The sequence below is a fragment of the Pseudophryne corroboree genome, chromosome 4 (genome assembly GCF_028390025.1).
Source record: "Pseudophryne corroboree isolate aPseCor3 chromosome 4, aPseCor3.hap2, whole genome shotgun sequence".
In the NCBI taxonomy this organism is placed as follows: domain Eukaryota; kingdom Metazoa; phylum Chordata; class Amphibia; order Anura; family Myobatrachidae; genus Pseudophryne; species Pseudophryne corroboree.
In genome coordinates, this window is record NC_086447.1 from 193,710,521 (window position 1) to 194,287,236 (window position 576,716).

Sequence of the window (576,716 nt, forward strand, 5' to 3'; positions counted from 1 at the left end):
GCAGGTGTGTCCTCGTACATCTAGCCTAACCTGGAGTGAGTGAACCGCACAGAGTGGTGTAGTGTCCTTTTCGCATCTTTTTCATGAGAATGTGCATCTTAATCGCAGCGCCGTGCAACATAACAGCTTCACGAGACTCCACTGATTAATTTAATGTGCGACACGTGTAGATTGTGTGCGACTAAGTCTGAATATGAAGCACAGTGGAACTTGGCGTGAGTAAAAGCATCAGCCGCTGCATCATATACAGACTGAGACTCTGTCGCTCGCATATTATACAAGTGCCGCTAATCAGTCGGTGCAGTCTCATGAAGTAGTTTTGTCACATCGTATTGCAATTAAGACACACATTCATGAAAAAAAAAAAAGAGGCAGGGTCGCACCAAGCCTGACAAGCCAAAAAGGGCTGTTTGGAGCGATGGCAGCAATAGGTATGAGGACACATCTGTAGGTACACATACATATATGAATTTCCTGGTAGAAATTTGCAGTCATTTGCAATAAAGGACAACTAACATAGACAACATTCTATTCATACTAAAAAAAAAACATAAAAACACATATCAGTTTTCCTCCTGGAGATCATTTTGTAATATTGGACATGTCCATGATAGACACTAAGGTATATTCAATTAGCTCTGTATTCAATACTGGGCCAAAACCAACAGGATTGGCCCGTTCCCGACAGTGTCAAGACGACTTTTTTAAAAGTCGGATTGACATTGTCGGAAGCTGGGCTAAAACCTGTCGGGTTTGGCCCCACTTCCGACAATACACGCGGCTCGGTGGCTGAAGCAATGGCAGTTTCCAACTCTAATTGAATATACCTCTAAGGGGGAATTCAGTTGCGGGCGATGTCCACAAAGTGTTGTCGCTACACCATAGGAATGGCGGCACAACCACAAACATCACCAATTTTCCTTCGCCTCCACTATATTAGCATAGGAAAATTGGTGATGTTGGGGAACCGTATTCTACTGCTACATTCCCAGCTAAACTGAATACAGACCTAGGTATTATTGTATATGACTGTCATGCAGAAGCACAGTAAAACAGCAGTTAATCACCGCCAGGGCCGTAACTAGGTGTGTGCGGAGTGTGGTCCGCAAATCGCGCTGCAGGGTAGGGTGGCGCTGTTGGCATCATATGTCAGTTATCAATTATCTAATAACATTCACTTGCAGCTTCTCCCCTTTTTGAAGCCTAGCATTACCTGACCGCCGCTGCTCCTACCCCCACTCCTTTTGTCGCTGATACCTATACAGCATTCATGGACTTGACTTGATAGCTCTTTGTTGTTTAGTTGCACTGTCCTTAATCACATTTCAAGATGCTGATGTTCCCGGGATTCCAACCCGTTGCCTATGACATTGCAGTTGGACAATCCATTTTTTACGGTGTACAGGTAGCTTCATATAGTTAGAAATCTCATAGTTTTTATGCGGGATCAAGTAGCTCGTGGTGTTTGGCTGGAATGCAGCAGGTTGTTGGTTTGAGTCCTGGGTGTGGCAGTATATTAAAATGTGTTCGGTAATGAGGGCTATTGTGGCTGAATAGTGGCGAGCTCTTGGGTTGAGTGCATGAATGTGGTATAAAGAGGATTTGTGTTCTAATCCATTTTTTTAAGTGTGTGTGTGTGTGTGTGCGCAAAGGTGCATCATAGCATGGGCTTTCGGCTTTCTCTGGGATCAATTTTGTCATTACCCTTCCCTGCGAGGTATGCGCCTTATGGGGGCATTCTCTTTCTGGCACAGGGCACCTAAAAGTCTAGTTACGGCTCATACATCTCCATCACTATATATATACTCATCATTTACACCATGTGTATTATAGTATTATGTATTACTGTCAGAGAAAATCTTGAAACACTTGTCACATTTACTGAATCTAATCAGGGTTTAGTATAAAGTCTGTGAAATGTCGGTGTGAGTTGCAGGAAGGTACTTTAGTACAGCTGCTGCATAACACTGCCTATGAATAACACCTATGTCCTGCCTCAGGGTACTTCCAGGACTTGTTGAATAAATCTGAGCAGATCCTTCTGGACACATTTCCCAGCCTGTATGGGGAACTTTACAGCCAAAATGACGGGAAGATATTCAGAGACTTGTACTTGGAGCTGCGTCTGTATTACCGCGGCTCTGCAGTTAATTTGGAGGAGGCGTTAACTGAGTTCTGGACCCAATTGCTGGAGCGGGTGTTCAAGACCCAGAACTCGCAGTTCACGTTTTCATACGAGTATTTGGAGTGCTTGGCCAAGCAATACGGCCAGCTGAAGCCGTTTGGGGACATTCCACGTGAAATGAAGCTGAAATCCACCAGGGCATTTATTGCTGCTCGATCCTTTGTACAGGGACTTGGCGCCGCTGCGGACATTGTCAAGAAAGTCACCCAGGTATGTGAGCGCAATGTCTGCAACTCTCACCAGTTAAGCTCTTACAGCACTCCCAGTCCTAATACCCATCCACCAGATAAATCAGCCATACTGTATGTAGGGAAGACACTTCAGTACTTGAAATAAGCAGTATGAAAATCAGTAGCTTGTCATTCATTTTTATGGACTGTATAACCCAATTTTGTTACACACCAGTGGCTTCTGAATTTCAAGTAAAATGTACCACTCTCAGGGCCTCATATAACAGGCTGCGTAAGGCAGTGACATGCAGTGGGGTGAGGCAGAGCCTTTCCTGCCATACTAACGTTTGTACCAGAGGTTTGACTGTATAATGTATATAAAAAATACAAAGAATATGTTTGAAATATCTTCTTTGCATTATTCTAATCATTTTTATAGCCAAAACTCTGTAGTAAAATGTCTATGGCAGGTGAGGCAGTGCCTCACCTGCCTATCTTTTCCGCACATCTCAGATCAAAACTCACTAAATTTCCAGGAGTTTATACTGCTGTACCTGTGTATAATGCCTAGATTTACCCTTTGGCACATATATTGCGGGTAAATCTGGCTCTGGTGCTAGCCAGTGCCTCCTGAGCCATTTAGCTCACCGCACGTCCCTGGCGTAAGGCAGGTGCAGACGCCATTCTGGTGAAGCTGACTGTGTTTTTAAAGCGGCAATAATTTAAATTTTAAATTATTGCCGCTTTAAAAATGTTGGAAGACTCGCTGGAATCTCACCCATCCTTGCATGTTGCAGGCTGTTACATAAGGCCCTCACTGTCTGCGCCTTTACATTATGTAGGCCATTAGGTTTTGCCACAGGCAAGAGACAGCATTGTCCTCATCTGATCTGTCTGTCTGTCCAATGAACAGGCCGCTTACACTTGCAGCACGACATCCTTTCATGTGACACTGTGTCACAGGATATTATGAAACAGCTTATGTAAGCAATGTACTATGATATCTCCTAATTACCAGTCCCGGAAAATGGGCCGATCCCAAAAATCAAGATTGGATCTAAACATTCAAATTCGTATTGATTATAACATTTTAAAATACCAATTGCAGTTATACTCTATATATACTATACTATTCACGGAGAATCCTTGTCCAAGAAAAGAGATTGGCTCAGCTATAACAGCACTACTGCAAATGACCAATGATAATGTAGCACACATTACTGTGGCCCCCAGCCCATATGTACTCTATTAGTATTTGCTGTTGGCTAAAACATTCATTCTACGGGAAAGTAGTCATTCAGCTTATATGAAGGATTATCTAGAGAAACATATGGACAACACTAAATTTGAACAGATTTTGTGGATTTGTGTTACAACACCAATTCACTGAACAGCTGTACATCATCACTAACGCGGGAGTCAGGGTATGCTGTTACAGTAAGCTCCTGTTATACCGCTTTCACATCGCAATGCTGGGTCCCACCCGGGATTTGGAAACTGGTCCTTTCCGGGTGGGACCCGGCATTGGACCCTACACACCGTCATTCCGACCCGGCAATATGCCGGGCCGATTTGCCATCCGGGAACGGAGCCGGCATCGGGGGCGGGTGAGGAGGTGGCTCTGGGAGATGACATCATCACCTCTTCCTATGCAGTGAACGGGTACCGGGTCGCTTCGACCCGGGTAACCCGTTCACACTGCGCCTGACCCAGTAATAACCCTTCTTATAACCCGAGTTGAATTACCAGGTCAGGCGACCTGGGATTTCTGGAGTGACCTTTTCACACCACACAGCGACCCGTGTCAACCTAGCAATATACCGGGTCGATACCGGGTTATTTGTGCGGTGTGAAAGGGGTATTTGCGGGAACTCATGTAGCATTATTTGTTCTGTTCATTAAATAAACACCCTTTTGATAAAATTTTATATATCATTAGTATATTATTGAATTATTATTTCCGCACCAGTACAAATACAGGTTGATATGAAATGTTGGATGACACCAGTGTATTCAGCACTGATTTACAGCCCTGGTCATGTGATGAACCACTGACAATAGAACAGTGATGCTGAAAACTCCTATACTATCTGCAGTAATACTGAGAGAATACTGATATATACTGGTCGCTCAGTTCTTTGCTGGAACCTGCTGTCATGAAAGGACTGCTGCAGCAAGTATGGAGTGTTACACCATACTAAAATTGCTGCTAACGCTTGTGTCTTATGCACAAAGTGATTCTGTAATCAAGGATAAAAGATAACATGAGCCCCACTGAGATGTTAACGAAGAGTCGTGACACTTTGCAGCCTCCTCAGCAATACAAGTTACTCTAATTTAATGATAATTCTGCCGTTTATTAAATTAGGACTACATTGATAGTCACGAGCTTTCTGTCCCAGGGCTGTGGGGCCACCTGCTGGTGGGAATATGCAGTACTCTTACAGCTATCATTCAATTGTAGAACTGACAATAACCTTACAAAACAAAATTATATTTTTGTGTTTTGTTATTATTTAATATCATAAATGAAACAAATATCTAATGCATACATTAAAAAAAAGTTCTTATAGTAACAGCATGTATGTTTTTAGTAAGAGTCACATCATGGGCAGCACAGATGGTGTTATGGTTAACATTACTGTCTCAGAGCACTGAGGTCATGGGTTTGATATCCACCATGGCCCTAATCGTGTGGAGTTTGTATGTCTCCCCTGTGCCTGTGTGGGTTTTCTCTGGCTACTCCGGTTTCCTCCCACAATGGAAGACCAAATATTCTCTGTAAAGCGCCTTGGAGTATATGTGTGCTATATAAATATCTGGCAATAAATAAATGTTTGCAGATGTCAGATAAAGAAGACACCAGCACCTGCATAGTCAATATATGAAGACAGATATGGTGTGGGTAGAGTTTCCCTCTTTATATAACCATTTGTGAAAATAAATCATACTTGCCTACCTGACCCTCTCCATGAGGGAGAAAATGCTCTGTTCCTGGACTTTCCTGGTAATGTATGATTGCCATCACCTGTGGTGAAACACCTTTCTTATCAATTACCTAGCTCACCACAGGTGATGGCAATCATACATTACCAGGAGAGTCCAGGAACAGAGCATTTTCTCCCTCATGGAGAGGGTCAGGTAGGCAAGTATGGAATAAATAATGATAGTTATTTGTATATATTTGATGATCTGCAACATATCTGGTGCTGGAAACTTAAAATAGTTACAATGTATTTAATTCCTGCAGGTCCCCATGAGTAAAGAATGCACCCGGGAAGTCATGAAGCTCATGTATTGTCCTCTCTGCCGTGGCCACACCAGCTTGAAGCTATGTGACAATTACTGCTGGAACGTCCTACGAGGGTGTCTGGCTAATCAGGCCGACTTAGACTCTGAGTGGAGAAATTTGATTGGTAAGAACTGTGCGTCAGATGCTTTACAGCGCCTGGAGCATAGGAGGAGCTCAGCAAGAATCGGCATTTGTGTCAGTCAGGCAGTGGTTTCCGAAAGTGAACGGTACCGCCTCCCCTGGTGGCACTATAGGATCCAGCATGCTCTCCAAATGCAGGTCCCATCTATGCCTGTCTAAACTGGAGTTAAAATGGAAGCTGCTCAGTGAAATTAGTAATGGCTCTCAGGTGCTGATAGGGAGGGGTTGTTCCAAACTAGAAAGCTACACAAATCAGATTTTCCCCAGCACACCAAGAGGCATTAGCAATAAGATTTAAAAAACAACATGGTAGTAGATAATTCCAGTGTTGTCAGTAACACGGGTGAGGTAATAGGGAGGATCACCACACACCATCTGGATAGTTACATGGTGGCACATGACAAAAGCGTAATATATTAGGTTATCTTGATTAAATAGGGAATTGGCAACACTTTCCAGGCTGTACAGATTCTGCATGCACACAGTAGTTGCCAGTTGGTTCAGATCAGTCCATAGAGAACATACTGTGGAAACATAGAATTTGACGGCAGATAAGAACCACTTGGCCCATCTAGTCTACCCTTTTTTTTAACCATATTTTTATCTTAAACCTTATTTCTGCTGCGGGGTACACTAGGCTCCACAAGGATTAACATCGGGGTGTAGAGTAGGATCTTGATCTGAGGCACCAACAGGCTCAAAGCTTTGACCTTCTTCCCAAGATGCATAGCGCCGCCTCCTATATCACCCCGCCTCCGTGCACAGGAGCTCAGTTTGTAAGTTGGTGCCTTGCAGTATGCAGGCACTTGACAGGAGGCTGCCATAAGCAGCCTTTTCAGAGCTTCGTTTTACAGACTGAACAGAGAAAACGTAAAGAAGACTTCCAGGGCTGCTGCAGGCAAAGTGTCATAGACTTTCCTGCGTGCAGCTCCATCACCCCCAGCGGCGCTGTATACTCCCGCGCCGCGGTTGCCGGGTCACTGCAGCGGAGGCGCCGGCTTCTTCCATCCCAAAGTGAGTCACACACACGCCGCCGTCTCCCGGATCGTGGGGCCACAGACAAGGGGGAGGTAAGGGGCTTCGGTGCCGCACTTTACCGCGATCCAGCGCGGCCGTAGGAGGCGGACCGCGCGCTGGTGTGGACACTGATTACTGGGCTGATGTTCCACTAGCCACCAGGGTTATATTATGGGCACAGGTCAAGGGGGATGTTGTACCAAGTTCCCCCCGCTTTATGTTTACTGCCCGCACACCCGGTGGGGATGCCAGCAGGGGGAGCAGACTGGACCTGAGGCCCTTCCCCCCAGCGCCAGGGAGCCATTTCTACAATGTTCCCGCCCTGGAGCTGCTTCCTTCTCCGTCACTCACGGTCAGCAGCCTTTACAGATAGAGCCTTGCTGTTCCTGGGATAGCTGGGGCAAATCCTCCTCTGTGGAACCGCCTGTCTGCCAGTGCTGTGCTTCCTACAGGACACTTAAGTATTCTACCTGTCACTGGACTATGTTAGTTAAGAAAGAGTGCATACTGTCAGGTTTGTGTGGTACAAACACCCTGTGATATACATCCAGTGCTTACTGTGTTTGTTATATCTATAGTTATCTCATATAGCCATACTGAGTATTACTTTGTGCAGTTTATGGTTCATAATTTCTGCATGGTACACTTGTGACTATATATGTGTGTGTGTGTGTGTGCATGTAGCTGCTGCGTGGTTGCCTTATTGCAGGGTATTTCACTCAGCGTGCTATTCCTATATTGCTATACCTGAGGGGGCCAAGTGTTTCAGGTTTTTCTATAATTAATATAGGATTGTATCACAAGATATACTGACGAGGTATATTTACTTGTGAGTTATAGTCCCCATATATTCTATATCTATTAAACTCCCAGTCTGTGCCATCTTAGGCTTCTGTTCTGAGAGTTCTTGCTGGGTATAGTGCTGCTACACCTTGTAAAGGGGGGTCTGGGACTCCAGGTCGACAACAAAAAGGTCGACACACCTTAGGTCGACGCCAATTGGTCGACACACCTTAGGTCGGCATGGACAAAAGGTCGACAGGAAAAGGTCGACATGAGTTTTTTATGGGTTTTTTTGGTGTCGTTTTCTTCGTAGAGTGACCAGGAACCCCAATTAGTGCACCGTGTCCCCTCGCATGGCTCTCTTCGCTCACCATGCTTCGGGCATGGTGCCTTCGCTCCGCTTCGCTCGGCACAGATTACCGTTCCAATCATAGTCCACGTGGATCGTTAAGTATGAAAAGGTTCCAAAAAAGAAAAAAATTGTGAAAAACTCATGTCGACCTTTTTCCATGTCGACCTTGTTCCTGTCGACCTTTTGTGTCCATGTCGACCTAAGGTGTGTAGACCAATTGGCGTCGACCTAAGGTGTGTCGACCTTTTTGTTGTCGACCTGGAGTCCGGATACCGTAACGGGTTGCCCATTATTTTGCACATAGTTATGTATGCTGCACGTGGCAACGGCGTTGGGGCCTCTCCCACACTGCGTGGTAGTGAGGCCGCAGACGTAATGGAGGATAATTTAGCAGCTGAGAGACACGCTTGTGACTGATTTGACGCCCCCTGTGGGACCACCTGTGCCACTGCAACAGTTTATGGTCCCTGCTGTGCACACGCCATGGGCGGATCAGCTTTCCACTCAGTTACAGCATTTGAACGATCGCTGACTAAAATTAAGTCTCACTCTCGCCCACTTAAGACTAAGACGTCTTCTAAACGGGCCATTACCTCCTCCCAATCCACTGCTATCCCAGACACGTCATCTGACGAGGATGGCGCATATACTGATCCCACAGACACTGACACAGATGTACTGATGGCGCATATACTGATCCCACAGACACTGACACAGATGTTTTTGATGGGGAGGGGAAGCCATTGGTGGATGTCCCGGATTTGATTGATGCTATTAGGCTCATTCTTCAGGTGTCTGATGATCCTGAGCCTAAACAAGTTTTACCTCATTCTCAACACCTGGCTGACATACGTCAGGACTCTTGGGATAATCCGGGAATGAATTCACGCTGCATAAGAGACTGTTGGCTTGCTATCCTCTCTGCAGACCTATGTAAAAAATTGGGAAACTCCTCCCCCTGTAGATTCTTATGTGGCGCGCATGGTAGTTTCCTCTGCTCTGCCAGTAACTACCGTCACCTCTCTGAAGGAACTGATGGATATAAGTGTGGAGGGTTGTTTGAAAGCGATTTTACACCCTAACAGGGGCTATCCTTAGGCAAACCATTGCAGCAACTTGGGCTGCTGAAGCTGTTGAGGCGTGGGCTCAGGAGCTAGAGGCGGAGCTGCCTTCCAACGCATCTGAGCATGCTCGACAATGTCTCTTGTATATTACCACGGCTTCTCTGTACCTTAAGGAGGCGGCCTCTGATTCCGCGGTGCTGGTGGCCAAGCTACTATTACGTCCGTCTTGGCTAGACATATCCTTTGGTTGAGATCCTGGTCGGTGGATATGGATTCCAAGAAAACCCTGGAGGTGCTTTCTTTCAAGGGAGACATTCTCTTTGGAGAAGACCTCAATAAGATTGTGGCTGATGTGGCTACTGCTATAACAACTTGCCTACCTAGTACGGCTCCTTCCACGCAGAAGGCTAAAAGTACTTTCCTTCGGCCCTTTTGTCCTCCAGGTAAAGCAAAAGGTCAGGCGTACCCAAAGCAGGCTCGTGCTTCCAGACCTGCCAAGCCCAGACCGAAGCGGGCCTGGGCTGCCCGTCAGCCTGCTTCCAAAACTGACAAGGCTGCCGCATGACGGGGCAGATCTCCCTCTGGGGGATCCCAGGGTGGGGGGCCGACTTCTAGGTTTTGCCCAGGAATGGTTGAAGACCACTTCCGATGCCTGGGTAAGGGAAGTCATCGCTTGAGGTTACGCTGTACCCTTCAAGAATCGTCCCCCTCATCGATTTTGCCTGACAGATGTGCCTCTGGATCTGGCAAAAGCAAACACGTTGCACTCGGTGGTACATTCCCTCCTGATCACAGGAGTGGTGGTACAGGTGCCTCTGGCTCAGAGAGGCAAGGGGTACTATTCACCGCTGTTTCTAGTCCCGAAACCGAACGGGTCCTCGCGGCCCATTCTCAATCTGAAGTCCTTGAACAAACATGTGCGGGTCTCCAAGTTTCGTATGGAAACTCTGCGCTCTATTGTTCTGGCCATGGAGCCTGGGGACTATATGGTCTCCCTGGACATACTGGATGCCTACCTGCATATTCCTATTGCGGTATCTCATCAACAGTACCTGCGGTTTGCGGTGGACAACCTTCGTTACAAATTTCGGGTGTTACCCTTTGGTTTGACGACGGCTCCCCGAGTTTCCACCAAAGTAATTGCGGTCATGACGGCTACACTCCGCCGTCAAGGGGTCAGGATCCTACCGTACTTGAACGATTTGTTGATCCTGGCAAATTCCCCAGAACTTCTCCTGCGTCATCTCGATCTGACGGTCCAGTGCATGAAAGCCCACGGGTGGCTGATAAACTGGAAGAAATCCTCCCTGGTTCCTGCTTGGAGCATGTTACACCTGGGAGCGTTATTGGACACTCACAACCAACGGTTGTTCCTGTCTCAGGAGAAAGTCCTGAAGCTTCAGGACAGGATTTGATGCTTCCTATCTCGTCCGCAAGTGTCGATACATTTGGCAATGCAAGTGCTGGGTCTCATGGTGTCAGCTTTCAACATGGTGGAGTATGCTCAATTCCACTGTCGCCCTCTGCAGAAGTTAATTCTGACCAAGTGGAACGGCCTGCCTCACCGGATCTGATCTCACATAATCTCATTGTCTCTGTAGGTCCGCCTGTCACTGAGCTGGTGGCTTCAGGACCAACAATTGAGCAGGGGCCGTCCCTTCTGGATATCCAACTGGGTCCTTCTGACGACGGATGCCAGCCGGAGAGGTTGGGGCGCGGTGTTGGAACAACACTCTCTTCAGGGTCGGTGGCCAAGGAGGAGTCTCTGCTCCCAATCACTATTCTGGAACTGCGGGCAGTGTTTAATGCGTTGACAATGGCCCAGCATCTAATACAGAACAGACCTGTTCAAGTACAGTAGGACAAAGCCACCACGGTGGTGTACATAAATCATCAAGGCGGCACTCAAAGCCGCATGGCAGTGAGGGAAGTATCATGGATTCTTCAGTGGGCGGAGCGCCATCTGCCGGCCATATCCACAGTGTTCATTCCAGGCGTCCTGAACTGGGAAGCGGACTATCTCAGTCGTCAGGACGTACACGCTGGAGAGTGGAGCCTCCATCCGGAGGTGTTTCAACTTCTCGTGGACATGTTGGGTCTTCCAGATGTGGATCTGATGGCGTCTCGACACAATCACAAGGTTCCGGTCTTCGGAGCAAGGACAAGGGATCCTCAAGCTGCATTCGTGGATGCTCTGGCAAGTCCATGGAACTTTCAGCTACCGTATGTGTTCCCTCCGGTGTCACTCCTGCCCAGAGTAATACGGAAGTTCAAGCAAAAAGGAGAAAACCTGCTTCTGGTCGCTCCAGCATGGCCCAGACGGCACTGGTTCTCTGATCTCCTGGGTCTCTCGTGGGATCGTCCCCTTCTACTTCCACAACGACCAGACCTCCTCGTTCAGGGCCCTTGTGTTTACCAGGGTTTGGACCGTCTGGTTTTGACGGCATGGCTCTTGAAGCTTCCGTCCTGAGGGCCAAGGGTTTTTCTGAGGCGGTCGTTCAAACTATGTTGAAGGCCCGTAAGCCGGCTTCTGCTCAGATCTACCATAGGGTCTGGAATGCTTACTTTACTTGGTGTGCGTCTCACAATCATGACTTTTTCATGTTTAGTACGGCCAAACTATTGGCCTTTCTTCACCAGGGCCTGGACTTGGGCCTGCGTCTGGCCTCCCTCAAGGTTCACATCTCTGCCTTGGTTTGGTTTCAGAGAAAATTGCTACCCTACCTGATGTCCATACATTCACTCAGGGTGTGTTGCGGATTCAGCCTCCTTATGTGCCACCTGTGGCCCCTTGGGACTTGTCGGTGGGTTTGGAGGCCTTGCAAGTGTCTCCGTTTGAGCCTCTTGCCTCTGCTGACCTTAAGTGGCTTTCCCTTAAGGTCCTATTCTTGCTGGCGGTTGCTTCAGCTAGAAGGGTCTCGGACTTGGGTGCCTTATCCTGTAAGTCTCCCTATTTGAATTTTCACTGTGACCGGGCGGTTCTTAGAACGCGGCTAGGTTATTTACCTAAGGTGGTGTCTTCCTTCCACCTTAACCAGGAGATTGTGGTTCTGGCCTTTCATTCTCCTGAGTTATCTTTCAAAGAGCGGTCTTTGGATGTGGTACGGGCTCTCCGTATCTATGTGAAGAGAACTTCCTCCATTAGGAAATCTGATTCTCTTTTTGTATTGTTTGGTTTTCACAAATGTGGCTGGCCTGCTTCCAAGCAGACTTTGGCCAGATGGATTAGAATGGTGATTGCACATGCTTATGTACAGGCTGGTCGTCTGGTTCCTGCTACCATTAAAGCCCATTCTACTCTGTTGGTTGGACCTTCTTGGGCGGCCCACCGTGGTGCGACCCTTGATCAATTGTGCAAGGCGGCTACGTGGTCCTCAGTGAACACGTTCATAAGGTTATATGCCTTCGATATTTCCACCTCCCATGATGCTTCCTTTGTACGCCGGGTTCTTGTGACCGCTGCAGTACGTCCCCTCCGATATGGAACGGCTTTAGGACATCCCCAATGTTAATCCTGTGGAGCCCAGTGTACCTCGCAGCAGAAAATGAGATTTATGGTAAGAACTTACCATTGTTAAATCTCTTTCTGCAAGGTAAACTGGGCTCCATAAGGCACCCACCCTGACGCACTTTGCTTCTTTGGGTTGGTGTCGCATTAGCTGCTGACACTCTCCCCTGTGGTGAGTGTTGTCTGTGGCTACTCATCTTTGTCGTCTTTGGTACCTGCTACTGCATTGGGCTGGTTAACGAAACTGAGCTCCTGTGCACGGAGGCGGGGTGATATAGGAGGTGGCGCTATGCATCTTGGGAAGAAGGTCAAAGCTTTGAGCCTGTTGGTGCCTCGGATCAAGATCCTACTCTATAACCCGATGTTAATCCTTGTGGAGCACAGTGTACCTCACACAAAAAGAGATTTAACAACGGTAAGTTCTTACCATAAATCTCGTTTTGATCTTTATTTCTTTGTAAGAATATCCTTATGTCTATCCCATGCATGCTTAAATTGCTCTACTATCTTAGCCTCTACCACCTCTGATGGGAGGCTATTCCACTTGTCCACTACCCTTTCTGTGAAGTAATTTTTCCTCAAATTTCCCCTGAACCTACCTCCCTCCAGTTTCAGTGCATGCCCTCGTGTTTTAATACTTTTCTTCATTTGAAGAATGTTTCCCTACTGGACTTTGTCAAAAACCTTCATATATTTGAAAGTTTCTATCATGTCCCCCCTTTCTCTGACGTCCTAGTGGATGCTGGGAACTCCGTAAGGACCATGGGGGATAGCGGCTCCGCAGGAGACAGGGCACATCTAAAGAAAGCTTTAGGATCACCTGGTGTGCACTGGCTCCTCCCCCTATGACCCTCCTCCAAGCCTCAGTTAGATTTTCTGTGCCCGACGAGAAGGGTGCACACTAGGGGCTCTCCTGAGCTCTTTGTGAAAGTTTTAGTTTAGGTTTATTATTTTCAGTGAGACCTGCTGGCAACAGGCTCACTGCATCGAGGGACTAAGGGGAGAAGAAGCGAACTCACCTGCGTGCAGAGTGGATTGGGCTTCTTAGGCTACTGGACATTAGCTCCAGAGGGACGATCACAGGTTCAGCCTGGATGGGTCACCGGAGCCGCGCCGCCGGCCCCCTTACAGAGCCAGAAGAGCGAAGAGGTCTGGAAAAATCGGCGGCAGAAGACTTTCCTGTCTTCAGATAAAGGTAGGCGCACAGCACCGCAGCTGTGCGCCATTGCTCTCAGCACACTTCAGACTCCGGTCACTGAGGGTGCAGGGCGCTGGGGGGGCAGCGCCCTGAGACGCAATAAATCGATAGAAAACCTTTTATGGCTAAAATAAATGCATCACATATAACTCCTGGGCTATATGGATGCATTTAACCCCTGCCAAAACATACAAGAAAACGGATGATAGGCTCCGCCCCTTTCTCGGCGTCCTTATCTCCTCAGCACACTGGCGCCATTTTCCCTCACAGCTCAGTTGGAGGGAAGCTCCCTGGCTCTCCCCTGCAGTCACTACACTACAGAAAGGGGTTAAAAAAGAGAGGGGGGCACAAATTAGGCGCAGTATAAACAATACAGCAGCTATAAAGGGAAAAACACTTATATAAGGTTATCCCTGTATATATATATATAGCGCTCTGGTGTGTGCTGGCAAACTCTCCCTCTGTCTCCCCAAAGGGCTAGTGGGGTCCTGTCCTCTATCAGAGCATTCCCTGTGTGTGTGCTGTGTGTCGGTACGTTTGTGTCGACATGTATGAGGAGAAAAATGATGAGGAGACGGAGTAGAGTGTCTGTAATAGTGTTGTCACCCCCTGGGGGGTCGACACCTGAGTGGATGTACTGTTGAAATTGCGTGACAGTGTCAGCTTTGTATAAAAGACAGTGGTTGACATGAGACAGCCGGCTACTCAGCTTGTGCATGTCCAGACGTCTCATACAGGGGCTCTAAAGCGCCCGTTACCTCAGATACAGACGCCGACACGGATACTGACTCCTGTGTCGACGGTGAAGAGACAACCGTGATTTCCAATAGGGCCACACATTGCATGATTGAGGCAATGGAAAAAGTTTACACTCTTCTGATAATATAAATACCACCAAAAAAAAAAAAAGGGGGTATTATGTTTGGTGAGGAAAAACTTCCTGTAGTTTTCCTGAATCTGAGAAATAAAATGAGGTGTGTGATGATGCGTGGGTTTCCCCCCGATAACAATTGATAATTTCAAAAAATTTATTGGCAGTATACCTTTTCCCGCCCGAGGTTAGGGTGCGTTGGGAAACACCCCCTAGGGGGGATAAGGCGCTCACACGCTTGTAAGAACAAGGGCTCTACCCTCTCTGGAGATGGCCGCCCTTAGGGATCCTGCTGATAGAAAGCAGGAGGGTATCCTAAAATGTATTTACACACATACTGGTGTTATACTGCGACCAGCAATCGCCTCAGCCTGGATGTGCAGTGCTGGGTTGGCGTGGTCGGATTCCCTGACTGGAAATTTTATATCCTAGATAAGGACAGTATATTATTGCCTATAGAGCAATTAAAAGATGCATTTCTATATATGCATGATGCACAGCGGAATATTTGCCGACTGGCATCAAGTATAAGTGCGTTGTCCAATTATACCAGTAAAGTGGTCAGGTGATGCGGATTCCAAACGGCATTTGGAAGTATTGCCTTAAAAAAAAAAAAAAAAAAAAAAAAATGGGATGTACCCCAGGTCGCCTCTCAAAATAAGACGCCGTATTATCAGGCGCAGTCCTGGTTAGCAAGCGGACAAAAGGGTTCCTCTTTTCTGCTCGTGACAGAGGGAGAGGAAAATGGCTGCAGAGATCAGCCAGTTCCCAGGAACAGAAACCCTTTTCCGCCTCTGCCAAGCTCTCAGTATGACGCTAGGGCTTTACAAGTTCAGGCACGGTGGGGGCCCGTTCTCAATGAATTTCAGTGCGCAGTGGGCTCACTCGCAAGTAGACCCCTGGATCCTTCAGGTAATATTTCAGGGGTACAAATTGGAATTCGAGACGTATTCCCCTCGCCGTTTCCAAAAGTCTGTTTTACCGACGTCTCCCGCTGACAGGGAGGCAGTTTTGGAAACCATTCACAAGCTGTATTCCCAGCAGGTGATAATTAAGGTACCCCTCCTGCAACAGGGAACGGGGTATTGTGGTACTATTGTGGTACCGAAGCCAGACGGCTCGGTGAGACCGATTTTAAAATCTAAAATCTTTGAACACTTACATACAGAGGTTCAAATTCAAAATTGAGTCGCTCAGAGCAGTGATTGCAAACCTGGAAGAAGGGGACTACATGATGTCTCGGGACATCAAGGATGCTTACCTTCATGTCAAAATTTACCCTTCTCACCAAGGGTATCTCAGGTTATGGTACAGAACTGTCACTATCAGTTCAGACGCTGCCGTAGGGATGGTCCACGGCACCCCGGGTCTTTACTGAAGTAATGACCGTAATGATGATATTCCTTCGAAGGAAGGGAATTTTAGTTATCCTTTACTTGGACGATTCCCTGATAAGGGTGAGATCCAGGGAACAGTTGGAGATCGGTGTAGCACTACCTCAGGTAGTGTTGCGGCAGCACGATTGGATTCTCAATATTCCAAAATCGCAGCTGGTTCCGACGACTTGTCTTCTGTTCCTAGGGATGATCCTGGACACAGTCCAGAAAGAAGGTGTTTCTCCCGGAGGAGAAAGCCAGGGAGTTATCCGAGCTAGTCAGGAACCTCCTAAAACCGAACCAAGTCTCAGTGCATCAATGCACAAGGGTTCTGGGTAAAAATGGTGGCTTCCTACGAAGCAATCCCATTCGGCAGATTCCACGCAAGACTTTCCAGTGGAACCTACTGGACAAATGGTCCGGGTCGCATCTTCAGATGCTTCAGCGGATAACCCTGTCACCAGGGACAAGGGTATCCCTCCTGTGGTGGTTGCAGAGTGCTCATCTTCTAGAGGGCCGCAGATTCGGCATGCGGGACTGGGTCCTGGTGGCCACGGATGCCAGCCTGCGAGGCTGGGGAGCAGTCACACAGGGAAGGAATATCCAGGGCTTATGGTCAAGCCTGGAGACATCACTTCACATAAATGTCCTGAAGCTAAGGGCCATTTACAATGCTCTAAGCTTAGCAAGACCTCTGCTTCAAGGTCAGCCGGTGTTGATCCAGTCGGACAACATTACGGCAGTCACCCACGTAAACAGACAGGGTGCCACAAGAAGCAGGAGGGCAATGGCAGAAGCTGCAAGGATTCTTCGCGGGGCACTGTCAGCAGTTTTCATTCCGGGAGTGGACAACTGGGAAGCAGTTTTCCTCAGCACGACCTCCACCCGGGAGAGTAAGGACTTCACCCAGAAGTCTTCCACATGATTATAAACCGTTGGGAAAAACTCGACAGGTATTGCGCCACGTCAAGGGACCCTCAGGCAATAGCTGTAGATGCTCTGGTAACACCGTGGGTGTACCAATCAGTGTATGGGTTCCCTCCTCTGCCTCTCATACCCAAGGTACTGAGATTGATAAGATGGAGAGGAGTAAGCACTATATTAGTGGCTCCGGATTGGCCAAGAAGGAATTGGTAACCGGAACTTCAAGAGATGCTCACGGAGGATCCGTAGCCTCTACCTCTAAGAAGGGACCTGCTCCAGCAAGGACCTTGTCTGTTCCAAGACTTACCGCGGCTGCGTTGACGGCATGGCGGTTGAACGCCGGATCCTGAAGGAAAAAGGCATTCCGGATGAAGTCATCCCTATCCTGATCAAAGCCAGGAAGGATGTAACCGCAAAACATTATCACCGCATTTGGCGAAAATATGTTGCGTGGTGCGAGGCCAGTAAGGCTTGACGGAGGAAATTCAACTGGGTCGATTCCTACATTTCCTGCAAACAGGAGTATCTATGGGCCTGAAATTGGGGTCCATTAAGGTTCAAATTTCGGCTCTGTCAATTTTCTTCCAAAAAAGAACTAGCTTCAGTCCCTGAAGTTCAGACATTTGTTAAAGGGGTACTGCATATACAGCCTCCTTTTGTGCCTTTAGTGGCACTTTTGGGATCTCCAGGTGGTTTTTGGGTTCCAAAAGTCACATTGGTTTGACACACTTAAATCTGTGGAGTTAAAATATCTCACAGAAAAAGTGGTCATGCTGTTGGCTCTGGCCTGGGCCAGGCGCGTGTCAGAATTGGTGGCTTTATCCTGTAAAAGCCCTTATCTGATTTTCCATTCGGACAGGGCGGAATTGAGGACTCGTCCTCAGTTTCTCCCTAAGGTGGTTTCAGCGTTCACCTGAACCAAACCTATTGTGGTGCCTGCGGCTACTAGGGACTTGGAGGACTCCAAGTTGCTAGACGTTGTCAGGACCCGGAAAATATATGTTTCCAGGACGGCTGGAGTCAGGAAATCTGACTCGCTGTTTATCCTCTATGCACCCAACTAGCTGGGTGCTCCTGCTTCTAAGCAGACTATTGCTCGTTGGATTTGTAGTACAATTCAGCTTGCACATTCTGTGGCAGGCCTGCCACAGCCAAAAATCTGTAAATGCCCACTCCACAAGGAAGGTGGGCTCATCTTGGGCAGCTGCCCGAGGGGTCTCGGCTTTACAACTTGCCGAGCAGTTACTTGGTCAGGAGCAAATACGTTTGTAAAATTCTACAAATTTGATACCCTGGCTGAGGAGGACCGGGAGTTCTCTCATTGGGGGCTGCAGAGTCATCCGCACTCTCCCGCCCGTTTGGGAGCTTTGGTATAATCCCCATGGTCCTTACGGAGTTCCCAGCATCCACTAGGACGTCAGAGAAAATAAGAATTTACTTACCGATAATTCTATTTCTCGTAGTCCGTAGTGGATGCTGGGCGCCCATCCCAAGTGCGGATTGTCTGCAATACTGGTACATAATTATTGTTACCCAAAAATTCGGGTTATTGTTGTAGTGAGCCATCTTTTCGAGAGGCTTCTCTATTATCATGCTGTTAACTGGGTTCAGATCACAAGTTGTACAGTGTGATTGGTGTGGCTGGTATGAGTCTTACCCGGGATTCAAAATCCTTCCTTATTGTGTACGCTCGTCCGGGCACAGTATCCTAACTGAGGCTTGGAGGAGGGTCATAGGGGGAGGAGCCAGTGCACACCAGGTGATCCTAAAGCTTTCTTTAGATGTGCCCTGTCTCCTGCGGAGCCGCTATCCCCCATGGTCCTTACGGAGTTCCCAGCATCCACTACGGACTACGAGAAATAGAATTATCGGTAAGTAAATTCTTATTTTAACTTCTCTGCTCCAACTATACATGTTAAGATCCTTTAGTCTTTTAGTGTATGTTTTGTGATGTAGGCCATGCACCATTTTAGTTGCCCTTCTTTGTACAGTCTCTAATGTATTAATATCCTTTTGGAGATATGGCCTCAAGAATTGAACTTAGTATTCTAGTTGAGGCTGTACAAATGACCTATACAGTGGCATTGTTACTTCTTTCTGCTGGTGATTGCTCTCCCAATGCAGCCAAGTATCTGACTAGCCTTCCTCATTGCTTTGTTACATTGCTTACCTGCCTTTAAGTCACCTGAAATAGTGACTCCTAGATCCCTTTCCTCCTCAGTAGTTTCCAGTATAGTGCCATTAATACTATATTTAGCCGTTGGATTTTTAAGACCCAAGTTCATGATTTAGCATTTTTTGGCATTAAACTGTAATTGTAATGCTCTTGACCATTCCTCTAGTTTACATGGATACTCAATTGTTTGTTTTACTCCTCCTGGTGTGTCTACTCTGTTGCATATCTTTGTGTCATCTGCAAAAATGCATATTTTCCCTTAAATGCCATTTGCAATGTCACCAATAAAAATATTAAAAAGCACTGGTCCAAGTACAGATCCCTGGGGTACTCCACTGGTAACATTTCCCTCCTGTTACCAGTGGAGTACAATTGAGACAAATCAATGTCTCAATTGTTTCACACAAATCCAAAATGTTCCACATTTCCTATTGTAGTGTGAATGGTACATAAGGTACAAGTGAATAATGACATCATTATAAACTTACCGCCAAAAGTACATTCTGTAATGGCAGTCTCATACGCAGTGTCTGTGCATGTACCTGAGACCAGTGTGAGACATACAGTGTAATCAGGTGACATCTATGCAGAGATAGTTATGCACATCTATATAGCATTTATATTACAAGGGAGTGCACAGAAGGGCAGTGACCAACACGGTCTGTTACGTCCAATCGTACATCAGGCACATCATATAATGTAACCGATGTTTTATGATGAACCAGTATAAACACATAAGTGAGCATTCTGCAGTGTGGAACGTGTACAAGTTTGTAAAGGTGTTGAATGCTCTGGTAGAGTGCGGAGAGTTTGTATGATCACCTGCCAGGTTCTCGGCTGACCCAGCCAGTTTATGCACCAGCTTTACTTTGCAACACAGCAGATATCGTATTACATATCATAAAACATGAATTCAGCACTATATGCACCCTGGTTACTGTAGTCATACCTGGCTTCACTTTGCTGCATGAGCAGTGCACATTAAAGGCCATGATTCACAGTTTCACTCTCATTATTATTCTTGTCCTTAGGCTAGGGCTACGTGAGCGGTTACAACATACAATAGCTCGCATGTGACTGTAGGTCAGAATCGTGCACAGTACATTTACAAATGGCACACTGTCCTGTGTGGGACACCGACACGTGTCTTCTGCAGCTGTTGGAAGTAAACGCAACAAGCTGATTGTGTGACATTTTGACCTCCAGTCACATCACAGATCAAATGTGTAGCTGAGCATTGCTGCATCAGCTGCGGATCAATTCATTGCATACAGTACACGATGATATGTCAGGTTGTTGGCGCTCAGGAATGGAAAACCATGTTATGTCACTGAATCAGAATACTACAAAAACATACTATCTGTATTTTCCAGAATCTGAGCCGAAAGGCTCAGAAATTGTTGCTTGCGGTAAACATGACTTCTCAGCATGTTTGTATATACGTGCATCTCCGAACAGGATGTGGAGAATGGAAAGTCTGCACATAGAGTCTGGGAAATGAGGAACAGGGCACAATAATGCACTCAGCAGAAAATTGTGCGTCTTCTACGTGTACATACTTTCCGTAGAACTAATGTTTATCTTTCTCTGTCCCTCCGTCAGAGTCCTTACTGCTGGTGGCTGGCAAGTTTAATGGAGCTTCTGGTGTGGAGAACATTGTGGGAACGGTCCACACAAAGATCTCTGAGGCCATCACCCATATGCAGGAGAACAAGGAGGTTATCACAAACAAGGTACCTGCTATATCCTGGGCTAGCATGGGACACACACACGGACACACACACACACACACACACACACACACACACGTATTTCAGTACTGCATATAACAATTGTCTGGTGAATGAAGTCTTGCGGGTGTATGTAACAGTCTGCGAGTTGCAAGCAGCCATGAGATGTCGCGATTTAGACGCGGCTGCCTGTCACTCAGAGTGTTACATACAGATGTGTCCTCATACACTATTACTGCAGTGATACCAAATAGCCCTTCTCTGCGAGCCTGGTCCTGTGCGACTCAGCTTGCGCCAAGTTTTTTTGTGTGAGATTTTCCTCTGGAGCGTGGGCCTTAATCGCAATGTGATGCGACAAAACTGCTTCACAAGACTGCACTGATTGATTTGATATGCGACACTTGTATATCTTTGTGTGACTGAATCTGCAGTGGCATCGGCTTTTTGACACGCCAGGTTCCGTTGTGCTTCGGATAGAAATTCAGACTCATTCGCACACAGATATTCAGGTGTTGCATATCAGATTAATCAGTAGAGTCTCATGTAGGGTGTAGTCGCATCACATTGTGATTAAAACGCACATTCAAGTGAAAAAGACGCTACACTGCTCAGCGCGGGTCAAGCGCACAAGTGGTCATGCGCCGTATGGTGTATTGAGAACACTTTGTATACCATGGGAATGCAAAAGATGACCCGCTTCCCCACAAAATAAAGTGGTTGGAGGCTTGCTGTAAAATGAATGGACGATCACTGCAGCGGCAGCGATTGTAGCCTGATGCCCTTTGGTGAGTGCGCATACACAACTGTGCATTTCACTGGTGCGATCACCTCTGCCTGATTGACAGGCAGAGGCGGTCGCGGGGCAGGAGGAGGCGTGCCAATGGCATTGGAACGCAGCTTGTGGGGAGCGATCCTGACAATGCAGGTGTGTCCGGACCGCTACGCGAGTGGGCCTGCGGCGGCTGCGTGATGTCACATGCAGCCACTGCGGCCCAGAAGGTGGCTGCGTTACGTCACACGCAGCCGCTCTAGCCCAGAAGGTGGTGGGCAACCGCCTGCCAGCGCAGCTAGGCTGTGCAGGCAGGGAGCTACTTGGTGGGTGCACATGTCAGAGAAATTAATCGTAGATGTGCTAAATTTAGCACATCTACGAGCAGCTCTGAATCACCCCCTATGTTCGGATTCCGGCATTGGTCACATGACCGCCGGCATTCTCGACCGCCGGGATCCCGATCGCATCCCGAATTGTACAGTCACACAAACTAATTAGAATGGCACACCTTGGCTTGCATATTTTGGCTTTTATTAAATGCCAAATCTGTTTACAAAATATTTCCAGAATTGGTACATCTGTAAATGCACCCTAAGCAGTTGTCTTGTATGTATGTCATTCATTATACTGCTTATAGTTATATTATTTCTCTGACGTCCTAGTGGATGCTGGGAACTCCGAAAGGACCATGGGGAATAGCGGCTCCGCAGGAGACTGGGCACAACTAAAGAAAGCTTTTAGGTCACCTGGTGTGCACTGGCTCCTCCCACTATGACCCCCCTCCAAGCCTCAGTTAGATTTTGTGCCCGGCCGAGGTTGGATGCACACTAGGGGCTCTCCTGAGCTTCTAAAAAGAAAGTATATAATTAGGTTTTTTATTTTCAGTGAGACCTGCTGGCAACAGGCTCACTGCAGCGAGGGACTAAGGGGAGAAGAAGCGAACCTACCTGCTTGCAGCTAGCTTGGGCTTCTTAGGCTACTGGACACCATTAGCTCCAGAGGGATCGACCGCATGGAACTGGCCTTGGTGTTCGGTCCCGGAGCCGCGCCGCCGTCCCCCTTACAGAGCCAGAAGCAAGAAGAGGTCCGGAAAATCGGCGGCAGAAGACATCAGTCTTCACCAAGGTAGCGCACAGCACTGCAGCTGTGCGCCATTGCTCCTCATACACACTTCACACTCCGGTCACTGAGGGTGCAGGGCGCTAGGGGGGGGGGGGGGGCGCCCTGAGCAGCAATAAAAACACCTTGGCTGGCAAAAATACCACAATATATAGCCCCAGAGGCTATATATGTGATAATTACCCCTGCCAGAATCCATAAAAAAGCGGGAGAAAAGTCCGCGAAAAAGGGGCGGAGCTATCTCCCTCAGCACACTGGCGCCATTTCTCCCTCACCGCTCCGCTGGAAGGAAGCTCCCTTGCTCTCCCCTGCAGTCTACACTACAGAAAAGGGTAAAAAAGAGAGGGGGGGCACTAAATTTAGGCGCAGTATATATAACAGCAGCTATAGGGGACATAATTCAGTTAGTCCCTGCATTATATAGCGCTCTGGTGTGTGCTGGCATACTCTCACTCTGTCTCCCCAAAGGGCTTTTGTGGGTCCTGTCCTCTGTTAGAGCATTCCCTGTGTGTGTGCGGTGTGTCGGTACGGCTGTGTCGACATGTTTGATGAGGATAATGATGTGGAGGCGGAGCAGATGCCTATAGAAGGGATGTCACCCCCTGCGGGGCAGACACCTGAGTGGATGGACTTATGGAAGGAATTGCGTGCACGTGTCGACTCCTTACACAAAAAATTTGACGACATGCCAAATGCGGGACAGCCGGCTTCTCAGCTCGTGCCTGTCCAGGCGTCTCAAAGGCCATCGGGGGCTCTAAAACGCCCGCTACCTCAGATGGCAGACCCGGATGTCGACACGGATACTGACACCAGTGTCGACGACGATGAGTCTAGTCTAATGTCCATTAAGGCCATTCGTTGCATGATTGAAGCAATGAAAGAGGTGTTACAAATTTCTGATATAAACCCAGGTACCACTAAAAAGGGTATTATGTTTGGGGAGAAAAAACTACCCGTAGTTTTTCCCCCATCAGAAGAATTAAATGAAGTGTGTGAAGAAGCGTGGGCTTTCCCTGATAAAAGATTGGTAATCTCTAAGAAGTTACTAATGGCGTTCCCTTTCCCGCCAGAGGATAGGTCACGTTGGGAGACACCCCCTAGGGTGGATAAAGCGCTCACACGTTTGTCTAAAAAGGTGGCACTACCGTCTCTGGATACGGCCGCCCTCAAGGAACCTGCTGATAGAAAGCAGGAGGCGATCCTGAAGTCTGTATATACACACTCAGGCATTATACTTAGACCAGCTATTGCGTCAGCATGGATGTGCAGTGCTGCCGCTGCGTGGTCAGATTCCCTGTCAGAAAATATTGACACCCTAGACAGGGACACTATTCTGCTAACCATAGAGCATATAAAAGACTCAGTCTTATACATGAGAGATGCACAGAGGGAGATCTGCCGGCTGGCATCTAAAATAAGTGCATTGTCCATTTCTGCTAGGAGAGGCTTATGGACTCGCCAGTGGACAGGGGATGCAGATTCAAAAAGGCACATGGAAGTTTTGCCTTATAAGGGTGAGGAATTATTTGGGGATGGTCTCTCGGACCTAGTTTCCACAGCAACTGCTGGGAAGTCAGCATTTTTACCCCATGTTCCCTCACAGCCTAAAAAGGCGCCGTTTTATCAGGTACAGTCCTTTCGGACTCAGAAAAACAGGCGTGGAAAAGGCGGGTCCTTTCTGTCCAGAGGCAGAGGTAGGGGAAAAAGGCTGCAACAAACAGCAGGTTCCCAGGAGCAAAAGTCCTCCCCCGCTTCTTCCAAGTCCGCCGCATGACGGTGGGGCTCCACAGGCGGAGCCAGGTACGGTGGGGGGCCGCCTCAAAAATTTCAGCGATCAGTGGGCTCGCTCACAGGTGGATCCCTGGATCCTGCAAATAGTATCTCAAGGGTACAAACTGGAATTCGAGGTGTCTCCACCCCACCGGTTCCTAAAATCTGCCTTGCCGATTACTCCTTCAGACAGGGAGGCTGTGCTAGCGGCAATTCACAAGCTGTATTCCCAGCAGGTGATAATCAAGGTGCCCCTACTTCAACAAGGACGGGGTTACTATTCCACACTGTTTGTGGTACCGAAACCAGACTGTTCGGTGAGACCCATTTTAAATTTGAAATCCTTGAACACATACATAAAAAAATTCAAGTTCAAGATGGAATCGCTCAGGGCGGTTATTGCAAGCCTGGACGAGGGGGATTACATGGTATCCCTGGACATCAAAGATGCTTACCTGCATGTCCCCATTTACTATCCTCACCAGGAGTACCTCAGATTTGTGGTACAGGATTGCCATTACCAATTCCAGACGCTGCCGTTTGGACTCTCCACGGCACCGAGGGTGTTTACCAAGGTAATGGCGGAAATGATGATACTCCTTCGAAAAAAGGGAGTTTTAATTATCCCGTACTTGGACGATCTCCTAATAAAGGCGAGGTCCAAGGAGCAGTTGTTGGTGGGAGTAGCACTATCTCAGGAGGTGCTACACCAGCACGGTTGGATTCTGAATATTCCAAAATCACAGCTGGTTCCGACGACACGTCTACTGTTCCTGGGTATGATTCTGGATACAGTCCAGAAAAAAGTGTTTCTCCCGGAGGAGAAAGCCAAGGAGCTGTCATCTCTAGTCAGAGACCTCCTGAAACCAAAACAGGTATCGGTGCATCACTGCACGCGGGTCCTGGGAAAGATGGTGGCTTCTTACGAAGCAATTCCTTTCGGCAGGTTCCATGCCAGAATCTTTCAGTGGGACCTGTTGGACCAATGTTCCGGATCGCATCTTCAGATGCATCGCCTAATAACCCTGTCTCCAAGAACCAGGGTGTCTCTGCTGTGGTGGCTGCAGAGTGCTCATCTTCTAGAGGGCCGCAGATTCGGCATACAGGACTGGGTCCTGGTGACCACGGATGCCAGCCTTCGAGGCTGGGGGGCAGTCACACAGGGAAGAAACTTCCAAGGACTATGGTCGAGTCAGGAGACTTCCCTACACATAAATATTCTGGAACTAAGGGCCATTTACAATGCCCTAAGTCAGGCAAAATCCCTGCTTCTACACCAGCCGGTACTGATCCAGTCAGACAACATCCTGGCAGTCGCCCATGTAAATCGACAGGGCGGCACAAGAAGCAGGATGGCAATGGCAGAAGCCACAAGGATTCTCCGATGGGCGGAAAATCACGTACTAGCACTGTCAGCAGTGTTCATTCCGGGAGTGGACAACTGGGAAGCAGACTTTCTCAGCAGGCACGACCTCCACCCGGGAGAGTGGGGACTTCATCCAGAAGTCTTCACGCTGATTGTAAATCGATGGGAACGGCCACAGGTGGACATGATGGCGTCCCGCCTAAACAAAAAACTAGAGAGATATTGCGCCAGGTCAAGGGACCCTCAGGCGATAGCTGTGGACGCTCTAGTGACACCGTGGGTGTACCAGTCGGTTTATGTGTTCCCTCCTCTGCCTCTCATACCAAGGGTACTGAGAATAATAAGAAAACGAGGAGTAAGAACAATACTCGTGGTTCCGGATTGGCCAAGACGAGCGTGGTACCCGGAACTTCAAGAGATGATCTCAGAGGACCCATGGCCTCTGCCGCTCAGACAGGACCTGCTGCAGCAGGGGCCCTGTCTGTTCCAAGACTTACCGCGGCTGCGTTTGACGGCATGGCGGTTGAACGCCGGATCCTGAAGGAAAAGGGCATTCCGGAGGAAGTCATTCCTACGCTGATTAAAGCCAGGAAAGATGTAACTGCAAAGCATTATCACCGCATATGGCGGAAATATGTTGCTTGGTGTGAGGCCAAAAAGGCCCCAACAGAGGAATTTCAACTAGGTCGATTTCTGCATTTCCTACAAGCAGGAGTGACTATGGGCCTGAAATTAGGCTCCATTAAGGTACAGATCTCGGCTCTGTCGATTTTCTTCCAGAAAGAACTAGCTTCACTACCTGAAGTTCAGACGTTTGTGAAAGGAGTGCTGCATATTCAGCCCCCGTTTGTGCCTCCAGTGGCACCTTGGGATCTCAACGTGGTGTTGAGTTTCTTAAAATCACATTGGTTTGAGCCACTTAAAACCGTGGATCTAAAATATCTCACGTGGAAAGTGGTCATGTTATTGGCCTTGGCTTCAGCCAGGCGTGTGTCAGAATTGGCAGCTTTGTCATGTAAAAGCCCTTATCTGATTTTCCATATGGATAGGGCAGAATTGAGGACTCGTCCCCAGTTTCTCCCTAAGGTGGTATCAGCTTTTCACTTGAACCAACCTATTGTGGTGCCTGCGGCTACTAGGGACTTGGAGGATTCCAAGTTACTGGACGTAGTCAGGGCCTTGAAAATTTATGTTTCCAGGACGGCTAGAGTCAGGAAAACTGACTCGCTATTTATCCTGTATGCACCCAACAAACTGGGTGCTCCTGCTTCTAAGCAGACTATTGCTCGCTGGATTTGTAGCACAATTCAGCTGGCGCATTCTGCGGCTGGACTGCCGCATCCTAAATCAGTAAAAGCCCATTCCACAAGGAAGGTGGGCTCATCTTGGGCGGCTGCCCGAGGGGTCTCGGCTTTACAACTTTGCCGAGCTGCTACTTGGTCAGGGGCAAACACGTTTGCAAAATTCTACAAATTTGATACCCTGGCTGAGGAGGACCTTGAGTTCTCTCATTCGGTGCTGCAGAGTCATCCGCACTCTCCCGCCCGTTTGGGAGCTTTGGTATAATCCCCATGGTCCTTTCGGAGTTCCCAGCATCCACTAGGACGTCAGAGAAAATAAGATTTTACTCACCGGTAAATCTATTTCTCGTAGTCCGTAGTGGATCCTGGGCGCCCATCCCAAGTGCGGATTGTCTGCAATACTTGTACATAGTTATTGTTAACTAAAGGGTTATTGTTGAGCCATCTGTTGAGAGGCTCAGTTGCTTTCATACTGTTAAACTGGGTATAGTATCACGAGTTATACGGTGTGATTGGTGTGGCTGGTATGAGTCTTACCCGGGATTCAAAATCCTTCCTTATTATGTCAGCTCGTCCGGGCACAGTGTCCTAACTGAGGCTTGGAGGAGGGTCATAGTGGGAGGAGCCAGTGCACACCAGGTGACCTAAAAGCTTTCTTTAGTTGTGCCCAGTCTCCTGCGGAGCCGTTATTCCCCATGGTCCTTTCGGAGTTCCCAGCATCCACTACGGACTACGAGAAATAGATTTACCGGTGAGTAAAATCTTATTTTCTCAGAAGGGAAGCATACTATGAGTTCCTGGAATTAGCATCATACCGGCTACAAATGATCAATATAAAGTGACGTTAATCAGACCTGGAGTAGTATGCACTCGTCAGGATTTTCCCCTTTCTACCTCAGCATACTGTCCAGAGACCAGCAGACGCAGGACGTAATGCTGCAATAAATCCCCATGTATATTATAAAGCCATAGCTACATACGTAAGGACATATACAGCTGTATAATAACCACTACAAATCATTGGAACACGCATGCTGATTCTCCCAGAGGAACACTTACTGATACCGGGGCACAGCAGATATAGCACTGACAGCTTGTTTATTTATAATGTGTTTCTCTTCCCTGCACTACATTTATATAAATAGTGAGCGGCTTCCATAGATTTTTTGCCGTTTTTCTGTTTAAAGGGCTCCGGTACCAGCTTTGTCCGGTATATACCAGATATGGGCACATTTATCTAATAAAAGCTAAGGGTCAGCAAATTTGTAATTGAACATTTTTGGGGGTTCATATTGTGCAAATTAACAGGTATTAGGATTATATTTATTCATAACGAGCAAATAATTGCTGGAAATATTATACAACCCAAATGACCGGCATTGTATCCGTTGGGCTAAAGTGGGGGTTTGTGTGTCTGCTGCCAATTGATTTTATAATAATAATCACACTGATACATGCCCCTGACACTTCTACAAGACAGGGCAGGGCCGTGCACTCACATTGCTGCCACCCAAACCCCAGTTCTGTTCTGTACGACTCATGTTTAATATTCCCGCTAGCATTAAGGCAATACAGGGCGCTGTGGTGCGGTGGGGCATCTGTGTGATCGAAAAAAGTGGCCGTGGCCAAGAAGGGGAGCACAGTCCTGTCATCATCAATCATTGGGGGCGTGCCCAGCACTTACAGACATGCTGGGATGCCCCCAAGCCTTTCCCTCCCCCTCACTGTGAATAGGCCTTGTGCATTTGCACAGCATCTGTTCACCTGGCGGTGATCGCAACCGCAACTTTTCCCACCTGCGACCCGCAGGTGGGGAAGACACCGGGCAGGCTGTTTTAGCATGACACGGCTAAAAGGGCAGGGCACATTTTGCCGTTTTTAAATCAGGCAGGGTGCAGCTTCCTGCTTATACAGCCTAGCAAGAGTAATAATGATAGAGATGAGCACAAATGCATAATATTCACATCTGCACATGCGTTGTATGCAAAACTGGCAGCCTGCGCCTGTGCACAGAGATCCGTCCCACACTCAAACATAACATCAGCCTGAGACTCAATGTACCGGTGATCTGATTATAATGGCCTCAGACTCCACAACATTGCACACTAGCCTGTACCCCATAAAACATAATTATATGCAGTCCTATACAGGTACTATGGGGGTGATTCAGATCTGATCTTAGATGTGCTAAATTTAGCACATCTATGATCAGTTACTGTGACATGCGGGGGGGGGACGCCCATCACAGGGCTAGTCTGCCCCGCATGTCAGGCCCTGCCCCTTCCCCCGCACAGGTGCCAAAGCATCGCATGGCGGCGATGCTTTTGCACCCGCCAAGTACCTCCCTGCTTGCGCAGCCTGGCTGTGTTGGCAGGTGGCTACCCAGAACATCCCTGGTTGCAGCGGCTGCGTGTGACGTCATGCAGTCGCTGCGGTCCGCAACGGTCCGGACACACCTAAGTTGTCCGGACCGTGCCCCACCAACGGCATTCTAATGCTGTTGGCACGCCCCCTCCTGCCCCGCGTCAATCAGGCAGAGGCGATCGCAGCCCTGAGATGCTTTTAGCATCTCACTGGGCCTCCCGGGCTGTGCGTGCGCACTCCCCAAAGGGCTTCAGACTGCGATCGCTGCAGCAATCCAGTCTGAATTAGCCCCTTTAAACCAAGCTTTGTCACAATAAAATTATGAAATACCAGGTTGTGCCCCTCTGAAGATTGTGCCACCCAAAAAAGTATTACATATTATTGTAAGCTTTCCACAACTTGTAGCAACATTTCTGAAGCCTGTGACTCCTCACCCTTGCAAATTATTACATACAGTATTAGACTGTCCCCACTCTAATTATTATACCACACCAGCCTGGCCCACTTCTCCTACACTCATGGGGGTAAATTTACTAAGGTGGTAGATTTTTAGAACTGGTGATGTTGCCCATAGCAACCAATCAGATTATATCTATTATCTGCTAGAAGCAGCTAGATAAATGGTAAGTAGAATCTGATTGGTTGCCATGGGCAACATCACCAGTTCTAAAAATCTCCTAGCTTAGTAAATTTACCCCATGGTGTCTAGTTATTCTATACACAGTTACTTCTACCAGAGCTGCTGTCTTCAGCTGTCACCCAAGTTTCTACAGGCGAGGCTTAGCTACAGTAAATGTTCTTATGGTTTTCGTGCTTAGATTTGTATGTGTGTAAATAATGAAAATAGGTATTGCTAGATCCCAGCAATAGAAATGATCTTCTTCCCAGAGTTACCATTGTAGCAACAGATGAGAGTTTATAGACCAAGGGTATTTTCTTGGGTCACAAAGGCATATTTCTTAGCAAGTAACTGATATTTGTCCAATGCTGGTCTATAGAAACCCAGTTCTGCTTGGGCTGGAAAATGTCCAAATGTAGGAATTGTACGTTTGTTCAGGACTTAGAAGTCCTGCCTCAGCCATGCTGCCTGTTATCTCGAGGACTTTAAAATAAAGTTGCACAGCCACAAGGGAGGAAGAAGAAGGTGCCACAGGGATACTATGGTGCATTTTGTGTGCAGCCGTTTCTGTACTTTAATAAATATCTTTCCATAAATAACTAGCATTTGGCGATGGTGCCTGAGAGGTTGGTTCGTAAGGTAGTTTACTACACAACCTACACCACCACTTTATACACTTGCTCACTGGTGGACTCTACCAGGTACAGTATTATACTATGACGTTTTACTTTCTACAGGTGTTTAAAGTTTGTGGAAACCCCAAAAAGGGCAACAAGGGCTCCAAGCCGGAGGAGAAAAAGAGAAAAGGGAAGGCAGTTCCGGAAGATAAATCCAGCGTTCCCAGTATGGACAACCTGGTGAGTGTTCCATCTATGACCTGACCATGCAGACGGGACAGAAGCAGGTCATGATTTGGGGAGAGGCCTATACTGACACAGGACCTAATTCAGACCTAATCGCACCATGTGCACTGCAGGGGGGGGGGCAGATATAACGTGTATAGAGTTAGATTTGGATGGGTTATATTGTTTCTGTGCAGGGTAAATACTGGCTGCTTTATTTTTACCCTGCAATTTAGATTTCAGTTTGAACACATCCCACCCAAATCTAACTCTGCACATGTTACATCTGCCCACCTGCAGTGCAACATGGTTTTGCCCATTAGAGAAAAAATTTGCTGCTGCGATGAGGTCTGAATTAGGCCCACAGTTACAGGGGTGGTGAGCTCCCCGATGTCTTGTCACCTTGCCCTATTATCTCGCTGCGAGTTGCCACATACCTCCCACACATCACTATTCTGTGCTGTTACTTAAGATAATCAGATTGACTACATGTTGGCCAGTCCCCTCCTAGTTAGTGATCCACACAGCTGAAATATTCTGCTCTACTATTTTTAACATTAAAATTATCTTATTTTCTGGTCAAACCGACTTTGGGGGTAATTGAGACTTGATCGACAGACATGCGGGGAGACGCCCAGCACAGGGCTGGTCCGCCCCGCATGTCTGGGTCTGCCCACCCCCCCGCGCAGGTACAAAAGCATTGCACGGCGGCAATGCTTTTGTACCTGAAGAGTAGCTCCCTACCAGCTCAGCTCCTGCGCGCTGGCAGGTAGCTACCCGACGCTTTCCGGGTTTCAGCGGCTGCGTGTGCAGTCACTCAGCCCTGCGGCCCATCCCCCGCACGGTCCACGCATGCCTGTGTTGCGCGGACCGCGCCCCCAAAACGACGGCCTAACGACGCCGGACCACGCCCCTCCCGCCCAATGAACAATGTCAATCAGGCTGAGGCGATCGCTGGGCTGAGATGACGATCGCATCTCTGGCATGTGCACTGTGGCGCCTGCACATGCGCAGTTCACACCTGATTCATGCTGTGCGAAAACGCACAGCAGCGGTCAGCTCTGAATTAGCCCCTTTATCTGCTTTCCATATGTAACCAGTTTTGAAGAATTAAGGACAATGATTTGACCTTAGTAAAACACACCTCAGAAAAGCAATGATTTTAAGTATTATTTTATCTTTTTAAAGCTGTGTCTCTTTAAATTAATGTTGCAGCTGGCTTATCTGTTCCATAAATATGAGATGTGATGGTGGGTAGGGAACATGGGGTTACTCAGATGTGGTTGGAATTGCTTCATGATGAGCAAAGTACCTACCTGTTCTGCAAATGCGTTAATGGGTAAGGCAACACAGGACGGCAGCAGGCTGTCAGTGTTTGACAGTCTGCTGCCGTCTAGGGGGGGGGGAGACGGCCTTCATTTGTGAAGAGGGAAGAGGCCAGGGATCTCCATCGTAAGACGAGGATTTCCCGACCTCTGCGACGCCCGATGGGGAGTCCAGTGATCCGATGCTGCGTCCTAGGACACAGGTTGGATCACTACTGCAGCAGGAGGCATCTGCTTGTAATAGATGCTTCCAAGGAAGCAGCAGAGATGGCACCTCCAACTACTGTACATCTGAATTACAGTAGGCCTGTGAAGCAATGTTGGGGAGAAATAAGGAGAGAGACATAGCAACCTATTACAGAGACCCACTGCATTCATTCTTACTAAAATCAGATTTGCTTCTGGTTTTACAACTGTGTACTGACGCAGTTTGCGATATGAACAATTACATGCTTATCTGTGCGGAAAAACATAGAATACAATGCTGCATTGTTTTGTGCCCTAACATCAGTATTTAGTAAATACATTCCTTGCCAAAGAGATATGCATTCAGTAAATATAGAAGATTTAATTAGCCAAGCAGTTCTGTCAGACCTTTGTGCATACAAAGTGGTTTATTCGGGCAGGAAAACCTTTCATGTTTGCTACTGTTCCATAGAGGTATCAACAAAAAAGAATCCAGGGTTCCCTACCTTAATAACAACCGGAAATGCATGTTATTTGTAATTAGGTCTGAGTTTTCAGAAGCAGAGCGATTTCCAGCAATCTCAGTTGCAGATTTAAACCAGCATTAATTGAAATTGTGGAACAAGCCTGGTTTTGCCATTTAAAATATTAGCCTTTTCAATTTGCAGCGATGATTACCGGAATCACGCTACTGCTGAAAACTCAGACTCTATTACATTATGCCCATAATCTATAGAATCAGAGGTGCATTTTTTTGTGCTGTTTTCAGTGCATTTTTGCACCACTTCTGTGGGGTATATTCAATTGCGGTCGAATTCCGGCGTGAATTCGACAGTTTTTGGATTCGACACAATTCGACAGGCGAAACCCTCCACCCGGGACCAGAATTCGACATATTCAATTAATAACGGATTCGACAGCCCCCTTGTCGAAAAACGGACCAATTGACGAATAGTGGGCGGCCTGGATTCGACTTCGTGGACATGCGGCCCTGGCATTAAATCACCAACTAGTCACCCCTGGCCGGGGCACCCTGGAGGAGTGGGGACCCCCCCTCCAGCCACCCAAGGGCCAGGGGTGAAGCCCGAGGCTGTGCCCCCCCCCCCCCCCCCATCCAAGGGCGGCGGATGGGGGCTGATAGCCTTTTGTGACAAAAGGCATAGGCGCTCCATTATATCCAATGGTGGGAACTTTACGGTCAGCGGTAGTCCACAAGAGTGACCCCACATAACCTTGTGGTCTACCGCTGACCGCAAAGTTCCCACCATTGGATATAATGGAGCGTCTATGCGCTACATTGTATCTCCAGTGCGCCGCCTGAGTGACAGTGCAGGCGCACACAGCCAATCAGGAGAATGCCATGACGTGGCGCTCCCTGATTGGCTGAAGGGACCCTCTTTGACAGCAGTCACGGGGGGTCCCGCCAGTCGGGGAAAGGGGTCCCATGTGTAAACAGTGCGTGGTTCGGGTTTTTCGTTTTTTTTATTTTACCAAGTACGTGGATTACAAACTTAAGAAGAGGACCGATCTACACTGGATTGTTTAAGTATAATTTTATTTACAGGTACCCCTGGATTCTACTGGAGAAGAGGACCGACTGCTTCGTGTCAACATAGGTAAGTATGTGTGTATGTAGGTGTGCATGTATGTAATAAAGTTATACTGTCACGGTGTGTGCGTTGTGTTTTTTTTTTTGGGTAGAACTACAGGCACCAGCGGCCCCGTCTCCCCCCCCCCCCCCTCCCTCCCCCCGCCGCATGCTGGTACTTGTGGTTCTGCTGCAAAAAACAGTATTCTTTTTTTGACACAAAAGGCTATCAGCCCCCCATCCGGCGCCCTTGGATGGGGGGGGACAGTCTCGGGCTTCACCCCTGGCCCTTGGGTGGCTGGAGGGGTGGGACCCCTTGATTTAAGGGGTCCCCACTCCTCCAGGGTACCCCGGCCAGGGGTGACTAGTTGGTGATTTAATGCCAGGGCCGCAGGGACCTATATAAAAGTGTTCCCCCGGCTGTGGCATTATCTCTCTGACTAGTGGAGCCCGGTGCTGGTGTTAAAAATACGGGGGACCCCTACGTCTTTTGTCCCCCGTATCTTTTGCACCAGGACCAGGCGCAGAGCCCGGTGCTGGTTGTTAAAATATGGGGGAGCCCCTGTCAATTTCCCCCCCCCCCGTATTTTTACAACCAGGACCGGCTCAAAGAGCCCGAGGCTGGTTATGCTTAGGAGGGGGGACCCCGCGCAATTTTTTTCAGGATTTTTTACACTTTCAACACCCCTTCCAACTTAAAAACATGCACTGATCTCTCCATATTATTGTAGTCCGTAAAAAAAAATATATATATTCTTTAAAAAAATTGATTAAATAATACTTGTGCCTCATAAATAGACAAACCAAGTAGATAATCCCTTCAAATATAAATAGATATACTATTAGCAATCAAAAAAGCACCAAAAAATACATGTTATTAAAAATTTTTATTAGATCACGACAGAAAAATGAGGCGGAATGAAATTGACGAAATGACTGTCGAAAAGCACTGTTGTCGAATCGACATTCTTCAATTGAATATACTTTTGTCGAAAAGCCTCATTTTTAACATTGCAGACATGTCTAATTGCAAAAAGTCTAATTGCAAAAAGTCGAAAATTAAACGGCAGTTTTTTTTGTCAAAGTACTGTATTGAATTGTCGAATCAAATTCGACAGGATTTTTGTGTCGAAAATGACCAGTTTTTCGACAATTTCGGCAATTCGACCACAATTGAATATACCCCTGTGTATTCTCAGTCACATTTTGTGATCAGTGTTAAAATGCACCTCTAGTGTTTTTTTATGTACAAAGATTGAAAATCTCATAAAAAGATGTATTTTATTGCTTTTGTACTTACAACCGAAATTGTGCAAATCTTATTTGGATGTATGTGAACAACTGTTTTCATGTTGCAAATGGGTTGTAATTGTTTAACTGGTAAAAGCCATAATACATTACTATGGCTGTGTATGGAGATCTAATTGCACTTCTATGCGCATTGCGAACTGCTGTGGGCAACTTGTGTGTAATTTAATCTGTCTCTGGGGGGGGGTGTTCAATTACCTGTGATAATGCTATAAGTTAATGCGGGTTAACTTAACGCATCTATTGAGCAAAAATGCCACTTTTTGCAATACCATTAGAAAATCGCAAAAATGGCATTCACGCGATAATTAGTACTGACGCTACGAGTAGGTGAAAATGGGGAAATCTGCCTGTACCCCCAAAAACGTATATAAGTCTATTTGTAGCCATAATAAAAAATATTTTGGGCTCTTACTATGTGTCAAATGGCTTTTATATGAATTTTTCTAAAACAGTGAAAAACAGATAGAAAGCAAGTGTTTAGAAATGCTCTACTTGGGTAATAGTATATATTTGGGTCGATTTAAACCACTTTTTTAAAATTGACCCCCCCCCCCCCCCCATAATTCTCACTTGCAAGCCTACAAACACGTGTCCCATTCATAAAGTACTCCATATACCTGTCCCATACAATGTACCCCAATTTCAGACATTTTTTTTTACCCCAAAAGTGATATGTCATTATTGACCAAATAACAGTAATTAAAAACCTCTAAGTGCTTAATTAGTCATTAACCACTTAACTGGCATGGTCAGATCACATGCGACCGTACTGCCCCATTGTGTTCCACAGTTTTTGATGAGGAGATCTGTTCTGAAGATGTGCATTATATGATATTTAAATATAAAAAAAAAAAATACTTTTTAAACTATATTAAAAATAAAATGTTAAAAATACAATGTTACGAATGGATTTGAAGGGAAAAATCATCAGTTGTGGGGGGTGTGTGTGTGAGGGGTGTTCCAGGGCTTTCGGACCCAAGTCCTGACATTTTTACCTTTTAAAATAGGAATTTTCTGCATCCTTTCACCTACTCAGGAGGTTGTTAAAAGGGGATCAGTATGTATTACCGACGCTAGGGATGCCTACCGTCAGTATGCCCCACGCAAAACACCCCACGAGTGGGAATAGCCCCTGTGAGCTGGGATTCCTGCTGGCGGTATTGTCAGCAGTCGGGATTCTGGCTTTGGTCTCATAACCACCAGGATCCCGACTGCTGCCAATTTAACTGCATCCTGGTGAAACGTAATCACCGTTAAACCTATGGAAAATTACCATGGGTAATTTTTCGCGTATAATTGGATAGATCCATTTTTGTGAGTCGTGATAAAAGCCTGTTTTTCGCACAAAAATGGGTCATCATGGGTAACTAAATTCCCCCTATGTATCTATTAGCAATTTTGTGATTGATTTAAATGATACTATTCCCATAAAAGTGATCGCGTTTCTGTTTTTCAGACTTCAGATGTAAAAGGAATGCTAAATGACATCCAAGATTATTGGATAAGCCTGCCAAATATATTTTGCAATGAAAAGGCTATTGCTGGTCCGGGCAATGAAGACAAGTGCTGGAACGGGATGTCCCGGGCAAGGTGAGACTACTAACCTGATATTATTCAGCATTGTCTATTGTATTATTAATCTCTTATCCGACACAGAAAGTGCAACATCCCCTGTAATGTCACGAGAGCACAAATAAATGAGAATTGTCTATCTTTAGGTACATGCCTGAGCGTATGGGCAGCGGTCTCGCCAACCAAATCAGTAATCCGGAGATTGATGTGGATATTACCAAGCCTGATATTACCATCCGTCAGCAGATTATGCAGCTGAAGATCATGACCAACCGTCTCCGCAATGCCTATAATGGAAATGACGTGGATTTCCAAGACACAAGTAAGTGGACAGTGCAGAACCTTGTTACAAATCGCTGTTACTCCTACAGTAAAACAAGGATCTGTTCTTGTTCTCCACATCACTACACACTGGGCGATATATATCATGTTCTTCACACAGTATACACACTGGGCGATATATGTATCATGTTCTCCACATCAATACACACTGGGCAATATATAGCATGTATTTCACACAGTATACACACTGGGTGATATATAGCATGTTCTCCACACAGTATACACACTGGGTGATATATGTATCATGTTCTCCACATCAATACACACTGGGCAATATATAGCATGTATTCCACACAGTATACACACTGGGTGATATATAGCATGTTCTCCACACAGTATACACACTGGGTGATATATGTATCATGTTCTCCACATCAATACACACTGGGCAATATATAGCATGTATTCCACACAGTATACACACTGGGCGATATATAGCATGTTCTCCACACAGTATACACACTGGGTGATATATGTATCATGTTCTCCACATCAATACACACTGGGCAATATAGAGCATGTATTCCACACAGTATACACACTGGGCGATATATAGCATGTTCTCCACACAGTATACACACTGGGCGATATATGTGTCATGTTCTCCACATCACTACACACTGGGTGATATATGTATCATGTTCTCCACATCACTACACACTGGGTGATATATAGCATGTTCTTCACACAGTATACACACTGGGTGATATATGTATCATGTTCTCCACACAGTATACACACTGGGCAATATATAGCATGTATTCCACACAATATACACACTGGGCGATATATAGCATGTTCTCCACACAGTATACACACTGGGCGATATATGTGTCATGTTCTCCACATCAATACACACTGGGCAATATATAGCATGTATTCCACACAGTATACACACTGGGCGATATATAGCATGTTCTCCACACAGTATACACACTGGGTGATATATGTATCATGTTCTCCACATCACTACACACTGGGCAATATATAGCATGTATTCCACACAGTATACACACTGGGTGATATATAGCATGTTCTCCACACAGTATACACACTGGGCGATATATGTGTCATGTTCTCCACATCACTACACACTGGGCGATATATACCATGTTCTTCACACAGTATACACACTGGGTGATATATGTATCATGTTCTCCACATCAATACACACTGGGCAATATATAGCATGTATTCCACACAGTATACACACTGGGCGATATATAGCATGTTCTCCACACAGTATACACACTGGGCGATATATGTGTCATGTTCTCCACATCACTACACACTGGGCGATAGATAGCATGTATTCCACACAATATACACACTGGGCGATATATAGCATGTTCTCCATACAGTATACACACTGGGTGATATATGTATCATGTTCTCCACATCAATACACACTGGGCAATATATAGCATGTATTCCACACAATATACACACTGGGCGATATATAGCATGTTCTCCACACAGTATACACACTGGGCGATATATGTGTCATGTTCTCCACATCACTACACACTGGGCGATAGATAGCATATTTTCCACACAGTGGTAGTCATTCCGAGTTGTTCGCTCGCTGACGTTTTTCGCAGCGCAGCGATCAAGTGAAAAAATTGCATTTATGCGCATGCGCTAAGTACTTTCACACAAAAGTTTGCAATTTTACAGAGGCTCGAGCGACGTTTTTCAGTCGCTCGAGTGCTCATAGTATGATTGACAGGAAGTGGGTGTTTCTGGGCGGCTACTCAGCGTTTTCAGGGAGTGTGCTAAAAAACACAGGAGTGCCAGGCAAAAACGCAGGAGTGGCTGGAGAAACGGGGGAGTGGCTGGCCGAACGCAGGGCGTGTTTGTGACGTCAAACTAGGAACTAGACTGACTGCAGTGATCGCAAGTTAGGAGTAGGTCTGGAGCTACTCAGAAACGGCATGACATTTTTTAGTAGCAATTCTGCTAACCTTTCGTTCGCACTTCTGCTAAGCTAAGATACACTCCCAGAGGGTGGCGGCCTAGCGTGTGCAATGCTGCTAAAAGCAGCTAGCGAGCGATCAACTCGGAATGAGGGCCAGTATACGCACTGGGCAACAGTATACACACTGAGCGATATATGTATCATGTTCTCCACATCAATACACACTGGGCGATATATAGCATGTTCTCCACACAGTATACACACTGGGCGGTATATGTATCATGTTCTCCACATCAATACACACTGGGTGATATATAGCATGTTCTCCACACAGTATACACACTGGGCAATATATGTATCATGTTCTCCACATCAATACGCACTGGGCGATATATAGCATGTTCTCCACACAGTATACACACAGGGTTTAATTCAGAGTTGATCGTAGCAGCAAATTTGTTAGCAGATGGGCAAAACCATGTGCACTGCAGGGGGGTTAGATAGAACATGTGCAGAGAGAGTTAGATTTGGGTGAGTTATATTGTTTCTGTGCAGGGTAAATACTGGCTGCTTTATTTTTACACTGCAATTTAGATTTCATTTTAAACACACCCCACCCAAATCTAACTCTCTCTGCACCTGTTATATCTGCCCCCCCTGCAGTGCACATGGGGGGTCATTCCGAGTTGTTCGCTCGGTAAATTTCTTCGCATCGCAGCGATTTTCCGCTTAGTGCGCATGCGCAATGTTCGCACTGCGACTGCGCCAAGTAAATTTGCTATGCAGTTAGGAATTTTACTCACGGTTTTTTCTTCGTTCTGGTGATCGTACTGTGATTGACAGGAAGTGGGTGTTTCTGGGCGGAAACAGGCCGTTTTATGGGTGTGTGTGAAAAAACGCTACCGTTTCTGGGAAAAACGCGGGAGTGGCTGGAGAAACGGAGGAGTGTCTGGGCGAACGCTGGGTGTGTTTGTGACGTCAAACCAGGAACGACAAGCACTGAACTGATCGCAGATGCCGAGTAAGTTTCGAGTTACTCAGAAACTGCACAGAGATGTCTTATCGCAACATTGCGAATCTTTCGTTCGCAATTTTAAGAAGCTAAGATTCACTCCCAGTAGGCGGCGGCTTAGCGTGTGCAAAGCTGCTAAAAGCATCTTGCGAGCGAACAACTAGGAATGACCCCCATGGTTTTGCCCATCTGCTAACAAATTCGGTGCTACGATCAGGTCTGAATTAGGCCCACTGGGCAATATATGTATCATGTTCTCCACATCAATGCACACTGGGCGATATATAGCATGTTCTGCACACAGTATACACACTGGGGGTCATTCCGAGTTGTTCGCTCGCTGCCGATTTTCGCAGTGCAGCGATCAAGTGAAAAAACTGCAAAAATGCGCATGGTACGCAGCGCGCATGCGCTAAGTAATTTAACACAAAACTGCAGATTTACACAAGCTCGAGCAACGTTTTTTCAACGCTCGAGTGATCGTAGTATGATTGACAGGAAGTGGGTGTTTCTGGGCAGAAACTGGCCGTTTTCAGTGAGTGTGCTAAACGCAGGCGTGCCAGGTAAAAACTCTGGAGTGGCTGGAGAAACGGGGGAGTGGCTGGCCGAACGCAGGGCGTGTTTGTGACGTCAAACCAGGAACTAAACGGACTGAGGTAATCGCAGTCTAGGAGTAGGTCTGGAGCTACTCAGAAACTGCAGGGAATTATTTAGTAGCAGTTCTGCTAACCTTTCGTTCACTATTCTGCTAACATAAGATACACTCCCAGAGGGCGGCGGCCTAGCATTTGCAATGCTGCTAAAAGCAGCTAGCGAGCGAACAACTCGGAATGAGGGCCACTGGGCGATATATGTATCATGTTCTCAACATCAATACACACTGGGCGATATATATATCATGTTCTCCACATCAATACACACTGGGCAATATATAGCTTGTATTCCACATAGTATACACACTGGGCGATATATATCATGTTCTCCAAACAGTATACACACTGGGTGATATATATCATGTTCTCCACATCAATACACACTGGACGATATGTATAATATTCTCCACATCAATACACACTGGGCGATATATATATATCATGTTCTCCACACAGTATACACACTGGGCAATATATATAATATTCTCCACATCAATACAAGCTGGGCGCTATAATAGGATTTTGGTTACCTGCCGGTAAATCCTTTTCTCGTAGTCCGTAGAGGATGCTGGGGTCCACATTAGTACCATGGAGTATAGACGGGTCCACCAGGAGCCATTGGCACTTTAAGGGTTTGAGAGTGTGGGCAGGCTCCTCCCTCTATGCCCCTCCTACCAGACTCAGTCTAGAAACTGTGCCCGAGGAGACGGACCTCTTCGAGAGAAGGAGTTAACACAGATAGTGGCGAGATTCATACCAGCTCACACATACAAGGCACATCATGCTAACTTAGCTTGAGAACTCAGCAACCGCTGAAACAGTACTTGCCAAGTAACAATGCAGTACTTAACTAAAAGCAAAGTTGTACTAAACCAGGTAACAATTGCAGGAAAATGAAGCGTTGGGCGGGCGCCCAGCATCCTCTACGGACTACGAGAAAAGGATTTACCGGTAGGTAACCAAAATCCTATTTTCTCTTACGTCCTAGAGGATGCTGGGGTCCACATTAGTACCATGGGGATGTACCAAAGCTCCCAGAACAGGAGGAAGAGCGCGGAGGCTCCTGCAGAACTGATTGACTAATCTTCAGATCATCAGAGGCCAATGTATCAAACTTGTAGAACCTTGCAAACGTGTTCAACCCAGACCAAGTTGCAGCGCGGCAAAGTTGTAACGCCCGGGCCCTCCTGTGCAGCCTCCCAGAAAGACCCCACCTTACGAGTAGAGTGGGCCTTGACAGACGTAGGACACGGCAAGCCTGCCGTAGATTACGCATGCTGGATAGTGAACCTGATCCAGCAAGAGATCGTCTGCTCAGAAGCAGGACACCCAATTTTCTTGGGATCATACAGGACAAACAGAGAGTCCGATTTCCTGTGACGAGCAGTCCTCTTCACATATATTTTCAGAGCCCTTACAACATCCAAGCACTTTGATGAAATTGAGGAGTCAGTAGCCACTGGCACCACAATTTCCAAATATTTTAAATAAACATTTCAAATGCCAGCGTTAAATATATACTGCGGACGCAAGGCGCATCTTATAACCATATACGATAAAAGTGCGCTGAACGTCGCAACACTATGTCCCTTAAGAGAACGCAAGCAGCCGCACACATTGTAACTTGTTCCGTTCCAATAAAACATATACGGTATATCTGATGTTACACTCTATTATATAAATACATTATAATGTCTGGTGCTTGACCTGTTTTATCTATGTGTAATTTATGTGTTGTATGAAATGTGTTGAATATGCCTTTATGGCTTATCTGTGTGAATGCTACCGTATATCCTGTGCACGCTGCGTGTATGCGCACGAACAGAGACCTCTCTGTTTGGAGTTTGTATGTTGTGTGTATGTAATATTTTTGACTTCGACATTTGGTTGATATGAAATGCCAACACAACCTTCGGAAGAAACTGCTGACGTGTCCGGAGCTCAGCTCTATTTTCGTGGAAGAACAAGTATGGACTTTTACAGGACAAAGCCCCCAACTCCGACACACGTCTAGCAGAAGCTAAAGCCAACAACGTGACAGCCTTCCACGTAAGAAATTTGACCTCCAACTCCTGTAGAGGCTGAAACCAGTCCGACTGGAGGAACTGCAACACCACGTTAAGGTCCCAAGGCGCTGTAGGCGATACAAATGGAGGTTGGATGTCCAGAACTCCCTTCAAAAAGGTCCGAACCTCAGGGAGGGTAGCCAATTGTTTTTGGAAGAAAATGGATAGGGCCGAAATCTGGACCTTCACAGATCACAACTTCAGGCCCATATCCACACCAGCTTGTAGGAAGAGGAGAAACCGTCCCAGTTGAAACTCCACCGCAGGAAATTTCTTGGGCTCATACCAAGATACATATTTTTTCCAAATGCAATGGTAATGTTTAGACGTTACTCCTTTCCTAGTCTGTATCGGGGTAGGAATAACCTTGATCGGAATGCCCTTCCGAGCTAGTATCAGGCGTTCAACCTCCATGCCATCAAACGTAGCCGCGGTAAGTCTTGATATGCGAACAGCCCCTGCTGCAGCAGGTCCTCCCGAATAGGAAGAGGCCTCAGCTCTTCTTGCAGTAGATCCAGAAGATCCGCGTACCAAGCCCTTTTTGGCCAGTCTGGAGCAATGAGGATCGCTTGAACCCTTGTTCTCCTTATGAGCTTTAGAACTCTTGGGATGAGTGGAAGTGGAGGAAACACGTACACCGACTGGAACACCCACGGAGTCACTAGGGCGTCCACCGCCACTGCTTGCTGGTCCCTCGACCTGGAACAATACCGCCAAAGCTTCTTGTTGAGACGAGAGCCCATCATGTCGATCTGGGGTATGCCCCAAAGATCTGTTATCTCCTTGAACACCTTCGGATGGAGACCCCACTCCCCTGGAAGGAGATCGTGTCTGCTGAGGAAGTCCGCTTTCCAGTTGTCTACTCCCGGAATGAAGATTGCTGACAGCGCCAACGTGTGTTTTTCTGCCCAGAGGATAATTCTTGTTACCTCTGCCATTGCAGCCCTGTTCTTCGTTCCGCCCTGTCGGTTTATGTAAGCTACTGTTGTCACATTGTCCGACTGCACTTGAATGGCGCGATTTCTCAGAAAATGGGACGCTTGGAGAATACCGTTGTAGACGGCTCTTAGTTCCAGAATATTTATCGGCAGGACGGCTTCCAGACTTGACCACCTTCCTTGGAAGGTTTCCCCTTGAGTGACTGCGCCCCAGCCCCGGAGACTTGCATCTGTGGTTAGAAGGATTCAGTCCTGAATCCCGAACCTGCGACCCTCCAGAAGGTGAGGTAATTGGAGCCACCAGAGGAGTGAAATCCTGGCCTTTGGCGATAGACGTATTCTCTGGTGCATGTGTAGATGGGATCCCGACCACTTGTCCAGGAGATCCAGTTGGAAGGACCGAGCGTGAAACCTCCCGTATTGCAGAGCCTCGTAAGAGGCCACCATCTTCCCCAGAAGGCGAATGCACTGATGAACTAACACCCGGGCTGGCTTCAGGACATCCCGGACCATAGTTTGAATCACCAACGCCTTTTCCTCTGGGAGAAACACCCTCTGCACCTCCGTGTCGAGGATCATTCCCAAAAAGGACACCCTCCTTGTCACGATCCATGCAGTTTCTCCTCCATGCCTGGGGTGGCGCTCTCTGCTCTGGTGCTCAGCACTCTCTGCTCTGTATCTGCAGCTTGGTAATTAGCTGTTACCACAGCTGTGAGCAGCACCTGAACTCACTATATAGGCCAGCCACACAGGCTCCCAGTTGCCAGTTCATCGTGTCAAGGTTGTCTCAGTTCCTGGTCCTGGTTATGCTGGTCTCTACTGCTAAATCATCCATAGAACTGCCAGGTTCTACCACAGTGCTATCCTGTGATCCTGCTACAGTGCAATCCTGTGATCCTGCTACAGTGCAATCCTGTTATCCTGCTACGTTGCATACTCTACCACAGTGCAATCCTGTGATCCTGTGCAATCCTGTTATCCTGCTACGTTGCATACTCTACCACAGTGCTATCCTGTGATCTTGCTACAGTGCAATCCTGTGATCCTGCTACAGTGCTATCCTGTGATCCTGCTACAGTGCTATCCTGTGATCCTGCTACAGTGCTATCCTGTGATCCTGCTACAGTGCTATCCTGTGATCCTGCTACAGTGCTATCCTGTGATCCTGCTACATTGCATATTCTACCACAGTGCTATCCTGTGATCCTGCTACAGTGCAATCCTGTTATCCTGCTACGTTGCATACTCTACCACAGTGCTATCCTGTGATCCTGCTACAGTGCAATCCTGTTATCCTGCTACGTTGCCTACTCTACCACAGTGCTATCCTGTGATCCTGCTACACTGCAATCCTGTTATCCTGCTACGTTGCCTACTCTACCACAGTGCTATCCTGTGATCCTGCTACAGTGCAATCCTGTTATCCTGCTACGTTGCATACTCTACCACAGTGCTATCCTGTGATCCTGCTACAGTGCAATCCTGTTATCCTGCTACGTGGCATACTCTACCACAGTGCTATCCTGTGATCCTGCTACAGTGCAATCCTGTTATCCTGCTACGTTGCATACTCTACCACAGTGCTATCCTGTGATCCTGCTACAGTGCAATCCTGTTATCCTGCTACGTTGCATACTCTACCACAGTGCTATCCTGTGATCCTGCTACAGTGCAATCCTGTTATCCTGCTACGTTGCATACGCTACCACAGTGCTATCCTGTGATCCTGCTACAGTGCAATCCTGTTATCCTGCTACGTTGCCTACTCTACCACAGTGCTATCCTGTGATCCTGCTACAGTGCAATCCTGTTATCCTGCTACGTTGCCTACTCTACCACAGTGCTATCCTGTGATCCTGCTACAGTGCAATCCTGTTATCCTGCTACGTTGCCTACTCTACCACAGTGCTATCCTGTGATCCTGCTACAGTGCAATCCTGTTATCCTGCTACGTTGCCTACTCTACCACAGTGCTATCCTGTGATCCTGCTACAGTGCAATCCTGTTATCCTGCTACGTTGCCTACTCTACCACAGTGCTATCCTGTGATCCTGCTACAGTGCAATCCTGTTATCCTGCTACGTTGCATACTCTACCACAGTGCTATCCTGTGATCCTGCTACAGTGCAATCCTGTTATCCTGCTACGTTGCCTACTCTACCACAGTGCTATCCTGTGATCCTGCTACAGTGCAATCCTGTTATCCTGCTACGTTGCATACTCTACCACAGTGCTATCCTGTGATCCTGCTACAGTGCCTTCACAGTCCACAGTCTCTCAAGTGTTTCCACAGTCTACACCGTTTTCAAGTACTCAGTCTCCTGGCATCCCGTGTATTCACAGTCTCCTGGCATCCCATGTCCCTTCAGTTCTCCCTTTCATTTTTTGTTCTCTAATTATTCCTGGTTTATACTTATTGTTTACAGTTGTACACTGCTTTAATAAACTTGCTATTGTACCGTGAACATCAGTCCCTGCGAATATGTTCTCACAAAGGGAAATCCAAACGGATTCTGACACTCCTGGTTGGTTCCAAATGTGATTTTGGAAGATTCGGGATCCAACCATGTTCCCTGAGAAGCTGGGTCGTGAGTGCTATGGACCGTAACAGCTTCTCCTTGGACGATGCCTTTATCAGCAGATCGTCCAGGTACGGAATTATGTTCACCCCCTGTCTGCGGAGGAGAATCATAATTTCCGCCATCACCTTGGTGAATACCCTTGGTGCTGTGGAGAGGCCGAATGGGAGGGCCTGGAACTGAAAGTGACAGTCCAACAGTGCGAATCGAAGATAAGCTTGATGCGGCAGCCAAATCGGAATGTGGAGGTACGCATCCTTGATATCCAGGGATACTAGGAATTCCCCCTCCTCCAGACCTGATATCACTGCCCTTAGAGACTCCATTTTGAACTTGAACTCCCTCAGAAAGGGGTTTAGTAATGTTAAGTTCAGAATGGGCCTGACCGAACCATCTGGTTTCGGTACCACGAAAAGGTTCGAATAGTAACCTTTGTTTTGCATATGAGTCGGTACTGGACGGCTTCTTGCAGGACAGTCCTGTCTGCCAGCAGAGCTGGCAAGCCTGATCTGAAAAATCGGTGAGGAGGGAAATTTGAAATTCCAGCCTGTACCCCTGGGACACAATATCTTGCACCCAGGGGTCCAGGCCGGAGGACACCCAGACATGACTGAACTGTCTGAGTCTCGCTCCCACTGGCCCCACCTCCGGGGCACCATGCGGAGGACTTTGGTGTACGCAGGTTTCGTTTCTTGGACTTGGGCCGACCTCCCCGAAAGAAGGTGTTGGACGGCTTGGCCTTTCTGGGCTTGGTAGACCGAAAGGGCTGTGATGTAACTGAAGAAAAGGGTTTCTTCGGAGCAGGTGTAGCTGAGGGAAGAAAAGGTGACTTTCCAGCCGTAGCCGTGGAGATCCATGCATCTAACGCTTCCCCAAAGAGAACCTGACCTGTATAGGGTAGGGTCTCCACACTTCTTCTGGATTCCGAGTTGGCAGACCACTGGCGCAACCACAGTCCTCGACAAGCTGATACTGACATGGAGGAAATTCCCGCAGCCATGGAACCCAGATCTTTCATGGATTCTACCAGAAATCCTGCCGAATCCTAAATGTTACGTAAAAACAATTCAACATCTCATTTCTCCATAGTATACAAGTCCTCAAGTAACGTGCCTGACCACTTTACTATAGCTTTGGCAATCCAAGCACTGGCAATAGTGGGACGTAGTATTGCCCCAGAAGCCGTGTACATGGATTTGAGCGTATTGTGAATTTTACGATCAGCCGGCTCTTTCAAGGTGGTAGATCCTGGAACAGGTAAAACCACCTTTTTTGAGAGTCTGGATACTGACGCGTCAACAATAGGTGGGTTTTCCCATTTTTACCTATCCTCTACCGGGAAAGGAAATGCTACCAGAACCCTTTTGGGTATCTGGGATTTTTATCCGGGTTTTCCCAAGCCTTTTCAAATATAGCATTTAATTCCTTTGACGCAGGGAAGGTTAGCGAGGCTTTCTTATTTTCAGTGAAGTAAGCCTCATCAACCTGCTTGGGTGTTGTATCAGCAATATTCAACACATCCCTAATAGCCTCTATCATCAACTGCACCCCTTTTGCAAGAGATGCTGCCCCCCGCAACACATCCCCGTCACCGTTTGCAGTATCAGAAATGGTATCGGTATCATCCTACATGACCTGTGCAAGAGCACGTTTATGTGAATATACAGTGGGGAGCCCTGATGTACCAGAACTGGGCCAGACTGCCATAGAGTTCTGTAAAGCCTGAATTGCAGATTCATCTTGTGCAACCCTATTTGAAATCTGAAAAATCATAGATTTGATAGAGGATAACCACTCAGGCTCCCTTGCTGGTATCTGTGCTAAACCAGTGCAATCCTGATTACATGGAATGGGATCATCCTGAGAGGACATATCCTCTGCAGCATATGACACAGAGTCCCTGGACATTGCTTAATGGAGTACACACAAACAGGGGAGTACAGACAGAGTTTCACCCCCAAGAATGGCAAGAGAGAGACAGAGATTGGAGCCAACCCACACACAGCGCTTTTAATATAAAGGGAGACCCCCAACCAGCGCTGACTGTGCACCTTAATGGGTTACACAGTCGTTTTTCAGCCTCCCGCCCCCCCCCCCCCCCCCCCTTTCTGCAACCCCCTAGTACCTTGAGAGATAGCTGGAGTTGCTGTGGAGGGTCTTGCTCTTCACTGACAGCGTTGTGCAGGCAGTAAAATGGCGCTGAACACTGCTGGGTCCGCTCTGAGGAGAAGCTTCGACCCCAAAATGGTGCTGTCTTCCCGCTCTTCATAGGATTATACTGGCCTGAGGATTTATGCTGTCTGAGATCCCGGGACCCCGACAGGCTGTGTGACCAGTGTAGGGTGTAGGCGCAGGCTCAGGGCACCCCTCACAGCGCCGCACTATGTACCGCTAAGCCTCCAGAGCGCAGTTAATACTGCGCTCCTACCCTGATGCCGCCATCTTCACACTGGCCCCCCACTTGCTAAGGGGGTCGGTGAATCACTCGCCACTGATCTTCAGCTCTGTAAGAGGGTGGCGGCATGCTGCTGGGGTGAGCAATCCCCTGTGGCAGGGAACGATCTATCCCCTCAGGAGCTCAGTGTCCTGTCAGCGGAGATAGTGGCTCAGATCCCACAGGGCGGACACTACTTCCCCCTTAGTCCCATGAAGCAGGGAGGCTGTTGCCAGCAGCCTCCCTGTAAAATAATAAACTCTAAAATAAACTTTACTAGAGAAACTCTGTAGAGCTCCCCTAGCTGTGACCAGCTCCTCCAGGCACATTTTCTAAACTGAGTCTGGTAGGAGGGACATAGAGGGAGAAGCCAGCTCACACACTCAAACTCTTACAGTGCCAATGGCTCCTGGTGGACCCGTCTATACCCCATGGTACTAATGCAGACCCCAGCATCCTCTAGGACGTAAGAGAAATATCATGTTCTCTACATCAAGTCAAGATTTTGTGTTGGAATATTTCAGACTGCTTGTTTTCTGTAATGGTGTGTACACACTGGGCACCCGCCCAGCTGTGACATCAAGGTGACACATCGAGTGGCCAACTGTTATGTGTGTATACTTACCTGTATTGGCCACTTGGACGGTGTGGTGGCCAGTCGGCCATCAAGTCGCCCAGGTGTGTACCAAGTAAGGATGAGATTAATTAAACGCGATTGTCACACACTTTTGAAAAATCTAACATTAAGGACCTGATTTGGAGAAGGAGAAATAAGTCTGAAACGCTGTTTAGAGATGCATCTGATTATTACTTCAATGTATATTTACTATACACCTTTTAGGCATTTTTGTGCAATATATGCAATTACTCCTTTTGTAAACTACCTCCATAGAAGTTCCAGAATTATGGCACAGAGACCTAGGTTAAATACTAAATTCTAAGTAATTACTTGGACATTTAGTAGCTCACACAGAGATGGACGCAGATCGCTGCATGCTCAGTCAGATCTTTGTCCGTCTCCTCACATGCTGAGGGCCGCCCACTACAGGGCAAGGCCGCCCAGCATGTGTGAGGCTGCCTCCCGATGCGTCCACAATTAGATTACCCAAATCTACCTTTCCTCCCCAGATCTCTCCCCCGCTTTCCTCACTCGTATCCCCAACTGTCTCTCTGCTATCTCTTCTTGGATGTCCCAGTGCTTTCTTAAACTTAACATGCCTAAGACTGAGCTGATCATCTTCCCGCCCTCCCGCATAACCTCACCTCCCACAATTTCATTACCTGAATATATTGATGGCACAACTATCTCTTCTAGCCCCCAAGTGCGCTGTCTTGGAGTAATCCTTGACTCCTCCCTCTCCTTCAAACCACACATTCAGCACCTCTCACAAACCTGCCATTTTAATCTCAAAAATATTTCCAGACCCTTTCTCACCAGGATGTTAATAACACCCTTATCTACTCATTGGTCATCTCCAGACTAGACTACTGTAATCTCCTCCTGACTGGCATCCCTAACAAATACCTCTCTCCACTCCAGTCTATCCTCAATGCTGCAGCCCGGCTCATCTTCCTCACAAAACGCACTACATCCACCTCCCCTCTCCTACAAGCCCTTCAGTAGCTTCCCTTCCCTTTCAGAATCCAATTCAAGCTTCTCACACTCTCCTGCAAAGACCTCACCCACTCCTCTCCCATTTATCGATGGAGCATTCCTTAGCTATGCCTGCCTAGTCACAGGCGTGCAATCCCGGCGTGACTAGGGGATCTATCCCACCTAGTCACGGCGAGAGTGCACAGAGCCGCTTCCCATTGTATACGTCTCTATCTTGGCGAGCGCGTCCGCCCGGAGACGCTCTCCATTCAAGTGAATAGGACGTGTCTCCGTCCGGAAGCGTGCGCCTGTCCAGACGGAGACTATCACAGCGTCCAGGCGCGCCCCTAGTCACAGACGGAGCCACGACTAGCGTGTCTCCATCTGTACATCTCTGACCTTATCTCCCTTTACACTCCCACCCGTCCTCTTCGCTCTGCTAATGCACGGCTCCTGTCAATTGATTACTTCCTCCCACTCCTGCCTTCAAGATTTTTCACGTGCTGCTCTCTTTCTCTGGAATTCCCTACCTCTCTCATTCAGACTCTCCACCTCTCTACAAAACTTCAAAAGGGCTCTCAAGACCAATTTCTTCACCAAGCCCAGCCAACTCTCATCCTAACCCTCTGTTCCACTCTCATTGTCTACCCCATCTGTGTCACCCCTGTCTGTCCCTCCCCTTCAGAATGTAAGCTCTCACGAGTAGGGCCCTTTTCTTACTTTAATAATCATCGACTGCACCAAATCCCTGTGGTTTTCTGCCACCCAGATACTTATTTCAGTGTCATCTGCTGAAGTAGCTATATTTATTTACACTGTACCTTCTATTGTCTTGTACTGTAAGTGACTATTTGCCTGTTTTGATTTGTTTATGTGCTTTGTAACTGAGTGCAGCGGATCCCTTGTGGCGCCAATATCAATAAAGGATAATAATAATTGCGGACGCATCTGAACTAAGGTTGACCCCTGGGGCTGCGCTGTCAGGCGGTCCGCTGCCATTTTTTTAATCCGAGCGGCTGCGCGTGATGTCATGCAGCCACCTCGAAAACAGTCCTGGCATGCCCCTGCGATGATGCCCCCCACCCCGGCAGCCGCCGCTGTCAATCTCATTGCGGTCGCAATCATCGGAGATGCAACCACAATGTGTGCACACGCGCGATGTGGCCGCAGTTTGCCAAATTCTGCAAACTGCAGTGCGTGCCACATTAGCGGCTGGGTCTGAATGACCCCCTCAAGGCGGTATCCTATTAGCTGTGGTGAGTTGATAACCAGCCCCTGGAGACCAGTTATCGGGTGGCTCAATCACACAAGATAAAATCATTTCATCTCTACCAGGTCTAGCAGCCAGATAACATCTGACATCCACTGGGGTCTGTTGATAGGTCCAGAGATGACTGCACAACGGCTGATAGTGGCCCACTTCTGGCTGCATTTTTTACATTCTGCCCAGTAGTGATCCTATGAATCCTATCAAATATCTGACATTAGATGAGATATTGCAGTGTATGGCCAGTTTGCATTAACCTCCCATGTTGTATTTTTGCAGGTGACGATATCAGTGGTTCGGGGAGCGGAGATGGCTGTACTGACACTGTTTGCGTCAAGACAAAAGCTTCCGGAGAGTCCACTGTAGTACACACACAAACACATGTAGTACACAATCCGAAAGCAGCGGAGGTGCCAGGGAACAGCGCCAACTTATACTCATGGAACCTTCTGCTTCTTCTTGCAGCTTTGCTTGTTGCACAATGTGCCAGATGGTAACTTGTAGGAATCGTGATATAAAAGGAATGCAGTTTACTTTGCGCCATAAATAAACTTGACATTCTTCTACATTGGGGAATAGATGAGAACGGAAATGGAGAGAGTGCTGGAGAGTAGGCCACTATAACACTGTGCTCTTCTACAGGCCCAACCTGTCTCCGTACCTGTACATTTTTTTGTATTTGCGTGTATTTTATTTTCTGATACAGATATACCACATCTGGCTGATCTTTTCTCTTTGGTTGATAGGACAAACTTGTTACAAGTGACATAAAGTCTCACTAATATTGTGTCTCTTTTCTAAGATTAAACATAAAATTTAAAAAAATGTAAAATGTAAAATATTTATTAGTGCAAATATACATATACAACTGACAACAGAGAGAAGCAATGTATGCCATTTTCTTTGTTTCTATATAAAGTATGTTTTTCTTTATGTTTGTCACTGGGAGTTTTCTTTGGTCAGAGGCAAAACAGGGACGACCCCAAATTGTGATCAGCCGTCATCCTTTAGCTGAGAGATTTAGGACCTTATTGAGTAAGAATGGCAGTTTCTGCTAAAAAGCAGTTACTGCGATCAAATAGTCACCGCCCAGAAACAGAGAAAAACGCCCATTGCAGAAATTGCGAATGCATCGCATTATGCGGCCTGATCGCAAAACCATATGCAATTACCGGAACATCAAAGATTTTTCCCATCTGTGCCAGGCACAGTCATCCACAATCTTGTTACACAAGAGGCTGGAAGTGGTCATCGCTGACGTCAGAGGCCCTCCTTAAAACCACGTGGGCACGCCTGCATTTTTTTCAGACACACCCAGAAAACGCCATCTTCCTGTCAGTCAAACAACGTCTGCATTGCGATCACGAGGTGTACACATTTTCTGTCACTATTATTACTTGCGCGTGCTGCTGCGCGTGCATTCGTTTGATTACAGCCAGATTGCGATTCACAAATTTTGGACTCCTTACTGAATAAGGTCTATAGGGGCTAATTCAGACCTGATCGCTGCTGTGCGTTTTTTCGCACAGCGGGTGATCAGGTCTGAACTGTGCATGTGCAGGCGCCACGGTGCACCGGCACATGCCAGAGATGCGGTCGGCATTTCAGCCCAGTGATCGCCTCTGCCTGATTAACAAGCAGAGGGGGCGGGCCGGCGGCATTGGGCCGCAGTTTGGGGCGCATGGTCCGGCCAATGCAGGCATGCCCGGATCATGCAGGGGGCATGCCGCAGCGGCTGCCTGACATCACACGCAGCCGCCGCGACCTGGAGAGTGATGGGTTGCTCCCTGCCAGCGCGCATGAGCTGTGCTGGTAAGGAGCTACTCTTCAGGTACAAAAGCATCGCCATCATGCGATGCTTTTGTTCCTGTGCGGGGGAGGGAGGAGGAAGTGCCAGACATGCGGGGCGGACTAGCCCTGTGCTGGGCATCCCACCTCATGTCTGTGAAAGTGATCGTAGATGTGCTAGGGCCATGGACAGGAATGGAAACTTTAGGCCTTTGAATGTGACCCAGGCTCTTTTACCAGCAAACAGATATGTCTTTCTACACCTATCCTTTATGTGCCATAAGGCGTGATTCCCGCGCTGTGCACTTTTTCTTCAAGTTTTTACTTTTTCTTAGTTTTGTATCTTAGGGGTCTATGTACTAAGCTTTGGAGAGAGATAAAGCACCAGCCAATCAACTGCTACTACTGGCTGTGTTTGAAAAAATAAGAATTTACTTACCGATAATTCTATTTCTCGGAGTCCGTAGTGGATGCTGGGGTTCCTGAAAGGACCATGGGGAATAGCGGCTCCGCAGGAGACAGGGCACAAAAAAGTAAAGCTTTACTAGGTCAGGTGGTGTGCACTGGCTCCTCCCCCTATGACCCTCCTCCAGACTCCAGTTAGGTACTGTGCCCGGACGAGCATACACAATAAGGGAGGCATTTTGAATCCCGGGTAAGACTCATACCAGCCACACCAATCACACCGTACAACTTGTGATCTAAACCCAGTTAACAGTATGACAACAGAAAGGGCCTCTTAAAGATGGCTCCTTAACAATAACCCGAATTAGTTAACAATAACTATGTACAAGTATTGCAGATAATCCGCACTTGGGATGGGCGCCCAGCATCCACTACGGACTCCGAGAAATAGAATTATCGGTAAGTAAATTCTTATTTTCTCTATCGTCCTAAGTGGATGCTGGGGTTCCTGAAAGGACCATGGGGATTATACCAAAGCTCCCAAACGGGCGGGAGAGTGCGGATGACTCTGCAGCACCGAATGAGAGAACTCCAGGTCCTCCTTTGCCAGGGTATCAAATTTGTAAAATTTTACAAACGTGTTCTCCCCCGACCACGTAGCTGCTCGGCAGAGTTGTAATGCCGAGACCCCTCGGGCAGCCGCCCAAGATGAGCCCACCTTCCTTGTGGAGTGGGCTTTTACAGTTTTAGGCTGTGGCAGGCCTGCCACAGAATGTGCAAGTTGAATTGTGTTACAAATCCAACGAGCAATCGACTGCTTAGAAGCAGGTGCGCCCAACTTGTTGGGTGCATACAATATAAACAGCGAGTCAGATTTTCTGACTCCAGCCGTCCTTGCAATGTATATTTTTAAGGCTCTGACAACGTCCAACAACTTGGAGTCCTCCAAGTCGCTAGTGGCCGCAGGCACCACAATAGGTTGGTTCAGATGAAATGCTGATACCACTTTAGGGAGAAAATGCGGACGAGTCCGCAGTTCTGCCCTATCCGAATGGAAGATTAGATAAGGACTTTTATAAGATAAAGCCGCCAATTCAGATACTCTCCTGGCAGAGGCCAGGGCTAGTAACATAGTCACTTTCAATGTGAGATATTTCAAATCCACCTTTTTCAATGGTTCAAACCAATGGGATTTGAGGAAATCTAAAACTACATTTAAATCCCACGGTGCCACCGGAGGCACCACAGGAGGCTGTATATGCAGTACTCCCTTGACAAAAGTCTGGACCTCAGGGACAGAGGCCAATTCTTTTTGGAAGAATATTGACAGGGCCGAAATTTGAACCTTAATGGATCCCAATTTGAGACCCATAGATAATCCTGATTGCAGGAAATGTAGGAAACGACCCAGTTGGAATTCCTCCGTCGGAACCCTCCGATCCTCGCACCACGCTACATATTTTCGCCAAATGCGGTGATAATGTTTCACGGTGACTTCCTTCCGTGCCTTAATCAAGGTAGGAATGACTTCTTCTGGAATGCCTTTCCCTTTTAGGATCTGGCGTTCAACCGCCATGCCGTCAAACGCAGCCGCGGTAAGTCTTGAAAAAGACAGGGACCCTGCTGTAGCAGGTCCCTTCTCAGAGGTAGAGGCCACGGTTCGTCCGTGAGCATCTCTTGAAGTTCCGGATACCAAGTCCTTCTCGGCCAATCCGGAACCACTAGTATTGTTCTTACTCTTCTTTGCCGTATGATCTTCAATACCTTTGGTATGAGCGGCAGAGGAGGAAACACATACACTGACTGGTACACCCAAGGAGTTACCAGTGCGTCCACAGCTATTGCCTGTGGATCTCTTGACCTGGCGCAATATTTGTCCAGTTTCTTGTTGAGGCGAGACGCCATCATGTCTACAATTGGTCTTTCCCAACGGTCTATTAACATGTTGAAGACTTCTGGATGTAGACCCCACTCTCCCGGATGAAGATCGTGTCTGCTGAGGAAGTCTGCTTCCCAGTTGTCCACGCCCGGGATGAACACTGCTGACAGTGCTATCACGTGATTCTCCGCCCAGCGAAGAATCTTGGCAGCTTCTGCCATTGCACTCCTGCTTCTTGTGCCGCCCTGCCTGTTTACATGGGCGACCGCCGTGATGTTGTCCGACTGAATCAACACCGGCTTTCCTTGCAGGAGAAGTTCCGCCTGGCTTAGAGCATTGTAGATTGCTCTTAGTTCCAGAATGTTTATGTGAAGAGACTTTTCCAGACTCGTCCATACTCCCTGGAAGTTTCTTCCTTGTGTGACTGCTCCCCAGCCTCTCAGGCTGGCGTCCGTGGTCACCAGGATCCAATCCTGAATGCCGAATCTGCGGCCTTCTAATAGGTGAGCCTTCTGCAACCACCACAGAAGTGACACCCTTGTCTTTGGTGACAGGGTTATTCGCAGGTGCATCTGCAGATGCGACCCTGACCATTTGTCCAACAGATCCCTTTGGAATATTCTTGCATGGAATCTGCCGAATGGAATTGCTTCGTAAGAAGCCACCATTTTTCCCAGGACTCTTGTGCATTGATGTACTGACACTTTTCCTGGTTTTAGGAGGTTCCTGACCAGATCGGATAACTCCTTGGCTTTTTCCTCTGGAAGGAAAACCTTTTTCTGAACCGTGTCCAGAATCATTCCTAGGAACAGCAGACGAGTTGTCGGGATTAAATGGGATTTTGGAATATTCAGAATCCACCCGTGTTGTCTTAGCACCTCTTGAGATAGTGCTAAAGCTGTCTCCAGCTGTTCTCTGGACCTTGCCCTTATTAGGAGATCGTCCAAGTATGGGATAACTAATACGCCTTTTCTTCGAAGAAGAATCATCATCTCGGCCATTACCTTGGTAAAGACCCGAGGCGCCGTGGACAATCCGAACGGCAGCGTCTGAAACTGATAGTGACAGTTTTGAACAATGAACCTGAGGTACCCCTGGTGTGCGGGGTAAATCGGAACGTGTAGATACGCATCCTTGATGTCCAAGGATACCATAAAGTCCCCTTTTTCCAGGTTCGCTATCACTGCTCTGAGTGACTCCATCTTGAACTTGAACTTTTTTATGTAGAGGTTCAAGGACTTCAGATTTAGAATAGGCCTTACCGAGCCATCCGGCTTCGGTACCACAAATAGAGTGGAATAATACCCCTTTCCTTGTTGTAATAGGGGTACTTTGACTATCACCTGCTGAGCGTACAGCTTGTGAATGGCTTCCAACACCCTCTCCCTTTCGGAAGAGACGGTTGGTAAGGCAGACTTCAGGAAACGATGAGGAGGATCCGTCTCTAATTCCAACCTGTACCCCTGAGATATTATCTGCAGGATCCAGGGGTCTACCTGCGAGTGAGCCCACTGCGCGCTGTAATTTTTGAGACGGCCCCCCACTGTCCCCGAGTCCGCTTGAGAGGCCCCAGCGTCATGCTGAGGTTTTTGCAGGAGCCGGGGAGGGCTTCTGTTCCTGGGAAGGAGCTGCCTGTTGGTGTCTCTTCCCTCTTCCTCTGCCTCGTGGCAGGTACGACAAGCCCTTTGCTCTCTTATTTTTGTAGGAGCGAAAAGGCTGCGGTTGAAAGGTCGGTGCCTTTCTCTGTTGGGGAGTGACTTGAGGTAAAAAAGTGGATTTCCCGGCAGTAGCCGTGGCCACCAAGTCTGATAGACCAACTCCAAATAACTCCTCCCCTTTATACGGCAAAACCTCCATGTGACGTTTTGAATCCGCATCGCCTGTCCACTGTCGTGTCCATAAGGCTCTTCTGGCTGAAATGGACATAGCACTCACCCGAGATGCCAGTGTGCAAATATCCCTCTGTGCATCACGCATATAGATAAATGCATCCTTTATTTGTTCTAACGACAGTAAAACATTGTCCCTATCTAGGGTATCAATATTTTCAATCAGGGATTCTGACCAAACTACTCCAGCACTGCACATCCAGGCAGTTGCTATAGCTGGTCGTAGTATAACACCTGCATGTGTGTATATATTCTTTTGAATAACTTCCATCTTTTTATCTGATGGATCCTTAAGTGCGGCCGTCTCAGGAGAGGGTAACGCCACTTGTTTGGATAAGCGTGTGAGCGCCTTGTCCACCTTAGGGGGTGTTTCCCAGCGCGCCCTAACCTCTGGCGGGAAAGGGTATAATGCCAATAACTTTTTTGAAATTATCAACTTTTTATCAGGAGCAACCCACGCTTCATCACACACGTCATTTAATTCTTCTGATTCAGGAAAAACTGTTTGTAGTTTTTTCACACCATACATAATACCCTGTTTTACGGTATCTGTAGTATCAGCTAAATGTAACGTCTCCTTCATTGCCAAAATCATATAACGTGTGGCCCTACTGGAAAATACGTTTGAATTTCTACCGTCGTCACTGGAATCAGTGCCCGTGTCTGGGTCTGTGTCGACCGACTGAGGCAAAGGGCGTTTTACAGCCCCTGACGGTGTTTGAGGCGCCTGGACAGGCATTAATTGATTGTCCGGCCGCCTCATGTCCTCAACTGACTGTTTAAGGGAAGATAAACCATCACGTAATTCCACAAATAAAGGCATCCATTCTGGTGTCGACCCCCTGGGGGGTGACATCTGCATATTTGGCAATTGCTCCGCCTCCACACCAATATCGTCCTCATACATGTCGACACCACGTACCGACACACACCGCAAACTCACAGGGAATGCTCTAATGAAGACAGGACCCACTAGCCCTTTTGGGGAGACAGAGGGAGAGTCTGCCAGCACACACCACAAAGCGCTATATATACAAGGGATATCCTTATATTAAGTGCTCCCTTATAGCTGCTTTAATATATATATATATAGCCATTAATGTGCCCCCCCTCTCTGTTTTACCCTGTTTCTGTAGTGCAGTGCAGGGGAGAGACCTGGGAGCCGTTCTGACCAGCGGAGCTGTGACAGAAAATGGCGCCGTGTGCTGAGGAGATAGGCCCCGCCCCTTTTTCGGCGGGTTCTTCTCCCGCTATTTTTCCAGTCAGGCAGGGGTTAAATATCTCCATATAGCCCCTATGGGCTATATGTGAGGTATTTTTAGCCTTGTATAAGGTTTATATTTGCCTCTCAGAGCGCCCCCCCCCCAGCGCTCTGCACCCTCAGTGACTGCCCAGTGAAGTGTGCTGAGAGGAAAATGGCGCACAGCTGCAGTGCTGTGCGCTACCTTATGAAGACTGAGGAGTCTTCAGCCGCCGGTTTCCGGACCTCTTCACGCTTCAGCATCTGCAAGGGGGTCGGCGGCGCGGCTCCGGGACCGGACTCCACGGCTGGGCCTGTGTTCGATCCCTCTGGAGCTAATGGTGTCCAGTAGCCAAGCAGCAAATCCACTCTGCATGCAGGTGAGTTTACTACTTTCCCCCTAAGTCCCACGTTGCAGTGATCCTGTTGCCAGCAGGACTCACTGTAAAGAAAAAAAACCTAAACTAAACTTTCTCTAAGCAGCTCTTTAGGAGAGCCACCTAGATTGCACCCTTCTCGTTCGGGCACAAAATCTAACTGGAGTCTGGAGGAGGGTCATAGGGGGAGGAGCCAGTGCACACCACCTGACCTAGTAAAGCTTTACTTTTTTGTGCCCTGTCTCCTGCGGAGCCGCTATTCCCCATGGTCCTTTCAGGAACCCCAGCATCCACTTAGGACGATAGAGAAATGACAGCTAGGAGCTGGTTGGTTAGTACTTGATCTCTGTCCACTTTATCTTTCTTCAAGGCTTAGTACATAGACCCCTTAGTCACCATATATTGTACTAGGTACCTACAGATGAGGCCACGCTCCATCGCAGGCGGGGTTGCGCAGCGTGCCTAGGTACACCTGCTCCTCGGCACGCCGCCAAGCATACAGAGACACTCCCATTCACTTTGAACGGGGAGCGTGCGCGTCTACAATGAAGATAACTGTATGTGAACACATCTGTACCATAATATACGTACCGAGTAATGAAACATGAGAAATGAAAACGAGCTGTAATCAAATGCAACATCTATCAGCCCCACTGTGCTCCAATATACCTTACAGAGAATATTCTAGTTACTTCTGACTTCTACATTACAGAGAACATTCTAGTGATTCTATAACCTCTATACATTACAGAGAGCGCTCTGGTGACGTCTGACCTCTATATTACAGAGAAAATTCTAGTGATTCTATACATTACAGAGAGCGCTCTGGTGACTTCTGACCTCTATATTACAGAGAAAATTTTAGTGATTCTATACCCTCTATACATTACAGAGAGCATTCTAGTGATTCTATAACCCCTGTACATTACAGAGAGCATTCTAATGATCTTAATACATTTTATGGATCTTTATGAAATAAATATTACACATCTGCAGAAACTATAGGGGGGTATACACGGAGAGATCCGTGCTTAAATTCTAAGCAATCTGACTAGATTGCTTAGAAATTAAGCACGGATCTCTCCGTGTGTATGCCCATAGCAATAGTGATGCGCGGCCCCGGCTCTTGATTTGGCATGCTCGTCGGCTCTAGATTTGACTAGATTTTTGCATGCATGCCAAATCTAGTCAGGTCGCTCATTTCTCATTTCTGGGTGAAATGAGCGCCCCACCCCTCGCTCAGCACACAGTGCGCTGTGTGCTGAGCAGGGTGGAGAGATGTGTGCTGAGTGGTCTGTGCTAGGTAACGGCTTACCAATCATCTATCTGCCTGGTAATACATTTTAGTTAAATGGCGGCAGTAACAATTTTTTCACCTCCGTGTTAAGTGGCAATAAAATCATAAAGTCTTATTTACACTGACTTTTTATAGGCCAATTATAGCTTTAGGTGGAGATGACAGATTCCCCATTTAAGGAATTATGTACTCTAGACCAGGGGCTGATGTAAAGCTGGAAGTAAGATGGCCATACATTACCCAAAAAAAAATGCATAGAAATATAGCGTACAGCTAAAAGCTGAGCTTTAGGCATCTCTAGATGCGGATACCTCTGATGCGTATGCACCAGGATTACTACTAGTAGTCATTATCAGTGAGTGCTTACACCTGCTCTATGGGGGTCATTCCGAGTTGATCGGTCGCTAGCTATTTTTTGCAGCGCATCGATCAGATAGTCTCCGCCTATGGGGGAGTGTATTTTCGCTTTGCAAGTGTGCGAACGCTTTTGCAGCCGAGCAGTACAAAAAGGTTTTTTGCAGTTTCTGAGTAGCTCTGGACTTACTCAGCCCTTGCGATCACTTCAGTGTTTTTGGTCCCGGAATGGACGTCAGACACCCGCCCTGCAAACGCTTGGACACGCCTGCGTTTTTTCCAACCACTCCCACAAAACGGTCACCCATAAGCGCCCTCTTTCTGTCAATCACCTTGCGATCGGCTGTGCGAATGGATTTTTTGTTAAATCCATCGCCCAGCACCGATCCTCTTTGTACCCGTACAACGCGCCTGCGCACTGCGGTGCATATGCATGCACAGTTTTGCTGAGTTTTGACCTGATCGCAGCACTGCAAAAAATAGTGTGCGATCAGGTCAGAATGACCCCCTATATTAGGTGCAAAAGCTATCAAACAGGTGTGTATGCTACTTGCTGGAACCGCATTGCGTGAACACACCCTTACTGAACTTAACCTATTTAAGAATTCCCCATTCTCACCCCATTCTGCCTTTCCGGACATAAGCGTAGATATGTTCAGAATGTGTTCCTGCGTTTGTTTTGCGTTTATTTCCAGAGCATGCACAGAGCAAAATACACTAGGCAAACTAAATCTGAGTTATAGAGAAGCTACTGTAGCTCACCAGCACTGTGCCTGAACTGCCACCTTCAGAGCTTCTGCTGTCAGGCCAATGTGCTGTTTTATTGCATGACTTGCAGGGGGAGAGGAGATGAAAACGCGATTCAAGTGGAAGCAGTGCAGAACTGCTGAGTTTCAGTGGCGTCTATATAATAATAATGTAAATTGGTCCTAAAAGTACGTATTATGGATGGGCTGCAGCTCATGGATAGTGTTGTACATGTTCCCCAGGCTAAAATTTGCTAGCCCCTGCTCCTTATCTCCTGTTTGCCTATCTGCATTTATTTCATCTACCATTTATGTATACCCTGTTATCCCAACGATCTTGCCCTGCAGATCACTGTGGTCGATTATAGCAATAATTAGGGATGCAGTTATATGACAGCCGGTCACAATACCGACGCCGGGATCCCGGCATCTGAAAATCCCACCGGTCGGCATGCTGACCAACAGGGACACCCATAGAGTGGGAATAAAACCTGTGGCGATCCACGGAGCCCACTGTGTGGTGAGTGCACGAGCCCGCAAGGGGCTTCGTTGCGCTCGCCCCCGCCACCAGCCATGTAACATCTGGGATCCCGCCGACGTTATTGTGAGACCGCTGGTCACACATACCCATCCCTCCCTCACTGGGTAGTGAAGTGCTTACTATAGTTCCTGACCTGCTGCTACCTGCTGAGGAAGAGCTACACGTCATCACCTGCTAAGGAAGAGCTACACATCATCACCTGCTGAGGAAGAGCTACACGTCATCACCTGCTGAGGAAGAGACATGTCATCGCCTGCTGAGGAAGAGCCACATCATCGCCTGCTGAGGAAGAGCCACGTCATCACCTGCTGAGAAAGAGCCACATCATTACCTGCTGAGGAAGAGCCACGTCATCACCTGCTGAGGAAGAGCCACGTCATCACCTGCTGAGGAAGAGCCACGTCATCACCGGCTGTGGAAGAGTCACGTTATTACCTGCTTAGAAAGAGCCACGTCATCACCTACTGAGGAAGAGCCACGTCATCACCTACTGAGGAAGAGCCACGTCATCACCGGCTGTGGAAGAGTCACGTTATTACCTGCTCAGAAAGAGCCACGTCATCACCTACTGAGGAAGAGCCACGTCATCACCTGCTGAGGAAGAGCCACATCATCAGTATCTGTCAGCATGCAGGATTCACTCTCTGCTGTCAGGACGGGCACATTTATATGAATATAGCCTTTTAGGTAAGTGGTTCTGTGTCTCTGTACACAACCACTATCAGTGACACCCACATAAGGCGGTACAGCTCCATGCATCTGTTTAGCAACCCCTTGTTACAGTAGCTCTCAGTCACCGTCCACACATTGCTGATACAGTGTGTCTTAATTTGTACTGTGACTACAAGCAAAATAGGGACACGTGTGGTGTCACTCAGACACATGCGCAGACCACAAGCATTGCTCCACTGCGTCCAACATTGCCGCTGCAGCAAACTCAGATAAGGAGATTTATGATAAGACTTACCATTGTTAAATCTCTTTCTGCAAGGTACACTGGATTCCACAGGGAATAACATTGGGGTGTAGAGTTGGATCTTGATCCGAGGTACCAACACGCTAAAGCTCTGACTGTTCTAGGATGCACTGTACCGCCTCCTCTATATCCCCACCTCCAGGCACTGGAGCTCAGTTTTGTTAACCAGTCCAATGCAGTAGCAGGTAAAAGAGACGACAGTAGTTAGTGGCCACAGACAACCACATTCTCACGACAGGAGAAGGTACCAGCGGCTAATGCCATACAAACCCAAAGAAACTGGGGGTCATTCTGACCTGATCGCAGCGAGCTTTCGTTCGCACAGCTGCGACTGGGTCAGTACTGCGCACACGCGTCATTGCCCGGCGACGGCCGGTGCCAGGCAACAACGCTGACAACGAAGAAAACGGTCGCACCGGCGACCGCAAGAAGATTGACTGCAGGAAGACGTTCCGGGGCGGCAACACACTGTTTGGAGCCGTTTTCGCCGAGTGGTAAGGAAAACGCAGGCGTGTCCAGGCGAACAGAGGGCGGATATCTGACGTCAAAGCCGTGCCCATCATCGCTGGATCCATCGCACAGGGTAAGTATGTCCAGGGCTGGTCTTGTTTTGCAGGAATTCTTTTTAGCATAGCAGGGCTGTACAAGCTTTTGCATCCCTGCTATGCTAAAATACACTCCCTCATAGGCGGAGATTAGTTGATCGCACCAGTAGCAAAAAGTTGCTTGGTGTGATCAACTCGGAATGAGGGCCTAAGTGCATCAGGGTGAGTGCCCTGTGGAAGCCAGTGTACTTTGCAGAAAGAGATTTAACAATGGTAAGTCTTGCCATAAATCTCCTTTTCTGCAGCGGAGTACACTGGTATTCCACAGGGAATAACATCGGGGATGTCCTAAAGCAGTTCCTCATGGGAGGGGACGCACTGCAGTGGGCACAAGAACCCAGAGTCCAAAGGAAGCATCCTGGGAGGCGGAAGTATCAAAGGTATAGAACCTGATGAACGTGTTCACAGAGGACAGACCAAGTAGAAATGGCCTTGATAGTAGCAGGACCTGGAAGTCCAGCCTGTACATAAGCTTGTGCAATCACCATTCTAATCCTTCTGGCCAAGGTTTGCTTATTCACAGGCCAGCCACATTTGTGGAAACCAAGAAGGACAAAGAGAATCAGATCTCACTAAGAGAGGCGGTTCTCTTCACATATATATGGAGAGCCCGTACCACATCCAAAGACCGTTCTTTGGAGGATAAACCAGGAGAGATAAAGGCCGGAACCACAATCTCTTGGTTAATGTGGAGAGGGGACACCACCTTAGGCAGATAACCAGGGCGAGTTCTAAGAACCGCCCGGTCATGGTGAAAAATCAGAAAGGGTGACCAACAGGATAAGGCACCCAAGTCTGAAACCCTTTAGCAGAGGCAATAGCCAGCAAAAACAAGACCTTAAGTGTAAGCCATTTAAGGTCCACAGACTCAAGAGGCTCAAACGGAGACTCTTATAGGGCATCCAGAACAACCGACAAATCGCAAGGAGCCACAGGATGAACATAGGAAGGTTGAATCCATAAAACACCCTAAGTGAAAGTATGAACGTCAGGCAGAGTTGCAATTTTCCTCTGAAACCATACCGACCAGGCTGAAATATGAACCTTGAGGGAGGCCAGACAAAGGCTTAAGTCCAGGCCCTGTTGCAGAAAAACCAAAAGTTTGGCAGTACTGAACTTGTACGCTTCATAATTCTTAGTCGTACACCAGGTGAAGTAAGAATTCCAGACCCTATAATAAATCCGAGCCGAAGCCAGTTTACGGGCTCTCAACATAGTTTGAATGACCGTCTCAGAAAACCACTTGGCCCTCAGAAGTGAAGCTTCAAGAGCCACGCCGTCAAAGCCAGTCGGGCCAGATCCTGGTAGACACAAGGGCCATGAATCAGGAAGTCTGGGCATTGCGGAAGTAGAAGAGGACGCTCGAGAGACCCTGCAGGTCTGAGAACCAATGCCGTCTGGGCCACGCTGGAGCGATTAGAAGTAGTAATCCTCCTTCTTGTTTGAGCTTCCTTATTACCCTAGGCAGGAGTGGAGGGAACACATATGGCGCCGAAAGTTCCATAGAATTGCCAGTGCGTCCATGAACGTTGCTTGAGGATCCCTTGTCCTTGCTCCGAAGACCGGAATCTTGTGATTGTGTCAAGACACCATCAGGTCTACATCTGGTAGGCCCCAATTGTCCACTAGGAGTTGAAAGACTTCCGGATGAAGGCTCCACTCTCCGGCATGTACGTCCTGACGACTGAGGAAGTCTGCTTCCCAGTTGAGGTTCTGCCCATTGAAGAATCCACACTTCCATCATTGCCATGCGGCTTTGATTGCCGCCTTGATGATTTATGTACGCCACCGTGGTGGCGTTGTCCGACTGTACTTGAACAGGCCTGTTCTGTACCAGAGGCAGGGTCAGTTTCAGAGCATTGAACACTGCCCGCAACTACAGAATGTTTATCGGGAGGAGAGATTACTCCCTGGTCCGCCGACCCTGAAGAGAGTGTTGCTCGAACACCGCGCCCCAACACCGCAGACTGGCATCTGTCGTTAGGAGGACCCAGTTGGAGATCCAGAAGGGACGACCCCTGTTCAATCGTTGGTCCTGGAGCCACCAGCTCAGAGACAGACGAACTTCCGGAGTCAAGGAAATCATGTGAAACCTAATCCGGTGAGGCGGCCGTCCCACTTGGAAAGGATTAACTGCTGCAGAGGGCGAGAATGAAAGCCGACACCATGAGGCCTAGTACTTGCATCGCCGAGTGTATCGACACACGAGGGCGAGAGAGGAAGCATCTGATTCTGTCCTGAAGTTTCAGGACCTTCTCCAGACACAAGAACAACCGTTGGTTGTGTGTGTCCCATAACGCCCCCAGGTGTACCATGCTCTGAGCACGAACCAGCAAGGATTTCTTCCAGTTGATGAGCCACCCGTGGGCTTGTAGGAGTTGGACTGTCAGTTACATATGAAGGAGGAGAACCTCTGGGGAGTTTGCCAGGATCAACAAGTCATCCAAATATGGCAGGATCCTTATACCCTGACGGCAGAGAAGGGCCGTCATGACCGCCATAACCTTGGTGAAGATTCGCGGAGCCGTGGTCAGTCCAAAAGGCAAGGCCTGGAATTGATAATGTAGCTTGCCAATAGCAAACCGCAGATATTGCTGATGCGACATGGCAATAGGTATATGTAGGTAAGCATCCTGTATGTCCAGGGATACCATATAGTCCTTGGGTTACAAGGCCAGAACAACAGAGTAAAGAGTTTCCATATGGAATTTGGATACCTTCACAAATTTGTTCAAAGACTTGAGGTTGAGAATGGGCCATGAAGATCCATTCGGTTTCGGAACTAGGAACAGTGTTGAATAGTGCCCCCTGCCTCTCTGAGCTAGAGGCACTGGCACTATCACTCCTGTGTCCAGGAGGGATTGTACCACCAAATGTAGAGTTTTTGCTTTCAACGGATTCGAAGGGATATTTGTCGAGCAAAACTGATGAGGGGGGCGGTTCTTGAAAGAGATGGCGTATCCGTGAGTGACGACTTTTCTCACCCAGGCATCTAAAGTGGTCAGTAACCATACCTGGGCGAACCGCAGAAGTCAGCCTCCCACCCTGGGGTCCCCCATGGGGAAGCCCGCCCTGTCATGCAGCAGGCTTGTATGGTTTGGAAGCAAGCTGACGGGCAGCCCAGGAATGTTTAGGTTTGGGCTTAGAGGTTGATAATGTCGATATTATCTTAAACCATAAAGCTATACCTTTAAACACACTTTTATAATGGAGCCGCTGCGGCCGCTTCACTTGATACCCACGCTACGTACTTTGTACGCTATTTGCGTACAGAGTCCCGTACCGCGTACGGACTTAGCATACAAACACCGCGCTGGGGGTACAAAGTACACACAGCGCGTGCACACACTCTTGTTAAACTTTAAACCTTATTCGTAAGGCAATGCAATGATATTGTTACACTCTAAACCTTATGCAGCAAAGCACTGCAATGATGTTACACCTTAAACCTTAAGCAGCGCTGACGGTATAAAGTACCCGCAGCGCGTACACAACTTATCAATACACTCTTAAACCTTATACAGTTAGGTAATATAATACGCTTTAAACCCTAGCAGGGAAAAGAGGACACAACACCGATTTGTAGTTAAACACTGGGCTCCGAAACCTCAGCGTATATATCTGAAAGGGGATAACAATACAATTTATACACTACAAAATACAACAGAGTAAAATGGCTACAGTCAATGTACATACGTGAGAATATTCACTTGCGCAACCTGGACCAGTCCTCCGCTCATCAGGTAGATAGCGTTCAGAGTCTTCTGACTGGCCAGGCAGCAACAGGCTTTTTATACACTTCTTCCAAAAACAATACAATGGATACTGTAATCCCTTTGTCCATTGGACACAGAGATGCATCTTTACATTACAGGAGAGGTCATAGGTTGATTTGAAAAGGTGGGCGATGTCTTTCTCAACTGCTCTTGTGGGTGGTCTCCTCTGGATTCCCGCCGCATACATAATATACAGTAAATACAGTTTAAACCTATATTCTACTTCTGCACATAACTATACGCAGGAACATGCGATCTTGCTCTAACCAACACCGGAATGTTACCCTTAAAATACCCTACAGCTGGATACTAGACATCACCTTATAACCTTAGTCTGTCCCTTCCTATCATGCAAAGGTGAATCCCTTAGTCCTGGAATCATTTAAACTGTTGATACTTGCTGAAGTGGTGCAGGGGGGCTATGTGTACAATGTGCACTATTTGGGTTAAATATGTAATGTTTTGATAACCCTCTATGCGTTCACAAACTCCGCCGTAAATACCTATACCACGCGCAGGACCGCGGGAGCGATCATACGCAAATTGCGGATATGCGCACGCACGGCAGAACAAGTGCACGCGCAGCGGGCATATGTGTGGTTAGTACGTGGTGTGTGTATTACAATATTTTTTCGACTTTGACAGTCCACCCTTTGGCAGTCAACAATAACTGCCACTATCTAAACACTAAACAGAAAAATATACAATACAATATCTACAGCTGATTGGATGGTAGGAGGAGAGGTGTAGGTGAGAAATGTATGACCTAGTGGGATAGTAAAAGCATGTATGTATGAATTCATGTCTGAGGGGCATGTATCATCGTGCCGTATATGTTCTAAATAAGCTTCGAGGTATTGCGAAGTATACATTAAATCCTTCTTATCCCGTATTAAGGGTCTGTAAGTGGGCCAACAAACACTACCGAGCTCTTTTTGGCTTCTTGTTCCAACAAATGGGGTGCACATTTCGTTGATGATACATGGAGGGGGAACATATGTGAGTGCTAATATATGTGGATATCACCTGTCGACTATGTGTGTCACTAACTGAAGGTTGTAGAGATGAAGATAAGACACATATCTAAAATACAATCACATAACATTTTCGTAATCATTCTTGGGTGTAGTTGATGTCTTTTCCGGATCGATGTATCTGGGCAAAGGGGGAGACAAAGGAAAAACGGGTGAAAGAAACGGGCCATGGAATTCATTTGCAATCCTTATAACATTGTCTCTATGGATGGGTCGTAAATCAAATCTGCTGCAGTAATAATGCCCCCCGCTCCTTAAACTCATCAAGTTTGTGCCGTGCTTGCGCCGCGTTAGAATTCGAACACACCTAAATATCAAGCCAATAATTATGACGACTCCCAGGATACAAAGGAGAAACTTTCCTACACTCATAATAACATTTTGAGCCCATTCTCCTAAACCTGAGAACCAATTGCGTGGGTTCAACCATGAGACCCAGCCGGTCAGTTCATTACTCACAGCAGTCAGGGTAAGGTTGTGTCTCCTTCGGAACTCCCACTTCAACTGCAAGATATCGTCCATCTTTTGATCGATGATCTCGGTTGGGTCATCAGTGCTGTTTGTAATATACGTGCAGCACTTCACACCATATTGAGTTGCCAAAGTGACACAGTACCCACCCGTCACGGCTGTGATATAATTAAGGACCATCCTGTGCTGGATCAGTTCCGTTTTGTAAGCTTGCAACTCCCTACCCATATACCTGAAGGTGTCGTCATACATCTCAGTGATATTATCTATCAAGTTCGCTAGCGCATGGATATACCTATCATTTATAATTCCTCTGGCAGTACGGGTGATGTCTAATGCGAGAAGGAATTGAATCCCGGTGGATTCGTGGATCAAATCAGAGGCTACGTGCTCTGTCCTATCTATGAGGTGTCTCTTAACGATGTGTTCATAGTGAGTATGAGTATAAGGAGTCTGAGCACTGCGGTGAACGTCTTTCATCTTATCATGGGTTATGGTCATGACCTCTGGCAACACTCTTCCAATGTAACACAATCCCTCTGAGTTTGGGGCAAGCCACTTATACGCCTTCCTCCCACATATGAAATAGGCATCATCGGGGAGAACATATGGGACAGAATATGACATTACCATATTGCAAACTTTCCAAGTGAAAAACCCAATCCCTAACTCCCCCATCTGCTCAGTACAAGTATCAGGCTGGATGATATGCGCACAGTACCCTGGTGATACTTCTCCAACCCGCATGGTCTTGCTTCCTTGAGTATACCTATACCGAAAATACCTTCCACTGTTGGCTATTTGGCATACAAGTTGCGAGTCTATGGGTATCTTATCAGCTCTGTGTGAAAAGGTCATGGTCTGGTTATTCCATGTCACCTCCCAATTTCCTGGTTTTCGGTAATTGGAAATGTTGAAGCATACTAGGGATCTATCTACATGATACTGGTGGAGCTTCAAACTAGGGGGCCTAGAAATATTAAATTTCTTGTCCACCGGTCTCCCACCCCGTAATTCGAGTACCTCATCTATTGCTAAAGGGTACGGTACTAATCCTGACTTGCTCTGACCTTGAGGTACTTGTGAGCACACCCAGCATTCTGTTTGGTTTAAAACCTTACCCACTAGTGAGTGGTAATCACTCAATGGATGACGGTCCATGTTGATATTAAGGCTGGACTGACATCTCTGGATGCACCCATCCTCAACTATGTTCTCACAATTCCTACAAATGCAATTTTCCTCAGCCAATAACCCTTCACAGTGCCTCCTAGTTCCCTGACTACCAGATCGTTTTCTGATACTCGCCTTGATGTGTTGCTCTTGGAATTCTACAAATCCATCCTCGCCATCAGAACCCATTCCAGATCCTTTCTCGACCTCTCTGGTACTCTCACCGAAACAGACTGTTCTGGTCAACAACAGAGTTAACAGGAAAACCCGGAACGCAGTCTCCTGGGGTAAGTCCATCTTGTTAAGGGAAGAGAAAGGAAACAAGAAGGGGGGGGGGGGGGGAAGGAAGGAGAGGAGGGTAGTGGGAGATGGAGAAAATAATAAAAAAGAAAAACTGGTACGACAACCGCCTCTTGGTCTTGTTGTTCTCCGCGCTCAGGTGCCGTCTCAACCGTACTGCCTCTCAGCCTTGCTGGAACAGACACTCCAGTGATACGATGTTCTCTCCGGGTCAGCGACCTTTCTGTAGGAAACATAAATCTGTTTAACTGTTGTGTATTATCAGTTGTGTGATCTTTGGGAAGTGAGAAGAGAGGGGAAATAATAAAAATTAAAATAAAATTTGTCAGATTTGCGTTCACCATCAGGCTGTCACACCATCATGTATATCGGTATCTATGCACAGTCTATCTTCACCAGTATTCCCATTCTCCACCCTTTGTGCATGACCAGGCACACTGATACTGGTGTCCCTATGCTGGTGAGATATACTGGGTTTGGGACAGACCGAGTAGGCATGTGACGTTTGAACTATATCCCTGTCAGTGAACGTAAGAGGATGAAGAGGAAACTTTGAAGACAAATCACAGAGTTTAGTAATAGATAAGTTTGTAAAGGCAAAGAAGATTTTTACAAAGTTTGACATCTGGATTGGGCACTACGGGGAATGATTACCTAATCAGTCTGTTCCCTTAAAAAAAAAATTCTATGTGTTTTATATCTCTACTGGGACTATCCCAGCCCTCAATCCAGTGTCTTGTCCATTCTAAGTTCATAGGGAACCCGGTATTTTTGAGATAATTTCCTCTACCTGTGATGGACATGCTTCTAAAACAGTGAAATGCAACATTAGTCTTCATGGGTATTTTAACATATTTTGTGCTTCCTGGGTGGGAGCACTCTATATGTATACCATCTCTAACAAAACTCCTGTTAAATTACTTAGAGGTCACTTCTGCTAGAGAGAGAGAAGCAGAAGTTTAGAAGCCTCTTCCTAATCTCCGTAAATTCTGTCAAAAGGGTAAAGTTGCATTTATTCTGTTCTTCCCATTAACCGAATCTGTGTTTTTCTATACTGTATCGTGATTCCTTACTATATGTCCCTTGATCCCGTCTATGTGTTTAATAACGTGGCTTGTTTATTCTGTCTAGGGGTCTATATTGGCTATGTGCTCTACTACTCCTACAATTTCTAGCAAAATGTCCTTTATTTTTACAAATGTAACATATAATCGGTCTTTTGTTACTACTAGGGTTTTGGGGTTTGGGCTGATGAGACTTTGGTGTAAGAGCCTGCATACTTTCAATCCTCAGCCTCTCCTCTTGCAGTTTTCTACGCCTAGCAATACTCCTATGGTGTTCAATTGTACACTCTCTAAGGCAAGCTACTGTGACCCCTCTCCAATTAGGCAAAGATGTTTGTACTCTGTCCCTCACTGTCTGATCGAGTCCGTCCATTAGCACAGACACAGCCACCTCTCTGTGATTTTCATCGTTCCCTGCATCTAATACCCCCATGTATCTATCCATTTCCTGCAGTGCTCAGTGGAAATATTCAGATGTCAGTTCATTTTCCCTCTGTTTTATGGAGAAAATTCTTCTCCACTCAGTGGGGAAACACAACTCTAGTTGCCTATTAATTCATTCTATATTTTCCTGATTGTTTCTGTCAGTCATAGGACTATCCCACTCTAATCTACAATCAGTGATGAATTTTTGGGTGTTAATATTAGGGGGTAGGCATGTTTTCAAAAATGTCCGCCAATGTTGGTTTGTCGGTTCATACACATTACCCAGATCTCTGATAAATTTCTGACATCTGGCTAAATGCTTCCGAGGGTCGGGGAATTCTGAAATGATTGATCACAGCTCATCTCTGGGCCACGGGCAATACATTGCATTATTCCTGGTGAGGACTACTTCCTGTCTATCGGTTCCCCCATTGGGAGTTACTATTCCCAAAACAGGTGTAATCCTACCATTCCGTTCCTAATCTGTTTACTGTGTGGTGTTGTTGTTTCTGTGCAATGAACTGTCTCATACTTACCGGTAGCTGTGACCTCACCCGTTCTTTCATTGGTGAATATTGTTACTGCACTACCTGGTTGGACAGGTCCCACCTGAGTTTTCTGCAACATGACTGCTTGGAGGAGAGCTGCGATTTGGCTGAATCCTTCATCTTCATGTGACCTAAAACCTTGGAGAGACTTAAAAACAGGATACATTTTGCAAAAGTTAGGGTTAATACATTGCTCTTTCATATTACTATCATTTACGGATGTATCATTGACTGTAGCCTTCTGTTCCCCTTCGACCTGTGTCGACAATGGTGTGTTTGTGTTCTCATTCCCGCTAGGTTTGGAACCGGTTGCATATGTTAATTTCTCTTGCATATCGCCCTCTTGCTGCCATAAATTGAAACAATCTGTATGTCTAATCCTTTGTTTTCTGGATTTTATTAGACAAATCCTACTCCTTAAATTCTGCAATACCTCTGGTTCAAAACTACCTATCCCAGGAAATTATGCTTTATCCCCCACAGTCATTCGTGTCCATTCATCACAAAAGGTCTCAGTGTGGGGACCATACTTCCCCCACATTGCCAACCGAGCTGACCCCCTCGGTCTCATTTCTGCTGTCTGAACCCTGACTGAGGAACGTCCCTGTGTTGTGCACTTGGCTCCCATTGTGGACCCTTTTAACACGGGAAAACTTTCTAAAATGCTCCAAACACAGTAACGGTGGAAGTCCTTAAAGTTCTTCCACTAACTTCTTCTGCTCCGAGTACCACGGATCCGCCCCTTTTAGCAGACACGTGTAGCCAATGCAGGCCCTACTTCGGCCTATATCCCCTGGGCCTTTAGGAGTAACTTACCGTACCCAGTGAATATCTGCCTAAAAGACAATTTTTACACAAATCACGCTTGCATGTGCTCTACACAATGCGTATGATGACGAGATTTATGCACAAATATTCAAAACTTCGTATCACGTTGCGCCACGTATTGCTCACACAACCGTGCGGTCCAATCGTTCCGCTTATAGACACTTGCTATCTATAAGTTGTAGGATCACTGGAGTCTTCACACTGTGTTCCAAAACGGCTGGAGTGTAATACCAAGAAAACAACACCTTTAAAAAGCTTTATCACACTCCGTTGCACGTATTCACCTAGACCGTGCTCACCAAATTCACTGAGTTTCACCGAGTTCACCAAGTTCACCGAGTTCACCAAGCGGGGTTCAATACATTCACACCTTTTTCAGCCCACACTAACACTCTATAGTTTTCTGATCAGAAAAATATCCGTTCCTGTTGACTGATAGCTTTCCCCAGAGGTAATACAGTAGAAAAGGTTTTATTTAAACTAAATTCTTGGAAACTGAGCAATTTGTGCTATTGTCGCGTGGCTACCGTCCCGCGCCTAAACTAAACAATGCTATTGTGTAATTTGTACTTAGCGGTCGTACCCTTACGCACGCGACCATGCGTATGTCTTTACGTTGCGTACGCAGTCCCGTACTTTGTCCGAGACACGTGTACAAAGACCGTACGTCCGCAATAGCACAAATCCCACACTTCTATAAATGTAAGCGATATTACCTATAATCGTTTACTTAACATAACACAGTATCTTTCTGTATAAACCTGTTTAACTAGGCCAGACTGTATTTGTGTTTTACGTTGACTTCCTTATAATATTTAGTCTATGTCTTAATTAAATAGCAACAAATTTCTCAGTACAGATCAAAATGAATCTAATAATCAATACTTATGGCAACAATGCGAGCAGGTATACAAAGTACAAAGTACAGGTGTATGCTTGTGTTGTGTGCGCATTTGGCGCCAAACAGAAATTCACAAACTTTTAAAATAGCTTTGCGTATTTACCTTACGGATCCCACCAGCATCCCTACAAACCATGCAGAGCAGACGCCATCTTATCAGCAATGAGATAGGGTTTACCAGTGTATCCACCAACCAGGAGAAGGCTTACGTGGAATACCTGTCTGCCCTTTGCTGATAGATAAAGTCTGCTTTAACCTGCTAGGCTGCGGGTATGAGAAAAAACCGGACGATGTCCCCAATTGATAATGTCGATATTCTCTTAAACCATAAAGCTATACCTTTAAACACACTTTTATAATGGAGCCGCTGCGGCCGCTTCACTTGATACCCACGCTACGTACTTTGTACGCTATTTGCGTACAGAGTCCCGTACCGCGTACAGACTTAGCGTACAAACGCCGCACTGGGGGTACAAAGTACACACAGCGCGCGCACACACTCTTGTTAAACTTTAAACCTTATTCGTAATGCAATGCAATGATATTGTTACACTCTAAACCTTATGCAGCAAAGCACTGCAATGATGTTACACCTTAAACCTTATGCAGCGCTGACGGTATAAAGTACCCGCAGCGCGTACACAACTTATCAATACACTCTTAAACCTTATACAGTTAGGTAATATAATACGCTTTAAACCTAGCAGGGAAAAGAGGACACAACACTGATTTGTAGTTAAACACTGGGCTCTGAAACCTCAGCGTATATATCTGAAAGGGGATAACAATACAATTTATACACTACAAAATACAACAGAGTAAAATGGCTACAGTCAATGTACATACATGAGAATATTCGCTTGCGCAACCTGGACCAGTCCTCCGCTCATCAGGTAGATAGTGTTCAGAGTCTTCTGACCGGCCAGGCAGCAACAGGCTTTTTATACACTTCTTCCAAAAACAATACAATGGATACTGTAATCCCTTTGTCCATTGGACACAGAGATGCATCTTTACATTACAGGAGAGGTCATAGGTTGATTTGAAAAGGTGGGCGATGTCTTTCTCAACTGCTCTTGTGGGTGGTCTCCTCTGGATTCCCGCTGCATACATAATATACAGTAAATACAGTTTAAACCTATATTCTACTTCTACACATAACTATACGCAGGAACATGCGATCTTCCTCTAACCAACACCGGAATGTTACCCTTAAAATACCCTACAGCTGGATACTAGACATCACCTTATAACCTTAGTCTGTCCCTTCCTATCATGCAAAGGTGAATCCCTTAGTCCTGGAATCATTTAAACTGTTGATACTTGCTGAAGTGGTGCATGGGGGCTATGTGTACAATGTGCACTATTTGGGTAAAATATGTAATGTTTTGATAACCCTCTATGCGTTCACAAACTCCGTCGTAAATACCCATACCACGCGCAGGACCGCGGGAGCGATCATACGCAAATTGCGGATATGCGCACGCACGGCGGATCAAGTGCACGCGCAGCGGGCATGTGTGTGTGGTTAGTACATGGTGTGTGTATTACAATATTTTTTCAACTTTGACAAGGTTTTCGAAGTGCAAGCCTGTTTTGGGTACGCCTGACCCTTTGTTTTCTTGGAGGTCGAAAGGAATGAAAGGTGGTACGCTTAGCCTTCGGAACTGAAGGATTAGTACTCGGCAGACATGCAGTTTTAGCAGACACTAAGTCAGCAACAATCTTGTTCAGATCTTTCCCAAAAAGTCTGTTTAGAGTCCAGATCCACAGACCAGGACTGCAACCACAGAATCCGGTGAGCCAGAATGGACGTAGTAGACGCTTTGGCTGCCAGTACATCGGCATCAGAGGCCGCCTCCTGAATGTAATGAGAGGCTGTGGTAATATATGAAAGACACTGGCATTATCAGAAAAATTAGAAGATAGCTCCGCTTCAACTTCTTGAACCCAGGCTTCAATAGCTTTTGCAGCCTAAGAAGCCGCTATAGTAGGTCTATGCAAAGCACCCGAAAGAGTGTAAATAGACTTCAAGCAACCCTCCACACGCTTATCCTTCGGTTCCTTCAGAGAGGTGACGGTAGTGACAGGCAGTGTAGAAAAGCCCACCAGACATGCAACATGTGAGTCCACCGGCGGCGGTGTTTCCCAATTTTTACTTAACTCTGCAGCGAGGGGATAACGAGCTAGCATCTTTTTAGACAAGGAGAATTTCTTTCCTGGAGACTCCCAGGATTCCTGACGTATGTCAACTAAATGGTCAGAATGTGGTAAAACTAATTTAGTAACCTTCTGACCTTTCATCATCGATCTGAAGTAACAGTTTGATAGCCTCCAAGAGGTCAGTAACATCCACCTGTGTTGTAGATTCCCCATCAGAAGCATCTAAATGAGTGTCTGATGGGTCAGTATATACGCCATCTTCATCGAATGAAGTATCTGAAACATGCATGGTTTGTGAGAAAGATATGGCCCGCTTAGATGACCCTTTGGTCCCAGGAGGGCGAGGGTCAAGCTTTTATTTAACCAAGGACTGATTTAACTGCTGTAACTGAGTCGACAGAGAATCCACCCATGGTGGATTAACAACAGGGACAATATGTGATTGCAATGGCACAGGAGGTCCCACAGGGGGTGCAAGTCTCGTTACTAGCGTAGTCAGTAAATTAGAAAAAGCAGCCCAAGGTGGGTCGTGGTGTGCCACCGGTGCTGCAGGCTGACCAAGGGGTACAGAACCCCCAATACCTGGACCCTCAGCTGGAATATTTTCCTCAGATAAATCCACGGCGTCAGCACTGCATGATGCAAGATCAGCCACAGATCTCCCGCCCTGTGACGCAGACATTATTGGATAATGTAGCCCTAGGGCGTAACAGTACAATATAGCCAGACACAGTACCTGACAAAAAAACCCTGTGGAGTGTGACTGCAATGCAGATCACAAACAGAGGATTTAAGTGGTATAAAGTGACTGAAATACACAGACAAAAATACCAAACAGTATATCCTGTGAAACACTTTATATATATATATATATATATATATATTATATATATATATATATATATATATATATATATAGGACCCTGATGCACTTAGCCCCCGTCAGGGTACAGAATATAGGGATAGCAATATGTGTGAGATACACGGAATAGGAACTACACAGCAGCTATAGGCACACACGGTCACATGTACAATGCAGAAATTATTACAAACAACAATAAAACTGCACTGGACTAGCAATACTAAGTAAAGCTATATATGTGTATACAGATATAGCAATGCACAGTAAATAATGTATGTATATCACACGATACTTGTACTAAATATCCCTGTAGTTATGCACTTGTTCTTAACTAACACTGTCTAAACGAGATGTAGAATACTTAAGTGTCCTGTAAATGCACAGCGATGAAGGCAGGCGGCTTTACAGAGGAGACAGTGCCCAGCAGTCCCAGAATCAGCGCAGCTCTGTGTAATGGCGCCCAAACGCTGACAGGGAGTGAGGGAGAGAGAGAGATGCAGCTCCAGGCCGGGAACATCTGCTGTAGATGGCGCCTGGGGCTGGGAGAGGGGCTACAGGTCAGAGCCTTAGCCCCTCTGCTGGACTTCACCACCGGGTACTATGGAGCCTGTACTAATCGGATTTTAGTAAATCCGACCTGTGCTCCTTGCCCTGGTGGATATAGTGGGGTCCCTGCACGGCCACAGTGTCCATGCCAGCGGCGCGGTCCGTCTCCAGGAGACCGGACCGGATCGTGATTTCGGCAGGTCCTGCCTGGGGGACCCTCTTACCTCCTCCCTATTGTGCGGCCACGCGATCAAAAGAGAGCAGCTGCGGTATGTGTGCCTGATGAGACCGGAGCACCGCTGCTGTAAGTACCCGGCAACGAGGGCGTGGGAGTATACAGCGCCGCTGGGGGAGGTGAGGGAGCTACAGCACGATATGTCAGTATGACATAGCACCAAGTGCCTATGCTGCGGCCCTTGAAGTCTTCTTTCTTGTCAGAAAAGCTATTTTCAGGGATGCCTAGCGCAGCCCTCCCTGTTAGCTGTCTGCACTGCAGGCACCAACTTACAAACTGAGCTCCAGTGCCTGGAGGTGGGGATATAGAGGAGTTGGTGCAGTGCATCCTGGGAATAGTCAAAGCTTTAGCCTGTTGGTGCCTCGGATCAAGATCCAACTCTACACCCCAATGTTATTCCCTGTGGAATACCAGTGTACTCCGCTGCAGAAAAAGGCTTTTCTTAATCAGAAATCATTGTCCTACCTATAAAGTAATTCCTATCAGTGCATGTTTTCCAGATAGCCTTGAAGGATCTCAGATTCGGCCATTCAACATTTGCTACAGTATGTGTGAATAAAATGCCTGTGTGAAAGAGCTGGAAAGCTATATCTGCAGAGAGAGGTGCAGCACACACAGCACCCATGGGTGCAGAGATTTCATGATATGCAGATACCAGGATATTTGTTATAGAAGATATGCTCAAGGGTTAACAGTTATTTGAAGCATTGAGCCAATTTGGTTATTCCTACTGAGATTATATTAAACTAATACAGGTAGTAGTGGTAAGTGTCTTATTAATAAATGGAGGGTTTAATGCAGGGGTGGGGAACCTTTTTTCTACCAAGGGCCATTTTGATATTTATAAAATCCTTCGGGGGGCCATACAAATATTATCAACTTAAAAATTAGCCTGCCCCCCAGCAGTTATCCCCCAGTAGATATGCCCCAAGTCAGTAGTTATGCCCACAGTAGTTATGCCCCCAGTCAGTTGTTATGCCCCAGTACATATGCCCCAGTCAGTTGTTATGCCCCAATAGATATGCCCCCAGTCAGTTTTTATGCCCCATTAAATATGCCCTCTAGTAGCACCACTTACACACACATTAAAAGGAAAAAAAATCCCACAATACTCACCAGCCCCGCTCCTGCTTCCAGACCGTTGCCCTCCGCCTGGCCACCCGCTCCTCAGAACTATGGGAGAGACGTCATGACATCTCTCCCATAGCACCGCACACTGCGAAATCTCAGCGGGCGCCTGGCATCTCCACGGTTAGGTGAGCCTGGCCGGGCCGGATCAAGTGGCTCTGCGGGCCTTATATGGCCCGCGGGCCTGAGATTCCCCACCCCAGGTTTAATGAGTGAGCATATCAGTACAGAAAGACATCACTGTGACTCTATTATGTACATAGAAACTCATTCAGTAGCATCAAGAATAAGCCAAGGCTTCCGGTTATTCATGGCAAATACTGGGAAAGAGGGGGATATAATAATCTGCATTACAAAACAAACTGCACATAAAAAAGCATGAACCAAAAGTGCAACTGTAACTTAACCCTTATTTTATTAATGTGGGATGCATATAGATGGGTGATGTCAGTGGCGTAACTACTGAGGGTGCAGGGGGTGCTGCTGCGGGATGCAGTTGCATTGCCGCCAGTCGGGATCCCGTCAGGATATAGATGCTGGAATCCCGACTTCTGACAATGCCCCCAGCCGGAATCCCGACTCACAACCCAGTAATGACCCTAGACATTAATGTAAACGTTTTTCTTTTTATATACTGGATACTGTGGATATATATGGAATATTGGTATTTAACACTATAGGTTGTCTAATAAATATCAAACATATTTAAATAATATAAATAAGATAAGTGGTCAGGATAAGGTTAAACATACCATAATAAATAAATAAATAAATAAATAAAATAAATACACAAACATAACAGAACCAGTTTTGTACTTTCTAAGCTCAGATTCTCCCACCTCATGGTAAGGCTCCTGTCTTTTCTTTCTAGTAGATACTCTCTAGTCCAGTGCACTGATTGAGAAGACTCAGATCCACACATACAGCAAACTGGGTAGAAGAAGCTTCTACCACTGTGTATGTGCAGCAGCTCTGCTCTGTCCCTTAAACCAGTGGTTCTCAACCGCGGTCCTCAAGTACCCCCAACAGTTCATGTTTTCCAGGTCTCCTCACAGGATTGCAAGTGAAATAATTTGCTCCACTTGTGGGTCTTTTAAAATGTGTCCATGAGTAATGAATACACCCGTTCAACTGCTAGGTGACTTGGAAAACATGAACTGTTGGTATTTGAGGACCAAGGTTGAGAACCACTGCCTTAAACTGCATGATGTTACGGCAGTTCTAGTAATCGTATTATATAACATTGCTAATGTCTGAATTTGAGCCACTTGCCAAGAGGAGGGAGGTTTCTGGGCAACCGGAACCCCCCCTGCGTTTGCCTATGCTTACACCCATAGAGCGGGAATAGAACCTGTTGCGACCGCAGTGAGCCCGCAAGGGGTTGCTAGCGTGCGCCCTGCTGCTGGCATACTAATGGCCGGGATGCCTTTGTCTATATACTGACAGCCGGCATCCCGACAATCGGTAATACAGATCCCACAGCTGATATGGGGCCCGAGATGCTTCCTGGGCTCGCAGCTTCCCCTGCACCCAGAGCGGCACAGGGGGTGAGTATCCTCTGTCATGGGGCACCACGGCCGGAGCTGTTCCAGTGCAGGCTTTGCCGCAAGAAGCGTCTCTCTCTTTAACTGTGCTGGGCGGTGGGTCAAGTTGAAGAGGACATTGGCCCCCTTGCAGCACAGCGTACTTAGCTCAAATATCCTCCACTTCCTCAATCCTCACAGTTTAAACATGCCACAGACAGGTCACAGGAGGAGGAAATGGAAGCCGGACACAGAGCGGCGGAGGAAGGAAGGAGGCAGGACTAGTCAGGACCAGGAGAGCAGGGATAGTGCTGCTGGAGGTTCAGAGGAGTGACTAGAGCAAGAGCAGTAAGATCGGATGGGGAGTGCCTGCTGGTGCAGTGCAGGGCTTAGGAGCATAGATGTTGATCGTACATATACTCACAAGGGTGGGTTTGTTCTCCGTGTACTGCATGTTACTGTACCTACAGTACATCGTGAGACTGAGCGGCTTGGATGAGGCTGAGAGACTTGGAGGTACAAAGTTGGGGGGAGGGGGGGGGGGGGTGTCAGGGGTGGTAAAGCTGACAGACACAGGCAGGGCAATGAGGCTGACAGACACAGGGAGGGCAATGAGGCTGACAGAAATGGGGGGGGGGGGGCAATGAGGCAGACAGACACAGGGAGGGCAGACATGGTGGGCAATGAGGATGACAGACACGGGAAGATGAGGTTATGAGACACAGGAGATGAGACTATGGCTCCCTCCAGTATCCACACATGAACGGCAGTGCTGACAATAAGGGAGGCCCCCACTGTCTTAAGTGCCCCGGCCCTGCCTGCACCCAGTCAACTCTAAGGCCCATGGCTCTTCTCCCCAATCGCCCCCCTTCCCGTGAAGTATGGCCAGGTGTCACCCCCCCCCCACAGCGTGTTGTACCGTCCCCGCTCACATTGCACCTGTGACCTGCCATTATGTGTTTAGTTTTCTTTAAAGCACCGCCAAGCAAAGCCAGGGTGCTTGGCGGCGTGACAGCGCCTCCCACTGCACTTTGCTGCTGCCTGGAAGGACTTCTTGGAGCATCATGCTGACATCACGTCATGCTATCAATGTCCTGCAGTGGCTGTGTTCTTCTTGTGGCGCCTGTGCTTTGCCTCACTGTCCGCCGGCCCATTGAACAGAGTGAATGGGGGGGGGGGGGGTGAAGGCTGAGAGACACAGAGTGAAGGGGGACAGGCTGAGAGACACAGAGTGAAAGGGGGAAGAGAGAGACACAGAATTATAAGAATCAGGCTGAGAGATAGAGATTTAAAGGGGGCAGCCAAGAGTAGCAGGGGTAGTTGACATTTGGCTGAGAGATGCAGGGGGGAGATGATAGTGTCGCTGAGAGACCAGGGGGAGAGACGGAGGCGAGAGATGATGGTGTGGCTGAAATTAGCAGGGGGAGGTGACGGTGTGGCTGGGAAACACGGGGTGTGTATGATGGTGTGGCTTAGAGTTGCAGGGGGAGATGATAGTGCGGCTGAGAAAGGCAGGGGGAAGATGATGGTGTGGCTGGGAGATGCAGGGGGTAGAAGGTAACTCAGGGGGCATGAGTCTGGTCGAACCTCTGTTGTATGACAAGGACTTTGGCATCTTCCGTACCATGTTTTCCTACATGAAAAGTGAATACCCCTGTCTGACCAGAGAGGATACATTTTTTCAGAAGTTTCCCATTGCGAGAAACCATCATATAGGTAAGGTGTATTTGAAATGGAAAGGAATGTTCCCAAAGGGAAGACAAATGATTGGTGTGTCAGAAAAAATAGAAAAAGACAATAGGAAGCGCAAATTTAATCTGTTCGTAGATTTTATTATATGATTATTATATATTAAAACACAAATTCATACCGGCCAGTATGCATAAATTACATATATTTAAGAATCTCTATAAAAATAACTTTAAAAAACCACAATGTATATTCCCATCAAATCTATATTAAATGTACTACAGGTGATACTTTGTATTACCTCCACTGGTAACACACTTGCTGTCTAGTGAACATATACCATGTAATCAATTAGAAGTGCACTTCTGCGACCCTTTCCTATATATTTGGTATTTGTCTGTGATTTATATACTGCAGTTGAATGTCTTGTTATCAAACAATTTAAATGTCACATGCAATAGTTACATGTATTCCTGCATGGCCATGCAATATGTTTGTGGATAATTCCGAGCTCTTATGCACAAATCCAAGTCAAAGCGTGATGGTACTTAGTGAGCAAACCTGTCACGACTCCCAGCAGGGTCAGATATTCGTCCTCCCGGCTATTGCTCTCACTTTCAGCCTTGTCTGGAGTTCATGGAACAACTCACTTCGGATGATGTCCCTCCCGGCTATTTGTGTAGCCTCAGCCTTATCCGGAGTATACGTACACTTCTCCTCCTCTGATCACTGTTAGCAATGGGTCAATTATCAGCCGGCCGGCTAGTAGGTATGCAGCACTCGATCCCGTCAGTGGGAGAAAAAACACAGACGCGTTTCCCCGCCTTCCAACCTCGGCGGCTTCCTCAGTGTGAATGGCTCTCCCTGACCGCACGGCTTTTTAAACACAGATATTTTACACAGCCCGTGCTGGCGCTAGCGTAATGCTGCTCATGCCTCATTTCGACAGCTGTCACCTGCACTTGTATATAATTACTTAGCTCCTTAGTTAGATCGCAATGCCCCATCTAAACTCATCCTTATAGCCGCATCAATTACACTTATTCCTGGTTATAATCACTTAAACCTCCAGGTACTATGTATGACTATTCATATCACACTAAAAAACAATATAAATGAATACATACAGGTGATTTAGCTTATTTATTCTGCATCACTGGTTGTAGTGATGCAGAATAAATAAGCTAAATCACCTGTATGTATTCATTTATATTGTTTTTTAGTGTGATATGAATAGTCATACATAGTACCTGGAGGTTTAAGTGATTATAACCAGGAATAAGTGTAATTGATGCGGCTATAAGGATGAGTTTAGATGGGGCATTGCGATCTAACTAAGGAGCTAAGTAATTATATACAAGTGCAGGTGACAGCTGTCGAAATGAGGCATGAGCAGCATTACGCTAGCGCCAGCACGGGCTGTGTAAAATATCTGTGTTTAAAAAGCCGTGCGGTCAGGGAGAGCCATTCACACTGAGGAAGCCACCGAGGTTGGAAGGCGGGGAAACGCGTCTGTGTTTTTTCTCCCACTGACGGGATCGAGTGCTGCATACCTACTAGCCGGCCGGCTGATAATTGACCCATTGCTAACAGTGATCAGAGGAGGAGAAGTGTACGTATACTCCGGATAAGGCTGAGGCTACACAAACAGCCGGGAGGGACATCATCCGAAGTGAGTTGTTCCATGAACTCCAGACAAGGCTGAAAGTGAGAGCAATAGCTGGGAGGACGAATATCTGACCCTGCTGGGAGTCGTGACAGGTTTGCTCACTAAGTACCATCACGCTGTGACTTGGATTTGTGCATAAGAGCTCGGAATTATCCACAAACATATTGCATGGCCATGCAGGAATACATGTAACTATTGCATGTGACATTTAAATTGTTTGATAACAAGACATTCAACTGCAGTATATAAATCACAGACAAATACCAAATATATAGGAAAGGGTCGCAGAAGTGCACTTCTAATTGATTACATGGTATATGTTCACTAGACAGCAAGTGTGTTACCAGTGGAGGTAATACAAAGTATCACCTGAAGTACATTTAATATAGATTTGATGGGAATATACATTGTGGTTTTTTAAAGTTATTTTTATAGAGATTCTTAAATATGTGTAATTTATGCATACTGGCCGGTATGAATTTGTGTTTTAATATATAATAATCATATAATAAAATCTACGAACAGATTAAATTTGCGCTTCCTATTGTCTTTTTCTATTTTTTCTGGTATAAGGGGTTTTTAAACCAATTACCCCTGGGAAAGCTGCTAGATTTTTTCTGGGCAATAAAGGCGCCGGGATTTTGTTGTTGTTGTTTGATTGGTGTGTCATATTGACATGTCCCCATTTTCAGTGGGCACGCCCCTTGTGGCATGTGACCCTGCCAATTTTTTGTCGCAAACAGTAACATTAAGACAGTTTTTCTACTTGCACGACTGCTGCTGACCCTACGTCCCTTCTGCTCCTCTCTCTCTTTCCCTATGTCCCTGCTGCCCATCTCTCTTTCTCTATGTCCCTGCTGCCCATCTCTCTGTCCCTATGTCCCTGCTGCCCCTTTCTCTGTCCCTATATTCCTGCTGCCTCTCTCTGCCCCTACGTTCCTGCTGCCCCTCTTTCTGTCCCTATGTTCCTGCTGAATCTCTCTGTCCCTACATCCCTACTGCCTCTCTTATCTGTCCCTATATACCTGCTCCTCTCTCTCTGTCCCTGCTGCCTCTCTATCTGTCCCATGTCCCTGCTGCCTATCTCTGTTTCTATGCCCCTACTGCCTCTTTCTGTCCCTAACTCCCTGCTACCTATCTCTGTCCCTATGTATTTGCAGAACTCTCTCTCTCTCTCTGTGTCCCTGAAATTGATTAGACTGCATCATCTATAGAGTTCTGACCCAATGCTGAGTAGCCATTGGGTACCAACATAATACAGTGTGAATATAGTGCATGTACTGTGAGTGTACCACTACAAGTTGCACATGTAGTGCAAGTGCATACTCTCACTGGTAGTGACCCAAGTGTGCCCTGCATGTGTGACCCTGCTAATAAATTAAAAATGACTGTCCCCAATATCAAATAAATAATGATCCCACTATTAAATAAATAATTAACCCACTATCAAATAAATAATGCCCCATAACAAATGATGGCAATGAGTTTATTTCATTTCATGTCCAGTGCTCCATGTGAGCGGCCTCCTGGTTTTCTGTTCCCATCCACCTTCTCCTTATTCAGTAAAGTCAGAACAAGTCTTACTGGGACCGCCCTCACAGCGTATACATATTATGTTTCACTATGATTGTAATTATGGGCCTGATTCAGAGATGGATGCACAGCAATATGAATATATGTAATGCAGCAGAGAGTGCCTTGTCGAAGTAAAAAAAAAATATTACATCAAGAGAACATACAAACTACACACATTTAAGTCGCTATACTTGCAAATACGCGCAGCGAGCACAGCAAAATATGGTAACACACGCATTTACATGGACATGCCACAGAGATGGATTCGACACTTATTTCATGCAGTACATAATTATAATAATATCAAGCGCCAGACATCATGATGATTTAGAATTGTATATGTAATGAAGTGGTGTCATGTATGTGTATTATTTGAATGGAACCAGATAGACCTGTCATGTTTACTATTGAAGCAACCAGCTTAATGTGTAGATTAATTTGATACTTGTTATTAAATTGTAGTACATTGCAACACGGAATTATGATTACATGTATAAAAGCTAAAATCACTTTGTTAGAACAATGAATGTTACAGTGGACAGGGAACTCAGGCCAGCCCTTTGGATATCTTCAAGGCTGAATCTGATTACCATATACAAAGAGAATAGTGACTTACCATGAACCCCTCCCCCAGAAACTAGATAATACTCTGCTGACCACACAGGAAGTTACTTGCTTTTTGGTCTCAGAGGATGATGAACTTGCTGCCAGTTTAGTTCCTGGTTTGGTCTCAGAAGAAGATGGAGTCCCAACATTACTTTACAGAGAAAGAGATATATAAGATACATTGATGGAATGGTATTGTATCGCTGGCATGTAACTATATGTAACTTTATGTATTAACTGCTTACTGTATGAGTTGTAACTATAGGTATACTGTACTTTGTAATATATATTGAATCCATATCCTTTTTAATAACAAATATATACATCAATGAGCTTTGGAACTCAGATAATGTGTGGGTGTATTGTTTTCTCTTATGGGATGCAGTGTTGTGCGATGTACAGCGCACATTTATGGGATATGGTAATAAGATGTGCAGGCATTTACAATATATATTACAGCGGGCATTTTAAATATTTGTGAGAAATCAATTTAGCATTCATAGATGGGGTTGGTCCGCGATATCACGTTCTTAATGATGCACTGTACATTATAAACGCGACGCTGTGGTCGATCAGCTTGTGATGGACGCATCCTAAAAGCTGAGAAAATCATCATATCCGTGTGTATTGTGTTGTGTTATTAGTAAGACACTGATATGAAATTCAAGGGACAATGCGTTTCTCATAATATTTAAGATGCTAAAATGTATTTTTATTGTTGCAAAACAAGGTTCAAATAAGTCATATTGTGTTTGATTCAGATTGGATTGTTTATCTGTTTAAGTAGGTTTAAAAGTATATTTAAAAGTTGCTGCATAGCTTTGATATAGTTTTTATTTTTAACTCAGGCCTAAAATAACTTCTGGTGCTTGTATGATGTGTGATTTCTTTGTGACAAAGGAAGCCGCATGGTCTGTCCTCCATTTTGGACTAACCACAATGGCCTGTCCACCATTTTGTGTAACCCTCATGAATGTGGAAGGGGGAGGAGCAGCGGCCATTTTGGGAAGGTCATTTTTCTAGATGGCTGATTTTTAGTCTGCTCAGAATAATCAGCTTTCCTTGGTCACATGAAACATGATTTATGAGTTACCAATGCATTTATTGAACCCATGCCATAGTCAATTACAAATAGTTTCAATGGGGCCTAGTGAAAGTTAATAGTGAGATGAATACTTGATGTAAGAATTACACACAGATAAAAAAAAAAGAAAAAAAAAGTTTTTTTTCTTTTACCTCTAGGATTCAGTTAACTCTGCTTGCTATAAGGTAGCCATTGTAATGCAAATTAACCTGTGTAACTGCTTTTTCTTAGCAGTGAAAAAACACTTTTACAGGCAGCCAAAAGCACATAGCATTGATATGCAAATTAGAAGCACTGAGAGGGTAAGGTGTCTCATAGGAGACCAGTGAATGGTATATTATATATAATATTATTATAATTATGTGTGTGTTTATATCAATGTATGTTCTGCAAGATGGCTATCCAACCTGAATCATATCACTTAAATTATTGATCATTGCTAGATTAATTTAGACCTGTATGAAACCGGAGATATTTGTTGCTATATAGTTAAAAATAAAATAAGTATTTAAGGAAGTAAGAGTAAAATCACAAAACGCATTTCTGGCCCAGTAGTAAGAGGGTTTATACAGAAAGAATGTGTGTTGTGTTTAGTGAGCAATTATAGTTGGTATTGCTCACATTTATAGAAGTTGTGGAATTTGTTTAATTGCGGACGTACGGTTCGTTTTACGCAAATTGCGTAAGAAATACGGTCGCTAAGTACAAATTACACAATAGTTCGTTTAGTTTAAAGGCGGGACAGTAGCCACGCTACAATAGCACCAAACTACCCGGTTTCTAAAGAAATTTAATATAAAAACAAAATTTAGTATAAATAATTTTTTTTAATTGCCTCTGGGGGTAAAGCTGCCAACTTGAATGAATCCTAATTTTCCGTACAGAAAAACCAAGTATACCTGAGTGAGCGAACGTAGGAGTGAGTGAAATTCGAACCCCGTAATCCGGGATCCCGTCGTTTGGTACATTAAGTGAGTGGAGGCTTGGTGGCGTGAGAAGGCTGACTCACATTAGTACAAGGTTTAATACGCAAATCGTGAGGTGATTTGTAAAGGAGCGTGATAGTGCATTGTATTGCGAAGTATTGAAGTTAAAAGGTTTTTTTTGGTATTACGCTCCGGACTGAGGGTCCCAGTTTGTATAACGACCCGTGGTTGTACGGCAGATAAGTAACAAGTACCTATATGCTGTGCGATTGGACCGCGCGTTTGTGGGTGCAATAGATAGCGCAACTTGATATCCTTTTTACGAGCTTTTGCATAAAATCGCGGTATCATTAGCGCTGTATAGAGCATACGCAAGCGTGATTTGTGTATAATAAAGTGCATAGGGAGTTTTTGCTGGTCTCTCTCAGGAAAATCTCCAACGGCCGATACTTTACTGGAAAGGGTAAGTTATTCCTAAAAACTTTCAGTAAATATAGGTCAGATAGGGCCCTAGGTTGGGTACATTGCGATCCGCTACAGACAGTGTATCGTTGTATTGGCCAACGTGGGCATGAGTGGGTGAAAGCGCTCTAAGAACTTTCACCGTCTATTCGTATTGTGCATTGGGGATTGCGTAAAAGGAAAAAGCCCGTGATGGGATCCAATGCACAAGCGGTGTACGTTTTGTAACCAGGGTACAGGTTGAAGAGCCGCGGCCCATGGGGTCAGCGAAGTTTAAGTATTGAAGTTGTTATGTGTGGGAAATATGGTCCACACATGGAAGGCTTTTTGTCTGAATGGGTATGTATGACTGACAAAGATAGGGAACCATTCCCTAAGGTGGGCAGCTTTGAACCAGAGGTATTGCAGAACTTAAGGATAAGAATATGTCTGATAAAATCCTGAAAACAAAAGGTCAGACATACAAATTGTTTAAACCTGTGACAGCAAGAGGGGTTGGCGAGTTTGATCCTAAGGTATTGCAGGTGGTATGTTTAACCAAAGTCATATAAGACAAGAATGGAAATATAAGAACTGTTTGAACTTGTAGCAACAATAAATAAGTAGGAAGAAAAAAATAAAAGAGAATGCAAGTACACTGCCTTATGTAGATGTGGAAGCAGTTACGGCCAGCATACAAACTATAGAAAGAAAATAATAAAAATATGAAAAATATGACTGTAACCTATATATGTACTAATGAATGTTGAAGTTTTATTTAGGAGGAGAAGGTGACCTGATTGTTTTCAGCCATTTCTCATGTACCCAGAGGAGTATCCAACCGGTAAAAGAAGAGCAGTAGCCTGTGGGGGAAGTGGCTGAGACCAGTGGAACAGGTAAGTATGGTATCATTCGTGTACATATATAGTAAAAATAAATAAATAAATAAAACTAAAAAAAAAATCAAGAAAGTAACGTCAGAAATGGAGAAAAACCTGTCCGCACATTAGTATTTGCCAGTAGGAAAGCGGACAGAGACAAGGTAACCCCTGGGTATTTCTTTCAGTTACCGTATAAGAAGCATTCATTCCTAGTAATGTCCCTAGTCAAGATGAGCTTGGAAATGTTTGTTGAACCATGTACAGACCCTTAGTACGGGATGAGAAGGATTGAATGAAATACTTCGTATGACCTAGAAGCTTGTTAAACTTTTTTTTGTTTTTGTCTCTTGCAGAAATAGAAAACTCTCCATCTGGATAAGACAACTGGTAAACACTAATTCGGCAAATGGGAGGTGGCTGTCTCTGTGCAAATGGACGGGCTCAATAAGGCATTGAGTGTCAGGGTGCAGACTTCTTTGCAAAATTGGAAGGGTCACAGTAGCTAATCTTAGATAGTGTGCTATTGAACATCACAAGAATAGTGTTAGGTGCAGAGGACAACAGGTGGAGAGGTTGAGGACGGTAAGTATACTGGCACATACAGGAAAGACCCATCAGTCCAAACCCCAGATCCCTAATGGTCAATAATATGTTACACTTGTAGGAAGGAAGGGCATTTTGCCAGAGATTGTAGGAGGAGTAGGACACATAGTCAATATAGATCCCCTAGACAGAAAACACAAGCCACATTATTAAACACATAGACGGGACCAAGGGACATACAGTAAGGAATCACGAGCCATATAGAAAACACAGATTCGGCTAATGGGAAGAACAGAATAAAAGCAACTTAATAATGTTACATTTCGCTGTTCTAGATGCATGTCCATCACAGGTAGAGAAAATTAACTCACAGATACCGGGTTCCCTATGAACTAAGGATGGACAGGACACTGGATTGATGGCTGGGATAGTCCCAGTAGAGATAGACACACAGAATTTTTTTTAAGGAGTAGACCAAGTAGAGAATCACTTCCCCGTAGTGCCTAATCCAGTTGTCAAATTTTTATAAAATCTTCTCCACCTCTACAAACTCATCTGTCACCAACCTCTATTCTGTTTCTCTATAGTTTTCTCTTCATCTTTTGCGTTCACACAGGGTGGTACAATACATGGACCCAAGTACAGTTCAAACTCCACATGCCTAGATCCTTCAGTGTTCTGCCCAAACCCAGTATATCTCAACAGCACGATGACACCAGTATTACTGCAGTGTGCCTTGTCATGCACAAAGGGTGGAGAATGGGAATACTGGGCAAGGGAAATTTTGTATAGACACTGATATGCCTGTTGGTGAATGGCAAACCTGACATTTTCTTTTTCATTTTCTTCTTCTTTCTCTCCTCTAGAGATATTTCTTTTTTCTTTTTTTTTTTGAGTTATGCTCATGGTACTCTACATTGCAAACACACAATAGTTAAATTAAGATACAAAAATTTGTGTTCCCTGCATGAAGAGGCAGTCTGGAGGACAAAGGGGTATGGCCAGGAGTCCTCAGGACTGTGGGCAGGTGGACACGGTAAGCAAGTAGCCTCCAGAGAATACCTTCCAAGCCTAGCTGAGGTGGCACACGGTCTGACTCATCTAGACAAAGAGGGTAGGTGCAGGCTGATGAGAGCCTACTGGTATGCGCCAGGATTCTATTCTCATGCAGGTAAGAGAGCAATGACCTGTCTTACTTGCTTGAGGAAGAATATTGGTAAAGCAATACCAACAGCGCCATCCCATATCCCTCCTGCAGACGGATCTTTTCAGGAAATACAAATCGACTTCGTACAGTTAACACCCTTTAGGAATTATTGTTATGTATTGGTGTGCACTGATGTTTTCTCAAACTGGGTAGAGGCATTTCCTGCCGCCACAGATGCTGCTGTGTTAACCGCAAAGAAAAATTGCGCAGAAATTTGTGTGTAGATAATGGTACCCCTAGAAGTAGGAGCAAAGCCTGAAATTGTACTATTGTGATCATAGATACTGACACTAGTATTATGTAGCTTCGGAACCACTCCCAGATCTTCACTCGACGAATTACCCTCTTCGAAATTTGTTTTGGTTTTGGTATTTGTGTCTTTTTGGTTGTTTTTGAAAGACAACCTCATGTCATGATTGATCTGCACAATGATCAGAAATACACCAATGAGGTGACAGTACAGTAACTTGTTGAGATGAGCCAGCATTTGAGAACTTGACAAAAGAACTTGAAACTGTTGATTGCTGGTATTGATTATGAACCAAGAGACTGTGTGATTGCCCTTACGCTCAGGTTGCCTAATAGACAGGTGGGAAGGACCATACCAAGATTTGTTGACAGCACTAAAGGTCGCCGAAAGAGAGATTTGGGTCCACTCGTCCCACTGCAAGAAGTTCGCTGACCCGGAGAGAACTCGTGACAAAGTAGTTTATTGCTCACATTCATCGAGTTTGTGAACTGTGTGTTCGTAGTGAACTGTGTGTTCCAAGTGAACTGTGTGTTCAAAGAGCAAGGTGGAGAGCAAAGTGAACTGTGTGTTCCAAGTGAACTGTGTATTCAAAGAGCAAGGCAAAGAGATCGCAAAAGTATCACCAGAGACTCTGTTCCGTGAAGACTGAGAGGCGGCACTGTTGAACACTACCTGAGCGTACTAAAGGATTGCAGAAAGACCAGTCATTGTAACTGATTTGTTATGAACAAGAGTTGTTTTGTTCTATTTATCTTTTCTCTTTCCCGCTGACAAACATTTTCTTTCAGGATATTCTATTTTTGCAAGGTTTTTTTTTATGAGTCGTCGAGTGTGGGACTGGAACTGGTTCTGTAGGAAGGAGTGATTTCCTTATAGGATCCCAGGATTAGCCGATCAGTTTGTTAAAGTCAGAGAAAAATCAAAGTTCTAGTAGTTATGGAGTTCAGAGGTAATCAGGGACAGTCAGACAATGGCTATTCACACATTGCAGATAAAGAGCTCAATATATGTGGAAGAAAGGTTTATGAGTGGCTCTCCCCGAACGCCGAAGGTTTATGTTATTTAGGAAGGACACTACTTATAACCCTTGTTCAATGATTAAACAGACCTAGCATATGTTCCAGAAATGGAAACAATGTTCAGAAAATGATAGGAATATATAGATCATGAGAATAATTTAGAATTTTATATGTCACTGACACGATTTGTTTGTGTCTTTTTCACCTACCCAGCATAACCTCAATTGAATCCAAACATCAGTGTACAAAGACGTAGGTACATGTATGTGTGAAATGTTCGTCGCAAATCAGACATTATAGGCCAAAGCACTGTCCCAGCATACTCTATAGGTTGAATGTTGTCCCACACCCAACCAGTGGTCCCGTGACCGCCGAATGCATATACAGGATGTCTCGTCCTCCTCCCTGTCTTCCCCAAATACAGTCAGGTGTCTGATTTGCGAAATGTATACATACTTGTGTCTAGGTCACCGATTATGGTATGAAATATTTTTTCTTATGTTAATAATTGATGGCAGTTATTGTTTACTGCCAAAGGGTGGACTGTCGAAGTCAAAAAAATATTACATCAAGAGAACATACAAACTACACACATTTAAGTCGCTATACTTGCAAATACGCGCAGCGAGCACAGCAAAATATGGTAACATACGCATTTACATGGACATGCCACAGAGATGGATTCGACACTTATTTCATACAGTACATAATTATAATAATATCAAGCGCCAGACATCATGATGATTTAGAATTGTATATGTAATGAAGTGGTGTCATGTATGTGTATTATTTGAATGGAACCAGATAGACCTGTCATGTTTACTATTAAAGAAACCAGCTTGATGTGTAGATTCATTTGATACTTGTTATTAAGTTGTAGTACATTGCAACACGGAATTATGATTACATGTATAAAAGCTAAAATCACTTTGTTAGAACAATGAATGTTACAGTGGACAGGGAACTCAGGCCAGCCCTTTGGATGTCTTCAAGGCTGAATCTGATTACCATATACAAAGAGAATAGTGACTCACCATGAACCCCTCCCCCAGAAACTAGATAATACTCTGCTGACCACACAGGAAGTTACTTGCTTTTTGGTCTCAGAGGATGATGCACTTGCTGCCAATTCAGTTCCTGGTTTGGTCTCAGAGGAAGATGGAGTCCCAACATTACTTTACAGAGAAAGAGATATATAAGATACATTGAGGGAATGGTATTGTATCGCTGGCATGTAACTGTATGTAACTTTATGTATTAACTGCTTACTGTATGAGTTGTAACTATAGGTATACTGTACTTTGTAATATATATTGAATCCATATCCTTTTTAATAACAAATATATACATCAACGAGCTTTGGAAATCAGATAATGTGTGGGTGTTTTGTTTTCTATTATGGGATGCAGTGTTGTGCGATGTACAGCGCACATTTATGGGATATGGTAATAAGATGTGCAGGCATTTACAATATATATTAGAGCGGGCATTTTAAATATTTGTGAGAAATCAATTTAGCATTCATAGCCTCCTCCTGGCATTGTACATCCAACTGGATCATCTGTGAGACCATCAGCCATCGGAGTATCCCTGAGGTTACTCACATTGGCAATCTCAGCTCCGTAGCTGAGGCCAGCAAGACTGCATAGAAAGACACACAACCTGGCCTCGGCAATACTAGAAAATATGGGCGTAAACCACCTTCTATCTAATTACCATCCATATTTCTAATTACACTGATTTAAGATAATTTATCATAATGTACAAAGTTATTTTGTGTGCCTATAACAAATAACATTCCTACTATTTTATTCTTGTTCTTAAATCCACAAACCCTGCTGGGATAAAGTTATATGCCACACCGCCTGGTACATATAAATCGAGGACGTCTGGAACAGCCCAGTGCGTCACAGTATAGCTTCTTCCAGTGTAACTAGGCGGAGGATTGTCTCATGTAGGGACCACAATGCTTCCATGCTAGGAGACTGCTTAGGTGAGTTCTTTACTACTGTAAGTGCATTCAAATGAGCTCACAAAGAAATGTACATATCACGTTATGACACTGATAACTAAAGACAGCTTGAATGGTCGGTTTACAGTCCTCTGCTTTACTGTAGAAATAAGGAGGTAAGTCCTGCCACTAATTATAGCTGTAGTTCTCATAGGGACTTGGATCATAATCCCGACTTGTACGAGCCCTTTGGACAGGCTGGGATGACTCTCTCTTGGGGCGGAGAGGCTTTGATGGTTGTCTCCTTGTTCCTTTGGTTGGGGACATCTTGTCACTGACCTTCCCTTTTAAAACAAAGAGAAGTAGTTAAGATGCACAGTTCCTGAATGAGATCTAATGATGTCATCTTTCTGCATACGCCTGTGACATTAGCTCATTCTATCCCAGGATACTTTCTATGTGAAGCCAACATGTAGCTCTGCTGCTCAGTTATAACTCCCAGTACCGTGAGATATAGGAGTTTGATGGGAGATTGGCAACAACTACAGAGCTGCAGGTCACGTCAAGGAGCTCAAAAGACTCATTCTATAGATATTGAGAGGCTGTGTTCATTGCTTAACTCATATGTTGTTTAAACATTTTACGTGCATACGTTGAGCCAGTTTGCGCATTTTACAATATGAAAACCAGTGTATTTCCAAATCAGCCACTATGTTGCAAGACCAATGTGATACAATGACTTTTGCTCTTTTAAATACTGTATTCTGCTGTATTGTAGAGCATGCATTAAGGTTTACATGATTATACACCATCCAATGGTAGTACATACTATTCTGTATTGTATACTGTAATACTGTAATACTGTAACTCAAACAACTAAAAGTAACAGTGGACAGTATAACCAAATGGTATGGTCCACTAGACGCTGTAGCACTTGATTGTACACACTGATCACAACACCAAACAAAGGGGTGAACTGCTCAAATGTTGTAAGAGGAAGATAGGAAACCTAACGTGTGGTGAAACGCGTAACATAGTAACATAGTAGCATAGCATTTGAGGTGGAATAGAGGCAAATTGCCCATCGTGTTCAACCTGTTTTAAGTTGTGATGATTCTACATACTTGCTAAATAATGTTTTAGGACTAGTTAGATACTATAACTCATGTTACCCCCGGACTAACCACGTTGATATTTTAAGTATTATAACCTTGGATAGCTTTTTCATTCAGAAATTTATCCATTCCTTTTTTAAATCCAATTACAGAGTCCGCCATTACCACCTTCCCTGGCAGGGAATTCCACATCCTGATTGCCCTAACAGTGAAGAACCCTTTCCTCCGTTGCGTTCGGAACTTTCTCTCTGCCCAGAAAGAAACCTGCCACCTAAAGTATATTTCTATCTTATGTACCTCTTTATTTATTTACATATCTATATGTCCTGCTCTTATGTATTTCCCTTTTCCAATGCCTTTATTCCTTAGTGTGATATATTCATTCACTTGTTAACCTTTTCCATGTAGATCCATGTGGCTACTTATCATCTTCACCACTATTTGCCCTGTAGGGCTAAACTCCCAGCGTATACATTTCCCTAGTACTTGGATTTAACACTATTTACACTAATGGAATTTTGCATAACATTGTCATTATTGTCATCTACTCTCACTTTCCCAATTTTTATTTTGTTATTTTACAAACATCACATTTCCCAACCACTATGCCTTATTACCACCCATGAGGATCATCTTCTTTTAACACAATTTGTATAATTGCTATTTTCTGTGTCTCATCACTAACGACCCCCAAAATACCTCTGGTATAAGTTTTCACATCCAACAAATCTAAAACAATATGACCCCATAGAGAGTCCAGCAACAAATGGCCCAGGCTTTGTTCTAGTCTACCTAGGTGGAGGGTGGTGTGTTTGTAGAGGGTAGAATAGTTCCACACTAGGAGAGTGGCTATGTGAATCCTGTAGTACTGTAAGTGCACTCAAATAAGCACACACAAGCAAGGCAAAAATGTGACACTAAATAAAAACAGCCCCAATGTCTGCTTACACTAGAAACAAAGTGGTTATTATGTCTACTATTTTGTCTACCACTATTAATTATAACTGTAGCTCTCACTGGTACTTGGGACACAGTCCTGACTTGTATGGGCCCATCGGTCAGGATGAGATGACTCTTTCTCAGTGTGCAGGCTCCCTGATATATTTTTCCTTGTTATTTTTACTGGAGACATCTTGCCACTGAGTTTCCCTTTATTAAAAAAAAGAAGAAAAAAAAAAGAGTGAGAAGTAGTTAGGTTGCGCAGTTTCTGCACGAGATCTAATCATTAGTGTATTCATAATGGGACCCAGGGCCGGTTCTAGACCTTGTGGCGCCCAGGGCGAAAGTTTCCTTTGGGACCCCCCCCAGGCAAAACAGGGTTAGTGCGTGCCAAAAAATAGGGGCGTGTCTTCATAGGAAAGGGGCATGACCACAGAATAGTACCTTGTGCCCCCCGTAGATTTGCCCCCAGCAGATTTGCCCCTAGCAGACGTGCCCCTAATAGTAGTGCCCCCAAAAGAAATAGTAGATATGCCCCCAGAAGACGTGCACCCTGTAGATGTGCCCCCATTAGATATGCCCCCAGTAGATTTGGCCCAAATAGATGTGCTCCCTGGTAGCACCGCTTACACACACAAAAAAAACAACAACCACACAATACTCACCAGCCCCGCTCCTGCTTCCCGACCGCTGCTGCCCCCTGTCTCTAGCCACCCGCTCCTCGGATCTATGGGAGAGACGTCATGACGCCTCTCCCATAGTGCCGCACGGACATTAGAGGTCAATTATGACCTCTAGCGTCAGAGAATGATGCCGGCTGCAGCGGGCGCCTGCTGCAGCCAGGGACTGAGATATGCGGGATGCGAGTGGGCGGCAGGCGCCTGCATGGTGATTGCGCCCGCTGGCCGCAGCGCCTCGGTGCAGGCACTGCTTGCCCGCGCCAAGAACCGCTCCATGGGACCACTCCGCACACCCTGCATTAATTTACTTATACTCATCTCTCTGGGTCCCATGTCTGCACTGGTGCCATGTTCCCGGAGCAGGGCCACAACTGGGGGGGCGCATATGCCTCGGGCACAGGATTTGAGGGGGCACAGAGCTCCAGTCCCGCAGTCTTCAACAGGCCAGGATGCATTACCACTCCCCTCCGTTAGGCTGGGTGAGGGCACTATGTTGATAGCGGAGCAATTGATACCACTCTGTGCGCACAGCAAGACCAGCAGCATGGATCAGTCTGCCGGCAGGCATTCCACCACACAGCTGTGGCCCGGCACTGAGGATAGACAGACTAGGTAGTCTGACGGCTGCAATCAAGGGACACCACAGCCAGCTACTGCCAACCCGCAGGGATAGTGGGCGAGTAAAGTGCCGGAAGGTGTATCCCCCACTAACCCCACTGGCCAGAGTGACAATTAATAGAAGCGCTGTGCCTTAACACAGACACCACAACAAACACATGGAATCAGCACAATTACTGTACTGTGCTAATCAATAGTGACATTTTGCCTTATGTGTATTTGGACTTTAACCAGCTGCTGTTATACTCTGTGCAGCCCAGGGGGCGGAAAATTACTACCTTGCCCTGGGTGACAAAACCCCTAGTTTCGACCCTGCCCAGAGACCTGCACATGTGCAGTGTTCTCTAGCACAATGCCAGGTGGGTATTCATCGGTGGTGACTGGGAGGTGGCAACAAATTAGAGATGTGCACCGGACATTTTTCGGGTTTTGTATTTTGGTTTTGGATTCGGTTCCGCGGCCGTGTTTTGTATTCGGACGCATTTTGGCAAAACCTCCCTGAATTTTTTTTGTTGGATTCAGCTTAAATCATAGAATTTGGGGGTCATTTTGATCCCATAGTATTATTAACCTCAATAACCATAATTTCCACTCATTTTCAGTATATTCTGAACACCTCACACCTCACAATATTATTTTTAGTCCTAAAATTTGCACCGAGGTCGCTGGATGACCTTGCTAAGCGACCCAAGCGGCCGACACAAACACCTGGCCCATCTAGGAGTGGCACTGCAGTGTCAGACAGGATGGCACTTCAAAAAAATAGTCCCCAATCAGCACATGATGCAAAGAAAAAAAGAGGCGCAATGAGGTAGCTGTGTGACTAAGCTAAGCGACCCAAGTGGCCGACACAAACACCTGGCCCATCTAGGAGTGGCACTGCAGTGTCAGACAGGATGGCAGATTTAAAAAATAGTCCCCAAACAGCACATGATGCAAAGAAAAAAAGAGGCGCAATGAGGTAGCTGTGTGACTAAGCTAAGCGACCCAAGTGGCCGACACAAACACCTGGCCCATCTAGGAGTGGCACTGCAGTGTCAGACAGGATGGCACTTCAAAAAAATAGTCCCCAAACAGCACATGATGCAAAGAAAAAAAGAGGCGCAATGAGGTAGCTGTGTGACTAAGCTAAGCGACCCAAGTGGCCGACACAAACACCTGGCCCATCTAGGATGCTTCCATCCTCATGTGAAGCTGAACCACTAGCCATGAACATAGGCCAGGGCCTCAGCCGTTCCTTGCCACTCCGTGTCGTAAATGGCATATTGGCAAGTTTACGCTTCTCCTCAGACGCTTTTCATTTTGATTTTTGGGTCATTTTACTAAACTTTTGTTTTTTGGATTTTACATGCTCTCTACTATGACATTGGGCATCGGTCTTGGCAGATGACATTGATGGCATTTCATCATCTCGGCCATGACTAGTGGCAGCAGCTTCAGCACGAGGTGGAAGTGGATCTTGATCTTTCCCTATTTTACCCTCCACATTTTTGTTCTCCATTTTTTAATGTGTGGAATTATATGCCAGTATCAATAGCAATGGCCTACTACTATATATACTGTGCACAACTGAAATGCACCACAGGTATGGATGGATAGTATACTTGACGACACAGAGGTAGGTAGAGCAGTGGCCTTCTGTACCGTACTCCTATATATTATATACTGGTGGTCAGCAAAATTATGCACTGTACTCCTACTATATACTACAATGTAGCACAGATATGGAGCGTTTTTCAGGCAGAGAACGTATAATACTGGTGGTCACTGTTTAGCAAAACTCTGCACTGTACTCCTCCTATATAATACTGCTGGTCCCTAGTCCCCACAATAAAGCAGTGTGAGCACAGATATATGCAGCACACTGAGCACAGATATAGAGCGTTTTTCAGGCAGACAACGTATACTGGTGGTCACTGGTCAGCAAAACTCTGCACTGTACTCCTCCTATATAATACTGCTGGTCCCCAGTCCCCACAATAAAGCAGTGTGAGCACAGATATATGCAGCACACTGAGCACAGATATGGAGCGTTTTCAGGCAGACAACGTATACTGGTGGTCACTGGTCAGCAAAACTCTGCACTGTACTCCTCCTATATAATACTGCTGGTCCCCAGTCCCCACAATAAAGCAGTGTGAGCACAGATATATGCAGCACACTGAGCACAGATATGGAGCGTTTTTCAGGCAGACTACGTATAATACTGGTGGTCACTGGTCAGCAAAACTCTGCACTGTACTCCTCCTATAATACTGCTGGTCCCCAGAATAAAGATATTTGCAGCCCCCTGAAAGTTCTGAAACAAAGTGAGAGGACGCCAGCCACGTCCTCTCACTATAATTTCCAATGCACGAGTGAAAAATGGCGGCGATGCGTGGCTCCTTATATAGAATCCGAATCTCGCGAGAATCCGACAGCGGGATGATGACGTTCGGGCGCGCTCGGGTTAACCAAGCCATACGGGAGAATCCGAGTATGCCTCGGACCCGTGTAAAATGGGTGCAGTTCGGGGGGGGTCGGATTCCGAGGAACCGAACCGGCTCATCACTACTACAAATACATGCAAATATGGGGCCTAATTCAGACTGGAACGCTGCAGCGGCAGCATTTGCAGTCTGATGCCCGGTGTAGTGTGTGCACACGCAGAAGCTGCACTGCACGTGCGCACACAGTGAGATGCGACGGCATCTCACTTGTGCGATCGCCTCTTCCTGATTGACAGTCAGAGGAAGACGCGGGGAGGTGGCGTGTCAGTGACGATGCAGCGGCCCTGGGGATGGGGTGCGGTCTGGATAACGCAGGCATGTCCGGACCGTTTGCGAGGCGGGCTGTGGCGGCTATGTGATGTCACAAGAAGCCGCTGTGATCCTAAACATGGCGGGTAGGCTGCGTAGGCAGGGAGCTTCTCGACAGGTGCGAAAGCATCGCCACTATGTGTTGCTTTTGCATGTCTGCGGTAAGTGGTGGGAGGGAGGACCTGGCATGCGGGGAGCATTAGCCCTGTGCTGGGCGTCCCCCCGCATGTCAGAGATTTTGATCATAGAGGTGTGGTTTTTTGCACATCTACGATCTGAGTTTCAGACCTCCGCTTGTTAGCTACAAAAAAAACATAATGCTTGCAGGCAAGAGCTGAAACACAGCCTGAGCTATTTGCTTGTCACTAAGCGCAAAAATGTAAAGAATAACAGGATGTTAATACCTACCGGTAAATCCTTTTCTCCTAGTCCATAGAGGATGCTGGGGTCCACTTCAGTACCATGGAGTATAGACGGTTCCGCAGGAGCCATGGGCACTTTAAGACTTTTCAAAGGGTGTGAACTGGCTCCTCCCTCTATGACCCTCCTCCAGACCTCAGTTATAGGAACTGTGCCCAGGGAGGCGGACATTTCGAGGAAAGGATTAACTTTTATACTAATGGTGAGATTCATATCAGCTCACACCTCAACCATGCCGCACAACATGGCATTCAACATAACACACGCCAACAGGCATGAACCATTTGCAGCAACATGCTGAAAACAAATGTAACACAACTTGTGTAACTATAATGAACAAAACTGCAGGTAAAGTACGCACTGGGTCGGGTGCCCAGCATCCTCTACGGACTAGGAGAAAAGGATTTACCGGTAGGTATTAAAATCCTGTTTTCTCATACGTCCTAGAGGATGCTGGGGTCCACTTCAGTACCATGGGGTTATACCAAAGCTCCAGTACGGACGGGAGAGTGCGGATGACCTTGCAGCACCAATTGACCAAACTTGAGGTCCTCATCGGCCAAAGTGTCAAACTTATAAAATTTAGCAAATGTGTCTGACCCTGACCAAGTAGCTGCTCAGCAAAGTTGTAAAGCCGAGACCCCCCGGGCAGCCGCCCAGGATGAGCCCACTTTCCTAGTAGAATGGGCTTTCACCGACTTCGGTACCGGCAAGTCTGCCGTAGAATGAGCGTGCTGAATCGTCCCTCTGATCCAGCGCGCAATAGTCTGCTTAGAAGCAGGACACCCAATCTTGTTGGGAGCATAAAGGACAAAAAGAGCCTCTGTTTTCCGTATCCGAGCTGTTCTAGCGACATAAATCATCAAAGCTCTAACCACATCTAGAGACTTTGACTCAGTGAAAGTGTCAGTAACTATTGGCACCACAATAGGTTGGTTTATGTGGAAAGATGAAACCACCTTTGGAAGAAAATGTTGGCGAGTTCTCAACTCCGCCCTATCTTCATGGAAGATCAGGTAAGGGCTCTTATGAGACAAGGCCCCCAACTCAGACACCCGCCTCGCGGATGCCAAGGCCAATCCATCACCACTTTGAGAAACTTCAATTCTATCCCCTGCAGAGGTTCAAACCAATCTGATTGAAGGTATACAACAATTTAACGGAAGAAAATACTCGTATGAGCGCTCACTAATAAGAAAATAAATGATACATTCCTTATATATCCACAATAGTAGTCCTTAGTCTCCGTCTTCAAAAAGTGGTTTTAGTGGAGGGTTTATTCAGCTCCAGTCCAATGTATGAAACAAGAAAAAAAGAAGAACAAATGTGTAGAAATATCTTGAATCTGTTTCATAACATATAGCCAACTGGACCCCCAAAGGAAAATTCAGAAGATCTGCGGCTCGTACCCCAACTCACAATCGAATGTTTAATACTGTGCACGTAACAGTTTCTTTATCCCACGATCTTGTATAACCTCTCCCTGAAGATTCCTATCTCACAGTGGTATGACCCAAAAATATATATAACAATATCAGACCACACGGGACCTCCACTAGAAATTGTGTAGAAGAGATGCGTACCCAACTCACTTGAGAGAGGGAAGATGACAAGCCTCAAAAGGTTTGTTTGGTTTAGTCAAAACGGCGGCTTCATACGCATCTCCTTAGTCTTCTCTTAATCCTGGAATTTCTCAGTTCCCGTGAGTTATATGGAAAAAGAGTGATACACAATGTGTAGAGATGTCTTATGGCTATTAACCTAAATAGCCCTCTAAATCCCAAGGAAAGATAGCATTAATAAATAGGGCGTACCCCAACTCACAATGTGGAATTCCACTAAACGTGTGTAATGGTTTCTTTGTGATAAAACCCAGTGTAACCTCCACCGAAATGTATATGGGGGGTGCGTACCCAACTCACTTATGAGGAAGGGAATGCCCCACCCAATAAAGGTTTCTTTTATCTTGTTTATAGATGGTGCGTACCCTACTCACACGAACAAATAGAAATCTCCCTCCTATCTGGGTTTCTTTCGTCCGTGATGTCTTATGGCAATAATTCACAAAGAGTGCAACATCCAGTGAAGAAAACCAATAAAAAATCTTTTCCAAGGAAACCAGTCCACAGGGATAAAAAATAAGTCTTTTATATATTCTTCTTAAAATTGAGTTACATACACCCCATAGTTGGAGTAGAAATACATGCACTTAATACATACATCATAATAATAAAAAAGGAAAAAAGATGTCTAAAAAAATCGGGTTCCACAGAAGGAAAAAATAACCACCATACACAGCAAGCGGGGAAGTCTGGACCCCCTAAAAACGTGAATGGTAGAAACAATACCTTCAGGTCCCCAAGATGATTAAAAGATATTCCAGGTCACAATACCAGTATCTGTCGACGCGTTTCGGCTCTAATTGGAGCCTTTGTCAGGACATAATCCAGCGCGCAATAGTCTGCTTAGAAGCAGGACACCCAATCTTGTTGGGAGCATAAAGGACAAAAAGAGCCTCTGTTTTCCGTATCCGAGCTGTTCTAGCGACATAAATCTTCAAAGCTCTAACCACATCTAGAGACTTTGACTCAGTGAAAGTGTCAGTAACTATTGGCACCACAGTTGGTTTATGTGGAAAGATGAAAGCACCTTTGGAAGAAAATGTTGGCGAGTTCTCAACTCCGCCCTATCTTCATGGAAGATCAGGTAAGGGCTCTTATGAGACAAGGCCCCAACTCAGACACCCGCCTCGTGGATGCCAAGGCCAATCCATCACCACTTTCCAAGTGAGAAACTTCAATTCTATCCCCTGCAGAGGTTCAAACCAATCTGATTGAAGGAACTGCAACACCACATTAAGATCCCATGGTGCCACTGGAGGCACAAATGGAGGCTGGATGTGCAGAACCCCTTTCACGAATGTCTGAACTTCTGGAAGGGAGGTCAATTGTTTTTGAAAGAAAGCTGACAAGGCCAAAATCTGGACTTTGATTGATCCCAATCTAAGGCCCGCATCCACACCAGCCTGCAGAAAATGGAGAAAACGTCCCAATTCAAACTTTTCCATTGGAGCCTTCTTGGATTCACATCAAGACACATATTTTCTCCAAATACGGTGGTAATGTTTAGACGTTACTACTTTCCTGGCCTGAATAAGAGTAGGGATGACTTCCCTGGGAATACCCTTTCAGGCTAGGATCCGGCGCTCAACAGCCATGCCGTCAAACGTAGTCGCGGTAAGTCTTGATACACACATGGCCCCTGCTGTAGTAGGTCCTCTCGAGGAGGAAGAGGCTGAGGATTTTCTATGAGCAACTCCTGAAGATCTGGATACCAAGCCCTCCTTGGCCAGTCTGGGGCAATGAAGACTGCTCAAACTCTTGTTCTTCTTATTATTCTGAGAACGTTTGGAATCAGTGGAAGTGGAGGGAACATATATACCGACCGAAACACCCACAGGGTCACCAGTGCATCCACTGCTATTGCTTGAGGGTCTCTCGACCTGGAACAATATCTCTGAAGCTTCTTGTTTAGACGAGATGCCATCATGTCTACTTGAGGAACTCCCCAACGACTTGTCACCTCTGCGAAGACTTCTTGGTGGAGGCCCCACTCTCCTGGATGGAGATCGTGTCTGCTGAGGAAGTCTGCTTCCCAGTTGTCCACTCCCGGAATGAAAATTGCTGACAGAGCTCTTGCATGTCTTTCTGCCCAGAGGATAATCCTTGTCACCTCTGCCATTGTCGCTCTGCTTTTCGTTCCGCCTTGCCTGTTTACGTATGTGACTGCCGTTACATTGTACGACTGGATCTGCACGGGATGATCTTGAAGAAGATGTACCGCTTGTAGAAGGCCGTTGTAAATGGCTCTCAATTCCAGAACGTTTATGTGAAGGCAGGCTTCCTGACTTGACCATTTTCCTTGGAAGCTTTCCCCCTGTGTGACAGCTCCCCAGCCTCGGAGACTTGCATCCGTGGTTACCAGGACCCAGTCCTGAATCCCGAACCTGCGTCCCTCTAGTAGGTGAGAACTGTGTAGCCACCACAGGAGCAAAATCCTGGCTTTGGAGGACAGGATTATCTTCCGGTGCATGTGTAGGTGGGATCCGGACCACTTGTCCAACAGGTCCCACTGGAATACTCTGGCATGAAATCGGCCAAACTGTATGGCCTCGTTTCAATATTTATTTGACCAATTTCTGGATTTCCAGAGCCTTTTCCACTGGAAGAAATACGCTCTGTACTTCTGTGTCCAGAATCATCCCTAAAAAGGACAATCTTATCGTTGGTTCCAGCTGTGACTTTGGAAAATTTATGATCCAACCGTGTTGTTGGAGTACTGACAGGGAGAGTGCGATGTTCTGCACCAACTGTTCCCTGGATCTCGCTTTTATCAGGAGATCGTCCAGATAAGGAATTATATTGACTCCTTTTTGACGAAGGAGGACCATCATCTCCGCCATCACCTTGGTGAATACCCTCGGTGCCGTGGAGAGTCCGAACGGCAACGTCTGGAACTGGTAATGGCAATCCTGTACTGCGAATCTCAGATAAGCTTGGTGAAGAGGATAAATGGGAACATGCAAGTAAGCATCCTTTATGTCTACAGACACCATGAAGTCCCCCTCCTCCAGACTGGAAATCACTGCCCTCAGGGATTCCATCTTGAACTTGAACCTTTTCAGGTAGAGATTCAGATTTTTCAGGTTTAAAATAGGTCTGACCGAGCCATCCGGCTTCATAACTATGAAGAGGCTTGAATAAAACCTTCTCCTCTTTGTGACAAAGGTACCAGGACAATGACCTGATCCTGACATAGTTTTTGAATTGCCGTTGTTACTGCCTCTCTTTCTGGAAGAGAAGCTGGCAAGGTCGATTTGAAAAATCGGCATGGTGGACGTCTTGAAACTCCAGTCTGTACCCTTGGAAGACTATTTGTAAGACCCATGGGTCCAGGCCAGATTGAATCCAAATTTGACTGAAGAGTTTCAGACGTGCGCCCACCCGAGCGGACTCCCGCAAGGGAGCCCCAGCGTCATGCTGTAGATTTGGCAGAAGTAGGGGTTGACTTCTGCTCCTGGGATCCTGGAGATGCTGCGGATTTCTTTCCTTTTCCCCTTCCCCTACCTGCAAAGAAGGGGGAACCTTTGGCCTTTTTGTATTTGTTGGGCCGAAAGGACTGCATGTGAGAGTGATGTGTCTTTTTCGCCGGTGCAGGAGCATAAGGCAAGAATGTCAACTTACCTGCGGTAGCCGCCGAGACTAACGCATCCAGCCCATCACCAAATAAGGCCTCACCTTTATACGGGAGAGCCTCCATATTTCTTTTGGAATCTGCATCAGCATTCCACTGGCGAATCCACAACGCCCTCCGAGCCGATACTGCCATGGTAGCGGCTGTTGAACCCAAGAGTCCAATATCCTTCATAGCTTCCAGCATGTATGCTGCAGCGTCTTTTATATTACCTAATGTTAGGAGTATCTCGTCTCTATCAATCGTGTCAATTTCTGATGACAGGTTATCAGACCATTTTTCAATAGCACGACTCACCCATGCACAAGCAATGGTGGGTCTGAGCAGCGTACCATTGGCCACATAAATAGATTTTAACATGGTCTCCATTTTGCGGTCTGCCGGCTCCTTTAGTGAAGCCGTCCCAGGTGCAGGGAGAATCACCTTTTTTGTCAACCTTGACAGTGCACTGTCTAACACCGGGGGTGACTCCCTTCTTTTCCTGTCCTCTAAAGGAAAGGGATAAGCAATTTGAATCCTTTTGGGAATACAAAATTTATTTTCAGGATTCACCCACACTCCCTCAAAAAGAGTATTGAGCTCGTGGGAAGGAGGGAAAGTTAACTTACATTTCTTTTCCTTATAGAAATAAGCCTTCTCCTGAGGTACAGTAGGGGCTTCCGTAACTTCTAAAACCTCCTTTATAGCAACAATTATATATTGTATGTTTTTTGCCAATATAGGATCTACCTCCCTGGAATCACTATCATCGACACAAGAATCAGAGTCCGTGTCGGTATCAGTATGTACAACCTATAGATTGTAAGCTTGCGAGCAGGGCCTTCCTACCTCTGTCTGTCTGTTTTTTACCCAGTTTTGTTCTATTACTGTTGTTCTAATTGTAAAGCGCAACGGAATATGCTGCGCTATATAAGAAACTGTTAATAAATAAATAAATAAATAATGTTTGCAAACGGTCTTTTATGTGACCCAGAGGGGTCGCCTGCGGATGAGACAGCAGAACCCTGAAAAATCACATCTTCAACTGATTTTCCCCAACTTTCTGCATGAGACTCAGACTTATCTAATCTCCTACTGGTATGATTCACACTATCACATATTTCTTTCAGCCATGCAGGCTCATGGTGTGTCGGCAGCGCCACCACATTGCAACTCTGTGTCCCTAAAATGGCTCCCTCAGGGGAAGAACTTCCTGCCTCAGACATGTCACACACGTGTACCAACACACCACAGACACTCCGGGACTTATAGGGGACAGACCCACAGTAAAATCTGTCAGAAGGACACAGATAGGAGCAGCCAATTCACAAACCCAGCGCCAGTAACACAATGCCTGTGAAACACAAAATGCCCACTGACATACAGCGCTTTTTTTTATATGCAATACACAATGTAAAGCACCAAATTCACTGTCCCCCCCCCCCCCCCCCCCGTGCCCTGCACCCTGCAGTGCCTGTGTATGAGTGGGCAACATTGCGCACTGCGCTCCCGCCAGCCACGTGGTACCTTTAGCCATCACCTTGATTGAAGATCTGTCTTTTTACACTTACCTGTCTTCTGACTTCTGGCTCTGCAAGGGGGGTGACGGCGTGCTGTGGGAGTGAGCATCTAGGCGCAGCTAGCGTTCAGTACCCTTCAGGAGCTAATGGTGTCCTGTCAGCCAGAAGCAGAGCCATGAAACTTTTTAGGAAGTTGGTTCCTACTTCTGCCCCCTCAGTCCCACGAAGCAGGGAGACTGTTGCCAGTAGTTCTCCCTGAAAATAAAAACCTAACATAAGTCTTTTCAGAGAAACTCAGTAGAGCTCCCCTAGAGTGCATCCAGTCTGCCTGGGCACATTTCTAAAACTGAGGTCTGAAGGAGGGGCATAGAGGGAGGGGCCAGTTCACACCCTTTGAAAAGTCTTAAAGTGCCCGTGGCTCCTGCTGAACCGTCTATACCCCTGGTACTGAAGTGGATCCCAGCATCCTCTAGGACGTATGAGAAAATAAAAATAACAATATCCCCTCCCTTTCAACAGCAGCCCAGCCTGCACATAATTGGTCTGATCTTCTGGGAAAGGGATTTCGCTAAGAAATTGATCAGACTGCATCATCTGTAGAGTTCTGACCCAATGCTGAGTAGCCATTGGCTACCAACATAATACAGTGTGAATATAGGGCATGTACTGTGAGTGTACCACTACAAGTACCAGTTGCACATGAAGTGCTAGTGCATACTCACTGGTAGTGGCCCAAGTGTGCACTGTATGTGTGGCCCCGCTAATAAATGAAAAATGACTGCCCTCAATATCAAATAAATAAATAATGATCCCACTATTAAATAAATAACTAACCCACTATCAAATAAATAATGCCCCCATAACAAATGATGGTATTGAGCTTATTTCATTTCATGTCCAGTGCTCCATGTGAGCGGCCTCCTGGTTTTCTGTTCCCATCCCCCTTCTCCTCATTCGGTAAAGTCAGAACAAGTCTTACTGGGACCGCCCTCACAGCGTATACATATTATGTTTCACTATCATTGTAATTATGGGCCTGATTCAGAGGTGAATGCACAGCAATATGAATATATGTAATGCAGCAGAAAGTGTCTCCTCCTGGCATTGTACATCCAACTGGATCATCTGTGAGACCATCAGCCATCGGAGTATCCCTGAGGTTACTCACATTGGCACTCTCAGCTCCGTAGCTGAGGCCAGGAAGACTGCATAGAAAGACACACAACCTGGCCTCGGCAATCCTTGAAAACACGGGCGCAAACCACCATCTATAATTACCATCCATGCTTATGTATAAAGTTATATTGTGTGCCTATAACAAACAACATTCCTACTATTTTATTATTCTTTAACTCCACAAAACCTTGCTGGGATAAAGTTATATGCCACACCGCCTGGTACATATAAATCAAGGAAGTCTGGAACAGCCCAGTGCGTCACAGTATAGCTTCTTCCAGTGTAAGTAGGCGGAGGATTGTCTCATGGTGGTAGCACAATGCTTCCATGCTAGGAGACTGCATAGGTGAGCTCTTTACTACTGTAAGTGCATTCAAATGAGCTCACATAGAAATGTAAATGTAACGTTATGACACTGATAACTAAAGACAGCCCGAATAGTCGGCTTACAGTCCTCTGCTTTACTGTAGAAATAAGGAGGTAAGTACTGCAACTAATTATAACTGTAGTTCTCATAGGTACTTGGATCATAATCCCGACTTGTACGAGCTGTTTGGTCAGGCTGGGATGATTCTCTCTCGGGGTGGAGAGGCTTTAATGGTTGGCTCCTTGTTCCTTTGGTTGGGGACATCTTGTCACTGACCTTCCCTTTTAAAACAAAGAGAAGTAGTTAAGGTGCACAGTTCCTGAATGAGATCTAACGATGGCATCCTTCTGCATACGCCTGTGACATTAGCTCATTCTATCCCAGGATACTTTCTATGTGAAGCCAACATGTAGCTCTGCTGCTGTTGCTCAGTTATAACTCCCAGTACCGTGAGCTATAGGAGTTTGATTAACAACAAGCTGCAGTTCACCTGAGAGAGCTGTAAAGACTCATACTATAGGTATGGAAAGCTCTGTGAGTTCATTACTTTACTCATGCGTTGTTTATACATTTTGCGGTCATGTGCAGACAGAGGCGTATCTAGAAAGGAGGGGACCCATGTGCAGTCTCCGTGTGTGGGCCCCCTCCTCTCTAGATATTGCCTCACAGCAATCATTTATCACCAGTATAACAAAAGTATGCCTTACTGTATATCAGTGGGACTGGAAACCTTCATGAAAGGCCGTAGCCGGCAGAACCGCTGTTAGCGCTTTGAGCACTGAGACTCTACAGTGCATGCATAGGACTCCGCAAAAAATGGCAGCTACGCCATTTTTCCAGAGTCCTGCGCATGCGCTGTGCACTCTGGCACTGTTTCAGAGTCTCTAGTGCTCAGTGTGCTAGCAGCGGCGGTGACGGCTACGGGAGAGGAGGCGGCCAACACACGGTCACCGATGGACGCTGAAAAGGCAAGTATAGAAGAAATGGGTGCAGTGTGTGCAGTGTGGGCCCCCTCTGGACCCAGCACACACTGCACCCATTATAGATAAGCCAGTGTGTGCAGAGCCAGATTGCGTATTTTACACTATGAAAACTGATGTATTTCCAAATCAGCCACTATGTTGCAAGACCAATGTGATACAATGACTTTTGCTCTTTTAAATACTGTATTCTGCTGTATTGTAGAGCATGCATTAAAGTTCACATAGTTACACACGATCCAATGGTTGTACATACTATTCTATATTGTATACTGTAATACTGTAACTCAAAACAAAACAAAAGTAACAGTAGACAGTATAACCAAATGCTACAGTCCACTAGACCCTGTATAACTTGATTGCACACACTGATCACAACACCAAACAAAGGGATGAACTGCTCAAATGTTGTTAGATGCGTGTGGTGAAACGCGTCTGGCCAGAAAGAAACCTGCCACCTAAAGTATATTTCTATGTTATGTACCTCTTTATTTAGTTATATATCTATATGTCCTGCACTTATGTATTTCCCTTTTCCAATTTCATTATTCCTTAGTATGATATATTCATTCATTGTTAACCTTTTCCTTGTAGATTCATCTTGCTACTTATCGTCTCCACCACTGTTTGCCCTGTAGGGCTAACCTCCCAGTGTATAAATTACATAGTAACATAGTAACATAGTTGATGAGGTTGAAAAAAGACCAGTAGTCCACCAAGTTCAACCTGAATTATATTATATTCCTTATTCTAATCTGGCTAAAGGCAATATCTTTGGATATCTTTTTCCATTAGAAATTTATCTAACACATTTTTTAACGTATTGACTGAGTGCGCCATTACAATCTTCTCTGACAGTGAATTTCATATTCGTATTGCCCTTACAGTGAAGAATCCTTTCCTGCGCTGAGTACGAAATTTCCTCTCCTCAAGCCTTAGTGGGTGTCCGCGTGTTTTGTGTAGAGGTCTCTTAATAAACAAAATCCCCTGATAGCTCTGTATATTATCCCTTTATATATTTGTAAATATATTAATCATATCTCTTCTTAGTCGACTCATTTCTAGTGAAAACACATCTAACCTAGAAAGCCTCTCCTCATAGGGGGTCATTCCGAGTTGATCGCTCGCTGTGCAGCGTTTAGGCAAAAAAAGTAATTTCTGCGCATGCGTATGCGGCGCATCGTACTATTACAACGAACGTTGTAGTTTCACACAAGGTCTTGCGAAGCTTTTCAGTCGCACTGCTGGCCGCAGAGTGATTGACAGGAAGAGGGCGTTTCTGGGTGTCAACTGACCGTTTTCAGGGAGTGTTCGAAAAAACGCAGGCGTGCCAGGAAAAATGAAGGTGTGTCTGGGCGAACGCAGGGCGTGTTCGTGATGTCTAAACAGGAACTGAACAGTCTGAAGTAATCGCAAGTGCTGAGTAGGTCTGAAGCTACTCTGAAACTGCACAAAATAATTTTGTAGCCGCTCTGCAATCCTTTCGTTCGCACTCGGAATGACCCCCTAAGTCCAGTGTTTCCAACCCCTTAATCAATTTGGTAGCTCACCTCTGAACCCTTTCAAGTTCTAATACAGTATTTCTCTTTTATAGTGTGGTGCCGAGAACTGTACACAATACTCAAGATGCAGCCGTACAAATGATTTGTACAGTGGCAGCATTACGATATTGTCCCTTGACGTAATTCCCCTTTTAATGCATGTTAACACCTTATCTGCCTTAGTTGCTGCACTTTGACATTAGGTACTGCTGCTAAACTACTATCAATGAACACCCCCAAAGACTTGATTACCCTACATATTTTAGTATCATCTGCAAAAATTGAACATGTGCTAAACCGTCTCCTAGATCTTTTATAAATATGTTAAACAATAATGGCCCCAGCACAGAACCCTGCGGTATTCCACTTATTACTTTAGCCCAGGTGGAAAACATCCCATTAACCACCACTCGCTGTTCCCTGTTATCAAGGCAATTACTCACCCATGTACAAATAGTGTTTCCTACACCAAGCTGCCTTAATTTGAAAATCAGCCTCACTGTGTAGAAAGCTTTTGCAAAATCAAGATAGAACACATCAACTGCGTTACCCTGGTCAAGATTGTCGCTTATTGTCTCATAGAAGCTAATCAAATTAGTTTGACATGACCTATTTCTCACAAAACCATGCTGGTTCTTATTAATAGCATGGGAGTTCTCCAAGTACTCCTATATGCTATCCCTTAGTATACTTTCCAAAAGTTTACCCACTATTGATGTCAGACTACCCGGTTTATAGTTACCAGGATGGAGTTTAATGCCCTTTTTAAATACTGGGACTACCTCTGCTACACGCCAATTCTTTGGTACCATGCCTGATGCAAGTGAATCAGTGAAAATCAGAACCAGTGGCCTTGCTATTTTAGCGTTTAGCTCCATTAGAACCCTAGAATGAAGTCCATCTGGACCAGGAGATTTATTAATCTTAATTTTTTTTAATCGCTCACGGACTACTTCCTCAGACATATAAGTATTAAGCAACGGGCCTTTAACATTACTATTATTATTGTTACTTACTAATCCCACCATCTGATCCTCTCTAGTAAACACTGATGAAAAAAATGTGTTCTATATTTCAGCTTTTTCTTTGTAATAATTTATTAAGAATCCCAGTTCACTTTTTAATGGTCCTAAATTTTCTTTTTTTAGCCTCTTGCCTGTCGGGATCCCGGCGCACAGTATAACGGTGCCGGAATCCCGACAGCCGGCATACCGACACTTTCTCTCCCTCGTGGGGGTCCACGACCCCCCTGGTGGAAGAATAAAATAGCGTGGTGCGCGTAGCGCGCCACCGTGCCCGCAACGTGGCGAGTGTAGCGAGCCCGCAAGGGGCTCATTTGCGCTCGCCACACTGTCGGTATGCCGCCGTTCAGGCTCCCGGCGCCGTTATGCTGGTCGCCAGGTGCCTGGCCGCCGGCATACCATACTACACCCCTGTAAGTACCTTGCATATTGTAAGTGCACTCAAATAAGCACACATAAGCAATGCAAAAATGTGACAGCCCCAATGTCTGCTTACACTAGAAACAAAGTGGTTATTATGTCTACTATGTTGTCTACCACTATTATTTTTGCTCTCACAGGCACTTGGAACACAGTCCTGGCTTGTATGGGGCCATCGGTCAGGTTGAGATGACTCTTTCTCAGTGTGTAGGCTCCCTGATATCTTGTTCCTTATTATTTTTACTGGAGAGATCTTGCCACTGAGTTTCCCTTTATAAAAAGAAAGAGAGAAGTAGTTAGGTTGCCCAGTTCCTGCATGAGGTCTAATCATTGGTGTATCTATGATGGGACCACGCCGCACACCCTGCACTCATTTAAGTACACTCACATCTCTGGCGTCCCATGTCCGTACTGGTGCCATGTTACTGGAGCAGGGTCATAACGAGGGAGGGGGGGGGGGCATGTGCCTTGGGCACAGGATTTGAGGGGGCACAGAGCTCTCATCCTGCAGTCTCCATCAGCCCAGGATGCATTACCACCCCCCTCCCCTCCGTCAGGCTGGTGAGGGCACTGTATTGATAGCGGAGCAAACAATCAGTCCCACGCTGTGCGCACAGCGCAAGACCAGCAGCGTGAATCAGTCTGCCAACAAGTACTCCAGCACACAGCTGCAGCCCCGGCACTGAGGACAGACTGACCAGGTAGTCTAACAGCTGCAAACAAGGAACACCGCAGTCAGCTACTGCCAACCCGCAGGGATAGTGGATGAGAGAAAGCGCCGGGATGCGTATTCCCCCTAACCCTGCTGGTCACAGTGACAATTAACCACTTGCCTGGCATGGTCGCGGCAGATGCGACCACACCAGGCAGTGTTTTATCTCACCTGGTCGCACAGGATGCGACCAGTCAGATAAACAGTGCTAGCAGCGGCAGGAAGGGAAACTTGCCTCCCTGCACCCTCCCCACATTGTTGCTGTGCTGCCGACAATTGCTGATCGGTCAGCGCGGCAGGATTCACCCCCCCCCTTACAACGGCTGCAGACAATAGCAGCTGCTGGGAATTGTAAAACAACCCATCCAAGCCCCCCCCCACCCCCCCCCCCCCCCACCCCTGTGTACCTGGCGGCTGCCCGGACTCTAAAAGGTAGAATTGCGATGGTCGCAATGTTACCGATGTTCCGATGGTCGCAATGTTCCTGAACGTTGTTTCAATGTTTGGAAAAAAAAAAGATTTTAAATAAAAATAATGTGTTTTTTTAAACTAAAATAATTTTGCATAGGGTTAAATTCATGTTCTTCACCTAGTACACTCATAAAAAACCCAGACAATTTCTGAGAGGTTTTTTTGGGGGAAAAATTGTCAGTTAAGTGGTTAATAGAAGCGATGTGTCTTAACACAGACACCACAACAAACACATGGGGCCAAATGTAATAGAGTGAGCGTTTCAGAAAATGAGATTTGGTAAGGTTTTTCAGGGTTTTTTTTTAAGTGGCAATTATTTACACTGCAAAACCAGGTTGATCTTGCTGTGTAAATGATTGCCACTTTAAAGAACATTGCAAAACCTTACCAAATCTCTCATTTTCTGAAACTCTCACTCTAGTACATTTGGTCCATGGAATCAGCACAATTACTGTGCTAATCAATAGTGACATTTCGCCTTATGTGGACTTGGACATTATACGTGTACTGTGGCTATGTCTCCCTTTTACCAGCTGCTGTTATACTCTGTGCTGTGGTCTGTAGCACAATGCCAGGTGGGTATTCATCAGCGATGACTGAGAGGTAGCTACAAATACATGCAAATATGGGGCCTAATTCAGGCTGGAATGCTGCAGCGGCAGCATTCGCAGTTCGATGCCCAGTGTAGTGTGCGCACGCGCAGAAGCTGCACTGCACGTGTGCACACAGTTAGATGCAGTAGCATCTCACTTGTGCGATCGCCTCTGCCTGATTGGCAGGCAGAGGCGGTTGTGGGGCGGGAGGGGGCATGTTGGCGGTGTTAGGGGGCGAGGTCCCGACAATGCAGGCGTGTCCGAACTGTTTTCAGGGCAGGCTACGGTGGCTGCATGACGTCACGCGCAGCTGCTGCAACCCTAAACATGGTGGGTAGCCACCTGCCTTCACAGCTAGGCTGCCTAGGCAGGGAGCTACTCGGCAGGTGCGAAACCATTGCTGCTGTGGGATGTTTTTGCACGTCTGCAAGGTGGTGGAGGGGAGGGGGCTAGGGCCTAGCATGCGGGAGGAGTAGATTTGTGCTGGGCGCCCCCCTGCAAGTCAGAGATTTTGATCATAGATGTGCGTTTTATCGCACATCTACGATATGAGTTTCAGAACTCCACTTATTAGCTACAAAAAACCTGATGTTGGCAGGCAAGAGCTGAAACACAGCCTGAGATATTTGCTTGTCACTAAGGGCAAAAATTTAATAAATAATGAAAAATAAAAAATATCCCCTCCCTTTCAACAGCAGCCCAGCCTGCACATAATTGGTCTGATCTTCTGGGAAAGGGATTTCGCTAAGAAATTGATCAGACTGCGTCATCTGTAGAGTTCTGACCCAATGCTGAGTAGCCATTGGCTACCAATATAATGTAGTGCGAATATAGTGCATGTACTATGAGTGTAGCACTACAAGTACCAGTTGCACATGAAGTACTAGTGCATACTCACTGGTAGTGGCCCAAGTGTGCACTGCATGTGTGGCCCCGCTAATAAATTAAAAACGACTGCCCCCAATATCAAATAAATAAATAATTAACCCACTATCAAATAAATAATGCCCCCATAACAAATTATGGTATTGAGCTTATTTTATATCTTGTCCAGTGCTCCATGTGAGCGGCCTCCTGGTTTTCTGTTCTCTTCCCACTTCTCCTCATTTGGTAAAGTCAGAACAAGTCTTACTGGGACCGCCCTCACAGCGTATACATATTATGTTTCACTATCATTGTAATTATGGGCCTGATTCAGAGGTGAATGCACAGCAATATGAATACATGTAATGCAGCAGTAAGTGCCTCCTCCTGGCATTGTACATCCTATTGGATCATCTTTGAGACCATCAGCCATCGGAGTATCCCTGAGGTTACTCACATTGGCACTCTCCGCTCCATAGCTGAGGCCAGGAAGACTACATAGAAAGACACAGAACCTGGCCTCAGCACTCCTAGAAAACATGGGCGCAAACCACCTTCTATCTAATTACCATCCATATTTTTAATTACACTGATTTAAGATAATTTATCATAATGTATAAAGTTATTTTGTGTGCCTATAACAAACAACATTCCTACTATTTTATTCTTGTTCTTAAATCCACAAACCCCTCCTGGGATAAGGTTATATGCCACACCGCCTGGTACAATACATATAAATCAAGGAAGTCTGGAACAACTCAGGGCGTCACAGTATAACTTCTTCCAGTGTAAGTAGGTGGAGGATTGTCTCATGTAGGGACCACAATGCTTCCATGCTAGGAGACTGCATAGGTGAGCTCTTTACTACTGTAAGTGCATTCAAATGAGCTCACATAGAAATGTACATATAACGTTATGACACTGATAACTAAAGACAGCCCGAATAGTCGGCTTACAGTCCTCTGCTTTACTGTAGAAATGAGGTAAGTACTGCCACTAATTATAGCTGTAGTTCTCATATATACAGTACTTGGATCATAATCCCGACTTGTACGAGCCGTTTGGTCAGGCTGGGATGACTCTCTCTCGGGGCGGAGAGGCTTTGATGGTTGTCTCCTTGTTCCTTTGGTTGGGGACATCTTGTCACTGACCTTCCCTTTGAAAACAAAGAGAAGTAGTTAAGGTGCACAGTTCCTGAATGAGATGTAACGATGGCATCTTTCTGCATACACCTGTGACATTAGCTCATTCTATCCCAGGATACTTCATATGTGAAGCCAACATGTAGCTCTGCTGCTGTTGCTCAGTTATAACTCCCAGTACGTGTGCTGTAGGAGTTTGATGGGAGATTGACAACAAGCTGCATTGTTTATACATTTTGCGTGCATACGCTGAGCCAGTTTGCGCATTTTACACTATGAAAACCAGTGTATTTCCTAGTCAGCCATTATGTTGCCAGACCAAGGTGATAAAATGACTTTTGCTCTTTTAAATACTGCATTCTGCTGTATTGTAGAGCATGCATTAAAGTTCACATGATTATACACCATCCAATGGTTGTACATACTATTGTATACTGTAATACTGTAACTCAAAACAACTAAAAGTAACAGTGGACAGTATAACCAAATTGTACGGTCCACTAGACGCTGTATCACTTGATTGAACACTGATCACAACCACTGATTACAACACCAAACAAAGGGGTGAACTGCCCAAATGTTGGTAGATGCAGATTTGAAAGCTAACATATGGTGAAACACATCTGTACAGAAAGAAACCTGCCACCTAAATGTTATTTCTATCTTATGTACCTCTTTATTTATTTACATATCTATACAGTATGTCCTGAACTTATGTATTTCCCTTTTCCAAATTTCATTATTCCTTTGTATGACATATTCATTCATTGTTTTCCTTTTCCATATAGATCCATCTGGCTACTTATCAGCTCCACCACTGTTTGCCCTGTAGGGCTAACCTCCCAGTGTATAAATTACATTTCCCTAGTACTTGGATATAACGCTCTCTAATTATTTACACTAATGTCATTTGCATAACATTGTCATTATTGTCATCTACCCTCACTTTCCCAATTTTTTTTTTACAAACATCACGTTTCCTATCCACTATGTCTTATTACCACACACGAGGATCATCTTCTTTTAACGCAATTTGTATCATTTCTATTTTCTGTGTCTCATCACGAACGACCCCCAAAATACCCCTGGGAAAGTTTTTACATCCAACATATCTAAAACAATGTGACCCCATAGAGAGTCCAGCAACACATGGCCCAGGCTTTGTTCTAGTCTACCCAGGTGGAGGGTGGTGTGTTTGTAGAGAGTAGAATTATAACTGTTACTCCTACTGGTACTTGGGACACAGTCCTGACTTGTGTGGGCCCATCGGTCAGGATGAGATGACTCTTTCTCAGTGTGTAGGCTCCTTGATATCTTGTTCCTTGTTATTTTTACTGGAGACATCTTGCCACTGAGATTCCCTTTATAAAAAAAAAGAAAAAAGAGAGAAGTAGTTACGTTGCACAGTTCCTGCATGGGTTCTAATCATTGGTGTATCTATGATGGCACCACACCGCACACCATGCATTCATTTAATTATACTCACCTCTCTGGAGTCCCATGTCCGCACTGGTGCCATGTTCCTGGAGACCTGCACATGTGCAGTGGTCTCTAGCACAATGCCAGGTGGGTATTCATTGGGGATGACTGGGAGGTGGCTACAAATACATGCAAATAATAAGATTTTACTTACCGATAAATCTATTTCTCGTAGTCCGTAGTGGATGCTGGGGACTCCGTCAGGACCATGGGGAATAGCGGCTCCGCAGGAGACAGGGCACAAAAGTAAAAGCTTTAGGATCAGGTGGTGTGCACTGGCTCCTCCCCCTATGACCCTCCTCCAAGCCTCAGTTAGGATACTGTGCCCGGACGAGCGTACACAATAAGGAAGGATTTTGAATCCCGGGTAAGACTCATACCAGCCACACCAATCACACTGTACAACCTGTGATCTGAACCCAGTTAACAGCATGATAACAGCGGAGCCTCTGAAAAGATGGCTCACAACAATAATAACCCGATTTTTGTAACAATAACTATGTACAAGTATTGCAGACAATCCGCACTTGGGATGGGCGCCCAGCATCCACTACGGACTACGAGAAATAGATTTATCGGTAAGTAAAATCTTATTTTCTCTGACGTCCTAGTGGATGCTGGGGACTCAGTCAGGACCATGGGGATTATACCAAAGCTCCCAAACGGGCGGGAGAGTACGGATGACTCTGCAGCACCGAATGAGAGAACTCCAGGTCCTCTTTAGCCAGGGTATCAAATTTGTAGAATTTTACAAACGTGTTCTCCCCCGACCACGTAGCTGCTCGGCAGAGTTGTAATGCCGAGAACCCTCGGGCAGCCGCCCAGGATGAGCCCACCTTCCTTGTGGAATGGGCCTTGACAGATTTAGGCTGTGGCAGGCCTGCCACAGAATGTGCAAGTTGAAATGTGCTACAAATCCAACGAGCAATCGTCTGCTTAGAAGCAAGAGCACCCAGTTTGTTGGGTGCATACAGGATAACAGCGAGTCAGTTTTCCTGACTCCAGCCGTCCTGGAAACCTATATTTTCAGGGCCCTGACAACATCTAGCAACTTGGAGTCCTCCAAGTCCCTAGTAGCCGCAGGTACCACAATAAGCTGGTTCAGGTGAAACGCTGACACCACCTTAGGAAGAAACTGGGGATGAGTCCGCAGCTCTGCCCTGTCCGAATGGACAATCAGATATGGCTTTTGTGAGACAAAGCCGCCAATTCTGACACTCGCCTGGCCGAGGCCAGGGCCAACAGCATGGTCACTTTTCATGTGAGATATTTCAAATCCACAGATTTGAGCGGTTTAAAATGTGATTTGAGGAATCCCAGAACTACGTTGAGATCCCACAGTGCCACTGGAGGCACAAAAAGGGGGTTGTATATGCAATACTCCCTTGACAAACTTCTGGACTTCAGGAACTGAAGCCAATTCTTTCTGGAAGAAAATTGACAGGGCCGAAATTTGAACCTTAATGGACCCCAATTTGAGGCCCATAGACACTCCTGTTTGCAGGAAATTCAGGAATCGACCGAGTTGAAATTTCTTCGTGGGGCCTTCCTGGCCTCACACCACGCAACATATTTTCGCCACATGTGGTGATAATGTTTTGCGGTCACCTCCTTCCTGGCTTTGACCAGGGTAGGAATGACCTCTTCCGGAATGCCTTTTTCCCTTAGGATCTGGCGTTCCACCGCCATGCCGTCAAACGCAGCCGCGGTAAGTCTTGGAACAGACCTGGTACTTGCTGAAGCAAGTCCCTTCTTAGCGGCAGAGGCCATGAGTCCTCTGTGAGCATTTCTTGAAGTTCCGGGTGCCACGTCCTTCTTGGCCAATCCGGAGCCACGAGTATAGTTCTTACTCCTCTACGTCTTATAATTCTCAGTACCTTGGTTATGAGAAGCAGAGGAGGGAACACATACACCGACTGGTACACCCACGGTGTTACCAGAACGTCCACAGATATTGCTTGAGGGTCTCTTGACCTGGCGCAATACCTGTCCAGTTTTTTGTTCAGGCGGGACGCCATCATGTCCACCTTTGGTCTTTCCCAACGGTTCACAATCATGTGGAATACTTCCCGATGAAGTCCCCACTCTCCCGGGTGGAGGTCGTGCCTGCTGAGGAAGTCTGCTTCCCAGTTGTCCACTCCCGGAATGAACACTGCTGACAGTGCTATCACATGATTTTTCGCCCAGTGAAGAATCCTTGCAGTTTCTGCCATTGCCCTCCTGCTTCTTGTGCCGCCCTGTCTGTTTACGTGGGCGACTGCCGTGATGTTGTCCCACTGGATCAATACCGGCTGACCTTGAAGCAGAGGTCTTGCTAAGCTTAGAACATTGTAAATTGCCCTTAGCTCCAGTATATTTATGTGGCGAGAAGTCTCCAGACTTGATCACACTCCCTGGAAATTTTTTCCCTGTGTGACTGCTCCCCAGCCTCTCAGGCTGGCATCCGTGGTCACCAGGACCCAGTCCTGAATGCCGAGTCTGCGGCCCTTTAGTAGATGAGCACTCTGCAGCCACCGCAGAAGAAACACCCTTGTCCTTGGAGACAGGGTTATCCGCTGATGCATCTGAAGATGCGATCCGGACCATTTTTCCAGCAGATCCCACTGAAAAGTTCTTGCGTGAAATCTACCGAATGGAATCGCTTCGTAAGAAGCCACCATTTTTCCCAGGACCCTTGTGCAATGATGCACTGACACTTTTCCTGGTTTTAGGAGGTTCCTGACTAGCTCGGATAACTCCCTGGCTTTCTTCTCCGGGAGAAACACCTTTTTCTGGACTGTGTCCAGAATCATCCCTAGGAACAGCAGACGTGTCGTCGGAAACAGCTGCGGTTTTGGAATATTTAGAATCCACCCGTGCTGTCGTAGAACTACTTGAGATAGTGCTACTCCGACCTCCAACTGTTCTCTGGACCTTGCCCCTATCAGGAGATCGTCCATTTTCTTTGAAGAAGAATCATCATTTCGGCCATTACCTTGGTAAGGACCCGGGGTGCCGTGGACAATCCAACCGGCAGCGTCTGAAACTGATAGTGACAGTTCTGTACCACGAACCTGAGGTACCCTTGGTGAGAAGGGCAAATTGGGACATGGAGGTAAGCATCCCTGATGTCCCGGGACACCATATAGTCCCCTTCTTCCTGGTTCGCTATCACTGCTCTGAGTGACTCCATCTTGATTTGAACCTTTGTATGTAAGTGTTCAACTATTTCAGATTTAGAATAGGTCTCACCGAGCCGTCTGGCTTCAGTACCACAATATAGTGTGGAATAATACCCCTTTCCTTGTTGTAGGAGGGGTACTTTGATTATCACCTGCTGGGAATACAGCTTGTGAATTGTTTCCACTACTGCCTCCCTGTCGGAGGGAGACGTTGGTAAAGCAGACTTCAGGAACCTGCGAGGGGGAGACGTCTCGAATTTCCAATCTGTACCCCTGGGATACTACTTGTAGGATCCAGGGGTCCACTTGCGAGTGAGCCCACTGCGTGCTGAAACTCTTGAGACGACCCCCCCCACCGCACCTGAGTCCGCTTGTACGGCCCCAGCGTCATGCTGAGGACTTGGCAGAAGCGGTGGAGGGCTTCTGTTTCTGGGAATGGGCTGCCTGCTGCAGTCTTCTTCCCTTTCCTCTATCCCATGGCAGATATGACTGGCCTTTTGCCCGCTTGCCCTTATGGGGACGAAAGGACTGAGGCTGAAAAGACGTTGTCTTTTTCTCCTTTATACGGCAATACTTCCATGTGCCGTTTGGAATCTGCATCACCTGACCACTGTCGTGTCCATAAACAACTTCTGGCAGATATGGACATCGCACTTACTCTTGATGCCAGAGTGCAAATATCCCTCTGTGCATCTCGCATATATAGAAATGCATCCTTTAAATGCTCTATAGTCAATAAAATACTGTCCCTGTCAAGGGTATCAATATTTTCAGTCAGGGAATCCGACCAAGCCACCCCAGCGCTGCACATCCAGGCTGAGGCGATCGCTGGTCGCAGTATAACACCAGTATGTGTGTATATACTTTTTAGGATATTTTCCAGCCTCCTATCAGCTGGCTCCTTGAGGGCGGCCCTATCTGGAGACGGTACCGCCACTTGTTTTGATAAGCGTGTGAGCGCCTTATCCACCCTAAGGGGTGTTTCCCAACGCGCCATAACTTCTGGCGGGAAAGGGTATACCGCCAATAATTTTCTATCGGGGGAAACCCACGCATCATCACACACTTCATTTAATTTATCTGATTCAGGAAAAACTACAGGTAGTTTTTTCACACTCCACATAATACCCTTTTTTGTGGTACTTGTAGTATCAGAAATATGTAACACCTCCTTCATTGCCCTTAACAAGTAACGTGTGGCCCTAAAGGAAAATACGTTTGTTTCTTCACCGTCGACACTGGAGTCAGTGTCCGTGTCTGTGTCTGTGTCGACCGACTGAGGTAAAAGGACGTTTTAACGCCCCTGACGGTGTTTGAGACGCCTGGACAGGTACTAATTGGTTTGCCGGCCGTCTCATGTCGTCAACCGACCTTGCAGCGTGTTGACATTATCACGTAATTCCTTAAATAAGCCATCCATTCCGGTGTCGACTCCCTAGAGAGTGACATCACCATTACAGGCAATTGCTCCGCCTCCTCACCAACATCGTCCTCATACATGTCGACACACACGTACCGACACACAGCACACACACAGGGAATGCTCTGATAGAGGACAGGACCCCACTAGCCCTTTGGGGAGACAGAGGGAGAGTTTGCCAGCACACACCAAAAACGCTATAATTATACAGGGACAACCTTTATATAAGTGTTTTTCCCTTATAGCATTTTAATATATATAGTCATATCGCCAAATAAGTGCCCCCCCTCTCTGTTTTAACCCTGTTTCTGTAGTGCAGTGCAGGGGAGAGCCTGGGAGCCTTCCCACCAGCATTTCTGTGAGGGAAAATGGCGCTGTGTGCTGAGGAGAATAGGCCCCGCCCCCTTTTCGGCGGGCTTCTTCTCCCGTTTTTCTGAGACCTGGCAGGGGTTAAATACATCCATATAGCCCCCAGGGGCTATATGTGATGTATTTTTAGCCAGAATAAGGTACTATCATTGCTGCCCAGGGCGCCCCCCCCAGCGCCCTGCACCCTCAGTGACCGCTGCTATGAAGTGTGCTGACAACAATGGCGCACAGCTGCAGTGCTGTGCGCTACCTTATGAAGACTGAAAAGTCTTCTGCTGCCGGTTTCTGGACCTCTTCACTTTTCGGCATCTGCAAGGGGGTCGGCGGCGCGGCTCCGGGACGAACCCCAGGGTGAGACCTGTGTTCCGACTCCCTCTGGAGCTAATGGTGTCCAGTAGCCTAAGAAGCCAATCCATCCTGCACGCAGGTGAGTTCACTTCTCTCCCCTAAGTCCCTCGATGCAGTGAGCCTGTTGCCAGCAGGACTCACTGAAAATAAAAAACCTAACAAAACTTTTACTCTAAGCAGCTCTTTAGGAGAGCCACCTAGATTGCACCCTTCTCGGCCGGGCACAAAAATCTAACTGAGGCTTGGAGGAGGGTCATAGGGGGAGGAGCCAGTGCACACCACCTGATCCTAAAGCTTTTACTTTTGTGCCCTGTCTCCTGCGGAGCCGCTATTCCCCATGGTCCTGACGGAGTCCCCAGCATCCACTAGGACGTCAGAGAAATAAAAAATATCCCCTCCCTTTCAACAGCAGCCCATCCTGCACATAATTGGTCTGAACTTCTGGGAAAGGGATTTCGCTAAGAAATTGATCAGACTGCGTCACCTGTGGAGTTCAGACCCAATGCTGAGTAGCCATTGGCTACCAACATAATACATAATACAGTGTGAATATAGTGCATGTACTATGAGTGTAGCACTACAAGTACCAGTTGCACATGAAGTGCTAGTGCATACTCACTGGTAGTGGCCCAAGTGTGCACTGCATGTGTGGCCCCGCTAATAAATTAAAAAACGAGTGCCCCCAATATCAAATAAATAAATAATGATCCCACTATTGAATAATTAACCCACTATCAAATAAATAATGCCCCCATAACAAATGATGTTATTGAGCTTATTTCATTTCATGTCCAGTGCTCCATGTGAGCGGCCTCCTGGTTTTCTGTTCTCATCCCCCTTCTCCTCATTCGGAAAAGTCAGAACAAGTCTTACTGGGACCGCCCTCACATCGTATACATATTATGTTTCACTATCATTGTAATTATGGGCCTGATTCAGAGGTGAATGCACAGCAATATGAATATATGTAATGCAGCAGAAAGTGCCTCCTCCTGGCATTGTACATCCAACTGGATCATCTGTGAGATCATCAGCCATCGGAGTATCCCTGAGGTTACTCACATTGGCACTCTCCGCTCCATAGCTGAGGCCAGGAAGACTACATAGAAAGACACAGAACCTGGCCTCAGCACTCCTAGAAAACATGGGCGCAAACCACCTTCTATCTAATTACCATCCATATTTTTAATTACACTGATTTAAGATAATTTATCATAATGTATAAAGTTATTTTGTGTGCCTATAACAAACAACATTCCCACTATTTTATTCTTGTTCTTAAATCCACAAACCCCTGCTGGGATAAGGTTATATGCCACACCGCCTGGTACAATACATATAAATCAAGGAAGTCTGGAACAACTCAGGGCGTCACAGTATAACTTCTTCCAGTGTAACTAGGCGGAGGATTGTCTCATGTAGGGACCACAATGCTTCCATGCTAGGAGACTGCATAGGTGAGCTCTTTACTACTGTAAGTGCATTCAAATGAGCTCACATAGAAATGTACATATAACGTTATGACACTGATAACTAAAGACAGCCCGAATAGTCGGCTTACAGTCCTCTGCTTTACTGTAGAAATGAGGTAAGTACTGCCACTAATTATAGCTGTAGTTCTCATATATACAGTACTTGGATCATAATCCCGACTTGTACGAGCCGTTTGGTCAGGCTGGGATGATTCTCTCTCGGGGTGGAGAGGCTTTAATGGTTGGCTCCTTGTTCCTTTGGTTGGGGACATCTTGTCACTGACCTTCCCTTTTAAAACAAAGAGAAGTAGTTAAGGTGCACAGTTCCTGAATGAGATGTAACGATGGCATCTTTCTGCATACGCCTGTGACATTAGCTCATTCTATCCCAGGATACTTTCTATGTGAAGCCAACATGTAGCTCTGCTGCTGTTGCTCAGTTATAACTCCCAGTACGTGAGCTATAGGAGTTTGATTAACAACAAGCTGCAGTTCACCTGAGAGAGCTGTAAAGACTCATACTATAGGTATGGAAAGCTCTGTGAGTTCATTACTTTACTCATGCGTTGTTTATACATTTTGCGGTCATGTGCAGACAGAGGCGTATCTAGAAAGGAGGGGACCCATGTGCAGTCTCCGTGTGTGGGCCCCCTCCTCTCTAGATATTGCCTCACAGCAATCATTTATCACCAGTATAACAAAAGTATGCCTTACTGTATATCAGTGGGACTGGAAACCTTCATGAAAGGCCGTAGCCGGCAGAACCGCTGTTAGCGCTTTGAGCACTGAGACTCTACAGTGCATGCATAGGACTCCGCAAAAAATGGCAGCCACGCCATTTTTCCAGAGTCCTGCGCATGCGCTGTGCACTCTGGCACTGTTTCAGAGTCTCTAGTGCTCAGTGTGCTAGCAGCGGCGGTGACGGCTACGGGAGAGGAGGCGGCCCACACACGGTCACCGATGGACGCTGGAAAGGCAAGTATAGAAGAAATGGGTGCAGTGTGTGCAGTGTGGCCCCCTCTGGACCCAGCACACACTGCACCTATTATAGATAAGCCAGTGTGTGCAGAGCCAGATTGCGTATTTTACACTATGAAAACTGATGTATTTCCAAATCAGCCACTATGTTGCAAGACCAATGTGATACTATGACTTTTGCTCTTTTAAATACTGTATTCTGCTGTATTGTGGAGCATGCATTAAAGTTCACATAGTTACACACCATCCAATGGTTGTACATACTATTCTATATTGTATACTGTAATACTGTAACTCAAAACAAAACAAAAGTAACAGTAGACAGTATAACCAAATGCTACAGTCCACTAGACCCTGTATAACTTGATTGCACACACTGATCACAACACCAAACAAAGGGGTGAACTGCTCAAATGTTGTTAGATGCGTGTGGTGAAACGCGTCTGGCCAGAAAGAAACCTGCCACCTAAAGTATATTTCTATTTTATGCACCTCTTTATTTAGTTATATATCTATATATCCTGCACTTATTTATTTCCCTTTTCCAATTTCATTATTCCTTAGTATGATATATTCATTCATTGTTAACCTTTTCCTTGTAGATTCATCTTGCTACTTATCGTCTCCACCACTGTTTGCCCTGTAGGGCTAACCTCCCAGTGTATAAATTACATAGTAACATAGTAACATAGTTGATGAGGTTGAAAAAAGACCAGTAGTCCACCAAATTCAACCTGAATTATATTATATTCCCTATTCTAATCTGGTTAAAGGTAATATCTTTGGATATCTTTTTCCATTAGAAATTTATCTAATACATTTTTAAACGTATTGACTGAGTGCGCCATTACAATCTTCTCTGACAGTGAATTTCATATTCGTATTGCCCTTACAGTGAAGAATCCTTTCCTGCGCTGAGTACGAAATTTCCTCTCCTCAAGCCTTAGTGGGTATCCGCGTGTTTTGTGTAGAGGTCTCTTAATAAACAAAATCCCCTGATAGCTCTGTATATTATCCCTTTATATATTTGTAAATATATTAATCATATCTCTTCTTAGTCGACTCATTTCTAGTGAAAACACATCTAACCTAGAAAGCCTCTCCTCATAGGGGGTCATTCCGAGTTGATCGCTAGCTGCTTTCGCTCGCTGTGCAGCGTTTAGGCAAAAAAAGTAATTTCTGCGCATGCGTATGCGGCGCATCGTACTATTACAACGAACGTTGTAGTTTCACACAAGGTCTTGCGAAGCTTTTCAGTCGCACTGCTGGCCGCAGAGTAATTGACAGGAAGAGGGCGTTTCTGGGTGTCAACTGACCGTTTTCAGGGAGTGTTTGAAAAAACGCAGGCGTGCCAGGAAAAATGAAGGTGTGTCTGGGCAAACGCAGGGCGTGTTCGTGATGTCTAAACAGGAACTGAACAGTCTGAAGTAATCGCAAGTGCTGAGTAGGTCTGAAGCTACTCTGAAACTGCACAAAATAATTTTGTAGCCGCTCTGCAATCCTTTCGTTCGCACTTCTGCTAAGCTAAGAGGCGGCATAGCGTTTCCACGGCTGCTAAAAACTGCTAGCGAGCGAACAACTCGGAATGACCCCCTAAGTCCAGTGTTTCCAACCCCTTAATTAATTTGGTAGCTCACCTCTGAACTCTTTCAAGTTCTAATACAGTATTTCTCTTTTATAGTGTGGTGCCGAGAACTGTACACAATACTCAAGATGCAGCCGTACAAATGATTTGTACAGTGGCAGCATTACGATATTGTCCCTTGACGTAATTCCCCTTTTAATGCATGTTAACACCTTATCTGCCTTAGTTGCTGCACTTTGACATTAGGTACTGCTGCTAAACTACTATCAATGAACACCCCCAAAGACTTGATTACCCTACATATTTTAGTATCATCTGCAAAAATTGAACATGTGCTAAACCGTCTCCTAGATCTTTTATAAATATGTTAAACAATAATGGCCCCAGCACAGAACCCTGCGGTATTCCACTTATTACTTTAGCCCAGGTGGAAAACATCCCATTAACCACCACTCGCTGTTATCAAGGCAATTACTCACCCATGTACAAATAGTGTTTCCTATACCAAGCTGCCTTAATTTGAAAATCAGCCTCACTGTGTAGAAAGCTTTTGCAAAATCAAGATAGAACACATCAACTGCGTTACCCTGGTCAAGATTGTCGCTTATTGTCTCATAGAAGCTAATCAAATTAGTTTGACATGACCTATTTCTCACAAAACCATGCTGGTTCTTAATAGCATGGGAGTTCTCCAAGTACTCCTATATGCTATCCCTTAGTATACTTTCCAAAAGTTCACCCACTATTGATGTCAGACTACCCGGTTTATAGTTACCAGGATGGAGTTTAATGCCCTTTTTAAATATTGGGACTACCTCTGCTACACGCAAATTCTTTGGTACCATGCCTGATGCAAGTGAATCAGTGAAAATCAGAACCAGTGGCCTTGCTATTTTAGCGTTTAGCTCCATTAGAACCCTAGAATTAAGTCCATCTGGACCAGGAGATTTATTAATCTTAATTTTTTTTTAATCGCTCAGACATATAAGTATTAAGCAACGGGCCTTTAACATTACTATTATTATTGTTACTTACTAATCCCACCATCTGATCCTCTCTAGTAAACACTGATGAAAAAAATGTGTTCTATATTTCAGCTTTTTCTTTGTAATAATTTATTAAGAATCCCAGTTCACTTTTTAATGGTCCTATATTTTGTTTTTTTAGCCTCTTGCCATTTACGTATTTACAGAATTTTTTAGGGTTAGTTTAACTCTCCTTAGCGATTTGCTTTTCGTTTTCTATTTTAGCTGCCCTGATTTCCTTTTTGCATTACATTTCCCTAGTACTTGGATTTAACGATCTCTAATTATTTACACTAATGTCATTTGCATAACATTGTCATTATTGTCATCTACCTCCACTTTCCTAATTTTTTTTTTTACAAACATCACGTTTCCTATCCACTATGTCTTATTACCACACATGAGGATCATCTTTTAATGCAATTTGTATACTGTAATTGCTATTTTCTGTGTCTCATCACTACTGACCCCCAAAATGCCTCTGGGATAAGTTTTTACATTAAACATATCTAAAACAATTTGACCCCATAGAGAGTCCAGCAACAAATGGCCCAGGCTTTGTTCTAGTCTACCCAGGTGGAGGGTGGTATGTTTGTAGAGAGTAGAATACTTCCACACTAGGAGAGTGGCTATGTGAGCCCTGTAGTACTGTAAGTGGTGGTCTTCAGTATGCCGACTGTCGGGATCCCAGCGCACAGTATAACGGCGCCGGAATCCCGACAGCCGGCATACCGACACTTTCTCTCCCTCGTGGGGGTCCACGACCCCCCTGGTGGAAGAATAAAATAGCGTGGTGCGCGTAGCACGCCACCGTGCCCGCAACGTGGCGAGTGTAGCGAGCCCGCAAGGGGCTCATTTGCGCTCGCCACACTGTCGGTATGCCGCCGTTCAGGCTCCCGGCGCCGGTATGCTGGTCGCCAGGTGCCTGGCCGCCGGCATACCATACTACACCCCTGTAAGTACCTTGCATATTGTAAGTGCACTCAAATAAGCACACATAAGCAATGAAAAAATGTGACACTAAATAAAAACAGCCCCAATGTCTGCTTACACTAGAAACAAAGTGGTTATTATGTCTACTATGTTGTATACCACTATTATTTTTGCTCTCACAGGCACTTGGAACACAGTCCTGGCTTGTATGGGGCCATCGGTCAGGATGAGATGACTCTTTCTCAGTGTGTAGGCTCCCTGATATCTTGTTCCTTGTTATTTTTACTGGAGACATCTTGCCACTGAGATTCCCTTTATAAAAAGAAAGAGAGAAGTAGTTAGGTTGCCCAGTTCCTGCATGAGGTCTAATCATTGGTGTATCTATGATAGGACCACGCCGCACACCCTGCACTCATTTAAGTACACTCACATCTATGGCGTCCCATATCCGTACTGGTGCCATGTTACTGGAGCAGGGCCATAACGAGGGAGGGGGGGTGGGCATGCGCCTTGGGCAGAGGATTTGAGGGGGCACAGAGCTCTCATCCCGCAGTCTCCATCAGCCCAGGATGCATTACCACCCCCCTCCCCTCCGTCAGGCTGGTGAGGGCACTGTATTGATAGCGGAGCAAACAATCAATCCCATGCTGTGCGCACAGCGCAAGACCAGCAGTGTGAATCAGTCTGCCAACAAGTACTCCAGCACACAGCTGCAGCCCCGGCACTGAGGACAGACTGAGCAGGTAGTCTAACAGCTGCAAACAAGGAACACCGCAGTCAGCTACTGCCAACCCGCAAGGATAGTGGATGAGAGAAAGCGCCGGGATGCGTATTCTCCCCTAACCCTGCTGGTCACAGTGACAATTAACCACTTGCCTGGCATGGTCGCAGCAGATGCGACCACACCAGGCAGTGTTTTATCTCACCTGGTCGCACAGGATGCGACCAGTCAGATAAACAGTGCTAGCAGCGGCAGGAAGGGAAACTTGCCTCCCTGCACCCTCCCCACATTGTTGCTGTGCTGCCAACAATTGCTGATCGGTCAGCGCGGCAGGATTCACCCCCCCTTACAACGGCTGCAGACAAAGGGGGTCATTCCGAGTTGTTCGCTCGCAAGCTGCTTTTAGCAGCTTTGCACACGCTAAGCCGCCGCCTACTGGGAGTGAATCTTAGCTTATCAAAATTGCGAACGAAAGCTTAGCAAAATTGCGATTAGACACTTCTTAGCAGTTTCTGAGTAGCTTCAAACTTACTCGGCATCTGCGATCAGTTCAGTGCTTGTCGTTCCTGGTTTGACATCATAAACACACCCAACGTTCGCCCAGACACTGCTCCGTTTCTCCAGCCACTCCCGCGTTTTTCCCAGAAACGGTAGCGTTTTTTCACACACTCCCATAAAACGACCAGTTTCCGCCCAGAAACACCCACTTCCTGTCAATCACATTACGATCACCAGAACGAAGAAAAAACATTGTAATGCCGTGAGTAAAATACCTAACTGCATAGCAGATTTACTTGACGCAGTCGCAGTGCGAACATTGCGCATGCGCAGTTAGCGGAAAATCGCTGCGATGCGAAGAAAAATACAGAGCGAACAACTCAGAATGACCCCCAATAGCAGCTGCTGGGGAATTGTAAAACAACCCATCCAAGCCCCCCCCCCCACCCCCCCCCCCCCCCCCCCACCCCTGTGTACCTGGCGGCTGCCCGGACTCTAAAAGGTAGAATTGCGATGGTTGCAATGTTACCGATGTTCCGATGGTCGCAATGTTCCTGAACGTTGTTTCAATGTTTGAAAAAAAAAGATTATAAATAAAAATAAGAATTTACTTACCGATAATTCTATTTCTCGTAGTCCGTAGTGGATGCTGGGGACTCCGTCAGGACCATGGGGAATAGCGGCTCCGCAGGAGACAGGGCACAAAAGTAAAAGCTTTAGGATCAGGTGGTGTGCACTGGCTCCTCCCCCTATGACCCTCCTCCAAGCCTCAGTTAGGATACTGTGCCCGGACGAGCGTACACAATAAGGAAGGATTTTGAATCCCGGGTAAGACTCATACCAGCCACACCAATCACACTGTACAACCTGTGATCTGAACCCAGTTAACAGCATGATAACAGCGGAGCCTCTGAAAAGATGGCTCACAACAATAATAACCCGATTTTTGTAACAATAACTATGTACAAGTATTGCAGACAATCCGCACTTGGGATGGGCGCCCAGCATCCACTACGGACTACGAGAAATAGAATTATCGGTAAGTAAATTCTTATTTTCTCTGACGTCCTAAGTGGATGCTGGGGACTCCGTCAGGACCATGGGGATTATACCAAAGCTCCCAAACGGGCGGGAGAGTGCGGATGACTCTGCAGCACCGAGTGAGAGAACTCCAGGTCCTCCTCAGCCAGGGTGTGCCCCTGACCAAGTAGCAGCTCGGCAAAGTTGTAAAGCCGAGACCCCTCGGGCAGCCGCCCAAGATGAGCCCACCTTCCTTGTGGAATGGGCATTTACATATTTTGGCTGTGGCAGGCCTGCCACAGAATGTGCAAGCTGAATTGTACTACACATCCAACTAGCAATCGTCTGCTTAGAAGCAAGAGCACCCAGTTTGTTGGGTGCATACAGGATAACAGCAAGTCAGTTTTCAAGACTCCAGCCGTCCTGAAAACCTATATTTTCAGGGCCCTGACAACATCTAGCAACTTGGAGTCCTCCAAGTCCCTAGTAGCCGCAGGTACCACAATAAGCTGGTTCAGGTGAAACGCTGATACCACCTTAGGGAGAAACTGGGGACGAGTCCGCAGCTCTGCCCTGTCCGAATGGACAATCAGATATGGGCTTTTGTGAGACAAAGCCGCCAATTCTGACACTCGCCTGGCCGAGGCCAGGGCGAACATCATGGTCACTTTCCATGTGAGATATTTCAAATCCACAGATTTGAGCGGTTTAAACCAATGTGATTTGAGGAATCCCAGAACTACGTTGAGATCCCACAGTGCCACTGGAGGCACAAAAGGGGGTTGTATATGCAGTACTCCCTTGACAAACTTCTGGACTTCAGGAACTGAAGCCAATTCTTTCTGGAAGAAAATCGACAGGGCCGAAATTTGAACCTTAATGGACCCCAATTTGAGGCCAATAGACACTCCTGTTTGCAGGAAATGCAGGAATCGACCGAGTTGAAATTTCTTCGTGGGGCCTTCCTGGCCTCACACCACGCAACATATTTTCGCCACATGTGGTGATAATGTTGTGCGGTCACCTCCTTCCTGGCTTTGACCAGGGTAGGAATGACCTCTTCCGGAATGCCTTTTTCCCTTAGGATCCGGCGTTCAACCGCCATGCCGTCAAACGCAGCCGCGGTAAGTCTTGGAACAGACATGGTACTTGCTGAAGCAAGTCCCTTCTTAGCGGCAGAGGCCATGAGTCCTCTGTGAGCATCTCTTGAAGTTCCGGGTACCAAGTCCTTCTTGGCCAATCCGGAGCCACGAGTATAGTTCTTACTCCTCTACGTCTTATAATTCTCAGTACCTTAGGTATGAGAAGCAGAGGAGGGAACACATACACCGACTGGTACACCCACGGTGTTACCAGAACGTCCACAGCTATTGCCTGAGGGTCTCTTGACCTGGCGCAATACCTGTCCAGTTTTTTGTTCAGGCGGGACGCCATCATGTCCACCTTTGGTCTTTCCCAACGGTTCACAATCATGTGGAAGACTTCCCGATGAAGTCCCCACTCTCCCGGGTGGAGGTCGTGCTGAGGAAGTCTGCTTCCCAGTTGTCCACTCCCGGAATGAACACTGCTGACAGTGCTATCACATGATTTTCCGCCCAGCGAAGAATCCTTGCAGTTTCAGCCATTGTCCTCCTGCTTCTTGTGCCGCCCTGTCTGTTTACGTGGGCGACTGCCGTGATGTTGTCCCACTGGATCAATACCGGCTGACCTTGAAGCAGAGGTCTTGCTTAGCTTAGAGCATTGTAAATTGCTCTTAGCTCCAGTATATTTATGTGGAGAGAAGTATCCAGACTTGATCACACTCCCTGGAAATTTTTTCCTTGTGTGACTGCTCCCCAGCCTTTCAGGCTGGCATCCGTGGTCACCAGGACCCAGTCCTGAATGCCGAATCTGTGGCTCTTTAGTAGATGAGCACTCTGCAGCCACCACAGAAGAGACACCCTTGTCCTTGGAGACAGGGTTATCCGCTGATGCATCTGAAGATGCGATCCGGACCATTTTCCCAGCAGATCCCACTGAAAAGTTCTTGCGTGAAATCTGCCGAATGGAATCGCTTCGTAAGAAGCCACCATTTTTCCCAGGACCCTTGTGCAATGATGCACTGACACTTTTCCTGGTTTTAGGAGGTTCCTGACTAGCTCGGATAACTCCCTGGCTTTCTCCTCCGGGAGAAACACCTTTTTCTGGACTGTGTCCAGAATCATCCCTAGGAACAGCAGACGTGTCGTCGGAGACAGCTGCGATTTTGGAATATTTAGAATCCACCCGTGCTGTCGTAGAACTACTTGAGATAGTGCTACTCCGACCTCCAACTGTTCTCTGGACCTTGCCCTTATCAGGAGATCGTCCAAGTAAGGGATAATTAAGACGCCTTTTCTTTGAAGAAGAATCATAATTTCGGCCATTACCTTGGTAAAGACCCGGGGTGCCGTGGACAATCCAAACGGCAGCGTCTGAAACTGACAGTGACAGTTTTGTACCACGAACCTGAGGTACCCTTGGTGAGAAGGGCAATTGGGACATGGAGGTAAGCATCCTTGATGTCCAGGGACACCATATAGTCCCCTTCTTCCTGGTTCGCTATCACTGCTCTGAGTGACTCCATCTTGATTTGAACCTTTGTATGTAAGTGTTCAAATATTTCAGATTTAGAATAGGTCTCACCGAGCCGTCTGGCTTCAGTACCACAATATAGTGTGGAATAATACCCCTTTCCTTGTTGTAGGAGGGGTACTTTGATTATCACCTGCTGGGAATACAGCTTGTGAATTGTTTCCAATACTGCCACCCTGTCGGAGGGAGACGTTGGTAAAGCAAACTTCAGGAACCTGCGAGGGGGAGACGTCTCGAATTTCCAATCTGTACCCCTGGGATACTACTTGTAGGATCCAGGGGTCCACTTGCGAGTGAGCCCACTGCGTGCTGAAACTCTTGAGACGACCCCCCACCGCACCTGTTTGTACGGCCCCAGCGTCATGCTGAGGACTTGGCAGAAGCGGTGGAAGGCTTCTGTTCCTGGGAATGGGCTGCCTGCTGCAGTCTTCTTCCATTATGGGGACGAAAGGACTGAGGCTGAAAAGACGATGTCTTTTTCTGCTGAGATGTGACTTGGGGTAAAAAAGGTGGATTTTCCAGCTGTTGCCGTGGCCACCAGATCCGATGGACCGACCCCAAATAACTCCTCCCCTTTATACGGCAATACTTCCATGTGCCGTTTGGAATCTGCATCACCTGACCACTGTCGTGTCCATAAACATCTTCTGGCAGATATGGACATCGCACTTACTCTTGATGCCAGAGTGCAAATATCCCTCTGTGCATCTCGCATATATAGAAATGCATCCTTTAAATGCTCTATAGTCAATAAAACTGTCCCTGTCAAGGGTATCAATATTTCCAGTCAGGGAATCCGACCAAGCCACCCCAGCGCTGCCCATCCAGGCTGAGGCGATCGCTGGTCGCAGTATAACACCAGTATGTGTGTATATACTTTTTAGGATATTTTCCAGCCTCCTATCAGTTGGCTCCTTGAGGGCGGCCGTATCTGGAGACGGTAACGCCACTTGTTTTGATAAGCGTGTGAGCGCCTTATCCACCCTAAGGGGTGTTTCCCAACGCGCCATAACTTCTGGCGGGAAAGGGTATACCGCCAATAATTTTCTATCGGGGGAAACCCACGCATAATCACACACTTCATTTAATTTATCTGATTCAGGAAAAACCACATGTAGTTTTTTCACACTCCACATAATACCCTTTTTTGTGGTACTTGTAGTATCAGAAATATGTAACATCTCCTTCATTGCCCTTAACAAGTAACGTGTGGCCCTAAAGGAAAATACGTTTGTTTCTTCACCGTCGACACTGGAGTCAGTGTCCGTGTCTGTGTCTGTGTCGACCGACTGAGGTAAAAGGACGTTTTAACGCCCCTGACGGTGTTTGAGACGCCTGGACAGGTACTAATTGGTTTGCCGGCCGTCTCATGTCGTCAACCGACCTTGCAGCGTGTTGACATTATCACGTAATTCCTTAAATAAGCCATCCCTTCCGGTGTCGACTCCCTAGAGAGTGACATCACCATTACAGGCAATTGCTCCGCCTCCTCACCAACATCGTCCTCATACATGTCGACACACACGTACCGACACACAGCACACACACAGGGAATGCTCTGATAGAGGACAGGACCCCACTAGCCCTTTGGGGAGACAGAGGGAGAGTTTGCCAGCACACACCAAAAACGCTATAATTATACAGGGACAACCTTTATATAAGTGTTTTTCCCTTATAGCATTTTAATATATATAGTCATATCGCCAAATCAGTGCCCCCCCTCTCTGTTTTAACCCTGTTTCTGTAGTGCAGTGCAGGGGAGAGCCTGGGAGCCTTCCCACCAGCATTTCTGTGAGGGAAAATGGCGCTGTGTGCTGAGGAGAATAGGCCCCGCCCCCTTTTCGGCGGGCTTCTTCTCCCGTTTTTCTGAGACCTGGCAGGGGTTAAATACATCCATATAGCCCCCAGGGGCTATATGTGATGTATTTTTAGCCAGAATAAGGTACTATCATTGCTGCCCAGGGCGCCCCCCCCAACGCCCTGCACCCTCAGTGACCGCTGCTATGAAGTGTGCTGACAACAATGGCGCACAGCTGCAGTGCTGTGCGCTACCTTATGAAGACTGAAAAGTCTTCTGCCGCCGGTTTCTGGACCTCTTCACTTTTCGGCATCTGCAAGGGGGTCGGCGGCGCGGCTCCGGGACGAACCCCAGGGTGAGACCTGTGTTCCGACTCCCTCTGGAGCTAATGGTGTCCAGTAGCCTAAGAAGCCAATCCATCCTGCACGCAGGTGAGTTCACTTCTCTCCCCTAAGTCCCTCGATGCAGTGAGCCTGTTGCCAGCAGGACTCACTGAAAATAAAAAAACCTAACAAAACTTTTACTCTAAGCAGCTCTTTAGGAGAGCCACCTAGATTGCACCCTTCTCGGCCGGGCACAAAAATCTAACTGAGGCTTGGAGGAGGGTCATAGGGGGAGGAGCCAGTGCACACCACCTGATCCTAAAGCTTTTACTTTTGTGCCCTGTCTCCTGCGGAGCCGCTATTCCCCATGGTCCTGACGGAGTCCCCAGCATCCACTTAGGACGTCAGAGAAAATAATGTGTGTTTTTAAACTAAAATAATTTTGCATAGGGTTAAATTCATGTTCTTCACCTAGTACACTCATAAAAAACCCAGACAATTTCTGAGAGGTTTTTTGGGGAAAAAATTGTCAGTTAAGTGGTTAATAGAAGCGATGTGTCTTAACACAGACACCACAACAAACACATGGGGCCAAATGTAATAGAGTGAGAGTTTCAGAAAATGAGATTTGGTAAGGTTTTTCAGGGGTTTTTTTTAAGTGGCAATTATTTACACTGCAAAACCAGGTTGATCTTGCTGTGTAAATGATTGCCACTTTTAAAAAAACTGCAAAACCTTACCAAATCTCTCATTTTCTGAAACTCTCACTCCAGTACATTTGGCCCATAGAATCAGCACAATTACTGTGCTAATCAATAGTGACATTTCGCCTTATGTGGACTTGGACATTATACGTGTACTGTGGCTATGTCAACCTTTTACCAGCTGCTGTCATACTCTGTGCTGTGGTCTGTAGCACAATGCCAGGTGGGTATTCATCAGCGATGACTGAGAGGTGGCTACAAATACATGCAAATATGGGGCCTAATTCAGGCTGGAATGCTGCAGCGGCAGCATTTGCAGTTCGATGCCCAGTGTAGTGTGCGCACGCGCAGAAGCTGCACTGCATGTGTGCACACAGTTAGATGCAGTAGCATCTCACTTGTACGATCGCCTCTGCCTGATTGGCAGGCAGAGGCGGTTGTGGGGCGGGAGGGGGCATGTTGGCGGTGTTAGGGGGCGAGGTCCCGACAATGCAGGCGTGTCCGAACTGTTTTCAGGGCAGGCTACGGTGGCTGCATGACGTCACGCGCAGCTGCTGCAACCCTAAACATGGTGGGTAGCCACCTGCCTTCACAGCTAGGTTGCCTAGGCAGGGAGCTACTCGGCAGGTGCGAAACCATTGCTGCTGTGGGATGTTTTTGCACGTCTGCAAGGTGGTGGAGGAGAGGGGGCTAGGGCCTAGCATGCGGGAGGAGTAGATTTGTGCTGGGCGCCCCAATGCAAGTCAGAGATTTTGATCATAGATGTGCGTTTTATCGCACATCTACGATATGAGTTTCAGAACTCCACTTATTAGCTACAAAAAACCTGATGTTGGCAGGCAAGAGCTGAAACACAGCCTGAGCTATTTGCTTGTCACTAAGGGCAAAAATTTAATAAATAATGAAAAATAACAATATCCCCTCCCTTTCAACAGCGGCCCAGCCTGCGCATAATTGGTCTGATCTTCTGGGATAGGGATTTCGCTAAGAAATTGATCAGACTGCGTCATCTGTAGAGTTCTGACCCAATGCTGAGTAGCCATTGGCTACCAATATAATGTAGTGCGAATATAGTGCATGTACTATGAGTGTAGCACTACAAGTACCAGTTGCACATGAAGTACTAGTGCATACTCACTGGTAGTGGCCCAAGTGTGCACTGCATGTGTGGCCCCGCTAATAAATTAAAAACGACTGCCCCAATATCAAATAAATAAATAATGATCCCACTATTGAATAATTAACCCACTATCAAATAAATAATGCCCCCATAACAAATTATGGTATTGAGCTTATTTTATATCTTGTCCAGTGCTCCATGTGAGCGGCCTCCTGGTTTTCTGTTCTCTTCCCACTTCTCCTCATTCGGAAAAGTCAGAACAAGTCTTACTGGGACCGCCCTCACAGCGTATACATATTATGTTTCACTATCATTGTAATTATGGGCCTGATTCAGAGGTGAATGCACAGCAATATGAATATATGTAATGCAGCAGAAAGTGTCTCCTCCTGGTATTGTACATCCTATTGGATCATCTGTGAGACCATCAGCCATCGGAGTATCCCTGAGGTTACTCACATTGGCACTCTCCGCTCCATAGCTGAGGCCAGGAAGACTACATAGAAAGACACAGAACCTGACCTCAGCACTCCTAGAAAACATGGGCGCAAACCACCTTCTATCTAATTACCATCCATATTTTTAATTACACTGATTTAAGATAATTTATCATAATGTATAAAGTTATTTTGTGTGCCTATAACAAACAACATTCCCACTATTTTATTCTTGTTCTTAAATCCACAAACCCCTGCTGGGATAAGGTTATATGCCACACCGCCTGGTACAATACATATAAATCAAGGAAGTCTGGAACAACTCAGGGCATCACAGTATAACTTCTTCCAGTGTAAGTAGGCGGAGGATTGTCTCATGGTGGTAGCACAATGCTTCCATGCTAGGAGACTGCATAGGTGAGCTCTTTACTACTGTAAGTGCATTCAAATGAGCTCACATAGAAATGTGCATGTGACATTATGACACTGATAACTAAAGACAGCCCGAATAGTCGGCTTACAGTCCTCTGCTTTACTGTAGAAATGAGGTAAGTACTGCCACTAATTATAGCTGTAGTTCTCATATATACAGTACTTGGATCATAATCCCGACTTGTACGAGCCGTTTGGTCAGGCTGGGATGACTCTCTCTCGGGGCGGAGAGGCTTTGATGGTTGTCTCCTTGTTCCTTTGGTTGGGGACATCTTGTCACTGACCTTCCCTTTTAAAACAAAGAGAAGTAGTTAAGGTGCACAGTTCCTGAATGAGATGTAACGATGGCATCCTTCTGCATACACCTGTGACATTAGCTCATTCTATCCCAGGATACTTTCTATGTGAAGCCAACATGTAGCTCTGCTGCTGTTGCTCAGTTATAACTCCCAGTACGTGTGCTGTAGGAATTTGATGGGAGATTGACAACAAGCTGCATTGTTTATACATTTTGCGTGCATACGCTGAGCCAGTTTGCGCATTTTACACTATGAAAACCAGTGTATTTCCTAATCAGCCATTATGTTGCCAGACCAAGGTGATAAAATGACTTTTGCTCTTTTAAATACTGCATTCTGCTGTATTGTAGAGCGTGCATTAAAGTTCACATGATTATACACCATCCAATGGTTGTACATACTATTGTATACTGTAATACTGTAACTCAAAACAACTAAAAGTAACAGTGGACAGTATAACCAAATGGTACGGTCCACTAGACGCTGTATCACTTGATTGAACACTGATCACAACCACTGATCACAACACCAAACAAAGGGGTGAACTGCCCAAATGTTGGTAGATGCAGATTTGAAAGCTAACATATGGTGAAACACATCTGTACAGAAAGAAACCTGCCACCTAAATGTTATTTCTATCTTATGTACCTCTTTATTTATTTACATATCTATACAGTATGTCCTGAACTTATGTATTTCCCTTTTCCAAATTTCATTATTCCTTTGTATGACATATTCATTCATTGTTTTCCTTTTCCATATAGATCCATCTGGCTACTTATCAGCTCCACCACTGTTTGCCCTGTAGGGCTAACCTCCCAGCGTATACATTACATTTCCCTAGTACTTGGATATAACGCTCTCTAATTATTTACACTAATGTCATTTGCATAACATTGTCATTATTGTCATCTACCCTCACTTTCCCAATTTTTTTTTTACAAACATCACGTTTCCTATCCACTATGTCTTATTACCACACACGAGGATCATCTTCTTTTAACGCAATTTGTATCATTTCTATTTTCTGTGTCTCATCACTAACGACCCCCAAAATACCCCTGGGAAAGTTTTTACATCCAACATATCTAAAACAATGTGACCCCATAGAGAGTCCAGCAACACATGGCCCAGGCTTTGTTCTAGTCTACCTAGGTGGAGGGTGGTGTGTTTGTAGAGAGTAGAATTACAACTGTTACTCCTACTGGTACTTGGGACACAGTCCTGACTTGTGTGGGCCCATCGGTCAGGTTGAGATGACTCTTTCTCAGTGTGTAGGCTCCTTGATATCTTGTCCCTTGTTATTTTTACTGGAGACATCTTGCCACTGAGATTCCCTTTATAAAAAAAAAGAAAAAAGAGAGAAGTAGTTACGTTGCACAGTTCCTGCATGGGTTCTAATCATTGGTGTATCTATGATGGCACCACACCGCACACCCTGCATTCATTTAATTATACTCACCTCTCTGGAGTCCCATGTCCGCACTGGTGCCATGTTCCTGGAGACCTGCACATGTGCAGTGGTCTCTAGCACAATGCCAGGTGGGTATTCATTGGGGATGACTGGGAGGTGGCTACAAATACATGCAAATATGGGGCCTAATTCAGACTGGAACGCTGCAGCGGCAGCATTTGCAGTCTGATGCCCGGTGTAGTGTGTGCACTGCACGCGCAGAAGCTGCACTGCGTGTGCGTACACAGTGAGATGCGACGGCATCTCACTTGTGCGATCGCCTCTCCCTGATTGACAGGCAGAGGCAGTCGCGGGGAGGTGGGTATTCATCTGCGGTGACTGGGAGGTGATGACAAATACATGCAAATATAGTCCGCTCAGTGGACGTGCCATGTCATTATAGTGACTGCACATATAGATGTACAGATGTAGGCATAGGAGGCCATAGTCAGGTGGAGAAACTGTACCTGCTATAGGATAGGTGCAAGTTCTGATGGTGCGCCCACTGGTGGCATTTAAGGAGCTCCAATCGGTATCACTGAGTATACAGACACTGAAAGTGGGCATCTCAGTTTTTGCACATTCGGCCTTGCATATGTACACAAAGGAAGTAATAGGCAGAGGCATTTGCATAAAGTCACAGATAGGCAACTTAGAATAACTGACCTATACAGGTATAATCGCTGGTCTGCATGAGCCGGATTTGTCTGCACATACTCTTACTGAACTGTGCGATACTGGGGTGGGAACAGGTGAGCTAACACAGGTAAAGCTCAGTGAGGGTGTGTTTATGCAAATGTTGATCATGCAGATCAGCATGTAATGAAAATAAGCCTTTTAGGAGGCTATCTTCTGCACCTGGTATACGGCAGTATATGCTACTGCTGCTGCTAGCTAGTAGCAAATCAGATGCATATTCTGCAGAAGCAGCCATGTGATTGCCATAGCGACTATCTTTGGACTATTGCTGACTAACTAGAGAGTCCGATTGTAGTGTCTACTTCAGAGACTACATTCAGATACACTGAATTGTATTTATTATATTGCAAATCGCCACATTTTACAATTTTTCTGCAGGATAAAACGTTTTCTGGAAATACTACACTAAGGGGGTAATTCTGAGTTGATCGCAGCAGCAAGTTTGTTAGCAATTGGGCAAAACCATGTGCACTGCAGGGGGGGCAGATTTAACATGTGCAGAGAGAGTTAGATTTGGGTGGGTTATTTTGTTTCTGTGCAGGGTAAATACTGGCTGCTTTATTTTTACACTGCAATTTAGATTTCAGGTTGAGTACACCCCACCCAAATCTAACTCTCACTGCACGTTACATCTGCCCCTCCTGCAGTGCACATGGTTTTGCCCAATTTTTAACAAAAATCCTGCTGCGATCAACTTGGAATTACCCCCTATGGTGGCCCGCTGTGGTTTATGAGGTGAATTCACGCAGTATGAGGATCACCTCATGTATGAGTATTGTTGTCAAGCCACAATTGATTTATCTTTCATGTACATGTATATCTTTTAGATAGGAATCTATGGGCCTAATTCAGACCTCATAGCTGTTGTATGAAATCGCACAGCGGCCGATTATCGAATCACTGCACATGTGTATGCACCGCAATATGCATGTGCGAGCCCAATTAGCGACAGAATGGTGCGAAAATTTAGACGTTCGCAAGGTGATTGACAGGAAGCGGACGTTTGTGGGTGCTGATTGTCCGTTTTCTGGGAGTTTCAGGAAAAAATAAGATTTTACTCACCGGTAAATCTATTTCTCGTAGTCCGTAGTGGATGCTGGGGACTCCGTAAGGACCATGGGGAATAGACGGGCTCCGCAGGAGACTGGGCACTCTAAGAAAGAATTAGGACTACTGGTGTGCACTGGCTCCTCCCTCTATGCCCCTCCTCCAGACCTCAGTTAAGGAAACTGTGCCCGGAAGAGCTGACATTACAAGGAAAGGATTTTGGAATCCAGGGTAAGACTCATACCAGCCACACCAATCACACCGTATAACTTGTGATAACTTACCCAGTTAACAGTATGAACAATAACAGAGCATCAGACAACCTGATGCAAACATAACATAACCCTTAGTTAAGCAATAACTATATACAAGTATTGCAGAAGAAGTCCGCACTTGGGACGGGCGCCCAGCATCCACTACGGACTACGAGAAATAGATTTACCGATGAGTAAAATCTTATTTTCTCTAACGTCCTAGTGGATGCTGGGAACTCCGTAAGGACCATGGGGATTATACCAAAGCTCCCAAACGGGCGGGAGAGTGCGGATGACTCTGCAGCACCGAATGGGCAAACACAAGGTCCTCCCCAGCCAGGGTATCAAACTTGTAGAACTTTGCAAAAGTGTTTGAACCCGACCAAGTAGCTGCTCTGCAAAGCTGTAATGCCGAGACCCCTCGGGCAGCCGCCCAAGAAGAGCCCACTTTCCTTGTGGAATGGGCTTTTACTGATTTTGGATGCGACAATCCAGCCGCAGAATGAGCCTGCTGAATCGTGTTACAGATCCAGCGAGCAATAGTTTGCTTTGAAGCAGGAGCACCAAGCTTGTTGGATGCATACAGGATAAACAGCGAGTCAGTTTTCCTGACTCCAGCCATTCTGGCTACATAAATCTTCAAAGCCCTGACTACATCAAGCAACTTGGGATCCTCCAAGTCACGAGTAGCCGCAGGCACCACAATAGGTTGGTTCAAATGAAAAGATGACACTACCTTCGGCAGAAATTGTGGACGAGTCCGTAATTCTGCCCTGTCCATATGGAACACCAGATAGGGGCTTTTACATGACAAAGCCGCCAATTCTGACACACACCTAGCCGAAGCCAAGGCCAATAGCATGACCACTTTCCACGTGAGATATTTCAACTCCACGGTCTTAAGCGGCTCAAACCAGTGAGATTTCAGGAAACTCAACACCCCGTTAAGATCCCAAGGTGCCACTGGAGGCACAAAAGGGGGCTGAATATGTAGCACTCCCTTTACAAACATCTGAACTTCAGGAAGAGAAGCCAGTTCATTTTGAAAGAAAATTGATAGGGCCGAAATCTGGACCTTAATGGACCCTAATTTTAAGCCCATAGTCACTCCCGCCTGTAGTAAGTGAAGGAAACGGCCCAGCTGGAATTCCTCTGTAGGGGCCTTCCTGGCCTCACACCAAGCAACATATTTTCGCCATATACGGTGATAATGTTTTGCTGTCACGTCCTTCCTAGCCTTTATCAGCGTAGGAATAACCTCATCCGGAATGCCTTTCTCCGCTAGGATGCGGCGTTCAACCGCCATGCCGTCAAACGCAGCCGCGGTAAGTCTTGGAACAGACAGGGCCCCTTATGCAACAGATCCTGTCTGAGAGGCAGAGGCCATGGGTCCTCTGTGATAATTTCTAGCAGTTCCGGATACTAAGCCCTTCTTGGCCAATCCGGAACAATGAGTATTGTTCTCACTCCTCTTTTTCTTACGATTCTCAGTACCTTGTGTATGAGAGGAAGAGGAGGAAACACATAAACCGACTGGAACACCCACGGTGTCACTAGTGCGTCCACAGCTATCGCCTGAGGGTCTCTTGACCTGGCGCAATACCTTTGTAGCTTTTTGTTGAGGCGGGATGCCATCATGTCCACCTGTGGCAGTTCCCATCGATTTGTAAATCTGTGTGAAGACTTCTTGATGAAGTCCCCACTCTCCCGGGTGGAGGTCGTGCCTGCTGAGGAAGTCTGCTTCCCAATTGTCCACTCCCGGAATGAACACTGCTGACAGTGCTTGCACGTGATTCTCCGTCCAGCGAAGAATTCTGGTGGCTTCTGCCATCACCACCCTGCTTCTTGTGCCGCCCTGGCGGTTTACATGAGCCCCTGCGGTGATGTTGTCTGACTGAATCAGCACCAGTTGGTTGCGAAGCAGATGCTCCGCTTGACTCAGGGCGTTGTATATGGCCCTTAGTTCCAGGATATTGATGTGCAGACAAGTTTCCTGACTTGACCACAGCCCTTGGAAGTTTCTTCCCTGAGTGACTGCCCCCCATCCTCGGAGGCTTGCATCCGTGGTCACCAGGACCCAGTCCTGTATGCCGAACCTGCGGCCCTCGAGAAGGTGAGCACTCTGCAGCCATCACATAAGAGACACCCTGGCCCTGGGGGATAGGGTGATCAGCCGATGCATCTGAAGATGCGATCCGGACCACTTGTCCAACAGGTCCCACTGAAGTTCCTCGCATGGAACCTGCTGAAGGGAATGGCTTCGTATGACGCCACCATCTTTCCCAGGACTTGTGTGCATTGATGCACCGACACCTGTTTTGGTTTTAAGAGGTCTCTGACCAGAGTCACGAGCTCCTGAGCCTTCTCCGCCGGGAGAAACACCTTCTTCTGGTCCGTGTCCAGAATCATGCCCAGGAAGGGCAGACGTGTCGTAGGAATCAGCTGCGACTTTGGAATATTCAGAATACAGCTGTGCTGTTGCAACACTTCCTGAGAGTGTGCTACGCTGAACAGCAACTGCTCTCTGGACCTCGCCTTTATGAGGAGATCGTCCAAGTATGGGATAATTGTGACTCCTTGCTTTCGTAGGAGCACCATCATTTCTGCCATTACCTTGGTAAATATTCTCGGTGCCGTGGACAGACCAAACGGCAACGTCTGGAGTTGGTAATGACAGTCCTGTACCACAAATCTGAGGTACTCCTGATGAGGTGGATAAATGGGGACATGCAGGTAAGTATCCTTTATGTCAAGAGACACCATAAAATCCCCCTTTTCTCTAGGACCCAGTATACTCATGTCTCTTTGGGCATGTTTTATATATATATATATATATATATATATATATATATATATAAATCTCTTAAGACAGCATTAATATATATATATCTATATCTATATATACATATATCTATATATATCTACATACTAGGGTCTCAATCTCTGCTGATAAGGTACCTGTCCACGCTGCCCCAGCGCTATAAACCCATGCCGACACAATCGCCGGTCTGAGTAGTGTACCAGAATGTGCACGCTATCTGCAGGATCCCTGAGAATAGCTGTTACGACAGGTTACCTTTTGGGCAAACGTGACACCCTAGGGGAAGATTCCCATCGTATCCTGGCCCTAGTGGGGAAAGGATACTGCCTGAGAATTCTTTGTGGGAAACTGAAGTCTCTTGTCTGGAGATTCCCGCTCTTTTTCCTCATGAGAGGAGGGAAATTTACCTCAGCTTTCTTCCCCTGAAACATGTGTACCCTCGTGTCAGGGACAGATGAGTCATCAGTGATATGCAAATCATCTTTTATTACAATAATCATATATTGAATACTTTTCTGCCATTTTGGCTGTAACTTTGCATTATCTTAGTCGACACTGGAGTCAATCTCCGTGTCGACATCAGTGTTTATTATTTTGGATAGTGAGCATTGAGAGACTCTGAAGGTCTCTGCGACATAGGGACAGGCATGGGTAGATTTCCTGTCTGTTCTCTAATCTTTTGTGCAATAAATTCACCTTAGCACTTAATTACACATATCCAACAGGTGTCGGCATTGTCGACGGAGACACCCTCACACACACATATGTGCTCTATCTCCTCCTTAGGGGAGCCTTTTACCTCAGACATGTCGACACACACGTACCGACACATCACACACACACAGGGGATGCACTATTTGAAGACAGTTCCCCCACAAGGCCCTTTGGAGAGACAGAGAGAGAGTATGCCAGCACACACCCCAGCGCTATATGACCCAGGAATCACACAGTAACGTAGTGTTAACCCAGTAGCTGCTGTATATATTGTTTTTACGCCAATTTATGTGCCTTCCCTCTCTTTTCACCCTCTTCTTCTGCAGGGGAGAGCCTGGGGAGCTTCCTCTCAGCGGAGCTGTGGAGAGAAAATGGCGCTGGTGAGTGCTGAGGAAGAAGCCCCGCCCCCTCAGCGGCGGGCTTCTGTCCCGCGATTTTGTGTAAAATAATGGCGGGGGCTCATGCATATATACAGTGCCCAACTGTATATATGCTGCTTTTGCCAAGAGGTACCTAATTGCTGCCCAGGGCGCCCCCCCCCCCCTGCGCTCTGCACCCTACAGTGACCGGAGTGTGTGGGTTAGTGTTGGAGCAATGGCGCACAGCTGCAGTGCTGTGCGCTACCTCATATGAAGACAGGAGTCTTCTGCCGCCGATTTTGACGTCTTCTTGCTTCACCCGCCGGCTTCTGTCTTCTGGCTCTGCGAGAGGGACGGCGGCGCGGCTCCGGGAACGGACGACCAAGGTTAAGTTCCTGTGTTCGATCCCTTTGGAGCTAATGGTGTCCAGTAGCCTAAGAAGCGCAATCTAGCCGCAGTTAGTAGGTTTGCTTCTCTCCCCTCAGTCCCACGTAGCAGAGAGTCTGTTGCCAGCAGAAGCTCTCTGAAAATAAAAAACCTAACAAAATACTTTCTTATTAGCAAGCTCAGGAGAGCTCACTAAAATGCACCCAGCTCTGTCCGGGCACAGATTCTAACTGAGGTCTGGAGGAGGGGCATAGAGGGAGGAGCCAGTGCACACCAGTAGTACTAAATCTTTCTTAGAGTGCCCAGTCTCCTGCGGAGCCCGTCTATTCCCCATGGTCCTTACGGAGTCCCCAGCATCCACTAGGACGTTAGAGAAATGTAGGCGTTCCCAAGCATTTTCTGGAAGGGTGTGTGACGTCAGCTCCGGCCCCGATCAGCCTGTTTGTATCGCACTGTAGGAGTAAGTCCTGGGCTACGCACAGACTGCACTGAGTGGAAATATCATTCAGTGGTGAGTGAGTTGCAAACGGAGCTGCAGATGTCAGCTGTCTGGCGAAGTTTTCGCACGGCGTACTCATGCATTCGCACACTTGCACGGGACGGGCTTTCATTCTCTATGGGCGGCGGCTATCTGATCGCAGACCTCTGCAAAAACGCAGGGGAGTGATCAGGTCTGAATTAGGCCCTATATTTTAACAGTGTTACACTATGGGGCTAATCAAAGATGTACATAAAGCGATGGTTTGGTTAACTGGACTCGTACCATACATGTACAGATAAGGTCCTGTGTCCTCAAACGCAATAACCCTAGGTCAACTTGGGGTGGGGATGAAGATCATTTTCCAGTCCAGTGTCTGCTTTTTCTGACGCAGCTGTGGCCCCGGATGACAATTGTGTACTCAGATGGTCGGAAGACGCAGCGGTGAATCAGCAAAACCAGGGTGCACTGAGGTCCTGATGTGTGTGTGTGTGTGTGTGTGTGTGTGTGTGTGTTAGACAAATAATAGAAGTGGCGGTATACAGTGACCAAGTCCCATAGTCAAGATGATACTAGAGTCTTAGTTGAACTTTACCCAGATATAAGATGTTGTTCTGTTACTGTGAAATAAACACCTCACACCTTTACTGGTGTAGAGAGCGGATTCCTCTCTTTTCAAATGTTTATGCAAAGCAATATAAATCAGAATATTAAAACGTAAAACTGTATAACTTTAAATAAAGACGACTCCAAAGCCTGCCAACACTAAAAACTAATGGCCCCCACCATACATTAGTGACGGATTGCGGCTATTTCCCTATCCCTAATGGGCAGGTTGTGGATTCAGGAGAATGAAACATATTTAAAAATCTCGATTCCCAATCCCAACCAAAAATGGTATTTTTAAAATGTATCATTTCACAAATTCCTTCTCTGGTCACCGATTGGCAGTGCCGGTCAGGTCGGGGAATCGGGGAAACATCGATAGATGTATGGTGGCCTTAAGATGTTAGTACTGCTACTGCTATTAACTATAAGTGTAGTTTTTCTCACAGGCACTTGGAACACAGTCCAGACTTGTATGAGCCCTAAGGTCAGGAGGAGATGACTCGGTCTCAGTGTGCAGGCTCCCTGATGCCTTCTTCCTTGTCCTCTTGCTTGTGGGTGTCTCATCATCGAGTTTCACTTTTAAAACAAAGAGATATAGTTAACATACGCAGATCCCAGTCAACATTCTACTTAGAGCATGCTAACATGTTAATATGCTGGTAGAGGAGCATGTTTGAAGCTGTACTGGTGATCCAGTTAACATGCTGGGAGTAACGTGTTTAACCTGTCGACACACTGGTGCCTACATTCCAGGATCGACATAGTGACTGTCGGCCCCATAACTACTTCCTGTTTCTGCATGTGCCTGCGATATTATCTTACAGGAATTATTTATTAACAATTTTTTTATATAGCGCCAGCCTATTCGTTGCACTTTACCATTGGGAGTTACCATTGAATACCTGGCTGATGCTCTGGAAACCGGAAACAAATTCCTAGTATACGCTTTTATACCTGGCCAGTAAAGTTGATTCTGATTCTGGGAGCACAGTAATAGAGTGAGACCGGGTAATAACATACAGACAGCTTACAATCTGTGGGAAATAGGACTTTGATACATGAGGAAAAGTGCATTGTGTGAAATATGTGCACATTTTGGAAATATTACTTAAATGTATGTAACAGGGTTTGGAAGCAGATTGAGTTTGGTGGCACGGATAACACCTAGACAGCAGGTTTGTGTGGTAGGGTTGTTATGTTCTCAGCAGTGATAGAGATGTGAGGTAAGTAACTTCTGGCAGAAGGTGGGAATATTATTAGATTCTTCCCATCTGTAGGAAGGCTGTAGCTCTGCTGTTGTACAGCTATGCCTCGCAACATAGTAAGCTACACAGTACGAGTCTGGGGGGGAGGGGGAGGGGGAGGGGGAGGGGGGAGGGAGTGTTGGAGGGGTGTTTTTTATGTTGAATTCATTAGGGCGACATGAGAATGTTGATATGATTGTAATGTCAAGATGTCCATAAAGTCAACATTACCTATGTCAACACTGATGTTATGTTGGCATTGTTGAACTGTCAACACTGTCTTTTTAGTGTAATTCTATCCCCAACATTATTCCAAATGTTGACATTTTGACAATGCTGGCATTTATGTCAACAGTCCGTCAGTGACATTTGAAGGTGTTGACATGTAAAGTGTCTAAGGGGCTGATTCAATTGTTTTTGCACCCCTTGCTGGACATCTTTAGCAATGGGTGTCCAATCAGATGCCCATTGCCAGTTAAGGCACGTCAGCTACATCTAAAAAGCCTGAGGGGACATCCAAAGTCTGCGTTCGGGTGCTTATTGTGCCCAAACTATGGACATTTAGCACATTCTTTTCGCAACTTTGGGGGAGTGTGGGGGGGGGGGGGGGGGTAGTGTGAGAAAAATGTGACTGCTGCAGCTGACGGGAATCTATCGGAGAAACAATTGAATAGCTCTGATAGACAACCATTTCTTCAGTCAGCACGCCGCAATTGAATCAGCCCCAAAATGTCATCATTCTAAACAGAGATATTGTGACTGCATACCAAGTATGACATCTAGGTCTGTGCAAAAGTTTTAGACAGGCGTGGAAAAAATGCAAAGTAAGAATGCGTTCAAAAATAGAAGTGTTAATAGTTTATTTTGATCAATTCACAAAATGCAAAGTGAATTAACAGAAGAGAAATCGAAATCAAATCCACATAAGATCTGTGTTTAGTTCTCCAAGGTGTTTGGAACAACCTCCCTGCTGAGTTCCTTCAAAAACAGTGTGCAAGTGTACCTAAAAGAACTGACGCTATTTTGAAAGCAAAGGGTGGTCACACCAAATACTGATTTGATTTAAATTCCTCTTCTGTCCATTTACTTTCATTTTTTTTATCAATTAACATAATGCAAACTATTAAAACTTCTATTTTTCAGAGCATTCTTACTTTGCAGCATTTTTTCCACACCTGCCTAAAACGCTTGCACAGTATTGTATATTTAACAACTATCAAGCTACTGGTTATATGTTAGAACAGTTTCGGAGCACAAGCTGATAAGATCCGCTAGCACAGATCCAAGAATTAATTTAGTGTACGTGGTGTGTAATTCATTCATATCTTCCTAATCAAATGAGCTAATAAACATAAAAAAAGCACACTGTATTCTTGAAGAAACAATTTTATATATATACATATATATATATATATATATATATATATATATATATAAAACACAATTCTGTGGCTAGAATTATGGCTTTCTGCATGACTTTTTGTTAGCGCATCAGTGCGTTTAATGTGTCTTGATGCATTATGGTACATTAGAACTAATCAAAACTTTGTCTGGGAGATATGTACACTATTAATATGGCGTGTTTATGTATAACATGTTTTGGAGTTTACATTGTATATTTATCTTTATTAAGCAATTAATACTATACAATAGGTACTTATACATATAAAACAGATAAAGACATACTGTTATGTATTTGTTGATGCAATATATCACATTTAATACCTAGTTTTATATTATAAGTAAAGATTATTAAAGAGTGACTGTTAATAAGAATACATATCGTAAATGAAGCTACATCTTGTAACTAATCTTTCTTGATAAATATAATTGTCCTTGTGGTATTGTAAACTCAATAAACTACCTCTACAAGTGGTTTATTATTGATTTATTAATAATAATAATAATAATAATAATAATAATAATAATAAGTGATTAAATGGAAATTAGTTTATTCACTTCAATAAAACGAATGTTGAACCATAGAAAAATAGCATATCCTTTAAAACCATATAACATCTTGGAGGAGATGTACTAATCCTTGAAAAGTGATAAATTTCACTGTGATAAAGTACCAGCCAATCATCTCCTAGCTCAAACAGGGGGGCAGAGGTATTAATTTGCTAAAGAGGTGTAAATCTGCACAAGATATGATATGTACTTTTTTGTATTTTATTATATTAAATCATTTAAAAAACAACATCCAGCTTATAGCCAAATGAGTTCAGCAACAAGTTGGTGGTGCTCCCAGAGGATAGTTTGTTAAACTACAGAGAAGAGATTAAATCTTTTGTGAAGGCAAAAGACAAGAGCAACTATATGTCTTTTCCAGGGCACACTTATGTAATTGATGAATGCATTTGGTTAAAACTTAACTTTTAATAAAATACACTTAAGAAGAGGGGAGCAAAATAGTGAGTCACTATACCTATTCAAAGAGAACATATATTTTCGCCTACATTTATTTTTCACCTATAATCCTAGCATCTTTGCAGCTATATGATTATATGGGTGTGGTATTGAAAGTCGACAGTAACTAGGTCAACAATGTCTAGGTCGACCACTATTGGTCGACAGTAACTAGGTCGACAGGGTGTCTAGGTCGACAGGGTCTTTAGGTCGACATGTTCTAGGTCGACAGGTGAAAAGGTCGACATGAGTTTTTAATGTTATTTTGGTGTCGTTTTCTTCGTAGAGTGACCGGGAACCCCAATTAGTGCACCGCGTCCCCTCGCATGCTTCGCTTCGCTCGGCACATATTACCGTTCCAATCGTAGTCCACGTGGATCGTTAAGTATGCAAAGGTTGAAAAAAAGAAAAAAATTGTGAAAAACTCATGTCGACCTTTTGACCTAGAACATGTCGACCTAAAGACACTGTCGACCTAGACACCCTGTCTACCTAGTTACTGTCGACCAATAGTGGTCGACCTAGACATTGTCGACCTAGTTACTGTCGACTTAGAGACCGGATCCCGATTATATATAGCGTTTGCTCCCCTCTTTTTAAGTGTATTTCATTAAAAGTTAAAGTTTCACCAAATTCATTCATCAATTACATATAGTTGCTCTTGTCTTTTGCCTTCACAAAAGATTTAATCTCTACTGCAGATGTATTAAGCCTGGAGAAATGATAAAGCAGTGATAAATGCAAGGTGATAACGCACCAGCTCCTAACTGTCAATTTACATATTGGAGCTGATTGGCTGGTGCGTTATCATATTGCTTTATCACTTCTCCAGGCTTAATACATCTGCCCCCCAGCCTGTAACAAGACAGTTAGGAGCTGATTGGCTGATACTTTATCACCGTGAAATGTATAACTTTTCAAGGTTTAGTACATCTCCTCCCCCCTTGTCTCTTCCCCTGTGTCTGAAGTGATCTACCTAATGAGCAAGCCAAAGAAGCACTCATTTGGATGCAGCCTCATCTATGCAACTCAATGCTAACTCTGCTATTGGATAGATAGAGCACTTACATGTATAGCTAGAGAAGATAAGCATGGATCCAGTCCTTTATAATTCAATAAAAAATAATTTAAATAAGAATACAACACCAAAATAATTGAATATACAAATAAAGAGGGGACAGGCATGAAGTTTGAAACACTGTATATGCTAAAATAATAACAATCCCTGTTCTGAATCTCAGCCGACTGAAGAAGCCACATGGGGTAAATCATTTTTGAATAGAAATAAAACTAATACTACAAAAAGGTGGAAAATCTTATTTACTTTTTTATTGAATTATTTACACACACACACATATATATTTATACATTTATTTATTCTATTTCACCGTAACATTTTCATTATTTCTTAGTATTATCCAGTCGAAAGTATTCACTTGTTCCATCAGTTTTACGGATTTTTAATTCTCACTCATATTGTATACACAGCCCTCCTTTTCACCAACAACAGTCTATTAGTCACAGCAGGACCTCCCACATGGTGTATATCCCATTACATTGAAGGGGGGTACACACGGAGAGATCCGTGATTAAATTCTAAGCAATCTGACTAGACTGCTTAGAAGTTAAGCACGGATCTCTCCGTGTGTATGCCCCACAGCAATAGCTGGTACTAAATTGGCCAGCATGCAGGCACAATATAGTACATCGCTCATTTCACCGCTGGGAGAAATGAGCGCCTCCCCCCAAGTCGGAAAACACGTGGATCGGCGGATTAGCCGCGGATCCACGTGTTTTGTTGGATCTCACAGCCAAATCCGACTGGTTTTGGCCCTGGTTCCGACAATGTCAATCTGACTTTAAAAGTCGGGTTGGCACTGTCGGGAATGGCCAAATCGCCGCTCATTGAATACTGAGATGTCGGATCCTTTCCGACATCTATTGAATACACCCCTATATCTTATTAACGCTAATTAGAATGATTTATAATATGTCATCACAATTTGAATAATTAGTATTTTGTGATTTAAAATGAATCAATATTCTTACTATGGCACTATGGACTTAATTGAAAGATGTACATAAACCCAATGTTTACATACATCTCTGATATGTTAAGGCCGTTATTGCGGGTTGTTATGGAAAGACCACTAACTTCCTCCTCTTCTCAGAGCTGCTCATGTCTCCCTATGTGTAATGGTTATTGGCAAACTGTCAGCACTCAGTTTATTTGTCCAGGCAAGTGTAAATAGTTTGCCTGGAGGTTGGGCTGATTCACAAAGACATATCGAGCATATTGCGCAGTATGTATCTCTGATATTGAGGCTCCTGTGGTCGCTAGCAACGTCGCCAGGTTTGATGTGCTGCACAACAAACCTATCGAAAAAGATAGCGACCGCGGCATGTGTAATGAAGGAGAAAGCCATATGTCGCTCTGACCTTCATTACATTGTTTGATGTGCACCCAAGATCTGATATTTCGGGGCCTTTTGGTCGTCATATCGGCTTGGGGCACATCGTCCTAGTGTGTAACCAGCTTAAGTTTTGTATGCTGCCAGCCCTGACCCTGAAATGTTTACATTTATTCTGTCTGTCTTGAGCACTTGACATAGAAATGCATTATCAGATATAATTCATTCTATACCTGTATAATATCTCGAAGTACTATCAATTGACAGTTGAACACTGACTGTTGTATAGCAGCTTTCAATTTATTCCTCAATAGAGTTTGCTATATTGTGATAAGATATTGCGGTCTATGTACAAGCCTTGGAGAGAGATAAAGTGGATGGAGATGAAGTACCAGCCATTCAGCTTCTAACTGCCATGTTACATGCTGTGTTTAAAATTAAGTTAGGAGCTGGTTGGTTGGCACTTTATCACTAATCACTCGATGTCTCTCCAAGGCTTAGTACATAGACCCTTTAGTGTTATTTGCGTATTCTTCGCCTGTGTTGACATTGGTCTGATACAACGAAGAACGTTCAATAAGACCTGTATCTAGCCTACCTATAAGCCTCAATGGTGATAAGCCTCTAGTACCTTGAATTGAAGTCTGGGATATATACAGTAAGTACCGAATCATGCGCTCAGCTTTAAGGGGAAGGCAGCTGCTATAGCTATATTGGTGCTTCTAGATTTCTTATCACTTCTCTTCAGGTAATATAACAAATCCTTAAATACTGTAAGGGCCTTTCATATAGGAAGTGCATTGAAATAAGCACACAAATTATGTAATTATGTAAATTATACAACAAAAATGTAAAAATGTGGCACTATAAAAAAAGAATGCCCCAATGTCTGCTTACTGTAGCAACATAGAGGTAAGTACTACTATTAATTATAACTGTAGTTCTCACAGGTACTTGAAACAGAATCCCGGCTTGTATGAGCCCTAAGGTCATGATGGGATGACTCTCTCTCAGTGTGCAGAGTCTTTGATGTCTGGCTCCTTGTTCCTTTGGTCGCTGACATCTTGCCACTGAGCTTCCCTTTTAAAATAAAGTAAAAGAGTTTAAGTACACAGTAAAATAGATCTAATGATAGCATTCTGCACACACCTGTAATAGTATCTGAAGCTTTCTCAGTATTTTGCCCATGTGAAGGAAACCTGTAGCTATGCAGATGTTTCTCAGCTATAAGTCCCAGTATGGTGAGCTACTGTATATGAGAATGATGAGAAAGATGGTCACCGACAGAGCTACATGTCACCTGAGTGTGCAGTACGGAACTGACTCTGGGGCTGAGATAGATTTGCAGGTAAGTCTGCTGTGCAGATGGATTGAGCGATACATACGGGTGAATAAACACATATAGACCCGTGTACATGTGCAATTGCGGCCAACTCACATGTAACTCTGAATTGGGTCCTATAAGTCTTATATTTAAAAAAAGAAAGTCTCCATACTTTCCCATGTCAATTATATTGCTAATAGGAGCCATCCGTACATCCTGTCTCCTCCCCTGAAGCTGAAGGTGCTTCATCTAATGACCAAACTGAGGCAGCATTCAACTGGATGCCGCCTCATCATGCATGCAGTCAGTGCTACCTCAGCCTCATGTTAGGCTGAGCACTTACACGTGAGAGAAGCAGGGGTCAAGCCCTGTGGGTAAATCCACAGTGGCATCTGAGTAGATACTGATACAGTGGTTTCTAACTGTAGGAGCTGTCTCTGAGCCATTAGAGTTTTCTACCCATTTTCTGGAGAGTGTTAGTTATGTCGACAAGCGTATGGACAATAAAGTTCTCGTTGTCATGATAATCCTGGCACCACATTAATGACCCCGGTAAAATGCTAATGAAGGAATTGTAACACTGTCAGCAGTAAACAAGCTGATAAAGTTATATTGTTGACAATGTTCCTGTCGACATAACATACTACACCCTCAGAAAACTCTATAGTCTGTGTTCATACACACAGTTACTAACACCTAGGATGACATAGCGGTGACAGGCTTCTCGTGTTGCAGAAACGTCAACAATGTTTTTGTCGGCATTATGATTGCATACCTTTTCTTGCCTCATGGTCTTAACTAGTGCAAAGATGCAGTCAGTCACTATTCATAGGAATTGTAGATCAGCAATATTTAGAGTACAGGAGTTCTCAATACACAGAATGGAGACGTTGTCTGGAGGGTACCTACACTCTAGAGAACTGTAAATTTCTTCTTCGGGTTCCATAAGGTTCCACAGGGATACCATCAGGGTTATATCTGGTAGGATCAGCTCCTGGGAACCATACAGTTAAGCCTTTTCAGATATCCAGGATGCACCGCTCCCTCTCCCAATAACCGCGCCCCCTTGCTCAGGCAGATCATTTTTTTTATGGTGCCAGCATGAAGCTGGATGTACCGCTTACCCCCTGCATTTTGCAGCTCCATAAAGCGTTTTCATAGTTTATTATTTTACCTTTCTACTTTTTACATTGAGCCTGTCAGCACTGGATGTATGTGACACTACAGCACTGCAGGCTCCAACACTACCTGTCGTTGCAGAAACTCCCACACGGCCACTGGCTTAGATGAGTACTTGTGGCAGGGTCCACAACTTGCAACTAGCACCGCTGCTTATGGGCAACCCCTGGACCGCGTGGCCAGCCATTGGGAAGCAGGTAAGTGGTCCCGGTCTCCGGAACCCACAAATAAATCGTAGCCTGCCCCACGTCTTTGGAGGCAGACGCTGGCGATGGCTGTGGACACTGACGCATGATCAGGGACTCCACTAGACCACCAGGGCATAGAGGGGTACATGTGATACCCTTTTACAGGGCCCCTCAGTACCGGTGGTTGAGATGCCAGCACACGGGAGGGAGCGGCAACCTGTAGCCCCTCCCCCAGCTTAAGGAGCCAGTCCACTGCGGACTTCCCACCTTTTAGCTGGTTTCTCACACCCTCCTCTCCTCTGAGACTCGGGCAGCCATTCTTCAAGCAAGCCAGGTCTCTGGGAACGCTGGGTTCAGTCTCCCTGTAAAAACTTCTCCAAGGAGCCAGGTTTTTATATCACTTATATGCTACCCGCTGGCAAACAAGGCTGAGTAGTTGATAAAGTGCTCAGTGCAGTTATATTGTATTTCCTGCATTGTATGTGCTAGTTTTCTGCTGTCTGAATTTCTACATTTCAGCTATACAATTATCTCTATCCCTATCTCTTCACAGGCACTGTGACCAGGTGTTCAGTTATCAGTAATTTCTACAGCGGGGTACACTGGTATTCCACAGGGAATAACATCGGGATGTAGAGTTGGATCTTGATCCGAGGCACCAACAGGCTAAAGCTATTGACTGTTCCAAGGATGCACTGCACCGCCTCCTCCATAGCCCCGCCTCCCAGCACTGGAGCTCAGTTTGTAAGTTGGTACCCACAGTGCAGGTCACCTTTAGGGAAGGCTTAATAAGAGCTTTTTAAGAAGAAAGAAGACTTCACGGGCCGCAGCACAGGCACTAGATGCTGTGTATGTCATGCTGACATTCTGTGCTGTGGTTCCATCACCTCCCCCAGCGGCGCTGCATATTCCCACGCCCTGGTTGCCGGGTACTTGCAGCGGAGGCGCTCCGGTCATCAGGCACACTTCACCGCTGCTGCTCTACTGGATCGCATGGCCGCACTTCAGGGAGAAGGTAAGAGGGTCCCCCAGGTGGGACCCGCTGAAATCGCGATCTGGTCACGGTCCCAGGAAATGTACCAGGCCACTGGTGTGGACACTGTGGCCGTGCAGGGACCCCACTATATCCACCGGGGCAGGGAGCACAGGTCGGATTAACTAAAATCCGTTTATTATAGGTTCCATAGTACCCGGTGGTGAAGTCCAGCAGAGGGGATAAGGCGCTGACCTGTAGCCCCTCCCCCAGCTCCAGGCGGCATCTACTGCAGGTGTTCACTGCCCTTGAGCTGCATCTCTCTCTCCCCCTCATTCCCTGTCAGCGTTTGGGTGCCATTTCACAGAGCTGCGCTGATCCTGGGACTGCTGGGCACTGTCTTCTCTGTATAGCCGCCTGTCTCATCAGCGCTGTGCATTTACAGGACACTTAAGTATTCTACATGTCCTTTAGACAGCGTTAGTTAAGAACAAGTGCAATTCTATATGAATATTTAGTACAAGTATTCTGTGATATACATCCAGTGGTTACTGTGCATTGTTATATCTGTATACATACATATCTTTATGTAGTATTGTTAGTCCAGTTCAGTTTTATTTTTTATATGTAATAATTTCTGCATTGTACCTGAGACTGTGCGTGCCTATAGCTGCTGTGTGGATTCTATTCTGTGTATCACACATATTGCTATCACTATATTCTGTGCCCTGGGGGTCTCAGTGCGTCAGGGTCTCATATACAATATAGTGTTCCACAGGATATACTGTTTTGTATTTTTCACTGTGTGTTTCAGTCACCTCATACCACTTAAATCCTCTGTTTGTGCCCTGCAATTGTGGTCACATATCTGAAGGGGTTTTTGTCAGGTATTGTGTTTGTCTGACTATATTGTACTGATAGGCCCTAAGGCTACATTTCCAATAATGTCTGCTACACAGGGCGGGAAATCCACAGACCCTCCTGCATCATGCAGTGCTGGCGCCATGGATTTACCTGAGGAAAAGATTTCTGCTGAGGGTTCAGGTACTGGGTATTCTGCACCCCCTAGTAAGGCCACAGCACCTGTGGCAAATCAGGATCCACCTTGGGCTGCATTTTCAAATATACTGACTACGCTTGTAACACGACTTACGTCCTCTGTGGGACCTCCTGTGCCATTACAGCCACATATTGTCCCTGTAGTTAATCCACCATAGGCGGATACTCTGTCAACCCAGTTACAGCAATTAAATCAGTCCTTGGTCAAACAAAAACCTAACCCTCGCCCTACTGGGACCAAAGGGTCATCTAAGCGGGCCATTTTTTCCTCACAATCCACTAATATTTTGGATGATTCTTCCAATTCGGATGGGGAATATACTGATCCATCAGATGCTGATACTGCTGCTTCTGATGAAGATTCTACAACACAGGTTGATGTTCATGTCCTAGTGGAGGCTATCAAGCTGATTCTTCAGATTGATGATGAGACTGACCCTCCTGATACGTCTAAGAAACCTGCTAAGTTCAAACGTCAGAAGGTTACTAAATTAGTTTTACCGCATTCTGACCATTTAGTCGACATCGTCAGGAATCCTGGTGTTCTCCAGGAAATACATTTTCCCTGTCTAAAAAGATGCTAGCTCGTTATCCTATCTCTGCGGAGTTGAGTAACAAGTGCGAAACCCCGCCACCAGTGGACTCACATGTAGCCCGTCTTGTGGTGTCATCTACTCTGCCTGTTACCAACGTGACCTCTTTGAAGGAACCGACGGATAAGCGTGTGGAGGGTTGCTTGAAGTCTATTTACACTTTTACAGGTGCTGTACATAGACCCACTATGGCAGCCTCTTGGGCTGCAAAAGGCATTAAAGCATGGGTTAAAGCAATTGAGGAAGAGCTACCTCTGAATTTTTATGACACTGCCAGACAATATATGTCATATATTACCACAGCCTCCCACTATATTCAGGAGGCGGCCTCTGATGCAGGCATTATGGCGGCCAAGGCATCTACTACGTCTAACAAATAACAATTATACAAATTATATAATTGCGAAATCAGGCGCTCTGTTAAATAAAACAAATTAATGCTGATCTTATCGACCTTTTAAATTATAGCAGCTCCCATACGAGTATTCTGTATTACTCGTGATCAACAAACTATGACAATAAAATATCACAAGAAAGCGCTTATAAAAGATAAATATTTTTGTCGGTGGACCTGGACTCTAAGAAGACCTTGGAGGTGCTCCCTTTTAAGGGACATATACTATTTGGAGATGATCTCAACAAGACTGTGACCAACTTGGTGTCGGACAAGACTGCGTTTCTCCCAAGTACTAATCCTTCGGCTCCGAAGGCTAAAAGTACTACTTTTCATTCCTTTTGACCTCCAGGTAAAGCAAAGGGTCAGGCGTACCTAACACAGGCTCGCAATTCCAAATCCTTTGAGCCCAAACCTAAACGTTCTTGGGCCACCCATCAACCTGCTTCCAAACCGAACAAGCCTGCTGCATGACGGGGCGGGCCTCCCCCTGGGGGACACCAGGGTGGGAGGCCGACTTCTGCAGTTCTCCCAGGTATGGTTAAAGACCACTTCGGACGCCTGGGTGCAGGAATTGGTCTCTCACGAGTATGCAATCTCTTTCAAGAGACGTCCCCCTCGCCAGTTTTGCTCAACGATTATCCCTTTGTAACGGTTAAAAGCAAAAACCCTACATTTGGTTGTCCAATCCCTCCTGGATACAGGAGTGATAGTGCTGGTGCCTCTGTCTCAGAGAGGCAGGGGATACTATTCAACGCTGTTTTTAGTTCCGAAACCGAATGGATCCTCCCGGCCTAAACTCAACCTCAAATCTTTGAACAAATTTGTGAGGGTGTCCAAATTTCGTATGGAAAATCTGCACTCTATTGTACTGGCTTTGGAACCCAAGGACTATATGGTATCCCTGGACATACAGGATGCTTACCTACACATACCTATTGCCATGTCGCATCAGCAATATCTACGGTTTGCTATTGGCAACCTTCATTATCAGTTCCAAGCCTTGCCTTTTGGACTGACCATGGCTCCTCGTATCTTTACCAAGGTCATGACGGCCCTTCTCTGCCATCAGGGTATCAGGATCCTGCCGTCTCTGGACGACTTGTTGATCCTGGCGAACTCCCCAGAGGAGACGGTCCAATTCCTACAAGCCCACGGGTGGCTCATCAACTGGAAGAAATCCTCACTGGTTCCTGTTCATAGCATGGTGCACCTGGGGGCATTACTGGACACACACAACCAACGTTTGTTCTCGTCTCCAAAGAAGGTCCTGAAACTTCAGGACAGAATCAGATGCTTCCTCTCTCGCCAAAGAGTGTCGATACACTCGGCGATGCAAGTACTAAGCCTCATGGTGTTGGCTTTCGACATGGTAGAGTACGCTCAATTTTATTCCCAACCTCTGCAGAAGTTAATCCTTTCCAAGTGGGACGGCCTGCCTCACCGGATCAGGTCTCAAATGATCTCCTTGATTCCGGAGGTTTGTCTTGGTGGCTACAGGATTAACAATTGAGCAGGGGTCGTCCCTCCTGGATCTCCAACTAGGTCCTCCTAACGACGGATGTCAGTCTGCGGGCTGGGCCGCCATGTTGGAGCAACACTCTCTCCAGGGTCTCTCCTCCCGATAAACATTCTGGAATTGCAGGCAGTGTTCAATGTGTTGACACTGGCCCTGCCTTTTGTACAAAACAGGCCTGTTCAAGTACAATCAGACAACGCGCATGGCAATGATGTCAATGACGGTGGCGTACATAAATTATCAAGGCGGCACTCGAAGCCACATGGTAATGATGGAAGTGTCAAAAATTCTTTGATGGGTGGAACGCCATCTGCCAGCAATAACGGCAGTGTTTGTTCCGGGGGTCCTCAACTGGGAAGCGGACTTACTCAGTCGTCATGATGTACACGCCGGGGAGTGGAGTCTTCATCCGGAGGTCTTCCAACTTCTTGTGGACAAGTGGGGTCTACCGGATGTAGACCTGATGGCGTCTCAACACAATCACAAGGTTCCGGTCTTCGGAGCAAGGACAAGGATACTCAAGCAGCGTTTGTGGATGCACTGGCAATTCCATGGAACTTTCGGCTGCCATACATGTCCCCTCCAGTGTCACTCCTGCCCAGGGTACTACGGAAGTTCAAGCAAGAAGGAGAAATACTGCTTCTAGTCGCTCCAGCGTGGCCCAGACGGCATTGGTTCTCAGACCTGCAGGGTCTCTCGATCGAACGTCCTCTTCTACTTCCTCAATGCCCAGACCTCCCCTTTCAGGGCCCTTGTGTTTACCAGGACTTGGCAAGACTGGCTTTGACGGCATGGCTCTTAAAGCTTCACTCCTGAGTGACAAAGGATTTTCCGAGGAGGTTACGATGCATACGAGTTTAGTACTACCAGACTTCTGTTTTTTTTGCAACAAGGTCTGGATTTAGGACTTTAGGACTTTGCGTGGCCTCCCTCAAGGTTCATATTTTTGCCTTGTCGGTGTGGTTTCAGCGAAAAATTGTATCTATTCCTGACGTTCACAAATTCACTCAGGGTGTACTACGGATTCAGCCTCCCTATGTCCCTCCTGTGGCTCCATGGGATCTGTCTGTTGTTCTTAATGCCCTTCCAGAGTTTCCGTTTGAACCTCTTGAGTCAGTGGACCTTAAATGCCTTATGCTTAAGGTCATTTTTCTGGTGGCTATTGCCTCTGCTAGGAGGGTGTCAGACTTAGGCGCTCTGTCCTGTTGTCCACCCTTTCTGATTTTTCTCCGTGACCGGGCAGTTCTTAGAACTCGCCCTGGTTATCTACCTACTGATAATGTCGATTATCTTACAGGAAAGAAAGCTATACCTTATACACACTTAGAATACACTTTACCATGGAGCCGCTGCGGCCGCTAAACTTAGTACACACGCTACATACTTTATACACTGTTTGCGTACGGAGTCCCGTATCACTGTACGGACTTAGCGTACAAACGCCGCGATGGGGGTACAAAGTACACACAGCGCGCACACACCCAGAGATACACTTTAAACCTTCACATTAATGCAATGCAATGATAAAACACTTTAAACCTTAGCAAGGCAATGAAGATACGACACCAATTGTGATTTAACCGCTGGGTTCCGACACCACAGTGGATTATTGCTGAAAGGGGGTTACAATACAAATAATACAATACAATATAACAGAGTAAATGGCTACATTCAATGGTACATACTTGAGTAGATTCGCTTGCGCTTCCCGGCCCGGTCCTCGGTCATCAAATAGATAACTTTGTGAGTCTTGTGTTTTACCAGGCCAGAAGCAGGCTCTCTTTATACACTTCTTCCAAAAGCAATACAATAGATACTGTAATCCCTTTGTCCATTGGACACAGGAATGCACTTTTACAGTACAGGAGAGGTCATAGGTCGGTTTGAATAGGTAGGCGATGTCTTTCCCAACTGCTCTTGTGGGTGGTCTCCTCTGGATTCCCGCCGCATACATAATGTACAGTAAATACAGTTTATATCTATATTCTGCTTCTGCACATAACTATCCGCAGGAACATGCGATCTTCCTCAAACCAACACTGGAATGTTACCCTTAAAATACCCTACAGCTGGATACCAAACACCACCTTATGACCTTGTTCTGTCCCCTCCTATTCTGTAAAGTTGAATCCCTTTGTTCTGAAACCATTTAAACTGTTGTTAATTTCATATGTGGTGCAGGGGGACTATGTGTACTTTGTGCACTATTTGGATTAAATATGTAATGTGTTTTGATAGCTCTCCATGCGTTCACAAACTCTACCGTAAATACCCATACCACGCGCTGATGCGCACGACCGCGGGAGCGACCATACGCAAATTGCGAATATGTGCACACACAGCAGAACAAGTACACGCGCGGAGGTCATCTGTGTGTTGTTTGTACGTGATGTGTGTACTGCAATATTTTTCGACTTTGACACTACGGTGGTGTCATCTTTCCACCTTAACCAAGAGATTGTGGTTCCGGCCTTTATCTCCTGGTTTGTCCTCCAAAGAGCGGTCTTTGGATGTGGTATAGGATCTCCTTTATATATGTAGAAAGAGCTGCCTCTATCAGGAGATCGGATTCTCTGTTTGTACTTTTTGGTTTTCACAAACGCGGCTGGCCTGCCAAATGACCACCTTGGCCAGATGGATTAGAATGGTGATTGCACAAGCTTATGCGCAGGCTGGACTCCCAGCTCCTGCTGCTGTCAAGACCTATTCTACTCAGTCTGTTGGACCTTCTTGGGCGGCCCACCGTGGCGCGTCCGCTGAACAATTGTGCGAGGCGGCTATGTGGTCCTCAGTGAACACTTCATCAAGTTCTATGCCTTTGATACTTCGCCTAACAGGATGCTTCCTTTTGACGCTGGATTCTTGTGCCCGCTACAGTACGTCCCCTCCCATGATGAACTGCTTTAGGACATCCCCGATGTTATTCCCTGTGGAATACCAGTGTACCCCGCTGCAGAAAAGGAGATTTATGGTAAGACTTATTATTGTTAAATCTCTTTCTGTGAGGTACACTGGTTTCCACAGGGCGCCCACCCTGACGCACTTAGCTTCTTTGTTTTTATATGCCATTAGCTAGTCCCTTCTCCTCATGTGAGAATGTGGGTCTATGTGACTAACATCTACCGTCTCTCTTACCTGCTACTGTATTGGTCTGGTTAACAAAACTGAGCTCCAGTGCCTGGAGGTGGGGCTATAGAGGAGGCGGTGCAGTGCATCCTGGGAACAGTCAAAGCTTTAGCCTGTTGGTGCCTCGGATGAAGATCCAACTCTACACCCCGATGTTATTCCCTGCAGAAACCAGTGTACCTCGCAGAAAGAGATTTAACAATGGTAAGTCTTACCATAAATCTCCTTATCTGAGTTTGCTGCAGCGGCAATGTTGGACGCAGTGGAGCAATGCTTGTGGTTGTGCTGTTGTCACATACTACATTCAGACTACCACACCCTTTTGCTTATACTATAGCGTGTGGGCGACTCCCTATCCTACCAGCTATGTCAAACAAAGCTAAAGGTCGCAAACAGCCTGATACCCCAGTGTTACTGACATGTAGATTGTGCTCTGCAGGCTTAACTGCACAGGATGTAGTTTAGGATGGGCTCTGTGTAAACTGCTATGCACCTCCTGGCCAGTCCACATCCTCAGCAACTACGCAAAAAAACCCATGGGCTTCTTTATCTCAGTTACTGGGTACCTTAGTGGATCATTTAACGCCTCTTATGGGACCCTTTATGTTAGCACCGGCTAATGTTGTCCCTATGGCTAATCCACCTTGGGTGGATACACTAAATACTACCGTGCTGAGCCTGGTCCAAACAACTCTGGCACTACAAAAGATGTTACCTGGGACCAAACTTGTCCCCTAGGTCCACTATTCGGACCCCTTCCTGTCAGTCTACTGCCATATCTAACTCAAATGAGTCATCTGCTGAGGAAGCGGATGACACACAGTCTGTCACTGACTCCTGCATTCTTGCTGATGATTCTCCCAACACTGTGGGGGTGGCACCCTTAATTGAAGCTATTAGGCATATCCTTCAACTCACTGAGGATGAACCTGAGCCAGTTGCTAAGAAAACTGTAATCTTTAAGCAGCAAAAGGTTGTAAAATCTGAATTTCCCCATTCAGGTCACCCAGAGCCGGCCATAGGCATAGGCAAACTAGGCAATTGCCTAGGGCATTTGATATGCTTATGGGCATCAGCAGCTTCTGCTGATTAAAATGATATGCAGCATGCCTATATTCTGTGTGTAGCATTTCATATGCAGATACAGCCACAGTCTCACACAGTATATAGGCATGCTGCATATCATTTTAATCAGCAGAAGCTGCTTGTGCATCCTAGCCACATAGCAGTGCAAATAAGATGCATTTTCATAAAAAAAGGTGCCCGGCATTAGCATTGAGGCAAGATTTATGAGGACACATCTGTATCCAAGCAGAGGCAGAGGTCACAGTGTTAGTGACCATGTGAGTGCTGTGTACATGTGAGTGGGTTGGTTGTGCAGTAGTGTTCAGAATATGTGTAAGGAGCATTATGTGTGTCATGCAAAAATGCATTAATAATGTGCAACATATGTGTAAGGGGCACTATGTGTGTCATTATGTGTATAAGGGCATTAAAAATGTGCGGCATATGTGTAGCAGGGTATTACTGTATGTGTGTCATTACGTGTATAGGGGCACTAATAATGTGCAGCAAATGTGTAGGGGGCACTATGTGTATCAATATGTGTATAAGGGCATTAATAATGTGAGGCATATGTGTAAGGGACATTATGTGTAAAAGGGCATTCATAAAGGTTGTCATAATGTGTAAGGCGCATTATGTTTAAGGACATTATTAATGTGTCTCATATGTGAAAGGGGCATTACTGTGTGGAATTATGTGTATAAACGCATTACTAATTTGTGGCATTATGTGTATAAGGTGCTCTACAATGTGGCATTGCGTATAGAAAGGGCACTACTGTGTCGTCTAATGTGAATAAAGAGCAATAGGGTGTGGTGTAATGTGAGTAAGGAGCAATTCAGTGTTATGTAATGTGAATAAGTGGCTCTACTGTGAGGAGTAACGTTTATAAGGTAAAGTGATACTACTGTGGGATGTAATATGAATTATGGACACTATCGCATGATCAAATGTGAATAAAGTTGCAGTACTGTGTGGCGTAATTGGAATTGGGGTTACTATTGTGTGGCCATGTCCCTTGTCAGCAAAAACACACCCCTTTTTGGGCTGTGCGCCAAATGTGCGAACTGTTCCTATTTAAAATATAGGGGGTACAAATACCAAAATAAGGACTGCTATGGGTGAGGGGTGATGGTGCTGGGAAAGAGGTGCAAGGTCAGAGGCGGAACCAGCGGTGGTGCTAGGGGGCACCAGCCAAAATCTTGCCTAGGGCATCATATTGGTTAGGGCCGGCTCTGACTGGTCACCTCATGGAAATTAGACAGGAACCCTGGAAAACTCTGGGTAAAAAGTTTCCTGTGTCCAGACGATTTGCTTCTCGTTACCCTATTCCTGTAAAGGATTGTGCTAAGTGGGAGGCTCCCCCTCCAGTGGATTCGCATATTGCATGTTTGGTAAAGATGTCCATTCTGCTTGTCACTACTCTTTCCTCCCTGAAAGAGCCCACAGATAGACGCATTGAAAATTGCCATAAGTCTATTTTCTCTCACGGGTACTATAAACAGACCTACTGTGGCAGCCTCATGCAGAGCCTGCCCTAACCAATATGATGCCCTAGGCAAGATTTTGGCTGGTGCCCTCTAGCACTACCGCTAGTTCCACCTCTGACCCTGTACCCCTTTCCCAGCACCATCACCGCCCACCCATAGCAGTCCTTTTTTTTTTTCCTACCCCATGTAATTTAAATAAGAACAGTGTGCACATTCGGCGCACAGCCCAAAAAGGTATGTGTTTTTGCTGGCAAGGGGTATGGCCACACAATAGTACCCCCTATTCAAATTATGCCTCACAGTAGTGCAACTTTATTCACAATTTATCATACGATAGTGTCCCTTATTCACATTACATCACACAGTAGTACCACTTTACCTTATATACGTTACTTCTCACAGTAGTGCCCCTCATTCATATAACATCATACTGAATTGCTCCTTATTCTCATTACACCACACCATATTGCTCTTTATTCACATTAGACCATGCAGTAGTGCCCTTTCTATACGTTATGCCACACAGTAGAGCACCTTATACACATAATGCCACACATTGGTAATGCATTTATACACATAATACCACACAGTAATGCCCCTTACACATATGACACACATTATTAATGTCCTTATAAACATAATGCACCTTACACATTATACCAACCCTTATTAATGCCCTTATACACATAATTTCCCTTACACATATGCCGCACATTGGTAATGCCCTTATACACATAATGACACACATAATGTCCCTTACACATATGCTGCACATTGTTAGTGCCCTTATACACATAATGACACACATAGTGCCCCTTACACATATGTTACACATTATTAATGCTCTTATACACATAATGACACATATAGTTCCAGGCGTGAATCAACTGGCCGCTCTGCTAATGTCGGGTTCCTATTTTTTATGAAAATGCATCTTATTTGCATTGCTATGTGGCTAGGATGCACAAGCAGCTTCTGCTGTTTAAAATGATATGCAGCATGCCTATATACTGTGTGCGACTGTGGCTGTATCTGCATACGAAATGCTACACACAGAATATAGGCATGCCGCATATCATTTTAATCGGCAGAAGCTGCTTGTGCCCCTAGGCATACCAGATGCCCTAGGTAATTGCCTAGTTTGCCTATGCCTAGGGACGGCTCTGGCCTCATGGCCTGCAAAAGCCACTGAATCATGGTTACAGGCCCTAGAGAAGGAATTACCTTCAAGCTATATCTGAGGACTGCATATCATATTTGACCCTTATGCGACAAGCAGCTGCTTACATACACAATGCCTTATCTGATGCAGGCATGTTAGCAGCTAAGGCATCTACCACCTCTATACTGGCACGGCGCATTCTCTGGCTCCATTCCTGGAAAGCTGACCTTAATTCCAAGAAAACTTTGGCATTTCTCCCTTTTACTGGTAAAGTGTTGTTTGGAGCTGAATTGGACAAAATTGTCACTGCACTGGCTGCAGCCAAGACTGCTTTTCTCCTGTCCACACCAACTACACGCGCTACAACGTCTTTTTTTACAATCTACAGCAAAAACTGACAAGCCCGCAGCCTGAAGGGATGGGCCTCCTCCTAGGGGACCCCAGCGTGGGAGGCAGACTTCTTCACTTTGATCATGTCTGGACTTTGACGACCATGGATGTCAGGGTGCAAGAAGTGGTCTCTCATGGGTACGCCATCTCATTCAAGAGACGCCCCCCAGACAGTTCTTTTGCACAGATCTTCCCTCAGACCCCTAAAAGGCTCTAATTCTGCAAAAGATTGTGCAATCACTCCTGCAAAAAGATGTGATCATAACGGTCCCTCCAATCTTAATGCGGATAGGGTTATTATTCCGCCCTATCCCTAGAGCCTAAGCCAAACGGGTCACTCCGACCCATCCTCAACCTTAAATCTCTCAACAGATTTGTCAAGGTTTCCAAATTCCGCATGGAGACCCTTCAATCCATACTCCTTGCTATGGAGCCGGGGTACTTTATGGTATCCCTGGATATACAGGATGCATATTGCATAACCCTATTGCTTCTTCACATCAGCAATACCTGCTTTTTGCCATTGGCAGCCAACATTACCAATTCAGGGCTCTGCTGTTTGGACTGTCTATGGCACCCAGAATTTTTACCAAAGTAAAGGCGGTCATCAGGGGGTCAGAATACTTCCCTACCTGGATGACTTACTGCTTCTGGCTACTTCACCAGACATTTTGCACAGCGATCTTCAACTCACAATGACCCACGGATGGCTCATCAATTGGAAAAAAGTCCTCCCTCACACCGTCCCAGCGGATGTTACACTTGGGAACTTTATTAGACTCTGCGAATCAGCATCTCTTTCTGCCAATAGAAAAAATATCCAAACTGCAGGACAGGATTCGCAAGCTGCTCCAGCCGTGCTGGGTGTCTATTCACTCAGCCATGCAGATCCTTGGACTGATGGTCTCGACCTTCGACATGGTAGAGTACACTACAACATCTGATTCTGGTCAAGTCAAACGGCCAACCTCATCTGATCAGATCTCAAATGATGGCTCTCACTCCAGAGTTTCACTTTTCCCTGACTTGGTGGCTCCACACAACTCCCTTGGACAAACGTCGACCCATTTGGAGTCTGGACTGGGTACTGCTAACCACCGATGCCAGCCTCCGCGGTTTGGGGGCAGTAACATAACAGCACCTATTTCAAGGGCTTTGGACGCTGTCGGAGTCCTGTCTCCCAATCAACATACTGGAACTGCGAGCTGTCTACAAAGCCTTAACCCTGGCAAAAAAAAGTTCTTCACAGCAGACCTGTTCAGGTTCAGTCTGACAATGCCACAGCAGTGGGTAATCTCAATCACCAGGGTGACAATCCCAGCCAGATGGCAATACAGGAAGTGGCCCGCATTCTCAAGTGGGCGGAACATCACCTTCCAGTCATCTCTGCCATCTACATTGCAGGGACCCTCAACTGGGAAGCAGATTTCCTTAGTTGTCAGGACGTTCATGCGGGAGAATGGTCTCTTCATACAGAAGTCTTCCAACTTCTCGTAGACAAGTGGGGTCTCTCAGATGTCGACCTCATGGCCATGCGCCACAACCACAAGGTTCCGGTGTACGGCTCCCGAACTCAGCATCCGCAAACGGCATTCGTGGACGCTCTCTCCATCAAGTGGAACTTCCATCTCATGTACTTCTTTCCTCCAGTGTACCTTCTGCCAAGGGTTCTACGGAAACTCAAACAAGGAGGCAACCTCATTGGGGTCGCCCCAGCGTGGCCCAGACACCATTGATTCTCAGACCTGCAAGGCCTCTCAGTGGCAGTTCCCCTTCCACTTCGCCAAGACCTCTTGTCTCAAGGACTGTCTCTGCACCCGGACCTGCCACGTCTGTCATTAGCGGCGTGGCCCTTGAAACTTCCATATTAAAGGGCGAAAGGCTTTTCATGCCAGGTAGCGCAAATCATGCTTAAGCCCACAAGCCGGCCTCTACACGCATCTACTAGCGAATATGGCATACTTTCTTCCAGTGGTGTGCTTCCAGACACTATGATCCTACTGTTTTCTAGATCTGTAGGATTCTGCTCTTCCTACAGTACAATAGAGACTGAGCCACGGCTTCTCTCAAAGTGCATATCTCTGATTTGTATGGTTTCAACGCAGGATTGCTCCACTGCCGGATGTCCGCACCTTCCTCCAGGGCATTATCTGGGTACAGCCTTTCTACATTCCTCCTACGGCTCCCTTGGATCTGTTTGTGGTTCTGGATGCCCTCCAACAGGCTCCTTTTGAACCTTTGGAAACAGTTGACCTGAAACGGCTTACTGCTAAGACCTTATTTTTCTGGCTATTGCATCGGCCAAGCGGGTGTCTGACTTGGGCACTCTCTCCTATCGCCCTCCTTTCCTGAATTTTCAACCGGACAGAGCTGTACTTCGCACTAAACTGGGTTATCTGCCTAAGGTGGTCTCCCGTATTCATTTGAATGAGGAAATCGTGGGTCCGGCATTAGTCTCCTCCGATCTCTCAACTACAGATCATTCTTTGGACGTGATTCGTGCCTTTTGTATCTATGTTGATCGAACCAGCTTATCCTTTATGGTTTTCACAAACGTGGTTGACCAGTTAATAAACAGACTCTGGCCAGATGGAGTAGAATGGCAATTGCACAAGCATACGCTCAAGCTGGCACTTCAAGTCCCAGCTTCTGTTTCCGCTCTTTCTACTCGGTCTGTCAGACCCTTGTGGTATGTCCGCTGAACAATTGTGGAAGGCGGCTACGTGGTCTTCTATCCACACCTTTTGATACATTCAACTCCCAGGATGCTTCATTTAGACGCTGGATACTACTATAAACTCAAGTGCATCCCCACCCTTGAAGTACTGCCTTAGGACATCCACGATTTTATCCCTGTGGAGCCCTATGAAACCCGAAGAAGTTATGGTAGACTTACCTTTGTTAACTCTCTTTCGTCAAGGTCCATAGGGTCCACAGGGCGCCCACCCTGACACACCTAGTCTATATGGGTTTGTAGCTTTTGTCACTGGTTCCCTTCTCCTGTCTGTGAGAGTGTGTTCTTATGTATACCAATTCTTCCTTCTCTCTGCTTCCGCTTCCTGCTTTGGGCTTGTTACCAAAACTGATCTGTCTGAGCAAGGGGTCGGGGTGATAGTGAGAGGGGCCGTAGCATCCTGAGATATCTGAAAAGGCTTAACTGTATGGTGCCTAGGAGCTGATCCTACCACCTATTAACCTGATGTTATCCCTGTGGACCCTATGGACCTTGAAGAAAGAGAGTTAACAAAGGTAAGTCTACCATAACTCTCCTTATTTCATAGTGATCATAATGCCAGTAAGTAAAAGAAATGAGGCTACAATGCCACCGATGTCGACAATGGGGTTTTCCATTTATATTTAGTCTAAACTGAACATTAACCCTAATTGCAGCTCAGCTCTAGCCTTAACCCCAACCTAATCCTAAAATCAAGTGTCAGCATTGTCGCTGTCGACATTCAGACAATGTCAACATTGAATGTCAACAACGCAGACCATACCAACATTCTGAATGCCGACAAATGGCTGCATACCGTGCAGTACTATCGATCACCTACTGTAATTACTAAAAATCAGTTATCCTAGTAGCCTCCTTGTAAAAGAGCAATGCTTGTTGTTGATATTTACCCATCAGTTGCTGGCATTCATCTTTGTGTAGTTCTTCCCATGATCTCTTCTTGCACTGTTTGCTACATGTATATACACAATAACAGCGTAAACATGGAGTCAGCTTCACACCTACAGAGCGGCCGCACTGGTAACAGTACTTGAAGAAGGTTTTTCTATAGAGAAAGAGAAAAAGTGACAGCACTTACGACTGAAAGCACTGTACATAACACACAGACACATGAGGTGGCAGCGCTCATGACTGAAAGCACTGTACTGTACATATCACAGACACAGGAGGTGACAGCACTCATGACTGAAAGCACTGTACATAACACAGACAGAGGAGGTGACCGCGCTCATGACTGAAAGCACTGTACTGTACATAACACAGACACAGGAGGTGACAGCGCTCATGACTGAAAGCACTCTCCATAACACAGACACAGGAGGTGACAGCTCTCATGACTGAAAGCGCTGTACATAACACAGACAGAGGAGGTGACCACGCTCATAACTGAAAGCACTGTACTGTACATAACACAGACACAGGAGGTGACAGCGCTCATGACTGAAAGCACTCTCCATAACACAGACACAGGAGGTGACAGCTCTCATGACTGAAAGCGCTGTACATAACACAGACAGAGGAGGTGACCGCGCTCATGACTGAAAGCACTCTCCATAACACAGACACTTGAGGTGACAGCGCTTATGACTGAAAGCATACATAACACAGACACAGGAGGTGACAGCTCTCATGACTGAAAGCGCTGTACATAACACAGACACACACAGGGGGTGACAGCTCTCACTGAGGTAACAGCAAGCTCTCTTCAACAACTGGCTCCTTCATTTTTCTTCTAGTTTTTGCATCTCTGTGCACATCAGGACCACCTGCAAGAAACATATGTACTTATCACTTGAATAAATAGGGTCTTGTAATATGCCTTGAGAGTTTTTTCATTTGCCAGCCCCTGAATATATTTTCATAGGCAGGTGAGCCTGTACATGTTGCTTTTGGAACACTGCAGATATAGGGCCTGGTTCTGAGTCGCATGTAATGTGGTCGCCATTCTGTGAAAATGCCTCATTTATGCCCCGATGCCACCAAGTAACGTCCATTCAGCCAATGTGAGAAGTGTTTGGGTTTAGACCAAATCAGAATTACTCTGAGTTGCAAATGCAGGTAACACATAGTATACAAAAAAATGCAATATGTCTGCATTTGGAATTGTGTGCATTTTAGAATCAGACCCCCACCAGGAAACCTTTCGCAACCTATCATGTTCTGATCACTGGACATAATCATAATACATTTCTATTGTATTATATATAGACATGTAACATTACAACTATGCAGGGCCATCTTAACGTACAGTATAGGCACACTAGGCAGATGCCCAGGGCCCCAGGATTTGAGCAGAGGTGGGCTGGACCAGAGCGCATCTGCCTCCCAGGCTGGTGGCTTCTGAGCTAATTGGGAGCCAGGTAGAGAATGGTGCCTGGATGCTCTGATTATGAATTACACCCAATCAGAGTGGTCAGCAGCATTCTCTACCTGCCTCTAGGCTGCAGCAAGACACCAAATGACGGTCAGCTTGCTGATTGGTGGATGTCTGGAGCTATCCACCGATCAGAGTGCAGCATTCTCTACCGGCCTCCCAGCCTGTAGCCAGATAGCCAATGGCCCTCAGCTCGCTGACTGGTGGATGGTTGGAGCTATACAGCAATCAGAGTGCTGACAGCCATTCTCTGTATAGAAGCATGTGGAGAGACAACAAGGGTCCACAGGAGGGTTAAATTATGATTATTATTTTTTTTTAATCTATTTCCATGAATGGGTAGGTAGGGGCCCCAGTGCATTGCTTTGCCCATGGCATTCACTGCTGTTAATACGACCCTGCAACTATGCAGCATGTTCTTTAACAAAGTCCAGGAGAGAAACATTCTTCAAATGAAGAGAAGCAATAGGACACGAGGACATGCACTGAGACTGGAGGGAGGTAGGTTCAGGGGAAGTTTGAGGAAAAACTACTTCACAGAAAGGGTAGTGGACAAGTGGAATGGCCTCCCATCAGAGGTAGTAGAGGCTAAGACAGTAGCGCAATTTAAACATGCATGGGATTGACATAAGGATATCCTTACACAGAAATAAGGATCAAATAAGGTTTGAGATAAAAAATATGGTAAAAAAAAAAGGGGCAGACTAGATGAGCCAAGTGGTTCTTATCTGCCATCAAATTCTGTGTTTCTATGACCACTGGACATGATCATAATACGTCTATACACAGGGCCGGATTAAGGGCCACATGGGCCTGGAGCTGAACATTTTCAAGGGCCTATACCAAGAAGGAGAGCAGCTATGACCAGTGCTGTGTGGGTGTTGCCAGAGCCATGTGTACACCCCCACCACTATGTGCCCCAATGTCTCCCGAAATAAATAAACATAAAAAAATTGGATAATTTTGTGAGAAAACTATAAAAACTATTTTAGTACTTATGATTTGATTGTTTGGCCAGCTGTGAGCCTGGTCATCATCCTGCTGCCAGAATGATGGGCCTATTTTTATGTGGAGGCCTGGAGCTGGAGCTCCATCAGCCCCATTGTTTATCTAGCCCTGTCTATACAAAAATCTATTACACTCTATACAGACATAGGGCAGTGCACCTACTCAACATGTCCTTAACAATCAACATTATCATAATACAATTTTTTTTTAAAGGAGGTATTTTTTGTGTGAATTTCAAACAACACAAGAAACAAACAACAAACAAAAATCCGTCATTGTGACAGGGTATCACAAAATGAGACAACAAATACAAAATGTTTGGCTGCAGACATACATGAATAACCAAAAGAGAACATGACAATAATAAAAGGCAAGAGGCGGCTCAAAGTACTGTGCACAAAAGAAATGTATGAATATAAAGAAACTTTTACATAAAAAAATAAGAGAAAACTGTAAAAAAGTACATGTGCAGAAATACACAAATAAATAAAATAAAGGGAGTGGGAGATGTATCAAACCTAAAGCATAGGCTCTGCATTAGGGATCCAAATGAATATCAACATGGTTGCCCAGTCTGGATTGACACCACCTATCCCATTTGTTATGGTAATTGGCCATATGAGTTGCAACTCTACTATAGATATCTTTCATGGCTGGAGACACCGTCAACTAAGGCCCCCCATTTGAATATATCAGGGGGATCACTTGCGAACCAAGTTCTAGCCACTATAATTTTTGTCAGAGTAGTCTATAATGATAGATTATTAGTGAATGTGTTTATTCCAGATCAAGGCCAAATAAAGCAATTTTGGGGTTTAACAAGGGAAGAACCACTGCACACTCCCAGAGCAAATGCAAAAAACAGCATCTGCTATGCTACATTTTGGACAATTAGCATGGGAGCGGAGGCCCAGCTTCACAAGGGAGAGGGGAGTGCAAGGGCCCTCATTCCGAGTTGATCGGTCGCAAGGCGAATTTAGCAGAGTTACACACGCTAAGCCGCCGCCTACTGGGAGTGTATCTTAGCATCTTAAAATTGCGACCGATGTATTCGCAATATTGCGATCACAAACTACTTAGCAGTTTTAGAGTAGCTCCAGACTTACTCTGCCTGTGCGATCAGTTCAGTGCTTGCCGTTCCTGGTTTGACGTCACAAACACACCCAGCGTTCGCCCAACCACTCCCCCGTTTCTCCGGCCACTCCTGCGTTTTTTCCGGAAACGGTAGCGTTTTCAGCCACACGCCCATAAAACGCCGTGTTTCCGCCCAGTAACACCCATTTCCTGTCAATCACATTACAATCGCCGGAGCGATGAAAAAGCCGTGAGTAAAAATACTTTCTTCATAGCAAAGATACTTGGCGCAGTCGCAGTGCGAATATTGCGCATGCGCACTAAGCGGAATTTCACTGCGATGCGATGAAAAATACCGAGCGAACGACTCGGAATGAGGGCCAATATACGCTATGAAGAACATAAAAATAAACCTTCTGGTACCAGATAAATGGACTGGTGTATTTAATGGATGCCAAAATCTTGACAAAGGAAAAGGAGAGTAATCGGAAATACCCAAGGCAAGTACTCCACCTGCAAAACTCAAGGGAAAAAGGTAGGAGAAATTAGAGTCAAATCAATTTGAGAGAAAGTATGAACAAGGTGGAGTGACAGAAGGATGATGAACCTTCTGACATCCATCAGACCAAGAGGCTAATTCAGACCTGATCACTGCTGTGCGTTTTCGCACAGCGGGCGATCAGGTCTGAACTGCGTATGCACCGTAATGCGCAGGCACGACGGTCCGTAGCGTCGGGGAGCGCCGTGAAGTGGCGGGATGGTGCGAAAAATCTGATCGCACCGGCGATCGCAAGAAGATTGACAGGAAGAGGGCGTTTGCGGGTGGCAATTGACCGTTTTCAGGGAATGTCCGGAAAACCACAGGAGGGACCCAGCGTTTTGTGGGAGGAATCGTGACATCACCTCCGGCCCCGATCATCGCAGCGGCAGGGTAAGTTCTGGACTGTGCAGAGACGCTCTCCTGCACATGCGATCGCACACCTGCACAGCGAATTCCCCCTCCCCCTGTAGGAGGCGACCAGAGCCGGCCCTAACCAATATGATGCCCTAGGCAAGATTTTGGCTGGTGCCCTCTAGCACCGCCGCTAGTTCCGCCTCTGACCCTGCACCCCTTTCCCAGCACCATCACCTTCCCCCCCCATAGCAGTCCTTTTTTTATTTTCCTACCCCATGTAATTTAAATAAGAACAGTGTGCACATTCGGCAGCACAGCCCACACAATAGTACCCCCAATTCAAATTATGCCTCACAGTAGTGCAACTTTATTCACAATTTATCATACGATAGTGTCCCTTATTCACATTACATCACACAGTAGTACCAATTTACCTTATATACGTTACTTCTCACAGTAGTGCCCCTCATTCACATAACATCATACTGAATTGCTCCTTATTCACATTACATCACACCATATTGCTCTTTATTCTCATTACACCACACCATATTGCTCCTTATTTACATTACACCACACCATATTGCTCTTTATTCACATTACACCACACCATATTGCTCTTTATTCACATTAGACCACACAGTAGTGCCTTTTCTATACGTTACGCCACACAGTAGAGCACCTTATACACATAATGCCACACATTGGTAATGCATTTATACACATAATACCACCGTAATGCCCCTTACACATATGACACACATTAATAATGTCCTTATAAACATAGTGCCCCTTACACACTATGCCAACCCTTATTAATGTCCTTATACACATAATTTCCCTTACACATATGCCGCACATTGTTAATGCCCTTATACACATAATGACACACATAGTGCCCCTTACACATATGTTACACATTATTAATGCCCTTATACAAATAATGACACATATTGGGGGTCATTCCGAGTTGTTCGCTCGCAAGCTGCTTTTAGCAGCTTTGCACACGCTAAGCCGCCGCCTACTGGGAGTGAATCTTAGCTTATCAAAATTGCGAACGAAAGATTAGCAGAATTGTGAATAGACACTTCTTAGCAGTTTCTGAGTAGCTCCAGGCTTACTCGGCATCTGCGATCAGTTCAGTCAGTTTCGTTCCTGGTTTGACGTCACAAACACACCCAGCGTTCGCCCAGACACTCCTCCGTTTCTCCAGCCACTCCCGCGTTTTTCCCTGAAACGGTAGGGTTTTTTCGCACACACCCATAAAACGGCCAGTTTCCGCCCAGAAACACCCACTTCCTGTCAATCACATTACGATCACCAGAACGAAGAAAAAACCTCGTAATGCCGTGAGTAAAATTCCTAACTGCATAGCAAATTTACTTGGCGCAGTCACACTGCGGACATTGCGCATGCGCATTAGCAACTAATCGCTCCGTTGCGAGAAAAAAATAATGAGCGAACAACTCGGAATGACCCCCATAGTTCCTGGCGTGAGTCAACTGGCAGCTCTGCTAACGTTGGGTGCCTATTTTTTAGGAAAATGCATCTTATTTGCATGTGCTATGTGGCTAGGATGCACAAGAAGCTTCTGCTGATTAAAATGATATGCAGCATGTCTATATATTGTGTGTGACTGTGGCTGTATCTGCATACGAAATGCTGCACACAGAATATAGGCATGCCGCATATCATTTTAATCAGCAGAAGCTGCTTTTGCTCCTAGGCATACCAGATGCCCTAGGCAATTGCCTAGTTTGCCTATGCCTAAGGCCGGCTCTGGAGGCGACTACCTGATCGCAGGGATGCAAAAAATGCACCCTAGCGATCAGGTCTGAATTACCCCTCAAGTTCCATAATCAATTTAGCAAAAGGAGTAGGGTAAGGGGACATAGGGGTAGATGATTCCCTTCAGAAATATACGGTAGAGTCCATAACATTATTAAAGTTACCCAGGCAAATAACCGGAGTGGTAGTGGACTGGGCAATAAAGGAGAAGCTTCGCAGAGAATATCATTACTATAGGTAGGAGGGATATAATTCGCCAAAATGCTAAAAGTGTCATCCACACAGGTTCTAAGAAAAATATATCTACCATGGGAGACAACCTATGTTCAAGGTGGAAATTGAGGGATTTTTTAACTAAGGTAGAAACACTCCTAGCCTTATGAGATAATGTAGAATGATACATCCAACCTACCCCCAACCAGGTGAGTTTCAAAAAGACACACAATGTCAGCTGAATATTTCTTAATTTGGGATAAAACAAGAGGCTGCTTAATTTTATAGTTTATCGTTTAGGCCCCGAACATTCCAGCTGAGCAGACTGAGCCTCAACTACAGTAGACATAGGGGGTATATTTACTAAGCCTTGGATGGAGATAAAGTGGACGGAGATAAAGTACCAGCCAATCAGATTCTAACAGTCATTTTCACACACAGCCTGTAACATGGCAGTTAGGAGCTGATTGGCTTGTACTTTATCTCCATCCAAGGCTTAGTAAATAGACCTCATAGAAACGGTATTCCCATAATGGAGTGGGCCCTGTAGGCTAAGCTAACCGCAGCACAGTATTACAATCGTTAAAATGTAGGAGACGTGCAACAAAAGTCTGAAATGGGGCTTTTGGAGGGGGCTGTTCCACAGCAAATTGAGGACTAAAGGCCTCTCTGGTAAACAACTGAATCAACCAGTCCTCTAGGAATTTCTACGGAGTTGAGCACTCAGATTGCTCAGGTTGGCCCACAAAGCCAGTATTGTTGCTTTGGATTTAACAGCTGACATCTGGATTGAAAGATCCACAATCATATTTTTCATAGAAGTAAGTATCTCTGGTTAGAAATACGATGCTCAGCTTCGCCAACTCTCTCACAAATTTTCTGTATATCATAACAGAGTCAGGAGATATGAACTTGGAGATGACCAATCTTATCTGTTACACATTGTTCCGATGAAGTAACAGCTTGTAGAATCTGCTGTTTGATGGAGGTTGATCAGTCAGAGTTGCACCTGCTGAGGTCAGCAGCAACGGGATTAGGTGACGGAGGGGACTGGGGTGACCGACCAAATTTCTCCAACCTGGCTACAGTACCCATAGCATGCCCAGGTTTATCCATCTGTGAATGTAAAAAAAAGGACTCCGCAAAGGAGCAGTCACTATAAAAAAAAGGAGTGCAGTGCCAAAATGAACCAATGTACAGTGAGCACTATGCAAAGGAACACACAGTCCATGGGGGCTCCCAAATGCAAGCTAAGAGTGTAAAAAACAAAATGCCCACTACACACTCACTGCTCATCCTCCACTTTAATCTTCCAAAACAGCGATGTCCAGCACAGCCAGGCCAGGAGATTCCAACAAAAGCCCTCATTCCATCCAGGAAATCAAAAGACCTCCATAGCCGCAGGACTACGCGACAAAACAAGCAGGGAAGTGGGCAAAATGGCGGTGGCAGGAAACAGCAGCGTGGTTTACTCCTTGCAGTCCCAGAAGTGTTCACAAGACTCCCACAGGGCACCGGAGAGACCTCCAAGGCAGGTGCAGACATAGACCGCCGTAGGAGCAAAGGAGACAGCAGCCACTCTACACTTCCTCAGCTGGTAAGTACAAAATCCGGTCACTGCTCAGACCCAAAGTCGTACCAGGGATGGCAGAGGTGAACAATGCACACCCAGAGAAGTTTTCAACCACAGACCACCAGGGAAATTGTAGAAATGAGAGCTCTGGAAGCAAGCTGCCTACACCATGCCTAGCCAAGTCTGGCCCCGAACACAGTACAATTCTATTCAACTTAATACACCCATAGGAACCAAACCCAGCATGGCCTGACCACTGGAAATGGGGGCCATTCAAATGGATTGCTGCAGCGGCAGCGATAACAGTCTAAAGCCCTTTGGGGAGTGCACTCGTAAAGCCCAGTGAGATGCGAACGCCTCTGCCTGATTGACGTTAGAACGCTGTTGGTGGGGCGTGATACGGACAATGCAGGTGTGTCCGGACTGTTGCGGGGGCGATGTCACACGCAGCCGCTGCGACCTGGGATGCGGTGGGTGCAAAAGCATTGTTTTCGCACCCGTGCGGGGTGGGGTGGGGCGGGGGGTCGGGCCAGACATGTGGCCCCCCGCATGTCTGAGTAACTGATCATAGATGTGCTAAATTTAGCACATCTACGATCAGATCTGGATGACCGCCATGCTCATATTCCATTTGTATTTTTCTGTATTAAGACATACAACACTACAACTACTTAAATTCTACAACTACCCAAAACATTTTAACATAAGACATACACTTAGCACTATTATACAGGTTGAGTAACCCTTATCCAAAATTCAAAATCCCACATTTTTGGGACCCCTACTGAGATGATGACATAAATATTATATATATATATATATATATATATATAGAGAGAGAGAGAGAGAGAGAGAGAGAGAGAGAGAGAGAGAGAGAGAGAGAGAGAGAGAGAGAGACTTTGTGTCCGGCACAGTTTGGTCTCCTTTTTTATGCTATTTTAAGTCCCCATTGAGTGCCGCCATTGGAATCCTATATATATATATATATATATATATATATACCGTATATACTCGAGTATAAGCCGACTTTTTCAGCACTTTTTTGTGTGCTGAAAAAGCCACCTCGGCTTATACTCGAGTCAGCTTTAGTGCCAGGTATGCCCCACAGTGCCAGGTGTGCCAGATATGCCCCACAGTGCTAGATACTTACCCTCCGTCGCTCCCGCGCTGTCTTCTGAAGGAGGGACACGGAGAGCACAGCGCGCGGCTCTCCTGTGTCCCTCCTGCATCTCTGGTGGCAGCGGCGTCTGTGTGGTAAAGGAAGTGCACGAACCGGCACTTCCTTTAACACACGCCGCTGCCGCTGGAGACGCAGGAGGGACACAGGAGAGCCGCGCGCTGCGCTCTCCGTGTCCCTCCTTCAGAAGACAGCGCGGAAGCGACGGAGGGTAAGTATCTAGCACTGTGGGGCATATCTGGCACACCTGGCACTGTGGGGCATATCTGGCACTGTGGGGCATATCTGGCACACCTGGCACTGTGGGGCATATCTGGCACTGTGGGGCACATCTGGCACTGTGGGGCATATCTGGCACACCTGGCACTGTGGGGCACATCTGGCACTGTGGGGCATATCTGGCACACCTGGCACTGTGGGGCATATCTGGCACTGTGGGGCACATCTGGCACTGTGGGGCATATCTGGCACATCTGGCACTGTGGGGCATATCTGGCACATCTGGCACTGTGGGGCAAATCTGGCACTGTGGGGCATATTATCTGGCACATCTGGCACTGTGGGGCATATCTGGCACTGTGGGGCATATCTGGCACTATGAGGTCTGTGTACGGCTAGAGCTGCATTTCCCACCCTAGGCTTATACTCGAGTCAATACGTTTTCCCAGGTTTTTGTGGTAAAATTAGGTGCCTCGGCTTATATTCGGGTCGACTTATACTCAAGTATATACGGTATATAATTTAGAAATATATAAATATATATATTGATAGATAATATATACTGTATATAAATTACCCAGTTTGATGTTGAGGTATTATAAATGTGGTCTTAGGAAATTGATATAAATCTGTTAACAAAAAAAAAAAAAAAGAACTTATGTTAATATTTTATTTTGTTCATGGGTGCCCCTCCTAGCGGGGTACATTACAGATATATGTTGGGGAAGTTAATAGTTAATTAATAATATCCCTCACAGAGGGAAGTTAGAGTAAATGAATGGCCCCCTCACAGAGGGGAGATGGTTAAGACTGAGGTTACATAGTTACATAGGTGGTCATTCCGAGTTGATTGCTAGCTGCCGTTGTTTGCAGCGCAGCGATCAGGCTATAAATCGGCACTTCTGCGCATGCGTATGCGGCTCAATGCACACGCGCAACGTACTTTCACAAAAGCCGATGCAGTTTTACACAAGCTCTAGCGACGCTTTTCAGTCGCACTGCTGGTCGCAGAGTGATTGACAGGAAGTGGGTGTTTCTGGGTGGAAACTGACCGTTTTCGGGGAGTGTGTGTAAAAACGTAGGTGTGTCAGATAAAAACGCAGGAGTGGCTGGGGAAACGTAGGCGTGGCTGGGCAAACGCAGGGCGTGTTCGTGACGTCAAAACAGGAACTAAATAGTCTGCAGTGATCGCAAGCTAGGAGTAGGTCTGGAGCTACTCAGAAACTGCACAAAATTATTTTGTAGCCGCGCTGCGATCCTTTCGTTCGCACTTCTGCTAAGCTAAAATACACTCCCAGAGGGTGGCGGCTTAGCGTTTGCATTTTATTTTAATTTTATTTTAATATTAATTAAATGCTGTATCCCTGGATATTTTTTTCTGCTAGGTGAGCGCGCGGCATAAGGGACACACACTCTCCCATGTTCCAGAAAAAAAGAAAAAGAGCAACCATTAGGGAGACTGAGGGGACAATGAAGCGTGGAGGTGCTGCGCAGCGGTGAGACACAGTCCGGCTATCATACCCCTTAACAGTCCCTAAATGAAGTAAATGTAAATACCGGATCCCTCATAAACCCCCCGGTGATCTCCACAGTGCAGTGTGGGTCTTGGGACGCTGACTTCCATCTGCAGCTACGGGAAGGAGGCAGCCTTGGCTGTGATGTTGGGGGCAGAGACGGACCATCCTCGTCCGTCAGGCACTGTGAAACCTGGTTAGAGACACCCCTGGGAAGCAGCTCCGTGTTGAGTGAAAGGAGCGGGCGGAGTCTATAGAGCACGGAGCAGGTGAAGGGGGTTACCAGGGGAGGTGATGGGGGGAGGGGGGTTACCCTGGCCGGCTTGATATATTTATTTCTTTTTAGCCTATTTGTGCCGCACTAGACTGGCTGCCAGCACGGTCAATTTATCACACTGCGGCACTGTTTTGTGCATGCCTCCCAGAACCTTGGGGGCCCGGGACGGGTGTACCCTTTGTACCCCCATCACCGGACCTGGCAAAGAGAGAAAGAGCAACACCATTATAAAGTGAGGCGATGAGAAGGTCTACAAATCTATTAAAGGGATGTGCAAGTCTTAGGGGCCCCATACACTAGTACGATTTTACACGATTTCATACAATTCCGATATTTCCGTCTGATATATTGTATGAAATTGTGTACAATCGTATATGTTTTAGATCGTATACAATCTGATGCGCGTCCCCGTGGCTGTCGGATAGGATCACCTAGGTCATTGGTGCTGCACTAATGATATATTGGAATTGGATGGAATCGGATGAAAAAGTGTGTTTTTTGTGCATGTGATATATCGCATGTGATGTGTCACAGGGAAGTTTGACTGGCATTCTCAGGACACTCCCAACCCCCGTAGCCCTCTATCCAGCCCATCAGATATATCTTATGGTACAATTGTATGCTGTACAATATATTGCATGCGATGTATAGCGGCTTCATCAATCGCATGCGATATATCTTATGCAAAAATAGCACAAAAGTACCAAATTGTATGGAATCACTCCCGGGAAGGTCCCGGGGGAGTTCAAGGGAAATTACATCCGACTTCAGCCTCAGACATATCGTTGTAGTATGTGGGGCCCTTTACGGAGAAAGCTGCATGTTTGATAGACCTGCCAACCATACAAAGAAAGCCGACAATCTTGCTGAAAAGGCTGCAAATTTAATAAAGGAAAGCTGTCAGGTTGCTAGGGAAGGCTTCCAGAAACACAAAGGGGGCTGCCAAGTTCAGTAGGAATCTGTCATTACTAGAAACAAAAGAAAACTAATATGCTGTCTGCCTCCTGTGGAGCAGAAGGGCTTCTGTCCTGCCTGAGCTCACCTTAGGACTCCTGGATAGTGAATGAAAAGTGAACCATCCCAACTGCCTACCTGCATTATGGCCCTCATTCCGAGTTGATCGCTCGCAAGGCGATTTTAGCAGAGTTACACACGCTAAGCCGCCGCCTACTGGGAGTGAATCTTAGCATCTTAAAATTGCGAACGAAGTAATCGCAATATTGCGATTACACACCTCGTAGCAGTTTCTGAGTAGCTTCAGACTTACTCGGCATCTGCGATCAGTTCAGTGCTTGTCGTTCCTGGTTTGACGTCACAAACACACCCAGCGTTCGCCCAGACACTCCCCCGTTTCTCCGGCCACTCCTGCGTTTTTTACGGAAACGGTAGCGTTTTTATCCACACGCCCATAAAACGCCGTGTTTCCGCCCAGTAACACCCATTTCCTGTCAATCACACTGCGATCGCCGGAGCGAAGAAAAAGCCATGAGTAAAAATACTATCTTCATTGTTAAATTACTTGGCGCAGTCGCAGTGCGAATATTGCGCATGCGTACTAAGCGGAATTTCACTGCGATGCGATGAAAATTACCGAGCGAACGACTCGGAATGAGGGCCTATATGTACTATATTACTACTATATATAAGCATAATGAAAGCTTTCTCAGTAGTTGTGGGCATAGACAGCACTGCTAGCAGGGCCTCCTGCTGAGACTATTATAAATGACTTTGGATCTACCAAATCAGAGGAACCACAGAGTGTAGGAAATTGACACTTCCTTTTTAACATACACTATCTTGCCTGACTACCCTGAAAACGAATAACTTAATACATAATACATTAGAAAAGAGTTACTGGGAGCTGCACCCACCAATCAAATCAAGGCAAGTAGTACTGTGCATTTGGCAAATATTACAAACTATGGACACTGGAATGTCTTTGGAAATCAGATATTTGGCAAATAAGTATATAGGGGTCACTTACGGAATATGCCTTCCTTTGCCCATTCCTTTTCTTTCATTATTGCTGCCTCCCGCGTGAGATTTCCCAAGTGCTCCAATAACTGTTTCCGAGAGTTGTAAATATCCCGCTCCTCCAGTGACAAGGCATGGTACGGTGTGTGCGCTATCCTCTTATCCTGTAACATACAAGTGGTGTGTATGAGCAGGGCCTTCCTACCACTATGTCTGTCTGTTTTTACCCAGTTTTGTTCTATTACTGTTGTTCTAATTGTAAAGCGTAAAGGAATATGCTGCACTATATAAGAAACTGCCACTAAATAAATAAATGTGTACACTATGCATATCTCACTGCTCTGTAGCTTTACAAATAGATATACAGATAAATCAGAAGAGGTGGAATCACTCAGGAACCCATGGGGGGCATCAAATTAACAGTATCACACGTGCCTGGGACACTTTTAGATATTTCATATACTTTGTATAAAAGACAGAAATAATAGAAACGTCAGATTCTGCTATGTTCAGCTATACAGTATATAGGGGGTTATTCAGAGTTGTTAGCAATCCACAAAAGCACACCAAGGGACAAAACCCATTGTGCACTGCAGGTGGGGCAAATGTAACATGTGCAGAGAGATTTAGATTTGGGTGGGGTGTGTTCAAACTGAAATCTAAATTGCAGGGTAGAAATTAAGCAGCCAGTATTTACCATGCACAGAAACAATATAACCCACCTAAATTTAACTCTCTCTGCACATGTTACATCTACCCCACCTGCAGTGCACATGGTTTTTCCCAACTGATAACTTTTTTGGTTTGCTAACAACCCTGAATAACCCCCATAAACAGAGACACAGCATACTGTACCTGGAAATACTTGTAATAGGCATAGTCTGTGGCTGTACCCAACACGGTTCTCTTTCCATTTCCTATAACAATCGGCATCAGAATATTTGCACCAGCCTTTATAAGCCTGTCCACCTGTGAAATGCAGTGTATTTATTATCAGCTGTTTATAGGAACCTGAAACCTTACTCACCAGCATCAAGATGAGAGAGAAAAAACAAGGATTTACAATCAAGTTTCATTCACTGTATTCACAAGTGCGTCTATGAGAAAAGTATAATTCATTTGCTGTTCCCCCTTAAGAATTTTAAGTCCATCAATACTGAACTGTTCACCATCGTATGTTTACTGAGAAGTGTATACTAAAAATATTCAAGCTTTAAAATTGATCCACAATAGATTAAGGACACATCAGCCCCAGTGTAACTATATACAGTACGTATATATTCCTTATCACATTGACACGCCAACTAACCTAACAATGGCGCATATGTAATTAACCACTGGGCTTACTGCAGGCTTCTAGCAGTGCCCGGAGCTATTCAGTTGCAGCCCGCAGACTCCATTTACTGCAGATTTCTGTTCGCACCTGAGAAGCAAAAAGGAATCCGTAGCAAGTAAGGCTTTTTGCTGTGACCGCAGACGCCACGAGCACATTAGCCATAGCTCCGGGCCCTTAAACCAGAATCAATCGGTTAAAGGGCATTAACCATTGGCCTTACCACGGGAGGAAATGGGCTTAAAATTGAATAGCTCTGACCGATAAAGCTTGAGGCTATCGTCCCACGGTAAGTCCTGTGGCTAATTGAATATGCCCCTATATGTCATTGGAGTGTTGGAGGAAACTGGAGCAATCGGAGGAGAACATAAAATCCATGCAGTGGAATTGGAAACCCACGACTGAAACGTTGTGAGGCAGAGATGCTTCAAAGCAACACAGCACAAACTGGAAAAAATTATTTATTGTATTATACATTTATTTAATGCTAATAAAAGGCAGAAAGATATCGAGAACAGAAGGCAGAGGAAAGCTGCAGACCTCAGCTTGGCTGTAAGCAAGTGCCAGTGACAGGTGGTGAGATACAGAGATGGATAGGATATGCATAGTGTGAGGAGAGACAGAAAAGTCATTTATTTCAGTAATAATGGTACTGCATAAGCTGCATCTGCTACTTGTCCGATACATCTACAAAAGTGGCTTTAGGAGGCATGGCCTAGCTGTCACAGCGAAAGACTGTGGACAAAAAAGAGATATATACCTGTCCTCGCTAAACTATACATTTGGTACTGGCAGGGACTGCACTTTCACACAGGACAACTAATAATTTAGAAGGATCAATGTTTGTTCTGACCTAGGATGATTCTGTTGTTCCGGCTTATAGCCCCTTCGTATTGGAGTCTCATAGCCTATTCCTTGCACTGGATACCCAACCATGGTTTAGCTACAGCCTCTAGGTGGAAAGGTGCCATGGGCCCTGCTTTAAGCCCCAGTAAAGAAGTAATCCCTGTGCCTGTGTGGCTATAGGGGATGTTAAGGGCCCAGCGGATTAGGGAACATACAGTATGCACGGCAAGGGCTGATTTTCCTCGCTAGACGATCATTGTCTGCAGATCCACTCTGTCAGTCCCTCCATTGGTTACAGGAATTCTATCATATTCAATATAAAATACTTTTACTTACAGATCTATTTGCCAAACTGTACCAACATACATCTCTCCACTCATCTCAAAATATTTCCCTACTCGACCTCTCCGCTCTGCAAAAGATCTGCGTCTCTTACCCACACGCATTACTTGCTCCCACTCAAAATTACAGGACTTTATTTGGGCTGCACCCACTCTGTGGAATGCCCTCCCGCGCACAATGAGACTCACCTCTAGTCTCCAAATCTTCAAACATTCCCTGAAAACTTTTCTCTTCAGACAAATTTATAAAATTTCGTCCCCACCCACATAACCTTCAATGCCTCCCTATCTAATTACATCCCCTCTGTACAGTACAGATATAAAATATGTGAGGTGATCTTTCTTCACTTTCACAACCTCCTGACCCTTGGCCAACATTGCTTGGTGACCATATCATACAGACTATTATGAAACTGTGCAATCTGATGGACCATTATGCAATAGGTAGCATATATCATTGTGTATCAATGTCTATTTCCCTATAGATTGTAAGCTTGTGAGTAGGGCCTTTCTACCTCTTGTGTCTGTCTGTTATTACCCAGTTTTGTTCTATTAATGTTGTTTCAATTGTAAGGTGCAACGGAATATGCTGCGCTATATAAGAACTGTTAATAAATAATAATAATTGCAGAACAACATAGCTTCAGATCTGGCATACATGGAGGATTCCATTCATCATTGGTGGGACTGGGGCCATGGAAAGTATCATTTTTGATTACTCATGTTGAATATATTAAAAAATATTTTATGTGGTATTCAATAATAGCACCTTTGCCGGGACGGTGGCTCTGATAGGACAATGGCCCTCATTCCGAGTTGTTCGCTCTGTAATTTCTTCGCATCGCAGCGATTTTCCGCTAATTGCGCATGCGCAATGTTCGCACTGCGACTGCGCCAAGTAAATTTGCTAAGAAGTTTGGTATTTTACTCACGGCATTACAAGGTTTTTTCTTCGTTCTGGTGATCGGAGTGTGATTGACAGGAAGTGGGTGTTTCTGGGCGGAAACTGGCCGTTTTATGGGAGTGTGTGAAAAAACGCTGCCGTTTCTGGGAAAAGCACGGGAGTGGCTGAAGAAACGGGGGAGTGTCTGGGCGAACGCTGGGTGTGTTTGTGACGTCAAACCAGGAACGACAAGCACTGAACTGATCGCACTGGAAGAGTAAGTGTCGAGCTACTCAGAAACTGCTAAGAAATTTCTATTCGCAATTTTGAGAATCTTTCGTTCGCAATTTTGCTAAGCTAAGATTCACTCCCAGTAGGCGGCGGCTTAGCGTGTGCAATACTGCTAAAAACAGCTTGCGAGCGAACAACTCGGAATGAGGGCCAATGTCCATGTGAAGAGGTTTGCAGTAAATTGATTGCTATCACTATCACTTTACTGCGGGCAGAACAAATCTGTGATAACAAGGAGGTGAGGAGCATGCAGGCTGCTGGGGAGGGGTCGGAAGAATCCTCCCCAGCGATGCTCTCCACAGTTAAAACAGATAAGAAGGAAGCTTAAAAAAACACTTACTATTGTTCTGAGAACAAGAAGGGTCATCCCCCTAATACTAATATTAAGGGCCCATTTACCAATGTTACTGTTTGCTGTGGCATATTTAGTTTAGTATCACAGTGATGCTGATTCGAGGTGCCCCCCTTCTCCGCTGCGTCCCCTGCTGAGTTCCCGGTAACATAACACTGCAGGTGATGGGCTACTGACTAATGGACATATGTCATACACATCTGCTCATGCACAATGCGTGTTAAGCTGGCGGGATTCAGCAACACCTGGTAGCTGGAAAGGCCTTAGGGGTCTATTTACTAAGCCTTGGATGGAGATAAAGTACCAGCCAATCGGCTCATAACTGCTATGCCACAGGCTGTGTTTGAAAAATGACAGGAGACAATTGGCTGGTACTTTATCTCCAGCGACTTTATCTCCATCCAAGGCTTAGTAAATAGATCCCTTAGTTGGATCCCCATTTCCAGCAATGGTGGCCCTACTGTTAATGTTGTCAGTACGCAGTACAGTCACAAACAGCAGGTGCTAACGAAAAGAGGACTTGTTCTTAAATACAGCCCTATGTCTGATTTACTCGAATTGTGATCATCCAGAAATCGATGGCTTAATATTAATATCATTGTGCATAGTAGTATATTATAACCACATGCAGACTCATTTAGCACAAACATGCACGTTATTTCCTGACATCGGAGGCCTATTTAATGCATATGAACTGCTTTATGGGGAGGTACATAGATCTGCAGGCGAAGGTGACAGCATCTGCAGGGATGCAACACTGTCCGCCCTCTGATGGGAAGAGATGGCAAATGTTATTAGCTGAGAGCAGGAAGGTTACATTCATCAACAGAAAGGGGAGGAAAAGGCACATTTACCAGAGTTTCCTGCTTGGTGATGAGCCACACAGCATTTTCCTCTACACAAGAGAACATGGCTTTATGGGTATTCTGAGGATCCTGGAATTAACCTTCTCTTTCATACTATCTGGGGATACTGCTGCCTTGGATCTATAGGGAGCCATCTTAGGAGCAGGCACACCAAAAACAGTTAAGTTTACAAATGTGTGCCTGTACCTAAGATGGCTCCCTCTACACACTAGGCAGCAGTGTCCCCCAGATGGATTCTGAGAAACTAATTTAATGGTGAGCACCAAAAATCCTATTTTTGAAGTGCACTTTAGTGGTAATAAGCAAATTTCTAAGCACACTTTGATCTTTGTAATAAAAACATTGAAACACAGAGAAATGACGGCATGTAATGAAGACACTTCTGAAGTTCCCTCACGAACATGTCAAGACATAAATGACAGGACCGCGCAGTACTGAAGTCTGTGGTCCTGAAGCAATAGGACTTTGAGGTAACATTTTTATTAATTTCACTGTTGGATGTGCAATACTGTAGCAATAGACACAGACTGATTTTCTGGAGACAATTGCAAAGAACCCGATGCAGACATGCACATGTGAATGCGTTATGTGTACATACATAGAATATTTCTCACATTGATAGTAGATACAGCTGATAGCACTGATAAAGGAAAATGCTAGTAGAGTAGATTAGAATGCAACACTATTTACAACTGGTGAGAGAATTTATTGAGCACTGCTGAGTTAGTTCCCCAAAGACAATGTATTCATTATATTCTTGTCTCAGCACTAGTGATCTAATTACTGGCTCACTCAATTAAGTGAATTGACCTTGGGAATAATCTTAAATGAAAACTATAAATCAAATTAGGAGCCAGTCCTCGTGAGCAAGCAAACGGCACCATAGATAAATATTACAAATATTGGTAAAATGGAGAAAGCCACTCTGCACTCATTTCCTCAGCTGGGTGGTAATGTTGGTATCACTGTCAATGCTCCTTATAAAAACTGCAGCTAAATCAAAACCCTCTCCATAGTGCCTAAACCTAAAGATGTGTACACATGGTGAGATTCGGGCTAACCCCGATTCTCACTATGCGACAGGGACTAAAGGGGACATTTACTAAGCAGTGATAAGAGCGGAGAAGTGAGCCAGTGAAGTTGCCTCATCAACCAATCAGCACTGAAGTAACATATATAAATCGCAAATATATGTAACTGAGATCTCTGAATTCCAATATTGTGTGGGATTTAAATCTGGTTACTGTTATCATTCAGGGTGCTGGGGGAAACAAAATACCTTTTTTTCTTGCTTAGAAAAACCCCTCCCTTTCAAGCACCTGAAGGATATCACTAAGCTAATTGAGCATCTGCCACTATATATGTCTGTTGTGAGAGGCAGAGAGTTTCCTGCATTAGGAGGAGGTGCAGGCCCTGACATGCCATATGGAGCATTATGGGGTTGCTCCAAGGTAGGTAGCTCTTAGCTTAGATATATTTAAGTAAGGAGCCATTATCATGTGGCTCCTTGCTGGTTAATCATAGACCCAGATTGGGGTAATGGAGGTGTGGGGTGTGGTGCCTCTGGACTGGCTGAGCTGGAAGGCTTTAGTGTGGCTTACCTTTACATTCTATTAACACTTATCACTTACTAATTTCTTTAACACTATTTCTCCATTTTAATTACATCTCATTTTTGTATCACTTCCTTTATAGCTTCGGTTTCCTAACACTAATTTATTAACACTGTAGTTTTTCACTGGTATGCTGCACTGGGCTTTCTGGCTGATTTTTTGGGGTGCCACACCCTGCACCTGGATATAGCGCTAGGGACCCCAAATATACAGAGAGGCCTTGACGCGGCTTTGGGGCTTATTCATACATTTGCGCAAATATATGTAACTGAGATCTCTGAATTCCAATATTGTGTGGGATTTAAATCTGGTTACTGTTATCATTCAGGGTGCTGGGGGAAACAAAGTGCCTTGTTTTCTTGTTTAGAAAAACCCTCCCTTTCAAGCACCTGAATGATATCACTAAGCAAATTGAGCATCTGCCACTATATATATATATATATATATACAAAGCGAACAAATCTGGCACTCCCTTCTGGTCAGGCTGAGCAAGGCTCCTGCTCCGGTGCCCTCCTTGCAGACACAGCAGTCAGTATATGTATGGCGAGAAAACAGTGGCGGCACTCTGTCTGGAGACTCATTCAAAGAAGTAAAAAAGATCAGTGCTATTTAATAAACGTTTCGGGGGTACTGGCCCCGTCTTCAGGATACACTCACAAGTGGCAAAGTGCTGGAAAAAACCCAAACTTTAAATAACTTATCCAGCGCGCGTCCAGCCGCCCACACCACGCTGCTGCCCGGCTTCCGGACTCAGCGCTTCCTGTCTCAGGACCCGGTCACATGACCCGACGCGAGCTCCCAGAGCCGTCATGCAGGGGCGGGGGGATGCGTTGCTATGGTGAGCGCTGTCTACAAAACAGACAGTGCATAATAAAAAACGTGCACATAGGACAAATAACGAACATCCTGTACATTATTTGATACAATGAAGGAACATAAAGTGCTAAGCTTGTGTTAAAATATGTATATCTATGCTGAATCAAAACATTACCAAATCAAGTGAGATAAAAACATACTTACAGTGTGTAAATAGAATATTACATTGAAAAATAGCTAATATTGATAGAATATGGAGCCAATATAGCTAACATATATCTTACAATGAGTCCTACTCAATCTGTACCAGACAATTAAAATAATTTGGAACCAATGTGCCAGTAAGCATACGGACTTAGGTACAACAAACAAAATCTGCAGCTATTTAGCCTATCTTATAAAGTGACTTATATCAATGATGGCTTAACATAAAGGTTTGGATTCCCTTTCCCTGGGAAACATGTTCCACAGTCAGGGCCTATCACATGTAGCTCAAATCTCTCATGGCATACTATCACAAGTATGATATGCTGTGTAATTGGGCTCCGAAAAAAATGATATGATGGACTTTTATGAAGAATGGACCTTTATAAAAAATTGCCCATGCCAAGGGACTCATTGAGCCCTCTTGGACTCAGGGTATCCAGAGTTAGGATCCATCTTGTTTCTAATTGTAGGTGACGTCTAGCTCTGTCCCCCCCTCTGATGGAAAATGGCACCTGGTCAATAATACGGTATCTTAGCGATGCGGGGGGATGTTTGGCTAGAGCAAAGTGCCTCGCTACTGGTTGTTCACTTGTACCTGCCTGTATGGCTGCCCTAATAGAAGATCTGTGTTGGGTCATCCTGACCTTAAATGTGCACTCCGTCTTACCAACATAATGTTGGCCACATGGACATGATAGTAAGTACACAACAAATTTAGAGTTACAGGTATAAGCAGCTTTAAGGTAATTTTTTTGGCCTGTGTATGGGTGCTTAAAAGAATCCCCTGGGACTAGAAAGTTGCACGTGGTGCATCCGCACCTATAGCAACCCTTCCTAGACCCCAGAAAAAAAAATTTCATCTGCCTTTTTTGTCGAGACATCAGTCTTAACTACCATACTTATGATGTTTCTGCTACGTGTGTAGCTGGGCATGAATTTTGTGTCCTTGAACATCCATAACTCAGTATCCGTCTTAATAATGGGCCATAACTCTTTGGCTTTTTTGCCCGTGTGCCTGCTGGAGGTGTTGTACTGATTTACCCAGGGAAACCTTTTCCCTTTTTCTTTAATATCCTGAATCTTTAGGAGTTCACCTCTGGGCATCCTCGTGGCCTTATCACGAGCCTGTTGTAACAGGCCATTGGGGTAGCCTCGATCTTTGAATTTGAGGATCATTTCATCTAATTGCTGATCCCGGACATCTGTGTCGCAGTTAATTCTGCAGACCCTGAGCATTTTTGAATATGCTAGCCCATTGATCGTGGCTCTGGGATGAAAACTGTCAAATCTTAACAAAGTATTTCGATCCATATTCTTGGTATATAGGGATGTAGTGATCTTATTATCAACTATAGATATGTGCACATCTAAAAAATTAACTTGACCCTCATTTATTGACATGGTGAGCTTCACTGGACTGGATGAATCATTATGTATACTGATAATTTCCTGAAGATATGATTGTAAACCTGACCAGAAGACCAATAGGTCATCTATATAACGTGTATATAGGACCAAATGCTGCGTGATGGATGGATGACTCAAAAACAGATCCTTATCTACACCCCACATAAATGAGTTGGCAAACGATGGGGCCACACAGGACCCTATCGCACAACCCGTCAATTGGATGTAGAAATGATTATCATGAATGAAATAATTGTGTGTCAAAGTAAACCGTAACAACCCTAGAAAAAAATCTATATCTGGCCCTTTATACAGCACATTATTGGTTATAAGCATCTTCACCGCTTGTATTCCGATATCGTGGGGAATACATGTATAAAGACTAGACACATCGATGGTGGCTAATATAGTCCCCTCTGGTACTGTCTTCAAACCCTCAAATATCCTTAAGAGGGCCGAAGTGTCCTTGAGGTGCGTCTGGGTCTTCTGGATACAGGGCTGTAAGAAGGAATCTAAATAGATGGATATGGATTCACATAACGACCCCCTGGCTGAAATGATCGGTCTGCCAGGGGGGTTATGCTCATCCTTGTGTATCTTTGGGATGACGTAAAGTAGTGGTACAACAGGATGGGGCTTGGACAGAGCTCGATATTCAGCCATAGAAATTATGCCCTCTCTGGTTGCCTCCGTCAGTATATTATCGAGTTCCTACTGGAACTGTTGTGTCGGGTCCCTAGGTAACCTGGCATAAGTCAAAGTGTCACTCAACAGTCTTGTGCATTCATCCAAGTACTTGTCTTTGTCCATCACCACGATGGCCCCTCCTTTGTCTGCTCCATGAATAACCACATCATCTCTGGCCTGTAAGTCCCTTAACGCCTGATGCTCACCTTTTGATAGATTAGGGTAGGTCTTGCCCCGATATTCTGAAACAGACCCCTCAACCATCCTGTGAAAAGTCTTAATAGAAGGATTGAGAGAAATGGGATCAAAACTTGACTTGGGTTTGATTCTTTTCAATATGTTGGGTGCAGCATGGTCACCAGTAGTATCTGCTGTTCTTGGATTCTTTCCATAATATTCCTTAAGCTTCAGATTGCGCAATAGCCGGTGGTTGTCAATTTTCCACTGTATCTCATCAGGGGTATGAGTGGGTACATACAGAAGACCCTTACTTAATACCCCTATGGTGTCAGGAGAAAGAAAAAACATAAGAAACACCAGTGAACACATACCTAATGGTTAGAAGCAGGTAAATCAGCCATGTGGCTGATCACACATCCAACAGCACATTGAAATTACAGAAACACATAACACATGTAGAAAATATATGCGAGTAGAATGTGCATTATATGAAGTAAAGTAATAAAACATACGACCGTAATGGGCATTAGGGTTGAGCTATAACGTCACTAATATACAAGTCGCATTCTGCCATCACGGGGGAAGAGTTTTAGTAGCCCAATCGGGAGAGATTTTATGACCTGTGGCCTTTACAGAAGCATCGTCCTCCAAGTTCCAGGAACGGAGAAGTTGGGAGCCTGCCGCCGGCGTGGAGACTACAGTCGTGGTCCCATCCTTCCTAACGAGTAGTTTGGTTGGGAATCCCCAGCGATATGGAATGTCAGCCTTCCCCAAAGCCTTAGTCACCAGGTAAAAGGCACGACGAGATGCCAACGTGGCAGCGGATAAATCACAGAATATCTGGAGATCACCCAGGATATCTTCGGAGGAATATGACGGGCGAGCTGCACGAAGTACCATCTCTTTGATATGGTAATAGTGAAACCGCATTATGGTGTCTCTAGGTGCATCTTTTGGGGCATTTTTGGATTTAGGGAGACGGTGAATTCGATCCAATGAAAAGTCTGTTGTCGTAACCGTCGGGAGCAGCTTGGTGAATATGTCCGTGACGAATTCAAGCAAGTCAGTCGTTGAAACAGATTCCGGGATACCCCGCATCTTGATATTGTTCCTGCGCGATCTGTCCTCAAGGTCTCCAATTTTAGTGCGGAGTTCAGTGATTTCCGAGTGCATATCATCATGGAGGGTAATAAGCCCGTTGTGGGATGCTACCACCTCTTCCAATTTGGTTTCCAACCGGTCAGTGCGGTGACCTACTTCATCTATGGATTGTTGGCAAACCTGCAACGCTGATCTGAAGTCTGCTGAAATATCCGCTTTAAAGGAGGCTAACAGCTGTTTCATTGATCCGATCGTGAGCGGGGCATCATCTCCCAAACCGTCCTGAGTGGTCGGAGCCATAGGAGTGGGCTCAAAGGGAGAGCTCAGAGCAGACAGCTTGTGGGTTTTGTCGGTAGAGGAAGCGTTCTTATTCGTACGTGGAGGAGAGTGCGGTTTAAAGAAATTAACGGGAGGGAGTCCGGTCTGATATTTCTGCCGTTTAGGCGGCATTATCACCAGGACTGTATGTGTAGATTAATCACACTGGTGAACTATGTAGTATTCAAGCACACAGAGGTAATTATGGGGATAGGCAAAGAATGTTACATCAGGATGTTACTGTATATATGATGTCAGAGTGGAGGGGGCGTAGTACATATTCACATATGACGTTGACGGATCAGCTGCATGGTGATGCCTGCATACATCAGAATCAGCAGCCGTGGGCGTCAGCAGGAAATTTTCAAGGTTACAAATTCAGCAGCTGTAGAGAAGGAGATTCCCTCATACACAATGGATAATATAGATAATAGTGCAGTTGAGGTAAGATCTCCTGATATTACTGGAAGCATGCACCAGGTGGCAGCGAAGACCTATGTGGGGACGCACACCCCGAATTCACCGCTATCCGTCCCCTGCCGAACGGAAATAGGGGTGCCCCGCTGGTTTGGGGTGCTGGAGGTGCAGAGCAGTGGGTACTGTAGGATGAGGGGGAGCTGAAGTAGGAGGAAATGCCCACAAGTATAGTGCCCCTCTCACCTCTCCTCCCAGGTTTACTGTGACTCCTCAGGTGATGTGGGTAGCTGGCCCACGAGTCGGTGCAGGGTCCAGGGCACAGGAGAGAGTGCTGCTGCGGGGCGGAGGTACAGTGTTCCCCTCCGTGTAGAGGCTGAAGGCACCCGGCCGCTGGGAAGCGCTGGTCGGAAGTCGCGCTCTCCGTCTACCCGAGCTTTGCTAGAAGGGACTCAGGCGGCGCCTTTCCCCGCCCCTGCTGCGCGTCCTCCGGCTCCCTCTGTCCAGGGTCAGGTAAAGCTCGTTGAGGGGATGTGAGCCGGCTAGCTGTGTGCTTCAAGTCGAGAGCACGGGTGACTCGGCGTCCCCGGTACTCCCGGCCGGCCGCCACCCGTACTCCAGTCCCCGGCTGCAGAGGCTAAGTAGGCCGCAATGGACGGGCCACGCTGGGGCACCTCAGACGGGACAGGGGAAAACCTGTTGCATACAGGGGGCTCCCCAGATGTAATAAGGGCTATATATGTGTACAGTCCTGGCAGGGATGGGGCAATAAATCCCAGATACAGGGAAGGATTTGCAGGAGCCCACCAAAAGCACGTCCTGCTGTTTAGGCTGACAGGCCACCCCCCCCACCCCACCCCCAGGGGATTCTTTTAAGCACCCATACACAGGCAAACAAATTAACCTTAAAGCTGCTTATACCTGTAACTCTAAATTTGTTGTGTACTTACTATCATGTCCATGTGGCCAACATTATGTTGGTAAGACGGAGTGCACATTTAAGGTCAGGATGACCCAACACAGATCTTCTATTAGGGCAGCCATACAGGCAGGTACAAGTGAACAACCAGTAGCGAGGCACTTTGCTCTAGCCAAACATCCCCCCGCATCGCTAAGATACCGTATTATTGACCAGGTGCCATTTTCCATCAGAGGGGGGGACAGAGCTAGACGTCACCTACAATTAGAAACAAGATGGATCCTAACTCTGGATAACCTGAGTCCAAGAGGGCTCAATGAGTCCCTTGGCATGGGCAATTTTTTTTATAAAGGTCCATTCTTCATAAAAGTCCATCATATCATTTTTTTCGGAGCCCAATTACACAGCATATAATACTTGTGATAGTATGCCATGAGAGATTTGAGCTACATGTGATAGGCTCTGACTATGGAACATGTTTCCCAGGGAAAGGGAATCCAAACCTTTATGTTAAGCCATCATTGATATAAGTCACTTTATAAGATAGGCTAAATAGCTGCAGATTTTGTTTGTTGTACCTAAGTCGGTACGCTTACTGGCACATTGGTTCCAAATTATTTTAATTGTCTGGTACAGATTGAGTAGGACTCATTGTAAGATATATGTTAACTATATTGGCTCCATATTCTATCAATATTAGCTATTTTTTTATGTAATATTCTATTTACACACTGTAAGTATGTTTTTATCTCACTTGATTTGGTAATGTTTTGATTCAGCATAGATATACATATTTTAACACAAGCTTAGCACTTTATGTTCCTTCATTGTATCAAATAATGTACAGGATGTTCGTTATTTGTCCTATGTGCACGTTTTTTATTATGCACTGTGTGTTTTGTAGACAGCGCTCACCATAGCAACGCATCCCCCCGCCCCTGCATGACGGCTCTGGTAGCTTGCGTCGGGTCATGCGACCGGGTCCTGAGACAGGAAGCGCTGAGTCCGGAAGCCGGGCAGCGGCGTGGAGTGGGCGGCTGGACGCGCACTGGGTAAGTTATTTAAAGTTTGTTTTTAGCACTTTGTCACTTGTGAGTGTATCCTGAAGACAGGGGCCAGTACCCCCGAAACGTTTATTAAATAGCACTGATCTTTTCACTTCTTTGAATGAGTCTCCAGAGTGCCGCCACTGTTTTCTCGCCATATATATATATATATATATATATATATATAAAAACATCTATAATTTGCATACTGTAGAATTATACAGAGCTGCTGATTGGTTGATGAAGCAACTTCTCCACTGGCTCACTTCTCCGCTCTTATCACTGCTTAGTAAATGTCCCCTTAAGTCGGTATTGCAAGCACATAATGACTGTGCTTGCGATACTGACTATGTGCGATTTTGGCTAAGTGTCAATTTTGACTATCTTTTCTACGAGATAGTCAAAATTGACTTGCCTGCACAGTCTATTTATGCTTGTGATGCCGACCGCGCATCGGCATCGCATCGGGATTGCAAGGTGACTTTCACCTTGCGATCTGCACTAACTTTTCTTATTATTTTGACTATATAGTCAAAATCGTAAGAAAATATCTCACCGTGTGTACATACCATAACCCTAACCGCAGTAATTCCATCAAGAATCTGACCGTTGGGATACCGCTGTCAGGATCCCATATCAACTGACTTTACGTGTCTGGTGTGCTGCCTCCTTACTAGACACTGGTGTACAGGGCCATAAGTTCATACCAGGTGTCTGGAGGCAAAACTGAAGATGGTGCACCTCCCTCTCCCCCAGTGGTTTCAGCTTGTGTTGATGTCCGTTGTGTCCATGTGTTGATGTCCGTTGGCACATGCGCAGTAGCACTGCTGAGGGGGCAAAGGAGGAAGTAATGCAATCATATTACTTCTCAGCAGTCGCCAGGATGGGCTCCTATTGGAGCCCCTGTCCCGGTGACTCACCAGTAGTACGTCTGGGAGAATAAAGATTCCTTATTGCCGCTAATTGCAGCAATAAGAAGTGTTATCTTTTGGATGCTGTCTGCAAATGAATATTTGCAGTTTTTCCTTCAAGGATTAACGCAAAAAGATGCTTGGATCGCCATCTACTGGATTGACATGTATACTGCAACTTCATGAGTCAAGATAAGCTGCCTAGTTAGTGATTAAGGTATCCAGATTCTAGGTAGACACCAATTAGGTTGACACCCATTGGTCGACAGTGGATAGGTCGACAATACAAAAAGGTTGACACAGCCATTAGGTCGACATGCAAAAAGCGCGACATGAGTTTAAAAAAAAATAATTGTTGGACTTTTTGTACTTTACAATCCACGTGGACTACGATTGGGAACGGTAACCTGCCCGCAGCATGGCGAGCGAAGTGAGCCATGCACGGGGATGTGGTGCACTAATTGGGGTTCCCGGTCACTTGACGGAGAAAATGAGACAAAAAAACATTAAAAACTCATGTCGACCTTTTTTCATGTCGACCTTGTTCAGGTCAACCTAATGGCCGTATCGACCTATTTCTAGTGTTGACCTACCCACTGTCGACCTAATTGGTGTTGACCTTGAGTCCCATACCCAGTGATTAATACAGTACATAGATGATAAATATCTATGTATTTATATATGAATGCATATATACCTGTTTGTGCTTAGGCTGTGTAATATACAGTATGTATCTATTGTATATATATGCCGGAATGAACAATAAAACAAAAATTCCAAAAAAAAGCCAGTGCTTCCTTTGCCTCCAGGAGTTATTATTATTATTATTATTATTACTACCAGTTATTTATATAGTGCACACATATTCCACAGCACATTACAGAGAATATTTGGCCATTCACATCAGTCCCTGCACCAGTAGAGCTTACAATCTATGGGGGTCATTCCGACCCGATCGCTCGCTGCAGTTTATCGCAGCGCAGCGATTAGGTCGGAATTGTGCATGCGCCGGCGCCGCAGTGCGCCGGCGCATGTCAGGCGGCCGAAGGCCGTCGTTCAGTAGCGAAAGCCTCTGCCTAATTGACAGGCAGAGGCGGACGCAGGGCGGGAGGGGACTGGACGGCGGCGCTTAGGGGGCACAGTCCGGCCAACGCAAGCGTGGCCGGACCATTGGGGGGGCGGGCCACAGCGGCTGCGTGACGTCTCACGCAGCCGCTGCGGCCGGTGGCAGCGATGAGTGACTCCCAGCCAGCCGCAGGAGCTGCGCTGGCCGGGAGTTACTCCATAAATACAAAAGCATCGACGCTGTGCGATGCTTTTGTATTTGGGGGGGGGGGGGGGCGCGGACTGACATGCGGGGTGGATTAGCCCTGTGCTAGGCGTCTCCTCGCATGTCAGGGAAGATGATCGTAGCTGTGCTAAATTTAGCACAGCTACGATCAACTCGGAATGGCCCCCTATATACCCTACCACATGCACACACAGACACATTTATGCTAAAGTTAATTTTGTTCGGAGCCAATTAACCTACCTGTATATTTTAGGATTGTGGGAGGTAACCAGAGCACCCGGAGGAAACCCACGCAAGTACGGGGAGAATATACAAACTCCACACATGGTGGGAATCGAAATAGGAAGAATCGGGATGATTATGGTGAATATTCTAGAGGGAGAAGGAACCCATTGCCTCAAAGGTTTGAACATGCCAATAGGTTTGAGGTGCTGGATTCTGAAAATGAAGTGTTTTATGAAACACCCAATTGGAGAAAACAAAGGTCCAGGAACCCTAGATGGAGGAATCAGCAGGTGGATGATTCGGAGTCCCCCACATACAATAATAGTTTTTTAGGACTACATCAATATTTAGTCCTTTTTTATTTTAGACATTAGTGGAGCTGCGATATATTAGTAATCTATGTGTAGATTAATGGCTTGCAGCAAAACACATTTAATTATACTATTGATGAACAGATGCATAATTAATGGAACACAGTTGGAACGCACAAGTGTGCGCATGAGCAAGAGGATTGACGTGATGAGTTGTAATTTCCCGGTCTATTTAAACCCAGCTGGACGGGGATGTTAATATTCTTCTAATGAAGCTGATTGTGTACTAAGTGGAGAAACGCGTTAAGAAGGACCTTCCGAGGCTCTGTGGATGCAGTAATTACTATTATCCTGGGAACGAGTGGCTACCAGTGGAGTGAGGAGACCCGTCACCGTGCATTACTTCACTACGGGTGAGAGAGTAATCAGAGTCTGCCCTTTGAATATCCATACTGTTTGGAGCACTTGTTTGGGACTTTTAAATGCATCCTTCATTTACTACATTACTCCAAGTTGTCGAAGTAAAAAATATTACATAAAGAGAACATACAAACTACACACATATAAGTCGCTATACTTGCAAATACGCGCAGCGAGCACAGAAATATATGGTAACACACGCATTTACACGGACGTGCCACAGAGATGGATTCGACACGTATTTCATGCAGTACATAATTATAATAATATCAAGCGCCGGACATCATAGTGATTTGGAATTATGTAATGAAGTGGTATCATGTATGTGTATTATATGAATGAAACCAGATACACCTGTCATGTTTGGTATTGAAGCAAGCAGATTGGTGTGTAGATTCATTTGATACTTGTTATTAAGTTGTAGGACATTGCAACAAATAGTTATGATTACATGTATAAAAGCTAAAATCACATTTATTAGAACAATAGAAGTTCCAAACAGGTAGTGTACAGGAAACTCAGGCCAGCCCTTTTGATGTCTTCAAGGCTGAATCGGATTACCATATACAAAGGAACTGGTGACTCATCGTGAATCCCTCCCCCAGAAACTAGATAACACATTGATCACAAAGGAGCTCAGTGGCTTTTTGGTCTCAGAGGATGATGGACTTGCTGCCAGTTCAGTTCCTGTATTTATTTACAGAGAGAGGGAGACATAAGATGCATTGGAGGGAATGGTAATTGTATCGCTGGCATGTAACTGAAACTGTATGAAACTGTATGTAATTGTATGTTTTAACTGCTTACTGTGTGAGTGTAACCATGTAACTATAGGTATACTGTACTTTGTAATATATATTGAATCCATATCCTTTTTAATAACAAATATATACTTCAATAAGCTTTGGAACTCAGATAATGTGTGGGTGTAATGTTTTCTCTTATGGGATGCAGTGTTTTGCGATGTTTAGCGCACATTCATGGAATATGGCAATAAGAGGTGCAGGCATTTACAATATATATTAGAGCGGGCATTTTAAATATTTGTGAGAAATCAATTTGGCATTCTTAGATGGGGGCTGGTCCGCGATATCACGTTCTTAATGATGCACTGTACATTATAAACGCGATGCTGTGGTCGATCAGCTTGTGATGGACGCATCCTAAAAGCTGAGAAAATCATATCTGTGTGTATTGTTGTGTTATTAGTAAGACGCTGATATGAAATTCAAGGGACAATGCGTTTCTCATAATATTTAAGATGCTAAAATGTATTTTTATTGTTGCAAAACAAGGTTCAAATAAGTCATATTGTGTTTGATTCAGATTGGATTGTTTATCTGTTTAAGTAGGTTTAAAAGAATATTTAAAAGTTGCTGCATAGCCTTGATATAGTTTTTTTTTTTAACTCAGGCCTAAAATAACTTCTGGTGTTTGTATGATGTGTGATTTCTTTGTGACAAAGGAAGCTGCATGGTCTGTCCTCCATTTTGGACTAACCACATGGCCTGTCCACCATTTTGTGTAACCCTCATGGATGTGGAAGGGGGAGGAGCAGCGGCCATTTCGGGAAGGTCATTTTTCTAAATGGCTGATTTTTCACTGCTCAGAATAATCAGCTTTCCTTGGTCACATCAAACACCATTTCTGAGTTACCAATGCATTTATTTAACCCATGCCATAGTCAATTACAAATAGTTTCAGCTGGGCCTAGTGAGAGTTAAGAGATGAATACTTGATGTAAGAATTACACACAGATAAAAAAAACAGTTTTTTTTATCTTTTACCTCTAGGATCTAGTTAACATCTGCTTGCTAGTTTAGGATAGCCATTGAAATGTTAATTAACCTGTCCCACTACCCTCTTGAACAGGCATATGAACCTCTGTTGATATGCAAATTAGAGACTTTAAAGGAAATGCATTCATTCAGTAGGTGTGTACTGTGTGGGGGTTCTATGAGAGTCAAGTGATATATATTATATAAATATATATTATATATATAATATTATTGTAATTATGTGTATATTTATATCAGTGTATGTTCTGCAAGATAGCTATCCAATCTGAATCATATCATTTAAATTATTGATTATTGCTAGAGTCATTAAAGATCTGTGTGAAATAGGATACATTTGTTGCTATATAGTTAAAACTGAAATAACAGTATTTTAAGGAAGTAAATATAAAGACACAAACGCAGGTCTGCATAAAAGTTTATACAGAACAAGTTGTGTCTAGTGGGCAATAGTAGTTAGTATTGCTCACATTTATAGAAGCTGTGTGATTTGTTTTATTGCGGACGCAGGGTTTTGTATACGTGTCTCGGGCAAAGTAAAGCACTGCGCACGCAGCGTAAGAGACACGCACGGTCGCGTGTTTGCGCAAAGTGCGTAAGAATGCGGGCGCTAAGTACAAATTATACAATAGTGTCGTTTAGTTCAAAGGTGGGATAGTAGACATTTAATACAATAGCACATAACTATCAGATTTCAAAAGCAGGTTACTCTAAATTTAGTTTAAAAACTGTATTGCCTCTGGGGTAAAGATGCCAACCTGAATGAATCCAAATTTTCTGTACAGAAAAGACAAAGTGTACTTGAGAGAGCGAACTTGGGAGTGAGTGGAACTGAACCCCGGAAGTCGGGTCCCGTGGTACATCAAGTAAGAGGAGGCTTGGTGGCGTGAAGTGGCTGACTCACGTTAATATAGATTGAAATACGCAAATCGTGAGGTGATTTGTAGAGGAGCGTGATAGTGCATTGTATTGCGAAGTATTGAAGTAAAAAGGTTTTTTTGGTATTACGCTCTGGACTGAGGGTCCCAGTTTGTACAACGAACCGTGGTTGTACGGCAGATAGGTAACAAGTACCTATATGCTGTGCGATTGGACCGCGCATTTGTGGGTGCGATATATATAGCGAAACTGGATACCCCGTTACGAGCTTTTGCGTAAAATTGCGGTATCATTAGCGCTGTATAGAGCATACGCAAGTGTGATTTGTGTATAGGTGTATAGGGAGTTTTCACTGGTCTCTCTCAGGAAATTCTCCAGCGGCAGATATTCACTGGAATAGGTAAGTCACTCCTAAACACTTCCAGTGAATAGAAACCAGTTAGGGCCTCGCTGGGTATGCGGTGGTCACTTTTGGAGTGAGTCGCGGTACTCAGTGGAGAAGGAGCGAGTGAAAGCGTTAGGTGTCTTTCACGTCTATCTGCGGTGTGCATTGGGGATTGCGTTTATTGGCAAAAAGTCCGCGATGGGATCCAATTGCACAAGCAGTGGGCATTTAGAAACTAGGGTTCAGGTTGAGGTGCAGCGGCCTAGGGGGTCAGCGAGGTTTATTATGTGTGAAAAATGTGGGTCACACACGGAGGCTTTTTGCAATGAATGGGTATGTATGACTGACAAAGATAGGGTACCATTCCCTAAAGTGGGCAGCTTTGAACCAGAGGTATTGCAGAACTTAAGGATAAGAATATGTCTGATAAAATCCCAAAAACAAAGGGTCAGACATACAAATTGTTTAAACCTGTGACATTAAGAGGGGTTGGTGAGTTTGATCCTAAGGTATTGCAGGTGGTATGTCTAACCAAAGTCATATAAGACAAGAATGGAAATATAAGAACTGTTTGAACTTGTAGCAACAGTAAATAAGTAGGAAGAAAAAAAAGAGAATGCAAGTACACCGCCTTATGTAGATGTGGAAGCAGTTACGGCCAGCATACAAACTATAGAAAATAATAAAAATAATAAAAATATGACTGTAACCTATATATGTACTAATGAATGTTGAAGTTTTATTTAGGAGGAGAAGGTGACCTGATTGTTTTCAGCCATTTCTCATGCACCCAGAGGAGTATCCAACCGGTAAAAGAAGAGCAGTAGCCTGTGGGGGAAGTGGCTGAGACCAGTGGAACAGGTAAGTATGGTATCATTCGTGTACATATATATAAAAAAAAAAAAACTAAAAAAATCAAGAAAGTAACGTCAGAAATGGAGAAAAAACCTGTCCGCACATTAGTATTTGCCAGTAGGAAAGCGGACAGAGACAAGGTAACCCCAGGGTATTTCTTTCACTTACCATATAAGAAGTATTCATTCCTAGTAATGCCCCTAGTAAAGATGAGCTTGGAAATGTTTGTTGGACCATGTACAGACCCTTAATACGGGATGAGAAGGATTGAATGAAATACTTCGTATGACCTAGAAGCTTGTTAAACTTTTTTTTGTTTTTGTCTTTTGCAGAAATAGAAAACTCTCCATCTGGATAAGACCACTGGTAAACACTAATTCGGCAAATGGGAGGTGGCTGTCTCTGTGCAAATGGACGGGCTCAATAAGGCATTGAGTGTCAGGGTGCAGACTTCTTTGCAAAATTGGAAAGGTCACAGTAGCTAATCTTAGATAGTGTGCTATTGAACATCACAAGAATAGTGCTAGGCGCAGAGAACAACAGGTGGAGAGGTTGAGGACGGTAAGCATACTGGCACATACAGGAAAGACCCATCAGTCCAAACCCCAGATCCCTAATGGTCAATAATATGTTACACTTGTAGGAAGGAAGGGCATTTTGCCAGAGATTGTAGGAGTAGTAGGACACATAGTCAATATAGATCCCCTGGACAGAAAACACAAGCCACATTATTAAACACATAGACGGGACCAAGGGACATATAGTAAGGAATCATAAGCCATATAGAAAACACAGATTCGGCTAATGGGAAGAACAAAATAAATGCAACATTACCCTTTGACAAAACTAGACACCCACGAAGACTAATGTTACATTTCATGGTTCTAGATTCATGTCCATCACAGGTAGAGGACATTATCTCACAGATACCGGGTTCCCTATGAACTTAGGATGGACAGGACACTGGATTGATGGCTGGGATAGTCCCAGTAGAGATAAGACACAAATAATTTTTTTTTTGTAAGGGGAGTAGACCAAGTAGAGAATAACTTTCCCGTAGTGCCCAATCCAGTTGTCAAATTTTTATAAAATCTTCTTCACCTCTACAAACTCATCTGTCACCAACCTCTATTCTGTTTCGCTACAGTTTTCCTCTTCATCTTTTGCGTTCACACAGGGTGGTACAATACATGGACCCAAGTACAGTTCAAACTCCACATGCCTAGGTCCTTCAGAGTTCTGCCTGAACCCAGTATATCTCAACAGCACGATGACACAAGTATTACTGCAGTGTGCCTTGTCATGCACAAAGGGTGGAGTATGGGAATACTGGTGAAGGGAAATTTTGTATAGACACTGATATGTCTGTTGGTGAATGGCAAATCTGACATTTTCTTTTTCATTTTCTTCTTCCTTCTCCCCTCTAGAGATGTTTCTTTTTTTCTTTTTGAGTTATGCTCATGGTACTCTACATTGCAAACACACGATAGTTAAATTAAGATAAAAAAAATTGTGTTCCCTGCAGGAAGAGGCAGTCCTCAGGACTGTGGGCAGGTGGACACGGTAAGCCAGTAGCCCCCAGAGCATACCTTCCAAGTCTAGCTGAGGTGGCACATGGTCTGACTCATCTAGGCAAAGAGGGTAGGTGCAGGCTGATGAGAGTCTACTGGTGTGCGCCAGGAATCTATTCTCATGCAGGTAAGAGAGCAATGACCTGTCTTACTTGCTTGAGGAAGAATATTGGTAAAGCAATACCAACAGAGCCATCCCATATCCCTCCTGCAGACGGATTTTCCAGAAAATACAAATCGACTTCATACAGTTAACACCCTTTAGGAATTATTGTTATGTATTGGTGTGCACTGATGTTTTCTCAAACTGGGTAGAGGCATTTCCTGCCGCCACGGATGCTGCTGTGTTTACCGCAAAGAAAAATTGCGCAGAAATTTGTGTGTAGATAATGGTACCCCTAGAAGTAGGAGCAAAGCCTGAAATTGTACTATTGTGATCATAGATACTGCCACTAGTATTATGTAGCTTCGGAACTACTCCCAGATCTTCACTCAACGAATCACCCTCTTCGAAATTTGTTTTTGTTTTGGTATTTGTGTCTTTTTGGGTTGTTTTTGGAAGACAACCTCATGTCATGATTGATCCGCACAATGATCAGAAATACACCAATGAGGTGACAGTACAGTACCTTGTTGAGATGAGCCAGCATTTGAGAACTTGACAAAGAACTTGAAACTGCTGATTGCTGGTATGCCAAATGCTAACTGTCTTGATTATGAACCAAGAGACTGTGTGATTGCCCTTACGCTTAGGTTGCCTAATAGACAGGTGGGAAGGACCATGCCAAGATTTGTTGACAGCACTAAAGGTCGCCGAAAGAGAGATTTGGGTCCACTCGTCCCACTGCAAGAAGGTCGCTGACCCGGAGAGAACTCGTGACAAAGTAGTTTATTGCTCACATTCATCGAGTTTGTGAACTGTGTGTTCGTAGTGAACTGTGTGTTCCAAGTGAACTGTGTGTTCAAAGAGCAAGGCGGAGAGCAAAGTGAACTGTGTGTTCCAAGTGAACTGTGTATTCAAAGAGCAAGGCAAAGAGATTGCAAAAGTATCACCAGAGACTCTGTTCCGTGAAGACTGAGAGGCGGCACTGTTGAACACTACCTGAGCGTACTAATGGACTGCAGAAAGACCAGTCATTGTAAATGATTTGTTATGAACAAGAGTTGTTTTGTTCTATTTCTCTTTTCTCTCTTTCCCGCTGACAAACATTTTCTTTCAGGATATTCTATTTTTGCGAGGTTTTTTTATGAGGAGTCGAGTGTGGGACTGGAACTGGTTCTGTAGGAAGGAGTGATCTCCTTATAGGATCCCAGGATTAGCCGATCAGTTTGTTAAAGTCAGAGAAAAATCAAAGGTCTAGTAGTTATGGAGTTTAGAGGTAATCAGGAACAGTCAGACAATGGCTATTCACACATTGCAGATAAAGAGCTCATTAATATATGTGGAAGAAAGGTTTATGAGTGGCTCTCCCCGAACTCCGAAGGTTTACGTTATTTAGAAAGGACACTACTTATAACCCTTGTTCAATGATTAAACAGACCTAGCATACGTTCCAGAAATGGAAACACAGAAAATTATAGGAATATGTAGATCATGAAAATTTTATATGTCACTGTCAGGAGTTGTTTGTGTCTTCTTCACTTACCCAGCAGAACCTCAATTGAATCCAAACATCAGTGTACAAAGACGTAGGTACATGTATGTGTGAAATGTTCGTCGCAAATCAGACATTATAGGCCAAAGCACTGTCCCCGCATACTCTATAGGTTGAATGTTGTCCCACACCCAACCAGTGGTCCCGTGACTGCCGAGTGCATACAGAGGATGTCTCGTCCTCCTCCCTGTCTTCCCCAAATATAGTCAAGCGTCTGATTTGCGAAATGCATACATACTTGTGTCTAGGTCACCGATTATGGTATGAATTTTTTTTTCCTTATGTTAATAATTGATGGCAGTTATTGTTTACTGCCAAAGGGTGGACTGTCGAAAGGACCATGGGGATTATACCAAAGCTCCCAAACGGGCGGGAGAGTGCGGATGACTCTGCAGCACCGAATGAGAGAACTCCAGGTCCTCCTTAGCCAGGGTATCAAATTTGTAGAATTTAGCAAACGTGTTTGCCCCTGACCAAGTAGCTGCTCGGCAAAGTTGTAAAGCCGAGACCCCTCGGGCAGCCGCCCAAGATGAGCCCACCTTCCTTGTGGAATGGGCATTTACATATTTTGGCTGTGGCAGGCCTGCCACAGAATGTGCAAGCTGAATTGTATTACACATCCAACTAGCAATAGTCTGCTTAGAAGCAAGAGCACCCAGTTTGTTGGGTGCATACAGGATAACAGCAAGTCAGTTTTCCTGACTCCAGCCGTCCTGGAACATATTTTCAGGGCCCTGACAACATCTAGCAACTTGGAGTCCTCCAAGTCCCTAGTAGGTGCAAGGCACCACAATAAGCTGGTTCAGGTAAAACACTGACACCACCTTAGGGAGAGAACTGGGGACGAGTCCGCAGCTCTGCCCTGTCCGAATGGACAAACAGATATGGGCTTTTTTGAGAAAAAACCACCAATTTGACACTCGCCTGGTCCAGGCCAGGGCCAAGAGCATGGTCACTTTTCCTGTGAGATGCTTCAAATCCACAGATTTGACTGGTTTTAAACCAATGTGATTTGAGGAATCCCAGAACTACGTTGAGATCCCACAGTGCCACTGGAGGCACAAAAGGGGGTTGTATATGCAATACTCCCTTGACAACTTCTGGACTTCAGGAACTGAAGCCAATTCTTTCTGGAAGAAAATCGACAGGGCCGAAATTTGAACCTTAATGGACCCCAATTTGAGGCCCATAGACACTCCTGTTTGCAGGAAATGCAGGAAACGACCGAGTTGAAATTTCTTTGTGGGGCCTTCCTGGCCTCACACCACGCAACATATTTTCGCCACATGTGGTGATAATGTTGTGCGGTCACCTCCTTTCTGGCTTTGACCAGGGTAGGAATGACCTCTTCCGGAATGCCTTTTTCCCTTAGGATCCGGCTTTCCACCGCCATGCCGACAAACGCAGCTGCGGTAAGTCTTGGAACAGACATGGTACTTGCTGAAGCAAGTCCCTTCTTAGCGGCAGAGGCCATAAGACCTCTGTAAGCATCTCTTGAAGTTCCGGGTACCAAGTCCTTCTTGGCCAATCCGGAGCCATGAGTATAGTTCTTACTCCTCTACGTCTTATAATTCTCAGCACCTTAGGTATGAGAAGCAGAGGAGGGAACACATACACCGACTGGTACACCCACGGTGTTACCAGAACGTCCACAGCTATTGCCTGAGGGTCTCTTGACCTGGCGCAATACCTGTCCCGTTTTTTGTTCAGACGGGACGCCATCATGTCCACCTTTGGTATTTCCCAACGGTTTACAATCATGTGGAAAAAACTTCCCGATGAAGTTTCCACTCTCCCGGGTGGAGGTCGTGCCTGCTGAGGAAGTCTGCTTCCCAGTTTCCATTCCCGGGATGAAACACTGCTGACAGTGCTATCACATGATTTTCCGCCCAGCGAAAAGTCCTTGCAGTTTTTGCCATTGCCCTCCTGCTTCTTGTGTCGCCCTGTCTGTTTACGTGGGCGACTGCCGTGATGTTTTTCCCACTGGATAAATACCGGCTGACCCTGAAGCAGAGGTCTTGCTAAGCTTAGAGCATTATAAATTTACCCTTAGCTCCAGTATATTTATGTGGAGAAACGTCTCCAGACTTGATCACACTCCCTGGAAATTTTTTCCCTGTGTGACTGCTCCCCAGCCTCTCGGGCTGGGCTCCGTGGTCACCAGCATCCAATCCTGAATGCCGAATCTGCGGCCCTCTAGAAGATGAGCACTCTATAACCACCACAGGAGAGACACCCTTGTCCTTGGATATAGGGTTATCCGCTGATGCATCTGAAGATGCGATCCGGGCCATTTGTCCAGCAGATCCCACTGAAAAGTTCTTGCGTGAAATCTGCCGAATGGAATTGCTTCGTAGGAAGCCACCATTTTTACCAGGACCCTTGTGCAATGATGCACTGTTTTTAGGAGGTTCCTGACTAACTCGGATAACTCCCTGGCTTTCTCTTCCGGGAGAAACACCTTTTTCTGGACTGTGTCCAGAATCATCCCTAGGCACAGCAGACGTGTCGTCGGATCAGCTGCGATTTTGGAATATTTAGAATCCACCCGTGCTGTTGTAGCAGTATCCGAGATAGTGCTACTCCGACCTCCAACTGTTCCCTGGACTATGCCCTTATCAGGAAATCGTCCAAGTAAGGGATACTTAAGACGCCTTTTCTTCGAAGAAGAATCATCATTTCGGCCATTACCTTGGTAAAGACCCGGGGTGCCGTGGACAATCCAAACGGCAGCGTCTGAAACTGACAGTGACAGTTCTGCACCACGAACCTGAGGTACCCTTAGTGAGAAGGGCAAATTTGGGACATAGAGGTAAGCATCCCTGATGTCCCGGGACACTATATAGTCCTCTTCTTCCTGGTTCGTTATCACTGCTCTGAGTGACTCCATCTTGATTTGAACCTTTGTAAGTGTTCAAAATTTTTTTTAGAATAAGTCTCACCTAGCCTTCTGGCTTCAGTACCACAATATAGTGTGGAATAATACCCCTTTTCTTGTAGTAGGAGGGGTAATTTAGTTATCACCTGCTGGGAATACAGCTTGTGAATTTTTTTTTTTTTTTTTTTTCCATACTGCCTCCTTGTCGGAGGGAGACCTTGGTAAAGCAGACTTCAGGAGCCTGCGAAGGGGAAACGTCTCGACCTTCCAATCTGTACCCCTGGGATACTACTTGTAGGATCCAGGGGTCCTGTACGGTCCCAGCGCCATGCTGAGAACTTGTCAGAAGCGGTGGAACGCTTCTGTTCCTGGGAATGGGCTGCCTGCTGCAGTCTTCTTCCCTTTCCTCTATCCCTGGGCAGATATGATCTTATAGGGACGAGAGGACTGAGGCTGAAAAGACGGTGTCTTTTTCTGCAGAGATGTGACGTAGGGTAAAAAACGGTGGATTTTCCAGCAGTTGCCGTGGCCACCAGGTCCGATGGACCGACCCCAAATAACTCCTCTTCCTTTATACGGCAATACACCTTTGTGCCGTTTGGAATCTGCATCACCTGACCACTGTCGTGTCCATAACATCTTTTGGCAGTTATGGACATCGCATTTACTCATGATGCCAGAGTGCAAATATCCCTCTGTGCATCTCGCATATATAGAAATGCATCCTTTAAATGCTCTATAGTCAATAAAATACTGTCCCTGTCAAGGGTATCAATATTTTTAGTCAGGGAATCCGACCAAGCCACCCCAGCTCTGCACATCCAGGCTGAGGCGATCGCTGGTCGCAGAATAACACCAGTATGTGTGTATATACTTTTTATGATATTTTTCCAGCCTCCTGTCAGCTGGTCCTTGAGGACGGCCCTATCTATAGACGGTACCGCCACTTGTTTTGATAAGCGTGTGAGCGCCTTATCCACCTTAAGGGGTGTTTCCCAACGCGCCCTAACTTCTGGCGGGAAAGGGTATACCGCCCATAATTTTCTATCGGGGGGAACCCACGCATCATCACACACTTTATTTAATTTATCTGATTCAGGAAAAACTATGGTAGTTTTTTCACATCCCACATAATACCCTCTTTTGTGGTACTTGTAGTATCAGAAATATGTAACACCTCCTTCATTGCCTTTAACGTGTGGCCCTAATAAGGAATACGTTTGTTTATTCACCGTCGACACTGGATTCAGTGTCCCTGTCTGTGTCTGTGTCGACCGACTAAAGTAAACGGGCGTTTTAAAACCCCTGACGGTGTTTTTGAGACGTCTGGACCGGTACTAATTGTTTGTCGGCCGTCTCATGTCGTCAACCGACCTTGCAGCGTGTTGACATTATCACGTAATTTCCTAAATAAGCCATCCATTCCGGTGTCGACTCCCTAGAGAGTGACATCACCATTACAGGCAATTGCTCCGCCTCCTCACCAACATCGTCCTCCTACATGTCGACACACACGTACCGACACACAGCACACACACAGGGAATGCTCTGATAGAGGACAGGACCCACTAGCCCTTTGGAGAGACAGAGGGAGAGTTTGCCAGCACACACCAAAAACGCTATAATTATATAGGGACAACCTTATATAAGTGTTTTCCCTTATAGCATCTTAATATATAAGCATATCGCCAAATTAGTGCCCCCCCTCTCTGTTTTAACCCTGTTTCTGTAGTGCAGTGCAGGGGAGAGCCTGGGAGCCTTCCCTCCAGCCTTTCTGTGAGGGAAAATGGCGCTGTGTGCTGAGGAGATAGGCCCCGCCCCTTTTTCGGCGGCCTCGTCTCCCGCTCTTAACGGATTCTGGCAGGGGTTAAATATCTCCATATAGCCTCCGGAGGCTATATGTGAGGTATTTTTAGCCAAAATAGGTATTCATTTGCCTCCCAGGGCGCCCCCCTCCCAGCGCCCTGCACCCTCAGTGACTGCCGTGTGAAGTGTGCTGAGAGGAAAATGGCGCACAGCTGCAGTGCTGTGCGCTACCTTTAGAAGACTGAGGAGTCTTCTGCCGCCGATTCTGGACCTCTTCTTACTTCAGCATCTGCAAGGGGGCCGGCGGCAAGGCTCCGGTGACCATCCAGGCTGTACCTGTGATCGTCCCTCTGGAGCTGATGTCCAGTAGCCAAGAAGCCAATCCATCCTGCACGCAGGTGAGTTCACTTCTTCTCCCCTCTGTCCCTCGTTGCAGTGATCCTGTTGCCAGCAGGACTCACTGTAAAGTAAAAAACCTAAGCTAAACTTTCTCTAAGCAGCTCTTTAGGAGAGCCACCTAGAATTGCACCCTTCTCGGCCGGGCACAAAAATCTAACTGGCTTGGAGGAGGGTCATAGGGGGAGGAGCCAGTGCACACCACCTGATCGGAAAGCTTTACTTTTGTGCCCTGTCTCCTGCGGAGCCGCTATTCCCCATGGTCCTTTCAGGAACCCCAGCATCCACTAGGACGATAGAGAAAGTTATGATTACATGTATAAAAGCTAAAATCACTTTTATTAGAACAATAGAAGTTCCAAACAGGTAGTGTACAGGAAACTCAGGCCAGCCCTTTGGATGTCTTCAAGGCTGAATCTGATTACCATATACAAAGGAACTGGTGACTCATCATGAATCCCTCCCCCAGAAACTAGATAACACATTGATCACAAAGGAGCTCAGTGGCTTTTTGGTCTCAGAGGATGATGGACTTGCTGCCAGTTCAGTTCCTGTATTTATTTACAGAGAGAGGGAGACATAAGATGCATTGGAGGGAATGGTAATTGTATCGCTGGCATGTAACTGAAACTGTATGAAACTGTATGTAATTGTATGTAATTGTATGTTTTAACTGCTTACTGTGTGAGTGTAACCATGTAACTATAGGTATACTGTACTTTGTAATATATATTGAATCCATATCCTTTTTAATAACAAATATATACATCAATAAGCTTTGGAACTCAGATAATGTGTGGGTGTATTGTTTTCTCTTATGGGATGCAGTGTTTTGCGATGTTTAGCGCACATTCATGGGATATGGCAATAAGAGGTGCACGCGTTTACAATATATATTAGAGCGGGCATTTTAAATATTTGTGAGAAATCAATTTGGCATTCTTACTAACTAATGGACACTGTTTATAACGGACAGCAGCGAGGTCAGATATTCTATCAATGTATTATATCTGAGAACCTGTAACAAAACAGTCGGAATCCAACTATTTTGGAGTACTATTCTAGCACGTTGAACCAATGCAAAAATGGAACTCTGAAACATTGTATTGTGACCTCTTGTAACAAACAGGTGGACACTGTTTGAATGAGTCTTTGATTTTTGAAACATATGTTGCTAGTTATGTGCAATAGTATCTTTGCTGTAGAAATAAATTCAGTTGCTTGGGAGTACTTATGTCAATTACATAGATTGTGCTGCTTTTAAAACACCGGCCGAGTGTAATATGATTGTATAATAAATTATATTTTTATTATTTTTAATACTGTGTTGTTAATATACTCACCTTAGCACAGCAGCGCTATACTTTTTTCTGTGTGTTTTAATTTAACTGTTGGGGATTAATTGGTCCCTTTTTGTATGGCAGCAGCTGCTACAGGGTGATTATCTAATTAATTACGGTGTCTCTTGTTAAGTAGCGGCCAGCGCCTGGAGGCTTGTCGCATAACGAATTGTCACATATATCTTCCTAACGGGGGTCTCTGCTTATGTGACCGTGTCTAAATGAGTTAACGTAATCATACCCTTCCCATACTTGCCAGAGGTTTGTATGCCCCTTTCTTCCCCAGTTCTACATTGTCAGGTGCATGAGATGGGTCCCGACTACCAGTCACCATACCAATGCCAGGATCCCGGCTTTTAGATGCCTGGTGGGGGGGGGGGCGCAACGTAGCCCCAGGTTCTATTACCACTTTATGGGTGTCGTGGACACCCATGAGTGGGAATAGTCCCAGTCAGTCCGCATGCGGACTGTCAGGATTGTGAGGGGGTGGGGTCCCTGTGTCGGTATTGTGACCGGAGGTCCCCTGACCGCCGGTCACAATACTTCATTGGGATGCAAGTCATGGATACGGATGCATTTGCACGGACTTCTGATTCCACGTGCAGTACATCAATGCATATTTTATACAGAAAAGGACTTGCCTACAACTTTAAGTGACCTCCCTTGTAAGTGATCAGATCGTGTGAGACAGTTGCCCTGTGTAAGCTGAATATAGCTGAATATTTAGATTACCGAATTGCGTTTTCCACTGCCTTGATACAGCCGAATACTATTCTCTGGTCAATCATAGAATAAATAAGCCTGCACTCAGTAAATGCCATATTATACATGGTACCAGCTGCTTGGCAGTATAAATGCCCTGGATACAAAACACGAAGACAGTTGATGTCAGATCTTGTCTTCACTTGCAAAGCTTTATATAGCTAGCAAAACAAAATATCTCAACTTCACGGGTTCTTATTTCTGTACTGTCATTTGTTTTATATCCATATATAGGCCGTACAGCTGGTACCATGTATAATATGGAAGTTAATGAGGGCATGCATATTTCTAGCAAGTATCGCTTTATATAAGGGGTGTACCTAAAAAATAGGATTTTATATACCTACCGGTAAATCCATTTCTCGTAGTCCGTAGAGGATGCTGGGGTCCATTTAGTACCATGGGGTATAGATGGGTCCGCAGGAGCCTTCGGCACTTCAAGACTTTTTTACAGTGTGAACTGGCTCCTCCCTCTATGCCCCTCCTCCAGACCTCAGTATAGGAACTGTGCCCGAGGAGACAAACTTCGAGAGAAGGATTTACTTTAAGCTAGTGGCGAGATTCACACCAGCTCACACACCCTCAACCATGCCGCACAACATGGCATATAACTCAAACACATGCCAACGAGCATGAATAACTTTACAGCAACTGTTGAACAACAACTTAACACGTGATAACTTGTGCAAGAAGAAAAGATAATATGCAGGAAAAAGGAGCACTGGGAGGGCACCCAGCATCCTCTACGGACTACGAGAAAAGGATTTACTGGTAGGTATATAAAATCCTATTTTCTCTAATGTCCTAGAGGATGCTGGGGTCCATTTAGTACCATGGGGATGTACCAAAGCTCCCAGTACGGGCGGGAGAGTGCGGATGTTCCTGCAGAACTGATTGACCGAATTTAAGGTCATCAGAGGCCAAGGTGTCAAACTTGTAGAACTTAGCAAACGTGTTTGCCCCTGGCCAAGTAGCTGCTCGGCAAAGCTGTAGAGCCAAGACACCCCGGGCAGCCGCCCAGGAAGAACCCACTTTCCTAGTAGAGCGGGCCTTAACTGAATTCGGTACCGGCAATCCTGCCGTGGAATAAGCATGCTGAATCGTACATCTGATCAATCGTGCAATTATCTGCTTAGAAGCAGGACACCCAATCTTGTTGGGATCATACAGGATAAACAATGCTTCTGTTTTCCAAATACGAGCTGTCCTCGTAACGTAAATCTTCAAAGCTCTGACCATGTCAAAGAACTTTGAAGGAGCAGAGGTTTCAGTAGCCACTGGCACCACAATAGGTTGGTTAATATTGAATGAAGACTCAACCTTTGGAAGAAAGTGCTGATGATTTCTCAGTTCAGCCCTATCTTCATGAAAGATCAAATAAGGGCTCTTGTGAGACAAGGCTCCCAACTCAGACACCCGGCTAGCGGATGCCAAGGCCAACAGCATGACCACTTTCCAAGTGAGAAACTTTAACTCAACCTCTTGCAGAGGCTCAAACCAATCCGATTGAAGGAACTGCAACACCATGTTAAGGTCCCATGGTGCCATAGGAGGCACGAATGGTGGTTGGATGTGCAGAACCCCCATCAAGAACGTCTGAACTTCAGGAAGGGAAGCCAATTGTTTCTGAAAGAACATGGACAAGGCCGAAATTTGGACCTTGATAGACCCCAATCTTTAGCCTACATCCACACCGTTGGAGAATTCCTGGATTCACACCAAGATACATATTTTCTCCAAATACGATGGTAATGTCTAGACTTTACTCCTTTCCTGGCCTGAATAAGTGTGGGAATGACCTTGTTGGGAATGCCCTTTCGGGCTAGAATCTGACGCTCAACAGCCATGCCGTCAAACGTAGCCGCGGTAAGTCTTGATAAACAAACGGCCCCTGCAGAAGCAGGTCCTCGCAAAGAGGAAGAGGCCGAGGATCTTCTATCAGTAACTCCTGAAGATCTGGATACCAAGCCCTCCTTGGCCAATCTGGGGCAATGAGGATCGCCCGAACCCTTGTTCTTCTTATGATCTTGAGAATCTTTAGCTGAAGTGGAGGGAACACATACACCGACTGGAACACCCACTGGGTTACCAGTGCATCCACTGCTATTGCTTGTGGGTCTCTCGACCTGTAACAATATTTCTGAAGCTTCTTGTTGAGACGAGATGCCATCATGTCTACTTGAGGAACCCCCCAACGATTTGCTACCTTCGCAAAGACCTCTTGGTGGAGGCCCCATTCTCCTGGGTGGAGATCATGTCTGTTGAGGAAGTCCGTATCCCAGTTGTCCACTCCCGGAATGAAGATTGCTGACAGAGCTTGTGCATGTCTTTCTGCCCAGAGGAGTATTCTTGTTACCTCTGCCATTGCTGCTCTGCTTTTCGTTCCACCCTGATGGTTTATGTAAGCCACTGCTGTTACATTGTCTGACTGGATCTGTATGGGACGATCTTGAAGAAGATGCGCCGCTTGTAGAAGACCGTTGTAAATGGCTCTCAACTCCAGAATGTTTATGTGAAGAAGTGTTTCTTGACTTGACCATCGTCCTTGGAAGCTTTCCCCTTGCATGAGTGCTTCCCAACCTTGGAGACTTGCATCCGTGGTCACTAGGATCCAGGCTTGAATCCCGAACCTGCGTCCCTCTAGGAGGTGAGAACTGTGTAGCCACCACAGGAGCGAAATTCTGGCTTTCGTGGACAGGATTATTCTCTGGTGCATGTGTAGATGCGACCCGGACCCTTTGTCTAGTAGATCCCAGGGAACACCCTCGCATGGAATCGGCCATACTGTAGAGCCTCGTAAGACGCTACCATCTTCCCCAGCAGGCGGATGCACTGACGAATCGACACATGTGCTGGTTTCAAAATTTGTTTGACCATTGTCTGGATTTGCAGAACTTTTTCTACCTGTAGAAATACTTTCTGTACCTCGTTGTCCAGTATCATTCCCAGAAATGACAATCTCATCGCCGGTTCCAACTGTGATTTTGCAAAGTTTATGATCCAACCATGTTTCTGAAGTACTGTCAGGGATATTGCAATGTTCTGCACTAACTTTTCCCTGGATCTTGCATTTATTAGAAGATCGTCCAGGTAAGGAATTATGTTGACTCCTTTCTTGCGAAGGAGAACCATCATCTCTGCCATTACCTTGGTGAACACTCTCAGTGCTGTGGAGAGCCCAAATGGCAATGTCTGGAACTGATAGTGACAGTCCTGAAACGCAAACCTCAGGTAGGCTTGATGTGGAGGGTAAATGGGAACATGCAGATAAGCATCCTTGATGTCCACCGACACCATGAATTCCTTCTCCTCCAAACTGGAGATCACTGCTCTTAGAGACTCCATCTTGAATTTGAATCTTTTTAGATAAAGATTTAATGATTTTAGGTTTAAAATCGGTCTGACCGAGCAGTCCGGCTTTGGTACTACAAACAGGCTTGAATAAAATCCCTTTCCCCGTTGTAGCAATGGGACTAAGGTGATTACCTCGTCCTGACGTAATTTTTGTAATGCTTCCGTTATTTTCTGTCTGTCTTGTACAGAAGCTGGAAAGGCTGATTTGAAATATCTGCATGGGGCGAGATCCTGAAACTCCAACTTGTAACCTTGAGATACTATTTGCAATATCCAGGGATCCAGCTCTGATTGTATCCAGATCTGGCTGAAGAGTTTCAGACGCACCCCCACTTGAGCGGACTCCTGCAGGGGAGCCCCAGCGTCATGCTGTGGTTTTTGCAGAAGCAACGGCTGACTTCTGCTCCTGAGATCCTGATGCTGCTGAAGGTTTCTTACCTCTTCCCCGCCCTCACCCTGCTAAGAAGGGGGCACCCTTGGCCTTTTTGTACTTGTTGGGCCGAAAGGACTGCATCGGATGAGCAGAGTATGTCTTCTTTGCAGGTGCTGCTGCATGAGGAAGAAAACCTGACTTACCTGAGGTAACTGTTGAAATCCAGGTATCCAGCTCGTCCCCAAAATGCGCCTCACCCTTATAGGGGAGAGCTTCAATATTCTTTTTAGATTCTGCATCTGCATTCCACTGGTGAATCCACAGTGCTCTGCGAGCCGAAACCGCCATAGCTGAGGATTTTGAACAGAATAAACCAATATCCTTCATGGCTTCCACCATGTAACCTACAGAATCCTTTATGTGACCGAGAGTTAAGACCACATTATCCCTATCAACTGTGTCTAGATTATCTAGCAAGTTTTCTGACCATTTTACTATAGCATTTCCCACCCAGGCGCATGCAATGGTTGGTCTGAGTGCTGTTCCATTAGCCATATAAAGGGATTTTAAAGTTGTCTCCATTTTACGGCCAGCCGGCTCCTTTAAGGAAGCCGACCCAGGGACAGGTAGAATAATTTTCTTAGACATCCTGGACACGGAGGTGTCTACCGTGGGGGGTGATTCCCATCTCTTCCTATCCTCTTCAGGGAAAGGATACGCCAAACGTTTTCTTCTAGGAATATGAAATTTCTTTTTTGGGTTAGCCCAGGATTTTTCAAAGTATGTATTCAAATCCTTTGAAGGAGGAAAAGTTACCACAGATTTCTTATTTAAATTAAAATAAGCCTTTTCCTCTGGTTCAGGTGTTGCCTCTGTAAACTCTAACACATCTTTAATAGCCGTTATCATATATTGAATGCTTTTTGCTAATTTGGCGTCTACCCCTCTCAAATCCCCAGTGTCGACACCTGTGTCGGAATCTGTGTCTGTGTCACCTTGCATAATTTGCGCAAGTGACCTCTTCTGGGAACTTGAGGAGGGACGTGTGGATGACGTGGAGGAGTCGGCATACAGCACATCTTCCCTGATTTTCTCCAATATTTAGTCTCTTGTTCAGACTCTGAGAACTTTCTAGAAAGCTGGGAAATCATCTGTTGTAGATTTTCTACCCACAGTGGGTCCTTCCCTGTGGGAAGGGCCACCACATTACACTCCTGCTTATCTAAAATGGCTTCCTCAGGGGAAGAGCTCTCTGTAATGTCTGACATGTTTACATTCGACATGACACAATCGTGCCCTTTCACACCACAGTCACACGGGGAGCTATCGATGACAGACCCACTAAAATCTGTCAGAGAACACGCAGAAGGATTTGCCAGTTCACACACCGCGCCCTATGAAGTGAATTGTGTATAAAATATAGACACAACCTTCAGAGCTGTAATAATCAATATTATGCTCACTCACCTAATTTACTATACACTCCCCCCCTATCTATAACACCCTGGTACTTGTTCAGCGGCGTTATGAGGAGGAAAACAGCGTTTGTCAGTCTTTTCTCTGTGTATCTGCAGGAGAAAATGGCGCTGAGTGAGTGCTGGCTAGCCTGAGGAGAAGCTCCGCCCCCCTGTAATGGCACGATTCTGCCTCAGAAGCAATTATTTTTATACTGGCTGGGGTTGTGTAAAACCATACTTGCCTACTTTTGAAAAAGCCTTTCAGGGAGATTGTGAAAGTAACCACTATCAGCGCGGACGTGTACTGCTACATCTGAGAGGCGTGTCATAAACATGACTTACATCCAAATGTAAATGAGCCCCAAAGTTAGTAAGATCTAATTGTTGAAGAAAAGATACTGATATTTTTCAGGATTTGTTTATGTATTGTGTTTTACAAGAGGTTCCATAATATTGTAAGTGGTCACGAGAAACCTTATATAAATGCATGTAGCTATAGGGATCATTGTGCCTTATAACCAAAGCAAGGAAATGGAACTGATTATCCCATTTGAATGTATGTATCTCTGATTTCTCTTTTCCCCCAAGAATATAACAGCTACATAATATGGATAAGATGCAATCAGGTTGATTGCTGGTCTATTCAGGGAGTCAGGGAGATTGCTACTATTTTAGGGAGTCTCCTGCAGAATGAGGGAGGGTAGGCAACTATGTGTAAAACCAGAGGCTGTACTTGTGTCTTATGTTTTGCCAGTGAGAGTAGGATTTATCATGCAGCTCAGGGCGCCCCCACCCGCGCCCTGCACCCTGTGTGTGAAGGGCTTATAGTGTTATGGAGATGCATGTCAGCGCAGCCATCCCACCGCTGCGCTGTACCTTTTGCTGCCAACGATGACCAGAGGGCCCATCTCTGCAGGTCTCCGGTGATATACTCACCACTCTTCTGACTTCTGGCTCTGTTAGCGGGTGGCGGCAGTGCTGTGGGAGTGAGCGGTAGCCAGCCGTGGGCTATGTTCAGTACCCTTCAGGAGCTAATGGTGTCCTGTCAGCGGGAGCAGAGCCATGGAACTACACAGGAAGTTGGTTCCTACTCCCCCCCCACGAAGCAGGGAAGCTGTTGCCAGCAGCTTCCCTGAAAATAAAAAACCTAACAAAGTCTTTTCCAGCAGAACTCTGTAGAGCTTCACTAGCGTGCCTCCAGTCTCATCGGGCACAATTTCTAAACTGAGGTCTGGAGGAGGGGCATAGAGGGAGGAGCCAGTTCACAATGTAAAAAAGCCTTAAAGTGCCGAAGGCTCCTGCGGACCCGTCTATACCCTATGGTACTAAATGGACCCCAGCATCCTCTAGGACGTTAGAGAAATAAAAAAACTGTGGGATTTCCACTGAAAAGATGGAGAGATGTGGAAACAAATGAGGCAGAAGGAGAAATGCAACACACCAGACCCAAGAAGGTACAGTAGCACTTTGTGGTGTTAAGGAGGTTGTGCCTCCAGCTCTGCCTGTGTGTGTTTAAAAGTTATAAACTGTCTTTGGAGGTTTCACAAATGCTAATAGAGAGAACAGAAGGGGACCCCAGTGTAAGTTAATGGGGCAGATGTATTAAGTCTGGAGAAGTGATAAAGCAGTGATAAGTAGAAGGTGATAACGCAACAACCAATCAGCTCCGGTCATTTTTCAAACCTGTAATGATTGGCTGGTGCGTTATCACCTTACACTTATCACTGCTTTATCACTTCTCCAGACTTAATACATCTGCCCCAATGTTTTTTAGAACTGAACCCACAGCCCTATCCTGGGCCACAGTGATGGCAGTGCGCATTGCCCAACCATGATGAGGTTGCTCCCCAGGCCTCAGTGCCCTGCCTACTGATGTACTGTGGTGCCAGAGCATCCACCGTAAGAGATAAATGCAAATGACACATCCAGCTGTCCCCAGCTCCTCTCCCCCTGCTCTGGCAGTTAACAGGAGAAGGAGACACAATGATATCACAACGTCTCATCCCTCAGTCAGCACAGCTAATAGGAAAGCAGCCTACAGACACCCAAATAAGTTAAGAACAGCAGAAGTCTAGAAGCGATGAAAAGACTAAAGAGAAAGAAGAAGGCAGAGCTTGTAAGTAATAAAAAAAAGCTGGGGCAAGGATTCATGCTGTTGACTGAAAGCAGAGACAACAAATTACATTTTCAATTGTGTGCTGTAAATATTAGAACTTGCTTACAATAATAGGCAAAATGCTCCATCTTCTAGACAAATGTAGCAAGAAGTACTTAAATGCCTCTCAGACCTCTTCACGTGCCTTCTCAGACCTCTTAATTTACTCCTTATGTGCCATCAGTCCCCTCCACATGCCCAATATGAGCAATCAGACCCTTCCATGAGCCCCTTATGTGCCATCAGCCCCTCTACATGCCCCTCATGTGCCATCAGACCACTCTAAATGCTCAGAATGTGCCATCAGACTCTTCCACATGCCCTTATGTGCCATTAGTCACCACTACATGCCGGTAGTTTCTCTTGCCGAGAGTGCTAGTATGTATTGATATCCTAGATTTGGAATGGAAAGGTCCGACATCAGTATATCCAGATGTTGAATTTCAGGAGCAGTTTGCATTCGCCTTTGATGATAAGCCATGTGCCACTGACTTTGGTACCTTAAGGATATCTCAATTTGACCACCTTATCAGTGGACTAGTGGCCAGTGAGTGCCTCTTGGATTTAGCATGAACAACATTTCAATATACTAAGGACATTACTTTGACTGGAACTAAATAAAATTGAGCTTGATTTACCATGCAAAATAAAGATTTTGGATGTGTCCTAAACAAGTACAAGCTGCAGGAACTGCGAAATTCCTGGGTATTAAATGGGCCTACCAAGTTAAAACTGGTCCACAACATGTATCGGATTTTATTTTCAATTTACAGATGTGTTCTCATACACCTATTCTTTTTGCGCCATGGCGTGATTCCAATGCTGGGCACTTTTTCCTAAAATGTGTGTCTTATTTATCTTACAGTACAGTAGGTACTAGTGTTTTGTAGCAAAGAACTTGGTATAAAGTCTCAGAATAAGTATAATGATGTGTGTCGCAGTTCACTCATGTACTACCTGATTTTTGCCTTTTTACCCTAGATTGTGCTACGTTTTCCTCAGTTTTGCTACTTTTTGCTTAATTCTGTGTCTTCTTTAGCTCATAGGAGGGTATTCAGAGAGGTGTTAATAAAATTGCAAACGGCCATGTATCAGCCGTCTGCAAATGTCCTGTAGCCGCATTGCGCACGTGCAGACTTTCACTATGCGATCACATCCCGGTAGAATGTGATCGCAAAGTGACTGAAGTGCAGCAGGCGGTCGGGGGCGGCAACGCGGCTTGGAGGGGGGAGTGGAACAGGAAACGCTGTCTTGGCCCTTTTTGTGGCTGGTTAACGGGAAACATGGCGGTGGTGCACCCGCAAACGCAGCCCTGCTGTGTATACCTCTATTTGACCTCTATTTGCCGCTTTCTGCGATGCAATCAGTGGACAGTAATTTGGGTAGCTCCCTCACTACAGAACAGGTGTGTAAGAGAAAAAGAGTATGAGCAGAGGTGGTGTACTGTGTCCTGGGTTCTTCTGCTGTAATGATGATTGATGACAATGATCCTGGAGTGCATTACTTTCATCTTCGTAGATTGTTGCTTGTGCATTCATAAGGAAAGATGCTAGGCTGAACAGCAGCCTGACTGAACAGGGTTGTCTTAGAAGGGTTGTTTTAAAAGGGTTAAGAAAATATTACAATATAGACTTACACAGGACTTGTATAGTGGCTGTATCTTTGCCATATATTGGAGGGCTGTGCTGGACCAATGTGACGATTGCTCTCTGCAGGTAATCTACACTCATCATTTGGAGTTTGGGTCTGCTTAGAATATACATGCTGCAGTGATATTTTTATTATATTAGGTAATCTACACTGTCAATTTTATATCATAAGCTATATTGTATTCTAGGATGATACTTTCTTTAAACTTTGAAATAGTTAGTAAACTCCTATCTCAGTGTTTGTTTTAGTTGAGTTTTATGGCATTCTCTGTAACTGGGGGTGGAGTGTTAGGCCTTGATTGCAATTATCAGACACATATGGATACTTACCATTCATAAGGAATAATGCTAGGCTGAACAGCAGCCTGGCTAAACAGGGTTGTCTTAGAAGGGTTGTTTTAAAAGGGTTAAGAAAATATTACAATATAGACTTACCCAGGACTTAAGCAGGACGAAAACACCCAACCAACGTTGCAACAAAACAACCACCCTTCCTTTCATCGTCAATCAAAATCATCTGTGCATTTAAGCGTATGTATACATCTTTCCAACTATAATCCTCATGACCTCTAAGAACAGAATGCAACCAATTCTGTACAAAACCAGTTACATTGTGATTTGCATGTGACTGTACATACCTGTTCGGCATTTTGCTCTGTCATGCTCAGTTAACATACAGCGGACCAACACCAGTAAATAGGCACCTGAATTTTTAACTCTAACAAGTGAAACCTTACACTCTCAGCCTAGATAACTCTGGTTTAATCCTAAACAAACTATGGGGGTAATTCTGAGTTGATCGCAGCAGGCACTTTGTTAGCAGTTGGGCAAAACCATGTGCACTGCAGGGGAGGCAGATATAACATGTGCAGAGAGAGTTAGATTTGGGTGGGTTATTTTGTTTCTGTGCAGGGTAAATACTGGCTGCTTTATTTTTACACTGCAATTTAGATTGCAGATTGAACACACCACACCCAAATCTAACTCTCTCTGCACGTTATATCTGCCTCCCCTGCAGTACACATGGTTTTGCCCAACTGCTAACAAAGTTCCTGCTGCGATCAACTCAAAATTACCCCTTATGTACCACAAATTGATTTTCGCCATTGCTCTTCATGGAATATTCATAAAGGCCATTGCATCATTCAGTCTTCCAGCAACTCAGCCCTCTGTACATGTTGCCCCCTCAATTATTCACTCGCCTCTTATTAGCACTCATGCGCTTTTTACTTCCCTATACTCATTGACAATAACATCTACAACCTCTCACCATAAAAAACTTTCACAAACCTCTGACAACCACATTTATCTCTCTCTTCTGCTTCTGATAGCTGGTGACATTTCACCAAATCCAGGACCCAGCCACTTGCATCGCTCACATTCACCTGATTCACAGCAACATAGAAATCCAGCTAACCTCATAAACATCACGTCTTCCATCACCCTCCAGATCACTAAAATGTGCCTTATGGAATGCACGCTCTGTTTGTAACAAATTAACATCCATCCATGACCTCTTCATATCTAACAACTTCAATCTGCTGGCTATAACAGAAACCTGGCTCACACAATCAGAAACAGCATCCCCTGCAGCACGGTCACATGGGTGTGGTATTGAAAGTCGACAGTAACTAGGTCGACAATGTCTAGGTCGACCACTATTGGTCGACAGTAACTAGGTCAACAGGGTGTCTAGGTCGACAGGGTCTTTAGGTCGACATGTTCTAGGTCGACAGGTCAAAAGGTTGACATGAGTTTTTAATGTTATGTTGGTGTCGTTTTGTTCGTAGAGTGACCGGGAACCCCAATTAGTGCACCGCGTCCCCTCGCATGGTGCCTTCGCTCCGCTACCGCTTCGCTCGGCACAGATTACCGTTCCAATCGTTGTCCACGTGGATCGTTAAGTATGAAAAGGTTAAAAAAAAGAAAAAAATTGTGAAAAACTCATGTCGACCTTTTGACCTGTCGACCTAGAACATGTCGACCTAAAGACTCTGTCGACCTAGACACCCTGTCGACCTAGTCACTGTCGACCAATAGTGGTCGACCTAGACATTGTCGACCTAGTTACTGTCGACTTTCAGTCCGGATCCCCGGTCACATGGTGGTCTCCATTTTACACACACTTCCAGGCCTGGTAACCATAAAGGAGGAGAAGTTGGACTATTACTTTCCCAATATTTCGCATACACTGTTCTACCACAGGTTCCATCACTCACATTTACATCATTTTAAGTACATTCCATTCGGGTTTACTCTCCTTTCTCTCTGCGTGTTACAGCTATCTTTCGCCCACCTGGGCATCCCAAACAATTTCTGGAAGATTTTTCTGCCTGGCTCCCTCACTTCCTATCCTCTGACATCTCCACCATCATCATGGGTGATTTCAATATTGCTATTGTTTGTCCAAAATCTGCTTCTCACGCCTACAAACTACTCTCTCTAACCTCCTCTCTCGGCCTCTCCCAATGAACTGACTCCTCTACTCATCGGGAAGGCCACTGCCTTGATCTAGTATTCACCAGACTATGCTCCGTTTCTGAACTCACTAACACTCCTTTCCCCCTCTCAGATCACAACCTTATCACCTGCATGCTCTCCTCCGTAAATTCAAACTCTGTGTTGCTGAAGTCCTCCAATCCCCCTCAAACCTGCAGAAATATTAACACAATTAATCTTCAAGAACTTTCCACCTCACTCCAAAAACTGCTTTCACTTATTTCTGCATTCACCTCTCCTGAGATGGCTGTATCACACCTGAACGAGACTCTAGAACTAGCCCTTGATGAAGTGCCTCCAGCTACCCATCACACTCCACGTAGGCCTAGATGTGAACCATGGCACTCTAAATTAACAAGACAACTACAAAAACTCTATATCGAAATGTACCTGAAACGGGCGCTACTTTGGTTTGGTTTTCCTAGCAGCTGTTTTAATGAAGGTAGTCACTCTCCACAATACATGCACAAAACACAAAAGAAAAATGAACAGCGCTACCTTTAGTAGATTATAAAATGAATCATGTGTGACAAGATATTCTAAACAACCCTTATTTATTATAAAAGGATAAAAAGGAGTTTACTTACTCCCAAATTAATATCGCTGGAACACTTACAAACAATAATAAACATACGTAACAATGTTTAAACTGCATAAGGATTTTTAACTGGCAGCATTCATATATTGTCCTTTTATCCGCGGTCAATTATCAGGGACTTATCATACAGTTCTGTGGGCTACAGTCCATATGTATATCTATATACGTGGTCACAGACCAATGGCAATGGTCTCAGGTGTTTTTTAATATTTACCGGTCCCAAGGTATTTGTGAAGGGAAAAGTCCTCCTCGTGTTGAGCCTTTTGTAGCAAGATTTCACCAAGATGGCAATGGTTCGCAGCACGATAAATGGAGTACCCTTTAACCTTTGTGGTTTGGACCAGAGGTGACCCAGATCGTCCAGTGGATGGCAGATTTTTGAAAAAGCTGTCCACTGACAGCGAAACGCGTCAGGCTTGTTCCTCTTTGCTTTTTGGTCTATGGGACTCTGTGGACTCTGATTCCATCTGCCATCCACTGGACGATCTGGGTCACCTCTGGTCCAAACCACAAAGGTTAAAGGGTACTCCATTTATCGTGCTGCGAACCATTGCCATCTTGGTGAAATCTTGCTTGAATGCAGCTGCGAGGCTAATCTTCCTTGCTAGATGTTCATCGTCTTTGTTGCTGTTAACAGTACATCATTTTATGCCGACTCAGTCGTCAGTGTGGGTATACGGAATGCTCCCACTGAGAGGGGCTTCTTACCACTGAGCAGACCATTCATTCCGGAATATACCACAAATTGTATAATTACAGTATGGGAACCAGCGGACTTGTTTATGCTAAAAATACCTTTTTATACTACTTTTCATTTTCCTACTACTGCTATGTTGTGTATGAAGCACACTGCATAGTATTACCAATAACAGTGTATGTGTGAAGTAGTTGTTTTGTTGACACAATGTGAATGTGACACCATAATGCCAGTAGCATTAAGTAGGCGCAGTACTACAGCTAAATAATGCTTGGTGACCGTGTTGGCAGTATACATTTACACACTATGCTTTACCATTACATATATAGCTATTCTGCCGAAACGGTTAAAATTAGCATTCATACCACGTCAGCATAATGCCAACAGCCGACGACATTACGCTGTCACACACCAACTGTCAACATTGTAAGTGTCACCAAGTGCACCAGAATTTATTTACCCAGATGAGATTTCCACTGCTTCCGGTGCTGCTGGGTAAACAAAACTCCAAGGGGGCAATTGCGGCAATTTACGATTGCCGGTTTCACAGTGAAAAGTCAATTTTCGCGGGTATGTGCGCTCCCGCTATCCTCCCTATTCATATGCAAATTAGCGGAAACGGGATTGCAGTGAAAATTATTACCGAATGTGAAAAATTTGTAAATCTGTCCGCACCCCCCAAAAAAGCTAACTAATATCGGATAACAGTATAAAAGTTTATTATTTTTCATAGTAAAAGTATTTCTGGCACTTAAATTGGGTCAAATGGCTGTTTTTTTCTTTAAATGTAAAAAAATTATAGAAAGCAATTGTTTCTGGCAAAATAAGTGCTAAATTTAAACTTGGGGTAAATAAAAATGGGTATACTGTAAGTATATATTTGGGTCATTTTAGGGGACTTTTAAAAAAAAAAAGTGGAAACAGACCGATTACTCCCACCTGCATGTCTGAAAACACTCATCCCGCTCATAAAGCATCCCAATATACCCTGGACCCCAATTTCCATAATTATGCACTTTTTAACCCCAAAAATTACATGTTATTATTGGCCAAATAAAAATAATTAAAAACTTGTAAGTGCCTAATTAGTCATTCAGGGGGTTGTCCCAGGGGTTTCTAAAAATATATACCTGAAGAAGGTACAAAAGAATTCTCCTACAATGGGGCACTCAGAAGTGCTTAATTAACGTGCTTAAATTGGATCAAAGAGTTACATATAAAACTTATTCTAAAAGGCGAAATATAGACAAACTACATATAAACAAAGCAAGAAACACAATTAAAAGGTACAGGTAATGTAATAACTCCTAAGGGCCTTAGCCCATGTGCCAAATGAGTGGTTGTATGTAATTGTAACTCAGGAAAAAATAATAAGGCAAGACCTTAAGGCGTATTTCTTGGTTCTGCTGCTACGTATGTGCTATAGCATTATATACGTAGTGAGAGACCCTTACTCACGCCAATCTTTGGAAATGCAGACAGTGCCAGAGCGTGTACGTAGTGTGTCTTATTCACTTCTACTTTTGGCTGATGACAATACAGTCAGCGCAACCAATGAGAGAGTTACTGGCACTCTACTTACTCTGGAGTTGAAAAAAGAAAGGAGGAGCCAAAAGGTAGCAAGGTATATAAACAGATTATTATTGTAACTGTAGAAATGACTTTCAAATGCCTGTTAGTTGGTAACACGTATGTTGTGAGCCAATAGCTCCATTGAAATATTGGACAGGGACAGTCAGTACCTCTATTTACCTCCTATATTATGTCTGAAGCATTATTGAAGAGATTATAAACTAAATAAGAAAGGTGTATCCATAACCTGTATTCACGTTTAGTGAGGCCCCTATGCTTCAGTGGCTATGGCTCCGCTACTGTAATTGGCTCTCAGTTTCAGGCTTAAAAGGCTGGAATAGAAAAGGCAAGATCTTAAAGCGCTTTCCGTGGTTCTGCTGCCACGTATGTGCTAACGCATTATACACGTGGTGAGAGACCCTTACTCACGCTAGTCTCTGGAAACATAGACAGTGCCAGAGCACTATGTATTGTGTCTTGTTCACTTCTATCCTTGGCTGATGACACTGAGGTCAGTGCAGCCAATGAGGAAGTTACTGACACTCTACTGCTCTGGTGTGGAAAAGAGGAGAGAGCTGTTGAATAGCAAAGGATATTATGTGAATTAATGTTGTGATCAAGTCACTAACCATCCATCTATCTATCCAACCATTGACCAAACAACGGCTCAGAACAATATTTTGTTACAATGAGTAGCTGGAATAATCAGTATCACTATTTGTACCATTAGACACAGATTGTAACTTTTGTTCAGAATTATATAATACTGTCTATATCCTTTATCCATTGCCAATTCTTACTCGCTTAAATGGCTCTGACTATTTTTCCTCTAACCGAATATTAACTCTGAGTTACATACAGCCAAACAGAGAAATATTGTAACCGGAGTTTTATAAGCAAAACATGTTTGTAAAATGCCAAACGGCTAACTGCCTCAGGCAACAACAGCTTTAAATCTCGTATGTATAGTAAGTCATACGACCTGTACCGGGGGCAGCCCGCCGTGCGCAATCAGCGGGGTGCCCGTGGGGCACCTTCTTTGACGTACGTTTCGCCGGATAGCTTGTTCACAAAGGGGGAACAGCTCCTGGTTGTCCCAGGGGTTCAGAACCAAATCCCGACATTTTTAACTGAAAATAGGGATTTTTCCCAAGTTTATCACCTGCTCAGAGCTGGTGAATTGAAATTTGCTGTAAAATTACTGCAAAAACGTTTTTGAGGACAACTGATTAGGCATTTGTCAAAATTACCGCAAATTGTAGTAATTTTGTATCCTTTTACAGCAAAAACGCATTTTTGCCAGAATTGAATACCCCCCTAATTATCTAATGTGTGGGTATGGTAAGGTCACATTCACTTACATAGCTTTTACTGAGGAGCATCTGAGCAACTGGACACACAGTAACCTTCCAACTGGGTATCGCTGCATACTCAGTAATCATCTAACACAGCTGCATCATTTCTGAGAATTTGGCTTCTGTTAGGGCCAGATGCTCTGTAAATACTAGACCAAATGCCTGACATATCTGCTGATGCAGCAGCACATAAGGGCAACTCCTGTCTTACCAGAGCAATTCTCGCAGTTAGAGTTCTCTTCTTCTCATATGTGATATTCACGGCTGCACACAGGGCGCTGCCTACCCCTCTGCTGAGAGCTAGGTTGGGATCTGCTCCATTTGCTAGAAGCTCTTTTACTGCCTGAAAAATAAAAATTACCCAGTGATCAAACACTGTGGATCATGTATATTTCTTATACCAGTGTCCAAACACTCTGGATCATATATATTTCTTGCACGTCCAATGAATGGAAGAAACACGCATATACAGCAAGAAATACAGGACAACATGGGTGAAACCTAAGCAGGGACAAATACACATTTGTATATGGTTACAAATAACAGAACAGTGATATTTCATGATATTTCAATGGGATCTCTACCAAAAAATTGAGCTATAGAAGGTTTTCAAGAAATCTCACCAAGTCATTTCCACTGGCGATGGCCAAGGACAGGGGGGAGTGCCCACTCCACAGATTGTTGACCTTGGCACTGTGGGCCAGAAGTAAAGAAATGGTATCCTTGGCAAACTGCATAATCAAGAAACATTTATTACTGTAACAACAATGAGAACTAATAAACAGTCTTGCATGTATCATGACTAGTTACTCATTACTCCACTCAGAGACATTCCCCAGTATCCAGTGCAATGTTTCCCAGCTCTGTCCTCAGAGACCCCTAACAGTGCATATGTTTCACATCTCTTAGTTCAGGCCTAGCCAACCTGTGGCTCTCCAGCTGTTGTGAAACTGCAAATCCCAGCATGCCCGGCCACAGTTTTAGCATTCCCTAATAGTAGAACTGTGGCAGGGCCTGCTGGGACTTGTAGTTTCACAACAGTTGGAGAGCCACAGGTTGGCGAGGCCTATCCTAGTTGGTGCATAGGTGTATTCATTACAGGCAGACACATTTTAAAAGATCCACGGGTGGAGCTAATTATTTCTCTTGTGATACTGAGGAGATCTGTAAAACATGCACTGTTAGGGATACCAGAGGACTAGAGCTAGGAAAACACTGTCTCTGGCAAGCACCCACCCATGCATGAGATGAGGCAATAAGCCAATGAAAAGTAAAGAGATTAGCATTATACCTCATCACTAGGGACATATTTATACAAGTGGACTGTACCTTAATTACATGTCCTCAAACATAAAAACAGCTTCATTTATTGGCTTCATTTGGTAGTTACTTACTGTATACTGCCATATTCTTAGGAAAATATGTCTCACATATTCCAACCAAACAGTATGTCCATAAATCACATGTAGGCAAATCCTTCCTAGCACCAGTATTTGTAGACTTCTGCTTATATGTAATGCTGATCCGATAGGGTGTGAGGCTCATTGTAAGATTACCTTGTAGTTATCCTGCCTCTCACATGCCACGTGTAACGGAGTGCGGCCTCCCTCTTCTGGTACACGAGGACTTTTGTCAAAGTAGTCATGCAGAGGCAGCCCTGAGTCATGGCCACCTTTCATAGAAAACCCAAGAACGGAGCTGGGCATCTCCAGCTGTGGGAACATATTACACAAGGTCTATACATGTAGACACTTTGCTTTATGCTGACGTGCATATAGTCTATTAACATACAAATGGAGTAAACTGTACAAAAGGGGGTATTATTAACAATTGTGCCTTCTAGCCTCTCTTATTCCATCTATCCCGCATCTCTCTCCGTCTCTTTCTCTGCATGTCTTTCCCCCTCTATCCCTGTGTCTCTCTCTTTCTGGGGCACTGAATGCACCAAGATCATGTGACAGTGTGTGATCTGTCCAGTGGTGATAGAAGCATGCAGGCCGTTATGGTGGGTAGCAGGGATTAGGTTAATGATGCTGTACATGCAGCATCTTCCATAATATTATCACTTTTTTCAGCCTGTCCAGTAAGGATTAATGTTCGGCAGCAAAATCTATCTACAGTATACCTACTGTATAAACAGTGTATCTATCAGTAAAGAACAAGCACTCTCCAAATACATATAGGAAAACATCCAATATACAGTAGTTAGACTGCCTTGAGAAAACGCACTGTGACTGAAATGTCGGAATCAACGGGATGCTTTTCACATGTACTTCAACACTGCAGGTTCTTTTCTGATTTCTACAATAGAGTAAACCCTTTTCTCCCTACTATGCCCCCCGCCTGTGTATCCGAAACTGGTGAGCAGCAATCTCTTTTTTATTGTATATATATTCAGCATGGAAAAGACAGGGGCAAGTAATTAGATTTCAGATTACAGATGTGTTTATGAACGTAGCCTGGTCTCTCACCTGTCAGACATGTAATGAAAATGTGCGTTAGTGGAAAGGGATTTAACTCCTGCCGCGTGCATGCATTTGAATGAAAGGAGACAGAAACTAGTATGGTGAGAAACCTTAGCGGATAGCGTGACATGGGGAATAGCCTCCATTAGGGTTCATTTATAGCAATCAATATGGAGCAGGATTCAAAATTAGGAGGCCTGACACTGGGAAGAAGAATCAAATACTGTCTGAGGTTACACATAATGTACTACAGTACCTGGCCGCTATCTGCTGACATACAGCATACAGTGTGCTTATCTTACACTGTGCTCAATGATGGAGACCAACCGTGGCCGCCTGAGATCTTCTAAGAATGAAAACAATAAATCTCCACGGAACAGCTGAGCTGTGTGCTCCTAGTTTTATGTGACAGACGTGCCTCTATGCTGTATGCTATATTTATCTCTTGCACACTAATTAGACATCCCCATGAGGATAACGCCAGCTGATATACTGTACCCTGTCCTGATCATACACGTAGTCTTCATCCTCAGCGCTAGCATTTGGATCTGAGGCAGCATGCAGCAGAATCTCTGTGATCCGGATCCCGTCAGACAGCGGCAGTGCTGCTGCTATGTGTAGAGGGGTTAGGGAACCATACTGTGAAATACAATACACTGTCACATTATCAGTGAGCGCAACAAACCTGCGGCTGATACATCTACTCAACTAAATCATATTTGCAGTAATAACATCAACTAATAATGAATCAGTACAGTGATGAGATCGTTATTGATTAAAAGCCTGGACAAAATCATGAAACCATGTGATCTAGTTCTATATGAATTAATCACAGACATTATCTATAGTGGGACAGGGTAAGCCCAGTGACTAATGAACAGTAGAACTCATTTTTCTGCCAACTGTGACATCTATTGATCAAGACTCTGCTGAGCTGACAGCAAAGCCTATAGAGGTTAACTGAAATAGGAGATTGCAAACCGTCCTTACAGGTGATTGTATTAAACAGTTTAATAATATAATAATATCCAACATAAGTAATAGGTTTCTAATAATTGAATTCAGTAGCTCAGACATGAAATGATAAAGTCTAAAACGTTAAATTTATATATATATATTAGTGGTGGAAATAGCAAGCGGTGGGCCCAGGTGCGACAAAATGCTGTGCCCCCCCCCACCCCCCAATCCCATCCAAGTCCACCCCCTCACCCCTGGAGAGGATCTGGTGAGGGGGTCCTGCTCAGGGCCAGAGAAATGGATACCTAGCAACAGTGCCGTAACTAGACATTTTAGCACTGTGTGCAAGAAATGGCATTGGAGCCCCACCCCTGCATGCAAAATAGGGGCAGTGCGCGCCGTATGCGCGCGCAAAAATACATAGGGGCGTGGCTTCATGGGGAAGGGGTGTGGCCACAAAATAATACCAATTCATAAAACGGTGCACAGTAGTATCCATTATTCAAATTACGCCGCACAGTAGCACCACTACACCAGGTAGAGACCCTTTTACACCTTACGGCGGACAGATTCCCCTTTTTACACCTTACGGCAGACAGCGTCCCCTTTTTACACATTACAGCAGACAGCGTCCCCTTTTTACACATTAAGGCAGACAGCGTCCCCCTATTTACACATAACGGCAGACAGCGTGCACTTTTTACATATAACTGCAGACAGCGTGCCCTTGCTACACATAGCGGCAGACAGCGTGCCCTTGTTACACATAGCGGCAGACAGCGTGCACTTTTTACACATAACGGCAGACAGCGTACCCTTTTTACTAGAGATGAGCGGATTCGGTTTTACTCGGATTTACTCGGTTCTCAAAACGGCATCTGATTGGCTATCCAAAACACGTGACATCCGTGAGCCAATAAGATGCCGTTTTGAGAACCGAGTAAATCCGAGTAAAACCGAATCAGCTCATCTCTACTTTTTACACATAACGGTAGACAGCATGCCCTTTTTAAACATAGCAGCAGACAGCGTGCACTTTTTACACATAACTGCAGACAGCGTCCCCTTTTTACACATTACGGCAGACAGCGTCCCCTTTTTACACATTAAGGCAGACAGCGTCCCCCTTTTACACATAACGGCAGACAGCGTGCACTTTTTTCCACCTCCCTCCCCCTCCTTCCCCCCGTGTCCGCTGCGCTCCTCTCCTCTCCGGGCGTCTGTGTGCTGCGGGCAGCGGTTGTCCGCAGCACACAGAGGCATGTAATGAGTTAGTTTGACTTATTACATGCTTTGGGCCCCTGGACAGTGGCAGGCCCCAGTGCAACGCACTAGTTGCACTGGCGGTAGTTCCGCCTCTGGCCCCTCTAGCTATATAAGCTCACCTCCAGGCAGTTTACTGCAAGATCTGCAGTGAGAGGAGACAATAAAATGAAAACTACTAGAAACTCAGCTGCTGGGGTAGAACGCCTACCTTGGTGCTCCCTAAATGGTATGCTGCGCTCAGTGGCCATGCCATCACCGTCCCATGTGGCCCTCTAGAAACTGAACATGTATTGACATGTGGTAGTACGGCATCAATAGGATTATTTTAACTGCTTTGAGAATGGTGTAAAATAAATATCCAACAATGCATATGCAACTGCACCCTCTTCCAGAACAATGAAGATGTTAGTTTCCTTTCTGGCCATAATGCGCCCTGCCCGATTTTTAAAGGGCAAAATGCACCCTTCCCTTTCTGCTGCGCCCTGCTAAAACAGCCTGCCGTGCCTCCACCGCGTGCATAGATGCCATGCACACAGCATCTATTCACTGGACAGAAGGAGCTTGGGGGAAGCCCAGCACCTTTGTAGGTGCTGGGCATGCTGCCATCACTGATGCGGACTACTCTGGCACAGCCCCATAAGTGATGTGTAAGGGCACGCCTGCCCCCAATTGCGACGCCAGTGGGGCCACCCCCTTCCCCGGCCGGGCACGCCCCAATTTTGTGCCCCCCTGCACCCTGACGGCCCAGAATCCTGGAGGGATTATAATTTATTGTTTAATCTCATGTAGTGTCTTGGTTGTTTTGTCTTGTTAGCTGCTGCCATCTTGTAGACAGCTGCCATGCCAACATTATACACAATATGAATTTTTTAGGGATTTTTGTTATAGTGGTTTGTTAGTTTTTTTTTTAAATGCCTTACTGAATTTAGATCTTGTAGTGCCAAGCACATATGTTTTATGTGTGGAAAGGGGAGGCCTGAAATGATTTATCTATGTATGTATTATTTACATAGTGGCCATAAAAAGTATTAACTACTTTTGCCATTTTGACATGTCATTTTCATAAATTATGTCATTAGTACAGTATGCATTTATTCACAAATTCTCACCTCTGATGAGATGTTCTGTAATATGAAAGAAAGGAATAATAATTATTTTCACATCTGGCCACTGCTATTCCTCTTTGCACTATTCTTTTTTCATGTAGTTCTAAAATAGGGAGCATGGATGCAATCGATTTACACATTTTCCAGGTTCTCAATTTAATTGAGGTTTGGGCTTTTGGCTGAGCGGGATGCGGTCAACATCCCGCTGGACGTGATCCCGGCGGTCGAAATACAGACGCTGGAATCCCGACCGCCACAATCCCGACTGCCACAATCCCGACATATTCTCCCTCCGTGGGTGTCCACGACACCCATAAAGGGAGAATATAACAGTGTGCCGAGCGTAGCGAGGCACTGTGCCCGAAGCGTGGCGAGCGAAGCGAGCCCGCAAGGGGCTGCATTCCGCTCGCCACCCCTGTCGGGTTTGTGTGGTTGGGATTCCGGCGTCGGTATTTCGACCGCCGGGATCCTGTCCAGCGGGATTACGTACTGATCCCGGCTGAGCCACTCCTGAACGTTAATGTTTATTTCTGTCTGTCTCTCCATTGTACGTAGCTTTCCCTGTATGTATTGGGTTTTAGTACTGCATGAATATACATTTCCTAAACTTTTTTTTGCCTGTAATCTGTAGTCCATTGTCTGTAATCTGTACTGCATTGTGATGTCACTGGCCCATTGCTCCTGTAGTTGTATAAATTCACCTCCAGGCAGTTTACTGCCATAACAGCAGAGAGAGGAGACAGCTACTGCGGTGGAGCGTCTTGGTGCTCCCTAAATTTGAACATGGCACAACCGCGAGCTTTGAACCTGCCACCACCGTGCAGTTTGTACCTGCCACCACCGCACCACGTGGACCTGGCACCATCGTGCAGTTTGAACCTGCCACCACCATGCAGTTTAAACTTGCCACCCCCACGCAGTTTGAACTTACCACCACTCAGTTTGAACTTACCACCACCACGCAGTTTGAACTTACCACCACTTAGTTTGAACTTACCACCACTCAGTTTGAATTTACCACCACCACGCAGTTTGAAGCTACCACCATGCAAACTGAACCTGCCACCACCACGCAGTTTGAACCTGCCACCTCCGCACCAAGTCGTCCTGCCACCACCCAACCGGGTGGTCCTGCCACCACCACACCGGGTTGTCCTGCCACCAGAGCACAGGGTTGTCCTGCCACCACCACACCGGGTGATCCTGCCACCAGTGTACAGCCGCATGGACCTGCCCCCACCACCTACATACAAGAAGTAAGACGATGATAGCTCACGGGGATATTTAAGAAACATATTTATCTCATAAATGCTGTAAAATGTGATAGAGATGTTTTCTGGCAAAAAAAGATAAATATTTCTTCTCCAGATTACATACCCTCCGACATGTTGAAGGGTATGTAACCTGAAGAAGAAATATTTATCTTTTTTTTCTTAAACAAACTTACAGTGCCTCCATCTCCACAATTTTCAGCTTTATGAGATAATTGTTTATGAAATATCCCAACAGTCTCCTGCATTCAATAAAATCAAATAAAAATAAAAGCAATTCAATCATAACACTCAGTTGTCTTTTTTATTGATAGCAAACTGTCAGGATATTGAAAAAAAAGTTGTGAATACAAGGGCCCTCTTTATATACTAGGACTTAGCGTTATGGTAATTAGGTCTTTTGTAAACATCTAGATTTTGGCTTTGAGTCTTAAGGTGCGTACACACTATTGAACGGCCGATATATCGCAGGTCCATCGGCCAGTGTGTACGAGCGATATGTCTGTGAACGCCGTTGTTCACAGACATATTGCGTCGGCCCTGCAGCACAACTGACGGCCAATATAACTAACGATAAATTGGCACATCATGCTGTGTGCCGGCGGTGACTAACAGCTGAACTGGGCGGGTAAATGTAAACGCTCCACCCAGTTCGTGCCATCAGTCCCGACGGATAGGGCAGTGTGTATGCTCAACACACTGCTTGGTCCGTCTGTAGATATATATCGTCTGTAGATATATCTGCAGATCAATTGATCTGCAGATATATCAACCAGTGTGTTCCCAGCATTAAGGTTATAACAGGCATGTCCAAACTGCGGCCCTCCAGCTGTTGTGAAACTACATATCCCAGCATGCCCTGACACAGTTTTGTTGTCAGAGAATGCTAAAGCTATGTCAGGGCATGCTGGGATGTGTAGTTTTTCAACAGCTGGAGGGCCGCAGTTTGGACATGCCTGGGTTATAATATTGGGGGGAAAAGGGAAACACAAGAGTGGAAATACAAAGTGTTACACAGGTGAAAGGTGTTAAGAAAAAAAGAAAAGAAAAAGGAGTAGTATTAATAAAAGTTTAAAAAATATATATTAAGAGTGTTAAAAAAAAGTGCTAAATTAAATGTAAGCGACCACTTTATTGATTTTTAAGTGTCAATGTTGTGGCCCAACTCTATTTAACCCTTGTAAAACTACAGCTACAAATTAAAAATAGTCAAATACTTGAAACAGGGGACAGGCGCAGCAGCAGGGATGCAGAGCAGGGAGAGCGCCTCTCTAGCATGGCGCCTTCCTGCTTTGCATACCTTTGCTGACGGATAGCGCCGGGCCTGGTTATATCCTAAAAGCTACCATTCATTGGGAGATTGTATCACATAATATAAACTATTTAGTGGTATATCAGCAAAAAGGCTGCCATGTTATAAATGAAAAAAAAAACAAAAACAAAAAAACAACGTCTACATTTTTGCTGTTTCTACAACCCCTACTGCTATCAGCCTCAGTGATGCAATCCACAGTAGATTAGTAATGTAAAACTCTGAGCTGTGCACATTACCCTGACACGATCAGGCAGGATCATTAGGAAGTTCCAGTGAAAAACAATAAGCATCGGAGGACCCTTCTACTTTTGGGAGGCCTTGGACAAGAAGCCCTTAGAAGACATTATGTCCATGACAAGAGGAGTACTCCAACACTGGCCCATGGCCCCTCTCAGTGGCGGAACTAGCGAGCGGTGGGCCCAAGTGCGACAAAATGCTGTGCCCCCCCCTCATCTCATCCAAGTGCACCCCCTCACCCCTGGAGAGGATCTGGTGAGGGGGTCCTGCTCAGGGCCAGAGAAATGGATACCTAGCAACAGTGCCGTAACTCAACATTTTAGCACTGTGTGCAAGAAACAGCATTGGAGCTCCACCCCTGCATGCAAAACAGGGGCAGTGCGTGCCGTAGGCGCGCGAAAAAATACATAGGGGCGTGGCTTCATGGGGAAGGGGTGTGGCCACAAAATAATACCAATTCATAAAACGGTGCACAGTAGTCTCCATTATTCAAATTACGCCGCACAGTAGCACCACTACACCAGGTAGAGACCCTTTTACACCTTACGGCGGACAGATTCCCCTTTTAACACCTTACGGCAGACAGCGTCCCCTTTTTACACATTACGGCAGACAGCGTCCCCTTTTTACACATTAAGGCAGACAGCGTCCCCCTATTTACACATAACAGCAGACAGCGTGCACTTTTTACACATAACTGCAGACAGCGTGCCCTTGCTATACATAGCGGCAGACAGCGTGCCCTTGTTACACATAGCAGCAGACAGCGTGCACTTTTTACACATAACGGCAGACAGCGTCCCCTTTTTACTAGAGATGAGCGGATTCGGTTTGACTCGGATTTACTCGGTTCTCAAAACGGCATCTGATTGGCTATCCAAAACACGTGACATCCGTGAGCCAATAAGATGCCGTTTTGAGAACCGAGTAAATCCGAGTAAAACCGAATCCGCTCATCTCTACTTTTTACACATAATGGTAGACAGCATGCCCTTTTCACACATAGCGGCAGACAGCGTGCACTTTTTACACATAACTGCAGACAGCGTCCCCTTTTTACACATTATGGCAGACAGCGTCCCCTTTTTACACATTAAGGCAGACAGCGTCCCCCTTTTACACATAACGGCAAACAGCGTGCACTTTTTACACATAACTGCAGACAGCGTCCCCTTTTTACAATTGCGGCAGGCAGATTCCCCCTTTTTACACATTACGGCAGACAGTCCCCCTTTTTGCACATGAAGAAAGAAGAAAGAAAGAAAGAAAGAAAGAAAGAAAGAAAGAATTATAACTTACTCTCTCCGCTGGCTTAGGCTCCTCGGTGCAGCATCTCCAGAGACCCCGGGCAGGAGAGAAGGAGTAGGAGGGAGGTGGAGGAGGGAGCCGCAGCAGTGCTGTGTTATTGGTGGAGGCGCTGCTGCTGCTGTCCCAGTCCTTCAGCATAGGCTGTTCTCCACCGCTGTGAATGCTGGGATGCGCTTCACAGTGGCGGAAGACAGCCTATAGTAAAGCAGAGGGACAGCAGCAGCGCCTCCACCAGTAATAAAGCGCTGCCGCGGCTCTCTCCTCCCCCTCCCTCCCCCTCCTTCCCCCCGTGTCCGCTGCGCTCCTCTCCTCTCCTCTCCGGGCGGCTGTGTGCTGTGGGCAGCGGTTGCCCGCAGCACACAGGCATGTAATGAGTTAGTTTGACTCATTACATGCTTTGGGCCCCTGGACAGTGGCGGGCCCCAGTGCAACGCACTGGTTGCACTGACGGTAGTTCCGCCTCTGATATATATATATATATATCCATTGTAGAAGAGCCGCACTTACATGTCGTTAATAATCACAGTTGCTGGGGTGCAAAATCCAGGAACAGGTCCTATCAGAACAAAGTTCCACGATACATGTGCACAAATAAGGATGCACTAGCCAGACTCCTCCAGGTTGCAACCTGGTAATCTGGTCTTGACAAAGGCTCTGCTGTGAGCCGAAACGTTGACCTTCTGTTTGTGAGTATGTGCTGTCTGGATTAAAATCTATCAATTTCACCCTGGAGAAGTCTGGTGAGTGCATCCTTATTTGTGCATATATATATATATATATATATATATATATATATACACACATACATACACACATATTATATATAATGAAAATAGGATTTTAATACCTACCGGTAAATCCTTTTCTCCTAGTCCGTAGAGGATGCTGGGGACTCCAAAAGGACCATAGGGTATAGACGGGATCCGCAGGAACATGGGCACACTAAAAGACTTTGACTGGGTGTGAACTGGCTCCTCCCTCTATGCCCCTCCTCCAGACCTCAGTTATAGGAACTGTGCCCAGGGGAGACGGACATTTCGAGGAAAGGATTTTTGTTAAACTAAGGCAAAAAACATACCAGCCCACACCACAAACACACCGTACAACTGGATTAGCAAGAATACCAGATAACAGTATGAACTAACAACAGCAACAAGCTGAACACAACTGATACACAACCTTTGTGCAACCGAAAACAACAAGTATCAATACAAACTGCAAGAAACAGTCCACGCTGGGATGGGCGCCCAGCATCCTCTACGGACTAGGAGAAAAGGATTTACCGGTAGGTATTAAAATCCTATTTTTTCTTACGTCCTAGAGGATGCTGGGGACTCCAAAAGGACCATGGGGTCTATACCAAAGCTCCAGACCGGGCGGGAGAGTGCGGACGACTCTGCAGCACCGATTGAGCAAACATGAGGTCCTCCTCAGCCAGGGTATCAAACTTATAGAACTTAGCAAAAGTGTTTGAACCCGACCACGTAGCTGCTCGGCAAAGTTGAAGTGCCGAGACCCCTCGGGCAGCCGCCCAAGACAAGCCCACCTTCCTGGTAGAATGGGCCTATAATGACTTCGGCAACGGCAACCCAGCTGAAGAATGAGCGTGCTGAATCGTATTACAAATCCAGCGTGCAATGGTCTGCTTGGAAGCAGGATTTCCAATCTTATTGGAGGCATACAGGACAAACAGTGTTTCCGTTTTCCTAACAAGAGCCGTTCTGGCGACATAAATTTTCAAAGCTCTTACGACATCAAGAGATTTTGGGACTGCCACAGCCTCCGTAGCCACAGGTACCACAATAAATTGATTTATGTGAAACGAAGAAACCACCTTCGGCAGAAATTGTTGACGAGTCCTCAATTCCTCTCTATCCACATGAAAAATCAAATACGGGCTCTTGTGAGACAAAGTCGCCAATTCTGACACTCGTCTGGCAGAGGCCAAAGCCAAAAGCATGACCACTTTCCAAGTGAGAAACTTTAACTCAACCTTTCGCAAAGGTTCAAACCAGTGAGACATAAGAAACTGTAACAACACTTCAAGATCCCACGGTGCCACGGGTGGCACAAACGGAGGATGGATATGCAACACCCCCTTCACGAAAGTCTGAACCTCAGGAAGGACGGCCAATTCTTTTTGAAAGAAAATAGATAAAGACGAAATTTGCACTTTGATGGAACCCAATTTCAGGCCTGCATCCACGCCTGCTGCAAAAAATGGAGGAACCGACCCAAATGAAACTCCTCCACAGGAGCCGCTTTGGTTTCACACCACGACACATATTTTCTCCAAATACGGTGATAATGTTTTGCCGTGACTTAAGGAGAGTGGGGATGACCTCCCCGGGAATACCTTTACGAGCTAGGATTTGGCGTTCAACCTCCACGCCGTCAAACGCAGCCGCGGTAAGTCCGGAAACACGCATGGCCCCTGCAGCAACAGGTCCTCTCTTAGAGGAAGCGGCCAAGGATCTCGTGAAGATCCGGATACCAGGCCCTCCGTGGCCAATCTGGAACATCGAGTATTGCCTGAACCCTTGTTCGTCTTAAAATCTTTAACACTCTTGGAATGAGAGGAAGAGGAGGGAACAAATACACCGACTGAAACACCCACGGAGTTACCAGGGTGTCCACTGCACTGGCTTGGGGGTCCCTTGACCTGGAACAATACCTCAGAAGCTTCTTGTTGAGGCGAGATGCCATCATGTCTATTTGAGGAATTCCCCAACTCCTTGTCACTTCTGCAAATACCTCTTGATGAAGAGCCCACTCTCCTGGAAGGAGATCGTGTCTGCTGAGGAAGTCTGCTTCCCAGTTGTCCACGCCCGGAAGGAAGACTGCTGACAGTGCGCTCACGTGCTGTTCCGCCCAGCGGAGAACTCTTGTGGCCTCCTCCATTACCGCCCTGCTCCTTGTTCCGCCTTGGCGGTTTATGTACGCCACCGCTGTTATACTGTCCGACTGGATCAGGACAGGGAGACCCTGAAGAAGGTTCTTCGCTTGCAGGAGACCGTTGTAAATGGCTCTTAACTCGAGAACATTTATGTGGAGACAAGATTCCTGGCTTGACCATTTTCCCTGGAAATTTCTTCCTTGTGTGACAGCACAGAAAAAGGTTGGTTTGGTGCCGCACAGGACTAAAAACAATCTCTTTATAAAGGGCTTTTATCAAATTTGTCCCTTGTAACCAACAGTGCATATGCATAAGAGATGCCTGTAATCGGTATCCAAGGAATTATTGTTGTTGGTGGTGCACCCAGAGTCAAGAGTACGTGTCAGTATTTAAAAGAGAAAAGAGAGACTCTGTGTTGGGGCACGCTTAAAAATAAAACTTAACTTTTAATTAGAATATGATAAGATTATGGTACACCGACAAACACACATATAATATTTTGGGAGAAGGTCATAAAGAATTTTTAACCTCTCTCCACTAATATCTTTTGAATCTGAAGACAGATTCTATATTATTAATAATAAGAAAAAAAGATATAAATAGGAGTAACAGTTCTCCAATTTATATCGGTATCTAGGAGACAGTGACACCTTTGATGAAAATATCAGAAATTCAATTTCAACATAACAGAGAAAATTCCAACATATGGCACAAAGGCATTTGATATAACAGTTTAGACTAAGAATTTTGGTCCATTAACCAATGCCTATTGTGATGATGTATCCTGGTATCCTGGTAGAGATTAGGTTGCTATTGCTAAGTTTCTGGTCAACATGTACAGTGAAAGAAGAAACTCTAAGTGAGTCTAGGATCAGACAGATTGAGAAAGGAATAAAGATGTGAAACCGGCAAGGGTCAAAGGTTGCTCCAACACTTCTTCTTTTCACATGACGACAAAGGTATTTATTACTGCACCTAAGATTCCCTAGCGGTCTCCCATCTAGGTACTATTCAGGCTCCTCACTGCTTAGCTTCCAAGATCAGGTGAGATTGGGCGTAACCAGTGAGATATGGCAGTAATATCACATAGGTTGTGAATGAGAGGGTGTATGGTTATTGGCACATACCAAAAGGAGTACTTCTGCTGTCCATTATTGTGCACAGTCTCTCTGTTACTTTCCTAATGCAGAGAAATTATATGACTGGCATCTGGATGAGAGAGTACTGAAAAAGCAAGATACAGGAAACAACTAGGTTCAGGGCCCGCCTTCTACTGTCCACTGTCATATAGAGATATAGCGGACAGTGGATGAGGGGGGCGGGTTACCTGGGCCTATTGAAAATTAGTGTGGAATTACACAGGTATCTTAAAGTTTCCTAATAGACAATCAAATTAAAAATTTTGCTATTGGCAATGCCTCTAGGGTACAGCAGTAAGGAACAAAAATTCGCTATTGGAGATATCCCATAGTCATATGTGATCCAAAAAAGAGTTTTTTTAAACAAAGTGTTATGGTTTGTAGAAATAAATTAACCATCTATATAACAATAATAGAATACAATATAAGAATAAGACTAAAGAGCATTCACTAAAAATGTTGAATATTTAGATAGAAGAAAAAATAGCAGATTACTGGATATTAGATAATTAGATAACCAAAAATTAGGTCAATTATACGATACCAGGAGGTAGGTTGGCTGAACCGTGCACTGTTCAGCACCACTAAATACAGACGGCCGTTTCACCAGAAGGTGGCTTGTTCACTGTGTGAGGTGGTAGTGGAAGACTGTCTATTTAAGGCCAATAAGGGGGAGTGGTTTCATTGTAGGGACCAATCATAGAGGGGAAAGGGTGAATCATATGCAGTTCATGAGGTATTTAGTACCTCACTTCTGGTTTCAAAAAATGGAAGTGGTGTCCGAGGGCGTCATATTATAAGTCTTTGTATAGCTATAGGGGCTTTGACTTGCGCTGAAATAAGTGTAGGTGGAGACAGCACCCCAGCCTCGGAGACTTGCATCTGTGGTCAGCAGAACCCAGTCCTGGATTCCGAAGGTGAGATTCTAGAAGGTGAGAACCTTGCAGCCACCACAGGAGAGAAATCCTGGTCCTAGAAGATAGACTTATTTTCCGGTGCATGTGCAGGTGAGACCCGGACCATTTGTTCAGCAGATCCCACTGAAAAACCCGGGCATGAAACCTGCCAAACGGAATGGCTTTGTAAGCCGCAACCATCTTCCCTAGCACACGAGTGCATTGATGAATTGACACTCTTGGCGGTCTCAAAAGCTCCTTGACCATGGTCTGTATTTCCCTAGCTTTGTCCGCCGGAAGAAATACTCTCTGTAGTTCCGTGTCTAGGATCATGCCCAAGAAGGGCAGCCGAGTTGTGAGGATCAACTGAGACTTTGGCAAATTTAGAATCCAACCGTGATTTCGCAGGACCGACAGGGAGAGTTCCACATTTCTGAGCAACTTTTCCTTTGATCTCGCCTTTATCAGGAGATCGTCCAAGTATGGGATAATTGTGACCCCCTGCATGCGAAGGAGTACCATCATTTCCGCCATTACCTTGGTAAACACCCTCGGGGCCGTGGAAAGCCCAAATGGCAACGTCTGAAATTGGTAATGACAATCCTGCACCGCAAATCTTAGGAAGGCCTGATGAGGAGGATGTATCGGGACGTGTAAGTAGGCATCCTTTATGTCGACTGACGCCATAAAATCCCCCCCTTCTAGGCTGGAGATCACAGCTCGAAGAGATTCCATCTTGAACTTGAAAGTTTTCAAGTATGGATTGAGGGATTTTAGGTTCAGAATCGGTCTGACCGAGCCGTCCGGCTTCGGCACGACAAAGAGGCTCAAATAGAACCCTTCCCCCCGTTGGGACGGGGGAACCGGTGCAATGACCCTCTGTTGACACAGCTTTTGTATTGCAGCATTTACTACTTCCCTTTCTGGAAGAGAAACTGGCAAGGCCGACTTGAAAAAGCAGCGGGGGGGGGGGTGTATCTCCTGAAACTCCAGCTTCTACCCTTGGGAGACTATGTCTAAAACCCAAGGATCCAGGGCCGATTGAACCCAGACCTGACTGAAGAATCGGAGACGGCCCCCCACCTGCACAGACTCCCGCAGGGGAGCTCCAGTGTCATGCGTTGGACTTGGTAGAGGCGGGGGAGGACTTTTGGTCCTGGGTGCCAGGCACGGCAGGTGACCTCTTTCCCCTTCCTCTACCCTTTGAAGCGAGGAAGGACGAGCCCTTTCCTTTTTTGTATTTATTAGGCCGAAAGGACTGCATCTGATAATGGGGCGCCTTTTTCTGTTGTGTGGGAACATAAGGAAGAAAAGATGACTTACCTGCAGTAGCGGTAGACACCAGGTCAGCAAGGCCTTCACCAAACAAGACACTACCTTTAAAAGGAAGAGCTTCCATAGCTTTCTTGGAGTCGGCATCAGCATTCCATTGATGAATCCACAGCGCCCTCCTGGCCGAGACCGCCATGGCATTGGCTCTTGATCCCAAGAGGCCAATATCCCTCGCCGCATCCTTTAGGTAATCTGCAGCGTCCTTGATATAACCAAGAGTCAAAAGAATGTTATCCTTATCAAGGGTATCCATATCAGAAGCTAAATTATCAGCCCACTTAGCAATAGCACTACTCACCCATGCCGACACCACAGCAGGTCTGAGTAAGGCACCAGTAGTAACGAAAATGGCCATCAATGCCGTCTCCTGCTTGCGATCCGCTGGATCCTTGAGGGCAGCCGTGTCAAGAGACGGAAGCACCACCTTTTTGGACAATCGGGATAGAGCCTTGTCCACATTGGGAGACGACTCCCATTTCTCCCTGTCGTCAGAGGGGAAAGGATATGCCATAAAATTCTCTTGGGAATCTGCCACCTTTTGTCAGGCGACTCCCAAGCCTTTTCACAAAGAGCGTTCAGTTCATGAGAGGGGGGAAACCCTCTCATCTGGAACAGGGGCCTCTTCAGAAATGTGCAAAACATCTTTAATAGCCACAATCATGTACTGTATACTCTTAACTACCTTTGGATGTAAAGTAGCCTCATTGAAATCGACACTGGAATCAGAGTCTGTGTCGGTATCTGTATCTGCCATCTGGGTAAATGAACGTTTTTGTGACCCCGAGGGGGTCTGTACCCGAGACAGAGCGTCCTCCATGGATTTCCTCCATGCTTGTGTCTGAGAATCAGATTTATCTAGCCTCTTAGACAATAATACCACATTTGCATTCACTGTACTCAACATATTCGCCCAATCAGCAGTCGGCTGTGCCGACAGAGTCATTCCCAAACCTTTATCTGCGCCCCCAGTAACTTCCTCCGGGGAGGAACACTCAGCCTCAGACATGTCGACACGCAGTGCCGACACACCCACACTCACACGGGCCACAAACAAAGGGGAGCCTGTAGAGAGAACACAGAGGGAGTATGCCAGCTCACACCCCAGCGCCCATATACTACAAAACAGATAATATATGTTGTTTGTGCTGTAAAATAAACACATATAAAGCACCAAATTGCCTGTGCCCCCCCCCCCCCCCCCCGTTTTGCACCCTTGTTACTTGTAAGGAGCTTGGAGGTCCGGGCCAGCGTCTCTGCAGTGGCTGTGGAGAGAGAAAATGGCGCTGGTGAGCTGTGCGGCTATGTAGTCCCGCTCAAATTTTAATTTATTATACTGGCGGGGGTATTGTATACGGTGCCCGGGCACCGAATATGCCTTCTGCCAGTTAAATTGACCCTCAGTAACTGCTGCCCAGGGCGCTCCCCCCCAGCGCCCTGCACCCTGTGAGTGCCGTTGGTGATGTGTGTGGGAGCATGGAGCGCAGCGCTACCGCTGCGCTGTACCGTTACTGAAGTCTTCTGCCGTCTGATGTCTTCTGTTCTTCTAATACTCACCCGGCTTCTTTCTTCTGGCTTCTGTGAGGGGGGTGACGGCGTTTGCTCCGGGAATAAGCAGCTAGGCGCACCAAGTGATCGAACCCTCTGGAGCTAATGGTGTCCAGTAGCCTAAGAAGCAGAGCCTTTAACTAAGAAGAAGTAGGTCTGACTTCTCTCCCCTCAGTCCCACGATGCAGGGAGCCTGAAGCCAGCAGGTCTCCCTGAAAATAAAAAAGCCTAACATAAGTCTTTTCCAGAGAAACTCAGTAGAGCTCCCCTAGTGTGTGTCCAGTCACTCCTGGGCACAGAATCTAACTGAGGTCTGGAGGAGGAGCATAGAGGGAGGAGCCAGTTCACACCCAGTCAAAGTCTTTTAGTGTGCCCATGTTCCTGCGGATCCCGTCTATACCCCATGGTCCTTTTTGGAGTCCCCAGCATCCTCTAGGACGTAAGAGAAAATAATAATAATTTCTATATTTACTGTATATACTCGAGTATAAGCCGACTTTTTCAGCACATTTTTCTATGCTGAAAAAGCCCCCCTTGGCTTATACTCGAGTTAGCACCCCGCAGCTCCATGGCTGCAGCAGACGCCGTGGGCTGTGTGGGCGTCCGCTGCAGCCGGCTCCAGGGACAGACACTAGAGGTCATTAATGACCTCTAGTGTCTGTGCGGCACTGCTATGGGAGAGACGTCATGACGTTTCTCCCATAGAGAGGAGCGGGCGGCCAGAAGGACGAAGCAGCAGCAGCAGAAGAAGAAGAAGAAGCGGTCGGGAAGCAGGAGCGGGGCAGTGGTAAGTATTGTTTTTATTATTGTGTGTGTGTGTGTGTGTGTGTGTGTGTGTGTTTGTAAGCGGCAACATGGGGCAAAGAAAGAGGGGGCACAACTACTGGGAGCAAAGAAAGAGGTAGCACAACTACTGGGGCAAAGAAAGAGGGGGCACAACTACTGGGGGCAAAGAAAGAGGGGGCACATCTACTGGGGGCAAAGAAACGGGGTACAACTACTGGGGGCAAATCAACAGGGGGGCATGTTTTTATCTGGCACTGTGGGGGGATATCTGTCACTGGGGGTATATGTGGCACTGGGGGCACAGTCCTAGCAACAAGCATTACCCCCTGGCAACAAGCATAACACCTACCGCATGAAACCCCTGGCAACGAGCATGACACCCTGAGCTTGAAAACCCCTGGCATCGTGCATTTCCCACCCTAGGCTTATACTCGAGTCAATAATTTTTCCCATTTTTTTGTGGTAAAATTAGTTGCCTTGGCTTATATTCGGGTCGACTTATACTCGAGTATATACGATATATATATATACATACACAAGAATGGTACCAAATTGCGCTCGGGATATATAAGCAGCACCTCTAGAAGAATCCCCCGTCAGCAAGGATTCAAAAATATTACATACACACCAAATCTGAGGGCGCTAATGACTTATTAATCTATTACAGACAGTCACAATAATTTAAAAAATGTATTCATAAAACACAATGTTATCTCCATTTCATAGTGTCAAATAACATTATCACCATACAGGATGGATATTCAATCTGACATCTATAGATTTCAATATACACCAATTAGGTTTGATCAGATGCAGAACCCAATTCCAATATACACCAATTAGGTTTAATCAGATGTAGAACACGACGCGTTTCGTCCCTTAGGACTTCCTCAGGGGTATTAGATCAAAATATGTCTGAGGCTAATAACTCCAGACGAAATCCATATTTATAAGATCAAGATAAGCCTACACCAATATTGGACCAATCGGACTCATAGACTGAAACCGAAGTGACAATTCCTTTGACTATTATTTATTAAAATAGTCAAAAAGAATGGAGTAGGTCTATAAATTTATATCAGACCCATGTACTGTGTGTTTTTACGCAACACTGGATTGATAAAAATTTGTTGGCCTCAAATCATGTAGTTTGAGTGCTTCAATGCTGCCACCTCTGAAGCACTCAAACTACATGATTTGAGGCCAACAAATTTTTATCAATCCAGTGTTGCGTAAAAACACACAGTACATGGGTCTGATATAAATTTATAGACCTACTCCATTCTTTTTGACTATTTTAATAAATAATAGTCAAAGGAATTGTCACTTCGGTTTCAGTCTATGAGTCCGATTGGTCCAATATTGGTGTAGGCTTATCTTGATCTTATAAATATGGATTTCGTCTGGAGTTATTAGCCTCAGACATATTTTGATCTAATACCCCTGAGGAAGTCCTAAGGGACGAAACGCGTCGGGTTCTACATCTGATTAAACCTAATTGGTGTATATTGGAATTGGGTTCTGCATTTGATCAAACCTAATTGGTGTATATTGAAATCTATAGATGTCAGATTGAATATCCATCCTGTATGGTGATAATGTTATTTGACACTATGAAATGGAGATAACATTGTGTTTTATGAATACATTTTTTAAATTATTGTGACTGTCTGTAATAGATTAATAAGTCATTAGCGCCCTCAGATTTGGTGTGTGTATATATATATATATATATATATATATATATATATATATAGTGACAGGATCACTGGAATAGTTGCAGAAGGCAGGTATATTTGCCCCAGGTCTCTTACCTATGGTTTTAACCCTTCACTGTTAACGCTGGGTCTGCGAAACCCGGCCATTCTGATTGTTGTTCTATCTGGCCAAATTTCAGAGAAGAGATAAACTTTTCAGTACCTTTGTATTGTGAGGTTTACTCAGAGCCGGTCCTAACCAATATGATGCCCTAGGCGAGATTTTGGCTGGTACCCCCTAGCACCGCCCCTAGCTCTACCTCTGACCCTGCGCCCCTTTCCCAGCACTATCACCCCTCACCCATAGCAGTCCTCATTTTGGTGTTCTTACCACCTATATTTTAAATAGGAACAGTGCGCACATTCGGCGCACAGCCCAAAAAGGGGTGTGTTCTTGCTGGGAAGGTGCATTGCAATAGTATCCCCAATTCAAATTACGCCACACAGTAGTGCAATTCTATTCTATTCACATTTTCTCATGCGATAGTGTCCCTAATTTACGTTATTTATATATTCTTTATTTTGGTTTTTCAAAAGAAATGAATATGTTACAAATAATTAAATATCGTACGAACACATAGATCAGCAGAACAACATATGACAGTACGTTGGTATAACATCAACAATACACAAAGAAGACGAAAAAGTAATATATATAATTGATCCGTCAAGGAAGTAGCTAAGTTTTCATTATATATCAGAGGATCAGCAATAACATGTTCAGTGTGTATAGAAAACAAAAAAGAACATTGAAATCACAACTTATATTAATAAGAAGAAGACAAGACAAAGGGTAGAGGGAGAGAGAGGGTAGAGTCAGAGGGGGGGGGATGAGTGAGCTAACCAATCGCATCTAATTACAAGTGTGAAGTCTATTCAGTGAAGTGGTCTACAGAGGTAATCGGTGTCATGATGAGTCTAGTGGGATCTGGTCTTTGTAGGTGGAGGTCGATTTAAAATCCAGCCAAGAGGACCACGTAGCAACATAATCAGAGTGTTTTTCCAGTACTGAATGAAAAATATCCTCCATGGCTCTATAAAATTCTATCCTCTGGAACCATTCCCAGATCCCGGTGGGGTTCGGAGACTTCCAGTGAACAGGCACTACAGCTCTCGCTGCGTTATTAAGATGTTTGAGAAGGGAGTGTTTGTATTTTGCTAGTGGTATTGCAGTATGGGAGAGAAGCCAGAAGTCAAGCTCAGTAGGAGCCTAAAACCCTAAGATTTCAGAGGAAATTTGTATAACCCTGTCCCAAAAGGCAGCAATCAGAGGGCAGTCCCACCATATGTGAATGAGGGTGCCTCGTTCTCTACCACACCTCCAACACAGGGGGGACACCGAAGGAAAGAACTTATGCAAAAGGGAGGGACATCGATACCACCTAGTAAGCAGTTTATATTGTGTTTCCATCACCTCGAAACTTGTAGAGCAACGCGACATAGTCTCACAATGTTTTTTCCAATTAATATGTATCCCTCGAGGTATAAGGTCAGTGTCCCCCCATGTTGTACAAAAAGTGGGAACTCCCGTGAAATGACCATGCAATAATATCTTATATATACCCGATATACCCGATATAACATGGGTGGGTTCGGAAGATTTGGAACACATTGCTTCAAAAGGTGTGATGTCCCCTGTTAGTGCAGCAGCTGTCCTTTGTGACAAAATAGTGACGGGTCTGGAGACAGAACCAAAAGTCAGTCGCAGGAATATCAGTGCCCTCCCTGAGTTCATTTAAAGATTTAACCTTTCCCCCTGAGAGCAAATGTGATATCCTAGTCAAGCCCGCCACCTTCCATCTGGCGGCCGCGCCTCCTCCAAGACCCGGCACAAACAATGGGTTGTTAAGAAATGGCAGAAGCAGAGAATTTGATGAAGAAAGACCTAATTTATAACGTAGAACTCTCCAGAGAGCCAAAGTGGGTCCAACCGTCAAATGTGAGGAGCGGACAATGATCCTAAGCCAAGGTACTGCCTGCAAATATAGACCCGAGGACCGTCTCTCCAAGTCTACCCACTGTTTGGAACTGGCGTCAGGTCGTGACCAGTCTAGGATCCTATTCAAAATCGTAGCCTGATAATATGCCGATATCATGGGTAACTGTTGGCCCCCGTGGGCTCTCCCATAAAATAAGTAGCAATGTTTAAACCTGGGTTTCCTGCCACCCCAAACAAATCGGCTACTTGCCTTATGTGTGTCTACCAGAAACTGACGGGGGAGCTTCAAGGGGATAGTCTGAAAAAGATATAGCAATCTTGGTAGTATATTCATTTTCACAATACTCATACGGCCTAACCAGGAAAATTTCTGCTTGAGCCACTGCGTCATTTCCCCCGGCAGCTTCCGCATTAAAGGGAGATTATTTAAACTGACTGTAGTAGATAGAGAGGAGGGGATTAAAATGCCTAAGTATTTAATATGAGTGGGATGACATGTGAAGGGAAACGCAGCCCTCAGGGACGAGACTAATTCAGTAGAGAGGGAGACATTAAGAACCGTCGATTTAAAATTAGATAATGCCCCAAAACGTGAAAATTCTTTCATAAGATTGGGTAATGAAACAGCAGGGTTTGTAACGACCGCCAGGAGGTCATCTGCAAATAACGCAAGCTTATGTTCATTTTCACCCACTTTCAATCCAGAGATATCAGGGCTCTGTCTAATGGCTCTAGCCAGAGCCTCCATGCAGACAACAAATATTAATGGTGACAATGGGCATCCCTGTTTGGTCCCATTAGAGATGGTTATTGGGTCAGAAAGTAGTCAGTTTATCCGAACCTGCGCCAAGGGAACACGATACAGCGCAAGGATTTTTTGTAAGAACACCTCACCCAGGCCCAGTCGTCGCAGTATCTCTTCCATAAGACCCAGTCTATGCGGTCTAAGTCTTTCTCAGCGTCTATGGAAAGAAGCATCATGGGAGTCTTAACTGATCTTGCATGGGCTATCAGGTCAGTCACCCTTATGGTGTTGTCTCTTGCTTCCCTACCCTGAACAAAACCAACCTGGTCAGGATGAATCATCTCTGGTAGTAATAAACTCAGGCTGTTCGCTATGAGCTTGGCATATAATTTAACATCTACGATAAGGAGGGAGATTGGCCTGTAACTGGACGGCAATGATGGATCATTGCCATCTTTAGGTATGACAGTGATGTGTGCCCCTAAGGACTGATTCGAGAAAGGGGCCTGTGGAGAGACTGAGTTGCAAGCACGGAGCAAAAGAGGGAGAAGTTTATCTTGAAACATTTTGTAATAAGATATGGGGAAGCCATCGGGGCCCAGACTTTTACCAGATGGGGAGGACTTCAGGGCGGTCATGAGTTCACTATCTGTAAAGGGGTCTTCAAAGGCTGATGTCACATCTGCGGAGAGTGACGGGAATTTAATCTCTTCTAGGAAGTCCTCTTCTGCCTTTTCATGAACTGACTGCTCACAATGGGAGCGCAGCGATGTCAAATTATAGAGATCCGTGTAATATGTATGAAAGATCTCAGCCATCTTATTATCAGAGGCATGAGGCACACCACAGGAATCCTTAATCTCCTTAAGATAAATCAGGGATCTTTGAGCTCGCAGGGCACGGGCAAGAAGCTTTCCAGGTTTATTACCCCACCTATGAAATTTATGTCGGCAGCAGCGAAACGCCCTGCGGGTGCCCTCATTCAGCAAACTATTCAGGGAGGATCGTGCCTCTTGTAGCTCCGCTAACACATCAGAAGTTAGCGTAGATTTATGTGTGAGTTCTAGTTGTTTAATTTTAGCAAGTAGGGCATCACTGCGTCCAGTTTTTTGTTTTTTTGAGGCGGGAACCCAGTTGGATGCATTTACCTCGAATTACGCATTTATGGGCTTCCCACACCGTCACTGGGGAGACCTCGTCAGTCAAATTAAGAGCAATGTAATCCTCAATAGTGTTTTCTATTTGGGTCCGACAGTCTGTGTCTCGGAGAAATTGCTCATTAAAGCGCCATCGCCATTGGCGCGGGGGAGGGTGGTGTAAAGATAGGATAAGAGTAATGGGGGCATGGTCAGAGCCAACTATTTGACCTATTGTGGCATCTACAAGAAAATATAGATATTTGTGGTCCACACAGAGATAATCTATACGGGTATAGCAATTATGTGGGTAAGAGTAAAACGTGTAGTCTCTGTTAGGTTCCTGGTGCTCAGAACAAGGGAGATGTTGCGTAGTGAGTCCTGAGCACCAGAACGTGACGCTGAAATAAGGTGTGGTGTGGAAATAGCCCCTAGCACCCTACCTTCGTTGTTTCACCCGTGTGGTCCGTTCACGCCTGAGTGACTATGGTTTCTTGGGCCCACGGCAGCCGCGTTTGAAGGGCGGATTAGGTCTGCCCAACTCCGATGCCCCCAGGTCTTAGATTGAGACAAGGCGTGAACCGAGACAGGATAATAACAAGGGGACCTCTAGCTAAAACAAACAGAAGGCTAGGGGCTACTAACAACCCTAAACCTAAATATATGTGCCGCACGCCGCCAAAGGAAAAGAACAACAAAGGAAATGCTGTCCACTCGCCGACACAATACCGTTGTGTACCGGCGGTGACAGCACAAGCAGAACCCTCTGCAAAACACCAGAAACAAATTATAACCAAAGAATACTGAGACACATATTATACAGGTTGTGGCCTCTTGAAGAATTTTTGTATATATAAGTGGCGTGTTAAATCCGGAGAGCGCTAAAGTAAAATATATTACCTGTGTAAAAATTGTGAAAATTCTGTGAAGTAGGTGAAACTTAATTTATATTATCACTGAGCTGATTTCTGGATCTTATTGCGCACCCTATAACCTCTTAAAACTATATTTCCCAGGTGCAATCAACAGACAGGTGAGGCTGAACACATGGGAACAAGCTGCAATTACACAGACTCACCACTGGCAGCAAACAAGAATATTCTTAAACCAGAGCAACGGGAAAACCTGGCCTGCAAGACAACTATAAACATAAAATAGGAATGAACCACTACCTGTGGTTCATAACAGTACCCTTTCATTAAGGGTGAACTCCGAACACCCCATGACACCCACGGGGAACATGAACAGAAGTATAACAAAATACATAACCAAAAATGCAAAACAGGAATGAGCCACAGCCGTGGCTCATAACATTACCCCCCCTTGAGGAGGGGTCAAAGGACCCCAAAATTCCGACTTTCCAAAACAAGGGATACAAAAAAAAACCTGACACACTGGTCTAACAGAAACAAGCTGTGACAACACCTTGTAACGGTGCCCCCCCCCCCCCCCCCCTTGACGGTGGCCACTGGACACAAAACAAGGAAACAAGAAAAAAAATCTTTTTTTTTTGTTTTTTTGTTAACAAGGCAAGAGTCAATAATCATTTCTTTTTCTTCTTCTTCTTCTTTTTACAAAGTTCTTGAGGTCTGACCAAGGTAATTCCCCAAACATTGTCTGAACTGATGGTACCTCCCAGCAAGGCTGGGTTCAAATCAGAGATTGGTTTCTTAACCTTGGGAGCTGAACTTTCAGGCAAAGTACTACTATTAGAAGAAGAGAGAAAAGCAGTCAAAACAACGGGCTGAGACTCTTGTGCCGAATTTACAGAATACGGTGAACTCTCAGCAGATAAGACGGGTGACCTAGAGGAACCTGAACCAATTTCTTTGGAACCATATCTCTTAATAACTGCATCACTGAATGCCGGGGGATCCTGAAGAATGGGATCTTCAGCTTTCATTAGGCTGGTTGCCCACTCAAAAGGCTCTCCTCTAAAGGAATATATCAGATAGACCACAAGGTTCTCTGAAGTGATGCCCAGAAATGGTCTAAACAACAAAATGGTGTAATAGTGTTTGTAAAGCGCCAGAAATTGGACTAAGTCCCCATCAAAGATTATAGATGTTGAGATATCAACAGAGTCAGGATCTGCTTCCTTCCCATCTGACTGACTAGAGTGCTTTGCTAGGACCTGGTCACTATTGACCTTACTCGAGGCTGAGACTTTCTGAACCCCACCTGGGGCAGTGACTTTCTGAACCCCACCCGGGGCAGTGACTTTCTGAACCCCACCCAGGGCAGTGACTTTCTGAACCCCACCCGGGGCAGTGACTTTCTGAACCCCACCCGGGGCAGTGGCCTTCGGGAACCCCGCTGGGGCAGTGGCCTTCGGGAACCCCGCTGGGGCAGTGGCCTCCGAGAACCCCGCTGGGGCAGTGGCCTCCGGGAACCCCGCTGGGGCAGTGGCCTCCGGGAACCCCGCGAACCCCGCTGGGGCAGTGGCCTCCGGGAACCCCGCTGGGGTCAGCACCTCGGATTCTTTTACTGGGACCGGACCGTCGGCCTCCCACTCAGGGACCGGGCCGTCGGCCTCCCTCTCTGAGTCGATAATTATCGAAACTTCTCCCGGGACTATGACTTCCGGGACTTTTGCTGAAGCTATAACCTTCAGAACCTCCACTAATGCTATGCCTCTTAAGTCCTTTCCTGGGGAAGCGACTTCTAGACCCTTCTTTGGGGCTTTGTCTCTCGAGACCCCACTTGGGGATATTACTTCAAAGATCCCTTCTGGGGTTTTGCTTCTCGAGTTCCCTTCTAGAACTATGGTTTTAGACACCTTCTCTGGAGTTGCGCTTTTCAAGTCTCTACCTGGGGTAACAGCTTCTGAGACCCCTTCTGGTATTGACACCTGAGCTATAATATTCAATGTCCCTCTATAACCTAGAGCATCGGGTACCGCTCCAGGACTCTGAGCATCGGGTACCGCTCCAGGACCCTGGGCACCGGGCACCGCTCCAGGATCCTGGGCACCGGGCACCACTCCAGGACCCTGGGCATCGGGCACCACTCCAGGACCCTGGGCATCGGGCACCACTCCAGGACCCTGGGCATCAGGCACCACTTCAGGACCCTGGGCATCGGGCACCACTCCAGGACCCTGGGCATCGGGCACCGCTCCAGGGGCTTGCAACTCTGCTTCAACAGGAAAATCAAGAGAGGAGAGAAACATTCTCCTTTGGTTCCTGAATCTATAATGGGGCTCCCTAGCCCAAGGACCCCAATTATAGGACAGAGTGCTTTTTAGTGTGGGTTGTGTGACAAGTACCTCTGCCACAGTAGAGACAGGAGTAGGTCTTGTATCCTGACTAAACTTGGCCAGAGGGCAGGACTTGTCGCCACACTTTGGCTTGCGCAACTCACAGGTCTGCAGATAGTGGCCTAAACCCCCACAATATAGGCATAAATCTAAGTTTCTGCGACGCAGACGCTCCTCTTCTGAGAGCCTGGGCCGCAGAAAACTTTTAAACCTTTTCTCTTTAATTAAACCTGAGGATTCACTTGTCACCATACTGTGAGCAAGAGTCTTTTTATAGGATGAACTCTCAACAACTTCTGGCAAAATAAGCAAAATTTTGGTCAGAAGGTTTTGCAGTTGCTTTAAGGATTGCTGCAAAACTTCCATCCGCTCAGGTTTCAAAGCACTGAAAGCAGAGTTCAGGGCTGAGAGAGATTCTTGCAGGGCTTGCATAGTAGGCATAGGAGGATTTCAAACTAGACAAGACAAAACACGATTCTAGACACGATTCTAAGACAAGATTCTAGACAAAATTCTTAGACAAGATTCTTAGACAAGATTCTAAGACAAGATTCTAAGACAAGATTCTTAGACAAGATTCTAGACAAGACAAGACTGGACTGGATTTTTAAACTAGACAAGACAAGACTGGGCTGGATTTTTAAACACCGGACTGGATTCTGCACACTGAATTCTAGACAGGACTGGATTTTTAAACACCGGACTGGATTCCGCACACTGAATTCTAGACAGGACTGGATTCTAAACACCGGACTGGATTCTGCACACTGAATTCTAGACAGGACTGGATTCTAGACAAGACACTGGACTGGGCCAAAAAAGAAAAAGCTTTATTTCTTTTTTGTTGTATGGCTGGTGATAATGTTAGGTTCCTGGTGCTCAGAACAAGGGAGATGTTGCGTAGTGAGTCCTGAGCACCAGAACGTGACGCTGAAATAAGGTGTGGTGTGGAAATAGCCCCTAGCACCCTACCTTCGTTGTTTCACCCGTGTGGTCCGTTCACGCCTGAGTGACTATGGTTTCTTGGGCCCACGGCAGCCGCGTTTGAAGGGCGGATTAGGTCTGCCCAACTCCGATGCCCCCAGGTCTTAGATTGAGACAAGGCGTGAACCGAGACAGGATAATAACAAGGGGACCTCTAGCTAAAACAAACAGAAGGCTAGGGGCTACTAACAACCCTACACCTAAATATATGTGCGGCACGCCGCCAAAGGAAAAGAACAACAAAGGAAATGCTGTCCACTCGCCGACACAATACCGTTGTGTACCAGCGGTGACAGCACAAGCAGAACCCTCTGCAAAACACCAGAAACAAATTATAACCAAAGAATACTGCGGCCTAGGCTGACGGACGCGGCAAAGCCGCTACTCACGGAACCGGTACAAAGACTGGCAAACGGACAGGAACCCCCAATGTAGCCGACACAGACTCTCAGAACCGGAGGACAGGCAGAATCCCAAACGACAGACCGGTGGACACCGAGAAGCCAGAAACTCGACTAGGCACAGACAAAGCCACAGGACTTCTGGACAGGAACACTTCACGGCAGGACACAGGAACCGACACAGGAACCAACACTGGAAGCAGCTAGACAGACACTGCTAGACAGGAGCTCAGGAACTGGCAGGGACTCGCTCAGAACGCAAGAACTCTGGAAGTCAAGAAACCTGGAAATATCACCAGTGTCTGTGAATTGCACTGAGCCAGCATATAACAGAGAGTCTTAATTAATTATGTCGTGCAGCTGCCCTGCTGCACAACTGAGAGGTGCAATCAACAATTTTTACACAGGTAATATATTCCACTTTAGCGCTCTCCGGATTTAACACGCCACTTATATATACAAAAATTCTTCAAGAGGCCACAACCTGTATAATATGTGTCTCTAATGGCATATACCAATTAGAGTACACACAGAGGAAGACAAAAGGCACACAATAGTGTAGAGTCTTTTTATCAAGAGGTGGTGATTCTTATTTCAAATACATCACACTCACAAGGTTCCACAAGGTCTTAGGCATATCGTGATTTCTTTATATCAGACGGTCTGTCCAATTCCACAAGATCAAAGAAAGGGGGGGGGGGGGGGGACCACTTCTTCTAAGGATTCAATATCCTGCCACTCCAGGTACCATATAACAGAGAAAAAAGCAAATAGTGCAGCAAGCCCTTACACAAACGGGTATTTATTTTTTTTTTAAAAGTGCACTCACATGTTATACAAATAAAAAAGGCATATCACAAAGCATTATTTCCGATTTCCCAAAGGACACCTCACTGGCTCGCTGAGATATTTCTTACAGCAGGTGTAGTCAGAGTCCCGGAAACTCACGGCTTTCCTTCCAGGTGGTGAATATGGAATCTCAGGAATCGTCAGGATACCCAGCACAATCCCGCTTAACGCGTTTCGGTTGTAACCTTTCTCAAAAGCGGATTGTGCTACACTAAAATCTTCCCCTATATATAACCCCTAAAGTCCTCAAACAAGTTTCAGGTGTCATAATGATAATTACAAAGTTTAAAAACCGCCGCGCCTCCGCGGCCGTCACTTCCGGTCACATGGTATCGCATCTCCCATCGACTTCCGGCCGGCAGCACACTCATTTCCGTGCGGTTCAAAATGCGTTCCAACTCAGATGATGTAATTTCCGGCCGCTTCGTATTCATTTTCATGCGGTTTAACAAGCATTTTGACCCCTCTGACATCATTTCCAGATAGACAATACATCTCACAAAACCGCTTTCTCTTCATATAGTAATGTTTGCGGGTCAGATGCGTTCCGGGAGTTGTTCATAAATATAATTAAACTTTGTAATTATCATTATGACACCTGAAACTTGTTTGAGGACTTTAGGGGGTATATATAGGGGAAGATTTTAGTGTAGCACAATCCGCTTTTGAGAAAGGTTACAACCGAAACGCGTTAAGCGGGATTGTGCTGGGTATCCTGACGATTCCTGAGATTCCATATTCACCACCTGGAAGGAAAGCCGTGCGTTTCCGGGACTCTGACTACACCTGCTGTAAGAAATATCTCAGCGAGCCAGTGAGGTGTCCTTTGGGAAATCGGGAATAATGCTTTGTGATATGCCTTTTTTATTTGTATAACATGTGAGTGCACTTTTTTTTTTTAAATAAATACCCGTTTGTGTAAGGGCTTGCTGCACTATTTGCTTTTTTCTCTGTTATATGGTACCTGGAGTGGCAGGATATTGAATCTTTAGAAGAAATGGTCCCCCCCCCCCCCCCCCCTTTCTTTGATCTTGTGGAATTGGACAGACCGTCTGATATAAAGAAATCACGATATGCCTAAGACCTTGTGGAACCTTGTGAGTGTGATGTATTTGAAATAAGAATCACCACCTCTTGATAAAAAGACTCTACACTATTGTGTGCCTTTTGTCTTCCTCTGTGTGTACTCTAATTGGTATATGCCATTAGAGACACATATTATACAGGTTGTGGCCTCTTGAAGAATTTTTGTATATATAAGTGGCGTGTTAAATCCGGAGAGCGCTAAAGTAAAATATATTACCTGTGTAAAAATTGTGAAAATTCTGTGAAGTAGGTGAAACTTAATTTATATTATCACTGAGCTGATTTCTGGATCTTATTGCGCACCCTATAACCTCTTAAAACTATATTTCCCAGGTGCAATCAACAGACAGGTGAGGCTGAACACATGGGAACAAGCTGCAATTACACAGACTCACCACTGGCAGCAAACAAGAATATTCTTAAACCAGAGCAACGGGAAAACCTGGCCTGCAAAACAACTATAAACATAAAATAGGAATGAACCACTACCTGTGGTTCATAACAGTACCCTTTCCTTAAGGGTGAACTCCGAACACCCCATGACACCCACGGGGAACATGAACAGAAATATAACATAAAATACATAACCATAAATGCAAAACAGGAATGAGCCACAGCCGTGGCTCATAACAGTCTCTATCTTTAGGGTGGAGCAGACGCCAGGTATCTATTAGTTGTAAGTCATGCAAAATTGATTTAAAGCATTTGATATCCTTTAAAGAAGATCTGGGCGCACCGGTTGAGGTATCTATAGGAGGCTCCAATGCCCGATTAAGGTCTCCTCCTACCACCAACACCCCTTCCAAATTTTTCTCTATCAATTCCAAAGCCTCCCTCAAAAAACGGAGCTGACCCTGATTGGGGAGATAAAAGTTAACTAATGTAAAAATTTGGTTGGCAATAGTAGCCTTCACCAGCAGGCCCCTCCCATCCCCAATAGGAATCTCCGATATATCACTCAATCTAATGTGTTTGGCAAATAAGATTGCAACTCCCTTAGCTTTAGCTCCCGAGAAATCACTATAAAATCCCTGTAGAAAATGACGTGAGTGTAGCTTTGGAGAGGCACCCCTTTTAAAGTGTGTCTCCTGGAGGAACACCACGTCCACTTTGTCGACATGTAGGGAGTGAAGAAGGCGGGATCTCTTCTCAGAGATGTTAAGGCCCTTCACATTAAACAATATTAACTTCAAGCTAGCCATATTGGCAGGTTACCAGGGAATCCCAATGCTGCCACAACACCGTGGCATCTTTTTTACCTTGCTAAGAGGATAACCACCCATAACACCACATCCAATTGGGGGAGGGGAGAAAGGAAAACACAAGAGGAAAGACAGGGGGAAAAGACGTAGACAATGAGAAACAAAGAAAATTACTGTTAGTAGAACAGCAATACTCTGCATCATTAGTCATGGGAAACCATATATGGCCCATGATCTACAAATATACAGCAGAGCAAGGGGGGTCAGAGGGGAACCGGGTGTCAAAGTCAGAAAAATATCATGATGCACACTGCCATATTTGCACCTCATATGTGTCCCCGCTGCGCATGCGTACGCTCTCCCGTGCGTGCACATACTCGCTGTTATGTGCACCCGCAGGCGCACGGTATGCGCATTTACGGTAGAGTTTATGTGCGCCTAGCGTGCGACTCAATCGTTACATATTTTCACCATATAATGTATTTTGTAGATTATGGTCCCTTTGATAGAATCTGAAAGTTTAGTTAATGTAGCATGTTCATAGACAAAGAGATCCCTCTTTGTTTGATACGAAGGGTCAGACAAGGGTTATACAGTGGTGTTTAGTATCCATCGGAAGAGAATTAAATTAGCAATATTCTGGTGTTTGTTTGAAGCGGATTACTCGCTCGTGCGAATAGTTATGGACATAAGAAGTTTATGGACATTTACTATTATTTGCACTTTATTTCCACCCACCTGAGCAGTTGGAAATAGTCACAGCCCACCTGTATGAATCAACCTATGACCTTTTGTTATAATGCGAAGACGAATTCCTGTGTCCAATGAACAATAAGAATATAGGGACCATTGTACTGTATTATGTGTAGGGTATAAAAGGACAAGCCGACCTGATCCAGCTCTCTATTCTCTTCAACGGTTCTCATTGCTGATAATCGGGAGCTGGATATCCAGAGGTGCATGCGATTGTTTCCCTTGAGCGTAAGTTTTCTCCGCAATCATATTGTCTTTATTGTTATTGTGAGCCATATCTCTCTCTCTCTCTCTTCTCCTCTTTCTCTCTCTTTCTCTTAAGTGTTATTGTACTGCTATTGTATTTCATGTGTAGTTATCTGGTTAGGTAGTCTATGTTATATTGGTAGTGTATGACTTGTATTGTATTATTCTTTTTGAATGTTCATTCATTTCCTTAAAAGGCGTTAGACCCTTAGACCGGTATTGTGTGTGTGTTCATTATATTGCAGTGGGTAATAGGAGCGTCTCTATCGCTCAAACAGCTTTAGTGTAAACCAGCTTACACTGTGTTGCATTTTCACCTTATCACTGCACAAGGGTTTACAGTATAAGTACATTGTTTATGGTATAGTTATAAAGGTTTAACATTGTGAGCATTAGCGCCGCTTGTGATCTCCTCATGGTCCCAAGCGTCCGCTACGCTCGTAGCATATCATTACGTTAGTCGGCAGCCTATAGCGTGCCTGCCTGTGATCTCTTGGCCGTAAGCGAACGTGACGCTAGAGCGTCTCGACTACGGCTAAGCGATTGTTACGCAACGTGCGTACCCTTACGGTATACCATACGCCAATAGCGTACTGTGTTCTTTCACCTTTTAGAGGGTTTTAAGTAAGATAAATATTAGGCTTTATCAATTGGCGGCTCGCCCGTCCTTCACATATCTGTACTAGGTAATTTCAGCAGACATTATCCATCAGCAAAGGGTGGGAGGTCATATTCCTCGTAGTGCTGTCTGGATAAGCGTCTGCTTCGCTTAGTAAAGGGTGCTGAAGGAATCCGGAACCGGAGGTAAGAACAATACGCTAGTGTCTTTTAAAACTGTTTATTTCTGTCTTGCGTACGCACGCACGCATATATCTGCATTTCTTTCCATTCGTGTATTTTCATATCACTCTCCTGTTTGCCATTTCACAATTGTTAACGGGCTAAGAAAGATTTGTTGCTATCAGTAGTTAAAGAGTAAAGGTAATACATTTAAGGGGTAATTTGTAAAACACGCACACAGCTTTGCCTAAGATACAAGGAGAGACTTGTGTGGTGCTCGGTAGATGATCGAGGATCACCTACATTGATAAACGTGTTAATTGGGTTACGGTGGATATCTGCCTTTCGTACACGTGTCTCTAACAAAAGGCTGAGACTCGCGTACGCAACCCAAAGGCCGACGCACGCAGCGTATATTACGCAACGGAGTGTCCGGGTACGCCCACGTAACAAATCACACGATAAGTGTTATTTTAAACAGGCGAAAAGGTGGCAACGCGATTAATAGCGCAAGTCAATTTTAGTGTCCGAAATTTAAACTAATAGATCCTTCTCTAATTTACGACTCATCTGGTCTAAAGGAAAGAAATTTCTGCGCAGAAATAGAAATAGAAACAAAAGTAAAGTGTACATGTGGTGAGTGAGTGTTTATATATATAAGTTTCTACAATTTTTTTGGGATTGAACCACAGAAATCATCGAGTTCTCGTGAATTACATACGTGTAAGTGACATGCACGGTGGCTAGGGAGGCATCCCTTGTTAAATATACAAAGAGCATTAGAGTATAGCAGACCAGGAGGTCATACTGTAGCACAGACCAGGAGGTCCAGAACAGACCAGGAGGTCCAGGTACAGCAGACAAGGAAGTCCGCTATAAATAGAGACAAGTAGCCCAACACCAGAAAGGGTTGGTGCGGAACCCATATAGGCCATAAAGCTCAGGCTGAAGGAATTCGCAGCCGTAATTTTCGATTCCACTGGTCGCTCCGCACATAAGATTAGTTGCTTATGTGCAGAACGATTGTACCGCACGTAATTGTGTGCATTAGTTAGTAATTTGACCCAGTACCATTTGCGTACGCTAGAAGGGTCATAAACGCTATTTGTACATTTTAACGTGATTTGTGAATTTTTTTTTATTTTAAGGGAGGTTCGCTGGTCACTCAGGAACTATCCAACAACCGATACTTGGTGGGGACTGGTAGGGCCAACACGCCCCAGTAAGTAAAGGTTCATAAGGGCCCTAGGTTGGGTACAACAGCTCTGGATACAGTCATTGCAGTACTGGCCAACGTGGGTGAGGAGTGAGTGGAGTACTCGGTAAACTTCGCCGCCGGCCTGCCCCGGACATCTTGGTTTTTGTAAGGGTTCGCTGAAGACCCTGATTTGAAGGTCAGAGGTAGTGAAAGCAACACCTGCAAGTTATGGGGGCCAGTTGTTCAGGTAGGGGGCGATCAACCTCGGTTCGGGTTGATTTAGTGAACCGACCAATCGGGTCGGCAAGGTATGTAATGTGTGAAAAATACGGTTCACACACAGAAGTTTTATGTGATGAATGGGAAAGAATGACTGTACATGACGGGGAGAAGTTCCCAAGAGTAGGCAGCTTTAGCCCAGATGTGTTACTAAATCTAAGGAGAAGGATATGTCTCATTAAATCAGCAAAGAGACGGATCAAACATTTTGATTGTTTAAAGTTATGGCAAAAGGAAAGTGAAATACAACGAAACTTAACTTACATATCTGATTCTCATCTTGGGAAGAGAGACATGGCAATGGAGAGGATTATGGTTGCGGAGAAAGGCACAATGTTGTACGATAAAAATGCACTTAGTAACTGTATTAAGGATGAAAGTAACAAATGTAATAATGTTTATGAAAATGAAAGTGTAAAAATTACAAATGTTAACCTGTGCAAGTCGCACCCCATGTCAAACTTCCCTCAGGATTACAAGCCAGAAAGTGAGCCCAGCACGATGGCGGCACCTCTTCCAGCAGCCATCACACAAGACATCCAGGTGGACACGACCAAATCGGTAAAGGCAATAATCAAACCCCCTAACGGAGGGTCAAGTGAGGTCGTGTCCACAGGTACGTACAATGTTTTATGTCACGCACAAACAAATGTACCCCATATTGTAAGACCAACACAAGATGATGTAGTTGAGTTTGATCCTGTCAGGGTGATCACAGTCCCCAATGGGAAGACTGACGATCAGGGAATCATTCCCGTCGGGGACAGTGCAATGCGCTGTCCCTGGTCCCGGACCGAATTGAGATCAATTATGTCTGAATTTCCTGATCCTAGGAAAAATCTAGTCGCATGTCAAAGGTTCATTAAAGAACTAGGAAACTCAACAGAACCCACCAACAAAGATTGGCGGACAGTGCTGAGGGCATGTTTGCCCTCCGGTGTTGACTCTGCGAAATTTATTACTGATTGTCAATTAGACACAGAAGTACCTCAAACGGAGGAACACAGTCAGGAATGTATTAAGCAGATTAACCGACAGTTGGAAGTATATTTCCCTGCCGTTGTCAAGTGGAATGAAATTTTCTCCATAAGACAAAACGAAGGGGAAAGTATTTCCAATTATTTAAATCGAGCACTGCAAGTAATGGCTAGGAACACTGGGATCACAGACATCAAAACATGCGCACAGCATAGAGAAATAGCGGTTAAGGTATTAATGAATGGTTTAAAGGAGGTATTGAGAACAAGGGTACAGACCACCAACCCAAACTGGAGAAATATCTCGGTGGCCGCATTAAGAGAGGCCGCTATTGATCATGATCGAAATATCACCAGACACAGGGAGTCACAAAGTGATAAGTTAATGGCCGCAAGTATACAGGCCCTAACCACAAGACCACTCCAGCATAAGCCCCACACCACTGCGAGAAATTCAAATGTGGAAGTCTGTTACAATTGTCATAAAGAGGGACACTTTGCAAAAGATTGTAGATCAAGAAAAATACAAAAATCATATCAACCCCCTAGACAACAACATAACCATGATATCCAAGGAAGCAGGGAAGTACAGGGAAAACGGTTGATGGTGATGAGCATCAGAGCGTTTGAGGAGGCATCAAATCAACCAAGACCTCAGGTCATTGACACTTGGAGGAAACCCAGGGTTTGTTATCTTTGTAAAAGAGAAGGGCATTATGCCAGTAACTGTAACAGCCCACATAAAGTCAGACCCCCTAGACATGAATATGACACACCAAATTGTAATCAGGGATCACATAGGAAGGAGTTTGGGCCGCACCTGTAACATGCAATCAGGAAAGGTGATCATTAGGACTGATGGTAAGCCTGAGGTAACGGTTAACAAATTGGGAGGTCATTCCTTGAGGACACAGGAATGACCGGGTAAAATTTGTAATGTACCTGTGAAATGTTTTCTTTTTCCCCATCTCTGACGGTTATCGGCAGGACTCAAACATTGCATAGCTACTTGGTCTTTGCAGAAGTCTACCAAACCCCAGCATGACCTACCCACATCAATGTATCCTGGCCAGATACAAAGGGTGGAGTATGGAGGTGCTGGTGGGAGGGACTGCGCAAGGATACCATTGGACATGTAGATATGACAGCCTGATGAACAATGTTTTAAAATGTTTGAAATTTTTTTTTTTCTGTTGTTGTTTATTGTTGATATATGTGATATGAACGGTTCTCTCTCTCTCGTTGTTTTTTTTTTTTCTCTCTCTTCTTTCTCATGTTTTCATATTTTAAAGATGGTATGTCACACATCAGTTAGACAAATGGTAATGCAAGATTTTTGCTCCTTACAGAAAGATCGCTGGTTTGGAAGAAATATTGTATCACCAGAGTGTTCGGTTGGAAGACTGAGAGACAGCACCTTTGAGATGACAGCAGAACAAGAAGAACAACAAGACTAGAGAACTAATTATCGTAACAAGTTTCTTCCCCCCTTAAACTGTTTTTCTGTACCCCCATTACAAATTTCTCCTTTTCTCCTCCTGTAAGATGGACTTGCCCCAAGAGACTGTGATATGGATTTTCCTGTTGACCATGATGTTGACCAGAGCAGTCTGTTTCGGTGAGAGTACCAGTGAGGTCGAGAAAGGATCCGGAATGGGTTTCTGATGACTGAGACAGAGGTGTAAATTTCCAATAACAACACAATTACCGGAAAACGATCTAGCAGCCATGTTATTTGTAGAAATTGTGAAGGATTGTTAGCTGAAGAAAATTGCATCTGTAGGCATTGTGATAACCTAGTTGAGGATGGGTGCATCAAGAAATGTCAGTCCAGTTTTAATATCCACATGGACCGGCATCCATTGAGTGACTATCACACCTTAGTGGGTAAAGTGTTAAATCAGACAGATTGTTGGGTATGCTCTCAAGTACCTCAAGGCCATAGCAAATCAGGATTAGTGCCCTTCCCGTTAACTATAGGGGAGGTACTTGAGCTAAGTGGTGGGAGACCGGTGGACAGGAGGTTTAATATCTCCAGTCCTCCTAGTTTGAAGCTCCACCAATATCATGTGGATAGATCCCTAGTATGTTTTAACATTTCCAATCCCCGAAAGCCGGGAAATTGGGAAGTGTCATGGAATAACCAAACCATGACCTTTTCATACAGAGCCGATAGAATGCCAACAGATACAGAACTTATACGACACATAGCCGGTAGTGGAAAATATTTCCGATATAGGTACACCCTAGGAAATAGGATCATGAGAGTTGGAGAGGTATCACCAGGATACTGTGCACATATCATACAAACTTATAAGTGTAGCAAACAGATGGGAGAGTTAGGGTTAGGAAATTTCATATGGAAAATGTGTAATATGGTTATGTCCTACTCCGTCCCATATGTTCTCCCCGATGATGCATATTTCATATGCGGGAGGAAGGCGTATAAGTGGCTTGCCCCAAACTCAGAAGGGTTGTTTTATATTGGAAAAGTACTGCCTGAGGTAATGACTGTATCACATACTAAAATGAAAGATATTCACCGCAGTGCCCAAGCTCCTTATACTCACACTCATTACGAGCACATCGTTAAACGGCACCTGATAGAGAGAACAGAGCATCCGGCCTCTGACCTGATCAGTGAATCCACCGGGATTCAATTCCTAATCGCGTTAGATATCACTCGTACCGCCAGAGGAGTGATAAATTATAAATACATATCTGCGCTTGCAAATTTATTAGACAACATCACTGAAATGTATGACGACACTTTTAGATATACCGGAAGGGAGCTCCAAGCTTATAAAACAGAACTGGTTCAGCATAGGATGATTCTCAATTATCTCACAGCTGTGACGGGCGGATATTGTGTCACCCTGGCAACTCAGTATGGAATAAAATGCTGCACTTATATTACGAATAGCACCGAGGACCCGGTCGAGGTCATAGACCAAAAGATGGACGACATTCTCCAATTAAAATGGGAGTTCCGAAGGAAACACAATCTCACCCTTGCCGCTGTGGGTAATGAGCTGACCAGTTGGGTGTCATGGTTGAACCCGCGAAATTGGTTCTCTGGTTTAGGAGAATGGACCCAAGGTATTATCATGGATGTAGGGAAATTCCTTTTGTGTGTTCTGGGTGTCATCATATCGATTGGTCTGATATTTAGATGCGTTCAGGCTTTAACAAAGTGTAAACGTAGCGCCCGAGTGATGAGTTTAAGGAGTGAAGATACTGTAATAACAACGACTGATGTGATTTATGACCCAACGATAGAGACAATGTTGTGATGAAAATGTGATTCCACGGTCCGTTTCTTTCACCTGTTTCTCGTTTTTCTCCAAGGTAAAAAGACCCGCATGGAAGAGGAATTTGATGACCGGGTATACAGACAACAGATGGACTAAAGAAGAAGTTTTGACAACCTTGTACACAGACAACTGATGAACTATGCCATAGACCCCCTTATCCCTAGTAACGTTAAAATCTACGCTAGCCCAACACTTTTTGTAAGTCTATGGACATTGACAAAGCTTTTGCTCGCACTTTTGACAAAAGCCCAAAGAAGACTGCAGTCAACAGACACCAGACAAGACTTCAATCAACAAATGCATATTAACCTCACATAGAATACCACTGCATTTACCATAATTGTTTCTTATCTTCATCTCTACAACCTTCAGGTAAAGACACACATAGTCGATAGGGAATACCGGCACAGATATCAGCATTCACATATTCCCCCATTCATGTATCATCAACTAAAATGTGCTCCCCCATTTTGTTGCAACCAAAAGCCGAAGAGAGCTCGGTAAAGTTTGACAGCCCATCCACAGACCCGTACCACGGGATAAGAAGGAATTCAAATGTATACTTCGCAATACCTCGAAGCTTGATTTAAAACACGTACGGCACGATGATACATGACCCCCCAAAAAATGGATTCATACACACATGCTTCTGCTATCTCACTAGGTCATACCCTTTTCCTACCTTCTCCTCTCCTCCCCTACCCAATCATAGAAATGTATTATACATGACATATATTTTTCTCTTTTTGAAATGTTTTAGAAAGTGGCAGTTATTGTTGACTGCCAAAGGGTGGACTGTCAAAGTCAGAAAAATATCATGATGCACACTGCCATATTTGCACCTCATATGTGTCCCCGCTGCGCATGCGTACGCTCTCCCGTGCGTGCACATACTCGCTGTTATGTGCACCCGCAGGCGCACGGTATGCGCATTTACGGTAGAGTTTATGTGCGCCTAGCGTGCGACTCAATCGTTACATATTTTCACCATATAATGTATTTTGTAGATTATGGTCCCTTTGATAGAATCTGAAAGTTTAGTTAATGTAGCATGTTCATAGACAAAGAGATCCCTCTTTGTTTGATACGAAGGGTCAGACAAGGGTTATACAGTGGTGTTTAGTATCCATCGGAAGAGTATTAAATTAGCAATATTCCGGTGTTGGTTTGAAGCGGATTACTCGCTCGAGCGAATAGTTATGGACATAAGAAGTTTATGGACATTTACTATTATTTGCACTTTATTATCCATGCGGCGGGAAACCTAGTTTCCCACCCACCTGAGCAGTTGGAAATAGTCACAGCCCACCTGTATGAATCAACCTATGACCTTTTGTTATAATGCGAAGACGAATTCCTGTGTCCAATGAACAATAAGAATATAGGGACCATTGTACTGTATTATGTGTAGGGTATAAAAGGACAAGCCGACCTGATCCAGCTCTCTATTCTCTTCAACGGTTCTCATTGCTGATAATCGGGAGCTGGATATCCAGAGGCGCATGCAATTGTTTCCCTTGAGCGTAAGTTTTCTCCGCAATCATATTGTCTTTATTGTTATTGTGAGCCATATCTCTCTCTCTCTCTCTCTTCTCCTCTTTCTCTCTCTTTCTCTTAAGTGTTATTGTACTGCTATTGTATTTCATGTGTAGTTATCTGGTTAGGTAGTCTATGTTATATTGGTAGTGTATGACTTGTATTGTATTATTCTTTTTGAACGTTCATTCATTTTCTTAAAAGGCGTTAGACCCTTAGACCGGTATTGTGTGTGTGTTCATTATATTGCAGTGGGTAATAGGAGCATCTCTATCGCTCAAACAGCTTTAGTGTAAACCAGCTTACACTGTGTTGCATTTTCACCTTATCACTGCACAAGGGTTTACAGTACAAGTACATTGTTTATGGTATAGTTATAAAGGTTTAACATTGTGAGCATTAGCGCCGCTTGTGATCTCCTCATGGTCCCAAGCGTCCGCTACGCTCGTAGCATATCATTACGTTAGTCGGCAGCCTATAGCGTGCCTGCCTGTGATCTCTTGGCCGTAAGCGAACGTGACGCTAGAGCGTCTCGACTAGGGCTAAGCGATTGTTACGCAACGTGCGTACCCTTACGGTATACCATACGCCAATAGCGTACTGTGTTCTTTCACCTTTTAGAGGGTTTTAAGTAAGATAAACATTAGGCTTTATCACGGGATACATCCCCATTATACGGCATTGAAATATAAAACAAAAGTATTCAGCAAATAGAACAGCTCGAAGGAAGAAAAAAAAAAACTGGATCAAAAGACTACGAAATGAAGTAGAGTACTGAAAGCCAAAGGCAAAATGGCATTATAGGCAATATAAATCTTGCATAGAAGTGACACATTCCTACAACCAAAAACAAAACCCCCCCCAAAGAACATGACCTGATAGGAAGTGGCAGTGTTTGAGCAGCCACGAGAGGCAATCAATTACCTAAACAATCGCAGACAGTGGACTATTTGACCATCAGTTGAAGGACACAACAACTAAAAAACCCAACATATCAAAAACATACTAAATATGTCAAATATTCACGTGTCCATGGAGATTCTAACTTGGATTCCAGCCCGCAATTGTCATGCCGTGTTATCAGCGTCAACTGTGGCAGCCGTGATGGCCTCAGACACCTCGGATGTGCCAGCTCATCGTCGCCTCCTAGTGTTACGGACTCTCTGCCACTGTTCCATATGAGGTGGAGGTGACATTGAAAGTTCAAACGGGTCTAGCCAATTAGGAAGAACTGGGGCAGGGATGTCCAAAGTAGAACAGAAGTCCTTAACATCTTCAAGTTCCTGTAAGACAAGAAGGGCCCCTTTGTAGGTCACCTGAATGGATAAGGGGAATCCCCAGCGAAATTTGATGTTTCGTTTTTTGAGTTCGTCTGTGAGGGGGCGGAGAAAACGCCTCTGTTGCAGGGTAGACCACGAGAGGTCCGGAAAAATTTGTATCCTATGACCATCAAAAGCAATGTTCGGAGCACGTCTGGCTGCTTTAAGAATCTCCTCCTTTCCCTGAAAATAGTGGAGTCTGCAGATAACGTCGCGTGGCCTGCCCAGTGGGGCCCTTCTAGGACGCAAGGCCCGATGTGCCCTGTCAAACACCATCTGGTAGTAGGAGTCCACACCTAAAAGTTCATTGAATATTTTGGTCAGAGCAGATTCAATGTTTTGGGGAGCAACGTCCTCGGGCAGTCCCCGTATTCGCAGATTATTCTTGCACCCCCCGTTGTCAATATCAGCAAGCCTGCGGCCCATGGCTATCAGAGTCCGTGATTGGCGAGAGATGAGATCATGGAGATCAGATACCTTAGAATCCGTCTTCTCGGAACAATCTTCCAATGTTACCACTTTGTCTGTGACATGGGCGACATCAGACTGAATGGAAGAGATACGGGCTTGAATGGAATCCTGTATCCGTTGTTCCATGGACTGGAGGTCCTGTTGCAGATCTTGGTGGGTGGGAAGGGACCGCAATTTGGAGAGAATGGCAGATAAATCTGAGTATTCTACTGTAGGCTTAGATGGTGGAATGAGAGCAGGGGGCCCCGCAGCCGTGTTGTCTTCCATGACACTCGAGGGTAAAGAGGGCGACAAGGGGGTTGACGAGGTAGAATCAGACACTGGTGGTTTAAATAGTGTACGAAAAGCTGTGGCCTGGTATGAGTTGGCTGAAGTATTTGTCAACTTCTTGGAGGAACGTCGTCTCGGCATGAGGCACGATTTGAAGCGTAGTCAGAAGGAATTATCTTCGAGCTGAATATCGACACACTAGCGACATATCACGTGTTCCCCTCAGCGTGGCCCGGCTAGACCATTGTAGTTTAAAGCTCAGTCGCCATGTAGTAAAGAGATGGGCTCTGTTGTTGCAGAAAGTCGCATCGTGTCGGGTCAGTCAGGACTTGTATCAGATGTGCATACCGCAAGAGGGAGAGCCAGGCTCATCCTTTTCTCTCCGGCTATCTGTTATAAATTTTACAGAGCAGGATGAGAACAGGGTGAATAGATGTAATGTAGAAATGGTGCAGGTGCAGGTGAGAATAATCTCCTACATGGGCAGCAGCCGAGAAAATATATTGAGAGGCAACAGGAGTCGTGGGGACAGCACACAGATGCCACAAGCCACTCAGCCACCTCATCCAACTCTGCACTTGGCTCCAAGCAGGGTCTCTCACTGTGGCAGCTAGCAGGGATTCCTCCTCCAATATGGCCACCGGGAGTAGCTGCTGCCAATAGGAGAGCAACTCCAGGGGACTACAGCTACCCACAGCACCTCTGGACACCCCCTTCCCGTGGCCAGGGGTCAGGAGCCGGGCCGGCCGCCGGGTCTCCACTTTCGGTCCGCGGCCCCCAGAAGCCCGTCCCGGCCACAGCACAGAATCTAGGTCCTGGCTTTAGAGAAGCAAGTAGGCCAGGGTCCGCAGGGAGGGCAGGGAATGGCCCCGAGTTGCAGGCCGCTCGGTCAGCACCTCAGAACAGGCAGGCGCAGCAAGGGCACAGTGAGCAAGCCCAGAGATAATATAAAACTGCTCTATTTCAGACCTAGTGCAGTGGGAGCTCTGCAAACGCACGACTTCCTCCCTGGCCCGCCAAACCACGCCCCCTAATTCACGTTATTAAACAAAATATTCATGAAAAACACTGGCGCACAGTCCATAGAATGTGAATATGGTTTAAAAGATTAGGAGTCTATAACCTTTAAGGGATCCTTATTCTTCCCAAATATCTCCAAATCAAATGGATAAAAAAAGACAAATTTTATTACACTCAAACATGGACAACATATAAAACATGTAAAGTGCATGTGCATGCATGTGTGAGGAATGCTTAATAAATACAGGAAATATATAATAATAATGTTTTCTGGTTGAATTAATAAAACAATTAATAGTTGGAGATTAACAATGGGTTTGTATTTTCATTCCTGATCAATATTCATAGGGTTCCTAAAACAATGCAGAAATCCAAATGGGTCTCACAGACCCAGTGTCAGCGTTGGTGTCACAAAATTTGATGTCAATACTGGAGGGTTAAAACATCTATCCTTGTGTATCAACACCTATTTCCCTATAGATTGTAAGCTTGCGAGCAGGGCCTTCCTATCACTATGTCTGTATATTTTTACCCAGTTTTGTCATATTACTGTTGTTCTAATTGTAAAGCGCAACGGAATATGCTGCGCTATATAAGAAACTGTTAATAAATAAATAAATAAATAAAACCCTCCAGTATTAAATCCTCCAATAACAGGAATATTGTGTTAGTTTTGCTGAGAGTTTTTGGCTTTTGGTAAGAACCGGATTAGGATCCTGGAGTTGGAGTGAGAAGAGAGGGCGAGTTCTCCATCCATTAGGCCCAGTTCAGATCTTTGGGCTTTTGGCCACATTAGGGCTCTCAGCTGTATGGATGTGTTAGAAAGGCCGTCAGCCTGATCATTTCTTTCACATTGCTTGGGGAAAAGAAGAGACTATGGAGTCTCTGGGCCTAATTCAGACCCGATTGCATGCTAGCTGTTTTTTGCAGTGCTGCGATCGGGTCTGAACTGTGCATGCGTATGCACTGCAATGCGCAGGCGCGTCGCCCACCAGGGATCGCTGGACAGTGACGGTTTTTGCAAAGAAAGCGATCGCGCCGGCGATCGTAAGAAGATTGACAGGAAGAGGCCGTTTCCAGGGAGTGTCAGGGAGAACGCAGGCATGTTCAGCCGTTTGGAAGGAGGGTTTCTGATGTCCGCACTGGCCACGATCATCGCACGGGAATAGTAAGTCTTGGGCTATGCAAAGACTGCACAAACTTTTGTTTGTGTAGCTCGCTGCACATCCGTTCGCACCCCTGCACAGCTAATACCCCCTCTCCCTGTAGGCGGCAATTACCTGGTCGCAGCAGTGCAAAAATCACCTGCTTGCGACCAGGTATGAATTAGCCCCTCTGTGAGAGAAATCTTCTTGTGAAATCTAGTGAGCTGTGCCTGGTATAAACTTCTTGTATTGTGTTTTTAGTGAGTTAGGAATTATTCTGTGTTTAGTGTGCACCAAAAGTCTAAGTATTTATTTTGCTGATTATTTCTATTTTTTTGCACAACAAAACTGGGTGGAGCAAGCTGCACATACCAATGGACCTGTGTGATCTTTCAGCTGCTGTATCCTGCCATCTACCCCCCACCTCACCCTGTTATCCCCGTTCCCCTGACCCTGTTACAATATATTATATATATATCTGCATTAATATCAATGACACGGTGACACCTAGGGGTTACATAATGTGGTTATTGTGCAACCGGTGGACAGCAAAAATGTCGACAACAAATGGTCGACACAATTAAGAGGTTGAAACGGAAATGTTTGACATGAGTTTTGCATGTTTTTTTGTGTCAAATTTTAGTTTCCAGCACATGGAACTCCAATAGTGTATTGCGTCCCCTCGCATGGCTTGCTGTGCTCATTCCCAATTGTAGTCCACTTGGATGGTTCCCAATTGTAGTCCAAGTGTATGATAAAGTATGGGAAAGTTAAAAAACAATTCCAAAAAAACTCAGGTCGATTATATGTTGTGTTGACCATTTGAACCTGTCGAACCTTTTGACCATTTGGTATCGACCTATTGACTGCCAACTTTTTGACCATCAACCAATCATTCATATACCATGAAATATATACCGATACATCTATCGCAGTAAACTGGGTGCCATGGCACCCTGGAGTGCCTCTGGGCACTTGCAGGGGTGCCCTTGGTTGGTAGTCCAGGACCAATCAAATTATTTGTCAATATAATAGGCAAAACCAGTGCTTGTGGCTTCCCATCATAAAATATGTGGACAAATAGAAGTGAATCTTGTCCCTTAACTGACCCTAAGGATGGCATACTGTACAACACAACTTACTTAATTTTTTCAGAATTTCCTAAAAATACACTTTTGGCGTAGGGGTACCAGGAAACAAATGATACTCTAGGGTGCCGTGATTCAAAAAAGTTTAGGAACCACTAGAGAACAATACCTAAACTAACAAATCTAATAAATATATTTTAGTATTTTATATTTAAAGTTAAATTTGTTGACCGTAAGTACCAAAAATAAAAGGAAAACAAGCAAGTTGGCCTTTGCAAATGAAGTCAATTAAACAGTCTATATCATAAATACAATAAAAGAGTGTAGAACTATAAAGCAACAAGATCTAATGGATTTAATAAAATAAAAATCAATCCTCACAGGAAAAGAAAACTTCAAAACATATGAAATTACTTCAAAAAGAATAGAAAAAAGCAATTAAAATAAAAACTTACCAATTTCACACATTATTTGGCAGGCAGAGTGGAAACCAAAATAAAACAACCCATTTGGAAGGCAGCAGAAGGGGGGTTATCTTGGCTTTTGTTTTATGTATTCCTTTGCTTTACATGAATTACATTTTATGGGACCCAATATTGTTTAACACCTTATTGTGAAACCTTCAAATCTTCTACTTGATTCTTCTTGTATTTATTTTATTTTCCACAAAGATCACAGACATAATGATATCCAATATATATGTGACTGTAGTGGTGCTCTTTTTGTACAATAAAATGTGTTACTCTGCAATAATGGATGGTGCTGTTTTTTGTTAGCGCAAAGTTATAAAAACATATTTAAAGAAAACGAACTTTTACTATAGCTTTTCTACAGTTTACCGTAACCATTTTGCAGTGGTAAGAAACATTTGAAGAACATGGCATAAAATATATATATATATATATATATATATATATATATATGTTAGTCTAGCCTTGATGATGTATGATGGAGTTACCTGTGTATACAAGCGGACATCCGTCCTGGCTCCACACTCCAGCAGTAGCTGCGCCGTATTCACATCAGCAGCTTTAGTTGTAAAGAACAGAGCATGCATCGGGATGCTGCACATATTGGGGTCAGCACCACGCAGGAGAAGTAGGTTGATGGTGGAGTATAAGGTTTCATTCCTAGACGGGAGATACTAATGTTACCAGGCACACTCGACATTACAGAGTTTCTCTACCTACTGGCTGAGCACCGCTATTTCCTGTCATCAAGGCTCCTGGCTCTGAATAAAGTGGTTTGTTTTTTCTTTAGATTCATGAGGCCCGTACACCTCACAGTCAGTCATGCTGTTGTATTTCCAATAAAGCCTTATATACTGTAGTTGTTGACTGTTTAAACAGCTATACTTTATAATTGTGTTTATCTAATTATTTCTCTCCTGCAAATGAATATAAATGAGACAAAGGGCCTGATTTAGATTTCAATGTAAAGAAGCCCTGTCTGCCTATGAGAAAAGCTGCATCTGCACATTGTCTGAATTTTGGGTTACACCCATATCAAGATTTATAAACTTAAACAATTTGAAGTTTTGTCAATGTATGGAAACTTTTACATACATATTAGTTTGCCTTTGCTTAAAGTCTCCTTGAAACTTTGATTCAAAACGTTTTTTCACCAATACAGATGAAGAATGTTTTGGAACAACACACACGCACACACGCACGCACGCCAGCACACACACACGCGCGCGGTTTTAGGTGTGGGCAGCCACCCAGGGCACCACTGCAGTCACCCCCTGACCGCCTGCTGCCTGCACAGTGCTGGGACTGTTTCCCGATGCTCTAAATTAGGGGGCATGGCCTCGTGGGAAGTGCCGCAGCCGCAGACCAAGCCACTGTGGGGCATACTCTGTGACCTGCTGGCATACTCCATAGGATAGTTGAGAGATAAGCTGCTGCGGCTGGACCCATGACAGAGGGCTGGTGACTGGTGAGTGACCACACACACTCACTATCTCTCTCTAGAGGAGCTCTATCTGGTGCAACATGTATAAGGGGTTCTACCTGGTGCAACATGTATAAGAGGCTCTACCTGGCACAATGTGCATAAGGGGCTCTACTTGGTGCAATGTGCGTAAGGAGCTCTACCTGGCGCAATGTGCGCCCAATGTACTTAAGGGGCTCTACCTGGCACAAAGTGTGTAAGGACTCTACCTGGGGTAAATTGTGTAAGGGGCTCTATCTTTTGTAATGTGTATAATGTGCTCTGCATGTTGTAATCTGTGTAAGGGGCTCTACCTGGTGCAATGTGTGTAAGGGGCTCTACCTGGGGTAACATGTGTAACGTGTGTAAGGGGCTCTACCTGGTGCAATGTGTATAAGGGCTCTACCTGGAGTAATGTGTAGAAGGGCCTCTACTCTACTGTGGGGTAATGTGTGTAAGGGGCTCTAACATGGCATAATGTGTATAAGGAGTACTACTGTGTGGTGTAATGTGACTGACGAACACTACTGTGTAGTGTATTGTGACTGACGGACACTACTGTGTGTTGTAATGTGAACTGGTACTATTCTGTGAATACACCCCTATATTTTTGTTGCGTGCCTCCGGTAAGCACTGTCCTTGTTTTCAATGGGGGGGTACCAAAGGAAAAGTTCGCCCTGGGCACCACAAGGTCTAGAACAGGCCCTGCACATACACTCTCTCTCTCTCCATAAATTACATATGTACACTTTTAACGGGTTCATAAAATGCTAATGTTCTTAATATACTGAATCTTCTTTTAACTGATTCATAAAACTTGTGTCTTATTTATTCGTAATTGTTTATCCATTTTGTTAGCCATATTGAACCTCCATCTATTTATTTTCATGTGCTTTCCTATGCCTCTTTTCTTTCTTCCATGTTCTCAGCCAGCTTCATCCTCTGTATCTCTTCTTCTGTTCTTCTTGCTTTATCAAACTTTATGTCTGCCACCATTTATTACTTTATTATTTCCATATGGTTTTCCCCAAACTCCACTATCCCTTTTATTTTTTCTACTTGTAAATCAACAGTCATCTGGGGTCTCCATTCGGTCTACAACTGGTACTGTATAAGAGAGCTTCCATTTTCTTCTGCCACAACTCCTTCATGAGTCTTTATTGAACAAGACAATTTATTTCTTTATAGAATCTGCATTCCTTTCCTAAGCTGGGTACACAGTATACGATATATTGGATGATGCTGTGAACTGCGATGTATTGCAACGATCATTATACAGTGTGTACCCTCAAATACACCCAATTCATCATTTGATATATTGCGTTGTTGTACGGCGGATTGTACAGTATGGACAGCGAAACTCTACATTGCATTACATCGCACTGTCATTCCCGTGTGTACCCATCTTACGTTCAGTAGATTGTCGGTTTCTGAATTTTGTTAATATAAAAGTAATCTGCCATATCCTTGTAAGACTGGTATGTTTCCAAGACAACCAGTGGGAGAGGTATTTGGAATCCTCTATGGGTATCTTGGTTCTGCATTAACATAACTGAAATTTATTTTGCCATTCTAGATAATTATTTTATATCACTAATATATTGCACTATCACTCTAGGCAAGACATATTACCTACTTCAACATATAAGGATTATTCAAGTGTGCTACATTGATTTATTTTTGTCTAATATATGAATAATCTTAATTTCTTAAAGTGACTGTGCTGTCACTAAACCTAATCACAAAATATCAAAAGAACCTGTAGTAAAATAAGTAACAGAAAGGCTGCAGTACACATATTCTGTATATAGTCATTTGGTCACATACTCTATGTATTGTGCGAGCAGCTGTAACCTGTACAACCAGGCACCACTAGTGTAAAGGGAGGATTTCAATACCAACATTCGTGAACAGGTATAATAGCAGATGTTACGGGTACTTATTCTGCCCATTAGATAGCTGTTAGTTTAAGGGCATTTTTTGTAACCGTAAAAAGGGTACAGAATAAAAATAAGCAGTGCACCACCAGTATTAGGTTTGACAACTGTTAATTAAGGGTCCACTGTCCTCCAGGTATAATGGAGCTTTAAAAGGAAAGATAGGTGTCACAATGTACACCAACAACTTTACAGTGTTCTCTAAACACTTGAGGACAAGTACAGTAATTTAATGAACACATTATTTCCATGTAGGATAACAATTTCTGCAGAGAAAATACACTTACCGACTTACTTTGCACCAAATATGAAGTTTGGACATGTCTCACTTCTTTTGAACTATTGTATTATTATCCATTATTAATAGAGTCCAACATAATACACATCACTATACATTTAGGAGATCAAGATACAAATAAATAGCATACAATGATGTGAAACAGAAGGTATAGACGGCCCTAGACAATTATGCGTACAATGTATGAGATATGAGATACATATGGTGGTGGGATAACTTCTACTGTAGCTGGTGATGGTGAGAATGTGTGTGTCTACTGCAGCTACAGGGGGTGTGGTACAGCTGGAATGAGTAGAGACACTGTATTGTGGACGCATGAAAGATAATTTAGTCATTGTAGAAACAAGATAGTCAGCTGCTTGCTTCCATGACTGTTCATCAGTACTTGTATTATCTGGGTCTCTCTTTTTTCTGGTTCTAGAGAAGGCACTTGGTTTTGTGCTGCATGGACACAGTAGCGGCTCTTGCCACGGGCAAGCAGTACTTTTGCCCGGGGCGCCGTGGCAAGAGCCGCTACTAACTAGGATGGCGTCGGCGGTGGGTTTGAAAAGGTCCTCTCCGCGAAGGGAATCTAGACGCGCAGTGGGCGCCACAAGGTCTAGAACCGGCCCTGCATGGACACTCATGTGGTTTGGTGTCAGCATGGTAATATGCCAGGTAGTTTTCTTTGGCACAATGATCACTGCTGGGCACAGAGCCAGCACACTTCTTCCCCGTATCTACAGATGGCAGATGTGCCCACCAAGGAGTCCACAGAGATCACCAAATGTAAAAAAGGGACAGCAAGAAAATTGACCGTTTAAGTCTCTTGTTCCATCAGCTGATCTGAGATGGTATTCCCCGATATGTTGCTTAAACCACGTGACAGTACTTTACGTTAGCTGGGTTAACAGTATGGCAAGTTTGAACCAGCATAGAAAACAATATCCAGTCTCGTCCAATGCAGAGGTTCCTATTTACACCTGTCCATATATATTGAGGCAGGTGTCTTACAGTGCACGGAGGTCCACATGCAGTTTGATCCAATGTGTACTTTATAAATTCTAAATTGCGTCTGTGTCTATGTGTTGATGTCCACCAGACCCAGTTAATTCCATACTTACATCTATGGGGTAAATTTACTAAGGTGGGAGTATTTTTTAGAACTGGTGATGTTGCCTATAGCAACCAATCAGATTCTACTTAACATTTATCTAGCTGCTTCTAGAAGATAATAGAATTTGATTGGTTGCTATGGGCAACAACACCAGTTTAAAAAAATCCCACCCTAGTAAATTTACCCCTATGTCTTTATTGCTGAGTAGACTATGCACTTCATGAACAACTATCTCATTTTTACAATATAAATCTCCCTTACATTGGCGGCATAGATGAAACACATGAGCAAGACTGCAAGCAGGGCAGTCTTTACAGCAGTGTAGGTCCCTGGGCAAAGCAATGCACTGGGGCCCCTATCCATCCTCCAGCGGTAGGGGTGAGGGGTGTCATCAGTGGCAGCTTTGATGTTCCGCGGGCAGTAGGGGGTGTTCTATCCTCCGCTCAGCATGTAGGACCTTGAGCAGTAATTTCTGCTAATTACTCCTTTACTGCACAGATGGTGGGAGGTGGGGCGGGAGGGAGAACACTGAACTGCAGAAGGGGGCATTGGGCTGAATGAAGGTGCCCCGTACATGACTTCCAGGGTGATAGGCTGTGTTTAATACGCAGGGGAGGGGTGTATAGTAGAATGGGCTTAATATTCATCATTTTCTGGTGGGAGGGCAGCTTGCTTGACTGCAGTTATCTACAGTTCCTGGAAATAGATTTCTTAGCTTTCAATGGGATAACACTAGAGAGTCTTACCTTTAAGGAGGTACTGGGGACTTGGGGATCAAAATTCAGAAGCCAGAGCAATCCACCAATGAAAATGTAAACCTACAGTGCATCTGGAAAGTATTCACAGCGCTTCACTTTTTCCACATTTTGTTATGTTACAGCCTTATTCCAAAACAGAATACATTCATTTTTTCCTTCAAAATTCTACACACAATACCCCATAATGACAACGTGAAAAAGGTTTTTGGAGATTTTTGCAAATTTATTAAAAATAAAAAACTAAGAATCACATGTACATAAGTATTCACAGTCTTTGCCATGAAGCTCAAAATTGAGCTCAGATGCATCCTGTTTCCACTGATCATTCTTGAGACGTTCCTACAGCTTAATTGGAGTCTACCTGTGGTAAATTCAGTTGATTGGACATGATTTGGAAAGGTACACACCTGTCTATATAAGGTCCCACACTTGACAGCACATGTCTGAGCATAAACCAAGCATGAAGTCAAAGGAATTGTTTGTAGACCTCCGAGACAGGAGTGACTCGAGGCACAAATCTGGGGAAGGGTACAGAATAATGGGGGTAATTCTGAGTTGATCGCAGCAGGATCTTTGTTAGCAGTTGGGCAAAACCATGTGCACTGCAGGGGAGGCAGATATAACATGTGCAGAGAGAGTTATAGGCCCTACACACTGGCCGATTTGTTTGAAAGATATGAACGATCTCGTTCATAAATGAATGAGAACTCGTTCATATCTTTCAGTGTGGAGGCTCCAGCGATGAACGATGCGCGGCCCCGCGCTCGTTCATCGCTGGTCCCCCGTCGGCTGTGCATGCAGGCCAATATGGACGATCTCGTCCATATTTGCCTGCACTTCAATGGAGCCGCGTGACGGGGGGAGTGAAGAAACTTCACTCCCCCCGTCACTGCCCCCCCGCCGCCGGGTCGCTCGTCGGCCGTATCTGCCGTCGGGCAGCTCGGCGGCGGATCAGCCAGTGTGTAGGGCCCTTTAGATTTGGGTGTGGTGTGTTCAATCTGCAATCTAAATTGCAGTGTAAAATAAAGCAGCCAGTATTTACCCTGCACAGAAACAAAATAACCCACCCAAATCTAACTCTCTCTGCACATGTTATATCTGCCTCCCCTGCAGTGCACATGGTTTTGCCCAACTGCTAACAAACATCCTGCTGCGATCAACTCAGAATTACCCTCAATATCTGCTGCATTGAAGGTCCCAATGAGCACTGTGGCCTCGACCATCCGTAAATGGAAGAAGTTCGGAACCACCAGGACTCTTCCTAGAGCTGGCCGGCCGTCTAAACTGAGTGATCGGGGGCAAAGGGCCCTAGTCAGGGAGGTGACCAAGAACCCAATGGTCACTCTGTCATCGCTACAGCATTCCTCTGTGGAAAGAGGAAAACCTTCCAGAAGGACAACCATCTCTGCAGCAATCCACCAGGCCTGTATGGTAGAGTGGCCAGACGGAAGCCACTCTTTAGTAAAAAGCACATGGCAGCCCGCCTGGAGTTTGCCAAAATGCACCTGAAGGACTCTCAGACCATGAGAAACAAAATTCTCTGGTCTGATGAGACAAAGATTGAACTCTTTGGCGTGAATGCCAGGCGTCATGTTTGGATGAAACCAGGCACCACTCATCACCAGGCCAATACCATCCCTACATTGAAGTATGGTGGTGGCAGCATCATGCTGTAGGGATGTTTTTCAGTGGCAGGAACTGGGAGACTAGTTAGGATAGAGGGAAAGATGAATGCAACAATGTACAGAGACATTGTGGATGAAAACCTGCTTCAGAGCGCTCTTGACTTCAGATTGGGGCGACAGTTAATCTTTCAGCAGGACAACGGCCCTAAGCACACAGCCAAGATATCAAAGGAGTGGCTTCAGGACAACTCTGTGAATGTCCTTGAGTGTCCCAGTCAGAGCCCAGACTTGAATCCGATTGAACATATCTGGAGAGATCTGAAAATGGCTGTGCCTCAAAGCTTCCCATCCAACCTGATGGAGTTGGGAGGTGCTGCAAAGAGGAATGGGCGAAACTGCCCAAAGATAGGTGTGCCAAGCTTGTGGCATCATATTCAAAAAGACTTGACGCTGTAATTGCTGCCAAAGGTGCATCAACAAAGTATTGATCAAAGGCTGTGACTACTTATGTACATGTAATTTCTTAGTTTTTTATTTTTAATAAATTTGCAAAAATCATACAAAAAGGAGATTTATGGTAAGAACTTACCGTTGTTAAATCTCTTTCTGCGAGGTACACTGGATTCCACAGGGAATTACATTGGGGTGTAGAGTTGGATCTTGATCCGATGCACCAACAGGCTAAAAGCTTTGACTGTTCCCAGGAAGCATAGCCCCGCCTCCTCTACATTCCCGCCTCCAGGGTCTGGAGCTCAGTTTTGTTAACCAGTCCAATGCAGTAGCAGGTAAGAGAGACGACAACAGTTAGTAGCCACAGGGAACCACATTCTCACGACAGGAGAAGGTACCAGCGGCTAATGCCATACAAACCCAAAGAAGCTAAGTGTGTCAGGGTGGGCGCCCTGTGGAATCCAGTGTACCTAGCAGAAAGAGATTTAAGAACGGTAAGTTCTTACCATAAATCTCCTTTTCTGCAGCGAGGTACACTGTGATTCCACAGTGAATTACATTGGGGATGTCCTAAAGCAGTTCCTCATGTGAGGGGATACACTGTAACGGGCACAAGAACCCGGCGTCCAAAGGAGGCATCCTGGGAGGCGGAAGTATCGAAGGCATAGAACCTTATGAACGTGTTCACTGAGGACCACGTAGCAACCTTGCACAATTGTTCAAGGGTCGCACCACGGCGGGCCGCCCAAGAAGGTCCAACAGACCGAGTAGAATGGGCTTTGATTGTAGCAGGAGCTGGAAGGCCAGCCTGTACATAAGCTTGTGCAATCACCATTCTAATCCATCTGGCTAAGGTCTGCTTATTAGCAGGCCAGCCACGTTTATGAAAACCAAAAAGAACAAAGAGAGAATCAGATCTCCTAAGCAAAGCTGTTCTCTTCACATAAACACGGAGAGCCCGTACGACATCCAAAGACCGCTCAGAAAGGGTGACCGACAGGATGAGGTACCCGTCTAGCAGAAGCAATAGCCAGCAAAAACAAGACCTTAAGAGTAAGCCACTTAAGGTCCACAGACTCAAGAGGTTCGAATGGTGACTCTTGTAGGGCATCCAGGACAACCGAAAAATCCCAAGGAGCCACAGGAGGAACATACAGATGGGTCCATGCTTATTTTGACCTTTAATAGGATTAACTGAGACTGGGCAGTCGGACTTAATCCCCTGCTGTATTGTTCTCTGTATTGTATTGCAGCTGAGAACAATAAATGAAGGGTTTATGATAATAAACGATGTTGTGCCTAGGCGCAGCAAACTAGCCAAGATAACCGTGGACCCATCTGTAGGGAGGTTGAATCCGTAGAACACCCTGAGTGAAAGTATGAACGTCAGGCAGAGTCGCAATTTCTCTCTGAAACCAGACTGGCAAGGCTGAAATTGGAACACTGAGGGATGCCAGTCGAAGGCCTAAGTCCAGGCCCTGTTGCAGAAAAGCCAAAAGTTTGGCAGTACTGAACTTATACACATCATAATTCTTAGCCGCACACCAGGTGAAGTAAGAATTCCAGACCCTATAATAAATCCGAGCCGAAGCCGGTTTACGGGCTTTCAACATAGTTTGAATGACCGCCTCAGAGAATCCCTTGGCCCTCAGAACTGAAGCTTCAAGATCCACGCCGTCAAAGCCAGTCGGGGCCAGATCCTGGTAGACACAAGGGCCCTGAACGAGGAGGTCTGGGCATTGCGGAAGTAGAAGAGGATGCTCTATCAAGAGGCCCTGCAGGTATGAGAACCAATGCCGTCTGGGCCACGTTGGAGCTATCAGAAGTAGTATTCCTCCTTCTTGCTTGAACTTCCTTATTACCCAGGGCAGGAGTGACACCAGAGGGAACACGTATGGCAGCCGAAAGTTCCATGGAATTGCCAGGGCGTCCACGAACGCTGCTTGAGGATCCCTTGTTCTTGTGATTGTGTCAAGACACAATCTCCATCTGGTAGGCCCCACTTGTCGACTAGGAGTTGAGATACTTCTGGATGAAGGCTCCACTCTCCGGCGTGTACGTCCTGACGACTGAGGAAGTCCGCTTCCCAGTTGAGGACCCCCGGAATGAACACTGCTGATATGGCTGGCAGATGGTGTTCCGCCCATAGAAGAATCTTTGACACTTTCATCATTGCCATGCGGCTTCGAGTTACGCCTTGATGATGTATGTACACCACCTTGGTGGCGTTGTCCAACTGTACTTGAACAGGCCTGTTCTGTACCAGAGGCTGGGACAGTTTCAAAGTACTGAACACTGCCCGCAACTCCAGAATGTTTATCAGTAGGAGAGATTCCTCCCTGGTCCATCGACACTGAAGAGAGTGTTGCTCGAACACCGCACCCCAACCCTGCAGACTGGCATCCGTCGTTAGAAGGACCCAGTTGGAGATCCAGAAAGGACGACCCCTGCTCAATTGCTGGTCCTGTAGCCACCAGGTCAGTGACAGGCGAACCTCCGGAGTCCAGGAGATCATGTGAGTCCTGATCTGGTGTGGCAGGCCTTCCCATTTGGAAAGGATTAACCTCTGTAGAGGGCGGGAATGAAATTGAGCGTACTCCACCATTTCGAAAGCTGACACCATGAGGCCTAGTACTTGCATCGCCGAGTGTATCGACACACGTGGGCGAGATAGGAAGCATCTTATCTTTTCCTGAAGTTTCAGGACTTTCTCTGGAGACAAGAACAACCGTTGGTTGTGGGTGTCCAATAATGCCCCCAGGTGCACCATGCTCTGAGCAGGGACCAGTGATGATTTCTTCCAGTTGATGAGCCACCCGTGGGCTTGCAGGAACTGGACTATCAGTTCCAGATGATGGAGGAGAACCTCTGGAGAGTTCGCCAGGATCAACGAGTCGTCCAGATACGGCAGGATCCTGATCCCCTGACGGTGGAGCATAGCCGTCATGACCGCCATGACCTTGGTGAAGATTCTCTGAGCCTTGGTCAAACCAAAAGGTAAGGCCTGGAATTAAAAATGTAGGTTGCCAATAGCAAACCGAAGATATTGCTGAAGCGACATGGCAATAGGAATATGCAGGTAAGCATCCTGTATGTCCAGGCAAGGGCGTATCTTCCCATTGGCCAGGATGGCACTCGCCAGGGGCGCCAGCCGAGCAGGGGACGCCGCCTGGCGGTGCCACCCTCGGCCAATGGGTGGAATCCCTTAAGCCGTAGTGTCTGGCAATACCTGGGGGTAAATTTACTAAGATGGGAGTTATATTTAAGAGGGGATGTTGCCCATAGCAAACAATCAGCTTTTACTTCTCATTTATCTAGCACCTTCTAGAAGAAAATACCTGGAATCTGATTGGTTGCTATGGGCAACATCCCATCTCAAATAGAACTCCCATCTTAGTAAATTTACCCCCTGGTGTGCTGAGCTGCCTGTGCATTACCTGGGATGGAGGGCGGAGGATTGCTCAGCAGGCAGGAGCTGGCGCCAGTGTCCGGCACAGCAATAAACTACAACTCCCAGCTACCCATACTGTCAGGAGCTCCCTGCGGCAAGGGCTGCTGGAAGCTGTAGTTTATTTTCGGTTTCTTCACGTAGTTTGGTGCGGTGCTGGACACTAGCACCAGCTCCTGCCTGCAGAGCAATCCTCCGCCCTCCATCACAGACAGCTCTGCACAGCAGGTATTGTCAGACTCTACAGCTATCTGCTGGGATGTTGTGGGGTGGGGAATAGGGCTATGTGCTGTGTGGGGAGGCTATGTATGTGCTGGGAGTGGGGGAGACTACTGCTATGTGCTAAGGGCAGACTACAGCTATGTGCTGGGAGGGGGATGGGGACTATGGTTATTTGCTTGGGGAGGTGACGGGCTATGTGCAGGGAGGGGTACTATGGCTATCTATGCTGGGAGCGGACTATTGTTATGTGATGGGAGGGGGGTGGGGACTACTGTATGACTGTGTTGGGAGAGGTGGAGACTACGGCTATGTGCTGGGGGACTACGGCTATGTGCTGGGGGACTATGACTATGTGCTAGTGGGACTATGACTATGTGCTTGGGGAGGTGGGGCTATGGCTATGTGCTGGGAGGAGGATGGGGAAAATGACTGTGCTGGGAGGGGGGAAATAACTCGGTGCTGTGTTCTGGTGGGGGCTATGGCTATGTGCTGAGGGGGGACTACAGCTATGTACATTTGAATAGAAGAGTTAGGTAGTGCGCTGCGCGGCGCTGAACTTCTTTGTACTACTATTTGATTATACTACCTGGCCATGGGTGGCATTGCCTCCTCAGCCAGGCCAGGCACTCCTGATGTCTACTCAGTGTTATAAGATTTACAGTGTGGGCATAATGTGTAAAGGGAACTGCTACTGTGTGGGCATGATGTGTATAAGGGTTACTACTGTGTAGCATAATTTGAATTGGGGTACTGTTGTATGGTTATGCCCCTTTCACACAAGATCATGTCCTTTTTTTGAACATGCACCTTCCCTATTTCAAATATAGGGGCGCCAGTCCCTTACTTTGCCAGGGGCGCCCGGACCCCTAGATACGCCCCTGTGTCCAGGGATACCATATAGTCCATGGGCTCCAAAGCCAGAACAATAGAGCAAAGGGTTTCCATACGGAATTTGGAAACTCTCACAAATTTGTTCAATGACTTGAGGTTGAGAATGGGCCGGGAAGACCCATTCGGTTTCGGACCTAGGAACAACGTTGAATAGTACCCCCTGCTCTCTGAGCCAGAGGCACCGGCACTATCACCCCTGTGTCTAGGAGGGATTTTACCACCAAATGGAGAGTTTTTGCTTTTACCGGATCCAAAGGGATGTTTGTTGAGCAAAACTGGCGAGGGGGACGTTTCTTGAAAGAGATGGCGGATCCGTGAGTGACAACTTCCTGTACCCAGGCGTCTGAAGTGGTCTGTAACCATACCTGAGCAAACCGCAGAAGTCAGCCTCCCACCCCGGGGTCCCCCAGGTGGAGGCCCGCCGCATCATGAAGCAGGCTTGTCTGTTTTGAAAGCAGGCTGATGGGCAGCCCAGGAACATTTAGGTTTGGGCTTAGTGGATTTGGAAGTGCGAGCCTGTTTCGGGTACACCTGACCCTTTGCTTTACTTGGAGGTCGAAAGGAGCGAAAGGAAGTACTTTTAGCCTTCGGAGCCAATGGATTAGTACTATGTAGACAAGCAGTCTTAGCGGATGCTAAGTCAGCAACAATCTTGTCGAGATCCTCCCCAAAAAGGATATTTCCCTTAAAGGGGATCACCTCCAAGGACTTTTTAGAGTCCAGATCTACAGACCAGGACCGCACCAGAGAATCCGGAGAGCCAGAATGGCCGCCAGGACACCAGCATCAGATGCCGCCTCCTGAATATAATGAGAGGCTGTAATAATATATGAAAGACACTGTCTAGCATTATCAGGAATATCATATGGTAGTTCCTCTTCAACTTCCTGAATCCAGGCTTCAATAGCTTTTGCAGCCCAAGAAGCTGGGCCTATGCACAGCTCCTGCAAGAGTGTAAATAGACTTCAAGCAACCCTCCACACGCTTATCTGTCAGTTCCTTCAGAGAGGTGACGGTAGTGACAGACAGAGCAGATGACACCACCAGACGCGCGACCTGTGAGTCCACCGGCGGCGGTGTTTCACAATTTTTACTTAACTCTGCAGCGAGGGGATAATGAGCTAGCATCTTCTTAAACAGAGAGAATTTCTTTCCTGGCTATTCCCAGGATTCCTGACGTACGTCAACCAAATGGTCAGAATGGGGTAAAACTAATTTAGTAACCTTCTGACGCTTGAATTTATCACGTTTTTAGAGGTATCTGGAGGCTCTACTTCATCATCAATTTGAAGGATCAGCCTAATAGCCTCCAAGAGGTCAGGAACATCCACCTGTGTAATAGATTCCCCACCAGAAGCGTCTGCATCAGTGTCTGAGGGGTCAGTATATGCGCCATCTTCATCGGATGAAATATCCAAAACATGTGTGGATTGTGAGGAAGTAATGACCCGCTTACAGGACCCATTGGTCTTAGGCGGGCAAAGTTTAGGTTTTTGTTTTGCCAAAGACTGATTTAATTGCTGTAACTGAGAGGACAGATTATCTGCCCATAGCGGATCAACTGCAGGAACAATATGTGGCTGTAATGGCACAGGAGGTCCCACAGGGGGCGCAAGTCTAGCGTAGTTAGTAAATTAGAAAAGGCAGCCCAAGGTGGGTTGTGGTGTGCCCCCGATGCTGCAGACTGACTGAGGGGTATAGAACCCCCAGTACCTGAACCCTCAGCTGCTATGTTTTCCTCTGAGCAATACGTGGCGTCCGCACTGCACGGTGCAGGATCAGCCATGGATTTACCATCCTGTTTAGCAGACATTATTTGTAAGCGTAACTTTAGGGTGTAATAGTACAAGAAAAGCAGACAAAACAAAAATCCCCTGTATAGTGTGACTGCGAAGCAGAGCACAAAAAGGAAATCTAACAGGTATATGGTGACTGAAACACACAGAGAAAAATACCAAAGTAGTTTATCCTGTGAGACACTATATAAAGGCACTTAGCCCCCCTCAGGGTACAGAATATAGGGATAGCAATATGTGTGAGATACACGGAATATAGACCACACAGCAGCTAATGGCACACACAGTCACATGTACAATGCAGAAATTATTACAAACAATAAAACTGCACTGGACTAGCAATACTGGCCCTCGTTGCGAGATGATCGCACCAAGCAACTTTTCGCTGCTGGTGCGATCAACTAATCTCCGTCTATGCGGGAGTGTATTTTAGCATAGCAGGGCTGTGATCGCTTGTGCAGCCCTGCTATGCTAAACTAGTTTCTTGCAAAACAAGACCAGCCCTGGACATACTTACCCTGTGCGACGGATTCAGCAATGATGGGCTCGACTCTGATGTCAGACATCTGCCCACCGTTCGCCTGGATACGCCTGCGTTTTTTTTTACCACTCCCCGAAAACGGTTTCCAACGGTCAGTTGACGCCCCGGAACACCTTCTTGCAGTCAATCTTCTTGCGATCGCCACTGCAACCGCTTTTTCCGCTGTCAGTGTCGTTGCCCGACGACGGCTGTCGCCGGGCAACGACACCCGTGCGCATTACGGCCCACGCGCGTGCGCAGTAGTGACCCGGTCGCAGCTGTGCGAACGAAAGCACGCTGCGATTGGGTCGGAATGACCCCCACTAAGTAACTGTACAACTAAGTAAAGCTATGTATATAAATATACAGATATAACAATGCACAGTAAAGACTGGATGTACTGTATATCACAGGGTACTTGTACTAAATAACTCTGAAGTTATGCACTTTTTCTTAACTAACACTGTCTAAATGACATGTAGAATACTTAAGTGTCCTGTAAATGCACAGTGCTAATGATGCCGGCGGCTTTACAGAGGAGACATTGCCCAGTAGTCCCAGAATCAGCTCAGCTTGTGTGTAATGGCGCCCACACGCTGACAGGGAGTGAGGGAGAGAGAAAGAGATGCAGCTCCAGGGCGGGAACATTTGCAGTAAAAAATTAATTTATTCCATTTTGTAATATGGCTGTAACGTAACAAAATGTGGAAAAATAGGATTTTAATTACCTACCGGTAAATCCTTTTCTCGTAGTCCGTAGAGGATGATGGGGTCCATTTTAGTACCATGGGGTATAGACGGTTCCGCAGGAGCCTTCGGCACTTTAAGACTTTTCAACAGTGTGAACTGGCTCCTCCCTCTATGCCCCTCCTCCAGACCCCAGTATAGGAAATGTGCCCGAGGAGACACACAGCTTGGAGAGAAGAATTTATATTAAACTAGTGGAGAGATTCACACCAGCTCACACCATATAAAACATGCCGCCTAACATGGCTTTCAACATAACCCATGCTAACGTGCATGCATAACGCAACAGCAACAGCTGTGAACATCTTAACACATGAGAACCTGTGTAAAAAGATAAAACGTAATTCTGCAGGAAAAATGAGCACTGGGCGGGCGCCCAGCATCCTCTACGGACTACGAGAAAAGGATTTACCGGTAGGTAATTAAAATCCTATTTTCTCTTACGTCCTAGAGGATGCTGGGTCCATTTAGTACCATGGGGATGTACCAAAGCTCCCAGTATGGGTGGGAAAGTGCTAATGTTCCTGTAGAACTGACTGACCAAACTGAAGGTCGTCAGCAGCCAATGTGTCAAACCTGTAAAACTTAGCAAACATGTTTGCCCCTGACCAAGTAGCTGCTCAGCATATTTGCAACGCCGAGACACCCCGGGCAGCGGCCCAGGAAGAACCCACTTTCCTTGTCGAGTGGGCCTTTACCGAACTCGGAAACGGCAATCCTGCCGTGGAATAAGCGTGCTGAATGGTTCCTCCGATCCAGCACGCAATAGTCTGCCTAGAAGCAGGACCCCAAATCTTTTGGGGTCATAGAGGACAAACAAAGATTCTGTTTTCCTTATCCGAGCTGTTCTTGCAACATAAGTCCTCAACGCACTGACGACATCCAAGGACTTTTGAAACGGCTGAGGTGTCAGAAACGACTGGCACCACCACAGGTTGGTTGATATGGAAATAAGACACAACCTTTGGAAGAAAATGGTGACGCGTCCGCAGTTCAGCTCTATGTTCATGAAAAATCAAATAAGGACTCTTGTGTGACAGAGCCCCTAATTCAGACACTCGTCTGCCTGAGGCCAAGGCCAACAGCATGACCACTTTCCAAGTGAGAAACTTCAACTTTACCTCTTGTAGAGGCTCAAACCAGTCCGATTTAAGGATCTACAACACCACATTAAGATCCCATGGCGCCTCAGGAGGCAAAAAGGGAGATTGGATGCGCAGAACCCCCTTCACGAACGTCTGGATCTCAGGAAGGGAAGCCACAAGGCCGAAATTTGGACCTTGATAGACCCTAATCTCAAGCCAGCATCCACACCCGCCTGTAGAAATAGGAGAAGACGTCCTAATTTAAACTCCACCGCAGGAGACTTCTTGGATTCACACCAAGATACATATTTTCTCCAAATACGATAGTAATGTTTGGACGTTACCCCTTTCCTGGCTAGAATAAGTGTGGGAATGCCTTACGGGCTAGGCTCTGGCGCTCAACAGCCATGCCGTCAAACGCAGCCGCGGTAAGTCTTAATAAACAAACGGCCCCTGCTGAAGCAGGTCCTCGCAAAGAGGAAGAGGCTGAGGATCTTCCAGTAATAACTCCTGAAGATCTGTATACCAAGCCCTCCTTGGCCAGTCTGGAGCAATGAGAATTGCTCGAACCCTTGTTCATCTGATGATCTTCAGAACTTTTGGTATTAGTGGAAGTGGAGGGAACAGATACACCGACTGAAACACCCACTGGGTCACCAGTGCATCCACTGCTATTGCTTGTGGGTCTCTTGACCTGGAACAATATTTCTGAAGCTTGTTGTTGAGACGTGATGCCATCATATCTACTTGAGGAACGCCCCAACGATCTGCTACCTCTGCAAAGACTTCTGGGTGGAGGCCCCATTCTCTGGTTGGAGATCGTGTCTGCTGAGGAAGTCTGCTTCCCAGTTGTCCACTCCCGGAATGAAATTGCCGACAGAGCTTTTGCATGCCTTTCTGCCCAGAGGAGTATCTTTGTCACCTCTGCCATTGCCACTCTGCTTTTCGTTCCACCCTGGCGGTTTATGTAAGCTACTGCCGTTACATTGTCTGACTGGATCGGTATGGGACGATCTTGAAGAAGGTGTGCCGCTTGATGAAGGCTGTTGTACACAGCTCTCAATTCCAGAATGTTTATGTGAAGGAGTACTTCTTGACTTGACCATCGTCCTTGGAAGCTTTCCCCTTGCGTGACTGCTCCCCAACCTCGGAGGCTTGCATCTGTGGTCACCAGGATCCAAGTCTGAATCCCGAACCTGCATCCCTCCAGGAGGTGAGAACTTTGAAGCCACCTTAAGAGTGAAATTCGGGCTTTTGTTGACAGGATTATCCTCGGTGCATGTGTAGGTGTGATCCGGACCACTTGTCCAGTAGGTCCCATTAGAACACACTGGCGTAGAATCGGACAAATTGTAGAGCCTCGTGGGCCGCTACCATCTTCCCCAGCAGGCGGATGCACTGATGAATCGATACGCGTGCTGGTTTTAAAACTTATTTAACCATTCTCTGGATCTCTAGAGCCTTTTCCACCGGTAGGAATACTTTCTGTGCTTCCATGTCCAATATCATTCCCAGAAATGATAACCTCCTTGTGGGTTCCAATTGTGATTTTGGAAGGTTTATGATCCAACCGTGCTGTTGAAGCACCGTCAGGGAAAGTGCAATGTTCTGCACTAGTTTCTCCCTGGATCTCGCTTTTATGAGGAGATCGTCCAAGTATGGGATGACTTTGACTCCTTTCTTGCAAAGAAGAACCATCATCTCCGCCATCACCTTGGTGAATATTTTCGGAGCCGTGGAGAGCCCGAAAGGCAATGTTTGGAACTGGTAGTGGCAGTCCTGCACCGCAAACCTCAGGTATGCCTGATGCGGCGGGTAGACGGGAACATGTAAATAAGCATCTTTGATGTCCATCGATACCAGAAATTCCTTTTCCTCCAAGCTGGAGATCACCGCTCTCAGGGATTCCATTTTGAATTTGAACCTTTTTTTAAATAAAGGTTCAGTCTTTAGGTTTAAAATCGGTCTGAACGAGCCATCCGGTTCCGGCACTACACAAACAGGCTTGAATAAAACCCTTTTTCCGGTTGTGACACAGGAACTAAGGAAATTACATTGTCTTGACATAATTTCTGTATTGCATTCAGCACTTTTGCTCTGTCCTGAACAGAAGCTGGTAAGGCTGATTTGAAAAATCGGCATGGGGGAAGGTCCTGAAATTCCAATTTGTACCCTTGGGATACTATCTGCAATACCCAAGGATCCAGATCTGAGTGAACCCAGACCTGGCTGAATTACAGTAGACGTGCCCCCACCCGATCGTACTCCCGCAGGGGAGCCTCAGCGTCATGCTGAGGTTTTAGCAGAAGTAGCTGTTGACTTCTGCTCCTGCGAGCCTGATGGTGTTTTAGATTTTTTATCCCTTCCTCGACCTCTTCCTGCGAAGAAGGAGGTACCCTTTGCCTTTTTGGACTTGTTGGGCCGAAAGGATTGCATCGTATGAGAATGAAATCCTTTCCTAGGTGGAGCAGCTGCGGAAGGCAGAAATGCTGACTTGCCTAATGTAGTTGTTGAAATCATGGCATCCAGCTTGTCTCCAAAGAGGACTTCTCCATTGTAAGGAAGCGCCTCAATGTTCTTTTTTGATTCCGTATCAGCATTCCATTGGCGGATCCACAGCGCCCTGCGGGCTGAAATCGCCATAGGGAGGATCTTGAACTCAGCAACCCAATATCCTTCATAGCTTCAACTAAGTAACCTGCAGCATCTTTGATATGGCCGAGAGTTAGGACTATTTCATCCCTGTCAACTGTGCCTATGTTAACAAGCAAGTTGTCAGACCATTTTTCCACAGCGTTACCCACCCACGCACAAGCAATGGTGGGCCTGAGCACCGTTCCGTTAGCCGTATATATGGATTTCAGGGTTGTTTCTAATTTACGGTCAGCTGGATCTTTTAAAGAGGCTGACCCAGGGGCAGGCAAAACAATTTTCTTAGACAGCCGAGAAACTGAGGTGTCTATCATCGTGCAAAGGCAGAAGCTGAGGAAAAAATGGCCCAGTCAGTAGATAAAGGGGGCAAAACTTTTTTTAAGTATATAAGTGAAAGGAGAAAATCAAATGGAGGAATAATAAGACTTAAGACAGAGAGTGAGCATTTGGTGGAGGGTGACAAGGCAATAGCAGATCACCTAAATAATTATTTTTGCTCAGTATTTACTACAGAAGAAGGGATGGGGCCACAGTTAAGTTGCAAGGACATTCATAAAAATAAGGTAGTTGAAAGTACATTTACAGAGGAGAAGGTCCTAACAGAACTTTCACAACTAAAAGTGGATAAATCAATGGGACCAGATGGGATACACACAAGGATACTCAAAGAGCTAAAAGAAGTGCTGGTTACACCGTTAACAGAATTATTTAACCAGTCACTAAATACAGGTGCTATTCCAAAGGACTGAAAAAGAGCACAAAAGTGGAAGCAAGGAAGAAGCAAGTAACTACAGACCAGTAAGCCTTACATCAGTAGTGGGGAAAGTAATGGAAAAACTATTAAAAGAAAGAGTTGTGGAATATCTTAAATCAAACCACTTACAGGATCCAAAACAGCATGGATTTACTGGTGGTAGATCATGCCAAACAAATCTTATTGACTTTTTTGACTCTGTGACAAAAATAATAGATCAAGGGGGAGCTGTAGATGTAGCATATCTAGACTTTAGTAAGACATTTGACACTGTCCCACATCGCAGACTGCTAAATAAACTTGAAAGCGTGGGGGTGGATTATAAAACAGTTAAATGGATAAGAACTAGAGATGAGCGGGTTCGGTTCCTCTGAATCCGAACCCGCCCGAACTTCAGGTTTTTTACACGGGTCCGAGCAGGCTCGGATCTTCCCGCCTTGCTCGGCTAACCCGAGCGCGCCCGAACGTCATCATCACGCTGTCGGATTCTCGCGAGGCTCGGATTCTATCGCGAGACTCGGATTCTATATAAGGAGCCGCGCGTCGCCGCCATTTTCACACGTGCATTGAGAGTCATAGGGAGAGGACGTGGCTGGCGTCCTCTCCGTTTAGAGAAGAGAGAGACACAGTATTTTGGGGAGCATTATTAGGAGGAGTACTACTATACTGTATACTACTATACTACTTGCTGAAGTGATATTTATAGATTAGATAGTGTGACTGTAAGTGTATTATCTGACTTGTGGGGGAGACACTGACAGTGGGGAGCAGTTAGAGTCTGAGAGCAGGACTCAGGAGTACATATAACGTACAGTGCACACTTTTGCTGCCAGAGTCAGTGCCACACTGCCATTGTTGTGACCACACTGACCACCAGTATAATAATATATTTTGTGATTGTCTGCTTAGGCCTCGGAGTACTAGTTGCAAGTTGCAACGTGACCTGAAGTGACCACCAGTTTAATAATCAATCACCACCAGTTTAATATATATATATATATATATATATAATTGTATATAATATATATATATATATATAATATTGTATACCACCTACCCGTGTTTTTTTTTTTTTTCATTCTTCTTTATACATACTACTATAGTAGCTTACTGTAGCAGTCTGCGGTGCTGTGCTGACCTGACAGTGTCCAGCAGGTCCGTCATCAGTCATTACATAATAAATATATATAGTACCTGTCCGGCTGCAGTACTAGTGATATTATATTGATTTCATCTCATTATCAATAATTTATCATCCAGTCTAGACTCTATATTAGCAGCAGACACAGTACGTTAGTCCACGGCTGTAGCTACCTCTGTGTCGGCACTCGGCAGTCCATCCATAATTGTATACCACCTACCCGTGGTTTTTTTTTTTTTCTTCTTTGTACATACTACTATAGAGTATAGTAGCTTACTGTAGCAGTCTGCGGTGCTGCTGAGCTGACAGTGTCCAGCAGGTCCGTCATCAGTCATCATTACCTAATAAATATATTATCTACCTGTCCGGCTGCAGTACTAGTGATATTATATATACATACATATATATATTGATTTCATCTCATTATCAATCATCCAGTCTATATTAGCAGCAGACACAGTACGTTAGTCCACGGCTGTAGCTACCTCTGTGTCGGCACTCGGCAGTCCATCCATAATTGTATACCACCTACCCGTGGTTTTTTTTTTTCTTTCTTCTTTGTACATACTACTATAGAGTATAGTAGCTTACTGTAGCAGTCTGCGGTGCTGCTGAGCTGACAGTGTCCAGCAGGTCCGTCATCAGTCATCATTACCTAATAAATATATTATCTACCTGTCCGGCTGCAGTACTAGTGATATTATATATACATACATATATATATTGATTTCATCTCATTATCAATCATCCAGTCTATATTAGCAGCAGACACAGTACGTTAGTCCACGGCTGTAGCTACCTCTGTGTCGGCACTCGGCAGTCCATCCATAATTGTATACCACCTACCCGTGGTTTTTTTCTTTTCTTTCTTCTTTGTACATACTACTATAGTATAGTAGCTTACTGTAGCAGTCTGCGGTGCTGCTGAGCTGACAGTGTCCAGCAGGTCCGTCATCAGTCATCATTACCTAATAAATATATTATCTACCTGTCCGGCTGCAGTACTAGTGATATTATATATACATACATATATATATTGATTTCATCTCATTATCAATCATCCAGTCTATATTAGCAGCAGACACAGTACGTTAGTCCACGGCTGTAGCTACCTCTGTGTCGGCACTCGGCAGTCCATCCATAATTGTATACCACCTACCCGTGTTTTTTTTTTTTCTTTCTTCTTTGTACATACTACTATAGTATAGTAGCTTACTGTAGCAGTCTGCGGTGCTGCTGAGCTGACAGTGTCCAGCAGGTCCGTCATCAGTCATCATTACCTAATAAATATATTATCTACCTGTCCGGCTGCAGTACTAGTGATATTATATATACATACATATATATATTGATTTCATCTCATTATCAATCATCCAGTCTATATTAGCAGCAGACACAGTACGTTAGTCCACGGCTGTAGCTACCTCTGTGTCGGCACTCGGCAGTCCATCCATAATTGTATACCACCTACCCGTGGTTTTTTTTTTTCTTTCTTCTTTGTACATACTACTATAGTATAGTAGCTTACTGTAGCAGTCTGCGGTGCTGCTGAGCTGACAGTGTCCAGCAGGTCCGTCATCAGTCATCATTACCTAATAAATATATTATCTACCTGTCCGGCTGCAGTACTAGTGATATTATATATACATACATATATATATATTGCTTTCATCTCATTATCATCCAGTCTATATTAGCAGCAGACACAGTACGGTAGTCCACGGCTGTAGCTACCTCTGTGTCGGCACTCGGCAGTCCATCCATAAGTATACTAGTATCCATCCATCTCCATTGTTTACCTGAGGTGCCTTTTAGTTGTGCCTATTAAAATATGGAGAACAAAAATGTTGAGGTTCCAAAATTAGGGAAAGATCAAGATCCACTTCCACCTCGTGCTGAAGCTGCTGCCACTAGTCATGGCCGAGACGATGAAATGCCAGCAACGTCGTCTGCCAAGGCCGATGCCCAATGTCATAGTACAGAGCATGTCAAATCCAAAACACCAAATATCAGTAAAAAAAGGACTCCAAAACCTAAAATAAAATTGTCGGAGGAGAAGCGTAAACTTGCCAATATGCCATTTACCACACGGAGTGGCAAGGAACGGCTGAGGCCCTGGCCTATGTTCATGGCTAGTGGTTCAGCTTCACATGAGGATGGAAGCACTCAGCCTCTCGCTAGAAAACTGAAAAGACTCAAGCTTGCAAAAGCACCGCAAAGAACTGTGCGTTCTTCGAAATCCCAAATCCACAAGGAGAGTCCAATTGTGTCGGTTGCGATGCCTGACCTTCCCAACACTGGACGTGAAGAGCATGCGCCTTCCACCATTTGCATGCCCCCTGCAAGTGCTGGAAGGAGCACCCGCAGTCCAGTTCCTGATAGTCAGATTGAAGATGTCAGTGTTGAAGTACACCAGGATGAGGAGGATATGGGTGTTGCTGGCGTTGGGGAGGAAATTGACCAGGAGGATTCTGATGGTGAGGTGGTTTGTTTAAGTCAGGCACCCGGGGAGACACCTGTTGTCCGTGGGAGGAATATGGCCGTTGACATGCCTGGTGAAAATACCAAAAAAAATCAGCTCTTCAGTGTGGAGGTATTTCAACAGAAAAGCGGACAACAGGTGTCAAGCCGTGTGTTGCCTTTGTCAAGCTGTAATAAGTAGGGGTAAGGACGTTAACCACCTCGGAACATCCTCCCTTATACGTCACCTGCAGCGCATTCATAATAAGTCAGTGACAAGTTCAAAAACTTTGGGTGACAGCGGAAGCAGTCCACTGACCAGTAAATCCCTTCCTCTTGTAACCAAGCTCACGCAAACCACCCCACCAACTCCCTCAGTGTCAATTTCCTCCTTCCCCAGGAATGCCAATAGTCCTGCAGGCCATGTCACTGGCAATTCTGACGATTCCTCTCCTGCCTGGGATTCCTCCGATGCATCCTTGCGTGTAACGCCTACTGCTGCTGGCGCTGCTGTTGTTGCTGCTGGGAGTCGATGGTCATCCCAGAGGGGAAGTCGGAAGACCACTTGTACTACTTCCAGTAAGCAATTGACTGTCCAACAGTCCTTTGCGAGGAAGATGAAATATCACAGCAGTCATCCTGCTGCAAAGCGGATAACTGAGGCCTTGACAACTATGTTGGTGTTAGACGTGCGTCCGGTATCCGCCGTTAGTTCACAGGGAACTACACAATTTCTTGAGGTAGTGTGCCCCCGTTACCAAATACCATCTAGGTTCCACTTCTCTAGGCAGGCGATACCGAAAATGTACACAGACCTCAGAAAAAGACTCACCAGTGTCCTAAAAAATGCAGCTGTACCCAATGTCCACTTAACCACGGACATGTGGACAAGTGGAGCAGGGCAGGGTCAGGACTATATGACTGTGACAGCCCACTGGGTAGATGTATGGACTCCCGCCGCAAGAACAGCAGCGGCGGCACCAGTAGCAGCATCTCGCAAACGCCAACTCTTTCCTAGGCAGGCTACGCTTTGTATCACCGCTTTCCAGAATACGCACACAGCTGAAAACCTCTTACGGCAACTGAGGAAGATCATCGCGGAATGGCTTACCCCAATTGGACTCTCCTGTGGATTTGTGGCATCGGACAACGCCAGCAATATTGTGTGTGCATTAAATATGGGCAAATTCCAGCACGTCCCATGTTTTGCACATACCTTGAATTTGGTGGTGCAGAATTTTAAAAAAAACGACAGGGGCGTGCAAGAGATGCTGTCGGTGGCCAGAAGAATTGCGGGACACTTTCGGCGTACAGGCACCACGTACAGAAGACTGGAGCACCACCAAAAACTACTGAACCTGCCCTGCCATCATCTGAAGCAAGAAGTGGTAACGAGGTGGATTTCAACCCTCTATGTGCTTCAGAGGTTGGAGGAGCAGCAAAAGGCCATTCAAGCCTATACAATTGAGCACGATATAGGAGGTGGAATGCACCTGTCTCAAGCGCAGTGGAGAATGATTTCAACGTTGTGCAAGGTTCTGATGCCCTTTGAACTTGCCACACGTGAAGTCAGTTCAGACACTGCCAGCCTGAGTCAGGTCATTCCCCTCATCAGGCTTTTGCAGAAGAAGCTGGAGACATTGAAGGAGGAGCTAACACGGAGCGATTCCGCTAGGCATGTGGGACTTGTGGATGGAGCCCTTATTTCGCTTAACAAGGATTCACGGGTGGTCAATCTGTTGAAATCAGAGCACTACATTTTGGCCACCGTGCTCGATCCTAGATTTAAAGCCTACCTTGGATCTCTCTTTCCGGCAGACACAAGTCTGCTGGGGTTCAAAGACCTGCTGGTGAGAAAATTGTCAAGTCAAGCGGAACGCGACCTGTCAACATCTCCTCCTTCACATTCTCCCGCAACTGGGGGTGCGAGGAAAAGGCTCAGAATTCCGAGCCCACCCGCTGGCGGTGATGCAGGGCAGTCTGGAGCGACTGCTGATGCTGACATCTGGTCCGGACTGAAGGACCTGACAACGATTACGGACATGTCGTCTACTGTCACTGCATATGATTCTCTCACCATTGAAAGAATGGTGGAGGATTATATGAGTGACCGCATCCAAGTAGGCACGTCACACAGTCCGTACTTATACTGGCAGGAAAAAGAGGCAATTTGGAGGCCCTTGCACAAACTGGCTTTATTCTACCTAAGTTGCCATCCCACAAGTGTGTACTCCGAAAGAGTGTTTAGTGCCGCCGCTCACCTTGTCAGCAATCGGCGTACGAGGTTACATCCAGAAAATGTGGAGAAGATGATGTTCATTAAAATGAATTATAATCAATTCCTCCGTGGAGACATTGACCAGCAGCAATTGCCTCCACAAAGTACACAGGGAGCTGAGATGGTGGATTCCAGTGGGGACGAATTGATAATCTGTGAGGAGGGGGATGTACACGGTGATATATCGGAGGATGATGATGAGGTGGACATCTTGCCTCTGTAGAGCCAGTTTGTGCAAGGAGAGATTAATTGCTTCTTTTTTGGTGGGGGTCCAAACCAACCCGTCATTTCAGTCACAGTCGTGTGGCAGACCCTGTCACTGAAATGATGGGTTGGTTAAAGTGTGCATGTCCTGTTTATACAACATAAGGGTGGGTGGGAGGGCCCAAGGACAATTCCATCTTGCACCTCTTTTTTCTTTAATTTTTCTTTGCGTCATGTGCTGTTTGGGGAGGGTTTTTTGGAAGGGACATCCTGCGTGACACTGCAGTGCCACTCCTAGATGGGCCCGGTGTTTGTGTCGGCCACTAGGGTCGCTTATCTTACTCACACAGCTACCTCATTGCGCCTCTTTTTTTCTTTGCGTCATGTGCTGTTTGGGGAGGGTTTTTTGGAAGGGACATCCTGCGTGACACTGCAGTGACACTCCTAGATGGGCCCGGTGTTTGTGTCGGCCACTAGGGTCGCTTATCTTACTCACACAGCTACCTCATTGCGCCTCTTTTTTTCTTTGCGTCATGTGCTGTTTGGGGAGGGTTTTTTGGAAGGGACATCCTGCGTGACACTGCAGTGACACTCCTAGATGGGCCCGGTGTTTGTGTCGGCCACTAGGGTCGCTTATCTTACTCACACAGCTACCTCATTGCGCCTCTTTTTTTCTTTGCGTCATGTGCTGTTTGGGGAGGGTTTTTTGGAAGGGACATCCTGCGTGACACTGCAGTGACACTCCTAGATGGGCCCGGTGTTTGTGTCGGCCACTAGGGTCGCTTATCTTACTCACACAGCTACCTCATTGCGCCTCTTTTTTTCTTTGCATCATGTGCTGTTTGGGGAGGGTTTTTTGGAAGGGACATCCTGCGTGACACTGCAGTGACACTCCTAGATGGGCCCGGTGTTTGTGTCGGCCACTAGGGTCGCTTATCTTACTCACACAGCTACCTCATTGCGCCTCTTTTTTTCTTTGCGTCATGTGCTGTTTGGGGAGGGTTTTTTTTAGAAGGGACATCCTGCGTGACACTGCAGTGACACTCCTAGATGGGCCCGGTGTTTGTGTCGGCCACTAGGGTCGCTTATCTTACTCACACAGCTACCTCATTGCGCCTCTTTTTTTCTTTGCATCATGTGCTGTTTGGGGAGGGTTTTTTGGAAGGGACATCCTGCGTGACACTGCAGTGACACTCCTAGATGGGCCCGGTGTTTGTGTCGGCCACTAGGGTCGCTTATCTTACTCACACAGCTACCTCATTGCGCCTCTTTTTTTCTTTGCGTCATGTGCTGTTTGGGGAGGGTTTTTTGGAAGGGACATCCTGCGTGACACTGCAGTGACACTCCTAGATGGGCCCGGTGTTTGTGTCGGCCACTAGGGTCGCTTATCTTACTCACACAGCTACCTCATTGCGCCTCTTTTTTTCTTTGCGTCATGTGCTGTTTGGGGAGGGTTTTTTGGAAGGGACATCCTGCGTGACACTGCAGTGACACTCCTAGATGGGCCCGGTGTTTGTGTCGGCCACTAGGGTCGCTTATCTTACTCACACAGCTACCTCATTGCGCCTCTTTTTTTCTTTGCGTCATGTGCTGTTTGGGGAGGGTTTTTTGGAAGGGACATCCTGCGTGACACTGCAGTGACACTCCTAGATGGGCCCGGTGTTTGTGTCGGCCACTAGGGTCGCTTAGCTTAGTCATCCAGCGACCTAGGTGCAAATTTTAGGACTAAAAATAATATTGTGAGGTGTGAGGTATTCAGAATAGACTGAAAATGAGTGTAAATTATGGTTTTTGAGGTTAATAATACTTTGGGATCAAAATGACCCCCAAATTCTATGATTTAAGCTGTTTTTTAGTGTTTTTTAAAAAAACACCCGAATCCAAAACACACCCGAATCCGACAAAAAAAATTCGGTGAGGTTTTGCCAAAACGCGGTCGAACCCAAAACACGGCTGCGGAACCGAACCCAAAACCAAAACACAAAACCCGAAAAATTTCCGGCGCTCATCTCTAATAAGAACCTGGTTGCAGGATAGGAAACAGACAGTTGTAGTTAATGGAGTGCAATCTATGGAGGGAAATGTTACCAGTGGAGTACCCCAGGGATCTGTACTTGGTCCAGTTCTCTTTAATATCTTTGTTGGTGACATTGCAGATGGTATTGAAGGGAAGGTATGCCTTTTTGCAGATGATACAAAGATATGCAACAGGGTAGACACACCGGGAGGGGTAAAACAAATGATTGATGACCTAGGTAGGCTTGAGAAATGGTCAAGAACGTGGCAACTACAGTTTAATGCTAAAAAATGCAAAATCATGCACTTGGGTCTCAAAACCCAAAGGCTAAATATAGTATCAAGGGTACTATAATGGAAACTACTGAGGAGGAAAGGGATTTAGGAGTCACTATTTCAAGTGACTTGAAGGCAGGAAAGCAATGCAACAAAGCAATGAGAAAGGCAAGTCAGATGCTTGGTTGCATAGGGAGAGGAATCAGTAGTAGGAAAAAAGAAGTGATAATGCCACTGTATAGGTCATTGGTGCGGCCCCATCTGGAATACTGTGTCCAGTTCTGGAGACCATATCTCCAGAAGGATATAAATACATTAGAGAGTGTACAAAGAAGGGCAACTAAAATGGTGCATGGCCTACATCACAAAACGTACCCGGAAAGGCTAAAAGATCTTAACATGTATAGTTTGGAGGAGAGAAGGGAAAGGGGGGACATGATAGAAACTATCAAATATATCAAGGGTCTTAACAAAGTTCAGGAGGTAAACATTCTTCAAAGGAAGAGAAATATTAGAACTCGAGGACATACACTGAAACTGGAGGGGGGGAGGTTCAGGGAAAATTTAAGGAAAAATTACTTCACAGAAAGGGTAGTGGATAAGTGGAATAGTCTCCCATCAGAGGTGGTAGAGGCTAAGACTGTAGAGCAATTTAAACATGCTTGGGATAGGCATATGAATATCCTTACAAAGAATTAAGGTTCAAAAAGGGTTGAGATTACCTAAAGGATAAAAAAAAAAGGGGCAGACTAGATGGACCAAGTGGTTCTTATCTGCCGTCAAATTCTATGTTTCTATGCTTCTATGTATCATTGGGGGAGTCTCCCATTTGTGCCTGTCTTCCTCAGGAAAAGGGTACGCTACACATATCCTTCTGGGAAGGGCAACTTTCTTCTTTGGGTTAGCCCAGGATTCTTCAAAGAACGCATTCAAATCCTTTGAAGGAGGAAAAGTCACAACCTGCTTTTTATTTAATTTAAAATAATACTTTTCCCCAGGGACCAGCGTTGTTTCAGGAAACTCCAACACTTCCTTTATAGCCACTATCATACATTGTATGCTTTTGGCTAATTTGGGGTCTACCCCTCTCAAATCCCCAGTGTCGACGTCAGAGTCGGAATCTGTGTCTGTGTCCCCTTGCATTATCTGGGCCAGAGACCTTTTCTGGGAACTGGATGGGACTCGAGTGGATGATATGGAGGGGTCAGTAAACAGTGCATCCTCCACAGACTGCCTCCAATATTTAGTCTGTTGTTCAGACACAGAGAATTTCTTTGCAAGCACTGACATATTCTTTTGCAACATTCTCACCCACTCCGGCTCCTCCTGAGAGGGAAGGGCCACCACATTACCCTCTTGTGTATCTAAAATGGGTTCTTCCTGGGAAGAACACTCCCCAATGTCTGACATGTTACACACTTGTACACACACACACACACACACACACACACACACACACACACACACCCTATCACACAGGGGAGCTATTGGGGACAGACCCACACTAAAGTCTGTCAGAGACACAGAGGGATTTGCCAGTCCACACACTGCGCCTTATTGTGAATTGTGGAAATATTACCCACTTACAGCGCATATACCAATAATAGGACCACAGACCTAATTATAATGAACACTCTCTGCTCCTTCTATAACACCCTGTACTTGTATCAGCAGTGTCATGAGCAGGGCCAGTTCTACACCTTGTGGAGCCCAGTGCGAAAGTTTCCACTGGCGCCCCCCCCCCCCCCCCCCCCCCCCGCGGCAAAATAGTTTGTGTGCGCAAAATAAATAGGGCATGGCCTCATAGGGGAGGGGCGTGGCCACAGTTATGCTCCCAGTAGCTGTGCCCACTGTTGCTTTGCCCCCAGTAGTTGTGCCCCCTGTTGCTTTGCCCCCAGTAGTTGTGCCCCCTGTTGCTTTGTCCCCTGTTGCTTTGCCCCCGGCAGTTGTGCCCCCTCTTTCTTTGCCCCCAGTAGTTGTGCCCCCTCTTTCTTTGCCCCCAGTAGTTGTGCCCCATTTCTTTGCCCCCAGCAGTTGTGCCTCCTCTTTCTTTGCCCCCAGTAGTTGTGCCCTGTGTCTTTGCCCCCAGCAGCTGTGCCCCCTCTTTCTTTGCCCCCAGTAGTTGTGCCCCCTCTTTCTTTGCCCCCAGTAGTTGTGCCCCATTTCTTTGCCCCCAGCAGCTGTGCCCCTTCTTTCTTTGCCCCCAGTAGTTGTGCTCCCTCTTTCTTTGCCCCCAGTAGTTGTGCCCCGTTTCTTTGCCCCCAGTAGTTGTGCACACACAAAAATTAAATAAAAACAATACTTACCACTGCCCCACTCCTGCTTCCTGATCGCTGCTGCTGCTCCGTCTGGCCGCCGGCTTCTCTCTATGGGAGAGACGTCATGACGTCTCTCCCATAGCAGCGCCGCACAGACACTAGAGGTCAATACTGACCGCTAGTGTCTGTCGCTGGAGCCGGCTGCAGCGGACGCCCACACAGCCCACGGCGTCTGCTGCAGCCGGGGGAGCGGGGTGCGGGCAGGCGGCGGTGCCTGCGGCCGCGCCACCAGGCCGCAGCGCCCCGGGCGCAGGCACTGCTTGCCCGCACCAAGGACCGCTCCTGGTCATGAGGAGAAACAGCATTCAGGAGCTTCACACTGGAGTTTCTGCAGGAGAAAATGGCACCCAGTGAGTGTTCTGGCAAGTCTGAGGAGAAGTTCCGCCCTTCAGCCTCAGCAATGTAATATTTATACTGGCTGGGGATGGCACATCAGTGGCTGTACATGTATGTACCCTTTTTGAAAGTGAGAGTAAGGTTTTAAAACATGCCCCCAGAGCGCGCCCCCCCCCCCCCCACACACTCTGCACCCTTGTGCTGAGAGACATGGCGCGCAGCGTCCCTCCGCTGCGTGTGTACCTGTATGCCGCCAACGATGACCGGAGGATCCCCTCTCTGCAGGACTCCGGTAATATACTCACCAGCCTTCTGACTTCTGGCTCTGTTAGGGGTTGGCAGCAGTGCTGTGGGAGTGAACGCTGCCAGGCTTGGGCTGTGTTCAGTACCCTTCAGGAGCTAATTTTGTCCTGTCAGCGGAAGCAGAACCATTAACTAATTGAGAAGCTGGTTCCTACTTTCCCCCCTAAGTCCCACGAAGCAGGGAAGCTGTTGCCAGCAGCTTCCCTGTAAAATAAAAAACCTAAGAAAGTATTTTTCCAGCAAAGCTCTGTAGAGCTCCACTAGTGTGCATCCAGTCTCCTGGGCACATTTTCTAAACTGGGATCTGGAGGAGGGGCATAAAGGGAGGAGCCAGTTCACACTGTTGAAAAGTCTTAAAGTGCCGAAGGCTCCTGCGGAACCGTCTATACCCCATGGTACTAAAATGGACCCCAGCATCCTCTAGGACGTAAGAGAAAAGTGAAGCACTGTGAATACTTTCCAGATGCACTGTACATACTGTACCAGGCGTGTGGAGCTGGAGTAGGGACCAGCTGCTGGAAGGCTGATATCTCTGGTTCTGGGCATAGTAGAGACAAGCTGCCAGCGTCCACCGAAAGGGGAGAGTCCCAGCTTTTGGTGTATACCCCCAGTAAACCCTAAGTTAGACAGAACCCGATATCTGGCTGGAAAGAGCAATTAACAGGCTCGGATGGGGACCACTGCTTTGAAGTCGGATATCTCCGGTTCGCCAGGGCCGACTTTCAAAAATCTGGTACCCCTGAAGAAATGGGACCCTCAGCTATCAGCCCAGTACCCTTGTACTCCTGGGGCCCTTGGGCAACTGCCCATTGAGTCCGTATGAAAAGACGGCCGTGACTGCAAGGTCATATGGCAGATTACCAAGTGCTGTGCAATTTACCAACACGGGAATGGCAGCTCACAGTACTGCACAGTGGAGGTCATTCCGAGTTGTTCGCTCGCAAGTGAATTTTAGCAGATTTGCTCATGCTAAGCCGCCGCCTACTGGGAGTGAATCTTAGCATCTTAAAATTGCGAACGATGTATTAGCAATATTGCGATTACACACCTCGTAGCAGTTTCTGAGTAGCTTCAGACTTACTCGGCATCTGCGATCATTTCACTGCTTGTCGTTCCTGGTTTGACGTCACAAACACACCCAGCGTTCGCCCAGACACTCCCCCGTTTCTCCAGCCACTCCTGCGTTTTTTCCGGAAACGGTAGCGTTTTTTCCCACACGCCCATAAAACGGCCTGTTTCCGCCCAGTAACACCCATTTCCTGTCAATCACATTACGATCGCCAGAACGATGAAAATGCCGTGAGTAAAATTCCTAAGTGCATAGCAAATTTACTTGGCGCAGTCGCAATGCGGACATTGCGCATGCGCATTAAGCGGAAAATCGCTGCGATGCGAAGATTTTTACCGAGCAAACAACTCGGAATGACCCCCAGTCTGCAATACATTTTTCCTTCTCTGAACATTTGGGCACTTCACATAATGAGACTTTTGGACACCCCAAGTGTTACAAGTGATATAGCAAGTACTGGGTGACATCTGCTGTGATACGGAATATGTGAAGTGCTATTAATGAGCCCTATGCAGTTGTGGTTTCATTGTGTCAATTTGTCTAAAAGAAACACTGTCCATCTGTACTCACTATAAAACAGAGGGGTGGTCTTCAGTATGCCGAATGTCGGGATCCCGGCGCACAGTATACCGGCGCCGGGATCCCGACACCCGGCATACCGACGGCTATTCTCCCTCGTGGGGGTCCACGACCCCCCTGGAGGGAGAATAAATAGCGTAGCGCGCCACCGTGCCCGCAGCGTGGCGAACACAGCGAGCCCGCAAAGGGCTCCTTTGCGCTCACCACACTGTCGGTATGCCGGCGGTCGGGCTCCCAGCGCCGGTATGCTGGTCGCCGGGAGCCCGGCCGCCGGCATACCATACTACACCCAAACAGAGGACAGGTGTTAGATTACAACTCTTACCTATGCCGATTAGCAGTGAAATCCCGTCCTTGACCCTCCACACTGGGATCTGTCGTATCATCAGCAGATGTGATGGCACATTGTTCAGAAACTGGAGGCATCATGTTCTTGTCATCAATGTCCTTCTCATCACCAACACTGCTTTCATTACCAGAACTGTCCGATGTCCGATTACTGATGTCCTCCTATGCTTATAACAAGATGTTGCACTAATATTAGTACTGAAATAACAGTAAGTCTCTCTACTAAATACTCAATGTTTAGATACAATTTTATGATTCTGCATTTATACTTTGAGTCCAGCATCAGTTTGCAAGGGATTTTCCATATTATTAAAGTTTATTCACAAGCTATAAAATTATATTTGAAACCTTATTCAAAACAATGAGCTTTACCTGCTCCACCCTCCTTAATAGAAGAAACTCGGCACTACTTGTTTCAGGGTTCATTTTTTATTGTATTGAAATGTACTTTGCTGTATTTGCTGTATAGCCTTGATGAACATTTATGATAAAGGGTGTAGTATGGATTGCCGGCGGTCGGGGTCCCGGCGACCAGCATACCGGTGCCGGAATTCCGACCGCCGGCATACCGACAGCTGGGCGAGCGCAAATGAGCCCCTTGCGGGCACGGTATCTATTCTCCCTCCAGGGGGGTCATGGATCCCCAAGAGGGAGAAAAGATGTCGGTATGCCGGCGGTCGGGATTCCGGCGCCGGTATGGTGGTCGCCGGGAGCCCGGCCGCCAGCAACCTGAAGACCACCCATGAAAAACTAGGTGATTCTTCGCGCCCTATGGGCACTCTTCACACCATCGTAAGGGGCTATGCCCACTTAACCCTTGCACGCCCTTGTGGCTTGCAATATTTTTATTATATGGAGTATTACCTCCAATCATAATTTTGTGAGTGGTTAAATATTGCATGGACAAAGGGCATGCAATGGTTAAGGGGCCGTAGGCCCTTGCAACGGCGTGATCAGCTCACACAGGGCCCAATGAATCACCTAGTAGGTGCTGTGGTTGGGGGAGTGGCGGGTGTGGGGGAGATTCGGATGGTTGAGGGGTTCTGGGGGTGCCGCGGATGGGGTGCCACGGGTTGGGGAGGGGCGGGGTAGCGGGTGTGGGAGGGGTGAGTGCGGTGGTGCCGCGGGTGGGGGAGGGGTTGGTGTGTGGGTGCCGCAGGTGGGGAAGGGGGTCTGGAGCCACCACGGGTGGGGGAGGAGCGGTGGCGCCGCGGGTGGGGGAGGGGCGAGTGCGTGGGTACCGTGGGTGGGGGAGGGGGTCCGGAGTCATCGCAGGTGGGGGAGGAGTGGTTGCAGGGGTGCCGCGGGTGGGGGAGGGGTGGGTGCGGTGGTGCCACGGGTGGGGGAAGGGCAGGTGCGGAGGTGCTGTGGGTGGGGGAGGGGGTCCGGAGCCACCGCGGGTGGTGGAGGGGGGTGCCACTGATGGGGCCCGGAGGTACTGCGAGTGGGAGAGGGGCGGGTAATGCTTCTCCTCCTGGAAGCAGCTAAGCTGCTGCCCTCCCTTTGGCAGTGATTCTCCCGGAGACTCGCACAGCAGCTAAGCAGCCAGTCACTATTGTTAGCGCTGGTGTCCCAACACGCCTGCCACGGCGCCGGAGCAGCGGCCGCCGCGCTTACCTCTCCGTGCGCGGTGGTCTCTGGGGCGGCTTCTCACCCTGCCGCACCGGCGGGTGCGTGGTGCTGCGGCCGGCGGTTCCCCTGTCCGTGGGCGCCGCCATGTTACATTGTGACTCACGTGGGGGCGAGGGGGACGGTGACGCAACCACTGCCTCTCTGCCAATGGGAGAGGAGCAGGAAGTTTAAAAGGAGGCGCCGGGCAAAGCCCTGGCGCCTGAGTATCGTCGCTGCAAAGCTACCCCCCAGGCTCACGTCTCTCAGCTACAGACTTCCAGTGCTTCCAGCATACAGTGTGTCTCTCAGCTACAGAGTTCCAGTGCTTCCAGCATACAGTGTGTCTCTCAGCTACAGAGTTCCAGTGCTTCCAGCATACAGTGTGTCTCTCAGCTACAGACTTCCAGTGCTTCCAGCATACAGTGTGTCTCTCAGCTACAGACTTCCAGTGCTTCCAGCATACAGTGTGTCTCTCAGCTACAGAGTTCCAGTGCTTCCAGCATACAGTGTGTCTCTCAGCTACAGAGTTCCAGTGCTTCCAGCATACAGTGTGTTTCTCAGCTGCAGAGTTCCAGTGCTTCCAGCATACAGTGTGTCTCTCAGCTACAGACTTCCAGTGTTTCCAGCATACAGTGTGTCTCTCAGCTGCAGAGTTCCAGTGCTTCCAGCATACAGTGTGTCTCTCAGCTACAGACTTCCAGTGTTTCCAGCATACAGTGTGTCTCTCAGCTGCAGAGTTCCAGTGCTTCCAGCATACAGTGTGTCTCTCAGCTACAGAGTTCCAGTGCTTCCAGCATACAGTGTGTCTCTCAGCTACAGAGTTCCAGTGCTTCCAGCATGCAGTGTGTCTCTCAGCTACAGAGTTCCAGTGCTTCCAGCATACAGTGTGTCTCTCAGCTACAGACTTCCAGTGCTTCCAGCATACAGTGTGTCTCTCAGCTACAGACTTCCAGTGTTTCCAGCATACAGTGTGTCTCTCAGCTGCAGAGTTCCAGTGCTTCCAGCATACAGTGTGTCTCTCAGCTGCAGAGTTCCAGTGCTTCCAGCATACAGCGTGTCTCTCAGCTCACAGATTCCAGTGCTTCCAGTATACAGCTTATTTCTCAGCTCACAGACTTCAGAGCGTCCAGCAAATAGCGTGTCTCTCAGCTTACAGTCTCCAGCGCTTCCAATTATCATTCAGTGTTCTTCAGCATCGTACACAAGTCATCTCTCATTCAGTGTTCTCCAGCATCATTCACAAGTCATCACTCGTTCAGTGTTCTGCAGCATTGTTTACAAGTCATCTCTCATTCAGTGTTCTTCAGCATCATTCACAAGTCATCTATCATTCAGTGTTCTTCAGCAGAATGACTCACCTCTTCAGTATTCTTCAGCATCGTTCACAAGTCACCACTCACTTCTTCGTTCAGTGTTCTTCAGCACTGTTCTCAAGTCACCATTTCATTCCTCATTCAGTGCACCCAGCATCGTTCACAAACTTAAGTTATCTATTAATCCTGCATGAGGAAGACCTACATTTGGCCGTCTCTATTTCGACCCAACTACGGTTCTACTTCCCGACCAGCGGAAGAATCTCCGAGTTCTTAACTCTCTCAACCCAGGTCCGTGACAGCGCCGCATTACAGGGAAGAAGATGCACTCAATAAACTACAGCTCCCAACAGCCCTTAGCGCCGGAATGCTTCGACACTAAGGGCTGTCGTTTATTTAGTGCGTCTACTTCCCTGTGATGCCACGCATTGGGACACCGGCGGTAACAATAGTGACTGGCTGGCAGAACTGACTAACTCGCTGAATCAATGTAAAAGGTGAGAGTGCTGTGCAGTGTCAGTGACACTGCACACCCACTGCACTGCACAGCACTGTCACCTTTTACATTGATTCACCATCCAGACGTTACCCTCCGTGATATCACCCATTCTATCCGTTGCATTAGCCATCTCAGGGCTTCCAGGCCGGCAGCCCAGGTGCTGTGTAGCGGAGTCAGTGCCTCTGGGGATCTGGGCGCGGCTGTGGCGGGGAGGCACTTCTGTGACATCATGCGCAGAGGAGGCTCCGTGGCTCAGAAAGTATGCAGCGCAGGGAGGGCTATGAAAGCCTTCCACTGCACCGCTTTCATACACATCTATGCCGGTGGCCGCAGTAGCTTTTGTTCCACCTGCGCTGTGGCTAGGGAGTGGGGATTGTTGATGCCGGAGGAAGCAGGCGGACTGGCAGCAGGACATAGGACGCTGCAATAAATTGATTTTTTTCCAAATATCTACAGCGCAGAGACTTGCTGCAGATGCAGTGGCATGCCCTCGAACTGTACCTTTTTGGCAGGTACAGTATCTTTTTTATTTATGGTCTGTACCAATTTTTGGCTCTCCAAACTTCCATTGAAAGTATAGGAAAAGGGGCGTGGCCCTTTACACATGGTCACGCCCCCTTTTCAAATTTGTACTGATTTTTATGTGTAAAATGTTGGATGGTATGCAATGGGCCTATGTTGGGGTGTGGACCTGGAGCTGTAGCTCCATCAGCCCCATTGTTAATCCTGCTCTGGGAACGCACAGCACCCAAAGGGCAGAGGCTCCTATTGGATGTAACCTGTGTGGGAGGGCGTTTCTCGTCCAATCAGCTGTGGACTGGGTGTGATAGACCTGCCACTAACCCAATGAGAGCTCCTAGCCACGCCCAGCGTTATACACAGTGTCACAGAGTCACATCCTAATCCCAGGAAATAACAATAGCCCCCAGCACCCTTTGGGGGGGGGGGGAGGGGGTATACAATTACCCGCAATAGTGCTGCGCCCACAAAAAAACGGATGTTTTCACAATTTTTTTTAATCACCCATATTCAATTATCTCACACAAAAAAACTAAGGGCCTATTTCAGACCTGATCGGTGCTGTGCGTTTTCGCACAGCAGCAATCAGGTCTGAACTGCACATGCGCCGGCGTGGCAGTACGCCGGCGCATGCCAGACAGCCGACAGCTGTCTTTGCCCTGCGTTCGCCTCTGCCTGATTGACAGGCAGAGGTGGACAATGGGCGGGAGGGGGCAGGCTGGCGGCGTTTGCCCGCCGTTTAGGGGGCATTGCAGGCATGCACAGACCGTTGGGGGGGGGGGGGGGCTACGTCGGCTGCGTGATGTCACACGCAGCCGCTGTGCTGGTGGGGAGCAACTCTTCAAGTACAAAAGCATCGCCACTGTGCGATGCTTTTGTACTTATGCGACGGAGCAAAGACTGACATGCGGGGCGGACTAGCCCTGTGCTGGGCATCCCCCCACATGTCAGTGTGACTGATCATAGATGTGCTAAATTTAGTACATCTACGATCAGGTCTGAGTTAGGCCCTACATTTTTTGTATGAAGATACATAGATCCTGTGAAAAGCCATGGACCTATGTATTTTCGCAGCACTTATCGCGAATAAAACGAGGCACGCAAAGCATAATCCCTGATAAATGCTGGCATCGGGAATAAGCAATAGCATTGCAGCAAATTGGATAACTCCCGGGTGAATCCATTATCCATGGTAAATTACTGCGGATAATTGAATACCCCCCTTTTTCTGTCAGTAGAGGAGGAGAGCCCCTTCCAGAGCAGGGCTTGTAGCTGGGACTCCCTGAGTCCCAGGGAAGGGAAGAATTGGAGATCACCTATCATAAACTCACATCCAGTCTGCACCCCTCTCCTCTGCAATCTCTGCATGTGCCAGTGTGTTCACCCTGCTGCTCTCCAGGGGGACACCAGTCATGGGGCATGGTGAGGAGGTCTCTTTCCCTGGATGCCTGGAGCAGGATGAATCACGATGAGGAGGTCCATGCGACTGGAGCTTGCAGCGGGTCCCTTGTAGCCGGAGGATCATCCAGTACACACATCCCTCATCCCGTCTCTTTCTCTCTCTCATCATCTCTTATACTGTATCTCTCTCATCCAGTCTCTCAGTCCCCCTCCCTTAGCCTGCCTCTCTCGCTATCTCTTATACAGTCTCTCTCTCTCTTTCTTGCCATGTCTCATACCATCTTTCTCTCTCTCTCATATTCCGCCTATCTCTCACCATCTCTTATCCCATTTCTTCATCTCTTTCCCCCTTATCCTGTCTCTCTCCTCCTCTCTTCTCCAGGCTCTCTCTATTTTTTATCCCATCTAGTTCTCTTCCACACTCCCCCATCTTTCTGTCTGGGTGTACAAGGATGGGACATACACACAAAAATCTATACCTTCCATCAGCAAAAGCAATAGAACACAATAAATAGAACTGTTTTAAAACAATTATACACACATACTCAAATATATATGACTCAGTTGTGCCACCCTCTCAGGTGTGTCATGGCACCCATCTGTGCACTCCCACTACTAATTCAGGCAAATAATTTACAATGAAAGCTAATGTAAAAGAGTGAGAGTTTCAAAAAGTGAGATATTTGGTAAGGTTTTGCAATTTTCTTTAAAGTGGCAATCATTTACACAGCAAGATCAACCTGGTTTTGCAGTGTAAATGATTGCCACTTTAAAAAACCTGAAAAATCTTACCAAATCTCTCACTTTCTGAAACTCTCCCTCTATTACATTTGGCCCCAAGAGTATTTGTTTTTAAGGAATGCAGAATGATTCCCATCAGTCAGTACAGGAACAAGTCTTGTTGCTCAATCTATCAGGGAGGAGAATAAGGGTGCAGTAGTACTTATTGCCCACAATGAGGACTCCACATATACAGTATGTGTGTGTGAGAGGGGACAAGGAATCTCCAGTAGCGAGGGAGAAGCAAGACATAATGGCCAAGTGGGGTGAAGAAGGAGGAATATGAACCCAGGAGATTTCCTGGCGGATATCAAGTTTAAATGTGATATGGGTGGTATAGTTGAGGGTTTAGGAGGATTAGGGGAGGGGAGATGGGCACAGTAGAGTGTTAAAGGTAGCAAGAGGGAGTACCTCCTTATAGCACAATTATGTGGTAAATGTGGTTCACAGTTTTCAGCCCGTTCAGTTTATGAACTTTACAGTAAATGCCCTCCCACAATAAATCTTTTGTTTAAACATAACCCTCAAGGAGTTAAAGAGATTAATATCGCTGGACAATATTAGCTGTGGCCCCCTAAAATGGTGCTTTAGTAAGGGTCAACAGTTCACACATAAGAGCACTGTAATGTGAGGATAAGGGACTAGAATTTGGAAGGATAAGGGACTTATATATACCATGGGGCGGTGAGGTTGCGCCTGGACCCTGCAGCTGGAGCAGGATGGTGCTGGGGAAGTGGTGGCTGGACCCTGCGGCTTGAGCAGGTTTGCGGCGGGGAGGTGTCACCTGGACCTTTTCCTGGAGCGGGATGGTGGAGGCTAGACCCAGACTGGAGCATTTATGAGGCTACAGGACCTGTATGACAGCGTTGCGGTTGCGCTTGGACCTGGAGCGGGATGGTGGAGGCGGTGAGGTGTCCGGTGGCAGTGAAGCGTGTGGTCCCTGCGGCGGTGTGGACATGACAGCGGCAGACGGCAGCAGTGATAGACTGCAGCAGCTGCCCCTGAACCTCCTACCTGCTGCACAGTGCCACCACTGCCGGGGATTCTGGGCTGACAGGGTCAGTCCAGCCATCAGTGGTGGTGATAGAAGTTCCCCCTACATCTGGACGACTAGTTGGGAAAATCAAACAGGTCTGATTTTCCCAACTAGTTGGACCGACCGTTTCTGGACGTTTTTTAGCGTGTGGGCGCAAACGGCTCATAATTGTTTCCTCCCACATACTGCCAGATTATCGTTCCAACCAGCCAACTAGTTGGCCGGTTGGAACGATATCATCCTGATGTGTGGCTAGCATTAGACGCAACAAGATGCAACAAGAATGCACCAGGAGACTGTGCTGATTGACTTGCTATATGACACTTGTATATCTGTGTGCGACTGAGTCTCTGAATCTGTATACAAAGTGCTACGATGCAGAGGCCATGGCTTTTTTCCATACCAAGTTGTGCTTTGTGCACAGACGCAGTCGCTCACACACATACAAGTGTAATATATCAACTTAATCAGCACAGTCTCCTGGTGCGTCCTAGTCCAAGATGCATTTTGGCAAAAAAGACAGATACCAGCAGTGCTGCAAGTGACCTAAAAGCTCACTGCCACAATGTATCTCCACTACGTGGCATACTGAGGCTAGATGTATGAGGACACATCTGTACAAAACACTGATAAAATTATTTTATACACATCATATGCATAATGCAGAGAGAGGAGAATGGATTAACAAGAGAGATAAGAGAGAGAGAACAGAGAGAAGTGAGAGAGTGAAAGAGAGAGACACAGATAGAGAGAGTTGAAAGAGAGAAATAGGGAATGCTGCTGACCTTGTTAGGGGGGAGATTCCGCTCAGCCACATTAGGCCAAAATGATTTTGTGCTGTAGAGAAGCATCAGACACAAGGACAAAGCTGACAAACCCTCATCATTACTTTTGTTAACATCCGCTCCATTGTCAAGAAGAAGGTTAATGATTTTATTATGGCCATTTACCTGGAAAAAAAAAACTGGTTAGTACAGTGTATGACCATCCACTGTAGCCAGATGTTATTAAATAGCTACACTGGAAATAAGAGGATAATATAATGTGTGCATGTTTATTTTAATACTATCTAAACGACAATGATAAGTTGCAGGAAAACAGCAGACAGTACTGGAGCAACATATTAGTGAAGACTATTAAATGCATGGGCTGTCTCGGTTAGATTTACAAAGGCAGAGTTACAAGAAAGCAGAAGACACTCCCTCACTATTGCTAATAGCAATATTAAATATTCATTAATAACAAACATTCATTTTTATCTCTCATCCAGCCGAGACTGGTTAAGATTAATTTCCATTTCTCCTACATCCGACATGAGAGAGACTGCACTCCTTGGGGTATAGGGGGGTCATTCCGAGTTGTTTGCTCGTTGCCGATTTTCGCTATGCTGCAATTTGTTGCTAACTGCGCATGCGCATGGTACGCAGAGCGCATGTGCTAAGTTATTTAACACAAAACTTAGTAGATTTGCTGGTGTTCGAACGACGATTTTCAGTCGCACTGCTGATCGGTGAATGATTGACAGGAAAGGGGCGTTTCTGGGTGGTTACTGAGCGTTTTCCGGGAGTGTGCTAAAAAACGCAGGCGTGTCAGGGAAAAACACGGGAGTGTCTGGAGAAACGAGGGAGTGGCTGGCCGGACCCAGGGCGTGTTTGTGACGTCAAACCAGGAACTAAACGGACTGAGGTGATCGCAATCTAGGAGTAGGTCTGGAGCTACTCAGAAACTGCAAGAAAATATTTAGTAGCAACTCTGCTAATCTTTCGTTCACAATTCTGCTAAGCTAAGATACACTACCAGAGGGCGGCGGCCTAGCATGTGCATTGCTGCTAAAAGCAGCTAGCGAGCGAACAACTCGTAATGAGGGCCATAGAGGGAGTGTGCAGGAATATATATTGAAATGATTACAACGGGAGGAATTTGATATGCCGGCTGTCGGGATCCCAGCGCTCACCATACTGACGTCGGAATCCCGACAGCCGGCATACCAAAAACTATTCTCCCTCTTGGGGTGTCCACGACACCCCTGGAGGGAAAAATAAGATTTTAAACCTACCGGTAAATCTTTTTCTCCTAGTCCGTAGAGGATGCTGGGGACTCCGTAAGGACCATGGGGTATAGACGGGCTCCGCAGGAGACATGGGCACTCTAAAGACTTTAGATGGGTGTGCACTGGCTCCTCCCTCTATGCCCCTCCTCCAGACCAGAGTTAAAGAACTGTGCCCAGAGGAGACGGACAGTACGAGGAAAGGATTTTTGTTAATCTAAGGGCAAGATTCATACCAGCCCACACCATCCACACCGTATAACATGGAATATACGCAACCAGTTAACAGTATGAACAATACAGCATCAGCCAAAGACTGATATTAACTGTAACATAACCCTTATGTAAGCAATAACTATATACAAGCCTTGCAGAAATACGTCCGCACTGGGACGGGCGCCCAGCATCCTCTACGGACTAGGAGAAAAAGATTTACCGGTAGGTTTAAAATCTTATTTTCTCTTACGTCCTAGAGGATGCTGGGGACTCCGTAAGGACCATGGGGATTATACCAAAGCTCCAGACCGGGCGGGAGAGTGCGGATGACTCTGCAGCACCGATTGAGCAAACATTAAGTCCTCCTCAGCCAAGGTATCAAACTTGTAGAATTTTGCAAAAGTGTAAGCTGTAATGCCGAGACGCCTCGGGCAGCCGCCCAAGAAGAGCCCACCTTCCTAGTGGAATGGGCCTTTACCGAAATTTGGTAACGGCAATCCAACCGTAGAATGAGCCTGCTGAATCGTGTTACAGATCCAGTGAGCAATAGTCTGCTTAGAAACAGGAGCTCCAACCTTGTTGGCAGCATACAGGACAAACAGTGCCTCTGTTTTCCTAATCCGAGCCGTCCTGGCTACATACATTTTTAAGGCCCTGACTACATCAAGGGACTTGGAATCCTCCAAGTCACCTGTAGCCACAGGCACCACAATAGGTTGGTTCATATGAAACGATGAAACCACCTTAGGCAAAAATTGAGGATGAGTCCTCAACTCTGCTCTATCCACATGGAAAATCAGATAGGGGCTTTTGTGAGATAAAGCCGCCAATTCGGACACCTGCCTTGCAGACGCCAAGGCCAACAACATGACCACTTTCCAAGTGAGAAATTTTAAGTCAACCGTTTGAAGAGGTTCAAACCAGTGAGATTTTAGGAACTGTAACACCACGTTAAGGTCCCATGGTGCCACTGGGGGCACAAAAGGAGGCTGGATGTGCAGCACTCCATTTACAAAAGTCTGGACTTCTGGGAGAGAAGCCAATTCCTTCTGAAGGAAAATTGATAGGGCCGAAATCTGTACCTTAATGGAGCCTAACTTTAGGCCCATATCCACTCCTGTCTGTAGAAAGAGGAGAAAACGGCCCAGATGAAAATCTTCCGTAGGAGAATTCTTGGCTTCACACCAAGATATATACTTCCTCCAGATACAGTGATAATGTTTCGCCGTCACCTCCTTCCTAGCCTTTATCAGAGTAGGGATGACTTTCTCCGGAATACCTTTCCCAGCTAGTATTTGGTGTTCAACCGCCATGCCGTCAAACGTAACCGCGGTAAGTCTTGGAATACGCAGGGCCCCTGCTGCAACAAGTCCTCCCTGAGAGGAAGAGGCCACGGATCTTCTGTGAGCATTTCCTGAAGATCTGAATACCAGGCCCTTCGAGGCCAATCTGGAACAATGAGTATTGTCTGCACACTTTTTCGTCTTATGATTCTCAATATTTTTGAGATGAGTGGAAGTGAAGGGAACACATTGACCGACTGAAACACCCATGCCTGAGGGTCCCTTGACCTGGCACAATACCTCCGAAGCTTCTTGTTGAGGCGTGACGCCATCATGTTTATTTGAGGAAGTCCCCAATGACTTGTTATCTCTGCAAAAACTTCTTGATGAAGTCCCCACTCTCCTGGATGGAGATCGTGTCTGCTGAGGAAGTCTGCTTCCCAGTTGTCCACTCCCAGAATGAAGACGGCTGACAGAGCGCTTATGTGATTTTCCGCCCAGCGAAGAATCCTGGTGGCTTCCGCCATTGCCACTCTGCTCCTTGTCCCGCCTTGGCGGTTTACATGAGCCACGGCTGTGACGTTGTCTGATTGAATCAGAACCGGTAGGTCGCGAAGAAGATACTCCGCTTGTCGTAGGCCGTTGTATATGAGCCTCAATTCCAGTACGTTGATGTGTAGACAAGCCTCCTGGCTTGACCATAGTCCATGAAAATTTCTTCATTGTGTGACTGCTCCCCATCCTCGGAGGCTCGCATCCGTGGTCACCAGAACCCAGTCTTGAATACCGAATCTGCGACCCTCGAGAAGATGAGCACTCTGCAGCCACCACAGGAGAGACACCCTGGCCCTGGGGGACAGGCTTATTTTCTGATGTATTTGTAGATGGGACCCCGACCACTTGTCCAGAAGGTCCCACTGAAATGTCCTCGCATGGAACCTGCCGAAGAGGATGGCCTCGTAGGCCCCCACCATTTTTCCCAGTACTCTAGTGCATTGATGGACTGACACTCTTTTTGGTTTTAGCAGGTCTCGGACCATGTTCTGGAGTTCCCAGGCTTTTTCAACTGGGAGAAAAACCCTCTTCTGTTCAGTGTCCGGAATCATGCCTAAGAAAGATAGCCGAGTCGTTGGAATCAACTGTGACTTTAGTAGATTTAGAATCCAGCCGTGCTGCTGCAGCACCCTCAAGGAGAGCGACACGCTTTTCATCAATTGATCTCTCGATCTCGCTTTTATCAGGAGATCGTCCAAGTACGGGATAATTGTGACTCCCTGCCTGCGCAGGAGCACCATCATTTCCGCCATTACCTTGGTGAAAATCCTCGGGGCCGTGGAAAGCCCAAACGGCAACGTCTGAAACTGGTAATGACAGTCTTGTACAGCGAATCTCAGGTAAGCCTGATGAGGGGGATATATGGGGACATGAAGGTATGCATCCTTTATGTCTAGTGACACCATAAAATCCCCCCCTTCCAGGCTGGAGATCACTGCCCGGACCGATTCCATCTTGAATTTGAACTTTTTTAAGTACAGGTTTAGGGATTTTAGATTCAGAATGGGTCTGACCGAGCCATCCGGTTTCGGTACCACAAACAGGGTTGAATAGTACCCTTTTCCCTGTTGGACTAGGGGAACCCTGATAATCACTTGCTGTTGATACAGCTTTTGAATTGCAGCTAAAACTATTTCCCTCTCTGGGGGAGAAGCTGGCAAAGCCGACTTGAAAAATCTGCGAGGGGGCACCTCTTCGAATTCCAGTTTGTAGCCTTGGGATATAATTTCCATCGCCCAAGGATCCACGTCTGACAGAACCCAGACCTGGCTGAAGAGTCGAAGACGTGCCCCCACCGGCGCAGACTCCCTCAGTGGAGCCCCAGCGTCATGCGGTGGATTTAGTAGAAGCCGGGGAGGACTTCTGCTCCTGGGAACTAGCCGTCGCAGGCATTCTTTTCCCTCTACCCTTACCTCTGAGGAAGGAAGAGCCCCGACCTCTTCTGGACTTATGCGACCGAAAGGACTGCATCTGATATTGTGGTGTTTTCTTTTGCTGTGTGGGAACATAAGGCAAAAAAGAAGATTTACCCGCGGTAGCCGTGGAAACCAGGTCCTCTAGACCCTCCCCAAATAAGACCTCACCCTTGTAAGGTAAAATTTCCATATGTCTCTTTGAATCGGCATCCCCCGTCCATTGGCGGGTCCACAGGGCTCGCCTAGCAGAAACAGCCATGGCGTTGGCTCTTCCATAAGAATTCTCTTGGGAATCTGCAGTTTCTTGTTTGGAGTCTCCCAAGCCTTTTCAAATAAAGCGTTCAGCTCATGAGACGGGGGAAAGGTTACCTCAGGTTTCTTTTCCTTAAACATGCATACCCTCGTGTCAGGGACAGAGGGGTCATCTGTGATATGCAAAACATCTTTTATAGCAATAATCATATAATGAATACTTTTGCCCATCCTAGGGTGTAACCTCGCATCATCGTAGTCGACACTGGAGTCAGAATCCGTGTCGGCATCAGTGTCTGCTACGTGTGACAGGGGACGTTTCTGAGACACTGAAGGGCCCTGTGACACAGCCAAAGCCATGGATTGACTCCCTGTTCCTTCCCTGGACTCTGCTTTGTCCAATCTCTTATGTAATAAAGACACATTTGCATTTAAAACATTCCACATATCCAACCAATCAGGTGTCGGCGTCGCCGACGGAGACACCACAATCATCTGCTCCACCTCTTCCTTAGATGAGCCTTCCTCTTCAGACATGCCGACACACACGTACCGACACCCCCACACACCCAGGGATATATATCTATATGGAGAGAGTCCCCCAATAAGGCCCTTTGGAGAGACAGAGAGAGAGTATGCCAGCACACACCCAGCGCCACCGGACACTGGAATATAAACCCAGTCAGTACAGCGCTTTTCTATATATATATATATATATATATATATAATACACTCACTGCGCCAAATAAATGTGCCCCCCACCCCTCTTTTGTGCCCTCTGTACTTCTGTTCAGCAAGGGAGAGTCCGGGTAACCAGCTTCTCTGCAGCGTGCTGTGGAGAAAACGGCGGGCTTCGGTCCCGCTCAAATCTTTATACTAGCGGGGGTTTGTGTAATATACTGCCTCCGCAGTATATATATATATATATATATATATCTATGCCAGTGTCCATAGAGGTTAATTTTGCTGCCCAGGGCGCCCCCCCCCACGCCCTGCACCCTTACAGTGCCGTCAGTGTGTGAATGTGTGGGAGCAATGGCGCGCAGCGTTACCGCTGCGCGGTACCTCAGTGAAGATCAGAAGTCTTCTGCCACCTTTGAAGTCTTCTATCTTCTCATACTCACCCGGCTTCTATCTTCCGGCTCTGTGAGGAGGACGGCGGCGCGGCTTTGGGACGAACGGCGAGGGTGAGACCTGCGTTCCGACCCTCTGGAGCTAATGGTGTCCAGTAGCCTAAGAAGCAGAGCCTATCATTTAAGTAGGTCTGCTTCTCTCCCCTCAGTCCCACGATGCAGGGAGCCTGTTGCCAGCAGTGCTCCCTGAAAATAAAAAACCTAACAAGTCTTTTTTCAGAGAAACTCAGTAGAGCTCCCCTGCAGTGCATCCAGTCTCCTCTGGGCACAGGATCTAACTAAGGACTGGAGGAGGGGCATAGAGGGAGGAGCCAGTGCACACCCATCTAAAGTCTTTAGAGTGCCCATGTCTCCTGCGGAGCCTGTCTATACCCCATGGTCCTTACGGAGTCCCCAGCATCCTCTAGGACGTAAGAGAAATAAATAGCGTGGCGCGCATAGAGCGCCACTGTGCCTGCAGCATGGCGAATGCAGCGAGCCCGCAAGGGGCTCTTTTGCGCTCACCCCGCTGCCTGCATGCCAGCGGTCAGGATCCTGGCGCCGGTATGCTGGGCGCCGGGATCCCATGCGCTGGCATAACATACTATACCCGATTACAACTGTTTACAATGTATTGTAGGTTCTCCCCTTCTAAAGCAACTCCATTCAATGGATACTAAGTTATTTCTGAGTGCATCAGAGGATAGGTGCACTATGCTGGGCTACTTACAGTACTTTCTTTTTCCTTAGGGCAGTATGGATGGTATAATAGTTAGCATTATTGCCTCACAGCACTGAGGTGATGGATTCCCACCATGGCCCTAACTGTGTGGAGTTTGTATATTCTACACAAGCTTGTGTGGGTTTCCTCCCACATTACAAAAATATATACTGGTAGGTTAACTGGCTCCCAACAAAAATAGCCCTAGTGTGTGTGTGTGTGTGTGTGTGTGTGTGTGTGTGTGTGTGTGTGTGTGTGTGTGTGTGTGTGTGTGTGTGTAAACCCTTTCGCGATTTGGGTTAATAGAGCCTTTGCCACAAGCATCTGGTTGGAGATACATCTCTTCCAAGTTCTGACTGTGATCACCTGACTGGCAATCCCTCACATCAACTCAAAAATGTTTATGTATGAGACTGTTATATTGTTTTAATGAGCTTTTACATACTTACGTCAATGACGAATGTCTAGGTTATGAATATTGTTCATTTTGTGTGAATAAAAAAATCTTTTAAATATTGTTATACTAAAGGCGATTTGGCTCCCACGAGAATCTTTTACTATTTTATATTAATACCTCATCTGACAGAGGGTATTTCTTAGTGGTTTGACACTAGTGGTATAGCGTAAGAAAGGGTTACATTTTGTTTTGCATATATATATATTGTAACACTGTCAGGGTACAAGGTGCCATTTCCTGGGGTAAGTGGCAGCACGCAGCAGCTGAGGAATCACACAAGTCCAGTTTGTGATGCAACTGGCCACAGCCAGTTTTTTTAAACAGAAAATAAAACAAACACCAAAAGAAAATACCTTGCCTGATCGGCACTAACTAAACACAAGACGTTCCTAACTATCACTAAACAAAAACACAGGGTTCTACAGTAAACACTGTATAGCTCACTTGTATAAAGAAGCGTGTTTCTCTCTTCAGAGAGTCTCAAGTCTCCCCAGGCAGTCTGCACACACTAATCAGGCCAGCAGCTCTATAACACTCTTACACAGCTGAAAGCCTGATTAGCCTTCTGTGAGGCCAAAGACCCGAACTGGGCCCAATGCCTGGAACTTGCCCCACCTCTCTTTCAGGGTCCTTATCCAGCTTTTCCAACAAACTGAAAAGGTTCTGACAAAACAAAACATTTTCCTAGAAGTTTTTATTCTTCTAATACATGTAAGACAAGAACCTGGGACAAACATACCTGCCCTCAAACACTATTCTAGTGTTCTTGTCACATATCCCCCTCCCCTGTTTCGACCTAGGGGCCGGAACACTTGTAGCCCCCAAACAGAAGATGCGGGACAATGCATCTGTGTTGGCCAATTGTGTACCCGGTCTATGTTCAACAGTAAACTTAAAATCTTGCAGCGCTAGAAACCATCTAGTTACACGAGCATTCTTACCTCTATTTACATACATCCATTTTAAAGGGGCATGATCTGTCACTAGTCTGAATTGTCTTCCCAAGAGGTAATATCTCAAGGCATCTAGTGCCCACTTAATGGCCAAAGCCTCCTTTTCCACAATGGCATACCTTTTTTCATGCTCATTGAGTTTCCTACTCAAATAAATGATAGGGTGTTCGTCCCCATCTCTGGTTTGGGACAACACAGCCCCTCCCTACCTCTGAGGCATCTGTCTGTACAACAAATTCTTTTGAAAAATCTGGTGTTATCAATACCGGTTGTGAACACAAAGCCACTTTTAATGTTTGGAACGCTTTTTCTGCATCAGGGTTCCATTTCACCATATTTGACTGCTTCCCTTTGGTAAGGTCTGACAAAGGCACTGCTGTGGTCGCAAAATTGGGAATAAACCGTCTATAGTACCCAGTTATTCCCAAAAAAGCCCTTACCTGTTTTTTATTCACTGGACGAGGACAGTTTTGAATATCATCAATTTTATTCAATTGGGGCCTAATCAGACCTCTGCCTATGGTGAAACCCAAGTATTTGACCTCCTCCATTGCGAGACAGCACTTCTTTGGGTTAGCAGTTAACCCTGCCTCTCTGATTGAGTCCAGTACTGCTTGTACTTTAACCAAATGGGACCCCCAGTCTGTACAGTGAATTACCACATCATCCAAATAGGTAGCTGCATATTTTCTATGGGGCCTCAAAATTTTATCCATCACCCGTTGAAAGGTTGCTGCAGCCCCATGCAACCCAAAGGGTAACATCTTATACTGGTATAGCCCCTCCGGAACCGAAAAGGCTGTTTTTTCTTTTTCGCTATCAGTTAAAGGTGTTTGCCAGTAACCTTTGGTCAGGTCCAACGTGGTGAGAAACCTGGCTGTTCCCAGCCTTTCTATAAGCTCATCCACACGGGGCATGGGGTATGCGTCAAATTTGGACACCTCATTTAACTTACGAAAGTCATTACAGAAGCGTACGCTACCGTCTGGCTTCGGGATGAAAACTATGGGACTGGCCACTCACTGTTAGATTCCTCTATGACTCCAAGTTCTAGCATGGTTTTAACTTCTTTAGAAACAGCATCTCGCTGAGCTTCAGGAATCCTATATGGCTTTAAATGGACCCAGACCCCTGGTTCTGTGACAATGTCATGTTTTATTATGGTCGTTCGGCCAGGCAGCTCTGAAAATATCTCCCTATTTTGGATGAGAAATTCTTTAACCTGATTGTTCTGATCAGCTGATAATGTCTCTGACACCTTTACTGCTGGAAGCAACCGAGGTGAAGACACAGAAGGGCAAGGCTCCGCTGACAGAGACAACCTATCTTTCCAGGGTTTGATTAAGTTAACATGGTAGATTTGTTCGGGTTTTCTCTTTCCCGGTTAATATACTTTGTAATTAACCTCATTCACTTTTTCCCTAATCTAAATGGACCCTGCCATTTAGATAGGAACTTGCTTTCCGCAGTGGGTACCAAAACAATAACTCTATCTCCGGGAGCAAATTCCTGTATCTTGGCACTCCGGTTATATACCCTCTGTTGAGCACTTTGGGCCTGTTTCATATGCTCTCTGACAATAGGTACCACGGCTGCAATCCTATCCTGCATTTGTGTTACATGTTCAATAACGCTTCTATAAGGAGTGGGCTGTCCTTCCCACGTCTCTTTGGCAATGTCCAACAGCCCTCTGGGGTGTCAACCATACAACAAATCAAATGGAGAAAACCCAGTAGAGGACTGAGGAACTTCTCTGATGGCCATTAACAAGTAGGGCAACAAACAATCCCAGTTTTTCCCATCTCTATCAACAACCTTTTTTAACATACTTTTTAATGTTTTATTGAACCTTTCCACCAACCTATCAGTTTGGGGATGGTAGATGGACGTCCTGAGGTGAGTGACCTTAAATAATTTGCACAATTCTTTCATGATCCTTCACATAAATGGAGTACCTTGGTCAGTCAAAATTTCTTTTGGTATTCCCACTCTACTAAAAACCTGCACCAGCTCCCTAGCTATCGCCTTGGTTGTGATAGTGCGTAAAGGGATAGCCTCAGGATATCGAGTGGCATAGTCCATAATTACCAGGATATACTGATGGCCCGAGCGGACTGTAACAAGGGTCCCACGAGATCCATGGCTATTCTGTCAAACGGGACCTCTATAAAAGGCATGGGAACTAGTGGACTCCTGAAATGGGGTCTAGGGGCATGATACTGGCATTCAGGACAGGAAGAACAATATTCAGACACTTCTTTATAAACCCCTGGCCAAAAGAACCTTTGTAAAATTCTTTCAGTGGTTTTTTCTGCCCCTAAATGTCCTGCTGTAACGTGACTATGAGCTAAATCTAGTACCGTTCTCCGATAAGGCTGGGGAACTACCAGCTGTTCCACCACATCCTCACCCTTTTTGACAATGTGGTACAAGAGCTCATTACAGATGGCCATGTGGGGATACATAACCCTGTCACCTGGTACCACAGGTTCCCCATTAACAATATTAACATTCTCTCTAGCCTTTATCAAGGTAGGATTCTTTAACTGTTCAGACGCAAACAGATCCTTCTTTACCTCCAGGTCAGGCACGCTTACAGTTCTAACTACTATGTCTCGGTTCCCAGCAAGAGGGTCCTCACTGGACTCCCCATCTGTCACTTCCCCAGCCAAACTAGCAAAAGGCAAAGGGTCAGAAAGCTCCAAAGACACATGTACATCCATAAAATCACCGGTATTATCAACTGGCTCTTTACTTCTCACATCTGTTGATAAACGTGATTCCCACAGTTTCCAAAAATGAGGAAAATCCCTCCCTATTATGGCCTCATGCACCAAGGTGGGGACCAGTCCTACTTTAACCATTGCTGACCCACAACAAGTTTCTATATTCACTTCAGCAGTGACATAATGTTGGTTATCCCCATGTATGCAAGTTACCCCAATAGGTATTTGCTGGACCTTTAAGGGGTTCACTAACCCAGCTTTCACGAGGGTAACTAAACTTCCTGAATCTAGCAAGGCCTCTACCCGGTTACCCTCTAAGCTAAGAACACATCACACATTTGTTTTTCCAGCTCAGGTGAAGGTACCACAGTACAGGCTAACCTAGCAAAGAAAGACATTCTGCGACATTCAAAGACAGCATCACATTGCATGGGTTCTTGCGTGACTGGGCAATTGGCAATAACATGACCTGGCATACCACACCTAAAACATTTAACCACACGATTATCAACCCGTTTGGGCAGCATAGACCGTTCTAGCCCCATTGGCCTGTCTCCAGGGCCAGTGTTTACAGTCTATCCAGCCTTGCGTTCTCTTAACCGCCCAGCAACATTTTCCCACGGAACAGTCTTACCAGTCTTTACTGAAGGGCGCTGTCGAGGATCTTTGGGTTGCTGGGTGGTCATCAGTAGTTCCTCTGCCGCCAAATACCTCTCTACCATGTCCACTAATTGGTCAGCAGTAGCCAGGTTTCCATGGCTCACTCACTTGCGCAGGACCATGGGCAAAGATCTCAAATAGCGGTCCATGACGACTCTTTCAACCATCTGGGGACCAGTTAATGTCTCTGGCTGTAACCATTTTTTTGTTAGCTGAATAAGGTCGTGCATCTGGGAGCGCGGAGGCTTCTCCATGGCGTACACCCAACGGTGCACCCGTTGTGCTCGTACTGACAGCGTGACTCCCAGGTGGGTCAGGATCTCAGTCTTTAGTTTATCACAGTCCCGAGCCTCAGCAGGGCTTAAATCAAAGTACGCTTTTTGGGGCTCACCTGACAAAAAAGGTGCCAGCAGACTGGCGCACTGTGCTTTCGGCCAGTTCTCACGCTCAGCAGTCCTTTCAAACGTGGTCAGGTAGGCCTCCACATCATCAGCCTCTGTCATTTTCAGCAGGAAATGACTGGCCCGTATAGAACTAGAGCTGGTCGGAGCACTGATGGCCACATCTCCAACCCGAGCTGCAAGTCTCTGCACCACTTCTGCTAAGGCCTCTCTATCCTGACGCTGTTGCCACCAATTTTCCTCCATTGCCACCTGCTGCTGTCTGTTGGCCTCCTGCTGTAGTCTCCAATTTTCCTCCATAGCCACCTGCTGCTGTTTGTTGGCCTCTTGCTGAGCCGCTGTAGCTTGCAGCAGGGCTTTAAGCAGTTCCTCCATGTCGACAGATTTTTCAGGCGGCTTTGTAGCTGCTTTCACCCAGGACATATATCAAACCCTCGGGGTGAGTCTCAGCAACTTCACACTGGGCTGTATCTGCATAAACCACCATTTTCTGCAGGCCTCATAAAGCTGCTGCTTTCACTTATGCGCAGAGCGGCATGCTCGCATTCTCCACCAAGTTGTACCACTGTCAGGGTACAAGGTGCCATTTCCTGGGGTCAGTGGCAGCACGCAGCAGCTGAGGAATCACACAAGTCCAGTTTGTGATGCAACTGGCCACAGCCAGTTTTATTAAACAGAAAATAAAACAAACACCAAAAGAAAATACCTTGCCTGTCCGGCACTAACTAAACACAAGACGTTCCTAACTATCACTAAACAAAAACACAGGGTTCTCCAGTAAACACTGTATAGCTCACTTGTATACAGAAGCGTGTTTCTATCTTCAGAGAGTCTCCAGTCTGCACACACTACTGCACACACTAATCAGGCCAGCAGCTCTATAACACTCTTACACAGCTGAAAGCCTGATTAGCCTTCTGTGAGGCCAAAGACCCGAACTGGGCCCAATGCCTGGAACTTGCCCCACCTCTCTTTCAGGGTCCTTATCCAGCTTTTCCAACAAACTGAAAAGGTTCTGACAAAACAAAAAACATTTTCCTAGAAGTTTTCATTCTTCTAATACATGTAAGACAAGAACCTGGGACAAACATACCTGCCCTCAAACACTATTCCAGTGTTCTTGTCACAATATATATATATATATATATATATATATATATATATGTTAACAAATTGTAATAACAGGAATGTATGTGTGTGTGTGTGTATATATATATATATATATATATATATGTGTGTGTATATAGATAGATAGATAAATAGATAGATAGATAGATGTGTATCTTGAGGATGGAAATAGATAATCATATCATGTGTGGGATCATATTGTTCCGAGTCACGTAAACATTAATCTGGTGGGTATAAGAATATTGTCACATATTGCAACAATAAGTTATTAATAATACCAGATTTATGTATGATTAATGTGAGGGGTTTAACTGGTCATGGGGCGGGAACTCAGATGCAAACAACAGAAATCACATCTCAAGTCTTAGCCATCGCCCACATCTTGAGCTGACCAATGATCCCCGGTGCACAGGATATGTCCCACCCCCGAACCAATGGAAGGAGAGCACACAGTGTCTATTGTATTATGTTTTGATCAACTGTATAAAAAGCCAAGCTCCCTAGCCAGTCGGTAATCTCTCTCTCTGAAGGGTCATCTTGCCTGATAGACCTGAGCACCGGGACCGCGTGGCGCTGGCGAAACCAAACGTATGTACCATTGTATTGTAGCCTCTTTTCTGTTATTGTAATTATATCTTTGTTGTAACCCCCTTTTATCAATTATATGTTAGCGGGTCGGATCCCAACTTCCTAAATACAATTGGCGTCGTGTCTCCTTTCCCTGATAGATTTGTAAGTGTATGCCAGACACACGTGAAGCTGCATAGTGCTCACGGCATGTCGTTGTGTGTGTATGCACCGCGTGTACTCTGTATGCCCGTAGCGGCGTTAGTGCGCAAAGTGCGTACACGGTACGGGACTTTGTACGCAAACTGAGTAATAAGTACGTAGGTTAAGGATTGAATACAGCGGGCGCAGCGGCTCTATTTTAAAGTGTATTAAGTGTGGTTTTAAGTATTGCTTTTAGTCCTGGAAGTAAATCAGCATTTACAACACGTAACGCCCCCCTGTACCAGTGCAGCTTACACCATACCCTCCAACAATTTACACTTAAAAAATCGGTACAAATGCGAAAAGGGGGCGTGGTCACGGGTAAAAGGGGCTTGGCCATGCCCATTTTCCTATACTTTCAGTGAAAGTTTGTAGAGCCAAAAATCGGTACAGACCATAAAAAAAGGTACTGTACCTGCCAAAAAGGTACAGTTGGAGGGTATGTGACACACGTAACACCCCCTGTACCAGTGATGCTTACACACATGATGCTGCAGTCATACATACACACACAGATACACACACCACATACACACATATATATATACATACACACATACATACTGTACATACATTACACACATACACAGTCACACATATATACAGTATACACAGATACTGTATACACATACACACACTCACTCTCTTTCCAGACACTTACCTAATGAAGTCTGGTTGGCCGGAGCTGTAGCAGCTCATCCTCCTGCTGCAGCCTGGTCCTGTCTTGCTCCGACCCCATTGGATCCTGCCCGGCCACTGTACTGTCACACAGGGGAGGGGAGGGGGAGAGGAGGCTTTGTGCTGCCGGTGCCAAGGGGGAGAGGAGGCTTTGTGCTGCCGGCGCCGCTGCATGTCAGAGTGTGACAGCCGTCAGCAGCAGCAGAGACAGCAGCAGCAGCTCAGCACAGGGATGCAGAGCAGGGAGAGCGCCTCTCCAGTCTGGCGCCTTCCTGCACTGCATCCCTTTGCTGAGCGGCTAACGCCAGGCCTGTGTATACAGATGACCACCTATTGGTAGTATAGTTGAGTTTTCATGGAAAATGAATGAAATGAAACCGAACCAGTGCCACTTATGTATAGAGAATATAATTAGTATTGATACTGTCATTCACCTCTACCCTACCTTGGGCCCAATTGTCCACCACTCTGCCCTGCTCCCTCCCTCCTCTTCCTACCTCACCTCATATTCCTCTATACCACACTTTACTCCCTCCTTGCTCAACTGCTGCAGTGTCCCTTCATAGCTCAGGAGCCAGCACCCTCACTACACCTTCTGTATTCCTGCCTTCTAAATCTATCTCACCTTATTGGTACAGCAACCCTGATAATCTCATTCACATCACTCCATCAGACTCTCTCCCTCTCTCCTGTGCCCTCTGGAATGCCAGATCTATCTGTAATAAACTGGTCCCCACCCATGACCTTTTCATTTCAAATTCCTTGCATCTCCTAGTCATCACTGAAACTTAGATTACTCCCTCTGACACCGTTTCTCCCGCTGCTCTCTCTGTTGGGGGTCTCATGTTCTCACACACACCCCGACCTGGGGGTTGTCACAGTGGTGGTGTTGGGCTCCTACTACCCTCTAGCTGCTCATACCAACTCATACCACCAGAACCATCCCTTACATTCTCTACATTTCAGGTCCATGCTATACGCCTCTTTTGACCTGTTCATCTTCGAGTAGCTGTCATTTACCATCCCCCTGGCATGCCCTCCAAATTCCTTGACAACTTTGCTTCCTGGCTACCTCACTTCCTCTCTTCTGACATTCCCTCCATTATCCCATATGATTTCAACATTCCTGTCGATAACCCCACAAAATCTCCTGCCTCTAAACGCCTTAACCTCACCTCTTCTCTTCCATGTGAGTGGGAGCTCACTGGATCCGGTCTTCACCCACCGCTGTGATCTTCCTGATTTCTCCAACTCCCTGTTCCCCATCTCTGACCATCACCTGATCACTTTTAACCTATCTCTATCTGCTTCTCCATCTCTACCACCTAAGACTACCATCACAAAGCGTAACATTGAGGCTATTGACACCACTTCCCTATTCTCCCTGTTTGACTCACTCCCCTCTCCTATTCTCTCTATTTCCTGCCCAGAACAAGCTACTTCCCTATAAAATGCATCCTTTACCTCTGCTCTTGCCTCTGTTGCCCCACCAACCACTATTCACCCTCGCAGAATCGACAGCTCAACCCTGGCACACCATATGCACCAGATATCTGCAAAAATGCACACGTACCACTGACCGACAGTGGAGGAAATCACGCTCTAAGGCCGACTTCCTCCACTACAAATTTATGCTCTCATCCTACTTTGCTGCCCTTACCCTCTCTAAACAATCTTACTTAAAAAAACTTATCTCCTCCCAATCCTCAAAACCCCCGGTGCCTCTTTGCCACTGTCAACTTGGTCCTCTGCCCACTCCCGCCTCAACTCCCCTCTTAACTTTCTGCTCTTGACTTTGCCACCTACTTCACATCCAAAATTGACTCCATTTGTCAGGATATAACATCCCACCAGAACCTGAGCAACCCCCCTCCTCCATTTCCCGACCCCCCCTCTCCTTCCCTCCTACCAACTCTGACATCTTTCTTCCCTGTATCTGGACAGGAAGTCATGGTCCTCATCCGGACCTCACCCCCCTCCACCTCCCCACTTGACCCTATTCCCTCCCGCCTTCTCCGCTTCCTCTCTTATTCTGCCTGTTCCCATCTTGGCCATCTACTCAATCTCTCACTCTCATCAGGCACTGTCCCTTCTGCCTTCAAGCATGCACTTGTCTCTCCTATGCTTAAAAACTTACCCTTGAGCCAACCAATCTCTCCAACTACCGACCCATCTCTCTCCTCCCTTTTGCCTCCAAACTCCTTGAGCATTTTGTCTACAACCGCTTCACTGTCTTTCGTTCTTCACACTCACTGCCTGACCCTTTCCAGTCTGGTTTCCGTCCTCTGCACTCCACTGAAACTGCCCTCACGAAAGTCTGCAATGACCTCCCTGCTTCTAAATCCAGGGGCCACTACTGTCTGCTTATTCTCCTTGACCTCTATGCTGGTTTTGACACTGTAGACCACCCTCTCCTCCTGCAAATCCTTTAATCCCTTGGTTTGCGTGATACTGCTCTCTCCTAGCTGTCCTCCTACCTTTCTGACCGTTCCTTCTCTGTCTCCTCTCATGACTCCACCTCCCCCCCAATTCCTCTACCAGTAGGCGTCCCCCAAGGTTCTGTTCTTGGGCCTCTCCTTTTCTCTCTCTTCTCTCTCTACACATCCTCATTAGGTGAGCTCATTAGCTCTTTTGGCTTACAATATCATCTCTACACTGACGATACTCAAATCTACCTTTCCTTCCCTGACCTCTCCCCTGCTCTCCTCACTCATATCTCCAACTGTCTCTCTGCTATCTCCTCCTGGATGTCCCAGCGCTTTCTTAAATTTAACATGTCTAAGACTGAGCTGATCATCCTCCCTCCCACCCACATAACCTCACCTCCCACAATTTCATTAACCATTGATGTCACAACTATCTCCTCTAGCCTCCAAGTGTGATGTCTTGGAGTAATCCTTGATTCCTCCCTCTCCTTTAAACCACACATTCAGTAACTCTCACAAACCTGCCGTTTCCATCTCAAAAACATCTCCAGGATCAAACCCTTTCTCACCCAGGACACTACTAAGACCCTCATCCACTCACTGGTCATCTCTAGATTGGACTACTGCAATCTCCTCCTATCTGGCCTCCCTCAAAAATGCCTCTCTCCACTCCAATCTATCCTCAATGTTGCTGCCCGTCTCATCTTCCTCACCAAACGTACTACTTCCACGTCCCCTCTCTTGCAGGACCTTCCCACTCAGAATCCAATTCAAGCTTCTCACACTCACCTACAAAGCCCTCAGCCACTCTTCTCCCTCTTACATCTCTGACCTTATCTCTCTCTCTACATTCCCACCCGTCCTCTTCGCTCTGCTAATGCACGCCGTCTCTCCTGTCAACTGATTACCTCCTCACACTCCTACCTACAAGATTTTGCACGTGCTGTGCCCTATCTATGGAATTCTCTACCTCTCCCCATCTGACTCTCTACCTCTCTGCAAAACTTCAAATGGGCTCTCAAGACCCACTTCTTTACCAAACCCAGCCAACTCTCCTCCTAACCCTCTTGTCTATGCTGTCTACCCCTTCTGTGTCACCCTGGTCTGTTAGCGCTTCACCTTTTAGATTGTAAGCTCGCAAGAGCAGGGACTTCTTACCTCATGTGCCTTTCCTTTTCTTACTATTGGGGTCATTCCGACCCGTTCGCATGCAGCGGTTCTTCGCTGCAGTGCGAACGGGTCGCAACTGCGCATGCGCGGCGCCCGCAATGCGCACGCACGTCGTTGCCCGGCGACAGCCGTCGCCGGGCAACGACCAGAAGAGAGAAGAAAGTGATCGCTAGCGCGATCGCAAGAAGATTGACAGTGGGGAGGCGTTCCGGGGCAGAAACTCACTGTTTTCCGGGCATGGAGATCCGAATGCAGGCATGTCCAGGCGTTTGAAGGGCGGATGTCTGACGTCAATCCCAGGACCTTCATCGCTGGATCCGTCGCACAGGGTAAGCAAGTTTGACCCTGGTCTTGTTTTGCAGGAAACTTTTTTTAGCATAGCAGGGCTGCACAAGCGATCGCAGCCCTTCTATGCTAAAATACACTCCCCCATAGGCGGCGCCAAGTTGATCGCATGAGCAGCAAAAAGTTGCTATGTGTGATCAACTCAGAATGACCTCCTTAGGCTCTTATACTTCATACTCCCTTTGATGGCACCTAAACTCTGGTTTTCTATACCTGTCCTATATTGTCTTGAACTGTAAGTGTTGTTTTCTTGTTTGCTCATTTGATTGTGTACTGTGTAATGGGCACTGCGGATCCCTTGTGGCGCCATATAAATAAAGGATGGTAATAATAATAATAATAATAATAATTATACTGTCATGTATTACATTTATATCTAAACATTTTCAGTTATTTATAATTAGGCTTTATATTTCTGCTGTCCCAGATACACGTTCCGGAACATCTCCTCTAACTGGCCGCAGACTGAGGGGGTGAATCCGGGTCAGACGCAGGGAAAGCATTGAGCGCAAGGGTTTGACCTTTTTCCTCTACAAATGCGTCTGAGGTGCACTGCGCACGCGTTCTGATGGCAACCGCCAGGTATGCAGATCAATTTAGATGGGTGTTTCTGGATGATAACTGGGGAGTGGCTAACAGGCAGGGGTGTGGCGGCTTGTTGGTGTCAGCGACTGTGTCTGAAGACACAGTTCTACTGGTTCCTCGGACCTTCAGCATCTGCCATAGGCTGGTGCAATATCCAATGGTGCGACTGGTGGTCTGCCGATAGTACATTTTTGTAAGCATAATGGCGGAATCTACCATAGCAACTAACTGATTATACTCACAGTTGCAAAATGCAAAGCAGTCTGTCCACTGCTATCAGACACATCTACGTGGGCCAGATCAAGTCTCAGGATTGTGGAAATACTCTCGTAACTTCCAGCTCCGGCCATCACAATGAGCTGCTCAGCCACAGACTCACCAATGCCTTTTGGACCAAACTTTTCTCGATCGTCATTCATTATAGAGCACATGTCCCAGTTCAAGTGTTCTGGGCTGTTTCTAAGGAAAATAACATTTCTGTATTAAAAAAGCAAAAGCACATATAGCGGGCTTATACCTATACAAAACAGGTATTTGACACTGCATTTGCAGTTCTCCAGGCAATGCGTACATTCAATCACTACTTTATAAATATCTCCCTGATGCTTTCTTAGATCTAACTCTGTTGTACGGCCCACCTAACATAACCACCTCTCTCACCTACCCTACTTCCACCTCTACTTACCATAGGAAAGCACCTTCACACCTACCCTACTCAAACCTATACTTACCACAGGAATGCACCTCTCACACCCACCTTACTTCCACCTATACTTACCACAGGAATGCCTCTTTTTCACCTACCCTACTTCCACCTCTACTTACCATAGGAATGCACCTTCACACCTACCGTACTCACATCTATACTTACCACAAGAATGCATCTCTCTCACCTACCCTACTTCCACCTATATGTACTTACCACAGGATTGCACCTCTCTCACCTACCCTGCTTCCACCTCTACTTACTATAGGAATGCACCTTCACACCTACCCTACTCACACCTATATGTACTTACCACAAGAATGCCCCCTCACACCTACCCTACTTTCAGCTACATGTACTTACCACAGTAATGCATCTCTCTCACCTACCCTACTTTCACCTTTATGTACTTACCACAGGAATGCACCTCACTCACCTACCCTACTTCCACCTATATGTACTTACCACCGGAATGCACCTCTTTCACCTACCCTACTTCCACCTCTACACCTTCACCCCTACCCTACTTCCAGTTATATGTACTTACCACAGTAATGCACCCTCACACCTACCCTACTTCCAGCTATATGTACTTACTACAGGAATGCACCTCTCACCTATACTACTTCCACCTATACTTACCACAGGAATGCACCCTCACACCTACCCTACTTCCACCTATATGTACTTACCACAGTAATGCACCCTCACACCTACCCTACTTCCAGCTATATGTACTTACCACAGGAATGCACCCTCACACCTACCCTACTTCCAGCTATATGTACTTACTACAGGAATGCACCCTCACACCTACCCTACTTCCAGCTATATGTACTTACTACAGGAATGCACCTCTCACCTATACTACTTCCACCTATACTTACCACAGGAATGCACCCTCACACCTACCCTACTTCCACCTATATGTACTTACCACAGTAATGCACCCTCACACCTACCCTACTTCCAGCTATATGTACTTACCACAGGAATGCACCCTCACACCTACCCTACTTCCAGCTATATGTACTTACTACAGGAATGCACCCTCACACCTACCCTACTTCCAGCTATATGTACTTACTACAGGAATGCACCTCTCACCTATACTACTTCCACCTATACTTACCACAGTAATGCACCCTCACACCTACCCTACTTCCACCTATATGTACTTACCACAGGAATGCACCCTCACACCTACCCTACTTCCACCTATATGTACTTACCACAGTAATGCACCCTCACACCTACCCTACTTCCAGCTATATGTACTTACTACAGGAATGCACCCTCACACCTACCCTACTTCCAGCTATATGTACTTACTACAGGAATGCACCTCTCACCTATACTACTTCCACCTATACTTACCACAGGAATGCACCCTCACACCTACCCTACTTCCACCTATATGTACTTACCACAGGAATGCACCCTCACACCTACCCTACTTCCACCTATATGTACTTACCACAGTAATGCACCCTCACACCTACCCTACTTCCAGCTATATGTACTTACTACAGGAATGCACCCTCACACCTACCCTACTTCCAGCTATATGTACTTACTACAGGAATGCACCTCTCACCTATACTACTTCCACCTATACTTACCACAGGAATGCACCCTCACACCTACCCTACTTCCACCTATATGTACTTACCACAGTAATGCACCCTCACACCTACCCTACTTCCAGCTATATGTACTTACCACAGGAATGCACCCTCACACCTACCCTACTTCCAGCTATATGTACTTACTACAGGAATGCACCCTCACACCTACCCTACTTCCAGCTATATGTACTTACTACAGGAATGCACCTCTCACCTATACTACTTCCACCTATACTTACCACAGTAATGCACCCTCACACCTACCCTACTTCCACCTATATGTACTTACCACAGGAATGCACCCTCACACCTACCCTACTTCCACCTATATGTACTTACCACAGTAATGCACCCTCACACCTACCCTACTTCCAGCTATATGTACTTACTACAGAAATGCACTTCTCTCACCTATACTACTTTCACCTATACTTACCACAGGAATGCACCTCTCTCACCTACTCTACTTCCACCTATATTTACCACAGGAATGCAACCATACACCTATCCTACTCCCACCTATTATGTACTAAACTAATGCCCCCTCACACCTACACTACTCCCGCTTATACTACCCACACTAGTGCACCCTAACAATTGCTCCTCCTGTTTCAGCTGTGCTCTCATGAGCACTTGGCCTCCTTATTTGTCCCTGTTTTATCTATGTCTTGCTTTCTTCATAGTCCAGTGCTGTGGAGCATTGTAACACATCAAATCAACAATAGTTCTGAACTTAGACTGCTATCTGCCTCATTTACAAAGTGCACAGAGTGCCCACGTTATGCATTGGCACATCAGGGAGCACACCTCAGGGCACACCTTGGCAACCAACAGCTGTGGTAAATTTACAGCAGTGGTGAAAAAACAAACAAAAACGCCACAAAAACTCCTTTCATTACATTAAACTTTCCTGGACTACTGCGACTAGTAATGCATTTCTCTGCTAAAGTGCAACATGGGTAAATAGACAGCAGTTCTGAGCTGTGCAAATGTCCTTCTGAGGAGTGAAAATGGCTGCATCCTTCTACAAAGCAACCTCCCTAACACTGAACCTTCTGCTACTCCTTTATATCATCGCAATTATCAGTTTCTTTACCTAAAGAAATCTCATGCACAGAGAAGCAAAACCCTGGTACAGTAAGTGTTTTAGCTACTACATACTTTCCAAGCAACAACCGCATGCTCCAATACATTGTGACTTAACCCATGTAAATTCCTGCTTATCTCACTCTATGGGGGAAATGTAATAGGATGCCAGTTGCAAAACATACACAAATTTTGGCCAATTGTAGGGCGAGATTGTAGTCCCATATGTAATAGAATGCAAGTGCAGGCTAACTCGCCAAGATTTTGCTCCAACCATTTTCATAGTGAAATATTCTGTCCTCCAAATGTTCCTAATGTTAAATACACAACTCACTGAATGTAAAAGTGTGTTAGTTGTAAAATAGCTGCAATCACACCATAATAACTCGCTCAATAATAGAAGGCCCAGAGGGCAGCGAGATATGCTATTGTAGCTCTCTTGTGCTCCATATGATTCTAATATAGATAACGTCACTTCAGTCTCCGTCACACCCCGTCACGCCCTCCACTATCTCCATCCCAACCACCGCTTGTTTTGACCTCGCCCCCATCGTTCTGCTCCCCCTTCCTCACTAACATACTCACCACATTCCCAGTGGTCGTTCCTCCTCTTTTAGATCTATTCTATCTCCCACACAGTGACTTCTGCAATTGTTATAAAGGAAAAAAAAAACACACATGTGCCCCCCCCCCCCTCCCTCTAAGCTTAACCAGCCCTAGCATTTGTGCCTAGGTTGGTATCGGGAAAATCCCCTGGGGAAGTGTGCACTGATGCCATCTGGCATGGGCTAGTGGAATGAAGGTGGGGAGATCTCCTCTATGGCTAGCTTTAAGTCTAGTGCTGTGTCAGAAAAATTTGGGTATCCCAAGGCACTTCCTCCTCCCCCAATTTTTCTGATAGCAGCCCAGGCACTAGCACTAGGGCTGGTTAAGCTTAGCGTCAGTAGACCCCACATATTTATATTCATTTCTAAACCAGCATGTTTCCAGCAGACACAATGCAAACATGTTGGAAGGCAGACGAGCGTGGTTTTTAAGCTGCCATACACAGCCGAACTGCACACATCCTCTTATATTCGGCAACTTTCAACAGAAACATTCTGAAACTCTCTGTGGCCACTTTACTGCTGCTGGAAACTCACACCGTAATACATTTACAGTACGCCTACAAGTTCAGGCACTTTGGTGAAAATTTAGGTGAACATGCACAATTCAAGATGCAAGGCAGTACCAAAGTTGATTTTACAGTAAATGTGCCTCTGCCTAACTGCTCTTTGTAAATGACCTCCAAAGGCTGTCTTAACTATAGTCAGGGATTAAATGGTCTTTTCTATCCTTGTGTCACTACAGTACAATGTAAATGACTCGTTATGTCCTTTCCTAATCTCCCAGTCTAGGGACTTCTATATATTCAATCCATTACTCTTCAATGGCTTCCGTTGCTTGTCTAGGCAAATTGACAGAATGCAGTGATTTTAAGGATTTACATTTGGACATCTGCAATGTTACCATACATCAGAAGTCACGTTATCCCACAGATGAAAAGGGATCTCTGCTGTCCCATTGCTGCAACCTGCTCTGTACTTACCTGTGTCTATTAACATGCTGATAAATCTTCCTCATCCCATTGGTACAGTGCATACTGGCAGATATATTATTGCTGGATTGCTCTGGATAGAATTTGTCTCTATAAAAATGGTGCTCAAATTCCGTGTGCAGAGAAGGAGTGATGGGAAGATGGTCCATGTCTGATGAGTAGGAGTAGATCCTGTCTGGGAGAGTGAAGCGGTCCTCTAGGAGCAAGATCTTGTATCTGTATTCAAACGGGTCTTCCTCTTGGCACTTCTCCAGGTCTGAAGCGTAATTTTCACTATTATATTGCTCTTCTTTGAAGGGATAGCAAAACTCCGGAAAAGAAGAAATGGAGACAGATCCAGGTACCGCAGAACATAGTCTGATCAGGTGATGACTCAACCAGATGCCAACATCCTGACAACCATCACTGTAGGTCTCAAAGCCAGGACCAAACCGCACATCGGATTTGTACAGACCCTGCCCATAAGGTAAGAGAGGGAAAACTGCTCAGGGACAATTAACACTTATTAAGTAACAAGAGAATATTGGGGGTCATTCCGAGTTGTTCGCTCGTTATTTTTTTGTCGCAACGGAGCGATTAGTCGCTAATGCGCATGCGCAATGTCCGCAGTGCGACTGCACCAAGTAAATTTGCTATGCAGTTAGGTATTTTACTCACGGCATTACAAGGTTTTTTCTTCGTTCTGGTGATCGTAATGTGATTGACAGGAAGTGGGTGTTTCTGGGCGGAAACTGGCCGTTTTATGGGTGTGTGCGAAAAAACGCTACCGTTTCTGGGAAAAACGCGGGAGTGGCTGGAGAAACGGAGGAGTGTCTGGGCGAACGCTGGGTGTGTTTGTGACGTCAAACCAGGAACGACAAGCACTGAACTGATCGCAGATGCCGAGTAAGTCTGGAGCTACTCAGAAACTGCTAAGAAGTGTCTATTCGCAATTCTGCTAATCTTTCGTTCGCAATTTTGATAAGCTAAGATTCACTCCCAGTAGGCGGCGGCTTAGCGTGTGCAAAGCTGCTAAAAGCAGCTTGCGATCGAACAACTCGGAATGACCCCCATTGTGCAATGATCCAATGTACTGCATGTATAAAAAACAATGGAATAGTGCATTGAAGTTATAGTAATACATATTCATGTACAGAACAAAAGAAAGCCCATCAGTTTATTACACAATGTAGTGTTTTACAGATTACATTAAACGGTCTGTAAAGTAAAAATAATCTCACTCCGTTCCTCTCATTATTATATCATATATTCTGCAATACTATAACAAGTTATAATCACAAGCCTACCTGGTACTTTTTACCATCAGCAAATGTAATGGTTCCATAACCTTCTTTACGGCTCAGGTAAAATGAGCCAGTGAATTTAGAGCCATCAGGCCAAGTGTAAACCCCCGTGCCATGGTGATGATCCTTGTAAAATTCCCCTGTGTAGCTCTGAAATGGAAAATAAACTGTTAATAGGTGTTATGTCTTCAAAATGTTATAATAAGGGAGGATTAATGTTTAGCAAACATTGTAAGAAATCACTGTAAGAAATCAGAAGCTTGGGAAAAGAACATGGTCTATATACATATTAATGAAGGTGACAGTCTTACACAGAGACATAGGGGGTCATACGAGTTGTTCGCTCGCTAGCAGTTTTTAGCAGCCGTGCAAATGCTATGCCGCCTCCCACTGGGAGTGTATTTTAGCTTAGCAGAAGTGCGAACGAAAGGATCGCACAGCAGCTACAAAAAAATTATGTGCAGTTTCAGAGTAGCTTCAGACCTACTCAGCGCTTGCGATGACTTCAGGTTTTTCGAACATTCCCTGAAAACGGTCAGTTGACACCCAGAAACGCCCACTTCCTGTCAATCACTCTGCGGCCAGCAGTGTGACTGAAAAGCTTCGCTAGACCTTGTGTGAAACTACATCGTTCATTGTAATAGTACGACGCGCGTGCGCATTGCGCCGCATACGCATGCGCAGAAGTGCAGTTTTTTTGCCAGATCGCTGCGCTGCAAATGAAATCTGATAGCGAACAACTCAGAAATGACCACCATAAAACCATTTAATACACAGGGCGTAATGCCTACTCAGATATAGTGGCGTAATGGACAATCTGCGTCATCCTTACATGTGATTTTCTTTTTTATTCACCTGGAGTCAGTCAGGAATCTGCCCTAAAGCAATGTATTTGGCCCTCCCATTTACTGCTCCAGTCTCTTGACTTACCAGAGGTAGGAATTAGATGTTTCGGAAAATTTTGCCCATGTTCAAATTCAGGGAAAAAACAAAATCACAGAATAAAGCAGATTTTTCTATGTTTTCAGTGGTATGTATCAAAGTATTGTCGAAGTCGGAAAATATTACAGTACACACATCACGTACAAACTCCACACAGATGGCCTCCGTGCGCATACTTGTTCTGCCGTGCGTGCACATATCCGCAAGTTGCGTATGACTGCTCACGCAGTCCTGCGTATTAGCACGTGGTATGAGTAATTACGGTAGCATTTGTACTCGCATGGAAAAGCCACAAAGACTTATCACATATTTAATCCACATAGTGCACAATGAACACATAGCCCACATGCACCACATCAGCAATTTATACTTGTTTAAATGCACAACAACAAAGGGATTCACCTTTACAGGATATGAGGGGACAGCATTAGGTTATGAGGTGGTGTTTGGTATCCAGCTGTAGGGTATTTTAAGGGCAACATTCCGATAGCAGTTTGCAGAAGATAGCACGCTCTTGCGTATAGTTATGCGCAGGAACAGAATATTACTATTATACTGTATTTACTGTACTCTGATATTCGGCAGGAACCCAGTGGAGACCAACTGCAAGCACACCTGGAACAGACATCGCCCACCTATTCAAACCAACCTATGACCCCTCCTGTACTGTAAATGACCAGCCCTTTGACCTATGGATGAAGAGGTTACAGTTTCCATTGTATTGTGTTTTTACCAACTGTATAAAAGCCAAAGCTGCCTATCCGGTCACTCTCTCTCTCTGATGGTCATCTTGCTTGATTGATCTGAGCACCGGACCGTGTGGCGCTGGCGATACCAAACGTATGTACCATTGTATTGTAGCCTCTTTTCTCTTATTGTAATTGTATATCTGTTGTAACCCCCTTTCAGCAATTATATGTTGGTGGGTCGGATCCCAACATCTTAAATACAATTGGTGTCGTGTCTCCTCCCTGTTAAGGTTTAAAGTGTATTTCAGACACAGGTGTAGCTGCATTGTGCTCTCAGTGTGTCGGTGTGTGTGTGTGTATGCACTGCGTGTACTTTTGTACGTCCGTCGCGGCGTGTGTATGCAAAGTGCGTACACGGTACAGACCTTTGTATGCTAACTGTATAAAAAGTACGTAGGTTAAAGATTACATCCAGCAGCCACAGCTGCTCGAATTTCAGTGTAAAAGGTATTGCTTTTTCTGTCCTGTATGTTAATCAGCATTTACAGTGTGGTACCGAAAATCTCAGCACATTAGGCATGTTGAACCCCCCCCCCCCCCCCAAAAAAAAAAAAAACCTTATTGAATAGCATTGTCAAGAACTGTCACGATCCGGGTATCTGGACGCCATTACTTACCCTTCAGATGCCTCCTAAGGCTGGCTCAGCGTTCCAGGACCGGATCCCGCTGTTCCTGAGTTTCCACATGCAGAATGTCAGAGTGGTGATTTCATCAGCCGCGGCCTCCGCTGTGCCCGCGTGGTTAAATGTGCGCTTGTCAGTCTGGCGTCTCCTGTCTCCTGTGGCCGGCGTCGCCATTACTGTTTCAATTCTCACATGGATTACAAACCAAACTTCCCTCCAAGTGTCTGCATGGGCGCAGCCATCTTGGATTTTGTCATCTGATTATTTCCACCAATCTGCTGTCTGTATTGTTGATTTGCATAATTGCCTAGCCAACCCCTTCCTTGCTGCAGGTATAAGTATGCTGTGCCTGAGCAAGGAAGGCGTCAGTGCTTTGGTTGTCTAACCTAGTTCCAGTTTGTCTCTCTCCTGTGGTTGTCTTCCAGGTTCCAGCTCCTGTCTCCAGACTTCTGCTATAGAGACCCGCACCAGCATTCCATCTGCGGTGTAGCCTGACTCTCCGATCCATTCTGGACTCACCTGTTTTCAGCTCAAACAATCACCTGCTTCCAGCCCAGCTTCCAGCAGTGTACAGCTTCTCTTAAAGGGCCGGTGTCCTTTTCTGCAGTTTACCACTCTCCACCGGTATTATTATTTCACCGCTCTCAAAACTCCAAACTTTATTATTATTTCACCGCTCTCAAACAATCACCTGCTTCCAGCCCAGCTTCCAGCAGTGTACAGCTTCTCTTAAAGGGCCGGTGTCCTTTTCTGCAGTTTACCACTCTCCACCGGTATTATTATTTCACCGCTCTCAAAACTCCAAACTTCATTATTATTTCATCGCTCTCAAGTTCGTTTATTATTTAACTGGTTCCAGCCAGTATCCACTCCGTACCAACAACAGTCTGGTTCCAGCCAGTATCCACAGCAGCCGTTTTACCTTCAGCAGCCCAGCCTTTCCTGGAACATCAGCTGGTACGATCCTGGGTTCTCTCCATTGCTACAGTCAGGCCTGGTAAGGACTTTCCAACTAGTAGATTATAAGAACTGTCTCACACTACCAGTGCCTGTGGCCCTTGCCACCCTGTAGTACCCAGGAATTGTATTTATCCTCTGTTGACTTTTATGTTTCCTTTTACTGCTGCTGTGTTACGGAGTTTGTCATAATAAACATCATTGACTTTTATCCTGGTTGTCGTGGTCACGCCTTCGGGCAGTTATTCTACATGTTACTTACATGTCTAGGGGTCTGATACAACCTCCCAGGTTCCGTTACATCTCAGCCCCTACAACTGAGGCTGCCTCCCGTCAGCTCAGGCCCTCAGTTGTGACAGTAAGCACTGACCTAATGAATCCAGCCGGAGACCAGGATCAAGCGGCCAGGCCGATGCAAGAACTGGCAGCCCGACTTGAACATCAGGAGGCTGCACAGGGCCACATCATCCGCTGTCTCCAGGATCTCTCTACACGGCTGGATGGGATTCAAACGACCCTCCGTGGACCTGGCACGTCCGGTGCGTCCACTACAGTGACACCAGCTGTAACCCCACCCACCTTACCCATTTCCAGTCCACATCTTCATCTTCCAACGCCAGCAAAATTTGATGGATCTCCAAGGTTCTGCAGGGGATTTCTCAATCAATGTGAAATCCACTTTGAGCTTCTACCTGGCAATTTCTTCAGTGACCGTACCAAAATTGCCTATATCATCTCCCTTCTCAGTGGCTCAGCCCTTGACTGGGCATCACCTTTATGGGAGAAGTCTGATCCCCTGCTATCCTCCTATACTGACTTTGTAGCTACATTCAGGCGCATCTTCGACGAGCCAGGCCGGATAACATCTGCTTCATCTGAGATTCTCCGTTTACGCCAGGGAACACGTACTGTGGGACAGTATCTTATACAGTTTAAAATCCTGGCATCCGAACTGGCATGGAACGACGAGGCCCTGTATGCTGCATTCTGGCATGGCTTATCAGAACGCATCAAGGATGAGTTAGCTACCAGAGACTTGCCCTCTAAGTTGGATGAGCTAATTTCTCTTTGCACGAAGGTTGATCTACGTTTCAGAGAGAGAGCAACCGAGCGAGGAAGATCATCTACTCCTAAATCTTCTGCTCCTCCTCCTCGTCAACCATCTCCATCCAAGGATGAGCCTATGCAAATTAGTCGTTCCCGTCTATCTCCCGCTGAGCGCCGACGACGTCTCTCTGAGTCTCTCTGTCTCTACTGTGCAGCTCCGTCGCACACTATCAATGCCTGTCCCAAACGTCCGGGAAACTCCAGATCCTAGCTCGCCAAGGAGAGGGCCGGCTAGGAGTAATGATCTCCTCTCCATCTCCTCATGACTGTAACCTCCCAGTGTCGCTCCAAATTGCTCAACGTTACAGGAACGTCATTGCCCTCCTTGATTCCGGAGCAGCTGGGAATTTCATAACCGAAGCTTATGTTAAACGGTGGTCCCTACCCACCGAGAGACTGTCCTCGTCCATCTCTTTGACTGCCGTGGATGGCAGCAAGATTTTTGACGCAGTCATTTCCTTAAGGACTCTTCCAGTTCGTCTGAGAGTGGGAGTTCTTCATTCTGAGTATATTTCTTTTTTAGTGATTCCAAGAGCCACACATCAAGTGGTTTTAGGCCTTCCATGGCTCCGTCTCCACAACCCATCAATTGACTGGACGACTACGCAAATACTGGCATGGGGTCCCTCCTGTGCTGAGACTTGTTTAGCCAAAGTTCTTCCTGTTTGTTCTTCCTTCCCCAGGTCATCTGATGTTCCACCTCCTCCATATCAAGACTTCACGGACGTGTTCAGTAAAGCCTCTGCTGATATCCTTCCTCCTCATAGAGAATGGGACTGCCCAATCGACCTCATTCCAGGGAAGGTTCCACCGCGAGGCCGAACTTATCCGTTGTCTCTGCCTGAGACACACTCCATGGAAGAGTACATCAAAGAGAACCTGGCGAAGGGTTTCATCCGACCATCTTCTTCTCCAGCCGGCGCAGGCTTCTTCTTCGTTAAGAAGAAAGACGGTGGTCTGCGTCCGTGCATCGACTACAGAGGTCTGAACGACATTACCGTCAAGAACCGATACCCTTTACCCCTGATTACCGAGCTCTTTGATAGAGTTAGTGGTGCAACTATTTTCACAAAGCTGGACTTGAGGGGTGCCTACAATCTCATCCGAATCCGTGAGGGTGACGAGTGGAAGACCGCCTTTAACACCCGTGACGGACATTATGAGTACCTCGTCATGCCCTTCGGATTGAGCAACGCTCCAGCAGTCTTCCAGCACTTCGTGAATTAGATTTTCAGGGACATCTTGTACCGCCATGTCGTGGTTTATCTAGACGACATCCTCATCTTTGCTAATAATCTTGAAGATCATCGTTTCTGGGTAAAAGAGGTTCTTTCCCGTCTCCGTGTCAATCACCTCTATTGTAAATTGGAGAAGTGTGTGTTTGAAGTTAAAACCATTCCGTTTCTAGGTTACATTGTGTCCGGTTCCGGACTAGAGATGGATCCTGAGAAACTCCAAGCAATCCAGAATTGGCCTATACCCTTAAGCCTCAAAGGGGTCCAGAGGTTCTTAGGGTTCGCCAATTATTATAGAAAATTTATACGAGACTTTTCCACCATTGTGGCGCCTATCACTGCATTAACCAAGAAAGGTGCTAATCCGTCCAAGTGGTCCGAGGAAGCTACACAGGCCTTTCACCTTCTGAAGCAACGGTTCATCTCTGCACCAGTTCTGAAACAGCCCGACACCGACTCTCCTTTTATCTTAGAGGTAGATGCCTCCTCCGTTGGAGTAGGAGCAGTGTTATCCCAGAGGGCCAAAGATGGACATCTACATCCTTGCAGTTTCTTCTCCCGGAAGTTCTCCCCAGCTGAGCGCAACTATGCCATTGGCGATCAGGAGTTGCTAGCCATCAAGCTCGCTCTGGAGGAGTGGAGATACCTGTTGGAGGGAGCTTCCTACTCAATCACCATACTTACCGACCACAAAAATCTTTTATATCTCAAAGGCGCACAATGTCTGAATCCTCGTCAGGCCAGATGGGCACTTTTCTTCTCTAGGTTTGACTTTAAACTCCAGTTCTGTCCGGGTTCTCAGAATCGTAAGGCCGATGCCCTTTCCCGCTCATGGGAGCAAGAAAATGAGTCCGAGTCTGCAGACAAGCATCCTATTATTAATCCGTTGGCATTCTCCACGGTAGGGATGGACTCTACGCCTCCACCAGGGAAAAGTTTTGTTAAGCCAGTTCTAAGGAAGAAGCTCATGCATTGGGCCCATGCTTCCCGTTTTGCTGGACATACAGGCATTCAGAAAACCCTTGAATTTATTTCTAGGTCCTACTGGTGGCCAACTCTGAAGAAGGACGTTATGGAATTTATTGCCTCCTGCCCAAAGTGTGCCCAACACAAAGTCTCCCGCCAGTCGCCTGCGGGGCAACTGGTTCCGTTATCTGTTCCCCGTCGACCTTGGACCCATTTGTCGATGGACTTTGTTTCCGATCTACCTATCTGCAACAAGTTTAATACCATCTGGGTGGTAGTTGACCGGTTCACCAAGATGGCACATTTCATCCCTCTCACCGGTCTTCCGTCAGCTTTCAAGTTGGCTCAAGTGTTTATACAAGAGATCTTCCGACTTCACAGTCTTCCTGAAGAGATCATCTCGGATCGTGGAGTACAATTTGTAGCCAAATTTTGGCGAAGTTTGTGTCAAGCCCTCCAAGTCAAGTTAAAGTTTTCCACGGCTTACCATCCTCAGACCAATGGTCAAACCGAGAGGGTGAATCAGGACTTGGAGGCCTTCCTCCGTATATATGTGTCTTCCTCTCAAGATGACTGGGTCCAACTCCTTCCTTGGGCCGAGTTCAGCCACAACAATCAATACCATTCCTCATCTTCTTCTACACCATTCTTCATTAATTATGGATTCCACCCTAAAGTCCCAGAATTCCACCCGCTTCCCGCAACTTCTGTTCCAGCAGTGGATGTCACCTTGCGTCAGTTTTCAAATAACTGGAGGAACGTCCGCGCAGCCCTGCTTAAAGCCTCATTCAGGTATAAGAAGTTTGCCGATAGGAAGCGTAGAGCGGTTCCTGCTCTCAAGGTGGGTGATCGTGTGTGGCTGTCCATGAAGAATTTGAGGTTGAGAGTTCCCAGCATGAAATTTGCACCTCGCTACATCGGACCCTTCAAGATTGAACAAGTCATCAATCCTGTTGCCTACAGGTTACAGTTACCATCCTTCTTGAAAATACCCAGGACATTTCATGTTTCTTTGTTGAAACCGCTGATCCTGAATCGGTTTCATTCCGCACTTCCTCCAGCTCCCAAAGTTCAGACTCAACGGGGAGTCGAGTACGAGGTGGCCAAGATTTTGGACTCACGTTTCCGTTACGGTCAGTTACAATACCTCATTGACTGGAAGGGCTATGGTCCTGAAGAATGCTCTTGGACCAATGCCTCAGACGTCCATGCTCCTGCCTTGGTCCGAAATTTCCACGCAAAGTTTCCTTTAAAGCCTAAGAAGTGTCCTGGGGCCACTCCTAAAGGGGGGGGTGCTGTCACGATCCGGGTATCTGGACGCCATTACTTACCCTTCAGATGCCTCCTAAGGCTGGCTCAGCGTTCCAGGACCGGATCCCGCTGTTCCTGAGTTTCCACATGCAGAATGTCAGAGTGGTGATTTCATCAGCCGCGGCCTCCGCTGTGCCCGCGTGGTTAAATGTGCGCTTGTCAGTCTGGCGTCTCCTGTCTCCTGTGGCCGGCGTCGCCATTACTGTTTCAATTCTCACATGGATTACAAACCAAACTTCCCTCCAAGTGTCTGCATGGGCGCAGCCATCTTGGATTTTGTCATCTGATTATTTCCACCAATCTGCTGTCTGTATTGTTGATTTGCATAATTGCCTAGCCAACCCCTTCCTTGCTGCAGGTATAAGTATGCTGTGCCTGAGCAAGGAAGGCGTCAGTGCTTTGGTTGTCTAACCTAGTTCCAGTTTGTCTCTCTCCTGTGGTTGTCTTCCAGGTTCCAGCTCCTGTCTCCAGACTTCTGCTATAGAGACCCGCACCAGCATTCCATCTGCGGTGTAGCCTGACTCTCCGATCCATTCTGGACTCACCTGTTTTCAGCTCAAACAATCACCTGCTTCCAGCCCAGCTTCCAGCAGTGTACAGCTTCTCTTAAAGGGCCGGTGTCCTTTTCTGCAGTTTACCACTCTCCACCGGTATTATTATTTCACCGCTCTCAAAACTCCAAACTTTATTATTATTTCACCGCTCTCAAACAATCACCTGCTTCCAGCCCAGCTTCCAGCAGTGTACAGCTTCTCTTAAAGGGCCGGTGTCCTTTTCTGCAGTTTACCACTCTCCACCGGTATTATTATTTCACCGCTCTCAAAACGCCAAACTTCATTATTATTTCATCGCTCTCAAGTTCGTTTATTATTTAACTGGTTCCAGCCAGTATCCACTCCGTACCAACAACAGTCTGGTTCCAGCCAGTATCCACAGCAGCCGTTTTACCTTCAGCAGCCCAGCCTTTCCTGGAACATCAGCTGGTACGATCCTGGGTTCTCTCCATTGCTACAGTCAGGCCTGGTAAGGACTTTCCAACTAGTAGATTATAAGAACTGTCTCACACTACCAGTGCCTGTGGCCCTTGCCACCCTGTAGTACCCAGGAATTGTATTTATCCTCTGTTGACTTTTATGTTTCCTTTTACTGCTGCTGTGTTACGGAGTTTGTCATAATAAACATCATTGACTTTTATCCTGGTTGTCGTGGTCACGCCTTCGGGCAGTTATTCTACATGTTACTTACATGTCTAGGGGTCTAATACAACCTCCCAGGTTCCGTTACATCTCAGCCCCTACAACTGAGGCTGCCTCCCGTCAGCTCAGGCCCTCAGTTGTGACAAGAACACTGTGCTGTACTTGGTAGCTGGACCCGCATCTGTTCTGTGGTTAATTGCATAACTGTGGTAACATAGGCTGTGACCACCAGGCCCTAAACAGTGCAATTGCTGTGGCAGACGGAGGGCCTAATTCATCACGACTGGTAGTTTTGCGACAAATCGCAAAACTACAACTCATGGGGACATTGGACCTGTTTTGATAAAGCATTACTGTTAGGAATATTTGTGTTTTGTTTTGCCTTGCATTACCTCATTCCTGCCTCTAGGGGTCTCACTTGTTGCCTCAGGTCTGAATGGCAGTTGCACACTGCCTCTGCAGGGTAATTACCTGATTGTGTGCACCTGGAGCCCAACACCCTGCTGCTATTTAACTCCAGCTCACAGGCACTTAGTTGCAGATCATTGCGGTTCCGTATGGAGTGAGACTGGGCTCTCTCCAGTAACCCTGTCCAGATTCTGCCTTATTTGCTTCTTGGAGACTTCCCTGCAGTTTGCTAAAACGCATGTGCCTTGCTTCTGGACTTCTTACCCTGCCAGTTCAACATCTACATTTCTGGACTATTATTTGCAGTTTGTTTCCATTCCTGCCTGATCACTTCATTTTTGGTATGTTATTTTTCCCCTGCTTGATTTAAACCCGGATTTCTTCATGTTTATTTTGCATCTATGTTTAACCTGAAATATTCCATTTATCGTGTTTTGTTCCATGTAATCAAGCATCCAGTTTATATTTATTTTTACCACCACTTTTTTCACAATAAACTTTACTTAATTTTCACCTGGCTTCAGCTGACATCTTTCCAAGCACGCACACACAGAGAACTCTAGAAATCGTTACAGAATGATCTGCCAAAATAAACGTGTGCAGGAGTTTTGTTTTGATTCAGCTGAATCTCATAAAATGGCTTCACTTCAGAAAGGTTCCCTGCCTCTCAAGTTTTTGCCGTTTTTGAGTTCTGCATTGCTGGTGGATTTCAGAGAGAAACTGGAGGGTATTCAAATCCTATCTTCAGAGATACTGTCTGCTCTGCCTGAAGATTCAGTAAGGTTACCTGCTCCCTTTAAGGAGACGCAGGAAAAAAGGGGAAAAGATCAGTCTGGTACTCTCAATTCTGGCTGCTGTTTTTCTAGCGTAAGCAAAGGCAAGTTTTGGAGTTTTCCACGACCCAGTCTCTCTGAGGAAGAAAGGAGACATAGAAGGGATAAGAAGCTCTGTTTTTATTGCGGCAGGTCGGGACATTTTATTCAGTTATGTCCTGCTCGCAAACATAAAAAGAGCTTTCCTCATTCTGCCATAGTGCCAAATTCTGCTCAGTTATGCCACTGTGGTGCTCAAATTTCGAAAGGAGGGGTGTCCGGCCAAGCGACCCCAGGAGGGGTGTCCGGCCCAGCGACCCCAGGAGGGGTGTCCGGCCCAGCGACCCCAGGAGGGGTGTCCGGCCCAGCGACCCCAGGAGGGGTGTCCGGCCCTGCGACCCCAGGAGGGGTGTCCGGCCCTGCGACCCCAGGAGGGGTGTCCGGCCCTGCGACCCCAGGAGGGGTGTCCGGCCCTGCGACCCCAGGAGGGGTGTCCGGCCCTGCGACCCCAGGAGGGGTGTCCGGCCCTGCGACCCCAGGAGGGGTGTCCGGCCCTGCGACCCCAGGAGGGGTGTCGGTCCCTGCTGCCCTTGCCTTCGGGCATGAGGTCCCTGCTGCCCTTGCCTTTGGGCATGAGGTCCCTGCTGCCCTTGCCTTTGGGCATGAGGTCCCTGCTGCCCTTGCCTTTGGGCATGAGGTCCCTGCTGCCCTTGCCTTCGGGCATGAGGTCCCTGCTGCCCTTGCCTCACGGCATGAGGTCCCTGCTGCCCTTGCCTCACGGCATGAGGTCCCTGCTGCCCTTGCCTCACGGCATGAGGTCCCTGCTGCCCTTGCCTCACGGCATGAGGTCCCCGCTGCCCTTGCCTCACGGCATGAGGTCCCCGCTGCCCTTGCCTCACGGCATGAGGTCCCCGCTGCCCTTGCCTCACGGCATGAGGTCCCCGTTGCCCTTGCCTCACGGCATGAGGTCCCCGTTGCCCTTGCCTCACGGCATGAGGTCCCCGTTGCCCTTGCCTCACGGCATGAGGTCCCCGTTGCCCTTGCCTCACGGCATGAGGTCCCCGTTGCCCTTGCCTCACGGCATGAGGTCCCCGTTGCCCTTGCCTCACGGCATGAGGTCCCCGTTGCCCTTGCCTCACGGCATGAGGTCCGAGAGGTGCCCGCTTCGCCAGAGGTCCGAGAGGTGCCCGCTTCGCCAGAGGTCCGAGAGGTGCCCGCTTCGCCAGAGGTCCGAGAGGTGCCCGCCTTGCCAGAGGTCCGAGAGGTGCCCGCCTTGCCAGAGGTCCGAGAGGTGCCCGCCTTGCCAGAGGTCCGAGAGGTGCCCGCCTTGCCAGAGGTCCGAGAGGTGCCCGCCTTGCCAGAGGTCCGAGAGGTGCCCGCCTTGCCAGAGGTCCGAGAGGTGCCCGCCTTGCCAGAGGTCCACGCCTTGCCAGAGGTCCGAGAGGTGCTCGCCTTGCCAGAGGTCCGAGAGGTGCCCGCCTTGCCAGAGGTCCACGCCTTGCCAGAGGTCCGAGAGGTGCCCGCCTTGCCAGAGGTCCGAGAGGTGTCCACCTTGCCAGAGGTCCGGCCAAGGCCTGTCCAGCCCCAGGAGGGGGCTCTGCCTGTCCAGCCCCAGGAGGGGGTTCTGCCTGTCCAGCCCCAGGAGGGGGTTCTGCCTGTCCAGCCCCAGGAGGGGGTTCTGCCTGTCCAGCCCCAGGAGGGGGTTCTGCCTGTCCAGCCCCAGGAGGGGGTTCCGCCTGTCCAGCCCCAGGAGGGGGTTCCGCCTGCCCAGCCCCAGGAGGGGGTTCCGCCTGCCCAGCCCCAGGAGGGGGTTCCGCCTGCCCAGCCCCAGGAGGGGGTTCCGCCTGCCCAGCCCCAGGAGGGGGTTCCGCCTGCCCAGCCCCAGGAGGGGGTTCTGCCTGTCCAGCCCCAGGAGGGGGTTCCGCCTGTCCAACACCAGATAGAGGTGCCTGCCATGCCCGAGATCCAAGATTTGCCCGAGGATCTGCCTTACTTTTATGGAAATATCTCTCACTGTTTAGCTCTCTTCAGATATTATCTGAGTTTTGATGACTTGTCCCCTATTGATATCATTGCTAACGTATGTATGAGATTCAGAGGGAGGGCCTTGAAGTGGGTAAATGGTCTTATAGATAAGGGAGATCCAGTGTTACAAGATTTGCCCGGTTTCCTCAAGGCTGTGACCGAAAGATTCAGTCCACCAACTGTCCTCACGCTCCTAGATGAATCTACTAAGGTGTGCCCCTCTGAGAACCTGCCTTTGCAGTCTGGGGAGCACCCTCAGTTTTTCAGATGTGGGCAGGTATCTCTAGGTGTTCACGCAGATTGCTTGGCAAGTTTAACATCTACAAGTTTACCATCCGCTCTTGATTCCATCCAGGAAAATAAGAGGTCAGTTCTACCGCTGGGTGGTGGCTCCGACTCTGAGAGTGAGCTTCTGGATGATCCGAGACTCGTTTTTGATGGACCTGTATTGCCTAATAGTGTCTTTGTGACACCTTCAAATAGGGTTAGGCAACCCAGAAAGAAAAAAGGAAAAAAGAAGAGAAGGTGAACTTTGAGGCGTCTGGAATCCGCCTGTTTAAGGGGGGGATAATGTTAGGAATATTTGTGTTTTGTTTTGCCTTGCATTACCTCATTCCTGCCTCTAGGGGTCTCACTTGTTGCCTCAGGTCTGAATGGCAGTTGCACACTGCCTCTGCAGGGTAATTACCTGATTGTGTGCACCTGGAGCCCAACACCCTGCTGCTATTTAACTCCAGCTCACAGGCACTTAGTTGCAGATCATTGCGGTTCCGTATGGAGTGAGACTGGGCTCTCTCCAGTAACCCTGTCCAGATTCTGCCTTATTTGCTTCTTGGAGACTTCCCTGCAGTTTGCTAAAACGCATGTGCCTTGCTTCTGGACTTCTTACCCTGCCAGTTCAACATCTACATTTCTGGACTATTATTTGCAGTTTGTTTCCATTCCTGCCTGATCACTTCATTTTTGGTATGTTATTTTTCCCCTGCTTGATTTAAACCCGGATTTCTTCATGTTTATTTTGCATCTATGTTTAAGCTGAAATATTCCATTTATCGTGTTTTGTTCCATGTAATCAAGCATCCAGTTTATATTTATTTTTACCACCACTTTTTCCACAATAAACTTTACTTAATTTTCACCTGGCTTCAGCTGACATCTTTCCAAGCACGCACACACAGAGAACTCTAGAAATCGTTACAATTACTTCAAATCCGATAACATAATTATAAACAATCCTCCAAATAGTGAATCAAAGAGGAGGAAAGTAGTTAACATCAACATTATGACCATGTCAGCATTTCGTACCCAACCCAAAGAGAAGTACAGGTTGAGTATCCCTTATCCAAAATGCTTGGGACCAGAGGTATTTTGGATATGGGATTTTTCCGTATTTTGGAATAATTGCATACCACAATGAGATATCATGGTGATGGGACTTAAGTCTAAGCACAGAATGTATTTATGTTACATATACACCTTATACACACAGCCTGAAGATAATTTTAGCCAATATTTTTTTATAACTTTGTGCGTTAAACAAAGTGTGTGTACATTCACACAATTCATTTATGTTTCATATACACCTTATACACACAGCCTGAAGGTCATTTAAAACAATATTTTTAATAACTTTGTGTATTAAACAAAGTTTGTGTACATTGAGCCATCAAAAAAATAAGATTTTACTCACCGGTAAATCTATTTCTCGTAGTCCGTAGTGGATGCTGGGACTCCGTAAGGACCATGGGGATTAGCGGCTCCGCAGGAGACTGGGCACAACTAAAGAAAGCTTTAGGACTACCTGGTGTGCACTGGCTCCTCCCACTAAGACCCTCCTCCAGACCTCAGTTAGGTTACTGTGCCCGGAAGAGCTGACACAATAAGGAAGGATTTTGAATCCCGGATAAGACTCATACCAGCCACACCAATCACACCGTATAACTCGTGATACTATACCCAGTTAACAGTATGAAATATAACTGAGCCTCTCAACAGATGGCTCAACAATAACCCTTTAGTTAGGCAATAACTATAAACAAGTATTGCAGACAATCCGCACTTGGGATGGGCGCCCAGCATCCACTACGGACTACGAGAAATAGATTTACCGGTGAGTAAAATCTTATTTTCTCTGACGTCCTAAGTAGATGCTGGGACTCCGTAAGGACCATGGGGATTATACCAAAGCTCCCAAACGGGCGGGAGAGTGCGGATGACTCTGCAGCACCGAATGAGCAAACTCTAGGTCCTCCTCAGCCAGGGTATCAAACTTGTAGACTCTTACAAAAATGTTTTAACCCGACCAAGTAACAGCTCGGCAAAGTTGTAAAGCCGAGACCCCTCGGGCAGCCGCCCAAGAAGAGCCCACTTTTCTCGTGGAATGGGCTTTTACAGAATTAGGGTGCGGCAGTCCAGCCGCAGAATGTGCAAATTGAATCGTGCTACAGATCCAGCGAGCAATCGTCTGCTTAGAAGCAGGAGCACCCCTTGTTGGGTGCATACAGGAGAAATAGCGAGTCAGTTTTCCTGACTCCAGCTGTCCTGGAAACATATACTTTTCAGGGCCCTGACTACATCCAGTAACTTGGAATCCTCCAAGTCCCAAGTAGCCGCAGGCACCACAATAGGTTGGTTCACATTAAAAAATTATACCACCTTAGGAAGGAATTGGGAACGAGTCCTCAATTCCGCCTTATCCATATAAAATACAGATAAGGGCTTTTGTATGACAAAGCCGCCAATTCTGATACACGCCTGGCCGACGCCAAGGCCCACAGAATGACCACTTTCCACGTGAGGTATTATAGCTCCACGGATTTAAGTGGCTCAACCCAATGCGACTTCAGGAAATCCAACACCACGTTGAGATCCCACTGTGCCACTGGAGGCACAAACGGGGGCTGACTATGCAGCACTCCCTTAACAAAAGTCTGAACTTCAGGCAGTGAAGCCAGTTCAATTTTGGAAGAAAATCGATAGAGCCGAAATCTGGACCTTAATGGAACCCAATTTTAGGCACATAGTCACCTCTGACTGTAGGAAGTGCAGAAATCGACCTAGCTGAAATTTCTCCTTTGGGGCCTTCCTGGCCTCACAGTACGCAACATATTTTCGCCATATGCGGTGATAATGGTTTGCGTTCACTTCTTTCCTAGCTTCAAATAGCGTAGGGATAACTTCCTCCGGAATTCCCTTTTCCTTCAGGATCCGGCGTTCAACCGCCATGCCGTCAACGCAGCCGCGGTACGTCTTGGAACAGACAGGCCCCCTGCTGCAGCAGGTCCTGTCTGAGCGGCAGAGGCCATGGGTCATCTGAGATCATTTCTTGGAGTTCTGGTTACCAAGCTCTTCTTGGCCAACCCGGAACAATGAGTATAGTTCTTACTCCTCTCCTTCTTCTTATTCTCATTACCCTGGGTAAGAGAGGCACAGAAGGGAACACATACACCGACTGGTACACCCACGGTGTTACCAGAGCGTCCACAGCTATCGCCTGAGGGTCCTTGACCTGGCGCAATATCTTTGTAACTTTTAGTTGAGGCGGACGCCCTCATGTCCACCTGTGGCCTTTCCCAACGGTGTACAATCATTTGGAAGACTTCTGGATGAAGTCCCCACTCTCCCGGGTGGAGGTTTCTTAGTTGTCCACTCCGAGAATGAACACTGCTGACAGTGCTAACACATGATTTTCCGCCCATCGGAGAATCCTTGTGGCTTCTGCCATCGCCATCCTGCTTCTTGTGCCGCCCTGTCGGTTTACATGAGCGACCGCCGTGATGTTGTCTGACTGGATCAGCACCGGCCGGTGTTGAAGCAGGGGTCTAGCATGACTTAGGGCATTGTAAATGGCTCTCAGTTCCAGAATATTTATGTGTAGGGAAGTCTCCTGACTTTTCCATAGCCTTGGAAGTTCCTTCCCTGTGTGACTGCCCCCCAGCCTCGAAGGCTGGCATCCGTGGTCACCAGGACCCAGTCCTGTATGCCGAATCTGCGGCCCCCTAGAAGATGAGCACTCTGCAGCCACCACAACAGCGACACCCTGACCCTTGGAGACAGGGTTATCCGCCGATACATCTGAAGATGCGACCCGGACCACTTGTCCAACAGATCCCACTGGAAAATCCTTGCATGGGACCTGGCGAATGGAATTTCTTCGTAAGAAGCTACCATCTTTCCCAGGGCTCGCGTGCATTGATGCACCGACACCTGTATACGTATTAGGAGGTCTCTGTCTAGAGATAACAACTCCTTGGACTTCTCCTCCGGGAGAAACCCTTTTTATCCTGTTCTGTGTCCAGAACCATACCCAGGAACAGTAGACGCGTCGTAGGAACCAGCTGCGACTTTGGAATATTCAGAATCCAGCCGTGCTGTTGTAGCACTTCCCGAGATAGTGCTACTCCGACGAACAACTGCTCCCTGGACCTCGCCTTTATAAGGAGATCGTCCAAGTACGGGATAATTATTTCGGCCATTACCTTGGTAAAGACCTCGGTGCCGGGGACAGACCAACGGCAACGTCTGGAATTGGTAATGACAATCCTGTACCACAATATTGAGGTACTCCTGGTGAAGAGGGTAAATAGGAACATGCAGGTAATTATCCTTGATGTCCAGTGATACCATGAAATTCTCCAGGCTTGCAATAATCGCCCTGAGCGATTCCATTTTGAACTTGAACCTTCGTATATAAGTGTTCAAGGCTTTCAATTTTAGAATGGGTCTCACCGAACCGTCTGGTTTCGGTACCACAACATTTTGGAATAGTAACCCCGGCCTTGTTGAAGGAGGGGTACCTTGCTTTCACCTGCTGGCAGTACAGCTTGTGAATTGCCGCCAGTACTACCTTACTCCGAGGGCAGCCGGCAAGGCTGATGTGAGGTAACGGCGAGGGGGAGTCGCCTCGAACTCCAGCCTGTATCCCTGTGATACTATTTGCAGAACCTAGAGATCCACCTGTGGGCAAGCCCACTGGTCCCTGAAGTTCCCGAGACGCGCCCCTACCGCACCTGTCTCCACCTGTGGAGCCCCAGCGTCATGCGGTGGACTCAGAGGAAGCGGGGGAAGATTTTTGATCCTGGGAACTGGCTGCTGGTGCAGCTTTTTTCCTTCTTCCCTTGTCTCTGTGCAGAAAGGAAGCGCCTTTGACCCGCTTGCTTTTCTGAAGCCGAAAGGACTGTACCTGAAAATACGGTGCTTTCTTAGGCTGCGAGGAAACCTGAGGTAAAAAATTTTCTTCCCAGCTGTTGCTGTGGATACGAGGTCCCAGAGACCATCACCAAACAATTCCTCACCCTTATAAGGCAGAATCTCCATGTGCCTTTTACAGGCAGCATCACCTGTCCACTGCCGGGTTTCTAATACCCTCCTGGCAGAATGGACATTGCATTAATTCTGGATGCCAGCCGGCAAATATCCCTCTGTGCATCCTTTATATATAAGACAACGTCTTAATATGCTCAATGTTAGCAAAATATTATCCCTGTCTTAGCGTATTAATATTATCTGACAGGGTATCAGACCACGCTGCAGCAGCCCTATTTATGCTGAGGCAATTGCAGGTCTCAGTATATAACCTGAGTGTGTAAATACAGACTTCAGGATCGCCTCCTGCTTTTTATCAGCAGGTTCCTTCAAGGTGGCCGTATCCTAAGAAGGCAGTGCCACCTTTTGACAAACGTGTGAGCGCCTTATCCACCCTAAGGGATATCTCCCAACGTGACCTATCCTCTGGCGGGAAAGGGTACGCCATCAGTAACTTTTTAGAAATTACCAGTTTCTTATCGGGGGAAACCACGCTTCTTTACACACTTCATTCATTCATCTGATAGGGGAACAAAACACTGGCCGCTTTTTCTCCCCAAAAATAAAACCCCTTTTATGTGGTACTTGGGTTCATGTCAGAAAATGCGTAACACATTTTTCATTGCCGAGATCATGTAACGGATGTTCCTAGTGGATTGTGTATATGTCTCAACCTCGTCGCCACTGGAGTCAGACTCCGCGTCGACATCTGTGTCTGCCATCTGAGGTAACGGGCGTTTTTTGAGCCCCTGATGGCCTTTGAGACGCCTGGGCAGGCGCGGGCTGAGAAGCCGGCTGTCCCACAGCTGTTACGTCATCCAGCCTTTTATGTAAGGAGTTGACACTGTCGGTTAATACCTTCTACCTATCCATCCACTCTGGTGTCGGCCCCACAGGGGGCGACATCCCATTTATCGGCCTCTGCTCCGCCTCCACGTAACCTTCCTCATCCAACATGTCGACACAGCCGTACCGACACACCGCACACACACAGGGAATGCTCTGACTGAGGACAGGACCCCACAAAGTCCTTTGGGGAGACAGAGAGAGAGTATGCCAGCACACACCAGAGCGCTATATAATGCAGGGATTAACACTATAACTGAGTGATTTTTCCCCAAATAGCTGCTTGTATGCATATATTGCGCCTAAATTTAGTGCCCCCCCCCTCTCTTTTTAACCCTTTGAGCCTGAAAACTACAGGGGAGAGCCTGGGGAGCTGTCTTTCAGCTGCACCGTGAAGAGAAAATGGCGCCAGTGTGCTGAGGGAGAAGCCCCGCCCCTTTTTCAACTGACTTTCTCCCGCTTTTTCTGGAATACTGGCAGGGGTAATTTTACATCTATATAGCCTCTAGGACTATATATGATGTAGATTTGCCAGCCAAGGTGTCATATATTGCCCTCAGGGCGCCCCCCCCAGCGCCCCGCACCCATCAGTGACCGGAGTGTGAGGTGTACATGAGGAGCAATGGCGCACAGCTGCAGTGCTGTGCGCTACCTTGGTGAAGACCGAAGTCTTCTGCCGCCGATTTTCCGGACTCTTCATGCTTCTGGCTCTGTAAGGGGGACGGCGGCGCGGCTCCGGGAACGAACACCAAGGTAGGGTCCTGCGGTCGATCCCTCTGGAGCTAATGGTGTCCAGTAGCCTAAGAAGCCCAAACTACCACCTGTTAGGTAGGTTCGCTTCTTCTCCCCTTAGTCCCTCGCTGCAGTGAGTCTGTTGCCAGCAGATCTCACTGTAAAATAAAAAACCTAAATATACTTTCTTTCTAGGAGCTCAGGAGAGCCCCTAGTGTGCATCCAGCTCAGCCGGGCACAAGAATCTAACTGAGGTCTGGAGGAGGGTCTTAGTGGGAGGAGCCAGTGCACACCAGGTAGTCCTAAAGCTTTCTTTAGTTGTGCCCAGTCTCCTGCGGAGCCGCTAATCCCCATGGTCCTTACGGAGTCCCAGCATCCACTTAGGACGTCAGAGAAACAAAGGTTTCACTATCTCACTCTCACTCAAAAAAGTCCGTATTTCGGAATATTCCGTATTTCGGAATATTTGGATATGGGATACTCAACCTGTATACTCTTAGAAACAACTCACTTCAACTCAAACAGAAACTCAATCCACCAAAAGGAAGAGGAGGTAAAGAAATAGTTCTGACTTCAATAACCTGGTTGGAATATGCAGGAATGACTGACAGCGCCAGGAAAAGAAGCGCTTGCTTGGAGTTCCAGGACAGTTATTCAGAAGAATCAAATACAAAAATAAGAATTTACTTACCGATAATTCTATTTCTCGTAGTCCGTAGTGGATGCTGGGAACTCCGTAAGGACCATGGGGAATAGCGGCTCCGCAGGAGACTGGGCACAAAAAGTAAAAGCTTTAGACTAGCTGGTGTGCACTGGCTCCTCCCCGTATGACCCTCCTCCAAGCCTCAGTTAAGATACTGTGCCCGGACGAGCGTACATAATAAGGAAGGATCTTGAATCCCGGGTAAGACTCATACCAGCCACACCAATCACACCGTACAACTCGTGATCTGAACCCAGTTAACAGTATGATAACCGTAGGAGCCTCTGACAAGATGGCTTCCAACAATAAACAACCCGATTTGTTTGTAACAATAACTATAAACAAGTATTGCAGACAATCCGCACTTGGGATGGGCGCCCAGCATCCACTACGGACTACGAGAAATAGAATTATCGGTAAGTAAATTCTTATTTTCTCTGACGTCCTAGTGGATGCTGGGAACTCCGTAAGGACCATGGGGATTATACCAAAGCTCCCAAACGGGCGGGAGAGTGCGGATGACTCTGCAGCACCGAATGAGAGAACTCCAGGTCCTCCTCAGCCAGGGTATCAAATTTGTAGAATTTAGCAAACGTGTTTGCCCCTGACCAAGTAGCTGCTCGGCAAAGTTGTAAAGCCGAGACCCCTCGGGCAGCCGCCCAAGATGAGCCCACCTTCCTTGTGGAATGGGCTTTTACAGATTTTGGCTGTGGCAGGCCTGCCACAGAATGTGCAAGTTGAATTGTACTACAAATCCAACGAGCAATCGTCTGCTTAGAAGCAGGAGCACCCAGCTTGTTGGGTGCATACAGTATAAACAGCGAGTCAGATTTTCTGACTCCAGCCGTCCTGGAAACATATATTTTCAGGGCCCTGACTACGTCCAGCAACTTGGAGTCCTCCAAGTCCCTAGTAGCCACAGGTACCACAATAGGTTGATTCATGTGAAACGCTGAAACCACCTTAGGGAGAAATTGAGGACGAGTCCTCAATTCCGCCCTATCCGAATGAAATATCAGGTAAGGGCTTTTATAGGATAAAGCCGCCAATTCTGATACGCGCCTGGCTGAAGCCAGGGCCAACAGCATTACCACTTTCCATGTGAGATATTTCAAATCCACTGTGGCAAGTGGTTCAAACCAATGTGATTTTAGGAACCCTAAAACTACATTGAGATCCCAAGGTGCCACTGGAGGCACAAAAGGAGGCTGTATATGCAGTACCCCTTTGACAAACGTCTGAACTTCAGGCACTGAAGCCAGTTCTTTCTGGAAGAAGATCGACAGGGCCGAAATTTGAACCTTAATGGATCCTAATTTTAGGCCCATAGACAATCCTGCTTGCAGGAAATGTAGGAAACGACCCAGTTGGAATTCCTCCGTAGGGGCCTTCTTGGCCTCACACCACGCAACATATTTTCGCCAAATGCGATGATAATGTTTTGCAGTTACATCCTTCCTGGCCTTGATCAGGGTAGGGATGACTTCATCTGGAATGCCTTTTTCCTTCAGGATCCGTCAAACGCAGCCGCGGTAAGTCTTGGAACAGACAAGGTCCCTGCTGGAGCAGGTCCTTCCTTAGAGGTAGAGGCCACGGGTCCTCCGTGAGCATCTCTTGCAGCTCCGGGTACCAAGTTCTTCTTGGCCAATCCGGAGCCACGAGTATCGTTCTTACTCCTCTCCTTCTTATGATTCTCAGTACTTTTGGTATGAGAGGAAGAGGAGGGAACACATATACCGACTGGAACACCCACGGAGTTACCAGAGCGTCCACCGCTATTGCCTGAGGGTCCCTTGACCTGGCGCAATATCTGTCCAGTTTCTTGTTGAGACGGGACGCCATCATGTCCACCTTTGGTTTTTCCCAACGGTTTACAATCACTTGGAAGACTTCTGGATGAAGTCCCCACTCCCCCGGGTGGAGATCGTGTCTGCTGAGGAAGTCTGCTTTCCAGTTGTCCACTCCCGGAATGAACACTGCTGACAGTGCTATCACATGATTTTCCGCCCAGCGGAGAATCCTTGCAGCTTCTGCCATTGCCCTCCTGCTTCTTGTGCCGCCCTGTCTGTTTACGTGGGCGACAGCCGTGATGTTGTCCGACTGGATCAATACCGGTTGACCCTGAAGCAGAGGCCTTGCTTGACTTAGGGCATTGTAAATGGCCCTTAGCTCTAGGATATTTATGTGAAGAGACGTTTCCATGCTTGACCACAAGCCCTGGAAATTTCTTCCCTGTGTGACTGCTCCCCAGCCTCTCAGGCTGGCATCCGTGGTTACCAGCATCCAATCCTGAATGCCGAATCTGCGGCCCTCTAGAAGATGAGCCTTCTGTAACCACCACAGGAGAGATACCCTTGTCCTTGGAGATAGGGTTATCCGCTGATGCATCTGAAGATGCGATCCGGACCATTTGTCCAGCAGATCCCACTGAAAAGTTCTTGCATGGAATCTTCCGAATGGAATCGCTTCGTAAGAAGCCACCATTTTTCCCAGGACTCTCGTGCACTGATGCACTGACACTTGTCCTGGTTTTAGGAGGTTCCTGACTAGCTCGGATAACTCCCTGGCCTTCTCCTCCGGGAGAAACACCTTTTTCTGGACTGTGTCCAGAATCATCCCTAGGAACAGTAGACGTGTTGTCGGAATCAGCTGTGATTTTGGGATATTTAGAATCCACCCGTGCTGACGTAGCACTACCTGAGATAGTGCTACTCCGACCTCTAACTGTTCCCTGGACCTTGCCCTTATCAGGAGATCGTCCAAGTAAGGGATAATTAATACGCCTTTTCTTCGAAGAAGAATCATCATTTCGGCCATTACCTTGGTAAAGACCCGTGGTGCCGTGGACAATCCAAACGGCAGCGTCTGAAACTGATAATGACAGTTTTGTATCACAAACCTGAGGTACCCTTGGTGAGAAGGGTAGATTGGGACATGGAGATAAGCATCCTTGATGTCTAGAGATACCATATAGTCCCCTTCTTCCAGGTTCGCTATCACTGCTCTGAGTGACTCCATCTTGAATTTGAACCTTTTTATGTAAGTGTTCAAAGATTTTAGATTTAAAATTGGTCTCACCGAGCCGTCCGGCTTCGGTACCACAAACAGCGTGGAATAATACCCCTTTCCCTGTTGTAGGAGGGGTACCTTGATTATCACCTGCTGGGAATACAGCTTGTGAATAGCTTCGAATACTGCCTCCCTGTCGGAGGGAGACGTTGGTAGAGCAGACTTCAGGAACCGGCGAGGGGGAGACGTCTCGAATTCCAATTTGTACCCCTGTGATACTACCTGCAGGATCCAGGGGTCCACTTGCGAGTGAGCCCACTGCGCGCTGAAATTCTTGAGACGGCCCCCCACCGTGCCCGAGTCTGCTTGCAGAGCCCCAGCGTCATGCTGAGGACTTGGCAGAAGCGGGGGAGGGCTTCTGCTCCTGGGAAGAGGCTGCATGGTGCAGTCTTTTTCCCCTTCCTCTGCCCCGGGGCAGGAACGAGCGGCCTTTTTCCCTCTTGCCCTTATAGGGACGAAAGGACTGGGTTTGAAAAGACGGTGTCTTTTTCTGCTGAGAGGTGACCTGGGGTAAAAAGGTGGATTTTCCAGCCGTTGCTGTGGCCACCAGGTCCGATAGACCGACCCCAAATAACTCCTCCCCTTTATACGGCAATACTTCCATATGTCGTTTGGAATCCGCATCACCTGACCACTGTCGCGTCCATAACGTTCTTCTGGCAGAAATGGACATCGCACTTACTCTAGATGCCAGGGTGCAAATATCCCTCTGTGCATCTCGCATATATAGTAATGCATCCTTTAAATGCTCTATAGTTAATAATATACTGTCCCTATCCAGGGTATCAATATTTTCAGTCAGGGAATCCGACCAAGCCACTCCAGCGCTGCACATCCAGGCTGAGGCGATCGCTGGTCGCAGTATAACACCGGTATGTGTGTATATACCCTTTAAGATATTTTCCAGCCTTCTATCAGCTGGTTCCTTGAGCGCGGCCGTATCAGGAGACGGTAACGCCACTTGTTTTGATAAGCGTGTGAGCGCCTTATCTACCCTAGGGGGTGTTTCCCAACGTGCCCTAACCTCTGGCGGGAAAGGGTACAGTGCCAATAATTTATTAGAAATCAGCAGTTTTTTATCGGGGGAAACCCACGCTTTATCACACACCTCATTTAATTCATCTGACTCAGGAAAAACCACTGGTAGTTTTTTCACACCCCACATAATACCCTTTTTTGTGGTACTTGTAGTGTCAGAAATGTTCAATGCCTCCTTCATTGCCGTGATCATGTAACGTGTGGCCCTACTGGACATTACGTTTGTCTCGTCACCGTCGACACTGGATTCAGTATCCGTGTCAGGGTCTGTGTCGACCATCTGAGGTAACGGGCGTTTTAGCGCCCCTGACGGTGTCTGAGACGCCTGAACAGGCACTAATTGATTTGTCGGCTGTCTCATGTCGTCAACAGTTTTTTTTGCAAAGTGCTGACATTGTCACGTAATTCTTTAATTACTACCATCCAGTCAGGTGTCGACTCCCTAGGGGGTGACATCACTAACACAGGCAATTGCTCTGCTTCCACATCATTTTCCTCCTCATACATGTCGACACAATCGTACCGACACCCAGCACACACACAGGGAATGCTCTGATAGAGGACAGGACCCCACTAGCCCTTTGGGGAGACAGAGGGAGAGTTTGCCAGCACACACCAGAGCGCTATATATATACAGGGATAACCTTATATAAGTGTTACTCCCTGTTATAGCTGCTGTATTTATATATTAGCTGCCAATAGTGCCCCCCTCTCTGTTTTACCCTGTTTCTGTAGTGCAGGACTGCAGGGGAGAGTCAGGGAGCCGTCCTTCCAGCGGAGCTGTGAAAGAAAATGGCGCTTGTGTGCTGAGGAGAAAGGCTCCGCCCCCTTCACGGCGGCCTTTTCTCCCGCTTTTTTCAGGAAACTGGCAGGGGATAAATGCATCCATATAGCCCAGGAGCTATATGTGATGCATTTTTTTTTAGCCATATAAGGTTTTTATATCGTTTATATTGCGTCTCAGGGCGCTCCCCCCCAGCGCCCTGCACCCTCAGTGACCGGAGTGTGAAGTGTGCTGAGAGCAATGGCGCACAGCTGCAGTGCTGTGCGCTACCTTATTTGAAGACAGGAACGTCTTCTGCCGCCGCTTTCTCCGGACCTCTTCGCTCTTCTGGCTCTGTAAGGGGGCCGGCGACGCGGCTCCGGGACCCATCCAGGCTGAACCTGTGATCGTCCCTCTGGAGCTAATGTCCAGTAGCCAAGAAGCCCAATCCACTCTGCAGTCAGGTGAGTTCGCTTCTTCTCCCCTTAGTCCCACGATGCAGTGAGCCTGTTGCCAGCAGGACTCACTGAAAATAAAAAAACCTATTTAAACTTTTACTTCTAAGCAGCTCAGGAGAGCCACCTAGCTTGCACCTTTCTCGTTCGGGCACAAAAATCTAACTGAGGCTTGGAGGAGGGTCATAGGGGGAGGAGCCAGTGCACACCAGCTAGTCTAAAGCTTTTACTTTTTGTGCCCAGTCTCCTGCGGAGCCGCTATTCCCCATGGTCCTTACGGAGTTCCCAGCATCCACTAGGACGTCAGAGAAATACAAATATAAAGCCAGGTCCTTAATATGAGCCTCCGAAGTCATACGGAGGTGGGAAAAGACTGGAGACAGCAAGGCTCTAACCAGGCTTGTTTAGGCACACATGTGACATTCTCCATTCCAAGTTCAGACAGTGGGGCCTCCCTAGGGAATGGTTGTTACATCAGCATCATACTGTGCCTTTGGCCGTAGGTAGAGTGACTGAGTTTGTTTTTGGATGAGGACAGATGGAAATATACTAGAAAGTCATGAGGGAGATAGAATGTACTGTATTGCGTGATCTCCTTGTCAATCTACAAGGCGAAGGGGTTAACCCACTGATGTGTCCTACTGTGTGGACAGATAGAAATTATAAAATTCTATAGACATTTTCTAAAAGCAGTCAAGAAAATTGCATGTGTTTTTTTTACCTCATGCATGTACATAAGAGCACATCTTAGATGAGTACAAGTAACAACTAACCTCTCCATTGGCCCACTTGAATTCCCCAAAACCTAGTTTCATATTCATAGTAACATTTCCTTTGTAGCTGGAGCCATCGGACCACTGCTGAACTTCCAGATCTTCCTCCACATTCCAATGTAACGCTGGTTCTTCCTGGCCCAACTGTTTATCAGAACCCTGCAGGGCTTCATCTCCATTCAAATGTTCTGAATCATTATTCCCCTCTGGTTCTTCCTCATCTTCCTCTAGATTTGGCTCATCAAAAGTATATTGTGTCAATGGCCCCACAGTTCCATCAAGTTTATCCAGCTCCTGATGTGCCATGTCTTTTTCTGGAGTCTCATGTTCTCCCCCTGGACATGACCCACTTTGTGATACTGGCCTATCAATGTCTGACATGTCTTCTTACACTTCAATAACCTGAAATTGAGCAGAGACATAAAGACAAAAAGCCACATTGTGGATGAACATATTACAGGTTAAGCAGTGCTTATGAGATTGGGCACTAGCAATTCACTAGGGACTTGACATCTCTGAGGCATAAGGCACAGATATGTCTCTACTTATGATTATTACTGCAGTGCAAAAATGGCTGCCTCCACTGTAGGTGACACGTCCACCTTACAACTTGTATCACTGTCCCTTAGAATCTACTGCATCTCACAGGCTGGCACTCTAGTATCTCTAGTTACATTTCAACAACTGAAAGTGCCATTTTGATAAAAACATTACATTCAAACCATCACATTTAAAAAGAGAAAGTAAATGCACTATTAATTATGAATATCAAAGGCTGCGCATAAGAGTGCTGAATATTATACATTAAATAACTACACTGTTTATACTTAATTACATATTTCCATCAAGCTAGGGATAGCCATCTGTGCTTCAACTATTGATGGTCACCATCGATTATACCACTGATAGTTTAATATAATCGATGTTAACTTCCAATGGAGAACCGTCCATGGTTTTGCTCATTCATGCTTTATTAGTCAGTGGTCCAATCAGGGGTGGGTGCAGGGCTTTGTGAATCACATCAGGGCGGAGCTAGGTTCCATGTCCAGGCACCGAGAAGAAAAAAAACACATTGCATTGCTCTGTGCCATCGATGGCAGAGACCCATTGATGGTTATTAGTAAACAATGACCATCCCTACATCATGTTCTCGTTTTCCATGATACAGCTTGCCATGTTAGGAGGAGGTTATTGGCTAAATCCAGAGTGATTGACTGTTTTAAAGATACAGTAGGCTCATGTAGACTGCTTGATATATACACAGGGACAGGGCCAATGATATTAAAAAGATAACAATGTACTGTATGTATACCAAACAGAAAGACCTTTGTTAATTTTGCCACGCAGCTGGTACCATGTACAATATGGGTAAAACTGAGCACTTGCATATTTCATTTGTTTCAAAATATTTTGCCTAGTGCTATCATGGCAGCTTACTATTCTATATAATAAAATGCTAATGCTGCTCATCACCTCTTTGGGGGGAATGTAAGTGTTTTGCCTGCCGGCAGCTACAGGTCGGCACCCGACAGAGCAATTCAAGTGTTGCACACATCCACCGGAACTGACATTACTGTTATTTTATTCCGTCATTTTAACGAGATGATAACTAGTTAAGGCTATAAAACACCTAGGTGGGTGTGGCTCACAAGCCAGCCCTGTATACATGTTTTCCTTTGTATCTGGGAGGGGAATGTAACTGCAATGTAATGGTGTGCTAGGGTCCCTTAATACATAGTAACATAGTATCTAAGGTTGAAAAAAGACAATTGTCCATCGGGTTCAACCTATTTGTGGTCTCCTATGCACGATTATTTTGTATAAAATTTTGACTGAAGTTGCTGACTGCCGTTACGTTTTACCCCTCTTTTTTATAATAACCATAGTGCGTGACTATGCCCCGAAACCCTGGATATCCTTATCCATCAGGTTACTGCAAGCTTTTACATGTTTTTATCAAAATATGACAAAATCCCCTCTGTTTTCTTTGCTACATACACACAGATTTGTAGCATATTACTGATACCTGTCAACTGGCCTGACTTTGAGGCTTACAGGAAAGTATATATGGGTGTGTTGCTTGTCTGTATGTATTGTATGGGTGCTTGTTTTCTCCAGATTTTACCTGCAAACGTTGGGAAGTAATGGTGTGTACACACTAGCTACCGATGTCTGTAACGGAGTAGACAAGTTACACTGCAGTGGAATATCAGATTTAACAGTAAAGAATGTATCTATGCATCTAAAAAGCTTGGCAGATTTACTGTTCTTATCAACAGCAAAGATTAGTAAGTCTTGGATATAAGATATGACTGACAAGGTGTACTTTAAATTGTTAAATCTTTGCTGAATGATTTAGCAATATCTGTGCACACCACTCCTACTTATCAGCATAGTAATGATCACTAGTTGCAAGAACTACAGGAGGAGAAGCTACATGTGAAAGTATAGGATGAGAGAGAGAGCAGTGCTGGGAGACACTTGTATTAATGGACAAAGATAATGACATCTATATAATACATATACAGGTTGAGTATCCCTTATCCAAAATGCTTGGGACCAGAGGTATTTTGGATATCGGATTTTTCCGTATTTTGGAATAATTGCATACCATAATGAGATATCATGGTGATGGGACCTAAATCTAAGCACAGAATGCATTTATGTTACATATACACCTTATACACACAGCCGGAAGGTAATTTAACCAATATTTTTTGTGACTTTCTGCAGTGAACAAAGTGTATCTACATTCACACAATTCATTTATATTTCATATACACCTTATACACACACCCTGAAGGTCATTTAATACAATATTTTTAATAACTTTGTGTATTAAACAAAGTTTGTGTACATTGAGCCATCAAAAAACAAAGGTTTCACTATCTCACTCAAAAAAGTCCGTATTTCGGAATATTCCGTATTTCGGAATATTTGGATATGGGATACTCAACCTGTATTATTAATTATACATAATAATAACAAAACAAAAAAATAAGAATTTACTCACCGGTAATTCTATTTCTCGTAGTCCGTAGTGGATGCTGGGAACTCCGTAAGGACCATGGGGAATAGACGGGCTCCGCAGGAGACTGGGCACTCTAAAGAAAAGATTAGGTACTATCTGGTGTGCACTGGCTCCTCCCTCTATGCCCCTCCTCCAGACCTCAGTTAGGGAAACTGTGCCCGGAAGAGCTGACATTACAAGGAAAGGATATTTTGAATCCAGGGTAAGACTCATACCAGCCACACCAATCACACCGTACAACTTGTGATAACCTTACCCAGTTAACAGTATGAACAACAACTGAGCCTCACTCAACGGATGGCTCATAACAATAACCCTTATTTAAGCAATAACTATATACACGTATTGCAGAAAGTCCGCACTTGGGACGGGCGCCCAGCATCCACTACGAACTACGAGAAATAGAATTACCGGTGAGTAAATTCTTATTTTCTCTGACGTCCTAGTGGATGCTGGGAACTCCGTAAGGACCATGGGGATTATACCAAAGCTCCCAAACGGGCGGGAGAGTGCGGATGACTCTGCAGCACCGAATGAGCAAACACAAGGTCCTCCTCAGCCAGGGTATCAAACTTGTAGAACTTTGCAAAGGTGTTTGAACCCGACCAAGTAGCCGCTCGGCAAAGCTGTAAAGCCGAGACCCCTCGGGCAGCCGCCCAAGAAGAGCCCACCTTCCTTGTGGAATGGGCTTTAACTGATTTTGGATGCGGCAATCCAGCCGCAGAATGAGCCAGCTGAATCGTGCTACAGATCCAGCGAGCAATAGTCTGCTTTGAAGCAGGAGCACCCAGCTTGTTGGGTGCATGCAGGATAAACAGCGAGTCAGTCTTCCTGACTCCAGCCGTTCTGGAAACATATATTTTCAAAGCCCTGACTACGTCCAGCAACTTGGAGTCCTCCAAGTCCCGAGTAGCCGCAGGCACCACAATAGGTTGGTTCAAATGAAACGATGATACCACCTTTGGGAGAAATTGGGGACGAGTCCTCAATTCTGCCCTGTCCATATGGAAAATAAGATATGGGCTTTTACATGACAAAGCCGTCAATTCCAACACACGCCTAGCCGATGCTAAGGCCAACAGCATGACCACTTTCCACGTGAGATACTTTAGTTCCACGGTCTTAAGTGGCTCGAACCAGTGGGATTTCAGGAAATCCAACACAACGTTAAGATCCCAGGGTGCCACTAGTGGCACAAAAGGGGGCTGAATATGCAGCACTCCCTTAACAAACGTCTGAACCTCAGGCAGTGAAGCCAGTTCTTTTTGAAAGAAAATGGATAGGGCCGAAATCTGGACCTTTATGGACCCCAATTTTAGGCCCATAGTCACCCCTGACTGTAGGAAGTGCAGGAATCGACCCAGCTGGAATTTCTCTGTAGGGGCCGTCCTGGCCTCACACCAAGCAACATATTTTCGCCATATACGGTGATAATGCTTTGCTGTCACGTCCTTCCTAGCCTTAATCAGCGTAGGAATAACTTCATCCGGAATGCCTTTTTCCGCTAGAATCCGGCGTTCAACCGCCATGCCGTCAAACGCAGCCGCGGTAAGTCATGGAACAGATAGGGCCCTTGTTGCAGCAGGTCCTGTCTGAGAGGCAGAGGCCATGGGTCTTCTGTGCGCATTTCTTGCAGTTCCGGGTACCAAGTCCTTCTTGGCCAATCCGGAACAATGAGTATTGTTCTTATTCCTCTCTTTCTTACTATTCTCAGTACCTTGGGTATGAGAGGAAGAGGAGGAAACACATATACCGACTGGTACACCCACGGTGTCACTAGGGCGTCCACAGCTATCGCCTGAGGGTCCCTTGACCTGGCGCAATATCTTTTTAGCTTTTTGTTGAGGCGGGACGCCATCATGTCCACCTGTGGCAGTTCCCATCGGTTTGCAATCTGTGTGAAGACTTCTTGATGAAGTCCCCACTCTCCCGGGTGGAGGTCGTGTCTGCTGAGGAAGTCTGCTTCCCAGTTGTCCACTCCCGGAATGAACACTGCTGACAGTGCTTGCACGTGATTCTCCGCCCACCGAAGAATCTTTGTAGCTTCCGCCATTGCCATCCTGCTTATTGTGCCGCCCTGGCGGTTTACTTGGGCGACCGCCGTGATGTTGTCTGACTGAATCAGCACTGGCCGGTTTCGAAGCAGGGGCTCTGCTTGACTCAGGGCGTTGTAAATGGCCCTTAGTTCCAGTATATTTATGTGTAGAGAAGTCTCCAGACTTGACCACAGCCCTTGGAAGTTTCTTCCCTGAGTGACTGCCCCCCATCCTCGGAGGCTTGCATCCGTGGTCACCAGGACCCAGTCCTGTATGCCGAACCTGCGGCCCTCGAGAAGGTGAGCACTCTGCAGCCACCACAGAAGAGACACCCTGGCCCTTGGGGACAGGGTGATCAGCCGATGCATCTGGAGATGCGATCCGGACCACTTGTCCAACAGATCCCACTGAAAGATCCTTGCATGGAACCTGCCGAAGGGAACGGCTTCGTATGAAGCCACCATCTTTCCCAGGACTCGCGTGCAGTGATGCACCGATACCTGTTTTGGTTTCAGGAGGTCCCTGACCAGAGATGCTAATTCCTGGGCCTTCTCCACCGGGAGAAACACCTTCTTCTGTTCTGTGTCCAGAATCATGCCCAGGAAAAGCAGACGCGTCGTAGGAATCAGCTGCGACTTTGGAACATTCAGAATCCAGCCGTGCTGTTGCAACACTTCCTGAGAGAGTGCTACGCTGATCAACAACTGCTCTCTGGACCTCGCCTTTATGAGGAGATCGTCCAAGTACGGGATAACTACAACTCCCTTCTTCCGAAGGAGTATCATCATTTCGGCCATTACCTTGGTAAATATCCTCGGTGCCGTGGACAGGCCAAACGGCAACGTCTGGAACTGGTAATGACAGTCCTGTACCACAAACCGGAGGTACTCCTGGTGAAGTGGGTAAATGGGGACATGCAAGTAAGCATCCTTGATGTCCAGCGACACCATAAAATCCCCCTCTTCCAGGCTTGCAATAACGGCTCTGAGCGATTCCATTTTGAACTTGAATTTCTTTATATAAGTGTTCAAGGACTTTAAATTCAGAATGGGTCTCACCGAACCGTCCGGTTTCGGTACCACAAACATTGTGGAATAGTAACCCCTTCGCTGTTGAAGGAGGGGGACCCTGATAATCACTTGCTGGAGGTACAGCTTGTGAATTGCCGCCAGTACTACCTCCCTTTCCATGGGGGAAGCTGGCAAGGCTGATTTGAGGTAACGGCGGGGAGGAGTCGCTTCGAATTCCAGCTTGTATCCCTGAGATACAATTTGTACAGCCCAGAGATCCACCTGTGAGCGAACCCACTGGTTGCTGAAGTTTCGGAGACGCGCCCCCACCGCACCTGGCTCCGCCTGTGGAGCCCCAACGTCATGCGGTGGACTTAGTGGAAGCAGGGGAGGACTTTTGTTCCTGGGAACTGGCTGCATGGTGCAGCTTCTTACCTCTACCCCTGCCTCTGGCAAGAAAGGATGCACCCCTGACCCTCTTGCCTTTCTGAGAACGAAAGGACTGCATTTGATAATACGGTGCTTTCTTAGGCTGTGAGGAAACCTGAGGCAAGAAAGTCGACTTTCCAGCTGTCGCCGTGGACACGAGGTCCGATAGACCGTCCCCAAACAATTCCTCACCATTATAAGGCAAAACCTCCATGTGTTTTTTAGAATCAGCATCTCCTGTCTATTGCCGAGTCCATAAGACCCTCCTGGCAGAAATGGACATAGCATTAATTCTAGAGCCCAGCAGGCAAATGTCCCTCTGAGCATCCCGCATATATAAGACAACGTCTTTTATATGGCCCAGGGTTAGCAAAACAGTATCCCTGTCGAGGGAATCTATGTCGTCTGAAAGAGTATCTGTCCATGCTGCTACAGCACTACACATCCAGGCTGAAGCAATAGCAGGTCTCAGTAGAGTACCAGAGTGTGTATACACTGACTTCAGGATAGCTTCCTGCTTTCTATCCGCAGGCTCCTTTAGGGCGGCTGTATCCTGAGACGGCAGGGCCACCTTTTTAGATAAGCGTGTCAGCGCCTTGTCCACCCTAGGGGATGTTTCCCAACGTAACCTGTCCGTTGGCGGGAAAGGGTACGCCATCAGTAACCTCTTAGAAATCACTAGTTTCTTATCAGGGGAACTCCACGCTTCTTCACATAATTCATTTAATTCATCAGATGGGGGAAAAGTCACTGGCTGCTTTTTCTCCCCAAACATATAAACCCTCTTGGTATTAACAGGGTTAATCTCAGCAATGTGTAATACATCTTTCATTGCAATAATCATGTATCGGATGGCCTTGGTCATTTTAGACTGTAAATGTGCCTCATCATCGTCGACACTGAATTCGGACTCCGTGTCGACATCTGTGTCAACCATCTGAGATAGAGGGCGTTTATGAGCCCCTGACGGTTTCTGAGTCGCCTGGGCAGGCGCGGGCTGAGACCCCGGCTGTCCCAAGGCTGCAGCGTCATCAAACCTTTTATGTAAGGAGCTTACATTGTCGTTTAAGACCTTCCACATATCCATCCAATCAGGTGTCGGCCCCGACGGGGGCGACACCACACTTATCTGCCCTTGCTCCGCCTCCACGTAACCCTCCTCATCAAACATGTCGACACAGCCGTACCGACACACCGCACACACACAGGGAATGCTCAGACTGAGGACAGGACCCCACAAAGTCCTTTGGGGAGACAGAGAGAGAGTATGCCAGCACACACCACAGCGCTATATAACACAGGGATTTTCACTTATAATAAGTAATTACCCAATAGCTGCTTTATATGTCTTATTTGCGCCTAAATTTATGTGCCCCCCCCTCTCTTTTTTACCCTTCTTGTACCTGGATACTGCAGGGGAGAGCCTGGGGAGCTGCTTCCAGCGGAGCTGTGAAGAGAAAATGGCGCTGGTGTGCTGAGGAAGAAGGCCCCGCCCCCTCAGTGGCGGGCTTCTGTCCCGCTTTCTGTGTAAAAAAATGGCGGGGTTTTTTACATATATACAGTGCCAGACTGTATATATGTATTTTTATTGCCAAAAGGTACTTCAATTGCTGCCCAGGGCGCCCCCCCCCAGCGCCCTGCACCCTACAGTGACCGGAGTGTGTAAGTGTGCTGGGAGCAATAGCACACAGCTGCGGTGCTGTGCGCTACCTTAAATGAAGACAGGAGTCTTCTGCCGCCGAATTCGTCGTCTTCAAGCTTCTGTTCTTCTGGCTCTGCGAGGGGGACGGCGGCGCGGCTCCGGGAACGGACGATCGAGGACAGGTGCCTGTGTTCGAACCCTCTGGAGCTAATGGTGTCCAGTAGCCTAAGAAGCACAAGCTAGCTGCAAGCAGGTAGGTTTGCTTCTCTCCCCTTAGTCCCACGTAGCAGTGAGTCTGTTGCCAGCAGAAGCTCACTGAAAATAAAAAACCTAATAAATACTTTCTTTACTAGTAAGCTCAGGAGAGCCCACTAGGAGCACCCAGCTCTGGCCGGGCACAGATTCTAACTGAGGTCTGGAGGAGGGGCATAGAGGGAGGAGCCAGTGCACACCAGATAGTACCTAATCTTTAGAGTGCCCAGTCTCCTGCGGAGCCCGTCTATTCCCCATGGTCCTTACGGAGTTCCCAGCATCCACTAGGACGTCAGAGAAATAAATAATAAGAATTTACGTACCGATAATTCTATTTCTCGTAGTCCGTAGTGGATGCTGGGGACTCCGTAAGGACCATGGGGAATAGCGGCTCCGCAGGAGACTGGGCACATCTAAAGAAAGCTTTAGGACTATCTGGTGTGCACTGGCTCCTCCCCCTATGACCCTCCTCCAAGCCTCAGTTAGGATACTGTGCCCGGACGAGCGTACACAATAAGGAAGGATCTTGAATCCCGGGTAAGACTCATACCAGCCACACCAATCACACCGTACAACTTGTGATCTGAACCCAGTTAACAGCATGATAACAGAGGAGCCTCTAGAAAAGATGGCTCACTACAGCAATAACCCGATTTTTTGGTAACAATAACTATGTACCAGTATTGCAGACAATCCGCACTTGGGATGGGCGCCCAGCATCCACTACGGACTACGAGAAATAGAATTATCGGTAAGTAAATTCTTATTTTCTCTAACGTCCTAAGTGGATGCTGGGGACTCCGTAAGGACCATGGGGATTATACCAAAGCTCCCAAACAGGCGGGAGAGTGCGGATGACTCTGCAGCACCAAATGAGAGAACTCCAGGTCCTCCTCAGCCAGGGTATCAATTTTGTAGAATTTTACAAACGTATTTGCTCCTGACCAAGTAGCTGCTCGGCAAAATTGTAAAGCCGAGACCCCTCGGGCAGCCGCCCAAGATGAGCCCACCTTCCTTGTGGAGTGGGCATTTACAGATTTTTGGCTGTGGCAGGCCTGCCACAGAATGTGCAAGCTGAATTGTACTACAAATCCAACGAGCAATAGTCTGCTTAGAAGCAGGAGCACCCAGCTTGTTGGGTGCATACAGGATAAACAGCGAGTCAGTTTTCCTGACTCCAGCCGTCCTGGAAACATATATTTTCAGGGCCCTGACAACGTCTAGCAACTTGGAGTCCTCCAAGTCCCTAGTAGCCGCAGGCACCACAATAGGTTGGTTCAGGTGAAACGCTGAAACCACCTTAGGGAGAAAACTGAGGACGAGTCCTCAATTCCGCCCTGTCCGAATGGAAAATCAGATAAGGGCTTTTACAGGATAAAGCCGCCAATTCTGACACGCGCCTGGCCCAGGCCAGGGCCAACAGCATGACCACTTTCCATGTGAGATATTTTAACTCCACAGATTTAAGTGGTTCAAACCAATGTGACTTTTGGAACCCAAAAACTACATTGAGATCCCAAAGTGCCACTGGAGGCACAAAAGGAGGCTGTATATGCAGTACCCCTTTTACAAACGTCTGAACTTCAGGGACTGAAGCTAGTTCTTTTTGGAAGAAAATTGACAGGGCCGAAATTTGATCCTTAATGGACCCCAATTTCAGGCCCATAGACACTCCTGTTTGCAGGAAATGTAGGAATCGACCCAGTTGAATTTCCTCCGTCGGGCCTTACTGGCCTCGCACCACGCAACATATTTTCGCCAAATGCGGTGATAATGTTTTGCGGTTACATCCTTCCTGGCTTTGATCAGGATAGGGATGACTTCATCCGGAATGCCTTTTTTCCTTCAGGATCCAGCGTTCAACCGCCATGCCGTCAAACGCAGCCGCGGTAAGTCTTGGAACAGACAGGGTCCTTGCTGGAGCAGGTCCCTTCTTAGAGGTAGAGGCCACGGATCCTCCGTGAGCATCTCTTGAAGTTCCGGTTACCAAGTCCTTCTTGGCCAATCCGGAGCCACGAATATAGTGCTTACTCCTCTCCATCTTATCAATCTCAGTACCTTGGGTATGAGAGGCAGAGGAGGGAACACATACACTGACTGGTACACCCACGGTGTTACCAGAGAGTCTACAGCTATTGCCTGAGGGTCCCTTGACCTGGCGCAATACCTGTCGAGTTTTTCCCAATGGTTTATAATCATGTGGAAGACTTCTGGGTGAAGTCCCCACTCTCCCGGGTGGAGGTCGTGCTGAGGAAGTCTGCTTCCCAGTTGTCCACTCCCGGAATGAACACTGCTGACAGTGCTATCACATGATTTTCCGCCCAGCGAAGAATCCTTGCAGCTTCTGCCATTGCCCTCCTGCTTCTTGTGCCACCCTGTCTGTTTACGTGGGTGACTGCCGTGATGTTGTCCGACTGGATCAACACCGGCTGACCTTGAAGCAGAGGTCTTGCTAAGCTTAGAGCATTGTAAATGGTCCTTAGCTTCAGGATATTTATGTGAAGTGATGTCTCCAGGCTTGACCATAAGCCCTGGATATCCTTCCCTGTGTGACTGCTCCCCAGCCTCGCAGGCTGGCATCCGTGGTCACCAGGACCCAGTCCTGAATGCCGAATCTGCGGCACCCTCTAGAAGATGAGCACTCTGCAACCACCACAGGAGGGACACCCTTGTCCTTGGTGACAGGGTTATCCGCTGATGCATCTGAAGATGCGACCCGGACCATTTGTCCAGCAGGTCCCACTGGAAAGTTCTTGCGTGGAATCTGCCTAATGGGATTGCTTCGTAGGAAGCCACCATTTTACCCAGAACCCTTGTGCATTGATGCACTGAGACTTGGCTCGGTTTTAGGAGGTTCCTGACTAGCTCGGATAACTCCCTGGCTTTCTCCTCCGTGAGAAACACCTTTTTCTGGACTGTGTCCAGGATCATCCCTAGGAACAGAAGACAAGTCGTCGGAACCAGCTGCGATTTTGGAATATTGAGAATCCAATCGTGCTGCCACAACACTACCTGAGATAGTGCTACACCGACCTCCAACTGTTCCCTGGATCTTACCCTTATCAGGGAATCGTCCAAGTAAGGGATAACTAAAATTCCCTCCCTTCGAAGGAATATCATCATTTCGGCCATTACCTTGGTAAAGACCCGGGGTGCCGTGGACCATCCATACGGCAGCGTCTGAACTGATAGTGACAGTTCTGTACCATAAACCTGAGGTACCCTTGATGAGAAGGGTAAATTTTGACATGAAGGTAAGCATCCTTGATGTCCCGAGACATCATGTAGTCCCCTTCTTCCAGGTTCGCAATCACTGCTCTGAGTGACTCAATCTTGAATTTGAACCTCTGTATGTAAGTGTTCAAAGATTTTAGATTTAGAATCGGTCTCACCGAGCCGTCCGGCTTCGGTACCACAACAGTGTGGAATAATACCCCGTTCCCTGTTGCAGGAGGGGTACCTTGATTATCACATGCTGGGAATACAGCTTGTGAATGGCTTCCAAAACTGTCTCCCTGTCAGAAGGAGACATCGGTAAAGCCGACTTTAGGAAACGGCGAGGGGGAGACGTCTCGAATTCTAATTTGTACCCCTGAGATATCACCTGAAGGATCCAGGGGTCTACTTGCGAGTGAGCCCACTGCGCGCTGAAATTCATTGAGACGGGCCCCCCACCGTGCCTGATTCTGCTTGCAAAGCCCCAGCGTCATACTGAGGGCTTGGCAGAGGCGGGAGAGGGTTTCTGTTCCTGGGAACTGGCTGATTTCTGCAGCCTTTTTCCTCTCCCTCTGTCACGGGGCAGAAATGAGGAACCTTTTGCCCGCTTGTCCACGAAAAGACTGCGCCTGATAATACGGCGTCTTCTCATGCTGAGAGGCGACCTGGGGTACAAACGTGGATTTCCCAGCTGTTGCCGTGGCCACCAGGTCTGAAAGAACGACCCCAAATAACTCCTCCCTTTAATAAGGCAATACTTCCAAATGCCGTTTGGAATACGCATCACCTGACCACTGACGTGTCCATAACCTTCTACTGGTAGAAATGGACAACGCACTTAGACTTGATGCCAGTCGGCAAATATTCCGCTGTGCATCACGCATATATAGAAATGCATCTTTTAAATGCTCTATAGGCAAAAATATACTGTCCCTATCTAGGGTATCAATATTTTTAGTCAGGGAATCCGACCACGCCAACCCAGCACTGCACATCCAGGCTGAGGCGATTGCTGGTCGCAGTATAACACCAGTATGTGTGTAAATACATTTTAGGATACCCTCCTGCTTTCTATCAGCAGGATCCTTAAGGGCGGCCATCTCAGGAGAGGGTAGAGCCCTTACAAGCGTGTGAGCGCTTTATCCACCCTAGGAGGTGTTTCCCAACGCACCCTAACCTCTGGCGGGAAAGGATATAATGCCAATAACATTTTAGAAATTATCAGTTGTTATCGGGGGAAAACCACGCATCATCACACACCTCATTTAATTTCTCAGATTCAGGAAAACTACAGGTAGTTTTTCCTCACCGAACATAATACCCCTTTTTGGTGGTACTCGTATTATCAGAAATGTGTAAAACATTTTTCATTGCCTCAATCATGTAACGTGTGGCCCTACTGGAAGTCACATTTGTCTCTTCACCGTCGACACTGGAGTCAGTATCCGTGTCGGCGTCTATATCTGCCATCTGAGGTAACGGGCGCTTTAGAGCCCCTGACGGCCTATGAGACGTCTGGACAGGCCCAAGCTGAGTAGCCGGCTGTCTCATGTCAACCACTGTCTTTTATACAGAGCTGACACTGTCACGTATTCCTTCCAACAGTTCATCCACTCAGGTGTCGACCCCCTAGGGGGTGACATCACTATTACAGGCAATCTGCTCCGTCTCCACATCATTTTTCTCCTCATACATGTCGACACAAACGTACCGACATACAGCAAACACACAGGGAATGCTCTGATAGAGGACAGGACCCCACTAGCCCTTTGGGGAGACAGAGGGAGAGTTTGCCAGCACACACCAGAGCGCTATATATATACAGGGATAACCTTATATAAGTGTTTTTCCCCTTATAGCTGCTGTATCTTTAATACTGCGCGTAATTAGTGCCCCCCCTCTCTTTTTTAACCCTTTCTGTAGTGTAGTGACTGCAGGGGAGAGACAGGGAGCTTCCCTCCAACGGAGCTGTGAGGGAAAATGGCGCCAGTGTGCTGAGGAGATAGGCTCCGCCCCCTTATCGGCGGCCTTATCTCCCGTTTTTCTATGTATTCTGGCAGGGGTTAAATGCATCCATATAGCTCAGGAGCTATATGTGATGCATTTTTTTGCCATCCAAGGTGTTTTTTTTTTTTTTTTTATTGCGTCTCAGGGCGCCCCCCCCAGCGCCCTGCACCCTCAGTGACCGGAGTGTGAAGTGTGCTGAGAGCAATGGCGCACAGCTGCAGTGCTGTGCGCTACCTTGTTGAAGACAGGACGTCTTCTGCCGCCGATTTTCCGGACCTCTTCTGCCTTCTGGCTCTGTAAGAGGGCCGGCGGCGCGGCTCTGGGACCCATCCAGGCTGGGCCTGTGATCGTCCCTCTGGAGCTAATGTCCAGTAGCCTAAGAAGCCCAATCCACTCTGCACGCAGGTGAGTTCGCTTCTTCTCCCCTTAGTCCCTCGATGCAGTGAGCCTGTTGCCAGCAGGTCTCACTGAAAATAAAAAACCTAAACTAAAACTTTCACTAAGAAGCTCAGGAGAGCCCCTAGTGTGCACCCTTCTCGTTCGGGCACAAAGACCTAACTGAGGCTTGGAGGAGGGTCATAGGGGGAGGAGCCAGTGCACACCAGATAGTCCTAAAGCTTTCTTTAGATGTGCCCAGTCTCCTGCGGAGCCGCTATTCCCCATGGTCCTTACGGAGTCCCCAGCATCCACTTAGGACGTTAGAGAAAAATAAATAACGTAATACTGGTACATAAACACAGTATAATCACTATGGAGCATGATTGCTATATAACATTATAAATCAGCACGCTTATAATATACAGTGAGAAAGACAGATGTTATTACATACCTAAGAAGGCATTATGGTACTACAGATCAGCACCAGTACATACACCGACCTGTTACAGGCAGAGTTCTGACACTACTGATACATAAGGTGGCACTGCAGGGTGCGACAGCCGGCATACTGAAGACCACCCAGCACTGCAGGTGTTACCCCATTAGCTATGGATTAGTGACCAGCCTCGTTCTTTGGATTTTACCGGCTTTTCACCATCTATGGAGTTAGTTGTAGCAGCGGTAGCCATGGATACCGGTGACATCACCCAGCGACAGGAACATGGGCAAGTGACCGGAGCGCAGCAGCAGCAGGACTACGGATCGTGCTCGCGGCGGCCATCTTTGATCAGGGCTAATAAAAGCTGGGTTTGTACAGACAGGGCGCACAGTGGTGCATCTACAGTATATATAATAAGCTGTTGTCGGTATTCGGACAGATAATTTATCTATCCACAGTTTTAATATCGTGTGTTTCTTTACTCACCACTTTCACACTGATAATGGTTTACTCACCACTTTCACACTGATAATGGTTCTACAATATGACTACTTGATGTTCTAAAATATAGTGTGTCCACCAATAAAACTGTAATTAGGTGTTTATAACTTAACCAGCCATTTAGACTGGTATCCCACCATTATCTATGTCAATACTTCCCGTCCACAGCCTAAAGTAAGCTCCCTACCAGCCTCACCTTCCCTGGTTGTATCTGTTATGGATCTGTTGTTTTGTCTTTACCCATGCATATGACATTGCCACTCATTGTTTCTCACGCCATGTTGTCCATGTTCAGGAATCATTAAAGTGCCCCAACTTATGAGTACTTTTCTCTATTTTTTAAACATATGTACTTTGTAGTTTGCCTATGTATATCACATCTCCAGGTATTGCTTAGCCAACCCACCGAGACCTTTTTAGTAGGGCCAAGATTGCTGCCTCACCTGTTACGCATATGGGGGGTCATTCCGAGTTGTTCGCTCTGTATTTTTTTCTCGCAACGGAACGATTAGTCGCTAATGCGCATGCGCAATGTCCGCAGTGCGACTGCGCCAAGTAAATTTGCTATGCAGTTAGGTATTTTACTCACGGCATTACGAGGTTTTTTCTTCGTTCTGGTGATCGTAATGTGATTGACAGGAAGTGGGTGTTTCTGGGCGGATACAGGCCGTTTTATGGGTGTGTGCGAAAAAACGCTACCGTTTCTGGGAAAAACGCGGGAGTGGCTGGAGAAACGGAGGAGTGTCTGGGCGAACGCTGGGTGTGTTTGTGACGTCAAACCAGGAACGACAAGCACTGAACTGATCGCAGATGCCGAGTAAGTCTGGAGTTACTCAGAAACTGCTAAGAAGTGTCTATTCGCAATACTGCCAATCTTTCATTCGCAATTTTAAAATGCTAAGATTCACTCCCAGTAGGCGGCGGCTTAGCTTGTGCAAAGCTGCTAAAAGCAGCTTGCGAGCGAACAACTCGGAATGACCCCCCTTGGATAGGATGAACGATAACTGGATCTAATTGTTCTGTAGGTCTCTCTCTCCATATTTGTAGCACCCAAATGTTATCAAATTTCCAGGTATTGCTTGTTATAACCTATGTAATGCGCTCAAATGGCTGCCACACCAGGTGCTTTTGTAGGATGAGCACTCTGTGGAATGATAATTCTATGGGGAAGCATTCGATATCTCGACCGCCGGTTTACTGACAACGATTATCCCTCTTGGGGTGTCCACGACACCCCTGGAGGGAGATTAAATAGTGTGGCGCGCATAGCGTGCCACAGTGCCCGCAAGGGGCTCTTTTGCACTCGCCCCACTGCCGCCATTCCGGCGGTTGGAATCCCGGCGCCGGGATCCCGACAGCCGGGATATTGTAGTAGACCCATTCTATGAGTACCTTATAATTTGTATATTCTGTTTTGTTCTTTTCATCTCCGCAAAGTGTAATCAAACGTATTGCTTGCCCCTCCCAATGTAACTTGTGTAGTGCGTCAAAGATGGCTGCCCCATCAGGTAGTTTTGAGGGATGAACAATCCGCGGACTTGATTATTATTCGAGCATCCTTTAGCTCATATTTTATCATTTGCATTCAACCACAGTATCCTGTATCTAGTAGTATGCCCACGATGGCTACCTGCTGTAATATGGTTTATGTTCTGCAAATATAAAGATCTTTGTGTCCTTTTATTGCGCAGGCCATGAGCATATTTTCCAACATTTTCTGACAAAATAAATGAGAATACGCTAGTCTTCTTTCGACCATTTCCAGGCTCAGCAATTCCATATGCCAGTTTTTTCAAAACTTTTTTTAATCATGGCACCATAGAGTATCAGAATTTTCTTGCGGCACCCCTAAGTCAAAAGTTTCTTATTGAGAAATTCAGATAAAATATTAAATTAAGTAGATTGTATTTATATGTCATCCTTAGGTTCAGTTATGCGGTGAGGGACAGTATTCACTTCTGTTTGTCTACATATTTTATCATTGAAGCCACAAGCACTTGTTGGATTTGGTCCTGGACTTCCAACCTAGGGCACCCTTGCAAGTACTCAGAGGCTCCCCAGGGTGCCATGGCACACAGTTTGAGAACCACTGCCCTAGGCCATACAATAGATAGAGACAGGCCTGCCATCAAAAATTGTGGGGCCCGGGACTGACAAAATAGACAGGGCCCCCCACCAAAAAAAAAGATTCTGCCACACCGCTCCACCCGTATGTGATGTCAAACATCATGATGTTACATGTCAATTAGTAGCGTGATGTGCCTTTATACATATAAAGCTATTTGTATCCACGGAAAAGGTAAGTCAATTACTGGGATATTGTGGGGCATGGCATTACCCTCCTTAATTCAAAGGGGGACCCTTGTAATAATAGACCCCAATGTGTGTAAGCTGACTGCGGTAAATATGAAACAAGTACCTGTACAGCAGTGGGTACCTGATGTTTGCTCCGCTGCTTGTGGCTGCTGATAGGGGCGCCTCCCCAGTGTACTGGCTGCTGGGAGCAGTGTCGGACTGGGGTATGAAGGGCCCACCGGGGGAATGCAGTTATAGGATCCCATACTTAGGGGTGTGGCCAGCCTACAAAGGGGGTGTGGCCAGCCTCCACAGAGACTTGAAATACACAATAGTTTAGTGCAGTGTAATGCAACATATCTACCTTGTATAATACCAGTGCACAGTCTGGAACCTGATCCCTAGAAGAAGGAGTGGGCCCTCAGGCAGTGGGGCCTACCAGTGGTTTCCCCTGTACCCCTGTGGGCCAGTCCGACCCTGCTTTCCTCTGTCACAGCAATGTGGCGGGGCTCTCCACTCCGGGCGGCCGCTGAGAAGCTCCGGCTTCCCCTCCACGCTCCCAGGTGTAGCTGGCGGTGTCCCGCTTACTCCTCTCCTAGTGGAGCTGCCAGTGACTGCGCTCAGGCTGGCTGCTTCTCTCACGGTGGGTCTCACGGTGGGTCTCCCCTGAGTCTTCCGCCCTCCTCAGCGGCTTCTCTTTTTTACACACGCCGCCGCTCTCTCTCCGGCGATCAGCGGAAGCCTACTCTCTCCACGCCGCGACCCAGCTACTCTTATTACGGGTCCTCCCTCCTTTTTCCGCGCCCAATCCAGCCAATCACACGGGATCCTAGGGCTTCCCGCTTTCTGGCATCCGGCGGACGGTCCTGGGTCCCAGTGCCCCAGCTGTTAACAGGCACCAGGTAAGGGATTTTAACCCTAACAGTGCCTCTTACTAAAAAGTCTTTCAGACAGCACTGGCTGCCATTAGGGCTGCACTGACATGCAGCAGGGATACTCAACGTGGGTATCACATTAGCATATTGTCACAGTACTTCTACATACACAGACGCAGTTGCAAATGAATTTGTTTCCCTGAATTAGGCCCTTAGTTTGTACTTTAGCTGTATAGCTTTAGGCAGGCCCGGCGACAGGGGGGGTCAAAGGGGACACCCGTACCGGGCCCCGACGTTGTGAGGGGCCCCAAGGATCTGGGCATCAACCATAGCATCAAGCTGTGTCAGTGCAACACGTAGGATGGGGTAAAATTTAAATGGATTGCGCTGGCCGGAAGAGAGCCGTGGCACTGTATAGTTGATAACTCCGTCGGTGGAAACCCCCCCCCTCTCTGCGGCGGTAACCCAGCCACTGCCCACAGTCACCTGTCCGTCTCCCACTGTGTGCGTAGATATCACATGACGCATCCATACGACGCTACACCCTTCACTTACTCCCCGCCTTTCACAGTTCACTTCAGTCTTTGTAGTGGCGACGGTCCTAAGAGGAGCCCAGTCCAGTGCCCAGGAGAAACACTGGACTGCAGGAGAAGCAGCCCAGGCAGCTTGGAACTGGAGGATAGCAGTGGTATTTTGGTAAGTGACAGCAGTCAGAGTGTGGAAACGCTGTCACGCAGTGTCTCTCATGAGCCAGAGCATACAATGTTTTAAAAAACAAACAAACAAACAAACAAACAAACCGGATAATATTCACAATGCAATGCTATTTCAAAGTAATGCAGCATATTGTTATTAAAGTGCATAGTGAATATTATCTGTGTTTTTTTTAATAATATTTAAAAAAACATTCAATATGCAATGTAATAAAAATATACTGCACTACTGCTGAGGATATGCTATAACACTATCTGCATCTTCAATAGAACGTCTCTACCTGATAGCAGTGACATTAGTGGTTTTTATTAATATTGTTGAATTGTCGGCATAATGTTATTTTAGAATTAAATAACATAATGCCAGCAATTCAACAATATTAATAACAAATACTAATTTCACTAGTAGAGGACTTCTATTCAAAGTGCAGATAATATATTATGGTCCACTTTGCTCAGCAGTAGTACAGTGTACTGTATGTATAGTAACATCCCTAACTGTGTGGACTTTGTATAGTCTCCCCATGCTTGTGTGGGTTTCCTCTGGGTACTTGAGTGTCCTCCCACACTCCAAAGATATACTGTGTGTAAATCAGTGTGTGTACACGTGTTTAGGGCAGACTAAATGGGCCAAGTGGTTCTTATCTGCTGTCAAATTCTCTATTTCTTTGTGTTCACCTGAACAATACACCTATATAGCAATACATTTATTGGCACATGCAAGGGACGGATGTGCGGGTCTGGTATCCGGGGGGGGGGGGGGGGGGGAGGTGGTTGGAGGGAAGAGGGGGGCCCCAGAGGTATCAGTGTACCGGGCCCTGAGATTTCTGTTGCCGGCCCTGGCTTTAGGCCAGTTGTTACCAAACTTTATTGAATCACAGCGCCCTAGAGTATCAGAATGTTGTGGTAACAACACCCCTAGTCAAAACGGTTCTTATTGAGAGAAAAATATAAAATAAAGTAAATTGTGTTTATGTGTCCTTGTCCTGGTCAATTATGTGGTGGTGTACAGAGTTACGCCTCTGTTTGTCGACATATGTTATGATTGGAAGCCACACGCACTGGTTTAGCCTTTTACATTGACCATAAATAATTTGAATTCATCCTGGACCACCAACCCAGGTCGCCCCTGCAAGTGCTCCGAGGCACCCCAGCAGTGGCATATCTGTAATGGGCACATTGTGTGCGGTGCACATGGGCCCCTGGGTCCAGAGGGGCCCACACCACACACCCTACACCCATTTTTTCAATACTTACCTCTCCAGACTCCCGCGGCAGAGACTCTGAGCACTAGATGGTGTGCAGGTCTCCAGGAAAATGGCCATCATTTTCCCGGCATTACTTGCATGCGCAGTATGGAAAATCGCCCGGAAATTGACGGCTGCAACATTTTCCAGGAGACCTGTTCACCACTTAGTGCTCAGAGTCAGTGGCGTAAGTTCGTCCCAGTCGCCCGGAGGCATGATACATTTTGGTGCCCCCCTACACATACACACACATACCATATGTAGCTATCCCGCACCCAGGGTGAACAGTAGAAGGGTGCTCAGGTACCTTTCCCAATAGTAATATAGATACACATAGAAAGTGGACGCATTCCAAGTCAGTCATTACAATAAAACAGACACCAGCATACCATTATAGTACACCTACAGTGCTCCCTCACCCACCAGGTCTCCATGGAGATGCTTTGGCGCAGCGGTGTGCCAATATAATTAGTGTTCACTGTAGTATTTTTTTTTTAGGGCAGGGTGCTGATCACGGGGAGGGCACATTTTTCATTCGTGAGGGTAAATTTTTAAGTTAAATGGGCAAACTTAGGTACATACTATAATGCTTGGTGCTCCCATTCCTATGGGCAAAACATGGACAGTGCGCACCGAAGGTGCGCAGCAAAAATCTAGGGGCGTTGTTTCGTGGGGAAGGGGCGTGGCCACATAATAGTGTCAATTCACATTACACCACACGGTAGTGCCCCTAATACACATTGCACCAGTTAGAACCTCCTATACACACTGCGCCAGGTAGAGGCTAGAGCACGTTATACATATTGCGCCAGATAGAGCACATTATACACATTGCGCCAGATAGAGCACATTATACACATTGCGCCAGATAGAGCACATTATACACATTGCGCCAGATAGAGCACATTATACACATTGCGCCAGATAGAGCACATTATACACATTGCGTCAGGTAGGGAGCACTGAGGCACATTGCACCAGGTAGAGAGCACTGAGGCACACTGCACCAGGTAGAGAGCACTGAGGCACACTGCACCAGGTAGAGAGCACTGAGGCACACTGCACCAGGTAGAGAGCACTGAGGCACACTGCACCAGGTAGAGAGCACTGAGGCACACTGCACAAGGTAGAGAGCACTGAGGCACACTGCACCAGGTAGAGAGCACTGAGGCACACTGCACCAGGTAGAGAGCACTGAGGCACACTGCACAAGGTAGAGAGCACTGAGGCACACTGCACCAGGTAGAGAGCACTCAGGCACACTGCACCAGGTAGGGAGCACTCAGGCACACTGCACCAGGTAGGGAGCACTAATGGCACACTGCACCAGGTAGGGAGCACTAATGGCACACTGCACCAGGTAGGGAGCACTAATGGCACACTGCACCAGGTAGGGAGCACTGAGGCACACTGCACCAGGTAGGGAGCACTGAGGCACACTGCACCAGGTAGAGCACTGAGGCACACTGCACCAGGTAGAGAGCACTGAGGCACACTGCACCAGGTAGAAAGCACTGAGATTAATGTTTACAGCTGCAAAATACTTACAAGGTTAATTTAGCCCAGGGGGACTCTCATGTACGTACCGGGTCCGGCGGCGCACGGCTGGATCCGGCGACGTGGCGGGGTCCGGCAGGCAGCAAACGGCGGGGCGGCAGGGCGCACAAAAATGGGCTGGGCGGGATTCAGCTGTCTAAAAAAGGGGCAGACACCTAGCGTGAACACTAGATATATATTTAAAAAAAAGACAAACGCCTCATTCACTTAAACACACGTCTCACTTAAACACACACGCCTCTCACTTACATACACCTCTCACTTACACACACCTCTCACACACGTGCCTCTCACTTACACACACCTCTCACATACACATGCCTCTCACATACACATGCCTCTCACATACACATGCCTCTCACTTACATACACATGCCTCTCACTTATAGGCCCTACACACATAGCGATTTCACTGCACGATATGAACGATCTTGTTCATTAATGAACGAGATATCGTTCATATCGTGCAGTGTGGAGTCCCCAGCGATGAACGATGCGCGGCCCCGCGCTCGTTCATCGCTGGGGCCATGTCGGCTGTGCATGCCGGCCAATATGGACGAGATCGTCCATATTTGCCTGCAAGTCTACGGAGCCGGGTGACGGGGGGAGTGAAGAAACTTCACTCCCCCCGTCACTGCCCCCCCGCCGCTGGGTCGCTCGTCGGCCGTCGGGCACCTCGGCGGCGCATCGCCGAGTGTGTAGGGCCCCTTACATACACATGCCTCTCACACACACACACATGCCTCTCACTTACATACACATGCCTCCCACTTACATACACATGCCTCTCACACACACACACACACACACACACACACACACACACACATACCTCTCACTTACATACACATGCCTCCCACTTACATACACATACATGCCTCTCACACACATGCCACTCTCACACACATCACACACACACATGCCTCTTTTACTTGAATGTACAACTTTCCTTAAAAACACACACACCTCACTTAAAAACAAGCACACACAAAACACAGTACTTCCCCCCAAATACACCTCTCCCCCACCCCCCACACAGTGCCTACCTTTGGCTATCATCCAGAGCATGGAGGAGCAGAGAGTTCTGAGCTTCCCTCGGCTGGCTTACTAAGGGCCCGGGAGGAGCTGTGCTCTGGAGCTCCCCCTAGCTGCAGCCAGTGCCATCTCTCTCTACAGGAGGCAGCTTCCGTGTCATTGACACAGCTCCTCCATCTGCAATAGCAGCGCAGTCCTCAGGCTGCGGGAGACAGTGGAGGAGATGCGCCCCCTTGTGGCCAGGAGCCCGGCGGCAGCCGACTCCACTGCCTCCCACAGTTCCGCCCCTGCTCAGAGTCACTGCTGCTGCCTGACAGCTAGAGAGGAGGGGGCCCAGATAGAGACTGCAGATGGCCCCCTCCTCTCTTAGTATGCTTTTGCACCCCAGGGCAGAGCCGGCCCTAACCAATATGATGCCCTAGGCAAGATTTTGGCTGGTGCGCCCTAGCACCGCCGCTAATTCTGTAAGAGATGCCTGGCATGAGTCAGCTGGCAGCTCTGCTAACGTTTGGCGCCTTTTGTTTATGAAAATGCATCTTATTTGCTTTACTATGTGGCTAGGATACACAAGCAGCTTCTGCTGATTAAAATGATATGCAGCATGCCTATATTCTGTGTGAAAATGCGGCTGTATCTGTGTACGAAATGCTACATTACAGTGATTTCCAGGAATACACACAGAATATAAGCATGCGGCATGCCGCATATCATTTTAATCAACAGAAGCTGCTGGTGACCCTAAGCATACCAAATGCCCTAGGCATTTGCCTAGTTTGCCTATGCCTAAGGCCGGCTCTGCCCCAGGGTGTCATGGCACACAGTTGCATTAGACTATATATAAAAAACTAAACTAAAGCTTGTTCATTTATTGCTGTAGCATGAAACTGATTATTTTAAGCCCTTCTCCCCCTCAACATAGTAAATGGGGGAATTCAATGAAACATGCTATTCAGTAGCGTTGCGAATGAGTGCCCAGAGCTATTCAATTAGCAGCAAATGTAAACTCATGCCTAGAGGATTTTTGGTTCGCACTCTCCTGAGGTGCGAGCAGAAATCTGACAAAACTAGCGCCGCGATGTGAGTTGTAGACTTACCACCCATGCTAATAGCATCGTGCCTGACACTTAAGGTGAAGAATGCCATTTACCGTGACTAAATGTCATTCTTTCGGCGCGGTGAACTGCATCTCCCGACTTGCTAGATGAATAGCTCTGGGCACTCATTCCCTGCGCTGTTCAATATGGGATTTAATTGAATTCCTCCCCAATGACTCCTACCTTGTCTATATAAGTGGTATACAGTATATTTGTACAAATAATCTATTTTAAAATGTATGTTTTTTATTTAAATTAGTGATATTTTTTTACATTTTTTATTACGAAGTTCACAAAAAAAATTGTTTTGCTACAACTTGTCTTGGTTACTGTAGCCTAGAACTCAAGTGTAACTGTATGTGTTATCCTGTACCTCTCAGGTGTACCAATTTTAGCTGGATTGGTGTCATTTGCAGTTCAAGAAATTGGTGGTGTATACACTAAAGTGTGTGGAGCTCTGAAAAGAAAAAGTGGGCATTTTTAGGCTCGTTGCTTATTAGGTCCTCATAAATATACTGTATGATAAATAGAATTATAAGTACTTTAGTGCTTGCATATTGCATTGTCACTTCAAAGTAATGCATTGTACAGAGATCATATTGTTATACTCATCATTCCCTATATGTTTGCGATTATTATATTGATGAATATTGTTGCATATGATTGTGTAGTGCCAAATGCTTGACTACAGAACTGTTCTATCTGTCTTTACAAGCAAGAGGCTTCATCTCCACAGCAGTGGGTGTTTGTCAGAGTTCAAGATCTTAAAATAACTGCTGAAGATCTGGACAGGAGACAGCCGGTGTCATTGATGTGTTTACAGTATTGAGAAAACGAACAGTAGATTTCCGGAATGTAGGCTCAGTCAGTCTATATATTATATACATGATTTCTTGCACCACGATATTCAGCACCTGCAAAGCCTTTGGACATGTCAGAATTGTTCAAAGTGACAGATTCCTTAATGATCAGCAATGCTAGATCGGCCTGCAAGAAAAATCTTCTCCTAGCGGAGGGAGTGACTTGTTGTATCAACATTTCCAGGAGGCAACCGTTCCCAGACTTTGATCTCCAAACACTACGGATCCCTGTCTTTGATCATCCGCTGCAGAACCTGTCTGATTATTTTGACCAGTGTGTGGACCTGATAGAGACAACAATTAAAAGTGGGGGGAAGTGCCTGGTGTACTGTAAACATGGACGCAGTCGCTCTGCCACAATCTGTATTGCGTATCAGATAAAATACAAAAATATGTCGCTAAATGACGCCTTTCAGGTATCACAATCGCAAAAGTAATTGTCTTTGTTTGTGAGTATGGGGGGCATGTATCAAGCCTTCTAAAGAGTGGACAAGTGGAGAATGCCCATAGCAACCAATCAACATACAGTATAGCTATCATTTTATCGAATGTACTTTAATAAATTCTAGTAGCTAATCGGTTGCTGTGGGTAACCTCTACACTCTTTAGAAGGCTTGATCAATCTTCCCCTATGTCTTTTGACTTCTGTTTCCTTTTGCTACAGATGCAACAAATAATTTGGTGTAGTCTTACAGGGACTGATACAGAGCTGAACACTTGCATAGCTGCATAACATGTGCATTGCGTATCTTGCATGAATTTGCTCTGTACATGTAATGCGGCTATGCGGTTTTATGTGTGATTTGGGTACATCGTCCCTTACAATCGGAGAGGCAGAACTGTGGTGCACTTCAGTGTGTGTGCCTTCACGCAAATGCAGCCCACGTAGACTGACATGTAAGCAAATATATGTATGTTCGGAAGTGTATCGTTGGCTATAGGATAGGTGCAAGTACATGCTTACAATGACTAGTACTTAAACAAGCTCCTATGCTACATGCAGTACATGTAGAAGCAGGCCGGATCTTGAGTTCCATACAGGTCTGAAATTCCAAATTCCATGTATTTTTCTGTGCATGTTTCTCTTGTTTGAGCTATGTACATCTGGTTTACTTTCAACTCTACATCAGCTCCATGGTGAAGGCTCAATCTGCTCTGGTCCCAGAAATGTGAATATTCTGTATAATGGTTGTTGGACATTGACTGTTGGGTATATATGGTCGTTGTCTTTACCTGAAAGCTCTATGCAGGGCCGTTTCTAGACAATTTGGCTCCCAGTGCGAGATTTCAAAATGCGCCCCCCCCCCCCCCCCCCCCTATTGCTCTAAAAAAAAAAAAAAAGTGTGCCCCCCCCCCCCAATTAGGCATAAAAAGAAAAAGCATGCGCGCGCCGTAGGCGCGCGCGCTCCCGACAAGGGTGTGTGGCCTGATTAAAATGGGCGTGGTCTCATTAAAGTGGGCATGGCCTCATCTGATATCATCACACCCACCACAGTGGGGAAAAAATAAAAAAGTCCCCTTTTTACACATTACAGCAGGCAAGTGTCCCCATATTACACAGCGCGGCAGGCAGGTGTCCCCATTTTACACAGCGCGGCAGGCAGGTGTCCCCATTTTACACAGCGCGGAAGGCTGGTATCCCCATTTTACACAGTACGCAGGCAGGTATCCCCATTTTACACAGTACGCAGGCAGGTGCCCCCATTTTACACAGTACGCAGGCAGGTATCCCCATTTTACAAAGTACAGCAGGCAGGTGTCCCCATTTTACACAGCACGGCAGGCAGATATCCCCATTTCTCTGACGTCCTAGTGGATGCTGGGGACTCCGTCAGGACCATGGGGAATAGCGGCTCCGCAGGAGACAGGGCACAAAATTTAAAAGTTTGACCACTAGGTGGTGTGTACTGGCTCCTCCCCCTATGACCCTCCTCCAAGCCTCAGTTAGGTTTTTGTGCCCGTCCGAGCAGGGTGCAATCTAGGTGGCTCTCATAAAGAGCTGCTTAGAGTAAAAGTTTTGATAGTTTTATTATTTTCAGTGAGTCCTGCTGGCAACAGGCTCACTGCAACGAGGGACCTAGGGGAGAAGAAGTGAACTCACCTGCGTGCAGGATGGATTTGCTTCTTAGGCTACTGGACACTAGCTCCAGAGGGACGATCACAGGTACAGCCTGGATGGGTCACCGGAGCCGCGCCGCCGACCCCCTTGCAGATGCCGAAGTAAGAAGAGGTCCAGAAACCGGCGGCTGAAGGCTTTTCAGTCTTCATGAGGTAGCGCACAGCACTGCAGCTGTGCGCCATTGCGCTCAGGCACACTTCACACCGGCGGTCACTGAGGGTGCAGGGCGCTGGGGGGGGCGCCCTGGGCAGCAATGTTAATACCTTTCTGGCTAAAAAGAATACATCACATATAGTCCATGAGGCTATATGGATGTATTTCACCCCTGCCAGGTCTCAGAAAAACCGGGAGAAGAGCCCGCCGGAATAGGGGGCGGGGCCTATCTCCTCAGCACACAGCGCCATTTTCCTACACAGCTCCGCTGCTAGGAAGGCTCCCAGGCTCTCCCCTGCACTGCACTACAGAAACAGGGTAAAAAACAGAGAGGGGGGCATTTTTTGGCGATATTATATATATTTAAGCAGCTATAAGGAAACAACACTTATATAAGGTTGTTCCTATATAATTATAGCGCTTTGGTGTGTGCTGGCAAACTCTCCCTCTGTCTCCCCAAAGGGCTAGTGGGGTCCTGTCTTCTATCAGAGCATTCCCTGTGTGTCTGCTGTGTGTCGGTACGTGTGTGTCGACATGTATGAGGACGATGTTGGTGTGGAGGCGGAGCAATTGCCGGTAATGGTGATGTCACCCCCTAGGGAGTCGACACCGGAATGGATGGCTTTGTTTATGGAATTACGTGATAATGTCAGCACGCTGCAAAAGTCGGTTGACGACATGAGACGACCGGCAAACCAGTTAGTACCTGTACAGGCGTCTCAAACACCGTCAGGGGCTGTAAAACGCCCTTTGCCTCAGTCGGTCGACACAGACCCAGACACCGAATCTAGTGTCGACGGTGAAGAAACAAACGTATTTTCCAGTAGGGCCACACGTTATATGATCACGGCAATGAAGGAGGCTTTGCATATCTCTGATACTGCAAGTACCACAAAAAGGGGTATTATGTGGGGTCTGAAAAAACTACCTGTAGTTTTTCCTGAATCAGAGGAATTGAATGACGTGTGTGATGAAGCGTGGGTTACCCCTGATAAAAAACTGCTAATTTCAAAGAAGTTATTGGCGTTATACCCTTTCCCGCCAGAGGTTAGGGCGCGCTGGGAAACACCCCCTAGGGTGGACAAGACGCTCACACGTTTATCCAAACAAGTGGCGTTACCGTCTCCTGATACGGCCGCCCTCAAGGATCCAGCTGATAGGAGGCTGGAAAATACTTTAAAAAGTATATACACACATACTGGTGTTATACTGCGACCAGCAATCGCCTCAGCCTGGATGTGCAGTGCTGGGGTGGCTTGGTCGGATTCCCTGACTGAAAATATTGATACCCTGGATAGGGACAGTATTTTATTGACTATAGAGCAATTAAAGGATGCATTCCTTTATATGCGAGATGCACAGAGGGATATCTGCACTCTGGTATCAAGAGTAAGTGCGATGTCCATATCTGCCAGAAGAAGTCTATGGACACGACAGTGGTCAGGCGATGCGGATTCCAATATTTGCCCCGAGGCAAAGGAAAGGGTAAGAGACTGCAGCAAGCAGCCCCTTCCCAGGAGCAGAAGTCCTCCCCGGCTTCTGCAAAGGCCTCAGCATGACGCTGGGACCTTACAAGCGGACTCAGGGGCGGTGGGGGGTCGCCTCAAGAATTTCAGCGCACAGTGGGCTCACTCGCAGGTGGACCCCTGGATCCTGCAGGTAGTATCTCAGGGTTACAGGTTGGAATTCGAGAAGTCTCCCCCTCGCCGGTTCCTAAAATCTGCTTTGCCAACGTCTCCCTCAGACAGGGCGACGGTATTGGAAGCCATTCACAAGCTGTATTCTCAGCAGGTGATAATCAAGGTACCCCTTCTACAACAGGGAAAGGGGTATTACTCCACGCTATTTGTGGTACCGAAGCCGGACGGCTCGGTAAGACCTATTCTAAATCTGAAATCTCTGAACCTGTACATACAAAAATTCAAGTTCAAGATGGAGTCACTCAGAGCAGTGATAGCGAATCTGTAAGAAGGGGATTTTATGGTGTCCTTGGACATCAAGGATGCTTACCTTCATGTCCCAATTTGCCCTTCACACCAAGGGTACCTCAGGTTCGTGGTACAAAACTGTCATTATCAGTTTCAGACGCTGCCGTTTGGATTGTCCACGGCACCCAGGGTCTTTACCAAGGTAATGGCCGAAATGATGATCCTTCTTCGAAGAGAAGGCGTATTAATTATCCCTTACTTGGACGATCTCCTGATAAGGGCAAGATCCAGAGAACAGCTGGAGGTCGGAGTAGCACTAACTCAAGTAGTGCTCCAACAGCACGGGTGGATTCTGAATTTTCCAAAATCCCAACTGATCCCGACGACACGTCTGCTGTTCCTAGGGATGATTCTGGACACTGTTCAGAAAAAGGTATTTCTTCCGGAGGAGAAAGCCAGGGAGTTATCCGAACTCGTCAGGAACCTCCTAAAACCAGGGACAGTGTCTGTGCATCAATGCACAAGAGTCCTGGGAAAAATGGTGGCTTCTTACGAAGCGATTCCATTCGGCAGATTCCATGCACGAATTTTTCAGTGGGATCTGCTAGACAAATGGTCCGGATCGCATCTGCAGATGCATCAGCGGATAAAATTGTCGACAAGGACAAGGGTCTCTCTGCTATGGTGGTTGCAGAGTGCTCATCTGTTAGAGGGCCGCAGATTCGGCATACAGAACTGGGTCCTAGTGACCACGGATGCCAGCCTGAGAGGCTGGGGAGTGGTCACACAAGGAAGAAACTTCCAGGGCGTGTGGTCAAGCCTGGAAACGTCTCTTCACATAAATATACTGGAACTAAGAGCAATCTACAATGCTCTAAGCCTGGCAAAACCTCTGCTTCAGGGTCAGCCGGTGTTGATCCAGTCGGACAACATCACGGCAGTCGCCCACGTAAACAGACAGGGCGGCACAAGAAGCAGGAGGGCAATGGCAGAAGCTGCAAGGATTCTTCGCTGGGCGGAAAATCATGTGATAGCACTGTCAGCAGTGTTCATCCCGGGAGTGGACAACTGGGAAGCAGACTTCCTCAGCAGACACGATCTTCACCCGGGAGAGTGGGGACTTCATCCAGAAGTCTTCCACATGATTGTAGTCCATTGGGAAAGACCAATGGTGGACATGATGGCGTCCCGCCTCAACAAAAAACTGGACAGGTATTGCGCCAGGTCAAGAGACCCTCAGGCGATAGCTGTGGACGCTCTGGTAACACCATGGGTGTACCAGTCAGTGTATGTGTTCCCTCCTCTGCCTCTCATACCCAAGGTACTGAGAATTATACGGCAAAGGGGAGTAAGAACGATACTAGTGGCTCCGGACTGGCCAAGAAGGACTTGGTACCCGGAACTTCAGGAGATGCTCACGGAAGATCCGTGGCCTCTACCTCTAAGAAGGGATCTGCTTCAGCAGGGACCGTGTCTATTCCAAGACTTACCGCGGATGCGTTTGACGGCATGGCGGTTGAACGCCGGATCCTAAGGGAAAAAGGCATTCCGGAAGAGGTCATCCCTACCCTGGTCAAAGCCAGGAAGGAGGTGACTGCACAACATTATCACCGCATTTGGAGAAAATATGTTGCATGGTGTGAGGCCAGGAAGGCCCCGACAGAGGAATTTCAACTGGGTCGATTCCTACATTTCCTGCAAACAGGATTATCTATGGGCCTCAAATTAGGGTCCATTAAGGTTCAAATTTCGGCCCTGTCGATTTTCTTCCAGAAAGAATTGGCTTCAGTTCCTGAAGTCCAGACTTTTGTAAAAGGAGTACTACATATACAGCCCCCGGTTGTGCCCCCAGTGGCACCGTGGGATCTCAATGTAGTTTTGGATTTTCTCAAATCCCATTGGTTTGAGCCACTCAAATCGGTAGATTTGAAATATCTTACATGGAAAGTAACCATGCTACTGGCCCTGGCTTCAGCCAGGAGAGTGTCGGAATTGGCGGCTTTATCGTATAAAAGCCCATATCTGATTTTCCATTCGGACAGGGCAGAATTGAGGACGCGTCCTCATTTTCTGCCTAAGGTGGTATCAGCGTTTCACCTGAACCAGCCTATTGTGGTGCCTGCGGCTACTAGCGATTTGGAGGATTCCAAGTTGCTGGACGTGGTCAGAGCATTGAAAATATATATTTCAAGGACGGCTGGAGTCAGAAAATCTGACTCGCTGTTTATACTGTATGCACCCAACAAGCTGGGTGCTCCTGCTTCTAAGCAGACGATTGCTCGTTGGATTTGTAGCACAATTCAACTGGCACATTCTGTGGCAGGCCTGCCACAGCCTAAATCTGTCAATGCCCACTCCACAAGGAAGGTGGGCTCATCTTGGGCGGCTGCCCGAGGGGTCTCGGCATTACAACTCTGCCGAGCAGCTACGTGGTCAGGGGAGAACACGTTTGTAAAATTCTACAAATTTGATACCCTGGCTAAGGAGGACCTGGAGTTCTCTCATTTGGTGCTGCAGAGTCATCCGCACTCTCCCGCCCGTTTGGGAGCTTTGGTATAATCCCCATGGTCCTGACGGAGTCCCCAGCATCCACTAGGACGTCAGAGAAAATAAGAATTTACTCACCGGTAATTCTATTTCTCGTAGTCCGTAGTGGATGCTGGGCGCCCATCCCAAGTGCGGATTGTCTGCAATACTTGTACATAGTTATTGTTACAAAAAAATCGGGTTGTTTATTGTTGTGAGCCATCTTTTCAGAGGCTCCTACGTTATCATACTGTTAACTGGGTTCAGATCACAAGTTGTACGGTGTGATTGGTGTGGCTGGTATGAGTCTTACCCGGGATTCAAAATCCTTCCTTATTGTGTACGCTCGTCCGGGCACAGTATCCTAACTGAGGCTTGGAGGAGGGTCATAGGGGGAGGAGCCAGTACACACCACCTAGTGGTCAAACTTTTAAATTTTGTGCCCTGTCTCCTGCGGAGCCGCTATTCCCCATGGTCCTGACGGAGTCCCCAGCATCCACTACGGACTACATGAAATAGAATTACCGGTGAGTAAATTCTTATTTTTACACAGCACGGCAGGCAGATATCCCCATTTTACACAGTACGCAGGCAGGTGCCCCCATATTACACAGTGTGGCAGGCAGGTGCCCCCATATTACACAGTGTGGCAGGCAGGTGCCCCCATATTACACAGTGTGGCAGGCAGGTGCCCCCATATTACACAGTACGCAGGCAGGTGCCCCCATATTACACAGTGTGGCAGGCAGTTGCCCCCATATTACACAGTACGCAGGCAGGTGCCCCCATATTACACAGTGTGGCAGGCAGGTGCCCCCATATTACACAGTACGCAGGCAGGTGCCCCCATATTACACAGTACGCAGGCAGATGCCCCCATATTACACAGTACGCAGGCAGGTGCCCCCATATTACACAGTACGCAGGCAGGTGCCCCCATATTACACAGTGTGGCAGGCAGGTATCCCCATAGGCAGGTGCCCCCATATTACACAGTGTGGCAGGCAGGTATCCCCATAGGCAGGTGCCCCCATATTACACAGTGTGGCAGGCAGGTATCCCCATAGGCAGGTGCCCCCATATTACACAGTGTGGCAGGCAGGTATCCCCATAGGCAGGTGCCCCCATATTACACAGTGTGGCAGGCAGGTATCCCCATAAGCAGGTGCCCCCATTTTACACAGGGCGGCAGCGGCAGGCAGGTTTCAAGCTGAGGAGAAGGAAGGGGGAGAGGGGGGGGGAGAGAGAGAGAATACTTACGTCTTCCCGCTCTTCGGTCCCGCCGCCTCACGTCCCTCGCGCCGGCCGCCTCCTCCTTCTTCTTGCTTTTTCTCGCCTCTCCCGAGCGCTCCTGCTCGGGGGGGGCGGGGCTTTGCGGAATGACGCGTTTGCGTTGTGACGCCACAACGCAACGCGTCATTCCACGAAACTCCGCCCCCCGAGCAGGAGCGCTCGGGAGAGGTGAGAAGGAGTAACATAGTGCCGCGGCGGGCGCCCCGTGCGGTTGCACGGCTCGCCCGCCCCTAGAAACGGCACTGTCTCTATGCAGTACAGTAGCTTCCACTTAACTCAGTATCTACACACTGGGGGTTATTCAGAGTTATTAGCTAACCAAAAAAGTAAGCACTTGGGCAAAACCATTTTGCACCGCAGGTGGGGCAGCTGTAACGTGTAGAGAAAGTTCGATATGGGTGGGTTATATTGTTTCTGTGCAGGGTAAATACTGTCTGCTTTATTTTTACACTGCAATTTAGATTTCAGTTTGAACACACTCCACCCAAATCTAACTCTCTCTGCACATGTTATATCTGCCCCACCTGCAGTGCAACATGGTTTTGCCCATTAGTGTGCTTTTTTGGTTTGCTAACAACTCTGAATAACCCCCACAGAGCATATTTCAGGATTTTTTACATTATTTTTCTAACATAAAACATAGCTTTTGAATATCTGTGTTTCGAAATAAAAACGCAGAGAAGGAACTTTCATGGTGTGTACTGTAATAGCCTGCCATATGCCGGCAGATGCAAGATGCTGGTGATAGCTATACATTTAAAGCAACATTTTTTTAAAAGGCAACAACATGATGATTTTGCGTTTTAAAAAAATTGCTCCTTTAACGCTAGAGGCTAAATCGCTAACAGCTCGCAGCTGTGTGCAAGTCGCAGGCTATTGCATTTAGGACCTTTTTCAGTAAGGATTGTAAATTCTGCTAAACAGCAGAATTAACAATCCATTTGCTTGCATGCTGAGGGCCGCCCATTGCACGGCAAGGCCGCCCAGCATGCAAACTCCCGCCCAGCGATGCAATCATGCTGAAATTGCAATTGAGCCGCAATCTCAGCATGATCGCTGAAATTGTGGAAGCCTCCTGTCGGCGCAACCTGGCTGTGCCAGCAGGAGGCCCACTGACATTTTTCACATCGCAGCTGTGTGTGAAGACACACAGCTGCCCCGATAAAGCACACGCCATGCCCCCCATTCGCGCCACCATGCTACGTCCCCACCTTGGAAATGGAGCGTTGCAGCCCCGCGAACGCCTCTGCCTGTCAATCAGGCAGAGGCATTCGCAAATATTGTGGGAGCACCCGCATTAAATGCGGGTGCTCGTGCAGGCTGGGACCCGTGCATGCGCCCGCGGGGAAAACTTAAATATTGCAGTTGGATTGCAATTTGCGATCCAACCTGAATTATCCCCTTAAACCTCAGTATCAGTGTTGTTTAAATATAAACTGACATTGGTGAAGGGTCTTAATACTTCTGCAAGGTATTGCAGCTCCCTGATGTAAACATTATTGGTGGGATGTAAGGAAGTCTGAGATCGTTGGACGTTTGGGACGCCAGATGATCTCAGACATTTTTTAAGGGGCAATCACTTACAAGGCAACACCATGGCTTGTTAGTGACTGCCCCTTTAAAAAAAGATCGGTTGGCATCCCGCACCTCTAGTGATCTTGGACTCCATTACATCCTGCCATGTGTTCCAGACATCCAGAACCTCACCTCCATACCGTAAACTGAGGCATTGCACTAAGATTTTATGAAGACAATGCTACTCATTTCCACAGAGGGAAATGGAGACTCAACCACTGTGCATCTCAGTTTGCATAAATACATCTACCTTTTCTCTAGAAGCGTAGGTCTCTACGGTGAAGTGTTAGCATCTGAAGTTGCAGACATTTGCACAGTACCCTCTTTTTGGGAAGTAAAGCAGAACTAAGGCACCAATTTTTCAACGACTTTTAGCTATTTAAAACTCATTGGCCCTCATTCCGAGTTGTTCGCTCGTTGCCGAGTTTCGCTATATTGCGATTAGTCGCTTACTGCACATGCGCAAGGTTCGCAGAGCGCATGTGCTTAGTTATTTTACTCAAAAGTTAGGTATTTTACTCACGGCATAACGAGGATTTTTCATCGTTCTGGTAATCGTACTGTGATTGACAGGAAGTGGGTGTTTCTGGGCGGAAACTGGCCGTTTTCTGGGCGTGTGCGAAAAAACGCTGGCGTTTCTGGGAAAAACGCGGGAGTGTCTGAAGAAACGGGGGAGTGTCTGGGCGAACGCTGGGTGTGTTTGTGACGTCAAACCAGGAACGAAACTGACTGAACTGATCGCAATGGCTGAGTAAGTCTGGAGCTACTCAGAAACTGCTAAGAATTTTCTATTCGCAAATCTGCTAATCTTTCGTTCGCAATTCTGCTATGCTAAGATACACTCCGAGAGGGCGGCGGCTTAGCGTGTGCAATGCTGCTAAAAGATGCTAGCGAGCGAACAACTCGGAATGAGGGCCATTGTGTATGATAAATGTGTGCCACCCAATAATTTTTAAGACACACGCCAGTTAGGAGGTGATTGGATGGAGCACCACTTGTCATACGTCATTGGTTTTATATAGCTAAAATTCAATGATGATAAGATTTAGGGGCCTACTTATCAAAGGGAGAAGATCATTTAATATGGCGAAAACATACATTTAGATGTATTTAGATATTTTCCCTATTTATAAAGCAGAACAAGATGTGATGGCCATCGCTGGTGGGAGATACAGATGGAGCCAGCGTTATCTTTGCTGGCTGAGGCGCAGGCGTGCACTCCCGGCGTGGCTTGGCGATCCGTCCGCCTAGTCACTCCGGGAGTGCACAAGCCGCTTTCCATTCAGAGCGTCTCTGTCTGGGCGGAGACGGCCCCCATTAAAGTGAATGGGGAGCATCTCCTTCCCAGCGCGGGCGCCTGTCCAGACGGAGACGCTCATAGTGACTAGGTTCACCCAGGCGGGCGCGCCTAGTCACATAAAGAGCCAAGATAAAGAAGGCTCCATCTGTATAGCATGGGCTCTGATAAAGATAGCTTCCCTATGGTGAAGCTTGTTATTTCATGATAGTTTAGAAGGGCTGCAGCCATACCTGTAACCTGGGTGTCATCCATTGCTAGCTCAGAATGACAATGCAAAAAATAGATTAAAAAAAATTAAATCATTTTTTCTTGTTTAAGTTATATTAGCATATATTTATTATTTTATTTATTTACTAGTTTTTTACTGTATTTTTTACTTCTGCTGAATCTGCCCCTGGGAGCCCAAGAATGGTCTCTAGATGAAGGGTGCATGTGTTACCGGGCAGTGCCAGGTCATGCAGGACCCTGAGGGGCCGGAAATGTGGTAAGATGTACTAAGTCTACACTTACAGTTGCAGTCCACTATCACTGTGGAAAAAGAGCATTGATCAGTTGCTTATGGGATTTTTTCTTTTTCTTTTTTAAAAAATATTTCTATAACTGAAACGAGTTGCAATAGAAAATTATGACTTTTCCTGGCTGTTTGATAAATAGGTCCCTTAATTTTGCAGAGAAAGAATATTGTAAAGAGATAAGGGAGTGGAAAGAGGGTATTTGCAGGCGCTTTCCTTGCCTTTCAGATGTGCACACATGGGATACAGCGGGAGCTAGTTCCATGGTAGGAATTGGCATTGGTTATCCTTATATTTAGAAGGAATGGGGAACAATGTGCATATTAAAAAGTTCAGTATGGAGAGGGCTTGTGTCCGTTATGGTGAGGTGGCGGCTCACTGCGGGCAGCACTATTGGGCAGGAGCAATGTGTGCAATGTGCAATGTAAGGTACCCCGGATCAACACATGTAGCTGTGACAGGGAAGGTGGCTCCTTTCAGCTCTGGGCCCCAGAGCAGCTGCACTGCCTGCACCTATGGTAACTACACCCTGTATATAACTAGTGATGAGCGGGTTCGGTTCCTCGGAAACCGAACCCCCCCGAACTTCACCCATTTTACACGGGTCCGAGGCATACTCGGATTCTCCCGTATGGCTCGGTTAATCTGAGCGCGCCCGAACGTCATCATCCCGCTGTCGGATTCTCGCGAGATTTGGATTCTATATAAGGAGCCGCGCGTCGCCGCCATTTTCACTCGTGCATTGGAAATGTTAGGGAGAGGACGTGGCTGGCGTCCTCTCCGTTTATTAATGTTGCTGCAAATATTTGTGCTTATTGCTTAATTGTGGGGACTGGGGAGCAGCTGTATTATATAGGAGGAGTACAGTGCAGAGTTTTGCTGATCAGTGACCACCAGTTTTATCCGTTCTCTGCCTGAAAAACGCTCCATATCTGTGCTCAGTGTGCTGCATATATCTGTGCTCACACTGCTTTATTGTGGGGACTGGGGACCAGCAGTATTATATAGGAGGAGTACAGTGCAGAGTTTTGCTGACCCGTGACCACCAGTATTATACGTTGTATGCCTGAAAAACGCTCCATATCTGTGCTCAGTGTGCTGCATATATCTGTGCACACACTGCTTTATTGTGGGGACTGGGGACCAGCAGTATTATATAGGAGGAGTACAGTGCAGAGTTTTGCTGACCCGTGACCACCAGTATTATACGTTGTCTGCCTGAAAAATGCTCCATATCTGTGCTCAGTGTGCTGCATATATCTGTGCTCACACTGCTTTATTGTGGGGACTGGGGACCAGCAGTATTATATAGGAGGAGTACAGTGCAGAGTTTTGCTGACAGTGACCACCAGTATATATAGCAGTACGGTATGGAAGGCCACTGCTCTACATACCTCTGTGTCGTCAAGTATACTATCCATCTAGATTCTATGGGGTATATGCAATTAGCGGCGAATCGCGGCAATTTTTCGGCCGTTTTTTAATTCGACACAATTCGACCGTCTAATTTCGGCAAGTGGGTGCCGAAATTGACCATATTCAATGAAAAACGGATTCGACAGTCCCGCTGACGAAAAACGGCCGATTTGACGGATTTTGTTCCGATTTTTAAAAAACGGGAAATAACGGGGGGAAAAATGGCGTGGGGTCCCCCCTCCAAAGCATAACCAGCCTCGGGCTCTTCAAGCCGGTCCTGGTTCTAAAAATCCGGGGGAAAAAATGTCATGGGATCCCCCGTATTTTTAAAACCAGCACCGGGCTCTGCGCCTGGTGCTGGTGCAAAAAAATACGGGGGACAAAAAGAGTAGGGGTCCCCCGTATTTTTTACACCAGCATCGGGCTCCACTAGCTGGACAGATAATGCCACAGCCGGGGGTCACTTTTATTCAGCACCCTGCGGCCGTGGCATTAAAATATCCAACTAGTCACCCCTGGCCGGGGTACCCTGGGGGAGTGGGGACCCCTTTAATCAAGGGGTCCCGTCCCCCCAGCCACCCAAGGGCCAGGGGTGAAGCCCGAGGCTGTCCCCCCATCCAAGGGCTGCGGATGGGGGGCTGATAGCCTTTGGAAAAATGAAAGAATATTGGTTTTTCCAGTAGTACTGCAAGTCCCAGCAAGCCTCCCCCGCAAACTGGTACTTGGAGAACCACAAGTACCAGCATGCGGGAGAAAAACGGGCCCGCTGGTACCTGTAGTTCTACTGGAAAAAAAATACCCAAATAAAAACAGGAGACACACACCATGAAAGTAAAACTTTATTTCATACATGCCGACACATACATACTTACCTATGTTGACCCGCCGACTGCCACGCCCCCCTCGTCACTGAAGAATCCGGGGTACCTGTGAAAAAAATTATACTCACCTCAATCCAGTGTCCAGGTTATAATCCACGTACTTGTCAAAAAAAGAAAACGAACACCCGGACCAAACGGACTGAAAGGGGTCCCATGTTTACACATGGGACCCCTTTCCACGAATGCCGGGACCCCACGTGACTGCTGTCACAGAAGGTCCCTTCAGCCAATCAGGAAGCGCTACTTCCTGGCACTCACCTGATTGGCTGTATGCGCGTCTGCTGTCAGACAGCGCATCGCACAGCTCCCTCCATTAGTTTCAATGGCGGGAACTTTGCGGGTAGCGGTGGGGTTACGGGTGACCTCACTGCTGACGCAAAGTTCCCACCATTGAATATAATGAAGAGGCTTTGCGATGCGCTGTCTGACAGCAGACGCGCATACAGCTAATCAGGTGAGTGCCAGGAAATAGCACTTCCTGATTGGCTGAAGGGACCTTCTGTGACAGCAGTCACGTGGGGTCCCGGCATTCGTGGAAAGGGGTCCCATGTGTAAACATGGGACCCCTTTCAGTCCGTTTGGTCCGGGTGTTCGTTTTCTTTTTTTGACAAGTACGTGGATTATAACCTGGACACTGGATTGAGGTGAGTATAATTTTATTCACAGGTACCCCGGATTTTACTTGGACAAGTGGACCGAACGTCGTGTCAACATAGGTAAGTATGTGTGTGTCGGCAGGTGTGAAATAAAGTTGCACTTTCATGGTGTGCGTGTCCTGTTTTTATTTGGGTTTTTTTTCAGTAGAACTACAGGTACCAGCGGGCCCGTTTTTGTGATTCTCCAAGTACCAGCTTGCGGGGGAGGCTTGCTGGGACTTGTAGTACTACTGTAAAAAACAATATTCTTACACTTTTCTCAAGGCTATCAGCCCCCCATCCGCAGCCCTTGGATGGGGGGGGACAGCCTCGGGCTTCACCCCTGGCCCTTGAGTGGCTGGGGGGGACCCCTTGATTGAAGGGGTCCCCACTCCTCCAGGGTACCACGACCAGGGGTGACTAGTTGGATATTTAATGCCACGGCCGCAGGGCGCTGTATAAAAGTGACCCCCAGCTGTGGCATTATCTGTCCAGCTAGTGGAGCCGATGCTGGTGTAAAAAATACGGGGGACTCCTACTCTTTTTGTCCCCCGTATTTTTTGCACCAGCACCAGGCGCAGAGCCCGGTGCTGGTTTTAAAAATACGGGGGATCCCATGACATTTTCCCCCCCGGATTTTTAGAACCAGGACCGGCTCGAAGAGCCCGAGGCTGATTATGCTTTGGAGGGGGGACCCCACGCCATTTTTTTTCGGGATTTTACCATTCCAGTTTAAAAAAAAATACAAAAAAAATATATTTTTAAAAATATATAAATAATACTTGTGCCTCCAAAATAGACAAACCAAGTACCTAATCCCTTCTAATATAAATAGATATGCTATTACCAATAAAAAAAACACCAAAAAAAACATGTTTTAAAATGTTTTTATTAGATTCCCCCACCAAAGTGTGGCGGATTGAAAATGACGAATTTACTGTCTAAAAGCACTGTTGTCGAATTTCCAAACTTCAATTGAATATACTTTTGGCGAATTGCTGCATTTGTACCATTGCAGAAATGTCGAATTTGACAAATGTCGAATTTCAAAAAGTCGAATTTTGAAAGTCCGTTTTTTTGACGGAAAGTACTGAATTGCATTGTCATTTTTTTTTTTTTGGCGAAAAAGTCCCGTTTTTCGACAATTTCGGGAATTCGACCGCACTTGCATATACCCCTATACCTGTGGTGCATTTTAGTTTTGCAGTTTGCTGACAGTGACCACCAGTATATATAGCAGTACGGTACGGAAGGCCACTGCTCTACCTACTTCTGTGTCGTCAAGTATACTATCCATCTAGATTCTATACCTGTGGTGCATTTTAGTTTTGCAGTTTGCTGACAGTGACCACCAGTATATATAGCAGTACGGTACGGAAGGCCACTGCTCTACCTACCTCTGTGTCGTCAAGTATACTATCCATCTAGATTCTTTACCTGTGGTGCATTTTAGTTTTGCAGTTTGCTGACAGTGACCACCAGTATATATAGCAGTACGGTACGGAAGGCCACTGCTCTACCTACCTCTGTGTCGTCAAGTATACTATCCATCTAGATTCTATACCTGTGGTGCATTTTAGTTTTGCAGTTTGCTGACAGTGACCACCAGTATATATAGCAGTACGGTACGGAAGGCCACTGCTCTACCTACCTCTGTGTCGTCAAGTATACTATCCATCCATACCTGTGGTGCATTTCAGTTGTGCGCAGTATATATAGTAGTAGGCCATTGCTATTGATACTGGCATATAATTCCACACATTAAAAAATGGAGAACAAAAATGTGGAGGTTAAAATAGGGAAAGATCAAGATCCACTTCCACCTCGTGCTGAAGCTGCTGCCACTAGTCATGGCCGAGACGATGAAATGCCATCAACGTCGTCTGCCAAGGCCGATGCCCAATGTCATAGTAGAGAGCATGTAAAATCCAAAAAAACAAAAGTTCAGTTAAATGACCCAAAAATCAAAATTAAAAGCGTCTGATGAGAAGCGTAAACTTGCCAATATGCCATTTACGACACGGAGTGGCAAGGAACGGCTGAGGCCTTGGCCTATGTTCATGGCTAGTGGTTCAGATTCACATGAGGATGGAAGCACTCATCCTCTCGCTAGAAAACTGCAGTGCCACTCCTAGATGGGCCAGGTGTTTGTGTCGGCCACTTGGGTCGCTTAGTTTAGTCACACAGCTACCTCATTGCACCTCTTTTTTTCTTTGCATCATGTGCTGTTTGGGGACTATTTTTTAAATCTGCCATCCTGTCTGACACTGCAGTGCCACTCCTAGATGGGCCAGGTGTTTGTGTCGGCCACTTGTGTCGCTTATCTTAGTCACACAGCGACCTTGGTGCGTCTCTTTTTTTCTTTGCATCATGTGCTGTTTGGGGACTATTTTTTTGAAGTGCCATCCTGTCTGACACTGCAGTGCCACTCCTAGATGGGCCAGGTGTTTGTGTCAGCCACTTGTGTCGCTTAGCTTAGTCACACGGCGACCTTGGTGCGTCTCTTTTTTTCTTTGCATCATGTGCTGTTTGAGGACTATTTTTTTGAAGTGCCATCCTGTCTGACACTGTAGTGCCACTCCTAGATGGGCCAGGTGTTTGTGTCGGCCACTTGTGTCGCTTAGCTTAGTCACACAGCGACCTTGGTGCACCTCTTTTTTCTTTGCATCATGTGCTGTTTGGGGACTATTTTTTTGAAGTGCCATCCTGTCTGACACTGTAGTGCCACTCCTAGATGGGCCAGGTGTTTGTGTCGGCCACTTGTGTCGCTTAGCTTAGTCACACAGCGACCTTGGTGCACCTCTTTTTTCTTTGCATCATGTGCTGTTTGGGGACTATTTTTTTGAAGTGCCATCCTGCCTGACACTGCAGTGCCACTCCTAGATGGGCCAGATGTTTGTGTCGGCCACTTGTGTCGCTTAGCTTAGCCATCCAGCGACCTCGGTGCAAATTTTAGGACTAAAAATAATATGAGGTGTGAGGTGTTCAGAATAGACTGAAAATGAGTGTAAATTATGGTTATTGAGGTTAATAATACTATGGGATCAAAATGACCCCCGAATTCTATGATTTAAGCTGTTTTTGAGGGTTTTTTGTAAAAAAACACCTGAATCCAAAACACACCCGAATCCGACAAAAAATTTTCAGGGAGGTTTTGGCAAAACGCGTCCGAATCCAAAACACGGCCGCGGAACCGAATCCAAAACCAAAACACAAAACCCGAAAAATTTCCGGTGCACATCTCTATATATAACACATGTTACTGTGACAGGAAGGTGGCCCTCTCAGCTTTGGGCCCCATAGCAGCTGCACTCCCTGCACTTATGGTAGCTACACCCCTGCCCGGATGCAATAGCCCTTTTAGAGTCACTTAAAAAAAAAAAATAATCTACGTTATACATAAAATGCCACATTTTACACATAGTTCATTTTAGAACAATAGGGAAGAATCTCAACAGCTTCCTGACAAGGGGTAATACCTGTTGAGTGTGTCTAGTGCCCAAATCTTCGTCACCTCCCCTTTGATGTCCTTAGCTAGTCCTTACAGCCTTGGATGGATTACACGAAGACAGGGAGACCCACAAGTATGGAGTCCCCTTACTAAAGAAAACTTTTCTCGCCCTAGACGCTGATCCTGTTCCCAGTTTAACATAAAAAACTAGCAGGGTGGGGGCGTCCACCTGTCATAGTGTAAAGCAGCCCAATCTGCTTAGCACAAGGAGGGTCACTCATTAGGAAGGAAACTATACTGTGGCACTCCCCACCGTAGACTACCAGCCCCATGGTGAAAACAAAAAAGCTGGTGGTCAATTGGAATCTGCAGTATGATAGACAGGGATCCCCCCATAGAACCCTAGATTTAAGGTGCATACACACTGGCTGATATATTGGCTGTTTTATTGAATGGCCGATATATATCACAGGTCTGTCAGCCAGTATGTATGGGCATTATGTCTGTGAAAGCCGTCACTCACAGACATATATCGCATTGGCCCTGCAGCACAGCTGACGGCCAATATATCTAATGATATACTGGCGCATCGTGCTGTGTGTACGGGTGGTCAGCCTGGTTTGTGACGTCAGTCCCTACGGATCGGGCAGTGTGTATGCACAACGCACTGCCTGGTCTGTCTGTAGATATATCTGCAGATCAATTGATCTGCAGATATATCTACAAGTGTGTACACAGCATTAACGTTAGAAGCTACTAGGTGCAAAGTTTTGTACGAGGAAATGCCACTGCTTATAGGTAAAAGTAAAATGTACAAACTGATTATAAGAGTTGTGATGGGCCACTGCTTAGACCCAATCGCTGTGACAATACAGCTGGCCAGTGTGTGTGTATGGTATACGTTCAATGTGCCAGCTGTCGGGATACTGATGCCAGAATCCTGACAGCCATCAGAATACTGGTGCCGGAATCCAGAACAGGTCAGGATCCCGACGCCGGAATCCTGAAGTTAAGTATAGCCGGGACGGTTAGGGTTTGGCTGTGGGAAAGGGGGGGTGGGGGGTGGAGTTAGGTTGGCTGTGGAAGGGGGGGGGGGGGAGATGTGTGTGTGTAGGGTTAGGCACTAAGGCAGTAGATCTAGGGTTAGGCTGCGGAAAGGGAGGGTTAGAGGGTTAGGGGAATTAGTTTAAATACTTACCTCACCCCTGTCGGGATCTTCACCTTCTGGATGCTGGCATCAATGTTGTGACCACTGGCACCCTGATCGCCGGGATTGCATACCAATCCCATGCATACAACATGCAGATTCTCCAATCATGCAGAAAATGTATTGGCAGCTGTAGCAGAACAGTGGCCTTCCCAGCTGCAGTTACTGCCAGCACCAATGCAAGGATTTTGCAACTAAATATAGAAACATAGAATTTGACGGCAGATAAGAACCACTTGGCCCATCTAGTCTGCCCATTTTTTTTATCCTTTAGGTAATCGCAACCCTTTTTGAACCTTAATTCTTTGTAAGGATATTCATATGCCTATCCCAAGCATGTTTAAATTGCTCTACAGTCTTAGCCTCTACCACCTCTGATGGGAGGTTATTCCACTTATCCATTACCCTTTCTGTGAAATAATTTTTCCTTAAATTTCCCCTGAACCTCCCCCCCTCCAGTTTCAGTGTATGTCCTCGAGTTCTAATACTTCTCTTCCTTTGAAAAATGTTTCCCTCCTGAACTTTGTTAAAACCTTTGGTATATTTGAAAGTTTCTATCATGTCTCCCCTTTCCCTTCTCTCCTCCATACTATACATGTTAAGATCTTTTAGCCTTTCCGGGTAAGTTTTGTGATGTAGGCCATGCACCATTTTAGTTGCCCTTCTTTGTACACTCTCTAATGTATTTATATCCTTCTGGAGATATGGTCTCCAGAACTGGACACAGTATTCCAGATGAGGCCGCACCAATGACCTATACAGTCAGAGGCAGAACTCTGGGAGGCAACGGAGTCATCTGCCGCCGGGCTCCTGCTCTGAAGGGGGGCACCTCTCCTCCCATTCTGTGACACCATTGAATTAAGTTAATTGATAGCTGTCGCTGTCTTTTCAGTGGCCGACTTCCTCACTGGTCCCTGCACCTTACAAATCACACCCTCTTTATTATACTGAATATACACATTTTACAAGTATCAAACCCAGGATTAGAAACCACAACCTATTACACTGGAAGCAGACACCTTACTTATGAAGCGGTTTGCTCCTGTATAGGAAATATGAGAATTTTAACTATATGAAGATACTTCTCTGACAATTACACGTAACTTCATATAGTTAGAATTCTCATGCTTCCTCTACAGGAGCAAATAGCTCTATCAGTAAAGTGTCTGCTGTTAGTGTAACAGGTCATGGGTTCTAATCCTGGGTATGACTGCTAAGAAATGTGTGATTTAAAATAAAAGACAATTATATGTATAAATACAGTATATAATTTTTTTCCAGAAAATTCCATATATGCACGCACACACACACACACACACACACACACACACACACACACACACACACACACACACACACACACACACACACACACACACACACACACACACACACACATATATTTATCTTAATATAGGAAATAGGGGGGCACCAATATTTATCTTGCCTCCAGGCAACTGTGACGAACTTACGCCACTGTATACAGTGGCATTATTACTTCTCTTTTCCTGCTACTGATTCCTCTCCCTATGCAACCAAGCATCTGACTTGCCTTTCTCATTGCTTTGTTGCATTGCTTTCCTGCCTTTAAGTCACTTGAAATAGTGACTCCTAAATCCCTTTCCTCCTCAGTAGTTTCCATTATAGTACCCTTGATACTATATTTAGCCTTTGGGTTTTTGAGACCCAAGTGCATGATTTTGCATTTTTTAGCATTAAACTGTAGTTGCCATGTTCTTGACCATTTTTCAAGCCTAGCTAGGTCATCAATCATTTGTTTTACCCCTTCTGGTTTGTCTACCCTGTTGCATATCTTTGTATCATCTGCAAAAAGGCATACTTTCCCTTCAATACCATTTGCAATGTCACCAACAAAGATATTAAAGAGAACTGGTCCGAGTACAGATCCCTGGGGTACTCCACTGGTAACATTTCCCTCCATAGATTGCACTCCATTTACTACAACTGTCTGTTTCCTATCCTGCAATCAGGTTCTTACCCATTTAACTATTCTATAATCCACCCCCACACTTTCAAGTTTATTTAGCAGTCTGCGATGTGGGACAGTGTCAAATGCCTTACTAAAGTCTAGATATGCTACATCTACAGCTCCCTCTTGATCTATTATTTTCATCACAGAGTCAAAAAAGTCAATAAGATTTGTTTGGCATGATCTCCCACCAGTAAATCCATGCTGTTTTGGATCCTGTAAGTTGTTTGATTTAAGATATTCCACAACTCTTTCTTTTAGTAGTTTTTCCATTACTTTCCCTACTACTGATGTAAGGCTTACTGGTCTGTAGTTACTTGCTTCTTCCTTGCTTCCACTTTTGTACAATGGAACTACATTTGTTCTTTTCCAGTCCTCTGGAATGGCACCTGTATTTAGTGACTGGTTAAATAATTCTGTTAATGGTGCCACCAGCACATCTTTTAGCTCTTTTAGTATCCTTGGGTGTATCCCATCTGGCCCCATTGATTTATCCACTTTTAGTTTTGAAAGTTCAGTTAGGACCTTCTCCTCTGTAAATGTACTTTCATCTACCTTATTTTTATGAATGTCCTTGCAACATAACTGGGGCCCCTTCCCTTCTTCTGTAGTAAATACTGAGCAAAAATAATTATTTAGGTGATCTGCTATTGCCTTGTCTCCCTCCACCAAATTCTCACTATCTGTCTTAAGTCTTATTATTCCTCCATTTGATTTTCTCCTTTCATTTATATACTTAAAAAAAGTTTTGCCCCCTTTATCAACCGACTGGGCCATTGTCGCCTCACCTTCTGCCTTTGCACGTCTGATCACTTTCTTAGCATCCTTCCGTCTGTCAAGATACACCTCTTTGTCATTATTATTTTGAGTCTGTTTGTATTTCCTAAAAGCCATCTTTTTTGCTTTCACACTAGTTGATACTTCTTTTGTGAACCACATTGGCTCTCTGACTCAGTAGAATGTATCGCTGGATAATATAACCTCAAAGCAGCTAATAGTTATTCACTTACTGCATTTCATATAAGTATAATTTTTCTGTTGCAGATGGTAAAATCAGTAAGACCATCAATAGAGCCCAATTCGGGATTCTGGAACCAGCTTGAATTGTATGAAAAATCCTTTAAAAGAATGCAGTGAATACATGTTTATTTTGTGACTGCAATGTCTACATCGAAAACTCAGGACAACTAGAAGACCATTAAACATTGGGAAGAGGTTCAGGACAACATGTCGTGGTGAAATGCATGCTTCGGAGACTGTGCTATCTGTGGGATAACAGTCTGATGCTCTGCTATGCAAGTAATATTTCTATAGTGCACATTGTATGAGAGCAAATATGAATTGTGTACTGTACGCTATGTGTATAATGTACTCATATAATGCAAAATTTATTAAACCTTTGTCCAGAAGTAAAAGTCTTGAAAGTGATATGATAAAGAAGACATATGGTCCAGCACACTCTGTAGGTGAACCCAGCAATACCGTATACACTTTTATATTATGGCTTTTTACTGAATAAGTTGTGCTCTGTAGTCATATGTAATATGGTTAGAGTTTGCCGGAGGTGCAGGATGTTTGCCGTTCTCAGACATTTTTTTAAAAGGGCAATCATTTACAAGGCATGGTATTGCCTTATAAATGTTTGCCCCTTTAAAGAAAAAAAAACGCAGAGATTGGCCGACATCCTGCACCTCCGTCAAACTCAAACCCTATTACGTATGCCTACTGGACTCATTATTTTTTTTAAATCTAATTACTGAGTCTTGAGTCACATATCTTGGGTGATGTTTATTATCGTCAGTAAATTTCATAAGTAACTGTAGTATACTGAACATACAGTAGATGCAGCTGAACCCCATTTGATGGGCTGAACCATCATTATTGGGAGGAGGGATTATGGATTTTTTGCGTGCCACTCCCCCACTATGCATTACATTTTGGGCATGGTTGAGCATCACGTACCCATTTGTCCATCTGTTCCAGGAGAGGTTTCTGTCCTCCCTGAGCTGGCCTTAGGACACCTGTGTTATAGTTCACTAGGTCTACCTACCCAATCAAACTCCCCACCTATCACTGTCCCCATAGCGCAGGCATTCCCAACCACGGTCCTCAAGGCACACCAACAGTACAGGTTTTATTGATATCCAGGCTGCAGCACAGATTGTTAAATCAAAATAGCTCAGCTACTAATTAAGTCACCTGTGCTGCAGCCTGGATATCACTAAAACCTGCACTGTTGGTGTGCCTTGAGGACCGTGGTTGGGAATGCCTGCCATAGCGGGTAAAAGAGGTGCCTTCGCAATCCTTACATCAGGTCGTAACTAGGTCGGTGCAACATGTGCCGTGGCACAGAGCACCGCAATGCAGGGTCGCTATCTGCGGCACCTGTCAGTTAATAATTTTAACATGTATCTTCCTCCTGCTTTCAAGCATAAAACCCAACCTGTTCAGAATCTCGGCTAAAGATTTCAGTTTCTCAATAAAGTGCAAACTCTAAATGGAAGCAATAATCTGGAGCATATGTTATTAAACCAACATAATTTGCAATGTTTTACTGGTTCCCAATATGGTACATTGTGTTACATACACAGACAGTACAAAACGAAATTCTAACATATTCTGAGCTGTTCATGGACATTAACCCTTATTTTTCTGTTCTCTGTATATAGAACAGATTCTCATTGCCAACATACTTAACAAAATGTTAAAAGGTAAAAAATTATTAAATGTGGGGTTTTGCAGTCAAGTCCGAGTTACACATAGGCCCTGGAAGCCGAGGCGGAAGCACTGTCTTTCCTCTCTTTGTACTGGGTGAACTCACTGTCAGGAGTTGGGTAGTTGTATTTGTAGGCTCTGAAAGAAAAGAGCACGTGTCAGTTATATACTGTATCTGTGTGTACATACCTGTAATGACACATAATTTATACATGAAGAAATCCCCATAGATTATTGATGTGTGTCATGTATGAAGTGCAAAAAATAGAACAACCCAGTGGGCGGAGTTAGGTGTCAGACTGCCCCTAGGCATACCTCTAATGCCCCACCTCCATTTTTATTATTTACATTGTTCGGTCAGAACAGTAACATCCATTAGACAACAAAGAATTTAATTTAAGGCTCAGTGTGCACAGAGGGGCCCAGATTAGTCTATTTTGATGTAATTTTTTTCTGTAGTTTTTATTCTTTTTGATAAATGGAGTGGTAAAATAAGCACCAAACCATTACCTTACTTATGGCTCCATTGTGTCTTAATCAGTCTTGGTGCCCTTCTTATGACTATTTCTATGTCTGTGCCAGCACCAGCAAATATAGTATGACGCTAAGTCTGCAAAATGTGCATGACATAATAAAAGATATGCCCTTTACTCCACTCCTCAGCAATATTCTGCTTTCAGAAATGAGCCTAGTTTTGTCATGTGTCTGTCTGCACCACACCAGTGCACTGCCTCTGTACTGCCCATCTGTATTACACCAGTGCACTGCCTCTGTAATGTCCATCTGTACCACACCAGTGCACTGCCTCTGTAATGTCCATCTGTACCACACCAATGCACTGCCTCTGTACTGCCCATCTGTATTACATCAGTGCACTGCCTCTGTAATGTCCATCTGTACCACTCCAGTGCACTCCCCCTGTACTGTCCATCTGTATTACACCAGTGCACTGCCTCTGTAATGTCCATCTGTATTACACCAGTGCACTGCCTCTGTAATGTCCATCTGTACCACACCAATGCACTGCCTCTGTACTGCCCATCTGTATTACACCAGTGCACTGCCTCTGTAATGTCCATCTGTACCACACCAGTGCACTCCCTCTGTACTGCCCATCTGTATTACACCAGTGCACTGCCTCTGTAATGTCCATCTGTACCACACCAGTGCACTGCCTCTGTACTGCCCATCTGTATTACACCAGTGCACTGCCTCTGTAATGTCCATCTGTACCACACCAGTGCACTGCATCTAATGCCCATGTGTACCACACTAGTGCACTGCCTCTGTAATTTCCATCTGTACCACACCAGTGAACTGCCTCTGTAATGCCCATCTGTACCACAACTGTGCACTGCCTCTGTAATGCCCATCTTTACTACACCAGTGCACTTCCTCTGTAATGCCCAACTGTACTACACCAGTGTACTGCCTCTGTAATGTCCATCTTTACTACACCAGTGCACTGCCTTTGTAATGCCCATCTGTATCACACCAGTGCACTGCCTCTGTAACATTAATTTGTACCACACTAGTGCACTGCCTCTGTAATGCCATCTGAACTTCACCAGTGCACTGCCTCTGTAATGCCCCTCTGTACTACACCAGTGCACTGCCTCTGTAATGACCATCTGTACTACACCAGTGCATTGCCTCTGTAATGTCCATCTGTACCACACCAGTGCACTGCCTCTGTAATGCCCATCTGTACCACACCAGTGAACTGCCTCTGTAATGCCCATCTGTACTACACCAGTGCACTGCCTTTGTAATGAACTTCTTTACTAAACCAGTGCACTGCCTCTGTAATATCCGTCTGTACTACACCAGTGCACTGCCTCTGTAATGCCCATCTGTACTTTACCAGTGCACTGCCTTTGTAATGCCCATCTGTACTACACCAGTGCACTGCCTCTGTAATGCCCATCTGTACTACACCAGTGCCTGCCTCTGTAATGTCCGTCTGTACCACACCATTGCACTGTCTCTGTAACACTCATCTGTACCACACCAGTGCACTTTCTCTGTAATGCCCACCTGAACTTCACCAGTGCACTGCCTCTGTAATGCCCATCTGTACTACACCAGTGCACTGCCTTTGTAATGCCCATCCGTACTACACCAGTGCACTGCCTCTGTAATGTCCATCTTTAATACACCAGTGCACTGCTTCAGTAATGCCCATCTGTACTACACAAGTGCACTGCCTCTGTAATGCCCATCTGTACTACACCAGTGCACTGCCTCTGTAATGCCCATCTTACTACACCAGTACACTTCCTCTGTATCGCCCATCCGTACTACACCAGTGCACTGCCTCCGTAATGTCCGTCTTTACTACACCAGTGCACTGCCTCTGTACTGCCCATCTGTATTACACCAGTGCACTGCCTCTGTAATGTCCATCGGTACCACACCAGTGCACCTTCTCTGTACTGCCCATCTGTATTACACCAGTGCACTGCCTCTTTAATGTCTGTCTGTACCACACCAGTGCACTGCATCTAATACCCATGTGTACCACACTAGTGCACTGCCTCTGTAATTTCCATCTGTACCACACCAGTGAACTGCCTCTGTAATGCCCATCTGTACCACAACTGTGCACTGCCTCTGTAATGCCCATCTTTACTACACCAGTGCACTTCCTCTGTAATGCCCATCTGTACTACACCAGTGCACTGCCTCTGTAATGTCCATCTTTACTACACCAGTGCACTGCCTTTGTAATGCCTATTTGTACCACACCAGTGCACTGCCTCTGTAACACTCATTTGTACCACACTAGTGCACTGCCCCTGTAATGCCATCTGAACTTCACCAGTGCACTGCCTCTGTAATGCCACTCTGTACTACACCAGTGCACTGCCTCTGTAATGACCATCTGTACTACACCAGTGCATTGCCTCTGTAATGTCCATCTATACCACACCAGTGCACTGCCTCTGTAATGCCCATCTGTACCACACCAGTGAACTGCCTCTGTAATGCCCATCTGTACTACACCAGTGCACTGCCTTTGTAATATCCGTCTGTACTACACCAGTGCACTGCTCCTGTAATGCCCATCTGTACTTTACCAGTGCACTGCCTTTGTAATGCCCATCTGTACTACACCAGTGCACTGCCTCTGTAATGCCCATCTGTACTACACCAGTGCCTGCCTCTGCAATGCCCAGCTGTACTACACCAGTGCACTGCCTCTGTAATGCCCATCTGTACTTCACCAGCACTGACTCTGTAGTGTCCATGTATACTACACCAGTGGGGTGGGGAATGCGTTGCCAGCGCGGGTAATCCCGGCAGCAGAATGTAGGGGGGGAAGTGCAACGCTGCTCTCCCCACGAGTGGGTATAGACACTGCTCGTCGCAATGCCTACTGTTGGGATTTAGGGGGTACGGGATGTAGCCGTTGGTATTGTGAGGCCACCAGTCACATAACTTCATCCCCACCAGTCCACTTTTGCAGCCAATTTCTACTTCTCTGTTCTGCATTTGTCTTTGTTCTTTAGATTCCTTTGGCCATAAAAAGGAATCACCTGTAGCACAACATATCTCATGAGTTACTGGAAACACGTCCTGCCCACTTGTCTGATTACTCATTCTGATAGTCTGGGAGGATAAAGTGTGACTAGATCTGAGTATCACCCCACACAGGCAGAATAATCATTTAATCTGACCTCTGCAATATTTTATATACACATCTAGCCCTGCAGGTATTTAAAGGATATGTGAAATACTGATTAAAGTGGAGGCAAGCACGAAACATATTAAAAGTGTCAAAGGCATTGCTAGAAACCATCTACATGAAGGTAATAAATGTGTAATATACACTGACATCAGCTTGACTACAATATTAGAATGTGCTGGCTCGGAAGAGAAGATGAGATGTGCTGAAGTAAGCAAGGAAATGACTGTTATAATACTGCTGCTATGCTCTGCATGTGCCTTGTGATGAAGAATGAGATATAACATTCTACTGTAGTATAAGTTATTCCTAATAGAGCCAATGCTGTTCTTACATTCATATAATGGTTACACAGCACAGATCACTGCACAACATATAGAATAATATAATAATTACTTAGATTTATTTCCTCATTGTACTGTATAAGGTGCTGCAGCCCCCTTATGGCAGCATATAAATAAAGCATAATAATAATTGTGGTTGCCTACACTGCTGGGACTGAGGAAGAGATTGCAGGGAACAGCGCTGCCAACTGTAAATGTGTGAAGGTTTGTACTGCATGCAGCAGCTGCTTGGACACGAGACGACACGAGGTCAGTCAGCTACTACTGTCAGACGTTGCACTGGCAGCTGACTGCATCTTTTACAGAACTGGATAAGCCCTGTACAGTTAATGCTAATACAGAGATATATAATATAATCAAAATCTGTATAGGTGATGATCAGTGTCGGATTGGGGTATGAAGGGCCCACCGGGGGAATGCAGTGGCACGGGCCCATGCTTACATCCTTTGCTAACCATTAGTGAGTGCATGGCCTGAGCCCCTTTATAATATACATAGTAAATACTGCTAGTGCATGCATGATAATGTACCAGATTAATAACAGAAATGCTCTGTAGAAAATACACCATAGTCTTGTGAAGTACAGTATAATGTAATAAATGTATAATGCAACAAATGCACATACCTGCCATCTGTCCCGATTTTCGCAGGACAGTCACGTTTTTTAGGGACTGACCCATCCGCGGGCTGCAGTGTCCCACAGTGGCGGGGGGGGGGGGAGTTGGGAGGCTCTGTCTCTTGCTGCCCTGCTTAGCAGAGCAGCGTACAGCGTATATTCACAGGTGACAGAGAGAGAGGGGGCATGCCAGTAGCTCAGAGAACGCTGGGCATGCCCCCTCAGTGACGAAAACGGGGAAGGGGGGGTGGGCGTGACTCGCGGTCGAGGCACTCCTGCAAAGCCACACCCCTTTTCATCTGGCCATGCCCCCTTTTACAAATCGTGTGCGGCTTTGCCGCGCAGATGTCTCTCTTCTCCTGCTAGGAATGTTGGGAGGTATGAATGCACAATATATAATTCAAGTGCACAACCTGATCTCTAGAGGAAAGGTTGGTGCCCCGGGGCAGTAGGGCCCACAGGGGGTTCCCCTGTACCCTTGTGGGCCAGTCCGACTCTGGTGATGATACATCACCTTATCATCACCTTTATTGGGGATGTCACACATACAAATATCAAATTTAATATTTAAATACTTGTTCTGGCACGAAACCATATAATACAGTTTGTGCACACACATGCTTGTCAGCCATCCACCTCCCATGGGCAGAGGGACTGAGATGGATTTTAATATGCTTCTACCCGTGCCACTCCCTTGATATAGGCATATAGAAGATGTGTATATGTCAGTGGTTCCCAACTGTGGCACCCCTGGGTGCTTCAGGGCACTTGCAGGGGTACTTTGTTAGGTTCAGTTCACATTATTTATGGCCAAGTAACAGGAAAAACCAGGGCTTGTGGCTTCCCATCATAAATATGTAGACTATAACAAGCTAATCCTGTCTCTCACTACATAATGGAGCCTAAGATGACATACAAACACCATTCACTTAATTTAATATTTTCTGAATTTTTCACTTCAGGCCTAGGGGTGCCGTGAAACAATTTCTGATACGCTAGGGCACTGGGACTCAAAAGGGTTTGAGAACCACTGGTATAGGTAATAGTTATATATACATACCCTTTTTTAGCAGTTTTTTTCTTTTTCTTGAATGAACAACACAGAAATGAGCCCCCGAGTATGGCCAGCAGAGATGCAGCCCATCCAATATACAGCGCAGAGCCAAGCTCATACCTGAGGCAGACAGAATGCGATATTAATGTACCACAGCAGGTAACCACGGTATGTGAGACTGGGGGAAAGGCAAAGGAATACACTTATACAATACACACCTTTACTTTTATATATGAGCTTCCTAATGGCACTAGTCTAGGTGTACACAGTGCTGCACCGACATATGGGTCAGGTTCCAAAATAAAATGCTTATCTACTTGTAATAGTAATGCGTCTCCTGCCAGCTGAGTATATCTATATATTAATGCACTGAACCAGGTGTATATGTTATATTAGAGCTGGGAGTATATTTGTAGATGGCACTACATCCGATACATAAAAACAATCAACAATCTGTGGATATAATAATACATAAATAAATAAATAATAATAATAATAATAATAATAATAATAAATATATTTTTTACTTGTTATCTTGTTTAGAAAATTCTCAATTATGATAACCCTTGCTGCATAAACATAATAATAAAAAAGTTTTTTCTGTAAAACAAAAAAGTTAAACAAAACTTACTTTATTCCACCATAGAGAGGATTAAAAAACTGTTGCGTGATTGTGGCTGCGTACCACGATACTGCCACTAAGCAGGAGAGTCCTGTGTGTATAGAATCAGAATGTTAGAATTCTGGATTACAGGTTTTCAGACTATGTACTTTTTACTGTAACTTATATATACATGATAATATGCTCCAACTCACATAATGATACTCTCTAACTTATATACACGTGATAATATGCTCCAACTCTCCTAACCATACTCCCTACTGTAACTTACAGAATATACACATGATAATATGCTCTAAGTCTCCTAACGGTACTCCTTACTGTAAGTTATATAATAGGATTTTAATACCTACCGGTAAATCCTTTTCTCTTAGTCCGTAGAGGATGCTGGGGTCACCATAGAACCATGGGGTATAGACGGGATCCGCAGGAGACATGGGCACTTTAAGACTTTGAAAGGGTGTGAACTGGCTCCTCCCTCTATGCCCCTCCTCCAGACTCCAGTTATAGGAACTGTGCCCAGGGAGACGGACATTTCGAGGAAAGGATTTATTGTTAAACTAAGGTGAGATTCATACCAGCTCACACCTCAAGCATGCAGCACAATGTGGCATTCAACAGAACACAAGCCAACGGCATGAACAATTGCAGCAACATGCCTGCAATAAACGTAACAAAACGTGTGTAACCACAACTAATAACTGCAGATACAGTACGCACTGGGACGGGCGCCCAGCATCCTCTACAGACTAAGAGAAAAGGATTTACCGGTAGGTATTAAATTCCTATTTTCTCATATGTCCTAGAGGATGCTGGGGTCACCATAGAACCATGGGGTTATACCAAAGCTCCAGAACGGGCGGGAGAGTGCGGATGACATCAGCTAAGGTGTCAAACTTGTAGAACTTTGCAAATGTGTTTGACCCCAACCAAGTAGCCGCTCGGCAAAGTTGCAATGCCGAGACCCCCCCCGGCAGCCGCCCCGGATGAGCCCACCTTTCTAGTAGATTGGGCCTTCACCGACTCCGGTAACAGCAATCCAGCCATGGAATGAGCATGCTGAATCGTGTTACAGATCCAGCGTGCAATGGTCTGCTTGGAAGCAGGACACCCAACCTTGTTGGGAGCATAGAGGACAAATAGAGCCTCTGTTTTCCTAATCTGAGCCGTTCTGGCGACATAAATCTTCAAAGCTCTGACCACATCCAGAGATTTTGACTCAGAGAAGGCGTCAGTAGCCACAGGTACCACAATAGGTTGGTTTATGTGGAAAGAGGAAACCACCTTCAATAAAAATTGCTGATGTGTCCTCAATTTAGCTCTATCTTCATGGAAGATCAAATAAGAGCTCTTGTGAGACAAGGCCGCTAACTCAGACACCCGCCTTGCCGATGCCAAGGCCAACAGGATGACCACTTTCCAAGTGAGGAATTTCAACTCCACCTTCCGTAAAGGTTCAAATCAATGTGATTGAAGGAACTGTAACACCACATTAAGATCCCATGGTGCCACTGGAGGCACAAATGGAGGTTGGATGTGCAACACGCCTTTCACAAAAGTCTGAACTTCTGGAAGGGAGGCCAATTGTTTCTGAAAGAAAACCGATAAGGCTGAAATCTGTACCTTAACTAAGCCCAATTTTAGGCCCGCATCCACACCTGCTTGTTAGAAATGGAGAAAACGTCCTAGGCGAAACTCTTCCGTAGGAACCCCCTTGGATTCACACCAAGAAACATATTTTCTCCAAATACGGTGGTAATGTTTAGACGTTACCCCTTTTCTGGCCTGAATAAGTGTGGGAATGACTTCACTGGGGATACCCTTACGGGCTAGGATTTTGTGCTCAACCGCCATGCCGTCAAATGCAGTCAAGGTAAGTCCTGATACACGCACGGCCCCTGTTGTAACAGGTCCTCATGCAGAGGAAGAGGCTAGGGATCTCCTATGAGTAATTCGCGAAGATCTGGATACCAAGCCCTCCTTGGCCAGGCTGGGACAATGAAGATTGCTTGAACCTTTGTTCTTCTTATGATCTTTAGAACTTTTGGGATGAGAGGAAGTGGAGGGAATACATACACCGACTGAAACACCCACGGTGTCACCAGAGCATCCACTGCAATTGCTTGAGGGTCCCTTGACCTGGAACAATATCTCTGAAGCTTCTTGTTGAGACAAGATGCCATCATGTCTGTTTGAGGAACTCCCCAACGACTTGTCACCTCTGCGAAGACTTCTTGGGGGAGGCCCCACTCTACTGGATGGAGATCGTGTCAGCTGAGGAAGTCTGCTTCCCAGTTGTCCACTCCTGGAATGAATATCGCTGACAGAGCACTTGTATGTTTTTCCACCCAGCGGAAAATCCTTGTGGCTCTGCCATCGCCGCTCTGCTTTTCATTCCGCCCTGATGGTTTATGTACGCTACTGCTGTTACATTGTTCGACTGGATCAGTACAGGCAGATCTCGAAGAAGATGTTCCGCTTGCAGAAGGGCGTTGTAAATGGCCTTTAACTCCAGAACATTTATGTGTAGACAAGTTTCCTGACTTGACCATCCGTGATCACTAGGATCCAGTCCTGTATCCCGAACCTGCGCCTCTCTAGGAGGTGAGAGCTGTGCAGCCACCACAGGAGTGAGACCCTGGTCTTGGAAGACAGGGTTATCCTTCGGTGCATGTGTAGGTGGGACCCGGACCACTTGTCCAACAGGTCCCACTGGAAAACTCTGGCATGGAACCTGCCAAACTGAATGGCCTTGTGGGCCGCAACCATCTTCCCCAGCAACCGAATGCATTGATGGATTGACACTCTTGCTGGTGTCAGAATTTGTTTGACCAGACTCTGAAGTTCCAGAGCCTTTTCCACTGGAAGAAATACTCTCTGTAGTTCTGTGTCCAATATCATTCCCAAAAACGACAACCGCATTGTCGGAATTAACTGTGATTTTTGCAAGTTTAGGAGCCAACCATGTTGCTGAAGAACTGTCAGGGAGAGTGAAACGTTTTGTACCAACTGGTCCCTGGATCTCACCTTTATCAGTAGATCGTCCAAGTATGGGATAATCGTGACTCCTTCCTTGCGAAGAAGAACCATCATCTCCGCCATCACTTTGGTAAAAATCCTCGGAGCCGTGGACAGACCAAACGGCAATGTTTGAAATTGGTAATGACAATCCTGAATTGCAAACCTCAGGTAAGCCTGATGCGGAGGATAAATGGGAACATGTAAGTAGGCATCTTTTATGTTCACCGACACCATAAAATCCCCTACCTCCAGACTGGAGATCACCGCTCGTAGAGACTCCATCTTGAATTTGAATATCTTTAGGTAGACGTTTAGGGATTTCAGGTTTAGGATTGGTCTGACCGAGCCGTCCGGCTTCAGGACAACAAACAGGCTCCCTGTTTTGATGGGGGAACCCTGATGATAACTTGATTGTGACACAACTTTTGTATTGCGTCGCAAACTACCTCCCTGTCCGGAAGAGAAGCTGGTAAGGCCGAATTGAAAAAACGGCGAGAGGGAACGTCTTGAAACTCCAGCTCGAACCCATGGGAAACTATTTGTAATACCCATGGGTCTAGGTCCGAACGAACCCAAAACTGACTGAAGAGTTTTAGACATGCCCCCACCGGTGCGGACTCCCGCATAGGAGCCCCAATGTCATGCGGTGGAATTGGCAGAAGCCTGGGAGGACTTCTGCTCCTGGGAGCCTGACAAGGCTCCTGACTCTTCCCCTTCCTCTAGTAGCAAGGAAGGAAGAACCTCGGCCCTTTCTGTATTTATTGGGCCGAAAGGACTGCATCTGATAGTGGTGCGTTTTCTTTTGTTGTGGAGAAACATAAGGCAAGAAAGATGACTTACCCGCGGCAGCTGTTGATACCAAATCATCAAGGCCGTCACCAAACAAGGCCTTACCTTTATATGGTAGAGATTCCATACTTTTCTTGGAATCCGCATCAGCATTCCATTGTTGAATCCACAACGCTCTCCTGGCTGAGACTGCCATGGCATTGGCCTTTGATGCCAAAAGACAAATATCTCTCGCAACTTACCTTAAGGTATGCTGCAGCGTCCTTGATATAACCCAGCGTCAAGAGGATGCTATCCCTATCTAGGGTATCTATTTCAGAAGACAAGTTGTCTGCCCACTTTTCGATAGCACTACTTACCCACGCAGACGCAATGACAGGTCTGAGTAGCGTACCTGTGGTCGCATAAATGGACTTTAACGTGGTTTCTTGTTTACGATCCGCAGGATCCTTAAGGGCCGCCACGTCAGGTGACAGGAGAGTCACCTTTTTAGACAAACGTGACAGGGCCTTGTCTACAGTGGGGGGTGACTCCCACTTTTCCCTATCCGCTGAGGGAAATGGATAAGTTACCGTAATTCTCTTGGGAATCTGAAACTTTTTGTCTGGACCTTCCCAGACTTTTCAAACAGCGTGTTCAGTTCATGAGAGGGAGGAAATGTTATCTCAGGTTTCTTTTCCTTATACATGCAGACCCTTTATCAGGGACAGCCGGGTCCTCAGTGATATTTAATACCTCTTTAACCGCCATAATCATGTACCGAATGCTTTTTGCCAATTTTGGATCTAATCTGGAATCGCTATAGTCGATACTGGAATCAGAGTCCGTGTCGGTAGCAGTGTCTGTCCACTGGGCCAACGCACGTTTCTGTGACCCTGAGGGGACCTGACTTTGCAATAACATACTGTATCTTCCACAGATTTCTTCCATGCCTGGGTCTGAGACTCAGACTTATCTAGCCTCTTACTAATAAGGGCCACATCAGCATTTAAGGCGTTCAACACATTTACCCAATCAGGTGTCGGCTGTGCCGACAGGGTTACCCCCGCAGCCGTTTGTGTTCCTAATACAGCCTCCTCCTGGGAAGAGCCTTCAGCCTCAGACATGTCGACACACGTGCACCATACACCCACAGACACACCAGGCATATATTGGAGAGACCCACAGTAAAGTCTGTCAGCGAGACACAGAGGGGATTTGCCAGCTCACAAACCAGCACTAAAACAACGGGTCTAAAATCACCAATAAATTGCCTCAGACCTATAGCGCTTTTTCTATCACATATATTGCACCAATTGATATGCCTCCCCCCCGTTTTGCACCCCTGGTTCTTGTCAGTGTGAGGAGGACCAGTGCCTCTGCAGCTTGTGGAGAGGAAATGGCGCCGTGAGCTGTGAGGAAGAAGCTCCGCCCCCTTAATGGCGCGCTTCTCCCGCTTTTTCTAATATTTATACTGGCGGGGGTTAGGACAGTGCCGAGGCACTAATGTCCCCTCTTGCCAGTGTAATAATGAGGATGATTTTTAGCTGCCCAAGGTGCGCCCCCCCCCCCCCCCCCCGCCCGCACCCTGCACCCTGTAGTGCTGTGTGTGGGAGCTTGGCGCGCAGCGTCTGCCCGCTGCGCGGTACCTCAGAAAATGCCGTCACTGAAGAAGAAGTCTTCTTTTCTTCGTTACTCACCTGTCTTCTGACTTCTGGCTCTGTAAGGGGGTGACGGCCGGCTGCGGGAGTGAGCATCTAGGCGTACCTAGCGATCAGCACCCTCAGGAGCTAATGGTGTCCTGTAGCCAGAAGCAGAGCCCTTGAACTCACTGGAAGTGGGTCATACTTCTCTCCCCTAAGTCCCACGAAGCAGGGAGACTGTTGCCAGCAGCCCCCCTGAACATAAAAAGCCTAACAAAAAGTATTTTTCGGAGAAACTCAGTAGAGCTCCCTGTAGTGCGTCCAGTCTCACTGGGCACAATTCTAAAACTGGAGTCTGGAGGAGGGGCATAGAGGGAGGAGCCAGTTCACACCCTTTCAAAGTCTTAAAGTGCCCATGTGTCCTGCGGATCCCATCTATACCACATGGTTCTATGGTGACCCCAGCATCCTCTAGGACGTATGAGAAATACATGATAATGCTACATTAAGTGATGCTTCCTAATGTAACATATACACATGATAATATGCTCCAACTCCCCTAACCTCCCAGCGCCGGCTCCTACCTGCATTTAGTAGGGTAGCCCCCATGCATGGAGTGGAGACAGCCAGCTGCCAGCCCTGGGTCCCGGCACCTGTGCAATGGATCCAGCAGGTGCCAGGGTTTGTGTAGATACCGTGGTATGACTGCACATGCACAGACTCATTTCTTCTATGGGCTGCATCGGCTGCAGCCCATAGAAACCAGGATGGCTGATGACCGCTCTCTGCTAATCGCATGAAAACTGAATCAATCCCACACCAGTAACATTAAGAGCTTATTTTATTTGGTATTCAAATACTTGGCTCCTATTACTACACACGTCTCATTCTTTCTGAAAATACACCAATTATTATGTGTGTAATTCTCCTTAGGTGCTACTCTTGTGTTTCAAATCAAAAGACCAACAGTTTTAAACATAAGAAAAAAAGAGAAAGCAAGAGAAACATATTTTTCGGGTGCACACTGGAACCTGAATAAAGTGTTAAAATGTTTTAACTTTTATTGATATGTATTAAAATATTCCAAATAAATATAAAAAAATAGTGTGATAGAAAAATAAAGTATGTGAAAACACAAGTATGTGAATAAAACTATTAAATTCACCGGCTGTTATAATAAATTGTGAACTGAATGGTGCAATATAATATGTGATGCATGTCCTACAATATAGAATAATCAACATCTAGTGCGGCCACTGTCTCTGTTTTATCTCCGGAGCTGTCAGCGGCTTTTCCACCTTAGCCACAGACGGGAGATGTAGACAGAAGCGCAGAGAGCTTGGCTGCTGCAGCTCCCACGTGTGCCGCATCAGCAATAGGGGGCTGGGAGAGACACTGGGCCTAATTAAGACCTGATTGCTAGACTGCGTTTTTGTACAGCCTGCGATCAGGTCTAAACTGCGCATGTGTATGCATCGCAATGCGCAGGCACGCCGCACAGGTACAAAGCGGATCGACGCTTAACGATGGATGTGTGCGAAGAATCCATTCGCACGGGCTCTCGCAAGGAGATTGACAGGAAGGAGCCATTTGTGGGTGTCAACTGACCGTTTTCTGGGAGTGGTTGGAAGAATGCAGGTGTTTCCAAGCGTTTGCAGGGAGGGTTCCTGAAGTCAATTCCGGTCCCGGACAGGCTGATGTGATCGCAGCGGCTGAGTAAGTCGTGGGCTACTCAAGAGACTGCACAAAATCTGTTTGTACAACGCTGCTACACATGCGTTCGCACACTTGCAGAGCGAAAATACACTCCCCTATGGGTGGTGACTATGCGAATGCAGGACAGCAAAAAAAACCCTAGTGAGCGAACAGGTCTGAATTAGGCCCACCGTGAGGTTGATTCAAGCCGCTGATGAGAGGCAGCTTTTGAAAAATACTATTAACAATCTCCTTGTCTACAGCTGCAATCTACTACCTCCTATACAGGGTGACAGACCGAAAGCCCCAGTATGAATATAAATATGAATATAAATAAATAAAAATAAGAATACTGGGGGGCTGTTTTTCACCAACAATCCCAGGGGGTGAAAATTACAAGAAGGGGACATACCCTTGAAATGTGCCATGAATATAAACTATAATACTTTCAAAACACCTGTTTAAATAAATGCATGAAAAGTAACATTAAAGTCTATATTATAAGCTTATAGTGAACAACGCCAGATCAATACATTGTGGGTCATAGCGGTGATAAGTTTTCCCTTAAGGAGGTATATGGAAAAACTCCCCCAATGGAAAAGACATAATTGTCACCGATACTAGCTTATTGTCAAAAAGCCTATGTATTAGACAAAAATAGCAATCTTTATATACATTCAAAGAAGGGGTGTGGGGATAAAAAAAATCCCTGGGAATAACAAATATTACCTATAAATGGCACCTACTTGTGGTATGGAACCATAATAGTATATTACAAGCAGAGAAAAAGCATTTGGGTAAAGCAGCAATATAGTAACACAGCAACATATAATTTAATTTGTTGCGAATTGAATAAGGTTGACATGTAGGATGATACTATTGTATCATAATTGAGCACAGACAGTATAGGCAATTCAGCCTTTATAATTATAATAAGGTTCTCAACAAAAAAAAAAAAAAACAACAGCCGGTGATTTTAATAACTTTAGTCATATATTTGTTTTTCTATCACACAATTTTTTTTATATTTCACCAACTTTATTGGAATATTTTAATACATATCAATAAAAGTTAAAACATTTTAACACTTTATTCAGGTTCCAGTGTGCACCCGAAAAATATGTTTCTCTTGCTTTCTCTGCTAATCGCAGCCTGGTCTGGCAGTCTCGGAGGGAGGAAACACCTCCCAATGGGACTGCCTTGTGTGTCTGTGATTGACAGGTAGGACTTCCAATGTAAATCATTGCCAGTCACAATGAAGCCAGTGCAGTCATGGACACTGAGAGGGGTATCAGAATTTAACTGGGGTAGGGGGGAGGCTGCAGACCTGGGTAAAGTCCTGCGGTCCATAGGTAAAATCCGCCACTGGTCCCTTCTGTAATTTATATGAACATGATAATATGCTCCAACTCACCTAACGGTACTCCCTACTGTAACTTATATACACATGATATTATGCTTCCATATTCTACATTAAGTGGTACTTCCTATTGTAACTTATATACATAATAATATGGGATCCGGTCTGCATACTGGAGTTCAGGATGCCTGCACTAGGAATACTGACACAAGAATCCCAACACTAGTCAGAAAACCGAAGCTGAGGGAGGGTTAGGGTTAGGCAGCAGGGGGTGGGAGGTTTACATTTAGGCACTAGAGGGAGTGTTAAGATTAGGCACAAAAAGGGAGGGTTAGGGTTATGCGCTATGAGGGGAGGGTTAGGGTTAGGCTGTGTGAAGGGAGGTTTAAACACCGAGTTGGGAGGGTTAAGGTTAGGCTGCGGGTAGGGAGCGTTAGGGGGGCAGGGAGGTAGGGTTAGAATACTCACCTAGCAGATGTTGGAATTCTGCACAATGGGATGCCGCTATCAGTATTCTGACTGCTGGCATCCTAACTGCTGGGATACCGATACCGTCCCAATAATATGCTCACCTGGGAATTCTAATTTCCATATGTTACATTAAGCAGTACTTCTTACTGTAACTTATATGTATACTTAATAATATGCTCCTACTCACCTGGGAATTCTAATTTCCATATTCTACATGAAGCGCGGTACTTCCTACTGTAACTTAAATATACATGATAATATGCTCCAGTTCACCTGGGCATTCTATTTTCCATATTCTTCATTAAGCGTTACTTCCTACTGTAACTTATATATACTGAACATGATAATATGCTCCAATTCACCTGGGAATTCTAATTTCCATATTCTACATGAAGCGCGGTACTTCCTACTCTAACTTAAATATACATGATAATATGCTCCAGTTCACCTGGGCATTCTATTTTCCATATTCTTCATTAAGCGTTACTTCCTACTGTAACTTATATATACTGAACATGATAATATGCTCCAATTCACCTGGGAATTCTAATTTCCATATTCTACATTAAGCGCGGTACTTCCTACTGTAACCTATATATACATGATAATATGCTCCAGTTCACCTGGGCATTCTATTTTCCATATTCTACATTAAGCGGTACTTCCTGCTGAAACTTATATATACTGGACATGATAATATGCTCCAATTCACCTAGTAATTCTAATTTATTTATTTATTACCAGTTATTTATATAGCGCACACATATTCCGCAGCGCTGTACAGAGAATATTTGCCCATTCACATCAGTCCCTGCCCCAGTGGAGCTTACAATCTATATTCCCTACCACATGTACACAGACACATTCACGCTAGTGTTTAATTTTTTTTATTGGGAGCCAATTAACCTACCAGTATATTTTTGGATTGTGGGAGGAAACCGGAGTACCCGGAGGAAACCCACGCAAGTACGGGGAGAATATACAAACTCCACACAGTTAGGGCCATGGTGGGAATCGAACCCATGACCTCAGTGCTGTGAGGCAGTAATGCTAACCATTACACCATCCGTACTGCCCTAATCCGTACTGTACTAATTTCCATATTCTGCATTAAGCGGTACTCTTCCAACTTTAATTTATATATACCGTACATGATAATATGCTCCAATTCACCTAGGAATTCTAAATTCTATATTGACCGTTAATTCCTACTGTAAATTAAAAATTAATAATATTCAACTACTATGAAATCTAACAGTAACCAATGAAATCAGATTTCCTTATTTCACAATAGTGGGTATTTCGTTCTGTAAATATTTATGATAATATACTGTTACTGCAAAATATAATGATATCACAAGTCAGATACATTTCCAATTTCCTCACTATTCCCAAATATGCATTAGCAGTAGTTTATGATAATAAAAAATAAACTGTAAAGGGGGGTACACATGGGGAGATGTGTGCTGAGTGATCTATCACAAAACGCTCAGCATACATCTCTCCCACCGCTCAGGAAACAGCACAATGTGTGCTGAGCGAGGGGGAGGGGGGATGCTCGCTTCACACTCGGCCAATCTAGAACTGGCAATAGCGATGCACGGGGCTATGCATCACTATCGCTATGGAGCATACACACGGAGAGATCTGTGCTTCATTTCTAAGCAATCTAGTCAGATTGCTTAAAAATTAAGTAAAAATCACTACGTACATACCCCCCTTTAGTCTTTTTTTTAATCAACATTTCATAAAATTATGCCTATCTACACTTAAGTTTGATTAACTTGCATTTAATTTATTTTAATTTTTTTGTTTTATTCTTCAGAAAATGATGTTTTCATAGAGTTAATATAAGTTAGGTGGAATGTTTGTATGTTTTGCATGGTAATGAGGCTATGAGGTGTAGTATGGTATGCCGTCGGCTGGGATCTCGGCGGCCAGCATACCGGCGCCGGGATCCTGACCACTGGCATACCGACAGCTGGGCGAGCACAAATGAGCGCCTTGCTGGCTCGCTGCTCTCGCCACGCTGCGGGCATGGCGGTGTGACGCTATTTATTCTCCCTCCAGGGGGGTCGTGGACCCCCAAGAGGGAGAATAGTTGTCGGTATGCCGGGTGTCGGGATTCCGGCGCTGGTATACTGAGTGCCAGGATCCCAACAGCCGGCATACTGAATACCACCTGAGGCTATGTGTAGAGTTGGTGATTATGCTTGTTAGAATTGTTGTTTTATGTATTGCGGATATTGTAATCTTTGGTGGAGGTACTGTAACTATACAAACTGCTTCATGTGTTGTAGATTTGATTATATTCCCAGTTACTGCATTAGTTATTTCTACTGTATAACAACTTAACCCCCCCCCCCCCCCAAAAAAAAAAAAAATAGAGGGAGGAAGGACAAAATGTTGCAGTTTGTATTGTTCAAATACAGTGTATGATTGTGAAATATATGTGACCTTTGTTACTGAGCAGCATCACTAGACACCACAGATAAGGATCCTTTGAAACAAGCATTCATGTCACTGATGAATTATAAAGTTTGGGGAACTGCCCCCTGAAAAATCAATCTGCATTCACTTTTACAGGTCCGACTGGAAATATATCAGTTCAATACCACTAATAAATGTAGTCTTTGTTCTAAAATACAGCTCACTTTAGCCTACTTTATGCCTGAACTCAAACATGGGAGTAACAGAGCATAGAAATGACATTTATTAATGTGCCCCTTTTGTCAGGTTTAATGTTATTACATTGTCTGAACCTTACTTTCCCATATAAAGTGTACCAAGGAAAGTACAGTCCTTGTTAGCTTCATCTCCTTTTTCAAGGAGTAAAAAGTAATATGAAGCCCAGCTAAACAGCGAACATTCCCATAAATGTATCTTCTCAGCCCACAAAATAAAATCTTGTGTCTGCTCGTGAGCTCATGCAAAACTAGCAGCAAGTGACATTTATATGGCATTTTTGCACTGTAAATGACCCCTACTGCATTAGGCACAGCTCTTTTCCAAGTAAGCTCTATCTAACATTTTTCTTTTCACTTTTACTAGTACAAGTATGGGTTCTCTTCTCTGTAAAACTGATATACAGAAAGTTCAAATATGTGGAAAGAGAAAAAGGTAATTTTTCAATCTACTCGGTGATAAGGTTGTATGCTGTACTGTGAAGATACTAGACTTATGTTTAGCTCTATCCTGCTCAAGGCAGCGTTATGTGCCGGTAGAGGGTTTCCCATCACTGAGACATGCGCTGCCAGTTAGCCAGTGACTGGATCCAATGTCCTGCGTTTTGGCAGGTCTGCATAGGCTTGACCATCCGACTGTGATGATCCCAAACTAGCCCAACAGGAGTGTGTACCTTCAGTAGAACCAGATTTAGATAACTTTTCCCAGTTGGACTGGATGACTGATGATCTAGGGACTGGCTGGCAGCTCACCTTTTCCATTATAGTATGCTTCAGCAGGCTTCTCTTGGATGGTTGGCTCTGGGCCGTGTGGGGAAGCTTGGGCAGATCAAAGGGTAAACAAATCTCAGAATGAGCTGGACATCCTGGACCCTGGACCAAGTTAGTCCATGAGCTCACTGACAACTTTTGGCACAAGTAGCCAACTGCTAGCAGCCCCATAAACCTTTAACCAGTAGTTGGCGCAACTTGTCTTGGGGCCTCCAGTTGACTGGGTGCCCTGGTGACCACAGATGAGGATAGCTATTATAGGGGACATGTTAAAGATCCTACCATTACTTTAAGAACCCGTCTGGGCAAATTTGAGAATAGTGAAACTATAATCCATTCTACATATAGTGTACACAGGGACTAATTCAGAGCTGATCGTAGATGTGCTAAAATTAGCACATCTACGATCAGAATCTCTGACATGCGGGTGGACGCCCAGCACAGGGCTAGTCCACCACGGATGTCAAGCACTACCCACCCACAGAGGTGGCGATGCTTTCGCACCCGGTGAGGAGCTCCCTGTCTATGCAGCTTGTTTTGGGTTACAGCGGCTGCGTGTGATGTCATGTAGCTGCCTTGGCCCACCCTAGCAAAGGTCCGGATACACCTGCATTCTCCGGAATCGCGCCCCCCCAGCAGCACTGAAACGCCGCTGGCACGCACCCTCCCGCCCCGAGACCGCCTCTGCCTGTCAATTAGGCAGAGGCGATCTCCGCAGGGAGATGCTTTCGCATCTCACTGTGTGTGCACATGCAGTGCAGCCGCTGCATGTGCGCACTACACAAAGGGCTTCAGGCTGCGATCGCTGCCATTGCAACGATCGGGTCTGAGGGCCTAATTCAGACCTAATCGCTGTGCTGCAAATTACACTGTCCATAGATCAGATAGTGGCCGCCCAGGGGGAGCATACCTCCCAACTTTGTCCCTCCCACGCTCCCGAAAAGGGGCGTAACCTATCAAAAGGGGGATTGGCTTCACAGGAGGACCCACACTCGCGAGCCACGCCCCATTTTCATCACCGAGGGGGCATGCCCAGCGCTCTGTTAGCTGCTGGCATGCCCTCTCTCCCACTGTTTGCACTGAATAGACGCTGTGCGCATGCGCACAGCATCTATTCACCGCTGCTCTGCAAAGCAGAGCAGCGAGTGCAGGAGCCTCCCAACTGCCCCCCCAACCGCGGGACACTGCGGCCCGCGGGTGGGACAGCGGGACAGTCCCCCAAAAATGGGACTGTCCCACGAAAATTGGGACAGTTGGGAGGTATGGGGGCGTGAAAATTCGCCACATGCAAGTGTATGATCGCATGTGTACGCTGTGCGAAAATTCCCCTCAGTCAGCTGCAAAACCGTTAGCATCCCACTTGCCATCAAATGTTTTTCCCATTCTGTGCAGTGTGTGCAGTCTGTGCGTAGCTCAATATTTACTCCTCCAGTGCGAAGAAATGAGAGGTTGATCAGGGCCGGACCTGACGTCACACACTCTCCCTGAAAACACTTGGGAATGCCTGCGTTTTTCCAGACACTTCCAGAAAACGGGCAGTTACCACCCACACATGTCCTCTTCCTGTCAATCCCCCTGCGAATGCCTGTGCAATCTAAATTTTTGCACCATCCTGTTGCGGTTTCATGATGCGCCTGCACATTGCAGTGCATACGCAGTAGTTTGATAATTGACCGCTAAGCGAAAACGCACAGCAGCGATCAGGTCTGATTCAGGCCCTGAATTAGGCCCACAGACATGATTAGAAAGCGCTGACTGCCAAAGTCACTTGTAAGAGCACTGCTACACAATGAAATGAGGAAGGAAATGGTGGAATATGGAAAAAGAGGGGTCATTCTCTTACAAACAAAAATCCAGCTCTAGCACTTGTGGAAGCCTAGAAATAGTAATGTAGTATAGGTTCTTATGACCAGCCAATATATAGTATAATGCAAAACGTCTTAAGAATTTGCTTCAGTTATGGAAGTATACAAGATTCTAGTTACAACAATGGCTAGAAAGACTTATATTTATTACGTTCGTCACTTGTCATGCTTTATTACCATGACTTGCACTAAAAAAAAAAATCCTACATATATTTTCTAATTAATAAAATGTAAGAGTAAATATACAGTAGTTGAACTTTGTTCTATTCCATAAAACAGATATGGTAGTCATTTTAACGTATGTAATGATTTGATGTTTTTGTGGGGTTTTCATTAATACGTTTCTTTCTATCCTTCAGTTGTCACTGTTGGCCGTCCATACAGTAGAATTTCAGGAAGTCATAAACTTTGGGTACATAAAGATTCCAAACAATAGATTCCACACAAAGGTAACTTGTGAGGATTATTATTGATTAATGAGTTTTATGCGCTCTAGGTTAATTATTATACAGTACATTCTCTTCACTATCATCTGAATTACAGAAACTATATTCTGTGAATCGTTGGTATTCCTTGCCAGTGAGGAAGGGGGAAAGGGAGTGTGTGTGTGTAGGCGGGATTTACTAACAGTATTTGTATCTGCTGCCTGGCAGATTTATGTTTACCTTAACCATATCCAATCTGGTGCATGAAAACACGCCACCAAAGTTACATACTTAAGTAAATAACATCATAATAGTTGAGAAAATATAGGTACTTAATTACTGAAATAGCCAAACAAATCTGCCTGCAAGCTCTCTGAACTGAGTGCACAAGTCACCAACATAGGAAGCTACCAAAATCAATTTGTTAATGCTAATCCATACTGAGCAGTCAAAGTGTACTAGTCAACCACCACGTTGCTCTAAATCGAGCAAAATTTTTTTTTTTTTATTGTGTTCTACAATGCGTTCATCTAAAGTTTACTGTATCCCTACAGTTTACTGATTCCCAAAGGTTTGATGCATTATGAAAGTTAATTGTATACCCAAAGTGTTAGAATTCATTATTTCAACTGAATTTGGGGCAGACAAAAATCAGCTGCTATGGGACCCAGGCTGCTTCAAGGGCCCGTTGCTACCCCTGCACCCAGGCACAGAATGCCGTAGCTCCTCTTCACGTGGCCGCCGATGGCATAAAACCCCAATCCCACACCATTCCCCCCAAGGCTGCAGCCACCCGAAGGATGCAGTGTGTGTGTGTGTGTGTGGGGGGGCTACCTACTTGGCCCCGAGTGCTGCGATTTGCGGGCATTTAGGAGGCGGGGCCTAATGCCGGGAAGTGCCCGCCTCCATGAGAGACCTCTGTTGGACTCATGTAGTACTCACTCCCCCTCCCTCTATCTCTCTCTCTCCTCCCTCTCCATGGCACTCTCTCTCTCTTGCTTCTCTCTTTCTCTTTTGTCTCTCCCTGACACACTCTCTCTCTCTCTCTCTCTCTCTCTCTCTATCTGTGATGACACTGTCTCTGTCTCCCTCACTCTCTTCCTGACACACTCGCTCTCTCTCCTCTCTCCCTGACACTGTCTTTCCCTGACACTCTCTCTCCCTCTATGACACTCTCTCTCCCTCACTCTGTCTCTCTCCTTCTCTCTCATCCTGACACTGTCTCTCTATCTTTACAGAAAGGATGCAGACCTATGGAATAATCAAAAGCGGTTGTAGTGAGGCTTCATAAAATAAAAGAATGTAATATTGCATGGGACAAACATATGGCTATTGCTCAGTTGTAGAAAATATTAAGAATAGGTTTTCTTGCAGAATGCAGGGAAACAGCAGGAATGTTCCTCACTTTAAAGCCACGTTAACATTTTTTTTATGTGATCGCCAGCATATAAAGTGCATTTTCACAATTAACTTCTTTTCAGTTGCTCACTTGGTGTATTTTTCTTATTTAAAATGTAACATTTAAAAACGGATATTGGATGGCAAAGTAGGAAGGGAAGCGGGAAAAGAAAGGGGTTACATCTAATAAATTTGTTTCACTTATGTAATGATAATCTCTGCACATATATCTTAATACTAGGTGATTCATTGCGCCCTACAGGCGCTCTTCACAACGTCGTAAGGGGCTACGCCCCCTTAACTCTTGCACGCCCTTGTGGCGTGCAATATTTTTATTATATGTAGTATTACCTCCAATCATAATTGTGTGAGTGGTTGAATATTGCACGGACAAAGGGCGTGCAATGGTTAAGGGGTCGTAGACCCTTGCAACGGTGTGAACAGTGCACGCAGGGCCTGATGCATCACCTAGTGGGTGCTGTGTTTGGGGGAGTGGCGGGTGCTGGGGAGACGAGGATGGGGTCCTGGGGTGCCGCGGGTGGGGGAGAAGCGGTTGCAGGGCTGCCGTGGGTAGAGGAGGCGCAGGTGCAGGGGTGCTGCAGGTGGGGAGGGGGTCCGGAGCCACCGCAGGTAGAGGAGGAGGGCTGTGGGGGTGCTGCAGATTGGGCCGGGAGGTACTGCGAGTGGGGGAGGGGCGGGAAATGCTTCTCCTGCTTCTCCTCCTGGAAGCAGCTAGGCTGCTGTTCTCCCTTCGGCAGTGGCTCTCCCGGAGACTCGCACAGCAGCCAAGCAGCCAGTCACTATTGTTAGCGCCGGTGTCCCAACGCACCGCATTAAAGGGAAGAGCAGCCCTTAGCACCGGAATGCTTCGGCGCTCGGCGCTAAGGGCTGCTGGAAGCTGTAGTTTATTTAGTGTGTCTACTTTCCTGTAAAGCGACACGTTGGGACACCAGCACTAACAATAGTGACTGGCTGGCAGAACTGACTGACTCGCTGAATCAATGTAAAAGGTGAGAGTGCTGTGCAGTGTCAGTGACACTGCAGACCCACTGCACTGCACAGCACAGTCACCTTTTACATTGATTCAGCGTCCAGACATTATCCTCTGTGATATCACCTACTCTATCTGTTACATTAGCCATCTTGGGGCTTCCAGGCCGGCAGCCCAGGTGCTGTGTTGCGGAGTCAGAGCCTCTGGGGATCTGGGCGTGGCTGTGGTGGGGAGGCACTTCTGTGACATCATGCACAGAGGAGGCTCTGGGGCTCAGAGAGCAGTAAAATAATTCCCCCCCCCTATCTACAGCGCAGAGACTTGCTGCAGATGCAGTGGCATACCCTCCAGCTGTACCTTTTTGGCAGGTACAGTACCTTTTTTTATGGTCTGTACCGATTTCTGGGGCTCCAAACTTTCATTGAAAGTATAGGAAAAGGGGCGTGGCCACAACACTTTTTCGAATTTGTAGCGATTTTTATGTGTAAATTGTTGGAGGGTATGATGCTGCAGATGCAGTGGGCCTATTTTGGGGTGTGGACCTGGAGCTGCAGCTCCATCAGCCCCATTGTTAATCCTTCTCTGGGAACACACAGCAGCCAAAGGCAGAGCCTCCCATTGGATCTAATGTGTATGGGAGGCGTTTCTTGCCCAATCAGCTATGGACTGGGTGTGATAGACCTGCTGCTAACCCAATGAGAGCTCCTAGCCACTCCCAGCGTTATGCACACAGGCACAGAGTCACAGATCTGGGCTATTATACAGGATATATATAATTATATATCTTGAGACATTTATTATTAATGGTGGTAAAGCAAGTGGGAATATAGCTAGATGTGTGCCCTAAATCTGCCTATTATCTTTCCAGGCAATGGTCCCAGTCTCATATCTAAAGTTATAATGACAATGTCATGATTCATTTATATATGTCTTGTACTTTATGAATTCCTTAAATTCAAACCAATAAAAGCAAGTTGAAGAGAAATCTATATTAGGGGCAACAGTGAAACATCTTCCATTGCCATGAAGAAATAAGTCTATCAAGCCATTATTTTATGGAGTGAAGCTCTAGTTTTCCATTCAACCGTAATAATCTCTTTTTACAACATATTGTAGCAAAAAAGATTACTTCTTACATTTGGAGATCTGCATATTTGTGACATTTACTCTCCAGAACTCAGCTAGCAGGTACACCTATTTGTAATATTCCCTAATATACTGAGTACTTCTGTCCAAAGTCTAAAACATAGGACAGTACTGTAAAAGACAGGGCTGCCTGCTGCTTGCACTTACCGGGATCGGTATGAAATACCTCCAATCAAAATCCAGACGTTCAAAATCCCGACACCAATTGACCGATGGTCAAAATCCCGACAGGGGTCAAAATCCCGACATGGACAAAATACCGACATTTATAATACCGACAAGGTCAAAATACCGACATGTAAAATGCCGACAGGTCAAAATACCGACATGCAGTTTTTGATGGTTTTTGTGTGTATGTCGACATAAGTCAACATGGACACCATATAAAGTGTACCGCTGCGCTCGCCATGCTTCGGGCACGGTGCCTCGCTGCGCTCGGCACACTATTTTATTCCCCCTCCAGGTCCACTGGGATGGTAAAGTATGAACAAGTCGGTTTCAATTAAAAAAATTCATAAAAAACTCATGTCGGTATTTCGACCTGTCTGCATTTTACATGTCGGTATTTTGTGCCCAAGCTCTTGAGAACTTGAGAATAGTGCGTTCTGTTGGTAGTTAATAAAGAGTTTCTAGTGTATAGAGAGATTGGGGGCCAGATGTAATGGCTTGCAAGACGGCCAGAGCTCCGAGATAAACTGGTTGGTTTTGCCTTGTAAACGTTTGCTGCTTTAAAAAAGTGTACGAGTTCGGCTGGAGTCTCTGAGCTCTGGCCGTCTCACAAGCCATTACATCCAGCCCTGGGTGTCTGCTGAGCTGCACAGAGTAATCCAGGAGATGTCAGATCTCTACCAAGAAGATTGTCTCTGTTTATTTTTTCTAAATAATGCTTCATTTGTTTGTAAATCCTAATGTCATATTGAAGAAGGTGGGTGAGCTATTGGAATTAAAACAAAAAAATATCTACTGTATATGCGTTGGGTAGAAAATCCTCAATGTAGTATGAATATATATGCATAATTCCATCCCTTAGGATATGTAACAATATTATGGCTATAATACAACCAGAGCAGGCTCTAACCAATTGTGTCCATGGAAAGAATATAGCTGGTGCCCCTTAAGTGACGTGGAGGCAGACCACCGTGCTTGCTGGGTGCCCCCTGGAGCAATGGCATCCTAGGCATTCACCTATATGGATTATGCCTAGGGCTGACTCTGAATATAAATAGCATAGGCACAGACTAATAGTAGACATTCTCATTATACACACGATGCACCTGTCTTGATACACAAATAGGAGAAGGGTTTTTGAAATGGCACATGTGAATAAGCAGATCAAGCAAATAGAACCCTAAATTTAATTTTAATTTTAATTGCACAGAGTTAGTATTCCTGCAGAGCCTGCTGTAAATAGCCTCCAATGTGTGGCATGAGTAAGGCTCCATGTGCTAGTAGATATAGCAAGATAAGAGGTCAGTGTTGAGTGGTCTATGTAATATTAATCAAACACTATTCAACTGTCTACCTGGCTCAGACTATAATGTAGAACTTAAATCATTCAGAGTGTCAGCAATGTCTGTTCTGTCCTGCTAAGTCTTATTTGTGTATGATCTCAAATTTATAGCTATGCCACCAGGCTCAAACTAAAATAAATTCTGAAACGTCCATAAACCAAAGAGCAGGAACAGTTCTAGGAGCCGTCTACTGACTTATGAGTGATGGACAGACCTACAAGCCATAAATTACATTATCTTTACTTTTCTAATAAAACTCTTGAGAGATGAGATTTTTTTTTTTTTTTTGTTCCTTAGCAAACAAGACTTTGTTTAGGAAGAAGTAAGTTCTTTCTGGTGATGGGAACCCAGACACTGGACTTGTACACTTCCGGCAAGCTATACAATATATATTTGCAATATTAAAAACACACACACACACACACACACACACACACACACACACACACACACACACACACACACACACACACACACACACACACTCTCTCTCTCTCTCTCTCTCTCTCTCTCTCTCTCTCTCTCTCTCTCTCTCTCTAGGGGTGTGCACTTGAAATTTTTCGGGTTTTGTGTTTTGGTTTTGGGTTCGGTTCCGTGGCCGTGTTTTGGGTTTCGAACGCGTTTTGGCAAAACCTCACCGAATTTTTTTTGTCGGATTCGGGTGTGTTTTGGATGCGGGTGTTTTTTTTCAAAAAACCCTAAAAAACAGCTTAAATCATAGAATTTGGGTGTCATTTTGATCCCATAGTATTATTAACCTCAATAACCATAATTTCCACTAATTTTCAGTCTATTCTGAACACCTCACACCTCACAATATTATTTTTAGTCCTAAAATCTGCACCGAGGTCGCTGGATGGCTAAGCTAAGCGACCCAAGTGGCCGACACAAACACCTGGCCCATCTAGGAGTGGCACTGCAGTGTCAGGCAGGATGGCCCTTCCAAAAAATACTCCCCAAACAGCACATGACGTAAAGAAAAAAAGAGGCGCAATGAGTTAGCTGTGTGAGTAAGCTAAGCGACCCTAGTGGCCGACACAAACACCTGGCCCATCTAGGAGTGGCACTGCAGTGTCAGGCAGGATGTCCCTTCCAAAAAATACTCCCCAAACAGCACATGACGCAAAGAAAAAAAGAGGCGCAATGAGGTAACTGTGTGAGTAAGCTAAGCGACCCTAGTGGCCGACACAAACACCTGGCCCATCTAGGAGTGGCACTGCAGTGTCAGGCAGGATGGCCCTTCCAAAAAATACTCCCCAAACAGCACATGACGCAAAGAAAAAAAGAGGCGCAATGAGGTAGCTGTGTGAGTAAGCTAAGCGACCCTAGTGGCCGACACAAACACCTGGCCCATCTAGGAGTGGCACTGCAGTGTCAGGCAGGATGTCCCTTCCAAAAAATACTCCCCAAACAGCACATGATGCAAAGAAAAAAAGAGGCGCAATGAGGTAGCTGTGTGAGTAAGCTAAGCGACCCTAGTGGCCGACACAAACACTTGGCCCATCTAGGAGTGGCACTGCAGTGTCAGGCAGGATGTCCCTTCCAAAAAATACTCCCCAAACAGCACATGACGCAAAGAAGAAAAAAAGAAAAAAGAGGTGCAAGATGGAATTGTCCTTGGGCCCTCCCACCCACCCTTATGTTGTATAAACAGGACATGCACACTTTAACCAACCCATCATTTCAGCGACAGGGTCTGCCACACGACTGTGACTGAAATGACTGGTTGGTTTGGGCCCCCACCAAAAAAGAAGCAATCTCTCCTTGCACAAACTGGCTCTACAGAGGCAAGATGTCCACCTCATCATCATCGTCAGATTCATCACCCCTTTCACTGTGTACATCCCCCTCCTCACAGATTATTAATTCGTCCCCACTGGAATCCACCATCTCAGATCCCAGTGTACTTTCTGGAGGCAATTGCTGATGGTGAATGTCTCCATGGAGTAATTGATTATAATTCATTTTAATGAACATCATCTTCTCCACATTTTCTGGAAGTAACCTCGTACGCCGATTGCTGACAAGGTGAGCGGCGGCACTAAACACTCTTTCGGAGTACACACTGGAGGGAGGGCAACTTAGGTAGAATAAAGCCAGTTTGTGCAAGGGCCTCCAAATTGCCTCTTTTCCCTGCCAGTATACGTACGGACTTTCTGACGTGCCTACTTGGATGCGGTCACTCATATAATCCTCCACCATTCTTTCAATGGTGAGAGAATCATATGCAGTGACAGTAGACGACATGTCAGTAATCATTGGCAGGTCCTTCAGTCCGGACCAGATGTCAGCATTAGCAGTCGCTCCAGACTGCCCTGCATCACCGCCAGCGGGTGGGCTCGGAATTCGTAGCCTTTTCCTCACACCCCCAGTTGCGGGAGAATGTGAAGGAGGAGATGTTGACAGGTCGCGTTCCGCTTGACTTGACAATTTTCTCACCAGCAGTTCTTTGAACCCCTGCAGACTTGTGTCTGCCGGAAAGAGAGATCCAACGTAGGTTTTAAATCTAGGATCGAGCACGGTGGCCAAAATGTAGTGCTCTGATTTCAACAGATTGACCACACGTGAATCCTGGTTAAGCGAATGAAGGGCTCCATCCACAAGTCCCACATGCCTAGCAGAATCGCTCTGTTTTAGCTCCTCCTTCAATGCCTCCAGCTTCTTCTGCAAAAGCCTGATGAGGGGAATGACCTGACTCAGGCTGGCAGTGTCTGAACTGACTTCACGTGTGGCAAGTTCAAAGGGCAGCAGAACCTTGCACAACGTTGAAATCATTCTCCACTGCGCTTGAGTCAGGTGCATTCCCCCTCCTTTGCCTATATCGTGGGCAGATGTATAGGCTTGAATGGCCTTTTGCTGCTCCTCCATCCTCTGAAGCATATAGAGGGTTGAATTCCACCTCGTTACCACCTCTTGCTTCAGATGATGGCAGGGCAGGTTCAGGTTTTTTTGGTGGTGCTCCAGTCTTCTGTACGCGGTGCCTGCACGCCGAAAGTGGCCCGCAATTCTTCTGGCCACCGACAGCATCTCTTGCACGCCCCTTTCGTTTTTTAAATAATTCTGCACCACCAAATTCAAGGTATGTGCAAAACATGGGACGTGCTGGAATTTGCCCAGATTTAATGCACGCACAATATTGCTGGCGTTGTCCGATGCCACAAATCCCCAGGAGAGTCCAATTGGGGTAAGCCATTCTGCGATGATCTTCCTCAGTTGCCGTAAGAGGTTTTCAGCTGTGTGCGTATTCTGGAAAGCGGTGATACAAAGCGTAGCCTGCCTAGGAACGAGTTGGCGTTTGCGAGATCCTGCTACTGGTGCCGCCGCTGCTGTTCTTGCAGCGGGAGGCAATACATCTACCCAGTGGGCTGTCACAGTCATGTAGTCCTGAGTCTGCCCTGCTCCACTTGTCCACATGTCGGTGGTTAAGTGGACATTGGGTACAACTGCATTTTTTAGGACACTGGTGAGTCTTTTTCTGACGTCCGTGTACATTCTCGGTATCGCCTGCCTAGAGAAGTGGAACCTAGATGGTATTTGGTAACGGGGGCACACTGCCTCAATAAATTGTCTAGTTCCCTGTGAACTAACGGCGGATACCGGACGCACGTCTAACACCAACATAGTTGTCAAGGCCTCAGTTATCCGCTTTGAAGCAGGATGACTGCTGTGATATTTCATCTTCCTCGCAAAGGACTGTTGGACAGTCAATTGCTTACTGGAAGTAGTACAAGTGGTCTTCCGACTTCCCCTCTGGGATGACGATCGACTCCCAGCAGCAACAACAGCAGCGCCAGCAGCAGTAGGCGTTACACTCAAGGATGCATCGGAGGAATCCCAGGCAGGAGAGGACTCGTCAGACTTGCCAGTGACATGGCCTGCAGGACTATTGGCTTTCCTGGGTAAGGAGGAAATTGACACTGAGGGAGTTGGTGGTGTGGTTTGCGCGAGCTTGGTTACAAGAGGAAGGGATTTACTGGTCAGTGGACTGCTTCCGCTGTCGCCCAAAGTTTTTGAACTTGTCACTGACTTATTATGAATGCGCTGCAGGTGACATATAAGGGAGGATGTTCCGAGGTGGTTAACGTCCTTACCCCTACTTATTACAGCTTGACAAAGGCAACACACGGCTTGACACCTGTTGTCCGCATTTCTGTTGAAATACTTCCACACTGAAGAGCTGATTTTTTTGGTATTTTCACCAGTCATGTCAATGGCCATATTCCTCCCACGGACAACAGGTGTCTCCCCGGGTGCCTGACTTAAACAAACCACCTCACCATCAGAATCCTCCTTGTCAATTTCCTCCCCAGCCCAAGCAACACCCATATCCTCATCCTGGTGTACTTCAACACTGACATCTTCAATTTCACTATCAGGAACTGGACTGCGGGTGCTCCTTTCAACACTTGCAGGGGGCGTGCAAATGGTGGAAGGCGCAAGCTCTTCCCATCCAGTGTTGGGAAGGTCAGGCATCGCAACCGACACAATTGGACTCTCCTTTGGGATTTGGGATTTCGAAGAACGCACAGTTCTTTGCTGTGCTTTTGCCGCAAGTCTTTTCTTTTTTCTAGCGAGAGGATGAGTGCTTCCATCCTCATGTGAAGCTGAACCACTAGCCATGAACATAGTCCAGGGCCTCAGCCGTTCCTTGCCACTCCGTGTCGTAAATGGCATATTGGCAAGTTTACGCTTCTCCTCAGACGCTTTTAATTTTGATTTTTGGGTCATTTTTTTACTGATCTTTTGTGTTTTGGATTTTACATGCTCTGTACTATGACATTGGGCATCGGCCTTGGCAGACGACGTTGATGGCATTTCATCGTCTCGGCCATGACTAGTGGCAGCAGCTTCAGCACGAGGTGGAAGTGGATCTTGATCTTTCCCTATTTTTTTAACCTCCACATTTTTGTTCTCCATATTTTGCGCACAACTAAAAGCCACCACAGGTATACAATATAGATGGATGGATAGTATAGTATTACTTTTACTTATGGACGACGAGTGACGACACAGAGGTAGGTACAGCCGTGGCCTACCGTACTGCTGCTTAGTGCTTATATATAAATATAATATACTGTATAACGGACCTGGTGGACAGTGTCAGCAGACTGGTAAACTAGTATGAAGAAAGAAAAAAAAAAACACCACAGTGTTTTTCAGGCAGACAAACGTATACTGGACTGGTGGTCACTGTCAGCAAAACTGTGCAGTGTGCACTGACTGTACTCCTGCTATAACTGCTCCCCAGTCCCCACAATTAGGCAGTGTGAGCAGTGCACTCAGCACAGATATATCATGCAGCAGTGCAGCACAGAGTGAGCACAGATATGGATTGGTGGAGCGTTTTTTTTCAGGCAGAGAAACAACGGATTAAACTCAAAACCCTGCACTGTACTCCCTAACAGCTGCTACCCGTCCCCAATCCTCCCCACAATTTATAACTAACTAAGTTCTACTATAACGGAGAGGACGCCAGCCACGTCCTCTCCCTATCAATCTCAATGCACGTGTGAAAATGGCGGCGACGCGCGGCTCCTTATATAGAATCCGAGTCTCGCGAGAATCCGACAGCGGGATGATGACGTTCGGGCGCGCTCGGGTTAACCGAGCAAGGCGGGAGGATCCAAGTCTGCTCGGACCCGTGCAAAAAAGGGTGAAGTTCGGGCGGGTTCGGATTCCGAGGAACCGAACCCGCTCATCACACACACACACACACACACACACACACACACACACACACACACACACACACACACATACATATTTTAGGACATAATTTTTCGACCCGTGTCCAAAGCAAGTATCTTACATGGTTTAGCAAGAGGTCACTGAATATTTATCAGGGAACCTCATTTCCCCAGACCAGTCCCCTGCTGAGAGCCGAGTGCCACATCGATACAGGAAGATGTGCTGTCAGACACAACCTTATATCTAACTTGATCAATTTTGATCAAGAAGGTCATCTTGAACAACCAACATCTCAATCCCATGCTTGACCACTGTAAGCTAAAGTTCTCCTGGATAAAAAAAATAAATTGGGTGTATGAACTTTGTTCCATGTAGAAACAAAAAGAGAACTTTGGGCCTGATACAGAGGTGCACGCAGTTGCATTCACAACTTTGATTTTGGACGCTGCAGACTTGCAAAGATATGCTAATGACTCAGCCGCTATTTTTGCACCCACTGTCGGCGTTTCAGATCATCTGCTTACATACAAAAGAAGCAGCATCAAGAACATCGGTTGCACCTTCACACATTTGAGCAACCCAATGGTGTCACAGAATATCCATCGCAACTAAGACACTGGGGACAGTCCAACTACAAACAAACTTGCAGCGGCTGACTAGGACACGCCCAGGAACCAGTAGCGGCATGCCTGCATTTGTAGCCACCCTCGTTACCTCCCTCAAACACTCACTACATGTCACTCATTTTGCAAATAAATCCTCACTGAGTCCGTCAACACTAGTCAATCACTGCACATGCGCATTGCGGCTATGATGCATGTGCTGTATCAAACAATTGCTCCACTGCATCTGACATTGACATTGTGTCCACCTCTGACTCAAGCCTTTTGTCTCATTCCAATTGTAAAGCACAACAGAATATGCTGACACTATATAAATAATGCTTAATAAATAAAATAAGTAAATATAAAGCATTGTTTGCAATCACAATCTTCACTGTAATGGGAGTCTCATCCCGTCATCTGCAGCCTGTAATCGGTAACACATCACTCATCTCATGATGTAATCTGTGCTGCTGGGGACCCTGCTCCTTCTACTATCTAACACTCAGTCTGTTTTATCCTGCTGCGTCACATCATGTCACTGCCCCTGTCACCTGCAGCCCTGCTCTCTGTAACACATGAGCAACATCACCAGTTCTTACTTACAATTGGGATGCCGGCAGTCGTGATTCCGGTGCTGGTATTGTGACCCATGTTGGGAACCCGGAGTCGGCCTTTAAACCAATGTCGGGATTCCGGCGTTGATATTCAAACTGCCACTATTCTGAACGCCAGTATGCTGACCAGATCCCTCCCAATCAACCTGATCCAATCTTGCCCCTCCTTTCCACTTCAACAAATGGACAACATATGATGACAGAACATCTCCGAGTAATGAGAGCTCTAAAGAATAGGATGCATTCCTTCCAATTCTGCTCACTTCTGTGCTAAATCTGGTAGACAAGCCCAAGTCAGACGTTCCATTACTCGTACGCACACAATGCACCAAATGCTCAAAGCTCTCATAACTGATATAATTTCAGATTTAAAATCCTCAATCCAGAATATCAGCATGGAATTGTGTATATTGGTGAACGGATGAATCACCTAGAAAAAGGAACTGGTGGCCCAGTATTAGCGCACTTTCTAGATGGAAGTTTTTGATTGGTATACAAAGTCTCCACTGGTACCCAACCTCTGTCCTGAAATGTTTTGATGTGTCCTTGGCCACATCCTAATTACAGATCAGACTGCTAGTGCACAGAACTGGAATTTCCCCATTATCCCAATTCATACAAATAAAACTAGAGACACCATATTTCCCCTTGCCCTCCTCACCCCAAATGACAGCATCACTGGCATGAGTATACCGCGGATAGCGAAGGTGCCTCTCAACCCCACTCTACCGCAAAACAAAAACCTATTTAGTTTAAATGAATCACCTTTGTTGAACCCTGTTACAGACACTGATTAAATTGCTTTATTATTCATTCAGCCTCACTTACTGTCTTCAGTTACTTGATGACGCATCTATGATCAGATAATATGCTTATCTTATCTCCCGGATTGTGTCATCCTAGCTTTTGTAACCCCTTCCCTCTCACTCTTTTTATTCTGTACCCCTGCTCCTTGCTTTACAAATATTCAACAAAAATCAAACATTGAAAAAAATAACCTTATCATTAACAGTCTTAATTCTAGCCATCACATTTCCCTATCAATGACCCAAATCCTAACACCTTAATATGGGAAGCAGTTAAAATACTGCCAGTCTGGATCCCGATGGTCACAGCCAAAATTTTAGAGCACTGCTAAATGTGTATAACGTGCAAATATTAAAGGGTTTGGTATATTTAGATGACATCCATCATATCAACATTCATAGGGTCTATGAACTAAGCATTGGATTGAGATAAATTGGATGGAGATAAAGGTGGTCATTCCGAGTTGTTCGCTCGCTAGCAGTTTTTAGCAGCCGTGCAAACACTATGCCGCTGCCCACTGGGAGTGTATTTTAGCTTTGCAGATGTGCGAACAAAGGGATCGCAGAGCGGCTACAAAAATTTTTTGTGCAGTTTCAGAGTAGCTTCAGACCTACTTAGCGCTTGCGATCACTTCAGACTGTTCAGTTCCTGTTTTGACGTCACAAACACGCCCTGGGTTCGCCCAGCCACGCCTATGTTTTTGCTGGCATGCCTGCATTTTTCCGAACACTCCCTGAAAACGGTCATTTGACACCCAGAAAAGCCCACTTCATGTCAATCACTCTGCGGCCAGCAGTGCGACTGAAAAGCTTCGCTAGACCCTGTATGAAACTACATAGTTCGTTGTAATAGTACGTCGCGCGTGCGCATTGCGCCGCATATGCATGCGCAGAAGTGACGATTTTTGCCTCATCGCTGCACAGCGAACTAATGCAGCTAGCGATCAACTTGGAATGACCACCAAAGTCACAGCCAATCAGCTTCTAACTACCATGGTACATGGTGTTTGTTTTTTCAAATTATAGTTAGGTGCCGATTGGCTGGTACTTTATTGCCAGCCATTTTATCTCTCTCCAAGGCTTAGTAAATAGACCCCTTAATGTCGTAACATGTAATCTGGGAGACATATTAGTAATTCATCTTCTAGTGAATACTTAGGCTTAGTGACTATTAGGGATCAACATTTTCAAGCAAGATACACTTGAAAATTTGACAATATAAAAAGTGTTCATGACAGTGAACACCATAATATTCATAATTATAGCAGAGAGTATGTGCATGCTGTTACTAGCCTGTAATGTCTGTCATTTTATACATTCAGCATGATGTGAGAAGGCATATTTATTTATTAACTTTTTTTTATATATAGCGCTTACATATTAAGCAACGCTATACAGAAAATATGTGACCTGTCACATTGGAGCTTACAGTCTAAATCAGAGGTTCTCAAACTCGGTCCTCGGGAGCCCACACAGTGCATGTTTTGCAGGTAACCAAGCAGGTGCACAGGTGTATTAATTACTCACTGACACATTTTAAAAGGTCCACAGGTGGAGCTAATTATTTCACTTGCGATTCTGTGAGGAGACCTGCAAAACATGCACTGTGTGGGCCCCCGAGGACCGAGTTTGAGAACCTCTGGTCTAAATTCTGTATCATACACAAACATCATACAATAGGGCTAATCTGTATTATATCCTTTTTCAGGTATATGTGTAATATGTACCTTTACATATATCTATGAACATTCCAAGGACAACAATTGAATGTTGATTTATGGCTGAGATCCATCCCATCTGCAACTAGTCTTGACATCTGTATAACCAATTTTTTTTTTCAACGCGAAGCAGTAAGTGAACCCTTACCAATCCAGACCAGTATGGCCACTGAGTATTGCTGAGCTACCTCAGTAGGATGACCTTTAGAAATGATGGCAATGAGTGATTTCTATCATCCAAAATAGTAGACCCTATAATCAGAGCTGTTGAATCTTAGCCTTCCTACATTTTACATCTAAATTAAGGGGAGTAGAATTAAGGGTTCCAACAATCTTTTTAGTTATTTGTTATGACCTTTTGCTATAGGTATTAAAATAAGGTACCTGCAAAAATGAAAACCAGTCCCCCAGAGAGCGCAATCTTCCCCTTGGTGTTTTCATCACTGCTTCCGAATTTGGTGCACTTCAGTCCAAACAAGGAGATTATGCAGGCAAAGAGACCCAGGATGAGGGAGATGATCATCAGGGCACGGCAAGCCTGGATATAAGCTGTGGGAGACAGACAAGAGCTCCGATCACTGTCACCATTCATGAGGCAGATTTAATCAAATAACAGAACATAAGTTTACCCTTGTGGGGGGGAAAATAATCAATATTTCCAGCATGGCTTCCTCCATTTAGTACAAAGCAGTCTGCTACTTAGCTGCCTGTATATTTTCCTATAGCCATTACCTGGCCTGCAGTAATTCTTTGATGAGGAGGCTGTTTATAACTAAAGTGGTATCCGGACTCCAGGTCGACAACAAAAAGGTCGACACACCTTAGGTCGACACCAATTGGTCGACACACCTTAGGTCGACATGGACAAAATGTCGACATGGACAAAAGGTCGACAGGAACAAGGTCGACATGGAAAAAGGTCATATTACATAATTGTAATATAATAAATAATATTAAGCAGTGACATGCAGTCAGGGTAGGCAGGGGAGAAGAGCCTCACCTGTGATACTCAAGTACACTCCAGAGTTTTGAGTATAATAATGATTAGAATAATACAAAGGAAGAGATGTAAACTTATACATATTTTTTATTATTATTTATATATTCTTTGTGTTATAATAATCATTTTTCTAGTTAAAACTCACCACCAAATCATATATCGTGTGTAAATCTGACCCTGGTACTAGCCAGAGTCTCCCCAGCCATTGACCTCACAGCACCTCACTGATCTAGAGTGATGCAGTTCTACAAGAATAACATATTCTTAATATTCCAATCAGGGCCGTTGGAATGGAGGGGGGGGGGGGGGGTTGCTCCCTCCAAAACTTGAAAGAGGCGCCATCCACATCCACCGGGACTCGCAACCGCACAAATGTACAGCCGCCACCAGCCTCAGTGCTGCCCGCGCTGCATTAGCACTAGCAACCAGGGCCAGCCCTATAATAATGCACACTACGTAGCTGAGTAAGGCGCTGCATATAGAGTGCACTCTAGCTGTGATAGAGCCAGCAGCCTGTGTCGCTACTGTATATCTAACTACAGCACTCACTGATCACAGTGATCAGTGCTGCTGCAGACGCGGCTCTTCCTTGTTCAGTATTCAGTGCATATGTAATAAGTGATGGGGCGTCATGACGTCACGCCGCTCATTAAAATATGCAGAAACTGTGCAGGGGCAGTATTTCACAGCCACATTCGAGTGGAGGAAGCTCTTTTTGGCAGTTGGAACACGCTGCCCATCGGCGCCATTGTATCCCAGGGGCCTCTTACTTAGGTATGCTGCTGGCGCTGAGCCAAGATTACAATCTTTAATCCATTATTTTCAGTTTCATGTTGCTCATACCCTTATACATTAATTCATGAACTTCTTTGCTCCACACTACAGTCTGTCTAATTTTACCCAGGAAGGCTGCTGCAGCATGAGTTCGAAACCCCTAGTTTCCAACGCCCCCAGTGTGCCTCTCACCTGCTCTCTCCCTGTCTCTCCCCCCATCTGCCTCTCACCTCTCACCTGCTCTCTCCCTGTCTCTCCCCCCATGTGCCTCTCACCTGCTCTCTCCCTCTGTGTGCCTCTCACTTGCTCTCTCCCACCGTGTGCCTCTCACCTGCTCTCTCCCCCCGTGTGCCTCTCACCTGCTGTCTCCCTGTCTCTCCCCCATCTGCCTCTCACCTGCTCTCTCCTTGACTCTCCCCCCGGGTACCTCTCACCTCTCTCTCCACTGTGTACCTCTCACCTGCTCTCTCACTGTCTCCCTCCCCATCTGCCTCTCACCTGCTCTCTCCCTGTCTCACCCCCTGTGTGCCTCTCACCTGCTCTCTCCCTAGCTCTCCCCCTGTGGGGTATGAGATTACTGTGTGTGATGTGTTCCTTTCACTGTCAATCTTACAGCTGGCTGCTAGCTACATTGCCTTTCGAGTCACCCACTGTCTCCCTGTACCCTTGGGGTTACTATTGTGTGGCCATGCCCCTTCCTTGTGAAGCCACACCCCCTTTTGCCTTCAGCGCATGCTGCCTCTTTACAAAGTTTATCTCATCAAGGGAAAAAAATTAAGCTTGTGCCGGCCCTGCTAGCAGCGGTGCGTGCGGCACCGCTACTATTACTTTGCACAGCAGGCAGTGCTAACGCTGCCTTCCCCGTGTGCTCCGCCATCCCCACCTCATTTCCTGAAGTGTATACACTCTGCGGAGACGTGCTGCTTGTGACAACAGAGGTATGCAGCGGCATAGCTACTGGCTACTGGGGAAGGGGTAGGATAAATCATAGTACGTACATATATGTATTGTAATGAGTTTCAGAATCTTTAGGGAAGGGCTTTGCATTAGCACAAAGTAGCAGACGCATCAGGGGCAAAAGTCGCAGCCATGGATACTTGTCCGTTCGACTCTGAATCAGGTCCCAAGAGTGTAAGTAATGGCTGAAACAGTTCTGTGCATATTTCTGTCCATATACAGAGCCACGATGCGTTCTGGTCGGCAACAGTAATATAAGTGATCGTTTTACACCAAGTACACAACACAGACACTGACATCCCACTTGTGCCCATGTTTTAAGCCAGTGGTCAGGGAACTTTTTTACCTTTTACCCCAAAATATATTTAGATACGCCAACCGTTACCCCCTTGATTTGAAATGAAGGAAATCATATATTATTGTGCATATACAGTATACTGGTTATCACTGTTTATATGGCAATTCTGAGATACTGTGTGTGTATATATATATATATATATATATATATTAGCCAGTTATTTTTTGCCAATGAATGGTTTAATTAACACTTTCTCCCCAAAACACCAGAATGAATGTAAGAAAGATGGATGAGGGGGGAGGGGGAACCACAACTTTTAGGAGACAGGGTAATGTCAGTGGGAATTTCCCTGTGTTATGTGGGCCACTGTCTGATCCTGCTGAACTCCGTCAGCGATCAGCCACAGAACACTTCAAGTTCTGTGTGTGGGTTGGTGAGCCGCGGGCGGGAGGACAGGACAGCGCAGAACGGGCGGGCGTGAGGGAGCACAGTGTGATGTCAGCATGTCACACCATGGCCAGGAACACAGCACATGGTGGCCAGGAACACAGCGCAGGGCGGGCAGGAGGGAGCGCAGTGTGACATCAGCGCGTCACATCGCGAGCCGGACGGTGCTGGACGGGGCTGTATCTCGGCAGCGCGACCGTCCATTACCCCCAGGAATTTCATTTTTACCCCATTTGGGGTAATTTACACCTGTTCCCTGACCACTGTTTTAAGCCATTTATTTTACATGCAACAAACGTAACTACTGTTAAGCATTAATAAAACTACAAACAGGATGTAGTTAGGAGACCGCCGGTCACAATACCGAAGCTGGGATCCTGCAGCCTCACAATCCCGACAGTTGACATGCAGACTAACAGGGACTATTCCCACTCGTGAGTGTCCACGACACCCATACAGTGGGAATAGAACCTGTGATGAGCGCAGCAGCATGGAAAGCGTGGAGGGCTTTGTTGTGCTCGCCCCCACGCCGGGCATCTAAAAGTCCGCAGCATGGGTAAGCTAGGATTTTTATTTATTTATTCCCATGAATGGGTGGATATGGGCCCTCAGTGCATTGCTTTGCCCAGGCCCTACAATGCAGCCTAACCCTAACCTTCCCAGTGGCACCTAACCCTAACCTTCTCCCAAAGCCTAACCCTAACCCTCCCGGCGGCACCTAACCCTAAACTTCTCCCGCAGTCTATCCCTAAGCCTTTTGGTGGTACATAACCTCTACCGGCGGCATTCTCGGAATGGCAAAATTTCAGTTGTCAGCACTGTGAACCCCTTGATGTTCATTATGCATGTCGACATTTGAACTATGTCAGCATTATGCTGACATTGTGGTGTCTACCTTATTAATGCCGACATGGTAATTGTCGACCATGAGACTAAATCCCGAGCACCACAAGCATAACTGACAGAGTAATCCACATCACACAGGACAAAGGGCACTGCTCCAATTAAGGGGTTGGCTGGGTTGGGCAGGCTAGTATCTGTCCCCTGGGCTAGTACAATTCTAGCACTTTAGGCCAGAACCGCACGCTGTGCAGATGTATGCTGTATGTGGTTTGCCACTTGTCATACAGGAAGTGTTTTGTTACACAGGAAGTGTTTGTTATTACAGGAAGTACTGCTGCAGCCAGTGTTTAGCATAAGTTGCAGCTAATAAAGACACTTCTGCAGTTCTTCAAAGACTCCATATTACACGCTGCATCACTTCTCCACACTTTTCACTGCTTCTTGAATAGCCCCCGGAAAGTACTAAAGCGGAGAGAGATAAAGTACCAGCCAATCCACTCCGTACTACCATGTTGTGTTTGAAAAATGACAGTAGCAGATTGGTAGTTTATCTCTGTCCACTGTCACTCTCCAAGGCTTAGCACATCTGTCCCTGTATCTGGCCGCTTGTCATTTACCTGTAATGTAGGGTCCAGCAGTTTATTTTAGGCTAAATGTTGATTGGTAGATGGCTCTGGCTATTCACCAATAACAGTGATGGCATGTTTCCATACACTGATTGGTGAATTGCAGGAGTTATCAACCAATCAGATTTCAGAAGGGTTCAGGAACAGACATTGGCCAGTATTTACTAAGAATCCGAGTTTGTCCGATTTGTGTTTTTTTTTCTAAGTCCCAATCCGGGAATTCACTAAGCACCAATCTCGGCAGTGTTTAGACTATTCGTAATGGTTTGAATGACAACGTTCAGAAATACGAATGAATAGACCATCGGTCAAACGCGGCTGTTATTTCACAGAATACGGGCATTCACTATTCATTCGTATTTGGGTGTTAGTTTCTGAGTGCTCAAGTGCGGGTCTGTTTTTTTCCGATTCGTTAAAAAAAGCAGCAACAAAATAGACCTGCTTTTTCCAGTCGAGTTTGGATAACCATGCACGGATCAGTGAGATCTGTGCATGGTTATCCATGGGAAAGGGTCGTGGGGTCCCCCCTCCTAAGCATAACCAGCCTCGGGCTCTTTGAGCCGGTCCTGGTTGAAAAAATATGAGGAAAAAAATGACAGGGGTTCCCCCATATTTCATCAACCAGCACCGGGCTCTGCGCCTGGTCCTGGTTCCAGAAATACGGGGGGCAAAAAGCGTAGGGGTCCCCCGTATTTTTGAAACCAGCACCAGGCTCCACTACCCAGGTACATAATGCCACAGCCGGGGGACACTTTTATACTGGTCCCTGCGGCCCTGGCATTACATACCCAACTAGTCACCCCTGGCCGGGGTACCCTGGAGGAGGGGGAACCCCTTCAATCAAGGGGTCCCCCCCTCCAGTCACCCAAGGGCCAGGGGTGAAGCCCGAGGCTGTCCCCCCCATCCAAGGGCGGCGGATGGGGGGCTGATAGCCTTTTGAAAAAATCTGAATATTGTTTTTAGTAGCAGTACTACAAGTCCCAGCAAGCCTCCCCCGCAAGCTGGTACTTGGAGAACCACAAGTACCAGCATGCGGTGGAAAACCGGGCCCGCTGGTACCTGTAGTACTACTACTAAAAAAATACCCCAAAAAAACAGGACACACACATCGTGACAGTATAAGTTTATTGCATACATGCACACCTCCATACACACATACTTACCTATGTTCCCACGAGGCTCGGTCCTCTTCTCCATGTAGAATCCTTGGGGTACCTGTGAAAAAAATTATACTCACATAATTCAGGGTAGAATCCGACCTTTGAATAATCCACGTACTTGGCAAAATAATAAAACGGAAACCCGACCAAGCACTGAAAGGGGTCCCATGTTTACACATGGGACCCCTTTCCCTGACTGCCAGGACCCCCCCTGACTCGTGTCAAAGAGGGTCCCTTCAGCCAATCAGGGAGTGCCACGTCGTGGCACTCTCCTGATTGGCTGTGTGCTCCTGTAGTGTCTGTCAGGCAGGACACGGCACAGATACAATGAAGCGCCTATGCGCTCCATTGTAGCCAATGGTGGGAACTTTGTGGTCAGCGGTTGACCGAAAGTAACCTCACCGCTGACCGCAAAGTTCCCACCATTGGCTACAATGGAGCGCATAGGCGCTACATTGTATCTGTGCCGTGTGCTGCCTGACAGACACTACAGGAGCACACAGCCAATCAGGAGAGTGCCACGACGTGGCGCTCCCTGATTGGCTGAAGGGACCCTCTTTGACACGAGTCAGGTCGGTCCTGGCAGTCGGGGAAAGGGGTTTCCATGTGTAAACATGGGACCCCTTTCAGTGCGTGGTCGGGTTTCCGTTTTATTATTTTGCCAAGTACGTGGATTATTCAAAGGTCGGATTCTACCCTGGATTATGTGAGTATAATTTTTTTCACAGGTACCCCAAGGATTCTACATGGAGAAGAGGACCGAGCCTCGTGGGAACATAGGTAAGTATGTGTGTATGAAGGTGTGCATGTATGTAATAAACTTATACTGTCACGGTGTGTGTGTCCTGTTTTTTTGGGGTATTTTTTAGTAGTAGTACTACAGGTACCAGCGGGCCCGGTTTCCACCACATGCTGGTACTTGTGATTCTCCAAGTACCAGCTTGCGGGGGAGGCTTGCTGGGACTTGTAGTACTGCTACTAAAAACAATATTCAGATTTTTTCAAAAGGCTATCAGCCCCCCATCCGCCGTCCTTGGATGGGGGGGACAGCCTTGGGCTTCACCCCTGGCCCTTAGGTGGCTGGAGGGGGGACCCCTTGATTTAAGGGGTTCCCTCTCCTCCAGGGTACCCCGGCCAGGGGTGACTAGTTGGGTATGTAATGCCAGGGCCGCAGGGACCAGTATAAAAGTGTCCCCCGGCTGTGGCATTATGTACCTGGCTAGTGGAGCCCGGTGCTGGTTTAAAAAATACGGGGAACCCCTACGCTTTTTGCCCCCCGTATTTCTGGAACCAGGTGCAGAGCCTGGTGCTGGTTGATGAAATATGGGGGAACCCCTGTCATTTTCCCCCCAATATTTTTTCAACCAGGACCGGCTCAAAGAGCCCGAGGCTGGTTGTGCTTAGGAAGGGGGACCCTACGCAATTTTTTTCAGAATTTGTTAGACTTTAAACAACTTTTTAAGGTACACAATGAAGCCCTGCACGGATCTTACAGATCCGGCCGGGATTCCTTGTGTTTTTTCAGGCAGTGTTTTACTCATCACTCCCGTAAAACACTGCCTGATATTACGAATCACATCAACATCGGAAAAAACGATTGTGCAAAACTCAGCAGCTTAGTGAATAACCGTATCAGGATTCAAAAAGTTGCAGTAAAATGCAGTAAAATGTAAGATACCATTCAAGTTCAAACACCCTTAAAAACGGCAAAAACACGAATATTAGTAAATAAACCCCATTGAAGGACTAAGGTGAGCAAGTTATATGAGGGTAAATGTATGAAGCAGTGATAAGAGTGGAGAAGTGAGCCAGTAGAGAAGCTTCCCATGGCAACCAATCAGCTGCTCTGAATAATTTTATAGTATGCAAATTAGAGATGAGCGGGTTCGGTTCGTCGAGATCCGAACTTCACCTATTTTACACTGGTTCGAGGCAGCCTCGGATCTTCCCGCCTTGCTCGGTTAACCCGAACGAGGCCGAACGTCATCATCCCGCTGTCGGATTCTCGCGAGATTCGTATTCTATATAAAGAGCCGCGCCTCACCGCCATTTTCACTCGTGCATTGGAGATTGAACGGAGAGGACGTGGCTACGTTCTCTGCCTAAAAAGCTCCATATCTGTGCTCAGTGTGCTGCAAATATCTGTGCTCAGTGTGCTGCAAATATCTGTGCTCAGTGTGCTGCAAATATCTACGTTCTCTGCCTGAAAAGCTCCATATCTGTGCTGAGTGGGCTGCAAATATCTGTGCTCAGTGTGCTGCATTGTGGGGACCACCAGTATATAATTATAGTAGTATAGTACAGTAGGCCATTGCTGTATATTGCAGCTCCGTGTCAGACTCAGTTCTAGACAGTATCCTGATCATCAGTGCTCAATATCTCCTGCATTGTTGTGTGACCAGTATATACTATATTATATATAGTAGTACAGTGCAGCATTTTGGTGACCAACAGTATATTGTTGTACAGTACAGTAGGCCATTGTTGTATCTTGCAGCTCCGTGTCACTGCAAGTATCCATTCCATATCTGTGCTGCGTTTTTGTGAGCAGTATATATAGTAGTACAGTGCAGCATTTTGGTGACCAACAGTATATTAGTTGTACAGTACAGTAGGCCATTGCTGTATCTTGCAGCTCCGTGTCACTGCAAGTATCCATTCCATATCTGTGCTGCATTGTTGTGAGCAGTATATATAGTAGTACATTGCAGCATTTTGGTGACCAACAGTATATAGTTGTACAGTACAGTAGGCCATTGCTATTGATATAATAATATTACTGGCATATAATTCCACACATTAAAAAATGGAGAACAAAAATTTGGAGGGTGAAATAGGGAAAGATCAAGATCCACTTCCACCTAGTGCTGAAGCTGCCGCCACTAGTCATGGCAGAGACAATTCAATGCCATCAACGTCGTCTGCCAAGGCCGATGCCCAATGTCATAGTAGAGAGCATGTAAAATCCAAAAAACTAAAGTTCAGTAAAATTACCCAAAAATCTAAATTAAAAGCGTCTGAGGAGAAGCGTAAACTTGCCAATATGCCATTTACGGAGTGGCAAGGAACGGCTGAGGCCCTGGCCTATGTTCATGGCTAGTGGTTCAGCTTCACATGAGGATGAAAGCACTCATCCTCCCGCTAGAAAACTGAAAAGAGTTAAGATGGCAAAAGCACAGCAAAGAACTGTGCATTCTTCTAAATCACAAATCCCCAAGGAGAGTCTAATTGTGTCGGCGGTTGTGATGCCTGACCTTCCCAACACTGGACGGGAAGAGGTGGCTCCTTCCACCATTTGCACACCCCCTGCAAGTGCTGGAAGGAACACCCGCAGTCCAGTTCCTGATAGTGAAATTGAAGATGTTACTGTTGAAGTACACCAGGATGAGGATATGGGTGTTGCTGGCGCTCAGGGCCGTTTCTTGGGGCAGGCGAGCAGTGCAACCGCACTGGGCGCCCGCCGCGGCACTAACTGTGGTTCCCTGCTTCCCCCTCCTATTTCTCCCCGAGTAACCCGCTCGGGGGCGGAGTTTCACGGAATGACGCGGTTGCGTCGTTACGTCACGACGCAACCCTGTCACTCCACGAAACTCCCCCCCCCCCCCCCCGAGCGGAGAACAGAGAGAGATCCAAGTTAGGAAGAGGGAAAGGCCGGCGCGAGGAGCGACTGGTGAGGCGGGCCGAAGAGCGGTAATCGCCTCTGTAAGTATTCTCTCTCTCTCTCTCTCTCTCTCAATGTGTAAAATGGGGACACCTGCTGTAATGTGTGAAATGGGGACTCTTGCCTGCCGTAGTGTGGGGATTTAATGTATCAAGGGCATTGCGGTGTGTGGCATAATATGGTGCAAGGGGCATTACGGTGTGGGGCTTAATATGGTAGAATTTTTTTTACTGTGGTGGTCGTGATCTGTTGGAGCAGGGTCAAAAACTGGATTGTGAGGTAGTCTTTTCAGAAGAGGCCATGCCCATTTAAATGAGGCCACACCCATTTAGATGAGGCCACGCCCCCTTGCCGGGTGCGCGCGCAAGTTTTTTTTCCATCTAGGTGTGTGTGGGGGGGAGCACATTTTTTAATGTCATGGGGGCGCATTTCTAAATCTCGCACTGGGAGCCAAATTGACTAGAAACAGCCCTGCTGGCGCTGAGGAGGAAATTGACAAGGAGGATTCTGAGGTGAGGTGGTTTGTTTAAGTCAAGCACCCGGGGAGACACCTGTTGTCCGTGAGATGAATATGGCCATTGACATGCCTGGTCAAATTACAAAAAAAAAATCACCTCTTCGGTGTGGAATTATTTTAACAGAAGTGCGGACAACAGGTGTCAAGCCGTGTGTTGCCTTTGTCAAGCTGTAATAAGTAGGGGTAAGGATGTTAACCACCTAGGAACATCCTCTCTTATATGTCACCCGGAGCACATTCATCAGAAGTCATTGACAAGTTCAAAAACTTTGGGTGACAGCGGAAGCAGTCCACTGACAACTAAATCCCTTCCTCTTGTACCCAAGCTCCTGCAAACCACACCACCAACTCCCTCAGTGTCAATTTCCTCCTTAGAAAGGAACGCCAATAGTCCTGCAGGCCATGTCACTGGCAAGTCTGACGAGTCCTTTCCTAACTGGGATTCCTCCGATGGATCCTTGAGTGTAACGCCTACTGCTGCTGGCGCTGCTGTTGTTGCTGCTGGGAGTCGATCGTCATCCCAGAGGGGAAGTCGGAAAGTACTACTTCCAGTAAGCAATTGACTGTCCAACAGTCCTTTGCGAGGAAGATGAAATATCACAGCAGTCATCCTGTTGCAAAGCGGATAACTCAGGCCTTGGCAGCTGTGTTGGTGTTAGAAGTGTGTCCGGTATCCACCATTAATTCACAGGGACTTAGAGAATTTCTTGAGGTAGTGTGTCCCCGGTACCAAATCCCATCTAGGTTCCACTTCTCTAGGCAGGCGATACCGAGAATGTACACAGACGTCAGAAAAAGACTCACCAGTGTCCTAAAAAATGCAGTTGTACCCAATGTCCACTTAACCACGGACATGTGGACAAGTGGAGCAGGGCAGACTCAGGACTATATGACTGTGACAGCCCACTGGGTAGATGTATTGCCTCCTGCAGCAACAACAGCAGCAGCGGCACCAGTAGCAGCATCTCGCAAACGCCAACTCGTTCCTAGGCAGGCTACGCTTTGTATCACCGCTTTCCATAAGAGGCACACAGCTGACAACCTCTTACGGAAACTGAGGAACATCATCGCAGATTGGCTTACCCCAATTGGACTCTCCTGGGGATTTGTGACATCGGACAACACCACCAATATTGTGCGTGCGTTACATGTGGGCAAATTCCAGCACGTCCCATGTTTTGCACATACAATTCATTTGGTGGTACAGAAATTAAAAAAAAATGACAGGGGCATGCAAGAGATGCTGTTGGTGGCCCGAAGAATTGCGGGCCACTTTCGGCATTCAGCTACCGCGTGCCGAAGACTGGAGCACCAGCAAACACTCCTAAACCTGCCCCTCCATCTGAAGCAAGAGGTGATAATGAGGTGGAATTCAACCCTCTATATGCTACAGAGGATGGAGGAGCAGCAAAAGGCCATTTAAGCCTATACATCTGCCTACGATATAGGCAAAGGAGGGGGAATGCACCTGACTCAAGTGCAGTGGAGAATGATTTCAACGTTGTGCAAGGTTCTGCAACCCTTTGAACTTGCCACACGTGAAGTCAGTTCAGATACTGTAAGCCTGAGTCAGGTCATTCCCCTCATCAGGCTTTTGCAGAAGCAGCTGGAGAGATTGAAGGAGGAGCTAAAACGGAGCGATTCCGCTAGGCATGTGGGACTTGTGGATGGAGCCCTTAATTTGCTTAAGCAGGATTCACGGGTGGTCAATCTGTAGAAATCAGAGCACTACATTTTGGCCACCGTGCTCGATCCTAGATTTAAAGCCTACGTTGTATCTTTCTTTCTGGCAGACACAAGTCTGCAGAGGTTCAAGACCTGAACCTGCTGGTGAGAAAATTGTCAAGTCAAGTGAACCGTCAACAGCTCCTCCTTCACATTCTCCCGCAACTGGGGCTGCGAGGAAAAGGATAAGATTTCCGAGCCCACCCGCTGGCAGTGATGCAGGGCAGTCAGGAGCAAGTGCTGACATCTGGTCCGGCCTGAGGGACCTGCCAACGATTACTGACATGTCGTCTACTGTCACTGCATATGATTCTGTCACCATTGAAAGAATGGTGGAGGATTATATGAGTGACCGCATCCAAGTAGGCACGTCAGACAGTCCGTACGTATACTGGCAGGAAAAAGAGGAAATTTGGAGGCCCTTGCACAAACTGGCTTTATTTTACCTAAGTTTCCCCCCCTCCAGAGTGTACTCCGAAAGAGTGTTTAGTGCAGCCGATCACCTTGTCAGTGATCGGCGTATGAGGTTACTTCCACAAAATGTGGAGAAGATGATGTTCATCAAAATAAATTATAAATTCCTCCGGGAAGACCTTTACCAGCAATTGCCTCAAGAAAGTACACAGGAACCTGTGATGGTGGATTCCAGTGGGGACGAATTAATACTCTGTGAGGAGGGGGATGTACACAGTGAAAGGGGCGAGGAATCAGAGGATGATGATGAGGTCGACATCTTGCCTCTGTAGAGCCAGTTTGAGCAAGGAGAGATTGATTGCTTCTTTTTTTGGTGGGGGCCCAAATCAACCAGTCATTTCAGCCACAGTCGTGTGGCAGACCATGTGGATGAAAGGATGGGTTTGTTAAAGTGTGCATGTCCTGTTTATACAACACAAGGGTGGGTGGGAGGGCCCAAGGACAATTCCATCTTGCACCTCTTTTTTTAATTTATTTATCTTTGCATCATGTGATGTTTGGGGCCAATTTTTATAAGTGCCATCCTGTGTGCCACTCCTAGATGGCCATATATATTGGTAGATGCTCAATTAGCTTAGTGATATCATTCAGGTGCTCGAAAGGGAGGGGTATTTCTGAGCAAGAAAAAAAGGCAATTGGTTTCCCCCAGCACCCTGAATGATAACAGTAACCAGATATAAATCCCACATGATAATAGAATTCAGAGATCTTCGTTACACATATTTGCGCAAATGTGTGAATAAGCCCCAAAGCCGCATCAAGGCGTCTCTGTATATTTGGGGTCCCTAGCGCTATATCTAGGTGCAGGGTGTGGCACCCCAAAACACCAGCATAAGCCAGAAAGCCCAGCGTAGCATACCAGTGAAAAAACTATAGTGTTAATAAATTAGTATTTAGGAAGCCGAAGCTATAGAGAAAGTGATACAAAAATGAAATGCAATTAAAATAGAGAAATAGTGTTAAGAAATTAATAAGTGAAAAGTTTTAATAGAATAAAATGTGTGGCATACCTTTACATTCTATTAACACTTTTCACTTATTAATTTCTTAACACTATTTCTCTATTTTAATTGCATTTCATTTTTGTATCACTTTCTCTATAGCTTCGGCTTCCTTCCACACCCTGCACCTAGATATAGCGCTAGGGACCCCAAATATACAGAGACGCCTTGATGCGGCTTTGGGGCTTATTCACACATTTGCGCAAATATGTGTAACGAAGATCTCTGAATTCTATTATCATGTGGGATTTATATCTGGTTACTGTTATCATTCAGGGTTCTGGGGGAAACCAATTGCCACTCCTAGATGGGCCAGGTGTTTGTGCCGGCCACTTGGGTCGCTTAGTTTAGTCATCCAGCGACCTCGGTGCAAATTTTAGGACTAAAAATAATATTGTGAGGTGTGAGGTGTTCAGAATAAACTGGAAATGAGTGGAAATTATGGTTATCGAGGTTAATAATACTATAGGATCAAAATGACCCCCACATTCTATGATTTAAGCTGTTTTTGAGGGGTTTTTGAAAAAAGACACCCGAATCCGACAAAACAATTTCAGGGAGGTTTTGCCAAAACGCGTCCGAATCCAAAACATGGCCGCGGAACCGAATCTAAAACCAAAACACAAAACACAAAAAATTTCCGGTGCACATCTCTAATGCAAATTATAAATGTTACTTCAATGCTGATTGGTTGCCATGGGTAACTTCTCCACTGGCTTACTTCTCCTCTCATCACTGCTTAATAAACAGTGATAAAAGTAGAGAAGTGAGCCAGTGGTGAAGCTGCCCATGGCAACCAATCAGCTGCTCTGAATATTTTATAGTATGCAAATTTATAAATGTTACTTCAAAGCTGATTGGTTCCCATGGGCAACTTCTCCACTCTTATCACTGCTTCATACATTTACCCCATGGTTAGGTACCCCATAGATCTGAGGTCTCATTAATTAAGGCAGAGAATGTTTTCACATCTGGGGCATTATTTAAAAAGGGAGAGACTGGACATAAAGATTTGAGCATCATTTTTAATAAGAGAGGTGAGGGTGTGTCAAATTTGGAGTATCATTTTTTTTAGGAGGGGTTCAGGTCTGGGGTATTATATGAGAGGTGTGTGCAAAGGAGTTTGGGGAAGGGGGCACAAACAGTGGTTTGATTTTTAATATAGGAGGTGTGCATCAGTGAAATCTGGGGTCTGATAAAAAAAAAAAAAAAAAAAAAAGAGGCTTCTGATTTTCTGGCATCTAAATTTTTAATGAGCAAAGAGGGCCGGGGAGATTTTGTGTCTGATTTTAAATCTGACTATTGAATAGGGGTCACTGTTTTGCTTTCATTATTGAATGGTGAACACTAGCCTCTGCTTTGTTAAATCAGGCTGGCAGGTTTGTACTGTATTTGTATATATTCTAATTCTATTGGCTATTTAAACACCCCCATACCTGTGAGATTTTTGTTAAGGTGCATACACACTGTGCGATATAACTTTACGATTTTGACTATATACTATAGTAAAAATCATGATTAAAGTTAGTGCAATTCGCACCGTGTGTACACAGCTTGCAATACCGATGCGCGCTCCCATGGGGTCGGTATCGCAAGAAAAGATAAACTGTGGAGGCAAGGCAATCATGACTATATTGTGTACAATCTTGTTCATAGTATAGTTAAAATTGTCACTTAGTCAAAATCTCACATAGTCGAAATCTCAAGTAAAGATAGTCAGCATTAGTGGTTCAGGGTTTCGAGGAGTTCAAGGGAAATCGTAAAGTCAAAATCAGAGATAGTCACTATAATATGTATGCAACTTTACAATAATTTTTCCATCACAATTTGCTGGTAGAAAAGCTGGGGCCATCTGCTTGTGCTTACCCCCAGGCTGAAAGTGGTGTGGTATGGTATGCCGGCGGCCGGGCTCCCGGCGACCAGCATACTGGCGCTGGAAGCCCGACCGCCGGCATACCGACAGCGTGGCGAGCGCAAATAAGCTCCTTGCGGGCTCGCTGCACTCGCCACACTGCGGGCACGGTGGCTACGCGCGCCACGCTATTTATTCTACCTCCAGGGGGGTCCTGGGCCCCCACGAGGGAGAAAAACTGTCGGTATGCCGGCTGTCGGGATTCCGGCGCTGGTACACTGTGCGTTGGGATCCCTACAGTCGGCAACCTGAAGACCACCCGGCTGAAAGTATCCCTCCAGCCCCTGTTTTATTTTACCCACTAGTACCCCAAATCAATCAACCTGGAATAAAGACTAATTCATGTTTTAATTAGAGATGTGCGGCTGGCACTTTTCGTATTTTGTGTTTTGGTTTTGGTTCTAATTCCACTTTCATGTTTTGGTTTTGTCTTGGTTTTGCAAAAACCACCCTTTTGTGTTTTGGTTTTGGATCTGGATGATTTAAAAAAACACACATAAAAACAGCTAAAATCACAGAATTTGGGGGTAATTTTGCTCATATGGTATTATTAACCTCAATAACATTCATTTCCACTCATTTCCAGTCTATTCTGAACACCTCACACCTCACAATATTGTTTTTAGGCCTAAAAGTTGCACCGAGGTGGCTGTATGACTAAGCTAAGCGACACAAGTGTGTGGCACAAACTCCTGACCCAATTAGGAGTGGCACTGCAGTTGCAGACAAGATGGCACTATTGAAAAACTAGTCCCCAAACAGCACATGATGCAAAGACGAAAAAGAGGTGCAATGAGGTAGCTGGATGGCCAAGGTAAGTGACACAAGTGTGCGGCACAAACATCTGGCCCATCTAGGAGTGGCACTGCAGTTACAGACAGGGTGGCACTTAAAAAAACTAGTCCCCAAACAGCACATGATGATAAGAAGAAAAAGAGGTGCAAGATGGAATTGTCCTTGGACCCTCCCACCCACCCTTATGTTGTATAAACAGAACATGCACACTTTAACAAACTAATAATTTCAGCGACAAGGTCTGCCACACGACTGTGGCTGAAATGACTGGTTTGTTTGGGCCCCCACCAAAAAAGAAGCAATCAATCTCTCCTTGCACAAACTGGCTCTACAGAGGCAAGATGTCCACCTTTTCCTCATCCCTTTCACTGTGTACATCCTCCTCCTCACAGAGTATTCATTTGTCCCCACTGGAATTCACCATCACAGGTTCCTGTGTACTTTCTGGAGGCAATTGCTGGTAAAGGTCTTCCCAGAGGAATTTATAATTCATTTTGATGAACATCATCATCTCCACATTTAGTGGAAGTAAACTCCTACGCCGATCACTGACAAGGTTACCGGATGCACTAAACACTCTTTCGGAGTACACACTGGAGAGGGGACAACTTAGGTAAAATAAAGCCTGTTTGTGCAAGGGCCTCCAAATTTCCTCTTTTTCCTACCAGTATACATACGGACTGTTTGACATGCCTACTTGGATGCTTTCACTCATATAATCCTCCACCATTCTTTCAATGGTGACAGAATCATATGCAGTGACAGTAGACATGTCAGTAATCGTTGGCAGGTCCTTCAGTCTGGACCAGATGTCAGCTTTCGCTCCTGACTGCCCTGCATCACCGCCACCGGGTGGGCTAGGAAATCTTATCCTTTTCCTTGCAGCCCCAGTGGCGGGAGAAATTGAAGGACGAGCTGTTGATGGGTCACGTTCCGCTTGAGTTGGCAATTTACTCCCCAGCAGGTCTTTGCTCATCTGCACACTTGTGTCTGCTGGAAAGAGAGATACAACGTAGGCTTTAAACCTAGGATCGAGCATGGTGGCCAAATGTAGTGCTCTGATTTCAACAGATTGACCACCCTTGAATCCTGGCAAAGTGAATGAAGGGCTCCATCCACAAGTCCGACATACTTTGCGGAATCGCTCCGTCTTAGCTCCTCCTTCAATTTCTCCAGCTGCTTCTGCAAAAGCCTGATGAGGGGAATGACCTGACTCAAGCTGTCAGTGTCTGAACTGACTTCACGTGTGGCAAGTTCGAAGGGTTGCAGAACCTTGCACAAGATGGAAATCATTCTCCACTGCACTTGAGTCAGATGCATTACCCCTCCTTTGCCTATATCATAGGTGGATGTACAGGCTTTAATGGCCTTTTGCTGCTCCTCCATCCTCTGAAGCATATAGAGTGTTGAATTCCACCTCGTTACCACCTCTTGCTTCAGTTGATAGCGAGGCAGGTTCAGGAGTGTTTGTTGGCGCTCCAGTCTTCGGCACGCAGTGCCAGAATGCCAAAAGTGGCCCGCAATTTTTCAGGCCACCGACAGCATCTCCTGCACACCTCTGTCATTTTTCAAAAAATTCTGCACCACCAAATGAATTGCAAAACATGGGACGTGCTGGAATTTGCCCAGATGTAATGCACGCACAATATTGGTGGCATTGTACGATATCACAAATCCCCAGGAGAGTCCAATTGGGGTAAGCCATTCTGCGATGATGTTCCTCAGTTTCCGTAAGAGGTTGTCAGCTGTGTGCCTCTTAAGGCAAGCGGTGATACATAGCGTAGACTGCCTAGGAACGAGTTGGCGTTTGCAAGATGCTGCTACTGGTGCCCCTGCTGTTGTTGCTGCGGGAGGCCATACATCTACCCAGTGGGCTGTTACAGTCATATAGTCCTTAGTCTGCCCTGTTCCACTAGTCCAATGTTCGTGGTTAAGTGGATACTGGATCCAACCGCATTTTTTAGGACACTGGTGACTCTTTTTCTGACGTCTGTGTACATTCTCGGTATCACCTGCCTAGAGAAGTGGAACCTAGGTGGGATTTGATACCGGGGACAACCTCAAACAATTCTCTAAGTCCCACTGAACTAATGTCAGATACCGGACGCACGTCTAACACCAACATAGCTGTCAAGGCCTCAGTTATCCGCTTTGCAAAAGGATGACTGCTGTCATATTTCATCTTCCTCACAAAGTACTGTTGGACAGTCAATTGCTTACTGGAAGTAGTACAAGTGGTCTTCCGACTTCCCCTGTGGGATGACGATCCGCTCCCAGCAGCAACAACAGCAGCTGCAGCAACAGCAGGCGTACCACTCAAGGATCCTCTGGTGGAATCCCAGTTAGGAGAGGACTCCTCAGTCTTGACAGTGACATGGCCTGTAGGACTACTGACGTTCCTGACTGAGGAGGAAGTTGATATTGAGGGAGTTGGTGGTGTGGCTTGCAGGAGCTTGGGTACAGGAAGAAGAAGGGATTTAGGTGTCAGTGGACTGCTTATGCTCTTACCCAAAGTTTCACAACTTGTCAATGACTTCTGATGAATGCGCAGCAGGTGACTTATAAGGGAGGATGTTCCTAGGTGGTTAACATCCTTACCCCTACTTATTACAGATTGACAGAGGCAACAGATGGCTTGATACCAGTTGTCCGGATTTGTGGAGAAATAATTCCACACCGAAGAGGTGGCTTTTTCGGTAGTTTGCCCAGGCATCACAATGGGCTTCTTTGTCCCAAGGACAACAGGTGTCTCCCCCGGTGGCTGACTTAAACAAACCACCTCACCATCAGAATCCTCATCGTCAACTTCCTCCTCAGCGCCAGCAACACCCATATCCTCATCCTGGTGTACTTCAACAGTGACATCTTTAATTTCAATATCAGGAACTGGACTGTTGGTGCTCCTTCCAGCACTTGCAGGGGGCGTGCAAGTGGTGGAAGGAGCCACCTCTTCCCGTCCAGTGTTGGGAAGGTCAGGCATCGCAACTGCCGACACACTTGGACTCTCCTTGGGGATTTGTGATACCATCTCAGAACGCACAGTTCTTTTCTGTGCTCTTTCCAGCTTAACTCTTTTCATTTTTCTAGCGGGAGGATGAGGGCTTCCATTGTCATGTGAAGCTGAACCACTAGCCATGAACATAGGCCGGGGCCTCAGCTGTTCCTTGCCAATCCGTGTCGTAAATGGTATATTGGCAAGTTTACATTTCTTCTCAGATCATTTAAATTTCTTTTTTTTTGTTCTTTTTACTGAACTTTGGCTTTTTGGATTGTACATGCCCTCTACTATCACATTGGGCATCGGCCTTGCCAGACGACGTTGATGGCATTGCATCATCTATGTCATGTCTAGTGGCAGCAGCTCCAGCACTAGGAGGAAGTGGTTCTTCTTGATCTTTCCCTATTTTATCCTCAAAATTTTTGTTCTCCATTATTTTTTGGGAGTTATATAAGACAATATGCGGTACAGGAATGACTGGAATGACTGATGGACAAGACACTACCACTGGTCTGATGCAGTACAACACAACAACACTGTAAGGGACTTGTGGTTGTTGTTTTTATTATTATACGGCAGCAGTGGACATATAACAGCAGCATATATCGTCACTGGAATGACTGATGAGACAGGACACTACCAAAGGTCTGATGCGGCACAACACAACAACACTGTAAGGGTCTTGTGGTTGTTGTTGTTATAATTATTATACGGCAGCAGTGGACATATAGCAGCCGCATATATCGTCACTGTAATAACTGATGAGACAGGACACTACCACTGGTCTGATGCAGCACAAACAGCAACACTGTAAGGGACTTGTTGTTGTTATTATTATTATTATTTAACGGCAGCAGTGGGCATATAGCAGCAGCATATACCACTGTGACTGCCTCGTCACTGGAATGACTGATGAGTCAGGACACTACCACTGGTCTGATGCAGCACAACACCACTTTATATAGCTACACTGGATATATGGCAACAGAGGACACCAACACTGTGACTGATGCAGCACAATACACTGACTACACTGGACTGGACTGTTATGATCCAGACACTCAGGTCAGGGGAGATCTTATACTGTGAGACCTGAGTACCAGGATGTAATGCTGGAAAAGGGAAACGGAATGGGAATAGCCCCTGGCGCCCTACCTCCGTTGTCTTACCCGTGCTGTCAGTTCACTCTTGCGAGACTATGGTTTCTTGGGCCCATGGCAGCCGCGTTTGAAGGGCGGATTACGTCTGCCCAACTCCGATGCCCCCTCAGGTCTTAAGGAGAGACAAAGAGTGAACCAAGGCAGGGTAATAACAAGGGGCCCTCTAACTAATCAACAAGGCCAGGGGCTACTGGCTAACCTGAAACTAAAAGTATGCGCGGCTTACCGCCAGGGAAAAGAACAACCAAAATAATCCACTTGTCCACTCTCCTACACGGCACCGCCGAGTACCGGAGAGGACTATGGAAGCGGAAACCTCCGCAAATGCTCCAATGCAAAAAAATAATACTAAAGCGGCCTAGGCCGTAACACGCGGCAGGGCCGCCACTCACGAAACCAAGTGGGAACCTAAATCGACTGCCACAGGTAAATGAGGACCAGGAGAACTCCTTGGGACCAGATGACAAACTCCAAGATTCAGGGACTCAGAGAACTGGAGAGACCGGACACAGCAGACCAGGAACAGACATTCACCAAACATGAGCAGCATGCAGGAAGCTATCACCGGCGTCTGTGTGAGGCACTGAGGAGGCATTTAACAGGGAACCCTCCAATAAGAGCACAGAGCCTAATTACAAAAAATGTCGTGCAGCTGCCTTGCTGCACGAGCAGAGAACATGTGTGAACACTTTAATTAATCAATCCCTGCAACGGGGAACGCGGTCCGCATGTGGCGTTCCCGTTGCTAAGGTCCCAGCGGCTTGGCGTGCCCAGCGTCCTAGCGTTGCTAGGGATCCGGCGGCTCAGCACGCACGGCGTCCCTAGTTGCTAGGCACCGGGTGGGCAAGGAGGAGGGTGCAGCGGCCGCGGTCGTCGCTCGGAGATGGACCGAGCGACGCCACGGACCGCGGCGCCTAACAGTACCCCCCCCTTGAGGAGGGGTCAAAGAACCCCTAAAGCCCGGCTTCTGAGGAAACTCCTGAAAAAATAATCTCTTGAGTTTAGGGGCATGAAGATCTCTATCCAAGACCCAAGATCTTTCCTCCGGACCATAGCCTTTCCAGTGAACCAAAAAATAAAGCCGGCCCCGAGAAATTTTTTTATCTAAAATCCTCTCTACCAAGAACTCCTGTTGCCCCTGAACATCCACCGGAGATCTACCCTGGGAAGTCCTCCGAGGAAATCTCCTGGAAGAAAAATACTGTTTAAAAAGGGAACAGTGGAAAGTATTTCCAATTCTGAGAGATCTTGGCAAGTGTAGCCGAAAAGCAACTGGGTTGACCTTTTTAATGATAAGGAATGGTCCAATAAATTTGGGTCCCAATCTGGCCGAAGGTTGTCGGAGCTTGATGTTGCGAGTTGACAACCACACTTTATCTCCCACCTTAAAAGTGCAAGGACGTCGGAGCCTATCAGAAAATTTATTTTCTCGGAAGGCAGCTTTTTTCTGGGCAAGGTGCACTTTTCTCCAAATTGCTCTGAGATGGGAGGTTAAGGTCAACGAGGAGACTGGAGAATGATGGAAAAAAAGAGTTGGCTCTAGGATGAAAACCAAAGACTGAAAAGAATGGGGACTCCTTGGTGGAGGAATGACAGGAGTTATTATAAGCAAATTCGGCTAAAGGAAGAAATTCAGACCAATCATTCTGGAGTTTGGCCGAGTACAAGCGTAAATATTGTTTTAATGACTGGTTGACTCGTTCGGTTTACCCGTTAGACTGTCGATGGTAACCAGATGTTAAAGACAGTTTCATATTCAATGAGGCACAGAAACGTTTCCAGAATCGTGCGATAAATTGCGGACCCCGATCAGAGACAATATCAGTGGGCAAACCATGGAGCCTGAACACATGGCGGAGGAACAAAACTGCCAACCCTTGAGCAGAGGGTAATCGGGGAAGAGCAATAAAATGAGCCATTTTACTAAAACGGTCCACTACCACCCAAATGACTTGACATCCGGCTGAAAGGGGAAGGTCCACCACGAAATCCATGGATATATGAGACCATGGCCTGAGAGGAACGGCTAAAGGTATGAGTTGCCTGATCGGCAACGAACGAGGGACCTTATGCTGTGCACAAACCTGACAGGAGTGGACAAATTCTTTTACGTCTTTAGAAAGACTAGGCCACCACACCGAGCGAGAGACCAGTTCCAAGGTCTTAGTGATACCTGGATGACCAGAGACCTTGTTGTCATGAAACTCAGCTAAAACAGTGCCTCTCAAAAATTCAGGGACAAAAAGACGACCAGCAGGAGTAAGTCTAGGAGCCTGGTGTTGAAGCTGGTTTAACTGAGTAAATAAATCCTGTGTGAGACCTGCCCGGATGACTGAAGATAAAACTATGGGGGTAGTAACAGGATTGCTATTGTGAACCGGAAGAAAGCAACGTGACAGGGCATCAGCTTTCGTATTCTTGGAACCAGGCCTGAAGGTGATAATAAACCTGAAACGAGTAAAAAACAATGCCCAACGTGCCTGCCGAGCATTAAGCCGTTTAGCTGACTCAATATATTGCAGGTTCTTATGGTCAGTAAATACTGTAATAGTATGCCTAGCTCCCTCCAGCCAATGTCTCCACTCCTCGAAAGCCCATTTTACTGCCAGTAATTCCCGATTACCAACGTCATAGTTGGATTCTGCGGAGGAGAATTTCCTGGACATGAAGGCACAAGGATGTAATTCCTGAGACTCCGGATCTTCCTGAGAAAGGATAGCCCCCACTCCAACCTCTGAGGCATCAACCTCAACAATAAAGGGGAGCTCCGGATTAGGGTGTCTGAGGACTGGAGCCGAGACAAAGGCCTGCTTCAAGGCCCGAAAGGCAGACTCAGCTTCAGGCGACCAATTGGAAGGATCCGCTCCTTTTTTAGCCAAGGCTACTATAGGAGCGACCAGGTCAGAATAGGAATGAATGAACCGCCTGTAATAATTTGCAAACCCTAAAAAGCGCTGAATTGCTTTTAAATTAGTGGGTTGCGCCCAATTAAGGATGGCCTGAAGTTTTTTCGGTTCCATAAAAAATCCCTGGGGAGAAATAATGTACCCCAAGAAGTACACTTCTGTGATGTGAAAATCACACTTCTCAAGCTTAGCGTATAAATGATTCTCTCGTAGTTTTTGAAGAACCAGACGCACCTGGGTAACATGTTGTTCCATAGACTCAGAGTAAATCAAAATGTCGTCTAAATAAACGACCACGAACTTCCCAAGGAAGTCACGGAGAACATCGTTGATGAGGTCCTGAAACACCGCAGGAGCATTTGACAGGCCAAACGGCATCACCAGGTATTCATAGTGACCCGACTGAGTGCTGAAAGCCGTCTTCCACTCATCCCCAGATCTTATTTGGATGAGGTTGTAAGCTCCCCTAAGATCGATTTTTGAAAAGATCATGGCGGAGCGTAACTGATCAAAAAGCACAGAAATAAATGGCAAAGGATAGGTGTTTTTAACCGAAATCTTATTCAAAGCCCGAAAATCAATACATGGTCTGAGTGATCCATCTTTTTTCTCGACAAAGAAAAAACCTGCACTCAACTGAGATTTTGAAGGCCTAATAAAGCCTTTTTTCAGGCTTTCCTGAATGTAATTATTCATGGCTGTGGTTTCTGGCCCAGACAGGGCATATAATCTCCCCTTAGGCAAAGTGGCACCTGGCACTAACTCTATCACACAGTCATAGGACCAATGGGGAGGCAGAATGTCCGCATTGCCTTTGGAGAACACATCGGCAAAATCTTGATATTCTATAGAAATAAGTTCTGGGACGACTGCCGCCACCCGGACTGGATGGGAAATACATTCCTTAACACAAAAAGGACCCCATTGGGAAATCTCCCCAGACCGCCAATCTATGGTGGGATTATGAAAGGCAAGCCAGGGGTGACCCAAAACTACAGGAACTGCCGGACAATGTGTAAGGTAAAATTCTATGTCTTCAGAATGTAAGGCCCCCACTGTCAGTATTACTGGAGGTGTGCGGTGAGTAATTATCCCATTGGAAAGCGGACCCCCATCCAAGCCGTGCATGGTGATACGTTTGTCTAGTGGTATCTGTGGAATGCCTAAAGCCTTAGCCCAAGCCAAGTCCATAAAATTTCCTGCAGCTCCACTGTCGACGAAGGCCGACACCAATGAACTGAGGCTGCCAAAGGAAATCTTAACAGGAACTAATAGAGAATCATTTGAGGAGATTAGCTGCAGACCCAAGTGAACCCCCTCACAATTCACTTGGTCAGAGCGTTTCCCGACTTGTTTGGGCAGTTGCGAGCAATATGTCCCTTACCACCACAATACAAACAAAGACCAGAACTTAATCTTCTGGTTCTTTCCTCTGGAGACAGCCGGGAGAGACCCATCTGCATGGGCTCCTCGACGTCCTCAGGAAAGGTATAAACACAAGGATTAGGCCTAAAAGTTGTTCTTCTTTCAGCCCTCCGCTCTCGGAGACGACGATCTATTTTAATAGCAAGCTCCATGAGTTTGTCGAGAGTCTCAGGAGCGGGGTACTGAAGGAGACTGTCTTTAATAAGTTCAAACAAACCGAGGCGAAACTGACTGCGCAGGGCTGGGTCATTCCAGCCACAGTCGTTCGACCAACGGCGAAATTCAGTACAATACACCTCTGCTGAATTTTTACCTTGTTTAAGGGCACGCAAGTGACTCTCAGCTGATGCCTCTCTATCTGGGTCATCATATAACAGGCCTAACGATTTAAAAAAGGCGTCTACAGATAACAAAGCAGGATCATCTGTTCTTAACCCAAACGCCCAGGTCTGTGGATCACCCTGGAGCAACGACATAACTATCCCAACCCGCTGAGACTCAGTACCAGAGGAACGAGGCCTTAAACGAAAATAAAGCTTACAAGCTTCCTTAAAATTAAAAAAATATTTTCGGTTACCCAAAAAACGGTCGGGTAAATGCATCTTTGGCTCTGGGACCACACTCGGGGAGGCTCGTAAAAGATCTTCCTGCGATTTCACCCGAAGAGTAAGGTCCTGAACCATCTGAGTTAGTTCATGAATTTGGTTAACCAAAAGCTGACCGGGATTTGGCCCTAACCCTGCCGGATTCATGAGGCCGAATTTTACTCTCACCAAAACAAAAAATGGAAAAAATAACCCCCCTTTTTTTTTTTTATGTTTTGGGCCGGTGATAATGTTATGATCCAGACACTCAGGTCAGGGGAGATCTTATACTGTGAGACCTGAGTACCAGGATGTAAAGCTGGAAAAGGGAAACGGAATGGGAATAGCCCCTGGCGCCCTACCTCCGTTGTCTTACCCGTGCTGTCAGTTCACTCTTGCGAGACTATGGTTTCTTGGGCCCATGGCAGCCGCCTTTGAAGGGCGGATTACGTCTGCCCAACTCCGATGCCCCCTCAGGTCTTAAGGAGAGACAAAGAGTGAACCGAGGCAGGGTAATAACAAGGGGCCCTCTAACTAATCAACAAGGCCAGGGGCTACTAGCTAACCTGAAACTAAAAGTATGCGCGGCTTACCGCCAGGGAAAAGAACAACCAAAATAATCCACTTGTCCACTCTCCTACACGGCACCGCCGAGTACCGGAGAGGACTATGGAAGCGGAAACCTCCGCAAATGCTCCAATGTAAAAAAATAATACTAAAGCGGCCTAGGCCGTAACACGCGGCAGGGACGCCACTCACGAAACCAAGTGGGAACCTAAATCGACTGCCACAGGTAAACGAGGACCAGGAGAACTCCTTGGGACCAGATGACAAACTCCAAGATTCAGGGACTCAGAGAACTGGAGAGACCGGACACAGCAGACCAGGAACAGACGTTCACCAAACATGAGCAGCATGCAGGAAGCTATCAGCGGCATCTGTGTGAGGCACTGAGGAGGCATTTAACAGGGAACCCTCCAATAAGAGCACAGAGCCTAATTACAAAAAATGTCGTGCAGCTGCCTTGCTGCACGACCAGAGAACATGTGTGAACACTTTAATTAACCAATCCCTGCAACGGGGAACGCGGTCCGCCTGTGGCGTCCCCGTTGCTAAGGTCCCAGCGGCTCGGCGCGCCCAGCGTCCTAGCGTTGCTAGGGACCCGGCGGCTCAGCATGCACGGCGTCCCTAGTTGCTAGGCACCGGGCGGGCAAGGAGGAGGGTGCAGCGGCCGCGGTCGTCACTCGGAGATGGACCGAGCGACGCCACGGACCGCGGCGCCTAACATGGACAACACAACACAGCACCACTTTATACAGCTACACTGGATATATGGCAGCAGAGGACACCAACACTGTGACTGATGCAGCACAATACACTGACTACACTGGACTGGACAGCACAACACAGAAACACTTGCTACAGTGGATATATGGCAGCAGAGGACACCAACACTGTGACTGGCTGGACTGATGCAGCACAATACACTGACTACACTGGACTGGACAGCACAACACAGCACCACTTTATACAGCTACACTGGATATATGGCAGCAGAGGACACCAACACTGTGACTACACTGGACTAGACTGAGCAGCACAACACAGCCCAAGACTCACCACCCCACTTTCCCGCCCCCACACAGACACTGAACACTGAGGACACGTCCTTTCAATACACTCTCCAAGACTGGAGTGAAAATAGCCACGACACGCGGCTCCTTATATGGAATCCAAATCCTGCGAGATTCCGTCAGCGGGATGATGACGTTTTGCCGCGTTCGGGTTTCCGAGTCTGGCGGGAAAACCCGAGCCGGGCTCGGAACCGAACTCAGAAGGCAAAGTCCGGTAGGGTTCGGTTCTCGGAGAACCGAACCACTCATCTCTAGTTTTAATTTCATGGTAAATCTAAGTGTGAAATAGTGAAACAATGCACAGGGCCCCTGGAATTATATTGGAGGGCGTCACAAAATGTTATATTGAAGCAATGGCAGCCAGTAGCTAGGGGGGGGGGCATGCTTTCCAGCTCCCACTACGCATGCAGAGACAGGACAAGATTATATTATAGATGTGTTACCTCAGCAATTCCATACCATACATTTACACATTTGGGGCTATATTTACTAGAGATGTGGGGCGGCCACTCGTGTTTTGGTTTTGGATTGGTTTTGCCAAAACCACCCTTTTGTGTTTTGTTTTTGGATCTGGATGATTTAAAAAAAAAAACATAAAAACAGCTACAATTACATAATTTGGGGGTAATTTTGATCCCACGGTATTATTAACCTCAATAACATTCATTTTCACTCATTTCCAGTCTATTCTGAACACCTCACAATATTTTTTTTAGGCCAAAAGTTTGCACCAAGGTGGCTGTATGACTAAGCTAAGCGACACAAGTGTGCGTCACAAACACCTGACCCATCTAGGAGTGGCACTGCAGTGTCAGACAGGATGGCAGATATAAAAAAGGCCCCAAACAGCACATCATGCAAAGATGGAAAAGAGGTGCAATGAGGTAGCTGTATGACTAAGCTAAGCGAAACAAACAATTGGCCCATCTATGAGTGGCACTGCAGGGTCAGACAGGAGGGCAGATATAAAAAAAAAAGTCCCCAAACAGCACATCATTTAAAGATGAAAAAGAGGTGCAATGAGGTAGCTGTATGACTAAACTAAGCGACACAAACAATTGGCCCATCTAGGAGTAGCACTGCAGTGTCAGACAGGATGACACTTAAAAAAAAATAGTACCCAAACAGCACATCATGCCAAGAAGTAAAAGAGCGCAATGAGGTAGCTGTATGACTAGCATAGGTGTATGACAGCATAGTTGTTATGGCCTCAGTAATCCGCTTTGCAACAGGGTGTATATATATATATATATATATACACACATACATATATATATTAGAGATGAGCGGGTTCGGTTTCTCTGAATCCGAACCCGCACGAACTTCATGTTTTTTTTCACGGGTCCGAGCGACTCGGATCTTCCCGCCTTGCTCGGTTAACCCGAGCGCGCCCGAACGTCATCATGACGCTGTCGGATTCTCGCGAGGCTCGGATTCTATCGCGAGACTCGGATTCTATATAAGGAGCCGCGCGTCGCCGCCATTTTCACACGTGCATTGAGATTGATAGGGAGAGGACGTGGCTGGCGTCCTCTCCGTTTAGAATTAGAATAGATTAGAGAGACACTTGATTTACTAATTTTGGGGAGCATTAGGAGTACTCAGTAGTGTACAGTGCAGAGTTTTGCTGATAGTGACCAGTGACCACCACTTTTATTTATAATCCGTTCTCTGCCTGAAAAAAGCGATACACAGCACACAGTGACTCAGTCACATACCATATCTGTGTGCACTGCTCAGGCTCAGGCAAGTGTGCTGCATCATCTATATATATTATATATCTGTCTGACTGCTCAGCTCACACAGCTTATAATTGTGGGGGAGACTGGGGAGCACTACTGCAGTGCCAGTTATAGGTTATAGCAGGAGCCAGGAGTACATAATATTATATTAAAATTAAACAGTGCACACTTTTGCTGCAGGAGTGCCACTGCCAGTGTGACTAGTGACCAGTGACCTGACCACCAGTATATAATATTAGTAGTATACTATCTCTTTATCAACCAGTCTATATTAGCAGCAGACACAGTACAGTGCGGTAGTTCACGGCTGTGGCTACCTCTGTGTCGGCACTCGGCAGCCCGTCCATAATTGTATATACCACCTAACCGTGGTTTTTTTTCTTTCTTTATACATACATACTAGTTACGAGTATACTATCTCTTTATCAACCAGTCTATATATTAGCAGCAGACACAGTACAGTGCGGTAGTTCACGGCTGTGGCTACCTCTGTGTCGGCACTCGGCAGCCCGTCCATAATTGTATATACCACCTAACCGTGGTTTTTTTTTCTTTCTTTATACATACATACTAGTTACGAGTATACTATCTCTTTATCAACCAGTCTATATATTAGCAGCAGACACAGTACAGTGCGGTAGTTCACGGCTGTGGCTACCTCTGTGTCGGCACTCGGCAGCCCGTCCATAATTGTATATACCACCTAACCGTGGTTTTTTTTCTTTCTTTATACATACATACTAGTTACGAGTATACTATCTCTTTATCAACCAGTCTATATATTAGCAGCAGACACAGTACAGTGCGGTAGTTCACGGCTGTGGCTACCTCTGTGTCGGCACTCGGCAGCCCGTCCATAATTGTATATACCACCTAACCGTGGTTTTTTTTTCTTTCTTTATACATACATACTAGTTACGAGTATACTATCTCTTTATCAACCAGTCTATATATTAGCAGCAGACACAGTACAGTGCGGTAGTTCACGGCTGTGGCTACCTCTGTGTCGGCACTCGGCAGCCCGTCCATAATTGTATATACCACCTAACCGTGGTTTTTTTTTCTTTCTTTATACATACATACTAGTTACGAGTATACTATCTCTTTATCAACCAGTCTATATATTAGCAGCAGACACAGTACAGTGCGGTAGTTCACGGCTGTGGCTACCTCTGTGTCGGCACTCGGCAGCCCGTCCATAATTGTATACTAGTATCCAATCCATCCATCTCCATTGTTTACCTGAGGTGCCTTTTAGTTGTGCCTATTAAAATATGGAGAACAAAAATGTTGAGGTTCCAAAATTAGGGAAAGATCAAGATCCACTTCCACCTCGTGCTGAAGCTGCTGCCACTAGTCATGGCCGAGACGATGAAATGCCAGCAACGTCGTCTGCCAAGGCCGATGCCCAATGGCATAGTACAGAGCATGTCAAAACCAAAACACCAAATATCAGTAAAAAAAGGACTCCAAAACCTAAAATAAAATTGTCGGAGGAGAAGCGTAAACTTGCCAATATGCCATTTACCACACGGAGTGGCAAGGAACGGCTGAGGCCCTGGCCTATGTTCATGGCTAGTGGTTCAGCTTCACATGAGGATGGAAGCACTCAGCCTCTCGCTAGAAAACTGAAAAGACTCAAGCTGGCAAAAGCACCGCAAAGAACTGTGCGTTCTTTGAAATCCCAAATCCACAAGGAGAGTCCAATTGTGTCGGTTGCGATGCCTGACCTTCCCAACACTGGACGTGAAGAGCATGCGCCTTCCACCATTTGCACGCCCCCTGCAAGTGCTGGAAGGAGCACCCGCAGTCCAGTTCCTGATAGTCAGATTGAAGATGTCAGTGTTGAAGTACACCAGGATGAGGAGGATATGGGTGTTGCTGGCGCTGGGGAGGAAATTGACCAGGAGGATTCTGATGGTGAGGTGGTTTGTTTAAGTCAGGCACCCGGGGAGACACCTGTTGTCCGTGGGAGGAATATGGCCGTTGACATGCCAGGTGAAAATACCAAAAAAATCAGCTCTTCGGTGTGGAGGTATTTCACCAGAAATGCGGACAACAGGTGTCAAGCCGTGTGTTCCCTTTGTCAAGCTGTAATAAGTAGGGGTAAGGACGTTAACCACCTCGGAACATCCTCCCTTATACGTCACCTGCAGCGCATTCATAATAAGTCAGTGACAAGTTCAAAAACTTTGGGTGACAGCGGAAGCAGTCCACTGACCAGTAAATCCCTTCCTCTTGTAACCAAGCTCACGCAAACCACCCCACCAACTCCCTCAGTGTCAATTTCCTCCTTCCCCAGGAATGCCAATAGTCCTGCAGGCCATGTCACTGGCAAGTCTGACGAGTCCTCTCCTGCCTGGGATTCCTCCGATGCATCCTTGCGTGTAACGCCTACTGCTGCTGGCGCTGCTGTTGTTGCCGCTGGGAGTCGATGGTCATCCCAGAGGGGAAGTCGTAAGCCCACTTGTACTACTTCCAGTAAGCAATTGACTGTTCAACAGTCCTTTGCGAGGAAGATGAAATATCACAGCAGTCATCCTACTGCAAAGCGGATAACTGAGTCCTTGACAACTATGTTGGTGTTAGACGTGCGTCCGGTATCCGCCGTTAGTTCACAGGGAACTAGACAATTTATTGAGGCAGTGTGCCCCCGTTACCAAATACCATCTAGGTTCCACTTCTCTAGGCAGGCGATACCGAGAATGTACACGGATGTCAGAAAAAGACTCACCAGTCTCCTAAAAAATGCAGTTGTACCCAATGTCCACTTAACCACGGACATGTGGACAAGTGGAGCAGGGCAGGGTCAGGACTATATGACTGTGACAGCCCACTGGGTAGATGTATGGACTCCCGCCGCAAGAACAGCAGCGGCGGCACCAGTAGCAGCATCTCGCAAACGCCAACTCTTTCCTAGGCAGGCTACGCTTTGTATCACCGCTTTCCAGAATACGCACACAGCTGAAAACCTCTTACGGCAACTGAGGAAGATCATCGCGGAATGGCTTACCCCAATTGGACTCTCCTGTGGATTTGTGGCATCGGACAACGCCAGCAATATTGTGTGTGCATTAAATATGGGCAAATTCCAGCACGTCCCATGTTTTGCACATACCTTGAATTTGGTGGTGCAGAATTTTTTAAAAAACGACAGGGGCGTGCAAGAGATGCTGTCGGTGGCCAGAAAAATTGCGGGACACTTTCGGCGTACAGGCACCACGTACAGAAGACTGGAGCACCACCAAAAACTACTGAACCTGCCCTGCCATCATCTGAAGCAAGAAGTGGTAACGAGGTGGAATTCAACCCTCTATATGCTTCAGAGGTTGGAGGAGCAGCAAAAGGCCATTCAAGCCTATACAATTGAGCACGATATAGGAGATGGAATGCACCTGTCTCAAGTGCAGTGGAGAATGATTTCAACGTTGTGCAAGGTTCTGATGCCCTTTGAACTTGCCACACGTGAAGTCAGTTCAGACACTGCCAGCCTGAGTCAGGTCATTCCCCTCATCAGGCTTTTGCAGAAGAAGCTGGAGGCATTGAAGAAGGAGCTAAAAGGGAGCGATTCCGCTAGGCATGTGGGACTTGTGGATGCAGCCCTTAATTCGCTTAACAAGGATTCACGGGTGGTCAATCTGTTGAAATCAGAGCACTACATTTTGGCCACCGTGCTCGATCCTAGATTTAAAGCCTACCTTGGATCTCTCTTTCCGGCAGACACAGGTCTGCTGGGGTTGAAAGACCTGCTGGTGACAAAATTGTCAAGTCAAGCGGAACGCGACCTGTCAACATCTCCTCCTTCACATTCTCCCGCAACTGGGGGTGCGAGGAAAAGGCTCAGAATTCCGAGCCCACCCGCTGGCGGTGATGCAGGGCAGTCTGGAGCGACCGCTGATGCTGACATCTGGTCCGGACTGAAGGACCTGACAACGATTACGGACATGTCGTCTACTGTCACTGCATATGATTCTCTCAACATTGATAGAATGGTGGAGGATTATATGAGTGACCGCATCCAAGTAGGCACGTCACACAGTCCGTACTTATACTGGCAGGAAAAAGAGGCAATTTGGAGGCCCTTGCACAAACTGGCTTTATTCTACCTAAGTTGCCCTCCCACAAGTGTGTACTCCGAAAGAGTGTTTAGTGCCGCCGCTCACCTTGTCAGCAATCGGCGTACGAGGTTACATCCAGAAAATGTGGAGAAGATGATGTTCATTAAAATGAATTATAATCAATTCCTCCGCGGAGACATTGACCAGCAGCAATTGCCTCCACAAAGTACACAGGGAGCTGAGATGGTGGATTCCAGTGGGGACGAATTGATAATCTGTGAGGAGGGGGATGTACACGGTGATATATCGGAGGGTGAAGATGAGGTGGACATCTTGCCTCTGTAGAGCCAGTTTGTGCAAGGAGAGATTAATTGCTTCTTTTTTGGGGGGGGTCCAAACCAACCCGTCATATCAGTCACAGTCGTGTGGCAGACCCTGTCACTGAAATGATGGGTTGGTTAAAGTGTGCATGTCCTGTTTTGTTTATACAACATAAGGGTGGGTGGGAGGGCCCAAGGACAATTCCATCTTGCACCTCTTTTTTCTTTTCTTTTTCTTTGCATCATGTGCTGATTGGGGAGGGTTTTTTGGAAGGGACATCCTGCGTGACACTGCAGTGCCACTCCTAGATGGGCCCGGTGTTTGTGTCGGCCACTAGGGTCGCTAATCTTACTCACACAGTCAGCTACCTCATTGCGCCTCTTTTTTTCTTTGCGTCATGTGCTGTTTGGGGAGGGTTTTTTGGAAGGGACATCCTGCGTGACACTGCAGTGCCACTCCTAGATGGGCCCGGTGTTTGTGTCGGCCACTAGGGTCGCTAATCTTACTCACACAGTCAGCTACCTCATTGCGCCTCTTTTTTTCTTTGCGTCATGTGCTGTTTGGGGAGGGTTTTTTGGAAGGGCCATCCTGCGTGACACTGCAGTGCCACTCCTAGATGTGCCCGGTGTTTGTGTCGGCCACTAGGGTCGCTAATCTTACTCACACAGCTACCTCATTGCGCCTCTTTTTTTCTTTGCGTCATGTGCTGTTTGGGGAGGGTTTTTTGGAAGGGCCATCCTGCGTGACACTGCAGTGCCACTCCTAGATGGGCCCGGTGTTTGTGTCGGCCACTAGGGTCGCTAATCTTACTCACACAGCTACCTCATTGCGCCTCTTTTTTTCTTTGCGTCATGTGCTGTTTGGGGAGGGTTTTTTGGAAGGGACATCCTGCGTGACACTGCAGTGCCACTCCTAGATGGGCCCGGTGTTTGTGTCGGCCACTAGGGTCGCTAATCTTACTCACACAGTCAGCTACCTCATTGCGCCTCTTTTTTTCTTTGCGTCATGTGCTGTTTGGGGAGGGTTTTTTGGAAGGGCCATCCTGCGTGACACTGCAGTGCCACTCCTAGATGGGCCCGGTGTTTGTGTCGGCCACTAGGGTCGCTAATCTTACTCACACAGCTACCTCATTGCGCCTCTTTTTTTCTTTGCGTCATGTGCTGTTTGGGGAGGGTTTTTTGGAAGGGCCATCCTGCGTGACACTGCAGTGCCACTCCTAGATGGGCCCGGTGTTTGTGTCGGCCACTAGGGTCGCTAATCTTACTCACACAGCTACCTCATTGCGCCTCTTTTTTTCTTTGCGTCATGTGCTGTTTGGGGAGGGTTTTTTGGAAGGGACATCCTGCGTGACACTGCAGTGCCACTCCTAGATGGGCCCGGTGTTTGTGTCGGCCACTAGGGTCGCTTATCTTACTCACACAGCGACCTCGGTGCAAATTTTAGGACTAAAAATAATATTGTGAGGTGTGAGGTATTCAGAATAGACTGAAAATGAGTGTAAATTATGGTTTTTGAGGTTAATAATACTTTGGGATCAAAATGACCCCCAAATTCTATGATTTAAGCTGTTTTTTAGTGTTTTTGGAAAAAAACACCCGAATCCAAAACACACCCGACCGAATCCGACAAAAAAAATTCGGTGAGGTTTTGCCAAAACGCGTTCGAACCCAAAACACGGCCGCGGAACCGAACCCAAAACCAAAACACAAAACCCGAAAAATTTCAGGCGCTCATCTCTAATATATATACATAGGCGTGCGTGGGGGGGGGGGGGTGCCTGGTGCGCACAGGCACCCCCTAATGTGCGGCACCCCCCACACACCACGTTTGCTGCTGCACAGTGGAGTGGTGATTGCCGCGGTCCGCCGCCGTGCCCGGCTTGCTGCTCTGCACTGGCTGAAGTCCCGTGCGCCTCCTCTCCCGGGGGAGGCTGGCTACATCTGTAGTGGTGGTGCAGTGGCCAGTACCACTGGAATTATACGACAGGATCACTAGAATTATACATCAGGATCACTGGATTTATACAGCAGTATCACTGTACATATACGGCAGTATCAATGGACATATGCGGCGGTATCACTGGACATATACGGCAGTGTCACTGGACTGGACTTATATGCCAGTACCACTGGAATTATACGGTAGGATCACTGCAATTATACGTCAGGATCACTGGATTTATACGGCAGTAACGCTGGACATATACGGCAGTACTGCTGGACATATACAGCAATATCAATGGAAATATACGGCAGTATCACTGGACATATACGGCAGTATCACTGGACTGGATTTATATGCCAGTACCACTGTAATTATACAGCAGTATCACTGGACTTATACGCCAGTACCACTGGAATTATATGGCAGGATCACTGGAATAATACGGCAGGATCACTGGATTTATACGCCAGTACCACTGGAATTATACGGCAGGATCACTGGAATTATACGGCAGGATCACTGGATTTATACGGCAGTACTGCTGGACATATACGGCAGTACCACTGGACATATACGGCAGCACAGAGACACCACCACTGGACTGATACAGGACAACACAGCACCACTGCAATGGACTGGACTTATACAGCAGCACTGGACATATGGCAGCAGAGGACACCACCACTGTGACTGGACTGATGCAGCACAACACAGCACCACTGGACTGGACCTATACAGCAGCACTGGACACATGGCAGCAGAGGACACCACCATTGTGACTGGACTCATGCAGCCCAAGACACCACCACTGGATTGTACTTATACAGCAGCACTGGACATATGGCAGCAGAGGACACAACCACTGTGACTGGACAGATGCAGCACAAGACACGGACACTGAGGATGGAGACACATCCTCTCTCTACACTCTCCAATGCCGGAGTGAAAATGGCGGCAATGCGCGGCTCCTTATATGGAATCCAAACCCTGCGAGAATCCGACAGCGGGATGTTGACGTTTTGCCTCGTTCTGGTTTCCGAGTCAGGCAGGAAAACCTGAGCCTGACTCGGATCTGGGCTCGCGTAGTGAGGTTTGGGGGGGTTCGGTTCTCTGAGAACCGAACCCGCTCATCTCTAATATTTACTGCTGCTGATTTTTGTTGTTTTGTACCTGGGAGTTAAAACGGACATTTTATATATTAATAGCAGAAGGACAACTTTTATGAGTGACATATTTCTGTGATACTGTTGTCTGAATAGGGCACATCATATACTAAATTAAAGACCTTGGTCTGTAAATTTGCAGAAAAAATATTGGCGTTGTCATTGGTTGCTTCCTTTAGGACTTATGGGGCAAAGCGTCCGCTTGCCATTTACAATGCATCACCATTATGATCTGGAAAATGTGACAGTTGGTGAACACTTCCTGTGCACCTGCTGTGTGACTTGGAACATGTGGCCTGCTGTGTGGTCTGGAATCTGTGACAGTTATTTGCAGCCATTCACTAAGTAGGGATTTTTTTTAAATTCAACTCCTAAGGGAGAACATCTTTCACCCAGCAAACCTTTGCCTGGTTGAAACCGGGCACATCAGCTAGTTATATTAAATGTAATGTTTTTTTTATTCAATACTATTGCCAAAAACAACGTCTTTGAAAACCTTCTGCTGTTCATACAAAGTGCATTAGGCAATGGGTGTGCAAAGGAAATTGAAACTACATTTGAATTTTAATATATCTAAAATTCTGAACAGGCATAAAAGGTACAACACTATCTCTATAGCTGCCCTTTACTTATATATACAACAGCAATTGATGTCCCCAACACTTAGAACTCAAGCGGTCGCCCTGCAATAAAATACTATAGGAAGATGTATCAAACTTTGGAGTGATAAAGTGGAGAGAGGTAAAGTACCAACTAATCAGTTTCTAACTGCCGTTTTGCAGGCTGTGTTTGAAAAATGACAGAAGCTGATTGGTTGGTACTTCGTCTCTCTCCACTTTATTTCTCTTCACGGTTTGATGCATTTGCCCCTACATGACAGGCAAACACTGGTAGTAAAACTATACAGAGACATGTAACGAGCACACAAGAAATTACACAGGAATATATAAAGTACTTAGGGTGTGTGTATATGTTAAGTCTAGAATCAATAATGAACTTACAATGCAGATTCAGCAGTGAATCGAACGACTTGCAGTTGGAGATGCCGGTGCTGTCTGTTGCACAGCTCTTCCACAGGTTCTCATACAAGATGGACGTGGTAATTACGCTGCCGCTCACAGTGGACGTTTTCCACCTCTCACTTGATAAGGTGACTCCAGACATTAAACATCCAGCCAACCCCATTAAAAATCCAGCCAGTTCAAAGGCAGTAGACATGGTTGCAAGTAATGAAATTGACCCAAAATTAAGGATTTAAGCAAACGTATCATGTATGGAGTCTCCTGAATGAAAGAAATGACTTCCCATTACGGATTTCCCGGTTAGATAAAATCATTGCACCTTTGCTCTTTGCACTGACACTACAATGAGTGATAAGGAGTTACCTGCACATCATTAGAACACCACATTTCCACACATGCTGTGTTACCTGGCTATGAGCACCTTTCACAAGGTGGAGATGATCGATCCTACAACAGTCACATTGTTAGGTTAATAGCAAGTAGTGTAACTGCTTTCATAGCTAGAGCTCATCAGTAGTACAGTAGTAGTAATGGTTTATACTGTGACACTGTCATTTCCTCACTGTATACAAGACCAAGATTCATTCTACTTTACCTTAATTAGATATGGTACATAAGGATGGATTAAGGTTTGTGGGGGCCCCTACCAATAAAATTACATTAACCACAAAGTGCCCCAATTATGGACATTATGCCACAGTTGCCCAAGTATAAACATTATGCCACACAGCACACCCCAGTATGCCACATAGTACCCCTAGCATTCCACACAAATCCCCCAGCATTAATATTATGCCACACAATGCCCCCAGAGTTATTATGCCACCTAATGACCTCAATACACCACACATTGCCACTAGTATTAATATTATGCCACACAATGCCTTCAGAATTATGAAAGAAAAAGGAATGACTGATTGCGCTATATTACCAGGTGCGTATATGAATAAAGCCACATTTAAAATTACCTCCCTGGTTCTTATTTAAATTCAAAAATATCACAAATGTGAATATATATATAAAAACTCAATATGCATGCATATTCACTATGAGCTCGCTTAAAAACTGTAACACTAATTCTATGTTTAAGCATCCAGTGCTCAGATCTGTTTTTAGGGACAGCTATTTCTTCCACTGATGTATGTAAATAAATAACTTGTATTCCCACAACAATAGGTGATGTTTTTCCAAATATATTGGGACTCAGTCCTCTAAATAGAGACACAGGTCCTGTTTGTATACTGGCCACAGTCTGTAGACTGTCAATTTTAAGACAGATAAATGCCGCTTACCACCACAGCCGTGAGCACGGACGTGCTGGGGAGATCCTCGCTGTGCACAGCGGCGGTGTTTAGCTCTCCCTTCTCCTGTCTCTCTTTTGCGGTGGTAGCGGTGCTGGATGGTCTCTACCCCTCAGCGTGCTGGAGCCGCTTGTATGCGGACACATGCAGAGCAGACTCCCCACCTGGCTAGCCGCGTCTCCTCCGATTACAGCTCAGCTGGAGTGGCAGGTGTGTGGAGTCTTGTTAGTTGTCCTTAGCTCCCAGTCCGGCGGGGTAGATCCAAAAGTGGGGTAACACTTGTCAGGGTGAACAGCAGATCCTCTAACGCGTTTCACACACAGGTGCTTTTTCTGTGCCTTCAGAATTATGCCACAGAATGGACCCAAAATAGCACTCATTGCCCTCAATAGTAATATTATGCCACACAATCTCCCCAGTATTATTATGCCCCATGGTGAACCCCTAGTATGCCACACAATACCCCCACTTTTAATATGATGCCCCCAGTATTAATATTATGCCCTCCAGTGACCCCCAGCATGCCACTTAGGGATCCGGTCTTTAGGTCAACAGTAAGTAGGTCGACCACTATCTAGGTTGACCACCGTTGGTTGACAGTAAGTAGGTCGACATGGTTTCTAGGTCGACAGGGTTTGTAGTTCAACATGTTCTAGGTCAACATGACAAAAGGTCGACATGAGTTTTTCTTTTCTTTTTTTCTTTTTCATACTTTACAATCCACATGGACTACAAATGGGAACGGTAACCGGTGCAAAGCACAGTGGTAGTGGAGCGAGGCACCTTTGTGAGCCATGCAAGGTGCCACAGTGCACTAATTGGGGTTCCCGGTCACTGAACAGGAGAAAACGACACCCAATTAAGTTAAAAAAACTCATGTCGACCTTTTCTCATGTCGACCTTTTCTCATGTCGACCTAGAGACCCTGTCGACCAAGAAACCATGTCAAGCTACTTACCGTCAACCAATAGTGGTCGACCTAGACACTGTCGACCTAAGTCTAATTTACCTTACATACCACACCCGCCACTTAATGCCCTCTTTGCTAATATTATACCCATAGTGTCACCCCAGTATGCCACACAGAGCCCCGAGTACTAAACTTTGGCTTCTGTTACTGATTTCCCGGTATATGGACAGGGCTGCTGATGCTTCTCAATACACAATACATATAGGGGGTCATTCCGAGTTGATAGCTCGCTAGCAGTTTTCAGCAGCCGTGCAAACGCATTGTCGCCACCCATGGGGGAGTGTATTTTTGCTTTGCAGAAGTGCGAACGCTTGTGCAGCAGAGCGCCTGCAAAATCTTTTTGTGCAAAACAAGACCAGCCCTGTAGTTACTCTTCGTGTGCGTTGATTCTAATGACGGAGGGGCGGCTTTTGACGTCACACACCCGCCCAGTGAACCCCCAGCAATGCCTGCGTTTTTTCAGCCACACCTGCGATTTTCCAAACACTCCCTGAAAACGGTCAGTTGCCAGCCAGAAACGCCCACTTCATGTCAATCTTCCTGTGTTCTGCCATGCGACAGGAATGTTCGTTGGACTCTGTGCAAACCCACGATGCTCGTTGTACCTGTACTACACACCTGCGATTTTTAGCCTGATCGCTGTGCTGCGAACAACGGCAGCTAGCGATCAACTCGGAATGACCCCCATAGAGCAGCTCCCGAGTCCCTTAAGTATTGTAGATGTGGTGGTAATTGTTGGGTCAGACAAACCATATGTGGGGGTCCCCTGTTCGCCCTTAGCGTTAATCCAACCTCTAAAATTCTTGAAAGGCTTCTTTATACCGACCTGTCCACCTTTCTCTCAGCTACCTCCTTAACTCCCTCCATTCTGGCTTTTGCCTCCTCCATTTCACTGAAACTGTCCTAACCCTAGTCATCAATGACTGCCTCCTGCTAAATCCAAGTGTCACTTTTTGGTCCTCATCCTTTAAAACAATTGTGTATGCACTTCTTTCCTTCTTCGCTCCCTTGGTGGTGTGACACAGTACGTTCTTGGTTTTCCTCCTATGTCTCTAACTAATCCTTCTCTATCACAACATCTACCTTCTCCATCCCATCTCTCCTGCGCCTCATAGGATTCCGTCAATGCTAAGTCCCAGGCTCCCTACTCTTCTTGCTCTACACATCTTCTTTTGTTCTTCAGTGACATCTGAATATCAATGAGACCCAAATCTAACTGTCCTCCTCTGACCTATCCCCTTCAGTCCTCTCTCACATTCTAACTTTCTATCCACTATGTCCTCTTAGATGTCTCAATGCTTTCTCAAGTGTAATGCACCTTTTCCTCTCCCTAGATGCTACCAAAACACTTGTATATTCCCTCATCTTTTTAACTAACTATTGCTACCTCCTCCTCTCGGGTCTTCCCCACAACTGTCTCCCTCTTTTTCAATCTCTACTTAACACTACTAGACTGATTTTACCTTTACAGAATTCAGCTTAAACTCTCACCTTTACCTCATCTTTCTCACTCTCCTCTTTCTTTTACATCTCCAAACTCATTTTAATTCACACTCCCACCTGCCCTCTGTGGTCAGCCAGTGAGTACTGCCTCTATGCTCCACCCCACGTCTCACTCATGCCTGCAAGCCTTCTCCCACCTAACCTATGGAACACTCTCCCTTGCTTAATCAGACTCTCTCCCAATATTCATTGCTTATAATTTATTTATTTATTTATTTATTTATTAACAGTTTCTTATATAGCGCAGCATATTCCGTTGCGCTTTACAATTAGAACAACAGTAATAGAACAAAACTGGGTAAAAACAGACAGACATAGAGGTAGGAAGGTCAATACTCACCTACTCATTCTAGCTTGCTGGATTTCAACTTGATCAGGTCGTCCCTCCTATATCCTCATGTCCTTTTACATCCACAATATCCTCACTCACTCCCTTTCCTAATAGAATGTAAGGTCTCATGAGCAGGGCCCTGCTTACTCTTGTTTTATCCCTCTCCTTAGGGCCACTACCTCACCCAATTGGTATACACTATAATTATGCTTGTATTAGTAACTACGGTATGTTTATGTGTTATTCTGGTTATCCTGTTTCTATTTTGGTCTGTATGGCACTACAGAAATTTGTGAAACCTCAAAAATAAATGCTAATAATAATAGGATAGTGGCAGAGTCTTTTCTATTTTCTGCACAACCACCAGGAACATACAGTATTCCTGGTAGGGAAGTCTAAAAAAAACCCTTGTATACGGGCCCATCAATTCTTAAACCGCCTACTTGTACATTCTATTAAACTGGTCTTAAACCAAACAGGAAGAATATCTGCATATGGGATATAGTTATGATCCAGGCGATCAGCATACTGAATGCCGGCAAGGGGCCCAGAACTATTCCCACTCGTGGGTGTCCACAACACCCATAGAGTGGGAATAGAACATGTGGCGAGCGCAGCGATCTACCGAGCCCGCAGCGTGGCAAGTACAGTGAGTCTGCAGAGGGCTTTTTGTTGCGCTCGCCCCACCGTTGGCATTCTGATGGCTGGGAACCCAATCCCTGTATATATCTTGCAGCTTTCTACTCTGGTATGGATGCACCTTTTTTTTTTTTTTTTTGAGAACTATGGGGTCTATGTATTAAGTTTTATAGAGAGATAAAGTGGATGGAGATAAAGTACCAGCCAATCAGCTCCTAACTGCCATGTTACAGTCTGTGTTTGAAAACAAAAAAGTTAGAAGTTGGTTGGTTGGTACTTAATGTCTGTCCACTTTATCTATTTCCAAGGCTTAGTACATAGACCTCATAGTTTTTGAAATCAATATAATATAATAACAGCTGGATGTTCATTTTTTTTAATTAGTATTGTTTATAATTTACAGGGATCTAGATCATCTAGGAATTAGTTACACTATTGTTTAGCTACTGACTACTTAAATGTACATTGATGGCTATTTACGAACAGAGCTCAAAGGTGCAATTCTGCACTAACAACATAGGGGGTCATTCCGAGTTGATCGCTCGCTAGCTACTTTTAGCAACCGTGCAAACGCATTGTCGCCGCCCACGAGGGGAGTGTATTTTCGCTTTGAAAGTGTGCGAACGCATGTGCAGCCGAGCAGCACAAACACATTTTGTGCAAAACAAGACCAGCCCTGTAGTTACTTATCCTGTGCGATGAATCCAGCGACGGAGGTCCCGGAATTTACGTGCAAACACCTGGATATGCCTGCGTTTTCCCAACCACTCCCAGAAAACGTTCAGTTGACACTAATAAACGCCCTCTTCCTGTCAATCTCCTTGCGATCGGCTGTGCGAATGGATTCTTCGCTAAAACAATTGCACAGCAACGATGCTCTTTGTACCCGTACGATGTGCATGCGCATTGCGGTGCATACGCATGGGCAGTTTTGCCGTTTTTTTACCTGATCGCTGCGCTGCGAAAATCGGCAACGAGCGATCAACTCGGAATGACCCCCATAGCAACCAGGCAGCAACTTGCCTGTAACCATCTGATGTGATCAGCTTGTACCCATGTAATCTTGTTGCGTCATTTAATTCTAATGATAATAATAATAATAATAATTATTATTATTATTATTATTAAAAGCCATTAATAGACATGTTTGTATTTTACCAGAATTTTAGATAACCATATAATATCACAAAGCACTAAAATCTTTAATAATTTGTATTTATTGCTATTATATAATCTAGTATTGAAACACATTCGTAAGCCAGTGCAGAGATTTATACACGAGAACTAAAACTTTTTGACGGAGAGAAGGACAGGTGTTCATTTCGTTAGAGTGGTTAAGGCCGGGTACACATCAGAATGATATTGCTGTATCAGAACCACAAGTCATCTGTATTGTCTAATGTGTATGCCCGATTGCGCGCTCTCGTTTGGTCATTTTGAACGGCCAATCAGAAGATATCATGCTCGACCCGGCGCAGTGTAATGAAAGATGGAATGAGCTGTCATTCTGTCGCTCATTACATTGTGTAATGTATACGTGTAAGGGAAATCGCCCCGACCATCGGCACGATTGAAGGTCGTGCAGTTGTGTACCCGGCCTAAAGGGGATGTAAAATGCAATAGTTCCCTGGGAACCTGAACAGCTACAGGCATACTGTCCTAGTGTCTCAGAATTGGTTGTGGGACCTCCCCTTATGTACTGTACTTCCTGCGGCTGTTAAGGCCTTTAGCTAATAGCTATTAATATTGTTATGTACCCAGTAGTGCCGAGAAGAGGTTGGAGCCCAGGAGTACAGGGGAGGTGTACCATACCTACATGATGATGTGGCTGCTACATTCATGAGATGATGTACGTACGTACGTACAGTATGACACCATACACAGACTGAAGAAAACAGAGTATGCTTCTCTAGAACATCATGTAATGATATAAGTTTATGACTAGATTAGTTACATACTCTAAACAGGAAGTAGGCAACAAGTTCCTATGTATACTTCTACCGGACAATCTAAAGCAAATAGTAAGTCACCGCACTCCTCTCACCATAGTCACGTGCTCAACATAATTATTTACAAAACATCAATGCTAATCATAGTCCAGTCTCTGTGGAGCCTTCTATCCTCTGTCTGGACAAGGTTGTGAAAAACCTCAGGCTTCTGGGTGACATTCTGAGGGCTGTTTGTTAAGTTCAGAATGTTGATACTCAATTCATGTTAACTATGTTTCTACTGGAAGGTTAGGAGTTATGTTGGACTCAACCAACCCACTGGATTCAATGATCGGATCACGACAATTCTCCTCTCACCACCTGAACTTCACACATTAAGGGTCCAGTTTTAGAGGTCACCATGCCTTCTTGCCATTTATGGGCTCTGAAATCATAAACAAGCACTTCTTGGCCAACAGCAAAATCTCATTAATAGATCTAACGCAACTGTTTATTCTGTACCTATTTACTCACATAGGCTTCACTAAGTTCACTAAGATCTCATATAGAAACAACATGGTGGGTGACGGCCCAGTAGTAGTCTGCACCGTTTTATGGTTGATAGAAAGTTATAAATTTTATGCTGAAAGAGTAATAGTTCTTTACTCATGGCCTACACAGCTCTTTTAAAGGACTGTACAAACCTTTCAGCCTGGCTGGATGGGGAGATGCCAAAGTAAAATGTTTAATTCCATTTCCTGTTCAGAAGTCTCAACACCACCCAAGTCCAACACATTAATTCCCTGCCATTTTGACAATTTGACTCTCCTGCCAGTCAATGCATGATACAGTATATAGGATTTTCAAACTTGAGCCAGCCTTGAGAGTCGAGTCAAAAACTTTGGATAAAACAGGATGGTTCCTTGCCTCTAAGGGGTCTTTCTTATTGTTGTCCTCAGACTGTGGCAAGAGAGAACATGATAAAACTAGAGATGAGCATATTCGGTCTTCAGGAAGCTGAGCCCACCTGTACTTCCGGGATCCGAGTGAGTCCGAGCGGCGCCTTGATCGGATTTCAAATTGAGGCAAAATGTCATCATCCTGGTGTCAAATTCTCACAGGTTTTGGATTCTATATAAGTCCCTCCCTCTGTGATTTGGATGCCATTTCATACTGATCCCAGTCCACATCCCCTCCCTGTGTCCAGTGGCTGCTGCTGTGTCCATCCACTCCCTGGTGTAAATTTACTAAGCTGAGAGTTCTATTTAAAATAGAATGTTGCCCATAGCAACCAGTCAGATTCTACATCTCATTTATCTAGCACCTTCAAGAATATAATACCTGGAATCTGATTGGTTGCTATGGGCAACATTGCATCTTAAATAGAACATCTTATAACATCTCCCATCTTAGTAGTAAATTTACCCCCCCTATGTCCTTCCGCTCAAGTTACTGTGCTGTGTCCATACACTCAAGTAGCTTCTGTGTCCATCCTGTCCAGTAGCTGCTGCTGTGCTGTGTCTATCCAGTCCACTGGCTATGCTGAGCTGACCTATCTGTTCAGTCCACTCCCCACAGTGTTAATATTGGCTGAGCAGGATTTACAGTACAGGCAGATCGCAAATAATTTATAGTGCAGGAATTATTACTAGTCTAATTGGACTGTCAAACTGCGGTGCTTCACTGTGGCTCTGCAGGCTATATCCCACTGTGTTCACATAAATATAAGCAGTGTGACTCACAGCATCAGTCATTATTTGCAAAAAAATAAATAAAAATGTTTTTATTATTTATACAACCTGTGTGCGCTGTCCCCCAGTACATTCACATAAATAAAAGTGGTGTGACTCCACAGTGTCAGTTGTAAGTTACTATAAAAAAGTTAAAATTTTTCATGTACATATAAAAAGGCTGTTACTCCACACAGTGTGAGCTGAGCTGTGAATTAGTAAAAGAGTACTATATATATATATATATATATATATATATACACACATATATATTCTACTGTTTGTACTACTTCTGTTTGTTCATTGATGTGGATAATGATCAGTTTAGAGAAGAGCAGGAGCAGCAACCAATTACTAGCTCTGCAGCTGCTGCCACCAGTCATGCTGACACCAGTCCTTCAAAGTCATCTATTAAAGCCGATGCCTAAGGACATAAAGGTTTAAAACAGGGCATCTGAAACAAAACAAACAAATTTTTTTTTAAACACCTCTAATAAAGGGAAACTTTACTGCAGAAAAACATACAATTACCAACATACCATTCACAACACGCAGTGGCAAAGAAAGGCTCATGCCTTGGCCTATATTTATGAGTGGTGATTGTGATTCTGCATCTGTCAGTGAGGAATCTTCTTTGTCCTCTCATAATAATACAAGTTCTTCTCACTCAGAATATAGAAAAGGTGTTAAGAAAAAAATGAAAAACAGAAAATCAGTGCTAAAAACAGCCACTAAGACAGTAGAACAAACTGTGTGTTCAGAAACATCACAAATCCCGGAGGAGAGTCTAACTGTGTTGATGAGTGCTATGTGTGAGCCCAACCTTTCTGGTACTGTACTCATAGAGCAGCATCCTTCCACCATTTGTGCACCCTCTGCAAATGTGTGGATGAACAGCACACATATAGCTGGTTACATATAGTATAAATTGAGGATGCCAATGTGGAAGAGCAACAGGATGAGGGGGATATTTATGTAGTTGACGCCAACGCTTATGAGAATGTTAATGATGAGGATGTTGTTTGTTGTTTGTGTAAGTCAGGTACCAATGGAAGCAGTTCTTTCCCATGATAAGAAGGCCATTGCCATGCCTGGCCATAAGACCAAAGAATCTACATCTTATGTGTGGAAATATTTTTACCCAAATTCTTACAACACTTGTCTAGCCATCTGTAGCATTTGTAAAACCACAGTAAGTAGTGGCAGGGACCTAAACCATCTAGCTACCTCCTCCCTGTTACATCATTTTCAGCGAGTTCATGGAAAATTTTGGGGAAAATCAGAAACTTTTGCTAAAAAATAACATCAATCAGTCCAGCATCAGCAAGCTCCCTTCTCTCAGCTAGATCCCAGCACCTGCAATCTCTACTGCCAACATCTTCATCATCAGCATACTCACTAATGACCAGAGGTAGTCCTGTATCCAGGAAACAGTAAGGTGACACCCCCTAACTACCCAGGATTCCTCAAAAGAATCCTTCAGCACTAGGCCTGCTGCTGCTGAGGATGGATCTTCAGCCAAGAAGGGGACAAAGAAGACTACTACTGTAGTAGTTTTAAACAACAATTGACTGTTATACAATCCTTTGCAGGAGGAAGCAAGTATGACAGCTGTCACCCAGTCACACAGAGGTTTACTAATGCTATGATGGCTATGCTAGTATTAGATCTGCAGCCTATATCTACCATTAATGCAACAGGTTTTAGACAGTTAATTAAGTTCCTGTGTTCCCGCTATCAAATGCCATCTTCATTCAATTTACTAGACATGCAATTTCTCAGCTGTTCCAGGACGTTACAAAAAAATCTAGTTATTGACTTAAAAATGGTATTGTACCCACTGTCCACTTAACCATAACTGGTCAAACTAAAGATTACATGACTGTGACAGCCCACTGGGTGGGTTAATCACTTACAGCAGCAGCATCTAACAAACAACTCCAGATTATTCAGAGGCAGGCTTCTCTCTGTATCACTGGCTTCACTAAGAGATTTACCTATTAGAAAAACTAAGGTATGTCATAGGAAAATGGCTTACCCCACTTGGACTCTCCTCAGAATTTGTGATCTCTGTTAACACCACAAATATTATGAATGCATTACAGCTAGGTGAATACCAACATGTCCCATGTTTTTCTCACACAATCAACTTGGTGGTGCAGAGGTTAAAGGAAATGACACGGGCGTGCAGGAGATGCTGTCTGTGGGCCAAAAAAATGTGGGAAATTTTTGGCATTCAGCAGCTGCATGAAGAAGACTGCAGTGCCTGCAAGAACAGTGCAGTTTGCTCTGCCACCAACTGAAGCAAGAGGTAGTAACAAGGTGGAATTCCCTTTATATACTTCAGCGGATAGAAGAACAAAAAAGCCATACAAAGCTACACAACAAGTCATGATATTGGGAGAGGAGTCTGAATGTACCCTACTGCAGCACAGTGGGGAATACTTTTATTGAGCAAGGTGCTGAAACCATTCAAAGTATTTACCTGTGAAGTGAATTCAGACACTGCTAGCTTTAGTCATATGAATATCCTAATTAGACTTTTGGAAAAGCAGCTCGGGAAATTGAATGAGGAGATTAAACAAAGCAATTCCACTAAGTGTGTTGGACTTGTAGATCGAGTCCTTAATTTGCTTCGGTATCCAAGAGTTGTCAATATCTTGAAATCAGAACACTACATTTTGGCGACCATGCTTTATCCTAGCTTAAGTCATACGTTCTGTCTATCTTTCCAAATTAACTGGAATTTCCATAAGGAAAACCTTTACCGGCAATTACATCAAAGTACAGAGACTTTGTAATGGTGGATTACAGAGTGGATAAATGAATATTGTGTGAATGTAATGCACACACTGAAGAGGGTAAGGAATTAGAGGACGAGAAAGACCTCTTCCAACTGTAGAGAGGATTAACAATACTATTAGCTGCCTTAAGCCCATTGATAGCTTATTTTGTGGGAGCTCAAACAAACCAAGCACTTCAGCCACAAAAGTGGCAGTCCCTGTCGCTAAAGTGCTTGGTTTGTTAAACTGTGCATGCCCTTTTTAATATCCAACATAAGGGTGGGTGGGATGGCCCAAGTACATTTCCATCTTGCACCACTTTTCTTTTCTGCCACTGCTGTGTGGCAAAGTTTCATAGATGTGCTATAAACTGCTGTGTATTTGTGCCGCTGCTCTGTTGCTTAGTAACCAACCAGCTTGGCCAGTATCGGTAAAAACAATATGATAAGCTGTGAAGTGGTCATAATTGAGTGGAAATGACTGGAAATCAATGTTATTGAGGTTAATAATACTGTAGTAACAAAAAAGGCCAACATTTTGTGATTTTAGCAGTTTTTATCAATTTAAAAAAAATACAGATCCAAAACCACGTGAGGGTAGTTTTGGCAAAAATAAAAAATAAAGTTAATACAGATCCAAAATACAGGGGTCAGTGTACATCCCTACATAGAACATCAGCATTGTTTGGTTTTCCTGAACTTTGTCCTACTGATGAGGACCATGATCTGTACTCCCTTTGTAGGATTGAAAAAGGAGACTAGCAGTTGGTTATCAGTCACCAGGGAATTCCTGTCCTTACAAAAAAAAATTCAAATCAGTATGTTTATTATATATATTTCATTCCAAAAAAGAAAAATAAGCGATACATAGGTGTACTGTGAGATACAACAATCACAACAGCAGAAATAGACTGAAAGTACACATAAACATAGAATGCACAATGAGATAGCCAGTCAGTACACAATATTTTGAGAAGGAAGAAAAAGAAACAAACAAAAAACAAAAACACAATAACAAAAAAGAAAAAGAGCTAAAGTATAATAAAGCATTGAGGGTAGGAGGGGTAAGGCACGCAGAAACATAGGAGTATCAGCAGAGTCCAGCCAGGGGGGGAAGAACAGAAAAGGTACCAGGGGGACCAAATGTTGTGGAAAGTTGGCATGGAGTTACTTTGCAAACTAGTAATGTATTCCATTGAAGCAATAAAGTTGATTTGGTTGAAAAGGGCAGTAGTGGAAGTTGCTGTCAAGGATTTCCAATATTTGGCTATCAGGGATTTAGCTGCATTGCATACATGCATGACAAGCTTATCTTGGTGCTTACTGATCGCCGGTACCAGGGAACACAATAACGCTATGGCGATAGTACCTGATACTGGAGATTCTAAAATTTGAGACAGAAGCACCCACACTTGATTCCAGAAAACCTGAATTGTCGGACAGGGCCACCAGATATAAAGGAATGTACCAACGTTCCCACAATTCCTCTAACAAATATTTGAGGTCAATGGAAAAATGATGTGGAGATTGGAGGGTACCAAGTACCATCTAGTATACACTTTATAACATGTCTCTTTGATAGCCACACTGATCGAAGCTTTAGCAATTCTTGTCCTAAGAACAGGTCACTCCTAAATGTCGAAATGGGATGGGAGGTCTGACTCCCATGCCAGTTTGTGAGGTTCACGGTCAGGGGGGTCAGGGGCTAGAACAGAATGATAAATAACAGAGATATTACCATTGCGGTCTATTGAAGAAGAACAGAGGCGTTCATAGTGGGTCAGCATACGAAGTTTACTAGAGGGGAATTGCAAATTTATGAAGCTCATAATTTGATTGTATTGAAAGTGGTAAGAGGCGGGGAATGGGAGTTTAGCTTGGAGGTCAGCAAACGAAGATGGGGCAGATTGACCTTTTACATGGTAAAATCTAGTAATTTGCAATCTCCACCAATAGGACACCATAGGACCAGCAGATCCCAGAGGGAATTGGAGGTGATCCCAGATAGGGGTCATAGGTGAAGGAAATTGGGCCAGATCCATTGTGGGTCGAAGTTTGTCCCATATATTAAGCGTGAACCGAATGGTCGGAGTTGCACAGGCCGAGGCTGGTCTAAGTGGGCAGCCAGACTATGCCATCCACACGCCCCACCTGAAGCATGGAAATTTCCAAATCAACAAATCGTTTACAGCCGGGATAGGAGTGCCATGACACAATATGGTTCGGTTGGGCAGCATGATAATAAGAGCGGAGTATTGACAGGGTTAATCCTCCAATAGGGACAGGCTTAGCCAGAATGGTCCTATGAATGCGGGGTTCACCTTGTGCCGAAATGAAACGATTGCAGAGGGCTTGCATGGAATTCCGAGCTGATATCGGGACAGGTATGTGTAAGGTTTGGAATAGGTACAGTAGTCTAGAAAGGAGATTCATTTTAATCGTATTAATTCTGCCAAACCAGGAAATAAAGAGGGACTGCCAATGCAGTAAGGCTCTTGGTAACGTTGGGAACATGGTGAGTAGTTTGCTTGATATAGGGAAGCGTATGACTTAGTGATGTAGATGCAAGGTTTTTAATTGTGGAAGCACGCCAAATAAAAGGGATGGAGGTAGTGAGCATAGACAGTTGTTGTGATGGGACACAGAGAGCCATGGCTTCAGACTTAAAGCTATTGACTTTGTAACCAGAAAGGGAGCCATATGTGCGTAATTCAGATTGAAGATTAGGGAGCGAGATTAAGGGGTTAGTCAAGGTGAGGAGAATATAGTCAGCAAAGAGTGACACTTTGCATTGGTCATCCCCTACGTTGACGCCCCCAATATCAGGGTTAGCTCTAATTCTTGCCGCCAGTGGCTTAATACAAATGGCAAAGATAAGAGGAGAGAGGGGTCAACCCTGTCTCGTCCCATTTCCCAGATCAAAACGTGATGAATGCAAACCATTCGTCATAACTGTAGAGGATGGATGAGAATAAAGAGCTTTCACAGCCTGCATAAAGTTTCCTGATATACCCACAGAGGCTAAAGTGTTAAACATAAACGGCCATAATAGGCGGTTAAACGCCTTTTCTCCGTCAAGTGCCAGGACCACTGACAGGATCTTATTACTAGTAGAGTAATGTATTAAATCTATAGTACGCCTAGTGTTATCTGAGGCCTGGCGTTGAGGAATGAAGCCTACTTAGTCAGGGTGCATTAAGGAAGGCAGCACCCAACCTATGAGCATTTTCCCGCTCCGAAATTCAGAGAGAATCTGAAAAAACTTGCTGAAAAACTGGGAGTGGTTCGTATTAGGGGCATAAATACTAGCTAGGGCCATCTCTTTAAGTCCCAACTTGCCCGTAAGTATAATAAATCGGCCCTCAGGATCACTTTTGGAGTCAGACAGAACAAATGGGAATGTAGAATGGAGCAGTATGGCCACACAGTTGTGTTAAGAGACATTGGGCCTAATTCAGAGTTGATCGCAGCAGCAAATTTGTTAGCAGTTGGGCAAAACCATGTGCACTGCAGGGGGGGGGATATAACATGTGCAGAGAGAGTTAGAATTGGGTGGGGTGTGTTCAAACTGAAATCTAAATTGCAGTGTAAACATAAAGCAACCAGTATTTACTCTGCACAGAAACAAGAAAACCCACCCAAATCTAACTCTCTCTGCAAATGTTATATCTGCCACACCTGCAGTGCACATGGTTTTGCCCAACTGCTAACAATTTTGTTGCTACGATCATGTATATGAGTATCAACAAAGAGTAGTGTATATTTGGGTATTGTTTTGAAGCCAATGATGGATGACTCCCCGATTTGAGATGGGTTTCCTGATGAAAAATACAGTCGCCCTCAGGCGCTTTAAAAAGTGAAACAAGTGGGAGTGCTTCTGTGGAGTGTTAAGACCCTTAGTGTTAATAGTAAGGCATGTAAAAGGCATGATTAGGGTAGAGAAAGAGAGAGGCGGGGGGGGGGGGGGGGAGGGGGGAGTGGGTCTGGACTCGGCTAAAAAAAGTTAAATTGCAGTTAAAAACAGAAGTGGAATATGGGAGGGAAGGAAGTAGTAAGTACAGCCAAAAAGTATGGCAGACTACTACAGCAAATGAGCTCTAACAAAAGTGGGAGAGCTCGAGGGTGGGATTCAGTAGTTGGGGGATTAACTCGAGTCACAAATTCCAGTATACAACTATAAATGCAATAATCCCTAAAATTGGGGGTGGTGAGGCTTGGAGGAGCACCAACATTTCCCACCCAGAGCAAGTATGCTACAGCGCATCATAAAAATGTGTGGGTATTATTGGAAATCAAAGTAAACATCAAAATAGCAAGACATTAGTGGTAGGTAAAGTAAGTTACCAAAACAAGTCAGAGCACAAGTTGTAAACTTGAATCATAACATAACGTATAACCTATGATAGAAAATAACAGAAGACAAGCAAACATGTCCACATAAAGAATGCCTAAGGACAGAGAGTCCTGACCGTGAGGGTCTTGACCAGAGGGACCTGAGGAAAAGTTAAGATTAAGTTTGCGGAGAACATCCTTCCCTTCAGCTGGGGTTCTCACGTAATAGGGTTTTCCCTTCATCTCCAGTTGAAGGCGGAACGGAAATCTCCACTTGTATTTATATCCATTGTCTCTCAGCAGCGTAGTCACCGAACGCAAGGCCCTGCGCTTTGCTACAGTTGAAGGGGCTAGATCCTGAAAGATTTGGGGTTTCGAACCTTCAAACACAATGCAAGCCTTGGATCTACTGGCCAAAGTTATCAGATTCTTGACCTTGAAGGAAATCATTATAAGAATTACGTCCCTGGGAATCTCAGCGTCCTTCGGCCTGGGTCCTAATGCTCTGGGCCCTCTCGATTTGAAAAGTGGAGATGTCCTCTGACGGGAGAAGATGAGTGAACAATCGGATGAGGTAGGGCTTTAGGTCACTGGGGGTTACAGTTTCCAGAACGCTGCGAACCCAAAGATTGTTGCGTTTCTTGTGATTTTCCAAATCTTCATTTTTGTCCCTAAGGAGATCCAGTTCGGTATAGAAGAAGTTCATGTTGTTTCACTTCCTGGACTTTGTCCACTCGGGTCTCAAGAGAAGTGGCACACAATGATAATTCTTTCATGTCTGCTTTGAGTTCACCGACAGCCTTTTGTAGAGCAGCAGCAAAAGAATCTTTGAGGTCCATAATAAGAGCTTGGAGGGTCTGAATAATCTCCACTAGTGGTGGGTGATGACAAGTAATCCATCTCAGGTGAGTGGGAAGGACTGTGAGGAGACAGAGGAGAGAGCTGTTTTTCCTGGCGAAGGAAATGGTGAGAGATTTCCAGAGGTCCCTTTTTCTTAGCTTTAGGTGCAATACGTCTCATAGTACCACATGAGGGTGTCTGTATTTAGTAGTTATAGGTGGTCGAAGAGTAGTAACAGAATACCCACTGCTAGAAATGTAAGCTCCGGGTTGGGAAATGAGGTGTTCAGGGCAGCATTGTTAGATCAGTGTGACAAAGAGGGAGTACCTATGGCGGGCACACAGTAACAGTGCCAGTTAACACAGATAATCCGCGACACGATGAGCCTGCAGAACAGGAAACGTGAATAACAAACAACAGAGACAAGTTCAAGCCTCTGAGACCCTCTAATAACTTGTGGCAGGAAGAGGGGGATGAGAGTTCACCGGGCTCTATTGTCACACGCAGGGAGAGTCCACTGATGGCGTGTGTCACTGATGGTGAGTGTCAGAGGAGTCACTGTGTAGCAATTGAGGAAGAGGGCGGGGGGAACAGTTACTGTATCCTCACCGCTCACCTCCGCACAGGAGGCAATAGGATGCCAATGTAGAGAGGAGGGCAGAAGGAGTGAAGATGTGGAAATCCCCCAAAGTGACTGCGGACCAGCCAGCAGCCATTTATATCCCCCTGACTCACTGTGTACTCTGTGCTCCAGGATACAGGGGTCCAAGATGACAGGCGGCACTGGCGTCTCCAGGGCCGCCCACTGCCGGGACTCAGTATCACTCAGCGGGAGATGAGGACACCAGGCAGAGTGCACTACAGGCAGGGTGAGAGTGCTATACTAGTGGGAGCTGCTCTGAGGACACAGTGCCAGAAGCTCCACTCCTCCGCGATCAGACCGCCATCTAGGGCCAGCAGGCACCCGAAATCTAGCCCCCGGTTTGAAGCAAGGTGAGCAGGCCGCACCCTGTAGAGGGTCCAGCAGCCTCTCCCAGATCCGCGAACTCCACCCTCCAACCACGGACCCCCACCGTACTGTCATCAGAGGCTCCGAGATCCAGCAGGGCACACAGGCAGGTAGCAGATGGGCAAGTCCGGGCTAGTCAGCAGGAGCCCCAGTGTCCCATGTCTGCACCTAATGGCCGCCAAGCCACGCCCCCTTACAATATTTTTAATTCCCCTCACGATCAATCTGTGTTGAATTCTTTTGCTGTAACTGTTAAAAACCATGATGCATACATGCTGTGCAAGGTACTTGAACACCCAAGCTCATACACCACAGTCAGACACCTAACACATGGAGCAATTCGCTCTGGCAATGAAAGCCAAAGTGGATAGCTCCATGTGTTAGAACTCTGATCATGTATGAGGTTGCATGCTAAAATACCCTGTATGGCATGTGAGCAATGTGTGTTTAATACAGGGGGATTTAACTAAACGTTATTATTGACAAGGTGCACATAAATCTTGGTAATAGTTCACAAGGTATGTGTATGAATATGGTATAGATGGTTTGGTGTTCAAATACCATTTTTGTTTTAAAGCTATTTCTGTATTTTAGAATTATGTTTTATGTTATTTTGTAGTTTTTATAAACAAAAAAGCATGGCGGAATCTAGATCTGGTGTGGTCAAATTTGTACAAACATTAGAATCCAGCAATATGTTAATTAAAATGAAATGATGCCACGCAGGAAGCCTTAAACGACCTGATTTATACATGTCAGCTGCAACACCCCATCCATCTGCTTGTGAAGGTATCTACAGTACCTGTACCATCACTATCACCTTACATATGAACCAGCCCTAGCCTTGGTGCAAGAGATCCATATAAAATCAGATGTATTTCTGCATACACACAACTTTGTGTTGCCTGCTATTCCACCTACATGCTCGCAACATATCCTCAGTGTAGATGCGACTGAGGTGCATATGGCTCTGAATCGCCTGTCACTGCTCACAGTTGCACATGCTTGGCTTGTACATGTGCAGTGATAAATATCACAGTTAGGGTTTGTTTAAGATGGGAGAGGGCCTGTGCGCAGGCTCTGTGCGCAGGCCCTTCCTATCTGACAGCGCAGTAGACTCTGGCATGTGCACACCTCTGGGAACATGGCACCTATGCTTTATTCCTGGGACTTTCCTACTGTGCATGCGCACACCTCTGGGAACATAGGGGGTCATTCCGAGTTGATCGCACGCTGCAATCAACTAGACGCCGCCTATGGGGGAGTGTATTTTTGCATAGCAAGGCTGCGATTGCTTGTGCAGCCGAGCTATGCAAAAACATTTTGTGCAGTTTAGGAGTAGGTCCTAACTTCCTCACCCACTTCTGCCTTTCAGGTCCCGGAATTGATGTCAGACATCCGCCCTCCAAACGCCTGGACACGCCTGCGTTTTCCACTCCACTCCCAGAAAACGGTCAGTTGCCACCACTTAATGCCTTCCCCCTGTCAATCTCGTTGCGATCGCGGCAGTGATCGTTTTCTTCATTAATTCAGTCGCTGCCCAGTGTTCCCCGTTGCCGGGCAGCGATGCGCATTGCGCCCACTGTGCATGCGCATTCCGGACACGTTCGCACGGCTGCGAAAATACAGCAGTGTGCGAACGGGTCGGAATGACCCCCAGAGTGCCCATGCTTTGTTCCTGGGGACTTCTCTACTGTGCATGCGCACACTTCTGGGAACATGGAGCTCATGCTTTGTTCCTTGGTACTTCTTTACTGTGCATGCGCACACCTCTGGGAACATAGCGCTCATGCTTTGTTCCAGAGGACTTCACTACTGCGCATGCGCACACCTCTGGGAACATGGCGCCCATGCTTTGTTCCTAGGGACTTCCCTACTGTGCATGTGCATACCTCTGGGAACCTGGCGCCCATGCTTTGTTCCTGGTGACTACTTTACTATGTATGTGCACACCTCTGGGGACATGGCACCCATGCTTTGTTCCTGGGGACTTCCCTACTGTGCATGCGCACACCTCTGGGAACATGGCGCCCCGGCTTTGTTCCTTGGTACTTCTTTACTGTGCATGCGCACACCTCTGGGAACATGGCGCACATGCTTTGTTCCAGAGGACTTCACTACTGCGCATGCGCACACCTCTAGGAACATGGCGCCCATGCTTTGTTCCTAGGGACTTCCCTACTGTGCATGTGCATACCTCTGGGAACATGGCGCCCATGCTTTGTTCCTGGTGACTTCTTTACTGTGTATGTGCACACCTCTGGGGACATGGCACCCATGCTTTGTTCCTGGGGACTTCCCTACTGTGCATGCGCACACCTCTGGGAACATGGCGCACATGCTTTGTTCCTGGGGACTTCCCTACTGTGCATGCGCACACCTCTGGGAAAATGGCGCCCCGGCTTTGTTCCTTGGTACTTCTTTACTGTGCATGCGCACACCTCTGGGAACATGGCGCACATGCTTTGTTCCTGGGGACTTCCCTACTGTGCATGCGCACATCTCTGGGAACCTGGCACCCATGCTTTGTTCCTGGGGACTTTTCTATTGTGCATGTGCACACCTCTGGGAACATGGCACCCATGATTTGTTCCTGGGGTCTTCCCTACTATGCATGCAAACACCTCTGGGAACATGTCGCCCATGCTTTGTTCCTGGGGACTTCTTTACTGTGCATGCACACTCCTCTGGGAACAATGGCCACTGCAACAGTTTCCCTGTGACTTCTGCTGCCCTTTGTTCCTGAGGACTTCTTTACTGTGAATATGCACACCTCTGGGAACATGGCACCCATGCTTTGTTCCTGAGGACTTCCCTACTGTGCATGTGCTCACCTTTAGGAACATGGTGCCCATGCTTTGTTCCTAGGGACTTCCCTACTGTGCATGTACACACCTCTGGGAACATAGTGCCCATGCTTTGTTTCTAGGGACTTCCCTGGTGCGCATGCCCACATCTCTGGGAACCTGGCACCCCTGTTTTGTTCCTGGGGACTTCTTTACTGTGCATGTGCACACCTCTGGGAACATGGCACCCATCATTTGTTCCTGTGGACATACCTATTGTGCATGTGCACACCTCTGGGAACATGGCACCCATGATTTGTTCCTGGGGTCTTCCCTACTATGTATGCACACACCTCTGGGAACATGGTGCCCATGCTTTGTTCCTGGGGACTTCTTTACTGTGCAGGGTGCACACCTCTGGGAACATGGCACCTATGCTTTGTTCCTAGGGACTCCCTACTGTGCATGTGCACACCTCTGGTAACATGGCGCCCATGCTTTGTTCCTGTGGACTTCTCTACTGTGCATGCACACTCCTCTGGGAACAATGGCCACTGCAACAGTTTCTCTGTGACTTCTGCTGCCCTTTGTTCCTGAGGACTTCTTTACTGTGAATATGCACACCTCTGGGAACATGGCACCCATGCTTTGTTCCTGAGGACTTCCCTACTGTGCATGTGCTCACCTTTAGGAACATGGTGCCCATGCTTTGTTCCTAGGGACTTCCCTACTGTGCATGTACACACCTCTGGGAACATGGTGCCCATGCTTTGTTTCTAGGGACTTCCCTGCTGCGCATGCGCACATCTCTGGGAACATGGCACCCCTGTTTTGTTCCTGGGGACTCCTTTACTGTGCATGTGCACACCTCTGGGAACATAGAACCCATGCTTTGTTCCTGGGGACTTCCCTACTGTGCATGCGCACACCTCTGGTAACATGGTGCCCATGCTTTGTTCCTGTGGAATTCTTTACTGTGCATGCACACACCTCTGGGAACAATGGCCACTGCAACAGTTTCCCTGTGACTTCTGCTGCCCTTTGTTCCTGGGGACTTCTTTACTGTGAATTTGCACACCTCTGGGAACATGGCACCCATGCTTTGTTCCTGAGGACTTCCCTACTGTGCATGTGCTCACCTCTGGGAACATGGCGCCCATGCTTTCTTCCTGGGGACTTCCCTACTGTGCATGCGCACACCTCTGGGAACATGGCGCCCATGCTTTGTTCATGGGAACTTCTTTACTGTGCATGCGCACACTTCTGGGAACATGGCTCCCATGCTTTGTTCTTAGGGACTTCCCTACTGTGCATGTGCACACCTCTGGGAACACGGCGCCCATGCTTTGTTCCTGGGGATGACTTACTGTGCATGCGCACACCTCTGGGAACATGACGTCCATGCTTTGTTCCTGGGGACTTCCCTACTGTGCATGCGCACACCTCTGGGAACATAGCGCCCATGCTTTGTTCCTGTGGACTTCTCTACTGTGCATGCGCACTCCTCTGGGAACAATGGCCACTGCAACAGTTTCCCTGTGACTTCTGCTGCCCTTTGTTCCTGAGGATTTCTTTACTGTGAATTTGCACACCTCTGGGAACATGGCACCCATGCTTTGTTCCTGAGGACTTCCCTACTGTGCATGTGCTCACCTCTGGGAACATGGCGCCCATGCTTTCTTCCTGGGGACTTCCCTACTGTGCATGCGCACACCTCTGGGAACATGGCGCCCATGCTTTGTTCCTGGGGACTTCTTTACTGTGCATACGGACAACTCTGGGAACATGGCACCCATGCTTTGTTCCTGGGGACTTCCCTACTGTGCATGCGCACACCTCTGGTAACATGGCGCACATGCTTTGTTCCTGGGGACTTCCCTACTGTGCATGCGCACACCTCTGGTAACATGGTGCACATGCTTTGTTCCTGGGGACTTCTCTTCTGTGCATGCATACACCTCTGGGATCAATGGCCACTGCACCAGTTTTTCCCTGTGACTTCTGCTGCACTGCAGCTACAGGCAGTTGGCCAACTCAGAACTCCACTTTATCTCTCGCCAAGCTTTAATAAATCCCCCCCTGTAAGTGTTGATCAAACGGAGGCCACTCTTTTGCTTGCTAAAAAACCCCAAAAAAACTTTTGCTACAGTATAAGATCAGCCGTAATATCCCTCTCCAGAGCTTCCTAGACAAGCCCAGACCATTTACCGGCTATCAGTGAGCGAACTGAGAGGCAAAACCTGTTTACCTTTGGCACCATGCATATGCTCCATCTTCAACTAAATCTACTCTGTCTCCGTCCATATATTTATCAAATGAGCTTTTATTTATTTTTAAGTATGTTTTTTTAAACACACAAACACAGTATATTGGTGGTCATTCCGAGTTGTTCGCTCGGTAATTTTCTTCGCATCGCAGCGATTTTCCGCTAACTGCGCATGCGCAATGTTCGCACTGCGACTGCGTCAAGTAAATTTGCTATGCAGTTAGGTATTTTACTCACGGCATTACAAGGTTTTTTTCTTCGTTTTGGTGATCGTAATGTGATTGACAGGAAGTGGGTGTTTCTGGGCGGAAACAGGCCGTTTTATGGGAGTGTTTGAAAAAACGCTACAGTTTCTGGGAAAAACGCGGGAGTGGCTGGAGAAACGGAGGAGTGTCTGGGCGAACGCTGGGTGTGTTTGTGACGTCAAACCAGGAACGACAAGCACTGAACTGATCGCACTGGAAGAGTAAGTCTCGAGCTACTCAGAAACTGCACATAGAAGTCTTTTCGCAATATAGCGAATCTTTCGTTCGCAATTTTGATAAGCTAAGATTCACTCCCAGTAGGCGGCGGCTTAGCGTGTGCAAAGCTGCTAAAAGCAGCTTGCGAGCGAACAACTCGGAATGAGGGCCCTTGTGTTGATTGGTGTACTTTCATATTATGTTTCAAATGTATAATTGCCATACAAGTTACAGCCAACTATCAAACATAAGGCATAAATATAAATTGAAATGTTCCATCAGCAGGTTTGCAGTGACTGCACCTGGCTGTATATGGAAACACTCATCCTCCTAATCTCTGAGAACAAACAGCACAAAAAGCAATTAATGTTTGACAGAATATTGATGCTCAGTGGGACTGATCTAATCCCAGAGTAAACAGTCTCTGTCACAGTGTGTTATCACGGCGTCACGTGATTCATATAGCCTGAAGATCGACCAAAGGTTCAGCCAATGGATTCATTTTGCCACATAGAGCAGCAGAAACAATGACACACGCAGATACCGCTTTTACTTCGTTATGCCTACAAAACAAACACATCGCCATGCCTCTATCAAGCTCATGAAGAGTTATCTCATAGGTTTTCTGTCTCAGCAGGCAAATGAAACTGACATCTTCATGACTAACACTTTCATTTACTCCAATTGCTAAGTAAGGAATAAAACAGTATTGACAAACTCAGAAATTTTTTATTCACAGACAGCATCTTAGGCTGGCCACATACCCTGCAATTTTCCAATGCGCAATGAGTTTTGGTATGTCTAAAAATCTAGTAGGCAGATTTGTTTTGCTAACTTAGCTTTATGGTTATTTTCTTGGAATATTCATTCTCTAAAAAACATTTATACAGGTTGAGTATCCCATATCCAAATATTCCGAAATACGGAATATTCCGAAATACGGACTTTTTTGAGTGAGAGTGAGATAGTGAAACCTTTGTTTTCTGATGGCTCAATGTACACAAACTTTGTTTAATACACAAAGTTATTAAAAATATTGTATTAAATGACCTTCAGGCTGTGTGTACAAGGTGTATATGAAACATAAATGAATTGTGTGAATGTACACACACTTTGTTTAATGCACAAAGTTATAAAAAATATTGGCTAAAATTACCTTCAGGCTGTGTGTATAAGGTGTATATGAAACATAAATGCATTCTGTGCTTAGATTTAGGTCCCATCACCATGATATCTCATTATGGTATGCAATTATTCCAAAATACGGAAAAATCCCATATCCAAAATACCTCTGGTCCCAAGCATTTTGGATAAGGGAGACTCAACCTGTATTTGTTTAAATTCATGTACTAAGCCTTGGAGAGTGATAAAGTGGAGAAAGATAAAGTGCCATCCAGCCAGCTCCTGTTATTTCTGAAATACAGCCTGTAACATAGTTAGGAGCTGATTGGCTGGTACTTTATCTCTCTCCAAGGATTAGTGCATCTGGCATGTATTGTTTAAAATTGATACAATTTCTCATAGGTGGATAACATTGTCAATAGGGGATATTCGTTAGGCAAATTCTTTGATGACAACTTCCTGGACTTAAATACAAATTAATATTATTATCTTTAAAACATACTTGCCTACTCTCCCGGAATGGCCGGGAGGCTCCCGAAAATCGGGTGACCCTCCCGGCCCCCCGGAAGAGCAGGCAAGTCTCCTGGAATCAGGGGTCCCCCTGCCCGTCCGCCCACTTAGTGTGTAAAGTGGGCGGTCCGGGCAGTTGATGACGCGATTCTTGCTGAATCGCGTCATCATAGCCACACCCCCTGGAGTGTAATGCCGGGGATCGCGGCATTACAGAGCGGGGGGCGTGGCTTAAAGGATGTCCTGCTGTAACTCCGCCCCCATCCCAAACCTGCTCCACCCCCGCCCCGCCTCCGGTCCACCTCCTCCCCACGTCACAGCCCTCCCCTGCCCCCCTGCTGAGCCGACCTGGCTGCTCTCTCCCGCAGAGAGCAGCCAGAATGTCGGCAAGTATGCTTTAAAATGCGTTGTTGTTCTTCTTATATTGGTAACAATGCTGATGTCAAGGCCCAAAAAGTCTGTTTTGGAATAGTTAGATGTAAATGTTAGTTTACTTATACTCTAACTTCCAGACACAAAACATCATCATAGTATCTCCTCCAATGCACCAGTTGTAGGGGAGACGGGATGAGGATGCGTTACCACCGCTGAGAATCCAGACGGTCAGCATACCGACCAAGGGATCCCAGGAGGAATGCCAGTGGGGGGACAAGTGTAACAAGCTCCTTGTGGGCTCACTGCAGCTCGCCACGCTGCAGGCTCACCTCTCTATGGATGTCACCATGCTGCAGGCTTCCAACTGTATTGGTGTCGTGGACACCCACGAGTGGGAATAGTCCCTGCTAGTCGGCATGCCGACTGTCGGGATTTAGAGGGTAACATAACTACATCCCGTGGAAACATGCAGCTCATCAGAAAATGACCCACCCCATGCAGCCAATAAATAGATTTGCAAATGACAACATCTCACATATGTCCCACATATCCTTAAGCCCTAACCTTACTGTTCTAAAGGTGGGAACACACGAAGCGATGTGCTCTATGAGCAACGTCACCTAGTGTTTCCTCCTCCCGGGCCAGGCGGTCGGCGGCAGTGCCTACACACTGAGCGATATCAGCAGGGGGACATTATCCAGTTATTGAGGGAGAATGGAAACCAGGCCAGGGCAGGAACTAGCCTAAATTCATAAGGTGCATACACACTTGCCGAGAAAGTAAACAACGTTGCTCATTTTCACCCTTCCCGATCGACGCCGTTTACTTTCCATCAAGTGTGTATGCCGCCGCTGCTGAGCGATGCATGGCCCCGTGGGTTGTTAGCGACCCTCGTTGTCGGCCATGTATGTTACTCAATTTGGACTGTCGTCAAAGAACTGCCTGCACGGCCCTGCTGCGGCATGACGTCACTCAGAGATATGGTCATCATATCACAGAAACATAGAATTTGACGGCAGATAAGAACCACTTGGCCCATCTAGTCTGCCCATTTTTTTTATCCTTTAGGTAATCGCAACCCTTTTTGAACCTTAATTATTTGTAAGGATATTCATATGCTTACAAAGAATTAAGGTTCAAAAAGGGTTGCGATTACCTAAAGGATAACGTCAGACGCCGGCGCCGCGCAGCGTGCATAGCGCACACAAGTGGCCGCCCGGCCGCCAGCACCTGGACCCGGACCCGCACTCGCCCGGCCGCACTCCCGCACTCGGACAGGCTCAGCAGTACTCCTCCCCCTCTCAGCGCCGCAGGTATTGGGGGGGAATTAATCTGGCACTGTGGGGGCATATCTGGCACAGTGGGGGCATTTTTGGCACACTGGGGGCATTTCTGGCACACTGGGGGCAGATCTGGCACACTGGGGGCATATCTGGCACACTGGGGGCATATCTGGCACACTGGGGGCATATCTGGCACTGTGGGGGCATTTCTGGCACTGTGGGGGCATTTCTGGCTCTGTAAGGGCATATCTGGCACTGTGGGGGCATATCTGGCACACTGGGGGCATTTATCTGGCATACTGGGGGCATTTATCTGGCACTGAGGGGGCATTTATCTGGCACTGTGGGAGCATATCTGGCACTGTGGGGGCATATCTGGCACACGGGGCATATCTAGCACTGTGGGGGGCATATCTGGCACTGTGGGGGCATTTCTGGCTCTGTGGGGGCATATCTGGCACTGTGGGGGCATATCTGGCACACTGGGGGCATTTATCTGGCACACTGGGGGCATTTATCTGGCACACTGGGGGCATTTCTGGTACATTTCTGGCTCTGTGGGGGCATATCTGGCTCTGTGGGGGCATATCTGGCTCTGTGGGGGCATTTATGTATTTGGCACACTGGGGGCATTTCTGGCACACTGGGGGCATTTCTGGCACAGTGGGGGCATTTTTCTGGCACTGTGGGGGCATTTTTCTGGCACTGTGGGGGCATTTTTCTGGCACTGTGGGGGCATTTATCTGGCACTGTGGGGACATTTATCTGGCACTGTGGGGGCATTTATCTGGCACTGTGGGGGCATTTATCTGGCACTGTGGGGACATTTATCTGGCACTGTGGGGGCATTTATCTGGCACTGTGGGGGCATTTATCTGGCACTGTGGGGGCATTTATCTGGCACTATGGGGACATTTATCTGGCACTGTGGGGGCATGTATCTGGCACTGTGGGGGCTTTTCTGTATCTGGCACTGTGGGGGCTTTTATCTGGCACTGTGGGGGCATTTATCTGGCACTGTGGGGGCATTTATCTGGCACTGTGGGGGCTTTTCTGTATCTACATATCTGGCACTGTGTGGCCATTTATGTATCTGGCATTGCTGGGGGGCATGTCATGTGTTGCTGGCACTGCTGGGGGGCATGTCATGTGTAGCTGGCACGGCTGGGGAGCATATCATTTAGTGTTCCCGCTAGGCGTTTGTGGCTAGGCAATGTGTCTAACGTGCTCTGCCTGGCGCAAAGTGTCTAACGTGCTCTGCCTGGCGCAAAGTGTCTAGGAGGTTCTACCTGGTGCAGTGTGTATTAACTGCACTACTGCGTGGTGTAATGCGAATTGCCACTATTATGTGGCCACGCACCTTCCCCACGAAGCAACGCCCCTAAATTTTTGCTGCGCGCCTTAGGCGCGCACTGTCCATGCTTTACCGTGTAGGTAGATGAGCAACAAGCATTACAGTATGTACATCATTTTGCCCTCCTAACTTAAAAATGTGCCCTCCCTGCCCTAAAAAGTGAACACTATCGTGTAGCTGGCACTGCTGGGGGGCATATTGTGTGTAGCTGGCACTGCTGGGGGGCATATCATGTCTATCTGGCACTGCACATTGTGTATCTGGCACTATACTGGAGACATTATGTGTATCTGACACTATACTGGAGACATTGTGTGTAAGGAACACTACTGTGGCTGTTATGTGTAAGGCTGCTAATTGTGTGCGTAGAGGGGGTGTGAAAACATTTATTTATAGTCTAATAATATGAAGTTATGAGACCACGCCCACTTTCAAACAGGCCACGCCCACTTTTCCTGGAGCGCCCGCGCCGAAGGCGCGTGCATGGGGGGGGGGGCTTTTACATGTTTTCGCTCAGGGTGCTATTAGGCCTGGAGACGGCCCTGGTAGAGAGAGATAGATTTGGGTGTGGTTTGTTCAGTCTGCAATCTAATTTGCAGTGTAAAAATAAAGCAGCCAGTATTTACCCTGCACAGAAACAAAATAACCCACCCAAATCGAACTCTCTCTGCAAATGTTATATCTGCCTCCCCTGCAGTGCACATGGTTTTGCCCAACTGCTAACAGAATTCCTGCTGCGATCAACTTGGAATTACCCCCATAGTACTGTATGTAGCAGCCTTAAATCTTCAGCATCCAATAGATTGTAAGCTTGCGAGCAGGGCCTTCTTACCTCTATATCTGTTTGTTTTTACCCAGTTTTGTTCTATTACTGTTGTTCTAATTGTAAAGCACAACGGAATATGCTGCGCTATATAAGAAACTGTTAATAAATAAATAATAAATATTATATAGACCCATGTGCTATGTGGTGGCATGGAGTAATCGTGATGGGGTGCACTGGAGCGAATAGCAGAGCAAGTTGCTACCTGAGTCAGACTTACTTCCCTTCCTCCAGCCACTAATAACACCCAGCATACACATTATCCCTATACAATCCACACTTAGTACTCACACTGCCTACCTTACTTCAGACTTTCTGAACAATAATGTCCCAACCTTTTTCCTGCACCCATAATATCTGCCCTCTACCTTTTGTCTGTCCTCCACATGCTAGCCCTGATGCCACTAGTTCAACATGGTCAACATATCAACAAGCTTGGCATGCCTCCCTACACTCACCGCAGCCCAGGCAGGGGACATACACAGAGACAGTAGGCGCTGGCAGGTAAAGGGGTAGGAGGATGTAGGAGGGGTGAGAAGCAAACCCGTGCCTCTGCTGGGTCCTTCCGTCGGGCCCAAGTTATTAGTACCCACCCCCTCTTGGCGCCACTGCATTTACACCTGGTGTCTATACATCGTACATGCCAATACGCTTGGTGTGACTGAGACGCTCCAAGAGGAGTTGTGTACTGTATTTATTTTAAAGGTCGTGTCTTATTCGCATTGCAGACACAGCAAAAAGCCGCTCACAGTGTACCAGAGATGCTGGGCTTTGACTTTAAGCACACAGGAAATTAGTTTTAAAAACGTACAAAATCACATATAAAGCATAACGGTACTTGCCATAAGATAAAGCTGCAGACACTCCCCAATCTCTGGTGTCTCTCCCAGACGCCTGAAAGAGAAGGCAAGTCTCCCGCAAGCCCCTCACTACCACCCACTTCCAGAGTGATTTGGACAGTCCAGAGAGATTGAAGACTCAAGTTGCGCCGAATGGCCTCATCGTGACCCTGCCTGCTGCTTCCTAATGCTGAGAATGACTGCTTTTTATAACAGGTGCTGGGACCATGATGATGATTTCATGGCACCACTGTCACCCTTACCTGACTGCACCACACCCTCCTCAACTCCCTCCTTCCAGCATGCTGGCAGGTATGAAGCATTACAAGTATCAAACAAGCAGCGCATGTGAATTCATGGCATCATACAAGTGCCGGGAGAGCAGGAAGGTGGGCACCAGACATGTCCAAGTGACACACACTGTGGCTTTCTGTATAGTGTAGCGCTTCCCAAGGTGTGAACTGGTGCAGTCAGGACAGCAGCACCAGTCACTCCCTTCAGTTAGAACCCTGCATGTTGGTGTATATAGAAATGCACAAATGCCTAACTCTGTGGCCCACAATGTTAGTTACTTTCTGAATGAAAGTTGTGTAGGTGATGTGCAAGTAAATAACTGAGCATAACTACATCCGTCATCACCCAAATAAGCAGTTTGGGGCTATCATGCATTTGGGAGCCTTCGTGTTTACAAGGTTTAATGTTCCTCTGTTGGGAATATAAACTATGCGTGCCATAAAACATGTATAAGATATTATGAAATGTATCACTTTGGTGTTTTATTTATTGCTTGAAAAGGCTCCAAATCATGGGCAAGGCAACAGCTGTGTGATGTCAGTGTGCAGGGAAGGGATGACAGGCAGCGATGCAAGGGGCTTGGAGATGCTGTCACAATTAGAAATAGAACTGCTTACAAACCAGAAACACTCATTGCAGAAGGCATGGGGTGTGCACTTTGTCATCTCCAGATACAGATTCTCTTTGAGATATGTTCTGTTTTACAAGCAGTGTCGGGTTATCTATTCTCAGATTTCTGAATGATTCATCTGTATTGATTATGATGCCCAGTATACATGCTCTAACAAAAAGCCAGCTATATGACCTGGCCAAAAACATGGAATCTTTTTTTTCCCCTTCTTGTTCTAATGATATGCTTTGAAGGCTAATTCTGAATTGTACTAATTTTATGCGCGTGGTGGTAGTAGTTGTGATTTTTGAGAATGAAAGTTTTTCATATATGAAGCTGACAAGGTTTTCATGTGTAGATGTGCCTCTAAAAAGCCATAAAAGTAAAACAAATATATGACAGCTTGGCTATGTCATATGCAGGTATTAGGGTCTTTGTTTGAGGAAGGGGTCACTTATTGTTTGGCAGAAACCTGGTAGTGGTCTCACAATTACTTTATATTTCATCCAGAAAGCACATGAAAAGAACCCTCTGATAAAGCTGCTAATTGATTAATGAAGATCCCAGATTGGATCAGAGAAATTTAAATAGACTAGATAGGAGAACTGAGATTATTTCTCTGATGAAATTGAGCAAAGAAACGCGTCGGGTAGGAGAACGGTCATTATTTCTCTAATAAAATTGCCTGGATCAAAGAAACGTATCAGAAAGGACACACAAATCATCATTTGTGTTATGCCTTTAGTGAGAAACTACATAGCTGTTTCACCTCACACAGGGGGTCATTCCGAGTTGTTCGCTCGTTATTTTTTTCTCGCAACGGAGCGATTAGTCGCTAATGCGCATGCGCAATGTCCGCAGTACGACTGCGCCAAGTAAATTTGCTATGCAGTTAGGTATTTTACTTACGGCATTACGAGGTTTTTTCTTCGTTCTGGTGATCGTAATGTGATTGACAGGAAGTGGGTGTTTCTGGGCGGAAACTGGCCGTTTTATGGGAGTGTGTGAAAAAACGCTACCGTTTCTGGGAAAAACGCGGGAGTGGCTGGAGAAACGGAGGAGTGTCTGAGCGAACGCTGGGTGTGTTTGTGACGTCAAACCAGGGACGAAACTGACTGAAGTGATCGTAGATGCCGAGTAAGTCTGGAGCTACTCAGAAACTGCTAAGAAGTGTCTATTCGCAATTCTGCTAATCTTTCGTTCGCAATTTTGATAAGCTAAGATTCACTCCCAGTAGGCGGCGGCTTAGCGTGTGCAAAGCTGCTAAAAGCAGCTTGCGAGCGAACAACTCGGAATGACCCCCACAGAGTGCTACTAACACCAGCAGAGAACTGCAGATAAATGACTGGGACTTTCTAACTCTGTATATTGAATCTTAATAATTTTTTGAATGCGTGCCTGTGAAGATTTCCAATATAGCATATTTTATGTATGAATTATATGATTGAATATGTTATATTTTATAATAAAAATCATTTGACTCATTTAATAGAGATCTATGCATTTTTATCTGATAGAATGTGAGATACTGTACTAAGGAGGTAATTCAGAGTTGATCGTAGCAGCAAATTTGTTAGCAGTTGGGCCAAACCATGTGCACTGCAGGTGTGGCAGATATAACATGTGCAGAGAGAGTGAGATTTGGGTGGATTATTTTGTTTCTGTGAAGAGTAAATATTGCCTGCTTTATTTTTACACTGCAATTTAGATTTCAGTTTGAACACACCCCACCCAAATCTAACTCTCTCTGCACATGTTATATCTGCCCACCATGCAGTGCACATGGTTTTGCCCAACTGCTAACAAATTTGCTGCTACGATCAGGTCTGAATTACCCCCTAAACTCTGCACAATGGGCCTAATTCAGACCTGATTTCAGACCAGTGAAAACGCACAGCATCGATCAGGTCTGAATTAGCCCCCATGTTTGTCAATCCTGGGAAAGGAATGTGGCTATTCTGTATAATTCTTTCACTGTCATTAATTACTGCTATTCATAAGTAAAGATGCTCAAATTTGTTTAATAGTCACGCATAATTTGCAACCTTTTTGTTCACAGTTAAATCTAATTTTTGGAGTTCTCCTGGATCTGGATTTAAAGTGGTAACTGAACGTCAAACACATTTGTCAAATATGCTAGATGTACTGTATGGCGATTACATTTTTATGACTACAGTATCTAAGTTATACCAATAGGGTTACTTAGTGATCCAACAGCCTTTGTTACAGAAATTGTGAGATGCTGAGTTCCACATTATTCTGATTTACACTCGTAAATTAGGGGGAGATGTATCAAACCATGGTGAGAGATAAATTAGAGAGAGATAAAGTACCAACCAATCATCTTCAAACTGCCATTTTGAGGTTGTGTTTACAAAAATGTCAAAAACTGCAAAAATTAAGGGAATGGGTCAGTACTGTATCTCTCTCTCTACTTTATCTCTCTCGAAGTTTTTATACATCTCCCCTTAGTCCTAGTCACACATCTTTCTTACGTTACATGAATTCTTAATAGATTAAATAATACAAAATTAAATAGTATCCAAAACTTTATATCCAAAACTGCTCTCCAAATGGATCCTAAAAGGTAGAGAGAGCAACAATGGAGAAAACATTTCTAGCAAATTATTGGTAACACTTTTAGCAACACTAAAGCAATGCAGATCTTTCAACAGCTTCTCCATCCTCTCTCCTATTACCAAACTTCCTTAATAAATGGGGTAAGCCTGGATATTATTTATTTATTAACAGCACTGCGCTTTACAGAGAATATTTTGTAATTCACAAAAACTAGTGGATCTTACAAACTGTATTACTTATTACATAGACACACATACACACTAGGGTTAACTTTTGTTAGAAGCCAATTAACCTATGGATACTGTATGTTTTGGGAGTATGGGAAGAAACCAGAGCAACCTGAGGAAACCCATGAAAATATGGAGGCAACAGTGGAGAGAACTTACAAACTCCACACCGACCATACCTTAGTCAGAAACTCTGACGCAGTAACGCTAATCACTACACCAACACCTGAAGAGTTATTTAACTTTTAGTTTCTCAAGAATGCCTTCTTCTTGGAAGTTAAGGTCTTATCAGCTGGTGTAGGGACGGTTCTGTTCCAGTAAAATAACTCTGGCAAATTTTACCCATGTGGAATAATGCTGAGAATAATGATTCCATTGGGAATCAATAACTACTAGCCTTAAATTGGCATTGGAATATTGGAGACATCTTTTATAAGGGACACTTCAAGACATCGAATCCTGATAAAGTTTAATGCCTATTATTCTTTTATATTTTGAATAACATCCATTGTTATGGTCAGGATCCAAAAATGTCAAAGCTTTATTTAAATGTTAACTTGTCTAAACTATACATTAAACAATCAAACATCATCGCGTTGTGACGACGACTGTAATCTCTAGGGTGTGCTGAATGTGCACCTTGATTCCATTTCTGAGCCAGACGTTTTACATGTACATTTTAGACACAAAATCATACAAGGAGAACGGGGAGAGGGGCTGCATGACCAGCCTGGGCAGGAAACTCCATGTACGGGACTACCACCAGTACCGGAATAAGGGCCATATGGGCCTGGGGATGAAAATGTTCAAGGGCCTATAGTGAGAGGTGGAGTAGCTGTGCCAGTGCTTATGGGTGTGGCCAGAGCCATGTGGGCATGTACGCCCCTACACCATCAGGTCCAATGTTTCCCTAAACACATAAAAACACTAACATTTCCTAATTTGTTTTTAAATTAGAAAAAATATTTTAGTACTTACTATTTATGTCCGAGTGTGCCAGCATCATCATGCTGCTATAAGAATTGGCCTATTTTTATTTGGAGGACTGGAGCTGTAGCTCTATTCACCCCATTGTTAATCTGGCCCTGATTGCCACTGGGTAACATAGTTGTTTAAATTCTCGCTTCAATGCAGTAAAACATTTATTTAGCTCAGTTGTAAGTCTTTAGGGGTCTCAGGCTTCTGTGTCATTACTATAACACAAAGTAACTTAAGCTTTATCGGTTATGACAATGACAAATGTGCTGTTTGCTCTGTGCTAAATTATCATGTCTTTGCATACCTACTAATGAGTTTGAAATCCACCATTATTTTTTTTTCTTACTCAATACTTTTAGCTTTTACAGTGTTAATGCAAACATCATTTATATATTCCCCATATATTATATTCCCATGTTTTAATTTTTCACATCACAGCTTTATATGCGCGCTTCCCGTGGTACTCAGACTGTTTAAAAACAATTTCTATTCATCAGATGGGGGAAATGTGTAACTTCAAATCCTTATTTGCAGATGTTTTTCTGCATTCCTTGTTCCCTCCGAGGTACATTTAGAAGAAAGAAACAGTAAATCTGTAATATTAAATTCATTTTTGCTACCTAGATTTGAGCCTGGCATATTTAAGATGCATGTAATTTATTCATAGTTTTAAAAAAAATATTTTAGGCAAGTTTAGAAAACATATGCTTATAATATATTTTATCTTTATAATGCACAAAAGTTCAAATCAAAGCTAATGATTCCACGGTGGAATTCAAAGCACTCACAATACACAACATTTTACAATTTTTAAACATTTGTCGTTGTAAGTTCTCTTTCTTGACAGTATAATCAAGTCAATTACTGAGTTTTGCACAAATCAAAATAAAGTAGAAGTAGAAGTAATATACCAAAAGGATCAATGTCATAAATAGAAGTTCCTTCCTAGCTGGATGCCCCCTCTAGAAAATTGCATCCAGTGATACCCAGAGCTGAGGGTTCTGTCCTGACAGTTACAAAGGACATGCCTGACCCTAATCAAAGAAGCTTCTGCTGTAAAACAACTTGTGCGAATGGTTTGTGATGTCCGTAAATCACAATCACAGTGTTTCTGCGTTAATTAACTTACTCTGTGATTAGTGCGGATGCACACATTACAGTATATCACAGATTTTCTGTGTATGTCTGTGTGGTGAACAGCAAAATCTGCAGTATTGGTGGTCGTAATGTACCATGCTGGAACGCGCATTGCATATGACTGAATTACCCACTGGAGTATCTACAGTATAATGGGTGCAGGGTGTGCGTTGTGAGTGGGGGCTCACAGCACTACACATATTCCACCCATGCTTGAGAGGTGCTGCAAAGAGGAATGGGAGAAAGGTGTGCCAAGCTTGTGGCATCATATTAAAAAGACTTGAGGCTGTAATTGCTGCCAGAGGTGCATCAACAAAGTATTAAGCAAAGACTGTGAATACTTACAATATGTACTTAAATTTGCAAAAATCTCAAAAAAAAACTTTTTCACGTTGTCAAGCTGTAACATAACAAAATGTGGAAAAGTGAAGCGCTGTGAATACTTTCCATATGCACTGTAAAGTTGCTATATAGACTGTACCTCAGCCCTGATCACTTACATAATATTTTGTTGGAACAATCAAAATATTGTTGGAGAAATTGTGGGGAGGTTAGCCATATATATCATAGTTTTTGAACATATCCTACACTCAAAGTCATCTAGGAAGAAGTATTCACCTTGATAAATAAAGTTTTAAGGGCCACCTTAACCCTCAACCTGGCACATCTACATTTGTATCCTGCAACGGTAAAACCATCTAAAGATTATGTGGTAGGTCCTATACAGTATGTATCCCAGCACGTGCTGCTCTATTCCAGAACTGGAAGCAGCCTTCCCTCCCCTCCCTTCTTAAAGTGTTTCAAAAAGTTCATTTCCACTATAAGATGGAAACAACTTCTGTGTCCAGCTTGTCCCTGTCCTCCTCTTCCCTTACAAAGTGGTGGTCACGTCATGAGTTTGCGCAACTTACTTACAACTTACTTATAATTCCTTATCATCTGTTTTGCCCCAACTCATCTTAAATTAAGATTCTCTTTCTTGATGTAATATTAACTGAATTTGCTTTGTATTTTATGTTTGATATATTTGATATATTGACATGCTATTCCTGTCCACCTGTTATGCTTCATATGTGTCTCCCCTCCCTCCCCATTGTCCCTCCCCATTGTCCCTCCCCATTGTCCCTCTCAATTACTTTTTCTTTTGTACCCCATAACCTTTTTAAAACTTTAATAAAAACTGCTGGATAACAAAATGGGAATTGAATGAGTGATACATATTACTGTATGCCGGGTATGCAGTTGAGTTACTGGCAGTCGGGATCCTAACGGCCAGGATACCGACACCGGGGTCCTGACCACTGACAATTCTGACAGCCGGAATCCTGGCTAACAGGGGCTATTATCACTTATGGGTGTCCACGACACTCATAAAGTGGGAACAGAACCTGTGGCGAGCGCAGTGAGTCACCGAGCCCGCAGTGTGGCGAGTGCAGCGAGCGTGCAAGAGGACTCTTTGCGGTCACCCTGCTGCCAGCACACTGACGATCGGGATGACGTTGATGGTATACCGACGGGCGGCATCCCACTCGTAGGTAGATCCTACTGATACCGTATGTCACTATTTCAGTATTGTATTTGCCCCCAAACAAGTATTGCCCTAGGCATCCTGCTTGCATAAGCAAGGCTGCCATCAGAAGGGTACAGCCTGTACTAATGTGCCAGGCCTGGGATCATAAGGGGATCTGCAGCAAGCCAGTGATTCCACAGAGGTCTGTCTGTAACTAAGAAGAAGCTAGCTGCATGAATCATCGCACATTGCGGGCCCCTGGCTCCCTGACATTGACTGACAATGAGTGATGACTGCAGCAAACCGGAATTTAGATGGGAAAGGGTACAGGAGCTGGATGCCTTGGATGCATGTTAGAATACTGTTTGCTTCCTCTGGGCACCATAGCTCTATACTAAACCCCTATGTGTCCACCGATTCAGTGGACAGATGAGGGTGGCCCCTTTCTATTTCATCTGCACTTGGCCCTACAAATGTCTGATGCAGCCCTGTGCACTGTCGGACTGGGGCATAAAGGGCCCACTGGAAGAATGCAATGGTAGGAGCCTATATTTATGAGTGAGGTCAGTCTCCAGTGGGGGTGTGGCCAGCTTGGCTACCTATTAGAGAGTGCATGGTCTGGACCCCTTGATAAATATATAGTAAATAATGCTAGTGATGGCATGGTAACGTACCAGATTAATAACAGCAATGCACTGTAGAAAATATACCATAGTCCTGTGCAGTATAAGGAAACGTGTATAATGTATAAATCTATTACACAGTCTGGAACTTGATCCCTAGAGGAGATGGGCGGTCCCTTGGGCAGTGAGGCACACAGGGGTTTCCCTTGGACCCTGGTCGACCTAGTACATGTCGACCTAATGACCATGTCGACCAGTAGTGGTCGACCTAATGACTGTCAACCTAATGACCCATACCATACCCATATATAAGCAACTGCACAGTACATCATCTCATGTTCTATTTACTAGATGCAATCTCAAAATCTATTATTATTTTCATTTCTAGGCTTTTTTATGGTATATACTTAAATTAGAATGGTAATTGTGTTCATTTTGTGGTTGTCTTAGGTTTTTAAAAAAGTAGCGACGGGTAATTTAGACAGATACAGTCACTCTTTTTCTCTATTCACTTTAAAGGTTCAGAAAAAAACAAATGTAATATAATGTCTCATTCTATTTCTTCTGAGACGGTGCCAGCAATTAGCTTTCCTATATCCATAGCCCAGAATGTCACCATTCTTTTGTCTGTGATCGGAATTTTTGATACATGAAGAAAAATGTTTTAATGATCCTAATAATATCCAAAAAAAGATTTATGCTTTGAAATTCAAATATTAATACTAATATGAAACAGTTGTTGGTCTAGGAAAGCCTTATATGGCGCCATATATTCTTGTAGCTAATACAGCTGTAGCACTGGCCCGAATAAACACTTGCTGCCAACAACACAAATATAATAGCAACATGTAGCTAAAGTGCTTCCGCTGTGGAGCCCACCTTTCACATATCTAATCACCTTTCACCTATCTATTTTGATATTGCATATTTAAAATATTTTCATGCTAAATAAAAAAAAAAATCCTATTATCATTAATGTTTTATTCAAGAAACGGCACTAAAAATATTTTTGGGTTTATAATCTTGATACATACTGCAGTTATAACATCACAACTTTCATTAGATGTAATTACATAGCATAATAAAAATATAATGTACAGTATACAATACCAGCAGAGCATGACCCACATATTACTGTAATGCTAGCTACAACAGAAAAAGGCACTTACTAGCCAAACTGAAGATAGATGAGAACCTCTTACACTGAACAGACCCCACAGAGGTGCCCACACAATTCATCCAGAGCCCTTCAAATATGGAGGTAGAAGTGATGATAGAACTGGTGCTACTGGAAATTTTCCATTTACTGGAGACGGTAGACACAAGGGTGCAAATGGTCCCAACCACGGCGAGGACCAAGGCGCAGACTTGGAAAGGGGTCCTACTCATGATTAACACGTTCACCCAGAAGCCTAAACCAACACACAGAAATCAGAAAGCAGTTACCGAATACTATTCTCAGTATATGGTCACACAGAAACCCATTGTCCCTTACACTTTAGATCACGGTTATGTATTTGCAATCAGAATATATTTAAAATGCTGAATTTTTTAAACAAATGCTAAAATAAGCTGTAATAATAGGGATGCTTGTCCATTGCATCAGCACTGTACGGGGCTATGAAGTCATATATTGGTAGTGCCCATAATATACTTAAAAAGTTACCTTGATCTAATTATTTTAGAACAGGTCCAGTGTGAAATGTAAGCTCACCTCCTCAGTTCCAGCTGTATCCTATACCTCTTTCTCTATGGACACAGCAGGACTTTGCTACTGTCCAAGAGAATCTCTGCTGTACAAACTCTGGTCACAATTTGTTTTGCATAAGGACACGGTCCAGGGTTAAACATCAGAGACCTCAATGTCAGTTTACTTTACTGTTTCGCTGCACATACCAAATAGAAAAGCTTATACTGAGACCTATGATGCAAAAGGCATTCAGTTTATCTCAGTCTGTCCATCGAGCCTGTTACTCTGTGTTATATCTAGAACACAAACATTTCTCTCTACTTAGGTTCCTGGTAGATTTTTATTGCCATGTGCTTCGACTACGTATGAATGGTCCAAGTCATGGTCTAATGAGGGAATGCATTATTTTTAGTATATCTCAAGAGATGACAAAACATTTCAAACTGTTCCATGGAATAATTACTTTGGGCCATAAAATTTAGCAATGTGTTGACAAAAGAATGAATCTTTTAAGTGTTGCCAGTCGTATACCAACCACACTACACAGCAACAATGAATTGGTTATAGTTGTCTCAGATGGGGTGGGTCCAGAATGGGGCATCCAAAGTGATCTCCCCTACCTACCCGTAACACTTCTCTCCTGCTCAGTGTCAGCAGCCTCCCTCTCAAGCCCACCACATGCTGCTGTGTGCTGTACTGGGGAGGGTCAGGGCTGAATTTCCCCATTGGCAAACAGAGATCTTAAAATTGTCCAGTATGATCCCTAAGTTATCCTGGGATGGGGCAGGCATCTACAGGGTCAGGAGGAAAGTGGATGCTGCCATTTTAAAGTTTATGGTATCCACTCCAGGGTCATGAAACATAAGGACATTGGAGTAAAATGAAAAGGACTATTGAGAAGTGACATGGTGCTCCTATCTGACATCTTAATAGACCAACAGTGCATTGTAGGGGGCTCTGGAAGGGGTCTAGCTTAGCTGATCACAGTAGGTGGGGACTTCAGTACTCAGCCATGCTGAGGACCTAATGTGGTGGGGAGAAGCAATGCACAAGGCATAGTGATTGGGTAGGAGTATGGGCACTACAGGTAGCAAGCAAATTATCAGCAGAAGGCTGGTATGCGGTAAGGGGCTGGTCTCCATGGGACATGGGGGAATAAGTGTCCCCAATGTGATGACTAAATGAGAGAATTATTTAGGGTAGCTTTGCACACCACTTTCTTGTCCTGCACATAAATGGAAAATAATGCTGTAATCATTTTTTGCCCAATACAAGTCTTTTTTTGTTAGGCAGAGTAGCCCATCCTACGTACCTTTACTACGTCCGCATACCTGCTGGGAATTCAGCGACTGTATGGTAAAGTAAGCCATGAAGGAAGGCAGCTTCAATGGTGGAGTTACTATCTGGTGGCTTGTTAATAATAATACTACTACAGGTTGAGTCTCCCTTATCCAAAATGCTTGGGACCAGAGGTATTTTGGATATGGGATTTTTCCGTATTTTGGAATAATTGCATACCATAATGAGATATCATGGTGATGGGACCTAAATCTAAGCACAGAATGCATTTATGTTTCATATACACCTTATACACACAGCCTGAAGGTCATTTTAGCCAATATTTTTTATAACTTTGTGCATTAAACAAAGTGTGTCTACATTCACACAATTCATTTATGTTTCATATACACCTTATACACACAGCCTGAAGGTAATTTAATACTATATTTTTAATAACTTTGTGTATTAAACAAAGTTTGTGTACATTGAGCCATCAAAAAACAAAGTTTTCACTATCTCACTCTCACTCAAAAAAGTCCGTATTTCGGAATATTCCGTATTTCGGAATATTTGGATATGGGATACTCAACCTATACTACTAATAATAATTAGAATGTTATTTATATTGCACATTTCTCCCTATGGGACTCAAACTGTTAATTTAGGGAAACCATTGCAATACTATATTATTGTTTTTACCAATATAAGGTGGCCACTATTTTGCTCAATTTGTTGGAGTATATGAGATTTGTTTTAAGGTTTAAATAAATGTATGGTTTTTATGCCAACTCAGTACTATTTTGATTTGTTTTTACATACAGAGTGAGACTTTCCTAACTACATTTATTGATCATACTTTTCTTGATTGGTCTTGATTTGTGACCAGAGCCAAGGTCTATGTTTATTTTACATAGTTGTGTGTTGTCGAAGTCAAAAAAATATTACATCAAGAGAACATACAAACTACACACATATAAGTCGCTATACTTGCAAATACGTGCAGCGAGCACAGCCATATATGGTAACACATGCATTTACATGGACTTGCCACAGAGATGGATTCAACACTTATTTCATACAGTACATAATTATAATAATATCAAGCGCCAGACATCATGATGATTTAAAATTATCTAATGAATTAATGTCATGAATGTGTATTATTTGAACGAAGCAAGATAGACCTGTCATGTTTACTATTAAAACAACCAGCGTAATGTGTAGATTAATTTGATACTTGTTATGAAGTTGTAGGACATTGCAGCGAATAGTTATGATTACATGTCTAAAAGCTAAAATCACTTTTATTTGAACAATAGAAGTTCCAAACAGGAAACTCAGGCCAGCCCCTTTGGACGTCCCCAAGGGCTGAGTATGTTCAGCACATACAAAGAAACTAGTGACTCAATCATGAATGAGAGAGAGTCCCCTCCCCCAGAAACTAGATAATACTCTGGTGACCACACAGGAAGTTAGTTGCTTTTTGGTCTCAGAGGAAGATGAAGTCTCAGCATGATTTTACAGAGGAAAGAGAGAGAGAGAGAGAGAGAGAGAGAGAGAGAGTCATATGGAGGGACAAACTTATATGAGAAAGATATGGTATTGTATCGCTGGCATGTAAATGAAACTGCATATAATTGTATGTAATTGTATGTTCTAACTGTTTACTGTGTGAGTTGTATTCATGTAACTATAGGTATACTGTACTTTGTAATATATATTGAATCCATATCCTTTTAACAACAAATATATACATCAATGAGCTTTGGAACTCAGATAATGTGTGGATGTATTGTTTTCTTTTATGGGATGCAGTGTTGTGCGATGTACAGCGCACATTCATGGGATATGGTAATAAGAGTTGCAGGCATTTACAATATATATTAGAGCGGGCATTTTAAACATTTGTGAGAAATCAATTTGGCATTCTTAGTGTGTAAGGACAGTTTCTCTCACTGGGTGTGATGCAGAGATGGATGGATGCATGTGCTTCTGCTTTGTGTGCATCAGGGATGGACTGGGGCTCTAAAACAGCCCTGGCATATTACTTTGCACACATTCCACAGGCAAATCCCCATCTCTCTGTATGCCAGGTGGTTAAGCAGTGTGCTGGGAGGAGGGGCCGCTTAGCCAGCCTGTCTCCATATGCCGGGCAGCTGAGCAGGGCGCCAGAAGGCTGCACTGTTTGTGTGATTGTATGCATGCAGAGTTGTACAGGGTTGGATAGAATTTGTGCCAGAAGGCTGCACTGTTTGTGTGATTGTATGCATGCAGAGTTGTACAGGGTTGGATAGAATTTGTGCTGCTCCCACCCCCTAGCCATAGGTTAGGTTTTCCACTAGTCATTATCATCATTATTGCACATCAGCCTACACTTGATTGCCCATTACAGCCCAGTTATGTCTCTTCAGCCATTAGTAAAGATGCACTTGATGCGATAGACTCTGCCTCACTTTTACTTGCATACGCTTCAACACGTGTTTCCGTTGTCATGTGCTGGTAAAAAAGTCAGGGCCACTTGCTTGCATTTGATCACAGCATAAAAGTTGTCAGCCAGCTGCTGGTTGGGGACCCCTCAGGTCTCGTGACCTTGCACATAACTTGGGACACCAAGAAATTCCCTATGGACTATGGGGGTTATTCAGGTTTGTTAGCAAACCAAAAAAGCAAGCAATTGGGCAAAACCATGTTGCACTGCAAGGGGGAGGTGGGGCAGATGTAACATGTGCAGAGAGATTTAGACTTGGGTGGGTTATATTGTTTCTGTGCAGGGTAAATACATACTGGCTGCGTAATTTTTACACTGCAACTTAGATTTCAGTTTTTACACACCCCATCCAAATCTAATGGGCCCTACACACTACCGATCCGCCGCCGAGCTGCCCGACTGTGGATACGGCCAATAGGTGACCCGGCGGCGGGGGGGAGTGAAGATAATGTGTGGGTGTATTGTTTTCTCTTATGGGATGCAGTGTTGTGCGATGTAATGCGCACATTCATGGGATATGGTAATAAGAGTTGCAGGCATTTACAATATATATTAGAGCGGGCATTTTAAATATTTGTGAGAAATCAATTTGGCATTCTTAGATGAGGGCTCTTACAGGATATCAGGGTCTTAATGATGCACTGTACATTACAAATGTGGCTGTAATTGACCGGCTCCAATGGACATATTGAGAAGCTGATGAAAATAACATTCACATTAATGTATTTTTGTGTTATCAGTAAACCAATGATATGAAATTCAAGGGACAATGCATTTCTCATAATATTTAAGATGCTAAAATGTATTTTTATTGTTGCAAAACAAGGTTCAAAGAAGTCATATTGTGTTGGATTCAGATTGGATTGTTTATCTGTTTAAGTAGGTTTAAAAGTATATTTAAAAGTTGCTGCATAGCCTTGATATAGTTTTTTTTTTTTTAACTCAGGCCTAAAATAACTTCTGGTGCTTATATGATGTGTGATTTCTTTGTGACAAAGGAAACCACATGGTCTGTCCTCCATTTTGGACTAACCACATGGCCTGTCCACCATTTTGTGTAACCCTCATGGATGTGGAAGGGGGAGGAGCAGCGGCCATTTTGGGAAGGTAATTTTTCTAAATGGCTGATTTTCAGTCTGCTCAGAATAATCAGCTTTCCTTGGTCACATAAAACACCATTTATGAGTTACCAATGCATTTATTTAACCCATGCCATAGTCAATTGCAAATAGTTTCAGCTGGGCCTAGTGAAAGTTAATAGTGAGATGAATACTTAGTGTAAGAATTACACACAGATATAAAAAAAAAGTTTTTTTTTCTTTTACCTCTAGGATTCAGTTAAATCTGCTTGCTAGTTTAGGATAGCCATTGAAATGTTAATTAACCTGTCCCACTACCCTCTTGAACAGGCATATGTACCTCTGTTGATATGCAAATTAGAGACTTTAAAGGAAATGCATTCATTCAGTAGGTGTGTACTGTGTGGGGGTTCTATGAGAGTCAAGTGATATATATTATATAAATATATATTATATATAATATTATTATAATTCTGTGTATATTTATATCTGTGTATGTTCTGCAAGATAGCTATCCAATCTGAATCATATCATTTAAATTATTGATTATTGCTAGAGTCATTATAGATCTGTGTGAAATAGGATACATTTGTTGCTATATAGGTCAATTTATAGGTAAATCTGAAATAACAGTATTTTAAGGAAGTAAGCGTAAAGACACAAACGCAGTTCTGCATAAAAGTTTATACAGAACAAGTTGTGTCTAGTGGGCAATAGTAGTTAGTATTGCTCACATTTATAGAGCTGTGTGATTTATTGCGGACGCAGGGTTTTGTACACGTGTCTCGGACAAAGTAAAGGACTGCACACGCAGCGTAAGGGACACGCACGGTCGTGTGTTTGCGCAAAGTGCGTAAGAATGCGGGCGCTGAGTACAAATTATACAATAGTGTCGTTTAGTTCAAAGGTGGGATAGTAGACATTTAATACAATAGCACATAACTATCAGATTTCAAAAGCAGGTTACTCTAAATTTAGTTTAAAAAAACTGTATTGCCTCTGGGGTAAAGCTGCCTATGTGTATGAATTAAAATTTTCTGTACAGAAAAACAAAGTGTATTTGAGTGAGCGAACGCAGGAGTGAGTGGATACTGAACCCCAGAAACTGAAGTGGTCTGAAGTGGTAACACTGGGTTAGTAGAGGCCCGGTGGCGTAGGGTTCGCTACCCTGCGTTATTAGGAACTGAAGTGGTCTGAAGTGATCCCATACAACTAAAGTGGTCTGGAGTGGTCTAGGCTAGGTGGTCTACAGCAATCGTAGGGCATATAGATAACTAGTATCTATAGGCTGTGCTATTGCATCGCATGTCCGTGTGTTCTGCACAGCACAACGTGATACCATTGTGTCATATGTGCTGTGGGAGAGCATACGCAGACGTGATTGCATAGACAAAAGGGGTTTTTCTTTGATAACGTCGGGAAATCTCCCTGGTGGGATTCACTGGAAAGGGTGAAGGATAGTTATCTAATTTCTCTGTTTTTCACCCTACAAACAATTCCAGTTGAAAGATACCTAAAAGGAATTTTTCGCTGCCTCTCTCAGGAAAATATTCCAAACAGAACTTCCACCCAAAGAAATGACGGTGTTGTAAGGTCTGATAGGAGCCCTAAGTAGGGTACATTGCGATCCGCTACCAACAGTGTATCGTTGTACTGGCCAGCGTGGGCGAGAGCGAGTGGAAGGCGCTCAGGGATACTTCCACCGTCGCCTTATATTGAGTATTTTGGTGTTTGTGGGAAAAGGCCCACAATTATGGGAGCCAGTTGCTCAAGTAAGGGACGTTTAACCAGGGTTCAGGTTGAAGAGCCGCAGCCCAGGGGGTCAGCAAAGTTTAAAGGAAAAAGTATTATGTGTGGGAAATATGGTCCACACGCTGAAGACTTTTTGTCTGAATGGGAATGTATGACTGACAAAGATAGGGTACCATTCCCTAAGGTGAGCAGCTTTGAACCAGAGGTATTGCAGAACTTAAGGATAAGAATATATCTGATAAAATCCCGAAAACAAAGGGTCAGACATACAAATTGTTTAAACCTGTGACAGCAAGAGGGGTTGGTGAGTTTGATCCTAAGGTATTGCAGGTGGTATGTCTAACCAAAGTCATATAAGACAAGAATGGGAATATAAGAACTGTTTGAACTTGTAGCAACAATAAATAAGTAGGAAGAAAAAAAAAGAGAATGCAAGTACACCGCCTTATGTAGATGTGGAAGCAGTTACGGCCAGCATATAAACTATAGAAAATAATAAAAATATGAAAAATATGACTGTAACCTATATATGTACTAATGAATGTTGAAGTTTTATTTAGGAGGAGAAGGTGACCTGATTGTTTTCAGCCATTTCTCATGTACCCAGAGGAGTATCCAACCGGTAAAAGAAGAGCAGTAGCCTGTGGGGGAAGTGGCTGAGACCAGTGGAACAGGTAAGTATGGTATCATTCGTGTACATATATAGTAAAAAATAATAATAATAAATAAATAAATAAATAAATAAAACTTAAAAAAATCAAAAAAGTAACGTCAGAAATGTAGAAAACAAAAAACAAACCTGTCCGTACATTAGTATTTGCCAGTGGGAAAGCGGACAGAGACAAGGTAACCCCAGGGTATTTCTTTCAGTTACCATATAAGAAGTATGCATTCCTAGTAATGCCCTTAGTAAAGATGAGCTCGGAAATGTTTGTTGGACCATGTACAGACCCTTAATACGGGATGAGAAGGATTGAATGAATACTTCGCATGACCTAGAAGCTTGTTAATTTTTTTTTTTTTGTCTCTTGCAGTAATAGAAAACTCTCCATCTGGATAAGATCACTGGTAAACACTAATTCGGCAAATGGGAGGTGGCTGTCTCTGTGCAAATGGACGGGCTCAATAAGGCATTGAGTGTCAGGGTGCAGACTTCTTTGCAAAATTGGATAGGTCACAGTAGCTAATCTTAGATAGTGTGCTATTGAACATCACAAGAATAGTGTTAGGCGCAGAGAACAACAGGTGGAGAGGTTGAGGACGGTAAGTATACTGGCACATACAGGAAAGACCCATCAGTCCAAACCTCAGATCCCTAATGGTCAATAATATGTTACACTTGTAGGAAGGATAGGCATTTTGCCAGAGATTGTAGGAGTAGTAGGACACATAGTCAATATAGATTCCCTAGACAGAAAACACAAGCCACATTATTAAACACATAGACGGGACCAAGAGACATATAGTAAGGAATCATAAGCCATATAGAAAACACAGATTCGGCTAATGGGAAGAACAGAATAAATGCAACTTACTAATGTTACATTTCACTGTTCTAGATGCATGTCCATCACAGGTAGAGGAAATTAACTCACAGATTCCGGGTTCCCTATGAACTTAGGATGGACAGGACACTGGATTGATGGCTGGGATAGTCCCAGTAGAGATAAGACACACAGAATTTTTTTTAAGGGGAGTAGACCAAGTAGAGAATCACTTCCCCGTAGTGCCCAATCCAGTTATCAAATTTTTATAAAATCTTCTCCACCTCTACAAACTCATCTGTCACCAACCTCTATTCTGTTTCTCTACAGTTTCCTCTTCATCTTTTGCGTTCACACAGGGTGGTACAATACATGGACCAAAGTACAGTTCAAACTCCACATGCCTAGGTCCTTCAGAGTTCTGCCCAAACCCAGTATATCTTAACAGCACAATGACACCAGTATTACTGCAGTGTGCCTTGTCATGCACAAAGGGTGGAGAATGGGAATACTGGTGAAGGGAAATTTTGTATAGACACTGATATGCCTGTTGGTGAATGGCAAACCTGACATTTTCTTTTTCATTTTCTTCTTCTTTCTCTCCTCTAGAGATATTTATTTTATTTTTATTTTTTTGAGTTATGCTCATGGTACTCTACACTGCAAACACACGATAGTTAAATTAAGATATAAAAATGTGTGTTCCCTGCAGGAAGAGGCAGTCTGGAGGACAAAGGGGTATGGCCAGGAGTCCTCAGGACTGTGGGCAGGTGGACACGGTAAGCCAGTAGCCCCCAGAGCATACCTTCCAAGCCTAGCTGAGGTGGCACACGGTCTGACTCATCTAGACAAAGAGGGTAGGTGCAGGCTGATGAGAGCCTACTGGTGTGCGCCAGGATTCTATTCTCATGCAGGTAAGAGAGCAATGACCTGTCTTACTTGCTTGAGGAAGAATATTGGTAAAGCAATACCAACAGAGCCATCCCATATCCCTCCTGCAGATGGATCTTTTCAGGAAATACAAATCAACTTTGTATAGTTAACACCATTTAGGAATTATTGTTATGTATTGGTGTGCACTGATGTTTTCTCAAACTGGGTAGAGGCATTTCCTGCCACCACGGATGCTGCTGTGTTTATCGCAAAGAAAAATTGCGCAGAAATTTGTGTGTAGATAATGGTACCCCTAGAAGTAGGAGCAAAGCTTGAAATTGTACTATTGTGATCATAAATACTGCCACTAGTATTATGTAGCTTCGGAACCACTCCCAGATCTTCACTCGACGAATCACCCTCTTCAAAATTTGTTTTTGTTTTGGTATTTGTGTCTTTCTTTTGGGTTGTTTTTGGAAGACAACCTCATGTCATGATTGATCCGCACAATGATCAGAAATACACCAATGAGGTGACAGTACAGTACCTTGTTGAGATGAGCCAGCATTTGAGAACTTGACAAAAGAACTTGAAACTGTGATTGCTGGTATGCCAAATGTTAACTGTCTTGATTGTGAACCAAGAGATTGTGTGATTGTTCTTACGCTCAGGTTGCCTAATAGACAGGTGGGAAGGACCATACCAAGATTTGTTGACAGCACTAAAGGTCGCCGAAAGAGAGACTTGGGTCCACTCGTCCCATTGCAAGAAGGTCGCTGATCCGGAGAGAACTCGTGACAAAGTAGTTTATTGCTCACATTCATCGAGTTTGAGAAATGTGTGTTCAAAGTGAACTGTGTGTTCCACGTGAACTGTGTATTCAAAGAGCAAAGCAAAGAGATCGCAAAATTATCACCAGAGACTCTGTTCCATGAAGACTGAGAGGCGGCACTGTTGGACACTACCTGAGCGTACTAAAGGATTGCAGAAAGACCAGTCATTGTAATTGATTTGTTATGAACAAGAGTTGTTTTGTTCTTTTTCTCTTTTCTCTCTCTCCCGCTGACAAACATTTTCTATCAGGATATTCTATTTTTGCGAGGTTTTTTTTATGAGGAGTCGAGTGTGGGACTGGAACTGGTTCTGTAGGAAGGAGTGATCTCCTTATAGGATCCCAGGATTAGCCGATCAATTTGTTAAAATCAGAAAAAAAATCAGACAATGGCTATTCACACATTGCAGATAAAGAGCTCATTAATATATGTGGAAGAAAGGTTTATGAGTGGCTCTCCCCGAACTCCGAAGGTTTATGTTATTTAGGAAGGACACTACTTATAACCCTTGTTCAATGATTAAACAGACCTAGCATACGTTACAGAAATGGAAACAATGTTCAGAAAATGATAGGAATATGTAGATCATGAAAATTTTATATGTCACTGTCACGATTTGTTTGTGTCTTCTTCACCTACCCAGCAGAACCTCAATTGAATCCAAACATCAGTATACAAAGACGTAGGTACATGTATGTGTGAAATGTTCGTCGCAAATCAGACATTATAGGCCAAAGCACTGTCCCAGCATACTCTATAGGTTGAATGTTGTCCCACACCCAACCAGTGGTCCCGTGACCACCGAGTGCATATAGAGGATGTCTCGTCCTCCTCCCTGTCTTGCCCAAATATAGTCAAGCATCTGATTTGCGAAATGCATACATACTTGTGTCTAGGTCACCGATTATGGTATGAAATATTTTTTTCTTATGTTAATAATTGATGGCAGTTATTGTTTACTGCCAAAGGGTGGACTGTCAAAGTAAAAAAAATATTACATCAAGAGAACATACAAACTACACACATATAAGTCGCTATACTTGCAAATACGCGCAGCGAGCACAGCCATATATGGTAACACATGCATTTACACGAACTTGCTACAGAGATGGATTCGACACTTATTTCATACAGTACATAATTATAATAATATCAAGCGCCAGACATCATGATGATTTAAAATTATCGAATGAATTAATGTCATGAATGTGTATTATTTGAACGAAGCAAGATAGACCTGTCATGTTTACTATTAAAACAACCAGCTTAATGTGTAGATTAATTTGATACTTGTTATGAAGTTGTAGGACATTGCAGCGAATAGTTATGATTACATGTATAAAAGCTAAAATCACTTTTTTTTTTAACAAGAGAAGTTCCAAACAGGAAACTCAGGCCAGCCCCTTTGGACGTCCCCAAGGGCTGAACATGTTCAGCACAAACAAAGAAACTAGTGACTCAATCATGAATGAGAGAGAGTCCCCTCCCCCAGAAAATAGATAATACTCTGCTGACAACACAGGAAGTTAGTTGCTTTTTGGTCTCAGAGGAAGATCAAGTCTCAGCATGATTTTACAGAGGAAAGAGAGAGAGAGAGAGAGAGAGAGAGAGTCATATGGAGGGACAAACTTATATGAGAAAGATATGGTATTGTATTGCTGGCATGTAACTGAAACTGCATATAACTGTATGTAATTGTATGTTCTAACTGTTTACTGTGTGAGTTGTATTCATGTAACTATAGGTATACTGTACTTTGTAATATATATTGAATCCATATCCTTTTAACAACAAATATATACATCAATGAGCTTTGGAACTCAGATAATGTGTGGGTGTATTGTTTTCTTTTATGGGATGCAGTGTTGTGCGATGTACAGCGCACATTCATGGGATATGGTAATAAGAGTTGCAGGCATTTACAATATATATTAGAGCGGGCATTTTAAATATTTGTGAGAAATCAATTTGGCATTCTTAGTGTGTAAGGACAGTTTCTCTCACTGGGTGTGATGCAGAGATGGATGGATGCATGTGCTTCTGCTTTGTGTGCATCAGGGATGGACTGGGGCTCTAAAACAGCCCTGGCATATTACTTTGCGCACATTCCACAGGCAAATCCCCATCTCTCTGTATGCCAGGTGGTTAAGCAGTGTGCTGGGAGGAGGGGCCGCTTAGCCAGCCTGTCTCCATATGCCGGGCAGCTGAGCAGGGCGCCAGAAGGCTGCACTGTTTGTGTGAGCCCCTGTCCTCTGTGTGGTTGGACCCACCCATAAGGCCATTGGCCAGTGTAGGCCTAGATTGTATGCATGCAGAGTTGTACAGGGTTGGAAAGAATTTGTGCTGCTCCCACCCCCTAGCCATAGGTTAGGTTTTCCACTAGTCATCATCATCATTATTGCACATCATCCTACACTTGATTGCCCATTACAGCCCAGTTATGTCTCTTCAGCCATTAGTAAAGATGCACTTGATGCGATAGACTCTGCCTCACTTTTACTTGCATACGCTTCAACACGTGTTTCCATTGTCATGTGCTGGTAAAAAAGTCAGGGCCACTTGCTTTGATCACAGCATAAAAGTTGTCAGCCAGCTGCTGGTTGGGGACCCCTCAGGTCTCGTGACCTTGCACATAACTTGGGACACCAAGAAATTCCCTATGGACTATGGGGGTTATTCAGGTTTGTTAGCAAACCTAAAAAGCAAGCAATTGGGCAAAACCATGTTGCACTGCAAGGGGGAGGTGGGGCAGATGTAACATGTGCAGAGAGATTTAGACTTGGGTGGGTTATATTGTTTCTGTGCAGGGTAAATACATACTGGCTGCTTAATTTTTACACTGCAACTTAGATTTCAGTTTTTACACACCCCATCCAAATCTAATGGGCCCTACACACTTACCGATCCGCCGCCGAGCTGCCCGACGGTGAATATGGCCAATAGGTGACCCGGCGGCGGGGGGGAGTGAAGTTTCTTCACTCCCCCTGTTACTCGGCTCCATAGCACTGCATGCTAATATTTTACTACAGCAAATACATTTTTATTGGTAGCATATTTTCTAGTACATGGAGAAATTGCAAGTTCATATTATTCTGCTGTTCGGATGGGTTTATGTTATTTAGTACGGCTTAGTTATACTGTATAGCTGCACATTCTAATATCAGTGATGATTAACTCTTGAATCTAATGTACCCTTGTTTTTCCCGGCTGAATCCCAAGCTTCATCATGCTCTGGATTGGGACCTGATTTAATTAAAAGTGATGTGCACATTTCTGAATATTACAGTGGACTAAACACCTGTGATATTACTATGCACACCTCTACGGGGTGCAAGGAGAAACTATCGATGTTGCTGGACATGTTGCGCAGTTCCAGAACAGCAGATAATTGTATTGCCCTCTACAGTGTATTTTGCTTGATCACAAAGTTAAAATATTACCAAACCTACAAAGTGGATATAAAGAGTTTACTTAAAGCACAAGAGGAAAAAAACAAAAAAACACTACTAGCACTAGGCTATGATAGTCTAGGCCAAGCCTGGCCAACCAGCTGCTGAGAAACTACAAATCTCAACATGCCCTGCCATAGTATTTCTTTTAGGTAATGCTAAAACTGTGGCAGGGCATGCTGGGATGTGTAGTTTCACAACAGTTGGAGAGCCACAGGTTGGCCAGGCCTGGTCTAGGTCAGTGATGGGGAACCTTTGGAACTCCAGCTATTGTTGAACTACACATCCCAGCATGCCCTGCTACAGTTTTCACATGGCCAAATAGCAAAACTGTAGCAGGGCATGCTGGGATGTGTAGTTCAACAACAGCTGGAATGCCAAAGGTTCTTCATCACTGGTTTAGGCCATTGATACTATAGCAGCAAATCCATAGTGTGGGGTCATTCTGCCATGTCTACCACCCTAGCCTGTTCAGCATGAAGAATTGGGCATGAAAAAAAGATGTGACTGACACAGGACCCCCACTAGCCCTCTGTCTTCAGCTACAAGAGCCAGCATACCCATTCATGCCAGAGCATGCTGGCACTCAGTGGTGCCAACAAGTTTAAGTGTGTACAAATTACAAGGCCTGGGTCTCTGTAAGAGCACAGGAATGCAGGAGAAGCGTAATCCATGCCCTGCATCTTTCCCCTGCTCCCCCCCAAATTACTGATTGTAGCTTGCTAGTTGTCCCTTATCATCCAGGATTGTGTGAGCTTCCAGGACTTGCAGTTTCAATTAGCAGTTTCCACAATCATCACAGCAGTGTCAGGGCCGCGGGGACTATATAAAATTTACAATCCTGGACAATTAACATCAAGGATTAAGTTACCACAAACCGCCTAACAGATTTGGCTATTACCAGACAATCCAGAATAATGGCGGACATATGGTACTTTTAAAATCAGCAGGCATAACTGATGACTGACAGGTTTATTATAAGCAGTGACTTTTATTCCAAAGCTGAGTGACATGAAAGGCTGTTTATTATATCAGTCAAGCACATGATTCTCCTCCTAATGTGATAAATCTAGATCTGTCTGAATTTCTCCACCGATATCCAACATTATTTTCATATAACATTTAGGTGAAAATAAAATTACTGTAAGATGTTAGGCTGAGTGCTTGTTTAACCTATTTGAGGTATATAGGTACCCATACCTCAAAGTTTGTGATATAGGGTATGGTCCCATATTATGTAACATTTAAGTAGTGTGCCCATGTCTGGCTGTGCTAATGTAAGCCAAGTAGGAGATTTATATAGTATGATAGACATTGCATCTGCAATACTTGTACAGCATATCTTTATTTTCATATAGCATAGGCCTAGTGGTGAATTCAGTTTTCCGCAATGCCTGCAAAGTGCCATCAGAATGCCATTGTGATGGGCGGAATCCATAAACTTTGCAGATCTTACATTCGCCCTTGCATCCCATAGAGAAAAGTTTAAAGGATCAACAGTCAGTAATGTAAGGGTTAAATTAGATGCTTGCAAATCAAATATAAGAAAAATATGTGTTTTAAACCATAAGCAACTTATAGCAAATATGAGGCAGATAAGTCTCAATGCCAACAAGCTCCTGTAATTAGAGGTGGGATGTTCCAGCCGCACAACCTTGAGGAACAACCACAAGATACAAAGAGACTCATGAGAACTTGCTGATATACAGAAAATAGGATTTTGGTACCTACCAGTAAATCCTTTTCTCGTAGTCTGTAGAGGATGCTGGGGTCCACATTAGTACCATGGGGTATAGACAGGCCCACCAGGAGCCATTGGCACTTTAAGAGTGTTGAAGTCGAAAATATTATACCCACACGCATCACGTGCAAACACCACACAGAGTGGCCTTCGTGCATGTGCTTGTTCTGCCGTGCGTGCTCATGCCCGCAGGTTGCGTATATTGGCTCATGAATTCCTGCGTATTAACGCGTGGTATGAGTAAATACAGTAGCATACGCATTCGCATGGAAAAGCCACAAAGACATATCTGATATTTAATCCACATAGTGCATAACTTACACATAGCCTACACGCACCAAACCAGCAAGTTACATTTACTTTGGAAATATAACAACAGAGGGATTCAACTTTACAGGATATGAGGGGACGGAATTAGGTTAGGATGTGGTGTTTGGTATCCAGCTGTACAATATTTCAAGGGCAATATTCCGATGGCAGTTTGCAGAAAGTAGCACGCTCCTGCGCATATCTATGCGCAGGAATATATTATTAATATCACACTGTATTTACTGTACTCTTGATATCCGGCGGGAACCCAGTGGAGGATACCTGCAAGTGCACCTGGACCAGGCATCGCCCACCTATTCAAACCGACCTACGACCCCTCATGTACTGTAAATGACCAGCCCTTTGACCTATGAAAGAAGAGATTACAGTTTCCTTTGTTTCATGCTTTGGACTATTGTATAAAAACCAAGCCTCCTGGCTGGCCTCAGTCTATTCTCTGAAGGTCATCTTTCCAGATTGACTGAGGACCGGATCCGGGTGGCGCAGGCAAACAAACGTATGTATCCATTGGTTGTAGCCTTTTCTCTTGTATTGTTGTATTTCTCTGTGAACCCCCTTTTAAGTAAATATTTGTTACTGCGTTGGACCACAACATAACATATACAATTGGTGTCGCATTCCTTTCCTGTTAGGGGTAAAAGTGTATTCGGCCACACATGTAGCTACTTTGTGCTTACAGCGTGACGGCGTGCTTACGCAACGTGTACGCATTTCATAGAGGTTTAACACACACACGCTTAGAGGTCGCAGTGGCCTGAACATTTCTGTATTAAGTTAATACTTTTTCTTCCTGTAAGTTAAACGAACGTAACAATTGGGCACTCGCCCGGTTCACCACATACTTACAGACTTGCAGGCCATAATAGACTCTGATCTATCAACAAAGGGTGGAGACGCATCTTAAGTAACCTTGCATTGTGTTTAAAACCATCCTGTGTTAGACCACGTCTGTTCTGTATAGTCTTAGAGGTGCTGGAGTAACCCGAGGGACAAACAGGAAAAAAGCCGTTTATTACTTGTGTAACTTTTGGCGCGAAAGCGTACACAAAGCGTACTGATACTTTGCATACATTCTCACATATTGTTGCCATATGTTATAATAGTCATTATAGATCTGTGTGAAATCGTATACATTTATTTGCTATATATATATTTGAATTAGTGTGTTAAGGGAGTGATTATAAAAACACAAAACGCAGTTCCAGCCTAAACGTTTAGGTATACACTCAAAAGAGGATTACCTTTGGGGGTAACTTCCGGCGAGTGTAAGTAACAATTGTGTGTTGTGTTAGTGAGCAGTAGTATTTTGTTCCTCACATTTATCGTGATATAGTGTGGATTAGTGAGTTGCGAAGGCACGTTGTACACGTGGTATGGTACGAGAGGAAAGTGTACAGGAGCACGCACGTGGCGCAGGGATGCGCACGGTCGCATGTTTACGCAAGGTTGCGTGAAGTTGCGAGCGCAAGTTATAACCGCACAATAGCAGTTCAATTTAAGGCGGGATAGAAGACATTTATAAAATAGCAAATAACTATCCGATTTTAAAAGCAGATTATTATAATACTTTGTTTAAACTGTACTACCTCTGGGATAGGCTACCAATCTAAGGGAGTGATATTTTTCTGTACAGAAAAAAAAAAAATGTGTATTTTGTGTGGGCTGAAAGTAGGAGTGGACGCATTGAACCTCGAAAAACCGGATCCCGTTGACAAAACGCTTGAGCTAGAAGGGGCTCAGCTGTGAGAAAGGGTCGCAACCTAGAGCATTTAACGAAGTTTGGCACGTACTACAACATGTTGGAGGAGTGTAAAAGATTGTGATTTGTGAAGTGTTTTAGTGTTACGCTCTGGCTGAGGAGCGCGGCTTAAAATTGACTCCCGTGATCGTAGGGCATATAGATAACTAGTATCTATAGGCCGTGCGATTGCACCACACGTCCGTGTGTTATGCGCAGCGCAACATGATACCATTTGCGTTATTTTGCGCAGGTGTGTCATAGGCGCTTTGTAAAGCATACACAGACGTGATTGTGTAAACAAGGGTTTTTCACTGATGTTATTCAGGAACTCTCCCTGGTAAACATTCACTGGAAAGGGTGATGAATAGTATGTTTCTTACCCTATAAAAATTCCAGTGGAAAGATACCAAAAAGGAATTTGTCGCTGGCCCTCTCAGGAAAATATTGCAACAGAACCTCCACCGAAAGAAATTACGGTGCTGAAGGGTCTGATAGCAGTCCGAAGGTTGGGTACATTGCGATCCCACTATTTACAGTGGGTAGTAGCACAGGCCAGCAGGGACTGGAGTGAGTGAAAGCACTCAATAAGGACTTTCACCGCTTTTCTTTGTGCATTTGGGGATTGTGTTTAAAAGACCCACAATGGGAGCCAAGTGCACAAGCGAGAGGCGTTCGGCGGCCAGGGTTCAGGCTGAAGAAGAGATAGGGCCTAAAGGGTCCGCAAGGTTAGTAATGTGTGGTAAGTATGGTCCGCACATAGAGGCTTTTTGTGATGAATGGAGATGTATGACTGCGGGGGATAAGGCATCATTTCCTAGGATGGGTAGTTTTAAACTAGAGGTACTGCAGAATGTAAGGAATAGAATATGTCTGATCAAGTCTAAGGAACAAAGGATCAGACTGTTTAAATTTATGGCAACAAGAGGGAGATGGGCAAAGTGAGCTGGCTCGCACAGCAAGTTCCAAACCTGACAGGAATGTGATTGCGAGCACACCATCACCGACACGTCGATGGGGAGGAAACAGCTACAACCAATGGTACATCTGCAAAGGATAGGAACATTCATGTAAGTTGTATTAACCCTAACCCATACAAATTGTACCCTGTCGTGAGTTCTCTCCAAGGTCATAGGTCGAAGGAAGATGATGGATCCAGCCTAATCTCAGCCCTCATCCAGGCAGCCACCTTGCAGGAAACTCAGGTGGGCACGGCCCAACCAGTAAGAACAGTGATGGTGTCTCCCACTGAAGGGATGGGTGAGATCATAGCCACCGGTAAGTGTGAGACTGAACATTACGCAGAGACAGTAATACCTCACAGTGAGCCGATTAGGAATGGAATGGTTGGGTTACATCCTGTCTTGGTAATAACAACTCCCAATGGGAGAACAGATAGCCAGGGAGTAACCCTCACCAGGAATACTGCAATGTATTGCCCGTGGACCAGATCAGAACTGCGGTCAATCATTTAAGAATTTCCTGATCCCCAGAGACATTTTGCTAGATGTCAGAAGTTTATTAAGGATCTGGGTAATGGCCACGAACCTACAAACAAAGATTGGTGGAGACTTTTGAAAGCGTGCCTACCCCCTAATATTGACACCCAAAAATTTATCACGGATTGTAAGATAGAGTCAGACGATCCTCTGACTGATGAATACAATCAGAAGAACGTGGAATGAATTAACATACAACTAGGATTGTATTTCCCCACAATTGTAAAATGGAGCAAAATTTTCACAATCAGAGAGAAAATTAAATGACATCTGAGTATTTCCATAGAGTTTTACAAACTATGGCTAGATACACTGTGGTATCGGATATAAGGAACGATGCGAATTACAAGGAGGTGGCTTTCTCTGTGCTAATGGATGGGCTCAATAAGGCATTCAAGGTCAGGGTACAGACTTCTTTGCCTAATTGGAGTATCACAGTAGACACTCTCAGAGAGTGCGCTATCGAGCATGACAGGAATATCTCCAAACACAGAGAACAGCAGGAGAAGAGGCTGAGGACGGTAAGTATACAGGCGATGAAAGGGATGTCCCACCAACCTAAACCCCAGACCCCTGACGATGGATAAATGTCAATAACATGTTTTAATTGCAGGAAGGAAGGGCACGTGGCCAGAGAATGTAGGAATACAAGGACACATAGTGAAAATAGACCCCCTAGACAAAGAACACGAGCCACGCTATCAAACACATAGACGGGACCAAGGGACATATAGAATTTAAAGCCATATAGAAAACACTAATTGGAAGAACGAGATAAGTGCAACATTACCCTTTGACAAGACCTGCTGAAGTTACGATTGGGCCTCTATGATGCTAAACCTTTTTCTTTTCTATTCCTAGCAGCAGTGGCCCCTGACTAACTTAATCGACAGAGACTTTGTTAAATATGATATACATATAGTGTGCTCCCGCTCAGAAAGTACAAAGTGTGTTAGACACCCACAAAGACTAATGTTGCATTCCACTGTTCTAGATTCATGTCCATCACAGGTAGAGGAAATTATCTCGCAAAATACCGGTTTCCCTATGAATTTAGGATGGACAGGACGCTGGATTGATGGCTGGGATAGTCCCAGTAGTGATACAACAAACACAAACTTTAAAATGGAGTAGACCAAGTAGAGAATCAATTCTAGTGCCCAATCCAGCTGTCAGTTTAATAAAATCCTCTTCACCTCTACAAAACTTATCTGTTACCAACCTCTATTCTGTTTTTCTTCACAGTTTCCTCTCCATCTTTTACGTTCACCTACAGGAGGGTACAATACATGGACCCGATTACAGTTCATACACCACATGCCTTATCGGTCTTTCAGAGTTCTGCCCGAACCCGGTGTATCTCACCAGCACGTTGGCACCAGTATGACTGCAGTGTGCCTTGTCATGCACAAAGGGTGGATAATGAGAATACTGGTGAAGGGAAATTGTGTACAGACACTGATATGCATGATGGTGTGACAGCCCGTTGGTGAACGCAAACCTGACATTTTCTTTTTTTTCTCTTCTTTTCTCCCCCTCTAGAGATGTTTTTTCCATACACAACAAATACACAACAATTAATCGAAATGCAAAATTTGTGTTCCCTACAGGAGAGGGGAGTCTGGAAGGCGAAGGGATATGGTCAGGAGTCCTCAGGACTTTGGAGAGATGGACACGGTAAGCCAGTGGCCCCCAGGGCATATCTCCCAAGCCTAGCTGAGGCGGCACACGGTCTGACTCATCTGGGCAAGGACGGTATGTGCAAATTGGTTCGAGCCTACTGGAGTGCACCAGGGTTCTCTTCTCATGCAGGTAAGAAAGCAATGACATGTCTTACTTGCTTGAGGAAGAATATTGGTAAGACAATACCAAAGGAGCCATCCCATATCCATCCTACAGACGGACCTTTCCAGGTAATACAAATCGACTTCATACAGCTACCACCCTGTAGGAATTTAAAGTATGTATTAGTATGTACCGATGTCTTTTCAAACTGGGTAGAAGCATTCCCCACTGCCACAAATACTGCTGTTTTCACTGCAAAGACAATCGTGCAGGAATTTGTGTGTAGATATGGTATCCCTAGAATGATTGAAAGTGATAGGGGTACCCATTTTATAGGTGAATTCTTTCAGGTCATGTGCAAAATGATGGGTATTAATAGTAAGCTGCATACTCCATACCGGCCACAGGCCAGTGCAAAGGTGGAGAGAATGAACAGCACTATTAAGAACAAGCTGAGCAAAGTGATGGCTGAAACTGGACTGCTGTGGACAGAAGTACTGCCACTAGTGTTATACAGCATCAGAACCACTCCTAGGTCACCGCTTAACTTATCACCCTTCGAAGTTCTTTTTGGACAACAACCCCAGGATGATTTGAAGTGCAATAATGAAATGACTGTGCAATATTTGGTTAGGAAGAGCCAGCAACTGAGAAACCAGCAAAGGAATCTAAAACTGGCGATTCCTGACCTACCAAACAGTAATTGTCATGACATTGATCCTGGGAATTCTACGCTCAGGTGGCCTCATTGACAGGTGGGAAGGACCGTATCAAGTTTTGTTGACCAGCACGACAGCACTGAAGGCTGCCGAGAGAGAGACTTGGGTCCACTCGTCCCACTGCAAGAAGGTCGCTGACCCGGAGAAAACTTGTGACAAAGAGAAAGGTAAAGAGAACCTTGTATCACTAGAGAATCTATTCCGGGAAAGCTGAGAGGCAGGACTATTGGACGGCACCTGAGCGTGGAGAGCAGCAAAATCAAGAACAGTTGTCGTAACATTTTTCTTTTTCACCCCCCACTGCATTTTTCTTCTTTTTCCCCTTCCTATTTTTCTCCTTAACTAAATGTATCCACACCAAGAGACTGTGTTCCGGCTTTTTCTTGTGACTCTGTTTTTGATCAGGACAATTTGTTTTTGTGAGGGCCCCCGAGATGTTGAGCAAGGATCTGGAATGGGTTCTGATGGAGAGTACGGATTCGTAGGACCCCAGGATCAGCGCATCACTTTGCTCAAAGCTGGTATCAGTAAGAGATCTGGTAGTCACAGAGCTCGGAGGCAATGTGAAGGGTTATTGTCTGATGAATACTGCATATGTAGGTATTGCGAAAACATAGTCGAAGATGGGTGCATCCAGAGATGTCAGTCAAACAGTAATATCGATATGAGCGGACATCCTTTGAGTGATTACCACTCATTAGTGGGTACGGTTTTAAACCAAACAGAATGCTGGTTGTGCTCGCAAGTACCTCAAGGACAGAGTAAGTCAGGATTAGTGCCATACCCTTTAACAGTAAATCAGGTACTCGAATTACGAGGTGGGGGGGGGGGGAGACCGGTGGACAAGATGTTCAACATATCTAGGCCCCCTAGCTTGAAGCTCCACCAGAACCATGTAGATAGGTCACTGTTGTGCGTTAACGTGTCCAATTTCCGGAAACCAGAAAATTGGGAAGTGACATGGAATAACCAGACAATGACTTTCTCGCATAGAGCTGATAAAGTACCCATCAACTCCGAACTTGAACATAAGATAGCCACAAGTGGGAGGTATATTCAATACAGGTATACACATGGGATCAAAACCATGTGGGCTGTAAAAGTGTTGCAGGGGTATTGTGCCCACATCATCCAGCCCAATACTTGTACTGAGCAAATGGGAGAACTGGGGACCGGTTTCTTTATAAGAAAAATCTGCGATATGGTTTTGTTGCATTTTGTCCCTTATGTTCTTCCAGATGATGCCTACTTCATATGTGGAAGGAAAGCGTACAAGTGGCTTAATCCGAGTTCTGAAGGGTTGTGGCCATACGGCCAGAGGAATTATAAATTATAGGTACATCCATGCGCTAACGAACTTGATAGATAATATCACTGAGATGTATGATGACACCTTCAGGTATACGGGTAGGGAGTTACAGGCCTACAAGAAGGAGCTGGTCCAGCATAGAATGGTCTTGAATTATGTCACGGCTGTGACAGGTGGGTACTGTGTTACTCTGTATGGTGTGAAGTGCTGTACGTATATTACGAACAGTACAGAAGACCCAACGGAGATCATCGATCAAAAGATGGACGAGATCTTGCAGTTGAAGTGGGAGTTCAGAAGGATGCACAACCTTACCTTGACGGCTGTGGATAATGAATTGACCGGCTGGGCCTCATGGTTGAACCCACTTAAATGGTTCTCTGGGTTAGGAGAGTGGGCCCAAAATGAAATTGCAAGTGTGGGAAAGTTTCTCTTCTGTATCCTGGGTGTCGTCATAATTATTGGTCTGATATTCATATGTGTTCGAATATTGACCCGGTGCAAACACAGGACAAATTTGATGAGTCTAAGGAGCGAGGGCATTGTAACAGCGGCAGATTTGATATATGACCCATCTGTAGAAACAGTGTTGTGATAAGGATTGTAAATTAATTTCATGGCCTGTTTCTTTCACCATTTTTCTGTTTTCCCCTCTACCCAGAGACATCCAACCGGAAAAGACTTCAGTATACCCAAATTTATGTAAATGTGTTTTTATATGTCTTACCCTCATCTCTGCAATCTTCAGTTAATAACACACATAGTTGATAAATGTTATCCACACATACTTCTCCCCTACATGTATCATTAGATAAATGTGCTCCCCATTTGTTGGTATAAGAAGCCGGAAAGGTGATGGCTGATGGCCTTTGCCTAAAGAAAGAGCTTGGTAATGTTTGTTTGCCCATGTACAGACCCTTAATACGGGATGAGAAGGATTTAATGTATACTTTGCAGTACCTCGAATTTTATTTAGAACATATACGTCACGATGATACATGCCCCTCAGACATTTACTCATACATACACGCTTTTTCCTATCCCACTAGGCTATATCTTTCCCACCTACAACTCTTCCAATGTAACCCGAAATTTTGTACATATTGTAAATGTAATATTTTCAGTATTATTAGTTATGTGTGGCAGTTATTGTTTACTGCCAAAGGGTGGGCTGTCGAAGTCGAAAATATTATACCCACACGCGTCACGTGCAAACACCACACAGAGTGGCCTCCGTGCTTGTTTTGCCGTGCGTGCTCATGCCCGCAGGTTGCGTATATTGGCTCACGAAGTCCTGCGTATTAACGCGTGGTATGAGTAAATACGGTAGCATACGCATTCGCATGGAAAAGCCACAAAGACATATCTGATATTTAATCCACATAGTGCATAATTAACACATAGCCTACACGCACCACACCAGCAAGTTACATTTACTTTGGAAGTATAACAACAGAGGGATTCAACTTTACAGGACATGAGGGGACAGAATTAGGTTAGGATGTGGTGTTTGGTATCCAGCTGTACAGTATTTCAAGGGCAGTATTCAGATGGCAGCTTGCAGAAAGTAGCATGCTCCTGCGCATATCTATACACAGGAATATATTATTAATATCACACTGTATTTACTGTACTCTTGATATTCGGCGGGAACCCAGTGGAGGACACCTGCAAGTGCACCTGGACCAGGCATCGCCCACCTATTCAAACCAACCTATGACCCCTCATGTACTGTAAATGACCAGCCCTTTGACCTATGAGAGAAGAGATTACAGTTTCCTTTGTTTCATGCTTTGAAATATTATATAAAAACTAAGCCTCCTGGTCAGCCTCAGTCTATTCTCTGAAGGCCATCTTTCCAGATTGACTGAGGACCGGATCCGGGTGGCGCAGGCGAACAAACGTATGTATCCATTGGTTGTAACCTTTTCTCTTGTATTGTTGTTTTTCTCTGTGAACTCCCTTTTAAGTAAATATTTGTTGCTGCGTTGGACCACAACATAACATATACAATTGGTGTCGCATTCCTTTCCTGTTAGGAGTTAAAGTGTATTCGGCCACACATGTAGCTACTTTGTGCTTACAGCATGACGGCGTGCTTACGCAACGTGTACGCATTTCATAGAGGTTTAACACACACACACACGCTTAGAGGTCGCAGTGGTCTGAACATTTCTGTATTAAGGTAGTGCTATTTCTTCCTGTAAGTTAAACAAACTTAACAAGTTTGAGAGTCTGGTCTGGCTCCTCCCTCTATGCCCCTCCTACCAGACTCAGTCTAGAAACTGTGCACGAGTAGACAACATACTTCGAGAGAAGGATTATACACAGACAGTGGTGAGATTCATACCAGCTCACACATACAATGCACGTCAAGCCAACTAGCTTGAACTACTCAGCAACAGCTGAAACATTACTTACCAAGTAACAATGCAGTACTCAACTAAAACGAAGTTGTACTGAACCAAATAACATTTGCAGGAAAACGAAGCGCTGGGCAGGCACCCAGCATCCTCTACAGACTACGAGAAAAGGATTGACCGGTAGGTACCAAAATCCTATTTTCTCTTACGTCCTAGAGGATGTTGGGGTCCACATTAGTACCATGAGGATGTACCAAAGCTCCCAGAATGGGAGGGAGAGCGCAGAGGCTCCTGCAAAACTGATTGACTGAACATCAGATCATCAGAGGCCAAAGTATCGAACTTGTAAAACTTTGCAAACGTGTTCGACCCAGACCAAGTTGCAGCTCGGCAAAGTTGCACTGCCGAGACACCCCGGGCAGCCGCCCAGGAAGACCCCACTTTACGAGTAGAGTGGGCCTTAACAGATTTGGACACGGCAGTCCTGCCATAGAATAAGCGTGCTGGATAGTGAACCTGATCCAGTGAGAGATCGTCTGCTTAGAAGCAGGACACCCAATTTTCTTGGGATCATATAGGACAAACAGAGAGTCCGACTTTCTGTAGCGAGAAGTTCTCTTCACATATATTTTCAGAGGCCTTACGACATCCAAGGACTTTGATGTAATTGAGGAGTAGGTAGCCACTGGCACCACAATAGGTTGGTTGATATGAAATGCCGACACAACCTTCGGAAGAAACTGCTGACGAGTCCGGAGCTCAGCTCGATCTTCATGGAAGATCAAGTAAGGGCTTTTACAGGACAAAGCCCCCAGCTCGGACACACGTCTAGCAGAAGCTAAGGCCAACAAAGTGACAGCCTTCCATGTTAGAAATTTAACCTCTACCTCCTGTAGAGGCTCAAACCAATCTGACTGGAGGAACTGCAACACCACATTAAGGTCCCAAGGCACCGTAGCGGTACAAAGGGAGGTTGGATATGCAGAACTCCCTTCAAAAAGGTCTGAACCTCAGGGAGGGCAGCCAATTGTTTCTGAAAGAAAATGGATAGGGCTGATATCTGGACCTTCCCATATCCCAACCTCATACCCATATCCACTCCTACTTGCAGGAAGAGGAGAAAACGTCCCAGTTGAAACTCCACCATAGGAAACTTCTTGGACTCACACCAAGAGACATATTTCCTCCATATACGATGGTAATGTTTAGAAGTTACCTCTTTCCTAGCCTGTATGAGGGTAGGAATAACCTTCTTCGGAATGCCCTACTTGAAAAAGCGATGAGGGAGGAGACTTTGAAATTCCAGCCTGTATCCCTGAGACACAATATCTACCACCCAGGGATCCAGGCCGGACGATACCCAGACATGACTGAAGTGTCTGAGTCTCGCTCCCACTGGCCCCACCACCGGGGCGTGCAGTCCACCATCATGCAGAGGACTTTGGCGTACCTGAAGTAGGCTTTTGTTCCTGGGAACCTGCAGCAGCAAGTTTCTTGGACTTAACCCGACCTCCCCTAAAGAAGGTATTGGATGTTCTGGCCTTTCTAGACTTGTTAGGCCAAAAGGACTGCATTGCAGATGAAGAGAAAGATTTCTTTGGAGCAGGTGCTGCTGAAGGAAGAAACGGAGACTTACCCGCTATAGCGGTGGATATCCACGCATCTAGAGCTTCCCCAAAGAGAGCCTGACCTGTATAGGGTAGGGACTCCACACTTCTTCTGGATTCCGCGTCGGCCGACCACTGGCGCAGTCACAGTCCCCAAAGAGCTGAAACAGACATGGAAGAAATTACCGCAGCCATGGAACCCAGGTCTTTCATGTATTCTACCATAAAATCGGCAGAATTATGTATGTTGCGTAAATACAATGCAACGTCATCCCTATCCATAGTATCGAAATCCTCAAGTAAGGTAGTCGACCACTTTACTATTGCCTTTGCAATCCATGCAGTAGCAATAGTGGGACATAATATGGCCTCTGAAGCAGTATACATTGATTTAAGCGTGTTATCAATTTTCCTATCAGCCGGCTCCTTTAAGGCGGTAGATCCTGGAACAGGTAAAACCACCTTCTTTGAGAGTCTGGACACAGAGGCATCAATAATCGTCGGGTTTTCCCATTTTTTCTTATCCTACCCAGGGTAAGGAAAGGCCACCTGGACCCTTTTAGGGACCTGGAATTTTTTCTCAGGGTTTTCCCATGCTTTTTCAAATATTCTGTAGCATTCAATTCCTTTGACGCAGGGAAGGTTAGCGAGGATTTTTTATTTTCAGTGAAAAAAGCCTCCTCAACCTGCTCAGGTGTGGTATCATTAACATTTAACACATCCCAGATAGCCTCTATCAACAATTGCACCTCCTTTGCAAGAGATGCGGACCCCCGCAACACATCCCCGTCACCATCTGTAGTGTCAGAATCAGTATCTATGTTGTCTTGTGTGACATGCACAAGCGCACGTTTGTGGGGGTATATAGCGGGGCGTCCTGAGGTACCAGAAACAGGCCATACTGCCATAGAGCTCTGTAATACCTGGGTTGCAGATTCATTACTTGCAACCCTGTCAGAAATCTGAGAAATCCAAGATTTGATAGAGGAAAACCACTCTGGTTCCCTTGCTGGTATCTGTGCTAAACCAGTGCTATCCTGATTACATGGAATGGGATCATCATGGGAGGATAAATCCTCTGCAACATATGACACAGTGTCCCTGGACATAGCTAAAGGAGACCACCAAACATTCCACACACACACACACACACACACACACACACACACACACACACACACACACACAGGTGGGGGCAGACAGAGTTTCCCCCCCAAGAATGACAAGAGAGACACAGAGATCGGAGCCAACCCACACCACAGTGCTTTCAGTAAAGGGAGACCCCTTGTCAGCGCAGACTGTGTCCCTTAATAGGAGACACAGTCATTTTACAGCCTCCCCTCCCTTCTACAACCCCCTGGTACCGTGTACTGATAGCTGGAGTTGCTGTGGAGGGATCTGTTCTTCCATCCAACGCTGTGCAGGCAGGAAAATGGCGCTAGAATGCTGCTGGGAGAAGCTCCGCCCCCTTAATGGCGCTGTCTTCCCACTATTCATAGATTATACTGGCCTGAGGAGAAATGTGCTGGTTGAGATCCGCGGACCCCGACAGACTTGCTGACCAGTGTGGGGGTAAGCGCTGGCCCAGGGCGCCCCTCACAGCACCGCACCATGTGCCTCTGGACCTTCACAGGAGCGCAGTTAATACTGCGCTCCCTCCCCATTGTCGCCATCTTCACACTGGCCCCCCGCTTATTTAGGGGGGTTGGTGTCTCACTCACCACTCTTCTGCTCTGTAAGGGGTTGGCGGCATGCTGCTGGGGCGAGCGGTCCCCTGTGGCGGAGAACAATCCGACCCCTCTGGAGCTCAGTGTCTAGTCAGCGGAGTCAGTGGCTCAGACCCCACAGGGCGGACACTGCTCCCCACTTAGTCCCTCGCTGCAGCCAGGCTGTTGCCAACAGCCTCCTGTAAAAAAATAAACTCTAAAACTAACTTTAACCAGAAAAGCTCAGGAGAGCTCCCCTAGCTGTGACCGACTCCTCCGGGCACATTTGCTAAACTGAGTCTGGTAGGAGGGGCATAGAGGGAGGAGCCAGCCCACACTCTCAAAGTGCCAATGGCTCCTGGTGGACCCGTCTATACCCAATGGTACTAATGTGGACCCCAGCATCCTCTAGGACATAAGAGAAATTTATAGTGTTTGCTAGAATGTTTTGTATTGTTCGGAGGACCTTTGTAATTATTGCCAAAAGTCCTTGCTGACGTTATGTAAAGCCTTTTACTTTTTCACTATATAAACTACTAGAAAATAAACGAGTGCAGCTCAGAATCAGCTTTGACATAGATACTGTGTTTGTGTCTTGATTTCTGACTCCCAGCAGCAGGTAAAGAATCATCAGACAACTGAAGGATATTTCTAGATAGAATATACCTAACATTACCTGGGGGCTCTTAATCCGGGATCTCAACACCGTGGCAGATGACATCACCCCGCTGACAGCACAGCACAACCACTGACCATTAAATCTGTATGGTGCGTAAACTCAAGTGTGATTTTCCACTTGTTTGCTCATGCTCAGTGCATTTTCTTTGTATCAGTTGTTTATCTGTGTGTGGTAAGCAAGATTCTAACAAACCCAGTTGTCTGTTTTGGTTATATGTATAAAGATATCTGTAATATATATATGCATAATCAGGGGATGGAAGGTCCAGGTTTTGAATGCTTATGCCATATTAAAGGTTACTGTTCTAAATATACAAGTGCTATTATATTGAGAAAACGGACAGGTGACAGATTACTGGCATAGACGACAGCATTGGGCTAGGTGGGAAAGGAAGCAAAAATTGTTTTCACAGTCTGAAAATCCTTGTTCTTCTTCAGAAGATTGAAAGTGTATGATCTATGCGTTTTTCATTAGAAACTGTTTTAATAAAGATAGGATATTTCAAGTATACAGGTGATAAAGTAATATTGTCACATATCCAGGACTATTTGCAGTACTTACCCTCACTAACATAGCTACAAGTGCATGCAAAGGCAGCCCAATACTTTAAGGTTAAAGGGATATTTTAGGATTAGCTACCCCCGAATAATGGGTGCACAGGGAAGCAAGGGTCAGGGAAAGAATCACAGAGAGATAGGGAGGGTAAGAAAGCCCTGAAGGGAATCTCCAAAATCTTTAAAAGCGCAGGTTTCCCTACAGGAGGGACACTAGATTATGATAAATGGCACAGATTTATTATGTTGAATTCAGTTTGGATAGCAAGAGAATATTGCACTGACACATGCAGAATATGGCAAGCAGTGGCACAAGAGGTACAAGATGAGACAAGGAAAAGGAGAGAGGAAGAGTTAGACAGTACACAAAATCCACCACCCTATGTACCCACTTTATCATTAGGTAACCCACCTCAGCCACCAGCATTGGTACAGGCAGCCCCACTAGCTGATGTACCAGTAATACACCCACCAATGCCTCAACCAGTGACACCTATATCAGGAACATCACCATATGTTTTACAGTACCCCCAGCTGTCTGAAATAGATTTTACAGCCCCACAGATCGACAGTCCAGCACAAACATTTATTAAAGTGGGACCCTGAATATCCACAGCAGCAGTGTTCATTCTGCTTTGCATGTATCCCTGCGTGATGGAGATTCTGCCCACAGTATGGAAATAATATGCCACCAGATTTGCCTGCTTGCCCAGACAATGGCAGTGCACTCAGATCCAACCCTAACCCAAATTATCTAATGAAACAGTTAAAATATTTTAATGTCAGTCCTGAAAGAGACACACCTGTAAAGGATAAAGAAACCCAAAAACTGAGAGCAAGGAAAGGGGTTCTGCCTTATATGGGACAAGACAATTCATATATCTATCCGGTTAGGATACAAATGGTGTCAAACACAAGATATGATCCAGCAGCACAGGCACACACACCAGCCGCCCGTGCATATTTGCCTAATCCACAAGAGAGCTATACTCCATGGTACAAGTCAGAACTACACACAGTAGTCCACAAGCTCCAGATCCTAGGAAGAACCCTGCAGCATTCGCTGCATACATGACAAAAATACAGACAGTGTGGAGGGGATGCTGGGTGGACTTGGAACAAGCAGCAAAGGCGCTGCTGGGGGATGGAGTAGCAACACAGCTTACAAATATGGCAATCAAGCGGCAAAGGGTACTAGACTGGTGATATCTGCAGCACCAGCCCTAGCTGACAGATACATAGTTGAAAGCGGACAGTATTATTTGGCAAGGATTCAGTGGTGGTGTCATGAAGAAAGACAGAGAGCTCCAGCAGCACCAGACATTGTACAATGAGATATGACTGTCAGAAGTTATTTTGATAAACTGACAACCAGACAGAATGCTGAGGGTTTGCCTGTTACTGAGCCTGATGAATCAAGATTATTATAACAAAGTTTCTCAATGGTTTAGATCCTGAACTTAAAATGAGATTGTTTCAGTGCCACCCAGAAGCTATGAGCATGGATGCTACAGCATTGCTTCAGGTGCTTGAGGGAATAGAGGATCAAGAGAAAGAGAAAAGAAATAAGAAACAAGCAAAGAATCAGCAGGTAACTATACATGTGGTGCAGGAAACAGGAAGGCGTGGTAAGTGAAGAAGCTGTAGAGAAGCTCAAACAAGCTATACTATCTGCACCTGCATTGGGACTCCGAGATTACACCAAGCCCTTTAATCTCTTCTGTCATGAAGAAAAAGGCCATGCAACAGGAGTCCTTGCACAGCTTCATGGAACAAAGCAAAGACCAGTAGCATACTACTCTGCAAATTTGGATCCCATTATTAAAGGAGCTCCATCATGTGTCAGAGAAGTAGCAGCAGCCGCCATTTTAAAAGACAAAAGCACAGACATTGTTCTGGACCATCAGCTTACTATACAGGTACCACATGCAGTTACAGAAATATTGCAACAGGCAAGAACCAAACATCTGTCTGCAGCAAGACTCACCAAATATGAAGTTGCACTTCTAGTGCCTCCAATCTCATCATCAAAAGATGTACTACCCTCAACCCCGCCACATTGATACCAGCATTTGTTGAATCACAAGATTCAAAAGGAGAGATAGTAACAAATAATGAAGTAGATGAAGAGGAGGAGTCATATGAAGGAGAAACAGAAGAAGGTAAAGACAATAAAATCCCAAATTTTCATGATTGCCTCTCCCTTATGGAACAAGAGACTCAAGGTCTTCCAAATGTCACTGATGTCCCTTTGCCCGATCCAGCATACACACTCTTTGTGGACGGTTCCAGATATTATGACAATGGAACTCTCTATACAGGGTATGCAGTTACCTCATCTACTGAAGTAATTGACTCTGGCTCTTTACCTTCAAGCCTGTCAGCACAGGTATCCACAGGATAAGCAGCAGAAATAATAGCTCTCACTAAAGCTCTGGAATATGCAGAAGGCACCACAGCCAACATCTACACAGATTCTCATTATGCATGGGGTGTGAAGCAAGCTTTATGGAAAAGCAGAGACTTCAAGACAGCAAGTGGTAAAGATATACATGTTTCACTAATCAGTCACCTGTTCAGAGCTCTGCAAGGGCCACACAAAGTGGCAGTAATTAAGATCCAGGCACACACAAGAAACGATACTCCTGAAACAAGAGGCAACAATCTGGCAGATGCTGAAGCCAAGAGGGCAGCAAAATGCCCCAGCAGAAAAGGCAAACCTATACAGTACCTATTCCAGAGCCAGACCAAATTGCCTGGTTATGCTATACTGATTAAGCTTCAGAACCAAGCAGGAGAGAATGAGAAAGAAGCCTGGAAAAAAAGAAAGGAGCAGAACAACAGGAAGATGGAGTATGGAGAAGTCAAGACAGACTTTGCTTACCAAGAACTGTATTTTCACCTAGCTACAAGTGACACATTGAAAAACTTATACAGGAAAAGAACAAATGACTGCACTAGTCTCCAAGGTTTGGATAGCACCTAGATTTGGACAAAAAGAAGCAAAACATTGCAGGAACTGTTGGATTTGTGGAATACATAATCCAGGCCAGAGGACACGTACAGCTTTGAGAACTACCCCAAGGCCCCAATTCCCATTCCAGAGACTACAAATCGACTATATACAGTTGCCCAAGTTCGGCCTCTATGAATATGCCCTTGTATGTACCGATATTTTTAGCAAGTGGTCTGAGCTGTGGCCAGCGGCCAAAGCAACTGCTAAGGTCACAGTAAAGAAGCTAATAAGTGAGATGGTTCGTAGGTTTGAGGTACTCAAAGTCATAGAGTCAGATAGGGGTACACACTTCACAGAGGAGATAAACAGGCCTATCTCCATTTGAAATACTGTATGGAAGTATACCTAGGACAGGATGTTATTATCCACAACAACTTCTCCATTTTTATGCTGATCTGGCAGGATATATGAAAGCTTCAACGGATCAGTTAGAACGAGATTCTGACTTGCAGCCACATCAACTGAAGCCAGGAGACTGGGTATTCTTGAAAAGACATGTGAGAAGAGTGCTTGAACCTATATTTGAAGGACCTTATCAGGTGCTGCTGACCACACCCACTTCAGTGAAGCTTCAAGGAAGAGACTCCTGGGTACATGCATCTCACTGCAAAAATAGACGTTATGGTAAGAACTTTCCGTTGATAACGTAATTTCTCTTATGTCCACAGGTATCCACAGGATAACATTGGGATATGCCGGAGCGACAGCGGAAATGGCACCAAACGGTCACGAGCTTTCTGGCCTCCCAGGATGCATCGGGTCTACACCATATAATCCCGCCCACTGACTCAGTCAAATCAGTTCTTTCCACAGCGATTAGGCAGGAGCATCAGGTATCAACCTATTTAAGCGATAAGAACACACACATGCACACAATTCCATACAAGAGGGAAGAGGTTTAGTGATTGTCAAGATCCTCAAATCAGGTGCGTCAGGGTGGGACCCCTGTGGATACCTGTGGACATAAGAGAAATTATGTTATCAATGGTTAGTTCTTACCATAACGTCTATTTCTCTGGCTGGGTCCACAGGTTATCCACAGGATAACATTGGGATTCCCAAAGCCAGTTTTAGTGGTGGGGACGCTCCTGATTACTCAGGAGGACCTTTCGCCCGAAGTCTGTGTCATGAGAGGCAAAAGTATCCAAGGCAGAATGTCTGAAGAATGTGTTTATGGAAGACCATGTGGCTGCCTTACAAATCTGTTCTGCAGAGAAGCACCCTGTTGTGCTGCCCATGAAGGACCTACCTTACGTGTAGAGTGAGCAGAGACATTAGCCGGAGTACGGAGATCTGCATGAGAATAAGCTTCTGATATTACCATTCGGAGCCATCTTGCCAGCGTCTGTTTACTAGCAGGCCATCCTCCTCTATGAAATCCGTAGAGGATCAAGAGAGAGTCTGTTTTTCTGATGGCACTAGTACGATCTATGTAGATTCTTAATGCTTGGACTATGTCCAGCGACGCTTCTCCTGCAGAAAGTCCTGATACCTGAAAAGCTGGGACTACAATCTCTTCATTAAGGTGAAACTTTGAAACCACCTTTAGAAGATAACCAGATCTAGTTCTGAGAACTGCTCTGTCTGGAAAAAAACTTAGGAAAGGAGACTTACACGATAACGCTCCTAAATCTGACACGCTTCTGGCTGACGCCATTGCCAGTAGAAAAAGTACTTTAGCCGTTAAACATTTAAGATCTGGTCTCTTAAGTGGTTCAAACGGAGGTTCCTGGAGGAATTTAAGAACTAAATTCAAATCCCAGGGGGCTGCAGGGGGAACAAATGGAGGTTGAATATGTACAACTCCCTGAAAGAAAGTACGTACATCCTGTAAATCAGCAATCTTTCGCTGAAACCATACAGTTAACGCTGATACTTGAACTCTCAAGGAAGCTACTTTCAAACCTTTATCCAATCCTGCTTGAAGGAAATCCAAAATCCTGGATACTTTAAAAGATCTTGGATTCAAACTTTTTTCAGTACACCAATGAATATAGGCTTGCCATATTCGATAATAAACACGAGCTGAAGAAGGCTTTCTTGCTCTAAGCATAGTTTGGATTACTTGTTTTGAAAATCCTCTAGCTTCTAAGATAGAGGTTTCAACAGCCACGCCGTCAAAGACAGACGATCCAGATGGCTGTGATAACAAGGACCCTGCATTAGCAGATCTGGACGTTGAGGGAGCAGTATCGGTGCTTCCACGGACATTCTCAGTAGATCTGTGTACCAATGCCTTCTTGACCAAGCTGGAGCTATTAGAATTATTGCTCCCTTTGCTTGCTTTATTTTTCTCACTACTCTGGGTAACAGAGATATTGGAGGGAACAGATACGCCAGATGAAAGTTCCATTCTACTGACAGTGCGTCTACAAGGACCGCTCCGGGGTCCTTTGTTCTCGATTTGTAGCTCGGAACTTTGTTGTTTAGATGAGACGCCATGAGGTCTATCTCTGGTAGACCCCATCTGTTCACTATTGTCTGAAACACTTCTGGGTGTAATGCCCATTCGGTTTCCTGAATGGTGTGTCGACTGAGAAAATCCGCTTACCAGTTCTGTACACCTGGGACAAACACTGCTGACAATGCTGGGAGATGGTATTCTGCCCATATTAGAATGGGAGTTACTTCCTCCATCAGTCTCTTGCTGTGAGTTCCTCCTTGATGATTGAGGTACGCTACTGCTGTTGCATTGTCTGAGCGAATCTGGACCGGTCTTCCTTGCAGACTGTCCTTTGCCTGAACTAGAGCCATATAAATGGCCCTTATTTCCAACAGATTTATTGGCAGGCGACTTTCCCTTACGGTCCATTTTCCCTGGAACCAAAGGCTTCTGAGTACCACACCCCAGCCTTGCAGACTGGCATCTGTTGTCATGACTTGCCTTTCTTTTATCCAAAAGGGTCTCCCCTTGTTTAAATGGTCTGTCTGTAGCCACCACGCTAGAGACCTTTTTACGTTTACGGGAAACTTTATCATCTGCTTTTTTATCTGTTTCATTTGGTCAGAATAAGGTGCTGTAAAGGCCTGGAGTGGAATTGCACATATTCCACCATGTCGAAGGTTGATACCATCAGACCCAACAGTCGCATTGCTGCATGGACGGACATTGTCTGGGTGTGTAACGCTTCCTGAGTCATGACCTGCACCTTGACCCTCTTTTTCTCTGGTAAGAAAACTTTCTGTAGATCTGAATCCAATATGGCCCCCAAATGAACCATCCGCTGTGACGGATTCAGAGACGACTTTTCCCAATTTATGAGCCACCTGTGTCTCTGTAAACAAACTATTGTCTGTTGAAGATGGCTCAAAAGTAACTCCTGCGAATGTGCTAGGATTAACAGGTCAACGAGGTATGGGAATATTCTTATCCCCTGCTTGCGGAGATAAGCTGCCGTAACCACCATAATTTTGGTAAACACCCTGGGTGCTGTTGCTAGCCCGAAGGGCAAGGCTTGGAACTGAAAATGTTCCTGGAGGATGGCAAACCTGAGGTAACACTGATGAGACCGTGCTATAGGCACATGTAGGTAAGCATCTTGTACATCCAGAGATACCTTGTAATCTCCCGGTTCCATAGCCAACATTATGGAGCGTAATGTCTCCATGTGGAACCTATTTGTTTAACATTTTCAGATTAAGAATTGGTCGAAAAGACCCATTTGGCTTCTGGATCAGAAATAGATCGGAGTAAAACCCCTGTCCCCTTTGTGATGGAGGTACTGGGACAATCACACCTGACTGCAGTAATTTTTGGACTGCTTCTTGCAGGGCATTGGCCTTCGACTCTATACGAGATGGGCTGGTGCAAAAAAATATTTGAGGAGGCTGCCTCCTGACTGGGAACCCATACCCCTGAGATACCACCTTCTGCACCCAAGCATCTGTTGCCATATGTGTGCAAAATGAAGGAGTCGGCCTCCAACCCTGGAATCCTCCAGGCGGAGGCCCGTCTCTTCAGGCTGATGGTTTCTGTTCAGGCTTGGAAGCTGGCTTTCTACTAGCCCGTTGCTTCCTACCCCTGGCCGATCTATTGGCTTGGGGCTGCTTAGACTCCTCTTTAGCTTTCGCTTTGCCTTGCCCTCGAAATGGCCGAAACTTTGAACCCTTAGTCTTAGGGTTATAACTAGCCGGAAATCTGACCACCTTTGATTCAGCCTCCGATTCTAGAATATCAGACAATTTTTTTCCAAACAATATATTACCAATGAAAGGCAATGCTTCCAATTCTTTCTTGGATTCCGCATCTGCTTTCAGGGTACGTAGCCAAACTGCTTTGTGAGCGGCTACTGTCAAGGCTGAAGCTTTAGAAGCAATTGTACCCATATCAATTGCTGCTTCTTCCAAGTATTGGGCAGATTGTCTTAAACGGCTTAAATGATACTCTTGCTCTCCATTAGGAGAAGAGAGGCCATTCTCTAGTTCCTCTATCCATTCGCCCATTGCTTTTGCTATCCAGGCCGAAGCCATAGCAGGTCTTACCACTGCTCCTACAAGAGAAAATATATTTTTCAAGAAGCTATCTACCCTTCTGTCTGTGACATAATTTAGTGAGGTAGATGACAGTGGTAAAGCAGATTTATGCACAAGTCGCAGTACATGTGCATCTACTTTTGGAGGAACTTCTCTTTTCGAACAATCCGCAGTTGGAAATGGATAATAAGAATCCCATCTTTTCGGAATCTTATACTTTTTACTGGGCATCACCCAAGATTCTTCCATCATTTCCGTCAGCTCATCTGACGCTGAGAATTCAGTTTTAACTGTCTTTCTTCGTTTAAACACAGGTGCTTTAGACTTTGACACTGTTTTGTCTGGCTCTTCCAAAGAGAGAACAGCATTCATAGCATCAATAAGTTCAGCTACATCTTCTGAACTAAAACTCTGCGACTGATCATCATACGGAGTATTTGAATATACTGTATCATCATCTGTTGTATCATCTTGTGGAGTCTGCCACAAAGACGCATCTGTCTTAGTCTTACCTGTCCCTTGGTTACTTGTAGAGGCTACTGGAACCAAGCCGTAGGGAGGGAGCTGCATATATGGGTTAATAGTGTAACCTAACCCCTGGGGTGGTGCTGCCGGAGTTAACCTGTCTGCTATTGAAGACAAAGTCTTTGGAACATATTCCATGGTGGCTCTACTGGTTGTTGAACCAATTCCTGTTTTTTACTTTGCTGAAAAGCAAAACAGTTCGCACACAACTCCTCATAAGTGACCAACTGGCCTATACCAATTAACCCTGTTTTTCAAGATAAACATGTTAGGGATGTAGGAGTGCCTGAAATTCTCCTCTCCACTTTTGCCGCTCACAGACATGGTAATAATCTGTTAATGACTACACAATTTGTGACTGAAAATCACCTATATATGGATATATAGAAGTAAGATCAATCTGACCACAACCGTGCACCTGAATTGAGGGTCAGAACAGGACTGACGACATAAAAAAGTCAGCACACATACTAGCAGTCAGTCACATGTTAAGGCATTAAACATTGTCATATGAGAATACAACTTACAAGTAAGTAGGAAAATTGTACTTCTGATTTTAACAGTTTTTTCCCCCCAAACATAACATGCAGAAACAACAGTAATATACAGGTCTCATATGCAATATGTACTAAAGTTAACAATTCATACTAACAAGTAGAGAGAATTTTTAGTACTGTATACCCCTCCTCCATAGAGCGGGATACAGGGAGACTCACCACACTTCCATATCCAAACAAATACGCTCGTAAGACGCTGAGTGGATTCAGACGCTACTGGTGTACACTGCCGTCCCAGCCATAGAAAGACAAGTGTGACTCTTGAAGCACCCCCATCATGAAATTATATATCCTTTTCATTGTTATAGGGGTGATAACACACAAACATGGTCCCCTGCATTACTACTCCAACAGTTACAGGAATTGTCCGAAGGACAATCTGTCACATTACGCTGGAGATGGATTAATTCCACTAAGGTTAGGCAACGGGATCATTTCACCTGTAACGCTAACCAACAATGTGGAAGCATTATAAATGTGACTACCAACGGTTTACAGTTATTAAAGAGTAGCAGAATAACTGGAAGAAATACATTCTCTATGGCACTGATAGTGGATAGGCTAATGTAACATTGACTAACGTAACAGCATTTCAGTGTACCTTTAATGTAACAGACTACTGTAAATCCCCTGTGAACTATTACAAGTACATGGCTAATAATAGTATATGGATAACAAATGCTACATATATACACCTCAGGCAGGATACACCCTGCTCTGCAGGAATTTTACACAGATATTGAACAGGTTTGTGTGGGTAGATTGTGTACATTTTGAAGAAAATAAGCCCAGACTCAAGAATGATACATTGGTCCCTGTACCATCTACCTGTCTTAGAATGGGCATTAGAAGTAAGACCTTCAAGTATAAGTTTCATTTTACTTTCCCTGCCTCTCCTGATTGTAATAAAAGATACACAAGAGAATGGTATGATACACTGTTACAGGAGTAACAGGCACAGGAATAGGATTCTTGAATTCTATAGATATAGAAACGATGGCAGGGAAAATGAGTAGTGCAGGGGCTGACATGGACAAAATAGTGACCAATCAAGCTCAGTGGATGCAAACATCTTTGAAGGTATTACAACAGACTGTCCACTGGGACAAGGAACTACTCAGCTTTAAATAAAACTATATATTTGCAAGGCCTATTGGATGAGGATATTACAATGACCCTAAATCGGACAGTTTGCAATATGGAAACTATGGGTCAGCGTATGCAGAAGCATACTAGTCAAAATGCATTTAGAAGCAGGTCTTCAGATTTCTACAGACAAACATTTAATATCACTAGTTATTGGCTTGATATGGAAGATATGCATGTGCACTGTACGGACACCTATTGTGCAGGAACTTTTGATGCATTTAACATTAGTACCTCAGAAATTATTTGTAAATTTCTGGTGAAGCCAGTACCATTGAAAGCAGATATAAAGACACAGTTATGGACTCCAGTAATGGAAGGGACACATATTGGTTTGACCACCAATAAAACCTTTAATCTGCAACTATGTACTAAGACAGATATGTGAATGGTATGTAATCAACACAGTCAGCTGTTTGAACCATACAAACTGGAGCACCCTACAAGTGTTTGCTCTTGGCAGATGCATAACCCGGATAGAGATGTGTTTATGGAAAAAAACACAAAGCATGTTTGCATAGTGACTACTGATTGTACACAAGGTGCCTTGTCCCTTCTCAGGTTGTTTCCAGAATATTTCATTTCTCACTTGGAGGGAGGCTATGTACTTCTTCTATGATGATGAACAAAAGGAGATAAATATGCAAGGATTAAAATGTAGCTAATTTTACCAGTATCTTTTAATATACAGGCAATCATTAATTTGCTCAATGATACTGGGATATTAGAAGAACATTTGAAGGAAGTTAATTACTGTAACAATCAGGCTCTTATGCAGACTGTAGTGGAAGGTAATCAAATGGTAAAGATAGCACACAAATTGAGGGAGAACTTGGAACACCATTGGTGGGATATATTTACTGGATATTCTCCTTCAATTAAAAAGTTTGTTTCATATATTCAGCACCCGCTTTTGGTAGTTATAGCTGTTATGGTGATACTAACTTCTATAAATTGCTATATGTCCTATTCCCTCAGAAAGAAACTTACACGTTTGCATAATGCATATGAAGAAAAGACTCTGCTAGGGTAGGAAGGGTGGAATCTAAGCCATCATTGGTATTGAATGGTTAATGCCCTTGCTACTCTGGGCTTGTCTGAGTAGTTCAAAAGTAGGTACCATAGCGTGGTGAGGAAAACCCCCCTCTATATATCTGGCAACTTTGGTATATTTTTATATTATGAAATGGAGGGAAATGTAAGGGTTAAATTAGATGCTTGCAAATCAAATATAAGAAAAATGTGTTTTAAACCTTAAGCAGCTTGTAGCAGATATGAGGCAGTAAGTCTCAATGCCAACAAGCTCCTGTAATTAGAGGTGGGAAGTTCCAGCCGCACAACCTTGAGGAACAACCACAAGATACAAAGAGACTTATGAGAACTTGCTGATATACAGAAATGTATGATGTTTGCTAGAATGTTCTGTATTGTTCTGAGGAACTTTGTAATTATTGGCAAAAGTCCTTGGTGACGTTATGTAAAGCTTTTACTTTTTTACTATATAAACCTCTAGAAAATAAACGAGTGCAGCTCAGAATCAGCTTTGACATAGATACTGCATTTGTGTCTTGATTTCTGACTCCCAGCAGCTGGTAAAGAATCATCAGACAACTGAAGGATATTGCTAGATATAATATCCCAAACAGCATCTAATAGTCAGGGTTTCCATTGTGGATAACTCTCACTCTTGCCAAGCACACTGAGTCAAACTGTATAACACAGTTCTTTGCAAATTGGTGAAAATGCTCTAGTTTTCAAGGCACTTGATGAGAAAAGTAATAGGTTTGTGTGTTTTCAGCAGGAGTCTATCAGTATTACCATGTCAGCAGTGGCAGAACTAGTGCCGGTGCATTGCACCGAGGCCCAGTACACTGAAGGGGCCTGCAGCTGGCAGCAGTATGAGTCAGACTGACTCATTACACACTGAATGCTGCTGTGCCACAAGCCCTAACAAGGGAGGAAGCCTGGATGCGGTCCCCTTAAACTTGGCACAGTGCTGCTGCAGCTGTCAGCCTTCTGGGTTTTTCTGTTTTCTGATGGACCATGACCTGTATGCTGTGAGAAAGTGGTGGGAGGAGGGAGAGTCTCGGGAGTAAGCCGTTTGGATTCAGGAGATGTCAGCAGCTGCCCTGATGAGCCTTGGCGAAGCCAGAGAGAGAGCCAGCCAGGAGGTGGCAGGTGCAAAGTACAGTGCATCCGGTAAGTATCCACAGCACTTCACTTTTTCCACATTTTGTTATGTTACAGCATTATTCCAAAATGGAATAAATTAATTTTTTCCCCTCAAAATTCTATACACAATACCTCATAATGACAACGTGAAAAGTTTTTTTGGGAGATTTTTGCAAATTTAGTAAAAATAAAAAACGAAGAAATCACATGTTCATAAGTATTCACAGCCTTTGCTCAATACTTTGATGCATCTTTGGCAGCAATTACAGCCTCAAGTCTTTTTGAATATGATGCCACAAGCTTGGCACACCTATCTTTGGGCAGTTTCGCCCATTCCTCTTTGCAGCACCTCTCAAGCTCCATCAGGTTGGAAGGGGAGGCGTCCATGCACAGCCATTTTCAGATCTCTCTAGAGATGTTTAATTGCATTCAAGTCTGGGCCACTCAAGGGCATTCACAGAGTTGTCGTGAAGCCACTCTTGATATCTTGGCTGTGTGCTTAGGGTCATTGTCCTGCTGAAAGATGAACCGTCGCCCCAGTTTGAGATCAAGAGCGCTCTGGAGCAGGTTTTCGTCCAGGATGTCTCTGTACATTGCTGCATTCATCTTTTCCTCTATCCTGGCTAGTTTCCCAGTTCCTGCTGCTGAAAAACATCCCCACAACATGATGCTGCCACCACAATGCTTCACTGTTGGGATGGTATTGGCCTGGTGATGAGTGGTGCCTGGTTTCCTCCAAACATGACGCCTGGCATTCACACGAAAGAGTTCAATCTTTGTCTCATCAGACCAGAGAATCTCGTTTCTCATGGTCTGAGAGTCCTTCAGGTGAATTTTGACAAACTCCAGGCGGGCTGCCATGTGGTTTTTACTAAGGAGTGGCTTCCATCTGGCCACTCTACCATACAGGCCTGATTGTTGGATTGCTGCAGAGATGGTTGTCCTTCTGGAAGGTTCTCCTCTCTCCACAGAGGAATGCTGTAGTTCTGATAGACTAACCATCGGGTTTCTTGGTCACTTCCCTGATTAGGGCCCTTCTCCCCTGATCGCTCAGTTTAGACGGCCGGCCAGCTCTAGGAAGAGTCCTGCTGGTTCTGAACTTCTTCCACTTACGGATGATGGAGGCCACTGTGCTCATTGGGACCTTCAAAGCAGCAGATATTTTTCTGTACCCTTCCATAAATTTGTGACTCGAGACAATCCTGTCTCAAAGGTCTACAGACAATTCTTTTGATTTCACGCTTGGTTTGTGCTCAGACATTCACTGTCAAGTGTGGGACCTTATATAGACAGGTGTGTGCCTTTCCAAATCGTATCCAGTCAACTGAATTTACCACAGGTGTACTCCAATTAAGCTGTAGGAACATCTCAAGGATGATCAGTGGAAACAGGATGCAACTGAGCTCAGTTTTGAGCTTCATGGCAAAGGCTGTGAATACTTGTGTACATGTAATTTCTTAGTTTAATTTTTAATAAATGTGCAAAAATCTAAAGAAAAACTTTTTTTCAAGTCATTATGGGGTATTGTGTGTAGAATTTTGAGGGAAAAAATGAATTAATTCCATTTTGCAATACGGCTGTAACATAACAAAATGTGAAAAAAGTGAAGTGCTGTGAATACTTTCCAGATGCACTGTATGTTGTGGAAAATACAAACAAACATGTAAATACCAGAGAGAGTGTGTGTTATGCTATGCTGTTTGTTCAGATGTGTGCATATATATATATATATATATATATATATATAGGTATATGTTTACATCTATAGAAACAGTGCACATTCCTCGTATTAAATAAATGTCAGAGTGCGCATCAGGTAGACACCGGTGTAATATGAATAGGAAGCTCTATTGTATGGTGAAACGCTTATAAGGAGCATGATTGTGTGGCGTAACTTGTATACAGTAAGTACTGCTGTGTAACGTAATTTGTATAAGGCACTCTACTGTGACATGTGTATAAGGTGCTCTACTGTGTGGTGTAACGTGATTAAGGCACTCTACTGTGTTGCGTAACATTTATAAGGAGCACTACTGTGACGTAACGTGTATAAGGAGCACTACCGTGTAGTGTGACATGACGTGTATAAGGAGCAATACTGTGTGACGTTGCGTGTATAAGGGGCACTACTGTGTGACGTAACGTGTATAAGGAGCACTATTGTGTAGTGTGACATGACGTGTATAAGGAGCACTACTGTGTGACGTGGTGTGTTTAAGGGGCACTACTGTGTGATGCGTGTATAAGGAGCACTAATGTGTTGTGTGACATGTCTAAGGAGCACTACTGTGTGGCATAGTGTGTTTGAGGAGCATACTGTGTGATGTAACATGTGTAAGGAGCGCTACTGTGTGATGTACTGTAACATGTTTAAGGAGAGCTACTGTGTATAGTAACGTGTTTAAGAAGCATACTGTGTGACCTAACGTGTTTAAACAGTGCTACTGTGTGATGTAACGTATATAAGGAGTGCTGCTGTGTGATGTGTATAAGGAACTCTACTGTGTGACATAACGTGTATAAGGCGTACTACTGTGTGACGTAACGTAACATGTTTAGGGAGTGCTATTGTGTGACGTAATATGTATAAGGGGTACTACTGTGTGGTGTAACGTATATAAAGAGCACTACCATGTGACATATTGCATTTAAGGAGCGCTATTGGGTGACAGAACATGTATAAGGGGCACTACTGTGTGACGTAATGTGTATAAGGGGCACTACTATGTAGCATAACATGTATAAGGTGCACTATTGCATGGCGTAACGCATATAAGGGGCACTACTGTGTGGCGTAACGCATATAAGGGGCACTACTGTGCAGTGTAATGTTAATTGGGAGTACTATTGTGTGGTAACACCCCTTCACAATAAGACAAAACACTATTTTTGGGATGGCGCAAGCTGTCCCTATTTTTAATATGGGAGGTGGGCCCAATGCATATTGTTGCACCTGGGCCCACCATTCTCTAGTTCCGCTACTGCATGTCAGTTTTTTATGGTCCTCATTATGACTGCTGTAGGTCTCTGTTCATGGTATGGTTTCTCTTTGCTTGTTCTATGCACACACTATCAAATATGGCTGTATCAATACTGGTATTCAGGGTCAACTCTGTACTGACAAATTACAAGTGATCTAGTCAAAAATTCTTTAAATGTTGATTCTAGTCTCATCTTCCAAGTTCTCGATCTTGTCTTGGAGAGCAGTAATAAGTCATCTCGTGGGCATGAAGAAAAGTCTGTGCCACTAACCATTCATCTTCCACTGTTCTGCCTCAGCAATACGCTGTGGATGAGAGAACAGATCCAGCCCTGACAATATTGTATTCAGTATCAGCGAGATCATTTCAGACATATCTCGTGCTCTTTTCAATGCTTGTACTATATTTTTCAGATGTTCCATATCTATAAAACTTCCTGAATAGAAGGTGTTGTTATGCCTTTCATTTTGCAGTGCATACTCCAAGAGTAGCTGATTAGAGAAAGAGCACTTATTCACCACTTTTTAAATATAGTGTTGCATAAGACTTTAGTGAAAAAAATATCAAAATGAAATGCTGCTGCCCCCTATGGTCCCATATAGTATTGCAAGTAAATAGACAACTTT

The 576,716-nt window shown here is 45.7% G+C and overlaps 3 protein-coding genes, 1 long non-coding RNA gene and 1 pseudogene across 18 annotated transcripts in view; 2 read left to right on the forward strand and 3 right to left on the reverse strand.

Moving 5' to 3' along the window:
* Positions 1-52,658, forward strand: part of GPC1 (glypican 1) — a 312,763-nt gene extending 260,105 nt beyond the window's left edge. For all 3 annotated transcript variants that reach the window (XM_063915676.1, XM_063915674.1, XM_063915673.1), the window contains 7 exons: positions 2,001-2,395; positions 5,606-5,771; positions 20,660-20,790; positions 30,836-30,955; positions 36,807-36,940; positions 37,069-37,244; positions 52,005-52,658. In XM_063915676.1, coding sequence (XP_063771746.1) covers positions 2,001-2,395; positions 5,606-5,771; positions 20,660-20,790; positions 30,836-30,955; positions 36,807-36,940; positions 37,069-37,244; positions 52,005-52,222 — 1,340 coding nt within the window. In that variant the 3' untranslated portion in view covers positions 52,223-52,658. The remainder of the gene's footprint in view (positions 1-2,000; positions 2,396-5,605; positions 5,772-20,659; positions 20,791-30,835; positions 30,956-36,806; positions 36,941-37,068; positions 37,245-52,004) is intronic.
* Positions 52,659-93,406: 40,748 nt separating this feature from the next.
* Positions 93,407-394,922, reverse strand: ANKMY1 (ankyrin repeat and MYND domain containing 1). 11 transcript variants are annotated; one of them, XM_063915678.1, is made up of 29 exons: positions 394,824-394,922; positions 393,807-393,913; positions 372,150-372,551; positions 346,139-346,285; positions 344,844-345,307; positions 340,078-340,294; positions 320,720-320,884; positions 312,753-312,937; positions 280,195-280,366; positions 235,927-236,067; positions 234,520-234,675; positions 233,587-233,694; positions 233,175-233,306; positions 187,009-187,122; positions 186,164-186,317; positions 173,752-173,833; positions 172,958-173,112; positions 155,820-155,951; positions 149,252-149,383; positions 141,138-141,323; positions 139,851-139,976; positions 130,181-130,333; positions 125,664-125,789; positions 118,475-118,612; positions 117,140-117,265; positions 113,587-113,739; positions 109,662-109,787; positions 96,774-96,905; positions 93,414-94,985 (listed from the first exon to the last, which is right to left on the reverse strand). In XM_063915678.1, exons 3-29 carry the CDS (start codon positions 372,528-372,530, stop codon positions 94,831-94,833), a joined length of 4,458 nt encoding a protein of 1,485 aa, XP_063771748.1. In that variant the 5' UTR covers positions 372,531-372,551; positions 393,807-393,913; positions 394,824-394,922; the 3' UTR covers positions 93,414-94,830. The 11 variants fall into 11 exon arrangements, with proteins under 11 accessions (XP_063771757.1, XP_063771748.1, XP_063771749.1 ...); XM_063915679.1 differs by lacking the exons at positions 393,807-393,913; positions 394,824-394,922 and adding an exon at positions 386,651-386,880; XM_063915684.1 differs by lacking the exons at positions 393,807-393,913; positions 394,824-394,922 and adding an exon at positions 386,602-386,880 and having other exon boundaries at positions 141,192-141,323.
* LOC134912325 (5S ribosomal RNA) lies at positions 246,748-246,866 on the reverse strand (annotated as a pseudogene).
* A 25,353-nt stretch (positions 394,923-420,275) lies between the features above and the next one.
* LOC134909161 (claudin-1-like) lies at positions 420,276-532,090 on the reverse strand. 2 transcript variants are annotated; one of them, XM_063915690.1, is made up of 6 exons: positions 531,976-532,090; positions 531,431-531,673; positions 456,356-456,520; positions 426,801-426,882; positions 426,176-426,289; positions 420,276-420,605 (listed from the first exon to the last, which is right to left on the reverse strand). In XM_063915690.1, exons 2-6 carry the CDS (start codon positions 531,648-531,650, stop codon positions 420,506-420,508), a joined length of 681 nt encoding a protein of 226 aa, XP_063771760.1. In that variant the 5' UTR covers positions 531,651-531,673; positions 531,976-532,090; the 3' UTR covers positions 420,276-420,505. The 2 variants fall into 2 exon arrangements, with proteins under 2 accessions (XP_063771760.1, XP_063771759.1); XM_063915689.1 differs by having other exon boundaries at positions 531,928-532,090.
* On the forward strand, positions 438,801-501,627 carry LOC134909162 (uncharacterized). 2 transcript variants are annotated; one of them, XR_010175861.1, is made up of 3 exons: positions 438,801-438,869; positions 441,429-441,518; positions 500,750-501,627. It is a non-coding gene; the product is annotated as an uncharacterized LOC134909162 (long non-coding RNA). The 2 variants fall into 2 exon arrangements; XR_010175860.1 differs by lacking the exons at positions 438,801-438,869; positions 441,429-441,518 and adding exons at positions 456,000-456,103; positions 499,624-499,711.
* Positions 532,091-576,716: the final 44,626 nt, after the last annotated feature.

Coding starts and splice junctions, on each gene's coding strand:
- ANKMY1 (XM_063915678.1), bottom strand. CDS start 372,530: ATGTCAGACATTGATAGGCCAGTATCACAAAGTGGGTCATGTCCAGGG. Junction 346,286..372,149: donor TCAAGTGGGCCAATGGAGAG/GTTAGTTGTTAC, acceptor TTTCCATTTCAG/AGCTACACAGGGGAATTTTA. Junction 345,308..346,138: donor CTGATGGTAAAAAGTACCAG/GTAGGCTTGTGA, acceptor CCTTATGGGCAG/GGTCTGTACAAATCCGATGT.
- LOC134909161 (XM_063915690.1), bottom strand. CDS start 531,650: ATGAGTAGGACCCCTTTCCAAGTCTGCGCCTTGGTCCTCGCCGTGGTT. Junction 426,883..456,355: donor ACTGGTTTTCATTTTTGCAG/GTACCTTATTTT, acceptor CTATACACACAG/GACTCTCCTGCTTAGTGGCA. Junction 426,290..426,800: donor CCTCTCTATGGTGGAATAAA/GTAAGTTTTGTT, acceptor TGTCTGCCTCAG/GTATGAGCTTGGCTCTGCGC.